The following is a 576716-nucleotide window of genomic DNA, read 5'->3' as shown; positions in this document are numbered from 1 at the left end:
CTCTTGTAACTCGACATAATGATGTTACAGAAGAAATCAATAAGAGAATCATGTCTGCGTATATATGCTACTTTGGCCTGTTAAGACATTTTAAGTCCCGCATACTATCTCGCCGAACTAAAAGCACTCTTTACAAGACACTTGTAAAGCCAGTGCTCACCTACGCATCGGAAACCTGGACATTAACTCTGCGAAATGAACAAGCCCTGAACATCTTTGAAAGAAAAATTCTCCGCCGTATATATGGACCGATCAGGGATGGCACCAATTGGAGGAGAAGATATAATGCTGAGCTCTACGGGCTGTACGAATATTGCAGCGCAGTTCAATCAATTAAGATTGGGAGACTGCGATGGCTAGGTCATGCGCACCGTATGAATGACAATGAACCGGCAAAGAGAGTGATGTCCAGCAATCCAATAGGACGTAGAAGAAGAGGGAGGCCAAAGATTCGCTGGTTGGATGGAGCTGCAAGTGACTGCCGTATTCTGGGGGTACCAAATTGGAAATCGGCCACACTGGATAGGGACAGGTGTAAGGAGCTGTTGGAGGAGGCCAGGACCCACACCGGGTTGTCGCGCCCCTGATGATGATGATAAAATATATGTAATTATATAGGGTGCGGTCCGATTCAACAAATTCATATTTTGTTACATTTTTTCCAATTGTAAGTTTATCTTTGACTTAAAATAAAACATATTTTTCTTTTTAATGTTTTCAGATAGGTACATATTCATTAATTAATACAGTTGAAATTCGTGGGTCAGGATGTGTAGTCAGGTAAGTCACAAAACAGCAAAAATGAGATATGAATGCCAATATACTAAAAAAAAAAAAATCTTTCGTTCTGTGTAGTCAGGTAAGTCGTACGTCTCACCATTGGCGAGATGCATTTTCAGTCAAAACATATTATTTATTTTACGGGGTATGTACACAGTTAAGTCACATGAGTAGTCAGATAAGTCAACATTTTGTGTGACTTACCTTACTACTTATAGTTTGCTTACCTTCAAACGACCTACTCAGTGTTGATTTTGTGAATCTAGCGTATTTTTAAAGATATTTTGAAAAAAAATAACAACAAAACGTAAGTAAAATAGTCATATTATAAATATGACTTATAAAAATAGGTAGGTATGTGTATTATTTGTAAATTATACAAAATTTACCAAATTTATCGAAAATTATTTATTTAAATCTAAAAACACGTACACAATATCTAAACAAATAATCTTGCTTCTAGGTTTAACCACATACTCCAATAACTTGTGTGTTGAGGATTCAGATGACAGCATAAAAGATCCTGATTTTAATATTCGAGAATTATTAGTCTAATTTACCATCTGATGATAGTGACGTTGAAGAACCACACCCTTCCTTCTCAAATAATGCTTCCACGATTACACATCACAACGATGTCTTAACCTGTAAACCTCATTCTCGATTCATAAGAAATAATCATCAAAAACGTAACTTAAAGGATGATACAAAAGCCTTCAAAAATGATAAAGAAGTTGTACGATATATCATACGACACAAAGAGTATAATGGAAATTATGAATACGAAAAAAAGTCGTATCAGACAAAACGAACCAGGAAAACAACATTTTCGACGAGTAACAGTTCAATATTACTTGATTGTTGTACTGTTACGGAAACCAATTTGTAAATGTTGTACAATAAAAACATTGGGTGAAACTCACATTTTTTTTGAACATGTTTTGAAAAAAAAGTGAGACTCCTTCCGGTATACTTACTCAAGAAGATGCTAGAGGAAAAAATATCCCTTAAAATAAACAACGAAGAAGATAGCCAAATAGCAAAGACACATAATATACTCTCAATTCCATCATATGAGAGTCATTACTCTAGAAGGGACTCTGTCAGTGTCAGAAAATACTTACCGCCACATTTGACAATACCTGAGATGTATTCTCAATATTTGAAGAGTATTAGCTCTAATCACATCAATATTCGTTTATACTTACACAGAAATATTCCATAGCATGAACTTAACATCCAAACGGCCAAATAAGGATACTTGCCAAAAATGCGCGAAACTTAATTTACAAATTAAGAATTCCACCGAAGATGAGGAAAGAAATAAAAATCGTGAGGAATTGAAAGAGCATCACGACGAAGCTGACTTTGCATATTCAGCTAAGAGTTGTGATAAAGAGTACAGCTTGCAAGATCCCTCTTGCCAAATTGTAATATTTGACATGCAGCAATGTCTGCCCACACCAGTTGTTGAAAGTTCCCTGGCCTTTAAGAAACGACAGCTATTGATTTAAATTTGACAGTGCATGATTGTGATAATAACCAGGGATAGCTAGGCGGCTCTCGTGGTGCAGTGGGTAAGGCGCTCGCCTCCCACCCGAGAGTTCCTGGGTTCGATTCCCGGTCATGACAAAAACATTTATGTGTTTTTCTCAAAGCCTGGGTGTTTGTGATTGTTCAAAATTACTGCACCTACGAAAAAGCAAGGACATGGTTATTAATAATTCTAAAAAAAAAAAACCAGGGATATTGCTATGTATGGCATGAGGCTCTTGCTAATAGAGAAGCTAACGAGCTAACGATATCGCTTCATGCCTGTTCAAATACTTAACCGAGGGGATACATGATAGCAGTGAAACATTCTGAGACTGTAAACAAAATTGATCACAAATGTTTAGTCTCTGGCCACACACATAATATGGAGTGCGATAGTGACCATCGCATAATTGAGAAGAATAAAAAGACATTTGGTGGAATGATCGAACATCCTCATGATTGGGCCAAATTAATGTGCGAGGCTGCAAAAAAATCCTTTTAAAGTCACTGAAATGACTCGCGCAGATTTTTTAACTACTCGGATCGATTAAAAGGACCATTGCAACTCAGAAAAATAGACACATATGGAAATAAGTTTGTTTGGAGAGATGTTAGGTGGCTTCAATTCAACAAACATGAACCGGGGATAGTGAAATTTCAAAGAACTCTCGACGAGACGACTGCATTTTAACAAATTTCATATATAATACGAGACAAGACGAAAGATCTGATAGACTTACTTCCATATATTTTACCGTATTATAGAAAATTTTATGAGTCACTTGAGACAGTCAGGGATTTTAACCTGATACAATTGAAGAAATCCATACTGAAGTTTAATGATAACGATAAAACTTTATAATATTCACGTTTTTGTGCCTTTTCACTAATTAAATAATATTAAAGTTTTAAAAAAAAGTTATAAAAATGCTAATTTTAAATTTATATATTTTGTTCAATAAACCAATAAGATGTATGTATAAAATGTGTGTTTTATTACTAATATTAGTCGGATTTACTATGGAAAAATAATAATATTACTTCGTGCGTAGTAAGGTAAGTCAATCATTTTTTGTGCAAATCTAGATAACTCAATTCTCTTTTTTTAAAACCAATTAAGTTTTAATGAAACAAAATAGTTAAAATACTTCTAGGACATATAGTTGAAAGCCAATTACATGTACTCTGATTTGTTATTCATAAAAAAACATAACTATAATTAGGGGAATGTGGGGAATTTTTTGAACTTTGTTTTTGCTGTATCTCAAAATGACAATTTGTGACATCCCGACCCACGAATTGTAAATTATCAAAAAAAAATCTCAAATTGCAAGCTTAGTATTTTTCCGCTAGGTGCCTCTTTAAAAAAAGGCTCAGTAAAGACTTCACCTTAAGTATTTTTTCTCAATTTTGTCACCTATCAACTTCTGCCAGTACGGTGATGATATATTATTATCTGAAGTAAGATAGAAGCATAATAATTTGAGTTTGGTAGGTATATTGACGCCCTTTGTTACCAAATGAGTTTATATTAATCTAAATTCTAAGTGATGACTGATGATGACTGACGAAGAACCCATTTCAGTCTCATATTTTGATAATTACCTGCTGTGCAGACCATTTGTTACGTTCCAGCTCGTGAATTATTATTAAAAAAGAATTATTTTGATTTAAGAAGGTACGGGAGTGGTTGGACGAATGTTAAAATCTTATTACTACAAGCAATAATCAGAATATGTTGTGTTATTTTGCTATAAATATTTTTTTTAGTTGATTTCACTCTATTCAATTCTTTTTTTCAATTTATTTCTATTATTCTATATTATGATTTGGGATTAGTTATCCCGAGTTTCGCCTTTCGACATTTTCAGGGTATGTGAATATAATTATTATGGTATGTTATTACTAAATGAACTAATTGATCGATCGTAAATAATACATTTATGAGTAGGTATAACGCAGTGACGTTCAATGGGAGTAGGCACATCATTCATTGTTTATCGGCGGCAGATAAAAAAAGAAGAGAATAACTACAATAAAAATTAAATTAAATGCGATTTTTCGCTTGCGGAATTTTGATCGAGCGGAGCTGTTTGCCAGGGTCCGTCCACACACGAGCCCAATTGGCCACGCAGACTTGATATTATCAACCGGAGCCCACTTTGCGGCATTTGAGATATTTAAATCGTAATATTCAATAGGCAGACACAGATGATTGACCGAACCTGTTTGAACCCTTTTCTTCTCTCTCTAAATTCTTTCTTTAAGCACCACGGTGAATTTTTGTTACTTCATTCCCGTGCGGCTCTGTATCAGGATAGTAGAGCCAGCACGTAAAGTCTTTTTTTTCAGACACGTTTTAAGTGTCATGGAAGGCGGCTTGCATATCTACGGTTAATAAAAGTTTCTATTTTAAGGCTATATCTCAGCTGGGGCATGGTCTAAAAGGATCGTGACTAGGCGATGCGCGGATTGTGTAAATGACGCGTGCCGAACGAAATATAATTTGTCATAAAAATTCAACATGCTTCCATTTAATAATCTGTTTATTGTTCTATTAGTAACAATGATAATATATTAATTGACATGTTTTCTTTTTCAAGTAAATGGGTAACGTTTTTTAGTCATCTTTACACGATTTAAGAATTAATAAGTCGCCATCACGAAACAAATTGACGTGTTCACAGCTCGACTTTCGCACTCCGATTGGCAGCGAGTCCAAAATTTCGTCGCGCCTATAGTTGAAAATTATTTGCCGTTTCACTGATGTATCGAAAAATTTTGAAATCTCATAATATTTTATTAAAAAAAAAAAAAATATTTGCCGTTTCACTGAAGCATGTTCTTAAGCGCTGGGCCTAAATAATTCATTGTCAGAATTTATAAAAAAAAAATCGTATACGTGAAACCGGGCCACCCCGTAAATGTCATTTGCCATTAGGATTGCTGATTTTTTTTTTTGGGTTATTAATATAAAGATTAAAACTTACCTACATTATTGCAATCCATATTTCAGCTCACTACCTCGGATGATAACCACGCGTCCAATCTCGACTAGCTCGTTTGTGTAATATTCATTTATTGTATTATTATTGTCATTGGTCAATGAAAGTTCCGTCAATACAAACAATTTGAACAAGGGGTTTAATCACTTAGTTGCAATTCTATAGGTATACGGACGTCATCAGTGTCACCATTCATCAGTCATCACTGCCGGTAACGCAGTGATACAATAATGATAGGTAGGTAGGTACCTAGTCTACTTAATCGAAAACAAACATTACTAAATATCATAATTCATAATATTATGTTAGTCTGTCATCGCTACCAACTAAATATTATTATTAAGACGTTATTAAATTTCTGATAAGAAAACAAATAGTGATGATCCAAATTGATCAACATATTCTTACGAGTCTATTGTAGACAGAAGTTCCGGTATAAGCAATTGAAAGAGCAAGGTCTATCATTCATTGCAGAATGACCAGTGTCTTAGTCAGAAGGGGGATATTTTAAGAGTATCTAGATATTAATAAAAAAGACACATACTTACTTACTAATTTAATTTAATTTTACATTATACAATAATAAAGTGGCCTTTTAGAAGTTGAAAACATACTAAAACCGAAGTCAGGCAAATATTCTGGCTTACCTCGGTGTATGTTGCAATCAGCGCTCGATAATTTTACGAAAATATTAACATAATTATGTAATTTTATGTGTATTTTCCAAAAAAGATGTGTTTGATTTTTTGTTATATATGGCTCATATAGCTCAAACGGTAAAATTATTTTTTTCGCGAGACGGAGCGATAATTTTGGGGATTTACGAACCGGAACGGCGCTCCGGTGCTCTCCGGTACATTTCGAGCCCTGGCAATACCAACAGTGTTGAGTGTCGATAGATGGAAAACATTTGCGGGCCAACGCGTATGTCGCCTTCTTTACAATGACGAGCACCACGTGGCCACTAACATTTGTCTGACTTTGGACATTTTTTAATGATTTTACCGAGGCTTTGACTGCGACTCGCTGTCATATCGCTTCTTCTCAACTAGAAGAGAATCTGGCGATCAGGTCCTCACTCCAATTCTGTTAAAGAGCTTTACAATTTTTGCGGTTACCTACCCATTTACGACCTTTCAATTCGTCGACAAGTATTTTTGTATTTGATAGTTACAATAATATTAATATTGATTTTCCCTCCACCACCCGCCACATCTCCACACCCGTGTTATGCGGGCGTATACCGTGGCGTAACTGGAGCAACTTCCCAAGACCTTGGTTGGCGTGCACTATAGCGTGTGAGAGTCTTACTCTTAGAATATCTATATTACGGTCGAAAGATCTTCTCGCTCGCCGCAAAATAGCGAAAACTTTTGGAAAGCTGAGAGATTTTCCTTCGTAGGTACCAAGTCGCAATGACTGACCGGTTCATTTGAGGGTCAAATGGATTTGAGATGCTCTTAAATTTCAACCGACATAATATGGGGACACCCTCCAGGGATATTATCATCATCTTACAATTCGCCACATAAGTATGTCGAAGATTCTAGAGCTTGGTGTAAGTCCAATATTTATTCTACTCGTATTAAAAATACTCCTCTGCCGGTTTCCGGCTGCCTGTCGAGCTGGTAACCAGGTTCCGGTACCAATACATAATAATCGCTATTTCCGCGTCTGATAACATATTTGCGCAATGGCGTCGTCTAGCTAGAGTATATTTTGACGTTTCGGGAGATTACGCGCGAATGCGGCGAATGTCGATGTCGCTAGAGATGTGCGAGGTTGTATCATGCAACACTGACCGGCGGGTCTAGGAAGTTTTGATTTATGGCCGTCAGGCACACAAGGCGAGTTGTGATATGCGAGCCGGCTAAGAGGTACATTGGTACGACCGCGTTACAAACACTCGAATTCGGCAGCCCTGTGCGACATTCGATAAGTACTATTGTGGCACAACCTCAAGGGTTCCACCATCGTAGCCACACTCTTCATCACACTGCAGAAAGACTACAACAGCGAGACGTGGCGATAGACCGAGGGAAGTGGCGCGGCCTTGTGCTTGCCCTATGTCCCAATACTGGGGCGTGATAAAGCAAAATAAGTAAATAAATAATTATAATTAAATAATATATAAAACATAGCGAAACAAAATATCCTCCCCTTTGCAACACCACTGCCAGTAGGTACATGTGGATAAAATAAAAATACTCACTCAGTATCTTGTAGTTTGTTTATAAAGTCGATGGCAAGACATCTGATGTATCAGAATCCATTTAGTTGGTTGTCAGGAAACATTACTTGAACCCTTGTTTACCAGCTAAAATATAAAACGTCCGTTTACGATACTTACTAAAAACTATTGTTTTTGTAATAAAATATAAAAGTGACTACATGAAAATTGATGCGAAAAAAAGAGATGCCATAGAATTGCCAATTCTAAAACTTTATCACCAGTGATTATAGAAAGTTCATTCCCAATATGAATAAAATTGTGTTATATACTTTTGTGACAATGATAACCTTTTGTATGGTTAGTTCACACGCCCTATACAGTATCGATACGGAAGAAAGAGGTATGTTTCTTTGATTAACAAAACATATTAAACATAATTAAATTAGTACCTGTGTTATGTTTTACTTCCGGCGTTACTGTTTGTTATAAAGATTGACGAAAAAAAACTACTAATTCCCCTGTCTCCAACATCCTGAAAATTTAACCAATGATTTATGCGTTGTCAATGTAAACTGTTTTGAACCTCTTCCATTCTCTATCTTTCCCTACGCCTAGATGATACAAGTGGAAAATTTAGGGATGTGGAAACCTAACTCACTGACTGATTTTTAAGTTACACAGGTTAAACAATAAAATAAAAACCATAAATCAATTTCTTTAAATAAAAATAATTATTCAGTAATGACATATTCTAATATAAGCGGGTGTTTTATTTTTGTGTGGAATTACATATTATTATATTTTGTTTGAGTGATTTTGCCAATTCAAATTAAAATTGAATATTTTTTGACCGATGTTTTGTCCGATCCTAATAATAATTATATTATGGGCCTCCACAGGGTGGAGGTAAGTATTCACAGATTTATGTTTTTATGACAAATATATTATGTTAGCTACTTACTCAACCTATTAGGTTCTTACTATGTCTCCAAACACAAATAAAAAAAAACAATGTATGGCCAGAGCCAAGATTCGAACCTAATACTCACGAAATTATAAGCCGACACATAAACCGCTCGGCCATCTTGGAATTATTTAATATATTATATATTTACTTACCTATGTTAGTTGCAGGGATTTTATTATGTTTTGTGATCCTAATAAATTTGTGAGAAATACGCATATTAAAAAAAATAGTACAATTAAATAATTGTATGGCTGATTTGAATTGTTTCGAGGGCCCATATTATATCTTCTGATGGATCGATTGCATCATCTGCATCAAAGAAAATCACCGCTGTATAATGCGTTATAATTTCATTGCGGAAGTATGCTGCAGTTGATAAACTTTCTTTAATAATTAAATAAAACGCAGTATTTAGTGACAATTATTATTAGTAAACTAGACCGGCTTGACGGGGTTTTCATTGGTAACGTGGTCAGTCCGGGATTCATATAAAAATCAACTAAGTTCCCCCAGTCCTATAATCGTAATTTTGTTCAGCTGACAGGCTTATAAAATTAAAATTGGTATTCCAGTCAGGGCTCGGAATGTTGGCGTGTTGGCCAGCGGAAGACTAATGTGTGACATAGTGAAAAAAATAAAAAACGTTAATTTATAAAGGTCAACCAGCATGTTCATTGACACGGATATATTATATAACTACGTACAATAGATTTAATTAATATAAAATCAAAAATAAAATATGTGACTGTCACCATAACATGCGCACATATGATGCATTTTTGATTCGGACAGTTTCAACAGTTATTAAAACTAATTATTATATGATAGGGGTTGAAAACCCCTATCATATAATAATTAGTTTTTTAAATTATTTAAATTTAAATTATTTAAAAAGATAAAATCGATAGGAAATATAAGAGAAAAACGGTTCAAACGAATTGTAAGTTGTAAATTGAAAGACGCAAGAGAACTAAACAGTTCCTATCATTATGATGATTCATACATTTATTCTGCAGAGTCCATCCACTGGGCTACAGTAACCACGATTTAGAATATTTAGATAGTAGAAAATAATAATATTAGATAATATTGTATTCCTAAAAATGTTGAGTGGTTAGATGTTACATTGAACATTTTGCATGTTTAAATTTGGAAGAACAATTATAACTTAATTAATATATTTGTTGCTTACGTTTTGATAATCCACGAGAAATTAGTATATCAATAACATTTTAATACAAATAACATAATCACATTCTTACATACACGAGTTTATCTCTCTTATCGGGTGATTAGAGTACTGTTCTAACTAAGAAAACAAAATACGTAGTATTAATTGGACCTACCATGAGAAACAATATTTATTTCATACGTAAAAAAATAAATTTATAAATAAAAATTGACTGATAATGGTGTAGTATCGTAAAATGTTTATTATATAAATGCCAAATTAGCTTTACCAATAATATTATTGTTTATATTTTTAATTCTAAAGAAGTTATTAATTATTACGAAACGAAATAACAGTATCTAAGCTGGTTATCGACTTTCATAATATTATTGTTTTTCTGTGTAATCCAAAGTATTTCTTCCAGCTATTTTTACTATACGTATTGGCACCAAAGTATACCAATATGTCTCCTATTAACAATAATTTTAATTTTATCAAGCCCGATTTAGGTTATACACAGATATCTGTTGTTTCCGGGATTCTTCATAAATTATATTTTCGTTTGTGAATTTGTCATTGTTAAAAATTATTTTTATATTATGAACATGGCCCCCACAATGGGGGGAGGGGGTTAACAGGGCTCTAACCTGGGCGCCTGGCGTGGTGACTCGACCAGCTTAGTGACATAAACACACATCACACATTTTGCTTTAATAATAAAAAAGTCGCCAGCGACGCTATTTTACGCGTATTAACTTAAAAAATATAGGTATGCTTGTGCGATGCGATTTGATGTGATATTATCATGCTTGATATAGTTAAGTAATAATGATAATTAGCGAGTAGATTTTTTTTTTTTTTTAATGATTGATTAATAAAACTGGCTTATTTATCCAATATAACGAAGGGGCGGCTCTCGTGGTGCAGTGCGTAAGGCGCTTGCCTTCCACCCAAGAGTTCTTGGGTTCGATTCCCGATCAGGACACACAATATTCATGTGTTTGTCTCAAAGCCTGGGTGTTTGTGATTGTTCAAAATTACTAACAAACCACCTTGTACGAAAAAGCAAGGACATGGTTATTAATAATTCTAAAAAAAAAAAAATATAACGAAGGGTTGCGTGTTATTTTGCTACCTCAAAAAATGGTTCATATGATGCCGAGTTTCAAAAGTTAATAATTCAAGTGAATTTATTAACACATAGGTACGAAAAATTTCTAAAATACACGGAATACCCTTAAGGCTATATATACCTCAGTTGAGGCATGGTCTAAGATGATCGTGACTGGGCGATGCGCGGATTGTGCAAATGACGCGAGCCGTAAGAAATATAATTTGTCATAAAAATTCAACATGCGTCCATTTAATGTTCTGTTTATTGTTCTATTAGTAACAATAATAATATATTCATTGACATGTTTTCTTTTCTAAGTGAATGTGTAACGTTTTTTAGTCATCTTTACATGATTTAAGAATTAATACCCCCGTCGCCATCACGAAACAAATTGACGTGTTCACAGGTCGACTTTCGCTCTCCGATTGCCAGCGAGTCAAAAATTTCGTCGCACCTATAGTTGAAAATTATTTGCCGTTTCACTGAAGTATGCTCTTAATAAATTGCCTCGCGAAACTATTGGTTCCGCAGAATATCATTTGCGAAACGTTGCTGTAGAATATCACACTACCCTTAACCCTATTGACAGGTAGGGGGGCTGCTTCAGGATGTCCACGATTATGAGTTCATACATGTTGACATTCACGGGTCAAAAATACAATGTGTCAATAAAATATTAAATTAAAATGAAAATGATACGTCTTATTCTAGTATGTAGGCGCATGCAGTGCGGCAATATCAGCGATTGATAACTTGCGATCATGAAATGATGTAATTTTTAGTTAAATTGTAAATTTTAAAATAAAATCTGAAGCTAAAATTAAGTTCACGTTACAAACGCTTCAGTCGTATCTAGGACAGTTATTTTTTAAAATTAGTGACTGGCTTTGTGGTTTGAATCATACTACACGTAATATGTAATTACCTTGGTTTCTAACCGACGTACAAGGGCCCAGATGCTCAGCGTAGGTCAAAATGGAGCTTTTATGGTATTTTCAGAGCACAACCCTGGACATTCCTTAAACGTTGTAGATAATCTATTTATATAATTTTGAAGCTTTATTATCCTTAATGTTTATTTTAAACATTTAATGACTATATAAAGTATTTTTAATACATACAAGTACATGTACCTAACCGAAAAGAAAGTACATGTACCTAACCGAAAAGAAAATATTTTTTTAAAAACGGTACATGTTCAAACACGCGCGTTACCATGATCTTACTCCCTACTTTATTTATCGTTTGTCAATTTATGGCTATGGCCGTATCTTGTAGCTAAGTCACTGGGAAATGCCAATAGAAATGGCGTATTTCAAAAAATTACTACCATATTCTTAGGTCAATAATTATTATAAAGCAATCATTATTCGTAGGATGTTTATCATATTTGAATGGTCAAAGACATAGCTTATAATCAGTATCTTTAGAATTATCTTCAACTGTGTTAATCGTGCACATTTTTGAATAATAAAATGCCTAATTCTTGTCAAATTTGGGATCACAAAAATTATAAAATATAGTTTTTTTTTCGAAAATATTTTACTATATAATGTTAACATTAATTTTACTAATGGTTTTGTAAATGCTTTTAAAAATTAATAAATATAAAAAATCTTAACACCACTTCACATGGACGTACTGAAATATGACTATATTCTAAAATATTAGAGCGAGAGGTTTAAAATAATACTATTTTATGTAATAAAAATACTTTATGCAGTCATCAAGTGTTTAAAATAAATATAAAAGATAATAAGGCTTCAAAATTATAAAAATAGATTATCTACAGCGTTTAAGGAATGTCTAGGGTTTTGCTCTGAAAATACCATAAAAGCTCCATTTTGACCTACGCTGAGCATGTGGGCCGTTAACGGACTTGCATTTGATTTGATAAACTATTATTTTTCAATTTTTCAACGAATAATTCACAAAAATCAAGAATGTAAGTACTTAAGATTCTTTATTGAACATAAATTTTTCATAATCTTGCCTTTTTACTAACACTAAAGGACATAATGCCCAATAACAGTAGTGTAGTGAAACAGTAGTGTAATTATTAATAAAAGCGAAACAATTACAAACACACAGACTTTCAGAAATTCACATACATATATTGTGACCTCACCGGGAACATACTTATTAGGAAAAAAAAATAATTCTATTGTAATTGGGCAAAGTGTATGTTGCTAAATTGGTAAAGAACACTGGCTGAAATACGACGGATACTGGTTCAAGTCCCCCCCGGCACAATATTTTTTCTAGTTGCAGTATTTCTCAGGTGATTTTGAATTGTGGACGTTCAATAAAGAGCGTAATATTCTTAATTCTTGTGAATTATTCGTTCAAATAATTTTAAAGTGAGTCAATGGTATAAACTTTTTAAATGTATATTATATAAATTTGGCTCGAATAGGACAGTGACGAAAACTTGACTAAATACGTAGGCAAGTGTGTCGACTTGCTGGATATTAAAATATTCTGTCGCCATTGTTGAAAAAATACCCGGGGAAATGGAGTTTTGAAAACAACTAACTCTGTATTTATTACAACATTTTTCTTAGCTTGTATTCTTATTTGTCCGGTACAAATCTTGCAATCGATTTTTGATTAACTTCCCGACTAGCTAGACATTTGAAACTTTTATAATATATCAGAACACGATGGAAATGCATTTTTAATACTTTTAGCCATCTTTAAGCAGAATTGAATTCATTTTCAGTTAATTCTGTTTTGTATGGAAAGTTATTTCAGAAAAATCCGTAAAAAGTAAAAGACTATTATTGGTTGCTAAGGGGGTGGTCCTAGCAACAAAATTATTAATATATAGTGCGTTACTATGAAAACTAAAATGAAATGTCAAAATGACATTTCAGTATTCTATATTTGTTTGTTTGTTTGTTTTTTATTTACTTCATATCAAGTACAAGTTTGAGCATATTGAGCATAATAATTCAACAGAAAATTTAAAAATGTTCTATATAAAAAGTTCTTTTTATCTTGTAATTATTCATGGGTAACTTTAAAATCTAGTAAACGTATTAAATACTATTAATATATCACTATTTAATAGAGAACATTACCCTGTCCTTGTATTTTACAACATTTTTCTTAGCTCGTATTCTTATTTCTCCGGTGGTTCTTTGTCCGGTACAAATCTTGCAATCGATTTTTAACTAACTTTCCGACTAGCTAAACAACTTAAGAAACTAAAGAAACTTTTAGAAGATATCAGAACACGATGCCAATGCATTTTTTAATACTTTTAGCCATCTTTAAGTAGAATTGAATTCATTTTCAGTTAATTCTGTTTTGTATGAAAAGTTATTTCGACAACATTATTGGTTGTCAGGGGGCTGGGGTCTAGCAACTAAATATACGTATATACGTGCGTTACTATGGGAATCAATATGACATGTCAAAATGACATTTCAGTATTATTTCTATCAAGTACAAATTTTTTTGATCGTTTAAGCTCGTCAAGTCAAGTTTATATGATTCAACAGAAAATTTAGAAACGTTGTAAGTATAAAAGTTCTTTTTATCTTGTATTCATTTTACCTTTTGGTTGGCAAAGTGTGATTTAAAATAGAATCTCTACTGCGACGTTTCTAAACTATACGTCCAAACATCCTCATTGCGGTTATTACCTCTTTAAAATGGCTGACGACGTTACACTTCTCACGAACTACATCAGATTATTCGCTAGGTAAGCAGTATCCAGTAAGTAGTTCCAATGTCAAAGTTACAATTTAAGGTCTGCTCTCTTTATTGGTAGTAATGTAATGGTAGGACAGTGCCGTGACATATTATTATGTATGACCCTAGTTAGTGACCCCGGTCAGGTTATTTTGACAGGTCATGAACCCAGATCTAAAGGTCTTAGAATTACATATTTATTTACAACACCTGTACACGTAGAGATTCTAGTATCATGCATGTCGATGTAAATTGGAACCAAGGAACACAAAATTAATGGCAAATAGCTTACCCTACGGGGCATGGTAGCAGTTTTGAAGCAGGTTCCGCTTTATTATTTTAGATGACGAACGTCCGAAAATATTGAATGTTCGATTTTTACGCGACAAACTTTAATGCATATTATGAAACTGACGTAACTATGCTAAATACATATTATTTATCACGTATTTTATTTGTCCACAATAGAGATCCCTACGCTGTGATACCACACCTTATATGTTAAGCCAGTTTTCATTCATTTTGTGTTCTTTGAGTGGAACAGAACATTTTTTTGTTGTACCTAATTAATGTATAATGAATAGGTATAAGAACTTCTTTCTTCTTTGCCCATATCCGCCCCTTAACTGGAGCATATGGACACCACGCGGCGCCTCCAAGAATCCCTGTCGCTCGCCAGTCTTCTTGCTTCGTTCCAGGTCAAACCAGCATCCCGTAGCTCCGCCGTATACACTCTGTAGATTGTATTTAGCGGCCTTCCAGGACGCCGGAATCCGGTCGGCTTGAAGAACAGGCAAGCCAGGTTAAAGTTCTCTTCTGGCATCCGCAGCACGTGGCCGAGCCAGGTCCAACGTCGCCTCTTCACTTTCAGCGTGATGAGAGGCTGCTTGGTACGTTCTCTTATCTCCTCGTTGCTCCTAAAGTCATACCACCGCACACCCAGTATTCGTCGCAAACATCTATTTTCGAAGCTCAGTATACGGTTGCTCTGAGCCTTCGTAAGGTGCCATGATTCGCTACCGTAAAGCAGCACCGTCAGAATGCAAGCGTCGAATAGGCGGCATTTGGTTTTGACCGAGTACAATCGTGAGTCCCAGACATTTCGCATCGAGTTGAATGTTGCTCCAGCCATTCCCATTCGGATAGCGAGCTTTTTCTGCAAAATGCCATCTCCCGTGATGTGTACCCCCAGGTACTTGAAGCTGTCGACGCTCTCGATGCTCTGTCCATCGCTAATCAGAGGGAAATCTGGATCAGGACAGGTGCTATTGCACAAGACGTTGGTTTTCTTCGCGTTGATTTTCAAACCAACGCGAGAGGAGTTGTTATGCAACCTGTCGATTGTCTCTTGAATGCCCTCGATTGAGTTGTCGAATAGGACAGCATCATCGGCGTATTCCAGGTCGCATAGCTTCACCGTGGGGGTAACAGGTATGCCTCGGTCGGGTGGTATTGACTTCCGTAGTATGAAGTCAAAGAGAATGATAAAGAGAAACGGTGCAAGGACACAACCCTGTCTGACTCCGGTCGTGACCCCGAACCATTCCGTGACAGTGTCTCCAATTCTGACACAGCATTCGCTATTCTCGTGCAGGCTTTTGATTATGGCAATGATCTTGGGAGGGATCCCGTATGCTCCCAGTATCATCCAGAGGGAGGGGCGGTGCGGACTGTCGAAAGCCTTCTCATAATCCACAAAACAGCAGGCCATCGGACTGTTCAACTCATGGCTCTGCTGGAGAAGACATCGAAGGTTGTGGATTTGGTCTGCACACGCTCGACCAGGTAGAAACCCGGCTTGGTTTTTCCTGAGGACGTGCATTATTGGGTCCCTTATTCTCATCAAAATGATGTTTGCCAAAATCTTTCCCGGAACACTGAGTAGCGTAATGCCTCGGTAATTGTCGCAGCTTAGAGGGTCACCTTTTTTAAGAAGTGTGATGATTTCACCGTTCACCCAGTCCCTTGGGCAGCGCTCTTCTTCCCACACCTTTGTCATCAGATGAAACATAGGGTGCAGGATTGCGCTCAAGCTGTACTTGAGGAATTCAGGATGAATCCCGTCTCCCCCCGGTGCCTTTCCGTTCTTGAGCCTTTTCACAGCCGATTTTATCTCGGTGTGCGTGGGCGGGCAATCGGAAATGTCGGTCGCTCGGGGAATGTCCAAAAGTAAAGCTTCCGCAGATATGTCAAAGGGATCCAAGGGGGGTGGGCGGTTCAGCACTCCGCAGAAATGATTCTTCCAAATCTTCTTGACGCATTCTGCGTCAGACTCTATTGCTCCACTGGGACCACGAATGGCTCCGGGAGTCGGTGGTTGCCTGCCGCAGACTTCACGGGTGATTCGGAAGAGTTTCCTGGTGTCATTTCTGCTTGCTGCCTCCTCTGCCGCTTCAATTTGCCGGTTCATAAAATTGCGCTTGTCCAACCGCACGGATCGTTTGACTACCCTGTCTTGGGTCTGGTAGTCAGTCCGGCGGTCCTCGGTTCGGTCGGGGTCTCTCTCCTCGTCTCTCAGGGCTTTCAGCCTGGCTCGTTCACCAATTTCAACCCACGTTTCGTCAGACATCCACTTTGGCTGCTCACTCCTTCTGGTACCAAGGACGGTACGAGCCGACGACACAATCGCACTCTTTATGAGGCTCCAGTCCGCCTCAATGAGGTCGGATTCAGATTTGTGCCGCTCGTAGATACAATCTACACTATCTCGTACAGCAGTTTCGAAGTCGGTCCGAATTCTTCGGCGTCGGAGCTTCTCAACGTCAATTCGTTCGCACTTTGGAGGCCTCGCCTGGCGACTGAGTTTTACTCGGATGTTTCCAATAAGTAACTCATGATCGCTATGGATATCGGCGCCTCTGTAAGTACGCACGTCGAGAAGTTCCTTTCGGTGCTTCAAGCTGTATAAAAAGTGGTCAATCTGCGTCCTCGTGCGTCCATCAGGAGACGTCCACGTATATTTGTGAATGTCTTTGTGGGGAAAAACAGTGCCTCCGATTGCAAGCTCGTTCAGAGTGGCGAATTCTACGAGCCGCTCACCATTATCGTTGGGGTCACCGAGGCCGTGTCGTCCCATCACCGTGGGGCCAAGCACCGGGTCTGCTCCTACTCTCGCATTATAATCCCCCATTACAATCACGCGGTCTCTACGGGGGATGGCGGAGACTGCCGCGTGGAGAGAATCGTAAAAAGCATCCTTTGTCTGCGCGTCGGCATCCTCAGTGGGGGCGTAGCACTGAAAGACGGTCAATGAGCTACCAGGCGTCTTGAAGGAGGCACGTATCAGTCTCTCCGAGATTGGTTCCCATTTCACGAGGCAACGGGCCGCTCTCTTTGACATCAACACTGCCACTCCCTGGCGATGGTATTGCTCCTGACCTGAGTAGACAATAGAGTAACCCTCAATCAACTTTCTCCCGGCTCCTTTCCAGCGCACTTCGCTCAGCCCTAGGATGTCCACACCATAGGTGTGCATGATGCGTGTGGCGTGCAGGTCCTTTCCGGGGGTACGCAGGGTGCGAACATTATATGTCCCAATGCGCATACTCGAGTTGTTAGAGAGGATTACTCTACCTGTTTCATTGTCCATTTCCATGCAAGGTCGTCGTTTTACAGAGCCGGTTGTCGTCCGAGGCTGCTGTGTAGGTGTTATGTTAATCTGTTTCGTTTAAGGAGGCAAGGTGATTAGCCCAGCGCTCCCGAGGCCTGAGCCACGAGGGCCCTGAAGGTCGGCTCGACCAGGTTTTTCTGTCGGGGATTTCCTTCCCTTAGCCAGAAGGCCAGTTTTATGGCGCCGGTCACTCGCCCTTCGCCCCCTGCTGTTAGCTACAGCATACGCTGCATTGCCCGGAGGTCGCCACGGGGAGGCCAGCAGATGGGACTTGCTGGCAGTTTGGCATTTCCCAACTTTTGCTATGAACACATCTACTGGCGTCAATGTGTTCACTTGGGGCCGACCAGCCGTTGACCACCGTTTTTTTTTTTTTTTTTTTTTTTTTTTTGATAAGAACATGTTCATACAAATCTACCAATATTCAGCATCTCTAATGATCTGGTGATAGTTCGTAAACATGATTATATCTATTTGAGAAGACGATAGCAGTATCCGTGGCTGGATGGAGTGGAAAAAGATCATCGAGTTGTTGGCCTCCGTAATTGGCCCTATAAGACGAGACGTAGAGATGATTGAATGGGGGTTGCTTGAGGAAGCCTAAAAAGCTATGATAATAAGCAACTACAATCACCATCGCCAGCTGGGTTCGATCCACTGCTGGATGTAGGCTTCTCCCTAGCTCCCTTCACTCTCGGTCCCTAGTTATTCACTGCCACGTACATCCACCGAAGTTTATGTGTTCCTCGATTCGGCGTATTTAGGGCGTTCCTATGATCGTTTAGTGCTCATTGGGTCCAGCGGTTATCCACTCCCCGAGCGATATGTCCCATTGCCTTTTCATCTGCTTTCGCGTACTCTTGTCTGAATTTTTATATATTGGTTTATTTTGTGGTCTTTCCACGTTGTCCCCAACATTTAACTTTCCTAGCCACGTTGCGCTACTCGTACTTTTTGGATTTCTCTTTCATTAACGGTCCATGTTTCACTTGCATACGTCAGCACTAGTAGCACACATGAGTTGAACACTTTACGCTTAAGATACAATGGAAGGTCACTTTTGAAGATACTATTCAGGCGCCCAAAATAAATGATCTCCAACGCAACGCGATGACTTGTATAGTGATAGTTTATTTTAGTCGGCTATTAATATATTTTTGCGTATTGTCACATGACGCACTATGCATTCACAAATAAATCATCCTATTAAAACAATTGAATGCAACGTTTGGAGTCGAATTTACACCACAGTAGTCTAATAGCGATGTTAGGTTCTAGCATTAACCATTAGTACATAATTCTGTCATGCCTAATATGGGTGAATATTAACCATTATCTTTTATTTTCTAGTTTTTTTCTTTTCTTTTCTTTTTATTTTGTATCGTCTATGTAGTAGGGCAGCCGTTTCTCTATTTAAAATCTTTTATCTATTTTTTTTAAAATTTCAGGAGCGTCTTCGACACTGGACGATGTATCAGTCAGAAAAGTTGGCGCAGCAGGAATTTCTGCACTTCCTGCCAGTCTTTGGCCGATTCCTCGCCGGCGTTCGCACGGATCTAATCAGCCAGTACCAATAATGCCAGCCTACAACCTCGTTTGGGTATCGAACATTTTTTCATTGATACTCATGATATTTTGGATGACTTTCGTGATGATTTCCGAGTAAAATCTATCCAAAGGTTCTGCAGCCATTTTAAGTAACATATTTAAGTAACTTTACAGAAATAAAGACAGTTAAAGTATCACTGCATTTTAGAGTTTTGTATTGTTAAAATAATTATCTACAATTAGAAATGATACCTCATACCTACTCATTTTATATAACATTACAATGTGACACTATGTGCACCATACCAACTTCAGATTTTCCGTTTTGATGATCTAAAATGATTCCGTTATATATATATTTATATATATATTTTAAATACAGGCGGTAGATAGGTACGTCAATAATAATCTTGACGTATTCATGTTATGTACCTGTTACTCCTACGATGGTGATTATCAACATCATGAAAATAGTTATCTGGTGAATATTGTCTCATATGAATAAATCCTTAAATATTTTTGTGGATAATTAATTAATATGACGTGACTAGGGATTCCAATCCCGGGATCCCGAGCTATTTTCGATACCTATGAATCCCGGGATTGATAAACATAATCCCGGGATTTCGGCATTGATTTTTTTTATCCATTTTTATGGAAAATAAAATATAACAGAAAAAATACTTTTAATAAAAAATAACTACATTAGAAATAAACTGAGTTTGAATGAAGTTCGATTTATACCCAAGTGTAGGTTGCCGATTCATTTTATTTTTTCATATATATTATTAAAAATTGAAAGATTGGAAAAAACAATGCTTCGCACTATTAAAAAAGTTATTCCACCATGATATCATACGTTTTACGGCAGTTTCAGATTTGGCTGACTAATTAGATTTATGAAGCGGAAAGGCCATAAGTACGCCATGATTATTTGCTATACTATTTTAAATCTCGCTAATCCATTCATTAAGTCTTTACTATCAGAAACAGCAATCTCCTATTAAATTCACATTATTATTTATATTACAATATTATTTACTGCGTTAAACTTGTGCATTTCCAAGATTGAACGTATACAATATTAACAATAAATGTCTTAAATAGTATAAATTATACTAGATTTATTTTTGACCGATTTTATCAATGTTATTTGTAAATATAAAATTTTTATATAAACAATGGAAAAAATGCCAATCCCGGGATCAGAATTTTGGCTCGGGATTGGATTCCCTAGACGTGACTGATTTCGACAAAAAAAGGGGGGACGTGCTCAGCGTACGTCAAAATGGAGCTTTAATGCTATTTTCAAAGCATGATCCTGGACATTCCTTAAACGTTGTAGATAATCAATTGACATAATTTTGAAGCCTTATTATGCTTTATATTTATTTTAAACATTTAATGACTGCATAAAGTATTTTTATTACATAAAATAGTATTCTTTTAAACCTCTCGCTCTAATGTTTTAGAATATAGTCATATTTCAGTACGTCCATGTGAAGTGGTGTTAAGATTTTTTTTATATTTATTAATTTTTAAAAGCATTTATAAAACCATTAGTAAAATTTATGTCGACATTATTGTAGTGAAATATTCACAATAAAAAAATATATTGATACTCTCTGTGATCCCAAATTTGACAAGAATTAGGCATTTTATTATTCAAAAAATGGGCAAGATTTACACTTTTAAAGATAATTTTAAAGAGACTGATTATAAGCTATGTCTTTGACCATTCAAATATGATAAACATTCTACGAATAATGTTTGCTTTATTAAAATTATTGACCTAAGAATAAGGTAGTATTTTTTTGAAATACGCCATTTCTATTGTCATTTCCCAGTGGCTAAGCTACAACATACGGCCGTAGCCATAAATTGACAAACGATAAATAAATTAGGGAGTAAAATCATGGTAACGCGCGTGTTTGAACATGTACCGTTTTTTAAAAAATATTTTCTTTTCGGTTAGGTACATGTACTTGTATGTAATAAAAATACTTTATATGGTCATTAAATGTTTAAAATAAACAAAATTAAAATAAAATGAAGTGGAGATTAAGATCATTGTAACGCGCGTGTTTGAACATGTACCGTTTAACAAAAAAAAATCGGTTAGGTTAAGTTAGCATGTGGGCCGTTAAGGGAAACATTTTGACATTCAATAAACGATTTTTTTATTCAACGTATAAATCACAAAATTTAAGAATGTAACATTCTTTTATTGAACATAATTTGAAAACATTTCTGAGAAATAATTATAACCACTAGATTAAAAAATATATATCACACCCAGAAGTAACGCAATTTAGAAACCGCTTCAGAGAGTAGGTACCAGGGAAATAATGGGAATATGGGATAAGCTTAAACACGTGTCAAGAATACGCTTGCACTTCGTTCTGACAACTGCTATCGGTTTATGCACTGACGCTCATTCAATATTGGTATATTTGAAGGTTGCAACACACACTATTGCACGTCTATAATGTGTGCTTCATTTTCGTAGGACAAACACATTTAAAACCCTCCTTGAAAATGTAGTGTATATAGAATAGAAAGATATAAATAGTGTATGTAGGGTATGGCCTTTCTGAATTCTATTTATTAATTTGTTTTGTGGTAGAAACATTAATTTACTTCGTTGCAATTAGATAAAACACGTATAGATAAGTGGTCAGTCCACACTGTAGCAAATCCCGGTGGCACAGGTTCGAATCCTGCTGCGTGTCGTATTTTTTTAAGAAAAGATTTTTTCTATTGATTATATATTTATTATAAATTACGTATGTATGTCTACTCAGCTTGAGAATGCAGTAACCAAAAGACGTGCACTATAATTAGAATAATATGATGAATGCATAATATTGCATAATATTGAATAAGTATAAATCGATTTAATCATGTACATGACACTGCCAATATTTATTTTTATCATCGATTGATGAATTTTCTTATAATCACGATATTTTTTTCAATAATGATGTAATATGTGTCGTTTATTACAGAAATGATTACAAATTAATATTTGTGGACGAGATATCGTTTGGAAGAGTAGGTATATAATATTATGTATTATAATGCAAATAATTATTATATATTATTATATTAATTTACGTATAAAACGTGTAACAGGTTACGTCATACTATACAATGTGATGCAATTAAATTGTCTGATTCCATCATATATACTAAAATTGTGCATATTAATGAAAGTCGCATGTCTTACAAATTGGAAACACTTTGTGCAGTATCTATTTAAATCAAAATGAAAAGAGTCAGAGACAATTGTTTGCATAATAATATTTATTTAAGCTGGGTGGAGCAGTATTCTCGTAAAGGGTTAGAATTATGGTTTCCACGACGGTTTTACTGGACACGCTTGTGGTATACAATTTACCTTTTTAATGACGTAAAGGAGTGTGACCATTTTTAATTTTTACCATGATGCAAAGTAAAATGGCACCCCAGTAGCGATTTATTACAAACAAGAATCTTGTATCATCGGCCATATGGATTATGGTAAAATTAAATGAGTAGCTTAGTATCAAAGTGGGACATAAGCAATGACATTAATATGGACGAATCATCTGGGAAAAAAATGACATTCACTTCATTGTCGGGTCTGCCGAATGGCATAATCTGTTCTAACGCCATTACAATAAAGGTGATATTGCTATAAATTCCTGATGCTTTTTGTTGGGTCTGGCGGATGGTTCGGTTCGAACGGGTTCGCTAAAATGAACATTGACATTAGAAACACTGCTCTAACGCCATTACAATAAAGGTCATATTGCTATAAATTCCCGATGCGTGATATCGCATAATGGAAATTGCGTGACGTCTACCTATACATGCGAATGTGCGAATTTACTTGCTAGCTACTGTATTGAGTGCGTCGTCCATTAATAATGTCATTGGACATAAGCCATTTACAAAATTTTACAGGAGACTCACACCATACCAAAAATAAACTCAAAAATCTCTATGAAAACTACCGTTTTTGATACTATTGGTGGGTTTTACCATAATTAATTAAAACATGAATTTAATGGGAGGTAGCGTTTGTCCCATTTTGATACCAAGGTACTTAAATAATCGATTATACACAAAAATGATAAAATAAAAAGCGATATATTGTTTACCTACCTACTTTTAAGAATGGTACATTATAAAAATTGTTAAAACAAAAGAAATTGAAAAAAGTTTCTTCTATAGAGATGGAGCCTAAATGTATGAAATTGAAGCAAAGATAACACTAGTCCACTAATTAAAAAAGCTACAAGACTTCACATTACTGCTATGACATATATTGTGCCTGAAGATGCCGAAAGGCGAAACCCGGGTCGCAGAAAATGACCCATTAGAATTTAAATTCAAATTCCATCAAGTACCTTCGGTCGATAGTATTAATATTGCTAATAATTTGTAGGACGTTTAAAAGACAATCTGTCACGATGAGAAAGTAAACAGCTAATAATACTACACTTCGGCATTATTATTTTGTTTAAAAATCATATAAAAATTGTGTAAAATCGTTTACAACTGCACTCAAAGAAATCACAATGAACAATGTAAGATTACTTATATTTAAAGTACAAATTCTTTGTCAAAAACTATTTCTGGAAATGTGGATTTTCAACATTTTAACTTCATAAATGTTTATTGCAATTGTTAAAATGTAAAGTTACATTTTATCTTTAGAACACTGTAGGTGAATACCAAGAAGGTTGCATAAAATGGAATTTTCTTTGGTTTCGTTGAACCAAGTTCCGGTGTCATTTTTCTTTGCAACATACAGACAATGAGTTTCTTATTATATTGTAAGAGTTTATAAGAAATAATAACAAGATAAAAAGAACTTCTTATGTACAACGTTTTTAAATTCTGTTAAACCATATAAACTTGACTTGACTAGCTTAAACGATCAAAAAAATTTGTACTTGATAGAAATAATACTGAAATATCATCTTGACATGTCATAGTAACGCACGTATATATTAATAATTTTGTTGCTAGGACCCCAGACCCTTAGAAACCAATACTGTTGTCGAAATAACTTTTCATACAAAACAGAATTAACTGAAAATGAATTCAATTCTACTTAAAGATAGCTAAAAGTATTAAAAAAATGCATTGGCATCGTGTTCTGATATATTATAAAAGTTTCCAATGTCTAGTTAGTGGGGAAGTTAGTTAAAAATCGATTGCAAGATAATATGTACCGGACAAAGAACCACCGGAAAAATAAGAATACGAGCTGAGAAAAACATTGTAACAAATAGGATTCTACGAGTGTTCCGTTTTTTGCCCCACTTTACATGTGTAGACCCTATTTCTATAGAATAATATATAATTATACAACATCTTCGGTGCATGATAATTAATTATATACCTAACTGATTTGAAACTATAATCTAATTCATATCGTTTTATTTACTTGCAGTTGCCCGGTGGAGCTATTAAAATCTTACCAAGAACTATTGAAAGCTGATTAACACAAGAAGAGAAAAATATAATAAGATGTACAATTGTTATAATATTTTAGAGACTGAGTAGTGTAAGAGTAAGAAACTATTTATTATTTGGATGATGTATTAATTGGTTAATTTAAATACAGTGGCGATGACTGCCTGTCAGACGGAGATAATCGTTTGTAACCGAAATAAACTAAATTATACTCAGCGGTGATTTTATATGACGCAAATGACGCAACCGATTCGACGGAAAATTTAAAAAGGGGCCTCGAAACAGTTCAAACCGATCCTAATATTATTAAATTAACATCTTGAAAAATATGTGTTTTTCCTATTTTTTTCAACGCTCAACTATCATCCAACATTGTTAAAATCAGTGAAGTTACATGGTAGAAAGAAGGTCATGCGTTACAGAGTGATCATAAATCAGTGCAGTTTTTGCAAATATTATATCCACATATTTTTTAATAGACTTCATGGACACGAAATTGTTGATTTTTTTAATAGTAGGGTGCCTCAAAATCGGTCGGTACGTCGGGTCTCTACGTCATTAAACGCACCTCTGATTATATTTACGAAACTTAAGTTGTAGTTAAAAATAATTGTATGGTATATATTTATCGGCGAATATGAGATTTTGAAAACTGTCAGGAAATATAAAATTATGCAGATTTTAAATAAATAATATATTTTTCTTTTTCTTTTGGTGCCATCTTTTTCCAAGATTGGAAAGTAATTTGCTGTACACATTTCTATCCTGGACCAGTCGTATCAGATCCCTAATGGTACGTTTACATCTGACACTTATACCGTTTTACTTATTTTATGTGCCTGACATAAAATTTCACTTACTGTTTACACCTGCATGGATCTGACATAAAATTCTGGTATACTTCTCGTTGAAATAAAGTCTCGACACTTTATTCAATGGCAACATTGGAATAAATATATGCGGTGTTTACATATTATGATATTGTAATTTATTCGGACACTTATTTTGTATACTTCTCAAAAACGTTATGTCAGTTGTCAATATGGGAATGTTAAAAAAGAAAACAGCGAGTGTTATTATTTTAAGTCTTTTGGCAACAAAAAGGTAGAAAAAATGGTCTAGATGGGTGCGAGAATGGATTCAGCGACGAGTAGAACTAGGTGCCTTCCGTTTAATGTCAGAGTTTAAATCGAAGATCTAACTCAATTTGTGAACTTTAGTTTGCAAGATTGGACCTTTTGCAAAAAACCAAGACACACAATTTAGAAATGCCATAACTGTAGAAGAACGATTAACAGTAACATTGCGATATCTAGCATTTGATCGTCATTGCATATTATTCAATATAATATTATCGTATTACGAGTGCAGGTGTGGGCCAAAATGAATTAGGTAATACCATTTGAAGCGCATTTTTCTTCACAGAGTGCATCAGAATTAATCGTATGTGCCGAGAACAAGCGATATTTTATTTTCGAACAAAATCCATAAAACACGGCACATCCGATTTATTTCTCACTGTCTATGATTTTTGACAGATCGCTACAGTGCATTTATTAACGTAAACGTTGGGCATACATTCATGGTGTACCTATGATAATTGATTGTCCGTTGTTTTAGAAATATACCTATGCAAATTCACTAGGTACCTGTCAAACTACGAATAATGTGTCAGGTATTTGATATAAAAGTAGACGGTGGTCCAACTTCGGTGATATATCGCGGCAAGTTCGGAATTGTCGAATACGCGGTGTTTACATTTGCGTATAAAGTAGATTGAATAAGTGACAGGTGAGTGTCGACACACGCAAAATAAGTGGCTGGTACAAATATAATTACTGTTTACACTTGGTGAATATGGTGTCATACATAAATATGACAATATAAGTGTCAGATGTAAACGTACCATAACGTCTTGGGACATTGAGCCATTTACGGAGATTGCGTAGCCAAGAGAATCTCCTTCTACTCACGATTCTGTTATTTCTCAACTTTTCCCTGCGTTGGGAGATTAAGTAAATATTATACTTCTCATTGTGGAAAATATGGCTATAGTAATTTATTTTATTGGTTTGTCTTAAAACCTCTTCATTAGAAATTGGACACACATGGTACATTAATACAGCCACATTTTGAAAGCCTCCAGTTTTGTTATTATTCGTTGCTTTAATGTACCTACAGCCTTTGACTTTGTAAATCAGGACGAGCATTATGAAGCAATTCATCGCTTTTCATTGAGTGCCCAGACTTTGCAGTTTTTTTGACAGATGTAAAGCGAGTTATTTTATAAAATCATCCCTCTAACTAAATAAAGTACACTTGGGGTAAACCCGAAATCAAGTGGTCAGTAACTTTGAAAAAATAAAATAAGCCCATTAATTGCATGAATGCAACGATGCTCTTATTGTATTTATTTCAAGACATTTTAATTTTAAATAACCATGCCCTTGCTTGTTCGTACAATTCTTGCACTGCAAACGCATGATGTGTCATTCACAATTATTCTGATATCATTTAGTTATATAAACGGACATGACTAGCATTTTTCTTACATTTGAGGTAATGATGCCATCAAACCACACCCGCTTCGCACCACACCGGGTATAACGTATAACGATACTGAAAAAATAATATGAGTTATTCTATCTTCGTGATTTGTGCGCAGCCACCTTCCATGACGCTATAAACGTGTCTGAACGAAAAGATTTTATTGCCACAGTTTCTTATCCCGAGACGAAACTGCACTGGACTGACGTAGTAGCCATGCATCTTGGTGCTTAAAGAAAGAGTTTAGAAAATAAAAATAAACTCAAGTGAGGATTACAGTTAAATAGTTTTATAGATACAACTTTCCACTATTGGAATTATGTAGGTATATAGCAGCAACGCTTCATTTAAATATCGACAGATACATCAATTTGATTTATTTGTGGGACTAATTGCAAATTGTGGTTAGTAAATGCTGGAAATTAAATATCAATTTGACCAGTCAACGGTACAAGTTAAATAATAAAGCTTCGCCACTGATTTAATGATAGTTTTTATAATAATATTATATATATAATAATAAATGTATTTAATTATATATAAGTATGTATATATATTTTGTAAATAATATTTTAAAAAAAAACAGTTCTTAGTTTTTATGATATTTCTGATACTCAATAAAATAATGTTAAGTTATTAGGTAGGTACTTGTTAATATTAATTGATTATATTGTAAGTATATGAATATTATATAGTATGGAAAAGCTATTAAAAATACGTCCAATAGCAATAATATTATTAATGAATAACAAGTAGAGGTGTAAAATAAATGTTTAGAAATGAAAATGGATTGTTTTATTTAAATTTCATTGATTCAATAAAATTGGAGATATGCATATGACATATTAATGTAACATAATGCATTAAATACACAACTTGGTAATGGAGAGAAATATAAGGTGAATATTTTAATGTCCACATGAATATGCTTGATTAGAGATGGACTACATGGGGAGTGTAGATGTACCTGATTTTCTTTACGAGAAACGGTTGTTTTTCATTCGTTCAACCACGCCCACTCCTAATACAAACACTACACAAAGTTTTCTGCCGAAATTTCGTGGTCCTATTTCAAATCTGTCAAAACCAAAATGCATCAAATAATGAATAATAAAAATAAATAATTTATGCAGATTTTTTTAAAATTACTAAATCGAATGACATGGTGTACATATTGAGACTAAATAAAAGTTGTGAGATAGTAATTATTGCTCAAATGTATTTAAAGGAAAAATGTCTTGTTCTCACTTTTAGCCAAATTAATTAATTTCTACAAAACAACAATACATAAATAATATATTGTAGGAGTATTTTTTTAATATAAATCTATGTGTTATGCATCTAGTATGAAAACACATGGAATAGTAATCATTTCGTACATAATATAAAATATGTATTTTTTATAACTATCCAATATATAAACCTGACTTTTCAATAAAGTTTTTAATACATGTTTCTGAGGTGTTCCATAAAATGATGTAAGTATTTCAATTTTAATGGTCGATCCAGAGTTTGGACCAAGATTCTGAATTTAATAGATTGAGAAAGTGGCTAACACCCAGTTATCATAACTGTATCTGATAATACAACCTCCACCTTTTGGATGCCCATATAATATGATCGTCTTACGATCGTATATTCAATAAAAAAAATACCGCAATTTTTAAATAAAAAATAATATTAATTATAAAGCATGTTAATATTTCCCCTAGCGGAGGTCAGCCACCATCAATGTGATCTTATCTTTGTCGTCTGCTATCCGGAACAGTTCAGTGGAGCTGCACTCGTACCAATGACGGAGGTTCTTAAGCCACGAAATGCGGCACCGTCCTCTGCTACGCTTACCATTGATCTTTCCTTGAATGACAAGTTGGGGAATGCTGTACTTTTGTCCTCTCATAATGTGCCCGAGGTACTATAGTTTCCTGGTTTTGATACTACGTATAACTTCTCGGTCCTTCTCCATTCGATTGAGAACTTCAACATTTGTCACCCGGTCAGTCCAAGAAATTTTGAGGATGCGTCTATACAGCCACATCTCGAAAGCTTCAAGTTTCCGCGACATCTCTTGGCTTAGCGTCCATGCTTCCATACCATAGAAAAGAAATGAGAGAACATAACAACGTACCATACGCAGTCTCAGACCTAGGTTAAGGTCTCGATTGCTAAGGAGGCGTCTCATTTTGAGAAAGGCACTCCTTGCGATCACAATTCTAGTTTTTATTTCCTGAGACTGGTTCCATTTCTCATTGACCCATGTACTTAAATATTTATAATGGGTCACACGTTCGATTGGTTCGCTGTTAATGACAACATTTCTGTTGGTGTCTGGTGTCACTATTTTTGATACTAGTAATAGTTTTGTTTTCTTGACGTTCATTTTTAAACCATAAGAATTACTGACCTCATTAACCTTTACTACCAGTTGATGTAAACTCTTTAAACTATCAGCAAGCAGCACAGTACCATATGCATATCGTATATTGTTAATATATTTGCCATTAACCAAAATACCCACCGATGTTAGTATGTTAAACCCAAAATTTAGAGATATTCTGACGCCGTCTAAGAATCAAGATTAGTAATTAAACTATTTTTAACAGCTTGATTCACAATACATCGTGAAAGATGACTGTCGATATTAACAAATTTTAAAATAATACTTCTGTTTGATATTTTTAGGAATATTCGTGTTTATTAGTGATTGCATCGATAGCTTTTTCTAATTATGTATGTTTTCAAGGTTAGGAATAAGTTTGTTGAATTTAATGATATTCTCAGTAGATCTCCAAAAATACCTACACTATTGTCCGATAAATAAATCAATATTTAAGTAAACACTGGATTTATTACTAGGTACAATTAAACTGTGAATTATTGACGATTAAGAAATTTATTAGTTCGAGATATTTATAACGGTATAATTTCAAACTTTTCAGTAAAAGTTCAAATTTAATAAAAAAGAAAACTTCCGCTTTTCGGGAAGGAAAAGTTTGTCGAAAACGGAAATGCAACAAAGGTTTAAAAGCTGACCGCAGCGCAGGCGCGGCGCTGGGTTCGCTTTATCGATTGCAAAATAAAATACGATGCTGTATGGACCGCGCTGTCATAGAGGGCGGTCGGCTATCGCAAGGGCCGCTTTTCATATAACCGCCCACTCTGGAACATAACCTCAAATAATAATAATAAAAACTACCACCGATCGGTTTAGTGAGACAATTCAAAATAAACAAAGCAGAAGTCTACTGTTGAATTTCAACATGGGTGTTTGTAGTTTTGCACGTTTTATTGTATAAAAATAGTGTGAAAAAGATAAATCAAAATGCAGTATTACGGCTGCTTTGGAAAATTATTTATTATTATTTTAGTGGCTCGAGGAGTGCATTTAAGTAAGTATTATTATAACCTTATGTGCTATAATTAAAATGATTATATAAATTTAGTTTTAAGTATACCTACTAATTGTTAACACAGCTGTTAAGATATGGTATACTAGTAATAATTTTGTCTAAAAATAACCTTATTGATAATATGTAAAAGTATTATTGAATTTTTAAAGCTACATAATTAATATATTAGGTTTTGATAAATTCTCTTTCTATTCGTAAAATCTTTACTATTAAATAAAGTATTTGAAAACGATTAAATCTAAAAGATAGGTATTAGATTTAAAGCAAAACAAATGAATCAATATTTATTAACAAATGTGGACCGATTAAAAAAATAGTTTTAAAAACAAATCATCAGTAGAATACGCGTTTAATTTTTGTTATTATACATATTATTTTGGTTTGCATCCGCGCTGGTTTAAATACAACTAAGCTGGAGATGTAGAGGTAGAGCGCACGTTTCCAGCGTGGCAAGCTTTCTGTGAGCACGATTTCGAAACCCTGTGATCGAATGAAGACAAAATATATCGTTTTTTAAGGAAATATTGACACCAACATAAACGTGACACTATCGTGTACGTAAACGTATTTTACGTTATTAGAGAACAGTATTTGAACAAATACATATTGAGTGAATAAAGTAAATTATATTTTTTAAGTTTAAACTTTATAGTCAGGTAGGTACAAACCTATTTATAAATACACTAACCAACTGCACACGGTACAAATAACAAAGAATTACTCAGCTCGACTCACACATTACATATCATATCGGAAAAAGTAATAGACGTGAAGATGTTGTTAGTTCAACAATTAATTAACCTTCTGTGATGTGGTTAGTCAATGTTGTTTCGCTATGTGTTTAGAGAGGACCTAAAGCTCGATCATACAGGCTGGGTGACTATGCCCATGTCACTGTATATTAATGATTATTGTATTTTGATTAGCAACAATAAAGCACATCGAGGCGAATCCTGACGCGAAAAGGCTCTACGATGATTTGCTGAGTAACTACAATCGTCTCATCAGGCCTGTTATCAACAACACAGAGACTCTCACGGTGTGGCTGGGACTGAAGCTCAGCCAGCTGATGGAAGTCAATCTGAAGAACCAGGTCATGACGACAAACCTTTGGGTTGAGCAGGTGAAAAGATTTTCAAATCATATTATTCAATTCAAAATAATAATAGCAAGACTTCACCAGATTTTATCGAATTATTTATAGAGGTGTGGAATTCTCTCTTTAGTTTTTACACCGTTGGTGTAAGAGGTGCGAAACACACAGATTCAGGGGGCGACAAAAGTCAGAAAAAACTTTTTTAATGATAATATTAAAAACATTCGTTATTCAATCAAATAAAATAAACTTAACTTAACTAAACAAGTCGCATGCGGCGCAAGTTTCTTACATGTTATTAAATAATATTCATTTATAATTTATGCTACCGTGCTCCATTACATTATAATTCAGAATGTTATATTATTTTATTTGTAAAATATATCAACATATTTGGTATTACTTTACAATAAAAGAATTGTTTCAATTTTTTTTGAATAATTTTTAAATTTTTTATTTTGGGTGGCGGCAATATTCGGTTGGCACCCAGGCGGCAGTTACCCTTGGCGCGTCTGTGGAAACGTGTACCTATATCAAAACGTTTGGTTGTAATCTTTTTAACGAATCTAATTCAGTGGCGAAGAGTGCATATTCGACAAAGGTTAATGATGAGTAAACAAAATGAATAACAAAAAAGCGTACCATTGCATATAGCAGTTAAACCACAGTGATGGTTGACAAATTCGTTCAGGAAAAGGCTCGATTAAATCTATATTATTTCTGCATTAAGGCTATACCTACTTCCTGACGCGTGCCAAACGAAATATAATTTGTCATAAAAATCCAACATGCGTCCATTTAATGTTGTGTTTATTGTTATATTACTAATATTAATAGTATATTCATTGACATGTTTTCTTCTTAAGTACATACGTAAAGTTTTTAAGTCATCTTTACACGACGCCATGACAAAACAAATTGACGTGCAGACACCTCGACTGTCGGTCTCCGATTGGCGACTAGTGAGAAATTTCGTCGCACCTACTGTTGAAAATTATTTGCCGTTTCATGGAAGTACGCTCTTAATAATTGTTTTCATACATTTTCTCCTGAATCCTTTGTGATTGAGTCCTTGAAAATAATGCCAAACTTTAATTTTCTAACATTGAAATACTATGTATAAATGACGCTATTTGTCGAGTTGTAATTTCAATATATACGGACGGAAAGGATAAATCAGTTTGAACTGTCTATGGAAAATATAAAATAGCTGTATTTAATTACACGATTAGGATTTAGAATCTTTTGCACACTATTGTGTGACTTTGGCAATTAAGAATGTTCTGTTAACATTCTATAGAATTTGACATTGGCAGTAGGCAATTGCGGGAGAGTTTAATGCTACAAAGAACAGAGAATAATTAATTAATTTGTTTAATTAATCAATACGTATCTAACTGAAAAGATAAACTTACAATATTAAAAAAAAGATTATTTTTGACGCCCCAGTAGAATTATCGTATCACCGCATTTAATATCAATCTATCTTCGTTTTATTATAGTGTATCAAAAAGTATCTGCAATAAAAATATATTATATATTTTCATAAATTATTGAAAAAACATAATATGTATAGTAAATTCGTAGTAACTAAGAAATCGTCACGGGTTTTTCTCATCGAGTGCAAGTCTTGACATTAAGGGGGATCCTTATGTCAGCAGAGGCACCTAGCGGAAAAATTTAAAGCTTGCAATTTGAGATATTTTTTTGATAATTTACAATTTCAACTGTATTAATTAATAAATATGTATCTGAAAACATTAAAAAGATTTTCTTAAGCCAAAGATAAACTTACAATAAAATTGTAAAAGAAATGTGAATTTGTTACATATTATTTATGTCACGAGTTACGTTATTATTATATTATATTTTTTGGTCATATTTATTATTAAAATTTAGTTTATTCAGTTTTCAATTTTTTACCGTGTAGATTTTTGTCTAATGTTTATAATGTTTTGAGATACATATTATTTATTAATTAATACAGTTAAAACTGTAAATTATCAAAAAAATGTCTCAAATTGCAAGCTTCGTATTTTTCCGCTAGGTGTCTCTGCTGGTATTCTGATGGTATAAGCATCGCCCTTAAAAAATGTTGTTTCCAGAAATGGTTTGATTACAAGCTAAGATGGGATCCCGAGGAGTATGGCGGAGTTGAAATGCTGTACGTCCCTTCAGAACACATTTGGTTGCCGGATATCGTCCTCTACAATAATTGGGATGGCAATTATGAAGTAAAAATATTATTATTCTCTTAAAAATAAAGCAAAAATACTAAGATGTTACAAATTAACTATGATGTTAATTGATTCGATAGCGAGTTTACATTGTTAGATTTTTAATTGAACTGGCATTTACGTTTTATAATTCTATTATAATGTATATTAAAGTAGAACTAACAAAAATAACTTTATACCTGCCGTCACTCTTGCAAGGAAGATAAAAACACCACATGATACTAAAAGCCTACGGAGAACTGAGGGCCTATTTAAAAAAAAATATGTTGAAGGACGATGACTACTGTCCATGTGATGGTTATACATCTCAAACTGTGTGTCATGTCATTAACGACTGCCCAATACTAGAAAAAGAGCTATGGAGTCTTGGAACTCACGAAACTCACTTCACGAAATACTAAACAGCAAAACAACACAACAGCACTACACAACATATTTAATTTTGGCCATAAAGAAAATTAATGACATAAGAATATAATTAAGGGCACACTTCACTTAAAAACTATAATCGAGATTTTTTTGCAATACCACTGTAAATTGAAATAGTAAATGACTCATTGTAATTAACTCTCTCTACTACCTCAGCCTCTTTCAACAAAAAAGCAAGGGCATGGTTATTTAAAAAAAACTTTGTTTAAAAACTACTAGGTACCTACTTATAATAAATTTGGTAAATAAAAACCGAGTTTATAATATGATGAATACAGTAATCTTTAACACTACCTATTTATTGATTGTCAAAATGATGATGAACATTCTAACGATATGCTCAATACCTCCATTCAATTTATTAATACATCACGCTGATTACTCAAGTGGTCGTTTGTGTCATATGAATTTACAAAGTTAGGTATCTTTTGTTTGCACTATTGCATTTTTTTTGCGAACAAAATGGTTCATTATTCAATATTAGGCTACATTTTTTCTCAGGTTTTTCCACAAAATACCGTTAAAATAATATATAACCAAGCGTATTATTTATGCTTTGATTATACAATACAATAGAAGATTAAAATCTTAACATATTTGCAAAATTTTACTATTAAAAACACCTGCCGTTTACTATAAATTTTGAATTATTTTTTAACAAAAAAGTATCCAGTAATTGGTGCATAATTTTTATATTTCTAACAGTGGAAAAAGTTGAAAACAGAATAATATTAATCATGACGTTTGCAATTTATCGCTTCATCGAATGAATTCAATTCATTACGTTAATTCTGCTGATTGATCAATTATCAGCGAACTGAGTTTTTAAAATAACGAGTAAAATAATGGCTAATTTTGCGCAAACAATTTCTGTCTATCAAAAGTTAATGATTTTTGTAAATAAAATTAATTTTTTAATTATTTTTTGACTGTTCGTAACTCAGTTATGTTGCATAAATAATTGTTATTGATTTCCGATGAATATTTGAATGGTTTTATAAAGAAGGTTCAAGGTGATTAATATTAATAGGTATTGAAATCACGAAGAATATTATTGGTTCTGAAATTTCGGGATTGGGATATGTCATATCTAAATTATCGCAAATAAAAAATGTTTTTAATTTTCATTTATCAAGATTTACTCTAGGATCGTTATTACTTATATAGTAACATCTATCCGCAGAAAACAAAACTGTTTTCTACGACAATATCAGTTAGGTACTCATCATCGAACAGTTGATACAAGCAGACGTTGTCCATCCGCAAACATGTAAAAACTAACAAAATTCATTTAATTATACTTATAAAATTACAGTTCACAATATAAAAAAAAACAACTACACACTGATGAAACAAGTCCATAATATTAAAAAAAAGGAAATCAATGATAAAATAACAATTAAAAATGAATATTACCCAAAACAAGTATAAAAAGTTTAGTCACAATTTTTATATAAATATACCTACTTAGTGATTTATTGAGAAACTAAATATTTCATTTATTCATATTTTTCTCATAAAAATACGTTATTTGAGATAAAAATTATACGAAGACTATTTCCGAAATTTTGGGTTTCCAGCATTTTCAATCAGAAGATTCATCGAATAGAATGGGTTCCCGAGACTTGAGATTCCGTAATTATAGGGAATCTAGTTATTTAAAAAAAATGTTCAAAAGCGTTGTTGTAAATTGACGTTATTGAATATTTTCAATCTGACAGAAAATATATTGTAAAATTGCCAATGTAAAAGAATCAATAACATAATAATTAAGTTTTTAAAAGCTTTCAATAGCGAGTTCCGTATTATTTAGAAATACTACCTGCTAAGTCAAATTTCAAAAAAAGAATACATAATCCCATAATATTGATTAAATACATATTTATCTTTTCAGGTAACGTTGATGACTAAAGCGACTCTCAAGTACACTGGAGAGGTATTTTGGAAACCACCTGCGATTTACAAGTCATCTTGCGAGATAAACGTTGAATACTTCCCATTTGATGAGCAAACCTGCTTCATGAAGTTTGGATCTTGGACTTACAATGGTATACAGGTAAAGACATTGACCAAAATTTTAAAAATCTCCCTCTCGCTTCGAAATATCAGGTTGGCTCCTAATCACAACGTTCTTGATAACATTAGAGAGGGATGATAATAATATGTATTGGTGAAATCTCAAATTTGTCTCAAATAATAAAATTAAACAAAATTGGTATTATTTATAGTATATCCACTCTATTTTAAACCATTTAATATTTATTTACTATAATTATTCAATTATATGGGTTTTAAAGGTATTATTTATATATTCTATTTTGCTTCATTTTATAAATTAGATTTGGCTCAAGAAGTTGCAATTAATGACATTAAAATGATTTTAAAATACAATTAATATTTACGTATAAAAATACGCTAAAATTCATATAAATATTATATAAGGCTATTGAGGTGTGGATTTACTAGAGCTTACTTAGAATATCGTGGACATAAAGAATAATATAAAGATAATGTTGTCGTACTCCAAATAATACATTTAAATACGAATTTAAATCGAACATAAGAGGATCATATGGGTTTCCATAGAGTAGAGGTTGTATTAGCGGATTATTGTTTCTACGAAAAATAGATGTTAGCCAATTGCTTAACTTATTAACTCTATGTTTTGGGCGCAAACACGCCATATGACAATTTGCCAGACAGGGGATTAACGACATTTTATTATTCGGCTATTGTGTGGGAATACTATTTGTTGTGGAGTAACGAAAACACATTTTTCATTCAAAATGATACACTGCTTCAAAATAAGGCGGAATAGAATCACCAAGAATATGCATATCTGGGCTGCAAACTTTGGTTTAACCAGAATTAATGAGAGGGTGTTTAAATGACGGTATCCAACCTTTGTTTAGAAACCGAAAACATGAACACGGTTATTTCCATAGACAATTATTGTAAAAATATCTTCGAAAATTTCAGGTGGATTTGAAGCATATGGGACAAGTAGCAGGTAGCAATTTGGTACACATCGGAATCGATCTAAGTGAGTTTTATCTTTCTGTCGAGTGGGATATTTTGGAAGTTCCGGCGACCAGAAATGAAGAGTTTTATCCATGCTGCAAGGAACCATTCTCAGGTAATTAGATTCAATTGAAATAAATAAAGCATGGTTATAAAATAATCAAATGATGGTTATTGCGATTAATAACAATACGTTTGCATGAATATATTATTTAAAATTAATTTATTTTGAAGAATAAAACTATTTAACTCACTGTAGGTTATCAAAAATTCAAACAAAAATCTCCAGATTGAGTGTTTCTTCATAATTGTTCCAAAATGACGAGAATATGATGATACACATTTTTATGGTGCTAAAGTGACACATAATTAATTCATTAGTAATTACGGATTAATGATTGTTATACTACATACAATATTTGTAATACTATCTAAAATTTTAATTCACTTACAAGGTAGGTGTTTTGAAAACTTGATTTTTATAAATCAATGTATTGATTGCGATGTGATTATATTACTGAATAAGAATATGCATGAAAAACAATGGCAATAGGATATAGGTAGGTTTCTTCAAACAGCTGTTACCTTTCTTATGCAATATTGAATAATAATTATCTTTTAATCAATATGACATTACACCACGATAATTATAATTGCGTTTTAATCGCCTTTCACTTTTACGAAGATTTCATTAATTTAAAGTTACAGGAAATGAAATGAGTTAACCGGTTGGTTTTGATCTAATCCTGAATAATACAATACCCATATAGCAATCAAATATTTCGCAAAAAAACTGTCCTGAAATAAAAATATTTTTCCGTCTGTGGTGCATTTTCCATGAAACACTGAATGTCGTATTTATTATTCCAGTTTAATTATATGGTACTAATAAGCTTTTTTATTCTATAACTCAGAAGTTAAAAGTCAGATGTTTGTTTTTTCATGAAAACAATTATTTTGATGACTTTCACAAATTGGAAAAAATGGACGTATAAAAATGAAAAATGATTAAGTTAAGTTATTGTACAAAATCGGATTTACAAACTTCTATTAGACTTTAAAGTTCTGTAGTCCGAATAGATCAAAGAATAATAACAAATATAAAGAAATAGATAAATAGAATTGTAACAGATTATTACTATTTTGTTAGTGTTAAGAAAAAAAAATAATTGAACATCAACGGTCTATTTTGTTAAACTCATAAATCCCATGAGATTTTCATTGAAGACGCTAATAGTCTAGTACCGTACAACTAAGTGTGGAATTCCTGTGTCCATAATACGTACAATCATTTCAAAAATTAGTCCGAAAATATCTTCTAAACAATCTAAACCATGCCCATATAATGGAGAAATTTATAAAATCTCCATTTTGTTAGTGTGTTCTTTGTTTTTAATTTTTTAAATTTGAAATTCGAAAAAGAAAATTGAACAATTACAAAAATATACCAAAGCCAAATGCATTATTTTGTATTTTGCTCTCTCCGTTTACTTCTGATGTAAAAGAACAATGGACAAATGAAATATTTATAAGATATGATTCGATTCCTATTTTACAGATATAACTTTCAAGCTGACTATGCGAAGGAAGACATTATTTTACACGGTGAATTTAATAATACCGTGTGTTGGAATCACTTTCTTGACTGTCCTGGTGTTTTATTTGCCTTCAGATTCCGGCGAAAAGGTATCATTATTGTTGAGGTGGTATTACATATTAATTGTATGCTATACTTAGTAACTTTAAGTATCACTTAACACTGTATCAAAATAATGAATGTTTGAAATTAATTAATCAATAAGAATGGTTGTTATCAAAGGAAAATAATTTTATAACTAAATTATTATTGTAAAATAACTAATGATTCGTTTAATTGTACTAGAACATCTGAAAAGTAAATAAAAAATATGAAATACGAATCAATATAAAATTGACAATACATATTACGAAATTGTTTAATAATAATAAACGTATTAATTCGTCAGCTATGAAATTAAGAATTGGTTATTTAACAGACTTTTCCGGATGCACGAAACCAGTTTGTCATTAATTAATATTATTAATTAATGACAAAGGCAATTTTATCGTAGTAATTCCATTTTTATTTAATAAACATAACTGGACCGGTTTCGTCCGCCTCAGAGAGACTAGTTGGAAATGAGTCAGCCTCTGAGATGGACGAGACCGATCCAGTTAAATTTTAATAAAATTGGAAATACTATGATACAATTGCAATTAATTGAAATTATTAATGCAATTAAGACCGAAAAGGAAATGCGTTACAGATGATGATTGTATACCCTAAAATAGCAGTCCGTGGCTACTATTTTGTTACTGAAATTTATAAATTAAATACCATAATTTCGCAAATTAGTATGTATTCTATATTAAACATATATGTACGTGAATAATTATATAATACTTTTCCTTTGATTATAACGAAATCATTAATGTTACTATAGATCCACAGTTTGCCGTCACAACGATTGTATTAAAAAAAATAATTAAAAAATAAACCAACTAAAACTAAAAAAACGAAGAAAAATTGTGATTTCAATCATATATATTATTTTTAGACTGACGAAACGACATCAGATTAATTTTTTTACCTAAAAATTGTAATATTACTTCATTTTTTAATTGAAAAAAAAATGATTTGATTATTAGCGTCACTAAATTTTATTTATTATTGAAATCACTATTTTCGAAATAAAATAAAATAAACTTTTGTAAACAATCGCTGTGATATCAAATTTTGATTGTGATGTTGAAAATGTTTTTGTCTATACTATAGGAATTGTGCCCAAGACTTAGATGTTCCAAATTGACTGTGCAATCTCTCAAAACAGTTCACATTACAGTTGAACAACAAAAAATCGGTCACTAATCTGCGCAGTTCATTATGTCAAGAAATATCAAGGTATTGAAATGTAGGTAGGTACATCCGCAACTTCAGTATACTATATACTATAATCATAATTTTATGGTGATAGTAGTTGGATGGACGTATAGATTTCCCTGTAATTACATAAGGAGATATGTATAATTTTTGACTGGTAGTCATACGCTCAATCCGCAGCTCACCAACGCTGGATATGTTAAATTAGTCTAGTTGCGGTATTATTAGACACTACGACAGACCATGCTGCCCAAAGACAGTAGTGTAATTAGTAATAGAAATAAAACAATCATAAACACTCATGCTTTGAGAAAATCACATAGATATTGTGACCTCACCGAGAATCGGACCCGCAGCCTATATAAGGCCCACGCCTTACGTGCTGGACTACGATGGCCGCCTTTTATGTAAATACTTAAAATAAATTAATATGTTAAAACATCAAGATTAAAGTTATTACTATGGATAAGTAGAAATTGATTAAACATTAGAATATATTTTGATGTGTTATGATAATCAATAATCAATATTAAGGGGATCATAATATGGGCCTCCACAGAGTGGAGGTTGTCTTAACAGATTTTGTGACATATAGTGAAAAAATGTGTAAATTTTCCAGACCCCGTACTCAAACTTGGGACCCACGATATTGTAAGTCGACTCGTTATCACTGTCTTGGCAACTGTGGGCGTTCGAATACGAGTATGTACAGTTTTTAAATAGTTTGAATTTAAATAATATTACAATAATAATAAAGAAAAAGTTACACAAAAGAAGTTTAAGAAGAATATAGCTTGTTATTCACTACATCGTTTTAAAAATTTAGAAACTAGACACTGCTTACATCATTTCCGATAGACGGAACGAGAAGAGTAAAGTCACATCCAATTTTGAGTTGGTTCGTAACGTTTACGACAAGAGCATGAAATTTTATTATCGCATGAAAAAACCTGGAATAGAAGCTTTCGAATCTATTGTTATGATCGTGCATTGGCTCATCAAATTAAAAATTGCCTGTAAGATCTCAAAGTAAAAACTTTGAATTTCTTTCAGCTACAGTGTCTACACTCTACGCTGAAAAGCGTAGAATGCACATTCCGTGACTTAGCAGCTATGTAACATAATTATTATATTTATATTTTCGAGATAATCTACTACGCAGATTTTAGAAGTGTCAAACAATATTATTATTTAATATTGTACTGTGTTGCCATAATACCACGTACATCAAAGCTGCAATTTGAACTGTTTGAGATTGCCCATAGAGTTGCTTGTTACTGTCCTATGGCGAATTTGACCACACCCCACCATATTATGTTGGACCATGACCCGTTTAGAATCATTGTTTGATGTGAACCCACCTTAATATGTGTGCCCCAAAAAGCTTTGAACGTATCGTTACTTCGTCCGTCTTTAGCCTCCCGGAATGTTGGTAACCTATTTGGGTAGCCAAGTAGGTGATTTTGAGACTTACATGTCATCCTATTTATATAGATATACGACTATCGTAATAGGATTATATTGTGGTATCAAATTCACTTAGTGTGGCATGCCTTTTAGGTAATGCTATTATCGAACGTCCGATATATTATTATTAAAGCGCCATCTTGGATTTGGTTACAAAGCAGCCAACTTAAAAGGTCAAAAAGTTACAAAATGGACGTAAAACTAAATGTCAAATGAATTTTAAATTTAATAATTGAATTAATATGGTTATATGTAGTAATTAAATGGTTTTGTTTATTTTAACACTCCGATTAATGACCGGTTATGAAAACATGAATATAGTAGCAGATACATCCGGGAGAAAATTTATTGGCACTTGTAATGAAAATTAAACACGTTTACATTTTGTCATTTTTATTATGATATATTATGTTATGATAAAGATTTTTATAGCATTATATGAAAGAGAAGATAAATTAATACGTCAGCATATTATATTATTAATACACCTTTTCTAGGGCTAATAAAGGTTTATTTAAAAAATAACTAGAGATACAATACTATGAAGTAACTGCATATCTAAATTCAGTCAATTTTTACGTATTTTGAGCATTATAATTTTGCGTCACATATTATGAAAATATTATTAATTTGACAAATGTATGGCATTTGATGCTGTGAAGATACTCCAAAGAATGATTTTTGGACCCGTTACTTAAAAAAAACAAGCTACTGGTATATTTTGAATAATTTTTTTCTTACACACTTTATAATTCATGTTGTCAAAATTTAACACGTTAAAATTATAATAATGACTAAATAATATAATTACATTCAAGGCCAATAAACCCTCTCTGTTATTAATATTTATGTTAGGTACTATTTTATTAATTTTTCTCGGTCAAAATTTTGAGTTGGCTGTTTGCAATTGATATATTATTATTATTATATTCAAGATGGATGGATATTATGATAATCGGTGATTCATAATAGTGTTTCTACCTATTAATACTATCATGCCATGATATCCCGGTAGGGGAACACATTATATCCCGAAACATCGTAATACTACCATGTATTTATAGAATAATCATTAAAACCCATTAAAAAATCAATAATAAAGTTGGTTAAGATAGAAATCAGTACAACATACTTGAAAATGTAGGTATATCTAAATATAAGGCATTGTATTTATTTAATATGAGACTGATATTTATTAAGGTATGCCACGAAACATTCTTTTAAAATTGAACGTAGTTAAATAAAATAATTTAAAAATAGGTGTATTAATAAAGATTGTAGGTATGCGGCTGACTTTCCAAAACTCCCTTATTTTCAATAATTAAAGTAAAAACACCGAATGAATTATTGAAACATAATAATTAGTATTGAAATACGTATCATTATTAATAATTAATTGACGAATGCATAGTATTATTTTTTAGAGCTACTTATTTTAAATCAGTATAAACTTTTGTAGTTTTGATAATTTATTAATTATATTTATTTAAATTTTATAGACAGTATAAGTATTCACATACATGTATTTATGTGTGTGTACTATTAATATTTAATTTTATGAGTAATTAAATAGACAAATAGAAAACTAGGAACATAATAAGTCGCACTATTATTTTCTCATGTAGAAAATTAGTCATTGAAGTTTTTCATTTAAAATTGATATCATATCAGTAAGTAATTTATATTTTCCATCAACGATCAGAGATAAGGAAAGGTAGGTACTGGAAATAATATATATTTTATAAGTAATTAGAATTTTTCTAAATGACACGGAAGCTTAGATGAAGCTTTCATAATACATTTCCGTTAAATTAAAGTAGTTACTCTACTAATATATTTAACATCGCAGATTAGACAAAGGGGTGAGTATCATAGCTAAGTGAACTTTACAGCGCTACTGTTGATTTGGGTCACTCTGCAATCAATCTAATTTTGGTACAGTTAGTATATTTTATATTTTTTAAAGTAGGTAATTATTTTATATAAAGTTGACGATAATCAGACATTGTTTGAAAAGCCTCTTACAGACCTAAATACATATTTTTACAAATAAACTATACAATTGTTTGTATGCTTCTGCCTCTACATAAATCCACTTTCAAAAACATTTGAAACTAAACGCGTGTTTAAAACTGAATAAGATGCAAGAAAAAATCAAGTTAAATGTAGTTTAAAGATCCACAATGTGAAATATTGTGTCTTTAAATCAAAACGCACTACATGAGACTTACTTCCGGTGAAAGAGTAAAAATTTTCCCTCAAAAATGTCTACATTTGTTCGTTATTCAGTGGATGTAAAATATTTTCCATTTATAAATTAATAAAAAAAAAGATGCGGATTTATATAAAACTTTTAAATGATTTTGAACAATGCTTATTTTTAGTAGCTTACACACACACACATGACATACTATATTATATTATTTGATGTAGGTAGAATGGAGTTAGATTGTTGTGGCAGTGCAAGCGACTCGTTTAGGTGTTAGTATCGTTACTTTCAAATGACACTAACACTATTCCAAAGTGATTTTGTCGTAGCTGCAGTGCCAGAGAATCTGTCCTTCCTCTACGTACCCATCACTAACTATTTAGTATATTCAATTCTTTGCAATAATTAAAAAAACAGAGTGATGAATTATTATTGTTGTGTATACAAATAAAACATAAACATATTGGGCCAATGTTAGACAAACTGTCAGAGAGATCCAAATTCACAGTTTATACTACGTATTATTCTACAAAGGAAAACAGTTAACCAATATAAGGTGTACCTAACATCTGATGACAGCCTAAGTCAATCGCCATATTTTTTTTTTGATTTTTGCAAAAAAAAATATAATTGCTTTCCAAAAACCATGCTTTGCATTGATGAATTTTGTTTCGATTATTTTTAAAGAAATCACAGCAAATTTAATATAACACCGTATTTATTGTTTAAGTGCTGGAAACTAAAAGAAATGCCATATCATTTTACGTTTGCCGCTAGCCATATGCATTCATTTTCGTTTTTCACCAGCAAAGCAGCATTTATTATTTATTTTTTTATTTTTGGCCGATGCATTACATGTTAAAAACTTAGTGAATATGTTGTTATGTTAGATTTTATGTTGTAAAAGCGACAATATAATATATAATATGAAATAATTAATATTATGTTTTTTTATGCTATAATAATAATTTTATTATTGACAATTATTATGCATAGTTGAAATTCAACATTTATTTTAATACTTTGCTGTTATTTTACGTATTCTTTATATTCACTATAATACCGTTATAATAAGTACCAGATAAAAAGACACCACTAAAAAGACCAGTATTACAATTATAATGTATTACTATATCGGAAATAATTACATAGGTACTATTATTATGTTGATGGTTGATTTAATTTAATGTGAAACATTTTGGGGTTAAAATAAGCGATTAAAAATCGTCGATATATATTAACAACATGCTATAGGTGGTACATGCATACATTACATGAAAATTGAATTGACTAAAACTTTATTTGTTTGGTCTGACTGAAATTGAGAGGTCAATAATGCAATCGTTCAGCTAACTGGCGTTTCATAGTGCGACGATAGTTGAAAGCTTTCTTTCTTTTCTAATAATTACAGGCATCTGCCGTATATTTTTGGTTAGTTTCTTGTGTGACAATAGGTTACTTTGATTCAGGTAATTCAGTACTTTTGAATAAACTTCTATTCTGATGAAATCATAAGATTTTTTGATATTACTATATTAAAATAAACGATACACAATATTTGCGATTTATTCAACATAAAAATACAAATAAAATATACGAGATAAATAAAGATCGAGTTGACCAACAAGATTTATAAGACTTAAAACATGAAAACGTTGAGAAATTAAAATAGTCATATAATTTAATAATATATCGGTATTGAAATTATTAAAATTACAATCTTATATTTAGGTCGGTACTTTAAATACTGAAATAAATAATAAAGGCAAGTGAGCATATAAGTGCTCAGCCGTAGTGGTTTGGCGGGCGCGGCGCGGCGGCGTCTTGCGAAACTCAAACGTATAACCGTGTGTGAAATGTTCGTAGACAGTGTCTTTTTTGGGGCATAATACACACGGTTATACGTTTGAGTTTCGCAAGACGCCGCCGCGCCGCGCCCGCCAAACCACTACGGCCGAGCACTAAGTACTATCATTATTGTGAAGGCTCAATCGCGCAAAACAAAATACAGTAAAACTAGAAAAAAACTACTAAATAATATTTAGGAGGCATCGTCCAAATTTAAAAATGTTTAGAGCTAAACATAAATTTGTCGAATTTGATTCCCCATGCCTAACTAATTATTAACTGATTGTATATTAAACTTTAAATTTTAGACATGAATACTTTTGGTCGACAGGTGTACTTATTTAGAAATTTAGAGTAAACTAAAATTTTACGTTCTCCAGGTGCAATAAACCGTGAGATCAACTTGTGAGTCAGGCTTATTGTTTATTGAATATTAAAAGTTTGGGTCTGGACTATTAATTGTTATTGTGTTAATAATTATGGTCCACGAGGTGTTCAGTTCGCTAGGGCATTTCAGGTAACTCTGTGCATTTCAATTCTCCTGTCTTTGACTGTGTTCTTCCTGTTGCTGGCTGAGATCATTCCTCCGACTTCCCTGGCCATTCCACTCCTGGGGAAGTACCTGCTATTTACAATGATACTCGTGTCGTTGAGTGTCTGGATGACTGTCTGCGTACTCAACGTGCATTTCAGGTGAGATGACATTCATACATACTAATATCCGTAATTATATGGAAAATTGACAGCACGAGCGGACAGCTTCATAAGCTAGCTACACCGGTAGATTCATTGGTGCATTTTCTGACACACATGATGCAATCGATTCTTCAGAAAAAGGGTTTCCGAAGAGTTAAAACCAGTCACAAAGTTATTAAATTATATTGAAATTGAAAAAAGAGATGAGGATTTCTCACAAACTGAGTGTAAAATATTAAAATATAAGTAACCCAAAGTATAAAAAAATTCATGTAAGTACTCTTATTTATTATTTGGAAAATTAAAAATAAAATGTTATTTTTTATCGTAGAGGGCTTCCAAATCGTGTTGTCTAAATGCACGACTGGGTAGATTTGTATTTTTATCCATTCCTGCATTATGCAGTAACTGTAATTTAAACAAAGATACAGTAAAAAATCTGTAAAATAAAATGTAGCTAAGTTTGGTTGCGGCGGTCAATTTCCCGTGAATTACTATTATCATTGAGTATTATATAGTCCTATTAGCCAGTGATTAGCGATTTCACTATAGCTATAAAATTATCAATAACACTTATTTGTTAAAATACAATTTATTTAGGTTACGTAGTTTGTAAATTTATTCACGATATGCGTCTAAGGTATTTAGAATAGCATAATAATGAGTTCAGTAATTTCCAACCTTATTAAAATGGCGGAACGGATATTTTCTATAACCTCGAAGCATCCCTACCTGCCTAGTGCATCATGAAGTCCAGATAGAAAAAATACAAAATATATGTTTAAAACATATGGCAGTGACGTTGTGGCAAAGTGCCGCCCATTAGCTCTTTAAGTAGACCAAAAACACCACCCCAAAGAACACTAAAATAATGGGAAGTGTGTTGCCTTCTCGGTGAGGCTGTAAAAATATTTAATTCTCTAGTGTGAGTAATATGAGATAAACTTAATCACGCGTTAAAGAATGTATTATTTTCAATAGTCACCTCTATATCATTATATGCATTAAAGTTTGTCACGTAAACGATTCGCGCATTCAATTAATATTAGTAATATTTGAGAACATTCAAGCAAGCTTTTTTTTCTCTCAAAGTTTCCATATATATAAAATAGTTAGTATCCATTTTTAAAAGGTAATATTAAATTTCAAGTAATAAATATCTTTCAAAACTCGTGCACCTACAAAGGTTCACAATGAATCAACAAGCCATTTCCGGAATGAATTACACTATTGTATATAGTCATAAATCATAGAAGCCCAACTTTGAAAGTGGGGTTGGATTATATTTCGACAATTGTTTCAACAATAATGTAAATATAAATATTTATTATTTTATTCCAATGTTGATGGTCCGCAAATTTTTTTGATTTTTTTGTGGTCCGCAGATATAAAAAGGTTAAGAAACATTGGTGTATACGACCCCGCAAGTGAACATTTTGATGGGATTGTCATTTTAGGATACATTTTGTCCAAATATATTATCATACACAATTAATTATAAAGTGACGTATTTCTTGACGAATTTGAGACAGCCACAGAGTATAAAACCATGACTACTTTGCAGTGACGTCCCGTGGGAGTAGACAGATTGAGCGTCGCTTGGGGCGGCAGTTACTTGAAGGGCGGCAAATCGATGAGAATCGTTTGGTATATAATATAGAAATAGCTACCTAAACTTATTAATAACGAAAATATCTTTCCATTAAAAAAAATCAGCTCACTGGTTGGAAACAAAGTGTATTAATTGACATAAAAGGTTTAACAGGACTGTAATTTTTGTCGAGTTCGCGATGTCTAGTTTACTTCCGTTGCCCTTTGACGTTCTTGGTAACCGACATATATTCATATGAAACGACACATGCACGAATGATAAAAAATACTGTATACAAAAATGGGGCGGCATTTTGGCGCTGTCCAGGGGCGGCATTTTGTCTAGGGACGTCACTGCTGCTTTGCCCCGTGGCATTGTACACTACGCCACCGCACCACATCATTAAAATAATTTGCGAATATTCATGCAAAATAATATATGAATAGGTAAATGTGGACCTAAGTCAAACTTATGAGTCAAGGCTATACGTTGTATTGTTGTGACGAAGAAATATGGTATTTTTACTAGTGTTTCCATCTTTTTATATAGAATTTAAAAACTATAGTAGGTACGTACCTACACGTATTTTTTGTGCTGATAAATTGTAAAAAATAGTATCTTGGAAAAAAATAAGTAGGAAGTTCATGGATATTTTGTATGAAGATAAAGTTTGAAAAATAATAATTCGCAGTATTCAAAGGAAAACTACTTTCGTGTTCAATCCTTTGAATTAGGTAATTATAGTTTTAAGGCATAGTTAGCGTAAAATTGTAGTATAAGTATCTCACATCACTACACACACACACTCTATGGAGATGTATACCGTAGTGTAACGAAATTAGGCGACCTTTAATGTTGTCCTGAGAGTGTCCCAGGAGCAAATTTCCAAGATACTGGCTGACGTGCATTAGAATGTGCGTAGAAATTAAATTATAACTAATAATATGAATATGTATAAAATAGGTATAATGGACTATATTACATTTTACGCGGTGTCATAATTATAATACGGTTGGCAACATTGTTAACCACAAAAAAGTCATATTGGGGAAAAAAGATCGTATACGCAATTTCAATTTAGTTGCTATGTACCTTAATGATATTTCCACAGAATATTTTCGTGAAAAGACCCGGAACCGATTACATCAAAGCAAAAAGGGTCATCTTTGCGCACATTTGCGTATATTACGCTATGTCCGAAAGGTACGTACACGATTACCGACAAAAGGGGACATGTCCAAGCGAAAGGGACAAATCTAAGCGGCTGAGTAATTATTATGTGTCCACTTTTTGTTTATTTGCCTAGGTCAGAAATAGCAAACCGTAAGTACGATCACTAGGTAAGTTAAATTATGTAGGTATGCCTTTAATGGAATTAAGTTGATGACGTGACGAGTAAGCAAAATAGTATTACCTACCTAAGTATTGTAATGCATATTAATTTCATTTTCATATCCGTTGACTCGTTACTGAAAATGGTGATCACTGAAATTATAGACTTTGCCAATAATTTTCTTTCATCTAGTGGTTTCCAAACTTATTATGCCTATGGACCCCTTCTTAAAGCAAAAACCTTTATAAATTAAATATTGATGTCTTGAATGGTAAATGGTCATGTAAAAATAAAATAAAAATAATACATTTTGATATTTAAAGTAGTATTTATTGAAATTATAACTTTTGCATTAAAACAATTTTTCAATGAAATGGGTGAACCTGATGGGATGATATGAGATTGTTTATGTTTGGCTCTATGTTTGTGAGTAAAATTCGTCTTCTTTTTTCGTGATGAAGTTCATAACTGCACTAAATCCATGTTCTACTAAATAGGAAGACAGGAATGTAGTACAGTGTGACCCATAATGCAGGATATAAAATTGTTATCGGTTTTTGTAACCAGAATTTGTGGTACGTTGAATAAAAAAAAATAATAATGAAAAGTAGAAATAAAAAGTTAATTCTCTCATAATAGTGTTTTTTATTATAAATTGAGGCTATTGGTTTAAAATTTGGTTAAATGCATCCATTTTAAATTAAATTTTGGTTTTCTAAGTACTTTTCCATCATATATAATATTAATCGTATGTATGTATGTATGTATTATTATTATATATATACCTACTACTAAATCCAACTCCGTTTGTGAGTAAAATAATATTAAACCGGAGATTGATTGGATAGTCGGTTATTATAGTCATCAGCCGCCATTTTTTTTTTTTAAATATCTTTCGACCAACTTTATTACCGTTTTTTTAAAATGATTTTAATGACTTTTTGATCATTTTATTTCGCCACTCGCACTTATTACTATGTTTGCAAAACACATAATCTGCAATCCCAAAACATGTGGTTGACGGTTTTTTTGGAATTATTAATGGATTATGGACAGGTGCCGTATTGATAGCGTTCGTGTCAAAGGCTACTGCGATGTACTGATGTACTATAGGTGGACTTTGGAGTTGTAGTCTGTATAGGCGACGTTGAAATACGGTCGCCAAAAGTTACATCGATGTCAGCGCTGCCTTGCTATCTGTGAAGTAGGGTTTGGTAAAGCTCAAATTACATTGGCAGATTCTCAGTTCAACCGTCTGGGTCGACTGTCTGCTACAATCTCCCCAAATCATGAAAAGTTACTTTTGAGTCGTTCCCTGGAGCTGTGAGAAGTCGTGGGGGAATTAGAAAAATTTCCATTGTATGGGTACGATCGCGGCGAAGATTACCGAGAACGTGCGAAAATATCCGAATTAACCTTGAGCTTCCATGAGTGGTCGCGCAAACTATGCGCGCGAGCGTGTTCTGTCTTGCGTTTGACATAATCAACACAAATTTGACGTTTACATAATGAAGGCTGCCTGACTTAGAATCAAACTAAAACCTTGAGCATCAGTACGCGGGTACACAGGGCGTATCACGCCGGCTTCTATTTCTTCTAGAGTCCCCCCTAAGCACCGAGGTGCATGGTTGCAAATAATCGGTTTGGGACGAAATGTGAGCAATTAAATATTCATTATGTCGCAATACAGCGCTGTGGAAGGCGGCCGTGCATTATCCACGGCTGTACAGACACAGCGGGTGGAGGAAGGTGACTTTATTCATTATTTTAACAGACAATAATAATAAAAAACAAAAATAATACCCTAGTAAATACAACCAGCAACTCTTCACTTAACTTAATTTCATTTGTTGCTGTACTTTAAATAATTTTTCACACTAAGTATTGAGCGAATATTAAAAGTCAATCAAATCAAGCGCCAATACGACTGAGTTGGTTGTTGAAACGTTCTGTGTAATTGGTATTTAAAGTCGACGATTGCTCACGACAATCGTTCAATCTGGTTGGGTCTGCGAGTTTGATGGTCTAATTAGGCCGTAAGACGCGATCCCGGTGTGTATATACTGTCCTTGTAGATTTTACCTTCTTCTAATATGCAGTGTATATAATAGACAGAAGGTAACGATAGCACATACTAGATCGTATTGCAAATAAAAAATAATATTACAACTTTACTTATACACAGTTAAAATAATGTTATTACCAGTCAAACAGAATTGTTGATAAATATGTAATACTTCAAGAAAGTCGCATTGGCGCCTCTGAAACTTTTTCAAAGAGGGAGAAGTTGCTATTGAAAGGAACGGAGGGGGTCCGGTCGCCCTTCCGGTGCGGATAATCCCGGTCGCTATTATCCGGAGTCTCTAATAAACAAACGGCGATAAAGATCGGGGGTTTCGCTTTGTATACATTTAGAAAAAAGTGGATTACGATTAAGAAATCTTGGTATTCTTTACACAGTGACTTCTGACGCCTCCCCATTAATATTGTTGTAGATAAAAGAAAATATTTCACATAATTGCTTTCAAGAATAATATTATGTTCAAAAAATTAAGTGTAGTTTGCATGAGAGACATCTAGCGATGAAATCTAGAGGCATGTTATTAAATTCTATTTATTGAAGAAATCGATAAAAAGTATATTTATTATTCGAGACTTATATAAAAAATATTATAAATTATATAATATCAATTTACAACATAATATAAGGATAAAACAAGAATAGGTTATATTATCGAAACAAATTATAATAAAAATAATATAGGTACTTACCTATAAAAGATTAGTCTTAGAATTTACAAAAAATATATCATCATATATCTAAGATACAATCAAAAAAATATAAATATATCCTTTCGTTGATCCGTATTTAGATTATTATTTCATTATAACAATTTCATTAATTTTAAAGGGGGTACCACATGACAGAATACCATTGCTGTTTCTTCGTTATACGAAACATTCAAAGAAATAGTTGCAGTATTTATTGTTTGAATAACTTTTCTACGATAAAAATGCTTGTTACTTGATTTTCTTTTACTTATAATAGAGCGATGGTAATATTATTATAATATATTGACTTTGATATTGATGATTTATCATATATACTGGTGCTAACGTGAACAGTGATAGTACATAAGTCATAGTTTCGGACGAAGTGAGATTGTGTTGAGTATATACATTATCTACCCAAGTACCAACCAAAAAAAAAAACGAAAAATTTGCATGCATTTTGATTAATCGATATAGAATTTTGTAAATAATATTGATGAACATAGAAAGAGTGTTTTCATTTCATCAATGAATAAAAATAATACTGGGAATAAAATACTATACCCGCATGCATTTACAATTTTATTATTAAATGACCGATAAAGTAATCATTACAATTATTCGCTATAAATTTGTGATAATTACATTCATATTGTGCAGCCGTCCTACTTTTAGAATTGTATATAAAAAAAAATATGTGAATAATTATTGACCAAAAATTATTACCACCATATTATTACCTCACTGTCTTGCTTCTAATATAATATACTGCATATTCATTTATACGTAGCATTCTACGTATCAGGCTCTAAGTAGTTGAAAGCTCAAATTACATTGGCAGATTCTCAGGCCAACCATCTGCCACGATTGGTCCGATAGATCCGAATAGACACATTTGAGTCGTTCCCTAGAGTCGTGACCGAATTGGCACAATTCCTATTTTTTAGGTACGATCGTATAGAAGATTACGGAGAATGCACAAAAATCTCCGAATTAACCTTGAGTATCTTGCGTTTGAGATAATAACACGACGTTTACATAATGAAGGCTGCCTGACTTAATTCATTATTTTAACAGACAGTAATAATACAAAAAAATAAAATTCTAGTAAATACAATCAGCAACTTGTTACTTGACTAAAATTATTTTGTTGTTTTACTTATAATTATTAACACCAGCAACTGAGAGCATATTATTTTGAACGAATCAAATCAACCGTCAATACGATTGAGTTGGTATCTGAACTGTTCCGTGTAATTGGTATTTACAGTCGACGATTGCTCGCGATGATTTTCTATTTGGGTCTACGAGTCTGCTGGTGTAAATTAGGCCTACAGCGATTTCCAAACTGGGAGGCGCGTATAGTTTAACAGAAATGTAACCACAGGTAACCACTTTGCAAGTGCATAGTTCATAAAACGGGCGCTAGTTATAAACTCCATAAAAAACAGTCAGTTAAAAGTTAGGTTGTTTGAAAAGCTTTGTTAAGATATGGAAGCTAATTATACTTCATTTATATACGATTGTAAAGTGCGCTGGCTAGATCGTGAAAACTAGATAGCAATGTTTCTTGATGAAAATCATAATGAAGAGGAAAATTTATTTACGAATTTAACTTTATTGTTAAACTTGCCTTTTTGGTTGAAATAAATGAATTCATTGATTCAAAACGACAAAGTGAAAGCATTCATAAAAAGATGAAGCTTTATTATATCCAAATTACAGAAAAAAAAATAAGTTCAACTTATTGTTTCCACTTTTAAATGATTTCTGCACCACAGTTAATATTGAAGCAAACAAAAATCTATTTACCAAAAACTTGGATGGTTTGCTTAATGCACTTTTCATATTATTTTGAAGATCTTGATTTAAAAAAAGTTTACGTTGATACAGAATCCATTTAGTGATTAACAAGATGATGAATTTGGATTGACGAAGTACTATTATTGAAAATGAAAAATTAATATAATTATCATTTGATACTTTGTTAAAATAAAATTTTCAGTGAAAATCAGAATGAAGCCCTACTTGGTTGAATTGCAATGAAGGATATAATACTAATTATATATATTTATTATAATATAATAATAATATGTCAAGAAAACCAATGTAAGTACTGCTCCCATTCGTAACATCACATATTTAAAAGAAACGGGATATTCTGCATAAGGTGCAATGAAATCCAAATGTCGAGCCCGTTTATTAGTAGACAAAGAGCTACGGGTAGCACTCTCCTCAATGACACTTAGATTTGATAAACAAGCACATCTATCGCTTTAAAAAAAATAATTAAAAAAATAAATTTATACACTTAGGTACATATTAAAAAAAATTTAATTTAAAAAACGTGTCTGTATTATTTAGTGAAATAAAAGGGGAGGGGAGGCGTTTAAATTTTTTCTTTTTTAAAAAAAGAGGCGTTGTAACATTAAGTTTGGAAACCTCCGCCTTAAATGATCTTTTCGCGAGCATGCTTTATTCTATACTATAATTAATTTTATTTAACTATTTAATCCAAGGTGTTACATAATCAGTTTTCATCAAAGGTGTGAAATATTCTTTATCGAAAAATATTGAAAATACGAGGAACAATAATAATAATAATTATGTTGATATACTGCTTGTAAAAAATATATAAAAACAAGTTCCTTAACATTATTTTATTTTAACAGATTAGAGTGTATACATATTTTTGGTAATTTTGTTAAAAGGATCTACGAAAGTTGTTACCGAGGAATAAATATTCTTAAGACAATAAAGTAAATATAATTAATTTTTGACATGCAAACAGAATGGCGGGTATTAATATTACAAATATTCTACCAACGCAAATATTGACACTTTTCCCAGTGCGTTCCTGCTTTCGCATAACCAATAAGCCAGCGGTCGCCAATATTTTATTATTGAATAGTTTATTGTCGTTGAATATCAATTGCAAAACACCCCTAAGTAATAATAATATATATCTGGTAATATATAAATGGCCTACCGATATAGGACTAATTCGGAAATAGATGTCTCATATGGTAATGTCAATAATAAATTATATAAATAAATAAACGTTCATTATATACACATATTGCAATATTTACAATTTATATAATATATTGTCTTATATTATACATGAATAGTTTAGTAATTCTACGTCATTTGCAACAAATAATAATCCATTTTTTAAACGGCGTAGCAGTTCGTAGAGATCGGCTACGATGATCGTAGCACATTTAGTTAATATGTACTATGGTTCAAAATCTCTCATATATTTGTAAAAATAGCTATTATTAATTAAAATGTATATTAATTCATGCACATGATAAAAAGTTTACAGAAAACGAAAAAGTTTTTAGAAGAAAACAGGAAAAGTTTATAGTTATAGAAATTAAATATTTTATTTATAATTATTATTATGATTTTATTTATCTACTTTTCTAACTAAATACTTAGCATGTGCAGTATTAGTAATGTGATCAGACGTCCCGTTTTCACCAAGACAGTCCCGTTTTCAGGCGGCGTGTCCCGGTGTCCCCGAACACAGTTTCGGGACGCCAAAATGTCCCGTTTTCGAAAAGAAAGAAACTTGTGACCAAGATACAGAAATATTTGATGAGTATTTACACTTTTCTAATTAAATTACACAGCAAAAAGTGTCTGAATGGAACAATTGGAATGTTTCAACCGAAAGTCGTTGGGTGGAGTTGTTCAAACACTTTTGCGCGAATAATTTGGGTCACAAAAATTTTCGTAGAATTATTGAATATTATATTTTATATCTGCTCGGCACTAATGCACCAGTAAAAAGGGTCTTCTCTCTTATGATATATTATATAGTTGTAGACGAGTGAAAAAACACAGTTGAAAGTAGATGTCCTTGAAGCAATGTTAATTATAAAAGTAAATTCGAAAAAATCCAGCCAAGAATTTCATTCGTTTTTGAAATCAACAGCAGATATACTAAATTTGTTCTTCGGAAAAATTTAACATCAGATAAATTTTAATGTATTCATACCTGTATGTACTTTTCATTAATAAATAAAATGTAATATTAAAAAATATGTAGGAACTCAAGCGTTGTATCTATGCGCCTACCCAAACATACCTACCGATAATCTTCAAATAAATAAATAAAATAGGTAACCGAATATGACAAGAAAAAACATCACTATCTTGTCAATTGTATTGTATGAAAGTGTGAGGCGCCTAAAATGGATAAATACCTACCTTTTTTTAGGTGTTCCGGTTTGGGGGAAAAAATAAACGGTCACGTTAAGTATTAGTCAACGTCAAAATTAATCAATTATAATGTACCTACTCTATATTTTTGGAATTGTGACTATTATTTTCAAAGTCCAAAGCTTCTATTTTTTATATTGCTCTTCATTCTAATTCTGCAAATACTTTTCATCGTATGTATATCCATAAAATATCAAATCCACCCCGGTCTGTTATTTAAATGTCGTTAAACTAGAGGTTAATTGCAAAAGGCGGTAGTTTTTTATTCATTTAAGGGGTCGCCATTTGTAGTTGCTGAATTATTAAGGGGGAGAGGCATGCCAGCAGAGAACCTAGCGGAAAATACGAAGCTTGCAATTTGAGATTTTTTTTGATAATTTACAATTGTAAGTGGTTAATTAATAAGTATGTTTCTGAAAACATTATATATATATTTAATTCAAAGATAAACTTACAATTGTAAAAAAATGTGAATTTGTTGCAGGGTCACATCTTATTAGTGCATAATTTTTTATGGTCATATTTATTATTAAAATTTAGTTAGTTAAGTTTTCAATTTTTCGTCGTATAGATTTTTGATTAATTCATCGTTTTAATATTTTTTATATTTATTTTAAAAAACATCGATTTTTATAAAAAAATTTAATTGTGTATAACTTGAAATCCTTTTTATTTATATCAAATCGAGCTTCAATATTGGGACCATACTTAAAATAAAATTTGATATAAATGAAAAAGGATTTCAAGTTATACACATTTATATTTTTATGTATGTGATGTATTCCCATTGGAAAGCAACACAGAAAATGTAGAATCATTAATTCAGATGAAAAATCCCATTCGTTTATAGTATTTTTTTGTATTATTATGATTATGAGGTCATTCAAAAATAAATTATTTTGGTTGTTGATTATGGAAATGGTTTGATTTGTTATTTGAAATAACTACATAAAAATGGATAATTAAAGTATTTTGGTACAATTGAGAACTACCGTTTATTATAAGAGATGCTGATATTACTTTGATTTATTATAAAACAACAAATCTGACCAAATTTGTCGTAGCTAATCAAGTTTAGTCTCCTCTGCAATAGGTGTTTGCATTGTAATTCCATTGTATAAATCTCGAGGGTGATCCCGGTAAATGCTACGGAGAAACTCAGCGGTAATTTAACGGTTCCGATCTGGTATCTAAAGCTATACCGCTAACTTAATTATATTGCGGGGGTTCCCTCCTAAAAATAAACCTGGTTAAAAAGGATCGCCAATCGTTAGCGGCGCGGCTAAGCTAAGTAGGCCATTTGCGGCTGGAATAATTAGTGAGAGTTGAACTGGTGTATGTAACCACACGACACACTGGTTACAAAGTTCAACTTAATATTATTTATAAATTTTTTTGAACATATCCAATCCTAATAACTAATAAGATCGTAATATGAGCCTCCGCGGAACGGATGTTTATATTAACATTTTTTTTGTTTTTGCGAGAAATGTATGTTAGCTACTTGCTCAACCTATTAGGTTAGACTCCAAACACAAATTGAAAATCAATATGTGTATTTGCGAGACCCAGGATTCTAACCTAGGACCCACGACATTATAAGCCGACGTGTGAGCCGCTCCGGCATCGTGGGCGTATACAATTCAATGTGGTTCTTTGTCACCTCTGAAACGTCTACGTTTTCCCATATCTCCCAATATGCTCCGCCACTCCTATAAAATCAGAGATGCTGTATCTCTTTCTACCGCAGTCTAGGTCTTCCAAACCTCCTTTTTGTGTGGTCTGTTTAGAGAAGACTCTTTGGTGATTAGGTGTTGTCAATTATATTGAGACCTGACTATTGAAGTTAATGGCTAACCAAACCACAACCGCCTAGCATCACACCTGGCCTTAATCAGGCATATCATGAGATCCTTCGCTCAGTGTGAAGCATCAGTATTTTTTATGACTGGGAATGTCTCAGGAGCAGTTATTCAAGCCTTAGACTGCCACGCAGTCAAGTGTGGTGTGAATGAATTTAGATGTTTTGATGTTAAAAGTGCCCATGGGAAAGGGGAGAACAAAAACGAGATAAAAAATAGTAATAAAGAACGATCATATTTATTGTACGTAATATATCAGAGGAATTTCAAAATATGTATGTTCAATATAAGAATGTTCCATTATCAAATCTTGTGAATTATTATTTGATTAAAAAATAGTTTATTAAACTAGTTGCAAGTTTATGTACGTTATTAACTAAAGCCTGGAGAATATTTATAACATTTATACTACTCACATACATAACTTCATCTTACTATGTGAGCGAAAAATATGACATTATATTAAATAATATGTATATGTAGTGAATACCAAGTGATAGCAACATGTTTTAAATTACAGTAATACGTTTTAAAATGCAATGCTAAAACTTTACTCGTTCATAAAATGTATATTCTGAAATTATGATGTCCTGATATTAATTTAGATTAAATCCAAATTAGAAAAATATGGCATCACGAAGCGATGAAGTCTGTTTCTTAGTATATTGAACACCATGTTGATAATATCTAAAGTACTCGTAAGATCGATGATGATTGACATTATGAAAAAAAATATAATAATGCAAAAAGAGCAATGTACTTTTATTTGATGTCAATTCCATTTACTAACCTAAAATAATAAAAATTTCATTTTATGTTTATTTTATTAAATTGTTTACCTACCTATAGTAAAAATATACTTTTATTCGTAACTGTGAAAGGGTAAAATGCTGCGACCATAGAGAAAAGTGTGCATGAAAGCTTTTTGATACAGACACGTAAAATTCTCTATCTCGTTTGAAAATCGAACAATTAAATAAAACATAAAAATGCCCTTCGGCGCGAGATAAACATGGATCGAGAGATTCCACTGGCTCATCAAAATATATGGAGAGCCTTATATAGCATAGCCGCATTTATCCAAATTGCAAAATTATTCAAGTTAACTACGTTCCTGATGCCCGCCTTTCCCCCAGGCGGTGATAAAGCCATCTCTAGTCACGTTCGCTTTCCGATGTAAAGCAGCGTTCACCAAACTCTATGTGCCCGCGGCCCCAACATTTATTAATACCATATTATTATTTTTATTACTCTTGAAAATTCTGCCGCGGTAGACTTTCCGTATAGAGATATATTTAGATAACACCTAATGTTACAAATTAAATAGTCGGTTGAGCATGTCAAAATGCCTTTTTACATATTATTACAAAAACTATTAACTTCACACATCTTCTACGCGTATATGACGTTCAGTAATTTAAATTGTCAACGAGGTTTCCGCGTAATCCCCTTAGACAGAGACTTGAAATTCGATATAATTGTGCTAATGTAGTGATAAAATATTATTTAATAATGTGGGGAACTATACTCGTAGATGCTCCAAACACGTTGAACAGAGAAACCTTCTATGAAAAACTAACATTCACTCATATATTCGTCATAGTCGATTTTTAGATATGTAAACACACGTGGGTGTTGTCGATTTACTTTCAGAGATAATTGTAATTTAACATTCGATTATCAATTATTCATTATTCATTAAAAAAATTAAAATAATTATAAATACTACCATATTTAGTCGACACAGTACAACGTACGTGTACCACTTAAAGATTTTGATTCGTATCTATTGTGGGATTGAGATAGAGTTCGCGTAAATATCATTTAAACATTATGTGTATTAAATTCATTACTTGGTATTTATATGTATCTTTCTTTAAACCTGTTTTTCAAGACGGTTTCACACAATACTTCGTTCGTACTAAAAGACTTCGTTGAGTTGAAATTTGGTACACGAGTAGTAATGCTATAACAACTCATTGTATTATGTAATACGATGTTCCAAAAGTGTGGTAAGTTACATTCAATAAAATAACGTATTTTGTTGAATTAAAATTTAATGAAACATAGTTCAACTTTTTCTTCTTCTTTTTTTTTTACTAAGTTTTATAGTAGTTATAGTAGTAGTGTTGTAGTGAAACGATCAAAAAACACCCAGGTTTTGAAAACATCACATAATGTAATGTGGTTGTGAGCCTCACTGTATCAGAAGCCGGTACCTACTTTAAGCATTGAACAAAGAGGGTCACCGGATATTATAATATGCCAACATCGATATGATAAGCAATAAAACACCCCACATATATGACGATGAAAAAAATATCATCCATTTTACTAATTGAAGGTGTCCCCCGAAAAGGGGTTTATATAATAACATCATGTCAAAAGTGATTTTATTGACTAAAACGGTTCTATATTGATATTGTAAAAATACTATTGCTCACGATATTGGAAAGTTTTATTATTTTAACTGCCACACTTTTTGAGATATTAGCAACACTAAAATGCTTACCGTAGAAGAGGGGTCTATATGATTATTTTTATTATCCAAAATAAAATAAAAAAATGTCAATGATAAAGAGTGTTTTCATGAACATAATTATTATCACAGATATACTCCAAAAGTCCGCATGATCGATTAAAACGTTTTTTTCCTCTCCTGAACAATTTTGTTTTTGCATATAGACCCCTTTTCAGGGGACGCCTTCAATTGTTAACACATTAATAGACAAAAAAAGATTTTATTATTCTGTGTTATTTATAAATAGTATACTTATAGGTCATAGGTATTTTTTGTCCCAGAATTGGAGTGTAAATTAGATTTAAAGATCATTTAATATTTAATATTTTATAAATATTGCATTGTTTTTTTTGACAGTAAAGATATTAATCCGGAAGAAGTAGATATTTTATGATTTCAATTTGATTATTCCTACGGCCCAGCCTAACGCGTTGGTCACTAAATGGTTAACCCTGCTGCAAAGGATTGTGTGTAGGGGAGAGAGGGACGCGTTATATATTTGGAAGAGGAAAATACGCGGGAATTCATAGATCACATAATCGTCTTCGATTTTTGAAAGTGGAAGTTTTTTCGCCATAAAGATTCTTCGTGAAGTTGGCCATCGTTGAAGTTTGTCTTTGGTTTACTTGGATTACCTCTAAGGCTGTTTTATCCCAAATTTTATATAAGTTTTATCATTCGATACCAAAGTAGATTTCAGATTCTTTTGTTTGATTTAAAAAAAACGGCACTTTTCTGCGGCATTTCTATTAATAGATTTTCAAAATTAAACTATACCTACTATTAAATTTATATTTTAATATGCATACCATTATCAAAAAACAAGTTAAGAACTGTACCTATTCATAAATTGTATAATATCATAATCATAGACGTACTATGTTAAATATTGTTTCGGGAATTATGACATAGAATAACCACAAAGCAATGTGCAAACATAATAACGGAGTAATCATAAATTTATGTTTAACTGTTTAGATTTTCATGACATTGAGTTGACATTTTGTTACACAATGCAATGTATGACCCGACAGATGTCGTTAGCATTGTCCCAGTGGACGTGACATCTAATGCGGTTAATTGCTAATCAAACATTTAGCCATCTTGCGGTAGAACCAGGCAGCTATCTTCTGCATGCTTGGATATTCCGAAGTAAAGGCCAGGGAGGCGTAATTATAATAGCTATATGGATAGTGTACAATATGCCATAGATACATAAATAGAAAGATTGAATACACATTAATGTAAATGCAGTATTTCTCGGGGGCTAACTTAGAATACAAAATAGTTATTGAACAATGTAAGCTACTTTATTCTTGGTCATTACTACTTCATGGCTAAGGATCGTGACAATTAACGGATTGAAATGCAGTCACATTTTGAGCGATCACGACTTTCCACATCTCACGGAACTCTGTTTCTCTCAGGACATAGTGCCAGCTGTCCGGAGTCAGCTACTTCACGTGGTCGCTTCAGCTTGTTGACGCTCTCTCTTGCTCGCTTTTTATGGAGACTACCCAAAACCGGCGTCATATTTTAATCATTATACTTATAATAATACGTTCTCCTATCTCCCTTGGAAACTATTAACTTAAAGTCATGTAAATTCAGTCAAAGTACATTTGAGTACATGGCTACCTAAGCATTGAGTAACTACTCCTGAGACATTCCCAGTCATTAAGAAAATAATTTTCACAACTAAACGTAGGGTCCCGTGTTTCGCCCGATTAAGGCCAGGTCTGGTACGGGACCAGTGTGGTTTGGTGAGGCCATTAACTTCAATGACTGATTCGCTATGTGCTCTATCCAAGTATGCCACACTACATTTTGAATGGACCGATTGACTTCATCTGCTTTGCTTTCAGAGCCATTAGTTACAAATTTGCGCAATTAGATAATATGTCTATAGGATTGTGGTCAATGTGCGTGGGCACGAATCCCGAGAGACGCAGGTTCGATTCCTGCTTGGTTTTTTCAAAAAAGATTTTTTTATTGGTTATAAATATTTTCTCAGAAGTATTTTCAAATTATTTATGTTCATTATACATTAATAAGGTAGATTATTCTTTTACTCATCGAAGGCTGAATTTTTCGTGATTTTAAAAAGACGTTTCATGAAAATTTCATACCATTGTATGATTAAATAGTTGGTCCTACGTTTGAATAGTACCCGAGTGATATGTCAAATTCATTACAATTCAGCAATTTGGGGACACTTTTCGTATCGAGTTCCCCGTATATTTTATAAACTATTTGCTCATTTTATGTTTCTAACATATTAAACCCAACGTGTAAGTCCTCATGTCATGTTGCGCTTCTAATTCTATGATGTTTCTTGCGTTGATGGTTTAATATATCACATACATTTTGTAAGTCTGTACAGTATATGAAAAGTTGACGCATAGGGTATAATGGTAGATCATATTAGGATACATATAGGAAGGAAATACTATACAATTTTTTGAATCAATCATAACACATAATTCAATCATATTGTGAAGTGTGTCCGGTGCTTAACGTTTAACAAAGAATGTACCCAATATTCGGAATAAGTCATAAGTTATATTTTAGTGCGTATTTTGTATACTAATGGTTATATGGTAATACGTAGGTCACCATCAACCCACAATATGCCAAACTGGGCCAAGAAGCTGTTCCTCCACTTCATGCCGAAGATACTGATGATGCGGAGGACCAAATATGCTCTGCCAGACTATGATGATACCTTTATGTCTAATGGATATACAAATGAGATTGATTTGAGGTAAGAAATCTATTTATTTATTATGTAGGTATATTGTTTATTATGTAGGTTAATATGATATGATATGATATGATATGATATGATATGATATGATATGATATGATATGATATGATATGATATGATATGATATGATATGATATGATATGATATGATATGATATGATATGATATGATATGATATGATATGATATGATATGATATGATATGATATGATATGATATGATATGATATGATATGATATGATATGATATGATATGATATGATATGATATGATATGATATGATGTGATGTGATGTGATATTGTTAACAAAAACTAGAAATACACCGTCACCGATAATTAATTAATGCTGTAATTAATTACATATTACGTCACAAGATATAAATGCCAATTTAATTAAAAATTCACTAAGAATTGATAATGCCCAGTCAATAATGTAAATATCATTGCAAGCGGGAGAAACTTGTCATTTAAAAAACTATGAATTATGTTTTTGCTTTATTTTACTGCATTTTACTTTTTACCAAAAGTCAATAACAACATTTTTGATGTATGGCGTCACATAATCAGGAGTCCGTGGCGGGTCTCGGTACAGGCAATACGCACAAGTCAATATGTCCTACGTTATAACTCATGCATTGATAAATATATTAACATCTTATATAATCAACCGGAATAAAAAATATATCAAGCAACTACACGTGTTTCACTAGTAAACCAAACATACGGATTCAACAATGGTAACCCCGACGTGATCTGAACACGCAACTTTCAAGATAATTTATATGAGAAATGGAACGAATAAGTAATAGATACATAATATATTATTGTTATTTGTGTATTTTAGTCGGGAAAGCTTGAGCGATCCATTCACGCCTGATTACAAGAGTGGACAAGAAGCTTTTGATTCCGTCGGCCAAGCCTTCGGAAGAGGTGCTGATGATGACTCCAGACCTGCTTCACACATGCCTCATACATCAGGTACGAGAAACAAAAATTGTCCCCTTGTTTTTTTAATAATATCATTTTAAAATAATAATTTTTGGTATGTTCAAAAGAATGATCATAATTTTTTTTATAAACAAAACACAATCAAACTTCAAAGATAATAATAATAAATATGTAAGATGTTTTTGTGATGTCACAGCAAAAGTTATGCCGTTTGAAGTGTTTGTCTGTGAACATTGAAAGTTTACCCTATTATAAATCTACGTCACTTTGTCCCACAATACGAATTCGGGAAATAATATTAATTGATGGAATTGACACTTGTACTATTGATTTTCTAACTTCGTACAATGGATGCTTTCAAGAGTTTATTGTTGTTACCGATAGAAACAAGTTTTGGGTAACTCCTAAAGTCGGCAAGCTAAAGTGGCCACATGATAGATCAATACTATTGCCAATATTAAAGTATAACGATCTTTAACTTCCTAAAATTTTCATTTTATAGACAAATTATGATTTTTTAAAAATATTTTTCATCTCTTTCTTATATTTTGACGTTGGACATATATTTTGTTTGCTACAAATTTAATTTGAAATAAATATTTAATTTGAATTCTTCGAATTACATGTTTAACTTTGATCATTTTCAGAAGAAAAACTTTCAGATGATAATTTGATATTTTCTACATAAAAAAATGTTATTTAGAAAAAAATGTATTTTGTTGATTACCAACTATAATAGTCAAAGTTGGCTCTCGTATGCCAATGCGTTAGGTATTGAATTCACATTGAAGGTTCCACGTTAAATTATCGGTTAGGTCACAATAATATGTATATATTCAATTTTTCAAGTCTGGGTGTTACTGTGATATTTTTCACTTCAATTATAGTGTCAAAAAAAATATTACAATTACTTATCTGTCTGTTTAAATTATAGATAGGTATTAAATAACATCATTTTATCCTTAAGGTGAAGCCTTTACTGAGCCGTTTTTAAAGAGGCACCTAGCGGAAACATACGAAGCTTGCAATTTGAGATTTTTTTTGATAATTTACAATTTCAACTATATTAATTAATAAATATGTATCTGAAAACATTAAAAAAAATAATTTTTATTTTAAATCAAAAATAAACTTACAATTCTATAAAATGTAATAAAATGTGAATTTGTTGAATCGGACCGCACCTTATTATTACATATATTTTATGGTCATATTTATAATTATAATTTAGTTTATTAAGTTTTCTAAGCATAACCTAAGAGATTTTTGACTAATTCATAGTTTTAATATTTTTTATATGTATTTGAAAAAATATCGATTTTCATAAAAAATATAAATGTGTATAACTTGAAATCCTTTTTATTTATATCAAATCAAGCTTCAATATTGAGACCATACATAAATAAAATTTGATATAAATAAAAATTATCAAAAAAATCTCAAATTGCAAGCTTCGTATTTTCCCGCTAGGTGCCTCTTTAAAAAAGGCTCAGTAAAGACTTCACCTTAATAATGTTTACACTATTGAGATTTATCGCTTTTACGTGTACTACTGCTCAAATAATAATCGAAAGTGCCATACAACCACTTTACCGGCTAGGCGCTCACGAATTACTCGTATTATAACTAGAAAATGTATTCGCACACACAGTTGGGCTTTTCAAATAAATACACTATATACATACAATTTACTGACAATTAACTTTTACATTTAGTGCTATATAAAACCAATACGTATATATATATATGTGTATACATATATGTGTCTTAATGAGACAATAAGAAAAAATATTTTTTTAATAATATTCAAAGATATAAATCTTATTAAATGAGCGTTTGCTGAATAGTTTCGATTTATCTATAGGTAGTTATTTTTACAACGGCCCACATGCGCCACGTATGTCAAAATAGAGATTTTATGGTATTTTCAGAGCATATGCCTAGACATTCCTTAAACGCTGTAGATAATCTATTTATATAATTTTGAAGCCTTACTATCCTTTATATTTATTTTAAACATTTGATGACTGCATAAAATATTTTTATTACATAAAATAAAATGGTATTCTTTTAAACCTCTCGATCTAATGTTTTAGAATATAGTCATATTTTAGTTTATCCATGTGTAGTGGTGTTAAGATTTTTTAGATTTATTAATTTTCAAACGCATTTATAAAATTATTGTTAACATTATATAGTGAAATATGTACGATAAAATATGTCGCATCGGCGGGTAAAACTTCCGTTCCATGCGAAATTATTGTTGCGTAAACATGCGTTACATTTGCGCGCGTAACTTTGTCACACGCCAAAAATACACTCTGATCTGTTTTACCAAACGCGCCTAAAGAAGTATAACTTCAAAATATATTTTATAGTCTCTGTGATCCCAAATTTGACAAGAATTATGCATTTTATTATTCAAAAAATGGGCATGATTAACAAATTAATACATTTGAAGATAATTCTAAAGATACTGATTATAAGCTATGTCTTTGACCATTCAAATGTGAAAAAACATCCTACGAATAATGATTGTTTTATAATAATTATTGACCTAACATTAAGGTAGAATTTTTTTTTGAAATACGCCATTTCTTTTGATGGAATGAAATGCCAATAGAAATGGCGTATTTCAAAAAAACACTATCTTATTCTTAAAAAGTCTTTTTATCATGTTCCTAACAGTGATATAGATAATAATTAATTAATGTTTACTTTCGGAGCAGATTAAGATGATGTCAGATGTAAACTTACGTATTACGTAATAATATATTCTAATGAAAAATGTTTTATTTTATTTTTTTCGATATAGTAGCAGATTCAGAAAACATGCTCCCGCGTACCATGTCTCCAGAGGTCCAGGCAGCCTTACGAGGTGTTCGATTCATCGCCCAGCACATCAAAGATGCTGACAAAGATAACGAGGTTTGTACTTATCATATATTTAAAATACTTTAAAATATATTTTACACCCTATTCAAAGGGAATAGACTATAGATACAGCTAGACGCCACCCATTGCATTGCTAAATGAAGTTGCGTGCCGAGCGTTTGGTTTGTGGACGAGCGAACGCATTCGTATACAAATGCTTGAGACCATAGACCATTTCGCTAGTGCTCGCTCGAAGTGCTCGCACTAGACACTCAGAATTAAAATATAATTTTCTAATTTTTTACGTTATAAAGTATTTTTAGGTGGTCAAAATGCAACCATTAGGTAAAGATATCCATAATTTAAGTTATTTTAAAGAGACACTAGGTCACTTTATATTAAAATATATAATAATATACAAATTAATTATCACGAACATGTATCAACTTACCTATGAAACGTAATACCATCTTCTTGCTTATCAGTACTGCTACCACATTTTAATACAACACACACAACCATCTTTTCTACTTAATTAACTAAAATATTTACCACCGACTTTATGTTTAACACAAAAATCATCATTGTTAGCAAGACGCGCTCGCAGGTTATCGACACTTAGCTATGCAACAAACTAAGATTTGGCGGCGACACCATAGCAAACTATCTCATACATCTGTAAGCCTTTTATCTTACTCTAGCGCAGGGTGCCGAATACTTTCTCAATCGCACTTATGCATCGTTTTTGTTCAGGCCTTGTATAGAATACATATTTTTATCTCATTAGTTATCAAAAACTTTGAAAACAATATTTTTATTATAATATTTCTGTACCTGACAACCAAATTTATAATGGTTATCTTATATAGGTACTCGTATAATATGAATTTTAAGTAAAAAGAGAAAATTCAATTTATCAATATTCATGTAAATGTATTTATAATAGGACTATCTTTCATGCAGATGACGCGATAAATTTATTGAGAGATGTAAAAGGGGCCTCAAAATAGATAAAAATTGTCAATTATTAAATTATACCACAATACTAAAATTGAGTATAAAATATTACTTAAGACAAAACAAAATCCCTGCAACTAACATCAAAGTGTCTTGTAGTATCTTGGGTATCAAAATAAAATTTTGTGCCCAATATCTTTACTACATTTTTTTTTGATAATGGTCTTTAAAACGGAGGAGGAAGAATACACAGTAACAGCCTAAATACCAACCAACAACGCATGAAACTCTCAAGTAATAAGAAACAAAATTTAGTTTTCACACATAGAGAACAGCATATATAAATAATATTAAGACGATCGTGTAAGTGCTTGACTCTCCTGGTATAAAATTAATAACGTAGTATTCAATGCATAAATAAGAATTTGTAGTGCAGAAAGAGAAACGCATAATTTACGGCTTGCAGCGCGCCCACTTGCAATCATATTATGCGAGACGAGACGATGCACATTTTAGTACCCAGGGAATCCCCGATATCAGAATCGGATCACGTAGTTATCCTGCAAGATGCGGTATGCGGTTTCTTTCTGTCTGTCTTGTCACGGTGCTGAATTCAAAATAGCTATGGGGAACATTAAAAACTGGGCGGTCATAAAGATAACCATAGTAAATTTTATAAAAACACACCTACTTAATATATATTTTTAATGAATACAAAATAAACCATCACCATGTTCCTTATACTCTGTATACGTTTTTCAGTGACGTGAATTTATGCCGGAATTAAAGCTTATCACAGTCACCTTTCAAATAATATATTTATCATAACAGATGAATTCCTAGGTTAGAAAAATTGCAGCCACTTAGTAGTATTATACTACATATTAAGGGTGCATGTCAAGTGGCTTGTTTTGATTGTAATTAAAAAAACCACGAATTCGGGGTAATTGAATATGAGATATAAAATTTTTCTTGTCACAATAACAGAGGCGTTTATGGGAGTGAAAAATACACAGATCAAATTGTATTTTATACTTGTCAAGATGTTATAGGGATGTTATTTCTCATTAAGGATAGAATCAGGGCTTCGAACCGTTATTTTTTTCGTTTCGGTTAACGGTTTTCCGGTTTTCGGTTTTCAGTTCACTTACGGTTCGAAACCCTCGATAGAACACTATTTCTTGACTGGTGAAAGACAAAGATAAGCTTACAATAAAAACAAACGTTATAAATATTGTGTATTCGTTAAAGGATCCCATATTAATATTACATAAACTATTCCTTTTATTCAATAAATATTTCGCAAGATTTGAGAATAGGTACTTATAACATTATTTTTTAAATTATTGTTTTTATTTGTATTAAAAAATATTTTCTACCATAATTTAGAGTGACCATATTTCAGTGACTACAGAGTCTAAGAGTCCAAGACGTAAGACGTGTTGCGCCTACGACAACTGAAGTGGGGATTAAGATCATTTATTGTAAACGCGCATGTTTTAACATGTACCAAGCCGAAAAAAACAGATATTTTTTTCGGTTCGGTTCCGGTGTTCGTTCAGACAAAAATAGCAGTTTTTATGGTTTTCGGTTCATTTCCGGTTCGAAGTCCTAGATATTTACTACTACTATTTACTGTTATTATTATTACTATTTACTACTATTACTATTTCTTCACTGGTGAAAGAGAAAGATGAGCTTACAATAAAAAAAAGTTATAAAATGTGAATTCGTTTAATCCTCATCTTAATATTACATAAACTATTCTTTTTATTCAACGAATAATTCACAAGATTTGAGAACGTATCATTCTGTATATTGAACATATATAATTTGAAAACAACCTACTAGAAAAAATCTGTGAAACAACATAGTACGACGGGATTGTCCCGTCGGGCGTCGTATTTTTTTAAAAAGATTTTTCTAGTAGTTAAGTAAGTATCATATTATACTATCTGAGATGTTTTCTAATTATGTGTGTTTATTATTACACATTATTTAATGATCATTAAAAATTAATTTCATAAGTTGTCTGTAATATATTAATAAGATTTTAGACTAATTCGCAGTTTTAGTGTTTTTTTGTATTTATTTTTGCATGACTTGAAATCGTTTTTATTTATATCTAATCTAATTTCGGTATAGTCACAATATTGAAGCTCTGTTAAATATTTTATGGATACTTATTATATTATCAGTCGACACTGGTTATCGACGCAAAAATATCAACCACAAATTATGGCGATAACTATTTTTCTAAGATTATAAATCGAGTCCCTATAAAAATTAAAAAAAGTTTGTTTTTAAATTTGTGTACTTAATTTTATCAATAATAATAATATGTTGTTTGCGTAACAAATGATTCATTGGAAACTGATTAAAATGTGTTTTATACTGCGTTATATTACAACGTTTTTCTTAGGTCATATTCTTATTTGTCCGGTGGTTGTTTGTCCGGTACAAATCTTGCAATCGATTTTTAACTAACTTCCCGAATAGCTAGATATTTGAAACTTTTAGAAAACATCAGAACACGATGCCAATGCATTTTTTAAATACTTAGCCATCTTTAAGTAGAATTGAATTTATTTTTAGTTCATTCTGTTTTGTATGAAAAGTTATTTCGATACCATTATTGTTTGCTAGTAGGGGGTCCTAGCAACTAAATTATTAATAAAATATACGTGCATTACTATAGAAATCAATATGGAATGACATTCCATTATTCAGTATTTCTACTAAGTAGAATTTTTTTGATCGTTTAAGCTAGTCAAGTCAAGTTTATATGATTCAACAGAAAATTTAAAAACGTTGTATATAAAAAGTTCTTTTTATCTTGTAATTATTTTTAAGTAAGTATAACGTTTTGAAATCAGAAAATATACGGCAAATAAACTCTAAAATGTTCTATTTCTATCGCCTGCCCAAAAGAAAAAGAAAATGTTACCAGCACAATAAATAAATAAATAAAAAATATTTTTGTCCATTTGCCGAAGATTATCTTTTACTCGGCAATTTATTATGGACCCCGTCACGCGACTTTGTGATATGAAACTGCCATCGAATTATCATACAAATGGTGTTGTTTTCCTTCGCGACCTCTGCCGGAATGGCCTCATTTAGCTATTTTTTTTTCAATATATATGTATTGCCATGGGGTTAACTGGAAATATAAATAACACTAAGAGGGTGACGTCACTTTGCTTTTGGATTTATCTCGGAAATAAATCGCCTATGTTTCAGATATATCTGGATACATTATTAGACATAGAACCACATTATTTTATAGCATCAACGTTTTGAAATGAAAATATCTTGGTTAATAACGAATTATTGATATTTAACAAAACTGATAAATGTAGGTAAATATCATCTCTCCATAATGTAGCATTTAATACTCTATAGTTCTGTTGTAGCGCTACGTCCTAGGGTGGACTGACATACACCTACATTCTGGTTGATCTACCACTCTAGTTCTTGAATACCAGTTTCGCTCGTCTTTCTGGATAGCAAGATCTATATCTTATAAGAGAGCAAGCTTATCTATTTAAAGTTTCTAACTATGATACATACATGGCCTCCGCATAGTTTAAGTTGAATAAATTAACAGATTGTTGTTTTTACGAGAAATCGTTATTAGCGACTTGCTCAATCCATTAGGACCATATTCTAGGTCAAAAACATTTATTTTATTTTGTTAACTGTCAATTCATGGTGGAACTGCATTGTAATATTGTTTTATTTAATAAAACGCAATTTTTTTTCATTTGAAAATGTCCCTCTGAGGCGGACGAAAAAATATTAAAAAGATTGAAAGTAGAATAAGTACTTCAAAAAAAATTAAAACAGTTTAACACGCAAAAATACATATGTATGTTCTTTTACAGAGTTTTTTTACTGCATATAGCTGTATAAATAAGAAATGACAGCATTTTTAAGACAACTGGGGTAGTCCCCCCAGTGAATGAACATGCGTTTTATTAAATAAAACAATAGTCCAAAAACATATTGAAAAAACAGCATATGAATTTTCCAGATCCGGGATACGAGCCTGGGGCCCACGAAATTTCTATCGAAAGGGCTATTGTGACCGTCTTACTATTGTAGGTAAACATCATTGTTTTGTGTTCCCCTAAATGTAAAAAATGTTAAATATATTATTTCTTTTTTATTCTTACGGCCATGTCCGCCCCTTAGCTGGAGCATATGGATGCCACACGTCCCTGTCGCTCTACAGTCTTCTTGCGTCATTCTAGTTCATACCAGCAACGCATGGCTCCATAGTATATGCTCTATAGATAATATTTAGCGACCTTGTAGGACACAGGAATCCAGTTGGCTTGAAAAACAGTTAAGTAAAGTTGAGGTTCTCGTCTGTCTCGTCTCGAGCTAAGACTAACGTCGCTTCTTCACTCTCAGTATCTCCTCGTTACCCCTAACGTAATACCATCCACCGCATACCCAGTATCCATCGCAAATATCTAGTCTCGAAGCTTAATATATGATTGCTTTGAGGTATCGTAAGGTGCCATGGTCAGCATGCAAACATCAAATGGGTGGCATTTAGTTTTAACCGATTACAATCTTGAGTTTCAGATACTCCGCATGAAAACGTAGTGTTTTGTTGCCAGATCTAGCATATGTTACTAGACATCTAGGTTGCAAAATACGCATATGGTGTATCGTCCATTTAATTTATTAGTAAAATGTACAAGCGGCCAGCATGATGATTTTCAAGGAAATTAGTGTAATATTCTAGCTTTTTTATAAGAAATTTTAAGTGGTTTACGTTGTCATAAAACGTTAGATTTTTCACCATACACTAGATGCGTATTTTACAAAGCTAGATGTTTATTCAATAATTCTAGATCTGGCAATAAACACTTTTTACAATGTTGATCGCGACGATTTTTTTTATTATAGTGAAGTTGTACGTTATTGCAACCTATTGAGTTTGTGCAATGGGTATGTATTAAAAAGAACAATTTCAAACTAGTCACCCATGAATCGAGAGATAAACGTTCTATCACTATTCCACCAACGGGTTGAAATATACAATGATGTATTATTATATATACCTGTGTATTACAATGTACTATTATATGCCTACTTCTGGAATAAACAAGTATGTTTTTTTTATGGCCTATACGCTGAATAAATATCGCATTATTGCGAGTCACAAAGATAGATTAAGAAGTCATTGCGGCGATGATAGCGAACATAAATCATCGAATCTCTTGTGCTACAACAAATAAACGGCCATTTTTTCGTTTTTCCAACTGACCTGTAACTATTCAGGGTTGCCAAATTTGCGACTAAGCCTCCGCCAGAGATTTATTTCAGGCGGGGAGTGTGATTGTAATAGGGAGATGCCAGACAACTTATAATATATTTTTGTCAACAAGTTTAATGCCGGCTTTGGGAAGCCTTAATACATACGTATGGTGCTTCGATTTTTACATGACGAGAACAATGTGATTATTAGGGAGCAAATTTATATGCAACAAAAAAACTACACATATGCACTTAAAATAATTAAAATATGCACTAAAACCAAAGAAATATGCAGTTAAAAGTTTACATTTTTTCCGGAAAAAATGTAAAATACCCTCTTCACCCAATATTACTGATAAAAAATCGAATACCTAACAAATTAATAATCTTAATCAATGTAATACACGCCCACGGTGGCCGCGCGGTTTAAGCGTTGAACTATAACGCTGTGGGTCCCATGTTCGAATCATGGGTCTGGCAAGTACACATTATTGTTTTTCAATTTGTGTGTGTCAAGGTATGGACCTAATAGGTTGAGCAAGTGGCTGACATCCATTTTTCGTAAAAAACAAAATCTGTCAATTCAAACCTCTACTCTGTGGAGGCCAATATGATCCTATTAGGATCGGAAATGGTCGGAAAAAAAATATAATACAATAACAAAAACACAAATAGTCGATATAAAGTTAATCCGGATATCTGTCAGTATTTTGTTTATATGCGGAAAACGACCACAGCGTCCACAGAGGTGATTGCGAAACATCTAAATAAAGGAAGATGAAATCGCGGGGCCTTATTTTTGGGCCCCTAAAAATGAATCGGGCCCAACACTGATTACCTTCTATGTTTTGGAAAATTATTAAAATTGTAATTAAATTATCAGCGGTGTTGATCATTTATTATACGACGTTATTACAACATAGAATACTGTGCGAATAATAGGCGATTAAATTTTAAATAATGAATTAGGTATTTGCTGAAAAAATGTTTTTGGAAAAATACAGAAAAGAAAGATAGAAAAAAACCTTACTAACTCTTGATTTAATCGACATAGATTTTTTAAAGAATAATTTTATCAAGAGCAATTTTCGGAGACCAATGCACTGTTATCATCATACTAATAGATCGTTAAAATATGTGAACCGATGTATTATTGTAGTCATGATTAATTGACCAAAACAGAGCCGGTTTGAGCTTTGTTTGAAATTCGCGCCATTTTAATATACGCACTGTCTTACAGCGAGATCAATTAACATAGGCCGCATGTACCTGAGATTTTGAAGAATGATTGATTCCATTCAAAATGTAACTTCTCCAGGCTTGTTATTTTATGGCATAGAGAGAGAGCAAGTTGTGAGCCCCACCAACAAGTTAAAAATCAATTCCATTACCGTTTATAATTATCATATAAATGTGCATATTATTGCATTTGCATATTGTTATATAAGAAGTACCTATTATCAATTACCAATCCTTCGAACTGAAATCATATTCAGTTTTCAGCCATGGTTCATAAATTACAATAAATCAAGTGTCATAGTATGTACATATATGACGAAAAAAGTACAACTATGAACTATAGACATTGTACAGTGATCCATTTGTCCGCTATCGACAGAATTTTATATACGGGAATTACCGGGATTATTGCTTCTATCCCGGTCGCAGAATTGGTGAAATTTTGCTCAAACATATTATGTTTCAGTGTTTTGTATAATATAAATATGAAGTTTTGCTAGTGAAATTAACACAAACTTATTTTTCATTTATTTATATGTTTTTAGTATTGTCTGCTAGGTCACTTATGTTGGCATGCTTGTTTTTTTATGTCCCTACTATCTCGAAAAATATCAATGTGTATCGAGATTTACTATAAACTAACCTAACATAAACATTAAGCTATGTATACAATATTTCAAATAAATCTTCTTTATTAAAGTAATGAACAAATAATTTATGAGAAAGTGAATGTATTTTTTTTAAATAATGAGAAATGATAGTATAAAGGGTTAAATAATATTATTATACTTCAGTAAGTGTAATAATATTATTTAGTCAGTATTTAAAAAAACCCATTTTTTGTTATATAATCTCACAATGTTATTTTAGATAGAAATCATGTAAAAACTATTGAGGAATCGCAGGATTTTGACATTTTTAATTCCGTGAAATTAGGATCAACAAATAGAGCGAGATTCTGGAATTTGGAATTCCGTGATTGAAACCCCTTTTGTCACCCCTGTCTTTACACAATATTTGTTTTTTTTCTCATACGCAACCGGGCACGTATGCCGTAAAACTTAAAGAAAGAAAAATATTCCCTAACTATTTCAGCTGTAAGTAAGTACGTACATAAAATATATACGTATGTGAAGCGAAAGGATTATCTCGGCTATTTGTTTTACTGTCATTACTCTTAGCGAATAAACTGCCGTATAAAAGCATCTTGAATAATTTTGCGCATTTTAGAAATAGCGCGGTTAAATTACAAGGAATATACGGTATGTTTTAAAGATTTTTTGATAGAATTAAATTCCTTTTCATAATCAATGAAACCCAGGTACCTAGAATGGTAGTATATACTATTATCATCTAATGAATCCGGATCGCTCTCTCCGTTGTTTCTCGTCTAGCACAATTTATAGGCGGTTTGAAAGTATTTTGTGAAAGTTTTTTTACAAAATTTACAACACACTGATTGGTCAGATCCACAACGCGGAAGGATGAATTGAAAGTTCAACCACACTAAAAACATTTTGAAATCGCCATGAAATGTAATATTTTGTAAAATTCATAGGTATGACCTCTTTTGGTAAATTACTATTTTCATTCTTAAATTGCGCATATTATGTTTGTAAAAAATATCATATTATTACGTCCTCTACATCGTCGATGTTATGATATTTTTTTTACTTACAACTATTATTTCTTCTTATATATAGGGCGCCCAGTTGCAAACGCTGTACGACTCATCAACACACCGATATTCAATGATGCGTTGTGATAATTTTTGTTGTTTGAAATATTTTCTGTTGTCTAAATGCATTTTTTAAGTACCTAAATATTTAATGTTTTGTCAATATAACAATATGCGTTTATACAGCATATTATTTTATTTTTATTGTAAAATAATGTCGTTATTTTATAAGGTGATTTTTTGTAATTTTATATATACAAATAAATAAATAATAGATTTTTTACGATAACTACATTGTTGTTAGCGATTGGCTTAAATCATTATGAGGTAGGTACTTGATGTGAATGAAACACGCCATATTGAAAAGTACACAGTTTTTATGAAAACACAATGCATTGAATAGGTTTTTTGTTTTTAATTTAATTTAATGACATCACAATGCAAATGATTCTAATATTTTTAAATTACTTAAACTTTATTTATAATATACCTACAATGAGTGTGACATTAAAACTCATATTTACGACGATAGTAGGTTATATCGATAATCTGCATATTTATATAGAAAAAATACAAGATAAAAAGAACTTTTTATACACCACGTTTTTAAATTTTCTGTTGAATCATATAAATTTGAAAATTCTATGGATTAATAAATACTTTTTTTGTACTTGATAGAAATACTGAATAAAAAATATAGAATACTGAAATGTCTATTGATTTCCATAGTAACGCATGTATATATTAATAATTTAGTTACTAGGACCCCCTTAGCAACCAATAATAGTGTTTTACTTTTTCCGAATTTTTCCGAAATAACTTTCCATAAAAAATAGAATTAACTGAAAACGAATTCAATTCTGCTTAAAGATGGCTACAAGTATACAAAACCAAATGAAAACAATTATAAAAAACTAATGTACACACCTTATTTGATGTGTAGATATTTTTATTCAACCAATTTCAATCTTCTGTATATTTTTTTTTATTTATTTACAAATGCGGATTTTCGCGTACATACGAATTCGTCAACTGTCAAAGCAGAAATGCAGAGACTATAATGCAGAAATGCTTTATTTCTTGAAATTTCCAAACAAAATCGGTAAAGTAAGATGTTTATGGTAAAACAGTTTTCTAGGCATCGAAAAAGGATATTATTTGATAATTTACACAGATGGCATTGGCTATATCGAAATAGTTTGAAATGTCGCAAATTTGCGACACTATGCAGTAAAGGGTTAAAAGAATGCATTGTTGTCGTGTTCTGATATATTCTAAAAGTTTAAAATGTCTAGCTAGTCGGGAAGTTAGTTAAAAATCTTCAATCGTCCAATACAAATCTTGGAGAAACAAGAAAAAAAATGTACTGGACAAACAAGAATACGAGCTAATAAAAACGTGGTAAAAACCATTATTAAAGAGAACTTGTGAAAAGAATAATATGGGTCATACAAATTATATTAAGTAATGTATTTGTTTCAGTATTTTATTATTGATTGCTGAAAATGTAATGCATATTGCCACCTGTAAATGCTTTATTGTGGTGTAAAATGTACGTCAAATTATCATTTGGCGCGATGGTGGTAATGACGTATTGGTAGTGTACGCGACCGGTAATCGTTAGCTCTACGGTTCAAATTTGCATGTCGCTTAACGTTGGTTTTTTTTTTGTAAAATATAAAAACTCTACAGTTACAAAATAAATATTATGATCTTAACTTTATTGTCTTATCCATTGGAAATAACCCTGCAGGCTGTGCGGGTTTATAGGTGGGCGTTACAGGGAAACAAGGCCCTAACACCAATTTTTCACATTAAAAGATTTTAATAATTCACCTTGCCGCTAGTCATGCGCCACGCGCCAAGATATAATAAAATCGCGTGGGAAGTTCTGTGGAAAAATGTAAAATTACACATGTAAATATAATATGTTTGGTTAGTAGGGTTGTGCGATACACGGGGAGGTAAGTCTGATACGGTTAACCTTTTTTACGCGGCATTAAAATAAAAACACTTAAATAATAATTCATTTTAGGTATGTACTATTATTCCATTTGAGACATTTGAGACTTCAAGCAGTACGTGCACTCACCAATGACAAATTTACATTTTAATGAGCTTGCTGATAGTATTAATAGTGGATATCTAACATGTATCTACTACGGTATTCACAAATACTCGTACTTACCTAGTTTTTATAATTGTTCCTTCTCTCAGTAATACAGTTTTCATCTTCTTTTATTATACTAATTAGTTATATACATGAAAATTAACTGTATTCTGTTTCAGTGTGTATTTGCCATTGGTAAGTGCACATAATACCTAAAGAGAATGAGTCGCAAACATCGCTCAAATGGGATAGTATTCATAAAACTTAAATCAATCAAGTACCTACCCTTAATTGAAAACAGTATTTTAAAAAAATACAGTTAATTTTTAGATTATGAATATTTGTTGCAAAAGTTTTACCAATTTTGTCATATTACGATATTGCAATACAATTTACTGAGATATTACCATTGACCATGGCCCCCACATCCTAAAGTGAGTCCTCTATCCAGACATCCCTATCTATCGCCAATGTCAAGGGCCATCTGATTCTATACTCATTTAAGTATATCAATTATCATATAACATCAAATTGTATCGCACAGCCACAAATTTTATAATCTTAATAGTATTAAAGTGAAATAGGACCACAGGCGACTTTTTTATTATGGAGAAAATTTGTGTTGTGTGTTTATCTCACTTAACTAGTCGACCCGCCACGCTAGGCCCCTTTTATGCCCAGTCCCCCAGGCTATAGCCCTGTCAGCCCCCCTTGTAGGGGCCATGCGTTTGACACAACATAACTAAATGAAATAATATAATGTGATATTTTTAAAAGATTCTGCGTTTACTTGATGGTAATTCATTATAATTTATAAAATGGGTTATTACTTGGTATTCACTACAATATAGATTGTTTTTACGACACGAATTTGACTCAATTATTTAGCTTTTCCAAGTAAGTATATAATTTATCGAAAAATAATAACATTTGAGTCTGTGGAAGGGTTATAATTTTATTATTCTCAATTTACTAGAAAGGAAGGTAATATATTGTACAACAAAATTGATTTAATTCAAATCGTAATTGAATGAAAGGAGTGGGAAAATTTAATGGGAAAATCGTAAGGAGCAATTAAGGTTTAAAATGTTGTTTATTAATGTAATATTAGCATTAGAATTATATTTTATAGTAAAGACTCTTTACTAAAATTGTGCCTAATAATGATAGATTTAGTCGAGACTTCATCTCGATGTCTTAAAACGTTCCAAAATTACAAGATAGAACTTCTCAAACATAATGCACTTGCAAAAATTCAGCGTTAATCGTTATATGAGTAAGTACAGTGGTTAGATTGCAGCACTGAAGTGGATAGATGAAGTGGATTGTGCGCCTACAAAACTGACCATTGTCAATGTCGGTGTATAGTGCTGCAAATCGTAAGGTACTCACTGCATAATTATAGAGATAGAACGGCTGGGTAGAGGAGTGCTTATTTATATCTAACCGTTGTCTATCTCATCGAATTGGATCAGTTGATGAGAGACAACTTTGCGGGCCATTCCTAGTATTACATATTATTATCTATGTTAGTATTATACCTAGGTACTTAAAATGGCGATAGAATAATTAAAAAGCACCTGCCCGCCATTAAATCACCAATCAGGTGAAATTATTTATTTAAGCGATAATACCCATGGTTTAGTCACTCTGGAGGCAGACACACGAATCATGCACGATAGCAATGTACCGAGGAGTCTTCCCCGTGAGCCGGGAGGCTAGAAAGGTCCTCCCGAGGGAAATGAACGGCGTTTGCGACCTGCGGTACACCGTTGTAGTTATGTTTGCCTGATACTTATAGTACGACGATCTTCGGTATTGGTGCATTCTTTAATGGGGTGGTGGATATAAAATAACATCTTATATTTAATATACTACAAGAGTATAACTACAACTATATATACAAGTATAGTTTGGTATAGGCACGGCTTAATGAATTTTAAAAAACTAACCAGCACCATCTGTAATATATCGAGGTCTTAGTGTCAAACAACACTATCTACAAAAGTGCAACTTTACAGGAGAGCCAAAAATCGTTATTTTAGATTCTTGTAACTCAACAAGGGAAATGTTTATTTAAAACCTAATGTTAATATTTTATAATTTATTGTGTATTGTACATTTATCTTGCTTATGATGATGTTAAAATTTATAGGGATAGTTTTAAAAAAATATGAAAACAAGGGTAATTTATGAAGTTAGCCGTAAACTTTACTGACTATTTAATAAGAAATTAGAAAAGATTGATATAACGTTGTTTGACTATTATGTAGCCTGAAATGTAAAATAACAATATCTCAAAAAAAAAAAAACACTTTTTTGTAGATAACGTTGTCTGACTTTAAGCACTCGATATATTCTTAAATCAACGAACACAAATAAGTCTGACTGAAAAAGTGTGCACTAGTTTGTCGGATCGCCCATAACATACGAAAACTATTATGGCTTGGCTTAGTCAGGATTTAATTGATTTTTAAAAACTAACCAACACCATCAGTAAATTGTAGTTTTGGTTCAATAAAAATAAATACATATGACTAAAATAGTTTTATGTGCGCTATTTATGTCGAATCTTAAAGGCCTACCTCCACCCTTCGCCACTGCGGCATCTCATCTCATCTTCCAATCTTTTGTTTTATTATTAAAAATGGTGATCACTATGGTAAGATCACTCAATAAAATGTATCTATAATATCTGTGTATTTTATTGATTATATTATCAGAAACAAGATTATAGTTTATTTTCTGACAAAAATATGTGGGAAAAATAGATAACACTTAATTTGTTAGACAGACAATAGTTATTATTTCGTTGCCGTGTTTTTTTACATTGAAAGTTTGTTTTCAATACGAATTAATACCTACCTACAACGTGGTCTACTCGAATATATTAAAATATGAGTGGTTCACAAGCATAGTGAACCAAGTCCATTCTGGTTATTACCACGTTTTTATTAGCTCGTATTCTTGTTTGTCCAGTACAATTTTTTTCTTGTTTGTCCAAATCTTGCAATCGATTTTTAATTAACTTCACGACCAAACTTGAACTTTGAAACTTTTAGAATATATCAGAACACTATGCCGATGCATTCTTTTAATACTTTTAGCCGTCTTTAAGCAGAATTGAATTCTATTTCAGTTAATTCTGTTTTGAATGGAAAGTTAATTCGGAAAAAAATCGTAAAAAGTAAAACACTATTATTGGTTGCTAAGGGGGTCCTAGCAACTAAATTATTAATATATACGTGCGTTACTATGGAAATCAATATGAAATGTCAAAATGACATTTCAGTATTCTATAAAATTTATTCAATATTTCTATCAAGTACAAAAAAAGTATTTATTAATACATAGAATTGTCAAGTTTATATGATTAAACAGAAAATTTAAAAACGTGGTATATAAAGAGTTCTTTTTATAATGTAATTATTTTTGAGTAAGCTACTAGGTTTAAACATAATATTTGAGTATTTTTAATTCTGTAAGGGTGTTTAATTTTTTTGGGATTTCGAGTTTCAGGATTTCGGCCATTCGACCTAAACTCGCTATTTACACAACACTCGACTACTTAATAAATTAGATTGTCATGTGCAATCGTCAACCTTTCATATCAGTCATACGTAACAATTCAGATGCCAGCACGATCGTCTCAATACTAGTTTATTTCTTAACATAAGTTGTGTTGCCAGGTAGCGTTAACAATATTGTAAATAAATAAACACGTCATAATATTATATTATATTAGTCAGTTTGGTGGCTTGTAGATATCTGGATACATAATCATTCATAAGACGTATAATATATATAATGTGCACATCTCGACAATACATAAAACAACAACTTAACATTTATCTTTATTTATTCTCGGTATATGTATGTTTATTAAATTACTGCAAAGTAACGATTTCACATAATATAAAATAAATGTTGAAATTCAAAAAATGATGTAAAAAACATGGAAAAACTCATTAACTTGCCACCTGTATATTATACACAGAGTAAAGTATTTTTTTCGCTATAGACTACATTTAAAGTTTTTTTTAATCATTTTACATGATCGCTTTTACTTTTACTAACCAAAAAGTCTTTAAAATTTTGGTAAACCAAACCGTCACAACTTTTTACGATCTTAAAAAGATATTTGTGCAACTTTTTAAATGTCTGTAGGTAAGTCTTTATCGATCTGCCACCTTATCGACGAGTATATTCCAGACGAATGTGTACATCCGATTTATGTGTATATATATGTGTGTGTGTAAACTTCCTAATGCGGAAAGTTATATTGCCAAAACTTACAGAGAAAACTTTCCTTTTCATCCTAACGGCATATGTTTCGCGCGGTTAAAACTCTATGCTAGTCTTGCATAAAACTTGTACCAGTCTATGTAGTTTATTTTTGTTTGCATTTCCCTGAGTTTTCTCGATTATTTATCGTATTATGCCGTGCGATACGGGGACGTCTGTGCTCAGTGGCGCACTGAATTTAATCATATTATGCTAAGCGTAGCGGAGCACTGGGTATTTTTGCAGACAAATAATACTGCCAGGGACAGCGGGGAAACCCGCGTTCATACCATTGATTTTAAACGGAGTTTTTGGAGTGGATGTAGACAAACAACGGTAAATTGCGGTTTTAATGGAACGTTTAGTTGTATGTAGACAATGATATTTTAATAAGACACACATGAGATGGTGAAGCAAAGAATGCGGTCCAATAATTTTTATTGTGGTGATATACATTATTACTTATTTAGTTTCAATATATTTAAACAAAACTGTCTTTATTTATCTTGGAGGCAATTCAAATTTATATTTAATTAATAATTGAGTAAAACATATAATAAATGAGAAATTTTCTACAATTCGCAGTCATTTTTATTATTTTATATCGCCGATTAGCACCGCGCCACCCTTGGAGGATAAATTGATACTTCCTAACCAGTTTTTGTTAATTCTCATCACAAAAATATACATTGTAATAGATAAAGTACTAAAAGAAGCCATATTACATAAAAATGATAAATTTGTTTTGAAACTTTCTAAAAAATGTGTAAAAGTTACCTTGGGGGCAATTTTGTTAAATAGTATGTACGTTTTAAAACTATTCTTGCAAAATACTATATATTTTATTTGGCCACAAAATATAGCTATACGCCGCGCCGCTATAATGATTTAAAAAAAATGATATTGCTCCTTCATGGTAAAAATGCTGTTGACCTTTGGCCAAGATCAATACGCTGTTGGATAAAGGCCTCTCCAAGTTGATCTTATTACTGTCATTATTACAGAAATAAAATGTATCTTTCAATTATTACCACTGTGATTTGATATTTCGTTTTTATAATAATTAATCTGCCGTGATGTGAAACATGTTTGAAAGCAGCAATTTTATCTAATTAACGTTATTATTACCTACTTAAAAAAATTGTACTTATAAGCAGTTTATTAGCAATGAAATATATATTTTTTGATATTGATTGATGCGTTTATCAAATACATTAATGGAAATCTGCAAGTCTTTCAAGAAAACACGATGAAACGTCAACATTTCGAATAAAATTCTTCTTTTAATAAAATATGTTTTTCTGACTATAAAATATCTGAATTGAAACTAAGTAAATATCATTGTGTCTAAAATATTTTCTCGAGACAGATAAACCACAAGCTGCATGGATTCCCCCGAGTGTTGTACGTATCAGCCATTTCGCCTCACAATGTTTGTAAATTTATAAAATGCACTTTCCATACTACAAATAAATTCAATGGCGTAAAAGAAAGCCATCAGTTCCTATTTCAGGCATTGTTTTATTTTAAAAAAGTGTTTGCACACATAGTTGGATTTTTGAAATATATTATTCTGGAATAGTCACATGGTGAGAGAGAGCGAAAGAGAGAGAGAGTGATCATTTCGTCTCATTATATGAGTTTTATACTTCAGCATATATATTGATTGCATAGTTTTTCAGTTTTGATAACGGTGTTACAACCGAAATAGCTATCGACTTAAAAATCTCCTTGAGAATTTAATATTATTTATAAAATAGAATTCTAATAAGTAAATGCTGACTTAATTAATATTATTTTGAAATATAGTTTATGCTACTATGGAAATACGAAACATTCTAATAAATAAAATTGACTGATAATTCACTTTTACAATGTTAAGACAATAAGAAAAATATTCGTTTTTATATTCAAAGATAAAAATACAATATATTTTTTATTAAAATGTTAGCTGTGTAGTTTCGGGTTATCGATAAATGGTTATTTTTATTTATTAAATGCAGTTTATCATAGTTTATATATTAAAAACATGAAATCCTTTTTGTTTGTATCTAATCGAGTCAGTATTGTTACATTTTTCGTAATTCCGTCACAAGATGTACCTAGTTTTGACTAAATTTTAATATGAATCCATAAAAAAAAAATATTTAATTCATTATAAATATAGTTATGACTAATATAAATCATTATCAGTTTGGATCAATCCATGTTAGATGAAAGCATTTGAAAGCTAATTCAATTTATTTTTAACATGTGCGTTACAGCGTAGTTCTGTAAAAATAATCGTCAATCCAGCAGTTTCTTGGTCTACCTTTCAGATAATTTTACCTAGTGGGTATCACTTTATTACATTTTTTAGGATTAGCTGTTTATAATACGCCAACTGATGGAGAAACTAAAAATAAAAGTAAATATCTTATGTTTTAATATTGGAAGATCATTCAAAATTTATTTTTATACTTTGTGGTAGATTTTATATTGTATAAGAATAATTTTATATACTTACATAATATTATACCCAAAAAAATGAAACTGTAAAATTTAGATTTTTGGCAAAACTGAATATTTGAGAGAAATCACAATTTTGAATTCAAATTTTACGTCTTTTTAGTTTCCAATATGTGTTTGACATAAACCAAAGTCTTAATGGCCGTAAAACTAATAACTTACAATAATTATTATCAGTAAAAAAGTCTGTTATAAATACCCTTCTCCCACAAAGGCCTGTGAATTTCCTTTAGGAATAAAAAAGATATTTCGGTTTGTACTTATTAATAGTAAATATATGAATTATAAAGAAATATGATGACGATTGTTATTTTATTAGTTGAATTTATTTATTACCTGTATTATATTCTATAATTTCATAAAATGCGTATTTTGGTGAAACTGTCACCAAAAACCATGTTTGAAACTCACACTGTTGACACCAAAGAATTTGGATAGAACAAATCTTAAAGGTACGTCTTTCATATTTAGAAATTTGAAGGTAGTTTGATTAACCAATTAAACTATTGTACTTGTGGTTGTATTGGTAACAAGTTCATTATTTTCTTCTTCAGTTGACAGCTCTAAAAATAAAATGGCGGCTCGCGTTCTGGTGTAAGAAGTCTGTTGCATTATTTATATAATCTACACACGAATTTCTAGGTTATTAACGTGATTATTCATATGAAAAATAATAGACAATATATTGATTTTGAATGCCTACATAAAATTATTGATGTAAAATATTTCTTCCTGTATTTGTGTAGGTGTGAGTCAGGCAATGCGCAGGCTACGCATGCACTGCGATGAGTTCATCTAGTGAACGAAAAAATGCCCGAATGTAGATGGGGGCTTTAATCTTCCATCTAATACTATCCTCTATTCATGAAACTAGAGTTGATAGCTGCATATAGAATGGATGCACTAGCTATAATGGCTATACGGACATTGGCCATGTATATTAAGTGGCTCTTTCGATTCGCCCTGGAAAATCTACTGCCGGAACCAGTAAGTGCGCGTCGTATAGAAACAGCATTCGAGTGTCTAGCCTCCGATACTATCTGCCCCTTTTAAATTTTAACCAAAGTGCATCTTTTCCCTAGCGATTTTGCTAAGTATCCTGTTCGCGATGAAAACAAAATTCCGTTCGACATTCTGGTCTCGGTTAGTTTGCGGTGCCTCCGGTAGAAGATGCCAGTGGATTTCTATTGCATTGAAATTTTTATCTACGAATGCGCCTGTTTACCTATCTACAATTTTCAATAGTATTTGCATATTAAAGTACTGTGACCAAAAAAAATAGTAAATTATTTATGTTTATAAACTGGTATTCAAATTGAGCCATTATACACTGTAAATTAAAGTGTAAATTGATATATTACACGAAATCGGCAAAATTTTGCCTGTTTAATGAAAAACGCAAACCCGTTGCCTTATTCCTGAATTAGGCAAATTATCTGCCGAATGCGTGAATTTGGTAGGGTATGGAATTCTTAAACTGTCAACATGACAGTAGAAAAGGTAAATTTAATAAGGATGGTTTTATTAGTGATAATCGGACATAATATAATTATAACATAATATAAGGCTAGGTTAGGTTTTGTAATTCTGAATTCAGCCGAATATTTTGAGGTTAGCCAACAACTGTCAACAAACTATCAAATCATACTATCGCAAACAAACAATCGACCATTGCACGATTGATACCCAAGCACGAATCAAATCGCGAACATACCTTTTAATAAAATTCTTCCGTTATCATATTATAGTTTTAGTTTTTTTTGGGCATAGTAAATAGAATTGAACGTCATTGTAGTTATTGATTGGTATATTTTTTATATAACCAATGATATTTGACACATTTGGTTAGTTGCAAAAAGCACCACCGGAGTGCCACTATCTAATTTGCCCAATGCATGAACTAAGCAGAAAAAATACTGCCAAATTCACGCACTCGGCAGATATTTTGACTAATTCATGAATAAGGCAAAGGGCTTACGTTTTTCATGAAATAGGCTTAATTTTGCCGATTTCATGTAATACGCAATTTCACACATTCGGCGTAACATATACATAAATAAATTGAAAACACCCCAGAAACATGACGTTGGGCGAAATATCAAGCCGCATCCATTGGATTTGGGTTGAAATATGTTACCAATTGTGGCATCTGCGTTATACCTAATTATGATAAAATTCACAAGTAGTATATTCAAGTGAAGCTTAAATTGCTTTAATTTTGGCAATCAGGTTTTGTGGTATGAAATAAGGTACCAACAATAAGTACTTACAGATGTCAGGATCTTTCCAAATTTAGAGAACGTTTTTGACAAATTATGTATGTTCAATAAAGAATGTTGTATTATCAAATCTTGTGAATAATTCGTTGATAAAAATAAGTTTATTAAATTATTCGTAAGTTCAAGTACGTTAAGACTAAAATTTTGGGAAATGCGGGTTCGATTCTTTCCCGACATCGTATTTATTTCAAAGATTTTTTCTAGTGGGAATGACAGAGAATATTATACAGTCGAACTTGGTTATTACGAGGAAGATGGAACATACTGAATTTGCTCGTAATAAGCGTTAATCGTTATATCAGAAAATAGGTATTTTCAAATCTTGTGAATAATTGGCTGAATAATAATAATACTTATTTAATATAGGGATCTTCTATATCTTCTGTGGATATGAGTGGCTCCAAAATTATTGAAAACTAATCCTAGACCTCAGTTTTGAGTAAGTAGATCAAGTAGGGCGTGTGTCATAGTGTATATAGGTACAATTAAAATATATAACAAGTAGAGAAATGTAGGACACTACGGGCCTTGTAATAACTTCAGCAATGCATAAATCAGAATACAAGGATTGCAAGAGAGACATAATTAGAACGTTTAAAATGAGCAACGATCCTTATGTGTGAGATATATGAAAAAATAATTATAAAGTAGTGGTAGAAACGATAGATAACGGAAAACGTACGGATGACATAGTTATTTTGAATTTGTTTTTATATGTCTACAGATATTAATGTATCTCCTTATGTGGTTACCTTAGGATTTGTGGCTGTTGATTTTTTTATTTTTCGCAAGCGAGGGATGTTCGCAAAAGCTCGGATTCGACAAACGACTGGACGGCTGCGGAATGCGGTTTATTGAATTTCAATCTTTTCACTTGTCTTTGTCTATGGAAAATGCCTTTTATTCCATTTTCAAATGTATATTGGCGCGATCTTTTATCGAAAATCCTGCAGCTAGGGTTACGGCGTGAATAGCTAACACTTGAAAAGTGTTCTCGACGCCCCTTGAACCAACAAAACGACAAAATAAAAGCCAAATTTATTCCACGCCACGAGCGTAAAAACCAGTTTTGTTTTTCTAATAAGATAAAACGATTTTATTGAAATCTTTTCAACAAAATAATACAGAGTTTAAAATATAAATCTTCTATATAGATTCTATGTACTTTACAATAAATTTAAAAACAAATAATATAATATTTTGATAGTACTATCTAGGTTTCCATCACCACCCGTTCCATAAGTACTATATTATTATTTCTGTCTTGGTATTATAATGCTATACTAATTTATAGCTAAAAACTAGGTACTCACATATAATGAAAAGTATCAGATGCCGAAACAGTGATTAATAATATGTATTGGTACCGCTTTACGTGGCTGGGATACGTATTCCGGATGCCGCCAAAGAGTGCGAAACTTCGTACCCTTGTGGCACAGCCTCAAGGGTTCCGTCACCGTGGCCGGCCCTCCCTCACCCTGCAGCGGTGCTACAAAAGCGACATACGTGCTGCAGGTCTGACATGGCGGGAGGCGCAGGAGTTGGCGATGGACCGAGGGAAGTGGCGCCAACTTGTGCTTGTCCTATGCCCCAATGTTGGGAAGTGACAGGGTGAAAGAAGAAGAAGAAGATTGTACCGCAGAAATTGAAATAGTACCTAGGCGAAAATATCGGGTTCTTCCGTCAATTAGGCACATATTCTAGTACTCCTAGTATAGTCATAACGGATATTTCTCATTTTATTGAACGAAGTAAATGTTGATGCCATCTGCCATTTTGGATGTGGCTACCGAGAATCGCCGAGGTCGACGTCTGAATACGAATGGCCCAAATGGCCGATTTGTCGTGTGTGCGCATGTGTAACCGCAACTCGTATGGCGAGTGATTTGCAGGCTGAGTCGCATGATATTTGTTGCAAGCAACACCAGATGTTTTTTCAAGCTAAAATGTTTCATTCCAGCAGTGTGCGAAGGTCCATAAGATAATGTGTGTTTTGTGAATAACGATTACGTCACATCGACGTATTCGACATGTTGCAGACGGACGGCTAACGAATCAATGCGACTTCGATAAAATTACTAAAAGCCCGTTTCAAACTCAATATTTTCGTGGTGGGTACGAAAAACGATTTGCTGACTTGTGTCTCAGATTATAATATAGTTCAAACGAAATAGTTCAAAATAGTATATTGAAGAATGTTGAATATTTAATGATATTCTTTGTCTATTTCGATTGTATACTATATCCTACTAATGTTCATAGTAATGTTCATAATCCACTTATTTCTGGTACGGTGATAGTATATTTATAAAGTTCTGTTATACAACCGTTATTGAGATTCCACAAGACATGTAGATAAACCGCAAGATTTCACGGTAGAGATGTCTCACTGTTTAAACGTTGCTTGATAAATACTTTAAGCAGGATTACTTTCCGTAGATTGGTCCAAGTAGGATGATCTCGTTTTATATAGTTAACGCTTATATGGTCTGTAAGTTAATACACCATGTTGACATAATCATATTGTCACAGTATACTGGACGTTTTTGATAACTTCCGAATTAAATATAAATATGGTACAATGATATGGTATGGTACAGCAACAATGAAGCAATGAGTAAAAATCACTCATCTACAACGATGGGCTTTTATAATAAATGTATCTTAGTCGTTGTGCCTTCGAATCTGGCAATGTCTTTTATTGCAAAACTTGATAGGATGGGTAAAAAACACATATATGTGAGCATTATCATATCTCTCTCTTACTTAAATTAGAAATGGTCAAGTACCAACTTACTATTAGTACAATATCTTTCTATTTTATAGTGACTTTAGTAGGTTACTGTTTTTTTTATTTTATATATACCTATAAAGTCTTTGCAGTAGTGAATAAATCAAAACTCTCATCGTAACAAGGTTAAATGTTTATTTATTAGTAGTAATTGTCAATAAATAATAATTAAATTACGTAAATTAATAATCTCTCGAACGGTTTTCTAAATATTTTTAGTCATGAAACCCTCTTACAGTTTGTAGATACAACATAATTTCGTCAATATGCCGATAATATATTTAATTTTTTAATCTATCAAATGAATCAAAATTTCTGATCCAGAACTGTTTAAGTTGTGATTGTAAAACAGATTTTTGAATACAATAGCGGAGCTGATTACTCAAATGTTCACATATAATCTTAAAACTAAATAAAAAACCATAATTTCAAAGGTTGCATTTTAATAATATAGATTGAAGTGAAGTAAATTGAATGACTTCATATAGCACACTTTTAATGGGTGATTGCAGTACATATTTCAAGCTAATATTATTCCATTTGTCAAAATCATATCTTACAAAAACCAGCAACGCTCCAAATCTGTTTCCATTTGCATTAAGCTTTAATAAAAATAAAGATAAATATTCCATTTGATATCTTTTAAATAGATTTTTTTTTGCATACCTACTAGGCTAGATCTGGCTTTTGGCAATCTTATAACGAGGAGTAACTTTAATTTTGTGAAGATTATTATTTTGTTGTGCTTAATATATAAATAAGCTGTAAAATTGATAAAAAGACTTCACCTACCAAAAGTAAGCTGGCCAAGTTCCAAGAAGGCACGGAGATTTTAACAAGAAGTAAGTGCTAAAGACGGTGAAATTGGCGACAACATGTCAATATTTTTCAATTCCAATTTAAATCTACTAAAATAAGTTTAATTCATTACATTGGACACGCTCTCCACTACATCATCATAAAAAATAGATGCCTGCTCATGGCCAGGACATAGAGATTTGTCACACTATGTCTTGTTTGAAATATTAATTGCAATGTACTACTAAACCTAAGTAACAGTGCTTACATATAATAAACAAATTCATAACTCTTAAATCACTCAACCGACGACATGGAATCACAAAATTGACATCTTATTTATACCGTTATTTGAGCTCAGTTATAAAAGGTAAATAAGTGTACCGAACCAAAATCAATGGTAATTTGCGTCGAAACTAAGTTCTGGAGACGTGCTTCAAGCTATTGGAAGTTGAATAAAGTACATCCCTAGTAAGTTCGCCCTCAGTAATAAAAATAAATAAAGACTATTGCAAGCTATGTTATATTACGTATATTCTAAATTATCGCTATATTATAGAAATCATCATAATTTACATCGCCTTGGAATTATCAGCTGCTAAATAAAGGTGTCTCCAAGTTAATTCCGTTTCTATCTGTCCTGTATGTTGCGTCACCACGTATTTTCTAAAAATTTAACTATTTTTTCTAACTAGTAGTCTCTAGGTATACCTATCGGAGATTTTTTACCACTAGGATGACTATTTTTGTCAAGTGGTTGTCTCTTCTTCAAGCTATGTGCCCAATTTATTTCTATTTTAAGTTTTTAGAAAAATATATGATATTCCCTTCCATTTTTCTTTATCATATTATTTCGTGTAATGGAATCGCACGTTTGGCAAGACATAATAAATATAATATGCTGTTTTGCTATGTGTATTTTATTCTACCATGAGATCAATCGGCTTGGCAAAAGGTTAATAACATTCTTCATAAAGAGTAAGTTATAACCTGAAAGCAGGAAAGATAATGTGGAAATTTACTGTATAAGAGTATGATTAATTTATAGACATAATAATGTATAGTCTATGTAAACAAATTAATAATGTTAAGGTTTTACGACTCATATTAAATATTTACAAGATAAAAAGAGCTTTTTATATACAACGTTTTTAAATTTTCTGTTGAATCATATAAACTTGACTTGACTAGCTTAAACGATCAAAAAAAATGTATTTGATAGAAATAATACTGAAATGTTATTTTGACACTCATATTGATTTCCATAGTAACGCAGGTATATATTAATAATTTAGTTGTTTAGACCCTAGCAACCAAAAATTATAGTGGATTGGATTACAGATTTCTTCCGAAATAACTTTTCATACAAAACAGAATTAACTGAAAATGAATTCAATTCTACTTAAAAATGGCTAAAATTGTTTAAAAAATGCATTGTCATCGTGTTCTGATATATTCTAAAAGTTTCAAATGTCTGGCTAGTCGGAAAATTAGTTAAAAATCGATTGCAAGATTTGTACCGGACAAATAAGAATACGACCTAATAAAAACGTAAAATACTTATAACCCGACTATTAAAATAATCGCCATGGAAACAGAAAAACACTTCTATAGGACTCGACATTTCAAGACAAATTGTTAAGAATCAAATTTTCCTGAAGCGGTATACTTGAATGCCTGCACGCAAAGCTTGGTGACTCTTGAACATGTTCACTATTCACTTGTGTAATGTATTAACTACTAACAAGTTTGTTTAGTAAACTTTGTATTGATAAATTGACTAGAAATACTCAAGTTTTGTTCAGAATTGAATTTGTTATTATTTATTACTTAGTTTATTCATAGTGACGTGTTTTTATAACATTTGAATACAGAATGCAATTGGATAATTAATATCATACGAAAACAACTAAAAGTATATGCATAATAATTAAAAGTCAGCACAGTTTTATACCATTTATACGGGAATCTATTACATATTATTAATTAGTTCTAGTTGTTGAAGTTTGTTTGGTATAACCTAAGCAAGCTATTGATTAAGTATTAACTTGGAGTTTTTGTTGATACTTTGTTTTATTGTTTGCGAGCTATTACCTTGATTTTATGGCAAAGTGTTAAATATCAATATAATTAATACTACAATTTTACTTTAGTTTTAAGAATATTTTTTATAACAGACACACTTACTGATATATTTAGATAGATAGTAAATACATTTTAAGATAAGCGTTGGCCTATAGTGTCGTGGATCCCGGATTCGAATCCTGGGTCTGACAAATATACATATTGTTTTAGTATGGAGTATGGACTTTATAGGTTGAGCGAGTGGCTGACATCTATTTCTTGTAAAAACAAAATATGTTAATACAAACCTCCACTCTGTGGGGCCCATATGATCTTATAAGGAACAGACATGGTCCGAAAAAAAGATAATGAGTGGTAACGTATCCGTTTATGAATTGACGTGATCAGTTTTGAATCCAGGGTCTGGCAAAATCACATGTTATTTTTCAATGTATGTTTGAATCCGGAGCATAGATAAAATAGGTTGAGCACATTGCTAAAATCTATTTCTCGTAAAAAAACTATTAATAAATTTCTTCAGTGAGAGATGACCAAAATTCATAACGGATTGTAAAAATTTGAAGCATTATGGAATAAAAAGTATAAAAATATATTTTATTAAATATTGCAGCTAAGTCTTCTCTGAATGAATATATAATTATAATATAGAAATCATTATATATTTATTCTTTCGCTTATCATCTTTCCAGGTGTCCACAATATACGCCCTGTAGAGAGTATTTAGCGGCTTTCCGAAATGTCAGAATCCAATTAATTTAGAGAAAAGGTAGACCAGGTGTAGAGACTCTTGATGCAGCCATAGAAAGTGTCCAGGCCAGTTCCAACGTCGTTTCTTTACCTTAGAACTAAACCACACGACGCTGCAAGTGTAGTGTATTGAAGACACAAGCAAGCTGCCGCGTTTGGGCCACGTTGACGTGGTTATTAGGTCGGTCTTTGCATAGACAATACATTGGATACATGGCAAAATTTTACCGGCATAGATACCGGTATCAACGCGGGAACCTGATGTGCCGCGTGTCTTCAATTTGAAGAAACTGCAGCGTATGGGTTATATACCCTGTTAAATTTTAAATTTAATTTGAAGGCTTAGCTGCAGTTTTGTTTCACCCCATTTTTATTTCGCCATTCCCTGTCAAAAGACAACCACAATTAAAACTTTTACATTACAACTTCAATTTATTGACTGTTATTGATTGAGAACATGTCGGTGGAGACCTACTAGTACCAATCATGTATATTCTTAAGCCATGACATTAAGCGTTTTTCTCTGCTGGTTGTTACGTAATATACCATTAATCTTTCCTTTGATAATGACACTAATGAGTAATGCTGTACCTTTTTGTGTTTGAGGTACGATAGTTTTAATACTATGTATAACTTCCCGGTAAGGTTTTCGTTTTAGGGTGTCAACATTTATTTGTTAATCAACCCTTTGGTCTAAACAAAATAATAATTGACATGCATAGTAATACGATAAGTGAATTTGAACTTTACAAGTAAACCCAAACTCCATAAGTTGTCAACTTAATCAAATACACGAGTTATTTATTTCGGGACCTAAATAATGTTTTTTTTGTAAAATACTATTTTAAAAGATATTCATGACTTTACACTGGCCATACGTTATCGTATCCTCGAACAAAATGACAAGACAATATGCGTAAAAGTAAAAAAAAGCGCCGGAATTTACGACTTATTTTTGAATTCACTCAAAAACACATATCCGGGTTGGATGGAAATTCACGAGTTTGAATTTTGACCGCTCGTAAAGTGCCCACTTAAACCTATCCGGAATAGTTTGGTTTTCCCCCTCGAACCAAGCATTGGGAACCTTTTCAACCGTCATAAAGTAATGCGTTTAAAAATATTAGAGATTCGCTGTAGTACAAAGTAAATCAGAAAATGTCAATGACAGATTTTGTGAGAGTTATGAAAATTTCCAGATAGGAACCTACGTAGGTATATTCATCTAAAACATTCACCACCGACAATTCAACTTTGACAATTCGCTTCTTAACAATTCATATCACCCCACCTACAGTTCATTGCCCTTATATAATTTTGTTCAAAATATTACAATACATAAGCAATATTATAAATATGTATAATAGATACCGTCTTATCAGAATTTATTCTTACCGTTAGAATTATAGTAAATAACATTTTCAGGCATATATATGAATATAATGTAAATAATAAGCATCCAATTTATTCGTGTCTACTTATAAAATGCAAGTTAAAATGTAATTTAAAGAGCAAGGCCGTTAATAGTTAGGCTGCGGCACTAAATGGCGAGTTCCGATGATAGTTCTAGTTATTGATTAACTTACAATGCATTGCGGTAACCTTTTCGATTGCATATTTCGTTCATATTGATAATTGCCGTATTAATAATTAAAAAAAACAAACAATCATTATTTTCAACAAAGAGTCTACCATATTGCAATCGAAGAATAAAAAAATAACTAGCATTAAGACCAAAATTCACAGATTTCGGTAAAATTTAATAATTATTTGACTTTGAAGCCCCGTTTTGACGAATCGATTGCGTAATCTGCGTCAAATAAAATAAATATTGTAGATATGATATATTTTAATAATTCAATTATTTCAAGAGTCTATGCATGCACGTAGGTAAATAATATGCAATATAAAAGCTTCATCGATGTAGAAAACATATTTGATTTTACATTAAGTTATGGTAATATAATTAATTGGACTAGGGGTATTGCAGCGTTACTATCTCTGCCGTAGACCTTGCATAATTGAAACGAGTATGATTTTGGACAAGGGCGTTACCAATTTGGGGTCGGGTAATAAAAATGTAACCCCACGTTGAAATTGAATAAAATAGTTTCGGGATCGGACGCTTTTTTCATTTGAAATGTAGTAAACCTTATCTTGTTGATATTTTAACGTTTAATTTAGTTGAGTTTATCGTAACATAAAAAGCGTAGTAATTATAACTATTACCAAGTAGGTATAAATCGCTAGAGTGGTGTTTCTCAATTTTATTATAATTTGTCACGGAATCATTTTCATAACGAAATTCTATAAATATTTTAAGCGTAGTATAATTTAAAAAATGTGACAAACTTGGTTCAAATATAATATTTTCAAATTGAAAAATAAAAATTTTCTAGGTGGAAGGTAACTGCACGTTTTATACCTACTATTTCATGTCCCATAAATGTATTGGATTGCTCTAATAAGGTTTTATTATTAATAATTAACAAACTATCCAAGTTTATGCTCAATTTATTTACAAATAATTTAAAATTAAAAATTTACGTCTAACGTTAAACTTAAAAAAAAACAGAATGATTGATCTAATGAAATGTCAGTTTATTGTTTAAGATAATTATTATTACCTCTACCTACATATACATTGTTGATTTGAATTAATACTGTAAATCTGTTTTTGATACGCTAGATTTTAATAAAAAAAAATTTTTGAATAATATATGTTGTGTATAAAGCTATCCGTATATGATCAGTATTACTGTCAAAGACTGTATTACTGACATAGGTACTGTCAAAATAACGATGAAGATTATGGGGAACCGACTGGAATGGATGAACCGACAAATATTCAAATATTTTAATATTTGGGTACTGTTTGGTTAACAGGAATACAGCGGAAAACACATTTTGAAAATAGCCGATAAACTGGATTATTTGTAAGGTTAACTTAACCTAACCTAACCTAACCTAACCCAACCTAACCTAACCCAAACTAACAAATAATCCAGTATATCGGGTATTTTCAAAATGTGTTTTCCGCTGTATTCCTGATAACCGAACAGTACCAAATATAATTTTCCCATTCGGTATCTGGTTTTTCATCCATTTTCTACGATTAAATGTCTATTTAAAATTAATATTGCTAAAATTGGAGCCAAAATGATTTTGAACGATTATTCATTTTGATCGACGTTGAATGACAGTAGAGACCATAGACTAATATATTGATACAGCTTCCGGTTGAAATGAAGTTATAAAACAAATATTATTGATTGAAATTAGCATGTAAAGTTTAAAACATGTAGGTATATCGTCATTGCATTACAATTTAAATTTGGTAAAAATACGTTAAAAGTGATATTTTACAAATATAATGACAGTAATACTGAGCGTCTAAGATTGATAAAACGTGGATATTATTCATTAATACTATCACTATTATTGTCAGTAATATTGACCATGTAGGGTCTGTTCAAGACAAACCGAAAAGCCTGCGAATACAGTGATTAATAGATAGTTATATAAAATGTGTGTAAGTATATTCAAAATATCCAAGAAATACAAGACGAATGAAAAGTCTACGAATATTCTGGTAGAGCGATTTAAATTAAATTTTTTTCACGTTTCTATAAAAACAAAAGAAACTTGACTATTTCAATAGAATTTGATTTTGAATTTGAAAGAAAGTAAAATACAACCAGACAAAAAAGAACTATGTCGAATAGTGTAAAGCGTCATCTATTGTCAGACCGTCTAAGGCGTTGGGTTCATAAATTTACTTTGTCAGAACAGTTAAGTCGTTATGTTCATAAATTTACTTTGTTAGCTCACCTCCCAAGAAACTAGACCTACGAATAGTGTCCAAAAGAATTATTGAGGTACGGACACATATTGATAAATTAATCAATAATAATTTTATTCAAGTGTGTATATACGAGTAGCTAACAGACAGTTTATTACGAGTATTTTATTTATTTAAGAAAACAAAACATTGTGGACGTCCACAACATGATATTATTTACATTGTAACAAATATTACCCTCACGAGAGAGAAGAAACATATCTAATAATAAAAAAGCAATTTTATAGAGTAAAATAAATTTTCAAAAACAAAATCCACTGAATCAATCAGTGAACATAATATCTGTCTTTGGGGAGTGCGTTGACTAGTCTTGCACCCCAAAAAATGTCTTACTAATAATATTTTAGCTGTAAATAATTAATATTTTTTTTTACTAATTGTCACATTCGTACGCAAAACATGAACTTTTAATAATGAAAGAGAAAAACAGCTCCAGAGTGGGTCAATTGTTTGGGTCCCAAATTAGTTGAAGTACGATCTTATGGTGAATACGGAATTAAAAGAAAATTTTGAGCAATCACCTGGGAAGTGATCGATGTGTATTTTGTATTCAAAATGTTTAAAAGAGGGGGGGGGGGAGGGATGGGGCTCTACCTCCAGGGCCCTCAGATGATGGTTACTTAAGCCCTGACGGCTAAAATTGTAGAACATGGAACATGCTTTGCCTACTGAGTGCCGGTTGTCCAAATTCGAGAGAAAATTTATTTGTCAAAGTAACCGAATCCAAAGGATTCAAACAATTTTACTTTTCTGAAAATTATGTAATTAGAATAATAAAACTAAATAAGTAATAATAACAAACGAAAAATACGTCGCACAGAATGTAGGCTACTGAACGCAAAATGAAAATAATCGGCGCGCGTAAGTAGTCGGAGCGGGGCGCGGGCGGGATGTGCGTCTATAGTAAGTTATTCAACGTCTATTTTTTGTAACGCTTTTGCGTCGGAGATCATGAGTAAAACATGTTTTATGATAAAATAGTGTCACCGATCTACTTTCCGAAATAATAAATTGCAAACATTAAAGTTTTCCGTTAACGTCGAGAGTAATTCTTCTATCGCCGCACAGTAAATAAATGCCTAATTTTGAATTAACTTATTCTCATATCATAATCAGATCTATCTATTCAATGAACAATTAAGATGTCTTTACGTTACTTTAACTTTCTACATTTATTATAAAGCATGTTTTTAAAAACTTGTTTTTAGTTAAAGAAAAAAATACAATCAACCCTTCTTGGTGTTTGAAACTAACGTCGCCTGTAATGTGGTCTTCCTATGTCCGAGCTCATTTAAAGTTTATTTTACGATTTCACGGTTTTTACTTTCGAGGAATCACAAAGCGGCAGATTTCCCGGTAAAAACAGATACCTATCTGAGGAAAGTAATGCCTGCATTTGTGGAAGCGATTTAAATAATGCGAAGTATTCAACGGAATACCTATGTAAAAAGAGCCTCCCCTGAACTTTCGGCATGGTGAAAAGCTCCCCGGGCTTAATCTGAGCATTTCATTAAGGTTGGGGTGGACCACATGAAAACCCACCATATCTGGCTGGGTAGAAATATATCTTGGAAGTTTTTTTTAAACGAATTTTTAAGCTATGAGGTAATCAGACATTATCTAAAAATACTAATGATAATATAAATTACATAAAATTCTACAGTTTTATTTTTAATTGATAGTAGTCTCGGTTGTCGCACAATTATCAAGACTGCAAAAATAAATGATTTATCTACACTAAAAATTCATTGAATGAAACGGAATGACCTCTCACTCTTGCCCTGGTACTATTCAAGAATACAACCCACTTACTTAGAAACCGTATTAATTTAAATCAATAATTTTATTTAGGTATAGTCCCAGGTGAAGGAGAGAGATCATTTCGTTTCATAATATGAGTTTCATACTTTAGCTTAGACAAGTCATTTATTTTTATGGTCTTGATAATGTTGTTACAGCCGAAAAAGCTATTGATTTAAACACTATGTAGAATTGATTGTTATTTATAGTATATTTTTTAAAATTGAATTCAACGAAGTAAATGCTAACCTAGGTATCTGTCAGAAAAAAAACATTGTAAAGATCCATTATGCTCACAGGTCAGATAATAAATAGAATACCGATTGGCTATATTCAATACGCCGCACGTTGAAGCAGGGTTTTTGAATGTGTGAGTGTCCTACGAAAATGAAGCACGCATTATGCACGTGCAATAGTGTGTGTAATACACCAACATTAAATGAGCGTTAATGCATAAACCAAGAGCAGTTTTCAGTATTAGACGTACAACGTATTCTTTACACGTGTGTAAGTTTAACCCGGATTCTTCCTTACTCGAGACGGTAACTTGCTATCGCCTTACCCGTTGGGTATTTCAGTTCCCATTATTTATGAGTTCCCTGATTATGCTACTGATTTGACTGTACTGAAGTATTTAAAATTCTACCTAAAATTGACCACCAACGATGCAAGTTAAACCAATAATTATAAATATCATTTATAGCTGGCGTTAAAAAATGTATTGTCTATTTAGGTTTTTAAAGTAGTCATCTTAAATTTATTAAATAATTAAAAACATGTTTTTATCTTTTTCTTTCTTGACTTTAAAACTGAGTATATCCTGGAAGTGCTATCTGTTGAACTAATTACAATTTAATGTTAAATGATTAAGTGCAATATCACTGAAAAGATATCGAATCTTATTAATATCGTTCTGATTCCCAGGAATAGATCATGAAAACGTAGTATTTTTTCTGATAGTAAAAACTACCCTGGTTTTCTGCCCTCGGCATTTAAATTAGATATTATGATCAGAGTAGGTATTCTTATTCTGTCATCAATAGTAGAATTGGTTTTATTGGTGTGTGGTAATAGAGGGGTTCTAAATAACAATAAAGCTCCCCTGAGATCTAAATTTATATATTTGGTGGAAGAACATGGCAGTGAACAATTTGAAATCGAAATAATATGTAGACGGAGTTAGGGGAGGCATTCATTCAGTAGTGGATTGATTTTGGCTAATGATGATGATAGTATCTACTTTACGGAATTAAAATATTAAAAATTTAATATAAACCGATTTTATTTCATAGTTCACTAATAGTAATTGAGTTTCGTTTTTTTTATTTACAACATTCCCACAATTACATTATTTAAAGTCCAATTCCATTAGAGGTGCTCTTTAAACTTAAACGTATGCTAAACTTTTAAGAGGCCATAGTAGGGCGCGTCTTGGGGCGACAAAGGAGGATGTTTACGACACCCGTGGCCGAGGTGAGGTTCGCCATAATGTTTTGAAAGCCGAGAGGTTATTCGGGATGATATACTATTTTTAGTTCACGACTGAAATATGCCCTGCGTCATCGGTGGGGGTCGTAAAACTCACCGCGGGCCGACGATGCGCCGCGACCGACTGACGCAGCTCTCCTGCAAATGTTACACCTTCTATCTATGAATACTATTGATGAAAGTACACATTTTACACGTATATGTTAAAGAAAAGTCTTCTCCTATGCAAATAGAGCATGTGTACTATGAAAGTTAAGCTAAAAAACTTAAATGATAAACACTAAAATAAACTGTAAGCCAGTAAGTTAGTTGTACCTATTGCAGATTTTTTTATTGCTAACTTCATACTTCTTATGCAATGAATGTTTTTTGAAACTTTAACGGTTGTTACGGCTAGAGATGATTCGATTGTCTTATCATGTTCTTTCTTCTTTTTTTTTCAACGTTTCAGGTGTTTTTGAAAGTAAAATTACAAAAACCCGTTTTGGGCATTTAAACAAGAACCAGAAAGACTATAACACACATATATATATATATATATATATATATATATATATATATATATATATATATATATATAATAGCAAAAAAACTTAGGTAGGTACTTTAATTCATATCACTAAAAATACTATATGTTTAATTTAGGAAAAATCACTATATTCTGCTCTCCTGTTAAGTTGTTAATATAGAATTAGGTACGATAGTAAACCTTTCGCATACTATTGGGGTATGAAAGCAAAGCAGAGTGTGAAAAAGACATATTTAGCTGAGAGAAAATATTGCTTAAAGTAAAATAAAGGAAGGTGGATAGTCCAGTAGACCACTGTATCAGTTGTGACGAACATAGTTACAAAATAATGACTAATAACACTAATTTAAGAGTATATGTCTATACATGAATTGAGAATGGCCTCCGTAATGAGCCCGAAATATTAAGAAAAGTAGAAGGGAAACTACGGGGTGACAACATATTTTCCAGGACCGCGCTGAAAAAATACACTGTGCAATAGTGTTACAAATCCACGAAAAGTTGTTGTATATCCATAATAATTGATGGTCTCATAAGAAAAAGGAATAATTTCATAGCACTAGTTTGACACTTGTTATAAATGTAAAACTAATTCAAGGCGTTTTTACAAATCTTAGAGCATTACATCTGCATTTTAAAATATTTTTTGTCAGTTGGTAAGAATGATAATGCACTGTACTTTTTACTACAATGATACGCCTCTATGCCTGATTACTTCGCATACAATTAGGTCAAATAATATTCACCGGTATTAATATAATATGTAGTAATAAATAAATAAATATATAATAATATAATGTAAAAAAATATATTTTTAGAATATAATAGGTACATAATTTTCATCTTAGAGCCGGAGTGCAGAGTTATGAAGCATATACTCTACTAAAAATAAATAGTTCGTGAATGAATAATGTAATGTGTTATTAAAATAACATTCCAACTACATAATAACACCTATTCATATAGGTAAATATTACCTTTATAATTTTTATAGCTGTGCAGTAAAGAAAAATGTTTTTTAAAGAAAAACACGCAGTGGTTACGAAACTTACAAATCTCATTACCCCATTTTTTAAAATTCGTTGTTTACTTGTAACTATGACATTGGTAATTTACTTGAAGCAATGTCGTCAGTACCCAGACCTGGCAATAATATGACCAAAATAAATAGGCTTATGTAAGAATCTTTATATGTCTAGTGGTATATATAACCATAACGATAATATACGATTATCTGTTTATGATAAAGAAAAAGAAAATTAAGAAAATATACATAAGTCATTGATTGTACTTATTATAAAGATTTAACAAATGCTACGTAAATAATTGTAGTCCATCTCATTTGAACCATAGCAAACAATTGACAGGTCAATTAGTCTGAAATGCGCAATGCAGACGTTAGCCACTTCCTTGACCAACTGGTACTATAAGCATGGCAAAGATAACGTAATGCACTATTCTAACCATCACTGGGGCCTCAGCATTAATTATGTTTTACTTAGATTTCCATTGAACGAACATACATTCATAGATAAATTAGTTAAGTTAAGTAAAAAAAGCTGCAAAATAAAAATTATAATGCCATGGTCTGTTGGTCATTGATTCTAATGAAACTTTTATTAACCCAAAACAGCTAAAGAGTTCACAACAGGGCTATGTAGCATTCAACACAATGTGGTGAGAGCAACCAGAGTCTGCTCGCAGTTTATTGTGATTCAGACAGTAAAATTTGTCGTGATTTGATCATAAATTTTATGAAGTATCTGCCCCATTTACAGCTCAGAGTTTGTTCTCCCAGAATACGACCGGCTTTTATATCAAAAGTAACATTTTTATTCGACGGTCCCAGCTGATTACGATCGAAGGGGACTGTTTCTTGACGATTTTTATAGTTTTGAATTAGGGACCGTGATACCGGTCTTTGGTTATCTTATATACCGGTATTTATTTAAAAAAATATCAGAAAACCGATATAAAAATCATATAATTTTATATAATATAGTTAAATAGTATAACATCATTATTTTTATTATTTTGTGTAATGAATATTACAATATTTGATTTAAAATAGATTTTATAACTGTGGTATCTATAATGAATGTCCATTGTGTTCAATTTCTCTTCCATCTGCTTTAAGTCTGTATACATCATGTAGAATAACTTACTCTATTTAATTTATCGTTGTTCTATCTTAATGTATTAATATATTCCATTTAAGTAAAAATGAGATTTTATTTGAAAACGCTAGTATTATTAAATATATATTTTTTTGATGATGTCCAACCCTAAAGAGACCATAATAATTAATAAGCATCGACAGAGTGGAGGTTTACATTAATATATTTGGGTTTTTACGAGAAATTAACGTTAGCCACTTGATCAACCCATAAACAATGAAAAACAATTTGTGTATTTGATAGACCCATGAATCAAGCCAGAGGCTCACGAAATCAAACATCGACGCGTTAATCTTAATCGTTAATCGTTAGCCGTGTTATATATATTATGAATGTTCAATCATTTCGAAAATCAGCTCATAACTAGGTACCTTATAAAGCATGTTCACACAGCGGTAAAATCTGCAAAGCTAATAAACACCAGGAATCACTGCCATTTTTTTCGTTGTTTTAATTTTTTAAATTTGGAACTTATATTTAAATCAAAAATTTATTATTTGAAATAAAATATATTTTGAATTTGTGTGGTGGATAAGATGTTATACTTATGTTATACTTATCATAACAGAGTATGTTGATAAATTGACTGTTAAAACATGAATTGTTGCGTCGTTGTGTGTTTAAAATGTTGGATTAATTATCATTTTTTTTTATTCTCAGTGTCGTTTTAGTCACTTAGAAAAGTGATAAAATAATATAATACACATTTACGATTCCTTAACATGCCAATATTTTGAAATAATCAAAAAGAAGATACCGTTAAGTTATTGGAATAATTGTTATTTGTACTTTTGCCAGCCCTATTTGAAGCACAAGCTTTACAAAAAGCTATCATGAAAAGTGAAATCTGTGGTATTTTTGCGTTTAACTGTTTCGTCAATGAAACATTCTTTTATCTCTGCTTTTGTGGTATTTTATTGGGTTTAGAAAATAGCTTGAATCAAAACGACTATATTAAATCTAGAATAAATATAATGCTTAAGTAATAATATTATAATCTACGAAAGATAACTAAATATTTGAATATTTTTCGTATGGATGCATACGTCAAATGTCCATCATTAAAAGCTAAGAATGAAAATATTGTATTATTTACTTAGATTGCACTCAGGGTGATAACTGAGACCGTACCTACCATTGAACTGAAATGACAGTCTAGAAAGATAGAGCTACTTGTTCACGACTGAAGAATATACTATAAAACCACGATGTAATCCTGGGAATGGTAAGATGCTTTGATGCAGTTTGATGTCTTTTCAGCCCAACAGTACGGAATAGAGGTGAACTCACAGAAATGATCTCAGAAAAATTGACGATTTTGAAATGTGGGTGTATCCAGCAGCAATTTTTTTTGACAAAAATTATGCAATCAATTTTTCAGAAGATTTAAAAAAGGGCTTCAAAACAGTTCAAACCAGTTAAAAAATTATTTAATTAAACCGAAATCTTAAGTGTTATTTTAATGTCATCAGTCAGTGCGTCGGATATTCAATTCAATTCATTTTTAACATATTGTGGACATTACAAATAATAAGTTTAAGACGTTCACAACATGACATGAAAAATTATTATAAGAAAAAAAAAGTAATAAAAGCGATCAAAATGAAAATATAAAAAGAGAACATAATATAAACATACAAAAGCAGTGAAATATGCGACTAAACGCACCACTGGGTGTACCGAAGTATGCATTGTATCAGGCTGAAAGACGATGTTTCAAATATCGAGGTCTTGTTGAGTATAAAAAATGCAATGATAATGATACTATTTCGGTTACAAGTAAAAAAAAATCTACAAAATATGCACACACACAATTATTATTATTTTATGTATTCTATTTTATTCAGTGTTCTATTGTTATCACATACCTACCTATATAGTCTTTAATAGTATAATATGTATAGCTACACTGCTACTTATGCATTGGTAAATTTGAATTTCGAACTAGCTCCACACGTTTCCTACTAAACGTGATTTTTTTGTTTGTTTGTTCCAGGTCGTCGAAGATTGGAAGTTCGTTTCTATGGTTCTGGATCGCTTCTTCCTTTGGGTGTTCACCCTGGCTTGTATCGGGGGGACGTTTGGCATTATATTTCAGTCGCCATCTTTGTACGACACGAGAATACCCGTCGATCAACAAGTGTCCGGAATTCCATTAAGAAAAAGCAATTTTATGATTCCCTGAGATATAGAAAAAATTGCTCCTATGGATTGAATTGCAAACTAATATAGTTTGACTCAATCGAAATAGGAATCAAATAAGCTTGCTCAATACTACTTTCATGTGAATAAATATAACAATTCGCAAAATTACATACATTTTAGCTTGATTTTGAATTAAAGCTAGGAGAGAGTTAGCAATATTATTTGTTCCTATTTTCATAGAAGCAATTTTTCAAAAAGTGACATCGAACAAATCTGAATGATTTGAAGATTATTATAGCTTGATACGAAAAGTTATAATTTTCTGCACATTGAATGAAAAGACATTTTATAATATGAAGGGACGAAAAAAAATAACGTCGAAATGGTTTTAGCTTGGTGATAGTTTACCCAGTGGTTTTGGGGTATTATTATGAATTTAATTAAAATTAAGTGTTTAGTTGCAAATCTGTTAAGGTGTTGCTCAAGCATTTAGCTATTTAAACTAAATAAGTGTCCATGTTATAATTCAATATAAATAACAATAATATTTATTAAATAGTTTGTAATGAATTTTATTATTATTACTCTATATTATATTCCAAATAAGTACATAACAAAAATACAATAGTGTAGATATTAGGTATCATATAAATCTATAATTATTAATTAAACTATTATTATGTAATTATCTAGTTTCTAATATTTACCCTTTTACATAATAAGAATTTAAATGCTTCAAAATATAAAATAATTGAAATAATAAATATAGCAAAATGGTGTTTTTATTTATTTATAAATATTTCTAATTAAAAATTGTAAAATGATACATATTTTTAAGTAGTATAATTAATAAGATAATTCTGGAAATTAAATTATAATAAAATTGAGTGTCAGATTTTACTAAAATATTTTTCTGCAGTTTATTCTTTAACACATTTTTTTTATTGTTGCTATCGTTCTGAAATCTTTACCAATCCATTTATCGGTGTCGTTTTCCAATGAAAAAAATAATGCTTTCGATCTACTTTCCGAAATTATCAAAGGCAAACATTTGAGAAAATAACGCCACTGATGATGATTTCGCTACTTTATTATGGAGTGCGATTTATCACATAATATGTCCTCCGTCAGGGTCATGCAAATTCCACGCCCTCGCCAGGACATCTTCCGCTTTGGATATGGCCTGGTGTAAAGAATAATATGTGGTCACAGCTAAGTGGTAGCCGGGTCTCACATCAAAACTCGTCTGCCTGCAACGTGTCGAATTCATTGATGTGACGTCATCGTTATTCACAAAATACACGTTGCTAAATGGAGCTCCAAAGATTGATCAAATGGGACTTTTAGTTTGAAAATAAAAATCTACTGTTGCAACAGACAAGTTGCATGCTTCTCGGGCTGCGAGTCGAAGACGCCAGGACATATACAAACACCTACGAATTGGTCATTCCTATATCGGCTCGCCGATCGCCGCATCCAAATGTCTATATGTTTCAAAGGTTACGTGCGACTGTCGCTCGGTATATGTGCGCGGTCTTCATAATATGGAACGCCCGATCGACGTTCTTGGAAGGTTTGATTTATGGCTGTGCGGCACACGGGCGAGTTTAGATATGAGAGCCGGCGTAAAGACAGATTCACTCAATGATAGATAATACCTATAGATTATAATTTATTCCTTACTTGATTTTTTTATTATTCATATGCAATGGTGTCGTCAACTTTTCTAGAAAATAGAGATGCCATGATCTGATACACATTTTAAGATATAGCTGCAAATAATGGTGCTTAATTTGCAGTACATTAATTTCTAGCTACAGTTTAGTACTTAGCTGCAGTACGTAAGTCTGTATTGCTTTTACAATTAATTAATACTAAAGCTCAGTTGACTAACATACTCATTTATAGAACATACATAATTTGAAAACACCTCAGATATACCTACAAGAAAAAATCTTTGAAAGAAATATGACGCCCGATAGGACTTCAATCTATATCCACTGGATTATCGTAAATGTGTTTGACCAATTAAGCCACAGGCGTCCTATTTAATTACGACAAAATTAACTAGCAGTTCTTACACCATGAGGTGCTTTTAAAATCGTGTTAATTTTTGGTTAGCGGTCTATTACCGAATTTATGTATGTTCAATATAAGGCCCTGGCCAAATTCGAATTAGCAATACCCGATGCGGGTAGACGAATAGTTTTCAATAAGGCATATTCTCTCAAAAGGCACAATTTTCATTTGACTAGCATCAAGTATAGTAGTTTGCGTGCCAAAGTCCTTAAATAATCCTCGATAGTAAATGCGAGGTATCCATAAAGGCATCTAGAAAAAAATATATTATATAAATAATAAATTACATTCATAAATACTGTGAATCATTCGTTGAATAAAAAACGTAGTTTATATACTCATATATTGTGATTAACTATATTTCTCTGTATCGACAAGAATCAAAATAAAATCCGGCTGAGAGTCTAATATTATTTTTGAACCTTTAAAACTAGTGGGGTATCATTGAATAATTTTACTTTACAGCTTTTAAAATTTTATTGCATGCAGCTTAAAAATGTGTGTAATTTATCGCATAAAATAAACTTATTAATGTCCCAGTAGTGAATTAATTCAAATTTGCTACTTCAGAAAATTCACACTTTACAAGCATAAATCTGGTGGTAGACGAAAAGTTTTGCAATTTATAATATGGGTCATGTATAGCGTTGGAGTAGATCTCGAGTCTAGAATTAACGAGAATTACTCAAACGTTCCAAGATGCAACGAGTTCTAATGCAATTATGTAAAATTCAAATCCCATGTTGGGCACCTCTCGCGTAAAAGCATAATATAGCCGAGACTCGGAGTAGAATCGTAATAATAGAGGGTTCAATATTTTAGTTATGAATATTAAATTTATTTTTACTAAATGAAGTCACCAGTAAGATACATATGAGATATGTATCAGAATATTTTAAAATTATTATTCTTGTGTAAAAAAATGTATTCTTTTGCCATATCCGCCCCTTAACTGGAGCATATGGACATCACGCGGCGCCTCCAAGAATCCCTGTCACTCTCCAGTCTTCTTGCTTCGTTTCAGGTCAAATCAGCATCCCATATCTCCGCCGTATCGCTCTGTAGATTTTATTTAGCGGCCTTCCAAGACGCCGGAATCCGGTCGGCTTGAAGAACAAGCAAGCCAGGTTAAAGTTCTCTTCTGGCATCCGCAGCACGTGCCAGAGCCAGGTCCAACGTCGCCTCTTCACTTTCAGCGTGATGAGAGGATGCTTGGTGCGTTCTCTTATCTCCTCGTTGCTCCTAAAGTCATACCACCCCGCACACCCAGTATTCATCGCAAACATCTGTTTTCGAAGCTCAGTATTATACGGTTGCTCTGAGCCGTCGTAAGGTGCCATGATTCGCTACCGTAAAGCAGCACCGTCAGAATGCAAGCGTCGAATAGGCGGAATTTGGTTTTGACCGAGTACAATCGTGAGTCCCAGACATTCCGCATCGAGTTGAATGTTGCTCCAGCCATTCCCATTCGGATAGCGAGCTTTTTCTACAAAATGCCATCTTCCGTGATGTGTACCCCCAGGTACTTGAAGCTGTCGACGCTCTCGATGTTTTGTCCATCGCTAATCAGAGGGATATCTGGATCAGGACAGGTGCTATTACACAAGAAAAAAAATGTATACCTGTGATTAAAAGTAAAATAGTATAAAAACATAAAATAGAACTAACGATCTCAGACGATTAAGTACTTGTCACTTAAACTTATCAAGTATATTAGATAATATAATGATCAGTCGATATCTAACCTTTCGATCAAGCGGTTTACAAATAATCTCGCAATTGAATAATCGTTCCTCGCGCACTGTATTTATCTGAAAATGTAGTCGTAAGTAAAACTATTATTATATACAAAATTCACATAGATAACTAAATTATTATTATCTAAATATATACATTCTCAAAATATAATACAGTGTACAAGTACATACAATAAAACAACCATAAAACAGTTGCCTGTTTATTAATCATGTTTCCATATAAAAATGAACTTAGTATTTGGATATCATGCTTAAAAAAAAACAACTACAGATTTACCAAGGAATATAGGAACATCTATTCTCTTAATATTAGATTTATCCGTTAATAAAAATATAATATTCTTACAATTTCATTGAACGTGTTTGAAGTTTACAGATAACAATAGTGCCAACAGGAAATGAGTTATTCGTAAAAAAAATAATAGTGGATCACTAAGCACTACTTAATAGGATTACCACGAGCACAAAAAATAATTCAAAGGAATACAATTTTTCCTATTGCAGGTATTTTTACCATCGATATTTATAGCGAATTTAATTGTTAAATGTACGAAAATGATCACTTAACCTTTTTTCCCCTTTTTCAATACGTTTAATATGTTTCCTATTAATCAAGAGATGTAGAGTTCATAGTTCAGAGTAGATCTAGTGAAGAAGTAATTTATTTTATGCTACAAACGGAGGGGGTAATATCATATATTCTGTATTGAATTATAATCGAATGTTTCCCTGTAAAAAACAAGTGTGTTAAAGCATTTTATTTATTATTTTTGAAAATCGGTTGTTAGCAGTTCACTGGGTTCTCGTCAAATTTTGTTAAGAGAAGCGGAAGATAAACAGGAAGCTCTGAATATAATATCCACAATCTAGATTCCAATACAAATAATAACTCATGCTTGTCCCACACGATCGACCATATTCTGCGGTCGATCCACAAAACCACACAAAATGGTCGTGACTCGTTAAACTGTGACAAATTGAATATATATGAGAACACAGGTGGGCGCTTACTCGAGAGTAAAATAACCAGATTTTATAAAATAGAGTATTCACGATCATTCAACTCAAAACACGCACAGCGACTGATTACTTACGTGCTTTTGAGAGGATTAGAGAGAATCATGTTAATAATGTAGAGGTGGACGTATAAGCTGTAAGCCGTTTTTGTAAATGTTTTTGTGTAAAAGTTGTTAAAAATTCTGCAGCGATCGACTATCGACTTGTTGTTCATACCTTATCTATATATAAAATTAAGTTCCCAGCACTTTATACGCTGATTCTAAATGAATTTATTTAAATTAATTGAATAATCTAGTAGGAACCATACTACGAATATTCATATTAGTATGTAATATGAAAATCCCACTTGAAAATTTGTTCCATAAAGTCATTGCATATTGCTTAACCAAGTAAAGTTAGTCTAGCGCTAGACGCCCAATTGAGATTTGCATTATATATCGAATCGAGGAGAGGTGAACCGCGCTTTTCGGATTGCCGAGATATACATATATTATACATGCATGCACATAATATATGTAATGTGCATATATATTATGTCGGCCTGTCTCAGTTGGTTCAGTTTGTAGATCGGCCATCTTTGCATAAAAACAAAGTCATGAGTCGAGGGTTTGAGCTTTATGGGGCGAACACATTATCATCACGTCACGTGCTATCACGTGCTGTCACAGCAAGCTTGTATTACTAGAAAAACGTGTGCAATGTAGTTTTTCTTGGTATTTTAAATGTGATCAGACTGATGCTTCCATTCCGTAGCATATTTTTAAGCAAAAACGAATATTGTCAGTTAACCTAATCTACCGAATTCACCTCACACGTATCACGCTACATAATCAACCGCGCGAGTCAGTAAACGGTTTTTTTATTTTCTGCAAGACTACACATTTTTGACTTACGTCAAAACCGCATGTTCTTTGTTTTTAGTGCTTTGGTCTATGGATTTTCTGTTAGATTTATTATTTATGACTGGTGTTTGTAAACACTGTTTACGTATATTATCTATGGTCTGCTGATTGGGTCCTGTTCAAAATATTATCTTTGCATACCATATCGCAAGTTAGAAACTGTTAAAAGGTTAAAAGAAAAAGAATATTGAATTGACAAAGCAAGATTTACTTAATGTTTTTTGTAAAAATATTTTGATGTCACTATAAAAATATATATTCAATAACGCGCAGTAAAACGGAAATTGTCGTATGTAATTTTGACTACCAATAATTTATTAAGCCAATTTTTCTCGTTTTATATTAATTAATATCACAGATTAGAATTAAGTTTTAAATTTATAATTTAAATTCCATCAAGTACCTTCGGTCGATAGTATTAATATTATTAATATTATACATAACAGTTTCGATTTGCTCTTCGCAATCTGAAGAACTCCTTGAGTTGGCACTGTTAATATTTGAATTAATAAAGATAGTTATCATTCAAAATAATCTGCGAACATCTAGAAAACCATAGATTAAATTTGTCAGCTCGACAGCACGTGACATGGTGGTAATGTGATCTCTCCATTAGACGTTTTTTATAACTACTTATTTGATTCGGTGCAAGGATCCAATGAAGTGGGTAAATATCTTACAACTATATCTTGTAAAATCTGTTAATGGAACCTCTACTATATGGAAGCTTATAGAAACATCTAAAAGTAAAAAGTAGAAGCAGCGACTGAGCAGAAAAAATAAATGTGTGTCGATAATCGATTTTTTTTTACCAAGTTCGACCGTAAGAATATCACATAGATATGCCACCACAGAGTTTAGGTAGTATATTAACAGATTTTTATTTTTACGAGAAATCGATGTTAGTCACTTGGTTAATCTACGTGTATTATGGCCATACTCTGGGTTCAAACACACACTAAAAAACAACATGAGATTTTTTACTAGACCCGGGATTCAAACCCGGTCATAGACCGACGCGTTACTAATCTATATATATCATGGGCGTAAATCGATCTACCTCAGCTCAATATGCAATAACTATATATTATTACAGGATCCATCAGTCGCTCAATACACAAGTCTACGCGATGATGTAAAAAAATATACACTAATTTCACTAGATAAACTAGATTAATATTTTATCATAATGTTTCTAGTATGTATATCACGTTTTGAATGATGAGATAGAGGTTGCAAAGCAAATGAAATGGCAATGGGCTGGACATATCGCTCGGCGAGTTACAGTTGTACCCAACACACACTACGACCATAGAGGCGACTTAAATTTCGCTGGACATATAAGCTCATAAAGTTCGGTGAATCTACATGGCAGCAAATAACTGGGCACCGAGAAAAAATGAGAGAGCTAAGGGAGACCTTCGTGTAGTAGTGGATTGATCCCAGCTTATGATGGCAATGATAATAAATATCATGTTAAGTTCACAATGTGAGTTGATAAAATAAAGAATGTAAACGATAAGTACCTATTTTTTGTGTATTTATGTCCGATTCTAACAAGATCATAATATGATGGGACTCCTCAGATTGTAGGTTGAATTAATATTTTTTTAAACTTATTACCCAAAATAATTCAGTTAATGATTATAGCATACATTAAATAATATACATTATGCACCGCTTAGAATCGAATATGGTAACATCGGTATTGTATTGTAGATAGAAATAAAACCTTCTATCATAGTTAAGGCAGAAACAAGCTGATATTTCGTCACATGAACAACAGTGAGTTCGCGCCACGGGAAACACGGGTGAATTATCGTTTTATTTGGTATTAAAATGTATAAAAACTACACTGAAGTTACCTCACGTCGTACTACCAACGTGTCACATGATCTTGGATATCTGATATCTTTGGTTTTAGTAGTTTAGAAGGGAGCTGTAATTAGAGGTAATTATGTTTTTGTAAATTGTCAGTTTATATTGCAAACGTTCTATTTTGTTTTTGTTTTCGCATATGATGATGAGGGGCCCGTTAACGAGCATCAACAATTGCAGATTTCCGATAAAATTGCCAAAAAAATGGTGCAACTACTGCTACTTTCTGGGCAATGTATGACCCGTCATCAGTGTCGGGCAAGTGAGGCTAATGTATTTTGTGCGTACACGTGACAATAACGGCCGGCAATGAAGTTTCTGTACCATATAAATGATCACATAAACAAATTAATCCAAAATGAAAAAAGGATTTGGATCGGGTCCTACTTTTAAACAAACGAGAAAAAATAAGTAATATAAACCAGGAAGTAGTTATTGATAATTATTTATTGATTATTCTTTAAAAGAATGTCAAAAATTGACATTTAGTGAAATTTGACGTTCTTGCAGCTTTGTAGTTGGCCTTTTCATATTAGGATCATTATATAGTTTGGATTCGATGTTCCATAGCTTCTCCGGACCCCATTATTAAGCTCCAATATCTTCTTGTTTGTCCATTTATTAATTGTACGTAGTGTGAATTAACGATTAGTAATAACACCATAATAATATTAATAACGACACGGCGAAAAAATTTACAATGTATTGTCAAATCGGCTGTCACTAATGTTTTTATTGTTGCTAGGGGTGAGATCAAAAACAGAGACGCCCATATGCAGCAGAGCGAGAATGAAATAGATTTATCTAGCAATTATTGCCGTATTTTCGATTGCGTTCGATATTACATATATCAAACAACCATGTTGCTAGAGAGCATGGGCAATAGATGTAAAGTTTCGGCAACGTAGACTACTATTGTCGTGTTTTGGGGAACTATTAACGGCGACACAATTGCCGTAAAAAGTGGCTCGTTTACGGTTTGAAGCCAATGATACGGTCATCACGGTGGTCAAGGCATAGCCAGGAAGAGTTTAAGCGCATATTTTGAATATTTTGATGGTGTTAGCATACGAGATCAAAATGAAATGATAATAATTTGTTTTAGGACTTACCTAATTTAGTATTTTTATTGAAAAAAACTGGTAAAATTAAAAAGTATGTATAAATTGTTAATACCTACCTACTCAATTGTCTCTGCAACCATATCTAGTAAAAGTTTATTCATATGGTGCAATATTGTAAAAGATTATGTTTCACATATGCACTTATGATAATCGTGAAAAGTTCCCGCGCTTTCCCTCTGATATCTCGAATTTACGGTAAAGTGGTGTGCACGTGAAATTGGACAAATTTGGTTTTGGCGGAGAATTTTCGAAAGTGGTTCGGGAGTTTGCAAACCCGAACTCTTTTTTATTCAAAGGCGGTTTTAAATTCCATTAGGCGGCGGGTGAACGGGTTCGCTGACGAACCTTTGTCCCTTAATGGGGTTTTAAATTTATGACGAGAATGTTTGACGTGAAATTTTCTGTGAAACGAAACAAATTTTTGCAGCGTTGTTTGCTGCATGTTATAATCCTTGCAAAAGAGTACTGCCGGCTTTGTATATTATGAAGCTAACAAAATCGGTAAAAATGTCATGAAAATAATTAATTTAATGTAATTTTTTTAAATAGCCATGCAACCTTGCTTTTTCATACAAGGTGGCTGGGAGGGCTAGTTACATTGATATGCAGTAATTACGTTTCTCCATTTATATCTTTACTTTTATTTATGGCCAGAATTCAATATGTTGTGTATTGTTCTTCTGTTGTTTTGATGTTTAGTATTTCGTAGTAGCGAAGGGTAGAGGTAGGCTGTCAAGATCTGCCATAAATAGTGCACATTAAACTTTGTTAGTCATACGTATTCGTTTTTTATTGAACTAATACTACAATTTACATATGGTATCGGTTAGTTTTTAAAAATCAATCAAACCCTGCCTAAACCAAATCATACTAGTTTTGGTATATTTTGGGCGATACGACAAAATTGTGCACACTTTTTCATTCATACTTATTTGTTTTCGTTCGATTAAAAATACATATTACACATATTGCTGGTTCATTTTTTTAAATTCATTAAGCCCTGCCCAACCAAACTGTAATGGATAGAAAATATTATTCTATCTATAAAATATTCAAATTTATATATGATTTAATTGCATAATATTAGATATTTTATAGATTTACGAGTATTTTTTGAATATTATCTATTATGACTATGGAATAATTGAATTTTAAAAACTAACCAACACCATCTGACAAAATTTAGTGTACCCTATTTATGGCAGATCTTAACAGCCTACCTCCACCCTTCGCCACTGGTATTTCATAAGATTTTTGTAGATCAATTTTATGGCTATGCTCTCTACATAGAGTCCTGAGAGTCCATCGCTCCTTTTCTAGTATAGGGCAGTCGTTGATGACACGCCACACAGTTTGAGATGTGTAGCCGTCACATGAACAACAGTGATCGTCCCTCAATTTAAATCTTTTTAGATATGGTCGCGCTGCTGGCCTGTTTGTATCTGTGTGAGTTCGTGTGATATTTTTATGTTCCTGGCAAGAGTCATGGCAAAGTTTGTGTTTGGAATAAATTTCTGCGTTATCGATCCTGTGGCGGATGTTATGTATCTGTTGTTCCATAGCTATATTGCATCTTCGTTTAGTTTTTGTTTTGCGTAACTTAGGGGAAAGTGTCTGTAGGTTGAAGGTCTTTTATCTATTGTGGCTTGTCTAGCGTATTTATCAGCCTCCTTGTTCCCGGCTATCCCTGTGTGACTTCTTATCCAAAAGAATCTAGGGCTTGATCCTATAATTAGAAACTGTGTTGATACTGTTAAAATGTCTCTTACTAGTGTGTGTGTGTGGATGATGGGTTTTGGAGAGCTACCAGACTGGATTGGCTATCTGAGAATATGTAGACATAGTTGTAACTGTAGAATTTTATTCTTTAGCAGCCGAGGTTTGACATAAAAAGTAAAATTACAATTTTGCTCTAACAAACATTATAGGATTGAGTAGATAAAATAATGTTTAAAGTAATACGTGAAGGAAGCGCTGTTGTCGGCTAAATGGGAGGAACTTGTTAGTTTATAATGGAAGTGCAGTTAAAAATAGGAGGAGCATGTTAGCTTACAGTTTTAATACGTAGCCAAAAAGATGTTGTCGTACTATAGTAGATGTTACTAAACATATTATTGCTTTATAGAAAAAAAATTTCTCATTGCCAAAGTAGCGCTTCGAATTTGGTATTAATTATTGTTTCAGACAATTTTAAGAAAATGTGAACTATAATAATTTTGAAAGTCAATTACTGTATTCATTAAAAAAAGTGTATTTATTATTTTAAACATTTAAAAATGTGTCGGAGTAGTATATTTTGTATCCTTTTAGTAGAGTCCCTCACAATTCTGTATTTCGCCTTGAATTATGCCATTTTTTTTTGTAAATATGTAAAATTACAGTAATAACAGATTTTAGAATAATATAAATTAAACCAGTGGTTTTAAAACTTTTTCGTTTCACGGCGCCCTTAGTGCATATTATAAATTATTTGATGGCGCCCTAAAATTTGCGTGAGTGCCAAATCAACAAAATTACCCTCAGAATAGATTTAAGATGTTTATTAGGTGCTATGTTTTTTTGTATAATTTTCCGTTTTCTATTTTAATGAAAAAAGTAAAGATGTCCAATTAAAAGATAAATATTTATTATTGAAAAAAAAAATCAAAAGCACACGGCGCTAAAATAAAAAAACCTGTCTCCAAATAATAAAAAAAATTTTGTGATAAGTTAACATGTTATTTCGCCTGAAAAAAAAGCCACCGAAGTCATCGTGCATCAGAGTATTGAATTAAGGCTGTACGTAATTATTATCTTTATTGTTTTAACCTACGGCTCCCACTTTGAATACTACTGGATTAATCTATAAATTGATTTACTCTTTCTATTACATAAACATAGGATTCATAGGATAGATCTGAATTAAGCCATATTATGTTGAAGAGTGTTACGTATCATCATACGATTCATTAGTAATACAAACCGACGCTTTTTAGCATCTTTTTTGTTAATTTGCAAACACTTTAATTTAAATACTATTTTTTTTGTTTTGCATAATTATAATGTATAGTTTTTAGTTTTTTTTTTTGAAATTTTGAAATAAAAATATCACATAAATTTTCCAATTTGGTTTACATGTCACGTAATGATACATTGAAATAGTTTTAATCTTATTTTTTGCAACCACGTGTCTTTATTACTTTACCATTTTTGATACTAATAGGATGATATTTCATCAGATCATTTTGTTTTTACGATAAATGGATGTTAGGCACTTGCTCAACCTATTAGGTCCACACTCTGACTCCAAACACAAATGTGTATTTGACAGACCCAGGATTCGAACCTGGGACCCAAGATATTACAAGCCGATGCTTAAGCCGCTCGGCCATCGTGGCCGTTACGTGTCCGTGTCCTTAGTACCCCCTAAAAATTTTGTCTTTTCGGAAGTGAAACATTACTTTTAATGAAAATTATATTGGAAATATCTGGTTCCAGGTGAAATTTGTCGGAAAAGTTAACCATTAAATTGACTGCTGACTGGATAATTACATTTTAATTACCACATTTAAAAAGCATGCTAATTATATCGAATGGCTACTTAATCGTTATGTGCTGGATGCGTCTTTAGCGTCCAATGTATTAATCTACCAAACTAATATTTTTGATGATTTTTCAATTAGTATATTTTACAAAAAAGTTTCTTAAATTTAAAATTTTGTGTATGTCTTGAATGAAATTAGCAACATTATTTTAATACTATTAGATAATTGAGTCAATAAAAGAAACCGAAGGCATTTAAGGTAATATATATTTTACAAAAAAGCTTTAATCATTAAAAAAAACTTTGCTCAAAACGAGCTTTTACCACACTTTCTATTTCCGATGACCGTTTTTTCTACATTGCTAAAGCTTTCCATTGGGCTCACTTCGTCACAAGTTTAATTACACCATTGGGATGGGTTAAGTACTGAGATACGAAGAGCAGTGATGTACTCTTATAGCAACTTGATTGGGTCTTTCGTAAGCTTTGTAACCACACGTGAATTGCCGAATAACTATTATAAATATTAAGAAAACATTTGATAATAATTTATATTACTACTACCTCCCAATGTTCGATCCTTAGAGGATTATTTATTATTATGGGCCTCCACGGAGTAGAGGTTGTATTAAAAGATATGGTTTTACGAGAAATGGATGTTAGCCACTTGTTCAACCTATTAGATCCATATAATAACTACAAACATAAGTTGAAAAATTATATGTGTATTTGCCAGACCTGGGAACCCACGACATTATAAACTTACGCTTAAGTCGCTCTGCTATCGTAGGCGTATATAACAGTCAGCAAAAAACATGACATGATATCTTTACAGATATATTTATTACCAAATCGGTGTTTTAGATACAATATTTTGGCAATGAAATCATATATATAGGCTGAGAAGAGAATGCATAATTTAGATAATGAATGTATATGGTTTTGAGTTATAGGATAGTTTTTAGGAAGGTAACATAAACTACTGTAGTTACTCCGTTATTTGATATAACGGGTACGTATCTAGGGTAGCCAATTAGTTTATACACCCAAAGATGTAATGCAGTCACTATTTTGGATGCACTTGAAGTATTTTTTGATAGTCGATAGTTATACCGCATTAAAAAATATTCCTTTTAAAGTATTAAAATAAAGATTGTTAATTTAGAATATATTAAAACTAAAATATATACAAAAGAAATCTAAAATAAAAATAACAAAATATAAGTAAAACGTACAATAAACAAAAATATTAATAACATACCTGTTATAAATAATTAAATTTAGTGCGATCAGTGAACATTGATAATGCATTACTTCGATCATCTTTTCAGAGTTAAGAATTTATGATGATATTTTCTCTATTCTCAGACAGTCGTTAATATTGGAATCAGTTAAAATACAAATCGGTTTGATTTAATTAAATATTGTTAAAAATAATGATCGAATACACAAATGATGAGAAATGATGATCAAAACAGAAATATTATCGAATATGGATTCATTGGTATTATTAAATGAGTTTATTTTAATTTATTCAGAAAATAAATTGTATTTTTATGTCTATGTATACTTATTGTATGACGAGTATAATATGAAAATTTCAAGGATATTAGCACAGTTCATAGACAAGTAAATATGTCATTAAAACTACAAAATAAGCACAATCAAATATCTGGATACCATTATCAGTGAACTTTTATGTGAAATTTATTAATAAATCATGCTATTCGAATACATTGGCGTGTGTTTTCCTTTCTGAGGTTTGCTCTTTGAAGTTACACATGTGAGCAGGTAAATTCAAAAAGGGTCAAGGGATCATATTTGGACATATGGATCGAGATTCATTTTATGTCATATGGAAATTATATTAAGCCAGCTAAGAATTTTGTTAACGTTTCAAGGCGATTATTTAAATAAAATACTGCAATATCTGGATGTTTATATTATGCGTAATCCAAAAACAAAACCGTCAACATAAAAGACGTTGAACCTTCTTCCAGAACCATTCTGTGATTTTTTTTAAAACAAATAATAGCTTAATACAATTTCAGTTTGACGTCAGTGTCATTTTTGTATGCAAATTAATAATCCCAGTGGTATCTTTTGCCACCACTTTCATAGCTTTAAGCTTCATATCTATACGATTTTGATGTACTAATAGTTAAATCAAAATTAAAAAAAAAACTCTATAATAGTGGGTTTACTTTTCACCTATTTCTCTATTATATCTCTTGTATTATTACTGAAAATCTGTCTGGAGCAATCCTGTATTTATATGGTTGCTTAAAATCAGTATGATAATTGATATTTTGGTTATATTAATATTATCAGTACTACTTTGTTTAATAACCGTATTTAAAACTACATTATTGCTATAAATAAGTGCTCTGCAATTATAGGTATAAGGTTTTCCTTTTTTTGTATTGTGTTCTATAACAGGTAGGCATCAAAATTATATCCTGAACAAATTGTACCAGATAACCACAGTGATTGCGTAAGCACGAGAATTTTCTTCTGCATATTTTACATTTTTATGGAGTAAATTATACTTTAAATTTTTTTCAGACATATTTGCAGTGTAAATAGAAACTTAATTTGAAGTAGGTTTGACAGTGTATCCTTTATTTGGCACTGTATCAGGTTAAAGTTGGGATTTATTGTGGAGAGGGTTCAAAAGAAATACCTATTATTCGATTACTTCATGCTATAAGGATGTTATTCGTGGGTTTATTCGACTGTTTATATTTTAGATATAATGCTTACATACTATAGTCTAAAAGTCTGATGATGTCTATAATATAAGTATGGCTACGATTTTTTCTGATTTATGCGGGTTTAAATGCGAACTCTGTGATTATTGGTAGTATTAACTTGTGTGTTAATGATAACTAATTTATTAATTGAGAGCATCGATTATTTGTTTTCCAAACTAACCTTCCATTGGTAATGCCAATCGGGTGGATATTAACTGTAAGCAATCAAACTGTTTTGGAAATTGATATAGGTATTCTACTTAAGTAAGTGAGTTTAGATTGTTTTATCAATTATTGAAATATTGTCGCTGATTTGTTGTACTTCCATGTAGTTTTTATCGTTTTGTATTTATTCTAGTAATGCTTCTTTTTATTTAAATATTGTTAATATCATTACATATTTCTTTAATTTTTCATACTATCATGTTGTGAATATCTTGAATTTATTATTTGTAAAGTTAACTTTGAACTTGAACTAGTTATTTGTAGGAAATGTGAACGAAGTATGCAACCTTCTGCGTTTGATAGTAGCCATGCGTTCTATTGGCTTACTGATTCATCTTAAATCTTTTTATTGGTAATGTGATTTGTCAAAGATATCCTAAAGATACGTTGGTACATCCGTATCTCGATTATATAGCAGTAATATTGATTCGTAGGTTTGTATAGCATAATAAAATATTTGTTAATTATGTATAATTACATATAACCCTTGGGTAACATGTGGACGTTACTGGAAGTACCCTACGTAGTGCTGTGTGATAAATCCAAGTGTTCGCGTCCAAGGAAATAGTGAATGCAAGAATCCGTTTGATAAGGGGCAACTCCGCAGGGATTTGACCGGCAAAAGCGAGACTGACGGTTTTATTGACTGAGGAGGGAGTTCCCGCAATTAAGCCCGTCTCACGTTGTAAGGGAGGTCTGCGATTTTAGCCGTTTTTTGATGTTAGAATGGATGTGTTAGTATATTTTATATGTATATAATATAATATATTATGTGAAATCAGATGGGTTATATGGGTTTCGTTTGCGGAAGTATTTAAAGTAGGTTGTGCTAAAATTATTTATAAATCATTAACTTAAAGTCTAGAAAAGACAAAATTAAAAATGAAATCCGAAAGCCTTTATAGCAGAGTAATTTTGATATTAAGTTATTCAGATTTTTTTTGAGTTTTGTTAATCCAAATGATATTAGTCACGTTTCGAGTATTTTCCAACTAGCTTTCTTCAATACATATTCGCCTTTCATTCTCTTGAATCTCGTAGGCCACCTTTGTTTTAATGGATTTTTCCTGCTCTCGCGTGGTATAGTTTGCAACCTTGATATACTGGTAATTTAGAACATTTATATACACCCTTCAATTACATGCATTGTCGCAGCCTCTTTTGGATGAAAACTGTTTCCACGTGTTAGGTTTATCAGACACCAAGAGCGAGGGCTGGTCAATGCATTCTCTAGAGACACAGACTTTTTGGTAATGCGCTATGTATTTCGTTTTTAAAATTCAATTTGTATTTTTCACAAAATACACTTTTCAAATTAAATTGATTTAACATTACAATGAATGCGTTGATTTAAAAAAAATAATACATAATATTTAATTGACATTGATAGAATTTATAATTAATATTGAATGTTGCTAGGTAATGAAAAATAGATTTTAAATACGTCTGTTCACGACGGTTCGAAATTTGAATCAATAAGATATATCAAGGTTACTTATTCTAGAATACTAATTTACCAACAGATTTCTATCGTGAAATATTATATTATAGTGTTTTTGTTGCATTATTTTAATGTTATGGTTTTTGTAATTCATTTTTGTTTTTTGTGCGTTTTATCAGATGTCCTTGATGCTATGAATAGTTACAACACGTTTATCTATCAACTAGTTGACCTCAGTTGATGGTGCCATATAAATGAGTTAACATGACATCAGTATTAAGAGACCCTTGCTAGTCTTTCTGTGGTACCGTTTTCTATCAAATGTTGGCAACTAAAATGCAGTAGGTATTATGTATTGTGATATCCGCATTGATTTTTCAACGATGAAGCGATTTCTTAGTCACAGCGTTCACCAACAAGAACTTAGCTATATCCTTTCATGAGTAATAAAGTATTATATAGTAGAAGTGTTATTTCCTGTAATTGGCTGTATATATAAAAAAGGACCATGGTCAAAGATTTGGTAAAGCTGCCAGTATTAAAATCCGTCATTAATTGTATCAACTATATGAATAAAGTTCACTATCTGATGACCAAGCTGTGGGTGGTGGTAACGAGTCAATGTGTCGGTTTACAAAAACATGAATTTGAATTCGGATCCTGGAAAATTCACATGTATTTTTTCAATATGTTAAGATTCAGAGCATATGTTGAGTATATGGCTAATATACATTCCTTGTAATCTGTTACAAAATCTGTTTGTGAGGCGGCCAGGATCCAGATGAGATTTTTGATCCAATTAAAAAATTGAGCAAAAGACGTATCTTAAAGCACTTTTTATATGTGGTGAATTTACTAAGTGATAAATTGATTTTATAAATTTTGTTATATGCTTCAAAGTTATTTGAAAACACTGTCTTGATGTAGTAGAAAAGTCGGCTTAAAATTAAATGTAACAAATATGAATACTATTTTCAACTGTTGACCGTTTTTGGAACCTCGTAAATGGCACTTAGTTCGAATAAGTAAAGAACAAAATCAGTTAATAATTAGTGTCAACAATATATTATTTTTGTACTTGTATATAGTAATTTTTGTCACCTGAATAATGTCTTGCAAAGTGACCTAATTTTGTTGCTAAAACTGTATTTACTTCCAGAAAAACATATTTATCCATAGTGAAAGAGAGATCCAGAATATAATGTGAAATTATGAAAAGCAGAATATTGCACAAGGAAATAAAAAAGCTAGGCATATAGATTAATACAGGAAAAATTGCTGAAGCTAAATCTAAAATAAAAATAAAATAGTCAGACAGGTTGACCTAGAGGCCACTGAATCGACGAAACGGCGCAGATCTACAAAATTACTTGGCTACACAATGCCCAGATGTGAGAGGAGTAGAATCAGCTTGGAGAAGTCTTAATAAGCAGTAGATGAATTCAGGCAGACAATAATGATGATGGTGACATTTGAATCTCTTGGAAAGTTTCTCATTGAGTCGTTTGTATATAATTTTCAGGTGTGTGTATTCAGTGGAATATCTGAGTTTGACATGTTTTTTGCGACAAACCTAACTAACCGTTTACCAGTATATTATTACACATCTGTTTCAATATCAGATCAATCCATATGGTAAACCGGATTGAAAACTTTTCATACGAAGACAGCCTATAAAATATGGCTTCGGCTACATTATGTAGAGGATACGAGTACGCGGATGCCTGGTTCCATTACATTGATTGAAACGCTCAAAGGAATGATCAATTGATTACTTTGGCGTATGTTTTGTAATCGGAAAAACATATTGCCGGTGAAATTCCGGAATCGATATTCCGGCACTGCATGGCGAAGTTATCTTTGATACAGACGATTCTGTAATACAGGGCTGGACTTGTGATCGAGTGATTATGTTCAATTGAAACCAAATTATTTTTACAAATTAAAAAAAGAGGATAGCAACACATAATATGTTACAGTGACGAAGACTGATTACTAAACGATTGTTGAGTAAGTACTTAGTGCTAGGAAAATAATGACTTATATGTTCTTCAAATTCATGTACATTTTTCTTAACTGTATCAAATATATGTATAAAACCTTAAAATATTTTGTGATTCTGATTCAATCTATGCTTTTAATTAGTCATTATCATGAAGGATGCCTACAATCTTCTTCATATTTGAGGCTGTCATAATTAACACAACATTATTTGAACTACCATTGCACTGTACGGTCAAAAAGCATTGTTGAGTTTATTGGTAGTTCCTGCTGCTTTATCACACGTTTTGAGCTGATAAAATGTTTTTAGTTGCTTATTTTAAATCTTAAATCTTAAAAGTAAACATCCCAATTTTACTCAAAAACGAATACTAATAAAACTAAATATGATGGTACAATAAAACACAAAATTATCCTAATACAAAACCAATGAACTGACAATGGCATTTAAATAAAAAGGAAAGTTACAATTTATATAAAAAAAACAAAAACAAAAATCATATGTCCTAATATTTTATTACGAGCATTTAACACGATACCCACTTACTTGAGTACAGTTTTTTTTTTAAAGAATATTAGTTTATTAAAAAAAAATAATCGCAGCAATAATTCTATTGGTGGAATTTGAAACACCCTAGAGTCTAGACAAACTAGTTTTTACGAATCGGTAATTTAACAAATATGAAAAACGTGAACTAACATCCCACTTTGTCCATTTCCGAGGATTGGTCAAATATAATATAACCCAGGTATAGGATACAGGGTTTTCATAGTTACTATATCCAAGTTTTTTATACTTGCTGTGCCCAACATACGCTTTTCCATATTATGATTAACTACCTATTCTGTAGTTAAAGTAATTTGATCAATAACAACAATATCCTTCAAACATTTGTTATAGCAACTGAGAGTAGTTGATGTAATTGGAATTTAAATTATTTTAATAGTTTTATTAAGTACATAAACAATAAACAACTATCGTCTATTAGTAGCAGTAGTATATTTGACATAGTGCATATGAATAGTACATGAAGATGCCAAAAGGCGAAAATCACGTCGCTAAATACTATTCAAATATGATAATAGAAAACTTAATTATTGATAATTGAATTCCAAATACTTTAGTACGGCCCTGGTTATAACATTTTAATTTGACTAAGTAGAAAAGTGGGGAAATACTCTCGACGATTCCATTTACTGGTTGACGGGATGTCTCAAATAATAATTTTATACTGCTAACCCGATATTAACGAAAAAATGACATTTCGTTATATCGGAAAAGCGTAATATAATATTTATCTTTGGCAGTCGGAAAATTTTCAACGGAATTTGACAGGTTTTAAATTAGGAAATGTTTCAAATTATTGTAACCTGTTATTTGAGAATAATAAAATAAACACATTATCTCCTGTACCTACTGAGTTAAAATTAAACTTTTTTTAAGCGAAAAATATTATTACATCATAAATATTATATTTTTTATTATTTTTAGTGAGATGCGCTTTACTTTTCCATAAATTTATGACGTATTATGGAATTATTATGGAATTTGATGTAAAAGATATTAGTCTGATGGTGAACGAAAAGAAAACTAATGTTATGATGTAAACTGAATCATTGTATCACTTTTAAGTAAATTGATTAAACAGATCATATGAGATCCACAAAATGGAGGTTATATTTCCAGACGTTTTAGGAGGAATGGTTGTTTGCCATTCGGTGCTTTCACTCGATCAAGTACATATTTAAAAGCAACATAATATAACAGATATTGACTAGCAGCGCGATCAAAGCCGCGACCACGGTTTCATATACAACCGTTCTACAATCTTGGCAGCTAGTATGGGGCAGCTAGTATGAAGTGGATTTAATATGATCAATAAAACCGAAGAATCTATTAAAATTAAAAAATATTCTCCTTCTACTGATTCTGAGGACAGGTATGTTCACAATCATGGCCCCCACAAACGAGGGGATGACAAGGCTCTAGCCTGGGGGCCCGGTCTCAGGAAGGGCCCGGCGTGGCAATTCGATCAGATAAGTGATATAAACACACATCACAAATAATTCTCTCTAATAGTAAAATAAGTCACCTGCGGCGCTGTTTTTCTTCGTAAATATTATTATTTAAAATTATGTGGTACTACGATACAATTTTTATTTATGTATCGATACTCGACAACTCCATAATTATTCAAATGGAAGTATTAAACTATACAAAAAATACTAAATAATATACACATTAATTTTACCGCGTACACTATTTTGAAAACGCTACTGTAGAGCATCACACTGCCTTTATCTTTAGCGATAGTTAGGGGGGGCCGTAAAAAATTATAGCCTGGGGGCCCGCTTCAGGATGTGGGGGCCATGTTCACAATAATAAAAGCACAGTGATTCATAAACCAATCATAGGCAACAGTGGTATATGACGAAGGTAGATTGTGGATGATATTTGTGGTGGTTATTGATCTACTTGAAGGTTTGAAAGTAAAATTGTGACATATTTATAAAATGATTGTGAAATATTATGGAAAGTCATCCACAATAACGAATTATATAATCTGTTTAAGGATTCTCGACTCCTCACACACATCATAGTGTTTTGATGGAGATGAGCGAGATACTAAAGACGGACAAATCACACATGAATCCCAAAGAAGGTGTTTCATGAATATTCAAGAGAAAAAAACCTGCTGGAAGACTTAGAGTGAGGTAGAAAAATGATGTTTGGAAAGATGCCAAGGACGTCCAGCTAGTAAAAAGTGGACGGAAACATTCAAGAACTGAGTATTGTTGAAGCGTAAAATCGAGGAGGCTGAGAAAGCAGTGTTATAGGTATGTATATATGTAAAGTATGTGAAAGGTATTGGGCTCAAATAATAATTGCCAAATTCTTGTCATTCTTCTAATTTTCAGCTTATAAGAAAATTCTTGTGAATATATATTATATTTAACAAATAATAGAAGTAATGAGGATCACACGAAAAAGAAAAATCACCGTTTTGATACATAAAAGAGTATTAAAACCTTCATAATGTGGAAGTATTTTACTATTTTACGAGGATTGATTTTGGATACAATGAGGGAATTGACGCTATAGGTGAGTAGTAAAAGACCTTAGTGACGTAGAGATAACCCCTAAAGCTGGTAGTCGAACACCATTGGATCCCAAAGTATACCACCTTCTAACACTCTTGACTATTCTCGGCATGGTGTTGGAAAAGCTATCATGCTTTAGGATTAACAGGATGCCCAGCATTCGGAGAAACAATTTTATTTTTGTTAGTTATCAGTGCTCCTCTCTCCAACTGACACTTTTTTAAATTATTAAATAAGTCTATTTAAACTTCACAGCACACTTGTGCGCGGTGACTATAGTCTTAGATAATTGGTTCAGCACGTTGTTCAGCAGGCGTAACGAACTATTGATGCTTTACATCCACACGTAGGGCCTCGTGATATGCTCGATTAAGATCTAGTGTGGTGAGGGGTGGTTGGTTTGGTGTGCCTATGTTTGTGTTGTCATAAAGATGTGAGCGAAATATAGGCTGTAGCACTAGAGGAGTGTATCTAACTAACTTGACTATTTTGTCTTGAAAAATTTTGGAAATCACTGTATTTGATGTTTGAATTTTATTGTTCGCAAAAATATCTTGCGGCATACTGGTTGGGAAACTCTGTCTGTAAGAACACGATCAGTATCTTATCTAACAATATTAAATGTTAACAATTGGCAGTATCTTTTTCATGGTCTTTCAATGCGAGGTATATAAATCAAATTTTCCGTATTTTTAGTTTTCAGTATTTCATTTTAAGTGCCTTGAAAAACACGCGAAAGCCTAGCAATTATAGTGAATAAATTTAATTGGCCACAGCGCCGTAGGCTCGCCAAAAAACATAATTTGTTTGCGTAACTATGTACATAAAATAGATAATGAAACGGCATTGTTAATTTAGTTGAGGAAATTGCTCTCAGCGAATCTCGAAAGGTCTGTCGTAGCACCGTACTGGCGTAGAAGCGTAGAGGGCCACGAGGATCGAAGGAGGGAAGTACGGAAAATAATTGCATGCAAGTTTAAATAGAATCCAGTCGTTTAAAGTTTTCCTATTAGCCGCTGTGTGGCGGTAGCAGCGTTGTAGATAAATGAATTCCCATCGACCCCCCTCCCCTGCCCTTCACACTCTGTCAGAGACTTTCAAGATTTTTTGTTTTTGCCGGGATAAATATTGTTACTATAATACTCATCGTAATAATACGGACTCTTGGTAAAATACAGGTACAGAAATTTAGATAAGAGCATGCTGAGCATAATACGCAAGAACAAAAAAGTATTTAATTGCAATATTAAATTAAATAATGATAGGATCACTAAATTCTGCTCCTTATTTACATATTGTGAAGTCGTGAGTTGTGATAAAAGTGAATATTATTATTGTTTATTAAAGTTTATGGTGATAATTAATACATTTCGGTATAGTATAAGTCATATGGCGAGTTTGTACTAGTTCAATCGTATTGCGCTCCTGACTTTAATAAGGCTACTGAATGCAGTGTATTCGTTTTCAAAAGCACAATAAAGTTAATGCAAGGACAACCTGGAGTGACTTGTGGTTATAAGTATCCATCAGGGAAGGCAAAACAGATAAACAGTGTCATCGGTGCACTGGAGCGACCAAGTAACAGAACTGAGAGAAGCAGAAGACCAAGAGGGGTGGGAAGTCTTAGTCGCTCAGAAAATTATAAATTATTATCAATTAAAATTATCAAATTCCATGGTGAAGATCCTCAGTTAGACAGGCTAGTTACTAGACTGAGTTGAACTCAATGATAACTAAAGATCAAGTCTTTTATATGGCTGAAACGGCGACCCTTTGTCAGCCTGCAGCGTGTTAAAATGGCTGCGTTCTTGTCTGGGGCCGCCTGCTCGGTGGTGAACGCGACGTCCAAACGTGTGTGCGAGAAAATAATCAGATGGCCATGTGCTGCATTATAGAATATAATAATTACGTTCATCATCTTCTGATTACATCTTGATACTTTGCTAGATGAAGACTTCTTCTTATTGTTAGTTGGTAATTGATATTTAGTAAATATGGAGTGAAATGGGAAAAGCTGAATGCTATTGGACGACTAAATAATGTCTTCAAAAGAGACCTCACATTTTCCCTAAAATGAAAAATGTTCATCTAGAATGCAGACCCTTATTGTAATAATATGAATGTGAAATATGGACCTTTAGTGAAAGAGAAGTCTAGAAACTTGTAGCACAGAACAAAAATAATTGGATAAGAGAACAAACAAGGTTATGTGGTGTAATAGAGTTTTTCAAATTTTCTTCAAAGAAGGGACGATTGTTGGACAAATCTAGACATCCAGTGATACCAAAGGAGTAAAAAATGTCCAAAAAAAGAGTCACCAGTCAGTTTGACAGTAGATATATTAAAGAGCATACTTAATGATACGTCGCGTCGCGATTCTTCAAAGATATGGTATTGAACACAAGCACATGAAAGAGACTGGACGAAAGTAATTTTTTATAATGAAAATGAAAACACAGATTATATATATTATATACATAGTCAATATTATATACAAAGACTCCTAAGCCATATTTATTGAGACATTATTTATTATGGCTTACACGTTTATCAAGTTTCAAAAGTTTATCTTTCAATTACTATCTTAATTATTAAGGTAAAATATTTTTAATTATTACTATTGAGATAAAATACAATGCTATAAAAAATTTATCTGATTGATGAAAAAAGCCGGTCCAATTTCTTAATCAGACAAAATATCCAGGGTCTTCTGAGAGATGATGATGGATTAATATAAAAAAAATAAGGGTATCGCGTCTCCAATAACTCGGAAGACACCCTTCATTACAAACACGTAACTTGACCGATCGATTTAAAACTGAAATTGTCTTGGGGGTAGACTAATAACTTAATCTGGTGATAGTACTTTTTTGTAATGAAACTAGCTTAGAATGATACATAACTAATTTAAATAGTAAGTATACAATAATTATTGAATTCAGAAAAAAATGACCCAAGATATTAAATTAAATCGGACCACATTTTTTTTAATTAACAATCAAAAGTTATTCTTTTATCACTTTTTGCAAGTCTATGTTTGCATACAATTTCATAGGCAGGATAATTCAATTGTATAGTTTTAATTGAAATACATAATTGATCAATAATTATTGTTAGTTAATAATAGAAAATTACACAAACAAATTTTAGGACACGTGGAATATCAGAAATGGCCAAAATAGTAAAAATTGTGTATGGCTCAGCTGAAATGTATACAAAAGTAACAAAAAATACTTACTCTTGTATGATAATCCAATGAATAAAATAAACATTGTCATTACTCTGTTTATTAATCAATAATTACAAGCATTTTGTAGTATCTCCTATATATTATTATCCTACAGATTTGCCCGTTTTTGCGAGCGATTGTGTGCCTTATTCATCACGTCCGATGGGTTTAAACGCCAAACACACTAATTGAACGTTCGAAATTCAAATAGGTCATATAGAGTATGAAAGGAAGGGTTTTCCGAATTTAAGTTATCTTGCGATATAATATTGATGTTTCTCTAAAGCTTTCCGGCACATACGTCACATTATTGACAATATGGGAATTTATTTTTTCACAATGTTTGCAACACTCGAACCGACTAAACAAAAATGGCCGCTTTAAATTTAAAATACGTTTTAACCGATATATACAATCAATTTTCACAAACTAATCATAATAAGATTGATCGATAAACATATTAGAACTGATTTATTTAAATTTTTATAAATTAAGTTCTCTGTTTATGTTAAGTTTCTACACCTCTGACGGAAATCAAGTCTTTTGACACTATAAATTTATTACGCTATGTATACTAACATACGGTATTTCAATTGACTTACCACATATTTACTTATGAGATGCATTCGAGTGACTGTAAGTTGAAGTGAGCACAATTTTATATAACTTAACACAGTCACAAAAAAATCACTTTTAAAAACAAGGTAACATACGTCATTATTTGTTGTTTATGTAAAAAACGACAGGTGATATTATTTACGTCTCCTAATGATTTAAAAATGCACAGCACTATATAATAACTCACATTTATAACAAGCACCCATAGATAACTATAAATATGCAAATAAACAATAACATTTATACGAATTCCGATTAAAACTGATCATTTCATTGAAACGCGGGCGTACGACATATCGGCGTTTTACGACACCAAGGAAAATTTTAAAATAGGATGTCACTTTTTTTTTTTTTGTAAGGCTGTTGAATCAATTTTTATTTTGAACCAATGAAACTTATATACATTTAATTAGCTCATTATAACCCAAAAATATTTAAAAGGTATCAACCAGTATTGCCAACTAACATTTTCAAAGTTCAGTAGATTTTTTGATTTTTTCTTCAAAATACCATTGATTGACAAAAATGTATGAAATTCAACGATTGTGTTTGGTGAAAGCGTGCATATTGACATAATCTCACAAGTGTCTTTTAAAAAATCATGTAAAAAGTGACTTTTGTTCATCACAAATATCATTATTTCTTCTTTTCCTGACAACAATTTCAGTAGATCTAATGAAATTCCAGTAGACATGGCAACACTGACTATGCGATCAACCCAGTGTTGCCAAGTCAAAATTTAAAAATTCAGTAGATAGACATGGCAACACTGACTATGCGATCAACCCAGCAGTGTTGCCATGTCTACTGAAATTTGCCAATATACTGAATTTTTGATTTTTTTTCGAAATTCAAGAAATCTACTGATATTTGTGTTTCTCCATAATTGTAAATTAACTGATGATTCTTTCAATAATAAACTTGAAATGATTTACGCATGACCTTTTTTGATGTTATACACTTCTAAATTGACATAAAAAGCATTGTAACTCTACCCAAGAGCGCCATTTTACCCATTAATATCATCATTGTTTACAGTAAATTAATATTATTAGTTATTGTTATTCTTATTAGTTTATATCATATCTAATAAACCACATTTTTCAAAATCTTCTGAATTTTTAAATTTTGACTTGGCAACACTGGGTTGCAGTGTTGCCAAGTCAAAATTTAAAAATTCAGTAGATAGACATGGCAACACTGACTTTGCGATCAACCCAGTGTTGCAAAGTCAAAATTAAAAAAAAAATCAGTAGATAGACATGGCAACACTGACTATGCGATCAACCCAGTGTTGCCAAGCCAAAATTTAAAAAATCAGTAGATAGACATGGCAACACTGACTATGCAATCAACCCAGTGTTGCCAAGTCAAAATTTAAAATTTCAGTAGATTTTGACAAAATGTGATTTATTAGATATTATTTAAAACTAATAAGAATAACAATAACTAATAATATTAATTTACTGTAAGCAATGATGATATTAATGGGTAAAATGGCGCTCTTGGGTAGAGTTACAATGCTTTTTATGTCAATTTAGAAGTGTATAACATCAAAAAAGGTCATGCGTAAATCATTTCAAGTTTATTATTGAAAGAATCATCAGTTAATTTACAATTATGGAGAAACACAAATATCAGTAGATTTCTTGAATTTCGAAAAAAAATAAAAAATTCAGTATATTGGCAAAAAATATCAGTTGATCTACTGAAATTTAAGTAGACATGGCAACACTGGATCAACCATAGAATATTATGTCAAAATTTAATAACGTTACATTTTTTTTTATGGCTGTTAAATGATAATTTTTTAAACCAATTAAACTTATAAACATTCAATTGAATTGGCTCATATAACCCAAAAATATTTAAAAGGTATTCAACAATAATTGGTGTTATACATATTATTTAAATCATTATCATCGAGGATCAATCCACTGCTGGATAAAGGCCTCCCTAGCCTGATTCTATTCCTTTCTGTCATTTGAATTCCTGTATTTATCAAAATCGGTGATATTATATTTATCTTCATATTTATATCGTCATCATAATCATCGACTTGAACCAATCCACTGCTGGATAAAGGCCTCCCTACCCTGATTCTACTCCTTTCTGTCATTTGAATTGCTGTGTTTATCAAAATCGGTGATATTATAATTATCTACATATTCGTATCGTTATCATCATCATCATCAACTAGGATCAATCCACTGCTGGATGAAGGGTTCCACAACCTGATTCTACTACTAGCAGTTAAACGAATTTGTGATAATATACCTATTTATATCATCCTTATCAACATCGACCTGAACCAATCCACTGCTGGATTAAGGCCTCCCTAGCCTGATTCTATACTTTTCTGCATTTTAATTGCTGTATTTATCAAAATCGGTGATATTATATTTATCTTCATATTTATATTGTCATTATCATCATCGACCTGAACCAATCCACTGCTGGATAAAGCCCTCCCTAGCCTGATTCTACTCCTTTCTGTCTTTTGAATTGCTGTATTAATCAAAATCGGTGAAATTATATTTATCTACATATTCATATCGTTATCATCATCATCATCATCAACTAGGATCAATCCACTGCTGGATGAAGGGTTCTCTAGCCTGATTCTATTCCTTTCTGTCATTTGAATTGCTGTATTTATCAAAATCGGTGATATTATATTTATCTACATATTAATATCGTCATCTTCACCATCGACCTGATCTAATCCACTGCTGGATGAAGGGTTCTCTAGCCTGATTCTATTCCTTTCTGTCATTTGAATTGCTGTATTTATCAAAATTGGTGATATTATATTTATCTACATACTCATATCGTTATCATCATCATCATCAACTAGGATCAATCCACTGCTGGATGAAGGATTCCGCAACCTCATTCTACTACTATCAGCGAAATGTCAAACTGTCTGACGTGAATAAAAAATCCATCCCGAAGAGAAAACTATGGCGCCATCTATGCATACTTCACAATTATAATAAAATCCAACACCGCCAAGCCGTCTGCAAGACCTAGCGAGACAGACTGGCGAGAGCCAGCTGGCTCAGCTAGTATTCATTAATAAGGCTTAGACGGAGTGTATACATTATAATCAATTACACTACATACGCATACCATTATAATACAATCTGGACCTGAGAGGTAATGTGACTTAAATGATAAAGGCACAAAATGATGTTCTTTTATTTTGGTGCGTATTATTTGAGATAAATATGTGGGTAAGCCCATTGGATTACCATACAGGATAGCTTTTAGCTTAATTCACATAATATTTGATGCGTACAAATTTAATGATAGTTTGTTAAGCATTGGGAGCCATTCATTGGTCGGCGTATTGGTATTAAATAGTGTACAGCCAATGAGGAATCGACTCATTAGTATGTACTGGTTTTTAACCAATGAAATTTTATATCGGATATGCCCAAACTGAAAGTGGGCAATGTACGTTTTCGTTTGTAAGAACGTCTCTATGAGCGCAACGAAAAAATCAAACCTCATTGGGCATCAATAAATTATGTCTGCACAAATGAATGGCGAAGGAAAACATTGCTATAATGTCGTTTACTGTACTAACATAAATATTGCGTTTTTTAAGTAGGTACTTAATCCTGGTTTAGTCACGGTAAGGAATGTGCGCACAAGAAAATAATATGAAACCATTTTTTTTTCACGAATCATCATTAAATATCAAGGCGGCATGATGTACGAGAAGATGTTTGATTCGGTTCGAATGTGTATGCACACAATTATACAACGTACCAAAATTAAAAAGTGAGATTTCTACAAATGAAACAAATTTAATGAACTTTTTGGAAAACGGACAGCTAAATTTGTATAACCGTAAAAATATACCCAGCCCATTTACACATACATGTATTTATTGCTGGTAGTAAGTTTCGCCACAACCATAACAATAATGATGCAAACACATTAAGATTATTTGACGTGAGCTCACGTTCGCTCACGGTAAGCTCGCAACACGGAAAAAAACCAAAAACGAATAGTATCAGTTAGCAGCATAATGTTATAAACACATCTTTATCACGCCACGTGAGCGAACGTGATATGACAAGCAGAACATTAAATACAAAAATTGACAACATGCAAAAACATTCTGATAATTACTTGTCATTTGTAGCAACAACTAAAATCAAAGATAAGTGAGGGCACGTGACTCGAAAATGTGTAATTTTAAGTATAAAAACATTCTATTCCGTGTGAGGTGGGTGGTGTGGCACGATACGTGTGAGCTGTGAGGTTACCCTACAATTTGGCAGATTTTGCTAACTGACACAATTTGTTTTTGATTCAAAATGTGGACGGGATGGGAGCATAATATGTCTGATAACATTTTAAATAATATTAAGTAACACTACATTGCATACTTTTTATCCGTGTCGTCAGGTACGTGGCATAAGATTCCAGGTTTCATTTTTGCTGACATCAAAAATCAAAATACATGTAGGTATGTGATTTACTCAAGTCTGTGTATTTCTGTGATTTTTTTAATACATGAAATTTTAAAATTTATTTATATTTATGTGTTAGGTAATGAAAAATATTTTAACCATTTGCTATCATTGATAAGAAGGTTTACTTCTAGTGCGTATTAAAGCCACATAAGTACAATTTTATATATAATTATATATGTCACCTTACCTCTAGTGTACAGATATGTGGATATATTTGAGATTTGGATAATGGATGAGATTAGCGATGTCTTTGTTAGACGCTCTGTATCCAAAGTTTCAATTTAATCAATTACTAAACCAATTCGGTCGTCTCTATAAGCCGGCTGTCAGCAACTAATCTTGTTGATAGATACATATACACGATTTTAATTGATAAACACATCATTTTACCCATTTTTGCAAAAACTAACAAACCCACAATTTGCAAAAAAACTTTTTCGATATGCTTGTTTGTATAATATGCTTTTCTGATATAATATGTGTTTAAAATCTATATTATGCAATAACTGAAAACTATTCTGCCTTTTTGATTAAATAAAAACGAAATCTTAAAAAAAATATTTTTTATTTTGACCATGTCCGATTCTAATAGGATCATAATATGGGCCTCCATAGTGTGGCGGTTTGTATTAACAAATTTTTGTTTTCACGAGAAATGAATGTTAGCCACTTGCTCAACCTATAAAGTCCATACTCTGACTCCAAACATAAACCGAAAAACAATAATATCTGTATTTGCCAGTCTTTATTTATGTATATTATGTATATGAAAAAGCAATTGAAAAGTTTCTAGCTGAAAGAAATCTTTTCTCAATGAATCGATATGCTTGAATATGATATACGTTTGAAATGTTAAATATTTTATTTGTCATCGTAAATACGTCATCATCATAAATGAGGACGTATATATACCTACTTATTGTACCAGGATTGACGAAATAATTTTGACATTCACATTCAATCAGGAATTTCTGAAAATGCCTGAACAGTTTGTATTCATAGAAAAAATACAAAATAGCCGGTATCGGTTTAACTATAATATCCTACATAATATAGAGCCAAATTGAGTTCATATTGTGTCGTAGGTATCAACAACTAATACAAATATGTTTTTAACTAAACTAAAACTTACTATGTTTACCCAACCATATACTTATTATTACGTAGCTTCAACGTATTGAATTGAACATAAATGACATATACGAGTATATTTTTATTTCAGTGGAAGAAAAATAATTTTCAGAGCACATGTATGATGGTTGTGTTCCGATCTTCTAATAAATTTCCAATGCAACATGACTAACAGCTAATTAAATCTTTATTATCAACTTAAATTTTATGTATTGTAAAGACTCCATCTCGATAAAAGGACATTTTACTTCAATAACTTTCCAATCCAACTTATTTACAATTCCTAGTTATAAAAGTAAATTCTCATAGTTGGCTTTTCTCGTGGGTTAATTGTTTTCTGGATAAATATGTCCAATGCTTACAACTAAATTAAACATTAATGCTGACACTAATTATTTATACGCAAAGTTTATAATATTATTAATACTGATCACATCCTCTGAAACATTAATTATCGGAACTTTTCTGACAAATTTATGTAGAAATTATTGAGACTCCAAAACTGGTTAGATAAAAAAACAATATATGCATAATATGAATAACATATTCTCGCAGGTAAAATATTTCACAAAGATACTCTTATTATTTTGTACGCATTGTTATCCATAAAAATATAGGGTGATTTGACCAAAGTATTGTACTATTTTCCGAATTGAAACATGTTTATATAGACGGAATTGAAAAGATACTGGATGATATTTAAACCAACAAAATATAATAAGGTTTGTATAGGTAAGTTAACTTCCTACCTGCATCAAGTACCACTCCGAGATCTAGAAACAGTCGACAAATTTGTGTATCTGGGATCGACCATTAGTGGAAAAGCGGATATAAAGCAGAAATAAGAAGGCGCCCACAGATTGCGGTAAATACGATTATACGTCTTTCTGATAACTGACATAAGTATCGAGGAATTTTAATTGTCACAAAAATTATGGTTTTCCAAAATTAGAGCACTCCATATTTTTATACGGTCATGGACCCTTAGGATAAGGGAGCAGAAGGAACTTGATGTCTTAAAAATATGGAGTTGTGCTGAATGCTACGTATTTTTTTTAAATAGTGCCCAAGGCAAACTAGTCAGATACTGCATATTAAGCAATAGCTCTCGAAAATATGTCAAAGATGCATTATACAGTTATTTAGACATATTATTTGATGCTGATCAGAGAAACAGGTGATTTTGGAAAGGCTCTAGAGAAAGTGTGGCAAAATGTATCGGTGCGCTGGAGTACCCAAGTGAAAGAACGTGCGGGAGGTACTCTTTACTGTACTCTGAGAGAAGCGAAGGACTATGAGAGATAAAGAGTTGGTCGCGCAGAAGATGACTGCATTGCAGAGTAATTACCTTCCACAACCATGCTGAACAAACGACAAGAGAGAGAAAGAGGTTAAGAAATGTAATGACAATGTTATTGCTTTGATTAAAATCACCAAACATGTCAAAAGACTACACAAATGTCGCTAATCGAGGTGATAGTTACCGGATGTCTGACAAAAATGATCGTCCTACCATGGTGTTAAATTGTATGACTGTTGGCAGAGATGGCAACACTGCTCTAAAGGGTCTGAGTTTCTTTTGTTTCTATTTTTAAATATTATTTCCATTTGTTTTTTTTTATTTATTGTTTCTTATATTGTCGCGGTTTAGTAAATATTTAGTAAATATTATGTAATCTTGTAATCTTGAAAGACAAGTAAAATAAATAGGTATATACATCAGTTATAGGCCTGAATGAAACTTCGTAGAAAAATCTTCTTCTTTGCAGACACATTGGATGAGTAAAAAATAGTCACGGAGTAGGTATGAGTTACTTAAATGTAAGTCTTTACGTTTTTAAATTGTATGTCTCATTCTGATTGATTAGGTAAGGCAGTATCATTAAAAATTTTCACGGAGATTGCTCTGACTTGATCCTGATTTCAAAACTTTCACAAATTACCTCGTCCACTAGTTGGAAACGTAACTTTTTAACCATACCTAACATCATGAGTCAGTAACAAGATGGTGTACAGTCTCTCTATCACATAGTTTAAATCAATAGTATGCCTAGTAAAAAGTCTAAAATATTTATTTTATATAGTTGCACCTAATTACTTAGATGAACAAAAAAATTAGAAAATAATAGTAGGTTAGTAACGAGCCAAAAGATATCAACGGTAGGAAACATTTTTTTTTTAAATTTATAGATGCATTAAATGCTGACAATGTAGTAAATATTGTCTACAATTTTCATATTACTAAAAACTCTATTATAATTTTAGTTTAATTTAATTAATGGGAATTTAATTAGTGTCGACAATGACACATTTTTAGTGGCCCGGCACTTAGAATATCTGACATTACAGTACACGCGATAAGAAGGAAAAGCTTGGAAGGGGCGTGGGGGAGGGGATTGGATAAAATGGCCAATTTATACTTTAACGGAAAATCGTCTCTCGATCGCTTTCGTACCGAAAATTTCTGAATTGTTTAACTACAATTAATTTGCTGGCGTTTCGAGATGCCGACTTGTTTTTATTGTTTTATTATACATTTCAAGGAGTTAAAGGTTATTGCATTAAACTTTATAATGCTGGATTGTTGATTGTTTTGAATTAGCGAAGTGTTTTTTTTACATATTATTAAATTAATACTATATGGCAACATTATCCAAGAATGTTCCAAAACTCCTCCTATTAAGTAGGTACGAAATACTATCATAATTTTTTATCTCTACCAATTAAAATGTCTTGCTTATATAAAAGTAATGTATCTTTTTCTTGGTTTGTAAAATGTTCCTTATAATTTTAATACATTGTACGCTAAAGACGCGCCCAGCGCGCAACGGTTAGGTGGCCATTCGATATAATAAGCATGCTATTTCAATGTGGTAATTAAAAAGTAATTACTAGTCAGCAGGCAATGTGTTGGAACCACCACAATACAATAATAATATAAATGATATTAGAATTATTATTTTTCTTCTTCCTGGCGGTCAACACTGTGTGTGTCTTGGCCTCCTCCAGCAACGCCACATATCCAGATCTATCATGAGCCGCTTAAGGATGCGCGAGGTCTATAAATCAAACTCGATACTATCCCTCAATCTTGTACGAGGGCGACCAGATTTTCGTTTTCCTTTCGGTTTCCCGAATGTCAATTTATTTATAATATGTGACTCACCTATTCTGTGTACATGACACAGTCATTTAAGGCAGCCTAATTTGATATACTATATCTTGGTTTCTACCCCAACTGTATGTCATCGATGGATTCTAAAATATCACACAGTACGCTTAGTTCAAATGAGCCCAAAATTGCTTCCATGCTTTTAGTCTCTCTGACCTATACGTCGTGATAATTCGTCGTATTACTGTTTTGTGGAAGATGAATTTTAAGTGTCAGTTCAATGTACTAGAAACTAGAACGCAGCACTTCATTAGATCGAAGACACAATTCCAATTAATTTAACTAAAAACTATTTTTCAATGCTACTCGTATCTTCTTTTGTTTTATTTATCTGACATTGAAGAAATAACAGAATAAACAAAGCTGTCCAGAAGACACGTGCGCACTTACACGTTTACTTTGTGGATGATATAAAATATTATAATTAAAAGATAGTCCATTTTCATTCTACGGTATTACCTATTTTTAGAATGACATCAGTGTTTCGATTTGAAAATTTGGTAAAAGAGACTTTATTTTTATAAGGGATTTTGTTTAGAGAATAAAAGTCTTTAAATAAAATTCAAAACAATAAATGGTTTCAAGATGACTAACGAATTAAAAGTAGTACAACTTACTCAAACGCAGGTTAAACCCTATAATGATTATAGACCAGTGGTCTTACAAAATGAAGGAATATTCAATATTCCCAGTTAAATATATCGTTAATATCAGCCAAGATGTAACAGTAAGTATATTAAATAAATAAGGACATTATTTTTGAGATAACGATATAACTATATTATTGTATATGCATATAAACACACGGGAAATATTATTCATGCATAAATAAAGCTTTTTAAAATGATTTTTCATAACATATGCACAGGGTTACTATAAATAATAAATGACATATCCTTAAAGAAATACAATACAAACAAGAGCTCAGGAAACAAAAACGGACGTCTCCATTTTTGCAATATTATGTTGGCGAGTCATTAAAAAATTGTAAGTAAAATTCTGAAAAAAGTATTATATCTAACAATATATATATTATAAGTATTCAAACAACATTTCAGAAATTATACCTATAAGAAGTATGTAAGACTTTAATGACTCGCCAACATATTGAAAAAATGATGTCTGCCGTTTTGTTTCCCTCATTATTCACGTTTTAAAAATCGACTTTTTGCTGCAATTTAGTACTTGTCTTCTCCATGTAATTTTACTCGTCTATTACAATCAAACCTGAATGCTGGGCAATCAGTAAACAGGAGAAATATGGATATCTTTGAGAGGAGAGCTTTGAAAAGAATCCTTGGGGCTGTTCAAGAAAGTGCCATTTGGAGGTCAAGGTATAATGAGGAGCTGCATACACTTATGCAGGCGAAAAGGTCACGTGGCATATACAAATGCAGAGACTGCACTGAATCAGCTACGTTTATAGTATACCGGCGAGGCGGGCTAAGTTCGAAACCCACGATGCCTAGAGAATTAATACCTGGATGGCTGAAATTGAGATGACTAAATTGCGCCACGGGAAATTTAAAAATACTCTGTCAAAGCAATTGGAGAGTGCCTGCGCAGGATACTAGCGTTCATATATGTTTACAAGTTGTAAGAGTTTAAACGATATTATGATTAGATGAAAAAAGCACACGTGGTTGCATCGTCCACCCAACCCCATATTTAGATATGAAAAAACGACGAGTATGTTATATAAAATACATAATGATTAGCTATATTTTAATATATCGAGACATATACACTAAATATCACTATTGGTATCTACCTGTGAAACGTTAACTTGCCTTCGAGTGGATATAACATAATATGTATAATTTAATATCTAAGAAAAGCTATCTACGTTATAAATAATCAAAAGAAAATTTGGTCCAATCAAGTCGGTACTAAATAAAACAGTACTTAAATCATACAACGTCCTTGCTTTTTCTGTTTGAGGGCCAACAAAGAAGTTACATAATATTTTTAGAGTCACTGCTGTTCTACGAAATCGCCGCTTATTTTCCGAGGAAAAGAAAAGAGAATTGGCAGCGTTTGAAAAAAACCAACCTTTTTTATTGGAAGTTAACTGGCGGCGAGGCAATAACCCACTCATAAATAATCCCACTGACTTGTCCACTGTGCCCCCGTTTCCTCTTTTGTGAGAAGGCGGGGGTTCAAATGGGATTTTCTTATTTTACCTTTATTGTGAGACATTACATTCCGTGTGCGAGTTTGGAAACCAATTCCGGGCTATTCGGTTATATTGTCAATTTTCAAAAATGTTTTTTATTACATAAAGTGATTATGAGGTTCTACATTCTGCATAGCCACTTATTTAGTTGAACTAGAAATTTCAGCACAATTTTTGTCAATATTTCAATAAACATAATATAAACTGAGTTATAAATTTGAATTTGAAATAGATAAATATACAGAGTTTTAAATCATGCAAAAATGTAACAAAGTATCTTTTTATAGGGGAAATCGGGGATCATTCGGACATTGTCAGACATTAGACTTTAACTATCCCTCTTTAATTATTTTCAACTGTTTAAATATAAAACATGTTATATAGATTATGAAGAGCCTTGAAATATTGCATTCATCTTTATCAAACTGCCATAGAAGTATGACGACTTGTTACACTTCTCGCATTCTGATCATTCAGGAGATATTTGCAAATGTTATATTGTAAAATGGGTATATTTAAGAAAAATACCAACATAGAAGAAGTTTCCATTATTGTAAGAATAAAATATAATTATTGAGAAATTATGCCCATACACATTATTTATGTTTATTTTTTATTTTATTCATCTTTATTAAATTCACTTATTGGATACACAGTGTCCGAATGTTGTACTGATTATTCCAGAACCATGCCTTGTTTCCAACCCATAGTTCATTTAAAATGTAAAATTAGATAATTTATAAAGATTCTAAAAATTTTTTGTATAAAAATAGAAACAAAGTTTTGTTTAGTATGTTGTTAAGATCCTCATAGCTTGTTCCATATACTTTGTATCAATGTCGATTTTTATAGAAGAGTCGATATGATAAAAGTATTTTGCTTAAAATATATATATCACAAGTTAATTTATATTTTTCTAGAAAAAATAGGTTGACGACCAGCCTTTTTTATTTTTTATCTTTATTCTAAAAAACTGTCCGAAAGAACCCTAGTATCCCTATATTTAATTATATGGCGTCCTAAACTAAATTCTACAGCTAATACTAGGAAAATGATTTTTACAGGTATAAAACAATTTTATTTAACATCCGAAAACCTTTCTGGAGAAAGTGTAACCTCAAGTAGATAATCCTCGGCAAGTTTACTTGGTTTATCGACGAAGCTTTCGGGCATACCACATTTCAAGAACGAATCGATCTGCCTAAGAGTATAATCCAGGTAAACCAACCTCACTGAGCTTTTTAGACGAAATGTATTAGACATTGTATGGTATGCTTGAGAAACAAGAGTAGGTACTATCTTCGAATAATATTATTTAAAAATTATAAATTTAAATAAAAAAGTACATAATCCATAGAATGTAGTGCTTCATCCTCTGTTTGTAGGCTCTGGTAGGATGTAGTCAGTTCTATACTCATTGGCCCAAGGCAAATTATATTTAGGCCATGGAATTGACTAGCGAATTACGATAGTAGTGCTAGTTATTGATTATCTTCGAATGCAATTTGGTAACCTGTTCACAATCAACGACGATTTTTGATTGTATATTTCGTTTAAAGTATTCATATTTATTTCAATATGCGACAATCATCATTTATACAAACTGTTTATATTCGAAGTATGAGTAATAACTAGCACTGCTACCGATGTTTATACTTTCATGCCAAGGTTTGTCTATGGTAAGACTCGTCTCTGGCAATTTTTTTTAATCTGGTGGTAGTGTCCTTTTAGGCGGGAGATTTGACAGACGTCAGAAACCATGCATTAAGTATTTATAATAATCAACTACAAAAGAGTAACCTAACAATTTAATAATAGACACCGTGTTCATCGTATACACATTAAAAAACACAGTGGAAAGTTTCGTGTCAGAAGTTGAAAATGACATTTTTTTGATTTTATCTTCTTTTAGCGATTTCATATATAAAATTACGAATACAACTTCTGAATTAAAATTAAAGCTTAAAATAGTGTATTCAATCTCTAAATCTGGAATTTGATAAAATATCAAATCGTAACTTCGCCTTTTCAGATGATGACAAATTAAAATTTATGAAAATTACAAACGAGATTAACATCATATTCAGTATTTAATTTAATTACCTGGGCGAACGTTAAATATGCGTTATTGGAAATGAGTCAGCCAAGTACTTAAAAAACAATTGTAATAATAATACCACGTTGAAAAATTTTGGTCGAAGTTATACTTTGACCAAGAAACAAGTCAATTCAAAGAATCGGCAACAATTGCTTTATTAATATTGTCGATTTTTCCTACTACTGTATACTGTGATAGAATCTATCTGATGCACTTCATAAAAAAACAAATACCGAAGCCAGTTGACAGACGTAAACTTAGAAGCAGGCATGCAGCTCGAATTGGAAAAAAAGGAGTATTGAAGAATTTCCATTTGCATTATTTTTAAATAAATAGATAGGCATGTACTTATTAAAATGTTCAAATATCTTTTATTAAATGGACTTGTCTATAAATAAATTGGTCCATTTTTTTTAGTAAATAAAATTTAGTATTAATTTTGTCAATCACAACAAAAGTGAAATTTGGTGCGGCCACCAGACGTTTCCAAAGAACTCTCAATGTCAATTGTGCGGCCACAGTTAAATTTCACGTGAGAACCACTGGTCTAACTAATATTGAGAAAATCATTATCCCGATGGCTATAAAGCTTGGCGAAAAACTAATTCTCGCCAAAGTTTGTTGATTTTTTACTAAACTCATTGATTATAAGAAAGGCGATTGTCAAATAATGATGTTTTATGAAAAACTATTATCTTAAATTCAAGATGTGGATTAGATTTATTATCAATTAATTGGTGGATTAAACATGTTGAATGGAAGTTCAATAATATGTTGGTAATTATTTTTAATTAACAATGTAGGATTTTTAATTCAAAATACATATCTTGGAAAATTCTCAGAAACATAATATGTACATAATACTATTAGAACATTTTGAGTAATTCCGGTACACCAACTGCGAATCATATGAGTAATGTAATTGCCTTAATTTAAATTAAATTGTCATTAATGATATGAAAATCAATATGAAGACATATCAGATAGTGAAATAATTATGAGCATATCTGTATGTGTAGCTTTTACTTGAGACAGAAATATATAGCTAGTTTAAAAATTGGATTCAGTTTTGGTATTGTAAAACGCTGTATACCCACCTATACCTACTTTATTGTGCTATTTTCTCTATAATTTGGTTTGTTACGATTGGTACAGTGTCGATTAAAAAAATAATCAGAAGAAATGTAAAATGGCGAAATGCAGAAAATATGATAAAATACAGTGTGCAATATAAAACATAACTTCATTTTGAATGGTAGCGTTTAAAATACAGATGTGGATACTTTAGGAAATTAGGCTGAATATTAGAAGATGAGTGAAACATAATATTTCATTTATAATTATTATTTTATTCAATATAATTATGCTTTTTTTTTTTTTACGTTATATTTTAAATGCGTCAATCATTTCATATATTTTTTCGATTTGGTCATTTGCAAAACAAAGTAATCGGCTTTGAAGATATTATTCATCAAGTGAATTCAAAAATATTATGATGAAAACTAATTAAAAATTTAGAATTAAAAGAAAAATAATTAAAGGGACAAATAAAAGTGAATCCATTTTCATTTTTGATAGGTAATGTTTATTACAACGTTTTTCTTAGGTCCAATTCTTATTTGTCCGGTGGTTATTTGCCCGGTGATTGTTTGTCGGGTACAAATCTTGGAATCGATTTTTAGCTAACTTCCCGACTAGCTAGACATTTGAAACTTTTAGAATATATCAAAACACGATGCCCATGCATTTTGTTAATACTTTTAGCCATCTTTAAGTAGAATTGAATTCATTTTCAGTTTATTCGGTTTTGTATGAAAAGTTATTTCGGTACTATTATTGGTTGCTAGGGGTGACTATGGAAATCAATATGAAATGACATTTCATTATTCAGTATTTATATCAAGTACAAATATTTTTGATCGTTTAGGCTAGTAAAGTCAAGTTTATATGATTCAATAGTAAATTTAAAAACGTTGTATATAAAAAGTTCTTTTTATCTTGTAATTATTTTTAGTATAACTGTCTCAATTGAATATAATAATATTTAAGAGAAGATACAATTTAATTTAGTTAGTTTGAAGCTAGTTCTAGACGTTGGTTTGAAACTTACATATTATATTAGTAAATTACTCTGTAGTAACACAGTGGGTACGGTAAAAGTAATTCGCAGTTTCATTGGTAATGATTTCTAGCATTGAAATAGACATTGTAGTAAAAAATATGAATATACATGCGAATCACCCAAGGCTTGAAATGGATATGAGCGTACCGGATAATCCCCGTGATTATCGCTCCGTAAAAAGCAAATGAATTCACTGAATATTATATATTATTATTATTCATTTATTTTGATATAATAAACCTCAAATTATATAAAATATGTTAATATAATGTGTAAAATATGTAATCTATTGACGAACTTACAAGTTACAATGAAAAGTTACCTGTTGTAACTCACTTAATAAGTGAACCAGAAGTCCTTATTTTGCTTCAAGTTTATAAATTTTGGCTCTATCTCTATAGAATAAGGTTTTTTAGTTTTTTTTTTTTTGTCAAATCATCTTTTGTGTGGTAGTGGGAAATTTGGTGCATGTGCCTGTGTAATGTCACTGAAGATCAAATGTTTCAGTTAATATCCACTTCGTCATCTGTATATTTTGGCTATTCCTAGAATCATCAGTATTACATCTATTTTAAATGTTATTATTCTCAAAACCGATAGCATTATCTAGTAAATACATACAATAATTGATAGATATCTATCAGATTTCATTTACCTGTTATTATTATTATAAATGCACAATGCAACAGAGCGTTGCATTCCATTACAAACAAAAGAGATACATATCTAAAAGTATATGCAACAAAGAGAGACATACCTACTCAATTGTGAAAAAGAGTTAAGAAAGTAAAGGGCGAGGTTAAGATGATTTGTAATATTATATAAATACGCGTATGATTATAATTAGGTTTTGATGCATTTTTTAGATACAACAAATAGCAAATAATGATGATAAACCTTATTAGACCTTTTTATGTTTCCAAAATAGGCATTTCCTTTTTACTTAATATTGTCAATCTCGTACGGTAAACCAAGATGATATCACAGGAATGGATGGAATTTATTAACATCGTAAAGGGAAGGTTAATTGTAACCCAGATGTGTGATCGAATTAGATTAATGTCGCATTTACTTTACATTTGAAAAGTTTTGTTTAAAGGTATACTTAGTTAAATACTGTAACTCATATGTTGTTAATTATAAAACTGTCATTTTAAACAATAATTGTATTAGCACTCTCCTAAAAAACATCGCATCGCGCCGCGGCGGGAATTGGTACTAAGACCACGCTGGAGTGAGTTCATCTGACAAAATGCGTAGCATTAATTTATTGGGAGTGCTGTAATTGGAATTTCTTCATCTTTTTCTTTGGTCTTTGTTTTCTCTGACACTTTATCGGGATGCCTGTGATATATACGAGTTTTGTGCTAGCCCCCTCCCCGCGCCGAGTTGTGTGAATGGGGAGAGGATCTCTCATACTCTTTTCCGGATTACGGCTGATTTATAGCGAACTGTAGAATTAGCACTCCAAAAGGGTGCAAGTGGCATCTGCTTGTACTAAAATACTTTTGAACTCATTGCAAAAAGTACTTTATCTATTCTAAAGCTATCTATCCCGATATATCTAAAAAAGTATACGTATTATAAAAATGGTTCACGTCACACGTTTTCTGATCAAATTTAATACTTTGAAATAATAGAAACGGAACATTGTTATAGGCTACTTCTATCAAAGAATTAAAAATATTAATTAGCATTTTCACCCCTAACTAACTCTGCTAATATGCGTTCATAACAATAATTTTAAGTGTAATATTTTGGCGGCTTTCGTGGTGCAGCGCGAAAGGCGCTGGCCTTCCATCCGGGAGCTCTGGGTTCGATTCCCGATGAAGACGCAATATATATATATGATTTTCTCATAGCCTGGGTGTTTGTGATTGTTAAAAATTACTGACAATCACCGTGTATGAAAAAGCAAGGACATGGTTATTAATAATAATATACAATGCAGCTCCACCATGTATTTAAAGTTATTACAGTAATATAAATTAATAATAATAAAACTTAATACTTACTGATATTGGAAACAAAAACTTTTACAAGATATACATCTACAATGTAGCTATTTATGGATTCATATAATGAAACTAGCAAACGTTATTAGGTGGCAGTAATACCTGTCAATATTCTATAGTCTTCTCCCTGTCTCTCACTCTCTCTTATACATTTATGTGTATGTTCTGTCTTATTGTCTTTGTTCTGGTGTTTCAGACTCAATTATAATATCTCTGTTAGCTATTGCATCAGCCTGGAGGGTTCTTTGTAAATTCTCCTGACTTTGCCGAGCACGCCATCGCTGAACTTGTTTATTTGTCAAGCGGTAACGCTTAGCTGATGGTTCTTCCTCATCCATAATGTTTCTATTTTTTGATTGATTGGTGTAAATTGCCTAAAAGCGCGTTGACACGGTCCAAGTACGATCCAAGTATACTTGGACCGAGCACCATCCAAGTGCACTCGTATGAGACATCTTCATACTAAGTATTCCTATCCAAGCAACTTGGACCGCGTCCTACTCATCCAAGTTAGCTTGGATAGGAATAATTAGTATGAAGCTGTCACTTGGATGGCACTCGGTCCAAGTGTTCTTGGATTGTACTTGGACCGTGTCAACGCAGCTTAAGATTACAGAAGGTTACAGCACCATATCCCTATTATAATTCCCCTTAAAACTCTCGGATAATACATGAATTTCTCGATTCTCTAATCACTCGATATGCTATAATCGCACTGGAAGTATCTGTCAAACAATTATGAAAGTATCATTTTGTTTTCATCATTCCTCTGGTTTTTAAATTTGGAATTTGCGTTTAAACGTGTTTGTTTAATACGCTTTTTTCCTGTCACGCTCTCGCTTACACATTTTTAAATGTTTTCTTGCATGCGTTACAAATAATTCAAGACAAAATTATAATATATATGGTAATGTCATGTATGTCTTTTTGAATTATGTAAATAAAAATGTATGAGTGAAAAAGACAACGGACCGTGCCGCGGCCATGACAGTTTTTTTTTTAAAATTCAAAAATAGAACGGAAAAGAATTTCGCAGAAATGACGCATTAGTATAATGCCAGTTATCAATGTGTGGAAATCTAGGTTTAATGTGAAAAATAACGATTTTCACATGTGGATGATATGTGTTAGCCCATTTGTTCATCCCGTTTATATAGTGACACTTGTTTTCTTAGAAAGGTCGTAAATACATTATAAAGTAAGTAGCCATAGATTTATATTATCTAGAATCGTACCAAAGATTAAAAAGTTGTTAATTCAATAGTTCAACAATATATTTAATTAAATGAATTATTTTTTGTCAAAAACTATTTAGAATTTATAATTATTGAATATTGATACGAGTACTTTAATTTACGCATACCGTGAAGAAAACCGTAAGATTTTATATATTATACACCAGTAGCGAAGTGTGGTTTTTAAATGGGGATAGGCGATGGGGATTTGCAAAAATACTGCATGCTAGTCGATCATCTACGGGACTAAAAGTCAATTTTATTTTTAAAACAAACTTAAATTATATACTATTATAATTTAATTGTGTAGATAAAACATTGTATGAATTATTAAATTATGAATTATTTTTCTTTGAAGGCAGATAATATTATATAAGTCGTCTACTCCAGTATAACTTGATGATCTGGATTAATAATTTACTGGTGAACGGTACATCATATTCCATACTAAATTGTAATGTATATAATATACTGATACAATATTAATTGAGTAAGTTGAAAGCAAAATGGCTTGTCTCCGTTTTTGAAATGTACAACAGGTTACTCTATAAAACGTTCAAAATAGACTAGGTTTCAGAGTAATTTTTAATTTAAATAACAACGGCCAAAGCAGCTCAGTATTTAATGTACACAAAAACCTCTCTGAAGTTTGTAATTATTTTTATGTGCATATCTCAATTTGTAAGTGATGAAGAGAAGCCGTTTTGTTTTTAACCTACTTAATTACTATTGGTTCCCTCTTACGTGACCATGTTGCATTAACCTTACCTACATTGGTTCTTGAAACATAATATTTTATAGTGAAAAAGCGTAATTTTTGTGCACCAATGTGAGTAACATAACAATACTGCCTGTAATTACTTCCAAAACCCTAGTCAATTAAAAAGACATTTTTTGAAAGAACTATGTACTATCAGCTATTATATTATGAGGCATTTATTTTCAAAAACCGATAAGTAACTAATATGGTTAAAATATAATAAAAAATATGTATATGTGCAATTTAACACAATAGGTATGTAATGTTTTATAACTTCTAAAAGCATGCAAAGAAATGTGACCTATCGACTGACTGGAATTGAATATTAATTATAAACGGTATAAAATATATATTACGTTGATGTATTCAACTTTGATTTGGTTTTATTCATAAGGTATAACAAAAATAATTGTCAATTATTAATTAGCTTATATAAATAGGTAGACATATTATAATTTATATTTAAAAATAAAATACGCTGAAAAAAGAAACTAACATTAGAAACAAACGCGTATGACACACGAAATTTTTATTTACCACTAATATAAAATTATGAAATTACTGGTTTTTAAAAATCGACGTCTCTTATTACATATATGGAAATTGGTTAACCATGATCAATATTTCGGGATGCAATATGATGCCATGTTTGTAAAAAAAGTTTTATCTTTCCAGTTGTATTTGTCCGTCGAAACCCACCGTTTATAAACCACTGGTTTACTATTATAATACACACATATACAAGTTATTTTGCGTTAAAATTAAACACATATTTATAATACACTTGTATAATAACATTGAAAATAAATTTATTTACAAATATTAACAGTGTAATTAAATCGCGGCCAGTGCATGCAGATTGTAAGCGCTCGGCTAAAATGTGTTTAAAGCAAATTTAATGTAATTATCGTATTGTCAATTTTATTATTACACCTAGTGTAATTAATGATTTAGCACTGACGAAAAAATAAACAGCAGTATATGATAATATTTTGAAGTATAATAATATTATAATTTTATTTAATTAAATAAAAAGTATAAAACTCTGTACTCGCTTTGAACGTAGCGTCAAATTTAAGGTTGAAAATAATTGTTAGGTACATTTTTACAAATGTGTGGACGGACACATAAATGAGGGAACCTTGCATGCTTTTATGTTTTTATTGTATTCAAAATAAATGTAGAATCTTGTACATATTATGAATTATTGTGTGTTAGTATATTATTAAATGTTACAGAAACAAATATGCACAATATTATTGCTAATCAAGGAAAACAGTTGAAGTTTTTATGTTAAAAAAATGATTGTAAGTTTTTTCGACTCTTGTATTGAATTTATAAATATATTATTGAAGAAAACTTTAAAAAAACTTATGTCAATGATAAAAATGCATATTATTTTGAATCGAATGAAGAATTCTTTGTAATACATTGTCTTTTTTCTTACTAATTATTCTATGTACTTTTTTTCTAATACTGCATATATTTCTTTGTTTTTTTGTCATCAAATTATAATTTGTAAAGTTCACTACGTGTAAAAATAAATACATTTGAATTTGAATGTTTATTCATTTTTACACTACAATCGGCCATCCTGTAGGCCCAATAACAGTATTGTAATGGAACAGCAGTTTAGTAATATAAGTAACAGTACAGTTAAAGAATTATAAACACCCAGGCTTTGAGAAAATCACATAAATATATTGTGACCTCACCAGGTATCGGACCCGGAGTTCTCGGATAAATAACCAGCGCCTTACGCACATAACTTGGAGGGCTGATGGTTGATGTAAAAGAATTATATTATATAAAACACAACAAAGACAATACGTAAAGGAAGTATTGAAGCTAAATGCTTATGACCAGGCTTTATACGTGTTGAAAGATGTTATGCATTTTTAAAAGTATTTTCAGAGAAAATGAAATTCATTATTTGCATTGCCATATTAATTTATATTAATTTGAAATGTAAAAATATCACATATTATTTATATGGCATATGAGTAAACCCACTGCATTAACTTTTGTGAATAAAATAGTTGACTTATTATTAATAGTAGTGCATAATATGTTGCCCATCCGATTGTCATTTATTCAATTATAATGCGCAGGTTAACAATTCATATAACTATGAAAACACATAACAGGCAGAGGTGGAAATGTAACCGGAACTTGGAACCAGAATCTTTGATATTTAGAATCTTGAAACTCTTAAACCGGAACCAGAATTCCTTAAAAGTTTCTGGGTTTCGAAGATTCTTTTATTTCTAAATTTTAATATTTCTTGATTTTTTATTAAATACTTATATCATTTTTTCCGATTGTTCACTCATGATAGAGATGGTCATTAAAACAAAATAATATGGTTTACTAATCTAACGAAAAAAAATGTATTACTTACCCGTTTGTTGATTTACAGCTGGAATATTTATATCCACTTGGTGAGAGAACCCTCATCCAGGGTTTGTAATACAGCGCAGTTGGTGATGGTGACTGCTGAAGATGAATACCGTGATAATCCATATCAGAAGCGGTTTTTTATTATAATTTTAAGAAATGAAGCAAAAAAAAAACCACTATAGCACAAAACTGTAATAATTCGAAGATTGATTAGCTACCTATTGAGTTTTAACCGCTTGCAATTTATTAACATTAAAGAGGTCATTTAAAAGTCATGACAGACGGCCTTGTATGTATGATACAAAATGCAGGCAGATAGATATACATAGTTCAGACTAATATACGTTTATCCTAATACAAAATTAATCTATGTGCATAGAAACTCAACGTAATATGTTCACGTCTACAAACAATTACTATCAAATTAAAAGTACTCTGAATGGTTTGCGACATATAAATTATTATATCGACATATATCTTAATAATAACAGCACTTCCGATGAAACACTTTCATGTGTGATTGTATTTTGTACATGTTTTTCATCCAAGGAAAAATACAAAAAAAACCTGAATATTATTTATTTTGATTCATTTAAATTAAATAAAAAAATATTAAATTAAAATATATAAATAAACTTCATTTTGACTGATGACTTACGTACTTTTAACCAAAAGTAGAGTGAAAAAAATAAAATAAAGTTCACTTTCGACAAAAATTGACATCTAGATATGCCTTTATAAGTACCACAAAAGTTTTAAATGTTTCTTTAATGTCAATAATAATAAAATTTCAAAAATCTATTTTACTGATATTTTTACTCAGGATGTTCACAGTAGTCAAATTATTTCGGGTATTCAAAAACAAAATTAACTAAACCGATATTTATTTTTTCACTATATTTAAAACTCGTAAAATACTAACAAAATAATTAACACTTCTTCTAGAACAGCTTATTAAAAATTAATTACTTATCTAATTTAAATTAAGTTAAACCACTCAAACAACTAGGTATTGATTTAATATTATATAATCATCAATAATTTTGACAATAAATAAATATATTTTATTTAAATTAAAATAAATGCGTCGGAAATACTTTCACATGAAAGACCAAAAAGGATGCGCGCTTGAGAAGATCTAAGTTGAGACTGAAAAAAAATAGTTCTTGGATTATATATATTTTTTATGATAAATTTGTAACAATACTCAACAATCGATTGAATTATGCAATATTACCATTCTAAAAAACGTACACTTTGAATTTGTGGTTTAAATATTATTAATATGAATTGGCGTATTATCAAAAAAAATATTTTATTCATTTTTAAGACGGTTTCCAGTGAAATTTAAAGCCGGATTTAGGAAACATAAAATTAAATAATACGTTTTATTGAAAATGTTCTTTAATTAGAATTTTACTTTATCATTAATCATAAAAAAACTAAGTACTTTTTATTTTAACGATAAACATATAATTAGAAAAATAAACTGTTTAAGACTGAGCGTTAGGTGAACGTTTTATAAAATTTCATTATTATTGAATTTAATTGATTTATTTTTATCAATGAATTTTATGTAGATTACTATAGTATTTTAATCAGAGAAAATATTAAAAATCAATCACTGTGCATATTATATAGTTCTATTTTATTTATTAAAAAAAAACTCAAATATTTTATGATAGAGCAACTCTATTGTAATAACGATATTTTTTAGTATAGGTAACGTTTGTTAATTTTATGTACGTACCTACCTACTTACTGTTTGAAGTTATAAGTCGATTCCAATTAAACTTGTTTCAAATACATACTTTTGAATAAAAATATCCCATTTGTAATAATCCCTTCATAATATCCCAAAAATAGATTACAATATTTGTGTTATAAAACACTTCACACAATGTACATAATAATGTTGTGTCAGTTTAGTAAGAGATGATTTAGTAAATAGTAAGTTTTTTATCATACTAGTTTTTTTTATTTATAATATGTAGATACTATTTCACTGTATTCATTGTGTTTTATATGTATTTTTTTAATGTGTTTTACGTCATGTGACGTAAAACGTCAACGTTAAAACGAAAAACGTAAAAAGTAAAAACGTCATTGACTTGGAATTTGTAATGTTTATTTATCTAAGTAAATTAATTAAATTTGAAGTTGCATAAAAATACCAATAAGGAAAATGATTTAAGCACATTAATAAGTTTGTTAATCGAGTTCAATATTAAATAAGTAGGTATGCGATATTAACTATTTTTTAGTACAATGTTTTTCTTAGCTCGTATTCTTATTTTTCCGGTGGTTGTTTGTCCGGTACAAATCTTGCAATCGATTTTTAACTAACTTCCCGACTAGCTAGACATTTGAAACTTTTAGAATATATCAGAACACGGTGCCAATGCATTTTTTCCGATGCCAATACTTTTATCCATCTTTAAGTAGAATTGATTTCATTTTTAGTTAATTCTGTTTTGTATGAAAAGTTATTTCGGAAGAAATCCGTTAAAAGTAAAGCTATTATTGGTTGTTAAGTGGGTCCTAGCAACTAAATTATTAATATTAATATATACGTGCATTACTATGGAACTCAATATGACATTTCACTATTATTTCTATCAAGTACATATTTTTTTGATCGTTTAAGCTAGTCAAGTCAAGTTTATATGATTTAACAGAAAATTTAATAACGTTGTACATAAAAAGTTTTTTTTATCTTGTAATTTTAACACTATATAAGGACGTATTGTTTTTACAATACAATCTATTATTAGTATTTTGTGTTTATGTTTCTAGTACCTATGCTAGTAGATGTGCAAGTTAAGTTGTATTATATTGAGATGCACATCGCGTACTATCACGTGACGTCACAGTAAGCTGCCACTACGGGTGTGTAATATCGTTTTTATTGGTGTTAAAAATGTTATTAGACTGAAGCTCCCATCTTGTAGCACATTTTGAACCTTTAAACGAAGGTTGTCAGTTAGCAAAATCTGCCGAAATCACCAGAACAACAATGAGGTCACCTCACGTTATACCGCACTGCATCAACACCTGCATGTCTCATTTAATATTTTTTATCATTTTCTACGTGCCTACACATTTTCGATTCATGTCAAAATCGCATGTTTTTTGTTTTTAGCGATTGGCACTATGTATATTCTTTAAAAATGTTGTCTATTATCTATTATCGCCGGGTTGGGGGTCATAACTTTACGAAATTTGATACTTAAGTTGCCATGCCATCAAAATAATAATCTATATTCATGAAATAAAATGGTAATTTTAATGTAGGTACCTAGATGTTTATAACTTTTCATAAAAAGCTGGATCGCCCAGAAAATTATACATAGACAAATCAATATGTATTGATGCGAAAATTGACCTGAGTGAATTTTTATTTATATATTTACTATTTTTTCCTTAGCACTTCAATCAGTGGCGCACCCAGGGGGGGGGGGGGCAAGGGGCCCTGGCACCCCCCAAAATTATCAATAAAAACACGGCAAAAAAAAAAGATTTGTAATTCTCCAGCACCCTTTTTAGAAAAATTTCTTAGATTTTAATTTCTAACACAAAAATTTCGAAACACTAATGTCAGGTTTTTTTAGAAACCCAATCCCTAATGGAACTGTCAAAAAATTCTCGGTGTCCACCCGAATCCGGAGTGGTATAGGTAATGGCTGGGGAGTGCTGACAGGGCTCTAGCCTGGGGGCCCGGGCTGTGGGGGGCCCGGCGTGTCGAGTTGACCAGATAAGTGAGATAAACACACATCATACATTAGCTTTAATAGTAAAAAAAGTCGCCTGCGGCGCTATTATACTTTATGGCCGTGAACATTTTCAATTATATAATTGTGCAATATATTTTTTGATTATTATGTGTCGATACTCGGCAGCTCCATTATTAAAGTAAATATATTAAAAATCGCCAATAATTCACTGTATGAGTACCCTTAATTTGAACGAAAATACAATTTGAAAAACGTTAATGTAGTGTTTCACACTGCCTTTAATCTTCGCGGTAGGTAGGGGGCCCGCCAAATATCATATCCTGAGGGCCCGTTTCAGGATGTGGGGACCATGGTGTAGGTACACCGAGTGCAATAGACAAAAGGCCGATAAACGAGAAATTAGGCTGTGAAGAAGAAAAAGATCCTATGGGACTAATTTACATTATCCTCCTTGGCCCCCCCAATATTAAATCCTGGGTGCGCCACTGACTTCAATTATACATAAATTAGCAAATAAATTGGTGGGTACTTATTTTTTGTATTCATATTATAGAATAATAGCTTAGAAATAAGAATAAATTTCAAGACATAAATTCTTCTTCGAATAGATAAGTAGTTACGCTTTAAATTACAGGCCACGAAAAACGGAGTCTATTAGCTATTAGAGGTGGGCAAAAAAAGAAAAACATTTTACGGCAATCCCCCGAATAGCACTTAAGACGGCTACGTTTGTGTTTGTAATCTGGTTAGTATGAATCGGTCACGACTGGTACAGACCCTTAAGAAATACTAATGCACCAACGGGGAAAGATTACGCGATTATTTGCAAAAGAAAAAATCCATTTCGTAAACAAAGTTGGAGCAGTAATACTAGCGATGGGCGTCTATTACTAGATCGAATATTTCAAGCGAGCCGGTTGGTAATGTGAATGGGGTTTGTCAAGTCAAAAAAAAACACGTCTTAAAATTAAAAATATGTATTAAATATTAATGGATGGCTTTATGATAGTAAGAATTTTAGGTTTTTGTTACATGAATTGTCTCGAAAAAATATGATAAATTAATACTTAGTATAAAATCTATACGTAGCTAAATCTTGACAAAATCTGACTTAAGAGCGTACATAAGTGAAACGGCAAATAATTTTCAACTGTATGTGGAACGAAATTACGGCCACGTTGCAATTCGGAGAGCGATAGTCGAGGTGTCTGCACGTCGATTCGTTTTGTCATGGCGTCGGATGAAAATATTCTTAATTCGTGTAAAGATGACTAAAAAACTTTACGTATGTACTTAAAAAAGAAAACATGGCAATGAATATACTATTATTATTACGAATATAATAATAAACATAACATAAAAAGGACGCATGTTGAACTTTTATGACAAATTATATTTCGTTCGGGTTGCGTCATTTGCACCCGCGACCCGCAATCCGCACATCGCCTAGTCACGATCTTTTTAGACCATGCCTCAGCTGCCTTAAGACACACTGAATCTGAGTTACTGTTGTATAAAAAAAGTTTGGTAATAATTTAAGTGGACTGTATTTTAAATTGTTTGGGTGGGTCGGGTAAATTAGGGAAATCTGCGTACTAAACTTGACATAATAGTGACCAGGAAGTCCTGCACTCATTATTGTTATAAGAGTCGAGTCTACGAAAGTTTGGTTTTAGTTGCATAATTACTTAGATACTTAACCCTGTTCACTGCATTAAGGTTAGGTATGTCATTTTATTTTATCCATAGCTACATCTTGCGTCTACTATTATGGTATAGGCAACGCGTAAATCGCTTTTGTAGTACCGTCTGGCATTTGAAATATATATTCCAGCCAAGTAAACTACCTATGTGATCTTATCTGGCATTAATGGTTGTTGTATTTGGACATAAACTCGTATGGTTGTAACGCGGTCGTTCCAGTGTACCTCTAAGATTATTCATTATGAGACATCGATTTTGATAGATCAAAAGTTGAGACCATCAGGCTTTTTGTCAGATATCACGTCTATCAGAATTACAGTAGCACGTTTTGTACCTGTTGTTCTGTAAGAAAACACAAGTGAATGATAATATCTTGTGTAGCGAACCGCTCGATAGATATTAAATTCAATTATACTATCTAAGCACATCACTGAAGACATGTTTTTTTTTATACGAGTGTGGGCGAAAAGCTTTTGATATTTTTTGAAATGGCATAAAAGTAAATAGAAAAAAAAGGTCGGCCGTTTATGCATGGGTTTTAATAAAAAGGACTTTGCACGAAGAGTTGAATAATAATGATGCATTTTTTTACATTCAAAGGGAACCGTAGAGACCCTCTCAGGCTTCCAGTAATGCCATTGGTTAAATGAGTCGTACTCTAATTCAATATTACGTATGGTTTTAATTATTTTTTTACCCTTTAATAAAAAAAATAAAGAATAATGGCATAGATCATTATTTTAGTTGTTTTTGGAACCATTTTTTTTATGTAGGTATAATTTTATTGTTTGTCAAGATTTTTTTTGCACTTATGGCATAGTATGGTGAAGGGATGAAGAATATCATTTTAACCAAGTACTATGTAGGTTAGAACTGTGTAAGGCAAGGCTATGGTTCAATTAAAATATTAAAGCATACATGAATTTTTCAACAACCATATACCTATCTTTATTATTGGTTCATATTTAAGATTAATTAACTTGTCTCAAGTCGTAGCATACGTGATTTTTTTTACGTATGTAGTTTATTTGTAGCGGCATTCAGATGTCCATCGCCCAGTTAGCTGTCCGGCATCAAGTCAGTGGTGCGCAATTGTCTGATTCCCACATTCAATTCATTTTCAAAAATTAAGTGTAGCAGTATTTAACAATTCAAACAATATTATATTTTGAATTATAAATAATTCTTTTATCATTTAATACTTATACCAGCCTTGCGATTAGATAAAAAAAGAAAAGAATAACGGACGATTCATACAATACAATTCGAAAAAATAATAAGCGTTTATGTAAGCAACTAGTTAGTTACATTGATTTGTTTTGCAAATTAACGTCGTAACGAATTATTATTGTATACTATATAACGAAATATATAATTATGAATGAAATCGATTTGATATAAAATTGACATGAAGATTTAGTGTTGAACCAATACTGCATTATTAGGGAATCCAATCCCGAGCCAAAATTCTGATCCGGGGATTTCGGGATTACAATTTGACAATCCCGGGATCCCGGGACTGGTCACGAGTTTAGTATTTTTTTTCCATTGTTAATATAATTTACAAATAACATTGATAAAATCGTAAGTAAATAATATTGTAATATAAATAATAATGCGAATTTAATATGAGATTGCTGTTTCTGATAGTAAAGACTTAATGAATGGGTTAGTGAGATTTCAAATAGTAAAGCAAATCATGGTGTACTTATGGCCTTTCCGCTTCATAAATCTAATTAGTCAGCCAAATATGAAACTGCCGTAAAACGTATGAGATCATGGTGGAATTACTTGTTAATAGTGCGAAGCATTGTTTTTTTCCAATCTTTCTCATTTTTACAACGTTTTTCTTAGCTCGTATTCTTATTTGTCCGGTGGTTCTTTGTCCGGTACAAATCTTGCAATCGATTTTTAACTAACTTCCCGACTAGCTAGATATTTGAAACTTTTAGAATATATCAGAACACAATGCCAATGCATTTTTTGATACTTTTAGCCATCTTTAAGTAGAATTGAATGCATTTTCAGTTAATTCTGTTTTGTATGAAAAGTTATTTTGACACCATTATTGGTTGCTAGGGGTCTGGGGTCCTAGCAACTAAATATACGTGCATTACTATGGAAATCAATATGACATGTCAAAATGACATTTCAGTATTATTTCTATCAAGTACAAATTTTTTTGATCGTTTAAGCTAGTCAAGTCAAGTTTATATGATTCAACCGAAAATTTAAAAACGTTGTATATAAAAAGTTATTTTTATCTTGTAATTATTATTAATTTATGTGAAAAAATAAAATGAATCGGCACTTACACATAGGTATAAATCAAACTTTATTCAAACTCAGTTTATTTCTAATGTAGTTATTTGTTATTAAAAGTATTTTTTCTGTTATAGATTATATATTATTTTCATTTTTATTTTATTTTCCATAAAAATTGATAAAAAAAATCAATCCCGAAAGTTTCGGGATTATGTTTATCAATCCCGGGATTCATAGGTATCGAAAATAGTATAATACATTCGGGATCTCGGGATTGCAATCCCTCATCATCATCATCAGGGGCGCGACAACCCGGTGTGGGTCCTGGCGTCCTCCAACAGCTCCCTCCACCTGTCCCTATCCAGTGTGGCCGCTTTCCAATTTGGTACCCCCAGAATACGGCAGTCACTGGCAGCTCCATCTAACCAGCGAATCTTTGGCCTTCCTCTTCTTCTACGTCCTATTGGATTGCCGGACATCACTCTCTTTGCTGATTCATGTATTTAGTTTTTGCCTCGTTTATTTGTAAACCCATTCTTTTGGCAGAGGCTTCTAGTGCTGTGAATGCCTTTTTCAGCGCCAATTCTGATATGGCAATGATGTCGATATCATCGGCATACGCCAGCAGCTGCACAAGATTAGTAAATATTGTGCCGCTGCCACGGGCATCAATCTTTGCATCCCGTATCACCTTTTCTAGCGCAATATTGAAAAGAAGGCATGCCAGAGCGTCACCTTGCCTTCGGCCATTCAGTGATACAAATGGCTCGGATATTTCCGCTTGAAGCTTTACCCGGCATTGTACTGGTGTCATTGTCATCTCTACAAGTTTAATTATTTTCGTCGGAATTTCAAATTCTCGCATTGCTTCGTATGGATTGCAATCCCTATGTATTATTAACTTCAAGTGATCGTATGATTATTGACGCACCTGTAAAGTGAGGTAATTAGTAATTAATTAGGCACACAAAAGGTATCGCTGATTTGCTTAAGGAGATATTTCGTACTGTTTTATTGACTTATAAATATAAAATAAGAAATAAATACGTAAAAAAAATAATATACGTATAAATAAAAAATATTATTTTTATTTATACATAAACAGTAGGTATGTATAATATTTATCAGATTTACTAAATATACCCGGTAAATAAACATTACAAATAAATATCAATATTTTTTTTCACACATTCAGGATATTATTGATAAAGAATTAATTCTCGGATAACTATATAAGTACCTTTTATAAGACAGCTGTAGTTCACAATATTTTTTGGAAACCTGAACATCAACTCTAAAAAATAATGTGTTAAGTCGTATTTTTGGGTTAATCTGGGAAGAAAATAATTCGACAAAAATAAATAAACAATTAATTAAAATAAAAAAACCTGCATTGGAGAAACTGACCATATTGTGCACCATATTATACCATTAAAGCCAAGTAGAATCCATACTTCGGGGTGAACCCCCCCCCCCCCAAATCGGAAGAAGACAACAATCGATCGGGATTGTAGAATAATGATGGTTGTAAATGATAGGAAAAATCGATCATTAATGGACTACCTCCGTGGAATTGCGCATAGTATTTCCTTTTGAAATTAGTGTGAACATTAGTTTTTATTATTATTATTATTAGTATGTTTAATAAATATTTTATATAATAGATGTGAACTGTGTACCTTTCATGAATAGCTCTTGTATTTGCCAAATAAATAAGAAAAATGTTTTTATTTGATATTAATATCGTCACTGTCGGCAGAAACACTAATTCGAAAAAATATCATATTGATTTAGTACCAAAATGTTCCTTATTTCAAACTTGACTGTCTGGAAACCTTCTTAATAAATAAACAGCCTTTATTTTAAAGTCATCCTTTTTACGATTACTTAATAAACTCACATGATAGACCATTATTTCAAACATTTTAACAACTTCAAAGTCAAATTACTCAAAACTAGTATTCTCCAGTTAGTGTGTTCCGCCAGAACAGAGACGATATTCTCATATCATCTCTTTTATTCCGATAACATATTATTATTATGACTGTTATATTATACTATTATTATTACTATCCATAATTAATAATGGTTTTTAATACTACTGTAATTATATAGTTAAATTATACAATCGAGATAAAGCGCCACCTTTTGGGGTGCCGCTGGTTGAAGTTTATATTTTTGCTTCATTCCATAATTAATAATAGTTTTTAATACTACTATATTAATTATCTAGTTAAATTATACAATCGAGAAAAAGCGCCGCCTTTTGGGGTGCCGCTGGTTGAAAATTATGTTTTTGCTTCATTTCATAATTAAAAATAGTTTTTAATACTACTATATTATATTATCTCGTAAAATTATACAATCTAGAAAAAGCGCCGCTTTTTGGGGTGCCGCTGGTTTAAAATTATGTTTTTGCTTCATTCCATAATTAAAAACAGTTTTTAATACTACTATATTATATTATCTCGTAAAATAATACAATCTAGAAAAAGCGCCGCCTTTTGGGGTGCCACTGGTTGAAAATTATGTTTTTGCTTCATTTCATAATTAATAATAGTTCTTAATACTACTATACTAATTATTTACTAAAATTATACAATCGAGAAAAAGCGCCGCCTTTTGGGGTGCCGCTGGTTGAAAATTATGTTTTAACTTCATTCCATAATTAATAATAGTTTTTAATACTACTATATTAATTATCTAGTAAAATTATACAATCGAGAAAAAGCGCCGCCTGTTAGGGTGCCGCTGGTTGAAAATTAAGTTTTTGCTTCATTCCATAATCAATAATAGTTTTTAATACTACTATATTAATTATATAGTAAAATTATATAATCGAGAAAAAGCCCCACCTTTTGGGATGCCGCTGGTTTAAAATTATGGTTTTACTTCATTCCATAATTAATAATAATTATTAATACTTATATATTAATTATCTAGTAAAATTATATAATCGAGAAAAAGCGCCGCCTTTTAGGGTGCTGCTGGTTGAAAATTATGTTTTCACTTCATTCCATAATTAATAATAGTTTTAATACTTATATATTAATTATCTAGTTAAATTATACAATCGAGATAAAGCGCCGCCTTTTGTAGTGCCGCTGATTGAAAATTATGTTTTTGCTTCATTTCATAATTAATATTAGTTTTTAATACTACTTTATTAATTATATAGTTAAATTATACAATCGAGATAAAGCGCCGCCTTTTGGGGTGCCGCTGGTTGAAAATTAAGTTTTTGCTTCATTCAATAATTAATAATAGTTTGTAATACTACTATATTAATTATCTAGTAAAATTTTACAATCGAGAAAAAGCGCCGCCTTTTGGGGTGCCGCTGGTTGAAAATTATGTTTTTACTTCATTCCATAATTAATAATAGTTTTTAATACTAATATATTAATTATCTAGTTAAATTATACAATCGAGATAAAGCACCGCCTTTTGGGGTGCCGCTCGTTGAAAATTAAGTTTTTGCTTCATTCCATAATTAATAATAGTTTGTAATACTACTATATTATTTATCTAGTAAAATTATACAATCGAGAAAAAGCGCCGCCCTTTGGGGTGCCGCTGGTTGAAAATTAAGTTTTTGCTTCATTCCACAATAAATAATAGTTTTTAATACTACTATATTAATTATCTAGTAAAATTATACAATCTAGAAAAAGCGCCGCCTTTTGGGGTGCTGCTGGTTGAAAATTATGTTTTTGCTTCATTCCATAATTAAAAATAGTTTTTAATACTACTATATTAATTATCTAGTTAAATTATACAATCGAGAAAAAGCGCCGCCTTTTGGGGTGCCGCTGGTTGAAAATTAAGTTTTTGCTTCATTCCATAATTAATAATAGTTTGTAATACTACTATATTAATTATCTAGTAAAATTACACAATCGAGAAAAAGCGCCGCCTTTTGGGGTGCCGCTGGTTGAAAATTAAGTTTTTGCTTCATTCCATAATTAATAATAGTTTGTAATACTACTATATTAATTATCTAGTAAAATTATACAATCTAGAAAAAGCGCCGCCTTTTGGTGTGCCGCTGGTTGAAAATTATGTTTTTGCTTCATTCCATAATTAATAATAGTTTTTAATACTACTTTATTAATTATCTCGTAAAATTATACAATCTAGAAATTGTAAATACAGATTATTGCATCACAGAACGGCATTTTTTTACTATTTGTGCAATTTTATGATGTGTTTATTTCACTTGGCTGGTGGATCTGCCACGCTGGGCCTCCCTTAAGCCCGGGCTCCTGGCTAGAGCCCTGTTAGCCCCCCATGTGGGGGCTATAGTCACGGCTATGTAATAGTTTCTATGCTCGGTCTAAAAACCGATATGGCCATAATCCTTGTTCTTTTATAAAGCATTGTGTGAACATTTTGAATATTTTGAATTTGTATTTTTCTCTTTCTTAATGTGAACAATCTGAATCTTGTATGGCATAGATAAACAAAATTAAGCTTTTTAACAGCAAGGTAAAATGTTATTTATATCAAAGTATATTTCTCTGAATGTTTTTTTTTCGGAAATATGTTTTTTTGTATACTTGGACATTGACATTTGAAAGAGGAAAACAATTTATCTAAATAAATATCAAATGAGAGACTAACGCACAAGATAAACATATTAGTCCACCTGGCTACTGCTCATTTTTTAATAGAATCGTTCACTTTGTGATGCTAATATTAAATTTATATTTTCAGCCTACCAAAAAAAGATTTAATGTATTTTAGACACTCTTTTGAAAAATAATTTCGAAAGATTTATAAAGATATAATTTGAAAAAATACATTTTAGACTGAATATAACTAAGATTGTGAAAATAGTCTATTCACGATATGAGGTGTTTCAAATCTTGTCAAAAATATATCATTAGAGAGTTTGAACCATTCTCACATCATATTAGGGATTGCAATGCCACATAAAAAGATCTATACCGGTATTTAATGTTTAATACCGGTACATATCAATACTGGTGCATATTTGTTAAAAATATTAAGACATTTTCATATGGCTCCTTAATTTTTTTCTTAGTATTGCCAACTCTTCACCAAAAAAAAATATCTTCCAATTTCTCTGCTTTATTAATACCGAAAATACTGGTATATTTTATTGAAAGAAACCTGTATTTCGGTATCGGTATCCCGGTTTTTAGAATACTGGTACTGCGATTTCTAAATTATAATAATATATTGAACTATATCCAACAAGCTCATTGAGTAGAGCAGTCATTATTTAAGTAATGTAAAACATGCGTATCCTTTTCATTCCAAAAAAGCAGAGATTTTTTTAATAGGTATATTTTTGAGGAACTTTAAGTTATCTTTTTCTTCTGGCGAGTGCTATGTTTATATATATTTTTATTTTTTTTGATATTAAATATAACATACGTGTTGGGTTTATAGCAAAAAATAACAACACAATAATATGTGAAGCTATATAAATGTCTTTGAATTAAGGTGAGATGGAGGCGGTGCCGAATGTCGATCATGGGTATCCGATGAAGTTGTCAAATGTGTAAGGAGGAGGGTACAATTCGACCCTTTACGTTCTGTTTACGGTCGATGAAGTGGACGAGCGGGTAGATAATAGACGAAGTGCTGCAACTCTATTTCTCAAAAACCACTAAAAAAGACCAAAACGCTGATATTTTTGATATTCCTATTTAATGTTTAAACTTGAACTTTCAGAGACTCCGATTGGAAGAGAATCGATGTATTTGAGGTGGTGTGCTGGCGAAAGATGATTCAAAATTCATGGATGGCCAGAAGTACACATTTTTAAATATACTCATACTGGAAGAGCTTGGCAACAAATAAGGTCTCTCGGCCAACTTCAAGAGATGCGTTCTCAAATTCTTCGAAGAAATTTGATCAGTCTATACTTGTTGAATTCTCACTCGAAATATAAAAAAACGACGACCACCAGGACGGCAATTCCTGAATGAAGCAGTGCAAAACTCGTCACCGAACTGCTTCAATTGAAGCTCGTAAAATTTTTAGTTTTGCAGGAGATATTGGGTGTACAGAGCTTCGCGTGAAACGGGTAAACGGCATATAAGTGCGAGTGAGAAAGCATTCAACATGCTTATACCTCATGTCCATGCGTTAGAGTAAGCTAGAAAGTAAACATGTCAAACGGCACTATTGTTAAATTAAATAACATTTTAATCCATTTTGGTAATGACTTCATATTTAATCAGTACTTACCGTTAACATTGCATGATTAAATCATTCATTGTTGAAGTACGTAACCAATTAATCTTTAAACACGCTAGTTACGTCTCCAATATAACAATATTACAACAAGATTACAACACGGAATTTCCGTTGTATTTTGCAAACAAACATGTGTGTTTCTGTATTACAAAATCACAATAAATACATCCTTAAATGAGAATTGAAACACGAAATAATAATTTTAGCGGTAATATGTGGTAATAAGTGGTAAATGTAAAACAATAGATCAACAGCTTTCTCCAATATTACGTACGATACGAAATCTGACGTTTATTATGTCAAACGGAGAGTTGCGAGCGCCCCTACCGTGAAAGCATCTGTACTACCAAAGCCTGGCCTAGTGACACCCAGCGGTTGACTTTTAATATGCTACAGTTGAAGCAAGTTGTGTAAAGTTTGCGCAACTGGTCACTTGTGCTTCAGTCGTGAATTGACCTCCTGGCACTCTGGCTATAATTTCTGTTGATATACAATATATATCAGTGGCGAAGGGTGGAGGTAAGCTGTTAAGATCTACCATAAATAGTGCACACTAAACTTTGAGACTCATACGTATATGTTTTCATTGAAATATGATTACAATTTACAGATGGTGTTGGTTAGTTTTTAAAATTCAATTAAACCCTGCGAAAATCAAGCCATAATAGATAATAGTAAAAAAATACTCGTCTATCTATAAAATATCTAAAATTATGCAACTGAATCATACATAACTTTGGATATTTTATAGATAGACAACTATTTTGTATAATATATTATAGTTTGGTTTAGGCAGGGCTTAATGAATTAAAATATGTACAATGTGTGTAATATGTATTCATTATCCAAGGAAAATAACAAATTATTATAAATGAAAAAGTGTGCACAATTTTGTCGTATCGTCCAAAGTATATCAAAACTATTATGGCTTGGTTTAGGCAGGGATTAATTGATTTTTAAAAACTTGCCAACACCATCTGTAAATTGTAGTATTAGATGAATAAAAACAATTACTTATGACTAACAAAGTTTGAAGTGCACTATTTATGGCGCATCTCAACAGCCTACCTCCACCCTTCGCTACTGATATATATGTATATGATAGGTCAAGATATTATTGAAGCTCACGTAAGTATCACAAAATAGACGTTTATTTTTCACAACGGAGTAGACCATAGGTATTTTTTCAGTTCTGAAACATGTTTTGTTATCTAAATGCGATAAATCTACAAGCTTTTAGGATGAATAAAGAATCTTCACCGAAGATAATGTCCATATATCACAAGCACCTACCTCCTTCTGACTTCTTTTATGAAATTACCAGTTACGTACTTTGGCTAACAGAGAAGGTCAAATATTTGTAATAAGAAAATAGCCAAAAATATGCTAAACTATTTTACAAAAAAAAAATACTATAACTAGATAAAATGTAAATACACAAGAAGCATGAACATGTAGGTACTATGTATTTCAAATAATTCGTTTTACTCCATACTATATTGTTTTTAGGATCTGTGCAAAAATTATAGGGCAGTTCAATAAATTAGGATTGGAAGATTGCGATGGATAGGTCATGCATTAAATATATGAATGATATTAACGAGAAAAGAGTGTATTCAATTCAATTCAAGTTATTTATTTTTACATATTGTGGACATTACAAATTATAAGTTTAAGACGTTCACAACATGACATGAAAAAAGAGATAGATAGTATGTTATTAAACAGTAGAAATATGTACATACAAAAATATTAATTATATAGGTACATGGAAATACACCGGATGAGTTAAACAGACCCTATTTTAAAAATTATAAAATAACGTCCACCTATACTCATCCTCACGTAGGCGGAATATATCAACACCCGAAGCAATTTCGTTGAACATAGTTATCGCCCTCCCAATTGGCATTACCAGTGGCAGGTTGGTTCTGCACCTTGGGAGAATAAACAACTGATGTTCTCTATTTCTAAGATAATTATCAGGGACACACAAGTCAACACTGCCCAGAATGGCAGAGTTCTCATTTATACCTCGTATAAGTCGAAAAAAATACATAGCTAAATAAAAATTTCTTCTAAATTGCAAACTGCAGTATGTAAGCATGCCTAAGAGAAAGTCAGTTGGATAAAGCCACGGATAGTATCCGTACAACCTCAAATAAAGGAGTCTCAAGAATTTCTTCTGAACCCTCTCCACCATAAGGCCATACTTCAACTGATGCGGTGCCCAAACAATAGACCCACTCTCAAGTCTGCTTCGAACTAAAGAATTAAGGAATTAAAGTCGAGATATTCAATGGACGTAGGAGAAGAGGTATGCTAAACATTTTCTGGTCTGCCGTGTGTTTGTGGAATCGAATTGAAGAGTGTCACTATGAACAGAGACGTCTGGAGATTGTTATTGGAGGACGCCAGGATAGACTTAAGATTATTGTCTTGATAATGATGAGAATATGAGTTTCATTTTTTCACAAAAATATGCAATACAATATTTAGTTTTCTTATAATATAATTGCAAATTTCATCTAATGATAAAGAGAAAAAGAAAAATTATTTAAAGTAATTATTACATTATATATTTATCTTAATTTATTTATCTGTTTGTAACGCATCGCAGAGAGCTTTATGGGAAAGAGAAAGAGAAAAATGAAAACGAGAGAGAATGAGGTAAGGAACATAAATGTATTGTGAGAACTAAGTTGAAGAGACAAAACATAGTATCTAAATATTGTGTATGAGAGAACGCAGCAGGGAGTAGGAATATTAAAGGGGTAAGGTGAGAAAAATCATACGTTAATGTGTGTGAAAGAAGGAGAAAGAGTATATTAATAAAGTTGTAAGGGAAGACAGAATATACAAATAACGAGAAGGACAGGAAGAAGACGTATTAAAAGGGTAAGGCGAGAGAAAACCTATTATGTAAATGTGTGTGATTTTATAGCCGAAATGTAATTTTAATTAAAATAATTTATATTGCAGTACTAAACCACATCCAATAATGTTGACGGGTAGTACTGCCACGTAGTAATTTGCTAGATATCGTATAATAATATTATGTAGGTATTATGGATCCCAGGCACATGTTCCATTTATGATCTAAATAGTTTTTTATATACTTATTAGCAAACATTACATTTGGATGCAGAAATAGTATTTATTTTTAGTTAAATGTACTTAATAATTCATTTAACAGTTAAATGGTAAACTGAATATGAATATCCATACATGTGTTAGTGTTAACCTTATTCAACCAAAAGAATTATTTTGCAAATATTATAATTGTACAAGTCTGGTTTAATTATGTTAATAGACTAATAAAACTTTTCACAGTGTCACAAGTTAGATATTCAAGACACTGTTTATTGTTTATAAGTTCATTTTCAGCGTCCCAAAAATCGCGCAAGCTAGGTTTATTCGGATATAAAGACACATTTTTTTAGTAGGACGAAATCAACAGAACATTATCATTTAATTTAGCTCTCATGTAAAGTTGAACGTTGTCCTTTACGTCCTTTTGGCTCGATAGTATACTAACTCTGCTAGGTCAGCCTAATGCTCCAACGGATGAGATAAAACAGCGAATTAATCTAACGAATGAGCGAACTGGAATCACGCTTGACTCGCTGAATTCGCTCGGAATAACTAGTTAGCTCTTTGGGGGTAAAACGCTCATATTACCTATGTGATAGTAGTATAATATCTTATATGGTTTATCGACTGATACATAATATATGGACACTCTAAAGATGTCAAATACATAGTTATACATATTATAATGGTGTAATTAGAATATAATATTATTATTGAATTATTCGAAAAGTTGAATGATACAATTATTCATTAAATACAGTTAGATTAATTTTAGAATGAATAAATAAAATACATATTTTGAAAATAACAATCAACCTACTAGAACAAATATTTGAAGAAAATATGATGCCCGGTGGGACTCGAACCCGCATCCATTGGATTTGCGTCAATGTGATTTACCAATTGTGTGATCTAATTACGAAGAAATAATTCACTAGTATCTCTCAAAACATTACATTATTCGTAATTGAATAAATAATAAATAACTGTGGACATTCTACAGAATAGAGTGTAGAAATACGAAAGCCAGTCGCCATAGACCAAGATTTTGGAAGCCAGATTTAATTTATGACTAAATGACTATTAGGCCATAAAACATAAGAAATCCAAAGGTCATTAAATGTACTAAAATATTACCAATATTGAATGCGCGTTTCGTCTACATGACAAACTTTAATGCATAATATCTATGATGCAAACGTAAATATTGAAAATAACATTTTCTTTAACACGTATTTAAGTATGTCTCATATTAATCCATACCTAAGAATGTTACCTACTTATAGCCACACCCATAAGGAAACGTACGTTCTTATATTTGTGTTTTCTGGTATATACTAATAACAGACACAGATTTCACGTAAAAATCTTCTATGATTCCATTTACCTTGTCATGTTAAACTTTTTGTATTTATGTATACTTCCCGAGCTACTGAAAAACTAAACAGACGCGCGCGCCACGTGACGGCCTCGTCTAGCGTCACGCTTCACTTCTTCTTTTGCCTCAGCATTTAGCATTCCGCTTTACATTAAAATTTTCAAATAAATAAATGGTGTAATAATATTGATGAATAAACATAGTAAAAACAAAACTGTGTTTTAAATAAATATGCATTAATATATTTTTGCGTAAGTAGCGTCTTGTAATGCTCAGTCTACGCGTCGTAGATCGCTCTTGTTGTACGGTTGAAGAGTGATGAGCAGTGATGAGCTTTGATATATAATAATATGTACAATATATTATCTAAATACAAGATACACCATTCAATTTAAGTACATACAATATTATGTATTTATAACAATTCTCATAAAAAATATACCGTAATAAATTTGTTTAGAAATTGACCTTTATTATAATGATGGTAGAGTTAATTTTAGTCACATTTATCTGTATTTATGTGGTTATTGCAAAATTATAAAAGAAATATGAATAATTACAAAATAAAAAGAATTTTTTAATATACCTACAACGTTTTTAAATTTTTTGTTGAATTATTATGCTCAATATGCTCAAACTTGTACTTGATATGAAGTAAATAAAAAACAAACAAATATAGAATACTGAAATTTTATTTTGATTTCCATAGTAACGCACGTATATATTAATAATTTAGTTGCTAGGACCACCCCATTGGCAACCAATAATAGTCTTTTACTTTTCACAGATTTTTCTGAAATAACTTTCCATACAAAACAGAATTAACTGAAAATGAATTCAATTCTGATTAAAGATGGCTAAAAGTATTAAAATAATGCATTGGCATCGTGTTCTGATATATTATAAAAGTTTCAAATGCCTAGCTAGTCGGGAAGTTAGTTAAAAATCGATTGCAAGATTTGTACTGGACAAACAACCACCGGACAAACAAGAATACGAGCTAATAAAAACGTTGTAAAATATGATTCTGGTAGAGTACACATTTGTAGCAATTTGTTTTTTATACACTTCATTCATACAATAATACTTCGATGGTGCTGTGCTAAAGGAGTGCAGTGTTGTAAACTAGGGTAGTATACGGATGTTTGCTTCAAAGTTTAGCATATATTGTTCTCGATAAAGAAACGTTTTTTTATTGTTTGAATTGGTTATCAGCCATTCGTAATTTATTATCTATTCTTTGAAACAAACATACACTAAGAAAAAAATACACATGGATTTCATTCAGTGTGTTATCAATAAATTATTATTACTTTAATTAATATGTATACCATATTATCTAGGTCAATTTTTTAATGACATGATCAATACTAGTCGTCTCCATGAGACATACTTGAAGGGTTCAAATTCCTCGAGGCGACACCTCATGCAGCGCGTCTGATTTAAATGCCTGTTCCATTATCTGCTGTATTGTCAACAAATAATTAGCCTAACAATCCAGCGCAACGGATTAGACCGACACGTTTGCTATTATAATATTATGTAACAATTACCCGTCTAAGCTGACAACATGACCACAATATTATACATGAAGTTGTCGGTGGAATGCAAATAAATTTTGGAAATTCCACAATTGTGATATGATACGAGTAAATCTGTGCAATTGTTTACTACAATATTTTAATAAAACTACTGAAACTTTGAAAAAAAATATTTTGTGGTCTATGAAATCGAAAAGTTAAAACTATCTAACCTACGGATATATTTGATCAATGAATCGATAGATTCGATTCCAGTCGTAGAATAAAATTAAATACTATCAAGATCAAAATACTTTTAAAATGTAAAACATTGATAAACACCTTATAAATACGCCATAGTAAGGCCCGTCTTTAGTCAGGTCGCGGCACTAAATGACAAGTGCCGTTAGTAGTGCTAATTATTGCTGAATTTCTAATTCCATGTGGTAACCTTTAGGCAGTAAATAAATGTTTTCAACTATTGTCATTTTTTCAATACGAAACAATCATCATTTTATAATAACCATTTACCATATTGTAATATTTGTAGTATAAGCAATAACTAGTAGTTACTACGATCTAAATTCATAGTTTTGTGCCACGTTCTGACTATATAGTAGGCCTTGACGCCATACTCATAAGTAAAAACCAAAGAAGTTTACAAACCTTCTACTATAGAGGTGGAACCTAAATTCAAAGAAAGCGCTACCGATCCACTGTTAGCTACCAGTGACTTTCACACTACTGCTATGATATTCATTTGAAAATTTGCATGGAGTATTAAAAGATAATCTGTCAATAATCCTACACTTTAGCATTATTGTTACACACCAATTAATTATATCAGAATATTATGTATTGCAGAAAAATGTATGACGACTTGTAGATAACTCGTTAGTTAATCTACATGGGTAAAATGATAATCATATTGTGCAGAATAAGACGGCTCATGAAGATCAAGATCCTCGGCCATGACTGAGGTAAAGCATTAAAAAAACATAAAGCGATTGACTCTTTTGGATGCTAGTCCTCACAATAGTGATAATATTATTATTATGTAGCAATGATGTATTTTGAATATAAAAATCTGTTATTTGCTTTAATTTGAAAGTTAAATATTTTAAGGTTATGGTAATTATTACAATTATTATTATTAACAACTATGTGGAGGTCAAAACAAAAAAGAAGATTATTCCTGACACCATCTATAAATTATGTTAGTAATGTCCTTGGACTTCGATCTAGATTATAGATATGGTAGCCATTTTTTGACATCATATTTTGTGTAATTAGAAAATTTTTGCAAGAATTCTTACAGGTAGAAGGTATCTTAATTGGTTATAGCACTTACATGAATAGTGAAAATATGTTATTATAATATGTATATTATATTTAATAAAATAAATGATTCTATTGAAATATTATATTCTACATATTATCTATGTATATTATATTCTATATATCTATGAGAAAGTCTTGTGTATAGAAATGGTCCAATACGTAGTACAGTGCATAAGGCGCTGGTCTTTAATCCAGGGGTTCCGGGTTCAATTCCAATTTTCAATATAAATCTTAATATTTAAATACAATAAAATATTTAAGGATTTTCTCAAAGTCAAAGAATTTGTGATTACAATTTGTGAACTACACTAATATTTCACTACCCTATTGTCATGGCTTGTTTTAGTGTTAATAAGAATATGTTATGTATTTTTATATTCTCTATTAGAAACATAATTGAATTATTAATGATACTACTTATTGAGAATTACATTATGACAGTTGGTATAGCTTATGTATAATGATGTAAATTATTGTCAAAAGTGTCGCAATCGGACATGGGAATAAGCAGGATATAATTGACAGGCGAAATTTATTCGCAGGCTTATGCTTATGATAAACGAGCATGTTTCGGGCTTACGATTAATAGTATGGCACACGTGTGACATAGACTCGTAGACGATTGACACGTGCAACCACCGTAGCGTACAGGTTATATGAAAACCAGAAGACCGCAATCCGTGGGTCATTAAAAACATTGCGAAAAAAGTTTAATAACATGAAATATTGAAATTATAGAGTTTATTGTATTATTATGCTGGGATTGATAACATTCAATGAGGTTTTTTTTTTGCTCTACAAACGGAGACTCAAAAACTGGAAAAAAGTCGAGCACCGTAAATCTGCTGACTTTGAAGTCCGTAGACCAGGTTCGTTGGTATCAATCATGTTCACGAATTCAACCACTACGTTAAATCTGACATTAATAATATATGGACCAAAAAATGTGTAATTGTTAAAAAAAATAATTATTATTGATTAATTTATTAATTTACATGTTAGAAAATAAATGATTTAGCATTTTTTTTTATTTTAATGAATAAAATTCTTAACGATAACTCAAAAATGGTTTTGCCTTCACCTCCATATTATGTTTATACACATCTATATATAAATAACACAATATTTCACGATCGCTGTAAGAAATTACGATATGTTTAATATCATAACTGTCAACGTTCAACTTTTTTACTCATTCATTTATCGTCTGTTGGCTTGGCGTTAAACTTGTAATTTGTGGCGATCACACATGTCAATTAATAAATGAATGAAACGAATAAGTGAAACCTGGATGCAACCCAATGCTGTGGGGTGTATAGCCTCGGGGTAATGTAGTAAATAAATATTATTCTATAAAAGTTGTGGTCGTCGTTTTTACGCGTTTCGGTAAAGAGTAAGTTATTAATTTTTGGGGAGTGGATATTAGCAGGTGATTAAGGTTGATTTTGAAGACAGTGGTAGCGTAGATAGATGTAGTGTTTTATTGTGTTGACGAAGAGTTACAATAAAATTGTACGAGTAAAGATAAGAGTACAGAGTAATCGCGGTGAGCTATGTTCAGACCGAGCCGTGATCTGGTTGCAACTACTACCAAACTATTGTTAATAATAATACTGAGAGAAAATGACAGAGTGACAGTGGTCGAGTGACTGAGCTCGAGAGAGTGAGATCGTGTGACCGTGAGGAAATGACGAGTGAGGAGTGACTTTTTCCATCATCGTCCATCGCTATATATTATACAACTGAATATTCTATACATTATAAGAGTCATTATTTATCTAGGTTGAAATTTAATAAGTCATAATAGTCATTGATGATCAAAGTTATGATTTAAAAATCTGCTGACAATTGCCCATCGCAACTTCGATTTGTTTTGATAACACAACATGAACACCGAAATGTGTCACACCTGTAATGCTGACATGGTATGATTGCTACAAATTCTATGTGTGTTCAAATTAAGAAACTGCAAAATTTGCCATAATGTATACATGGCTAAATGATTAATGGACACATAAAATTCATACCTCTGAATTATTAAATTCCTCACAAAAACATAAAAGTCCCCATTCAAAGCTATCTAAAATTAATTTTCTTTTAGGTTTTCTAGTGATTTTATAATAATCTTCCATTTCCTTTCACACATACATATTATAATGAATATTACATAAATGATAATAGAAAAAACATTTATTATGAATTCAAATTATCCAATAGTTACACAAAAAGTTCTGGAAGCAGTATGCTAAGCCAATTATGCACGGAAGGCAGGATTCATTATGTATGCTCATAGTCCACGGGACATTAACTCCTTTATCGAACCTTCATGACCCCATGTCATAAGCCTTAAGCTGCGTGTGTCGGGACTTCGATTGTTCTCATAGTTTAAGAAACTTTGAAAGGATTTCGATTACACACAAACTTTGCACACTTCCCTTAAAGCTATGATGATTTTGAGTGTAATGGATTTTGCAATTAGGCTTATTGCAATTCTGTCACTGAATAATATAATTTAGCAATACATACTTACATAATTTTGTAAATAAATTTCTATTAAATCAAAACATTTGGAATAAGGGGATTCATATGACTTTATTATATTATAACGTTTGATGGCCATTCTAGAAATATTTAATATATTACAAGTTGTATAACTAGCTATATTTACAAGAATTTGTACTGTCTGTGTTGGTAGACAGAGCATTCGGTAATTTACCGAAAATAAGATATTACAATCCGGAACGCAATATTTAATTTTTCCAGGAAACGGAGCCGTGCTTCGGCACTCTCCGTTCATTTGGAGCCCTGGGCTGGCAGCATAGTTCGTAACTAAAAACGATAATGACTGCTTATTTTAAAAATTGCTGTGGTTACGCCATGATGTATTATTATTTACGATTAATATGATTGTTTATCTAAATTATGATGAATTTTTATTATGTAAAATAACTTTTTTAAGGGTTTTTAACACTAGTGCAAGCCGTTTTTGTTATTGATTTATAATAAAAACAAATATTGGCTACACAAAAAAGGTTAATTTAAGACGTTCACAACAGAACATCGTAATGTGGTTCTGGTATCTAAATTTAAGAGCACAATAAATGAAAATGTATGCTTATTAACTCTTTTTCAGCTTCACTTTTATGTACTGATGATCCGTATGTCATGGGGTCGAGTCCCCGCGGATTGTCACAAATCGATGTTGTTATTTCAATATGTCTTTAATCCAGTGCGTACCTAACATTTTTACTAATGTAAAAAAGTTATACGTTTTTTAGTACTGTTGCATACAGGATAACAGGGAAAAGCATACAAGACTACTCGATTAATAACCAAATTTAAGGAAAATATAAATGGACAATATATACGAAAATAAAATGCCCCTTCTGTCATTGTTGAATTAAATATGGGTAAGTGTTCGGAGCCTTGCAAACCGGAGGCAGGCATTTCCCACTACAACAGCTGACTGGAAGAACGGTGTGGCCACATTTGCATGATAACTAGAATAGATTACATACAGCGGCGAGGCGACTTGCATATGAGAGAATAGAACGATAAACAAACCGGTGGTACATTTTGTATTAAATTTACACTCTCTTATATATTATGTTCTAAGGGGTTTAGTACCGGTATTTTTGAATATAATTTGGAATATCGGTATTATAATTTGTTGTTGGTATTTTATTTTTTATTTAAGTTTTTTTTCCGACCATGTCCGATCCTAATAGGATCATATGGGCCTCCACAGAGTAGAGGTTTGTATCAACAGATTTTGTTTTTTACGAGAAATGGATGTCAGCCACTTGCTCAACCTATTAGGTCCATACCCTGACTCACGCACTAATTGAAAAACAATATGTGTACTTGCCAGACCCAGGATTCGACCCTGGGACCAACGGCGTGATAGTCCAACGCTTAAGTCGCGCGACCACCGTGGGCATTTTATAATATATTATTATTATGAACCGGGCATGTACAGTTTTATAGTGTAGATGTGTGAAAACAAACTCTCAGGTGAGCATTATATTTAAACCATTTTTTAAACAATTAATTTCATATCCAGGAATAATACACACATTTTATAGTAAAAAGATGCATTTATTTTATTTGATAAAGCCATATGATCTGAACCCTCAACCTATGAAGAGTATCTAATATACAATATATTGTTAATTTTATTTTATTTCTTGTTAAAAAAAATATATAAAATAATTATTATTGTTATGTTTGTTACATATTATAACAAGTTTTAAATATTTATATTCATATATTATGTAGATATAACAAAATTATCTTAGTTTAATATAATCGGAATTTTGTTTGTTAACTACATATTTTTTCTGAATATTCCACTGTGTAAAACAAATATCTTATCAATGCTCTTTCTATATTATAATAATTTGATTCTAACCAACAATTATCGAGCTGCCTTGTTTGTAAATGAATAAGATGGTTTGATTGAAAAAATGATAATAATAGTTTTTTTTATATATAGATTTATCAATGATAGGTTGTATTATGACGGAGATTTAGTTTAAAAAGAAATCATCAATAAAACTTTATTCACTTATAAACATTTTTAAAAGGGAATAAAAATTAATACTGAAATGTATAGTGAGAACTGTTTTTAGACTCCTTAGTCTTGAAAACAAAAACCGGTATTCTGGTAGATTGAAACCCGGCTTAAGAAAACCTTAACTATCCCTCTATGTTCATACAGTGTGCATTTATTTATTATAATTTAATGTCAGAACGCTGGTTTTATCGTGTAGAAATGCTTGATTTTTTTCTACGATTTGAATATTAGCCACAGTAAAAGAAAATATTGTCATAGAAAACATACGAAGATTAAAGCGCCCGAAGCCACACGAGAAAAATAAAGTAAACTGTATATTATAATGATAACAATAGCATATTATTTATTGCATAATGGCATTGTGTTTACCATGAATATAAATTCTGGCAAGATATTTGTATTATTTTGAATGTTCAACCAATTATTAAAGCATCTTTTTAGGTTATGATCGTCACAATAATTAAACCTCGATGTGTGTATTTATAAACGTGTGTGTATTTTTGTCCAATAAGAATATTAAAGTGTGAATATTAAACAATTTTTGATACTCATATATATTATTTACTAAATAATAACGCAATTTGATAAGAATTTCATGTATAACCTACTTGTTTAAATTGTCGCAATTAGATACGAGGCTCGTAGCATAATTGGTTAATGCACAGTTGGCGCGATACCAGTGGTTATACGGGTTTAAATCCCGTCGAGCATCATATTTTTTTTTTCAAATTAGAATTTTTTTTGTGGGTATATATCTGTTCTAACATATAAAATATCAATAATTTAAAAACACCTCAGATATATTATACCTGGGTAAAATATGTATTGAAAAAATAACGAGGCCCGATGGGAATCGAGCCTGTATCCACTTGATTCGCGTCAATATGCTTTACCAATTGAGCTACATGCGCCCTATCTAATTACAACGAAATTTAGTAATTATATTTACACCTTGACGCGTTTATCAAATTGCGTTAATTTTTGGCTATATCCTCTAATCAGTTTGTCTACGCTGGTTATTTTAATTGATTGCATAAACCGCAAGGATGCTGACAGATTAGTGATATTTGATTATGTCGGAAGTCAGAAAAGATGGAGACTAGTTGGACTGAGACAACTTCTACCCAATAGCAAAATCATCCTTTATTATGATGTATCAATGATGTAGAACAGATCAAAATATTTTATAATTCACACAATAAACTCGTATTCTTACAATAGTTGTGTATGGTCACCCGAGATGAGTTAACCTACCTAGTGGTGAACACAAAGCATGCCCCGGTTTTCGGTTTTAAGCATTCCTCGCATGGTTTTTGGTTTTAACGAAAACCTATTGCGGCAAATGCAGGGTTGTTTGGTTTAAGTAACGGATTGCATGCCAATTTACCGCGAATTCCACTGGGAGTATTTAATACGAGAACTGCGTTTTGATATGTATCCGCTATTTCAGTTCATTTGGATTATATCGTTATTGTTTCATAGCACTCAGTAACAGTGGTGACAGTTTTATAGAACACTAATTAAAACTAAACCATTTATGTACGTGACACGGTTTAATGAAGATAAATGCGCGTTTTCATAGTATATAATATAGGTAAATTCGAAATATGACATAACGGAAATTTGAAAATAGTGAATGTTACAATACGCGATGATTGTCTTAGAGCTTTGAGGCGTTCAAGAAGTGGCTGTATAGACGCGGGTCTGGGACGATTTGGCGCCGGGACAACTGGACGCCACGCAATACGAAAATTAATAGACGTTTGGTACTTATAGGTACTTTAAAAAATATTTATTATTATTATTATTTATATTTGAATTATTATATTATGATTTAATAGTTGCTGAGAATTTAAATATGCACACGTAAATAATTATTTCATCGTGCATATGTTTAAGTTCCAACGAAAAGATTTATTTTTATTTTTATATAAAGCTTTAGGCATGGTTATTCTCAATCCACAATAAAAAAACATTAAGTTAAGAGTAAAATGAAATAAAAGTACTAAGTAGTAGATAGAAACTGATTTAAATTCCTCGTCTACGTTCTGTTTACGTGTCTACGACACTGCGGCATTCAATTGTCCTGGCGTCCAGTTGTCCCATTCCCATAGACGCATCTTAAAAAATATTACACTCACCAGGTGACACATGTTGAAGTTCTCAATCGAATAGGAAAGAACCGAAAACTTATGTGTAGTATCAAAACTAGAAAACTACAGTACCTTGACCACATTATGAGAGAAAATTTACAGCATTTTCCAACTTTTCATCCATGGGAAGATCAACGGTAAGCGTAGCAGAGGATAACGCTGCATTTACCTGGCTTAAGAACATACAGACACGTTATTGGTACGAGTGCATCTCTACTGAAGGTTTCCGGGTAGCACATGATGAGGCAAAGATCGCCGTGATGGCGGCCTACATTTGCTAGGGATTTTACGATAAGAATAAGTATGTATAATTCTACAATTATTAATCCCCAATTAGACATTAAAAAAACTATTTTAGTATAAAGTCTTAGTCCCAACCACTGAAAGAAAAAAGCATAACAAGGTAAATTACGCTAACATTCCTATGTGACATCGACATAAAAATAGAATAGTCCACAAAAGAGAACATTTGCATACAATCAATTACTTTATTACCATAATAAATTTTTCCGTGCGGAGTTTGGCTGTGTAATTTATATTCTAGGGAAAACTCTTGTCAGCGCTCTGTTCGACGGATATTTTCTCTGAAAAAGAACTATGTAGAATGCACCATTGTCGTTTATTTGTTTGAGAACTTTGTGTATTCTGTATTACTTACTTCTTTATTTTCTTCTCCTTCTTCTAATGGCGTTATTGCCAAAATCGAGTCTTGATCTCCAACAGTTTCCGGTCAGTCTAAAAAGTTATAAAACATACCCCCTTCATTACGCTGATCCAGCAGAACTGCCATTATCTCACGTGGATGTTTGGTAGGAATTATTTTTGAATCCATATATTTGGTATTCGGTGGCTATGTTTTATCCACATACGCCGCAGCAGTTAAATGTTGTGTATGGAGAGTTTAATGTGTGTGGAGAACAGAAATTTCCTTTCCAAAGAATACACCAGTTTAGAACTTTTCACAGAAATGATCCACGGCTTAATTTTAACGGTTATAGTTTGGTATTTTCTTAATTGGGCAAAGTGTATGTTGCTAAATTGGTAAAGTACACTGGCTGAAATACGATGGATACTGGTTCAAGTCCCCCCCGGCACAATATTTTTTCTAGTTGCAATATTTATCAGGTGATTTTGAATAATGGACGTTCAATAAAGAGCGTAATATTCTTAATTCTTGTGAATTATTCGCTCAAATAATTCTAAAGTGAGTCAATGGTATAAACTTTTTAATATACAGTATATAAATTTGGCTTGAATAGGACAGTAGAGATGAAACGAAAACTTGACTAAATACGTAGGCAAGTGTATCGACTTGCTGGATATTAAAATATTCTGTCGCCATTGTTGAAAAAATACCCGAGAAAATGGAGTTTTGAAAACAACTAACATATTTAGCAACAACAACAATAACTAACTAATGAATTTATTACAACGTTTTTCTTAGCTCGTATTCTTATTTGTCCGGTGGTTCTATATCCGGTACAAATCATGCAATCGATTTTTAACTAATTTCCCGACTAGCTAGACATTTGAAACTTTTATAATATACCAGAACACGATGCCAATGCATTTTTAATACTTTTAGCCATCTTTAAGTAGAATTGATTTCATTTTAAATTAATTCTGTTTTATATGAAAAGTTATTTCGAAAGAAATCCGTAAAAAGTAAAACTATTATTGGTTGCTAAGTGGGTCCTAGCAAGTAAATTATAAATATTAATATGTACGTGCGTTAATATGGAAATCAATATGACATATCAAATTCAGTATTATTTCTATCTTTTAGCCATCTTTAAGTAGAATTGAATTCATTTTCAGTTTATTCTGTTTTGTATGAAAAGTTATTTTGACACCATTATTGGTTGCTATGGTCTGGGGTCCTAGCAACTAAATTATTAATATATGGAAATCAATATGACACGTAAAAATGATATTTATTTTAGATTTATATCTATCAAGTACAATTTTTTTGATCGTTTAAGCTAGTCAAGTCAAGTATATATGATTCAACAGAAAATTTAAAAACGTTGTATATAAAAAGTTCTTTTTTATCTTGTAATTATTTATCTATCAATTGTAGCACAATATACATAATATATATATATATATATTATTATATATATATATATATATATAATAATGTTGACTGATGCACATGGTGGGATTTAAATTTAAATTATAAGCTATTGTTCACATTTCGCATTTCAGCATTTTCAGATACTAAGAAGATTATCGCCATGGTCGATTTGATCATAGGAGGATTTTTGTTTTTGCGAGAAATGTATACTACTGATTTGATCAACCTAATAATCCCATACTTTGCGTCAAAACACATTTTGAAAAACAACATATGATTTTGCCAGATTAATACTATTAGTCAACACGTTACCGCTCGCCATAGTGGGCATGCATTTACATAATATGGTAATCATAGATTATGATTATACTAACGTAACCAATTTACCATGATATACACAGGTGCAATTTCTTCTCATTTGAAAGAATCCAGAATAGCTAATGTTGCAGAATAGTTGCTATGTTAGACTGTATATATATCAACCGGTCTATTTCATAGCTTGCCCATGCTTGGTGCTCCTCCGGCTATATCTTATCTCCTGCGAAATCTATCGAACTTCATGGTAATGTGGTAGGTTTATAGTTGTATTATAGTCACCGCATGTAAATACCTGAATATGCCGAAAGGTGAAAACAGAGTATTTAAAAACGAATTAAAATGAAATTCTACACAATTTAAATGGGAATGGGACGACTGGCCTCCGGACAATTGGACGCCGCAATGTCGTAGACACGTGTAGACGAGGTATTTTAATCAGTTTCTATCTACTACTTAGTAGTTTGAATTCATGTTACTCTTAGCATAATGTATTCTTTATCGCGGATTGAGAATTACCATGCCTAAGGCTTTATATAAAATAAAAAACTTTTTTTTGTTGGAACTTAAACATATGCACGATTAAATCATTGTTTACGTCTGCATATTTACATTCTCACCAACTATTAAATCATAATATAATCATTGAAATATAAATCATAATATTGAATATTTTTTTAAAGTACCTGTAAGTACCTAACGTCTATTTGTTTTCGAATTCCGTGGCGTCCAGTTGTCCGGTGCCAAATCGTCCTAGACCCATTTAAATCGATTAAACTGTATGGTTATAGTCTAAATCAGTATTTCTCAAAAATCCAGCATGCTATTAGGTACCCATTTATAGACATCGATTCTTATAAAAAAATATTCTTCAAAGTCAGTTTTTTAGCTCGCTTTCCTGAACAGTTTTTTTCTTATTAACTTTTCAATAAATTAAATGTTATATTATTATTATCTGTTATTGTATTAGCTCTTAGCGTCTTATGAATAGGGGTTGATTGAATGGTTGGTAGCGCTCCATCTTTAAGGGCGGTGATGATGGTGATTTGACCAGTTACTCATTGTCTAATATCTCTTCAGATATGAATCTTAGTATAACGTAATTATTCAATGTGCATTTATCTATAATATAAATGTAGAATACGTGCCGTTGCATAATATTTTCAATTGAAGTTTTCTTTAGTATGGTTCAGGCTAACAGTTATTCATAAAGCGAAAAAGTCAGTGAACGGAACATCCGGTACGGTACTCCTTCTACTAGAAAATGGCGTGCTATTTCCGTGATTTACTAAAGGTATCTTATATGTTTGTTCATATAAGCATTGTGGATTGTTTGCTGACATTGGCTGCATGTAAAATTTACATTTCCGGTTTGATTTCGGTTCCATAATATAGTATTTTTTTTCGTGAAATGATCAGAGATCGGTTCATACTTTGAGACTTGAACTGTTTTCAAATGATAGCCAAAATAATTGATGATAAATTTAAAATGAAATATGTAAACGTTACGATTTAAAACCAACTAATTAACTACGATTAATTGGTAAAGTACAGCCAATTGGTACAAATATTGTTGTAATATCCCAAATTATATAATTGAAGAAAGTATCAATTCATCAATTCTGAATAATTTAAAAAAATAAATTACCTAATTGATCGCTGCTCTGTATTTAAGTAGATTTATTTGTATATTTGGGATCAAAAATTAGTGGAACAAGTGGATGTGAAGCAGATATAAGAAGGCGCACAGGGTTTGCAAAAAATGCGATGATAGTCTTACCATTACATGGAAGAATCGGGAAATTTTAATAGCTACAAAAATAAAGCGTGTGTTACCCATATTTTTGTGTGGTGTCGAGTTATGAACCTTAAAGATAAGGGAGTGAAAGTTAATAATTGATGCCTTCGAGATATGGTGTTGGCGCTGAATGGACAGAGTACAGTACGAACCAGTCAATCATCCAGAGACTGCAGATAAAGTAACGGCTCTCGAAAATGATGTCTGAGCATTGATATACTACTGGATAAATCATATGCTTCTTAAAATGACGCCCGATTTACAGCGACTCGGCCAGTGTTAAAACTTACTGTTTTAATATCAGCGGACTTAACTCGACATAAGCTCACTTAATATTTGTCTCGAAAACGACCTGGCAATAATTATGAGTAAGCACGATCTAGCTTGCATCTTACTCTAACTAATAGTCAGCGCATGACGACTTGCTCTGTCCGCTCAGACATGAGTTTATGGTAGCTTGCAAGCTTTGGGTTGCAGACACCCTTTGGGTCACTATTCTAAGAACGCAAATTTAGTTTACAGCCATGGCAATACGGATGAAATTCGGGAATCCATGTTAACAGTCTTAACGCAATATACCTACAAGGAAATATTATAAGACGATATTCGTAAAATCTTCTTTTGTGGTAAATTTTTAAAATGACACTTGTATGGGAACTCCTCATCTAGTAGTATATCAATGTGTCTAAGATGCATTTTGCAGTTTTTTGGACATATTGTTTGGCGTGGACCGGACAACCTGGGAAGGCAAAGCAGAGGAAGAGCGTGTGCGCGCTGGAGCGAACAAGTTGAAGGAGTTGACTAGGGGCAGTATTTACTATGCCCTGAGAGAATTAGAGGATCGAGATGGATAAAAAATAGTCATGATCGCTCAAAAGATGACAAAATTCAAAGGTGGTCACGATGCTGAGTCATAAGGAATGACCAAGAAGAAGAGAGAGTTTCATTAATTGTTAATTATAATTTCATTTGTTCTTAATATATCACTTGATACGTCACTGGACGTGTGTGCAAGTCCTTAGTATGTAAAGTTTTGCATGATTTAAAGTCGGTGTGCTTTCCGGGGTTTCGATAAAATAAGCTTCTCAATCCGAACAAGAAAATAAGAGAGAACGTTCTCTTTGAATGTTTGAAAGCTCAATTTTGTACTTGCAGTATTTTTTTAAAATTTTCTGTGAGAAAGAATCACTTAACAGGAAAAATACTAAATAATTTACAAAATAACTGTAATAATCGCTTTCTAAACCCAGTAACAGTATGCTCTTCGTTAACCAGTGATTTTTTAATTTTTTTAGTTGATATTTTATGTGTATAATATAATATCATAAACTAGACAGTCTAACCACCAGCAAAGAAGAAGGTATATACTTGCTAGATACACAAAAACTTTCTAGAAGCAGTCATTAATATCTATAATTTTGTAGTTAAGGCTTTATGCTGAAAATAGATAAAACGTGTATTACGGTGATCGGTGGAACTAAAAAACTCTTACTTTTTTACGTACATATTTACATCTCAGCTTACGTTTCTGTACAATGAAATCGAAAAGTTGGGTGTCAAAGAGCTACAAATTTATTTTTCAATTCATAATTTTAATTTTAGTTTTTAGCTCGATGAGGTAAGTGGAGAAATAAATATTAGCGCACAGTTTAGTAGGAAGATTGTTTCTTGGAGTGCAGTAATACAAGAAGAATATCGAGAATCGTGTAAGTATATATTATATTTTTTATAATAAAATTATATTAACAAGCTAAATGTTTGTAACATGCTTATTCATTGTTTCATAACGTCTATTGTCTCTGTTCTGTTCTCTATTTTATCAAACCACGAAAATATTTTATCGTAATAAAAATGTTAATGTGTTTGTCTTGGAGTGCTGAAGTCTTATCCAACATTTTCCGTTAAAAATCTTACTCCTTTTTTCAAACATACTTATGTGATTCCTTTGCTTCGATTTATTCCTATAAAACTCTGAAGGAAATTTATTTGGAATGTATTTTACAGCATCATAATATTACTCATTATTTCTGGAAATATATTCTTCTACATGAATATAAGTATGATATATCTCACGATGCGAAACAAAAAGACGTTAAAGACGCTGTGATGAAAATGATTTATTAATAGGAATAGATAATTCAGAGCAATGATTTTCAACATTTTCTTTTCATGGCACACTAAAGAATACGTATCCAGGTACTTTTGTACATTACGTATTCGATTATCAATTTTACGCATTTCATTTAAAAAAATAATCATATAATATTTTTAAATTATTACTAGAAAGTAACACGATTATTTATAGATGTTTATTGTATAAGTAGGTACCACTCAGTAGAGATTTTAGTGTAGTTGAATTGGTAGTCATAAAACAAATAATATTCTGTACGTTGGCACATTAAAGTATTGCTACTATAATGGTTGAGATCGTTTAATAAACATGTTAAATAGACTTCACTCCTGTAGTCACAGGGCAAACTCATGTCATTAAAGATACATGACGGCAGAGCAAGTCAAGATTCTTTTTATTTTTTAAAACTCTTTCTTTAAGCACTAAGTTCCCGCGTCAGTTCCGTGCAGCATCGCTTTGAGACGAGGAAGTGTGGCACTAAAATCTTTTCATTATGACACGTGTATAGCGTCATGAAAGTCGGCCGTGCACAAACCGCAGCTGCATATAATACATGGCGGGTGGAGATGGGGTAACTCAAATCATGTCCAAACAGTGTTGTCAAATTATACACAGTTTTAACATAAGCGGTGGTAAAATTCCAATGGACAATAATTAATTAAAATATATTATATTATACTATCACAGGTGCACAAATTTTTAAATTATTAAGGTACTATTGGAACTTTTGTTACTTACAAGTTTTACTTAAGAGTAGAAAATAATATGCGAATATTACTTTTTATCAATTTATATGATTAATGAAGGAAATGAAACAAATTTCTGGGGCACACTTACATATCACTTGCTGCAAACTAATAAACCCGCGGCACACTGCTTGGGAATCAATCAATCAAGAACTTATTATACGATAAATTACAAATATTTTTTGACGAAGTGAAAAATATGTGACGAAAAATTCTTTTTTTAAATTGCTGTAAATTGTTACGCGCTTTTGGCTTAGCAATGTCGATATATTCTATAAAAAAATGCAACTAAATTATGAATAATAACAATAACTATATAAATGTTTTTGATCATGGCATTCCAGGCTGTAGAAGAAAAGCAAGTAGCTTGGTACAGATTTAATAAGTATAGAATGAAAAAACAAATCGAAGAATGATTGAAAATTACAAATTATGCTAACTACTCAAGATAAATATATCGCGTATTTTCTATTTTCACATATTTTCAATGTAATAAATCCTGCCAATACTTATCCGATCTTTAGAGGCCGAGTTCAGATGGGTACTGCATAAAGCCTATATTCTTAGAAGGTATTGTAAGTTTCATCGCCGCCATTTTAGCAGTGTTATTTTCAGCGCCAGGTTTATAAATATTTAGATTTTTTTATAATAATCTCTAACTAATAGTTTCTAAGTAATTAACTAATTCAATTTACAATGGATTTACATGTGCATGTTAACTTCGGCTACCTCCAAGATTATAAATATATAATATGTAGATATTGTTAAAAACATTATTAAATATATTTTGTTTTATAATTACGCAAACATTTTGACCGTTCATAAATAAAAATATTTTAAAAATGAGAACATGTACATTCAAATATTTGTTTTAAAATTGAGTATCTAAATTCTAGGCATAGTACAGATAGGTATTATATTAATAGACTTTTTTTACAAACAATATTATTTGTCAAATATTCGACTCATTCATCATTAAGTCATTATTATTTATATATATTATACATTAAGTCATTAAGTTTTAGACGAATAAAACGTGGAATATAGTTTTGCCTGATACGGGAATTGAACCTAAAGTAATGACCCATAGCTACGGGATACTCTATTATGAGTAAAATAATGAACAATACACAATACAATCCCCAAACTAACCAGCCCAGCATCCGCTCTGTATCAGTCGTGTTAGAAGTTTTTACGGTTAGATGTGAAGCATTATTAGATTTTATCCCTGGAAATGCCTCTAGTATAGAACATACCACTTAATATCGAGGTCGCCACGAGATTTTAAAATAGAAGAAGTGCGTAGCGGCATAAAAACTTATAATATTAAATTAAATATTCAAACAATACAATACAATTATTAAGCATGCTTTGCGATTTAGTTATAATTTTTTATAGTCAATGCGTGCACTCTTTGGTACGTACTGGAATGGCGGCGCTGAAATCGTCTAGCGATAATATGGCGGCGCCGAAAAGCTAGTAATGAAATGGCATCGATGAGATATTCCATACTCACTCTTAGATTCTCTATAAATAAACTTTTCCTTTTTCTATTTGCTGAGTTAAACGATTTCATCGCGGAGTGTACGCGACAGAAAACACTCTCATCAAAAAGTTTAATGCCATCCTCTCGTAGAGGAGGATTTCGATAGAGGTCGCCATACGCTTCCGGTATCATTACACATTTTTCTATTACACTAGTGTTTAGTAATTTAGTTTATTATGAAAGCATTTAATAATTTAAGTACATGTGATTACATTGGAATCTTTGAAACATCATACTTTCCAACATAGTAAAGACACACTAATATGACTAATACATCAGTGAAGGATATGAAATTGTGTATTATTATGATTTTTTTGACTGAAAACATCACAAATAATTTTTAAAACTTCATTTGTTTTGTGAATCATAAAAGTTTCACATATTTTTTGTAGGTGTCAGCATGCACGACTTAATTTGAACAGAAAAAATGTACGCGCTCTACGAATATAGAAAAATAACTTCTTCTGTGTTCGATATTCAACCATGCGGGATTATATTTACTGAACAGTGCAACAACATGTTTGTTAAGAATATTGTCATATGTAAATACTTTCCGTTATTGTTTTCGGCATCAGTGATAATGAGTCGTACTTTTCAGCATCTGTTTTATATTGTTTAAAGTATTGTATTCAACTACTTGTATTTTGATTATTTTAGTAAAATTGTATTTTGTTTTAGTGTGAAATCTTTTTATAAATAAACATTTTTCCGAGTCGGCTAATCGGGTCGCAAATTTTTGTTGTCATTGAATGAGCCTAATCTTAATTGCAATATCGCCTTGTGACTAATCTAATATCGAGTGGAAGTTAACTGTGAAGTCATAAGATTGTAGTTAAAAAAAATATATTGTTATCCCTACAATTTTTTTTTCAAAAGTGAAATCTCTACTTTGGTTTAATTTTAATGTATAACTGAAACTTCTCTAAAGGAAAGTATACAAATTGCAGGACTCCACGATGTAACTCATAGTCTGAAACTCAATACACTCGCAAAGTGAAACCCAAATTATGTATCATATAAGCATACATGAAATGCTCGCAACCGATTTGGTTCAGACATAATAAATATGATATATTTGCAACGTAACCTAAATCCAGGAATCCCATTTAGCGGATCTGTAGTTAAGAAGAAGCCTCCCGCCCGATGCAAGTAATGTTCAGAGGCATCCACCTACTTGCTCTCATTCTGAAACATTTCACCTACATTCCAGGGAAAATACATTCAGTAAAGGCCTTGCTTATGGTCTTATGACTAAGGCATAAAGCCCACCAAAAAAGCGCTAAGTGCGCTCACTACTGAGTAAGCCCCCTCCCACCCGCGCATTACCCTTCACCTATGTAATAAGGGGCCCAAGAAGCACACAATAATTATTATTATCAGCGTCTCATAACAAAGCAATAAAATATTATATTATTTCTAGGGGCTTGTAATTAATATTCACGATGACATCATTCTACAAGCGAAATATTGGACACGCAGCAAACTAAACAATGGGTTCACTGTTATTAAATAATGGCTTCTCGCCCGTCTATCGACGACGCTTCCAGGAGCGTGATTTTGCTTGCCGTGTTCAATGAATGGACTACGTTGTATTTTCGTTAATTCGTATCGCTGAGAAGCCAAATAACGATGAATGGGGCATGCGGGCACAATGCGTCGTCAAATCCAGTGTGCGCTGCCGTATTTGATTACGTTGTATTTTCGATGATTCACATAGAATATGCGCGAGCGCCCCGCTAGTCCGCTTTAGTGGACTTTATGCCTATGGGGTTATTGGACGTTATGTCAAGATACAGTGGTGGTTTTGTTTGTTTTTATATATTTCATGGTATAGTCATATTACGCTGAAGCTTTGCACTATCATATCTTGCAAAATGAATAATATTTTACTCGTACACTTGAAAATCAAATAATGGAAAATACTTAGAGAATAATGCATATAGGTTTTCTATCGTCTTCTGCTTATTATATTTAGAGAATTCCTTGTTCGCGACACATCTGGCATACTGCTCTAACCTAAATAGTGGATATGGGAAAGAAGATGGAAGAACTATAAATGGTATTTTCTTTTAAATTTATGAATCTGATATTCTGGATAAAACAAACACGTCGAGTTAGTGTAGTTTGAATGCCTGTAATATTGAGTTTTATAAGTCAGCGAATTATCCACTGAAAGCTTCGATGAAAATTTTATTTATATGAAAATAGTCCAGACCTGTTTTTGACGGTTTATTATTGAAGCCTCTTTGTGATACCTATATGCTTATTCGATGTATTCGTAGAGTACATTTCACGGAGTATTTCCATTAGTGGTATAAGATCTTTACTTAAATAAAGCAACATGATATTTTACAATGTAATTTAACAAAATAGATTCCATTTACTTCCTACTTAATGGTATAATTTATACATATTATGTATTATATTAGTACATAGTCATATGAAAGGGTCGGAGGGTTTGTTTTGACTTTGATTAAAATAACAGATTTGAGGTAATTGGATATTAGGTATATTTTCCTTTTCTACGACGTAGATGTTGATGGAAGTAACAAAAACATACCTATTTGAAAGTTTATGTAATAATAATTGTCAATATATATGGGCACTTTGTCGATATTAGGGATGAAATACTGTTTGTTTTGTTTATGCACTGGTTGAATTATAAATTATTATTAAAACTTGGCTGGTAGGTATGCAAACATTGAAATGAAAACTAGCGTTTCGAAACGCGTCTCGGCGGCAGTTTTGAGAGCTCATCTACAGCTAAGCGTTATATTTTTCTTCAAACCACCCAAGGGTGAAAGTAACTGAAATGATTCCGTCATGGTACAATTATTTATTTTGTTGTTAGGGAGAAATATTCATGCTAGTGTTCCGTTATTAAGTTATACGTATTATTACAAGTTAAATATTTATCTCCCTAACTCTGTCGATTTTAGGATTTTTGATGAGGAATTTAGGCATTTATAAAAATAATCATTTAATAATTGTTATCAATACTTATAGATAAACCATTTTACTCTTAGTTAGGCATTTTACCAATGGTAATAGTAGTAGACAAGGTATTCATGGCTAGAATCACAGCGTGGAGTGGTCTGAGTATCGAGGATGTACGCGGAAACAAAACCGGCATACAAGTGCGATATAGAAAGTTTCTGATTCGTTTCGTGGTAAAGATATGGGTGAAAAAAATTATCCAGTAACGTCAGTCTTAGTTTCAATGTCGCGAAACCATTTTATCGGTGTTTCCGATGTGGTGCGTGCGGAAATCCAATATAAATACTTATATAGCGATCAATGACCTTATGCAGCAGTGGTTATTTGAAATCCACCTTCTCAAGAAAAATATTTTAAATGAAATATTGCCTTATTTATATAATCACTTGATTATTCTATAAAATAGTTTATTTTGACAACAAGAGATGCTGTATGTGTAGAAATCACAGAACAGATAATGAATAGCATACCGATAGGCTATATTCAATACGCCGCATGTTGATGCCGGGTTTTGAATGTGTGAGTGTCCTACAAAAATGAAGCATGCATTATGCACGTGAAATAGTGTGTGTAATACACCAACATTAAATGAGCGTAAATACATAAACCGAGAGCAATTTTCAGTATTCGACGTAAAACATATTATTGACACGTGTGTAAGTTTAACCCGGATTCTTCCTTACTCGAGTCGGTTACCTGATATCGCCTTACCCGTTATGTATTTCAGATCCCATTATTTCTGAGTTACCTGGTAGGAATGTATTACAAAGATAATTACAAAACAATCTGCAAAGGTTTTAAAAATATATCACAGCGCGCTATCTGTCTTGACGTAAATTTAATAAAGGTCGGATTACGTTTCAAATAATTCTCATTTTTTTTCTTTACTGACTTTACGTCACGTAGCCCCGCCTAGTCTATCGAATTGTATAAAATAAGGTAAGCTCCGATCACAGAGCCTAAAACCGAAAAAAATAATTTCGATGGTGTTTAATCAAATATTAATAAAGAACTTTTATCTTATGATTTTTGATGTGGATAAATGTTTTGAAAAAATACGTAATTTAAACTGATCGCTTAATTTTATGTCGTCAGTGAGTTTTTGAAGTTTCATTAAATAAGTGTGTCGTTGTCATTAGTGTGTACCTATTCATTAGTAGTAATATCGTATTATTTTTTTATTTCTCGTAAGTATATATGACAAGTGTGTTCTTTTTATCAAATCTCCACAGCCTACCTCTTTCCAAAAGTCACCATTCGCCACTGTTATGAGTAGTCATGATGAATTTCGACAACGTAAAATCAATAAGTCATTTAATTATCAATTGCTTCACCTAGCATCAGCGTTATTATTACAGGCAATGCTTGCTCATCAAAACACCTCGTAGTCGTTTAATATAGCGGTTAACTGGTTTCTCAATATTAACTTAGATTAACGGTGGCTCGTGTAAGGTATTGATTGCTATTATATAAATAGCGAAGAACGATTGATAAGATACAGTTAACTCTCACTTGTCACTCGACCACGGTCACTCACTTATTCCCAGTCTCTCGGTTATATTAACATCTTGGTACATCGCCAGTCAGTTTAATAATATAGTCAAACTTATCAGTACATCCGTACATGTGACTGTAACATTACTCTGTAATTTCTATCATTGTATTTATTTATTCGGTACTGTCCGGTTATCAGGAATACAGCAGAAAACACATTTTGAAAATAGCCGATAAACTGGATTATTTGTTAGGTTAACCTAACCTAAACTAACCCAAACCAACAAATAATCCAGTATATCGGGTATTGTCAAAATGTGTTTTCCGCTGTATTCCTGATAACCGATTTATTCTTGTATCGATAAATAAACTATCTCCTCGAGTAATCCGAATAACTACGACTTTATCTCTACACACCCTCTTCATCCCCTTCACATATTATAATAGTCATAACCGGTGACTGTGGTTAATGGCTATGTATGTGGGCAGTGTAAAATTTAGTTGGTATATAGCTATATACGGAAATATAGTACCTAAGAATTTAAATCTTGTACAATTTCTTCGCCAGTGGCGTACATAATTATTATTATTTAAAAACATAATAAAATATTATAGTACTTCTATCTTTGAAACAATCATAAAATTGAGAATTATACAAATAAAAAAATGATATCGAAAAAAGATAATGTGTTTAATTGTCTGTGTCATTATATTTTTACACACACAAAAAAATACTGTTGTACCAACACGGTGTATATATCACACGACTGCGTTTCAAGAAACGGAATATCCGTGTAAAAATAACAAGATGAAGACAGTAGACGATTTTATTGTATTTTGCACAAATATTTGCCTTTGCAAAAGCAATAACCAGCGGAAGCATTTTCATTTGAATCAATAAAGCTCCCTTACAAACTTTCCACCCTCCCCAGACATTCGAAATTTAAACAAGGCGTTTTAAAAAAGAACATTCCCGACCGGAAACGGGGGTCGTTACGCGGGAATGATGCAAACAAGGGGCGTGAAAAATGGCGCGCAATCTTGGAGGAAGTGCGAACTTCATAATGATCGTCAGTTTTATTGCATTAAGCATTCGGAGAATTTATTTTAGTAGTTGGTAGTTTGTTTTTGCACAAAGAAACATGAAAAAAATTACGAATTCCTGCAAAATTCAACTCTCACTAAGTACTTACTTTCATGTACAGTGATTTTTTTCTGATGAATTTTGATGAATACAATATATTAAACAACCATCTAATAAATTCAGACATCCATTAATTTTGGCGCCCTCTACGAAACGTTTTCAGGCTGCTGCAATGCCCTTTTTCTTCTTTTTAGTACTACAAAATACCACGCTGCACAATCACAGTAGTGTGGCCTTACGTATTTGATAAATATTACCTTCTGACTTTCTCGATCAAAACATGCCCTTCTGGTCAATTGTAGAAGAACCTCTTGATTAGTTAGGTGTCTACCATTCTAGAGACATGGATGTTCCAATTGAGTATTATTTAATTATACACATATTATATAATTACGCACCCACGATGCCCGAGTCGTAACGTATCTGATTGGTAAGTTTTGGCTTCGAGACTAGGGCCAAAATTCTTTCCAACGTTTGTTTAGACCAGGGGTAGTCAACCTGGTCCCTACGGCCCACTAGTAGGCATTCCAGCTTTCATGGTGGGCGGTAGGGGTTTTAAAAACATTTTCATTATGTTTTAATTACATGTAATTTCATCAGACTTCATGCTTCTATGTATGTAAAGTATAAGTAAAAATAATATAGATTTAACTACAGTAAGTTGTTTTATAAAGATTTATTCTGCAAAACTTAGCGAAAGTCTGACATAAAGTAATTGGTAAGTAATTATTATTATATACTTTAATTTGCTGTAACTCTGCTTTATAAATTTTATAAAGTAAAGTTACTTCCCTACTTTATAAATCACCATTACTGTGGAACCGGTGGGCGGTTAGAAAATTTTACTACTGACAGAGATACAAAAGTGGGCGGTAGGTAGAAAAAGGTTGACTACCCCTGGTTTAGACCTAAAGCATGAACCCATTAGGTTGAGCAAGTGGTTTTCATCCATTTATTATAAAAAAATCTGTTACAAAACCTCTTTGTGAGGTGGCCAAGATCCACATCGGATTGTAGTAGAAAAAAAAATATAATCATAGTTATATAAAATTGGTACAGATATGTATTTATTAAAATATTCTAGAACTAATCTGCAATTATTTTATTGTGTCAACTGTCAATACATGGTGGAACTGCATTGTATTATTAAAATGTCGCTTTGAGGCGGACGAAACCGGTCCAAATTTATAATAAAAAAGTGGAATAAGTACAAAAAAATGCGTTTTATTAATATTAATCAATAATATTCTGTATTTAATTTAAAAAAATGATATGAATTATCCGGTACTAGTGCACAATAAATTTGTGTCGATCACAGATAATGTTATGTTATGACCTTATGTTTCGATATATTATTAGTGTTAATGAAATTTTACTCATTAGTTTTATTAGCACCCTCTAAGTCTAATGGATATGTATGAGGACAATAAAATTCACTACGAATAAATAATTAGGTATAATGTGTTATATATAGATCAATTAAAATGGTACGACATCGTACATGACCTACGCTCCGATACTGGAGCAAAATAAGTTTAAACAAATAAAAATAAGTAAGTACCATATTGTATAGGTTGAGCTTTTAGGAGTAAAAACTATATTTTCGTCAGATGATATTATTGGCTTTCGAAATATAAAATCGAAGTGGATTATGAAGAAAAACGGAGCAAAGACGCAGCCCTGTCTGACTCCAATAATTGTGACTCTGACCCATTTTGTAACAGTGTTGCTAGTAATATGTACCTACAAACATAGTACTAGATCAAACAGCTTCATCGTGGGTATCACAGATATTCCTACATATTCCTACCACCGATGGAATTTATTTTTTAAATGTAGGTATAGTTGAAGAGGATGATGAAGAAAAATGGAAAAGACACAAGCTTGCTTGATTATTAGTCAATAATTATGACTAATAAGTATTTGCATTTGCTCACGTAAGGATTTAATTATGCTGATAATATTGAGAAGAATCTCGTATTCGTTTAGTATCTTCTAAACCGGGGGGGGGGGCAAACTGCGGCTCGCCATCATTAATATTGTACTTCTGATTACGAATAACTTTTTAATATTTTTTTAAAAAAAATATTGACAAAAGATTAAAATTTGTTTAGCAATAGTACGCGATCCATTTTCAATAGATATTGATAGTGTACCGACAAAGCTAAAACTTGAGATTATTGATCTGCAGTGTGATACTATTTAAGAGAATTGCATCGTCGTGAAGAAATCTCCAAATTTTACAATGCCCTTAATTCAGACAAATCCGACCAACTTAAAGATTATGCAAGAAAAATGTTCGTTATTTTTGGATCAACCCATATATCGATGGCTTAGAGTTAAAATATTGTATCTCCATAAATCATAATATTGAGAAAACTGCAATTGAAAGTTTACAAACCTTGGAAAATTAGATTTTGAGATATAAAAATAGGTATATATCTTTGAAATGGTAGGTTTAGAAAATGCAATATTTTATCACATAAAAATATTGCCTATATTTGGTACATTTCAGTACTAAGACATCGATATGTGAACAAACATTTTCGATCATAAACATCAATAAAAATTCTTTACGATCAAATATCTTCGATGCCCATTTACAAGCAGTTTTGAGAATATCAACTACAAAATTAACACCTGAATTTTAAAAAATGTACAACAGTTTCATTCTTTTCATTAATTTTTTGTAATGTTTATTTTTCGTGATAATAAATAGTGTATATTTAAAAATGGTATTTTACTTGCGGCCCGCCGCTCATTTTGAATTCGTGAATTTGGCCCTCCATCCAAAAAGTTTCCCCCCCCTGCTCTAACCTAAAGAGTGGGCATGGATAAACAATAAGAATACCGCATACTTTCTGACCTTTTTAAAAGACCTTACTGTTAAATACATAATATGACAACACTGAAATAGGTAATGGTATCATTTTTCCGGAAATGAAATTTTCTTTATTTTTCTTCTCGCTTTCACTCTTACGTCGACAAAATTTAACGACAGGAAAAACAACTTGAAAACTTCAAGCAACAAGTCTCATTTAAAATTGAAAGTTTCGAATTGAACTTTCAACCAACTCTGGCTTGTCTTGACGTATATCTATAATTGCTAAAAGTTCAATATTCTTTTACCAACTGAAGTTTCCTGACGATGTAATGGTATAATATTTTTAATATAAAAAAAAATATTTTTTTCGCTTGCAAGAAGAGCAGTCTAATATGGGTTTTCACAAAGTGATTATTATTAAAATGGCTATTTTTAATTAATTCAAACTCACGGCCCATGATATGGATACTCTAGGATTATCTGCCACTGCTCCACAACATGCATTGACTTTGTATAAGTAAAACATAACTTATATTCACATACTATAGAATATTATAATTTAATAGCCCGTGGTGGACGAGTTGTAATGTGTCCGCTTATGAATTATGGTTCAAATCGCGGGTCTGGAAAATAAATAATAATATGTTGTTTTTCAAAGTGCGTTTGGATCGAGAACATGGACTTAATATATTGCTAACATATATTTCCTGTTGAGAGACTTTTTCTTGAAGCGATCAAGATCCACTTACACTTCTGGCTGTATGATGATCGTTTCACATTGGTACAATAATGAAATAGATGCAATGGCAAGGATAATGACGTGAGATTATAATCGCAAGGTAATGATGTATTGATGAGATCGATATGATCAAGAGATTAATTATAAGAATACAGTGAGAGATTTGATTCGACTGGAATAACGTATGTACTTTATCGAGTGAAGAACTCGTGACAATAGCAGTATCTACATCGCGTGACGGACTTGATGAGTGGAGTGTAGGTTCATAGATCGTTCTTCTTTTTATATTAATGCAGTAAATGTATTAATATAGATATTTTGGTAATTCTCAATCAAAATAAACACTACTGATCTAGTTATGATCGAGGAAACGCTGACAATTATTATTGATAATGTTTTGTTTTAATAACAAAACCTAGAGAAAGTGTGTCACTAATTTAACGCAGAGTAACATGATCTCTACAAACTTATTCTTTTTTCTTAATAAAAAAAAATATTAACATAGTTTTAAGAAATCGTGAAATACTAGTAAAAAGAGAGTTCCTATTGATTGTTTTTAGAGAGTTAAATTGAAATTGTCTAGTTGAATAGAACCATGTGAAAATATAAACAAGAAGGTATACTTTTAATATTTACTATTTTATTATGTAAAATAAATATCATTCAAATAATAAAATTGTTATTTTTTTTTAAATTCCTACAAATTATTGCTTTTATAGTGCTCCTCGATGAAATTTTTATTCGGCTTTGATGCTTTTCTGTTATTTCAGAATAAGAGACACTGTTTCGACAAATTTATTTTTGTACAAATTACGCGGAAGTAAATAATATTATAATGCAATGTATTGGTTTCCCTTAATCGTATAGTGTTGGCCACGTTAACATCTAAGATAATGCGTATACAAGTAAAATGTTAATTTTCAATTAAATGAAAACTGTAAATCTTTATTAAATTGACCGGAAGCAAATTGAGAAAGGTCTATCAGACTAAAATAGGTATTCATGTTTTCAGCCAGTATGTCCTTCCTTCTTTTTAAATTAAGTATTCATGATGAAACGCTTCCATTATTCCTATTTTTCGATTTTTAGACACGGGAAAATAAAAAAAAGGTGAAATGGCATTTAATTTCCGCATAGTAATTCATTTTTATAGCAAAATGACTAAGTACAGAGTATTAATTTCCTTAATTTTTGGAAAGAATAAATTATCGTTGTTCAACAATCCTCTTAAAAAATAAGTGAAAATATTATCGTAGATACTGTGCATTGTGAAGTTATAGCCTGTGTACGCGTGCATGGACTTACTAATGGCAGTACGTATTATCGCGACCATAATAATGAAATGCAATAAATTAGTGTAAACACGTATTATCGTGCAAGTTACAAGACTGCATACATGGAATAAAAAAGTTTTAGCGGCTTCGGAATTTTCACGCGACAATTTCAACTTGCGCGATATCTACGTATGCGCAGTAAAATATGAAATACACCGTGCAGCACAGAAAACCTTCACACAAAACAACCAAAGCATCTCGCTGACACTTGACAAATGAGAGTAAACAGTAAGTTATTATCGCGATAGTTTAATTTGCACGCTATTGTTGGTAGTCAATCAATGTACGTGTTCAGGCACTATTATGGTGTTTTACAAAAAGATGAATCACGATTTCTACCCCAAGATGTCTAGACCGTCATTGTGCCTAGACAATTTTAGCACACTGTAAATGTAAATAACTGCTTGATAGCCATTTTCTCATCCAACTGTGTATATTCGTTGAGTCGAGCAAAAACAAATTGAAATAAATCTACATGGAAATAAAGTTTTCTTACACATTTCCCCTAAGGCCTTCTCATGGTTGAGAAATTAATGTTGTTATCATGCAATACATAATTAACTTTTTTAACTTTGACTCTCTTCTCTTCACGGTGCTCCTCTTTATTCTGCTTTAGTTTGGCTGATTATCACCGCTGCCTTCGAATCCTTAGTGCTTTCTCTTCACAATTTGCTCCATTCTTAGACCTCTTTTGGTGTATACTTTATCGCAGTTGATAGTTTGTGATCTACCATCTAAGTTTAATCTTATTTTGAGCACTCATTAGACTCATCATTCAACTATTCTCCTACTTTGGAATTGAAAATTAAACTACACATGCGTTTAAAGCGTGGGGATCCACGTATTCTCTTCACCCCACTTTTGCCGTATGCCTTGAATAATGCTAAAGTTACGCGAATATGAATGATTAATGTTTTCCTCACAAAATTTCAATGAAATAAATAAAATAAAACTGCTCTCGTAGTGCAGTAGGTACGTATGACACTCGCCTTTCATCCGGGGGCTGCGGGTTTGATTCCCGACGATTTTTGCATGTTCACGAGTACTATCGGCCAAAATCCATCCCGTGATCGACGCGTTGGATATGCCTGCCTTATCATATTATTAAAAGTATAATGATCCTGAAAATTGAATTCCAAATTTCAAAAATATCCAGGTTATGAATGGCCTAAACAAGGGTAGTGTTCTACATGATTCTTAGTTTAATTGCAACCATGTTACTTTGGTTAAGCCTAGATGTAAAAATCATTCTCTCTTGCCATAGAAGGCCGCAAATTCACTTCTAAACAATAATTAATCCTCGTCGACAAAGCTTGAACAGCTTTTGCATGTCAACTGCCATTTGTGGACACTCCCAGACGATTTAATTGGCATTCCTGCGAAATTCTATTGCGCCAGGTAAAAATGTTTATTGCAAAACTACCATGACGGTTAAGTTGAAAGTCTAATGATTAGTCTATTTATTTATATGGGTCTATTAATTTATGAAAGAAAAATCTGTTTATCTGCTCTTTGTATATGTGATTTTATCATATCTGCTAGATTCATAACGCGGCGTCATGCACATATTCTTCATACGCCACCCAGTCAATGTTCGTATCCTGAAATTTGTACGTAAATAGTTCACCGCAGGATACTTATTCGTGCGCCGCAGTACGTGAAACTTGAGTTCGTGTAACATTAAATCAAATGACGAGTTCTTCGTTGAACATTTCACCGTGGAGTATATTTGTACGTATGCTACAACATGTGGTGAATTTTATGAGATGTCTTTACTAGGTTAGGTTAGGTTTAATCTAATTGGAACAGTACTATTTGCAAACTATCGCCGCATTTTGTAAGATACGTACGAATGTATTCCACGGTGAAATGTTTAACGAAGAACTCGTCATTTGATATAATGTTATACGAAATCATGTTTCACGTACTGTGGCGCACGAATAAGTGTCCCACGATGAACTGTATACGTGCAACTTACATGTAACCGTCAATGTTAACTGTCATCATGAGACACTTCGCTGAAGAAGATTTTATCCATCGTTCAACATTCCTGGTCATTAAAGATTTGTAAAGTTAACAAACATAGAAACAATTTTTAAACAAAGAAATAGATGTTGTAGACTATATCTAATAAATTTTATTATGTCTTGCCTATGTAGGTACCTACCTCTGTTTATTAACCTCCGTAGTATCGATTTTTAGTCTTGATTTATCTGTCTGCTTATAATGCACAAGGTGTTTATCTCTGACGCATGTAAATTTGCATGCGAGTTTGCATCTTTGTTGCGCGATCGCATAAATATAATACTTACGTTGCATCTCTCTCACGTGCACTGTACTCAATCGCTTAGTCACGTTTATGCATTTCGTTCATACGCTTCTTAACAATTACCAATAAAAGTCACGTAAAATACACCGGTTTTATAGAAATAGATACTTACCAATCTATATTTGTATTGAAAATGACGCGTTATTTAGCTGATAATATTGTTACTGTATATTAATTTGCTTGTGATATTAAAAGAGTATTATTGTTTGTTAAATAATTTTAAATAAATATATTATTTTTATTAGCTTATTGGCAAATTGTAGTGAGGACCTGTTCGATTTAAGGCTAAGTTATACCTACTGTATATTATGATATTAAAAAATAATAGTTTCATATTATGAAGGAATTTATTTAGTTACTAGAACTCGGTATTTTAAATAAAATTATTTTATTAATAATCCGGTGTAATTGATTATATTTGTTAAGCAACCCGACGCTATGTGACTGTTGTAAAATCATAGGTAACGCATTTGATCTCCCACTTAGATGAATCGCACCGTATTCCTGCAACGGTGACCATACTGCGTCGGGCTATTTAACATGTACCTACTCAATTAATTATTTTATAATTGACACAATATATAATTAATTGTTAATTTTATAAATAATCTTGTAGCAGGCAACAACCTCGGGTCTTGTCAGCGTAATTACAACAATGCAAGAATCAGCGAGTCATTCAATTATCTTACAGTACAATCAGCATATTCTACAGGTGTGACATACTTTGATAAGGGTCGACTACCTCGGGGGCTGTTATCAAATCGCCTCGAAGTTGCAACGATGTGGCGGTCAGCAGATAACTCTCACAATTTACCAAATATTCATGTATATAAATAGCAAGTCATAGTTGATGGGTTTCCTCAGACTAATCTCAATCTCAGTCTCTATTCTCTTCCCTCATCTGTCATTTAACATATTTTTAAATAAACTAACATTATAGTTGAAAATGTCTATTGCTGTGTTAATAGACGTAAACCATCTGAAAGAACACGCCAAAAAACGCGACTAATGTTAACATACTTACGGCTTAAAGGTTTTATGAATTTTGGATTTCTATTATGGGACTTAAATGGGTATAATAATTCATGTATAATAGAAAGGTATAATAATTTAGGTACAAACTCTGTACTGAGCTAATTTTCACCTTGGCTCTGAGGTACAGAATGATATGAATTGATACAAATTAATTGTAAGTTCAGATATTTTGACATGGGTTAGTGTCAACATCACACTACTGTTTATATTAAGAGTTATAAAAAGGATAATATATACAGGATATAGGTTAGGATAATGAATACAACTTCCAGTATTTTACATTAGTTTTATAATAAGTAACATTTTATAAAAGATTGCTACAGCAAATGAATGTAAAAATAAAATAAATTAAAATCTAAAATAGCTATAAACCACTCTCATAGTAAATTACAATCGTATTATATTATAATTGAATTTAATAATAACGTAGAATTGAGCTGTAGAAATCACATTAAAGTTTCAATATTTAAATTATAATTAAGCATTGTAATGTTTAGTTACCTAGTATTATAATCATGGCTCACACAAGGGGGGGGGGGGGCTGACAAGGCTTTAGCTTGGGGGCGAAACACACATCAAAAAAATGTTTTAATAATAATAAAGGTATAAGCATTAGCATTTTAATTTATATGATTGTGCGATGTAATTTTTGATTATTATCTGTCGATACTATACAACTAAATGGTTAAAGTAGATGTATTAAAAATAGAAAAAAAATGGCTAATAATACACTGAATAGGTAGGTACCCTTAATTTGACCTGAAACACAATTTGAAAAGCGTTAATGTTGTAGAGTATATGCTCCATAACTTTGTACACCAGCTCTAGAATGAAAATGATATTTTTTTACATATATTATCTATTTATTTATTTATTACTACATATTTTAATACAAGTGAATATCATTTGATCTAATTTTATGCGAGGTAATCAGGCAAAGAGGCGTATCAGTGTAGTAAAAAGTGCAAAGATATAAAACGTATACTCTACGCCAAGCTGCTTTTAACCTTAGCGATAGGTAACCGGGCCGCCGAAGATCTTAACCTGAGGGCCCGCTTCAGGATGTGAGGGCCATGATTATAACAGTACATTTTATGGATACTATATTATACTATGACAATAATAAGGTATATTATAGGTTTTATGATACGACACTAATATTAAATTTATAATTAAATATTATACTTTCTATAAATTTAGTACCTAGGTATTAACGATAATTTTAGTTTAAATATTTGTATGTTTTAAAAAAACAATAAAAATGTTCTATAAGTTTACTATCAAAATCTGAAGATTCTGTGAACATCTTAAAGCAAATATATTTTTATATTATAATGTGTATAGAAAAAAAATTGTTTTAATATTATTCAGTACAAATACTATCATCATGGTTGATAATACTGCGCACATCACTAAATTTGTACGACAAAAAAATTAAACTGCTTACTCTTTCAAACTTTTCGCGTAGGTACTACAGTTTGAGAAACACGTGTTTAACTAAAGTAATAATAAAGCAATCGTGTCAGTGTTGTCTTGTATATTTTAATATTTTTTTTTTATATTCTAACACTAAATATAAAATTTAACATGTACTTGTATCTATGAAAATATTAATTAATTAGTAATCAAGGTAGATTTTAATATAAATTAAATAATATCCATTTTCCAATCCACACCGTCATCGTTTTACAGAAACAATATTTTGCTATATAAAATTTTTATAGTCAGTCATTCATTATAAACGTTTTATTTTCCATTACATTTTCAAGCTATTATTTATATTATTGTGATATTTTTTTAATACGATGTTGCACGCACTTTTCGTTTTCATCTTATAGATATCTTCAGTCTTTTATACAAATTAAACAATCAATAAAACATTTATTAAAAAAGTAGATTTCGTCACCCAAGGTCTAATTTATTGTAAGCGTGATTTTTTAGTTTTGAGATAATCGAGTTTGTTTGAAGATTGAATTCAAATAATATATGCGATGCACGTATAAATGATAGAGGATTCCGGATGGCGTATAATTAAGTCGATGATAATATTTATCAAAGCTTACTGTAGAAAGACCAACACTACTACAATCATTTATGATCGAAATATGTCAAATAAAAAGTAAAAATTCTTTTAGTACAAGTTGAAACTGGGAGCGGAATGCGGAATGCAGAATCCAATATTTCAATCTTAATGATAAGTTGCCAAAAAGCATGACTTAACTATAGACAATACTGACTGTAGAGTTAAGGAATCCTTAACCATAGACTACTTTTGTTATGAACACGCCCCCTTCTGTATTACCATTTACCACTGACAGCTGCTGTCAAAATAAATTTGCGTGTCTATGAAACAGTCCATACACTGAAATTTAATTCATTTAATAATTTATCTCAATATGGATATTGATAGCGTTAATTCGTTTGGAATGTACTTGCAGAATATTATTTTACTTTTTATATGCCAGCCCGCAGAAATACAAGATGCCAGACAGAATGACACTTGACGTGACAATGACGCTAGTGTTACCATGTTAAAAAAAATATCTTGCGGTGCCTGGGGAATCACGTATAAATGACTGATAACGGAAACATAAGAGTATTATAATTAAAGATGTAGGTAAATACATAACATCTTATAACAATACATATTATGTTTGTTAAGAGCCTCTATAATATATAGAAAAGTGAACATAGATAAATATATTAATTTATTATCACCATTAGTTGTGCAAAAAAAACCGAGGACCATGGCCTTCTGCAGACTGCTTTGCCTGTCTTATACATCGGTTTTTCGGTCACTCTTGTAGTCAATATAATTTAGTGGTTATACAGTAGATACACTGGCATGATAAATGAACCGTGCTATGAATTTTTATATTAAGCGTTCTTGAAAAATATTTTTTTACGTTTCATCACATAAGCCTGCCCACAGACACCCTAAACATGTACTGTAACCAACTAGGTCAGAGAAGGGATATGTGCAGAAAGGATTAGATCATGTATGCTTGAGTACAGGTGCCATTTCACGCTGTCGCTTGCCTCTACATATTATAAACTTGAGGTTGTGTACTAGATGTTATTATTTTTTCAAGATAAGTTGAATATAAAATGAGCTGTAAAATATCTTAATATTAGAGTGAAATCATAACACACATTGCACATATCCATAGTAGTACTAATTGTACCAAATATTTTTATCTTTATAAATAATGCGTATGTTTGGCACGCTGACGGTTCATTAAAAACACGTTTTTTAATACACGCTTGATCTAAAAATGCATGTTCAATTTTCTTGATAGCATCAGGATTTTTAATTTTTCTGCAAAATTTATATCAATAATAATACATATATTTAGTACATGCTAATTTAGACAACCATTAAAGTAGGAAATAGTTTTAGACACAGACTTTTATAATGAAAGAAGTTTACTTATTTATCTATCTTTAAGAATATGTACCTATATAATATTTTTAATGTGTATATAGCTAAGTAAGATATTATATTATAATGTTTAAAAAAAAATTCCAATGCGCTCGTTGACGTAATTTACAGTGTGTTCACAGAAAATTTACCCCCGCAGACAGTGGACCGCAGACGAAAAACAAAGTTTATTGTCCGATATTGAAATACCTACTAACAGTTTTTTTACAGTATCTTTGCTTATATTGGTGAATTATGCTCGAATAGATAACACGAAAAATCCACTAGTCTAACTCATTCAATTGTTTTTAAACTAAAGTTGTTAAATATTTTAAAGAATCAATATATTATAATAATATTGTTTCGTAATCTCATATAACCAGATGCATAGATTGTTGACGTTACGTTAAATCAAAATAATGCCGAAAACTATGCATATATATATAAAAATGGAATGACAGACACGACCTTTTAAACTAACACGTAAACGGTTATTTTCGCGATTAAAATTTATGCCATTTTGAATGATGTGTATAATTTACATGTAATGTTTTTAGATACGTTTAAGATTTTTAAGGGGGATGTAGATTTTGCACGGCACTGTGACACTTATGGGTAGATTAACTTCACATTACTAGATATTACGAGATTCATTTCTTTTTTATTAGGTTTCACTATATCATTGACGGGTGACTTTTAAGGCTGGTTAGAGAAGTTATTATTAACACAATAACAACAAGGAATGTACTGACTTATAATATTGCAACAAACGAGGTCTAGGTTGTGATATCTGAGGTGTCAATCACGCCGCATACAGGCCAAAAGGCCGCTAAGGGCCGTTTTTCGTTTATATCCGTTCGGTGGTCGTTTTTGTACTGATTTAAAAATATCTGAATCTCCTAAGGGTGATTAGTAACATTTTATGCATCTGCAATATAGTGGTTATTAATTTTTATAAATATCTCAGTGAATATTTAATAGTTTTGGGAAGAAGTTTTGAAACTTGTCGATGTGCGGAATTGTCCGCGACAGTAAATTTTTAGTGTACTATCTATATTTAAATTGATATCATATTTTAATTTATAATCCTTTTTCCATCAATGTACATAATATAAAGAAAAAAACTAGAATATTCCAAACATAATTAATACGAATATCTCTATAGATAAACGTAACATAAATATTTTTTTCGTTGCAGTGACCATAACAAATAATTAAGCTGCATCCGGTTCTGGTAAAAACTGTTGCTGAGCAACGGAAGACAGCGCCATGTCGATGGGCTTGGTGTCATCATAGAGCGCTGGTGCCTCGCACAAGATGGCGAAAGTTCCGACGATGGAGGCGATAGTGAAGATCCATAGGAAAAGCCTGTCCAGCACCATGGCAACAAAGCCCCAGTCTTGATCTTCCTGTGTAACGAAAAAATGGGAATAACTAAAGATGTCGAAGAACATTGACGGTATACTGGAGAAAAGGAATTTATTTTGTGGCATACCAAATAAAAATTCCCCCCCCCCATCCCTAAATATAGTTCATTAATATGAATCGAAAAAATCTTCATAAAACAATATTGTTTTAATTTCGAAGAGTGAAAAAAATTCAATTGATTTTGGGTAAGAATTATATGAAACGCAGCTTTAAATTAGATAAAAAAAAACTCGTTACTTCTGTCGTAATCTTTACCGTTTGATTTTTTTCATTTCCACGAATACTGAAAATCTTAATTCGTAAAAATACGATCGTCCAAACAGCTATTTACTAGCTGCAGTAGCAAATCGAGAATATTGAGGAAAATGCTGACAACTCTAGCTCAGAAAATGAAGTTTTTATATTGAATCGTTTTTCAAGTGTATTAAATTTTCATCTAATGAAAATAATTATATGTATATAGTTGTATCTTGTGAAAAGATTAATGTCTGACTCTTACATTTAATAATCAAGTGATGGAAAATATAATGAAATAAAGTGATGCAGAGAAATCTTCTGGATTTCTGACAAAAAAATTGCGTCACAGTTAGAACCTCTCTCAGTACATAGTATGGCAAACACTGAATTGTAAATGAAGCATTTATTTACGTAAGTAAGGCTGATAGTACGGTCACCAAGCTAATGCTAAAATAAGCTGCCATTGAATAAGTCATTTTTTATTGCAATCTGATTTATATAGCATAATCTATCCTTTTATTTTGAAGTTAATTTTACAGTGTTGCACTGATATAAATGTTTTGCTTTAGTTTTACAAGAATTTGTTATAAAAAGTCAATTATTAGTATGTAGTCAAACAATTGTAGAAAAATACAAATAAAACTATATAAATAAGTAATCAAAATAACTATAAACCACCATTGTTTAGCTTACACACACCTAAATGTAATTTTTGGTACTCACACTGAAAAAAAATCACCGAGTGAACAAAACAAGTCTCATAGAAACAATACGTTGTGAATACCAAGCAATAACATAAATGTTGTTAACATTTCGAATACTTAGTACTTAATTGATTTCTGAACATACCGCATTGAACTCGTCCTGTCTTTGCATGTGATGTTGGATGAACATGACGTTGTGGATAGCCTTTTCCAGCTCGAAAGGATACTTCTTCCTTGGCGCTACGTCACTCAGTGACTCGTCAAGGCCTGACATCACACTGGGAAGGCCGTTGTAGCCTCCGAGGCCTCCAAGAGCGCCCACCAGACCACTGAATCTGTAGATTTAAAATGACCAAGCTATAACATACATAATATGGGCCGGGGTAGGTGGAATTAGATTCTAGTCTTCAATCCAGCTAACAAATAACGCCTATAAATTTTCAATCTTGTTATATTGAATGACAGAATTTCTATAGACTTATAGATACCGAATTGATAGTATTCTAGCATTTCTGATTAGTTTGTATTTTTTTTCATTAGAAAAAAGTGTTGTCCTTTTATAAACCTAAGAAGAGATAAGGTGTGTTTTTATTCAATACCGAATATACACAACATTTTAGGAATGTTAGATTCTCTTTTATTGAAAAGTCTTTGTTTTTATTAAACAGGTAAAATATATATATATACAACTATATTATTTTTAATACTACAACAGGCCTAGAGACCTAATGACAGTAGTGTATTTTAACAGCAGTGTATTTAGTAACATATGTGAAACAATCGCACGCACACAGGCTTTGAGAAAATCAGATAAATATATTGTGTCCTCGGAGGGAATCGAACTCGGAGCTCTTGGATGAAAGGCCAGCACCTTACGCGCTGCACTACGAGATCCGATATACAAACCTGATTCTTTTTTTAATAAAAAATAAGTAATATTTATTGGAAATTATTAGTTTTTTTCAACATTACAATAAATGACATGTACTTCTCAATTAAAATCCACAAAAAATATTTTATTATTATTTACGAAAAAAATGCATTTTTAAAAGTTACATTTTGAATACATTTCTTGAATTTAATGAATACCTAACATAGTTTCATAAATTTAACACATCGTTTATAGCTAGCTATCTTGTTAATTTTTTTTACAATAATAAAAAAGTTAGCTTAAAGATTGTCTAAAAAATGGCTCTATGATGGCAAATTTTGATGGTATTTCATTTTTCGTGTTATCTAATCAAATAGAAAATACACAGTTATGCATAACTAATACATTTATAAGTTACAAAGTTATATTTAAAATATCGCACTGAAAGTGAGTTATTTGTATCGAGCAATAATACAATTCATAAACTATTTATTTCTCAACGAATAATTCACAAGATTTTAAAATGTAATATTCTTTATATTGAACATACATAATTTTAAGACTCCTTAGAACCCGTATCCACTGGATTTACGCCAATGTGTTTCAATGTGCAATGTGACCATGGGCGTCATATTTACGTTTTTATTGTTTTTCATTTTTTTTACCAATCGGTATATTAAATCTCAGGTGCTCAAATTTATTATATTCAATAAAATTTATAATTTATGTTGTAAATTATTTAAAATGTCATATTTTAACCTATTTAACTAATGCAGAAATTCGAGGACTCAACATTTTGTAAGGTATTGCAATCTATATAATTACTAATACATAAATTTAATTAAATCTTGTTGTTTACAATAATTTTAATACGATTCGCCCTATGAAAAAAGTGTTAAAATCAAAAAATAAGAATGGAGACTAAATATATAATTAATGTGAGCAATAAAATGGTCTACCTAGAATTTTTCATACAAAATGAGTAAGTATTTAGTTTAAGGAATTTACAAGGTAGAAGAGATTATATTATGTTATATAAGTACACCATCTTTGATTAAAAAAGTCAAGCAAAAATAGGTAAAAATATTATTTATATATTATTTCATTGAAAGTATTTATATTGGTTACTTAATTAATGACACTATAAAATGTAGGTTAATCACCAAGAATAGAAAGACAAAAAGGAGGATAACCATGAAAGTAACTGTTATTTCATCCTATTCAGTGATGATATATTACAATTTATTATATTGCAGTATTATTAAGGGTACAAAAAATAGTAATAAAGCCACACAAACCGATTAGTCGCCGTCGTTGTATGAAGTCCATTACACCCGCCAGGCATATGATGGCGGATCGAATCCGGACTGGATGCATTTGAATTAGATTGCGCCTGTGCCGCGGCCAAAGCTGCGTTGAATTTATTCTTCTTGACATTCCTCCCAGAGATTTTATCCGCTGCCAAGTCTTTCAATAAATCCTTCGGAACTCTCATCAGTAAAAGTTTCGGTAGGCGTTTTATAAAGAATCTTCTAACCCACGGCGCCATTTTGTGTGTGCTGGGTTTACGGTAGTGTACGTTTAGTATTATAATCGTTATTACGACACTCAATCCTACCAGTAACATGGTGAAAAGTAGGTATTTTCCTAGTAGAGGAAGGGCCAGAGATGTAGATGGTATAATCTCGGATATGAGAAGGAAGAACATGGTCTGGGAGAGGAGAATTGAAATGCTCAAAGCGATCTTTTCGCCGGAATCTGCAGGTAAGTAGAATACCAGAACTGATAGGTAAGAAATACCGACGCATGGCACTATCAAGTTTACTGTGTAAAAGAGAGTTTTCCGGCGAAGAGTGATGTTGAAGAAAATGTCTGAAAGAAAAACAAAAAAAAAATGCTGCTTAACGTTTTCATTGTGATATAAAATTCTGCTATATACATAATAGTGTTATCAAGAAAGTTATTATTTTTTTGTTATTGAATATATACAATACTCATATAGAAAATACTAAGATTAAGATAAAAAAAACTTGAGTGGGACTCGAAATCGCAACTTTCACTCTTCGGGTGAGTGCTCTCGCCTTTAAGCTATTGATCATTATATGGTTCATGCGAATTGTTTATAATTATAGAAAATAACATTCTTAAATTTAGTATGTATTTAGTATTGAATAAAGTTGGTACAAGAACGTCAAACAATAAACTTTACTATAATTTATGTGCGATAATAGATTTTACTTTTCTGTATATTAGGTATGTTTGTAGGTTTTTTTTAAAACTATGTACTTAAAAATCAATGAACACAGTACGTATTAACGTTCAATATTATTATTAACTTAATATTAGCCTGAGGGAAAGTATAGTTTGCAGGTTTCGCTGTTGTATCATCTCAATTACTTTTATTACATGAATATTATCTAAACTAAATGAAGAAATATAGATATTTTTAAAACTGTGTAGATAGACGTAATATCAAAATCCATTTACAAGCTAATAACATTCAAATATCTCAGTACGTTCCTAATGTACATATTTTATATTAAGTTGAGAGGAGCTGTTGGATTCATTTCACCGCAGCAAATTTATTGTTATTTTTAAGAAATCAGTTACAAACCTATACAGATCTAATTTTGTGTAGGTAGCACATTTTATAATTAAACTCTTGAATAAACAAACATAATCTCACCCAAGGGGCTATTATTTATTTCACGTCTCGTCAGGGTGCTGGAAAATTCGATTTACTTCAAAATGGCTTTCACGGCATGCGATATACGAAGGAAATTATAATAAGCGCAGTGTAAACAGAACCTTCGTGCTTTCGAGCTACGTCTAACGTATTTTGGTGTAAGTTCATAGCCGAGACTTTCAACACGCGACTCAGACGTTTGCGAGGTTGCAGAGATGCGAAAGCTCCACGTCGGAAGCTTTTGATAATGAAATATTTATCCAAGTAAGCTATTAAAAAAAATTTCGACAGTAAATTTCTTTATAAATAATGCGCCTAATGATGAAAAGTTTTGAATACCGTAAACAGGTAGAGTTATCCTAATCTACTTGCGAGAACTAAGCTTTATCCAGTTGAGCATATAATGTCAGAAAATTATCAAGTTTTATAATTGTAACATATCATAAAAAGTATAATTATTGCATTAAAATGTACAATTTACTTTTATTTTCTTACTTCCATCCATCCTTACTTGCATCCAATATAATTTATTAAAAATAAGAGTTGAAGTTGTATTAAAAAGTCAAAATTATGTTGTTTACTTAAATAATTTGAATAAAGATTCAAAATACACTTTCGATGCTGACCTACCACAAGTAAGTAATCGTTATAGATGATGGTAATTCTTTAAACATTGCACGACTGTCAACATAACATAATTTATGTAATAAGGCTATGGATTATATTTATAGTACCTAAGTGAGATATATGAAACTCTTGCGTTGTCTAACATTTGAATATATTGAAATATTAGTGATAATTTGGTAGAGAATCAGGAATTGTGTGCAGGAAAGCTTTTTTTAAATTAAAATAATAAGGTACAAATGCATTAGTTTTAATAATTGATTTTTTACTTAGATAGTAATAAGGTTTTCATGTTTTTTAGTGTATTAATTTGTTATATAAACGAGAATTAACTGTATTATGTGTCTGTATGTATTTATCATTGGCGAGTGTGCATAGTATCTGAAGATACAGAAAAGCAAAGCCGTGACAACAAAAATGACTCAAGTTGAATAGCACAAAAATTTTAATTAATTTGAAATTAAGTATCATCAGTCGATAATATAAATTTTGAATCAAGGTTTTTATCAATTCTAGAATATTTGAGTTGGTTAATATGTTGACAGTTATTTCGGACTATACAGCTATACACTCATAATCTGAACGATCTAAATAATATTATAACATATGTCATCATCATCTTGATTCTATCCACCACTGAATGAAGGCCTCTACAAGCTGATTCCACTTCTATCGGTCCTGTGCTTTGAGTTGCCACGAGAAATTAACCATTTAATCGATTCAGCGGCCTCTGGGTTTACGTTGCGGACGTTCTGTACCTCTTGCGTACCACTGTATGACTAGATTTGTCTAGAGATTGTCCCTTCTTTGAGCTATGTGCCCAGCCCAATTCTATTTGATTTTAAGCGAACTCTATTACATTGCAAATCCTTGTCTGTTTCCTTAGCCAACTATTCCGCTTTTTGTTCTTTCCCGTTATGCCCAGCATGCACCTCTCCATACCACGCTGTGCTACTATAAGTTTCTGGATATCTCTTTTACTTAGAGTCCATATTTCACACGCATTACGATATTGATACGGGAAGCATACACTGGCTGAAAACTTTGCGCTTTAGGCACATTGGGAGATAATTTTTGAAGACAAGGCCAAAAGAACTGCAGCCCAGCTTTACTTTGCGAATAATGTCATCAAATATACATCCATATATATTGACACTATATCCCAAATAGATGAAGTTTTTTACCTGTCCGAGCTGAGTGCCATTGATGACGATCTCTTTTTGGCCTGCAAAGCAGTTGAACATGATTTTTGTCTTTGTTACATTTATTTTCAAGCCTATTTTGTTGCTTACTTCAGCGAGTTCCTGCATTCTGCTTTGAAGGTCTTCTGAATATTGCGTTAAAACATATAATATATATTATACTCTCAATGTCCGAAAGAAGATAATTTAAAATACATATTGCTACATAAATAAATAATGTTTACAAAACAGCAAGTTATAGTCTCTAATGAATGTAATGTTGAACTAGTAAAATAATGTTCGCTTTTATTACTCGATGCCATGCGACTCTAAATTATTAAATTGAAGCTTCCTGATTTTGCAGTAAGAAAGATCGACTTAGCAGTCAGTTTATCATTCTGAAGCTTCGAGCAGTTTCAATATTAAACGGTTTCTGTGCACACATTTGGTGACTTGAGACTCTATTACTAGGCATCCAGTAATATATTATTACTTCGCCTACTCACCGTTATAACTAACAACACATTTGTATGACATTTCAAATGTAAGTAATATTGCTGTCTGTCAAAATTCAAAGCTGCGTAGATTAACAAACATAAAACTAATTATATTTCACAGTACACATTTAAATCTCAATATAATAATTTATTTAATTAACTTTTTATTTTATTCAACGAATAATTCTCAATATTTAAGAATGTATCATTCTAATTATTGAAGACACATACCTAATTCTGAAAACACTCATGAGAAAATATTGACAATAGAAAAAATCTTTTACAAAAAAGTAAGACACCTACCAGAAATCGAACCTGCGTCTCTTGGGTTTCGCGCCCTGTAAAGTGTCTTACTTTTTCGAAAAAGATTTTTTCTATTGACTATATTTTCTCTCTTTGCCGATGGAAATTTAGGGTCACGGCACTATTACGCTGTTCGATATATTTAAAGGAAGTCCCAGAAATTATTGGCACTTATTTATTGATAAATTGTAATAGGTATTTTCAAGAGGTTTAACGTTTACTTGGATGTAATCCGTTCTGCAAATAAATGCTACTTTCTCCTGTTAAGACATTTTAAGTCCCGCATACTATCTCGCAGAACTAAAAGCAATCTTTACAAGACATTTGTAAAGCCAGTGCTCACCCACGCATTGGAAACCTGGACATTAACTCTGCGAAATGAACGAGCTTTGAACATCTTTGAAAGAAAAATTCTCCGCCGTATATATGGACCGATAAAGGACGGCACCAATTGGAGGAGAAGATAATTATAATTCTGAGCTCTACGGGCTTTACAAAGATTGCAGCGCAGTTCAATCAATTAAGATTGGGAGACTGCGATGGCTAGGTCATGTATACCGTATGAATGACAATGAACCGGCAAAGAGAGTGATGTCCAGCAATCCAATAGGGCGTAGAAGAAGAGGCAGGCCAAAGATTCGCTGGTTGGATGGAGCTGCCAGTGACGTATGTTCAATAATAATTGTTAATTGAAAATTACAAGATTAAATAATATTTTTATTGTAACATTTGGGTTTGACAGTGGTTACCGGCTATAAACTTTATAGTGTTCTTTATTCAAAAGTTTTATAGATTAATGCAGAGTAGATATTATTAACTAAAACTTCTTGAAAATTACACACATTTTATGTATGGTTTTACTATATACATACTGCTGATTGCGATTTAAAATGAGTATTCATCGAAATCAATAGTCATCACCTCATTAAAGTTACCATTACCATATTTAAATTAAATAACGCTCACCAAGTAAAAATGAAATGTTAAAATTACACAGTTGCTTATATTATGTATTTTATGTACATGAATGATTGCTTGGTATAAAGAAAAAAATGTCATTAATTATAATATTATAATATAAATATAAATCATATAACAATATCGTATTTGGTCTAACAAAACGTTTGCTATACAAATATCCATTAAAGGTTCAACCACAGAACAGATAATAAATAGAATACCGATAAGCTGTATTCAATACGCCGCAGCTTGATGCAGGGTTTTGAATGTGTGAGTGTGCTAAGAAATCGAAGCACGCATTATGTACGTGCCATAGTGTGTGTAATACACCAATATTAAATGAGCGTAAATGCATAAACCGAGAGCAGTTTTCATTATTCGACGTAAAACGTATTCTTGACACGTGTTTAAGTTTAACCCGGATTCTTCCTTACTCGAGTCGGTTACCTGCTATCGCTTTACCCGTTATGTATTTCAGTTCCCATTATTTCTGAGTTCCCTGGGTTCAACAGTCAAACTTTAAGATATTGTTAAGTGAGTTGACTTCCAAACTTTTCCCTGACCACATATTGAACAATCAGCAGCTTTCAATAATATGAATAAATGTTTGAAAAAGTACCTTTTGGTGGTTAGATCGCGTTCATTTTTTAGATAAATATTTACCTGAATACACATAATTGGTCATTTACTTAAAATACCTAAAATGTCGACTTACCAACTTTTGGCAGCAATCCCACGATATTATTTATTCATTAAATTTAGGAACACTTTTATCTTTCCATCAGAATAACTTCTATTTCACTAAGTTTAATGATAAGAGCTCGTCAAAGTAATATAGCACGTAGATGCGTGAGTATAAGGGTGAAATCACGTGTGTAAAATAACTACGAAGCTACCTATTAGATAAGAATATTATGTTGGTAAGGGTCTCAAAATTTTCCAAAGTTTTGGCAGGGCTCTGAATAGGTAAGTACTTACTCGTTATTGCGGGTGATAAGGATATAATCTCAGACATGTGTATCATTAACAGATATGTGAATATAGTCAGTGATACGAAGTCTGCCTGGTTCAAAATCCTATTTAAAAATATGTCATATTAAAAGAAAAATGGTAAGTAATACTTCAATTAATATGAACGAAATATCATCATTTACTGCGGAAATGCTACCTCATTACATTCAAAGTTAAGCAATAACTAGCACTACTATCGTACATCGCAATTTAATGCCACGACCTGACTATAGACTGCCTTGGGTGGTTAAAACAATTGTTTTATAAAATGATTTTATTACTTGGTTTCACGAGATGCACAAATACTTTAACAACACGTGTTTCATTCAGATGGAAAGTTTTATCAAGTACGAGTACCGAAATTTAGGTTTGAGTTAATGTATGTATGTTACACGAATAAAGTAGGCTTAAAAAGTCCTTAATACCACTGATAGTATTTATATTTTCTGGCGTCATACAAAAAGAAACCAGCCCACATTGAAATTAAATTGAGATAATCGAGATTTAAAGTTTTGAAGGCGATGTGAACTAATTATCTTACGTAATATTTGTCTAGATTTATATATATATATATATATATATATATAAATCAATCTATCTGTAACGCACGATAGAAGCATATTATGTACATGTATAGGAGAGAGCGAGACAAGAATTAAAAGCGGCAAGATTAGAGGAAAACATACATGTAAACAAAAATTCTAAATTTGAAAAATATATAGACATATAAATAAATGAATCGTTTATGTTAATCGGTTTGTGGAACAAAAACAGATGATAGTTTAAAACTAATAATAATTTGACAGATACTTACAACAACAGTACTAGCATATCGAATATGTTGAAAGTATTAAATGATATTACAATTAATTTGTGATAGATTGACGGAAAAATTTAAAAACGTATGGTCTTGGGATAGGAAACACGATTTTGAAAATGATATAGGTATCTCTGAAAATATCAATTTATATAAGAATATGTTTGATCAAATTGCAAAGATTTTGGGAGTAGATAAATTCAAGTAAAAGTGTTGAAAAATCAACAAAGTATCGTATAGATAAGAAATTAGAAACATAATCAATCAAAAATAGAAACATTATATGTAAAATATAAAAGTTCAGGATGAATGTTTAATGGATCTAACGTGGATTGGTTCTGTCATTGAAAGAAGATATACTAAAAGAGTATTTTGTAAACATAAACCGTTGATTGATTTATTTTATGTTCTATTCTACAAAATAGACGTCACCATATCGTACATTTTTTAAAAGGTCACATTAAAATTTCGCGAATTTATAAGATTGCATGTTTTGAAAATCATGAAAGAGCACAAACAAAACATGTTATTTTTGAATTTGTAGACTGGTTTCTTTCTTTTTCCGACCATGTCCGATCCTAATAGGATCATATGGGCCTCTACAGAGTAGAGGTTTGTATTAACAGATTTTGTTTTTTTACGAGAAATGGATGTCAGCCACTTGCTCAACCTATTAGCTCCATACCCTGACTCGCACACAAATTGAAAAACAATATGTGTACTTGCCAGACCCAGGATTCGAACCTGAGACCCAAGGCGTGATAGTCCAACGCTTAAGCCGCGCGGCCACCGTGGGTTCTTTACCGCCAGTCAATTATTATGGGTATATGCTCGGCTCATATATCCTAAAACACAATATTAACTTCTGCAACGCTATAAATATAATATCTATTAGTATCACACTCTAGAATGTGACGCGTTGAAATGTACAGGCCAAACTTGACTTGGGTAACAAAAATATCAGTTCTGTCGGTTTGACTCGAAAACATAGATTGTCATATTACTCTGGTGGGTCATTGCGAGCCATATAATATACTCACACAATGAATACACGAATACAGGATATGCGAATATACCGTAAATCGGATATGAAAATAATCGATATTTGGATAATGACATACTATAGAATGATGGGCTGTATAATTATATTTATAGATTTGGGTAATGAAAATATACGTAGGTACTACAGCCTGCTATACAAGATATTTTCTTTTTTTTTATATAGATGGAGCTTTTATAATTATAATATGTAAGGAAAGCTGGAAAAAAATGTTACTAAAGCTAAATTGATTAAATTCACTGTAAGTTATATCATATTTGATAATAAATCGAAGCATGCTTTATAATAATTATTATGGTCTATGATTTATTTATCAGGACTGCACTGAGATTAAAAAAAACGTCAAAATTGAGTGTAACAAGCGCATTTTTAAACTACATCATATAAAATATTGTTTGAAAAAAATATTATGATAGATGGAAAAATGTCTTTATTCTCATCATTTATATAACTTCATGAACTTTTAATGTTAAATGATTAACCCCTGCGGAAACCAGGTCTATATAGCCAATATGCCAAAATAAAAATGTATTTTATATAAAGGATCATCATTAATAAATTTATTTATATATACATACGTCATGTCAGTATGTAGTGACATCAATTGGCGAAAGCAATAAATGAAGGCTCAAGCGGTAGGTATTACAGTTTACTGCATTTTCATTTGACTTAAAAACAAATGAGTCACACTTTCACTTTTTATTTGACTTTTCAATTGTTTTGAAACAAATGAGTTACTTTTTCTCTTGTTCTTTTTGATTCCATCAATATGAATAATTAAAAATAGTTCTGTGTTTTTATTATTTGAAAATATTCTTGCACACAATAAAAGTTTTAATTAGTAAGTAGTAACTAAAAAACACTACGCGTAGTACGTACTACGCTGATTTGGAGGATCACCAAAAATAATCCATATCAAACATGCAAAATATTACTTAATCGTCTACTTGACTACTTATGAAGATACCGACTATCATCATCAGCCTGAATCTATCCACTGCTGGATGAAGGCCTCTTCAAGCTGTTTCCAATTCTCTCGGTCCTGTGCATTACGTTGCCACGTACTTCCGCAGAACTTTATCATTTCATCGATCCAGCGGCCTCTAGGTCTACCTTACGGACGTTTTGTACTTCTTGGATACCACTGGATGACTATATTTGTCCAACGATTGTCTCTTCTTCGAGCTGTGTCCAGCCCATCTCCATTTAAGGCTATTAATAAACTCTATTACATCGCAAACCCTTGTCTGCTTCCTTATCCACTCATTCCACTTTTTGTCCTTTCGCGTTATACCCAGCATGCACCTCTCCATACCAGTTTCTGGATCTCTCTTTTACTTAGGGTCCATGTTTCACACGCATATGTTATCACGGTAAGCACACACTGGTTGAAGACTTTGCGCTTTAGGCACAGTGGAAGGTCACTTGAAGATATTATTCAGGCGGCCAAAAGCACCCCAGCCTAGCTTTACTCTGCGAACAATTTCATCAAGTATACATCCATCTATAGACACTTGTTGTCCCAGACCGACCATACCGACTATAATATCAATATAACATAAATATTTTTTATAATATAGACAAAACTCTATGCGAAACCATATAACTTACAACCCGATCGAGCACCCCAAAAGATTCAATTAGTTAAAAAAAAACCCTAAAGATGACATTATATTATAGATGTTTTCGATTTCACTATTGGCGCTGGTTTGAATGTAGTATTTATAATTTACAAGCTGAGCCAGCTGGCTCTCGCCAGTCTGTCTCGCTAGGTCTTGCAGACAGCTTTTCGTCATGATGACATGGTGTTGGACTTTAATATAATTTTAAAGTATGTATAGTTGTCCCTTCGGGATGGATTTTGATTCACGTCAGACAGTTTGACATTTCGCTGATTTGTCAGTTTTACGATTTGCATGTCGTCACTGCCAATACAAATTAGGACTCATATGCGTAGTCTATTCTGGAGTCTGGCCTTCACAATATCGTCTGAAACCACTTCAGGCTGCTAGGCCTAGCAGAACAGCTGTCAATCGCCGATTGCTACCAATGACATTTTAATTTTAATACAATATATTATTATGTGTAGGTATGTGCATTTAAACATGATAAATAATTATACATCTCATTCATTCGAATATACAGCAATATTATGTGATAATCATAAAACGCGATCCAATATATCCAAATATTAATCTCTTTCGGGACCCATTTACATAATAGAAAAAGGTTAGCAGCATATAAAACAAATTTAAACATTGTTTTGTTTCATTGTCTATAAAAAATAAATGCTTGCAGCCATAGAATAATATTAATTAAAAAATCTAATTTTGAATTCAAAATTAACCTTAAATAATATAGTTTCCCGGTGCGCGACATTCATATCGAGACAAATGTTGATAAATAATAAAGCAATACATATTATATCTGAGAGGAATCGACCAATTCTAATAAGAATAGGGATTTATAAAACCTAAAAATGTGGAATCAGCTTGAAGAGGCCTTCATCCATCAGTGGATTCATACAGGTTGATGACGATATTGACGATATAAATGAGTAGGTATATAAAATCACAATTTTTAAAAAATATAGCAGTTTATATGACTAAGAAGAGTAGACTTAGGTTGGGATAACCTTCATCCAGCAGTGGATTGATCTTGGTGGATGATGATAATGACGATATTACGAATGGGTAAATATAATATCAGCAATTTTGATAAATTTAGCAATTCATATGACCGACAGTAATACAAACAACTTAGAGAGGCCTTCATCCACCAGTAGATTGATTCAGGCTCATGATGATAATGGCAATATAAATAGATATAATATCACCGATTTTGATAAATACAGCAATTCAAATGACATAAAGGAGTAGAATCAGGCATGGGAGTAGTGGATTAGTTCAGGTCGATGATGATAAGGACGATAGAAATGGGTATAATATCACAAATTTGTTAAACCTATAGTAGTAGAATCAGGTTGCGGAACCCTTCATCCAGCAGTGGATTGATTGTGGTTGATGATGATGACGATATGAATATGTAAATAAATATAATATCACCGAATTTTATAAATACAGCAATTTATATGGCAGAAAGGAGTATAATCAGGCTATGGGAGGCCTTTATCCAGCAGTGGATTGGTTCAGGTCGATGATGATAAGAATGATAGAAATAGGTATAATATCACAAATTCGTTAAATCGAAAGTCGTAGAATCACGTTGCAGAACCCTTCATCCAGCAGTGGATCGATGATGATGATGAAATTCAAGACTGTCAAGAATACAATCAACGTAGAGAGGCCTTCATCCAGCAGTGGATTTAATGAGGCTCGTGATAATAATGGCATTATAAATATAGATAGGTGAATATATAATAATTCATGTGTAAGTACGGAGTACAATAAGGCTGAGGAGGCCTTCTTCCAGCAGTGGATAGGTCCAGATTGATGATGGTAAGGATGGTAAAAACAGGTAGATATTATACAATATCACAAATTTCGTTAACTATAACAATTCGTATTAATACATTGCAATGGAAACTTAATATGACTATATTGTAATTTGGTATGTAAGCCTAGGTAATTATTCAATAAAAAAGTGTTCGTGAACAGCCACAAAGAAGTATTTAAAAAAAATTGCTAATAGAAATTTCACATTTTTTCGATTAATTCTGCAAATTCTAAATTTGAATTCTGACACGTCAAATGAACTTGTTTTGCGAAAGAAAACAAATGACAATCTAAGTCTATTAGTTTGACAGATAAAAAGCAGTGACATGGTTTTAGATTATATTTTCGTAGTAATTAGTGAGGAAAGATGTATTTATTTCTTGTAGCACGCCAATGTGCTACTTACAGATTTGAATAGTTTGGTGGAACATTAATTCTGATTTATGAAATATAAAAAGTATTAAGTGACAATATAATCAATTTGCCGTAGATGGCTAGCAAGATGCGAAGATGTATGGTGACGGATGTAAAACGCGCTTTGAAAATGATTTTATCTGTGATTGTGTCGAGTTTTATCAGATTGTGCCCGATTCAAATGGAAGTAGATTCGGGACTCTAAAAATTGAAGTGAATTCCTTTAATAATCAACAAAGTGGTATTTAAATAAAAAAGTTGACGTATTTTCCAAAATCTCTTAGGATAATAATATATAGGAGATAATGACATTCTAATTACATAATATGTGAGTACTTAATGTTAATAAATTATTATAATTTACTTATTCGCTCAGCCTCAAATGTCTATAAAACAAAGGTAACCATGCGATAATATCCGCAAAAGAACAAAAAACCAATATTGTAACTACACTATGGAATATTTACAATTTAAAATTTTAATGATAACATGGAGATGTATTGACATTTATAAAACTGCACATTGACGCACACACATTTTGTTTATTAATTAATGTGATTGGCTGATTGTACGTATTATAGTTCACCATGAGCTATCGTACCGGAAACAGATAGTCGTATAGCATTGCGATAAAAAAACTAATGCATTGGGGAGCATTGTTGAAAGTAATGTTCCAATTTTATTAGATTCAATAACAAAAAAATATTTGATTGGTACGAATTGATACTTACGGGTATCCACTTGCTAAACCACTTGTGAATCATTCTAAATTTTATATAAATATACACGATGTAATTGTATTTCTAATTTACTTAATTACCTAATTTCTTCTGTCTTTTCCTTGTATTATGGTCGTTTTTATTACGATTTTTAAGTGTTCTATTCAGACATGTATTTGATCTCAATGTTATACTTCAATTGGTTTCCAATACAAAATCTCTGGTCGAACCGTGATAAGTCCAACTGCGTGGCTTTGCTGATTCTATCATAATGTAAAGATCGATGATGACGACGTTGTAAGGATTGATGGCTCCGAGTCATACAGAAGGAAACAACTGGTTGTATAGAGAACGGGGAGATTTATTTACAATGAGGTTGTTACTTGAGATTCTGCTCAACTTTGATATCAAAAGTTGTCACAGAGTGACTCTAAAATTGTCTTATAGGTTAGCCTGGACTGTATCGTAGTCAACCCTGTTCATATTTCTATGAGTTAGCTCATTAATAGTTACGGGCTTTTAAGGTTCCTTAGGGAATGACACCTTTTGGCATTTTGGAATTTACCGGACGCGGATTACGTATATATTAAATAAAGATTTTTCGTAAATGCTGTCTTTCTACATTATTATGTTAGAAAATCTAAAAAAGTTTTAATCAAATAGGTATATAAACAGATGATATCGTCGTGAACGAGCGATAGAGTATTCATTTTTGACAAAATAAAATAAAAATCTAAATTTTAATGGAATTAGATTTTACAAATTATACAACAGACATATTATCATGATAAATTAATAAAGAATAATTGTATGTTTTAGAAACCTGGATAAGGTTCTTGGCAGCAGGGGTAGTACTTCTCGTGTCGCTCAGCCGGCACTCCCAAAATGTCCCACTCGACCGAAGGATAGTATTCCCGGAGTTCGATTCCGACCTCCACTTTGTTATCCCCTGGCTTTTGACTTATGTGCTTCAAATCGATCTGCAAGAGAAGGTTCATTAATACTATATTCGAGTGGTGGAAATCTGTGGATGCTTGTGGAAACGTCTAGCTCAAGTGTCGACCTACTCGGAAATGAGATTAAATCATAAGTTATTTGACAGCTGCTTCTGCGATCCAGGAAATTTGCTAGACTGGCTTTGGATAACTACTTTTTGTTTCAATGCCAGAAATCTTGTTAAATTATTCCGATTAATTCAAGTGTAGGTATTAGGTTCGGAAATTAATTGAGAATGGATTAAATACGCGTTCAAGTAAAACTAAACCTAAACGAAGATTATAAAAAGTCAAACGATTTTTCAAGTTAAAAGAATAATATATTATATATAATATATGAATAAATAATTTTATTGTAGATACTATTAAAAGATTTATATAATTTATATTTATTTATTAGAAAAAAGAGTATTATGGCATCATTACTAGTAATTACCAATCCGTTATCATAGATAATAAAATTATAAACGCTATGCTATTATAAATAAAAAATACTTAATTACTAATAACAAGCAATATGGAACACGAAAGAAGAAGGCACAGTCAGTTTTAATGTAAATATTAAAATTAAAATAATAACAAAAAATATGAATTTAACATATATAAAACGTCTACAAACATAATAAAGTTATAAGCAAATAAGTTAATCGCACGGTACACAGTATCATGAAACAGCATATCCGTTCTCTGATGGGGTATCGCGAACAATGATTTTGACGGGACCGTAAAAGTTGACATTTACCAGTAAAGACGGATTGTAAAAGAATCCACGAAGAAGTAAAAACCTTAAAAGAGCAATCAATCCTCGGATGGAGAAGGATTGCATTGATAGGATTCCCATGAGTCGAAAAATTCTTTTGATTGTCATTATCATAGGGAACGAATCCATATATTACGAATACGTTAAATCGGTTAAATTAAGAATAAGATAAACCTATTATTAATACCAGTGACGTGCAATCCACATATTATGTCGGAGATGCATAACATGCCCAGAAATACTTGATAATGCAGCGTGTGATAATGTTATGTAGTTACTTACTCTGCAATCAAATGGCATATTTAATTTAATTGTATGTTTTCTAATGGTATTCTACAGCACATTTTAATTGTGTTACGTGTCATAATTTATCTTGAGTGATAAACATCAATTTTGATAACTTTACTATTGGTAAGAATTTCCACAATTATACCGCCTGCTACTGGTTAATACGTCTTTGTATTATATTGGGTTAGTTTCAGATTTATCCATATAACGGGTTCTGGATTAATATAAAATATCGGAGACCCTGAGACCTAAAAATTACAATATGGCTATTTTGAGCTTACGTTACCATACGTTAACAGGCAAAATATAATTATTCTAAAATCGGACTATGAAAGTACTACGCAAAAGTATTATAATATATTAAAATATTTTCGTGCGATCGCAATGTTTCGAAACCATGCTTACAGAAAAATTGTCGTACCGAAATCACGTGCTCTGCATCTAATCCTCCAGCATAGTTAACTATTGTGATATATATTATTATATTGTCGGAGGGTTTGTTTTATCATAAAACCGCGGATTTAGGGAGATTAAATTTAAGTATATTTCGTTTTTCACACGAGATTCAGGACATATTATTTAATGATTGAAGTAACAATTATTATCAATATTTCACGGGCACACTTTGGCGCGAAAAGATGGTGAATCAGAAACGGACCAGCCGTAGTGACGGCCAAGGACTTGTTCTCGACTACCTACTCGGTATCCTACTGTCTTACTTTGTTTCGTTATATACTAACAACACGATATTCGATATAATATCTTCCTTCCTAATTCTGTCGATTACATAATTATTCATAGGGGGATTTAGGTATTTAATACGTTATTTATTATAATAATGTATATTATAGCGAACAAAATCAGATCTCTAAGCCATTCAGATCACCCGATGTTCTGAAAGTACTTTACTTCTCATATGTTCGATCCATAGTTGAGTTTGCTTCTGTCGTGTGGAATCCACAGTACGTTACATATATAAATCGTCTCGAAGCGCTACAAAAGCGATTTCGTAAGCACGTCAAGCTTACTGTTATGATTTATCTAATTCTATTTCGACCACTGCAACTTTTATGTTACCATCTTTGGAAAGTCGACGTTCTATATCTGATCAATATTTTCTTTTTAAAATTATCAATGGTTTTGTTGACTCGCCAAACCTACTCGAAAGAGCTTTATATGTATCAATATGTAACTGTTTGTTTCCTTAATAAATAAATAATAACAAAAAATATTTGTAATAATAAAATTTAACTTGTATAGGTACTAACTCTACGCATGATGTTTTCGTAAAATCTTTACATAATACACATTATATTATATTTATATATATTATGTTATTTCCTAAATAACTATGCGTTCGTAAAAACAAGATAGCACCAGTGACAATTAAATCAGTTTATAAGAAAGACATTTCAAGAATATTTGTTTGTTGAAATTTGTAGTAGTATAAGGGAAGTACATACTGCTTTAGAAATCTCCTAGTGGAAAATTAAGTAGGTATTGGTTTTTAATTTTTTTTTCTATAAGCATCAAATTAAAAAATATGTTCCTCTCCGTTATGTTTATACATACATACGACATTTTGTTTTGAAGTGAAACTAAATCAAAATGGACCTAGCCGCAAAAATTTTAATTAAAAAATCCGTGGATTTTTGCGGGAGGGATTTGATTCCTTTTTTGAAACGAGACTGGGTAGAACAAATTCACTTTGAAATTAAAAATACATTAAACTTCAGTCAACTAGGAATCTAGTATATGCAGAACCTATATTACTATAAAATAACAATTTGGTATAGCAAAACTGGGAAGTGTGTTCATAATTTTATAGACATTGGTTTTTGGTTAGACTTTGAATTAAATTCTTATAAATAGAAGATTATATATTGTAAATATTATTATTTTCGGTCAATCTCTTACTTACAAATATACAATCTCTATAAATGATGATATAATATATGATATCACACGCCTGCTATAATTATTTTATGGACTACTTAGCGGTCCTACAAGTACATATTATGGGTATTGTGTTATTATTTGTTCTAAATTGAACATAATATTAAATTTGGAAAAAAAAACAACATAATATGCATTCAAAAGATGTGGAGCGTAACAACTCGTAGCTCCAAAAGCAGACACTCTAAAACTATTCCACATTAACTGCTGTTCACCTATTATTAGATAGGTAGTTAAGCCATGAAAAAATATTTTGAAAGTATTGCTGATGATGTCTTCACTGAAATAACTATCGACCTGTGACTTTTTTGTAGAATAGATGTCATTTAAAAATGATTAGAACGCGCAAATTTTATTCCTGCGACCGGGGTAGTTCAAGTACCTACCTAGTAACAGCTACATCCAGTGCATGAACCTAATAAGTTTAATGAATTTCAAACATGATTTAAAAAAAATCTCCATATTTATTAGAAAAAAACTGAACAGAGCACAACTTGGAGTCAGATCTTTCATTTTCTGGGTGTGTATGATTCGTGTTAATTATTTTTAAGAATTGCGTTTTGTCTGATTTAATTAAAATTCTGCGAATTAGTTAAGGTAAATGATATTAGTAATTTAATTGCCACATCCAGCGCTAGTGAAGTTTAATATTGACGTTCTTATACTTGAGTATATTTTTTTAAATATTCAATATTGAATATGTACACACCATATTTAAGAAAATTAGATTATTATTATAGAAAATACATTCAGGAATTCAAATATATTACAATGTAAGTATATACGTCAAAGTTAGAGTTCAGAGTAGTGAAGACTTAAGGCGATTGATTAAATTCGAAGCATTATGGCTATGGATAGGAACTTATGATCTGATGATTTATATTACGAGTATTATATTTAGATAGATAAAACACACATTGATTTGATTAAATTTATATACAACTATAGAGTATGATATATGGTAATAAGATGTATGACACAATTAGATTAGGAAAAGGACACATTTATTAATGATTCAACAATAGCATTTACTTTAAAAACACAGTAAATAAAATGGAAATTAAAGCTTATATCTTTAGTTTCTGATGTTGAAAGTTTAATTTATGTGTTTTACTGAACGTTATTTAAAGGCAATTTTATTATTTAAACGACTTAAATGATATGTTTGAAAAACGACGAATAAAAACTTATTTTTAATTTAAAATAACAAATAGAGAAACTATGTTTTTGATAAACCTCTACAAACGTTCCAGTAATTTACACGACGCTCTCTTCATTTCAGCGAGGCGTCGAAGATTTAACAGCGTCGCGACATGGATTTATCGCAGGCGCTTCACAATGGAATCTAAAAACACAGATATTTGAGATTAAAAGCATAATGCCAAGCAATATTAATTTTATATAGAGAATAGTAGATAAGAAAAACTTGTCCGTGAAAAAGTCATATTAAATCCAATATTAAGAAACGAATTAAAAAAAAATGAAACGCACGAGTAATAACGTGTTATTATTTTTTTTAGTAGTTTACCATGATATTATTATAACGAACATATCTCCGTAACATTTGTTATGTGTTTAGCGACATAAATCCTTGCCAATTGTCTCCAATCCTTTACATGGTTCAATGAAATGTGATAATTAGTAATAAATTTCTTCGGTTATTTTATTTATCAAATCTCAGATTTGTAATAGAGATTTTAGAGCTGTCTTAAGTTGAAGCAGGTGCAATAAGTTGAATGATCTGAGTTGAATGAGCTTACACTAGTTTGGTGTATGAAATAATTGTTAAATAATGTCAGTTATTATTGTTATATTTAACTTAATTTCATGTAGTAGGGTTTTATTTACTTGTAGTAAAATACTGTTAGATAGGGTGGATAAGTTGGGGTCGAAACCAAATTTATCGAATATTTAAAAAAAATACATAATTAGTGCAATCCGTCTATGACAGCTAATGCAGTTGTTTGAATTAAATTGCATTTTTTTAAATTCAAGAAAAAATTGAGTCTTGGTCTACTTTCCGAGATATTTGAATTAAAACATTTCATTATTTTTCGTGTTTTAACGTATATTATATTTTGTCTTATTGGGGTGGGTCGTATTATTAATTATTACGTAAAGTGGATTTAAATATATTAACCATGTTCGATACTGAAAAGATCATTATGGACATTCACAGAATTTTTGTTTTTACGATTACCATTTGCTCAATCGATCAAGTCGATATTCCGACTCCAGATACACATAGAAAAAACAGATGTGTGTTAGCCAGACCCAGGATTCATACATGGGATCCACGACATTATAACCGACGCGTTATCCGCTGGGCCATCATGATACGTATATTTTATATTTCAAGACTAGTTTTTATGTAGATTTTTATTTTATATATTTTAGTATTTTACAACATTTTTATTACACATATAAGATATAATATAATATTAAATCAGACATTCGTCACCATTTCCACTTTTGCAAGAATGCGCAAATATAATATTATAGACATTTTAAATAATATGTAATTTACAAAAACGTAAACTTCTTTACATATTTATGTTTACGTTGGTTGATTTGCAAACATCAAAATTACAATAGGTAGGCACCTACTATCATTATTTCGATGCCATGACAGCGAAGAATTTATACAAGCATCTACAAACATAATATAATAAAAGTAGACTTACCCATTATTATATTTTATTAGATGTCGAATTATAAAACCTTTTTATCAATATTGTTTAATAATGCCGAACATCAATATTATCTGACACGTCATAATATATTTTATTTTATTTACACCAATTATTTCAACTCGACAAATATTGTGTGATTGCTTTTGTTTCGAAAATATCATAAAGAATTGACATGAAATTTGAAAACAATGACACGACATCAGTGAAAAAATAATAGTCTCGCAGTTCGAGTGTTGATTGGTTGGACCGTGGCTGAGCTCTGATTGGTTATTGCACTGGTCTTGTGTCATTGTAACTTCGTGTGCGATCGTTTTGTACTTAATTATTAACGAGACTGAGTATTTCTGATGTATATGGTTACAATCGCTGTATGGAAGGTACATCCCCTTGTGATGTACGACAACCAAACTAGCTGTTACTGAATCCATAGATTGTGGGTTGGAATTCTGAAATATACATGATGGTTTTTTCCGTTGGACTAAATATTATGTTTAACAAATGGTTTACCACTTCTTTTACTAAATATTTGTTAAGAAACCTCTTTCAATTGAAAACATAAAGTACATACATGACTATACGTCGAATGAGCTACGTAGACACTATTTTAAGAATTTATAAAATAACGTAAATACAAGGCGATTTGGTTGGACATATTTATTGCCCTCCAATTGTTATAAATAATAGCAGTTTAGTTATTCTGCACTTTGGGAGAACAAACAACTGATCTCCAGATTTATAAGATAGCTGTTATGGATAGAGATCAATACTACTAAAATGGCAAAGTTCTCATTTACACCCCCTATAAGTCGATACAAGTATGTAGCCAAATATAGATCTCTCCTAACTTTTAGGCTGCAGTATATAAGCATACCTAAGAAAAATTCGGTTGGGTAAAACCACGAATAGTATCGACTTTCAAAATTACTTAGAGAAAGAGTTAGAGGAAGAACTCAGAAATTATAATTATTTCTTATACTGTAACGTCCAAAAAGACACGTGAAGTATGCAAGACGTAACTCAACATTTTAGGTACTTAATGGTAAATGGTAAATATGCGGCCAATAAATGTAATTTACTGTCAAACGTAATATCAAGATCTTTTACAGATGATATTTACGATAAAACTCTGCCATGCATCGAATATTGTAAAAAAAATACTCGCCAAGCTCTAATAAACGATAAATGATTAGGTACACATATCAATATTAAAGTCCAATTTCTCACGTTTATCCCAATCTTATATAATTACTATTTTCTATATCAAGTTGGCTCTGATGACAATTATTGTTCTAGCTGACAATTTCCAAGAAGAGTTTTAAGTCACCAGTGAACAACAAAACACCAACAACTTTTTACAACGTTTTTATTAGCTCGTATTCTTGTTTGTTCGGTGGTTGTTTGTCCAGTACAAATCTTGCAATCGATTTTTAACTAACTTCCCGACTAGCTAGACATTTGAAACTTTTAGAATATATCAGAACACGATGCCAATGTATTATTTTAGTCATCTTTAAGCAGGATTGAATTCATTTTCAGTTCATTCTATTTTGTATGGAAAATACGTAAAAAGTAAAAGACTATTATTGGTTGCTAATGGGGTGGTCCAGCAACTAAATTATTAATATCCTACGTGCGTTACCATGGAAATCAAAATTAAATGTCAAAATGATATTTCAGTATTGTATATTTGTTTGTTTTTTATTTACTTCATATCAAGTACAAGTTTGAGCATATTGAGCATAATAATTCAATAGAAAATTTAAAAACGTTGTATATAAAAAGTTCTTTTTATCTTGTAATTATTTGTAATTAGTTTCACCTTCTTATATTTAGGATCCGTCTAGTATATAAGGTTTTATTTAAGCTAAAATATATTTACACAGCGTCGTGTAGCTTATAATGGCATTTATTTTATCACACACCGCAGTTTTCCAACTTTCCCTGTCCGCCCTGATCTAGTATCATGTGAAGGTAATTGAATGGCACTTCACGGGACGCTCGCAGTCGCGCTAAACTGATTTTGGTTCAATGAAATTTTAATGGACGCCGCTCAGCCGGCGTGTCTGGAATCCAAATCGAAGGCTTTCGTCGATTCGGCGGGATCGCGGCGTAATTAGAGCTTAGAAAGTTTCGCGAGCTTTCATACTCTCTCATCCTACTTACTGTCGTTGCGTAGTGTACACATTATTACCGTCCAATATTTAAACGACTTGGAAAAAAGCTCAATGTTATAATAAGACTCGCTGATGTATTCTATTATTTTTTCGGCGGAAAACGTCTTATACTTTGGTAGACAGAGGAGGTTCAGACTTTCTCGTTATAAACGTTTGTTCACAGTACTGCATACCTACTTTGACTAAAATAATGAACAACACAGTGTATAAATCGTTAAAAAAATGTTAATAAGTTTAAATGCCAATATCGATGGTCATGTCAAAATTACCTATGATTTTCACACTCTCACCGTTTAAAACATTTAATATGCCATAAACCACAAAACACCCACTAACGAACAAAATAATACTCATTATAAAGCTTTTACTACATTATGTATCTAACGACATAGTGAGAGTTTAATCTTATATTATGTTTACGATGACTATGAATATTCTCTATTGTCTAAAAAAATCGCTTCTACAGTCAATTTCATTCTTTCGCCCTTCCCTAAGTAAAATAGATAAACATATTTTAACAATCTTAAAACTTGGCGCTGTAACGTTTTACATTCAAATGATGGTTCAGTCGTTTGTGTTTGACCCCCACAATATTACTATATAAAAAAATAATTGTTTGGTGTGATGTCCTACTAAGTTTAATTTTATACGGATACATATTTGATTAATAAACACCGAACTGTTATTATGGTTGTTTTATTGGATACACCTGTACTCTGTATTATATTTTGAGAATGTATAGAATGTAAAATATTAAACACTAAACAGTTGAACACTAGACAATATTTATATTTGGCCACTTATTTTTTGCGACTTTCCGAAAACGAGAACTCTGCTATTCTTGGTAGTATTGATATATGTGTCCCTGATAACTATCTTAGAAATCGGGAGCATAGTTACTTGTTCTTCCACGGTGCAGAACTAATTGCCATTGACAATGCCAATTAGGAGGACAATAAATCTGTTAAACCAAATCACTTCGGATATTGACATATTCCACCTGCGTGAGGATGAGTATAGGTGGGCATTGTTTTATAAATTCTTAAAATAGGGCTTGCTTAGCTCATTCTAATATCTAATTTGTATTTTTTTGTATTTAAGCTTTTCTACTGTTTAATAACTTTTATATAATACTGTTTTAATAATATTTCTTTTTTTCTAAATGTAATGTTGTGAACGTCTTAAATTAATAATTTGTAATGCTCACTATAATATGTAATTTTTTTTTGAATAAAATGAATTTAGTTTAGTATTTAATAGTCTTTCGTCATTCTCGGACAAACACGGTGTATGAAGAACGATTATTCAATTGAGAGATTATTGTTTTGTGAACTGCTTGATTGAAAGGTTTGATATCGATTTATCATTGATAAGTATAGGTAAATCATTCTACAGTGGCACCATAGGCGATTCGCGCGTGTATTGAATTGCTTGCGACAATGCATGTTTCAATGCTAGCAAACAATACCACTACAACTGCAATGCGCATTTGCCGTACCCATGGTGCCACTGTAAAACGATTTACATATACTTAATTATTGTCTGAAATCGTTAATTCTATTTTATGTTGATATGGTTATTATAATAGAATATATATCTGTGTCTTAATTATTGGATTTTAATTTAGAGTCTTGCGCTGCAGGTCTTTATCAGCGGGAAGCGTGAGACGTGGCGATGCTTACAAAAAAAAAAAAATGAATACCGATACTGGACCATGATGATAGAGTGATCAAGTTTCTGGTTCAAAGTAAACTTTTGATGACAATATACCATTTTATAACTACTTATAATAATTACCAGCTTGCTGATGATATAAAAGTCAAGCATGTGAATGTGTATTTCTCATCATTTAACCGGAGAGAAGGTGGCCTTAATGGAGAATAGGACGTCAATATCCGACCGAGCACTGTCAGTTCTATAATGTGCTTTAAATTAATGTAATTATGTCAAAAAGGTTCGTACGTCAATCTAATATATGATATTTTGAATTAATTGCATGAAATTTGCGTACCTAGTTAAGATAGTACTATTAACTGCAAAGCTAAATATCTCATATCAGTTAAGTTATAACCGCAAACGCAGTCAAACGAGTTATTTGATGGTTGGAAAATAAATTATGTTATTATTTAAGATCAAAAACTAGTTATAATACGAGTAATATGTAGCATTTATAAAATGGTAAAGAGTGTGGGATGTGAATCGTGACAAGGTAAACATTTATGGGATTTATTTCGGATTGCCCGTTTACTCAAAATTAAATGCGAAAAAATGAGTTTTGCCTCTTATACTAAAAATATTATTTTTTAGTTATTAATAATAGTGTTTTCTGATTATTAGTATAGATATATAAACTTTTTTTTTTGTTTTGTGATTTTACCGAGGCTTTGACTGCGACTCGCTGTCATATCGCCTCTTCTCTTCTAGAAGGGGATCCGTCGATCAGATCCTCACTCCTATTTTGTTAAATAGCTTTATAATTATTTTGCCTAGCTCTTCAGTCTTTCTTTCTTTCTTCTTTAGACGCCAGTGTTTTATGCACCAAAATCGCTACTCCTCCGTATCCATCCCCTCTGTTTTTTCGATACATCGTGTAATCATTGAATTTCAGATAGTCTAATTCAGCTCTCAGCCAAGTCTCTGAGATTAATGCTATTGCTATTTTTTGACTTATTGAGTAAAGTTCTATATCATTCTTTTTTTGCTTCATACTTCTGGCATTCCATTGTAAAATCCTATTTTGTTTTTTTTATCCATTTTCTTGCAGAATCTCCCCTAGAATTTCTCCTAAATTTCCTTCTTTGAAGTTTTTGCATACCTAGTCCACTGCTTTAATTATTAGTTGTTTAATGATCTGCTGCCAGTCTCCCCCCTTCAGCAAGACTTTCATAATTTCTCCCATCGCATTAACCTCTTTGAATTTTTCTTATTTTTTGTAGGCTTTACGCTACTACCTGTAGCTGTTATTGTCGAGCTTGAAGCTTCTACCACCACTTCTTCTTTCTTTTTATTTTCCTTTATTTTTTGAATTATTTCGCTTTCATCTCTTCCCACGATTTTTTTTGTTTTAATATGTCAGCATAGCTGTTACTTAAAATATTTTTTTTGCTTCCTTGAAAGGTATGTTCATTTTTATCATTGCTTCTTTGCAATTCTTTTCTTCTTGCCACCTTGGGAATTTTTGGCTGTTTGCCGCGTGGTTACCTTTGCAATTGTTGCACGTAATTTCCTCATTTTTGTGGTTTTCACCGCAATTGGGGCACGTTTCTACTTTACTGCTGCAATTGTTCGCAATGTGCCCATATTGTCAGCATTTGTAGCATTGCATTACTCTGAATACATACGGTTCTACAGCAAAAGAGACGCCATGTATGTGAATTGTTCTCGGCAATATTTTCTCCCCAAATTTAATACTGACTGACGAGGTCTTCGTAAGCTCTCTTGTATCATTTTTTTTGTCAACCTTTTAAGGTTGGTCACTTTTGCATCACTTTTGATTTCCATTTGCAGTTCTTGTAGGTCCATATCAATGTCGACTTTTCTTATTACTCCATAAGAGCAGGAGTCATTCTCTTTAATCACAAAACCGAGATCTTTGAGTTCTCCAGCTTGTTCACTTTATCTGCTTCTTTTTCGTCTTCTACTCTTCGTCTACGTCTTTAAATTTTTGTTGTAAATTTTCTGTACTTCAACTTTAATGGTATTTTACTTCCCGTCGCTATCATGAAGATGTTTTCGTTTCTCTTTTTGAAGCGACCCCAGAGTCTCTTCTGGGTTTTTTCCAGAGGTCACAGTCTGCCATTCTTCTTCTTTTTCTCCAAGCACTTCCTCTTCATCATCGTTTCTTTTCTTCTTCGTTTTTTTTGGTTTCATTCACGTCCACAGTAGTGTTATCCATTTTAATATGTTTCCTTTTCACGCGGACTTTGAAATCGCGTAACAGTGTGAACAAATGACAGTGTGGATAACCCCTCGCTTTACCACGTTTGGCACACTAATTGCTCTCGTGCAACAATAATTACTATTCACTGTTGCTCACTGTTAATATTAATAATATATTAATTTGTGCAGTATGTATGCACTAAATAATATATACACTGTAAATCTCGGCTGTCTTTTTTCACCTAATAATCTTTCTTTCAGACTTCACTTATTTATATTAAATTCTGGTAACAACAATTTTCTTTCTATTCGACACGGGCGTCCAACTGGATATTTAAACTTATTAGGGGCAAATGCAAAGATTCCACTATTTGTATGTAAGCAATGAACAATCTAAATATAGAAATACTTCGTCATTCTTACGGAACTTTGCAATAGAGTTTTACTGATTAAATAGGTGCTTAATATTAATAAGTTACTACTCAGGAAAATAGGCAACTTTTCACATACTATGCATTTGAATTGACTGTTGTAGGATACAATAATAATGTTAAATTAAGAATATTTATAGTTATGTTAATTAAAATATATTTAAAGAATGATTTTATGTAGGTATATCAAAATATTATTTCCAATTGAATCAGCCTCAGTTTCAAATCGAATGTTTTCAGCTTTTACTGGTATGCGCTATGCGGTACCTATGCGGATTTTTAATTTTGTGATGATTTATAACGTCATAATCAGATGTACATTATTTCTATGATATTTCGTGCACTTATATAATAGTTTGTTAGTAATGAGTATATTGGCGATAATAGTCAGGTTGGGGCGCTGAATACCGAGTTACCCGTGTCTTATTGCGTGCATGAAGATCTATCTCTTCATATATTTTTGAAAATCCGTATTGTTTTGGTTTTTTTTTTTTACTATATATTTATTAATTAGAATCATATATTTTTGTTATCCCACGGTGCTTTTATCCCCCAAACACACTGTTTAAGTTTCAGTAAACTCATTCAATGTACACTTGAGTACGTGGCGACCTCAGTATTGGGTATCTGCTTCTGAGACATTTCCAGGCGTACAAAACTACTAATGCTTCACATCAAACGTAGAGCCTCGTTATACTTTCGATTAAGACCGAGTGTGGTGAAGGGCGGTTAGTTTGAATGGGAGTATGTTTGTGTTGTTTACGAAAGATTTTCGATTGAATATTTCGTTTGAATTAATAAATTAAGGTATTACCATTTTAAAAATAATGATCATTGTCTACAACACAATTTATCATATTGCATTTTAATCATCATCATCAGCCGAGGTCAATCCACCGCTGGATGAAGGCCTCCCCAAGCTTTCTCCAACTCTCTCGGTCCTGTGTCGTTCGCTGCCACGTATTTCCGCCGAACTTTACCAGTTCGTCAATCCAGCGGCTTTAAGGGCGACCCTGTGGCCGTTTCGTACCCCTTGGGTACCATTGGATGATGGCATTTGTCCAGCGGCCGTCCTTTCGGCGAGCAATGTGCCCCGCTCATCTCCATTTCAGCTGTTTGGCAACGTCTATTACATCGCGTACTCTTGTCTGCTTCCTAACCCATTCGTTTCTCTTACGGTCCTTTCGCGTGATGCCCAACATGCACCTCTCCATGCCTCGCTGTGTGAATCTTAACTTTTGGACATCTCTCGTGTTGAGGGTCCACGTCTCGCAGCCATACGTGAGCACGGGTAGCACACATTGGTTGAACACCCTACGCTTAAGACATAATGGTAGGTTACTCTTGAAGATACTATTCAGACGTCAAGCAACATAAGCAACAAAAATAGCATTATGATCGAAATTCACAGCTTAATGTTCCGATCTGAATAAAGTCGGACTTGTGCTTAAATATATCGTATGAAAGTTAATATCAATAGAATATTGCAAAACTAACTCTTTTACGTGTGTTATTGAACACGTCTCAATTTGTGGATTGGTTTTTGCCTTGTTGGCACGTACGGCGGTGAGATTTATTCAATTGCCATTTCTTCAGAAATATTTGAAAGATTTAAGATATTAGATTATCCCTCTCGTCTAGTTATGACATGAACGTTTTTATATCAAAAATAAATTTCAGACAGCAGCGCCAGCAAATCTCGAGGCTGAGCCGCTAAGTTATCAATCAACGGCACGCATTATAGAAGCCATGTAAAAAATAAAACCATACTGAAAAAAATCCGTTACATGAAATTAAAGTAAAAGTAGTTATATGAAAAAATTTGACATTAAAATAACTTGAGAAGTTGATGTATATATATAATATTCAGAATGCGAAATAATTGCCTATTTAAAGTTATACAATTGGTTTGCGAATGAATTGGACTGAATGATATAAAATGTTCATTGAAGTAAATTAATGTTGCCTATCTAATTTTATTTCAATATTTAATATTTTGTAACGATTAATCACAGTGATTGTTAGAGAAAATAAAAATCAAGTATGTATACAATTTAAATTAAAAAGAATTGTATAAATAAAATATCAATTGGAAAAATTTCAGAAATATATATTATAAGTATTATTTTTTTACACTATAACAGGCCATGAGGCTAAATGACAGTAGTGTATTTAGTAGTAGACGATAAACAATCACAAACTTTGTGAAAATCATATTATAAATATATTATTTTAAGACTTTCCAAGTCATGACAAATTATAATAGAAATGAAACTAAAAAAATTAGGAATTATAAACTATAAAAAAAAACTAAATTGAAATTGGAAAAAAATATGAAAACTGTGTCAAAGACAAAACAATAATAAGTTGTTTTCGAATATCTCGTTTTTGCACTGTATGGCTACAACTGATATAACAATAACAAAAATGCACATACTTATTGATCTCTTGTGTATTGTTGAGAAAATATGTATGTACGTATGGTAGGTGGCTAAGAGGTAAGCCTACCTGTATACCATGGAATGATTGAACAAAAACTTTGAGCAAGTGGAATATGGACATATTATTAAATCTTTAAAAAGGATAAAAAAAATATCTTGAACTATACATAATGACGTATAAGTATAATAATTAAAATACCTGATGATGTCACCTTAATCATGATATCTATAAACCCTTTGATGAGTGTGATGTTATCGAATTTATTGGAACTCATGGTGTCTGATGGATCAGTTTATGATACAAATACAAATGAAATGCCTCATTTAGTGAACAAGAAGGAAAATGATGTTTGGAAAAATAACGACTTCATATTTTGAAAGACACGTGAGCACTAATAGTCAATCACTGGTCAAAGAAAATATGACGGAGAAAAACCAAGCAGAACGGAAAAGACTGCTCAAAATACACAATAATGCCATTGACGTCATTATCTTTAATGTATTCCAACTGAGGGTATCAGAAAACGACTTTTTAAATTGTCTTTTTGTAATTCATATTTAAATGGTATTCATATCGTATATTATATGACACTAGTTTGAATATAAATAAAGTTCAAATATTTGAAATGCAAAACGTTAATAAGTAGTAACATACAATTATTATTTATTCAATTAATACTTTTTGTAGATGTTATTGCTTATACAAGTTTTTTTATTAGAATACGTAGGTACTATATTCAACTAAAGCTGTACCTTATACGGTAACCCTGCACTCTGGGTTATATGTTATATAATAGGAAGACATAAAATATGATTGATTTAAAATAATGCTTTACAAGGAAGGTATAATAGAATAGGAAAGTGCTTAATTCAATAGACTCACGAATGATAAAATAAATTAAAATTTTCCTTGTAAAAGGAGTCCACAATTTCCTTTTCGGTCCGCGTAGATGAAAACTCCGCGGAAATTTTCTGCTGGAAAAGTGCCATCGCAATAAATGTTTCTCTTTTTTCCTTTCATAGTCGCTAGCCGTATTGATGAATCGCATTTCCTTTGGAAGCAGAAGGAATTCTCTGCGAGTAAATAGTTTAATGAACTGGAAAATATGTTTTGATTTACGAGGCTGGTGTGCCGACAGTCGTCCTGTTCAGTATACCTAATAATATATACTAGGTGATTGTCAAAATTAAATGATTTTAGAAATACTGTATTGTTTCATCAAATATTTAATGTGATTATTATGAAATTTAGTATCTACTAATTAGGAATCGTTCATTTTACAAACTGCTATAGATTGTCATTTTTTCCCCAAATTTTCCAATTCTTTTGTCAAAATTTTAAAAGTATGTCATATTTATTAAATTTGTTTTTAAAAGAAGAAAGTAGATGTAGAATATCGTATTTTATAACTTAAAATAATTACAAGATAAAAATAACTTTCTATATACAACGTTTTTAAATTTTTTGATGAATTATTATGCTCAATATGCTCAAACTTGTACTTGATATGAAGTCAATAAAAAAACAAACAAATAAACAAATAAACAAATATAGAAATACTGAATACTGAAATATCATTTTGATTTCCATAGTAACTTACGTATATATTAATAATTTCCTAATAACCTTAGCAACCGATAACAGTGGATTGGTTTACGGATTTCTTCCGAAATAACTTTTCATACACAACAGAATTAACTGAAAATGAATTCAATTCTACTTAAAGATGGCTAAAATTATTAAAAGAATGCATTGGTATCGTGTTCTGGTATATTTGATACGATATAAAAATCGATTGCAAGATTTTTACCGGATAAACAAACACCGGACAAATAAGAATACGAGCTAATAAAGACGTTGTAAAATAAGTCATAATATTTAAAATTATTGCAGGTAAGAAATTTAGTTATCATTATAAATTAAAATTTTATTGTTTTTAAAAGATATATGTTGCAGAAGATCAGCATGTTGATTTTCAAGCAAATCTGTTATACTATTCTTGCTTTATAATTAAAACTTAAAAACTGTTTTTTAAACAAATTTTCTAAGCCTATTAAAATAGCTGACAATGCCAGTCACCAAACTGGTTAAATAGCGATGAACTGTCAAACCGGACATGTCGCTCGGTGAGTGAACAACTGCTCGACAATGTGGTCATACAGGGTCACTTAATGACCACAAGACTGCCCTAAAAGCCAATGGATTGGCAAACTCTAATTCGGTTTGATGATAATAATAAAATTAATATATTTAAGATTGAATATTGAAAAAGTTCTACAACCACTACCTCGTTCGTCGACAAGTTTTCATTTGCTGCGTAGAAGAAAAGTGAAAAAGTCATTTGGGGAACGTCGTCGGTCCAATTGTTTTTGTTTCCAAGGTGCCGTGTCTATTTTACTGGCGTACTTTGATAAGAATATATGAATTCGTTTTATGATTATGTTGGGCTTGTAAATAAACGTGAAGTGTTGCAATAACGAACATGTTTATTGGTGAAGTTTTTGAAATGTTCTTGAGATATTTGCTAAATAAAATATTAAACTAGTTTTCAGTGTCATTTATTTGTGAAAATATCAGAATTCCATTTCATTTTATTTTATACGTTTTCATTAAAAGTATAATAAATAAATCTTCTTTTTTGGATCCTCTTTTTATCAGATATTATATATTAAGGTTGCCATTTCATCCCTTCCTGAATAATAGTATTAATCTGGAATTAGGAAGAAGGGAGTATAGTACCGATTTTCGCAATAAACTTTCATAATATAGATTATAGTGAATGCAAATAATATACTTACCTACAATTTTACAAAAATGACGTCTTATTAATTGAATTGGGTTTTACGTGGTAGAACTCTATTATAAAGGTTTTGAAACAGAGTTATTTTGGTTAATTCTATTTAATTGAGTTATTGAGTGAAAGTAGGTATACGTTTTATAACTTTGCACTTTTTACTATACTGATACGTTTCTTTGCCTGATTACTTCGCATAAAATTAGATCAAATGATATTAATATGTAATAAATAAAAGTACACTTTTAAAAATAATACTTTTAGAATATAAAACTATATTTGTCATCCTAGAGCCAGAGTGCAAAGTTATGTAATGGCAACTCTAATAGCTGTTTTGGGCTATAAACCCATTTTTGAAATATTATAGTCGACCGTTCCTCATTGAAAACTAACTTTGTTTCAAAACCATCAGAATAAATATTTGTTTATTTTTTTATTGAATAAATTATCATAAACACATCATTACATTATAATATCGTGTTCGGTTGTAAGATGATTATAATATGAGCATATAGATACTGTAGGTTGTTTGATAGATTATTTTGTTATTACAAGAATTTTATATTAGCCACCTGCTCTAGAGCCAAACGCATATCGATAAAACTGTATCTGAATTTGCCAGACCCGGGATTCGAAACCGGAACCAGCGATGCTACAAGTCGACACGTTACCGCATGGCAATCTCGGTCGTGTAAATAAACATTAACGTTAAATTATTTTGATACTAATATTTTAGATAAATGTCTCACTATTGCATTCGGGTAGTTATGAAATAATTTCACTTATTATTAGTAAGAATAAGTTTCAAAAATAACAAGCACTTCACTAATAATATGTTAAGATACGTTTTATTTGCATCCCTTCATACTAATTTTCATAATTATATTATTATAAATGAAATAATAATAACTAAATTAAAAAAATAATATCAATAAGTTTGTTGATATTATTAGCTCTTATGTTATGTTTAAGTGCAAACTTTCATACCTGATCTCCATCATAGGTCCAAGATCCAAACTTCAAGAAGCAGGTCTGCTGATCGAACGGGAAGTAGCGGACATCTATCTCACACGAAGACTTAAAAATGGCTGGAGGGGTCCACATTACTTTTCCGGAATGATGAAGGACTGCTTTGGTCATTGTGGTAACGACGTATTCACCATCAGCACTGGAATAGAAATACAAATATTTTATTAACAAAACTGTTATTCTAATATTTTTTATCACCTAGCTACTGTGTTGAGCAACACATATATTATGTATAAAGTTTCTTATAGTTATCGATAAATTATTTATTTCACGTTTGGTTTTATTATATTTGCTGTAAGAATTAGGGCTATTTTATTTGATATTGTAGTACCGGAAACGTTACGAATAATAGGAAATGATGGGTTATTATCATTTTCTACTTCGCCCGGAAGCTCAGAAGAAATGTAATTTTGTTCATTACATATAAGCGTGTGTGGATATTAATATTTCATATATTATGTAGTTATTTGATATAATCGTCGTGAACTGGGAAAATACACTACTGGATACAAGCTTCATCGTACTTATTCCAATTTTTTACGTCCTCAGTTCTTCGTCTACATATCTGAATTCTATATTCTGTAAATGAGGTCTCATTTTTAATTGACCCTTTATCCAAATTCCATTTTATCTATTTGTATCATATATAAAACTTTACAAATGACAAATTCAAGACGTTCACAAAATGACATTAAAAAATAGGGGAATAGAAAATGTTTTGGGATGAAATAAAATAGAAATGAATAGGGAATAGTTTATTGAATGTGTATTTGGGCACCCTGAGAATTGACATAATAAGTTGAGCAAAGTGACTAACATTCATTTCATATTAAACGTTAATAAACTTCCTCGTTGATTGATCATCCAGTTAAAAAATAGAAAAAATCGTATAACGAGTAAAATTAAAATTTATAAAGGAACTAAGTAGACCGCATGTGGAATATATCAATATCTGAAGCTGTTTGGTTGTATATGCATTACCAATGACAAGTTAGTTCTACATTACTAATTTTCATTAAAATATATTGATATTTCTTTATATTTACAGTAACACCCCAACTTACGCTACCCAGACTTACGCGAATTCGGAGTTACGCGGTTCTATATCCGACCTTTAGTGTCATTCCCATTAAAAATTGACAGAAGGTGTCAGCTCAATTAAAAAGGCTTTAAATCAAGGCAATTAAAAATTTTGAAAGGCTTAAAACCAAGATATTGGGTCGGAATAAAGGGTATTTCGCACTATTGGTAAAGGAGGCCACTGAAATCCATAGAAACCCTGAAAATATTAACAGGAATGATGGATTACGGTTAAAAACGTCATGGCTTCTATCATATGCACTATCAGCAAAATCCAATATTCGAGCCGGTGTCTCTGGTCGTAACGATTGACAGATTTCTCTGAGCAACATTTGCTCTTAGTTAATCGGATTCCTTTTGACATATTTAGACTAAAGTTTACATTAATACACCTACCTACACTACATTTTCATCATAAAACATATCATCTCTTGATAATAGCATCTGCAACGAGCCCGAAACGTCAAGTAAAGAAGGAAGAAGGAGACACGGTATATGTATTTATATGCAAATTTGTACCCCGACTTCAGCGAATTCGACTTAGTGATTTTCGTAGGACTCACCTATCGCGAAATTTCTGGGTATTACTGTAGTTTCAGTGATTGAAGGATGAGAAGTCAAGTTATAAAATTTAAATCATAATATTGTGCGGTTATTATGAAAATAATAATGATATTTTAAACATCATGTTCATGGAATATAACAGCTAATGTGAATATGGGATTTTTTCAGTGAGAATCATTTTTTCAACTCTATAGTTACTGATATCTAGGTATATAATATATTTGGGCGTGGACTAAGGACCTTTGGCCTTCCGCTTTGACTACGCGATTGACATAATCATGAATGCTAAAGCTCATTTCATAATATCATATATCGAAACCCAACTCCTGCGATGGATCAATAATGTAATATGTACATATATATTATTATATATGATCAAGTACCGATGAAGTGCTTCATGTTCAATACTCCAGAAGAAAAACGGAGTATTACCAGAATGTTGGTGGCCTTACGAGTGCTCGCAGTGATTTATTGGAAAAGGAAAATGGAGGAATGAGTAGAGTGGAGAAATCTACTTAAGGCGACGAAAGTTGTAGAATGATAATAAAGGTAATACAATTTTAAAATAAATCTTTGAAAGTTTATATGACACTATTAAGAAATCATTAAAAATATCTTATATTCCTTCTATTCAAATAATAAAATAATTTCATGTAGAAATCTACAACCATGAAATTCATACGTATTACATAAAATACTTATATAAATTCTCGTAAAACCAGTTATATGAGTTTAAAGATTAAGCTCCGTTGCATAAAGTCAAGTATGAAAATTGAAAGCTCTCTAAAAGCTGTAAAACGCAGTGTCGCTGTTTCAGCTTTCGCTCTGGTGCAGTTGCATTAGCGCAAACTACAGTTTGTTTCACGAGAAGACAATTTCTTGGTGCACCAACGCAACGTCGGGATAATCCATTACCTCAGTCTAAAAGATAGGAAATTCCTGTGTACGCATTCCGCAGAGCATACAATTTAAACATGGTGGTGTTTTGCAAGTATAAAACGGTGTTCAACACTGCAGTGCTAGATAAATTGTCTTCTACTTCTCTTATTAAATCACACCAGTTATATGTATATTATATATCTCGTGAAAAAAGGTAAAACAAAATATTTAGTATATTAACTTTTACTGAAGGTACTTTAATGAATTTATTACATTTCATGAATAAATGGAATCATTTTTAGCGACTTAGGAATCGTCTTTCCACACCTAAATCTATTATGCATACCTACCTACGGTAAATATAGAAGTGAATAATATTAAAGTTACTTATTGCTTGTATATAACATTTTGACAATGAGACAATAAGTTAGGTGGTGTAAACTAATGGATTCCATGTATTAAAACACTGCATTTAGCACGTGGAGACAGTTTTATTCTTCAAGCCAAGTAAGTTACATTAGGGTATAAGCAGTATAAGGTATAATTTATATTACATACGGTTATAAATATTATTCGATTACATGTTGTTTGAAAATGAGTTTCTGTCACGGCGTTCTCGCTCTCCCGGCCTTTGCCAACTACCGTTTTACAAAATTCCTTCTTGCAAGTAGCTACTTTGTACTAACAATCTAGTGACCGGGCGGCCTCTGTTGGCATATTTTGAAATTATATCCCGAAAGAGCGGAAATTTTGAATAAATGAAATAAAATTTTGTCTATTTAGGTCAACCAATTATTTAGTTAGGCTATAATATCATAATTGTAACAATAGCTACAATCAAGTGTAGAAAATTGCTTACTTTAGCCATATTTACTGAAATAAGAAATATGATTTACTCCAAGTCATAATAATGCAGGAAAAGGTTTATGATAATAAAGCGGATAACGGTCAAAATTATTGTCCTATGATTATCCATCGGATTTGATTGATTTTCTGTTTAGACATGTATTTTATGATTCTAAATATAATTTAGAGGTTAATCTATTGTAATTGAAAGCCCATATAATACCAATATGGTGGACGATTTTAATTGTAATATTTCAATATCACAAAACACAATCAGAACAATTCACACCTACATAATAATTTACGTAAGTCTTCAGTTAGTAGTGATTGAAAACAAGTTCGAACATAATATTATGTAATATGGAAAGAAAAAGGAGACGCAAAAAATAAATATTACCTTTACTGATTGTCTTAATATTATTTTATTTGCTTGCCTTATCTCATATTGTTGGCGGAATATTATTTTTAAGAAAATTCTTTAAAAAATGTTGAAAATTGAGACATACACATACATACGTCTATCGAGGTGCAAAGTAGTAACATCAGTTCCGTCCAGCACCGTTTCGGGACAAGGAAGTGTGACAAGGAAGCACTAAAATCTTATCATTCTGATACGTTTATAGCGTCATGGAAGGCGGCCGTGCACAAACTGCGGCTACATATAAATTAATGGGATAACTCAAATCATGTCATCAAAATAGGTACCAATAATGTAATATAAAACTCAGCAAATTTTATTTAAAATTTTCAGGTATAACCAAACATACAGACATAATTTTATTTTTACAGAGCCCAATTTTGTTATTAGTAAAGATTAATTTAGCATATCTTTAGATAGGGTTCTTACGTACATAAAAAACGCGATAATAATGTTATACGATCTTCTATAATCTACGACTCAAGGAGATGAACATAATAAAGAAAATTATTTTGTTTTTAGATGAATTTTTTGAAGTAATGTAAACTAAAGTATTTAACATAATAAACCGATTCAAAAGTATTGTATTCAGAGAAAATTGATTATTATGAGAAAGTCGAAATTCCTTTAGTATTAGGATTAGAAATGTTACACAAAGCTTTCAGTAGAAAGTCACTATTCACGATAAACTATGGAATATAATAATAATGTATATTATTATACATAGCAAGTGTAAGTTTATAATTAATATATTTTTATGAAGCTATAAAGTTTTAATGGTTGTAGACTTAAGCAAACTTAGATAGAAGCATGGTATTGTTACAAAATAAAACTGGAAAGCACACAACGGTCAATTACTTAAACTTTACGGTCATACTGAAAGCTTATAAAGAAAGCTCGGACAGTAACAAACGACTAACATAGCTTACCCTTACGGAGATTGCGGCTACACTTAATAGACTCGTTGCTTAGATTCTGGTCTTAACAATATATTTTAAAGGTTGATATGTGGTTTAACTAACTTTATCTCAAGTGCCTATTAGGGAATATTTCTCGACTTAATTTATAGCTTGCGCCCTCTATTTGAATAAAGGGTTGTTTGGTTTTATCATTATATACCAGTACCTATACCTATTTATTTTTGGAATTTAGACATTTATACAAAAGAAAATATGTCAACAGAATACACAATAGATAAAATATATTATTCGATAGCAACCTTTACGACTGAGAAAATTAAAAGGTACTCGTATATGGTGAAAATTGAATTTAGTATTTGCTACTAATCCATAGCAATCCGAGTTTCGCCATTCATGATTTTCAGCCTTTATGTATAGTAATTATATATACATTAGGAAATAGTAGTTAACTGGCAAAGTTTACAGTTTATTACTATTTATTTGTCATCATCATCAGCTGGGGTCAATCCTCTGCTGGGTAAAGGCCTCCTATAACTCCTTACACTCTTCTAGGTCACTAGTTATTTGCTGCCATGTACATTGACGAACCGTACGCGTTAACCACGAACCAATTAATAGCGCTCCGCGATCGTTCCTATAGATCTACCATCATAAATTGGCGTTTCAGCGAGGGCGCTAGTATGACATTGAGAATTTTACCATAACTAACAAAAAAATAGTAATTTATAATTTATTATTGGTAGTAGATTTCTGTACAAATATTATGCAATCCATAATTCGAGAAACATGTTGTAAAATTAAATGGCATTTATAACAAATTTATCCTCGATAAACAATTTTAGTTTCAAATTCGACCGGCTGCCAACTTACGATGGTAGATCTTTAGTGGATACGTTCCCGTGCTCCGAGCATGTACAGTTTGCGAACCACAAAGTGCGTTCCGAACGCTGTCGGTTTTTTCGTGTACACAAAGGCGAGTGGAGTGCGTTCGTAGACGCCAGGGAACCACGACATGTAGTGTGTATGTTGTGTTCATTGTAACAATTCGTAATGGAGTGGTCGGAAGAAAGAAGTTTAGCTCACATCGAACTATATCGAAACAATCCGATATTATGGAAACCTCAAGATGCTATTACACAGCTGTATATTATCTTTCAATAGAACAAATTTGCTTGCTTCGAAATTTTAAACAACTATTTCAGAAAGGTAAAACTATCACTGGTGGCTGAAAATCTTGAGCCAAAATAGATTTTAGGAATTTAGTATCTTTTATTCGGATTATTGATGCTACCACACTAAGTAAATGTTCAAATTCAATTTTAACGAAGACAATCGTATAAATTTTCTATAATGCCCACATAATTCTTGAGATTTTAGGTGCAATTGTAGAATGTCGTTCTCCCTGTTTTTGTAGAAACGGCTCGCCAAAAACGAGGAAACCTTCTATAATCTTCTACCAAATAATGAATGAATATGAAACCAGAACGTGCTTGTGCAACTCCCGCGGAGCAACCATGTTCGTAAAGCAAGTCTCATTTTGAGCGGTTACAGGATTGCAGAACGCTACTGGTTCGCGAACATAGTAGATACGCGGTTTTATAGTTTAATCTATCGGCAGAAAATAAATATAAATTTTTGTCTCCGTCAATAATACAAATCTACGTCATTGAAGAGTCAATACAACTAGACGAAGTATCGTAATAATATGATAGTCTGTAATCACCAGTAAAAGTTCAACATAAAAAATAAATCCTATATTTTAATATGTGCCTATCCAAAAAAACAATAGTAGCTGTGCATTATAACTTAAAAATAAATTTTATTATAAACAACTACAGGGGTTTAAGTCGTCTTTTTGTAGTTTAGTGCTCTTTGGACATCACTATAATATGACGGAATTCGCCCAGCGGTTATCCACTCACCGAGCGACATGTCCAGCCCGTTGCCACTGTACCTATATAATTAAAGTTATATGTCAGAATTTAAAGAATATATGCATTATAAGCTAGGTCTATCAACCAATAGTTTTGAAACATTTTTTGTGTTGTTGTTTTCTCGGATTCCCCTTAAAATATATTCCAAATAATATTTGAGCTGGGTCACAAATTTTGAATAATCGTTTGGCGTCTTATAGTGATTATTGGTCACCAAGAAGCAAGTTGCAATACAACTATGCATTTGAGGTATTTGTGAATATTCCGCTTATAATGGCGACCATCTTTCACACGGAAGTAATAATTTTGATTTATGAATCGTGTCAGAATCTCTTTAAATTTTAGGTATATTGTACTTATGAACATAATAAATGTTTCAGATATTGTGAAGGTTATACAATATGGCTTTAATAAATAAACTAATCAACTCAAATGCACAGTTCAGGAAAAAGCCAAACCTCTTGTCAAAATATTACGTGATACGTTTAGTATATTACAATGTGTATACTAGGGCTTTTGACTTGACTTTTAGAATTGATTGTTGGATTCATTTTCGTATCATAATAAATTTGCAAACTGTATGCAAGCCTACGCATTCGTAAATATTTGTTTTTACGGAATCACTTTTGATCTTGTTTATTTCAAATTCGAATCATTCTACAGAGGTTTTTCTTTATTTTTACTTAAGTTTATTTTTAAGACAGATAGAATTTTATTCGGAAACATTTCACCCATGAAATACATTCTAATGCCCTTTGAGTAGTCGGGACGTTAAATACATTAAAAATCCTCCTTGTATCCTCCGGTTGGTTTCCATTTTCCGGGAAACCATTTCTTTCAGCTGTCCGATAAAATCTATTCACTGTTCAATTTCGAACTTGAACGGAAAAATAGAAAACTTTCACCTTTATCCAAATCGACTTTTCAAACGATTTCAGAATGAATGGAACATTTGATTTGGGAATAGACGTTTTGCGAATAATTCTCTATACACCGATTTTTCTAAATTTGTAATATAATTTAACTGTATATTTAATATCAAACGATACAATTTAATTAAGCACTTATAGATATTATGTACATATTATTATTAAAATGCAGCCTGCTGTTGTGTTTACTATCAAAATCAGTTAATTGGCGTTTTTATATGCAAGAATCTTACAAACTCAGTAATATGAAAAACGTATATTATATAATATTCTTTTTGCCTTACTTTTATAAAATATAGGCTCCATCTCTATACGAGAAGATTTTATTTAGCTTATTTGAAATTATGGTATTTTTAATTACATATTTAATATACACAAAATTTAAGAATATAATAATTTTATAATATACTAGCTGAAGTACCCGGCTTCACACAGGGTCGCTTCGTGGTTATATTTATCTTAGATATTTAAAAAAATAATAAGGGGTAATTATTTTTTTAATATTAAAATATCTGTGTAATACAATATGGCAATATGAAAATAATTCTAATAGGAGTAAAGGTCAAACAAAAGACACTAAATTAAAATCGAATCCAAAATATGCAAACGTTATTAATGTTATTAATATGTAGTAAAAAAAATCAAAATTGGATGGAACAAACAACAAACTTTGTATTTTATATAATACTAATTTAGAAACCGTCGCAGGTGTGCCCACAACAACTGACAAAAGCTTCATCGCAATCGGATGAATGGTACAGGAACGCATACGAATAGAAGAAGAAGATGATCTTCTAATTCAGAAATCTTTGTGGGTATACGCACGACAACTTACCAAAGTTTCATTGCAATTGGATGAACGGTATAGGAATGCATACGAATAGAAGAAGAAACATATGGTTGTACTAATTTAGAAACCTTCGCAGGCGTGCACACAACTGGTCAAAATTTCATTGCAATCGGATGAATGGTATAAGAATGCATACAAATAGAAGAAGATAGAAAAGAAGAAAAAGAAGAAGAAAACGGTTGTATCAATTTAGAAACCTTTGCAGGTGTGCCCACAACAACTGACAAAAGCTTCATCGCAATCGGATGAATGGTAAAGAAACGCATACGAATAGAAGAAGAAGATGATCTTCTAATTCAGAAATCTTTGTGGGTATACGCACGACAACTTACCAAAGTTTCATTAAAATCGGATGAATGGTATAGGAATGCATATGAATAGAAGAAGAAAAAGATGGTTGTACTAATTTAGAAACCTTCGCGGGCATGCACACAACTAGTCAAAATTTCATTGCAATCGGATGAATGGTATAAGAATGCATACAAATAGAAGAAGATATAATAGAAGAAAAAGAAGAAGAAAACGGTTGTATCAATTCAGAAACCTTCACGGGTGTTGGCACAATTACTGACGAAAGTTTTATTGCAATCGGATGAATGGTATAGGAACACATACGAATAGAAGAGGAAGAAGATGGTTGTACTAACTTAGAAACCTTTGCGGGCGTGCGCACAACAACTGGTCAAAATTTAATTAGTTAATATAGTTTATTTTATTAATTAATATAGTAATAGAATAGTATAAGAACGCATACGAATAGAAGAAGATAGAATAGAAGAAAAAGAAGAAGAAAATTGTTGTATTCAGATACTTTTGTGGGCGTGAGCACATCACTTGATCAAAATTTCATTGCAATCGGATGAATGGTATAGGACTGCATACGAATAGAAGAAGATAGCATAAAAGAAGAAGCAGAAGATAGTTGTACCAATTCAAGAACCTTCGCGGATGTTGGCACAACCACTGACGAAAGTTTCATCGCAATCGGATGAATGGTATAGGGACCATACGAATAAAAGAAGATATAATGAAGAAGAAGAAGAAAAAGATGGTTTTTCAAATTAAGAAACATTTGCGGGTGTGCGTACAACAACTGACGAAAGTTTTGTGTCAATCGGATGAATGGTATAGGAACCATACGAATAAAAGAAAATAGAATAAAGAAGAAGAAGAAGATGATGATTTTTCTAATTTAGAAACCTTTGCAGGTGTGCATACAACCACTTACCAAAATTTCATCGCAATCGGATGAATGGTATAGGAACGCATACGGGACAGACAGGCAGAAAGACAGACATACAGACAAACAGACAGGCAGACATTCATTTTTATATATAAGATATAGCTTATACTCTTTGCAAAAGTGCAAGCAATAAGTTCACAAAGTTTTATCGCAATCGGATGAACGGTATGGCAGCGCATAAAATACGAACAAACAAACAAACAAATATTGATTTTTATATATTAGATATTATAAAAATCATAGAAAAAATACTTGGTAGAGAAATGAAATCTTTGAATAATGCCAGTAATTAATTGCTGATAACTACGCTATCTGAAAACCTTGAAGGTAAAAATAATAGACATGTTAAAATATCCATTCAGTATAATCTTTATTTTATTTAGATTTACTTCTAGGTTTTTAAAAATATGCATACTTACCTAACTTAATTTAGCTACATACATTAACTAGCCAAGTCACAATTTAAGGGAGAAACTAATTATGATATTGCTATTATTGTTCATTATTGAATAGACACAAGATTTAAGAATGATGAATTCGAAAATACCTACATGTTTTGAATTACATTAGAAAACACATCAAAAAAAATAAGCTAATGTGAGAGTCGAAAAATACACCATTTCACTGTCCAGTTAAATGCATTACTTCTTAAACTACTGCACTGAATATGATTCATCTATTTTTTACGTACGTACTTTTGCGGTATCACAGTTTTCCTCAACCGAAAGCGACCGGTTTTGTAATTAAGTCTTGGTAGGTACCTAATTAATTACTAACGAGATTCAAAGACGGTGCTAGGCGCTGAAGCCAATTTTATTTATGACGTCTTTATAATAATGCTGACCATATAGATTTCGTCGCTATGGCCGACTCTAATTCAATCTGCAGTGCTACACAAGCAATCTACGCGGTGCAGGTCTCACATGGCTGGCGACGTGGCTAGACCTTGTGATTGTCCAATGCTACAGAGGCGTAGCAGGGTCAAGTAGTAGTAACCATACTAGTGAAAAATTAATACATAATTATTATATTTTTAATTATTATTCATCACATTCATCAACAACGTGTTAATTTATATATAGTATATTGAATTTAGTAGATTATTATTGATAGATTTAATTTTGTACAAATCCATTTGAATCGTTTTTTGCGACCCGGGTTTCGCCTTTCGGTATCTTCGGGTACTGTGTACACACACACCATAAGGCAAATATACACTGACAACGAATACTATGAACTCTAACTTATTTAACAAATCAATACAATATAGTAGGTAAAAACTTTATCACCTAGGTACCTATAAAGTCAAGGATCACAATAAAAAATAAAGTGTTTGTAAACCTTATCACTAATAATACACTCGATAAGCGTATAAATCGTCAATACTGGGAACAATGAAAACGTATTGGGAATTTAACTAATGAGATATATCAATAATATTCATACATTTATTCATACGTTTTAGTGTAAATAAATCCAGCTCTGCGCGGGCTTTCAATTAAAAATCCGTGTTATCAATATATATGTCTGTACCTGTTACAAAAATGAGTAAATGAGGGGTTATTCCCTTAAGTGAGATGTCTCCTCAATCCACCAAAATACCATGACCTGAACAGGATCATCACACGTGAGTTCATCGTCTTCCCTCGGTATTAAGGGGGGACATGCTCGTCGAAGGTCAAAATTGAGTTTTTATTGTATTTTCAAACCATGATCCTGGACACTCCTTAAACGTTGTAGATAATCTATTTATATAATTTTGAAGCCTTATTATCCTTTATAGTTATTTTAAACATTTGATGACTGCATGAAGTATTTTTGTTACATAAAATAGTATTCTTTTAAACCTCTCGCTCTAATGTTTTAGAATATAGTCATATTTCAGTACATAACTGTGCAGTGGTGTTAAGATTTTTTACATTTATTAATTTTTAAACGCATTTAATAAGCCATTAGCATAATTTATTACGAGATAATTTTTGTAAAATATTCACGATAAAAAATTATTTTAATAATCTCTGTGATCCCAAATTTGACAAGAATTAGGCATTTTATTATTCAAAAAATCGGCAAGATTAACACATTTGAAGATAATTCTAAAGATACTTATTATAAGCTATGTCTTTGACCATTCAAGTGTGATAAACATCTTAAGAATAATGATTGCTTTATAATAATTATTGACCTAAGAATAAGGTAGTGTTTTTTTGAAATACGCCATTTCTTTTGTCATCTCCAGTGGTTAAGCTACAACATACGGCCGTAGCCATAAATTGACAAACTATAATTGAAGTAAGGAGTAAAATGATATTGACGCGCGTGTTTGAACATGTACCGTTTAAAAAAAAATAAAAAATAAATCGGTAAGGTACATGTTCAAACACGCACGTTAACATAATTTTACTTCCTACTTTAATTATAGTTTGTCATTTTATGGCTACGGCCGTATGTTGTAGCTTAACTACTGGGGAATGACAAAAGAAATGGCGTATTTCAAAAAAACACTACCTTATTCTTAGGTCAATAATTATTATAAAGCAATCATTATTCATAAGATGTTTATCACACTTGAATGGTCAAAGACATAGCTTATAATAAGTGTCTTTAAAATCATCTTCAAATGTGTTAATCTTGCCGATTTTTTGAAAAATAAAATGCCTAATTCTTGTCAAATTTGGGATCACAGAGATTAGCAATATAATTTTTTATCGTGAATATTTTACAAAAATTATCTCGTAATAAATTATGCTAATGGTTTATTAAATGCGTTTAAAAATTAATAAATGTAAAAAATCTTAACACCACTGCACAGTTATGTACCGAAATATGACTATATTCTAAAATATTAGAGCGAGAGGTTTAAAAGAATACTATTTTATGTAACAAAAATACTTCATGCAGTCATCAAATGTTTAAAAAACTATAAAGGATAATAAGGCTTCAAAATTCTATAAATAGATCATCTACAACGTTTAAGGAGTGTCCAGGATCATGGTTTGAAAATACAATAAAAACTCAATTTTGACCTTCGACGAGCATGTCCCCCCTTAATATAAATATAGATACGTACATACACACACATATACATACCGTTGGTCCCTATTAAAAAAGTCGGATCTGAAATTTTGTCATTTTCGGATTATTACGTAAAAGTTATTTAGACACTTTAAACATTTATAGCACAATCACAGTTTTTTTTGTTTGTTTGAAAAATTTCAAGATACTCAAGTTAAAAATGACGGATCTACTGAGAGTGTCTGAATAACAATGTCGGTTCTTACCAACCGACATTGCTGGCTGGGCGTGGGTGAGCAAGATGTGTCGGATCTGACAGTTGCTGCTGTGTTCACCGGACAGACGGATGTTTTTATAAACGTTTAGAAAAGTTTCTATAACCCATATTTTTATTCATTATGGCAAGCAATAAGTCACAAAGGATATTTGATGAAACATCTTTGATTGCTCATACTGAAAAATAGCATTTTGCAGATCCGACTTTTTTAATAGAGACCGACGATACATACATCCACATCAAGTACCCTCGGATGATAGTATTAATATGATAGATTATTACTAATTAATTATCGTCAAGTAAAATGAATCTTTTCTATTATGATATTGTTAGTTTACGGTGAATATCTTATACCAAGTTAGTTAAACGTTGCACATTTTAATGAAATAACTTGAAAAGTGGCCGTGTACGAGACTTTATCTTGCGGTTTCACTTCTCAAACACGTCCTCCTAATAGTTGGCGCTCTTTCATAAAGAATGACTTTTGAAGAAGTTAGAATGAATCTTCATTCGCGACTTCATAGGGCAGACCATTCATTACTTGAAAGCGTCTGCACTCGTGCCGTTTTCCTTCTCGATTAAGATATTAAGTTAATTAAAATTTGTGCGGATGTTTTATGTTAAGATAGAGTTTTTTGCTTTTAAAAGTAAAGTCTAATATAAACTCGGTCAACGAACAACACTTACACTTAATGAAAAACTAGTATAAGCCGGAAGAAATCCATTTTTCTTTGCAAATAATTATCATTAAAAGACGTTTCTTTCTTTTGTTGCATATATATAAAGATGATTGAAACAAAGTGATATTTATTACAGTGTATTTTACAACGTTTTTCTTAGCTCGTATTTTTATTTGTCCGGTGGATTTTTGTCCGGTACAAATCTTGCAATCGATTTTTAACTAGTTTCCCGACTAGCTAGACATTTGAAACTTTTAGAATATATCAGAACACGATGCCAATGCATTTTTTTAGCCATCTTTAAGCAGAATTGAATTCATTCTCAGTTAATTCTGTTTTGTATGTAAAGTTATTTCGACACCATTATTGGTTGCTAAGCGAATGGTTCTATAGATCTACCATCATAAATTGGCGTTTCAGCAAGGGCGCTAGTATGACATTGAGAATTTTACCATAACTAACAAAAAAATAGTAATTTATAATTTATTATTGGTAGTAGATTTCTGTACAAATATTATGCAATCCATAATTCGAGAAACATGTTGTAAAATTAAATGGCATTTATAACAAATTTATCCTCAATAAACAATTTTAGTTTCAAATTCGACCGGCTGCCAACTTACGATGGTAGATCTTTAGCATCTAAATTAGTAATATATACTTGCGTTACTATGGAAATCAAAATGACATTTCTGTATTATAGTATCAAGTACAATTTTTTTTTAAGCTAGCAAGTCAAGTTTATAATATGATTCAACAGAAAATTTGAAAATGTTGTATTTAAAAAAATCTTTTTATCTTGGAATTATTTTTATAATTAAAAGTGCTTCTTATAGCATCACGCTGTGACGGCTAGATGTGGCGATGAAATGAGGGAAATGACGTGCCCCTGTGTCTGCAATATGCGTAACGGGACGCAGAATATTAAGTTATCTATACTAAGCTAAAAATGCACCAGTCATCTAACTTTTCCCCAAAAGACAGACAGGAAACAGACAGCTAATGTCGCACTTGGCCAACAATGATAAATAAATACAAGCATATTGTGTCAGTTAATGTTTATTGAAGATGTCGTAAAGGCAAAATCAGTATTACAGAAAATAAAATATGTGGAAATAATACCTAGTAAAAATGAAAATGAAATATATTTTTTTAATCATGTTCGATCCTAAGAAGATTATTTTTATGAGTCTCCACATGGTGGATGTTGTATTAAGAGATTTTTGTGGTGCGAGAAATTTATATTGATCACTTGCTCAACCTATCAGGTCCATACTTAGACTCCAAACACAAATTGAAAAACAAAAATATGTATTTTCCAGATCAAGAATTTGAACCTGGGATCCATGAAATAATAAACCAATGCGTAAATATTAGTAGGTATGTTGTTGATAAAATGTAAAAAAAAAATCGATCGAGTCGGATGTGATTTTATTGCATATTTTTGTAAATTATAGATCAATTTTTAAATCAGAATTCAAACAGTCGATGTCCAAACACACATTGAAAAACAATATGTTGTTTTTTACCAAGCCCGGGATTCTAACCCATACGACATTATTTATTCCGACACTTAACGTGTTTTTTATTTATGTAATACCTTGTTTTACCAAAAAATACCAGTTAAAAAAAATTAAGAACATACTTCACGTCAAACGGCAAATAATTTTTCAACTATAGGTGCGACAAAATATTAGAATCGCTGGCAATTGGAGAGCGAAAGTCGAGCTGTGAATACGTCAATTTGTTTCGTGATGGCGACGGGGGTATTAATTCTTTAATCGTGTAAAGATGACTAAAAAATGTTACCCATTTACTTGAAAAAGAAAACAATATGTCAATGAATATGTTATTATTGTTACTAATATAACAATAAACAGAACATTAAATGGACGAATGTTGAATTTTTATGACAAATTATATTTCGTTCGGCTCGCGTCATTTGCACAATCCGCGCATCGCATAGTCTCTTTTTACTCTTTTTAGACCATGCCTCAACTGAGTTATAGCCTTAACACAAGTTTGGAATGTAGGTATAGATGTTATAGATGAAATATGAGAATTAATACGTTAAATCTATATAATTAAATTTTGATAGAATAAAGATATTACAATATGTGACTGGATTTTAAGTGTTGTTTGACAAATTAAAATAGAATATTTTTTGGAGCAAACACATCGAAAGACGTGAACTTATCACAGATATTTAGAGACAGGCGCTGCATCATGACTGTACCACAGATATATCGTAAAAGTATTTTCTATGCGTTGTAGACTCACAGGGTGACAATAATTATTGTTGACGTTTTCAAACGTAAAAAACTGAGAAGTTCTGTATAGTATTAACATCAAAAAATACTACAGTACCTCACGCACATACGAGAAGAGAAAAGTCTAGCATTTACCAGCTCATTTTGTAGCTTAATAACTTCGGTGGCCGGCCCGTCGATGGTGCTAGAGAAGAATATAAGACGTATCTATATTATAATTTGAAGAATATATTTGGATGTTTGTATGTTTGTACTGTCCTTCGGTTTTTCTTTATATAAATAGACGGAGGCCGACGAGCCGGAGTGCGTGGTCGGGGTTCGAATTCCAGATTTAATCCGTTGCACCCCGGGGACAGTTTACGGTTTTTGCGGAAAAATTCGCCACGTACATGGCCTTGAAATGTGGAAGTTAATGCTGCAATACCAATTTGTATTAAAAATGTCGCTAGAATGTGTACATTTAAAAAACATTGGCGTTTATTTCAGCTCGATCGGAGCACAAATGGCAAAGTTAGATGCAAATAATTGTGTTATTAGAATTGCTAATCGGCAGGCGGTACGAGGCTCGAGGCTCTGCAAAACTCACACTTTTCAAATATTAAACCATTCTACTTCCGGGCAGCGCCGGGTGATACTGCTAGTAATTTATAATTTATAGACACATTTTACACATGGCACTTATCTTAGTGTCGTCCAAATTTTGTAGATAAATAACTAAATCGTTTCAAACAGCTGTTAGTAAATATAAGTCTGATGCCAAATATCTTTAGCACTCAGAAATCGTGGATGACAATGACCTACCTACATAAATATTTATTTTGTCTGGTTATAAAAGTAAAATCGCCAGACGTCTTAAATAAACTGGCCGAAATTAGATTAGTTCACTGCAAGCAAGTAAATAGTTTATCTGACTTGTGAATATATTGTTATTGAAGTTCTGGTTTTAGAATGCTTAATAATATATTGTATTTATATAGCGGTAATAGATTATTGAGCGACACCACAACGTGACATGAATCATTAATTAATAGTGATTCAGTATATTATAAATTCTAAGTATTACATTCAGTTTTGATTTATTTCCTATTGAATTGTTTTACGTTACCCTGGTTTCGTCTTTATTCCTTAGGGAATTACATTTACCATTAGTAAATACGGAAATAATATAAAAAATGGCTACTCACTGTTTATCTTCTTCTTTTGACCATGTTCGATCTTAATCGGATCATGTGGGCATTCACAGAGTGGAGGTTTGTATTAACAGATTTTGTTTTTATGAGAAATGGATGTTAGACACTTGCTCAACCTATTAGGTCAATACTTTGACTTCAAACACAAATTGAAAAATAATATGTGAATTTTTCAGACCCAGGATTTGAGAACCTGGGACCCACGGCATTATAAGCCGACGCTTAAGCCGCTCGGCTATCGTAGGCGTTACTATCATTATTACCCTATAATTCTTTGAATGGAAAGTTCATCGCCGCATATATTAAAAACAATGTCACTTATTTCATTATTAATTATCACATCTTACAAATTGCTTTAGTAATAACGCAATGCCTCAGCTATAATTAAGAATGTCCATAAAGACGAAACCAGTCTTAGCAGTCTTAAATTTATATTAATATATTGTGAAAATATGTAAAACAAAAAATGTTTTGTAATTTCTAATAGATCGTTTTACAAATTGTGTCAAAGGGCGAACATTTTTAATTCTTTGAAGATGTTTAAATTATGTTAGTAAGTACAATAATAGTATGTTTTTGAGGCATAAGTATATATTATAACTATATAATTACATAAGGAGACACGATTAAAAGCATCCGAAACAAAGTATTATAAGTTTTTTTAAAACATAAATAAATACCTAGTAAATACAATCTTGTAATTACTAATCCTCACATATAGATATATTAAACATGAAAGTGTTTTAGTAAGTCATCATGCATCATTCAGTATAAAATAAGTTATGACTAAATACGATTATCTTAGTAAATGGTATTCATTGTTGTCACTAATAATATATTATTCCACACTGAAGAGAAGTTTATTATAAGATAAGGATATATTCAGTTAATTGAGGTAATAATTCGAGCTTACCTAATTACAATATTCTACGATATCTCTTGCATTGTTAAATTTGAGTAAAATACCTACAATTGCAATAGCGTTCAGGTTGGATAAAATTAGGCAATAAAATACATTGTGACTTGTTAAACAAAAAACAAAAGATTTGTACAATGGAGATAAAATATGGTAGTGTTCCAGCCACACAATGTTGATATTAAATTTGGTACTGCCACCTAGTAAAATTTTCTAATAAAATTATAATAGATTATAATCAATTTGAGTAGTGTTATAAAACCGTGACTGGACAATACAATCGATGTTGTTATTTCATTATGTGTTTGATGTAGTACAAGGACCTAATATTATGGAGAAAATGGGTCATAAGCATTCTTTGTAAAAATGTGTGTTAATATTCCTTTTCCTTCTGTGGAAGCACATTGACTTTTATCCGCTTACGAGCAAATTTAATTTGGTAGTTACCTAATTAAGTTTTTTGTTCATGCGTTTAGTTTGGTCAAATCATATTTATTACATTTCATATAAAATATGAAATAGCTGGGTGTTAATTAAATTTAAATAAAATTTAATAATATTAACATAATATAAATACTTTTTCTTTGTGGGTATTATAAAATTGATTAAACTAATAGATTTTTATTTATTTATAAAAAAACGATAAAAATACCCGGCTAATCAGATAATGGATTTATAAATATAATGATACTCCAGTTACTGAACAACTTGCTTAAGTTGGATTGCCTAAATGCAACTGTCCAATGCAGTTGTATGCGCCGGACCGTAAAACTTTTTAGTGCAATTCCGTTATTTTCATGACTCCACCGCAAAGATCCGGATGCATGCCAAATTGTTTTAGACGGTGCATTTCTATCTATATTGTGAGAGGGAATGAGTAAGGTCGGGATAACTGTATATAAAACGAGTGCTGCACAATTTTTATGGTAAGTGGATAGTATTGTGAATGATATTGATATTTACATGAAGATTATGTTGGAATATGCATAATATTTAATACTGCAATGCGGTAAACTCAATGATGCAGACGTACCCAGTTAAGATGACATATATATAACAGAAACATGGAGCTCTGGAAATTAACATACCCCTAATCAGACCCAGTTTTAATCAGGCGTATTATGAGCAACTATGTTTTGATATCATCAGTTTTTTTATGTGTGGAAATGCATCAGGATCCCTAATCAGTATACCCAAGACTGAGATCGCTAAGGAGTCAAATGTGTTTTAAGTTTAATAGATTTTAAAGTTACCCATGAAAAATACAAGAGCATACATTATAATTACAATATTATGGTCGAGATATCCAATAACTAGTTTGACCAGCAATTTATTCGTTTTGGTAAATATTTCAGGACATTTACTGATGATGTGCGTTGCATTCTGTATTTTAGAAAACACACACATAAATAATATATCTACCAACTATGTTTTCTCTGGTTGAGTTAAAATGATAGATAGGCCCGTTTCAGATGGGACACCGGTGTCGCGCTCGTATGTGATAAGGAGGCCTATATATTATGTTTATGAACGCCCCAGAGCTAATGAGTTAACGCATAATTTTGCGTTATAAATTAGAACATAAAACTGGCTGCGGTAATAAAATCAAGTGTATCGGCGGCTTAAGAATGAAGCGGCTGACGGAAAAGTGTACCGGACACGCGTTGACTCATTATCTCTGGGGCGTTCATAAACGTAATACAAAGGCCCCTTTATTCGAATACAAAGGCTTCCTTATTATATACGAGCGCGACACCGGTGTCCCGTCTGAAACGGCCCTTAGGACTTGCCAAAGTACACTACCACTAACTCTACCACTAAAAACAAAGCTTATTATTCGAAAGATAAATGAAAATACTAATTTATATCAAATGGTTGAGTTTTAAAAACAAATAATTTAATCCGAAAGTGCTAAGTTAAATGTGTTTAGACGAAATTTCCCGGTTGCCGATGCATGGTTTAGCTAATTCCAGGGAATTAGTGCTCGGTCGGTGGCGCAGCATTTTTCGTTGCCTTTCGTTAGATGCATCGCGAATTCAATTATGTTAGTGGGACCGGTAAATCGTGGGCAGCTTTAAGCTCGGTCATTCCGTTTATTTTGAGAGGAAGTTGTGGTTTATCGCCGCGTGAGAGAATGAACCGGTACGGGAATAATTAGCCAACAGTATCAAGCTACTTTGAATTGCACTTTGTTGAAATAAAAAAAATAAAGTACCACAAAACTGCGCTATTGCTGCGTAAAGAAAAGAAGATAGATTAACACAATACAACTTCACTTACTGATTTGACAGTTTGAATATTTAGTAAGATTTTTTGAAAAATAGTTATCTCATGATCGTTTTAGATATGGGTTAATAATAATTATATAACTAATTATCATAGAATTAATAATGAAGTTTTACCACGTAAGCGACAATTCAATCAATAGTTAATTACAATATGGTCAACTAATGCCTTCAAAATGTGATACGGGCGTAGAATGCTTCTGATTTATGGACTGAGTACAGGAAGGGTCAGTCAATCATTTAGAGACTTCAGATAAAGAAAAGGTTCTCGACAGTATTTATGTCTGAGATGCATTCTGCAGCTTTTTAGAAATATTATACGGTATTGCCCAGATAACCTGGAGAGACTGGTGGTTTTATATAGTATCCAGGAAAGGCGAAGTAGAGGAAGAGCGTTAGCGCATTGGAGCGATCAAGTAAAGGAGCTTACTGGGGGAAGCCTTCACTCTTTATTGAGAGAAGCAGATGATCTATACGATTGGTCACGATCCTTAGCTACAAGTGGACGAAGAGGAAAGAGATAATATGGGTGATTTTTCGGTATGGAAAAAATAGATGAATATATTATTTTCTACTACAACTATTGTTATGGTATTTGACTTTAGAGCTTCTATCATATATTTCTTTAGAGCTTTCTGTATCATTGCAAGTGACATTTTCAAGAGATAATGTAATCAAAGTCTACTTTTACTATTATATATATGAATATAGTTTAAAAAATATTTATATAACTGAACGTTGATTTAAAAATTGTAATGTTTTAATTAAATATGTAGAGTAGTATAAAGCTAATAATCTACTGCCGCTAGATAAAATAAACCTCCCTGAATTTTACACGTTGAGTACTTGAAGAAAAAAAAGCGAACTTAATGGAAATCCTTTTTAGCAATGGGAATCTTGATACAAAGTATATAGATAGAAGGAAATAAAGCCTTGGCCAGAAAGAAAAGCTACCGCACAACAGAACAGCGGCTTAAAGTGAGTAAAAAAAGAAAAACGATTTTACTATTTATGTAGGAATGCACGCCCGTGTATAACGGCTACTTTGTAGAAAGAGCTTAGGGTGGCCATGTTTTCTTCGAACATGTCCTCCTTTTTGAGGATTTTGTAATATACGTAAGGCCTGTGATTGTAATCCATTTTGTTACTTAATGCGCTAAAGCAATAAAAAAAAAGTAAGGTTAACTCATTTAGTGCTAACACCGCGACTGGCGCGTTTGGAGTCGTTGGCCATTAGATATAATTAACGTATTAGTTAAATGTGGTAATTAAAAGGTATTTTTTTAATTAATAAGAACTTTTTTTTAACCTGTAGCTGTAGAAAAGATTTATGTAAATTGAGTATTAGAAAAATAAACTATCTCTTTTATTCAACAAATAATTCACAAGATTTGAGAATATAATATTTCATATAATATTGAACATACATAACTTGAAAACACATCAGATACTATATACCTACTAGAAAAAATCACATTTGTATATCCGATGTATTTTCGACATATATGGAATGTTACATTCTCAAATCTTGAAAATTTTTCGATGAATAAAATAAATGGTTTATTAATATTTTTTTAACAAGTTCAAGTAGACGTTATAGCTAAATATTTGTCGAGAGCCGGGCGTCGGTTAGTAATTAAGGCAATTAATAATCCTTTGATATAAAACACAAAAACCGACAGTCAATAATAACGCAATTTGATAAGCGTTTCATGTATGACCTACTAGTTTAAATTATCTTAATTAGATACGAGGCCTATAGTTTAATTGGTTAAAACATATTGGTGCGATACCAGTGGATATTCGGGTTCAAGTCCCATCATACGTCGTGTTTATTTCAAACGTGATTTTTTATAGTAGGTATATCTGATGTGTTTTCAAGTTATGTATGCTCAATTACAAAAATTGTTTATCGGTTTATTTGGTATAGTCAAAAAATATGATATAGGTATCTCTCTATTCTAATTTAGTTGTATCAGATAAACCAACATCTTAAATATTGGGTCGGAATTTCCGTAAAAAGCTACTAGCTGCTTGATTATCATAATTAACCATAAATTATTTTTTTGGCCATACTATACTAATAAAAACTATACCCTACTCTAGTTAAAATAAAAGTACTAATACAAAATCATTCTGATGAATTAGATCATAATATATTTTTTTTCGACCATGTCCGATCCTTATAATATCATATTGTGTATTAACAGATTTTGTTTTTACGAGAAATGGATGTCAGCCACTTGCTCAACCTATTAGGTCCATACTCTGACTGACTGAACACAAATTAAAAAATATTAAGTGTGTTTGTCAGACCCATGATTCGAACCTGGGACCCACGACACTATAGGCCGACGCTTAAGCGCGGCCATCGTGGGTGTTGGTTACTACCCGCTATTTGTGTGATGTAGGTTCCAGAGACACTACTATTATCGAAATTACCATGAAGCAATTTTTCTTAGATATTTGGTGTGTACATACTACAGCTGAATCGACTTATCTTTTTAATTGATAAGAAAATCTCGTGACTAGGAATCGTTAATCAGCTCCGTTGATTTGGCTACTCTTCTTCCCGTGTACTCTTGGTATCCTTGATATAGCCCGACTCCTTGAAAGCAGTACTGTTTCGTCTTCTTATATTGTAGATTTGGACAAATATCGCAAGATTTCCAAAATTGTCACGCTCCTTGAAGGCTATGTTATTAAAACACTGGCAAGTACAATGGAATCAAATCGAAAAGAATTTTTGGTCGTCTGTCAAATGTCTAGCTTCTTGAAATTGAACTTGTTTGTCAGTTTGACAATTCATGGGACTCTAAACACTCGCGTTCAGTAACACATTTCAAATAATTCTAATATGTCTTTCTCATTTCTTTATAGTGAAGATTTTGCAGGAAAATATACTTTAAATTTAGAAAGACATAATATTATTATGTAATTTATGGTAAGTTTGAAATAATATATCATATAAATAAACACGCCATATGGTGAAAAACGTATATTTATAGTACCTACATCGCAACCGGTTAGACAATGTTCAATGCTCAGTATAATATTTCCTGATTTGTTCTGAATTTTAATAAACAATGTCCAAGATCCATCTCTTCAAACATGGAAACCCCATGTAAGACGGAGCTAGTATAAGGTAGTATCAAAAGTGCATTTACAGTCATTTGCACGAGTGCATTTTATTAATCGATATTGCTGCATGTGCGGTAGCCATTTGTGCTAGATGCACTACTTTTGAAACTGAATAAACTGAGTGATATAAAAATGCTTAAAATGCAAATTTGTTCTCTTATTTTGCTCTAGTTTTCAACACAGTGTCTGCTGGGAAATGATGTTAGAGTCTTTAAGATATATTGGTATTAAACTGCTTATTATTTATCTGAAGTTGAAACTATGCTACTGAATAAATAAAGGTATGAAAATATCTCAGAATTCAAAACTTAATGTTAACGATTCGTTGAAAATATAATTTATATACTGGATATTATAATAAGTTATTACTTTTTGCCATATATTACCTCCATTACACTAATTAGCAATATTTTCATTTTAGTTGCAACGTAATATATTTTTCAGTGCCTCGAATGAATCCTTTTAGATACGCTTTGGCTCTAACACCTTCATTGAGTCCTGGTCTTTTCCAGGAACTCTCTCTCTCTCTACGGAATAATATAGTATTACCGCGATCCAATTTATTCGACAACGCTTCATTAAATCTCATATTTTGTCGCAGTCCAGATTTGTCCAATTTTCATGCACGACTATATTGACAATCGGTGAGGATTGGTACGACAATTACCGAGAATATACGGAAAGTCAAACGATAGAACGAAGAAAAAATAGCATAATAATTACTAGAAAAGAAGAGGTTGACTAAAAAGAACTTTTTACTATATTTACTTTATACAACGTTTTTAAATTCTGTTGAACCATATAAACTTGACTTGACTAGCTTAACCGATCAAAAAAATTTGTACTTGACATGTCATATTGATTTCCATAGTAACGCACATATATATTAATAATTTACTAATTTAGTTGTTAGGACCCCAGACCCCTAACAACCAATAATGGTGTCGTAATAAATTTTCATACAAAAAAGAATCAACTGAAAATGAATTCAATTCTACTTAAAGATGGCTAAAAGTATTTAAAAAATGCATTGGACACTTGTCTTTAAAAGAACGTAAAAACAAAAGTTGCAATCAATAGCACAAATGCATGCAGTAAAAAATGGTTGTGATAATGAAAAATGTGCTTATAAGTGCGCTGAAAAGATATCTGAAGAAAAGAGGCAGTTTCCTAACAAAGAATTTTGGAAAATAGACAGTTCTACGCCAAGAAAATCTTTCATATTACATCATGTTTCCAACGTTCCTGTCAAGCAAAATGACAGTTAGTAGTATGTGCTGAGAGCGATTTTAGAAGAAATAACACTTTTAACACATTTAGTGCAGACAACGTGACTGGCGCGTTTGCATTAGTTGGCCATTAGATATAATTAACATGATATTTAAATGTGGTTATTAATTGGTAATTAACTGGTCAGCAGTTTAATTATACTTTAAAAGATGACAGTGGAATTTCTCATCTTTTCCTACAATATCATAAAGGCCAAGGTCGTATCTATTATTTCGAAACCAAATTTACTAAGCAAAATGGACGTATCTTATTTATTAGCTTAAGTTTTTAATTTTTAATTAAAATTAACCCATAAGCAATTAGGTAAGTGTGCGAAGAGGTATTATATCGCATATAAACATCAAATAAGAATTTACAAAGTGGTGCGGTTTGTATCTTTACAAAATTGCTCATAGCCAAAAGTTAACATTTTTGAGATACCGCTCTTTCGCTTAGGACGGCAGAATTGATGTACCTAATACCGTAATACTCTTTTTCTGAATAAATAAATAAATAAATGAATTGTCTGTTTGACGTGGCCAAAGAAAAAAAAGAAGAAACTATAGTTGCTGTCTCAATTTTGAATCGCTCTGTATATACACGGTTATTAAAAAGTTCACTCGTTAATTTGATTCGTCTAGTTAACAACTATGAAAACTAGCTAATAGCACATACTCGACTAATATCATATTCACAACAAACTTGCAAACCCCTGACTGATAGTGGGTGGGCACGTATTGGACCGGAGAGAGAACATTCATTATCGTAATTATTTAAGCGGAAGCGCGAAAGTTGGTCCGGCGGTTGGCAACTTCTGCCACTATTATTGTTTACACGCTGTTTGTGGACATTTGCATGTTTAGATGATGCAAATTTACGATGTATCATATAACTAATACCAGTGGCGTGTATTTATTACTAACATTATGTATATACGAGTAAATTGACAATATTTTAATATACCTATTATTTATATCTTCTTCGCTTCTTGGTCGTTCCCTCATGACTGAGGATTGTGACCACCTTGAATTTTTTTCATCTTTTGAGCGACCAAGACTTTCCATCCCTCTTGATCCTCTGCTTTTCTCAGGGCAGATAAATGCTGGCGCCAGTCAGCTCCCTCACTTGGTAGGCTATATATATATATATGTTAAACGTTCGTTTAATAGCTTTTTCATTTATTTCCTTAAGTTAGTTAATTAGGAAGGCATATGGTGATGAAAACCATTTTTATTAATGACTATTTTAATCCGCAATCTTCACCAATATTTTAAAATGAGAATTTAAAAAAAAAATCATTGAGTAGTCGCGGCATATTATGTTAATGGACCGTTAAAGTTCCCACCACCACCCGTCATGTATGTACAGCCGAGGATATGCACGACCGTCTTCCATGACAGTCTAAACGTGTCTGAAAGAAGTAATGTTAAGTGATCATGTCGTCCCGAGACGGAGCCGCACGGGACTGATGCTGCAGCCATGCACCGTAGTGCTTAAAGAAGAAAGGTAAGAAAGAATTTTTTTGACTGGCTCTGCTGTCCGCTGACATAAGCGCGACCAATGGAAGTGGTGTGACCTTGTGTTTGCTCTGTGCTCTGATTCTGAAGTATGATTGGGTGTAGGACGAAATCGCAAGCATTTATCATGTGTATTAACCAATCGTGTTCTATTAGTTAGGGGCATAAAGCTTGCTTTAGAACAGGGGGGGGCAAACTGCAGCCCGCGGGCCGCATGTGGCCCGCCGGGTATTTTTTTGCGGCCCGCCATCATTAATTGTACTTCTGATTACGAATAACTTTTTTATAATTTTTTAAGAAATATTGACAATAAATTAAAATTTGAAGAATTTGTTGTTTCGTAAATGTGTTATCTCAGTAGGTACGTCTTCTTTGCGTCTCGTCTCACACTATATAACCAATATTTTCGACGTTGAACATCGTGACATATTTAAATACTTTTAACTCCGCGTTGCAAGGAAAAAAAATATATGCCCATGATATGGTAAAAAGTTTGATTGGATTTCAATTAAAACTCAAGTTAATCCTTCGACAAATATCGAATAACAACGTGGACCACTTTCCAACTTTGAAGTTGCTGAATATACCAGAATATAAATTTGAATAATATGGTAAAATTATTAAAGCTCTGAATGACGATTTTTCACAAAGATTTGGTGACTTCCAAAAAATTGAGACAAGTTTAGCAATAGTACGCAATCCATTTTCAATAGATATTGATAGTGTACCGCATGGCCCCCACAAGGGGGGAGCTGACAGGGCTCTAGCCTAGGGGCCCGGGCTCAGGGGGGGCCCAGCGTGACGGGTCGACCAGATAAATGAGATAAACACACATCTTAATTTTGCTCTAATAGCAAAAAAAAGTCGCCTGCGGCGCTAGCTTATTTCGAACTTATTACCATTTTAAAACATATAGTTGTTGGGACGTGTTGAGAAATACTGTGTTAAAAAATCGCTAAATTACACTGAATTTTATTTGACCTCGAACACCATTTGAAAAACAATACTGGAGAGCGTCAGACTGCCTTTAACCATAGCGATAGGTAGGGGGCCCGCCCAAGACCCTGGCTTCGGGGCCCGCGTCAAAATGTGGGGGGCATGGTTTACCGACCGAGCTACAACTTAAGATTATTGATCTGCAGTGTGACACTGATTTAAGAGAATTGCATCGTCGTGAAGAAATCTCCAAATTTTACAAGGCCCTTAATTCAGACAAATACGACCAACTTAAAGATTATGCAAGAAAAATGTTCGTTATTTTTGGATCAACCTATATATTTGAACAAACATTTTCGATCATGAACCTCAATAAAAATTCTTTACGATCAAATATCTCCGATGCCCATTTACAAGCCGTTTTGAGAATATCAACTACAAAATTAACACCTGAATTTAAAAAATGTTAAAAAAAAAACAGATTCGTTCTTCTAATTAATTTTTTTGTAATGTTTATTTTTCGTGATAATAAATAGTGTATATCTAAAAATGGTATTTTACTTGCGGCCCGCCACTCATTTTGAATTCTTTAATTTGGCCCTCCATCCAAAAAGTTTGCCCCCCTCTGCTTTAGAAGATAAAAAATAATTAATAGATTTTCAGCCAAACACAAGTTGCCGCCGGTATGATGAACGACATTATTGTATCCAGTTAAAATGGAATTGACTTATCACAAGGTTACCAGTTGGCACATATACGAAACCTACGATGAAATTGAGACCACATGTGATCAGAAGGTCTTTTATCATCAATATGGGTGAATGATAACAAATACTTTTACAAGATTGTGGTTGACATTTACAGCAACATAGGGTCGAGAAGACAAAAGAGTGGGCCTAATAAACTTAAATTATATAATTACAAAAAATCTCTTTTAATTTCGACGTGATATAAAAATGTTTATAAAAACATAATTATTTTATTGAATGATATTAGTGCACACCACTGTTAATACAGCAATGTATGCGCACATGAATTTAGAATATAATCCAAAACCTCCACTGGTCATTACAAATTTCCTCACTGAAAGTTGTTAATTGCATTAAATACAAATATACAGAAACAAATAATTTTGAACTTGCATAAGATATGTTACATTAGAGGCTATTACAAATAAATTATTGATTGAACTATCGGTTTGCATGGCAGCAGCATTTTTAATCTGAATCCATGCAGCTGTGTAACAAAGGCGCAGAGAGTCGCGTGTGTGTCAGTGACTACGATGGTCACCAAGGACTGCCTTGTCAGCTCACGAACTCAAGTTACCAGTATACCTCTAAGACGTCAATTCCCAAAGCGCAACAATCAAGACCTTTAGACCTGTTTAAGATTCCACGTTTCAAAGTCATGTATGAGGACAAAGCTTGTATTAACAGTATGCGGCACTTGGTCACCACAGAATACAGCTTTAACCTCCATGCGACTTTAAGTTGGCTGAATGCTGACCCGTTATGCCCAAGTGGATTTCAAGTTTCTTGACTGGATATTTAAAAGGTTATAGTTCGTCATATCACCGCACCGACACTTCTCTGTGGGGTGGAACCACAAGAAGGAGAATTAAATATATCATTAATAATGCTGTTTAATTTTTATATTTTAACAATATACTGGAGTAAAAAAAAATACTTTGCAGCGTATTATATTTTGACGAGAGCCTCGTTACATGACAGCCATGTATCTAACCGCGTTCGGCGTTGGTGACGAAAAAACGAACATAATATGGTTGAATTCCCAAAAAAAATCGGTCGTTCTAGGTCTAGGACCTAGGTAGATAAAATGTTTGTTACAATAAAAGTATTTCTACATATACAGCTAAATAGAACATAACATATGTATCTACAACAAAATTTTATTATTATTACATTTTAAATTTAATGTAATTATAGTATTATGGTATGAAGCCTTGGTTGGGTCGATTGTGGTGGCCGTGATTCCTTTCTTTCCACCTACCTCGAACTTTAAATCCTTATTTATTATTGTCACAAGACCAGGCAATCAGCAATTACCAGCAGCAGTCATCAATCGACCGGGATTGAATAACATTCAGTTAGCTCAAGAAAACTGGTGCGTATGGGCCTGCTACCGCTAAAACACAGTTAATTGATTAATTCAATTACTGCTTCATGAGTTAGCTCGAGTGACATCAAGAAAGCGGTCGCGTTGTGGGCTTGTAATATGTTTGCCGTCGGTAACTACCGAGTGACTCAAAACGCTTATATTTGACCTTCGTTGCGCTAAATCTGATACGGTTTGAGCGAACGTCACGTTTATGATCCATTCTGTACATCATCATTCATCAACCTCATATATTATCATCCATCAAAAGTGTACCGTCCGTTTACCAGTGCGAGTGCGTGGACACCGAACTGGCCCCAGCGCGCGCCAGCCCTCTCAACATTAGGCATAAAGCCCATTGACGCAGCGAGTGCGGCGCTCGCGCAAAATTTCTACAAGTGGCGCGTAAATCATTAAAAATACAACGTAATCAAATACGCCAGCGCCCACTGGACTTGACGATGCCTTGCGCCCCGCCTGCCGCATGAGTCACCGTTTTTCGCTTCTCGGCGATACGATTTAATGAAAATACAAAGAAATCCATTCATTGAACACGGCTACCAAAATTACGCTGCTCGAGGCGTCGTCGATCGACGGGCGAAAAGCAATTATTTCATAACAGGGAACTCTTTGTTCCGTGTCCTATATTTCGCTGGTTGAATAATGTCGTCGTAAATATTAATTACAAGCCCCGAAATAATATAATATTTTTATTGCTTTGTTATGAGAGACGCTGTAAAAATAATTATTTTGTGCTGCTTGAGCCGCTTATTACATAGGTGAAGGGTAATGCGCGGGAAGAGACGTGTGATTATGGTTATGAATAAACGCTTCATACGCCGACTTCGCCCGCTCGACGCGTTCTATGAGCACTATCGCTTAAGGTCAGTGTCTGGCATCCTGCGTAAGCCCCCCCCCCCATGATCCGTAATCCACCAACCAGCATCATTTTTAAATTACAGCCCACTGCAAAAGCGCCACCAAGTTGGTATTGGTCTGATTCTTGAAGGGGAATCAATATAGTGGATGCCACTACCAACATTTAAATGAACATTTTTCATACTATATAAACTTTGAAGAATAAGTATTTTTACTACATACTTCATTTTATTATGACTGTTGAAGGCAGTCTCTTCGTATAAATGCAAGTGACACTAACCGTCTATTAAGGGGGGACATGCTCGTCGAAGGTCAAAATTGAGTTTTTATTGTATTTTCAAACCATGATCCTGGACAAACCTTAAACGTTGTAGATAATCTATTTATATAATTTTGAAGCCTTAATATCCTTTATAGTTATTTTAAACATTTGATGACTGCATAAAGTATTTTTGTTACATAAAATAGTATTCTTTTAAACCTCTCGCTCTAATGTTTTAGAATATAGTCATATTTCGGTACATAACTGTGCAGTGGTGTTAAGATTTTTTACATTTATTAATTTTTAAACGCATTTATAAAACCATTAGCATAATTTATTACGAGATAATTTTTGTAAAATATTCACGATAAAAAATTATATTGATAATCTCTGTGATCCCAAATTTGACAAGAATTAGACATTTTATTATTCAAAAAATCGGCAAGATTAACACATTTGAAGATGATTCAAAAGATATTTATTATAAGCTATGTCTTTGACCATTCAAGTGTGATAAACATCTTATGAATAATGATTGCTTTATAATAATTATTGACCTAAGAATAAGGTAGTGTTTTTTTGAAATACGCCATTTCTTTTGTCATTCCCCAGTGGTTAAGCTACAACATACGGCCGTAGCCATAAATTGACAAACTATAATTGAACTAGGGAGTAAAATGATATTGACGCGCGTGTTTGAACATGTTCCGTTTAAAAAAAAATAAAAAAAAATTCGGTTAGGTACATGTTCAAACACGCGCGTTAACATAATTTTACTCCCTACTTTAATTATAGTTTGTCAATTTATGGCTACGGCCGTATGTTGTAGCTTAACCACTAGGGAATGACAAAAGAAATGGCGTATTTCAAAAAAACACTACCTCATTCTTAGGTCAATAATTATTATAAAGTAATCATTATTCATAAGATGTTTATCACACTTGAATGGTCAAAGACATAGCTTATAATAAGTATCTTTAGAATCATCTTCAAATGTGTTAATCTTGCCGATTTTTTGAATAATAAAATGCCTAATTCTTGTCAAATTTGGGATCACAGAGATTATCAATATAATTTTTTATCGTGAATATTTTACAAAAATTATCTCGTAATAAATTATACTAATGGTTTTATAAATGCGTTTAAAAATTAATAAATGTAAAAAATCTTAACACCACTGCACAGTTATGTACCGAAATATGACTATATTCTAAAACATTAGAGCGAGAGGTTTAAAAGAATACTATTTTATGTAACAAAAATACTTAATGCAGTCATCAAATGTTTAAAATAACTATAAAGGATAATAAGGCTTCAAAATTATATAAATAGATTATCTACAACGTTTAAGGAGTGTCCAGGATCATGGTTTGAAAATACAATAAAAACCCAATTTTGACCTTCGACGAGCATGTCCCCCCTTAATACCGCAGTCATGAAAAACGTACAGCACAGTTTAACCTAGATGTAAGTAAGAAAGCAATATTGTTTTTGCTGTTAAGTTACTGAGTTAAGCGCTGTTTTGCGCTTTTAATAAAAGCTATGACGCTTTTTGTTAGAAAAGTAGTGAGCTATTATACGAATAATGGTACTGATAAATGTTATAATATTATATTCCTACTATGCTACATTAGCATTATTATTAATTAGGAAAGAGAAAATATTGCACATTATGAGATTTGGCTTAGTTATACAGCAGAAAATTATTAAAGGGAAATTCGATGTATCTACTCCCAGAATCTCTTCTTATAGAAATTGAGATTTTCAAAATAGTGTTTTATATCTGACACCATTGGCGCGACACGGTTATACGGGTTCAAATCCCGTCGAGTTTTTAGTATTTTTTTTTTTCAAATATGATTTTTTGGTGTTTTCAAGTTATGCATGTTCAATATATTATGGAATGTTACATTCTCAAAATCTTCTAAATTATTCATTGAATAAAATAAATGGTTTATTAAACATATACATGTAATGTAATAATAATAAGCCTACAGTCATTCAATACTCTGTTAATTTGTAATATTAAAAAATATATGATAATATATTAATATGTACGTAATAACTTAATATTTAATAGGTGAAAGTAAACCATAATTTAGGTTTTAAGATTGGGTGTACGAACTACGACAGTATGCAAGTATGTAACGACATATTTTACAGGTTAAATATTGGAAGTTATCGAGAGATTTTTTATCAAATCATTGGATTATTGTTTACATATTATAAGAATCTGTATTTTTAATTGATTTTTTTTTCTTATTTCAATTTAAAGAGCTGTGGAACTTTAGCTGGTGACTTATGTTATGTAAAGAGGCCAACATCCTAAAATATAAGAAAAATAATTACACGAATAACAACAAAAATTATTGATATTAGCAATGAAGGTAATAGTATTAATTATTTTTTAATGGATCTACTATATAGTCGAATATGGATGGCTACCTCACAAAGAAGTCCCTAACGGGAAATGGAACTATGGAAAAAGAAAATAAAGTTCTGAAATACCACGACTTCAGTGAAGACTTACTAGCAATAGGGGTGATCTGCGTAGAAGAAAATCGAAGAACTGAGCAGAAAAAAATAGAAGAGTCTGCTTGAGCTGACCAGTCCACCTGCACTTTAGTGCCAGAGAAGAAGAATTATAACCTATTTAAATATATCAGTAAAGTAATAATACTATTGATTTTAATAGTAACTCAATATTTCGTATAACTTTAATAGACTATAATAAAGACTAGTCATTTCGTATAAAACATTAATTATTATCAAAGAAACTGCATATTTGTGATTTTTTTTTCGACCATGTCTGATCCAAATAAGATTATATGGGTATCTACAGAAATGGATGTCAGCCACTTCCTCAACCTATTAGGTACATACTCTGACTGATACATAAATTGAAAAACAATATGTGTACTTATCAGACCCAGGATTCGATCCTAGGATCCACAACGCTACAGACCGACGCTTAAGCCGCGCGGCCATCGTGGGTGTTTTGAAGAATGTAAAATTGTGTTATTTAGGTATTTGTTTAATTATGATTGTAATTAATAATTGTAACAGTAAACAAAAACTACATTGATGTTATTTTATTTTTGTCTTATAAGATCATTTTTCTCTCTATCTCTATCAAACCACCAGGTCACCACTCGGAGTTTTCAAAATTCCCAGTTATGAAGCATTTTTTACAAATAGCATTCCTTTTACAAATCGTTCGATAGAGTGTTTCATTTCTAGCAAGTATCAATTTTCTATCTCTCTTATGGCATGCAATAAACTGAAATACATTTTTTATATCCGATACATATAATGTCACAAGTAATTATTACCATTTGTTAGATTTTTTTTCCTTACGTACCTAAACAACAGTAGACAGAACTCCCAGCCAATGTATCGATACTTGCGTTTTACTTTATCACCCAATATTCGATCGTTTAATATAGTGGCATAATGAAGTTTAGACATTCTTCAAAGCCCTACTGAGAGTGTTCCAAGAGCAACCTTTAAAGACATTTTTGTGTGCACTAGAATATGCGTGATTTTTTATATCACTCTGACTGACCGGTCTCTATCTTTTCAACTGACATATGGGGACACTGACAGAGGGTATCATCGACGTTCTGTAGTTCCTTGCCTAAGCAAGTAGCGATACTGTTCAGGAAAAACCTGTAATCTACGTTTATAGTAAGTTGTTTGAGCACGAAAGAAGCAGAGCATATATTATTCAAATAACAAAGAACAATAACTAAGTGAATGAAATATGTAAAAAATTACTTTCTACTATGCCTGTAAAAGAATCAGATGTGTTGCTGAATGTTAGACAACGTTGGAGACATACATATTCGAATTGTGACCATGAATCTATACAAGAAGATACTATTAAACTCTTACCTTTCATTTTTAAATTTAATCAGACTCCATGACATCATACTACTATCGATATAAAAAAGAACTACCGATGTTAGTCGATAATGAAGTAGTCGTCACTCGAATTTATTATACTATTAACTATAATATGTGCCTAATCGATATCAAACCTTTCAATCAAGCAGTTCACAAATAATCTCTCGATTGAACAACCGTTACTCGATATACGTTTGTCCGTAATATACAAAAAAAACTATCAAAATGATAAAGCCATACTATATTGTAATATTAAAATATATATGAATCTATAAACAAAGATAAAACAGTTCTGTGTTTATTAATATATATTTATGTATCCATATCCACAAACTAAACTTATTAGTTGGACTTCATACAAAATAACATAATGAACTACTACTTTAATGGTGATCCCGACGAAAAATGACGAACAACTGCAGACATGATGTCCTTGTGTATAAATCTTGTTATTTTCATGACCAATCTTTTTAGTACGACTTATATTCAAATAAAGGCTTATCGACAAGAAATATAACAATAAATTTATGTAGGTATCTAAGTTTAAAAATATTGGTATTGTAATAATCCTAATTATACCAAAATAATAATATAAAAAAATACAGTTCAATATTTAGATTAAAACATTATAAATACTAGTTTATCAACAATATTGATAATGGTGTGCCAGTAAAAATATAATTTTTCACTAATAAAATAATCTTTATAAAATTATTTTGTAAAATGGAATTCTATCAATTAAATGCTAATTCAATTCATAAATTGAAAATTATGTCATTTGAAAACGTGATCTAAGTAAATTTAGAGAAAGCACTAGCGATGGCCGAGTGGTAACGTATCAGAGAACCTAGCGGAAAAATACGGAGCTTGCAATTTGAGATTTTTTTTTCATAATTTACAATTTCAACTGTATTAATTAGTAAATATGTATCTGAAAATATTTTTTTTTTAAGTCAAAGATAAACATACAATTGTAAAAAAAAAATGTGAATTTGTCACATATTTGGTGCATAGCTTACTTAGTTATTATTTTATGGTTATATTTATTATTAAAATTTAGTTTAATAAGTTTTCAAATTTTTACCGTTTAGATTTGTGACTAATTCATAGTTTTAATATTTTTTATATCTATTTTAAGAAACATCGATTTTTATAAAAAAATATAAATGTGTATAACATGAAATCTTTTTTATTTATATATTATATATAAAAGATTTTATATAAAAGAATCTTTTAAATGTTTTCAGATACATATTTATTAAGTAATACAGTTTAAATTGTAAATTATCAAAAAAAAAATCTCAAATTGCAAGCTTCGTATTTTTCCGCTAGGATCTCTGTTGGCATAATGATCCCCCTTAATAAGTTTATGTTCTCGGGTTGGATTCCTAGGTCTAAGAAAATTCCCTTGCTTTTTTTAATGTGTGCATGGATCTAGACTATCTAGATCAGTGCTTTCCAAACTTTATGTTCCTACGCCTCCCTTTAAAAAAAAAATCTTGGCCCCCCCCTCTATTATTAAATAATACAGACACCTTTTTAAATGGTCAGCAATGTAAGTACTAATACAAGAATGAAAAAAAAAATAAACAAGGTTTTACTACTTATATTATATTAATTTTTATCAACAAGCTTCAATATTAGGACCATACATAAATAAAATTTGATATAAATAAAAAGGATTTCAAGTTATACACATTTATATCTAATATATAAAAATTAATATTTGTGTGTTTGTTTGTTCGTATTTAATGCGCAGCCATACCGTTCATCCGATTGCGATAAAACTTTGTAAACTTATTGCTTGCACTTGCGGGAAGAGTATAGGCTATACTAATATATAAAAATGAATGTCTGTCTGTCTGTCCCGTATGCGTTCCTATACCATTCATCCGATTGCAATGAAATTTTGGTAAGTAGTTGTATGCACACCCATAAAGGTTTCTGAATTAGAAAAATCATCATCTTCTTCTTCTTCTTCATTCTATCTTCTTTTATTCGTATGGTCCCTATACCATTCATCCGATTGCGATGAAACCTTCATCAGTTGTTGTGGTAACACCCGCAATGGTTTTTGAATTAGTACAACCATCTTCTTCTTCTTCTTCTTCTTCTATTCTATATTCTTCTATTCGTATGCGTTCCTATTCCATTCATCCGATTGCAATAAAATTTTCGTCAGTAATTGTGCCAACACCCGCAAAGGTTTCTGAATTAGTACAACTATCTTCTTCTTCTTCTTCATTCTATCTTCTTTTATTTGTATGGTCCCTATACCATTCATCCGATTGCAATGAAACCTTCATCAGTTGTTGTGGTAACACCCGCAATGGTTTTTGAATTAGTACAACCATCTTTTTCTTCTTCTTCTTCTATTCTATATTCTTCTATTCTATATTCTTCTATTCGTATGCGTTCCTATTCCATTCATCCGATTGCAATAAAATTTTTGTTAGTAATTGTGCCTACACCCGCGAAGGTTTCTGAATTAGTACAACCATCTTCTTCTTCTTCATTCTATCTTCTTTTATTCGTATGGTCCCTATACCATTTATCCGATTGCGATGAAACCTTCGTCAGTTGTTGTGGTAACACCCGCAATGGTTTTTGAATTAGTACAACTATCTTCTTCTTCTTCTTCTATTCTATATTCTTCTATTCGTATGCGTTTCTATTCCATTCATCCGATTGCAACAAATTTTTCGTCAGTAATTGTGCCAACACCCGCGAAGGTTTCTGAATTGGTACAACCATCTTCTTCTTCTATTCTATCTTCTATTCGTATGCGTTCTTATACCATTCATCCGATTACAATGAAATTTTGATCAACTGTTGTGCTCACGCCGCAAAGGTCTCTGAATTGTTACAACTATTTTCTTTTTTCTTCTATTCTATCTTCTTCTATTTGTATGCGTTCTTATACCATTCATCCGATTGCGATGAAATTTTGACCAGTTATTGTGAGCACGCCCGCAAAGAGTTCTGAATTAGTACAACCATCTTCTTCTTCTTCTATTCGTATGCGTTCCTATACCATTCATCCGATTGCAATGAAACTTTGGTGAGTTGTTGTGCCCTTGCCCGCAAAGGTTTCTGAATTACTACAATCATCTTTTTCTTCTTCTATTTGTATGCGTTCTTATGCCATTCATCCGATTGTGATGAAATTTTGACCAGTTGTTGTGCGCAAGCCCGCGAAGGTTTTTGAATTAGTACAACCATCTTCTTCTATGCGTGTGCGTTCCTATACCATTAATCCGATTGCAATGAAACTTTGGTGAGTTGTCATGCGCATGCCCACGAAGGTTTCTGAATTAGAAAATCATCTTCTTCTACTATTCGTATGCGTTCCTATACCATTCATCCGATTGCGATGAAACTTTTGTCAGTTGTGTGCGGTTTCTAAATTATTATTATATAACATACAAAGTTTGTTGTTTGTTTGTTCCATCCAATTTTGATTTTTTTTTTTACTACATATTTATAACATTAATAACGTTTTCATATTTTGGATTCGATTTTAATTTAGTGTTCTTATGTTTGACCTTTACTCCTATTATAATTATTTTCATATTGCCATATTGTATTACACAGATATTTTAATATTAAAGAAATAATTACCTCTTATTATTTTTCAAATATCTAAGATAAATATAACCACGAAGCGACCCCGTGCGAAGCCGGGTACTTTAGCTAGTTTTTTATAAAAATCGATGTTTTTTAAAAAAGATATAAAAATATTAAAACTATGAATTAGTCAAAAATCTCTTAAGTGATGCTTAGAAAACTTAATAAACTAAATGTCAATAATAACTATGACCATAAAATATATGTAATAATAGGGTGCGGTCCGATTCAACAAATTAAAATTTTATTACATTTTTTACAATTGTAAGTTTATCTTTGACTTAAAATAAAAAATATTTTTCTTTTTAATGTTCTCAGATACATATTTATTCATTAATACAGTTGAAATTGTAAATTATCAAAAACATGTCTTAAATTGCAAGCTTCGTATTTTTCCGCTAGGTGCCTCTTTAAAAAAGGCTCAGTGAAGACTTCGCCTTAACTTCAAATGTACAAAGAATTTGGTAAATTATTTAAAGAATATTTTTATGTGGTAATTGTAATTTGAAACCTAAAATAACTTGAAATAACCTACCGAAACGCAGGAATAATTTTTAAATCGACAAACTAACAGTTCCAGATTACGCTGTATTGAAATATGCTATAATGTATATATATTATATCCAATTAAAAGATTATTGTTGTTGAAGTAAGTTCGTAAAGATTAACCGGCATTGGAAAATATATGTAAAAGATAGTGTCGGTTTCAGTTTAAGCTTTATACATTTTCGATACAGCAAAGTAGCCTCAACAAATGGCTTGCGGGTAGTCGCAATGCGGAGCAAACATGTTGTAAAATATCAACTTACGGTAAACATATTATTATAAGCACTCCACATAATATAAATATAGCAAAAATAGTAGAACTTGTTTGTTGAAATTTCCAATTTAATTAATTATCGATACCTGACACAGTGTTAATAATTCGAAATAATATAAATGTCCTTCACCGTTAATTTTATTGTATTATAATAATACCTAATTGTGTATTATTGTCACGATTGAATTTACTTACATGAATTAATTTTTGGTCGACGTTTTTTGATTATTTAATTTTTTTCATTGACGAAGATGACGCAATCGATCCGTTTTAAAATTCAAAACGGGGTCTTGAAACAGTTCAAAAAAACAATAAAAAAATATTAAATTATACCGAAATCTTATAAAGATGAGTATTTGTATTTAGCACAAATTGAGTATAAAAATATTACGCGAAGCATAACAAAAACCCTGAAAACATTAAAGGGGTCAATAACATAACCACTCAAACAAATATGTCTTTTATTTGACCATGTCCGATCCTAAAAGGATCATTATAATATGATCCTCCACATAGTAGAGGTTTGTATTGATAGATTTTTGTTTTACGAGAAATGGATGTTAACTCCTTGCTCAATCAATTAGGTCCAATACAATTTGAAAAACAATGTGCGTATTTGCCAGACCAAGGACTCGAGCCTAGAATCAACGACATTATATTATAACGTATAGTATATAACGTACATAATACTGACGATTTTACGCTTTAGCCATAAAAGGAAATAACTTTGTAAAATACTATTCAGGCAACTGAACGCATTCTATACGAATTTGCTTCTACCAAACAATACGTACTTGTACATAAAAAAATATCACAGATGACTATATTGTGTCATCACTATCATCTTTGATTATACTAATTATTTATTTTTGCTTATATGATGTGGTTCTAGAAAGAGATACATTGAAAATATATTATGTACTTACGTTGGTAGTTACGGTTTAACTTATGGTTTTTAATTTATTTTTGTACACACAAGGGGCCTCAAAATTAGCCAGTACCTTGGGCCTCCAACTCTCTAAACTAGTCACTGTTATCAAGATAATATGATTGGACGATAGATATATCTCCGTTCGAAGAATTTTTCTTAAATTCCTTAACGATAAAGTTATCTTAGATATTGAAAAGCGAACGTGTAATAATATCCTAAAAAGGACCTAATGTTTTAATCGTAATTCTACGTATTCCTAACTGATGAGGCTCTTGTCTCCTTTAAAATCTCTAAGGTCTCTCTAACAACGCTCCGCCGTCCGCATAGCTAACAATATTGAAAAACCTAACCTCAATCTTCCGTAGTGACTATCAAAATTTCCGCTGACATTGAACCTTTAGAAATCTTTCCCATTTGCAAGAACTGCAAAATTTTCAGAAGTTCTGGAGACATATTATGGATAGCTGGTCATTCATATTTATTAATTTTAGAGAGTAGATGTCGTCGTTCTCGATTATGTACCACAATATCTCAAAGGCACCAGTTTTACAACATTACCGCTAAAATTAATAGGTAATCATATTTTGTTTTTCGGTTATCACTGCGTGTTCTTCTTCTTTTTATCCTCGATATTTCGGAATCGTAGCTGTATTTTATCTTTGGGTTGTCACCGTATGGTAATTAATAGTAATTTTAAAATTACAAAATGAAGAAAACACTAGTTTTAAAACAATTAGAAAGGATAATATAATAATAAGACCTAGGGAATTATTATATGAAAAAAAAAAAATCGTTTTTATGGTTATCATAATATGGTAGCCATGTAAAAAGGACATGTTTTAAAGACAAGATAACGCGGACGTGAAGACTATTAGTTATACCTGCAGGCCAGGTGTTTATAGCCAGACTCAAAGTTCGGAGTTATAATATATAATTACTGTTAACGATAGTAACTTGTTAAAAATCATAAATGCGCATTGCATACATACGAAGCGTTGTATTTAATTACGAACAAAGGAGATATATCTAAAAGTACATGCAACAAAGAGAGATTTACTCAATTGTGAGACAGAGATATGTGAATATAAGAGTGTATAGAATTACTCGTATTATTATAAATATGTTTTGATGCCTTTTTGATAATTTATAGATAAAAAAATCGGTGTGTGTACTTTCATGTACGCGCGTTAGAAGTTATACTTCTTTGGCGTAATAAAACAAAAACAAAACTTGTGATAAACTAGATTCTTTGACTTGCTCTTAATTATCTTGTTAAATTATACACTCAAGAAAAAGGACCGCTTATTGGAATGTCGTTATTTTATTTCTATACAATTTAACTTATATTACTAAATTATTTAATGGTTTCACGTTGTTTTTATTTTTAAAGTACCAACTGTTACTCTGACGTTTAATCGTTTGTTTACGCAAGGAATTGCAAATGGCCGATAATAACAAATTTTTGCCTAGGCAACGGAACAATTCTAAACTATAATATTATACTGTATAATCGTCACGATTGCAGTATCATACTGTGATAACCGAACAATCGGTGGTTCGAATGCAATCGAGTGAATTTTTTTCGTGTGAAAAAATAAATTATTTGTTACATGTCACACGCCAAAAATACATTCTGATCTGATTTTCCAAACCCGCCAAAAGAAGTATAACTTCAAAAATTGCAAATAATGATGATGAAATCTTATTAGACTTATTTAAGTTGCCAAAATAAGAATTTTCCTTTTTACTATTGTAATATTGTCAATCTCGTACGGTAACTTAATGTGACATGGCCAGAACGGACGGAATATATTAGTATCAGAAAGGGAAGGTCAACCCCATAGCTTTCCGCATGAAAGAAAAAGATAGTTATATAAAAGGCATTCCTCTCGTGTTTATACTTAGATTTCTTGTCATCTGTAATAGTTAATGTAGTTTCTTTTCGTTTTATAATTAATTGTCCATGTAAGAACAATTTATTATGAGGATTATTTAATCCTTTTAACATTTCTACGATTTTTTATTGTAGTTAGTAGTGGGAAAAGAATTATTACTTACTTATTATAAAGTACTATGTCTGGAAGCCATATGTGCTCAGAGGGCACGTACAACTCCGTGACTCCGCCATACTCAGAAGGGTCCCACTGAAACTTGTGATCTTGCCACTCCTGCAAAGGAAAATTAAGAATTATGTTCATTTTAAGTAAACCGTATACTTTTTGAAGTATGACTTTGGAAAGCGAAGAAGTATGAGAGGCGGTGTTTGTGCCTAGGTGGTGTTACCAAGATAATAATGCACCGGTAAAAACATTCAGTGAGGTATATCATGAACCGTTTAATAGTATTATTAATAGCATGGCCCCCACAAGGGACGTGGGCTGACTGGGCTCTAGCCCGAGGGCCTAGTCTCAGGAGGAACCCGGCGTGGTGGGTCAACCAAATAAGTGAGATAAACATACATCATAAATTTACCCTAACAGTAAAAAAGACGACTGCAGCGCTAGTTCATTTAAAATGTTAATTTAAATTATGGTTTTAAAGCATGTAGTTATACGATGCAATTTTTTATGTATGTCGATACGCAACAATTCAATAATTTAGGTGGATTTATTAAAAAATACTTTAAATCGCTTAAAAATTTATCAAATTAAACTAAAATATATTCTTAATTTTACCTCTTACTACATTTGGAAAAAGTTAATGTAGAGCGCCATATTGCCTTTAATCTAAGTGATAGGCAAGGGGGCCTACAAAAGATCCTAGCCTGGGGGCCCGCTTCAGGGTGTAAGGGCCATGATTATTATGATCGGGTTTTTAATTTGAACCCATATCTTACACCGATTTATAAAATCTAAATAAAATCCAGCGCTCGAAATACAACATTTTACGAACCGGATATCTCGATAATTATCAGAAAATATTAAAATATGTTCGCTTTTTTTGTTAAATGTATGCTTTTTAGACGAAATTACTTTGTGAAAACCTTTTCAGAACAGGATGCAGGGGCATGCAAATGAAATCCACAATGATCGATGAAATGATAAAGTTATGAGGAAGTAGGTACGTGGCAACGCAATGCACAGCACCGAGATAAGTGGAAGCAGCTTGATGAAAGCCTTCATCCAGCAGTGGATAGATTCATGATGATGATGATGATGATATAGAAATGCCCAATTTAATACGAAACTACGACATATATTATGACATATTTTTTCTATATGAGCTATTTGATAATAATAATATGATATATAATATTTTGAATTGTATCAAAGGAGACAGAAAAAACTCTCACAGTGGAAACAGCTCTTGAATTCTGGTAGGTACTTCGATGAATTCAAATTTAGAAGCCATCATTCAGTTGTTGAAAATTCCGGTAAAATAAGTTTCCCACGGGCTGTCATGTGCCCTGGCAGCTAGCTAAACGTGTCACATCGCTACACGACCGATATTGAGTATGTAGTACCCGAAAAACATTTTACTGAGGAAAATGTGTGTAACTCTATTGAAGATAGTTGAATAGTGATTGATGTATAAGGAAATTTAAAACTGCTTGAATACCTTCTACGTAATATTACTGTATATTTAAAAAACGGTAAAGTATAGTTCTGTTTTAGGTAGTTTAGTGCGTAATAAGAGAATCGATATATTGTATTTTGCTACAATAGAAAGGTGACTCATCATTTTCACACTAAAACGAACTATATGAACCACCATAGTATGGAAGTATCTTTCGTATTATATACCTACTTACTAGAAAATATATTTGGGATGGTTTCAAAATATTAAATATAAATAATGTTACATTCTCAAATCTTGTGAATTATTCACTGAATAAAAGGAACAATTTATTAAATTATTAGTAAGTGCAAGTACGCTATAACTAAAAATTGGAGTGATCCGGGTGACCTTGATTTAAAACAAAAAAAAACCGATAGCCAACATTAACGCAATTTGATAAGTATTTCATGAAAAAATAACTAGTTAAATTTGTCGTAATTAAGTAGAATGCTCGTAGCATAATTGGTAAAGCACATTGGCGCAAATTCAGTGGTTTTAGGTCAAAGTACCAGCTGACGTTGCATTGTTTGCATTTTTTTTTTCTAGTATGTATATAAATATGTCTGAGGTGTTTTCAAATTATGTATATGTATTATATACTTTGAATATTAAGAATTTCGCTTAAGTTAATGGTCTAAACATAAACAAGACAGACATAGATCCACCAAACAAACCCAACCTGTACCATATCCGCGTCTTAAACGAGCGTATTACGAGGCTCTACGTTTGGATATAAAGCATATAAGCAGTTTTTATGCCTGGGGATATCTCAGGAGCAGTTACTCATGACTAAGTTTGCCACACGCTCCAGTGTATTTTGACTGAGCTTAAATTTAATTATTCAATAAAAATATTCGCAGGAGAGAGGAACATGGCGAACTGACAAAAATGAAAAAAATATAAGTAGGTAATAAATAAAATAATACAAAATAAAGCGAATATAAAAACTAACGATCATTATAATATGTGAAGAGATCTTCACGTCAGCAGTAACACGCAGCATTTTTTTTAAATGCAATATAATTGGCCTTTGTTGCGACCAGGTCGAACAGCGTGATGGGGGCAACAGCTGGTTAAACCGACTTGACCATCTTCTCTTTCCGTACATATTTTAGGACATTCCCAAATGATTTCGCCTGCATCCTGTATTGCTAACTAAATAATCTAACGTAAACAATCTGTACACTTTTTGGCAAAGTTATAAGTTGTCAATTTGCATTATAAAATAGGATTTTATAATGGAACGTCATTGTACAAGTCTGCCTTGAAATTAGTATTAGACGTCGTCAGATCGCCCATGGAAATCACATGCTATTATAAAATAATTATGATCAATTTACAATTAATTATCCCAAACTGTTCAATTTATTGAATATTATGAAAGAATAGACTAATGCAATAATCGAAAAATATATTTCATGATAAATAATATATCGAAAAATTAACCGTACAACTTTGAAAATTTGACCGATACTATTTTACTATTTATTAGTAAATAAGCATTAAATTATAAGTATGTATAATGCAGGGCAGAACAACGAATAATTTGGAAAAAAACCTATCAATATAATATGACGTTATTTTCAATTTTAGAACAAACACATTGAAAATAATAAGATTTTATTAAATTTTATATGATTTTTAAATAATGTTTATTCATATACTGAGAAAGGGTATCAGAATGACATAACTAACTAACCTACAAACATACGGATTGTTGTGGTTTAGGGCTTAGACCTTTGACTTGCTTGAAATAATTCATTTTATTTCTTTATAAAGCACTCCTGCATTTAATAATGTTTTATGAGCATTAGCCTTTTGCATTAAGAGAGTTTATTAGGATATTATGTTTCTTCCCCTTTTTAAATTAACCTATGGAGAAGAATCTGCAAAATGAATTAAAATCAATACCCCCTCCCCTCTAGTATTTAAAATTATATTATTTATTATTCACATTTTGTTCTTTAGTGAAATAGGGTTACGAAAACATTTCGTTCGAATTCGTTAGATATTTTTATATTTTTTACATGGCATCGATCACATGTCTTGAATTAAGCTATAAATAAATATTTGGCAGTAAAACAAGCTCGTGTGTAATAAAACAAACACGTGTTTCAAAAATTATTTCACTGCCCTGCAGCTGTATGTGACACTTTTTTATGAATTGAACGCTACACCATCACTCAAAATATCACAAATACCCAATGCATAAAAAATATTTTCAAGGGTTTTAATTATTTAGTAAGTATACTTTTTATACGAGTATAATATATTATTTGAGTACATGGAAAGTATTATGCTAAACTATGGTAAGCATAAAGTAGTCGATGGTAAGTATAAACAATAAATTACTTGTTAATATGTATAAACATTTCTTACTGACCGTTTAGTCGTATAAAAGGTTTCCATTTTTGTGGCTTTGTGTGTTTATGTATGTTAGTTGTTCACGAAGTTAAGATTTTAGTACTATAGGTATACCTCCATATTTTTTAATAATTCTGGCATACACTGCCAGAACCTGTGATTTTACAACGTTTTTAATAGGTCGCATTGTTATTTGTCCGGTGGTTGTTTATCCGGTACAAATCTTTCAATCGATTTTTAACTAACTTCCCGACTAGCTAGTCATCATTTGAAACTTTTAGAATATATCAGAACACGATGCCAATGCATTTGTTTATTACTTTTAGCCATCTTTAAGTAAAATTGAATTCATTTTCAGCTAGTTCTGTTTTGTATGAAAAGTTATTTCGGAAGAAATCCGCAATCCAATCCACTATTATTGGTTGCTAGGGGTCTAGGGTCCTAGCAACTAAAAAATTAATACATACGTGCGTTACTATGGAAATCAATATGAATGTCAAAATGACATGTCAGTATTATTTCTATCAACTACAAATTTTTTTGATCGTTTAAGCTAGTCAAGTCAAGTTTATATGATTCAACAGAAAATTTGAAAACGTTGTATATAAAAAGTTCTTTTGTATTGTAATTATTTACTTCTATAATTAAAAATGACATATTCTCTGTTCTTCTCTTTAATTTTACAATTAATTAATTTATTGTGTGTTCATAAAGTAATGAAACTGCTGTTGATAATTATTATGTATTATACATGTAAATAAATGTTTAATAAACATACTACTGTATTATGATTTTTTAGAACTGCTTAAGATGCTTCAGAACAAAATATGCTTAATTATTATTTGAACATTCAATGTTCAAAAATACTAATAATATAGTTGGTAATCGATAGAAAAATTATACAAGAAGTGAGTAGGTAACAATCAAGATTTGTTTGAGATTTGGTTTTTTTTTTTGCAAATATATACCTTCATAGATACTGATAATAAAAATATTAGTTGACATTTTTGAAATTAAATATAATTATGTACACAAATACGAATACCAAGTTAGGTATTGTTTTCTCATCATAATAACTATCATATACACGAGGACTGACATTGAAAATGATATATGGCTGTTATTTTGATGATTTTATATCTAATGTAATGAAACTATATTGTAGTTATGCTTGCAATGCCAGTTAGTTGAGGCAATAGGTAACGTATGCAGTGACATCCCTAGATAAAGTGCGGTCTTTGAGCAGACTTAAAATTCCGTTCTCTTTAATTTTAAGTTTCAAATCATCAAACAATTTGGTAGATACCTACTTACTTAATTTTGGTTAAACTAAACAGTCAAATACACCAACAATCTTTTTTTTTTTTTTTAGAATTATTAATAACCATGTCCTTGTTTATTCGTACAAGGTGGTTGTTAGTAATTTTGAACAATCACAAATACCCAGGCTTTGAAAAAAACACATAAATATTGTGTCCTCGCCGGGAATCGAATCCAGAACTCTCGGGTGAAAGGCCAGCGCCATACGCACTGCACCACGAGAGCCGCCTAATAATAATCTTTAAATTGACATACATATTCAAAATCGAATTTATTTATTTTCACATATTGCGGTGAGTATTACAAATTACAGGTTTGGAAATACCCTAGTTAAAATATTGCTTGAGTGATAAATCGACATTGATATATCTTATTAATACTATCAACCTTGGGTACTTGATGAAATTTGAATTTAAAATCTAATAGATTTAAGTTTTGTACTGTTCTGTATGAGTCGAATTGGTGCCTGAAGATGCCGAAAGGCGAAACCCGGTTCGATAAAATGACTCAAATGAATAGTACAAAACTTAAATCCATCAGAAATCAAAATATATATTGCAGTGGGTATTGCGATGCAACAATAGTTATGTTGCCTGGATTTTTATGCTTCGATTTTTTTATACTGAGACGTCAATACTTTTTATTGACGCGTCAGGATCGTTTTCTTTGTGGAAAACCTCCACTGCTCTTAAAAACATAATATTTGTATTTGTTTTTTTCATTCGCTACCCTTTATAATGTGCTGCGCCTATGCAACGCATTGACTGCCTACCCCTACGAGAGGTCATTGAATGTATGCATCGTACATTTTAGACCAATGACGCACCTCACCCACTAGATCAATGATACTCAACCTTTTTTTACTTCGGGCCAAATAAATATATTTGTAAAGTAACGCGGGCCGCATCACTACTGGTGTGACGAAAAAAATCATGAAACCCCCCTTTTTTACAAAACATTTTTGAGATTACAAAAATTATGCGTGTTTTTTAAATTAATCGTGTGCAATAGCAAGACTCTTATACCAGATCTGATGTGGACTATAATGACTATCCTCTTTGGGTATCACTATCTGTGCGTCAAAGTCGAAACGAATCTCAAGATATACGAAATTCCTGATAATAAATGTGTTTCGGGCCGCACATAAAAGCTTAAAGGGCCGCAGGTTGAGTATCGCTGCACTAGATCTTTACTATGGTTCCAATGCCTAGTTGTAAATATACCTAATCCAAAAATATAGCGAGCCCCTACATAGGGATGATCTAAACGTCTAAACCTAAACGATTAAGAGAAGATATTGTTTTTCTATTTCGCACAAAATGCAACGTTGACGGCAGAAAAAAGATTTTCGATCTCTTCACTCGATCACTTCACTTATGGACGAATTTCTTTGCTAAACGGTTTATCTCGAAAGATGTATTCAATATAATATTCATCATCATCATCAGCCTGAATCTATCCACTGCTGGATGAAGGCCTCTTCAAGCTGCTTCCACTTCTCTCGGTCCTGTGAATTGCGTTGCCACGTACTTCCGCAGAACTTTATCATTTCATCGATTCAGCGGCCTCTAGGTCTACCATGCGGACGTTTTGTACTTCTTGGATACTACTGGATTAATAGATTTGTCCAACAATTGTCTTTTCTTCGAGCTATGTGTCCAGCCCATCTCCATTTAAGGCTTTTAATAAACTCTATTACATCGCAAACCCTTGTCTGCTTCCTTATCCACTCATTCCTCTTTTTGTCCTTTCGCGTTATGCCCAGCATTCACCTCTTCATACCACGTTGTGCTACTCTAAGTTTCTGGATCTCTCTTTTACTTAGGGTCCATGTTTCACACGCATATGTGATCACAATATAATATTATCTACCGTAAAATCTTGTTTTACAATTGACGCAGATTTTGCAAAATATAGTAATTAAACTGTGCAATTTATAAATAAGATAGTGTTTTAAGCGTTAGTTCATTTTAAATAAAGTAAGTTAATTGCATTAATATGTAGCGTTCATGCTTGATAAATAATGTTGTCATTATATATTTAATGTCTTTTGTATGAATATTATTATTTTGATGATGATTTTAAATGTGGAAATTTATCTTTGTGCTTATTTAAAGTACTATACGTATAATAAATAATACTAAAAATAAATAAAATTGAAACAAAATTGGTCCATATTTTATAATTCATGTATGTTTCTTGTTATTATTACTAAATAATGGGTTGTGTTACATATTATCATCCCAGGTATTCCATGAAAATGAGGGAGAATCGACGGGCAGTTGGTCCCTTTTTGGAGGGCACATGAGAAAGACATTAAAAATATGTGTGTTATTGGAAAGTAAAATACGGAAAGGGGCAGAGTCCTGAGTACTAACCATTACTTACATTATGGGACCGATAGGATGAAGCATGACGTGTTTGGTTATTATTCTCTTCTTATTATTAGACTCACAAAAAGTCACAAACGACAATATTTATATTTATTTAAATATACATAATTTTGAAAACACTTCTGAGAAAATATATTATAACCAATATTATAATAAATCTTTTTGAAAAGTAAGATACCCCGCAGGAATCGAACCTGCATCTCTCGGGATTCGCGCCCATGCAAATATATCACTATGCTAAAGGCGCCATACTTAATTGTGATAAATTTGAACTAATGGCTCTAAATACTCTCTGAAGTGCTTTCCAAATTGAGCTACTATTGGCAATCGGCTTTTGTATTTTAAATCAAAGTAGGTATTACTTAAGCAGTATTTTCAAAATTATGGAAGTTCAATAATTAGAATGTTACATTCTTAAATCTTGTGAATTATTCGTTGAATATAAAAAAGAGTTAATTAAAAATTTATTTAAATGTTTTGGCCAAGTAGGTAATATGCCGTATTGACTGGTGTAAGGAAGTCGTCCTAATAAATATGCTGAAAAAACCAACTAAAAATTAAAACAGTATAGACATTACGTATGCGGTGACACAAGGATGGGTTATTATAGTGAATTTTTTAAGATAGTGATGTACCCACTAACAACGACGACTTTCTTAACGAGGCAGACGTACCTACTCGCCTTGTTTAATAGATGGCGTCATGATATTTTTATTACCACGTTTTTATTAGCTCGTATTCTTGTTTGTCCAGTATAATTTTTTTCTTATTTTTAACTGACTTCCCGACTAGCTAGACACTTGAAACTTTTAGAATATATCAGAACACGACGACAATAATTCATTCTTTTAATACTTTTAGCCATCATTAAGCAGAATTAAATTCATTTAAAGTTAATTCTGTTTTGTATAGAAATTTATTTCGGAAAAAAATCGTAAAAAGTAAAATACTATTATTGGTTGCTAAGGGGTCCTAGCAACTAAATTATTAATATATACGTGCGTTACTATGGAAATAAATATGACATATCAAAATGATATTTCAGTATTCTATATTTACTAGCTGAGCCAGCTGGCTCTCGCCAGTCTGTCTCGCTAGGTCTTGCAGACAGCTTTTCATCATAGTCACTTGGTGTTGGATTTTAATATAATAATTGTAAAGTGTGTATAGACGGCGCCATAGTTTTCCCTTCGGGATGGATTTTCATTCACGTCAGACAATTGAAAATTTATCTGATTTGTCAGTTTAACGATATGCATGTCGTCACTGCAAATACAAATTTGGAGTCATGTGCGTAGTCTATTCTGGAGTCTGGCCTTCTCAATATCATCTGACACCATTTCAGGCTGCTAAGCCTAGCAAAACAGCTGGCAATCGCCGATTGCTACCACTGTCATTTTAATTTTAATACAATATATGTGTAGGTATGTGCATTTAAATATGATAAATAGTTATACATCTCAATCGTGATTATCATAAATAGCGATCCAATATAACGCGAATATTAATCTCTTTCGGGTCCCATTTACATAATAGAAAAAGGTTAGCAGCATAAAAATAAATTTAAACATTATTTTGTTTCATTGTCTATAAAAAATAAATGCTTGGAGCCACAGAATAATATTTTAAAAATCATATTTTGTTTTAAAATTAGCCTTAAACAATATAGTTTCCCGGTGCGGGACATTCATATCGAGACAAATGTTGATAAATAATGAAGTAATACATATTATATCTGATAAGAATAGGAATTTATAAGACCTAAAGATGTGGAATCAGCTTAAAAATGCCTTCATCCAGCAGTGGATTGATACAGGTTGATGACGATAATGACGATATAAATGGGTAGGTATATAAAATCACAAATTTAAAAAAATATTGCAGTTTATATGACCAAGAAGAGTAGAATTAGGTTGGGATAACCTTCATCCAGCAGTGGATTAATCTTGGTTGATGATGATAATGACGATATTATGAATGGGAAAATATAATATCAGCAATTTTGATAAATATAGTAATTCATATGACCGACAGAAATTCAAACAACATAGAGAGGCCTTCATCCACCGGTGGATTGATTCAGGTTCATAATGATAATAGAAATATAAATAGATATAATATATTATCACCGATTTTGATAAATACAGCACTTCAAATGACAGAAAGGAGTAGAATCAGGCATGGGAGGCCTTTATCCAGCAATAGATGGGTTCAGGTCAATGATGATAAGGACGATAGAAATAGGTATAATATAGTAGTAGAATCAGGTTGCGGAACTCTTCATCCAGCAGTGAATTGATCCTGGTTGATGATGATGACGATATGAATATGTAGATAAATGTAATATCACCGATTTTGATAAATACAGAAATTCATATCACAGAAAGGAGTAGAATCAGGCTAAGGAGGTCTTTAAGTAGTGGATTGGTTTAGGTCGATGATGATGATGATGACGATATGAATATGTAAATAAATATAATATCACCGATTTTGATAAATACAGAAATTCATATGACAGAAAAGAGTAGAATCAGGCTAGCGAGGTCTTTATTAAGCAGTGGATTGTTTCAGGTCGATGATGATGATGATGATGATAATAATGATGATAATGACGATATGAATATGTAAATAAATATAATATCACCGATTTTGATAAATACAGCAATTCATATGACAGAAAGGAGTAGAATCAAGCAAAGGAGGTCTTTATTAAGCAGTGGATTGGTTTAGGTCGATGATGATGACGATATGAATATGTAGATAAATATAATATCACCGATTTTGATAAATACAGCAATTCATATGACAGAAAGGTGTAGAATCTGGCTAGGGAGGTCTTTATGAAGCAGTGGATTGGTTCAGGTCAATGATGATGATAATGATAATGACCATATGAATATGTAGATACATATAATATCACCGATTTTGATAAATACAGCAATGCATATGACAGAAAGGAGTAGAATCAGGCTAAGGAGGTCTTTAAGTAGTGGATTGGTTCAGGTCAATGATGATGATGATGACGATATGAATATGTAAATAAATATAATATCACCGATTTTGATAAATACAGAAATTCATATGACAGAAAGGAGTAGAATCTGGCTAGGGAGGTCTTTATTAAGCAGTGGATTGGTTCAGGTCGATGATGATGATAATGATGACGATATGAATATGTAGATAAATATAATATCACCGATTTTGATAAATACAGAAATTCATATGAAAGAAAGGAGGAGAATTAGGCTAAGGGGGTCTTTATTAAGCAGTGGATTGGTTCAGGTATATGATAATGATGATGATGACAATATGAATGTGTAGATACATATAATATCACAGATTTTGATAAATACAGCAATGCATATGACAGAAAGGAGTAGAATCAGGCTAAGGAGGTCGTTAAGTAGTGGATTGGTTCAGGTCAATGATGATGATGATGACGATATGAATATGTAAATAAATATAATATCACCGATTTTGATAAATACAGAAATTCATATGACAGAAAGGAGTAGAATCTGGCTAGGGAGGTCTTTATTAAGCAGTGGATTGGTTCAGGTCGATGATGATGATGATGATGACGATATGAATATGTAGATAAATATAATATCACCGATTTTGATAAATACAGAAATTCGTATGACAGAAAGGAGGAGAATTTGGCTAAGGGGGTCTTTATTAAGCAGTGGATTGGTTCAGGTATATGATAATGATGATGATGATGATGACGATATGAATGTGTAGATACATATAATATCAGAGATTTTGATAAATACATACATTCATATGACAAAAGGAGTAGAATCAGGCTAGGGAGGTCTTTATTAAGCAGTGGATGGATCCTGGTTGATGATGATGATGACGATATGAATATGTTTTTAAATATAATATCACCGATTTTGATAAATACAGCTATTCATATGACAGAAAGGAGTAGAACCGGGCTAGGGAGGCCATTATCCAGCAGGGATGGATCCTGGTTGATGATGATGATGACGATATGAATATGTTTTTAAATATAATATAGCAGTAGATTGGTTCAGGTCGATGATATAAGAATGATAGAAATAGGTATAATATCACAAATTCGTTAAACCGATAGTAGTAGAATCAGGTTGCGGAACCCTTTATCCAGTAATGGATTGATCCTAGTTGATGATGATGATGATGATTATGATGACGATATGAATATGTAGATAAATTACATTAGAAATTCAATACTGTCAAGAATACAATCAACGTAGAGAGGCCTTCATCCAGCAGTGGATTTATTGAGGCTCGTGATAATAATGGCATTATATATAGATAGGTAGATAATAATATTATATCACTGATTTTGATAAATATAACAATTCATGTGTAAGTAAGGAGTAGAATAAGGCTGAGGAGGCCTTCATCCAGCAGTGTATAGGTCAAGATTGATGATGATAGGGACGAAAAAAATTGGTAGATATTATACAATATCACACATTTTGATAACTATAACAATTCGTATTAATTTCTTTCATTGTTTGCAATGGCAACTTTTTTAGTATGGAAATTAGTAGCCTAGGTAATTATTTAATAAAAAAGGATTGAGTGAACAGCCACAAAGTATTTTAAAAAAATCAAATTTTGAATATCAGTTATCTATGAAATGGCCGTCAGTGGCGTACCCCGCTGTCATAAGATATTATACGTAGTAAATTGTATCAGGATTATGGTTTTTTTACTGGAAAAAAGTGCGCCAATGCCTACATTACGATATTTGAATAAAAATAATCGAATTCGTTTGTCAAATAAAGGATTACAAGGTCTTAAGCGACGAAGACGTCATTATGACAGGCGTGGACAGTAAATATGGCGATCGTATACGGTGTGTAAGAAAATATCGGATATAAACGTCAAGTACCTGTAAAATCATTGAAAATTTGTGAAATGTGGTCAATTCAAACGGTAGATGAATCGGTAGCGCTCATTTTGAAGTGAAGATGTAAAAATAACAATAAAATGTCGCTTAAATGAGCCGTTAGTGAATTTTCCAAAATCTCTTAGGATAATAATAATGAAAGACTAGCTGAGCCAGCTGGCTCTCGCCAGTCTGTCTCGCTAGGTCTTGCAGACAGCTTTTCATCATAGTGACTTGGTGTTGGATTTTAATATAATAATTGTAAAGTGTGTATAGACGGCGCCATAGTTTTCCCTTCGGGATGGATTTTCATTCAAGTCAGACAATTGAAAATTTATCTGATTTGTCATTTTTACGATATGCATGTCGTCACTGCAAATACAAATTTGGAGTCATGTGCGTAGTCTATTCTGGAGTCTGGCCTTCTCAATATCATCTGACACCATTTCAGGCTGCTAAGCCTAGCAAAACAGCTGGCAATCGCCGATTGCTACCACTGTCATTTTAATTTTAATACAATATATGTGTAGGTATGTGCATTTAAATATGATAAATAGTTATACATCTCAATCGTGATTATCATAAATAGCGATCCAATATAACGCGAATATTAATCTCTTTCGGGTCCCATTTACATAATAGAAAAAGGTTAGCAGCATAAAAAATAAATTTAAACATTATTTTGTTTCATTGTCTATAAAAAATAAATGCTTGGAGCCACAGAATAATATTTTAAAAATCATATTTTGTTTTAAAAATTAACCTTAAACAATATAGTTTCCCGGTGCGGGACATTCATATCGAGACAAATGTTGATAAATAATGAAGTAATACATATTATATCTGATAAGAATAGGAATTTATAAGACCTAAAGATGTGGAATCAGCTTAAAAAGGCCTTCATCCAGCAGTGGATTGATACAGGTTGATGACGATAATGACGATATAAATGGGTAGGTATATAAAATCACAAATTTAAAAAAATATTGCAGTTTATATGACCAAGAAGAGTAGAATTAGGTTGGGATAACCTTCATCCAGCAGTGGATTAATCTTGGTTGATGATGATAATGACGATATTATGAATGGGAAAATATAATATAAGCAATTATGATAAATATAGTAATTCATATGACTGACAGAAATTCAAACAACTTAGAGAGGCCGTCATCCACCGGTGGATTGATTCAGGTTCATAATGATAATGGAAATATAAATAGATATAATATATTATCACCGATTTTGATAAATACAGCAATTCAAATGACAGAAAGGAGTAGAATCAGGCATGGGAGGCCTTTATCCAGCAATAGATGGGTTCAGGTCAATGATGATAAGGACGATAGAAATAGGTATAATATAGTAGTAGAATCAGGTTGCGGAACTCTTCATCCAGCAGTGAATTGATCCTGGTTGATGATGATGACGATATGAATATGTAGATAAATGTAATATCACCGATTTTGATAAATACAGAAATTCATATCACAGAAAGGAGTAGAATCAGGCTAAGGAGGTCTTTAAGTAGTGGATTGGTTTAGGTCGATGATGATGATGATGACGATATGAATATGTAAATAAATATAATATCACCGATTTTGATAAATACAGAAATTCATATGACAGAAAAGAGTAGAATCAGGCTAGCGAGGTCTTTATTAAGCAGTGGATTGTTTCAGGTCGATGATGATGATGATGATAATGATGATAATGACGATATGAATATGTAAATAAATATAATATCACCGATTTTGATAAATACAGCAATTCATATGACAGAAAGGAGTAGAATCTGGCTAAGGAGGTCTTTATTAAGCAGTGGATTGGTTTAGGTCGATGATGATGATGACGACGATATGAATATGTAGATAAATATGATATCACCGATTTTGATAAATACAGCAATTCATATGACAGAAAGAAGTAGAATCTGGCTAGGGAGGTCTTTATTAAGCAGTGGATTGGTTCACGTCAATGATGATGATGATGATAATGATAATGACCATATGAATATGTAGATAAATATAATATCACCGATTTTGTTAAATACAGCAATGCATATGACAGAAAGGAGTAGAATCAGGCTAAGGAGGTCTTTAAGTAGTGGATTGGTTCAGGTCAATGATGATGATGATGACGATATGAATATGTAAATAAATATAATATCACCGATTTTGATAAATACAGAAATTCATATGACAGAAAGGAGTAGAATCTGGCTAGGGAGGTCTTTATTAAGCAGTGGATTGGTTCAGGTCAATGATGATGATGATGATGACGATATGAATATGTAGATAAATATAATATCACCGATTTTGATAAATACAGAAATTCATTTGACAGAAAGGAGGAGAATTAGGCTAAGGGGGTCTTTATTAAGCAGTGGATTGGTTCAGGTATATGATAATGATGATGATGATGATGACGATATGATTGTGTAGATACATATAATATCACAGATTTTGATAAATACATACATTCATATGACAAAAGGAGTAGAATCAAGCTAGGGAGGTCTTTATTAAGCAGTGGATGGATCCTGGTTGATGATGATGATGACGATATGAATATTTAAATAAATATAATATCACCGATTTTGATAAATACAGAAATTCATATGACAGAAAGGAGTAGAATCTGGCTAGCGAGGTCTTTATTAAGCAGTGGATTGGTTCAGGTCGATGATGATGATGATGATGACGATATGAATAAGTATGTAGATAAATATAATATCACCGATTTTGATAAATACAGAAATTCATATGACAGAAAGGAGGAGAATTAGGCTAAGGGGGTCTTTATTAAGCAGTGGATTGGTTCAGGTATATGATAATGATGATGATGATGATGACAATATGAATGTGTAGATACATATAATATCACAGATTTTGATAAATACATACATTCATATGACAAAAGGAGTAGAATCAGGCTAGGGAGGTCTTTATTAAGCAGTGGATGGATCCTGGTTGATGATGATGATGACGATATGAATATGTTTTTAAATATAATATCACCGATTTTGATAAATACAGCAATTCATATGACAGAAAGGAGTAGAACCAGGCTAGGGAGGCCATTATCCAGCAGTGGATTGGTTCAGGTCGATGATATAAGAATGATAGAAATAGGTATAATATCACAAATTCGTTAAACCGATAGTAGTAGAATCAGCTTGCGGAACCCTTCATCCAGTAGTGGATTGATCCTAGTTGATGATGATGATGATTATGATGACGATATGAATATGTAGATAAATAACATTAGAAATTCAATACTGTCAAGAATACAATCAACGTAGAGAGGCCTTCATCCAGCAGTGGATTTATTGAGGCTCGTGATAATAATGGCATTATATATAGATAGGTAGATAATAATATTATATCACTGATTTTGATAAATATAACAATTCATGTGTAAGTAAGGAGTAGAATAAGGCTGAGGAGGCCTTCATCCAGCAGTGTATAGGTCAAGATTGATGATGATAGGGACGAAAAAAATAGGTAGATATTATACAATATCACACATTTTGATAACTATAACAATTCGTATTAATTTCTTTCATTGTTTGCAATGGCAACTTTTTTAGTATGGAAATTAGTAGCCTAGGTAATTATTCAATAACAAAAATAGTGGGTGAACAGCCACAAAGTATTTTAAAAAAATCAAATTTGGAATATCACATTATCTATGAAATGGCCGTCAGTGGCGTACCCCGCTGTCAAAAGATATTATACGTATTAAATTGTACCAAAATTATGGTTTTTTCACCGGAAAAAAGTGCGCCAATGCCTACATTACGATATTTGAATAAAAATAATCGAATTCGTTTGTCAAATAAAGGATTTGAAGGTCTTAAGCGACAAAGACGTCATTCTGACAGGCGTGGGCAGTAAATATGGCGATCGTATACGGTGTGTAAGAAAATATCGGATATAAACGTCAAGTACCTGTAAAATCATTGAAAATTTGTGAAATGTGGTCAATTCAAACGGTAGATGAATCGGTAGCGCACATTTTGAAGTGAAGATGTAAAAATAACAATAAAATGTCGCTTAAATGAGCTGTTGGTGTATTTTCCAAAATCTCTTAGGATAATAATAATGAAAGATTCAGTATTTCTATTATGTACAAAAAAAGTATTTATTAATACTTACGTAGAATTGTCAAGTTTATATGATTCAACGGAAAATTTAAAAACGTGGTATATAAAAAAATCTTTTTATCTTTTAATTATTTGAAAATTCGCTTGCCAATAATTTTTAATTAATCTATTTTTTTTTCAAATTAATAATGCACAACGTTAAAGAGTGAAATAATTTTGTTGAAAAATATTAGTTTTGTCATAATACAAAATATTGTCGCTGGTATTGACGGAATCAGAAAAAACGCCTTTGTTTTATATTTCGTTGTGATTACTGACTAAATTGGTAACTGCCTAGATGGTAAAGTACAGCGTCCGTAACGGGATGATGACGGGATCAAGTTCCAGTCATTGTAAATTTATATAATTATATTTTTTCCTTATTATGTATATTATTTATGATTATGATGTATAACGAAATATGATATAATATTCACATTGAATTAAATTTAAATCAAAAAATGAATTTGAATATAGATACATAAATCTATTACTGACTGATATAAGAGCAAAAATATTACCAAAACAACTAAAATGTACCGAATAAGATCTCCTATCTTCCCGATTTGTGAGACTTGGACGTTAAAGGGAAGAGAAAGAACATGAACGCTTTTGAAACATGGTGCTGGAGGCGGATGCTGAGAAACGTACCAACGAATTCATAATCGGCGAACTGCAGACTTTCCTCCGTTTGCCTTTCGCTGGATTTTTTAGATTTTGTTCATATAGCTTTCGAAAAAATCGGGATATTAGATCGGATCGAAGGGGATGAGGAAGAGCTCCATATAGATTCTAGTTGAACAGACCAAAACAAGAGTACCACGCTATCACATTGACAAAGTCCATGCCGCTGATTGCCGAGAAGGGTGGAGCAAATCCTTAGAAAAGGCTGTCACGATCCTCAGTCCTCGATCCTAGGTCCCGAAGAAAAAAAAAGAATTTTATTATGGCCAAATAGAAATGCCGCGTCCAATGATATAATAATTTAATTGGTTAGTTACATTAAGATAATCAGTGTGCATTAATTAGTAAGCGTGTTAGACTGTAAACATCGAATAGTGTAGTGAGATTATTACATAGTGCGCGTCATAAACTATGTCTGTGATGCAACCAGAGACCGTGAAACAGCGTTTCGTATTCATTAAACTGATTTCGCGGCTGATTAAAATGCAGTGTCACATTCTGTTTACATCGCACGCCTCGCTTGAGCTGTATGCTTTTCCTATTGTATGTAGAGTATGTAGAGCATTTGTGGATAATATACTAAGTAATGTAAATGAACAGAGTTGGATTTATTCGGATTTATAATTGGGATTATTGTGTCCTTTATCCACGGCATACGGCCATTTTGTTGAATATGGGATTATACCTAAATAATAATTATCATGGCAAAATCTTACAACTACTGATATAGTTGACAAAAAATGTACCAGTAAAAATAATTGTGCATTTATTTCAGAAGTTCTTCAAGGCCAGTTGAATAATGGTTAATTCTCTCTAAGCTCGTAGGTCACTTTTGCTCTTAAAGTATTTTTCCCTGCTCTTACGTGGTAAAGTTTACAATCCCGATATTCTGGAAATTTTGCATTTTTATGCATCCGTCAATTACATGTGTGGTCGCAGCAGCCATCACCTATTGTGGGTGAAAGCTGTTTCCTCATGTCAGGCGCACCAGTCACCAATAGCGATGGCTGTGCGGCTCATCAATGGACTCCCTAGAGATATAAGTAGCCATTTTTAACGATGCATTATGTATTTTGTTAATTATATTTTATTATTTAATTTGTATTTTTCTTGAATTATTGTTCTATTTTTGTTTCATCTCTTTTGCTTTGTTATCCTAAATGTCATGTTGTGAATGTCTTGCATTTGTTATGTGCTCAATGTGTTTTTTTTTTTAAATAAATAAATAACATAAAAATAGACTATTTTCACGACTGATGTAATTCAAATTGTGTGTTATGTTTACCGATCATGTCATACTATATAATTGTTATAATAAATTATATTTAAATAAGATTCAAGAATAACTGATATCACCTAAACTTGTCAAATCGGGCAGTTGTTTGGTGATGGTGACGAAAGTTAATCCGCACAAAATCAGAGTTACGTATGTGGATGGGTTATTTTTTTATTAAATGTAAATAATATTTTACGCTGAAAGCTGAACATATGGATACATACAGTGAGGAGATATTAGGAGATGGAATACTTGCAATAAATAAGCGATGAATTTAAAATAAGATGTTTGATGGATTTCCAAGATTGAAGAGACCCACGAAAAAAAAGATTCCGCTAGTGGACGATTGGAGAGGAGCAGCGGAAAAATAATGAGCCAGACTCAATTTGGGCTGTAGCACCATCGAAGAAGAATATAATATTACAGGTAAAACTACGTCATAGGAAATAATTAACTAGGAAAACACATTAAAAAATAAGAAACTTTAAATGTTTCCGTTTTTTAATTTGTCTATTAAAAATAATGCACTTGCTTTTCCGTAGAAGTCGGTTCTATGATACTGACATTATTATTACGTAATTATTTGAATTTGTGAGAGATTAAGATATTAAAAATTGTTAGATTCGAGTTTTAGGTAAAACCTGTAGTCAGTCATGTTCTTCTGTTTATTAATTTAATTTGTAATAACTGGTACTGTATAGGAAACACATTTTTTTTATTTTAATAACATTGAATTGCTTTGCATTTTTATTACACCCGTTAGACACGACTGTATATATAATATATATATATATATATAAAACTACCTTAAATACATTCATCCTTACATACATAAAAAGATATTTACAAAAATACTACTTTGTACGAAAAGCTATAATATGTTATTTATGCAATATTTCATATCGATTTTTAAATCTACTGTTGACTTACGTAGCGTAGAGATAAAATAAAACTATAAGACAATCAGTGACAAAAATCAACGAATATAGTTTAACGCAAATACCACAGGGTAAAGGCATTTTCCTTGTACTCCATCCTTTATCAAGTGCCCCTTCTTTGAGCGTCACCTGAAACATGAATCTTATATATCCGTGGCTACTATTGCGTAAGGCTTTTGATTTATAATGTCCTTTTCCTTTCAAACTTGTTCTTTTCTATTATCTTTCCTGTGAGTATTAGCTTCAGGAGTATGTACTTGTCATTCAATATAACATATCCGTTTTTCTTGTTTAGTCGTTATGATGATATTGACCCACCCTCTACTTTTTTCTAATATATTGAAGTAATATTACCTGTAATAGAAGAAGTGACACAATTTTTCTATAGTACAACAAAAATATGGTAGCAATTTTAAAACGTTTTATGGTTAAATTGAATATATTGTTTGTAAGGATATACTGTTTACGTATTTTTTGGTTTATATTTTTATGTAACTAATGATATTTATTTATATATATTTATATGTGACTGATCATCAGTGTAATACGATAAATCATTTGTTTCAATCAAGATTTGTTTCATTAGGTCACAGCGAGATAAAATACCTTACATAAGCTTAAAATAAGTTTTTATCCAATGGATATTTGATATATGTGTTGATTTAACCCAATTATTTGTGAATGGTTAAAACCCAATCTTCGTAAAAATATACGGTATCATTAATATATATTATACATATTGATTATACGGTCCATTATTACACCGAAATCACCATACTCCACTACCATTTTCTGATACATATAAGCTGATACCAGACAAAGATACTATTAAACTCATGCAGTTAAGTAGGATTGCGTTGTTATATAAATTTGAGTAACGGTAAGGTATTATCATTGGAGACATGCATATATTATATCAGTTATAATACTTATAAATTAGGTATAAAATAAAGAAACACGAAAGTTAGAGTGTTTAATACCTTTGAAAATAACTGAGCTTTTGATTTGACAAATAATAATAACAAGAATATAAAGTTATTTTGTATGAGAAAACCACCCCTGTATAGTACATAGGCACGTCATGCGGATTGAGAGAAAACTTGAATAATTTGTGTAAAGGAAATGCTGAGGAATAAATTTATTTGAGTTATTTTTGTATGCCGCTTGAGTACTTACGTGTTCCAGCCAGACGTTCGTGGTGAGGATTTGATCTTTCAGATTCTGTAAAAAAGAAAACAATATCATTTTAGATACCTATATTATATTGCGAATAATAGAATTTCGTTACATTATACATTATTTATATAAACATACAAAATATATAGCCAAATAAATATTTTTTTCCAACGATTTAAAAAAAATGAAATCGATTAAATAATAATATACTATTATGTATTGAATTGAGCTTTGAAAGCTCAAATCGTCTGGTATTTTCATAAAGTTTTAAGAGTTCTTAGTTTTCAATTGATAGAGAAATTATTATTATGTACCGTATGTATTACTATGTCATCGAGGGTTCGTTATTAATATGCACGCATGATAAATGCAATGTGTTTTGATTGTTCATGTAAATATTCTAAGTAATGACGGTATATTATATTTGACTACCTATCTATATATGTATGTTTAATAAAAATTGGTAGTTTTGTATTATAAAAAACAATAACAATGCCATGGTTACGTCTTGTAAGCAAAATAGCCATTGTATGATAGTAATTAAAAATTAATAAATCAATACAATCCATTAATAAAAAAAAGTAGGTTATGTGCTTTATATCTGTATATTAATTTATTGATTTGACCGATTCAGTAATACTAAAATTATGAGGAATTGCTTTCAATTTTTGATAATTTTGGGAAATAACAAAGTGCAGTTTGCTATACCTACATAAATTAATCTGTTAGCTGAATTTTCAAGCTCTGTCTATATCGAGATTTTTTTAAAAATCCCTTTGATCTAACATTTTTCTTACTGATCAGATAGATATTCCTAAACTTAATTGGCCCACAGCCACTTTTCAGAAAAAAAATTTCGATATCCCCTGGAAATCTACATTCTATGTGAAGAAACAGAAAGATGCCTCGAATTTTTTTCGTTCTTTTATCTATGTACTTATATTTTATCACTCTACTCTACTCTACGGAGGATATTGGATTAAGATATTGTTGTAAATAAGACGCCTTCAAGCTTAAATTACAAAAGTATGTATTTACGTCAAGCATAGTAGCACGAAATGCACTAATGAAATATAATTAAAATTATGAATATCGTTAGAAATAATCCCAATAGGAAAGAAAAACCGGGTTCTCTACTACCAATTAAATATTATTCGGTTCTATTTTTATTTACAACACCGTGAATTAGTATTTGCAATCGGGTTTTTTGGCTAAATATGATGCAATGTAAAACTTTACTACTATTATTGCTCACAATCTAGAATAAAGTGTACGTATCTATCTGCCCTTGCAGCCATAACTTTTGGTAGGTTATCGTCATTGAATTTAAATTGCAATTCCTTGTTTGTTGCTATTCCTATAATTTATAATAATTTTAGAGATACTTCTGTGTCTATTAAAAGAGATCCAAAACTCAATCCTCCAATCAATTTTTCTTCTTCTTTATTTTTGGTTTCACCATCCCCTTATTAATGGATATGATGGGGCTACCACCAAGGGTTACATGGAAATTGTACGTAAAACATTTCACCCTGGCACAGTTCGCCGTAAGCTTTCTTATCGGAATGAGATGACCGTATATTATACGGTCTCCAATTTTATTAGATTCAATATGAACAAATTCAATTGTCATAGCTGATTTTGGCAAAATTCATGAATTCAAGGATAAAAACCTAACCTAACATAACTTAACCTAACCTAACAAATAATCCAGTATATCGGCTATTTTCAAAATTTGTTTGCTGCTGGCTTCCTGTAAATTGTGAACCGACAAGAACCGTGTTTTATTTAGACATGAATTTTATGTCAATACTATACGACCGAAAGAGGTTGGACGGTGTTTAATATACGACCATACTTTTCCGAACAACATTTCACGGTCAAGTGTGATACGGCGAACTGCTAACGTACAAGTTTCCGGACACGACCACCAAGTACTTTGGAAAATACTGGTTTACAGAAAATAATGTTTTTGTAAATATATTATTTTACCAATAATACCTCAACAATCCATAAAGGAAGTTTATTAGTGAGCTATATCGTATGCATATAATATATTATAGAAATATAGACAGGGCGTTGTACACAACAAAGGTTGACTAATTCGGGGTGATTCGGACAAAGACAAGAACCCTTAATATAATTATTGAATAAAGCTTGACGGCGCAAATGATACCACCAAATCACATAACACATTATTAATCAGGTAGGTCATATTATAATTACTTAATTACCATGCAGGCGGAATCAAAGCCATTTTGATTTAATGGTTAATTAAATTTGTATTTCCTATATAATTTTAACATAATAAGTTGCTTAACTAAATTTTTATTCAAAGCATTATTCATGAGGGTTTAAGACATTGGGCATACATAATTTTAAAACACCTTAACCCCAGATCTTGAATAAAATATGACTCTAGACAGGTCTTTGAACCTACATCCAATATGTTTAACCAATCTACCTATCTGCAGCTGCGCCTTACACAAGTTAGACGGAATTAAGTAACGTCATGCATCTGAAATGTTTTAATCAAGATTTTATAAAGATCAACCTGCATATTAGTTAAGCTAGGTCAGTTAGCATTAACTTAAATTAGATTTTGTTAGATTAAACTATGATCATAATCTTTCCAGTGCTTTTACCTTGTAGCTCTAGGTCTAGGTACATATTATAACGAAGCTTTCATGTGAAATCAGCAAGAAAACCAATCCCTCTTTATTTTCTGTCGAGTGTATTCATCTTCTCTCTTTCAAACATGATAGTATTATTTCTCTCAACAAACTGCTAAGCGTTTCAGAGAAAATGCCATCAAACCATTCATTTACTGTTCAAAGAGACAAACGTGTGAAAGTAAGAAGAAACTCTGGCCCAGTTTAAAGCGCCGTGATCCACATCGTCTATTTCTCTCACTTCTGTGGATCAAGATGTTACGTGGCCGTCTGCATGGTTAATTTGAAAACTTCATTAATAAGTTAAATAAATAAAAATGGTATGTATAAACATCGTAATTAAATGTGTTTATATCACCACTTTTACGTTTTCAACATGCAATTCCCATCACGTTGCGATCGACCAAAAATCCATCCAATGATCAACGCATTGGATATTACTGACCTATAGTATAAATAGTGGTAGGACTCTTTAGAATGTATCGCTGAGACGGAGGGTAGTGGAAAGTAACAGAGACGTTTCTTAGAGGTAGCCAATAACCATTGTTGTACCGATGATGATGATTATTTAGGTATGAAAGAATAAACAATTATTTAGTACAAAATAAATCTCGTAAATCCGAGGATATTATAATATAATAATATGAGTAGATTATTTGGTTTTATTAATTTTAAAATGTATTATGGGCACTTTCAATAGATCATGGCATGAAACACGTTTGACTTGCAGAAAATTGGCTGGTTATCTGGAATAGTCAGCCGGTCTCCATGTTAATGAAGCTCGCTGTAGGAAGCCGTCAGCGATGCTACGTGGTAAAGGCTCCCATTGGCGGTTAACGAAACTATCTGCAGACGACGTCGGATGATCCATCAATGGGATTACATTATACACCAAGGGATCAGTTTTAATAGTCTGTCCTTTACAATGAGTTTACTTATATATTTTTTTTAATCTTGGACGGCGGGCGTAATTCTTACACTTACTATACTTTTGAGAAATGATACGTATTAAAACACTTTGTTGTTATTTTTAAATTATATACTAGCAATCTATCATAACTTCGTCTACGTGAATAACGAAGAAAATATTGACAGTACTATGACCGAGGATAAAGAATTCAATACCTAATCAACAAACAACTTGATAATATCATCATTAAAAAAAAACGATTTCAGCCTATAATAATAATACGATGAGTCATACCAAAAATTATCACGTTACTGATTAATAATTATATGCGCTTCTTAGAATTTTGGGTACACTAATATTAAATTCAGCAAGCATTTGGTTATAATTTAAAGTTTGTAAAGGTAGTGTTTATATAAAAGAATTGGTGCAATGCGTTTTTTTAATCTTAGATAAATTGACCGTCAGAAGCGAGTTCCAGCAGGTGGTCAATTAGGTGGATGTTAACAAATATACACAGAAGGCTCACTATAATCAGGCTGTAATAGGAAACTGTAAACGTTGATGCTAGTGTTAGTTATTGCTCATACTCATACATTGAATACAAACTGCGAATGCAAACTAAGGTAAACTGTTTGTTTGTACAAAATGATGAATGTTTCATATTGACAGAAACGGTAATAATATCAACGAAATAATATGCATGTATTGCATTCGAAGATACTCACTACTACCGTAATATTTAATTCACGGCCTGAATATAATATATAGTCGGCCTAGTAAACACATATATTGATTTGTATTATTTGTGCCTATTCGACTTCTAGACGCCCGCTTCTCGGCACATCCTTCTTCCATGGCCCCCACAAAAGGGGGGCTGACATGGCTCTAGCCTGGGGGCCCGGCGTGGCGAATCGACCACATCACAAATTCTCTCGAATAGTAAAAAAGTCGCTATTTCTCTTCAATATTAGTATTATTTAAAGTTATGTGCTTGTACGATACAATTTTTGATTGTGTATCGATACTTGACAACTCCATAATTCAAATAGATGAATTTAAATATAAGTACAAAAAAACACTAAATATAGGTACACATTAATTTTACCGAGTACACCATTTGGAAAACGCTACTGTAGAGCATCACACTGCCTTTATATTTAGCGATAGGTAGGGGGCCCGTCAAAGATCCTAGTCTGGGAGCCCGCTTCAGGATGTGGGGGCCACGCCTTCTTCTACTTGATTGACCCTGATGAGTAGCCATAGCTGCATAGTAACTTGGGTGTCATCCCTAAAATTTATTGAATTGTGCTTTCAACCAGAGCCAATAAAACTATAAATATATTAATATATTATTTTCTCTTACAATCTACTAAAAAACCGTCTTTTCATTCACTTTTCTCATAGGTACCTTATACCTGAAATGTCGCCAGCAGCGCAATTTAGTTCAATGATGATTAACATAAAATAAAATATCGCTAAGTGAGCATCAATAGTTATAGCTACAGGCCAACTATTCATCGCTAGACTTAAAGTGTGGAGTATCTGGGTATTATAAATGTACTCTGAAATCAATGGCATCGTATACATTTTGTGGTTCTATACGTTTATCCTGGATACAGCGGCAAACACATTTTGAAAATAGTCGATATATTGGATTATTTGTTAGTTTGGGTTAGCTTAGGCTAGGTTAAGTTAGGTTAGGTTAGGTTAAGATAGGTTATCCTAACAAATAATCCAGTATATCGGCTATTTTCAAAATGTGTTTGCCGCTGTATCCAGGATAACCGACTTGTACAGATTTTGTTAATCCCCCCATTCTGATACTGTGAAAAATCAATAAATATTATTAATCCCAACCATACAATTTTTGTGTACGCGCCTAGACCACATCAGTATAAATGATTAGTACCTACCTATGTACTTAATTTCATGTATCTGAGTATACGGAAAATGTGCAAAAAGGCTTTTTAAACGGGACAGAAAAACTTAACGTAAAATAGCTGCAGTATTTGGTTTATCTTTTTTATATTATAATAATCGTGGATTTATATAATATTTACTAATTATACTAATAAAGCATTAGAAAGTAGTATGCATGTCTTGTGTAATGTTATCGAATTATATTATTAAAAAATATCATGAAAACGATAAAAGGATAAAATTCAAAATATCATATTTTTACTTGTTGCATTTAGAAGTTATCGAGATATGTGTTGCAGTTAAAAATCCTGCGGTGTATGGTTAGTGGAAGATCAATCAATGTTGGATGTAGAGCGAGCTCGGCTGGCCGATGCCGACGGAAACCGTGATTCATCAAGCTGTATTACAACCGCACAGATGTTGGGTGTTGTATCGATTCGATACTCAATTTTATACCACCCTGGTAACATTTCTCGGATGGCTCCCTGCCGCGCCGTAATGCGAGAATGTTGAATGATTGCGTTTGAGTTTGATTGTTTGTAATGTTGTATATTATAGGAAGGCTTTAATGAGGATTCAATAAATATATTACATTATAATATTATTTGAACAATTATTTTAGAAGGTGGGAGTGCTCTGGAAATAAAAACGGCAGTCTCCATTTTTTCAATATGTTAGCGAGTCATTAAAATGTCCTTCTTATAATATGTACCTATAATTTCTGAAAAAAAGTATTATAACATATTGTTACCTATATATTATTAGTAAAACAACATTTTAAAATACTTTTTTCAGATATTATACCTATAAGAAAGATGTACCTAAGACATTTTTAATGACTCGAAAATATATGACGAAAATGGAGACTTCCGTTTTTGTTTCCAAAGCCCTCATGTATGTTGATGAATTAGTCCAATGTAGGTGTAGGAATGCAAACGCCGCTCGAAGAATGTCAAAAGCGATTAAATTAGCGTTGCTCAGGGTAAAATAGTGTGATAGTGTGCTGTGTCAGTTGTCAAAAAACCCAAAAATCTATTACAATTAGATTGTGTTATATTTAACAAGATTTTAAAATACCTATTTTTTTCAGAAATTATAGGAAATATATACCTAATACATTTTTGATACGCCAATATTTTGCGAAAATGGATATTACTGACGTTTTTGTTTCTCTCAATTGTAAAAATTGAGTTGTTTTCGAACAAAGGTCATTCCAAAAATATTTAATTTCATTTACTGCCTCTAGCGGATAGTGTATAATGTATATAATATTTTATTCAAGATTTTTGATTATATTATGTACATTTTGGAGGTGTTACTAGAATATACATTTTCAATAAATTTGGATTCTTAAATGTGAATTATTTATTGAATAAAAAATAGTCTATTAATATAATGTAATATATTTTTCATATAAAACCATTTTATTGCGTGACGCGCCATTTGCCATTTTCAGTGATTTGTGTATACATTTTTAATATATATTTTTTACAATGTACCTAACTGTCTGTTTCGTGCTCTTATATGATTATAAAAAAATCGTATGTTTTATATGTATAATACACTCCTAATGTTGCAATATTGAATTAAATTTAGTTTATAAATATTTCTTAATATGACATATTAGTAGAATGTATTTTTATTATTTCATCACAATGTAAGCAACTTTCTAATCGATGGTGTTATAGCCCCGCAGCTTTAAGCCTATCTTTATATTCTTATCAAGTAATTATAAGCATGCATAATGAATGGCTGGAAATGCATTCGATAAAGATTTGCTTTATCGCAACGTTGTTCTTATCAACCTAAACGTCTGGAATGCAATGCACCTTTATCGCTCATTATTTCAAACCTTATTTCTAACGGATATTCTTTTTATATGAATTCACTTTTCTTATCAAACTGAACGTCTGAGAATGCCACGCGTAATTTAATAAAAATTAATTTATATATAATCAAAATAGTTTTTCAAATCAGTTTTAAATGAACCTTAAAGAAGGAAGCATCGACTGCATTTAATCACTGTATTAAATCAGACTGTTAACAAGTTATTGTCCAGAACATAATCTATTATTTTTATAAATATTACATTCAATAAAGCCAGTTTAAATATTAAATGTGTTTATATAAAGTTGATCCCGCCGTTCCATAACAGTGATGTTTGTATAAAAAGTTAAATAATATTATTTAATAAATTTAATTTAATTATAAACAGCGTCTTTCCTATTTTATATCTAAAAAAATATATTTAAACAATATTAAAACCCATTTAAAATTTCAAACCGAACGAATAATGATAATCCATAATTTGAATCTGAATTCAAATCAATCATAAAGCTTTTATGGGCATAGGACAAGCGTTCCTGATAAGGGGTTTTGCATGTTTGCCGTCATAAAGCATCGATGACACGTGATTTTCATCCAATCAACGTGAGCGCAATTGATTTTACGACATACGGCATATTGCTTTCTGGTTTCTGGATTCCTAAATGCTTTAACTGCAAATACGTTCGATTGCACCTGTCGCCCTATATTATTATTTGCTCACTAACTGTAGTGCATTCGATCTAAACCATTTAGGAAATATTTAAAAATAACTCTAAATATTTTTTTTATAAATATCATAATTTTTGTGAGTCACTTCTGCTCTTGAGACATTTTTGCCTGCCATCATGAGGGATTGTTTCAAATCTTGGCGTTCTACAGAATTTGAATTTAGATGCATCCGTCAATTACATACATAGTCGAAACCATGAAATATTCTCTGTCAGAACTGTTTACTCGTGTCAAGCTTAGCAGGCACTATTAGCGCGGGTGCAAGACTAATAAATGCGCTCTCCAAGACATAGACATTAACGTATCATAATAATTGTCGCTATCCAGGCACTGTAATACCAGACACATTAATAAATAAATGACAAGTTACGAAGTCCATCAATTCAACACATGTAAAGCAGTCGATAACGGCACTTGTGAAGTAAACCGCTGTGAGTACAGGGTGGCTCATTGATCCAGCACCCTTTCGACCTCCATCGTGCCATAATCTGATACAATACGACCGAAGCCGCGTTAACAATACAGGGTGACTCATGCATCACGTATCTGTTCGACCTTTGTTGCGCTAAATTTGATAAAGTTTGTGCGAACGTTGCGTCTCTCATCCATACTGAACTTGTATCATCATTCATCCTACAACACAAGTGTAACCGTGAGTGTGACAAACCACCGTCAGTGTACTAGTGCGTGAGTGCGTGAACCCGAAACCAGCTCCAGTGCGCCAGCCATCTCAACATCAAAGGTAAGTGCCTGGATTGAATCCCTATATAACTACTATCCCTCAGTCCTTACAGTTCACTAAAAAGTGTCGCCAGTTTATTTTTGTATATTTTTCTTCTTCTCTCGTGTCAGGATAAATATATTAATTATAATAACTTGTTTGACTAGAAGCAGCTTTTTTCATTTAAATTTCGTATTGTGAACGTCTTGAAGTCTGATTTGATAACAAATTAGACTTCAAGACGTTATAAATATGGATATAAATCCACGATGTATTTTTTGAATAAATAAATAAATAAACAATATTTTACTTTGGTTTATATTCACTGTCGTAATATAATCGTGGTAGCTGCATGCAGGGTGCATCAACTGGGAATAGTAGTTCAGCGATCGCTACTCAGCTACATTGGTATTTTGCTACTATGCTACACTCGACCCGGAGTCAGAATCAATATCCATTACAGGAAGATAATATTATGACGGATGGGGTGGGCGGCTGTCAAATGTTTTAATTGGAATAGCACCGCGCGAGCCGCTGCGGCGCTGTTTTTGAATATTTTATCGCGATTGTCGATCTAACCAACTAACTTTTACACAATGACAGTTTGGTTTGACGTTTATCCGCGTCATTTGAACTATGATTAATGAATGCAAATTTAAACATAAACGACTGAGGCAATTTTTATTTAAGTAATATTTTTGCATACAAAATAATATAAAATCCAGGAAGACATTAAACTACGTAATTACTACAAAAAATGGTTGACAATGAAAATCGTTTGATAAATTAGTGATATTACTCTCTTATATTATTTAATTTAGTCTTTAAGAATTGTAACTAAAAATACTTGTGTAGGATGAGTCTTATCATTTCCGATTAGGCAGATCGTAGGTATTTTTCAAAAATACATTGTCACTTGGTTTCGCTCAGTTGCCTGGGCTAGGTCTTTAGGAATTTAATTCTCAACCTGTCGATACCAAATCCATTAACTGTAAAATGTATCACGATATAATCACTTGTTTATTGAATATTCACTGTTCTATGTTAGACATTGAATGATTCTTGGACCCTTTCTACCCCACATCTTCATAAGAAACAGACACAGGCTCAGAGCCCCATCATAGGTCCTATCAATACATGTTTGTTGTCCCAATCTATATTATTGTATTTTTAAATAATTTGAAAATTAAACTACGAATACATAATAAGATAAACACAATAAGATAAAGTTACTCGAAAAATTAAAATCCGCTAACTGTGCTATGGCATATAATTATATTTTTTACACTTTTTGAGCTGGAGCAATGAGATTTTACCCCAAGCAGGAGCGGAGCCGGAGTACCAAAAATTTGTAGTGCTCCACTGCTCCAGATGTTTTTTTATTATTAAGTTTAATAATCGTCCTAAAATCCAATGAAAATAGTATATTTTGACACTTTGCAACACAGGAATTATTTGAAATATGGCAACACTACCGAGTGATAAATAACATCATTTTTTAACAGAAGAGGCAGATAATGCGAGACGTTTTGCTGTGGTAAATTTTATATAATAGAATTAATAATGAAAATGACGATTATTTTAAATCAACGTATTTATTTATTTTTTCAACATTAGTATACATATTATACTTAATAAAACTTTTTACTCGGAGCGGAGCAGACACTGGAGCGGAACCGGAGCAAGTATTAGGTTGAGCGGAACTGGAGCGGAGCAACTCAAAAAGGGGTCCGCTCCAACGCTCTGAATGGAAATCATATATTTTCATGATATTAATATCAATTTTATAGAATTGGCGTCGGTTTAAATATAATAATATGTAACACTAACAGAAAACGTTTGTTTGAAGTCAAATATTAGAATATTTAATTATCGGCTGATTAATGTCGCTATAGGATTGGTTTCCCAAATATCCGTTTTTGTCGAAATCGACCTCTTAATGCAGAATGTTTTTTTGTATATAATTGGACGAGAACCATCCCTTTCTTTAAATTACTTTGTAATGGTAATGACTACATCATTCATATGCTGTAAAAATAACAATTTAAATATCTCCATGTATTTAAATATAGGATTATGAAATTTGTTTTTCGTCTCCTGATCATTTGGTCTATTCGGGAAACCAATCCTACAGCGACGAAATCTAACCAAATATCATTGTCTTCAAATGAATGCTACGTATTTTGTAAATTCATACAAATTTATCACTTTGGCATATTACAACTAATCGACGTAGACTCCTTTAGTTTAACAGTAGGTATTTCTATTATAAATCAGCCTGATATTTATGGCCAATTTACATGCGAACATAATTTATATTATGCTTTACCCGGAACAATTATTATTAATAGTTCTCGAAAGAAGTATTGTACCTGAATCATATTATATATGTCATTAACTATTTGAAATAACTGTGGACCTATTTCTATGTTCACCAATTCCCTGTCACGGGCTGGCCTTTATAATGGTATAATGTTATACCTATAGGTAGTTGTGTACCCGGGTACCCAAAGCCTTCAGTAAATCGTGTTATTCGGCTTTTGTTCAAATCAAAATTGATTGTGCTGGAAATAGGGGCGTGTAATTCTATTTACATTGATGGATGTATGGGCGTTGAGTGCTTATCAAAACTGCTATGTTTTGAAATAATATTAGTTCTGATCGGGATTTATTGAAAATTTTAGAATAGATTGGAAAATTTATATTGAATAACTTATTTTTTATCGTTCGGTATTTTTAAATTCACGTATGTAGGTACCTACTGACACCTCTATATTGATTTTGGGATTAGGTCGAAATCGACTTCGGGTAATCTTATAACTGGGAGTTAGCTTAAATGTATCTAATATTAATATAAAGTCGTATTTAATTCATCATTGTGAATTAAAACTAGTTTTACGATTTTAGTAAGTCAAAAACAAAAAAGCTTCTCTCCACCACTCACGCTTTGAGGGGTTTTTAGGTACCCATATGATAAGTTTTATCATATCATTATATTAATAGTATACTGAGCTACTTTGACCATTGTTTTAATTACAAATAAAGCTATTTGATATTATTTGAACATTGCAAAGAGTGACTATTAATTGTGCAAATCATAAAAGTACAGAGAAACACTTTTATGTTGTAAAATAACTAAAAAATGAATGTATAATATTAATTATTCAAAAATAGCTAATTGTACAAAAATTAAATAAAACAAAATAATTATGGTGGAATACGCCTTTGTCGAAATATTGTATACAAAAGGGCGTAATCCCCAGTTGTAAAATTTTACAAAGACCGCAAATAAGTTTTGTTTGTGATTTTAATTACAAGTCAAAATAATGTATTTGCAAAAAAACGTACGAGTGGACGCGGGGCCATATTTTTGATCTAATAAAACATTCACACTGTACAATATCAAGTTTTAAAAGTGTATTTTCATCACGTTGGACACGTCAAGAGTCTATAAACTAAACCCATGTCAACCTATAACAAGAACAAGATAGAAAAAAGTGATGGCAGTTCGCAGAATAAAATAATGGTGGGAATATTACTTTACACACGATGTAAAATATAATTTAAATATTAAATGGAATTATAGCGTGATCAAATTTAAAAAAATATATTATCGACGAAAATTAATGAAAACCAAGAATGATAATTCTTACAGATACTTTTCAAACAAATAGATAATAATTTTAATAATAAGGTGGGTCGGAGACCTAAATCGGGCACAGTGACGTCCCTAGACAAAATGCCGCCCCTAAGCAGCGCCTAAATGCCGCCTCATTTTTATAATATAGTATTTTTTATCTTCCTTTCATGACTAAAATATCTAGTAAATGTGTTGTATGGATACATTATTAACAAAATATATACCAGTAAATCTAATTTAAATGCCATCTCTACTTCAACAGACCATATTGCGTGTCCACGTTTTCAGATACATTTAAATATACACCTGACAACTTTCAATAATATTCGGATAAATTAATTAGGTCAGTATGTACCTATCTATAATTCGCAAATATGCACGTGTCATTGCTGGTCATCATGTACGTGACGTCCAAGGACAACGGAAGTAAACTAGACATCGCAAACCCGACAAAAAAAAAATCAGACCTGTTAAACCTTTTATGTTAATTAATACATTTTGTTTCCAACAAGTGAGCTCAATTTTTAATGGAAAGATATTTCCGTTATTACTAAGTTTAGGTAGGTACCTATTTCTATATATTATACTGTAATAATATATATAACTGCCGCTCCCAAGCGACGCTCAATCTGCCTACCCCCACGGGACGCCACTGATCGGGCATATCCAACTTCAAGTAACCCTTGTTCTTTTATCCTGTGATAAAACAAATCAAAATTCAGGACGTTCACAACATGAGATTTATATTATAACTATTACCACTCTCATAAGAGAAAAGAAAAAAATAAAATAATAATAATAATAAAAAAACAATAAACAATATACAATAAAATAAAGATTCAAAAACAAAATGCAAAGTACATCATTGAAAATATCTATGTCTTTAGGGAGCGCATTTACCACATTTACCACAGTCTCCCAATGAAATTATTCAACTTGAAAAAACGTTCTATATTTAGCACGGGGGCGTTACAAATTAAACAATAATACAAGTAATGTTTTTCACTATCCGAAAGAAATATTTTAACTCCCATTCGCCGTGAAAATGATACATTTTCGTCACACCTTAATTTAAAGCGTGTGGATTCACATCTTCTCTTTCGCTCACTCTTGCAATACGAATCGAGGAATACGAAGAGGTCTCCTCATGGTTAATTATAATTTAAGAAAATAAAAAAAGAAATGATTAATGCTTCCTAAATCATATTATATTATGTACAACTCGATATTATGTTATAACTACATTTTCTCGACTCAATTCCTATGGGCATATTGACCAAAATCCATTCCGTGATTTACCGGTTGATAGCGATTGACGCGTTGGACATGCTTTACCTAAATAATTAAATTTAATCGCACATCCTCAATTTATTGTTACAACGTTTTTCTTAGCTCGTATTCTTATTTGTCCGGTGGTTCTTTGTCCGGTACAAATCTTGCAATCGATTTTTAACTAACTTCCCGACTAGTTAGACATTTAAACTTTTAGAATACATCAAAACACGATGCCAATGCATTTTTTTATTACTTTTAGCCATCTTTAAGTAGAATTGAATTCATTTTCAGTTAATTCTGTTTTGTATTAAAAGTTATTTCGACACCATTATTGGTTGCTAGGGGTCTGGAGTCCTAGCAACTAAATTATTAATATATACGTGTATTTCTATGGAAATCAATGTGACATGCCAAGTACAATTTTTTTTGATCGTTTAAGCTACTCAAGTCAAGTTTATATGGTTCGACAGAATTTAAAAACGTTGTAGGTATATAAAAAGTTTATTTTTATTACTACATTTACCTGGTAGCTTAATACGAGACGTAGTTAATTAAATCTTGTACTTTACATCGGTATGTTTTAGATGTTGTTAATAACAATTTAGTGCGCAGGCATCTAGGTGAGGTCACAATATTATTTATGTATTTTTTTTTATTAAATCCTGGGTGTTTGTTATTGTGGTTGTTATACTTTTATTAGTACTTACACTACTGTTCCACTACACTTCTGTCATTGGACCTAATGGCCTATTGTAGTATTAAAAAGAATATATATTATACATACATAAAAAAATCTTTCATATGATATTTAAGTACCCACCTATGCTTTTAATTACGTTTCATTTAACTATTTTATCCTATTAGCGCTCGGCACATTTTCCGATGGTTTAAATAAAACACGCCGTAGGAAATAATCTTGGCGGGAAGCCGATGTCTAAAAATATTTTCTCACAACGTAGTCTTCACAGAGTCACTGCAAAATATATTACATGCAAAAGCCCGGAGCATTTATTAATGCTAACAGGAAATAATTAGGTGGTGTGTTAACCAGACCTCGTTTCCTTTGCTCTTCTCACAGCGAACAGTTTCTTTGCTTATATATTTTTTTCTATCATCGTCTTTTTTGGCTTTCATAATATTAAGAAAAATGCAAAAAAAATAATAATAAAGTCTAGAATATTTCCTTCTTTGTAAATAAGTTTTTTTAAAAAACGATTTTGCATAGACGGGAAATCTAAATATAGGAAAATGAGTATCTACTGTATAATTTAATATAATATAATGTCTGGCATTCTCTTTCCACTGAAAATACTAAACCTTTTTTAATAAAATCCCCTAAACTAAAATGAATATTAAATATTATACGATATAATATATTATGCAGTACCTAAGTCTAAAATATTTTTGAAACGTACCCTTATGTAGGTATATTGACGAATGGTTAGGGTCATAGTCGAGATTGGAGCTATAGTTATCGTCCGGGTTAGGGAGCTGAAATTTGGCTGAAATAAAGCCGTCAACCTATTTTTGTTAGTAAAATATTACAAAATTTCAACTGATATTTTATTGTTATCGTAAACCTTGACAAACATTTCCTATAAGAATAATTATTACGGATAAAATATTTAATGACATAATAAATTTATATATTAAACGTTTTCTTCAAATTAAGTATAATTATATAATATCAGGATCATGCCCCCCACATCCTGAAGCGGCCCCCAGGCTAGGATCTTTAAAGAGCCCCCTACCTATCGCTAAAGATAAAGGCAGTGTGACGCTCTACAGTAGCGTTTTCCAAATGGGGTAAAATTAATGTATACCTATATTTTATGTTTCTTGTATATTTGAATCATGGAGTTGTCGAGTATCGATACACAACCAAGCATTGTATCGTACAACCACATAATTCTAAATAATACCAATATTGAAGAGAAATAGCTTATTAGACTTTTTTTTACTATTCGAGAGAATTTTTTATGTATGTTTAAATCACTTATCTGGTCGATTCGCCATGCTGGGCCCTTCTTGAGCCCGGGCCCCTAGGCTAGAGCCCTGTCAGCCCCCCCTTTGTGGGGGCCATGATCAGGATATATATGACAAAAAGCACTAAATGCACTAAAAATATCTCTTCTGTACGTCATCAATATATAGCTCTAGGCACTCGATGAAGCCATCATCATACCAAGATCATACCCGTGTACATTTTTGGAGTCAAAGCCTGAACACTAAATGATCGGATAATAAGAATACTGGAGGCTTTCGATACAGGGCTGTATTGGCGTACGATGAAAATATGGAGGGCTGATCCCTCAGGAGGTTTTAAGACGTCATTGACAAGAGAATTTATATGCATCTACTATCAAATGCAAAAAATCAGCAAACTTCTTCCATATTTTTCATAATAAGAAGTATGCTTTACTCCAGCTAATAATGCAGGGGAAGGTAGAGAGCAGCAGAAGTCTAATTAAAAGGAGATTCCCTGAGTTACGCAAACTCCGTAAGTACTTTAACGTACAAAGCGTTGAGGATCAGATGACTAACTTAAATTAAAATTCCATCAAGTACCCTCAGTTGATAGTATTATTTTATACAATATGATTTATATATACAACAGGTATATATCGCCTTATATTGAATTAGGTACCTGCTCGTCATCATTGCTAAATTTAATCACAACCTTACGATACCCGCTGATCAATTATTAGATATTTGTCTAATATTCTGTCCATATTTGTTTTATCAATGGTAAAACTGAATGTATACTATTAATATCAGCTAACAGTTTGGCAATCGTATTGTGTTTAAAAACATTAACGTCCAAATTATATTAATTGTATGTACCTATTGTTTTTATTTTTTTCAGTTGTTTACAAATTCAAAAAAATGCCGCTTGCTGTCACCAACGAGCTTACGGAAATCCACTCAACACAAACAAAACAATACAAAAGCTTTACAAAGCTCTACAGTAGAGTATATTTAATTAAATCAATTTGTACTGGTAATGCCGCAAGAAGCTTTCAGATGCATTTAGAGTTTTCTGTTCTTGGTTTATTTCCTCGATAAATCGAAACCTGTTTAGTAAGTCCAGTAAATGTACCTATAATATATTTATTAAAATGTAGTTTACCTATTGAGGGTTGGAAAATATGGACACTATTTACTTCAAGATTAATATTATTGATTATTAGCTTCAAAAAACGCCTGCGTGTATTATTGTCACTAATTTGGTTAATTTCTATCGGTTTTATTGACAATGCACTGTAAAAAAATGTGTTACAATGTTACGGTTTACCAATAATTTCTTAAACATTCTGGGATAAGTTAGTATGAAATATAATTTGGTAGGTATTGAAATATATCTCTTTTATCCGAAACGTTTTTTTCACCGCAGAGGTCAAGAATTTTAATTTTTTTTTCACAAAAATATTTACCCTCAATACGAATAACTTTTATGTCCAAAATAAAGATAACGTCAAGAAACCAAACTGCAAGCATTTGTCTTTAAAATAACAAATCAAAACTGTGACATGTGCCGTCTTAAATAAAAATTTTGCTTAACAAAAATTCCCCAGAAGGTAGGGACTATACTTACGTATTTTAAAATTCCATAGTGAGCGCGTCGCTAAAATATACGTCTATTTTTAAGAGGACTATCTCAGCAACATATATCGCATCGCCTACAGTAGGTATCCATAATATATAATATGACGTAATATTTTTTTTTTCGACCATGTCCGATCCTAATAACATTATATTATGGGTCTACACAAAGTGGAGGTTTGTAATGTTTTTCTACGAAAAGTGGATATCAGCCACTTGCTCAACCTATTAGGTCCATATTCTGACTCATACACAAATTGAAAAACAATATGTGTACTTGCCAGACCCAGGATTTGAACCTGGGATCCATAATACTATAGGCCGACGCTTAAGCCACGCTGCCATCGTGGGTGGTATATTATATATCATAATATAGCAGGTAGTAAATCTACGGAAAAAGCAGTATTCTGGAAAGAAACCGTTTGAAATACACGCCTAAGTAAGTTGAACTAAATTAGCAACTCTTTATGGTTTTTATTGCTAAGTTAATTGACTTTTTTCGTCCGTTTTTTCCAGGTTGTACGTTATTTAAAATTCCGGGACATTATCCGTTCCGATTGTGATTTATTCGGTATATGAAGTGGGTATCTTCTTTTTTCTAGACAATTCCAGAAAATCCGGGACAACTATCAACTCTTGGTACGAATCTTTACATTTTGATTATGGAATGATAGGCACATACAATCTTAATTGTTTAAAATAAATCTTTTAATTAACTGTCTTTTTAATTGTCATCGTACACTTCTTTCTTGTCCTTGTTCGCTCTTTGGCTAGAGAATAATAATGTACCCTACGCTTTGCAAGAATTCCTGCTGCTCGCCAGATTTCTTTTATCCTTCCGCGTCATGCCAGTTCTGTTAGAATTGCAATATAGACACCGATGACGATCAATTTACGAATACAATAAGCTTAGCAATTACTTAAAATTTCACAAATTAAATGCAACTATTTAAAAATCACGAATAGAAACATAAATGCTATTATTATAAGACAAGTATATTTATATTAAAAGATCGTGCACTCTTAAAACACTCAGTGCCTAGGCCGCCTTAGCGTATAACGTCAAGAGAAACGTAGATAGGCTAAGTGTGACCCACTAAAGAGAGAGAAAGAGAGTTTGGGATAGAGATCCTAGAAGACTGTAAAGTGTGAAGTTGTGCAGTCGGCCATGAACCCGAATTATTGTCTATGGAACCAACTTAACTAACTAACTAATTATAAGATCTATAGTTTATAATATTTTGTTAGCAACAACTTTATGCAGTATCCTGCGGGCCCTGCATTTGTGAGGTGCTCCCCGAGCCATCAGCATACATCGTAAAGGATGAACATGACCGCCGATAGCATGTTAAAGTTTATCACGCGGGCATCGCAGTTCGAACACGAACTTGGCTCGACGCCAGGGGCTCTAAACTACCTTTTACTTATGAAAGAAGCGCCCGCTTGTGTGCTGCCTGAGATAAGGGGGCGCTAAAGAACCGTGATGGATAACTTTACAGGTAACCTTAGACGTTTGACTATACGGGAATTTCTAATGGAGTTATTCTATCTGTTATAGAATCGTAATATATGTACACATATGGTTTAGTTAGACATTTGCATAATATTATGTTGGCTATTATAGAAACGTACTGCTACCAATACAATAATGGGTCGTCAGGGGATGTAAGATGGTGTAGTGTGGGGTTGATTGTTTGTTTAAAATTAGCGCAATTTTGGGACCAGCAAGGTTTGATAAATATATCAACACTCCTTGATCACAAGTCTATTTTGTCCTCCTTCGTAATAATTATTATCTAGTCGTAACTAAACTTGGACATGGATTTATTTTATTTTGAAATTGTAATCCACGTTATAGGAATAAATAGGTCATCGAGAACACGATCTTGTAAAATCATTTAATATCATTCACCAATCTAACCATTAATAATGAAAATATGATTCAGAGTTTCTTTTTATCCAAAGGAAGGTAAGCAAAAATAGAGAGGTTACAGAAACTAGGCCTTCTTACTTCATCCTGTCACGCTCCAGAATCGGAACATAAGGCATATACGAGTACAAATATGTACCGGCGCTTGCCATGCAAATTATGTATCACGTAGATTTCTCTTCCTGAATCACTACAAAGCAATAGAGCATGGATTCTCAAAGTTGGCGCAATTCCCTCAAGTTAGCATTGGAAGGATATGAGTGAGGACATTGCTGGGCCCAAGGCAGTAGAGGGAATTGAGGAGTTAGTGGGGCTTTGAGGTTGGCAGGCTGGAAGCTTTTAGTTAGTAAGCTGCTGGAGTAGCGCGAGTCCAATATTCCAATGGTGATTATTGCAGAAAACATAATTATAAGCTGATACTGTTTATAGTTAAAATCATGTTAAAATACAATCGATTAATTAATATTGACTGGTTGAGAGTTAAAGTCCGACTCACCCAGCCCACCTAACTGTCTGCGGTTAAGTGATAATGTATTTTTTTTAATGTGGATATTACTGATATCGGCAGGTATGGCTTGCCTATTCGGAATTGAGCAGCCTTTTGGCAGGTATTTTTCTTAATTCTAATGAATGAAATGAATAATTTTTATGAATAAAATTAAAACTTAATATTAGAGATGTTGCAGCTAATTCTATTTATTTGGTTATCAAAATATCTGTTGTCATAATATTATAGGTATCACTTAATATTACTAACTGAAAAAATGTCATTTAAACTTTACGGGATTTGATCCCGTAATATGAAGCGGAATAATTTGATTGCTGGCTGGGCGTTGAATATTAATATTTTAATATCAATAGAGCTTTATAATATGTGATTTAAATTAATTATGGTATTAAGAATATTTTATGAAATTGAAAACAAGATATTATTATAATAAAATGTATGATTAGTAAAAAAGCTCAATTTTAGTTAAATAAGGTATTTCCTCTATGTAAAACCAACGAATTTTCTTACGGCAATCTCCAACTTTTCGTTTAGATTGAAAAGAAAATTTTCGCAAAAAACTGGTTGTAGTAATGACGACAGCGTAGTAAATTTTTATTTCACTTTGAGTAAGAAAATGCACTTTAATCCAATAGAACCTCACATTCTCTGAGCTTTCGTGGTTTAAGGTAAATTTAAAACTTTTATATCGTGAGAACATTTGAAACTTTGAAACATGCAAGATAGTATAATGCATATTTTCTATAACTAAAACTATTTACAGGATTCCATTATATTTAATTGTATTAAGAATATTTAAATAGGTTAATACTCAATTAGGTATATCTATATTTTTAAATGGCGCGTAACACGTTCTGCTGCGCTGCTTAGGTTTAATGTATAAAACACTTGTACTATGAACCTAGTTATAAGTATTAATCCCATCGATGGGTTAAATTTAAATTATTTGAAACATGCTTGTGTTTGGGTCTAGTGCATAGCCTCAATGAGTTGATCGAACGTACCTTAATATTCTAAAAGTTAGGAATACATTTGATAAAAATGTAAATATATAAAATAAGTTTACTTTTAAATCGTTGTAACACAAAATAATATGTTAAATCTTCTTCTTGGTAGGTATAACTTTCTGTGTTTTCCTTATCGCAAGTTCCAGTTCATAAGTGCAATTTTTCTGTACAATAAATGATGAGTAGCTTCATCGCTTCTCAGTTAAATTATTGTAATTAGTTTAGTAGGCTATATCTCTTCTATAGAAGATGGTTTTTCTCAATATATTTGCTTATAATATTACTATACATATAACATATATTTGAACTGGTTAAGGGCGGACGTGCTCAGCGTGGGTCAAAATGGAGCTTTTTTCAATTTTCAAAGCATGATCCTGGACATACCTTAAACGTTGTAGATAATCTATTTATATAATTTTGAAGCCTTGTTATCCTTTATATTTATTTTAAACATTTGATGACTGCATTAAGTATTTTTATTACATAAAATAGTATTCTTTTAAAACTCTCGCTCTAATGTTTTAGAATATAGTCATATTTCGGTACATAACTGTGCAGAGGTGTTAAGATTTTTTACATTTATTAATTTTCAAACGCATTTATAAAACCATCAGTATAATAATTTATGTTGACATTATTATAGTGAAATATTTACGATAAAAAATATATTCATAATCGCTGTGATCCCAGATTTGAAAAGAATTAGGCATTTTAATATTCCAAAAATGGGCAAGATTAACACATTTGAAGATAATTCTAAAGATACTCATTATAAGCTATGTCTTTGACCATTCAAGTGTGATAAACATCATACGAATAATGATTGCTTTATAATAATTATTGACCTAAGAATAAGGTAGAACTGTAAAGCAAAATAATGTAGCAAGTGGATCGATAGCCCAAAGGATAAGAGATCTGTATAGTGAAAATTTGAAACCCATTCGATTCGACTTATTTTTTTACAACGTTTTTCTTAGCTCGTATTCTTATTCGTCCGGTGGTTCTTTGTCCGGTAAAAATCTTGCAATCGATTAAACTAACTTCCCGACTAGCTAGAAATTATATCAGTACACGATGCCGAATGCATTTTTAATACTTTTAGCTATCTTTAAGTAGAATTGAATTCATTTTTAGTTAATTCTGTTTTGTTTGAAAAGTTATTTCGACACCATTATTGGTTGCTAGGGGTTTGGGGTCCTAGGAACTAAATTATTAATATATACCTACGTGTGTTACTATGGAAATCAATATGATATGTCAAGTACAATTTTTTTGATCGTTTAAGCTAGTCAAGTCAAGTTTATATGGTTCAACAGAAAATTTAAAAACATTGCATATAAAAAGTTCTTTTTATCTTGTAATAATATTTATTCATGATTTTTCTAATATGCGTGTTTATGAGATTTTTCTAAAAACATATTATTTTCAATTATTACAGATTTTTATATTATAAACTAATATTTATCAAATATGTTATATTAGAATTCGCTGAAAACACAATTAAAGTTACTTAGATAATATACAGAATTTATTTATGGTAATAAATATAAAGACATAAGGTAGGTATATTCAAGATTGCGTGTATTCAAGATTGCGTTTATTCAAGATTATCCTTTTTTATTCCATACCATAATAATTACAAGTTACACTAACAAGGGTAAATGCTAAGTTAAATAAAAATTAATTAATTTTATAATTTCAGCTATGTTTAACAAGACTGCAAGCGACGAAGAGTGTGGCTACGAAAAGTAACTATCTAATAATGATCTATATATTTACACGATCTCTCGTATTAATATCCGGTGTTTCGAGGTGGTCAGTTTGTTATCTACCCAAGATAACACCACATGATGTGTCGGTTTCGATTGTCATTCATAAGTTAAGAGGTGTCGATTACACAGGAATCTGCTCCCTTGCATTTTGTCAACAATGCAGTCGCGACTTCCATGGTCATTTTGTTCCGATGTCACAATATCGTCTTACATGAAGTAGCGAAATATTTTCGTTGCACTTTCAATTTTATTCAGACATGATGGGCGCCAAACTTGATTTATTGTGTAATTATTGTAAAATAAGTACGGCAGAATTTGGCTTCTGTCAATCCCAATTCTTTGTAATTTAGCGCTATGTTACACGAAATTTGTATGTACATTGTAAATTCTTATGTTAGGTATTTTATACCAAATTATGTTGCTAGGTAAGGTGTTAAACCTCTAAATATTATTATAAATATGAAGTACTTCAGGCTATATCAATAAATCAAACATAGCATACAAGCAACATCGATTCTAATAATTATTATCAAAATCTCCACGTACAACTCAGAAATTAAGCCATATTAAAAAAAATATTTTAAAAATAGTAATGTATTTTTTTTAGTCGTTTTTGATTCTTATTGACCCAATAATTGTGTGAAACGGATTGTATTATGGCAAAATTGATATTTATTAAATGATTAAAGAATCGTAACGTGCTCAGCGTGGGTCAAAATTGAGCTTTTTTTCTATTTTCAAAGCATGATCCTGGACATACCTTAAACGTTGTAGATAATCTATTTATATAATTTTGAAGCCTTGTTATCTTTTATATTTATTTTAAACATTTGATGACTGCATTAAGTATTTTTATTACATAAAATAGTATTCTTTTAAAACTCTCGCTCTAATGTTTTAGAATATAGTCATATTTCGGTACATAACTGTGCAGAGGTGTTAAGATTTTTTACATTTATTAATTTTCAAACGCATTTATAAAACCATCAGTATAATTTATGTTGTCATTATTATAGTGAAATATTTACGATATAAAATTATATTGATAATCTCTGTGATCCCAAATTTGACAAGAATTAGGCATTTTATTATTTAAAAAATGGGCAAGATTTACACGATTGAAGATACTTCTAAAGATACTAATTATAAGCGATGTTTTTGACCATTCAAGTGTGATAAACATTCTACGAATAATGATTGCTTTATAATAATTATTGACCTAAGTATAAGGTAGTGTTTTTTTGAAATAAGCTATTTCTACCTTTCTTACTATAACATAACCGATTTTACCGAAAGTACATGTTCAAACACGCGCGTTAACATTATTTTCCTCCCTACTTCAATTATAGTTTGTCAATTTATGGCTACGGCCGTATGTTGTAGCTTAACCACTGGGGAATGCCAAAAGAAATGGCGTATTTAAAAAAAAAGCACTACCTTATACTTAGGTCAATAATTATTATAAAGCAATCATTATTCGTAGGATGTTTATTACACTTGACTGGTCAAAAACATAGCTTATAATAAATATCTTTAGAATTATCTTCAAATGAGTTAATCTTGCCCATTTTTTGAATAATAAAATGCCTAATTTTTGTCAAATTTGGGATTATCAATATATTTTTTTATCGTAAATATTTCATTATAATAATGACGACATAAATTATACTGATGGTTTTATAAATGCGTTTGAAAATAAATGATTGTAAATAATCTTAACACCACTGCACATTTATGTACTGAAATATCTATATTCTAAAACGTTAGAGCGAAAGGTTTAAAAGAATACTATTTTATCTAATAAAAATACTTTATGAAGTCATCAAATGTTTAAAATAAATATAAAGGATAATAAGGCTTCAAAATTATATAAATAGATTATCTACAACGTTTAAGGAATGTCCAGAATCATGCTTTGAAAATAGAACAAAAGCTTCATTTTGACCTACGCTGAGCATGTCCCCCCTTGACTGACAGTCAAATGGAAAACAACAAACAGCATAAATAAAACTAAGGCCCGTTTCAGACGGGACACCGGTGTCCACCTGAAACGGGCCTTAATAATACATTCATACTCTTTTTTAGATTATAAAAATGTTTTGAAATTTTGGAGCTTTGTATCATAATAATACATCCGTGGGGTCATAATAATATTATTATATATGCCCTAGATGGTAACTTCCATGAAAAATCTATTGGAAAAGTTTGACTACATAATAATTTGGTGTATGACTTTGGGTCATTATAAAGAAATTTTCACCAGGCTTTCCCAACTGCGAGAAAATTCACAATGAAAATCTCCTGGACACAAGACAAGAGCGCAAAAGTTTCGTGGCAAATTCCCATAAAATATTTATCTCGCAAACTTCCAAAGTTGTCTGGTTTTTGTTACATTTTTTTCTTGGTATACTTAACTGCTTTTTTACGATGTGAACACGCGGACATAAGCAGTATAACGATGTTTTTTATGAATAAGTTATTCTTTGTGTTGTGGACATTTTATGTGGAATTGATTTTTATTGCTTTTTTATTCCATGTCAAATTTTGTCTATAAATAAGTCAGATTATTATTTTTAGCCAAAAACATGAGTCCTATTATGGAAATGCCAGAAAAAACAGCATCGTAAATAAAAATATCGTAAATTGTATAAGATTTGATTATAACTTAAGAATGATAAGCATATTGAGACGTATATATAAATTTAGTTTTATATAACACTTACTACCATAATTAACAATATTATAATATGTATGTACTTATATTAATGATTTTTAAAATTAAGAAATAAGATAAATAATGATTTTTTTATTGAAAAGCGTAATTTTGAATCGTATTATTTTGGACCAAGTGAAATTCGAGGATAAATTAGATTAGTAACTTTAGTCGGTTGGCAATATTTACCAGAAAATTAAAAGATGTGTGTTAAAACTCATATTTATGAGGTTTTTCATAATTATTGTAATTATCTCTAAATATAAACATAGATTAGTCATATTATGGTAAGAGTTAGCAAACGTATTCATGAAAAAAATATATTTAATGGTGTTTTTAAAAATTTCAGAAGGTAAAACTCACTAAGACAATTTTACTCTTAGGTAAACGTACTACAGAAAAAGACTCGACAAGAGTATATTATCATTGAGGCTTAGACAATGAAGAGAGATTACGTAGACATAAAATGCAAATACTTTAAGTTCATTAATTTTTCACAAAGAACTTGATATTTGTTCATTATAAAATAAATTAGAAAGACTAAATTTTCATGACAATACTCGCAGTGATAACACCAGAATAACACGACTGCGGAAAATCAACATGATATCTGACAAATGCGCTAAGAAATTCATAATCTTTAAGTCTACACTCTTAAAATCAAGTCTGGCCACAATCCAGATTCATATTTATTTGCTATTGTCTTTAATATCGGAATTATCATAACTTATAGAATAGCTCAAGCGAAACAGTGACTCTAAAAGAGTATAAAAAAGTTTATTAAAATTCTCACCAACCATTTCACATCGATATGATCATTCTGCCCATATAGAGGAGCCGCTGCAGATGAACGAAGAGCTTGGGTAAAAAGCTCCCATCTTGTGAGAGACCTAATTCACCCAATGGTAGTGCTCCCAGGAGCCAGACTACCCCGCAAATACATCGTAATCCTAAACCGCATTCACTACGGACATACTCAATGTGTGTGATTGTGGATTAAATCCCTCTTCATTAGAGTGCAGAGAAATCATAACCGTTGAGCACGTTATGGATATCTTCCCTCAGTCGGACACTCTGACATTTACTAAGCCGATGGAAATGTGCTGAGGTGGATTGAGGAACCACTGATCCTTATGTAGTACTATTGTTCTAATAATGTGATGTGTTACTGTGAAAATGTTTTTTTATAAGAACGTGTTAGTTTATCACAATGTGTAGATGGAGAGTGCCTAATTCATTTTTCTTTATTTCCTGAGAGCCCACATTTTATGAGATAGTGCAAAAAATGCATCGATCACTCTCACATTACAACTAATTTGAATTGATAGCACTTTTCATGAAAATACGCGTTAATTCTACCGCAGGCTAAATACAGTGTCGTGCAGCATCAAGCACAATTATGTTGGATTATTGTTTAGAATAGAATTCTCCCAGATACCACATTGATGATAATAACTTATAATGATTCTCTTCTAACGATGACGGCGTAAACACGAATTGTATAATCAAAAAGATGTACATAGATAATATTATATAAATGTCAATTGACGGGTGGTATGTATGATGAGATTGCACGCAGAAGCAAACAGGAGTCTGGAGACGTCTATGTTTGTATATTCAATTTGGAAGAATTTCTTTTTGCAATAATATAACATTTAATTTCACACAAGTTAAACAAGAACCACTTTTAATACATGCTAAATAAAGTAAATGGGAAGATGCTAGAGATTCACAAACCCCCATGAGGTGCGTAAGGGATTTTGGTCTCACCAGGGGGCTCCGGGTTCGATGAAGATACAATATTATATTTTCGTGGTTTTATTTCTACTACTGCACCCCTGTTTCACTTCACTACTATTACAGGGCATCATGTCTGTTGTAGTATTCCAAAGAGAATATAATATACTTATGTGTATTACATTATAGATACTTATATTTTTAAGATATAAAAGATTCTATTAAAATCTAGTGTACCTACCAAATACAGCAGGTTTTGATTTATATGCCTCAGATACTCACCCGAATAACACTTATGACACCATATTTCCACCACTAATATCTAGTCCGGAAGGTCCCTATACGGTTGGATGATAGGAAAAGGCAGAGAGAGATACTAGAGGGAACGAAGTCATACCTTAGGTTATCGAACTCCTGAACATGGTAGTGTTATTATTTTTATTGATTTTTATTGAGTTTATATTTTGGGACGTATTTTTATTACTATAACTCCTTATCTGAATACTTGATAATATAATAGGCAGCACTAAGGCGAAAACTTCAAAAACTTTTTACACTATTCCGGGTAATTCATTTAGGTATAGGTATGTAGAGCCAAGGTGATAATACTATAAGGAAAATGATAGACGCCACTGAAAAGGGGGAGTTACACGGTCACGTGGCACGGTAGGTTCGTCGAAAAGAGAAAGGTCGAATTGAAACTTCCGTCTTCGCGAGACGAACTCCATTGTTTTGCAAAATCATAAATCACTTGTCGCCGGTCTGTAATGAGATGGAGGATGACATGGCTTCTTTGAGACCCTAGTTTAACCCTATAATGGTGGACCAGATGTGTTTTGATCGAATATTCTATAAACCATCAAAACATATCATCGTATAACATAGATTGGATTTATACACGTGTAATAACGTTTATTGCCTAATGTGACGGAAATATAATAATATATAGATACGCCCACATTGGCTGAGCAGTAATATATCGGCTTCCAAATTTGTGGGTCCCGGGTTGGAATCTTAGGTCTAACTACGTTGTTTTTTCAATATGAATTTGGCCCCAGAGCATAAATCTAACACGTAGAGTAAAAAATGCATAACGTCCATTTATTGTATACAGAAAAATCTGTTAAGAAACCTTTTTGTGAGGTGATCCACATCCACATCGGTTTGTAAAGTCAATAAAAAGAAAAATAAAAAAAGTAAGTTCGTACCTTGATTTATATATTATGGCTTAGTGCAATGTTTCTTAACCTTTTTACATCCGCGGACCACAAAAAAATCAAAAAATGTTATGCGGACCATCAATATTGGAATAAAATAATAATTATTCTGAAGAAAGCTACTGCACTGTTTTCCAAGCAGAAATATTTGCTATCAGAGAATCTCTCGAGTGGACACTCAAAAGATTAAGGTTCCTCAGACACGACTATGTAAACATATTCTCAGATAGCCAATCCAGTCTGGTAGCTCTCCAAAACCCATTATCGACACACCCATTTGTAAAAGACATTTTAACACTGTCAACACAGCTTCGAATGATAGGAACAAACCCCAGATTCTTCTGGATAATAAGTCACACAGGGATAGCCGAAAACGAGGAAGCTGATAAATACGCTAAGCAAGCCACAACAGACAAAAGACCTTTAACCTATACACACTTCCCTCTGAGTTACGCAAAACAAAAACTAAACGAAGATACCATAGAGCTATGGAACCACAGATACACAACATCCGCCACAGGATCAATAACGCAGAAATTTATTCCAATTATAAACTGTGCCATCACTCTTGCCAGGAACTTAAAAATATCACACGAACTCACACAGATACTAACAGGCCACGGATCGGTGCGAGCTTATCTAAAAAGATTTAAATTGAGGAATGACGACTGTTGTCAATGTGACGGCAACACATCTCAAACTGTGTGGCATGTCATCAACGACTGCCCTATACTAGAAAGGGAGCGATGGACTCTCAGGACTTGGTGTAGACAACATAATCACGAAATTGACCTCCAAAAGCCTCACGAAGCACTAAGCAATAGAACAACACAAGAACACTACACAAAATATTTAATCCTGGCCATAAAGAAAATTAAAGATATAAATGGAGGCACCTAATTAGCCCCACATCAATGCAACTAACCCACCCAACAACCTTGTACGAAAAAGCAAGGGTATGGTTATTATTAAAAAAAAAATAAAAATTATTCGAAACAATTAATTTTGCAACACGGTATGCTGATATAACAATATTTAAGGGGGGACATGCTCGTCGAAGGTCAAAATTGAGTTTTTATTGTATATTCAAACCATGATCCTGGACACTCCTTAAACGTTGTAGATGATCTATTTATATAATTTTGAAGCCTTATTATCCTTTATAGTTATTTTAAACATTTGATGACTGCATAAAGTATTTTTGTTACATAAAATAGTATTCTTTTAAACCTCTCGCTCTAATGTTTTAGAATATAGTCATATTTCGGTACATAACTGTGCAGTGGTGTTAAGATTTTTTACATTTATTATTTTTTAAACGCATTTATAAAACCATTAGCATAATTTATTACGAGATAATTTTTGTAAAATATTCACGATAAAAAATTATATTGATAATATCTGTGATCCCAAATTTGACAAGAATTAGGCATTTTATTATTCAAAAAATCGGCAAGATTAACACATTTTAAGATGATTCTAAAGATATTTATTATAAGCCATGTCTTTGACCATTCAAGTGTGATAAACATCTTATGAATAATGATTGCTTTATAATAATTATTGACCTAAGAATAAGGTAGTGTTTTTTTGAAATACGCCATTTCTTTTGTCATTCCCTAGTGGTTAAGCTACAACATACGGCCGTAGCCATAAATTGACAAACTATAATTGAAGTAGGGAGTAAAATGATATTGACGCGCGTGTTTGAACATGTACCGTTTAAAAAAAAATAAAAAAAAATTCGGTTAGGTACATGTTCAAACACGCGCGTTAACATAATTTTACTCCTTACTTTAATTATAGTTTGTCGTTTTATGGCTACGGCCGTATGTTGTAGCTTAACCACTAGGGAATGACAAAAGAAATGGCGTATTTCAAAAAAACACTACCTTATTCTTAGGTCAATAATTCTTATAAAGCAATCATTATTCATAAGATTTTTATCACACTTGAATGGTCAAAGACATAGCTTATAATAAATATCTTTAGAATCATCTTCAAATGTGTTAATCTTGCCGATTTTTTGAATAATAAAATGCCTAATTCTTGTCAAATTTGGGATCACAGAGATTATCAAAATAATTTTTTATCGTGAATATTTTACAAAAATTATCTCGTAATAAATTATACTAATGGTTTTATAAATGCGTTTAAAAATTAATAAATGTAAAAAATCTTAACACCACTGCACAGTTATGTACCGAAATATGACTATATTTTAAAACATTAGAGCGAGAGGTTTAAAAGAATACTATTTTATGTAACAAAAATACTTCATGCAGTCATCAAATGTTTAAAATAACTATAAAGGATAATAAGGCTTCAAAATTATATAAATAGATTATCTACAACGTTTAAGGAGTGTCCAGGATCATGGTTTGAAAATACAATAAAAACTCAATTTTGACCTTCGACGAGCATGTCCCCCCTTAAGAATATTAAAAAAGATACTAACAAAACAAATATAATTTAAAAATTCATAAAATACAACATAAAATTCGATTGTGTATCTGTAAACTGAAATTATAAGCTTTTAAAAATGAATACTAACTATTTTTGAACTGCAGAAAATTTTTGTGGCCCACCCAAAAATCTTTGCGGACTACCGGTTAAGAAACTATGGCTTAGTGGAACAGTTTTTAATGTCCATCTTAGACTATGAAATCGATCTAGATAGTTATTTAGTTATATTAATTAATAAATACCAACTGTGTGTATTTTTAATACGATGGCTGAGTGGCTACGCGCCAAACTTATAACATCGGATTCGAATATCCGGTCTCCCAAATATTTACATGTTGTATTTGGACACAGGGTATGGGCATGATAGGTTGAGCAAGTGACTCATGTCCACTTTTAGTAAAAATAATAATATGCTCATTTAGTGCTAACACTGCGACCTGCGCGTTTAGAGTAGTGGGCCATTATATGTAATTAACTTGTTATTTAAATATGGTAATTAAAAGGTAATCAAAATGAGTTAACACTAAGATTATCAAGCTCGGCATGACATGCTGGATAAGAACGCTACAGAAAAATGATCACTTATTTTTTATGGCATGGATTAGGTTTAGATGATATTACGTGGTTCTAACAAAATGGTGCAACATACCATTCAGCTCGTGACACAATCAACTTATTAATATTTAAATGAAAAATACATAATATCTCTTATTTGATAGGCATTTATAATATTATTATATCATCAAAAAAAAATCGTGAAATTATATTGTTAAAAGTCAGTTAAGTAATCATTTTGTTTGGTGCTAAATCTTCGCCAGTATTACCAACAGATACTAAATGAAATTTATAACTTACTGTGTTACGTCATCACACGGTTACTCTCCTTTCTTTCTTTAGCGTTCGTTTTGTGGCGGGCTTTATTTAAATTCGGTAATACTTAGTTAATGAAGATGGCGCAACCTAAACGAAAATAGGACGGCCAAAACGCAAAGCGCTTTAAATTTACTTCAGCTGCGATAAACAAAAATATTATTCAAAATCAGCAATATACTTCTGTCAGGAAGAACGTTAATGACAAATATATTCTTAATGATTCCATAGTTTGGAGCAGGCTTTGGAGAGTGGGTAAATATATTGATATGAAGTATGGCATTATTGTATAGAATATTCAAAAGAAATTTTTGAAACTCCTTTATTGGGCTGTATGCTGTTATGAAATAATATCATCAATACCAATATTAATATGTATAATTATATAATTAGTACAGATTGGGCTCTTATAAAACGTAAGTAAAACTATAAATATGTAGTGAGGCTTTTAACCAGACCTACACTACAGATACCTAATCAAAGAAGAAGGGGATAAGGGCCTTTGCCCAGGTGCCCCATAAAACTAGAATTAAACAAAGTCAAATGTTCGGGACTTGATATCCAGGTGGCGAAGGCGGGACCGTTTGTCTGCCAGGGGCCTTATGTTATAACTTGCGAGTTGAAGTCGCCCGGTCGACATGACGTCATATGACATCATTGTGACGTACTACCGGAGTGATAATAGCATTCGAGAAATTAACGCTACTCAAATATTGGCGTTATCTATGGTCCCCATACACAAATAGGTGTTTCAGCATAATACTATCTATGGTGAGCCGTGTGCGTTGGGCGGCTTGCCTCGAGCGTGTATTGGCTTACGTCACAATTACGTCATGTCGTCGGGTGACACACGAGTCGATAGTTAGGAAATCGCAGGCCAGCGCCTGAGATGATTTTCGATTTCCGTATTGCCGTATAATTCAATATCTGGCAACGCTCATTCCACCATAGCGTTGCTGTGTTGGGCTAGCGCTTCCAGATGAAGCCGTCCCTAACAATGTATTGTTATAGCACGATTTAACCAGCCTGCTATAAATGTCCAAAATTAGTAATTAACTAACAGTTTATCTTATTAAAATACTGTTATAGCATGGTTTGACCAGGCTGCTATAATTAGTTCAAAATAAGTAATTATTAACGATTTTATCTTATTAAAATACTTTATTGGATTCATTTATAATCCAACTATGACGTCTGAAACAAGAGTTTCCGCAATATTGGTTACATGCGCAATATATAGTTTGGATACTGGATAGAGGTATTTTTACACTGACAAGGATTATGGTAGAGTCCCTAATGAACAGATGTTTAACAGAAATATCATGAGCCATCGATTTTACGGTGTGAACAATTACAATACATATTATTACACCGTCAAAAACATTGTGGGAATATTGCTAGTTCTAAAATATTAGATATAATCAGTACTGAATCTAAAAGGTATCCCTTATTTATTTATATTAAACATCAGTTGCTATACCAACTATTTAATAATATAACACAATACATACTGTTAATAACAGGGAACTCAGATTTTCTGTGGTTAATAATAATTAAAAATAAATAAATAATTGCTTGTGAGCAGGTATTAAAAAGGCCAATAGTTAAAAATTTTCGCAATTAAGTATGGTAGTCGTAGCATAGTGGTAATAGTGGTTGCATAAGGTGCAAAACCCAAGAGACGCAGGTTGAGTTCCTGCCGGTTGTCTTACTTTTTTCAATTTTTTTTTTTTCTATTGGTTATATTATATTTTCTCAGAAGTATTTTCAAAATTATGTATAATCATGTATGTGTTAAATACAATAGGTTAAATTTGTAATTATTTTTCTCATTTTACTTTAATATTTACAACGAAATTTATTGTTATATTGATTGTTATTGTCAATAAACCATTTTTATATTTTGTATTTATAATGTATTATGGCGCATTGGCCAATCTCTGTAATGCCATCTTCCATAACTTCCGTGTAGGTACTTTATAATAATTCTCGTATTTACTGTATGTCTGTTTAAATAATATTATACTCTTTTCATAATGTTTATCTAATACTAATTTTATTTATTTGTGTTTTATTACTGTTTAATACAATTTCGTTGTTTTATGACATGCTTTGAGCGTATTAAATTTATAATCTGTAAATTAATAAATTAGAATTTAAATATTGGCATGTTTTTCATGGAAATGATAACCTAAAATGCAGCAGACTTTTGATTTAACCAAATTATCATTTTCTGCTTGCCTAAAGTAGCCCGTTGGTACCACTGTATGTCGGTCTAGTGATAGTCCACTCGTCGTGTCTGGCAGATTGTCATTTCATCGGCTTGACTAACCCTGGCATATCGCGTACCCTTGTCTGCTTCGTTATCTATTCGTTTCTTTTGTAAGCTTTCAGCGGTATGCTTAACATGTATTGCATTATATACGTCATATATTATATTTGTTTGCACCCACGTTGGCCTTGTGTGTAGAGCGGCTGCTGTCTTCATATAAATACAAAACGGTGGGTTCAGATACCTACGTTTTTTTAAGTACATATCGCACACTGAGATCTATAGGGTCGTAACTGCAAATCACATGATCTTGAGTAATTTGAGTTTGAATGTTAAATAATTAACTACAATTTAATTAATTGCAGTAGACTGCTGAAAAATACGGCGGTCTAGCACAATAAATATTGTACCAAAGATGAAATATTTTTTTAGGCAAACGGGCCTCATGTAAGATCATGCCTCTATATAGCTCTAAATTAAAATTTTAAATATAAAATAACCATGGAAACACTTGTGTAGGAAGCCATTGCTTCCAAGTAGCAGTTAATGCCATTAGTATTAAAAAAATAGTTTTTTTTCTCTATCGAACTGCATTCATAAGTCATTTCTGGTTTTATTTGCAGTTATGACCCTATAGATCTCAGTGTGCGATATGTACTTATTTGATTCAGTGAAAGGACCCAAAAGAGTGTGCAAATGACTGAAACTATTTCACGTAAAAAGTTAATAAAACGTCCACTCTAAAACCAACATGCTAATTTACTTTTTTTATATATTAGGTATGTCTAATTAATGTATAATTATAATATAATTAATTATATAATAGTATTTTTTGATATATAGTATATATATTTATTAATATATAGTAAGTATAGTTAATTAAGTATGTATAATTGCATAGTTTTTTTTTATGAAACTGGTTCGACGTCATCTATTTTGCTTCAAATTATTCCCTATTTGTATAGCCATAGTCCGATGTGACTGATCGGCAATAGGCTTCTCACCATTTTTATGAAATAGAGCCCTACTAATTTTATGCTTTGGATCCAAAATAAGAAAAAAACCATGTTGTGAATTTGTAAGATGCAGATTTGAACCCGTGATCCGGTGTTTCAGATACTCCACTCGTCCATCGTAAGTGCTAAGTAAGTAAGTAAGTAAGTAAGTGGAATAACTGAGATTTTTAACATTATTTAAATTAATCGGATAGAATCGACCAGAATAAATATTTGATCGTAACACTAAATGGTTATAAATGGTATTGCAGATATCTGCTGTAATATCAGCCGAATATCACGTAAAGAGCCTATGTCAACTAATAACAGATGGCATAAACGTCGCGTTGGTGCAATCGTTATTGCTTCGAAATTGTGGCTGCATTTCACAAAATGGTGACTGCGTTTCACAAAATGGCGGACGTTTCTCACAAAAGCCGGATCCATTTTGATAATTTATTGGAATGAGCTTGCATAGTCGTGTCTAGTATTCTGCTAGTCTGGCAACGCAGATTGGGGAATTTCATGCTGTGAGAATGTACGGAATCACAATTTCAAAGAATGTATTTGCGTATAAATAAGGTTTTTAGGACCTAATAAAATTAATTCATATTTATTAATCGTTTCATATGATCTTGCACTTCGTATCTCTATTATGATGGACATTTTACTGAGAAAACGAACAAAAAAATAGATTTAATTTTGGCGAAAAGGTACCTACTTAATTGATATCTTACAATTATATTAAAACCAAAATTTAATAGCATAACATTTTGCAATTAAGTAAGTATTTATTTGTTGAATCCTTCGGGGGTAACTTTAACTGTTCCTTCTGGAAGGCGGTTGATAAATGCGTAATTACTACTTGTATAGCTGCGAGACATGGCGATTATCAATGCTTAAGTTCTCGGCCTTTGAGGTTTATGAACCTGTGTCTTCTACGAATCTTAGAGATGCACTGATACGACCGCATTACAGACACTCGCGTATATAAGATGATACGTGAGTTGATAATGATGGATGTGAACACGAAGAAGCGTTTCGGGTTGATTGTATATAATAATATTGTGTTTCGGACACTTCATGAGAGTACGACAGTATTGTGCCCAACTGTTTGGTATCACCCAATTGGCTTAATATTTTTTAGTTATAACAGTCACATTGATGTATCATGGAAAAGGTCAAAACGCTGATTAAAAAACGAATACTTCTAAATCATAGACAATTAGTACATAATAGAATATGAAGAAGAAGGTTTTTTACAACACCGTTGATATAAACAATTTTTATATATTAGGTTGGTTAATTTATGCACTTTATTCCGTATTATTATTCTAAAAAGCTTTTTTCATAATATAATGTAGGTAATGTCGGATAGTGCCATTAAATAAGTGCTATTACTGTAATGGTCATTATTATTTTTAATAACAACGTATGGGGTCGATACTATTTTTTTTATCATGTTATCATATTTTTTGTAATGAAAAATTTAAATATTGTATACAAGACTTGATGATGACAATGATGTTGAGACTTACACCATAAAGAGAAGAAAAAAACGTAAAATTGATGTTTTTCATATGTGGTGTAAGAGGCGATGCCAAGTAGTCCATGAACGTAAAAGACAATAAAATATTTTCATTATGTTATATACCTCAAAGGAGTTCAGAAGTTTGTAGGTACACGATCGGATGCAATGGAGGGAAAATAAATATGAAAGCCTATAATATAGGCTTATAACATATGATATAAATATGATAAAAGTCTATAGTATAAATTAATATTATTATCAATCAGAAAAGTCTGGAATACTGAAGAAGATATCCCTATAAAATTTGTGTGGGGATGTGGTAGATGATGACAGAAATAATAAATGACACATCTCCAGTCAGCTGCATTATCTATTTATAATGTCATGGAGTGAACGAATCTTCTCATTTTTATAATATAGCATTAGCTGTCAGCTAAATTTTTGTTACATACTGAATCTGACACTAATTAAATAAAACATACAGGTAAATATTACATTTCCCATCCTTATTTACGTAGAATATTATAACAAAGCTTATGATAGGTCACTCTTGAATATTTTATTCATACGTCCAATTAATGTGTGATATCCTAGTTGTGGTTTCCGAATAATTTATTTAGAAATAATTTTTCCAATATTCAATAGACATAATAATTTTTCAAAGACATCATTATAATCAGTGACTTAATGAGCCCAGGATGGGTGTTAGCATCCTTCAACTTTAATTTCCTTCCATCTCCTCGTGTTCTGGCTCAGTATCCTCCAGATGTTTGCAACGGTTGCTTTAGTATCTTTGTTGACACCATCCAACCGCCGACGTTTGGGTCTACCTCCGACCGTCTGGTTTGCTTTACAGAATGCCTCTCTTCAATTTGGGTACTGTCCATTATTGTTAAATGGCACGACCTTCTGAGTCTACTGAGCTTAATGAATGTAGAGATTCATTCTTCTCGGAAGAATTTGTAGAGCTCCAGGTTATATCGTATAGGTACGCTATTATTTTCCATTTATTATGGGGCTATATAGAATATAATATATAGAGTCTAACACTTTATAGGCTTATATATATCAGAACTTTTGTACGAGGGAAGAGAAAAAACTATTGATACATTCAAATAAATAGACGTTGATTTAGATATATGGCGGGTTATGTGCTTGGTTGACCATGACAGGCAATGTTTTTCTTACAGATAGTTTTAGTGCAGTAAAAGCTTCTACAAGGTTAGCATTACCAACGCGTCGACTCTTACTATAAACCGCATAACATGCATAACTGCTTTTAAATGTCTATCTAGTCATTTTTTTTCCTAATTTTACAAGCTGCTTTTACGTTATCGTACTTTTTCTTCTTTTTTATTAAAAATTTAACTACTCATTGTATTTTGTTGTATTATTACTGCGCTGTGTGCTCTGTTTTACAGTTGTATTATATTATATTATTTTGATGTTTAAAAATAAATATATAAATGACACATTGCGTAATACTATTATTACTTAAAATATTAAATTATTACTAGCTGACCCGGCAAACGTTGTTCTGCCATATAAATTATTTCTAGTGAATATTTTGGTTATTAAATAAAAAATAACGAATGTATCGTAAGTGTGTGGGGATGGGATCTATGACAGAAAGAGGAATGGAGCGCTGTAGACGATGACCGCCGATAAAAAAAAACACCAACCATTCGTTTTCTCAATTCAAAATGAGTAATGATGTTCATAATGAATGAATTACCTGTGACAGGATCTTGTTGTTTACTGTTTATGCAATATCCGTCTTGTGACTTCCAGAAAATTAGCGGATATTGGAGAGCGTCGTATGAACGGTGTGTATCAGCGATGAACTCCAGATTATTGTTTCTTCTTCGAATCACAATTTCTCGCGTCGATGTGCGGTCGCCAACCATGATTCCAGCAATGTCGTCAACAACAGTCGCATTGAATCGACATACGTGCTCTCCAGCTGGTGTTTGATCAGGATTGATGACAATAGCGTGATTGTCACTTTGCAATTCGTGCATGTGTGCTTTGAAGAATTTCAATAATTCATTGTGCTCATTCAACAGGGCGTCCAGTTCGCCGACGATGCGCCTGGCATTAGGCAAATTGAGGCTATTGTAGCCGCAACGTACATCCACATGATTGATGTCCTCGCCGCGCCCATGAAGTAGATTTGTAAAAATGTATGTGGTTCGTTTGGCATTGGCAGCAATGAGCCTACTTTGTGGTATACTTGGCCTTTGATTTTGAACGTAGAATGAAATTGTTGACCATTTGCCGCAGTATCGTGAACTATTTCTGTTGCTCCGGACGAAGTCATTTGGAAGCATGAATTGAATGTGCGAATGGACTTCAGGAACAGGTTTGAATCTGGAACCGTGCCGATGAGCAAGCCGTTCAATGGTTCTGGTGGTATCTTAATTTCTCGTAGTTGCACTTTTCCTGATGCGCAACACATCCCGGCTGACTCATGTTTGAATTCGAGCGCATGACAATGGGGACATTCTTTGTCCATAGCACCAATCAGCACTTTCGGATGAGCGGAATATTCAATATCTGGCTCGTACTCGAATGCGAGATGAAGGAACGAAGCGGATGTTAATGTTCGATGTACTTGTTGGCGTTGTCGGTCATTTGTTCTGCGCGTGTTAACTACGAACCGGCGCGCTTGGCTCCGTTCCAATTGTCATTGTTGATTTCGTTCAGCTCATGCCTCTTGTGATTGAGATGCACGCAATTGCGACATGCTTATACGCACGTTTTTGTTATCTTGTTGGATTTGTTCGTCTGTTCTTTCTGCTCTACTATTTTGCATGTTTGTTGCTTTATTCGTTCGACGGCCCAAATGCCCCCCTTTGTTTCTTGCTGGCATTGTGCACTGTAATACACGCACATAAAAATAGATAAATTAAAATAAATCGTACAAAATTTTGCATGCACTGCGTTGTGATATGCCGAATGAAATGTCAAAATGACGCAACGCTTCTCTTGAATTCTTCTCGGACGTAGCGCTATCTGTCATTCAACAACATACATAATTTCGTTCTGTTTGAAATACGGTTAAATTTGTTCATACGAAAATAATAAAATCGCGATTTAAAAATGGGAGGGTGGGAGTAGGAGGGTAAAAATTTGGGGTTAAAGGTATTTTTTTTGCCAAATAATAAAAAAAATACAAAAAAAGATTGTCAAAAAAATAAAAGAAAAATTTTCTGGATTGAGATACCCTAATCACCTAGCGATATGAAATATACTTGTTGACCTATTCTCATACCTAACAAATATACATTAAAAAAAATCATAAAAATCGGTCGAGCCATTTCGGAGAAGTTCGACCACAAGCATCGTGACACGAGATTTTTATATATATAGAGATTAAATATTCCATTGTATGACACTAGCGTTTATACTGTTTTTCAGTTTTAATAAGTAGACAGAGATAAAACTGTTGTAAAATTGATTTTTATTCCGTTTGAAAGCCACTGAGGCAGTTAAAACTCGGCGTGTATTTCCCGGGCAGCATATTCAACAGTCCCTAACTCGTTATTGTCCAATTACGCTTTTAACAGTCGGCGGCGTGAATTATTTTCTCGACATTTTATTGTTATCATTAGTATTGCGGACAATTCTCGGGTAATTTACTGACGTATGAACTTTCCCTGTATCTGTACAAGCTTTATACGTTCACATCGGGGTGTAGTTGGTGGCCTTTTGTTAACTCTGGTAACGTTCAATAGTAATTTTGTTTGGTAAATGTGCCGCAGATGCGCGCATGAGATTGTATAACTTTCTTTTTAGACCAAACCAAACCTAACCTAATCTACTTCATCCTAATATTACCTATTATAATCTTAGTTTGCGATAATGATGCATCAAAATAAGGTATTTATTATAATTGTCTACATGGAATAAACTGTTTTCGTAAAAAAAAATATAAAAGCTCATGCGCGCATCTGCGGCACAATTACCTTTTGTTTTACTGTTAATAATTCCGTTAAAACATATTATATTCTTGGAGGAGGTCATCATTTAACGGAGTTGTTTTGTTCTAGTGAAATCATGGCGCAGTATTTATACACTTATAAAGCTCGGAATCGCGGGTTCTATCCTCGCGACTCATAAATTTATATAGCATGATTTAAATTTGTGTTTAATCTATAATAACATGAACCTTTAGAATAATAGTTCTAATAAATGTTTAATTTTTTTATTACTGATTATGTATAATATTAATCACAATATTGTGTATCGTTGTTGATTGGTTACTATGGTTACCTGCTCTCCTATTTTCCGACTGTCACCGGTGTTGCCATCTCTGCTGCCGCAGAACCAATGGATTTGACGAATTGCTAAAAAACGCGTCGTATTATTTACGTATCACCCGTTAATAAGATTACAAAAATCGAGGAATAAGTTGATCCAGTCTATTTTTTTTTTAAATTATTTATTTAGGTCAACCAGATATATAGAATACAGAAAATAATTAGTATAATGAGAATATAGAATAAAAGAAAAAGTGATAATAGGTGAGAATAATAATGAGTCCTGATAATAGGTGGACACAAAAAACATAATAAATAAAATAAAATTAGATCAAATAATATTAAGTACAGTTATGTAGAGAAGACAGGCAATATAAAAAAAAATAAATACCATAAAAAAGCAGTTGTCCAGATACAATTAATTGTTAGTCATACATTTTGGAGAACCTTAATTTGAAAGAGGCAAAAGTACAAAACAGATCCACGTATATTTGTATAACATATTGATGCCCAACGGTGCTTCGTTTTAATTTCTACTTATCTTTCTTTTGCTCTAAATTCTAGTGCCTCTTTCACCATCACTCTCCATTGACTCCTATTATCTTGACAGTTTACTTCAGTTTCTAAGAATTCTCATCCTATTCCAGTTCCCCTTCATACAATCCATCCACTTTATTCTTCTTCTAAATTGCTTTCGCTCGGGTACTCACCTGGTTAGAATCATTGGAGGTCTGTTATCTGGAAATTTTGCAATGTGACCGATCTACCTATCACAGTCTTTATATCCTACAGAACTTACCAATGGTTTATTATTTGATAAAGATTGTTGAGTTTCACTTCATTTAAAATACGACGTGTTTCATAGTTACCCCATTGCGTTTGTTCATAATATTTGATAGGTATGATTTCAACTATTGCAATAGTTACCTGTTTCTAATGTTTTCCTCACCAAATCAACCCTAACTTATTAACCAATATAACAGTGTTACTATACATAAAAAAAACTCTTGTACCTAAACTAAGCATCAATAACATTACTTATTATAATATTCAAGCCATTCATCCAGATTCAACTTTCCTAGCTCAACTATACTGAGTTATTTTCCTGCTATTGTCATTATACTCAGTGGTTGCGTATTTTGCAGTGGACTGTAATTTTAAAGGATGTTAGTGGATTACAAATCTAGAAGGGGGGGTCACGCACTGCTAAAAGGACAGTTTGGAGTGTCAATCTCAAGGTTTTACTTTTGTTTTGGGATAAATTTAATAGTGATGAAAAGTTCAGGATGGATGATAGACGCGGCGTTCGCTCAAACCTTATCAGATTTAGCGCAACAAAGGTCAAACATATGCGTTTTGGCTGAATCAATCTGTAGTTAACAATGGCTTAGCTTTAAAAAGCCTAGGCGCGTCCGCTGTTTTGATGTAACTAAACTTAACTTTCATCACGGTCGATCATGACCCGTGACTGGTGGTTGCCGGGTCTTGTGATAAGAATTGGGGATTTGATGTTGGTGGAAAGAAATGCAACCATAATTGGCCCAACCACTCAGAGATTTCACAAATAAAGCGACTAAATTGGACCCATTGAACCACGTAAAGGATTCGAAGCTGTTGTAAAGATTTTTATGTCTGTAGATATCCAATGTATGTTTCAGTTTTATTCTGTAAGTCCCAGTTTATAAAGATGGTCCAAAGATTCATCAAAGTACTTTTTATTTTAAAATACTGCTAATTTATTCAATTTGATATGCATTAGGCACCATAGTCTGCACTGGTTTTATTATGGTTCTATTTTTATATATCAATAGTTTGCTTCTTTTACTGAATTTCTACCACTAATATTAAATACTTCTTACGTTACTCCACCCTATTGTAAAGAGCGTTAGAAATACGTATATATTAATATTTTATAGTATGTTAACACTGTTTGTTTGATTACAATGTGGTTGTATAGAAACGGGTAATTGTAATTATTTTAGAGCTATCCAAAACATTTCCTATTATATAGACTATAATTAAGAGAGATAATTATTATATTATTAATGGTTAAGCTTAGTAGGCAATGTTTTTTTGATTTCTGAAACAAAAGACTAAATGGAATCCCTATTAAACGTGTTTTTGATAACACACACTGCATAACACTAAAGGAACGTATTTAAAAAAAAACCAAAAAGGTTTAGTCGGTTTACAATATGAAAAAAACTTGACCAAAATACCAGTATAAATCAAAGTACTTATATTTTTTTGGTTCATTATCATTTTCAGCATTCTCGAATAATTATACAGACGGTTAGATGCACAAGCTTATTTAAAAAAATATTACCTATTTGTTATAGTGCGCCTTAACCAGGCTGTTATAATAATCCAAAATTAATAATTAAAGAGTTTATCTTTTTAAAATAATTGGTACAGTTCGGTTATGAGAAATACAGCGGTAAACACATTTTGAAAATAGCCGATATACTGGATTATTTGTTAGGTTAACCTAACCAAACCTAACCTAACCTAACCCAAACTAACAAATAATCTAGTATATCGGGTATTTTCCGCTGTATTCCTCATAACCGAACTGTACCAAATAATTTATTGGATTAAAATTAATTGACAATAATTGTAAAATCAGGTATTTAACATAACTGGCATATTTATAATATTTGCGATATCTTCCCATGAAAAAGAGTCATCGTGAGAATATCTAGGTCTTCTATACAGCAAATGTTTCATAAAAACACCATAAGTTATGGATTTTATGATATGAACATTACATTACAATAATTATTCATGATCATACACACTCTACAACATTGTTAGAACATAGTAAGTTCTTAAAATTACACAATGAATCTTAATCTAGTCTAATCAGTACTCAATCTAAAGTTATCCCTTATTTATTTATATAAAAACATTCCTAGCTAAAATATTATTTAACAATATAACATAATATTGTGTGAATTTGGTCAGTCGTAAATTATTTACTTATTGATTTATGTCATATATCTAATAATATTTTATAACATATTATATTCTCATGAAATTCCCAATCAGAGATCGGTCACCATCAGGACGATCTTTGAAGAATCGTCTGCTTCTTCGTGGCTAGGATCAGTAGAGCTGTACTCGTATTAAATTGGAAAAGTTTTTAAGCTACAAATTGGAGGAGTGTCGCATTCTGCTAATTTTACTGTGGATATTTCCATAGACAATTAATGATTCCTTAAAGCCGTACATTATTATGAAATATTATTAACATGTTTAATTAATTTAATAAATTAATAAAGTCTGCGCCAAACCGTAATATATAGTATTGTTACCTTCAAAGGAGCACCAAAGAAAGCCAGTAAGAGCGCGATGCTCAATCGTCTGTCATAATTACAACAAAATTACAACAAAACACTATCCAGAAAGCCTTTCATAGTTATGATCGAGTTGTCTATGGTCCACCAAATCTGCAATAGCTTCGTTCTGTTTTTCTATTGAAAATATTACCATATATAAAAATTCTCTTTTTCATAATTTAGGTAGATTATTTTGTAATTGTTAAACGATGACAAAAATATGAAAAATATATAAAATAAATTCAATAACTATAAATACACAATTAATATTTAATTAAAATGATTAAATGTCTCCGCAATTAGTGAATAATATAAGTTATTTTTTGACCCATGTTTTTCCCGATACGGTAACACTTGCCGTTGAAATGTCAGATTTTGTCATTTACAATTATTACAAATATGCCATGATATGAATAATTATATAGAGTGATTAAAACTAATATGACCATGTTGGTGTGTAGGTAACTAAGTACTTATATATTTTAACTACCTATCTATTGGTTTAATATTACATAAATATCTAAATCCGTATAAGAAAAGTTGATTCATAATTCATTGACACTGACATTTCAATTCGATAATCGGTTTAACTAAATTAAGACATGTACAGAATCAACGAAAGTAAAGGAAAATATGTCGTATTAAATATCACGGATATTTATTAGTTGTTCAATACCCATATTGAGATCAATTGTTAAATGAATTTGAGTGTATGTGCTGTTTATAGACACGTAAATATATTTTGACAGCAGCTGTCAGTGGTAAATGGTAATACAGAAGGGGGCGAGTTTATAACAAAATTAGTCTATGGTTAAGGATTCCTTATTTCTATAATCTATAGTTAACAGATGGATTTCGGCTATTTACCAATTTTACTGTAAGTTTGTAGTAAGGACAAATTGAGCATTACGCCCTAAGGCTCTTATCAAATGTAAGTAAAGATTGTAAATAAAATGTTGCAAGCCCTTTATTCGGGACTTGATATCCGTGTAGCGAAGGCGAGACCGTCTGTCTGCCGGAGCTCCCGTGATGATTGTCGATTTCTATAATGCCATATCATTAATTATTATTATCTCATTAAACTGCCGTTTGTCAATGATGTTTTTAAAATAACTTACATTAAACAGAATGAATTGAGGGTTAATTATTGCCGTGGTAGTTGGCATGTGGTGTTTCCTCCACCTTTGCGTCGCGCCGTGTTTAGCTAAGGCTTCCCGATGAAGCCGTTCCCTAAAAACAATATGTGACCGAGATACTGTAGATTTCTTGTTTTAATTCCACGCATAACTTCTCAGTCTTTTTTCATTCGCTTGAGGACATTAATATTCATTCATCACACTGGCAGTCCAAGGAATTTGACCATAACGCTATTAAACACTAATAATAATTCTGTTGACTGTTAGTGATTAAAAAAAAATAACGTTTAATAATACAGATAGGAGCGTTAAATTTATAAATTTCAATAATGTAAGCTTGTAGCCAATTAAATGGATTACATCGGCAGGTTTTTCTTTCTTTACGTTCCTGAAACATGCAATATCCAACGGTAAAGTAAATAAACAAATGGTAAGAAATAATATATTATAATTAAATACTATTTCGTATGCCACCAATATTGTCCTTGCGATAAATTTCCGTTGAACCCATGTTAACGAGTGATATATATTATGGTGATGAATTTGCACAAATATCGATCTCGATCGTAATTATTATGTATGACAAACAATAATTTCATTCACAACAAACGAAGCTGTATGCGAAATAAAAATGGAGATTCGAGATATTGAAATAAGAGAACAAAAATCACGTATGTGACAATTTTGTCAAAATGAAACTTAATTAGACAATATCAGTGAAAAACATATTTAACAATTACAAGATAAAAATAACTTTTTATGTAACACGTTTTAAAATTTTCTGTTGAATCATATAAACTTGACCATTCTATGAATTAATAAATACTTTTTTTTGTACTTGATAGAAATACTGAATAAGTATAGAATACTGAAATATCATTTTGACATTTCATATTGATTTCCGCACGTATATATTAAAAATTTAGTTGCTAGGACTGGACACACAAGAAAAAATGTGTACCGGACAAACAAGAATACGAGATAATAAAAACGTGGTAAAAAGCTGGTTAACTGGTTTTATTGTATGCTTGTTTATTCAGAATGTAAAACTATTTACTGAGATAGAATTGAAACAAAAAAACTCTAAAACGTAAAAAATAAACAAAGAGATCTGCTGAAAGTAAATTAAATTGAAATTCGATTTACGCGTGCGCTGGTGAACACGTAAAGGGTGGAATTTTTTCATAAAGCTTACACAAAACTGGCAAAATTCATTGCATCGGATACATTTAAAGTTAATGAATCGAATGCAATTGATTAGGACACACCGCGTTGCGTTTGCATTCACTGCAAGTGAGAATTTGTGGATTAAATTTAATAATACTGAATATATAGCTATTTATGTTTTTTGACTTCATATTTTTTTTAATAAATAGAAAATATGTAAGAAATCATTGAAAATGTATAACAGTTATTGAATATACATAACTTGAAAGCACCTCAGATATATATATCTACTAGAAAAAATCACTTAGAAAGAAAGAATTTAATTATTCAGTGACCTTTGGGTTGGGATGTTTTCTACCTTTTAAGTACCATTGAATGACTTAACTTGTTAAGAGATTATCTCCTCTTCTATGATATGTATTCAGCCCATCAACTCTTGCCATAATGATCCTTTAAACATTTATTATTTAGCATCAATTAATTATTTTTTATTTAAAAAAAAAATATAAGTAATAGTATATTATTAAAAATTTACAGAAACAAAACTTGAGTCTCTTAGTAGTAGTCTCTTACTAGAAATTTCTTTAATAAGACAAAAATCCGCAATGAAAGTTCCAAACAATATATTTATTCTTTTTTGAACAACCAAAAAATGTATAAAATATACTTACTTGAAAAACGAGGCTTAGAGTGTAAAAAATCTGCTAAAAGCAAGGTAGTGTTTTTTTTGTTACGAAAAAAAAAACTGAATAATTTAAAGTTGAAATAATAATAATATATATCGAGTAAAATATTTTGGCAGGATAGCCTGCGATCCACCCATAGGACACCTCCTGAAAGGGCAAAGTTTATGTTTCCGTTTTTTCTTTTCTTTTTCAATATTACCCACAAAACAAAGAGAAATGCCTCGGGCGCCATGTCGGATGAAATGGACAACCCTCTTTGTATCAAAATTCTTCCCTTAAAGCTCGCGCAAACTCGCTCAAGGAAACTAACATTATTAAAATGAAAGCTCTGTCGATGAATGAGTACGCACAAGTTGGGAAGATTTAACATGCCTACTTTATGGTAAGAATCATGATTGTTTCTTGGTATGTAATAATGATTAAACTTTAGTATTTTAAGTTCTCGTTTAACTTTGTGATTATTAACGTTAATTTATTGTGAATTTTTGAAATATTTTATTAATCACGTGGAACCCTAACCTGGGTACTTATTTTAAAAATTAAACGACATAAAAACATATATTGTATATAAAAATGCGTAGAACTCACAGAACAGATAATAAATAGAATACCGATTGGCTATATTCAATACGCCGCACGTTGAAGCAGGGTTTTGAATGTGTAAGTGTCCTACAAAACTGAAGCACGCATTATACACGTGCAATAGTGTGTGTAATACACCAACATTAAATGAGCGTAAATGCATAAACCAGGGCAGTTTTCAGTATTAGACGTACAACGTACTCTTGACACGTGTGTAAGTTTAACCCAGATTCTTCCTTACTTGAGACGGTTACCTGCTATCGCCTTACCCGTTGGGTATTTCAGTTCCAATTATTTTTAAGTTCCCTGGTAGAACTACTGTCCAACAAGAAGATTTATGCACAAGCCGGAAGGCGTTGTCGTCGACTAAATGGGAGGAGCTTGTTAGTTTATAATGGAAATGCGGTTAAAAATGGGAGCTACTTATTAGTTCTGATTTATAGTTCAACCGTTAAAGGCACTAGTGTTTAATGTTTACAAAATATTATTATTATATTGAAGTTTGACAGTATTTAATTAAAATTTAACATTTTTATCATGAATTTAAAATTCAATTTATCGATAGTGTAGTTACGTGTCGTGTAGTTAAAATATTGGTTTTTAATGACATTTTAGAATGGAGGTAAAATGCAACAAAATGTTTTGTTGTTGGCTGTCAGTGTTTTGGAACGATAGATATTAATAATTTAAAAAAAACTCGTATTATATTAATTAAGGCGCTAAGTACCAAAAACATAAAAACTGACATTTTTATAGAAAAATGTTCTACATACCAACGCCAATAATTTCAACTATAGTCCAAGTGCCTCAAGCAAGTCAAAAAAATACAGCAAAATAATTAAACCTGTCGACGTTGTAAGTCCGTTGGCGTGTTTTATTTATAATGGTGTAAGTAGCACTGCAGTGGTCAACGGCATTCAATATAAAATACCTGACAATGGTGTGTTGACATTTGCGAGTTCTTAATACCTAAAATTATAGAAGCTGCCGTGATTGCTTCACACTGTAAAACTACATTTTTCAAAAGGTCTGCTTCATGAAATTTTACTGCAATGACTCGGTATTTTGTAACTATAGGCAATACTACTTTTTTGTACTTAGAGCCTTATTTAATACACGTATTCAATGTTAAGATAATATATTGTATTCTGGAAATAATATGCTGTGTATTTTGAAACATCTTACAGTGTTTTAAAGTGAAACTGTCTTCTTTCAAAAATCCTATGCCGACTAAGCAAATGTATCATGTGTATTTGTTTAATCACATTATCCAATTAAAGCGGATTCAGAAAAATACTCTAGTGCTGACCTTCATTGAAAGACAAAAAGATAAATTACAAAACAGACGTGTGAAAGTAGTAGGCAGTGATATGCCTAGATAAAGGGTTGTAATTGAGTAGCCTTAAAATACCACCCCTAACGACTATTAGTAATTTTTGTTACGTTAATTCATTACATAGTTTTTCTTTTATTAAAAAACCATTATAAATCATCCCTTGCTTTCTCGTACAAGGTGATTCTATTATTATGTTATGATACCAAAATATTGAGCCGGAATAAGGGATATTTTTTAAAGTTTAGTAAAGGAGGCTATTGAAATCCATGCAAACTCTGATAATATTAATAGGGACGATGGGCTACGTTTAAAAACGTCATGACTTCCGACACTGAGGGTTACGCCCTTTATCTAAATAATAATAATAATCATCAAAAGTGAAAGAAACGGAAACAAAAATATATAAATAACACTAATATATTAATTATGAAATGTTTACACATCATGTGGTAGACATAATTAAATTTATAGAATATTTTTTGGATTAAAATTGTCACGGAAGTCAGCCTAAGTTTCGCCCAGCTTAGATACATAGAAAAATCCTTGTTTTGTTTTTGGAAACTAAAATTTTAATTCGCACAACTGTGAATGTTTGAAACTTGTGAGATGTTTAAGGGTCTGCATAAAAAACCTATTCTAGAAAGCTCGTTCACAATTGAACCATTACAATATTTCAATTTTAAATCCGGATGCTTCTAAATGTTAATGTCATGTTAAAGGAAGCCTTTAACGAGAAAATGGAAAATTCCCGGGTGAAAATATAGTCACTCGTACCTTTTGTTGTAGACTTTGTTGTAAGTATAATTTAACAGTGAAAATACCTCATACAGTTGTGTAACGAATTAAATATAAGTATAATATAAATTTAATGATCATTAAATACAAAATAACTATTGTAAAAGGTACTGATGAAATAAATATATATTTATATATTCTCAAAAATAAATAAAATAGCAGTAATTTTTGTTTGATAGAGGGCGATAAGGTGCTAAATTTAATAATACACTGGTCTACTGTAGTCGAAGCCTTGATGTTAAAGCGATGAATAATTACAAGACTGGAGGCTTTCAAGATATGGCTGTATCGAAGATATCCTAAGCTTATCGCTCTACCAATGAGGAGGTTTTAAAACGAGCCAATAAGACATGAGATTTTATAATTACAATCAAGTGTTATTCTTATCAATCTTATTTTCTAAAGGGAGGAGTATGATTTACAAATCACAATGTAGGAGAACGTAGAGGCCAGCAAAAGCGTGGGAAGAAGGAGATTTCCTAGCTACAGATTATCTGTAATTGGTTCAATATCCAATGCACTAAGGATTTAATAATACGACTGGTTCAGAATATGGAGATGTGTTGCAAGTTTGTCACCAACTTTCTATAAGAAGAAGAAGATCATTGTTTAATTTATGACTATAGAAAATAATAGAAAAAAAATAGAAAAAAACTGTAAACGTTAATTTTAATAACATTAGCATAAATCACTATCATTATTTCATTGATTGAGTAAATGGAAGAGCTCTAAATTTAAAATTACAAAATTGTTTTTTGCCTCTCATTATTTAACCAAAAACAAAAATAATAGTCGCTTTAATGAAAACTCTCGAGTCGACATGATTAAATTCGTTAAAAATAAGCTGGAGAAAAAAAGCTACATAAATCATGAGAGGTAAAAATAACTACGCAAGGTATTCGCTCGATAAACAGATATTAATATTAATTATAGGTATTTATTTTCAATTTATTTCATGATTTATTCATTCATGGTATTTTAAAAATCGATTGGTTTAACTCATTTATTTGATTCAAAATTTTAATAGAAACGCCACAATCCGTTTTATTAAATATTAAAAAAAAAGTGGTCAATACCTACCCAAAAAGTATCATTTTGTAACGTAATGGTGTTAATAATATTCTTTAACCTTACAGTGAGATGATAATAGTTTTTTGAATAAGCTAATGTCTGAGAAGTAGATCTACCTGGGTTATTGTCGCTTAAAAATTATTATTTGAAATAGCATTATTTACTTTGTAGAATATTATTTTACTATAGTGAAATATTAATAATATAAAATTCTTGGATTGTCTCAATAATAGTGTGAGAACTGAAAAAAGTTTTCGACTAAACTAAATTTTTGGTATAATATATCATTGTTAATAATATTTTACTTGTAAATTATGATAGATTGTGTAAACGGATTGGTTTGTATAATAAAAGATGACATTTAGTTTTTAAACACCACAGGTAGTCACCAGATTACTAATGACCGTTATACAGAAACATCGAGGCTTAAAAAATATGTATAATACATAATATATATTGTGACCTTATCGAGAGTAGAATACGCAACTTCTAGTATGAGAAACCAGTGCTCTGTTTATTATTATGGTTTTTTATAAAAAAAAAATAAACTACTTTATATTTTAAAAGTACATATATATTACTAACATCAACCGCTTTGACAATTAGATTGAGTTTGAACCAAGTTCGACACTTAACAATAAAGATCTCTTTTCACATCAACGTGGATAAGAAATTCTGATCTCCTCATGCATCATTCAACAGCGCTCGTGAGGAAAATGAGGAAAGAGGGTGGACGGCTTTTTTAGATGTCACCTAGATACGCTGAGAAAGTAGGTTGAATTTTCGATATGTGACACTTTTTACAATATGGTCTTCAAACTGACATTAGGATAAAATATTGTATAGCTCTATTATATTTGCTTTTCTGTATTTATCACAAAAACGAAAACCATTAAAAATACCATTTTACAGTTATTTATACTAACAAATTTTAGACATAGTTATATAATATAATCATTTATTCAATATAAATGATGATATTATTAAGCATAAAACTATAAAAAAACTTATCTGTTAAAACATTAGATACTTAATTATGTTTCTTTAGTTTTTCAGAAAATACTGATATTATCGAATTGATTTTGTGCTATTCCATTTGAGTATTTTTTTGCAACCCAGGGTTCGCTTTTCGGCATCTTCAAGCACTATATTATATATTTATATATACATATATTATTAATAGCACTACAACAGGCCTAGTGTGGTGAAACAGTAGTGTATTTAGTACCTAATAGAAGTAAAACAATCAAAAACATCCAGGCTTTGGAAAAAATTACATACATATATATTGAGACCTCACCGAGATCAAACCAGGAGCTTCCGGATGAAAGGCCAGGCCTTAAAAACTGTACGATAAGAGCCGCTGCGCAGTCACCAATTGGAAACACACACTGACAATGAATACAGTTAATTCTTGTTTATGTACTAGTTTACATATAAACTATATAAGGTATTACATATTATTATTTTGTTAAATAAATAAAAATAATATTTGTGTTTTTATTATAAAATATAATTTCCAACGTTAAAGAACGTAGTTCTAAACCGTTTTTAAATACCAAGGTTGGGTTGTTTTTTTTTTTTTTTTTTAAATACATTTTCAAACTGATCTTGATTTTTTAAAATCTATAATCTTTAATGTAAGATAAATTTAAAATGTACAAGTAGTATAACGTGCAATAGAAAGGTGCATATTGAACATAACGCAAAATATCACAAAATAAATCAATGGATAAGGAGGCAAACAAAAGTACGCTAAGTTGCTAAGTTTATAATAATGGTAATGGGCGAATAGATAAAATGATAGTCATAAAGTGGTACCCAAGAGACACAGAAACGACCACAAATACGCTCCAAAATCCGCTGGATCAACGAACCCTAGAATAGTAAAAGGAGTTTGGTGACGCATTCGATCAACAGTCGATTGACCCCAGTGATGATGATGATAATGACGTATATATACGGTAAATATTAGAGGTGGGAAAACTGGTCAATTTTGAAGACTAGGATTTAGAAGAAGTATAGTTACTACCAGTATAAAAAATACTTAGTATCAAAACTTGTTCCAAAATACTTATTAGTATTTGAAATACTATGTAGAGCATTTGGCGTGCGTATGCGACAAAAGTTTCATACTCAACTGAAACTAAAACCAATTCCATATTAGTATTTGAAAAACGTATCAGGGAACTCAGATGTGTATCGGCTTCAATAGAATGGCTAAAAATACGCTGACCTCCGCTTGTCGAAAAGTCCCATTTATTATAAAATTTTAAACACATTTTAAATTTATGAGTTGTTTTTCTGTTAGGTTACAATATTTTTGTTAACAAAAATGAATAACAGTGAGTTTTTAAAAATCTTAAACATGTTTTGAGCGGTCATATAACAAGCCTAAGCCTGTGCGTCATCTCACCACTGTGCTGCAACACAAAATTTATGACCTATTCATACATTCGAATGTAATAGACTAATAAATTAAAATATACCCATATTCAAGTACTATCTCCTTCGCGCGCATTATTAATGTCAATATTGTTGAAAGTCTACCAGCTGGCGAGTGTACAGAACAGCGACTCGCGATGATATCATCACAAGTTTTTTGGAATAAGTTTATTGGGCCACTCATACTGAGTATGGGTAGTTTCATCCGAAACTTGAGTACACAAACTGGTGACAGTATTTCCAACTCACCTCTAGTAAATATTAGAATGGCGTTAAGTAATAAAATGTAAAAAAATGAAATTTTCAATTGAGTCTTTGGGGATGTAATTTTATTGAATATTTCTGTAAATTTAGATCAATTTTTAAATCAGAATTCAAACAGCCGATGTTCAATCCTATATGATGATAGGATGTAACGGTTATAAAGATACTACTATCATGTATGTTGAGCAACCAATGTAAAAAAGGATACGCCTGCCTAGAGTGAATATTTTCCGGCGACAATAGCATCCGTCAGGGGAAAGTTTGGAAATTCAAATGAGAGTAGGTATCCCCAGATTGGAATTTTCATGCGGCAAGTGTCAAATCGGAAAATCGGTCGCGCGGGTAAAAAAAATGAAAAAAAAGAAAACCCGGAAAATGCCGTCTGCCTGCTGCGTTAGAGGGAATTTCCCCGATTCAATTTTCACGGGGGAGGGGGTCTAAATGACGCGGAGGTTTGAGGCTTTGTGAGGCAGCGTGTTGTGATACTACGTATTTTTTTTTGCGAGGAGATAAAAATTCGTTTTGATGAATAAATGAAAAAGCTTGATTTAAAAATAATAACCTTAATTCATTCCCTAGTTATCAAATGGTTAAAACAGTTTTAATTGTATTTAAGTAGTATTTATCTTGAAGTACCTGACCACTTTCTGGATATTATTGGAATTTATTTCATAATACTTCATTAAATGTTATATTACGCATAATTTTCCTAGATTTATAACATAGTCTTTAACTTCCTGTAAAAATCACTTACGGGAGGAATCATTCCTTTATCTGTCGTTCAGATATAAACTTAATCTTAAATTAATATTGAATCAACTCTAATAAATTGCACTCACAATAAGCTAGACTTAAAGTGGTGGCTTGCTAACGTATTCATAATTATTCACTACATATTATAATAATATGTTATATTAAATATAAAAACAAAACTTTATTAAGTGTATATTTGTTTTGCTACTACTTTTTTTATTGATCGTTTACAAATTTAATTTATTCTATCAACAGTCAAATATTGATAGAACAATTATATATATTAATGAATATAATATTATAACACAAAAATATATATATATTTTGACTGTCCTATCCAAATAACATCATAATTATTTGAGCATCTACAGACTGGAAGTTTTGTATTTAACAGATTTTTGTTTTTACGAGAAACGAGTGTTACTTGTTCAACGTATTAGATCTATACTCAGACTCCAAACATAAATTGAAAAACAATTTGACGTGTAGTTGTTAGACACAGGATTTGAACCTTGCATCCGCGATATTTTAAGCCGACGCGTAAGTTGTTCGGGCAACGTACACAATATATAATAATATTATCCATTGTAAGATTTATCAATTTCAATAGGACATTCTCAATGGATAAATTAATATTCGTACAGATACGAGTATTTTATACGATTAATTTAGACATAAACACTATAGAAGTACAATTCTCTTTCAATATAACAGTTACTGATTTTATGTCAAATAACTAATATTATAAATAGTATATTACTATAACTCATTATTGTTTATTGTGAACACCGTTTTAACCAAAGATTTCGAAATAAATCTTCTACCATTAACATGGTGCATAAGTTTAGTGAAGGTTATCTACTTCATAATACATACCTACTTCAAACCAGAATGTGAGAGTTTATTTTGTATTCGGGGCTGCCAATAGCGGAAGAAAAATTATGAACTCATTACCAATAAAACCACACGTACGCTTCAAAATTCCTAATATGGCATGAGTATTAAGACTCTTTTTATTTAATTAAACCATGTTTATAAAATTTTGTATTCAATATTCATCATAATACATATTAGGGAATACTTACTTAGGTATTGTAGGTCCTATGTTACGTTTTATTATAAACGTAGCTTACGGACCGCACAAAATTGTGTTTTGCTAATTACTTTTCAAATGCAAATTATCACGTTAATTACAAAATTAATTAAAAGGGCACGTAAGCATTGTGTTAAACATATATGCCGCGTATCTTCCCTCAGTCTAACGCCACTTCTTGCACCTATCACGTGAAAGCAGCAGTGCGACGATCGCTTTTGTATCACCGAGCTACGTCATGGTAGTATAATATCACCTGATGTCGATTCCGGTCCAATATCCTTAGGGGAATAATTAATTATAATTTTTAATATGTTAACCATACTATATTTTCTCGCTTTTCTACATATCGAAAAGCACCATATTATATTAGCTAAGTGCCATTTATCTATACAAGTGCTGGTTCGCGTCACTAAATAATAGTTAAAATAGAGACGGAAGTGACGTCAAGCGTAGAGCGGACTTAGTTTGTAAGCAGTACAAGTAACGCGATGCGGCATACGAGGGAAAACTCTAAAGAAAATACGGAAGAAAGACTTCCCAAATTAAATTGCTAGTTGATAAACACTAGTAGGATTTTGTAGGCATACTGATTTCAATTTAACGAAAGGTTCTTTTTTCTAAATATCATCATCAGCCTGGATATAATAATATATCCAAGGTGATTCTATTTCTCTTGGTCCTTTGAGTTGAATTACCATATTATTGTAGCACAACTCTATCAATGGTGAATATAGTCCGTCAGTTGTATATTTCATAATGGCCGAACAGCTTAAGTGTCGGCCTATAACGTCGTGGGCCCCAGGTTTGAATCCTGGGTCTGGAAAATCCACATTTTGTTTTTCAATTAGTGTTTAAGTTAAAATATGGACCTAATAGGTTGAGCAAATGGCTAACATCTAGTTCTCGTAAAAACAAAAATCTGTTAATACAAAAATCTCCACCCTGTGGAGGCCCATATGATCTTATTACGATCGGACATGGTCAAAAGAAAGAAGAAGTTGGATATTAACCATTGACAGAAATACATACCACATGGAGATGCCGAACGGCAAAACTGATTACAATAAAATACTAGATATAAAAATGTCATCAGTTATAATTTATATTTTCTTTAACACGAGATAAATATTTAATAATATTACTGTTTTTATATCCATTCAAAATTTAAGAGTGTAACATTTGTTTTTGAATATAAATAAATAGGAATACCTCAGAAATACACCTATTTATAATTTATAAAAATATTGGTGGTTTGCGAGTCTTAAACCTGCATCCATCAGATTTCGGCCAATGTAATTTGCAATTTAAACCACCTGCACCGTACCTTATCATATTAAAAATAACTAATTATTCAGCACCCGAAATGTTTTAAAATGTCGTCGATATTTTCGATCATCTTTTGTAATTTTGAATCAAGCTAAGTACCTACTTACCCTAATTATTCCTAGACGGTGTCAGGATCTCTCAATTTTGTTTAGTTTAAACGTAACTGCATACTTACTTACCTACTAATAATTTATAATGAAACTGTTTAATTTTTATTTTTACCACTAAAACTATTAACAATTTGGAGAGATCCTAAATTTTAATAAAAAAATAATGCACATCTTTACATATTGTTAAGTAATTTATTCTGTTGATACGTAGATTTTTTGTTATTTCTGTGATAATTGATTTATTTGTAATGGAAATCAACCACACAAACATTAATTTAATAAATAAGAAATAATTATTGTTGTTTTTATTTAATAAAACGCATTTTTTTTGTAGTACTTATTCCATTTTTAATCAATACATTAGGACCGGTTTAGTCCGCCTCAGAGAGACATTTTCAACTCTGAGGCGGACGAAACTGGTCCTAATCTATTGATTAAAAGTGGAATAAGTACTACAAAAAAAATTGCGTTTTATTAAATAAAAACAACAATACAATGCAGTTCCACCAGGAATTGACAGTTAACAAAATAAAAGAAAATAAATAATTAGGTTCCTATATATACGATTATATAAAAATAATCTTTTATAATTAGAAATTATCAATACTTTTGAATAGGTTACTATGTATTATAAGTTTATTAATAGGCTTATTTCACAATTTTTATAATAAGTACTAGAAAAAATTATCAGGTGGCGGTGCCACCTGTCACATTCATGTCGATGCGTTCAATGCGCAGAGAGAGAGAGCGAGAGATCTTATATCATAGTTGGGTTATTTACAATTATTATTATATAATACGCAAATGACCGGTTTTTCCCTAACTAATAATTTAGATTAATGACAGATAGTTTAACAACACAATATTTTTTATTCTTTCAGTTGATATAAATATAGCTTAAATAATATGGCACTTATAACTTTTAACATGTCAAAACGATATTCCTAATTAAAAAATCTTATTAGGTAAACATGTCATGTTGTTAATTGCAGTAAATAACTACGTCGCTACAGATTCTAAAGACGTTCGACAAAAGTGAGCAAAATGCCATAAAAGTTGGCTCAGGCCAAATTAGGGTATCTTTGGGTGCTGACATCGTAACATTATGGGATCCACTACTCAGCGGATAGGCAATATGACGGGCACGATCCGAATGGATTCCCAAGTGAGATCTGCCCTTTTCTTAGTTCGATTCGCCTAACATCCAAACTCACTTCCGCCTCCTGCACTGTGACCAACAGTCACTTGAGATTACATAGTATTTTTATATTATTACTTTACCGATCTAATACAACCTAACTTGACACCCAAAACCAATTGGACTCACTGTATAGTGACCAAGAGTTACCTGAATTTACAAAATAATCGTTTAATTTTTCAATCTAACCTTACCTAATTAAACTACCTTATTTGATTCTGGTCAATATAATATATTAGATAAAAGTGACTTAATTATATATTATAAGATAAATTACCAATGTAACATAACTTAACCTAATATATAAACCTAGTTCCGCTTATGTACTGGATACGCGATATAATACAATGAGAACTCTGCCATTATTGGCAGTATTGACTTGTGTGTCTCTGATAACTATCTTAGAAATCGGGAGCATTAGTTGTTTGTTCTCCCGAGGAGCAGAACTAACCTGCCATTGGTGATGCCAATTGGGAGGGCAATAACTCTGATCAACCAAATCACTTTGAATGTTGATATATTCTATCTACGTGAGGATGCGTATAGGTGGACGTTGTTTTATAAATTCTTAAAATAGGGTCCACTTACGCCATTCGGTGTGCTTCCATGCTTAATAATTAATATTTTTATATTTAATACTTTTCTTTTTATATTTTTGTACGTTTGACTTTACTTTTTATACTGTTTTTGTGATACTGAATAAATTTATTTCTTCTTTACACTTTTTTTTTGTTTTAAAATGTCATGTTGTGAACGTCTTAAATTTGTAATATTCACGCTATGTAAAAAATAAATAAATAAATGTGAATTTGAAATTTTAATATTCTTTTAATTTTTAGATGTTTTTAATGTAAGTAAGTAGAACATATCACCATTGATTACATTTAGTTATAGATAATTATATACTTTTCAAAAGTCATATAGGTACTCGTAGATCATATTAAATATTATAGTCATCAGTGACCTAATAAGGTGGGTCCTAGCATTCTCCAACAACTTACTCTATCTCCTTCATCCTGGGCCATTGTCCTCTCTAGCACCGGCCGATCGAGCAATCAGCGTCATTTTCATAATTTACACATTATACGTAGTTTAAAAGTTTTTTTAAAGATATACCTAAGACGGCGTTTTTTTTTATTTATTTTAAATTTTGATGCTTCCTTTTATTTGTTTATCCATAATTTGTTTATCTATAAATTTTGTATTATTTCCGTGATTTTTACAACGTTTTTCTTAGCTCGTATTCTTATTTGTCCGGTGGTTCTTTGTCCGGTACAAATCTTGCAATCGATTTTTAACTAACTTCCCGACTAGCTAGACATTTGAAACTTTTAGAATATATCAGAACACGATGCCAATGCATTTTTTAAATACTTTTAGCCATCTTTAAGTAGAATTGAATTCATTTTCCGTTAATTCTGTTTCGTATGAAAAGTTATTTCGACACCATTATTGGTTACTATTGGGTCTGGGGTCATAGCAACTAAATTATTAATAATACACATTACGTGAGTTACTATGGAAATTAATATGACATGTCAAGTACAAATTTCATTGATCGTATAAGCTAGTCAAGTCAGGTTTATATGGTTCAACAGAATTTAAAAACGTTGTATATAAAAAGTTCTTTTTATCTTGTAATTATTTATATTTATTGTGTACTATTTTTGTTTTATTTATTCGTTTTTTTAAATTTTTACATATTTCCCTTGTATTTTATTATCCATAAATTGCTTAATGTATTATATTTCCAACAATTATTAATATTTGAATCTGTTATTGAATATTGACTAAACGTAAATACGTTTGTCTACTTTATTGAATATTTTTTTTGTAAATACTTTTGTTTCATTTTATTATATTATGTTTCATTAATTTTTAGATTAGTTGGTGCAGTTTCCTTAATGTTATACGTATCAAGAATTATTAATATCTAATTGGTTTAATTGTATTTGAATGGTTATTGATTATTATGGACGTTCGTTGCAATGAATTGATAGGTATTTTGTCATTTTTACGACTTGTTTGATAAATGACTGTTTTAAATTTTATTATTTAGTTGATAATGTCTCCTTGCAGAGGACGAAACCAGTACAGAATTTAATTTAAAAGTGGAATAAGTATTAAAAAAATGTGTTTCATTTAATTACAAATAATTAATCAAATGACACTAAAAATATATAAAATGACACAAACTGGTGAAAGAATATTTAAATGTAATATATACGGCCTATTCATTGTTACTTAAAGGTATAATATTTGTATTATTTTCCGTTATTACCTCCCACGGATAAAGCAGTGTGTATTTGAAAAGGTGGTTTTATTGTCCGTCTGTTATAAGTATTATATTGGGTATTCTATTGAAAATGATTTTAGATTTATTGTCAAAATATTGGAATAGGTAAGTCAATAAAATACTTTGATAAATATTTGAACATCATGCAGCTAAATGTTTCGTAGAAATGACATAAATATGAGTTATGTATCGATTTTTATTTTGAGAAGCGTAAGTGCGCCGTTGTTTTCCAACAACCAATACTGCTCCTCTGCCTTCCAGTATCTCCCAGAGAGGCAATAATATCTCCTTGGAAACCTTGATGATCACTGTTTTAAATAGTTAACTTACCAGCATTGTCAAATTATTGTTTACCGAAGCCAAATGGTACAATTATTTTTAATAAATGCTTGGTTTGGACCAATGACAAACATTTCGTCTGTTTTATTATAATAAACTTAAATATCTGTGAACTTATATTGTGTAAAAAAAAGTTTGTTAGTGTGGTGTTTTGTTAAGTATTGTTACCAATTTAGAATGTCCGTCAGGATAAAGCCGGCCATTCGCTAATTTTATTGTGGAATAATAAATAAATAATAAACATAATATACCGAATTAAAAAGTATCTATTTGTTAAAGGCATTACTTTCCACTCATTCAATTACATGCTATGTTCATTTTGCTTTCGATTTTCATACGATTCGAACCATAGAAAATATTCAAATATTTAAAACTGCACTTAAAACTAAGTTTTTTTTATATCTATTTAATAAAGGTAGCATATTTTTGACAATTAAAAAAGACCAAGAAAGAGAAGAAAAGATAAATTAAAATATATGGAATCACAACGAATGTATTAAATTAAAAGAACTAAAAAGGATATAAGGTTTTTGGTCACCGCAGTCTATATTCCATTTCCATCCGACGTCGTCTTGTTATTTTCGGCGCCGCTTGAAATACAGACGCCAGAGTTTTCTCACGAACTGAAATAGTTTCCAGAATAATGCGTGTATTTATTTATGTGTCTTCTCTTTACTTAACTCAAAGCAGTAGCTGCTTTTCTTGCATTTAAAGCACTTCCGAAGAAAACGGTTTATTTTGTTTTATAATTGCACGACAATAAAGAATGAAAAAAAAGTCTTTTAAATCACAAAATGTTGGTTTTTAACACACTATTCTCGAACATTACTGAAATATTATCAAATTGGAGAAAAACATATTTAATAGTCTGATGTTGATAGAAAAGTATACTTTTAAAGCATAGTAATACTTTTTTCAAGTCCTCAAACTTAACTCCATCAGCTGTATTACATACTACTAAATCAATAGCGGTTGTCAAATAACGATAAAAAAACCAACGAATCACCATTATTTGTGCAAATATATTTTACCATATTATATTTTATAATATTTTATTCTTTATTTGGCGCAAAAGATTCATAATTAAAATATTATTTATTTGCTTGGATTTAATTGTAAGCGCCATCAGCTGTCAACCTTCTTACTCATGCGACCAAGAATACTATTTAGCTAACAATAATTATAATATTTTGTATATCATAATAATGCAAAGCAATATAAGGTAACAATATTCATAAAAATGCGTCGATTTGAGTACCAACGCGTGTGAGCGCGAATGAGGGATGTAACGTGGGTGTTATATTTATGCAGTCGCGCAATAAAGACGCATATGTATAAAGACACACAGATATATGGAGGGAGATAAAGAAACTCAGAGAGAGCTCATACATAATATAAAATGATGATATATTATTGTAAATAAAATTTAAGTAAACGTTATCACTTTTATATATTTTTTTACATTTACACACGATTGCTTTAATATATATCACCATCATTTATTATTAAAGGTGAATCTTAAAAAAAAAGAATTGAACATAATAATATATTATACGTAATATACGAGAAAACATTAAATTTACTAATCTCTGGTACGCCGTCACCTTACGTATAACTTTTAACAAAACTGTAACAAAAAATCGTGTATCTACTCTTTCGTTTTGACAGTTGCAAATGAGCGGAAACAACATGACGGACGTTTAGCTATGTTGTTACCATTACAAGCATGGTTTAAAAAGATTGTATCAGGAATACAGATTGTTAAAAGTTACATCCTGTTAAAAGCTATACTTCTTACCCCTACTTATTTTCTTTACAACATGTAAACTGATTTTTATTGTATTATTACAACGTTTTTATTAGCTTATATTCTTGTTTGTCCGGTGGTGAAAATCTTGCAATCGATTTTTAACTAACTTGACCGACTAGCTAGACATTTGAAACTTTATATAATATATCAGAACACGATACCAATGCATTCTTTTAATACTTTTAGCCATCTTTAAGCAGAATTGAATTCATTTTCAGTTAATTCTATTTTGTATGGAAAGTTTTTTCAGAAAAATCCGTTAAAAGTAAAAGACATTTATTGGATGCTAAGGGGGTGGTCCTAGCAACTAAATTATTAATATATACGTACGTATTAATATATATATAATATTACTATGGAAATCAAAATGAAATGTCAAAATGACATTTCAGTATTCTATATTTGTTTGTTTGTTTGTTTTTTATTTACTTCATATCAAGTACAAGTTTGAGCATATTGAGCATAATAATTCAACAAAAAATTTAAAAACGTTGTATTTAAAAAGTTCTTTTTGTCTTGTAATTATTTATTCCCATAAGTCGTAGAGTCAAGATTGACATGTCTATTCTACGCAGAGACCTATAGATTAATATTAATACCATCGACTGAAGGTACTAGGTGGAATTTGAATTTAAATTCTAATGGATTTAAGTCTTGTACTATTCCATTTAGGTTATTTTTTTGCGACCCGGGTTTCGCCTTTCGGCATCTTCAGGCGCCGTGTACACTCACCAAAGGTAAACACATACTGACAACAAACACTCTTTAACTCTAGCTTATATAATACATCGATACAATAAAGTAGGTAAAAACTAAATTTCCTATCTATCAAGTCAAAAGTCACAAAAATACAACAAACAAATTATAAATAGTTGAAGTGTCAGTAAAAAACCTAATTAGTAAAAACCCTATCTTATTAACAACAATACACTCGTTAGAATTTTTTTAAAAGTAGGTACCATGTAAGAGTATAATTATGGAGTGTTGATTGTTTAACTAATAATTTTAAAGACTAATATTTCGTTAGTTAACTCCATTAATTATTTTCCAATATATGACCAGTGTTCCCAGAATTGACGATTTACACCTCTTGAGTGAGATATTTTTATGGTTTATAAAGAATAATGATCTATTATTAGGCTTTGACGATTTATTATTAATATGCTATCGAGTATATTTGTTATTAATAAGATAGTGCTTTTAGTAATTAGGTTTTTTACTGCAACTTCATCTATTTTTATCTAGTTTTGTATTTTTTGTGACCTTTGACTTAATTGGTAGGTAATGAAGTTTTTACCTACTTTATTGTATTGATTTATTATATTATAAGCTAGAGTTAAAGAGTGTTCGTTGTCAGTGTGGGTTTACCTTTGGTGAGTGTACAGGATGCCTAAAGATGCTAAAAGGCTAAACCCGGGTCGCAAAAAACGGCCTAAATGGAATAGTACAAGACATCCATTAGAACCTATAGATTAATAAAAATTAAAAGAATATCAGAGTAGAAGTGAGAAAAAGTAAGTATGTGTGTCAAAAATTGTTTATCTTTTCTAATTACGTTTTTAAGTATTATTATGCTAAATCAGCAAGAAGGTGGTGAATACATAGAAAAAAATCTTTGGATTCTAAAAAAATATACCTACGATTATTTTGTGTTGTATCTTCTTTGTCCATGTTAAATAAGTTGCCCTACGCAGTCCCAGTCATCCCCTGCAGCACTTAAGCCTTCGGGCCGAATATAAAATATATCACTGTTAAGGGGGTGAGATTTTTCTTCGGAAAATCCAGAAAAGCCCATAAAAATGTGTATCGCTGTCAAAAACAAACTGAAAAAGTTTGCCTTAACACAATTTCGGGAAAATTTCACACCTGTATCAGAGTCACGTAGGTATTTTATTCTATTGCACATTGCCCCTAAACCCTCCTTGAATCATCATATATTGTACACTTCACATGATATATAGTGTATTTTCTTTATTTTTTACACATTTTCTACGCTATCATCGTAAAACCCTTGATCAAACTTAGTTAGTACATTCTAGTCCTGTTTTATCCAGACCTGCACTTTAAAATAAGTTATCCAACATATTTTTACTTTTCCCAAAAGGTTCAACGTTTACTTGGTTTACGTGATAATTTATTGAATCACATATAAAATACATATTCTATTTTAATATAACAATTAAAAAACTTATCGCCCGAGTAAAGTGGGCTTAGCACGTGTAAAATGTATTTTCCGATATGATGTTTTTTATATGTAATCGTTCCAAATTACGAATGTATGACAAATGTAAATACCAAACGCTTTATTCTGATATCCATTCATTTTATTTAAGATTGAAAAAAACAAAATAAGGTCGAAAATACTGTCACTTGCATACTATCCACTCAATTTATAGAAGATTTCAAAAAACAAGCGAATACCTAATCCACCTTCAGTCACTTGCATACAAACTACGTTTATATCGCAATTTATTCTTTAATATCAAAAAGTGTCGTTTTTATTGGTACAGTTCGGTTATGAGGAATACAGCGAAAAACACATTTTGAAAATACCCGATATACTGGATTATTTGTTAATTTGGGTTAGTTTAGGTTAGGTTAGGTTAAGTTAGGTTTTGTTAGGTTAACCCAACAAATAATCTAATATATCGGCTATTTTCAAAACGTGTTTGCCGATGTATTCCTCAAAACCGAACTGTACCGTTTTATTTATTTTATTTTAAAACCTGTTATCGCAACTTGGGTACTACGAGAATTTTATCTGTTGGCTTATCATACATTTTTGAAATGAAGTGGGCAAGCTAAAACTTATTTACAAATTATTTTTTAACATATACCTAAGTATATTATATAATTCCAATTTTATGTAATATTAAAACAAAACTTGATATTTTTACCAACCTATTTTATTTTTCATCGCAAGTCTTACCCCATATTTGCTCCCGCAAGGAGTTGTTCCTGAAGCTAGTATCAATTCAAAAAAAATGACTTTGTTATCTGATGTGAATCATCGTTGCCGTTTCCTGAATGACAGGATATTTATTTTAAAAGTTTTTTTTTACATTATATTTATGTATTACTTTTTTCTATTCTACAGCAATAGTAATTTTGTAATAGGTATTATTTATACATTTCAAAGTTACATTTTGGTACTCGTATATACTTTATAGGTTGAGAAAGTGGCTGACATCCATTTCTCGTAAAAAAACAAAATCTGTTAATACAAAATTCTTCTCTGTGGAGGCCCATATGATTTTATTAGGATCGGACATAATCGAAAAAAAAAATAATAATAAACCTTATCATATAAAAATAATTTATCGTTATAATATGTGGTAAATATCAAATTGTATCTATATTTTATAAATAATCATAAATTATCAGCAAGAAAAAGCTGAAGAAATTGTGGATATTTAATGTTGTACTGAACTTTTAGGAATATGCGTAAAATATTGTATTATTGAGGTAAAAGCGCGCGAAATTTTAAAAGTCGATAAATCTCCGACAGCTGCTCGTTCGATTTTCAAACTTTCAAATTGTTAGACCAAAAAGAATAAAACCGTTGCTACAGCTGGGAAATTTCAAATATTTTAACTACGGCTGCAGCATACTTGAGTCGAAATTTGTTTTAAATAATTCGTTTTGTTCAATAGTCTTTTTAGAATAAAAGTGTGAGATATTTTAGCAACTAGTCTTAGATTTAAGTTTTTAATAATTTATTTACACACTACCTAATATACTTTTTCTTGAAATATTAAAAGTTTAAACTTTAGAGATACTTAAATATACTATTGAAGTTAAAGATCTTTATTACTATATACGAAAAAAATGTTATTTAAAAGAAAAAACAAACAATAGGTTTATAACGAAACCTAAAGAACTAAAAATTAATTTCAAACAAGGAATAAAAAAATAATGGAATGTGCGTTACCTTTTGGCTTAGTTGTAAAACAGTACATATTTTGAGTGTGAAGACATATTATCGGATAAAATTAAGCATGACGTGTTATATACGAATATATAATAAAATACAGTAATGTTTGTTACATTAGTCATTTACGCATTCAATATTCGTAATATTTGGGATGATTTATATTTCTTGCGTTATGATCGCTTGCCTTTTATTACGTCATAAACAAAAACTGCCGTCAAAACTTGGTCTATGATGACTGGTTTTTGGATTTATATCTTATTAATTTGTACTGTGGTTTCAAAGGGAGGTTTTTGTTCTGAATGTATCGCATTTTGAATATCGGAATTAACAAAGAAAATTGGTTGAAGACATGAACGCAAATTAGTAATAATCACTCCTAAATCAGTGAGTATAGTTAGAAGTGAATTTTAAACTATATGAAATCATTCATATTCCAATGTAGTTAGAGCTCATTTTTCAACAATTTATATTTATTTATTTATTTGAAAAAGACACGTTGAGTACATAACAAATTATTAATTCAGGACGTTCACAACATGACATTTAGAATAAAAATTACAAGTAATCAGTTCGGAAAATCAGAAAAAACAAAGTGGAGGAAAAAAAAGCAAAAAATATTTTTATACAAAAGAAATAAAATTTAAAAAAACAACAATGATTCAAAAAGTACAAATTAAACAATAAAATAGAATTTAAAAAACAGAATATATAATGGATCGCCAAAAATATCTACATCTCTAGGGAATGCATTGACCAACCGCACAGCCCTCTCTATTGGTGCCTGGTGAGCCTGACATGAGGAAACAGCTTTCACCCAAAATAGGTCATGGCTGCGACCACGCATGTAATTGACGGGTGCGTAAAAATTTAAATTTTCTAGAATATTGGGATTGAAAATGATACCACGTGAGAGCAGGGAAAAATGCTTTAAGAACAGAAGTGACCTACGAGCTTCAAGAGAATGAAAGGCGAGCATGCCTTGAAGAAAGTTAGTCAGAAAAGACTCGTTTGAGAAGGTGTCAAAAGGAAAATAATTATAAACTTTAAAATAGAGATGACGAAGAATTTTTTTCTGAACACGCTCTAAAACAAGCTTATAGGAAACTTCATAAGGACTCCAGATGATGGAGCCATACTCAAGAATACTCAGTACTAATGACACATAGAGTGTACGTAAAACAGTTGGATTCTTGAATGACTTGGCTTGTCTCATGACGAATCCTAGAAGCTTGCTCGCACGCAATGCCGTAGAAGTGATGTGCGAGCGAAATGATAAACGTGAGTCAAAGAATATGCCAAGATCTTTAATTTATGATTGACGCTTCAGTAATCTATTTGACATATTATAGTTGAAAATAATTGAAGATCTTGATTCGAAAAGCTAATACACACACATTTATCAGTATTAAATTCGAGTTTATTTTTTTTCGCCCAAATTTCAATTGAATTGAGATTATTTTGTAATATGTGACAATCTAATTCACTGTGAATAGACGCATATAATTTTAAATCGTCTGCAAAGAGTAAAAACTGGATTCCATTTATAACATTGACAATGTCATTAATGAATATAAGAAACATAATTGGACCAAGATTTGATCCTTGGGGAACACCTGAATAAGTTTGAAAGACGTCAGATCTACACCTTGCATACTCCACATATTGACAGCGATGCGAAAAGTAAGATTTGAAAAAGTTGATAAAATTTATAGATCCACCTACTGCACTTAATTTGTTAATGAGAATATCATGATCTACCCGATCAAAAGCCTTTGACATATCTGTATAAATTGCGTCCACTTGACAATTTACGTTCAGTGAATGAGATATGTACTCAGTATAAGTCATAAGGTTTGTAACTGTTGACCGAGCTGATCGAAATCCATGCTGAGCGTCAGTCAGTTGACCGTCTACATGTTTATAAATATACCTATGCAAAATAGACTCAAATAATTTAGCTGGTGCAGATAGAGTATATGTACCTATACATTAAATTTGTTAATGAAAGAATACAATTTGTATGTGTAGGATCCACGTGTAAGTATGCTTTAGAGTCCACTTTTATTTAACAGATTATTTCTCTATTAATAGTTTCATATAAATGTTACGTAGTATTTGAGGTTGTATGGATACTATCCGTGGCTTTATCCAGCTGACTTTCTCTTAGGCATGCTTACATACTGCAGTCTGCAATTTAGAAGAAATCATTATTTAGCTACGTATTTTTTTCGATTTATACGAAGTATAAATGAGAACTCTGCCATTCTGGGCAGTGTTGACTTGTTTGTCCTTGATAACTATCTTAGAAATAGAGACCATAAGTTGTTTATTCTCCCAAGGTGCAGAACCAACCTGCTACTGGTAATGCCAATTGGGAGGGCGATAACTATGATCAACGAAATTGCTTCGGGTGTTGATATATTCCACCTACGTGAGGATGAGTATAGGTGGACGTTGTTTTATAAATTCTTATAATAGGGTCTGCTTAACTCACCCGGTGTACTTCCTTGTACCTATCTAATTAATATTTTTTGTATTTCCACATTTCTACTGTTTAATAATATACTATATATCTCTATACTGATTTATCTCTTTTTTTATAAAATACTTACTGTTTTATATTTCTTTGTTTCTAAATGTCATGTTGTGAACCTCTTAAACTTATAATTTGTAATGTCCACATTATGTTAAAAAATAAATAAATTGAAAGTGAAATAAGATTATCTAACTTGATACATAGGCAGGCTATTAATAAAATTTATTTGGAAAGGATAAAATTAATATAATTAACCTTTCCACTCCTATACTAGTAAATTCTGTTTGGACAAGTTGTATTACCGTAATAGTTTTTTTTAATAAGATAGTAGTTTAGATGAAAACACCGATTTTAGCAACCTACAGATTTATAAATATTTACCATTATTTGTGAATTTTATTGTTTTATTTATAATTATAGATCCAAATAACAGTTAAAAATAAGTAAGTAAAGTTAATATTAACTGAAATAATATAAGATATTAAGGAAGCAATGTAACGTGAGTTGACATAAAAAAATGGGAAAAGTGAAAAATAGTCTTAACTTTATTGTTGTGTTAAATAGGTCCATATATTTAAATCTGCTATGTTGTTTACATATTAATTGAATTAGTCACATTTTCTAAAGTCACTATCAAGTATGTATGTTTAAACGAAAAAAACCTTATACCCAGGTGTAGTCATATTTCATTTCAGTGTGGCAACACAGAGAAAAGAGAGAAACTTGCGAACATGTTTGATAAAACGGTGAAAACTTTTCCCGGGAAACACTACCGGCTATAACGTTCCCGAAAAAAAATCTAACTTGGTCTTCGGAAACAAAAGGAATAAAAAAAACATCGAAATTGGTTTCAAGATGAACTGAAGGAAAATTCCCACCACGTTTAAAAGTAAGGGACGTGCTCTCTTATGTATCAAGTAACAAACTTAAAGAGTCGATAATTCATTCTTTGTGAAGGGTTTAATTGTTTTTACCTTTCAGGCCTTTTTTATCCCAAGAATTAGATGCTACTTGAAAAGGGGCCACATTGAAAAAAATGTGTGAGTAGGAGCTTTTTGTGTTTTTGTACAACATGTACTTACAACAGAAAGTTACTTTCAAATAAAAGAATACAAAAGTATATTGCTAATTGATACAGAAGCCTTAATTTGCCATAAGTATTGTTATTTTTTTGTGTATTACAAAAAAATATTATTTTGAATTAAGATGAGAAATTACACGAGTTTTCGTAGAGTGGTAGAGTCCGTTTCTGAAAGTCTGAATCTGGTTCAAATTCCGCAGCTGAATTAGATTTACTTGATGTTTTGTCAGGGTGTATTTTTGTTTCCAAAGAATGTATCTATTTGGTTAAATGAATTATTGTAAAGAACCAATTCTCTCTTTTAAACCTTAAAGCAGAATATACATACATGAAGTTTTTTGACTTCATATCACAAGTAGCATCATTTTACTAGTACCAATAGTTAATGCATCATTTAGAATTATTCACAGTAATAATATATAAAATATTTATGTTTGTATACTTATATGACAATATTCAGTCGTAGGTCAAAAACCAATGGCCATGATACATGTGATGTCACGAATCGCTGCATAACCGTTTATAATATGGTTAACGTATAAAAAAATATTAATAACCATGGTGCGCACAAGACAAGACAGGTGATATTTATTTGGCAGTCAAGATGGAATCTAAAAGTAAGGGCACTCAGAATAGCCTACGATATCATTTTCATGGAGGAATAACTATCTATACTTCCAGCATATTATGATAATATATACGTATCCACCAAAGTATTAAGACTACATATGAATACGTATATTAATTAAGGCGCTAAGTACCAAAAAAATAAAAACTGACATTTTAATAGAAAAATGTTCTACATACCAACGCCAATAACTTCAACTATAGTCTAAATGCCTCAAGCAAGTCAAAAAAATACAGCAAAATAATTAAACCTGTCGACGTTGTAAGTCCGTTGGCGTGTTTTATTTATAATGGTGTAAGTAGCACTGCAGTGGTCAACGGCATTCAATATAAAATAGCTGACGATGGTGTGTTGACACTTGCGAATTCTTAATACTTAAAATTATAGAAGCTGCCGTGATTGCTTCACACTGTAAAACTACATTTTTCAAAAGGTCTGCTTCATGAAATTTTACTGCAATGACTCGGTATTTTGTAACTACAGGCAATACTACTTTTTGGTACTTAGAGCCTTGTTTAATATACGTATTCATATAATCTCAGAAGTGGACGCGGTGTATTATTTTTATTTACTAATTACTGAAGCCTACCGTTCAACTTCCATTAACCTGCACATACAGGTACATGGCGCATCCAAGATGCTCCTCGAAGGTCAGAAGGCTGTTATTGATGACTTTTATCTAGCCCCGCCTCCAAACCTTGATGCTAAAAAAGTATCACTGAGAAAGTGGACAATTCGTCAAATGACGCTGGATGTAGCATTGAGAACCTGGCAGTGAAAGTGGGATGCCTCCACCAAGGGAAGGCAAACAAGTTTGCTATTTCCTAATATCCAATGGAAATTCGTAACAATATTATGTAAATTTGACGGAGAACTACAGGATGCAAACCACATTCTTTGGGAATATGCTCCGAAAAGGAGGATGTGCTCAAGTTGTTTCAACTAGCTGTTGGACCCATCGGGCCGTCTGACTTGATCGTCCACAACGGCAAAAAAATTGTTTTGTGTATCTGCATTGTTTTAACTTTGTTTTTTATTAGTTCTGCGTACTCCTCTCTACTATGTGAACTTTATTAAATTAAGTCACCGTAAATTCAGTCAAAGCACACTTGAGTGCGTGGCTATTGAGTGTTTGAGCCAGAGATATTCTCGTGCATAAACGACTGCTGATGCCGCACATCCAAACGTAGGGCCTCGTGTATTGTTGTCAATTTCACGTCACTTGTGAGTGTTTCCACAGACAACAATTATTACTGAAAAGCTATAAATGTACAAAATATATACATACCTTGCAAGTACCTATTTTAAATATTAGTAATATAGATTAAGTACACAAATACGAACGACTAGCAGTAAAAATACGTTTCATTGTATTATCAACAACACTAACACTTACTTTCATAAACACACGATACCTACAATAACACGATATATAAATTTCTTGCCATGTAAATAAAAAAAGGTACGGGGTATAATACTGTATCCACAAGAGTCAACCGCTGATAAAGTAAAAATTATTTAAAGGTTACAAATAATTTATAATTATTCAATTTAACTTGTACCGTTTGCATACATTAACCATTGTCTGATAATTATTTTTGAAACATATTATTTAAATAATTATCGGAAAAACAAAATTTAAGAAATGGCAAGAACTCTGCCTTCATAATATGCGACGTTGCCTGAATACTTTACGACTTCGGCAGCTGTCATTTTGATTTACGTATCGTATGATATAATTGACGTTATTTCGATTTACCGTAACTCGACATTCCATGATTTTCACACATCATGTAGCATTGTTTCCAGTGAATGCGTTTTCAATTAAAATCATGTCACTTATACCTTCTCCCCCAGGGAACTCTACCTTGCTTATTCATTCTACCGAGTTGAATCCTGGACATGGTAAGGTCTAATTAAAAATGATCTGTTTTTTAACAGGTTTATTATGAGATACAACTATATAAACATTATAATATAACCTATAATGTATTGCATACTCTAAAACATATTAACACTTAGCGTAACCTTTCTCGTATACCGTAAAAACATTAGCATATTTGGTACTAATGATAAAATTATATGGCTCGGTTAAATGGGTTATGAGTCATACCTACTATAAAAGAAAACATAAGGTGCAATCACGAGGAAAGAAAGCATGCGAGAAAAAGATTACAGTGGAATTGAGGTTCATTGCAGATTGCAGGCTTCGAACATCCATCATAGCTTAGATTACCAGTGGAAAACAAGGAGACAATAGTTAATTATATTAATTGCATGCATATTTTTAATGAAGAGTAAAATCAAATAAAATTTGACTCTATCATTTCAAATTTTATGTAAAAACTTTGATTTGTATTAATCAAATGTTTATACTGTTAATTGAGTACCTGCGTAATTAATTATTTATTATAGCATATGGCATATAGTAATGATACGTACCTATGTGGTGTCGGCGTATGTTTATTATGTTGTTGTATAGGGATATAATATATATAATAATTAAAAGATTTAGCGGATAACGGTTTTTATTTGAGTAAAGCGCAGCGTAATGAACTTAAAATATGCCCGTCGTTTAATTGGCCACAGCGACAGGCTGAATCCAAATGGTCCAGCTATTAAATGGTTACGATGTTTAAATCGTCCCGTTCGTCAAACGCTATTTCTTCTCATATAATTTTATATTAACCAAGAAACTGGCACCTACGGCCTACATTCTTGGAATTGGCCAACTTACTCTCGGCAGGTAGAGTATTCTCTTCATAACTTTGTACTTCGGCCCTGGGATGAAAATGATGTAAGTTTTATATTAAATTTAAAAAATATTTTTGTTACGTACATTATCTAATTATTTATTTATTTATTACTACATATTATAGTTATACAAGTGAATATCATTTGATATATTTAAGTAATCGGGCAGAGGCGTATCAGCGCAGTAAAAGGTGCAAAAAAGTGCAAAGTTATAAAACGTATAAATACATTTGTTATTTGAAAGCAACTATTGATATAAACACAATCTTATCTGTCCTCCTCCTAGTCATGAGATTGCTAATAGCTAGTATCGGCCTTACACCCGAAGAAAGGTGAATTTAATTTTAATTAACAATTATAAAAATAATACCTACAATAATTAATTATCAGTGTCACATAATTCCATTAGGAAAGTCTGCACACTGATTCTAAATTATATATAATGAAAGAATTCCATTATAAGCAAACTAATTCCGGAATATGAGTTTTTTTTTTAAAAAATATAAATTATACCACAGAAAAACTAACATTTTCTGAGCTCATGGTTAGAGTTAATATTTGTCAAAAGAACAAAAGCGAATTCTTCTAATAACACTACGTAGAATAATGCAATCAGAGCAGAAAATCGACGATATTTCTTATCACGCCTTGTATCAGATGTTTTGTTAACACGTTGAGAGGTTACCGTGAAGACTGATGAAAAAATCAAAAAGAGTAAAGATTCTACCAAACTTGAACTTACTGCGAATTATATATACCAATAGAAAAGTATACTGATAGGTGGTAATATGAATATCGGAAGTCTTCATTAGAAATAATTACAAGATAAAAAGATCTTTTTATATACAACGTTTTTAAATTGTCTTGTGCTTAATATGCTCAAACTTGTACTTGATATGAAGTAAATAAAAAACAAACAAACAAATATAGAATACTGAAATGTCATTTTGACATTTCATTTCGATTTCCATAGTAACGCAAGTATATTATATTAATAATTTAGTTACTAGGACCACCCCCTTTTTACGGATTTTTCTGAAATAACTTTCCATACAAAACAGAATTAAATGAAAATGAATTCAATTCTGCTTAAAGATGGCTAAAAGTATTAAAATAATGGAAATTGGCATCGTGTTCTGATATATTCTAAAAGTTTAAAATGTCTAGCTAGTCGGAAAGTTAGTTAAAAATCGATTGCGAGATTTTTACTTGACAGACAACCACCGGACAAACAAGAATTTGAGCTAATAAAAACGTTGTAAAAAACAATAAAAACTAGTCGAGAATAGACTTACCTATAATTATTATAAGCCCTAAATGCATAGAGTCGAGTTACGTTATATCGAAATAACGGTAATATTACATGCGTAAACTTAAATACAATGCCAGAAAAGTTCTTAAACTTTTTATCAGCGATGTTACATTGCGTTTCATCATTATTTTGGACATTTTTTAAATTTTGATTTCCTGATATTAATATTTTTTTTTGTCAAGGGTAAAAGTATTTATTAGTTATCAATATACACTTTATATATTTTTATCGTTACTTAATTAATTAACGCATTGCAGATTCGGTATACTTAGTAAGATAGATTTATACTTGATCCATTTTTATTGGTATGGCAATAAAATTAGTAGTTTTCCAAGTGGGCAGCGCTTTTTATGTTTAGACGTCACAGTTAAAATAATATAACATCAGATGTGTTAAATACTGCTAGTTGTTCGTGTTTGCGTTTATTTAATCGAAATAATAAATAATACAAATGCTTGCAAGGTTTTATGGTTATTTTTGGATGGACATTTGCAAGTCGCAAACGACACTTATCTCCTGTCACTTATTATGTTCATCTTTCTGAACGCACCACGTGTGCTAATATCGTGTTAGCCATTCTTATAATAGCCGTTCTGTGGCTAAATAATTAGCATGTATAGTACGTCACAAATCGTTATTAGTAACGATTTGTGACATTATAGGCATCAGGCTCTTAGTTCTTCTATAGCCATCTGCCACGGTGAAGGAGGTGTAATATATTAGGAAGACTAATCATACCTATTAGCATAGTTAACAGTTAAAGAAGAAGAATACTCGCTTAAGGGGGGACATGCTCAGCGTAGGTCAAAATGATAAAGCATGATCCTGGACATTCCTTAAACGTTGTAGATAATCTATTTATATAATTTTGAAGCCTAATTATCCTTTATATTTATTTTAAACATTTGATGACTGCATAAAGTATTTTTATTACATAAAATAGTATTCTTTTACCTAACCTTATCGGAAAAAAAATCTTTTTTTTAAACGGTACATGTTCAAACACGCGCGTTATCATAATCTTTCTCCCTACTTCAGTTTTAGTTTGTCAATTTATGGTTACGGCCGTATGTTGTAGCTTAACCACTGGGGAATGCCAAAAGAAATGGCGTATTTCAAAAAAACACTACCTTATTCTTTGGTCAATAATTATTATAAAGCAATCATTATTCGTAGGATGTTTATCACACTTGAATGGTCAAAGACATAGCTTATAATTAGTATCTTTAGAATTATCTTCAAATGTGTTAATCTTGCCCATTTTTTGAATAATAAAATGCCTAATTCTTGTCATATTTAAGATCACAGAGATCAAAAATTTAATTTTTTATCGTAAATATTTTACTATAATAATGTCGACATAAATTATACTGATGGTTTTATAAAACGTTTAAAAATTAATAAATGTAAAAAATATTAACACCAATGCACATTTATGTACTGAAATACGACTATATTCTAAAACATTAGAGCGAGAGGTTTAAACGAATACTATTTTATGTAATAAAAATACTTTACGCAGTCATCAAATGTTTAAAATAAATATAAAGGATAATAAGGCTTCAAAATTATATAAATAGATTATCTACAACGTTTAAGAAATTTCCAGGATCATGCTTTGAAAATAGAATAAAAGTTCCATTTTGACCCATGCTAAGCATGTCCGCCCTTAATGAAACAAAGAATATGAATGGATATTATTTATTGGTATCGACAACCTACTCTGCTTAGTCTATAAAATCAGAGAGAAATCTTGAGCAGAATAAGCAACTAACTGGTAAGACTAACGACCTAGAATAATAATTATAGTTTATTACACTTAAAAAAATTAAATGAGCAAGTATTTACAGTATTGTCACAAAATATCGTGCTCATGGTTAGACTACACGGTGTTAACTATTAACACATGCGTAATTGGAACGCCACGCTTCCGCAAGCATTTATTTATTTCTTTCTACGAATCGCTCACGCAGTTTTCTTTGATTGGCTTTCTTAGCAGCCGAATAAAGAACAACATTTCGTAAGAGGGGTATATATAGTTATAGCGCGGGAAATACAGTTAGAGTTAGACCCTTTAACATAGAGATGGGTTTCCGTTTTATATTGAAAATCGAACTTTTTTTTGAAAATGGAACGCATATATACTAGTATTATGGAAAAAAAAATAATTTAACAAATATTTAAATACGAATTTAATTAGTGGAAAAGGTAGATGTGAAGCAGAAATAAGAATGCCCATACAGAAAAGAAATGATGTTTTTGCGAAAATTAGTATTCTCCACATTTTTGTTCGATGTCGAGTCACGGACTCCGAGGGCAGGGGAGCGGAGGGTAATTATCGATGCTTTCTAAAAATGGCGTTGGTGACGAATATTTTGTATTTTTTTTAACTAGTCAATCATCCAGAGGCTCCAGATAAAGTAACGGCTCCCGACAATACATCTGTTTTGCAGTTTTTTAGACATATTATTCTGCATGGACCAGATATCCTCGTGAGACTGGTGATTTTTAGTAGCCTCTAGGAAAGGAAAAGCAGAGGAAGACCATTGGAAAACTAGAGCGATCGAATCTGTGAGCTAACCGAAGATAGTTTTCACTCTGTCTTGTATAAGCGAATGATGATAAGAGATGGAAAATCTTGGGAAACCACACGCTGCAGATTGCGTATAATCAGACTAATGCAGTTGATTATGCGACAGTCTGATTCAACTTGCTACGTAATTGAAAGTCCACAGCTAGCCGTGGAGAGTAAAGACTGTTTGTTTTCCACCTATTTTATCGGTGTATATTATACGGTGGACCCGTACATATATATGCTTTTCCATGCCCAATTCGGAAGATATAAACACCAATTAAAAATGAAATAAATTTATTTTCAATAGTGAACATTACTAATTATAAATTCAAAACAAATTAGTAATACATTGAAACAAAATTATTGTACCAAAAATTTATAAATTTCTTACGGAATTTACCTTATTCATCACACTTAACTGCCAGTAAATACTTCATACATAAATCTTAGTTTCTAATTCAGAGACTAGTAACACGTATAAATATCTAACAAGTTAATACTTTTAGCCCACCTCTATGAAATCATCCCCTTTCATCAGAGTCCCAAGGGTGACCTTTGTTAGCAGAAGTAGAGACTGGAAGCGCTGCGGACAAATATTGTGGCTAATCCGTTTGGATGGGTGGATTTTTAAACATATAGTTGACTCGTCAAGGGACGCTTGTTGAAAATTTTCTCTACTTGTTGAGTATAACACGTAAATTTATTATGAAATCTAATATTATGATTTTCGACATAATCTGTGACATATATTTATTAAATTGGTTATGGAAAAAGATTTTGAAGACAATTTTCTTTATAAAGATAGAGTCTAATTAGATGAAAATGAAAGTGAAAAGACATCTGGTCTACTTTCATTTAAATTTTGACGAGATTGAAAAGCAGTTTGTTGATGTTGTATAGAAAAATGTTTTTTTTTGTCAAAATGGAAAATCTCAGAAGTCTGCATCTGGCTTACAAATAGTTTCGTCAACATGTTTAGTTGTAGATATTTTTCTCTTCCGGCATCACGCCCAAAAAGGAAGAGGGGTCACATGCAGTGACTCTTATTCCTAGCTAATCTTCTCAATTTTCCCAAATTTTTCATTCCACTGAAACCCTACTCATACTCAGCTTGCCACCAAATCACTTCCACTGGAGTATCCACTTGATCAGGATTTTTGATGTCCAGTCATCTGGCATTCTTTAAATATAACTAGCCTAGGGATTGCGAAACCGGGATCCCGGTATTTATTGATACCGAAATACCGTAGGATATAAATGAATCCAAATTAAGAAAGCATACGATACTGCAAAAAAACTTCATTAAAAAATCATTCAACAAAAGTGATGTAATAACATATATCTAGTACCTATAAGGAAAAGGTAAAAAAGCCTTAAATAAACTATAGAATTTTCATTTAGCAAATCGGCCGCATGTATAAATTTATGGGTGATCGTCATTTAGTATGTAGTATAATTATTATTGTATTAACTAGTTCTAGTATAATATTATTTCATCTTGTAACGAACGTATAGATCTTGAATTTTATAAAATATTGTAAGAAGTACATCATATTATGGTAATAATTAATGAAAAGAACAATATTTACTCTAATAACTTCCGTAGAACTGGAGTTTACGATCTTATTTGGAAAGTGTTTATTAACTTTATTTTATATATACATAAGACAGTGTCGCATTGAAAATATACCTAATCACAAATAGGGAAGAACAATTATTAGAAGAATATACACGATTGGTTTTCTTTTTTACACCAACTACAACTGCGTCAGAAGAGAAGGGCTTGATATTTCTTGGACTCGGATTACTTTAACTTTGGCTGCACAGATAGACGGATCTCTTTGATAAACGTTAACCTGACGGTTGCCGCTTGGACGGAAACTAACTTTAAACTCATTGTGATTAGTAGCTTAATTTGATTTTTTTATATAGAATCAGTGAATATCAACTGACGAACAGATAATATATATTATATATTATTTTATTGATCACGAGTCTCGATTGTTAAATACCTGTCCATCTATTCTATACATGATACTGCTTTCGGCCGCTACCGCAGCTATCTAGGGTAGGTTTAGCACACAATAATTAAAATAAGTTAGCCGTCTAAACAGTCAAAACTTTCTATATCGCTCTAAAATTTACCACAGCCAAAAGAGGTACAGTTAAAACATAGCACTTATTGTAAAAATTATTACAACTAACTTATTGTAATTATTGTTACAATAAGTGCTAATACTTCGATACAAACCTACCTAGATAGCTGTCGTAGCCGCAGAATGCAGTCAAATAGATGCGCTGGTCTCTATTTTTCGTTGATTCTAATTAGATTAATATGTGTTTGAGCTTATAATAAACATAGTGTTAACTCTCTAAATTATAGTGTTTTCTTTACATCTACACTATTTCATCATGTACATATTGAAATCACACTTGGCGCCCCAATTATTATACACCTACAAGGCTTGCTTATTCATCACACTTTACATTATACTTAAATCCATTTTTGTATTATATTCTATAGATTCAAATTTCACTGATAGTCTTATCTACATGACAACGCGATCACACGCCTTGATATTAAGAATCATTTAATTAATCTTGCTTTAACCACTTTGAGTGTTTTTTTCTTTTTTCTTACACTTTATCTTCACTTTTCCTACTATTACAAAATCATTTGAATCCTCACTCTACACTTTATAGCATTTCACTTTTCAGCCAGTATCTATAAGATATCTCTCTTTTATTTCAATATAAACTTTTTAACGTTACAACAGCTTAGTAATACCCTCAATGGTCTATTTAGAATATACCACCAAAATTAAAATATAAATAATCATATAAACCTGTCCCATGTAACATCTCTCATTTTAATAAGGCCGTAATACTTCCAATTTACGTAGTAATCATATCGGAGCTATTACAAATACTAGACGATGATGAAACCTTTAAATGAATTAAGTCTACATTCGTGTCGGTGCTTATATATCAGTTTTTCGTCTACCTGACAGAATTTTAATTTTATCACATTCGAAGTTTTAAAACGATATTAAATATCAATATGTAAATCTAAATTACTTACTGATTTATTATTAGAACTTTGAAAAGTTTAATAATCTGTATAGCTACATTGTAAATTTATTTAATAAGAAGTAAAGGGAATTTTTTTTTAGAAAAGATGTTTTCTAAAGTTGTAGTAATAAAGATAAGAAAACTCATTAAGCATTTCAAAGTCTGTCTAAACTAAAAGCTGAAATTACGTTAACTGGAAAGTTTCTTAAACATGAATGGAATTTTTATTAAATTTTATGTACTTACATTAGTATCAAAATGAATAGTTGCTAAAATCTTATTCTTCTGAATTTATTAGGTGATTTCAGTGTCAAAATGATAAATTAAATTTTATACAAAACTTGAAATTTTCTTTCAAAAATATTCAAAAAAATATATTATAAATTTTGCTTTGATCACAATGTCCCCTTTTTATCGATTTTAATCAAAACTTAAACTCAGTGCCAAAACAAAGTAAAATAAAAATTACACAATATTCTTCCCATGAATTCTTTACCATATTATCAGATTAAACCAAAATAAAAATCTCGTAAATTTAAAACGAGTTTTCAAAAATTTTCTCCTGGTAACCTGGCATAAATTTTAACGGAAATTCACATTCACTATATGCCAATGCATACTTGTGAAATGAAGAATAACACATGAACAGTTATACGCTGGATCAAAATCAAAAATGGCACAGGGTCTTCCTCATTGGCTAGCAATGAAGAAGATCCTTTACTACTTGAATTCTTAGGATCATTGGATGAGAATAATTTTGAGCAAAGTAAGAACTTATCATAAAGACCACGTCCTTCAGTATCGACACAATGACTAAGAAAATGCGTTGAAAATTTGTCAGTACTTATGTGAATAATTGCTTTCATTGAAAAGTTAGGCATATTATTTTACAACGAAAGAATGTATTGCTATAAAATGTACAAAACCTATGGGCTTAATAAACCATTTAACTTAACTTACGTAATGCATTTTTCTACTATGAGCTCATTTACTCATGGTAAACTTATGTCTCTCTCTCCTTATTCTCTCTTGATCGCCTGCTTCTCTCACTGCAGAATGAAAGCTGCCACCAGTAAGCTCATTCACTTCGTCGCTCCAGTGTGACGACGCTCTTCATTTGCTTCGCCTACCCTGGACGCTACCCAAAACCCCCAGTTTCTCCAGGTTATTTGGCCGAGCCGTCTAAAGCCCGAGTCTAAAAACTGCAGATTGCATCTTAAACATATTGTCGCGAGATGTTTTTTTTATCTGTAGTCTCTGGATGATTGACTAGCGCCAACATCACGTTTCGAAGATATCAATTATTGCCTTCCGCTTCCTTGCCTTCAAGATTAATGAGTCGTAACCGTACGAAAATATGGAGAATACTAATGTATACCACGTAAATATAGGTAGGTAATACTAATGTATAACTAACAAGTTATGGTTCATTTGGAAATAAAAATGAAAACATAATATTGAAAACAGCTTTAAATAATTACAAGATAAAAATAACTTTTTATATACAACGTTTTTAAATTTTCTGTTGAATCATACAAACTTGACTTGACTAGCTTAAACGATCAAAAAAAATTGTAGTTGATAGAAATAATACTGAAATGTCATTTGGACATTTCATATTGATTTCCATAGTAACGCACATATATATTAATAATTTAGTTGCTAGGACCCCAGACCCCTAGCAACCAATAATGGTGTCGAAATAACTTTTCATACACAATAGAATTAACTGAAAATGAATTCAATTCTACTTAAAAATGGCTGAAACTATTAAAAAATGCATTGGAATCGTGTTCTGATTTATTCTAAGAGTTTCAAATGTCTAGCTGGTCGGGAAGTTAGTTAAAAATCGATTGCAAGATTTGTACCGGACAAATAAGAATACGAGCTAAAAAAACGTTGTAAAATACAAGGACAATGTTCTCTATTAAATAATGATATATTATATTAAATGTAAAGAATCGGTAAACTCAATAAATTCGTCATCGTCATAGTTGTGTCATCTGCTCATTGTGCCAGTATCGACAAAATATGATATGAAGATGTAGCATTAACATTAAAATAAAACTCAAAAAAAAATATGTACCACTACATCATTGTGTGGTGATCGCATTAATATCTGTGTAGAGATAAAAGTTGTGTGATCACAGATGCTATGTATATTATTATAATATACACATAGGAGCTTTGTGAAGTTAAGATATACTTATAAAGTCAAAATATAATTATTTTGTACGCGATAATTTTGGTGTATTACTGCAGCTTGAAAATGATAAACATAGATGGCATTACACATATTATGACTCCTATTTTTTGTTAATTTTTTTTTTGTTAACTGTCAATTCATGGTGGAACTGCATTGTATTGTTGTTTTATTAAATGAAAACAACAATCCTATTTTTTGGTTACAGTAAACATCCATTATCTTCTAATTTCTAGCCATCGTGCAACGGATGTCTCATCAAAATTCATTCATAATGTAACAACTGAATTCTTACTTAATTTTTAGCAATTATATGCAATGTCTCGTGTGCGGTCTTCAAATTAAATACATAATTTAATTGATAAAATATATATTAAATCTATTACTACCACCTCATTAAAAAAAAAAAGCAAATGAAATAACTCTAAAGCCATTATAAACCACATACGATAATGACTTTCATACATTATAAACGACATCAAAAAACAAATCATGATAATTTACAACTTAAACTAAGTGAAAAATATGTAGTACGCTCTGCGAATACATGCCACTGAGGTAGCGTCTCATCAAAGCTCTCGCCTCGCCTCGAGTTGATTAACTGTTTACACAGAATACACTATAAAGTGTCGTAACACTGTGAACCTTATTTATATCCCTGTATCAAGGATACACAATTTAAATAATTCATGTTCGTACGCGTCCTCAAAGGGGTCGTGCTTTACCTTGAATTTGTGGCTAATAAAATAATTAGATTGTATAACAATGTTTTAAATTTATATAACATAGCATATTATTATTATGTGTAGATACGGTGTTATATGTTGTAAATAGTATTGCATAATATTTTTATTTACTTATATAATATTCTTACCTACATTATATATCTATATATATACGTATAGTTCAGTAACAAAAAGTGCCTGTTAGAAGGAGTAAGGTAATGGGTAACCTAAAAATGATAGAGCAGTCATAATTACGGGATGTGAAGTTGGATTTTGATTCATTCTCAGTATTTTACAAATAAACATTAAAAAATGACGGCCGTTCTGTTAACTTGCTCATGAGTGCTAAAAAAGTGTATAAGATAATATTATTAAAACTAAACTATTCACAAATATCACACAAAGATAAAATAGCAGAAAGATAAAACCGCCATCGGTATATTGTTATATTATTATCTTTTTTTTTTACGCAAACAGTTTGGGTTTTTGTGGTCATGTATTCATTATATACTGACCACAATCAGCCTATATTTTTCTCTATGGATAAACACATACATAATGATGACATCATCATTCAACACCAATTTATATGTATTGTTTACTCGCCAAATAGGCTACAATACATCGTTGGTTCAGTAGAGATACATAATTAATATTATAACTTGTAGATGAATAATTAAAAATCGCCAAAAAATTGTAATTTCGTTTTTGCGCTATCATAATTTGAATTTATCGCGCATTTATTTACTTATCACGGTGTTACTAATTATTTGCTATTCATTTGCTATCGAGTCTTCACAGCTGTTATTGTTTAAAGTAAACGATACATATTCACATAGTAAGGAGTTTTCCCCGACGATATAAATATAGTTGTAATTTATTTAATTTTGATCAAGGGCTCATTCAAATTTGCTTCGCGAGCTATCAAATTCCTGTAACCTACCGGTTGAAAGATAGAAAATAACAGTATTTTTAGTTAAATTATCGTAAACAACAGGCATGATAAATTATTATAATATTATAGTGTATATTTAAAATAAATTCGACAAAGGCTGTGGCCATAATCCCCATAGTTAACCCTTAGATCCACCTATAGCAGTGATCATGGCCCTCACAAACGGGGGACTGACAAGGCTCCAGCTTGGGGGCATGGGCTTAGGGGGGCCCAGCGTGGCGGGTCGACCAGTTGTGAGATAAACACACCCCATAAATTTGTTATATTATAATATAACTACATGATAATAATTCACGTGTATCATTATATATTATAAATATTTTTAGTGTTTCCTAAATAATAGGTAATGGCTATTTATCCAATATTGAATGGTCGAATGCTACTTGGCTATCACAAGAGGGAGTCGTGACCAGTGGTTCATAATGCGATACCAAGTGCCGACAACTCAATAATTCAAGGGGATTTATTTAAAATATAGAAACTCGCTTAAGTACATGGAATATCATTTGGGGAACACTGCTGTAGAACATCACACTGCCTTTAACCTTGGCGATAGATAGAGGGGTCCGCCTAACATCCTGGCATGGGGGCCATGACAGCATAATATCTCGGTATCGTATACTATCGAAATTAGTCTTTGCAAAAACCATAAACCACATTATCAAAGAAAGATATTAAAAACTAGTACTGTCGTCCAAGGGTACTTGGTGGAATTTGAATTTGAATTGATTTAAGTTTTATAGGCAGTATGGTAAAGGTAAATGCACACTGGCAACGAAAACTGTTAATTCTCGTTTATACAATAAATTAATTCAATATAAGAATGTAAAAACCTTTATAACCTACTAAGTAAAGTATCAAGTACCTATAAAAATAATTTTGAATATTTGAAGTGTTTGTTATAAATGAGAATTAACTGTATTCGTCGCTATTGTGGGTTTTCCACTGAAGATGCCGAAAGACAAATTCCGGATAGTACAGAACTTGAATCAATTAGAATGATATTTTACTTGCTGGTTCAAATCGTAATCGGAATCAGGTAAAAAAAGATCTTTGTCCGGCATAGAATTTATTCAGGCTGATGATACCAACAAAATATATGTAATAAAAACTACCCAAGTGATAGATAAAATCCCAGTTTGTTGGGTCAGTGAGAGAAGTAGACTAGAGCCTTCAGGCCTGATTCTCGGAATATAATAATATATGAACAGACTATAGAACGTTGGATCGTTTCCAGTTTTAGCAAGTTAAGCGACATTTCTAGACTAAGTTATTCTTTGAATGGGTTAAATAAAGCCCATATCTTTATACACAATTCTGAAAGGCCTTGAATATTTTATGTAAGGTAGTTCAAGATTTAATAACTGTTTACTGTTTGCTAAGTTTTCATGGTAAGTTTTAGTTAAATGAAATTTTAAAAAAGTAATATTATAGTCTGAAAAGCGATTCGTTCATTGTATTTGTTGTTTTTAGGAAACATCTGTTATATTAGCTACCGTTTTGAAATGATTTAAAATATCTTTTACGCTTATTTTTACTATTAATTGTATAATATGTAAATAGTCGCATGTATTTTTGGGTTTAGCCGAAAATATTAAGAATAATAATAATAATAATATAAAGTAGAGTTTAAAATATTAAGATGACTAATAGTTATAGTTATAAATAGTAAGGGGTCCTCCATTATTATAGTACATGCAATGATTTATGACAAATGGGTTAGGGGCGGTTGTACAAAAGTAACGTCGCAATACCATTGGTAAGTTAAGTAAATATATCAATGAGCAAAAACATTAAAATATAAACTAATTTTTTATAAGAATCCTAGATAGAAATACCAAAAATCGTGTGACGTCACAATGTGATAATATCTCTTCTATGTGACATCCTATTTTCAACATTAACCATTGATAAGATTTTTTAGATACCATTATTATTGAACACAAAGTTTCCATCGGCCCCGCGATGGCCAAGCTGTAACGTGTCGGTTTATAAAATTGTGGGTCTCGAGTTCAAATCCTAGGTATGGAAAATTTACACGTTGTTTATTTAATGTGTGTTTTGATCTAGAGCATGAGTTGAGCAAGTGGCTGACATCCATTTAGAGCCAATTTAAAATAAATAAATATTAAATATAATTATTTTGATGATGTTTCTTAATAGTTTTTACTAAATTAATATGACTAGTCCATGTCCAAAATTAATAATTTGTTAATTTGGCAGATGTAGTATTGAAATTCGTGACACATGGTTTCAGATACGTTCATATGTTTTGTCACGCGTTGAGAGCGAATGCTTATTTTTTTATCATAATACATCGATTAATATTGATGTTAAATATTAAAATTGGAATTGTATTGGTCTGATTTTACTGATATATTGAATAGCCTGAATGGTAAATCACAATTTCTGATCGAAGACAGAGCTTTAAATATTATTTACAAAAAAATCATTACTACTAATTATTATCGATCACAAACACACTCAGTCCGCCAGTTGCTCGTAAGACAGTGTCCATCCGGGATGACGTACAACTATAAATTTCAGTCCATACACCATTTAATTAACAAATTGTAACTGGTAACACTTTAACAAACAGTCATATGAATAGGTACATAGTCGGAAATCATAATTAGAATAGACAAGTTAAAACTACAAGTCACCTTGTTTTAATGGCACAGTTATTATCCAATAAAATATACTCTTAGTTAAAGTACCTAAATCTGAAAAACTGTCACTCAGTTTATTTAAAAAATATTGCTTTAATTAATAGTATGTATGTGCTAAACCACCCTGAACACTTGAGCGTGTTGTGTGAAGTAAAGACAAACTGTCAGACAAACTGTCGTCCAGTCGTCATAGACTCCAAGGGTTGGAGGCTTTCCCATTTGCACGGGTTTGGAAGGGTGTTTGTTTATACGAAGAGTTATATACACGCGACATAATATTATCCAGCGGGTTTATTGTTGCGCTACGTCACATGACGGCGAACAAACTTTGACGTCAAGTCGAGATTTTGAATATAGTTACGTAATTAAGGATGTCGTTTGTTGGAATGATTTATCGTTGTGATCATGAACTACCCCTTTTTAAAACATTTCTAATTGTTTGCCAAATTTGTAGTAACATATAATAAGGTGTTAATGATGGAAGGTGTGCAATACACGTTTGAAATAAGAACTCTGATATTATTTGTAATATTGACAATATGTATTTGTCCCTGTTAATTATTATATCAGTCGATATTAATTAACTAAATGGTATTTGAACATACATCATTTGAAAACTTCTCATGCCTATTATACTCACTAGAAAAAAAAATAAAAAAAAATACTACACCCGACGGGAATTGAACCTGTAACCAACCTGGCATCATACTTAATAACGACAGTTTTAACTAGTGGTATGAAATGCTTATCAAATTGCGTTACAATGTTGGCTATCGGTTTTTGTGTATTACGTTAAAGAAAGAATCAATTAGTTTCTTGATTACATACCGACGTAATGGATCATTCTATTGTTTAGTTTTTATAACATACTTGGACTTTAATAAACTATTTTTTTATTCAACGGATAAGACACGAGATTTGAAAATGGAACATTCTATATATTGAACACATGTTAAAGGGGAGGGCAAACTTTTTGGCTGGAGGGCCAAATTCAAGAATTCAAAATGAGTGGCGGGCCGCAAGTAAAATACCATTTTTAGATATACACTATTTATTATCACGAAAAATAAACATTATAAAAAAAATAATGAGAAGAATGAAACTGTTGTACATTTTTGAACATTTTTTTCAAATTCAGGTGTTAATTTTGTAGTTGAAATTTTCAAAACTGCTTGTAAATGGGCATCGAAGATATTTGATCGTCAAGAATTTTTATTGAGGTTCATGATCGAAAATGTTTGTTCACATATATAGATTAATCCAAAAATAACGAACATTTTTCTTGCATAATCTTTAAGTTGGTCGAATTTTTCTGAATTAAGGGCATTGTAAAATTTGGAGATTTCTTCACGACGATGCAATTCTCTTAAATCAGTGTCACACTGCAGATCAATAATCTCAAGTCGTATCTCTGTCGGTACACTATCAATATCTATTGAAAATGGATCGCGTACTATTGCTAAACAAATTTTAATCTATTGTCAATATTTTTTAAAAAATATATAAAAAAGTTATTCGTTATCAGAAGTACAATTAATGATATCGGGCCGCAAAAAAATACCCGGCGGGCCACATGCGGCCCGCGGGCCGCAGTTTGCCCCCCTCTGTAGTTAAACCAAAGTTTGATACTGTGCTAAGTTTTGACATTTATGATCACTATAGTCTGGAAAATTATTATCATGCATCTGGAAAATCATTTTCCGAATTATTTATAAACTTTAAATATCTAAGAATGTGCAACTTGTTTGTGAGTTGTAAGCCGAAAAATAATCGCAATTGGAATTGATAAATAATTAATATTAATTATGAATTTAAACTAAGCCGACCGAATATTAAACCATCTATATTCTATTACAATTCTTATAGCATGTAGTTAGGTAGGTAGATATATATATAATATGAAAGTAGTCAATTTTCAAACGATAACGGGTACCTATTATATTTACCGATCATACAATATTTTTTAATTTTATTTCATATTTTATAAAAACTTGGTTTCTGTTGACAAGATGGCAACCGGCCTGATGGTATCACGATAATTCCATAGAAGGAATGGAATTGTATGGATTGGGATGCCACCATGGTAGAGACACTTGCGGCATCTTAAAATAACTATCTGTCACAAAATTATATCATCTGTCCCTTGGGTATCAAGACATTTGAATCCTGTGAATCCTCTATTTTGATGACGGTGGCTGAGATCAGTCGTCGCATGACTGATAAAACAGGTGAGTGCTGTTCAACTGAGTACCTGAGACAGCGAATAAGCATATAAATCGAAAGAGGTAATGCAGTTTTGATCAGGTATCCAGAGGACTGGAGGAGATATTTTATATATTATGTAACTGTATATTAATTCCCCATGTAATTTTCTATGTGATATATTACTTTATTACATTAATAAAGTTTTTTTTTATGAAGAAAATCGAATTAAAATATAATTTTAATCACTCAATTAAAATTTAAAAAAAAATCATGGTTTCCGTAATTATGTCACTGACATGTTAAAGTATTGACTTACTTATATTGATAAGTAATAATATCTTTTGTACCATATATACCAATAATACCTATTGTTTATAGTCGCGAGTATAATACATCCAGCGGATCTATTATAATATATACAAGATTGCTTTCGGCCTTTACGGCAGCTAAATAGGGTAGGAAAGTATTGAAATATTAACACTTATTGTAACAATTACAATTAGTTTGCTGTTTGAACCAATGACATTAATATGGACGAATTATCTGGAAAAGAAAATGATTGTCGGGTCTGCCGAATGGCATAATCTGTTCTAACGCCATTACAATAAAGGTGATATTGCTATAAATTCCTGATGCTTTTTGTTGGGTCTGCCAAATGGTTTGGTTCGAACGGGTTCGCTCAAATGAACATTGCCATTAGAAACACTGCTCTAACGCCATTACAATAAAGGTCATATTGCTATAAATTCCCGATGCGTGATATCGCATAATGGAAATTGCGTGACGTCTACCTATATATGCGAATGCGCGAATTTACTTGCTAGCTACTGTATTGAGTGCATCGTTCATTAATAATGTCATTGGTTTAAACTGTCAAAACTGTCTATCTCACTGTAAATGCATCACAGTCAATAGAGGTGCTGTTAAAACATATCACTTATTGTATCAATAGTTACAACTCACTTATTGTAATTGTTACAATATGTGCTAATACTTGGATACTTTCCTACCATAGATAGCGGCAGAAAGCAGTCTTGTGTATATAATACATGTGTGTATAAATTTTGTTTCTATTATCCATTGTTAACACCTCTTCAACGGGCACACTTCACCACTGTCATACATCATAATGTAGGTAATTTGCCAAAAAAATTATTACATAAAAATAAGTTTATACTATTATGTCAAGGCACACTATCTTTGAAATATTATACAACATAAAAATACTGGGCCCATCTTTTCTGTCAATATTTCGGTCAATAAATTTTACTTAAAAATATTCCCATTTGTAACGATTTTGTCAACAAAAAAATATCGGGCCCAGCAGTGGGATTCTGACGGCACATCGCCTTAAGGGTAACCCCTTTTTACGGTCAAACGGCGGGCCAACGTGAGACGTAACGTTCGGACGTGTCCGGAATCACATTTGGATATTTTTCGGGGTGGGGGGACGCCAGTGCGGACTTAAAAATATTATACAGAATGATCGAAAAGGATTCCTTTTCTCTAAAAGTATTTTTGATCTTTAATTTATATCCAGTCAATTTCTTTAGGGTATGTGGTAGATTAAAATATAAATTACAGTCTTTGATTTTAATTAATAATATAATTTTATTAATTATAAAGTAGAAGTATTGAATATTTTTACTTTGTTAGATTAATTTTATTACTAGTAATTTTAATTAAAAAAGCTCAAAAACATGCATTTATTACGACGGTAACTGTGAAACGGCAAATAATTTTCAATTATAGGTGCGACGAAATTTCGGACTGGCTGGCAATCGGAGAGCGAAAATCGAGCTGTGAACACGTCAATTTGTTTTGTGATGGCGACGGGGGAATTCATTCCTAAATTGTGTAAAGATGACTAAAAAACGTTACCCATTCACTTGAAAAAGAAAACATGTCAACGAATATATTATTATTATTAGTAATAGAACAATAAACATAACATTAAATGGACGTATGTTGACTTTTTATGACAAATTATGTTTTGTTATGCACGCGTCATTTGCACAATCTTCGCGTCGCGTAGTCACGATCGTTTTAGACCGTGCCCCAGCTGAAGTATAGCCTTAAGAAAAAAAATAACGAAATAAAATCCGACCTCACATCATTCCGATTGAACGCTTTTATCAATTAAGCTATCGTTCCGTCTATGTTTGATGAAAATTATTGCCAATACATATTTTTTTATTCATTTAAAAAGTACACATTGAGCACATAATAAATGATTAATTCAAGACGTTCACAACATGCTATTTAGAATACAAAGTACAGATAAATCAACTTAGTAGAGAAAAAAACAAAGCAAAAAATAATTTTATAGCAAAAGAAATAAAATAAAAAACAACAATAATTATTCAAGGAAAATACAATTTAAACAATAAAATATGATTTTAAAAACAAAAAAACATCTTATTGCATCGCTAAAAATGTCAACATCTCTAGGGAGTGCATAAACCAGCCGCACAACCTTCGCTATTGGTGCCTGGTGAACCTGACATGAGCTATATTATATTATAAGATATTTCAAATTCCGCTATTAATACAATCAACTTTGCAAATATAGTATCAAACTAAAACTGGCGTCAGGAGATAACTGAATTACAAGAAGATTTGAGAGTGTAAGACTGTTTTTATTGAGAATAGATAGGTACTTACATAATTTAAAGCATAAAATACATATATACATATTAAAACAGATATACATATAAGAAAAAGGTTTCTGAGGTTATTAAAAATTATATATTTCCAGTTAATAAGGTTCCTAAGTTCTTTACGGAAATTGAACTGGAAATTGAAATGGAACTTTTTGAAATTGAATGATGTTGGTGATCACTTTTGCGAACACGTCTCTATCATTAAGTGGTATAATAGATCTTCGACTGTTAAAATCCTAGCCCAGTCTCCCATGTATTTCATCCGATAAGTTCACCTACCATCGGTTACTCAACGTCCATATGTTATGTTAATTATTTTTCTCTTTAACATGTAATTTTGTAAATGACTGTTATTCACGTCTTGCAAGACGTATTCGATAAATGTCGTTTCACTAAAGACTAAAAATATAACTGCTGGGTTGATAACCACATACTACGTGACATTATTTGATTTAACCGTATTTAAAATACAAACGACAATTAATTGTTGGATTTATCTATGTGATGAAACACTTGATTCTATTTTTAGTTATTTTTGATGTAGATACCTACCTCATTTATAAAATCGCCGTATTTGTATAGTTCTTACTTTAAATGACGTCTCTACTATGACGATTTGCAGTAATGAGATAACTATACAGGCTATCCTGGCATAATTGTGGAAGAAGTGCATCGTCAAATGGCTTCCAAATATTGATTGACATAATTAATCGTTTTGGGCACAATATTCAGTAAATATATTATAATATGTACACATACAATATGTGTGTAGACTGTAGTATGGACTTATAGATCTAATATATTATATTTATCGAAAAATAAAAATACTGTTATTACAACTTCTAACATGTGCTGGTCCAAATGATTATTTTATTATCGGACACGACGATGTAAATAACGCATGTACTGTTATATAAATATACTAAAAATACATTATTAGTTATCCTAAAAATATAAGTGAGAGATGAATTGAAAAATTTAATGTAGACATTAATTCAAGGATATAGCGAAATATGTGAAGTGTAGATATTAAGCAAATATGTAGATAAACAAGTTTACATATTGTGAATGCATGAATATCATTCGTATAACAAAGTTAAAAAATTAAATGGCATTTATGTCGACCAAAAAAACGCAAAATAAAATTTACAAAATTAAAATCACACGTTGGAATTTAAAATATGCCGCTTAGAAAAATCTCACTTAGCACTATACCTGGGTCTAGACTTATCAAAGTATGAGATACAGGACAGTCAATTTGTTGGGTTCGAGCCATTCTGTATTCCGAAAGTGGAGCGAGGATTATTTGGACTCGGGAAGGTAGGGTTTTAGGGTGACAAACATTTTTCGAATACTTTTTTGAACATGGTCAGGGAAATATTGAAATGAAATGTCTTATGAATAAAACATACTTTTTAAGGGAGCCAATCATTTGCAAGTAAAAATAATATCAAAATTTATTATTAATTTTTTCACTCAGATACTCTATATTGTGACTCAACAAGACATTCGTCATCAGAGCCGATTCGATCTTACTCTTCAGTACTATAATAGTGATCTACGCGCTGTAGGCGTAAACCTAGTAAGTATAGTTTGTTTTTATTCAATGAATAATTCACAGGCTTTATGAATGTAACATTTTTTATTAAACGATTATTATATAATTTGAATACAATTTAGAAAAATATACATAAGTATTGGAAAAAAATGTAAGTCCTTTCCAGCTCCATATATTTTTTTTTCTAATATATAATATGTTTTTAGGTGTTTCCTCGCTTCAATATATAAATACTACTAGATAAATTCATGAAAATCAGATACGATGCGCATGGCTTAATTTAACAGATAAAGCACATTGGCTTGAATTCTGTGAATGCGGGGTTTGAAGCCAGCCGGGCGTCATATTTTTTTACAATTTTTTTCTCTAGAAGGTGTATTTATGTTCTTGAAGTGTTTTTAAATTATGTATAGTATATAATTGTACATTGATCAATAATAAATGTGACAATATTTATCATAAAAATATGGAAATAAAATCATATTATATAGATGTATCACAAGACATAACGGTTGAATTCTGTCACAGGTATGCAGTCAAAGCCTAGACGATAAATGAATATATTACAATATCACAATTATTATGTAGACACTGGAAGCTTTAGATAAAATACTGTATCGATATGTTATGAAGACTTCCAGAGCTGATATTATCAATTTGAAAGTGTTCATATAAACCCAGAAATAGTTTCCACCAAGCGCAGAGAGGCTGAATACTTTAGCCATATTTTCTACAATAAAACGTGTGATTCACTTACGTTAATAATATAAAGAAAGGTATATGGTAATGCAGATGTAGACAGAAGAAAATTCTATAAGCTACGGGACTTCCATGAGTGGGCCAATCTCTAAGGCGTTGGTGATCTGATACAGTTGGTCCATGAAAAGAAAATGTATGACATTAAATTTGGTCACCAACCATCTAATAAATAATAATACAAAAAATGAATTACTATGATTGATCCTAAATTGAGTATATGGGCTACACAGGGTGTATGTTGTATTACAAGATTGTTTGTTTTTACGAGAAAAAGATGTTGAAATAGAAATTGGAATTCGCCATAACCGGCATTTGAACCCGGACCAACGGCGTTATTACTATTTTATAGTTTACAGTAGAATTTATGTAAAATAATATTATTTTAAATGCCAAAATATAATTATTAAATCATAAGTAAAGTTGGCAATGTCTATTCAAGTGAACGAAAGTGATATTGAAGGTGGCTACCATACTAATTTTATATGGTAGATACATAGTTATATAGAAGGTATGTAAAAAAATAAAAGACTAATAACTTTTGGTCACACAAAACTTCAAAAGATAGGTGCGGAAAATAAGAAAAAAGAAGCGTGAAGATTCGGGTGATAAGGGGTGAAGAATAGTTTAATATTTCAGTGAGCACGACTATCAAATAAGCGAAAAGAATTCACCTCCACGGCTCAATGACGCACATTCTCTCCGTGTGGAGAAGGTGTCTTATAGAGGAGTTTCTCACACTCTCTAGACAAGATACACAATAAGACATGCGCGGGAAATAGTGAATGAAATAACATTACCGATACAAGTTACGTAAATAATAACTGTCTTGTTAAGGTGGTAAATACTACACTACGCAATTAACTCTTTTTATTATTATGTTTTACTATTTCTTACTAGAGGAAGTAGATATACTGGCTTCAAACAAGTTCGTTTCGGTAGTCGAATATATAGGTACTAGTGAATTAGATTTTTCAATATCAATAAAATAACAATTATGACAGCAGGTACTAGTCAAACAAAAGAACATTAAATCGAAACCCAATCCAAAATATACAAAAATGTATCTTTATAATGTGATAAAAAATCAAAGTTTGATGGAACAAACTAAGGGCGGACGTGCTCAGCGTGGGTCAAAATGGAGCTTTTTTTATTTTCAAAGCATGATCCTGGACATACCTTAAACGTTGTAGATAATCTATTTATATAATTTTGAAGCCTTATTATCCTTTATATTTAATTTAAACATTTAATGACTGCATAAAGTATTTGTATTACATAAAATAGTATTCTTTTAAACCTCTCGCTCTAATGTTTTAGAATATAGCCATATTTCGGTACATAAATGTGCAGTGGTGTTAGGATTTTTTACATTTATTAATTTTTAAACGCATTTATAAAACCATTAGTATAATTTATGACGAGATAATTTTAATAAAATATTTACGATAAAAAATTATATTGATAATCTCTGTGATCCCAAATTTGACAAGAATTAGGCATTTTATTATTCAAAAATCGGCAAGATTAACACATTTGAAGATAATTCTAAAGATATTAATTATAAGCTATGTTTTTGACCATTAAAGTGTGATAAACATATTATGAATAATGATTGCTTTGTAATAATTATTGACCTAAGAATAAGGTAGTGTTTTTTTGAAATACGCCATTTCTTTTGTCATCCCCCAGTGGTCAAGCTACAACATACGGCCGTAGCCATAATTTGACAAACTATAATTGAAGTAGGGAGTAAAATGATGTTAACGCGCTTGTTTGAACATGTACCGTTTAAAAAAAAAGATTTTTTTTCAGTTAAGCTCACCCATTATCGTTACGAGTACAACTGGACTGAACTGTTCAAGGTACCCGATGATAGAACAAAGATCACCGTGATGGTGGTGGACCTCTGATAGGGGATGGCATGATAAGAAAAATAAGTTTCTCATCTAAATTGGACATCTCATAAGTTTGAATCATAATAATATACGGAAGACGAACTAGTTACTTGTGGTGAAAATTTAAAGATTATAAAGTCAAATTAGCTAGCTGAAGATTTCGTGGATTGTTGCGAACTCTGGTTGATCAGAATATGCCAGATACGGTAAGAACATAAGCTATTTGACAGAAAAAAAACTAGATATCCTAATTTGAATATGAGTAACAAAACTATTTAGAATATTGATACTATCGACCGATGGTACTTGATGGAATTTGAATTCAAATTCTAATGGATTTAAGTTAATAGGTATCATATTATAAGAATATTATTCAATATTAATTATTTAACTCATAAATTTTAAACACTGATATCATAGATATAACATATTCGTTAACTCTATTAATTTCCAATACCATTGTTCCTAGAATTGACGATTTTAAACCTCCTGAGTGAAGTATTTTTATTATTTATAAGTACTAATGATCTATTATTAGGTTTTGACGATTTGTTATAATATGTATTATTTAAAATAGAGGTTTTTTTACTAACACTTCAATTATTCATAATTTGTGTGATATTTTTTTTGTCACCCTTGACTCGATAGGTAGGTACTTAATGGAGTTTTTACCTACTGTATTGTATTGTTTAGTTATATAAGTTAGAGTTAATAGTATTCGTGGTCAGTGTGTAGTTGCCTTTTGGTGTGTGTACACGGTGCCTGAAGATGCCGAAAGGCGAAACCCGGGTCGCCAAAAACGACTCAATTGGATTAGTACAAAAGTTAAATCCATTAGAATTTAAAACTGTTTATTGCTCTCTTTAAATCTTATTATATTCCACTTCTCCACTTCTCCATATATCCATATCTTCACATAATATATTATATGCACAGAACAAATAATAATTAATAGAATACCGATAGGTTATATTCAATACGCCGCATCTTGATGCAGGGTTTAGAATGTGTGAGTGTCCTACGAAAATGACGCACGCATTATGCACGTGCAATAGTGTGTGTAATACACCAATATTAAATGAGCGTAAATGCATAAACCAAGAGCAGTTTTCAGTATTCGACGTAAAACGTATTCTTGACACGTGTGTAAGTTTAACCCGGATTCTTCCTTACTCGAGTCGGTTACCTGCTATCGCCTTACCCGTTATGTATTTCAGTCCCCATTATTTATGAGTTATACAGGGGTATATATGTTTACGACATGCTTATATTTTTTAACCTATACACTGATTAATAAAGTACTTTTCTTAAGTATCCAATAACTATAGCACTCACCATATACGAGTATATTATGTCATTTTATTGAAATATAGTAGTATGTATTACTACTCATTGGTTGGTAATACAGAATAGCCGTTTTCGTTCTTTTATATTGTATCCAAGCGTACACATATATAACTAGGTGGGGTTCTGTATTAAATAGCCAATGTTACTAGTATCCGTAGGCGTATGCAGATGGATCTGATACAATTCATCTTCATTTCCCAACATAAATTTCTCAACCAGGCCATTTCCAAAATCTCCGACAGGATTCTGCCGAAGATTGATCCTTTAAGTGTAATACATTGAAAGCTACTCCGGTAAATCCGATTATATTTTTGTCATTAATCAAACTGCAGTACTTTCAGCCTATAAAGGGGCATATGAAAATGTACGAATCGATTGACTGGTATTATTTTTCAAATTGATTAATTAACTCACTATTTTCAAGAGGAATTGTTAACAATAATAATTCAGTAATTCTATTATATACTTTCAAACAAGATTTTTTTGTCAACGTGTTAAAACTGTGAACTAATAAGCCCCTCCTACTTTTAACCGCACTTCGACTGCAACGACTTCCGGTTATCGACGAGTTGTCCACGTCATTTTATTATATACTGTCGAACATGATTTTCTTGTCAACGTGTTAAAACTGTGAACTAACAAGCCCCTCCTACTTTTAACCGCACTTCGACTGCAACGAATTCCGGTTATCGACGAGTTGTCCACGTAATTTTATTATATACTGTCGAACAAGATTTTCTTGTCAACGTGTTAAAACTGCGAACTAATAATAATAAGCCCCTCCTACTTTTAACCGCACTTCGACTGCAACGACTTACGGTTATCGACGAGTTGTCCACGTAATTTTATTATATACTGTCGAACAAGATTTTCTTGTCAACGTGTTAAAACTGTGAACTAATAAGCCCCTTCTACTTTTAACCGCACTTCGACTGCAACGACTTCCGGTTATCGATGAGTTGTCCACGTGTTAAAACTGTGAACTGACAAGCCCCTCCTTTTTAGTTAATCGCACTTCGACTACAGCGACTTCCGGTTATCGCCTAGATCTTCTTGTCGGACAGTAGTTAGTTTCATCTTTAAAATTTGTATATAATACGAGTATTATGTTCGGAACCTTTGTCCTTCTTGTCGCTACAAAATTTTGTTAGGCTTGTCTCCTCCAATATCTGTTTCCATCCAGATCTTTCCAAAGCCATTGAGGATGCCATAGGTCATTAAATCCAACTTGATTCTATCCCTCCATCTTGTACGAGGTTGACAAGATATTCGTTTACCTTCCGGCTTCCTTAACGTCAGTTTATTTATCAAGCGTGATCCTTAAATTTTGTGTACATGGCCCAGCCATCGAGAGCGGCCCAATTTGATAGACTGTGCGATGTACGGGATTGATTTTCTTATTATCAAATCCATCAGTATATAAGACATCAAAATATCTTTTTATTATATTGCTTCGTTTCTGACAATCAGACAATCACATTGTGATAAGAATGTGAAGTTTGCTACAAATTAATCCGTAATGCGAAATGACTTGCAGCTAATTTAAACTTTATTTCATAAGTTCATTCTCTAACTTCAATTTTAGTATTGCTAGAAAAAATATCAGGTGCCACCTGTCAACATTTTCAGTCGTCTCTCAAAATATTATGAGAGTATCCCAACATATTTTGTTTTCTTTTACGACCCGATTAAAATAAACGATTCCTTTATTTTCATGACAGTTTATTTTTCATATTCAGAATTTGCGACTTACTCTTTTTAATACGTCTTCTCCCTGTCTCGCTCTCTCCTTCATATGTACACATGTTTTCTCTCATGCGTTACAAGTAGACCGTGACAAATAGAATGTATTGTATTTATTTTCTTTAACATATTTGGTTCTGCTCGATTTAAAATTGATTCGTTATTAAATATTTGATATTCCAAATTATTATGTGTACTTAGTTCCATTTTCAAATTCTGTACGTATGTAGGGAGACAATACTATTATATCCATTCTTTTATCTACAGAATCAATAACATTCTAAATTTAAAATGATAAACAACTTGTATTGCCAGTTATTATATACATAACATAATTAATTAAAAACAAGTGAGTGAGTGTTGTCATACAAGAGCAACAGTATTAGCGTGAGGGCGTATCAACCGCACCCGAATTATATCCGTTCAATATTTAAATAGCCCTCGACAAAATTCAAATTTAATCAGCCACAAATTAACCGCCAAGTTTCGGGTAAACAAAGATGGCGGCGGAATTTAATTCGATAGCTTTTGTAAACAGACACTGCAGTGTGACATGAACCCAAAATTGGCCGCCATGTTGTCACTATAAAGGAGGTTTTCAATCAATTATCCTGTTGTAAACTCTGATGAAAACATTAATTTATAAAACATGAAAAGATTTTTAACGAATTGCGTAATATTTTATTATGGTTTATTGTTCAGATGAATGATAGATTAAGATAAAGAATAATATATATTATATTTTGTTATGTATACATATTTTTATAATTAACAAACTGATGTACCCCGGCTTTGCATAAGGTCGCTTCATTGGTTCATATACAATATTTATCTTACTAAAAACCTAATAATAATTACATTCTTCAATATTAAACTATTTAAACATACAACATGACAACATAAATATAGTTCTGACAGCCGAGTCAAAAAGAAATTAAAATCAAATTCAAAATAATATACTTACAAACTTTATCTGTCGCAAAAAGTCAAAATAAATTTGAATTGGCAGGAAAGATAATATTTTGAACAAACAAACGTTGTATCTTTTTTATATAATGTAGATGTCAATTTAGGCCAAGTAGGAAAATGAAATCAAACAAACTTATTTTATATATATTATAGATTTACCAAACTGGTGATATTTTCATATGACTTGCCATTATATCACCATATTCGATCATAAGATAATCATAATATTATGAGCATTTCAGAGGGTTGAAGAAGTATTAATAGATTTTACGAGAAATGGATATTAGCAATTTCCTCTAGCTATTAGGTCCATACTCCATGTATCAAAACACTCATTAACAATTTGATGGTGAATTTTGCCAGATCTGGGATTTAAGCCCGGGACCCACGAAACTTATAAACCGACACGTTACCGTTCGATTGACAATTAATACAATAAATTTTTATATAAAAGAAAGTGTTTGTTAATAGACTACTACAGTATTTTAATATTTTGAAAATACATTATGTAGATACACGAGATAACTCCAGTGACGTATTATTAGACTAATAAAAAACAAATATACTTCTTGCGGATGATTTCTAATACCTATGTAATCGACAACGTTAATGCTGATATGAATGGCTATAGAAATTTTTTGATAAATTCAATTTAAAACATTATTATATAATATTACTCAAATTGATTCATAGATAGCGTCAAGATTCCGCAAAAAATATGTTTTATCGTCCTTATATTTGGTAAAAGTTTGATATTTATTTATTTTTTATTCATTACCTATTGAATACACAACACTGGTGAATGTTTGAATGAATGTTTCGGTAATTTTTCTATTTTATGTATTTTTAATAAAAAATGTTAAATTCTTCAATTTTGTATGTACTTATTTAGAATTAAATAAAAAATAATTAAATTAGTACATAATATGTGCATTATTTGTCATAAATAGACTGTTTTATATAGATTATAATTTTTAAACAATAAGTCAAACAAATAAAAATGCTTACACGATTAAATATTAAGGCCATGCATTAGTTGAGGCACGGTCTAAAAAGATCGTCGCTAGGCGATGCGCGGATTGCGGGTGGCGGGTGAAAATGACGCCTGTCAAACGAAATATTAATTGTCATATAAATCCAACATACGTCCATTTTATGTTCTGTTTATTGTTCTATTAGTAACAATAATAATATATTCATTGACATGTTTTCTTTTTAAAGTAAATGAGTAACGTTTTTAGTCATCTTTACACGATTTTAGAATTAATTGACCCGTCGCCATCACGCAGCAAAGTGACGTGTTCCTGAGTCAACTTTATCTCAGTGAATGGCAGCGAGTCCAAAATTTCGTCGCCCGTACAGTTGAAAATTATTTGGCGTTTCACTGATGCGTCACCTTAATATAACGTTAAGTAGGTACAGCACTTTTTAATAATTTAATAGAAATGTTTCCCCGTTCAATTCAAAAAGGATATTTTTACAGGCATAAAGCAAACGTTGCTAGAATTTTAAAGTACCTGTCAGAAAAGTTTTAATAAAAGCCTTATGATAACATACGCACGCCGCATATGTCGGTTTGATACGAAAACTCACCAACTAATAAATATTTTTGTAAGATATCACCATAACAATACTTTATTTTATACCGGAGTTAATTTTTTAAGAATCAATAATTGACGATGACGTACAAATGCTATTATTAATAACGAAAGATGGATTGACGATTCTGTGATATAAGTTAATAATACTGAAAACCTTCGTTGTTTAATAATCAAATTGAACTACTTAAGTAAGACATAAATGGGCATAACATGAATCTGCAAAAAAACTGTCTTTATAGTCGTCAGTAAATAAAATAAGGAAAAAGACCGCCTGTATACTGAAAGCAAGCCGGTAAACAGGGTGGATCGTGTATAAATACAAGAACTCAGAGTACGACATCAAGATAAGAAATGGCAAAAAGCAGTTCTTAAAAAATGAAACAGCTTTTGCAATCGAGACAATATGTATAATATATATATGAGAGAAAGAGATCAGATGTTTTCTTTTAGTTTTTAGATTTGGTTATATCGGCGTACGACTGGCACGCACACAGAGAATGGTTTACGAGGGGGGGAGGGTTCCATTAAAAAAATATCAATAAATTTATTATTTTTTGTAATATACAGGGATACCAGTCCTTTCCATGCTCATCACGCGTGCTGTCTTGTCTTTTAGACATTTTGCATCGAAATAATGTTAAACCACCGATTCATGAATGCCACGGTTCTTGCAGAGGCCACAGGTTTTGACGAGAGTATTGATGACGATCAGTTGGGAAGATTGTTTAACAGCCAAATCATCCGAGTCACGATCTTCAGTCATAAAGTCCTGATGAAGAGGAAGAAGAAATTATATTCTTTTGATCTAAGTATTTATTCCGTTCCTGGGAGGGTGATCCGGAGTTGAAAAGCACCTCATTTTGTGTGCGCCTGGCGCCCTTATATGACCAATTATGAGGTTTTAACACCAGTTAATAAACCAAGAAAACTTTTAGCCACTTGTAGTGCAATAAGGTTGCATACTTCGTTAATATTATATACAAGGAGAAATATAATTTACTTCAGCTCAAAACGAATACTACCTATTTATAAGTGTACCTACACGAAATAGCTATGAAGTTATTAAAAACTCACAAAATTATATTCTTATTCGATTAAAATTGTAGTTGGTGTGTTTTCGATAGAGAATGACGATATTTGAAAAGTTGAGCTTTGAACGAAATATAAATAATAATCAAATGGGGGTTTCGAAAAGTTTGCGCTCAATGGTGAAAGTTGACTCCATGCGAAATAGGTAGTAATAATAATAATAATAGCCATTTTGAAAAGTTTAATTTATTAACATTGGAAAGGCGATCTAGTTAAGTGAAAGAGATAAAACCTCTCCCCGTTCTCTCGGGCACATGGGCGTACATATAATTTGAAAGATTAAAAAAAGATTATAATGAATGATACCTATTTAAGTAGAAACGATTCCTTTTGAAAGAGTAAATATTAATCGCATGACCTCAGTTATGGTGACATAGTCCGGGGTGGGTTCTGGTCTTCTACAGTCATCATCCTCATTCCAGTGTATCATTCCCATGAAAAATATTTGTGCATCAAAAACTTTCCGGGCTGACCGATCCAAGTCCAATAATTTATAGAATATGTCCAGCTCATATTATTCGGTAATATTTGATAATATAATATCATCACGATAATGTTGGGTTCTTGACTGTCACGTAACTATGGGAAATATTACGTGTAATAAAATAAATACCTGGCAATACTTTATTAAATTCATATGATATTATTATATATTTTTAGTTTTTATATTGTATACCAGCGATATTCAAACTTTGGGCACCGCAATCTGTTTGAAAATAATAATTATTCCAGGCAATCATTAAACCACGCGTTGTTGCACAATCACTATAATAGAGCCTATTGTTGTACCATTTTGTGACGTCTATCCTCTCTATCTCACTATAAAGAATTGTTTTTCAATAGCATACATTTTACATTAGCAACTGGTATAAAAATACATTAAGCCAACAAGTGAAGGTAGATAACTTTCATGAGGCAATGCAAAGCTTGGGAATGACAAATTAAAGAAGTAATGCAAATAAACGAAATATATATGTATCTATTTTAAATAGCGAAATAATGTAGTAGAAGTAGGTACCTAAGTATTTTTTTACGTACAATCTGTGACTAAAAATAATTTTGCGTGACGCGTATTAGGTATACCTATCACTTGGTAGCTGCGTCTAGATCAGTGGTTCTCATGTGCGGCCACCAGCGCTTTACAGAATAATATTTATTTATAAAATTATGAAATTGGTTGAAATTTTTTTTTGTCGAAATTATACGTTGGCCAAGAATGAAGTCAATTGAAAGAATTGGCAACAATATATTGCTTTATTAATATTGTCAATTTTTCCTACTACTGTATACTGTGAAAGATCATTCAGTGTAATGCACTTCATAAAAAGTCAGCTGACAGATGTAAACTCAGAAGAGGCTCGCATTGGAAAAAAGGAGTATTGAGGAATTTAATTTTATTGGCATTATTTTTACATTTTACGTATGTACTAAAATGTTCAAATCTCTTCCATTACATGGACTAATCTATAAATAAATTGATCCATTTTTTTAGTAGATACAATTTAGGTTTATTTTTTCAATCACAACAAAAGTGTAATTTCGTGCGGCCACCAGACGTTTCCATAGAACTGTCAATGTCAATTGTGCGGCCACAGTTAAATTTCACGTGAGAACCACTGGTCTACATTGGTTCTAAGTTTGAAAATTTGCGTAATGAACCACTGACCCATCCAATTAATTGGTATTTTTAGGGCGCTGATAAATAGCCTTCAGACACGAAGGGTGCTGCCTGAAAAAGTTTGAAAATCACTGTCGTATTTTATTATATATTATTTAAGAAATGTGCGTATAACGCCTTACTCCAAATTTTCATTGTAACACAATTTTACTAGCGGAAGGAACTAACATATAATATGATGATTAATGAATAACACGTAATAAAAAAATACCCAATACATTTTTATAAAATTAACGGAAAAAAGGCGAAGAAAAGTTACATTACAATAAATTATTACCATTATGCGATGGTTTATTAAAAAATAAATTAAAAATAGTCGGACGTATTCGACGCTACTGTCATTGTGTTCATTTTGAGTGAATGGACCAGGATCGTTTGCCAGTCCATAATAAATCGTTCCCTGTCATGAAAATCTCTCAGATCTCATTTAAAATGGCGAACCATAGATGACATGCTTTTTCATGGTGCTTAATCTATTAAATTTTATGTTTAACCAGTATTGCTATGCTCTTAAATTCTATAATGTTGTAAGTATAAAAAACTCTTGTATTTTGAATTTAAAAAAATATAAAATGTATCAATATGCAAATGGACTTAATGGTTGACATCCATTTCTCGTAAAATAAATCTGTTAATACAAAGGTTTACTCTGTGGAGGCCCATATCGAAAAAAATGTTCATAGATAAAAATTAAAATAAAACAATGGGAAATACAGTATAAACAACGGAGTCTACCAAGTAAGTTAAATATACGTTTTTTAAAGAAACTGTAAACACCGTTCATTTACACTGAGCCTCACGTAAGTAGAATATATCAATAAAAAAATAAATGTTTTGAACAGAATTATTTGCAACAACAATAATTGCAGGTTAAGTCTACCGCTACCCATTCTCCCCTTTTCTGCTTTTAAACTCTAATACCCAAAATGCATATTTCCATCTTCACCTGCATTAAGTTTGTAGGACTATATTGTATTGATGGCCCATGTTTTAGTATACAGTGGATACATCGTTCTGTATTCTATTATTCAAAAAATATATGAAGTTTTTCATTAATTGGTATATTTCAGAACTAGGTACTTGACAAGAGACACGCCTCTCTTCGAGTCTAAAACTAAATGTGATTGCTTGTTAACTCAGGAGAAGCTCCACTGTATTAGTTTTGTCAATCAAAATTGTAATTAATTATAGACTGTCTGTGCCGGGCTTCGATTAAACAAAGATAGATATGCCAGAAAAACTTTTTCAATATCGTGTTGTCACGAGAATCCATGGAAAATTGTATGATTGATGGAGCTGTTTCTGTCAACTAATAATAACTTTATTGAATGTGTCTTCTGGTTATTCATTAATAATCATAAGTATATTTGAAATAAATAATTGTAAACTTAATAAATAAACATTATTATTTAAATAAAATCTATTTATCACCATCTTGGTATTTAAAATATATTAATTTTACGACACGTGTTCTACTTTTAACATAAATCAATAAAGAAAGCTTAAATAATACCTTTGTTTTCCCATCACCACCCGTCATGTATGTGCAGCCATGGAAATTCACGGCCGCCTTCCATGACGATATAAACGTGTCTGAAAAAAGTGATTTTAAGTTCTCATTCCGTCTCGAAACGGAGCCGTACGAGACTGATGCTACAGCCATGCACCGTAGTGCTTAAAGAAGAATGTTAAGAAAAGAAGAAAAAAATCTTTTTGGACTGGCTCCCGGAGGCCAATTGGGTCAGCGTCCAATTGGGCCGGCGTCCGATTGTACCGGCGGCCAATTACCGGAGGCCAATCGCCGGAGGCCAGTTCGCGGTGCCAAATCGTCCTAGACCCCTGCTGTCCGCTGACGTTAAGCGCCCTATGTGTCCGCATACTGAGTGTCACGAGTTGAAATGGATGAGTCTACAAAGAAGTCGGGACTATCTCGCTCCCCATATGATGCTGCAAATTTCTCGAATGCCGCAAAGTTGTCATCGGTTGCTATCAAATCTGCGTAGCTAATTAGGCCCGTGTGAGGACGGACCCTGGCAAACAGCTCCGCTTGTTCAGGTTCCATAAGCGGGCAATCCCAGAGGGCGTGTTCCACGTCTTGGTGGTCATGCCTGCAGGTACAACCCGGCCCATCTACTATCAAGTCAAACTCGTGGAGTTTGGCGGCAAAGTTACCATGGCCGGTGAGGAACAGGCTAATCCAGTGCAAAGGTTGGAGTCTTCTAGTTTGGTGCCTGCAAAATACGTCTGGAAAGAAACGGTAAGTGTAAGAGAAACGCCTCTTGGGGGACGCTAGCCGTTGACATCATCGGCCTAATGAATTGCTTGGACGCTCATTCTCTTCAACATGTAAGTCGCGCGCACACGATTTGTGGGTACGACGTTATTGCTCACCAGACTAGTTATCATAGTTACATACCATATTATGTTCATCACTAGAATAAAATCGCGGAGTCTAGACATAGTGAATATATACAGGGAAGTTCCTGGCTCTATTATCTTGAAGCGTTATAAACTTTGTAACGAATTGCATCTCACTCAACTTACACCATACCTTACATACATTTAAATATGAAATTATGGAAACTCTTATTAGGGATGAAACATTATTTATTTTCTTTCGTAGCGTTGTTTGTTTAGGTTTAGAATTAATATAAAAATATATCAGATTTTTAAGAAGTGTCTAGGCGGCGATCGAAAGGGTCAAGGGTGATTGGCTAATATCGTTTTCTTCAAGCCACGCGAGGGTGGAATAAGTGTATTAATCCTGTTATGCCATAATTGATAAAAATATTTATTGTGTTACGTTAGGGTAAATTTTATACACCTAGTTACTGGTCTAGCATTCTGCATATTTTGTCTCGTTTAAAAGTTATAAAAGTATAATTACGAGTTTAATCGATATCAATAATTTAAATTAAAACCACGTTTGGGTCTTTTTTATATTTATCATCCTGTAATAAGTGTTGATATTATCGTGAATTCCGTTAAATCTATAAGAATAGTTATGACGTTTTAATTTATGATCGTATAGATTAAAAATATTTTTCTTGCTCTTCTGCTTTTAGTGCCAAATCTGTGATCAGACATCGGTGATGATTTTGGACTTGTTATTCCTATCTTTTATTGCCTGATATAAATAGGGGTGATATCTGAGCTCAAACCAGTGCGTTTGTCTTCAACAAGGGTCTCGTTTACCGGAAATATTCACTTGAATGATCAGATAACGAAGTTAATATCTCTTAAGGTGCCGCATGATATGGTCAAAGTATGTCAACTCTTTTATTTTTATTTCTCTGTGTAGGTATTCCTTTTTCATTCTCGACAATAGTAACTTTGTCATTCCAGCTAATACAAAGAGTGCGCATGTATACCCACATTTCGAAAGCTTCAATTTCGAAAGCTTCAAAGCTTCAAGCTTACTGAACATTGTTTAGATGAGTGTCCACGCCTTCATTATATATAATGCCGGGATTTTTCTCGACATCGCGGGCGCGTTTGATACTCTACGTTTACGTTTGAACTCGAACGAGCCGAGCTGTTTGCCAGGGTCCGTCCTCACACGGGCCCAATTGGTCACGGAGATCTGATAGCAACCGAGGCCAACTTTGCGGCATTCGAGAAATATGCAGCATCGTATGGGGAGCGGGATAGTCCCGACTCTTTTGTAGACTCATCCATTTCAATTCGTGACACTCAGTATGCGGGTACACAAAGCGCTTAACGTCAGCGGACAGCAGAGCTAGTCCAAAAAACAAAAAAAATCTTTCTTAACTTTCTTCTTTAAGCACTACGGTGCATGGTTGCAGCATCAGTCCCGTGCGGCTCCGTCTTGGGACGGAATGAGCACTTAAAATCACTTGTTTCAGACACGTTTAAAGTGTCATAGAAAGCGGCCGTGCATATCCACGGCTGTGCATATATGACGGGTGGTGGTGGGAACTTTTATTATGAACAGATATAGCATCTAACTAGTGTGATTTTGTATCCAAGGTAAGGGTAGTGGCTATATAAAAAAATTCTCAGCCGTTAAAAGCACTTCTATATTTTTCGACTCAACATTTTAGATCAACAATATGATCTAAGTTGTCACATAGAATGCAACCTTCTACATAAAATGTCTGAAAATAACACTAGGTCTAAAAAAACCTACATATAATAAAAAGAGTTTCAAATGAAACGAACAAATGAATGTTTTGTTCTTTATTAGAAACTGTCAGGCCAATTTCAATACTTGGAGTACGTATTCACAAGTAGTATTCACAACTCAACCAAATGTTTCATTAAAACGAACCTAAATCCTGTCGAATATAATTAGTGTTTAACCTCCGTTGGTATTTTGCGCACTTTCATTGTCCGTCTGCCTTTGAACCCCGATTAAACATTTCTCTAGCAGCTAGCCTGTTCACAAAATGGACAATATCAACACTAAGAGTAGAAGTCCGGAAGTCTACGTACCAGATAGATTGCAAAACAGGCGTTGGCTTATACTGAACAATTTTGGCACTTCCAGTGGTGGGCAGTGTAATAACTATTAACCGGTTCGCTTTAATGTAATATTATACGTATGATTATTATGTACCTATATAATATAATTTTATTTTCCAAAAATATAAGTCTGACATGTGCATGGGTGGTCTACGCAGTTCCATTTTTTTAAAGTCACTGAAATAATAGTTATTAAATAAAATTATACATGAATTATATTATTATGTATATCGGCAGTTCCTAAATATTATGGAAAACATTTTTTAGAAGACATTTTGGCCATTTGGATATAGTCATTAGATTTTATATGGGATTTTTATTCTATTATTTTACGTTTCTAAATTTTTAATATTAACATATAACAATATTAACAAGAACTTGGTTGTTACCAGGTTTTATTACATAAACAGTATTTTATTGGAAAATAATTACAAGATAAAAAGAACTTTTTATATACAACGTTTTTAAAATTTGTTGAACCATATAAATTTGACTTGACTAGATTAAATACTTGACATGTCATATTGATTTCTATGGTAACGCACGTGTATATTAATAATTTAGTTGCTAGGACCCCAGAACACCTAGCAACTAATAATGGTGTCGAAATAACTTTTCATATAAAACAGAATTAACTGAAAATGGATTCAATTCTACTTAAAGATGGCTAAAAGTATTAAAAAATGCATTGGCATCGTGTTCTGATATATTCTAAAAGTTTCAAATGTCTAGCTAGTCGGGAAGTTAGTTAAAAATCGATTGCAAGATTTGTACCGGACAAAGAACCACCGGACAAATAAGAATACGAGCTAAGAAAAACGTTGTAATAAAAATAATCTAAGCTTAGAAAAGTAAATAATTTATTTTTATTCAGTACCGTTTGCCTTAGGAATATATTGTGCTCAATAGAATTGAGATTGATTTTTTACAATAATTGTCACTAAGTGACAAATTTACAATAAATTAAAAATACATTCCCAAGTTTTGATTATTTATAATATTAAAATCGTCAGTTCCAGATGTGATATGGTAAACAAAATAACTAAACTTTAGCATTGTCAGAAACTGAGGATGCTGCTTTCTCGTCAGTTTATTATTTTATTGATAAGGTTTAACAAGAGTTAACTTATAAATCAAAACACAGCATAATTTAATCAGATACTATTTATTTAATTTTCTAGATAGTTTAATCAGAATGCACTGTTTTTGATAGGTATTTATTTTCCATTAATTGTATGACAATTATTACTCATATTTATAAGGTTTTGTAATAGATTTCGATTATTCAAAATGAAGAGTGAACTGTTTTTTTTTGAAAGCTTACTATCCGATTAGTGTCGGTAAAGTAGCACCATCTAAACCATCGTTACAAATGCTATTTCCATAAAATTAAAGTAGTTATATGTAGTAGATTTATTTTTTATATTTGAAAATATCAGCGATATTGTCAAATTTACCCTTTCTTTTACGATTCTAAAAAATTCCATCCATTCCGGTGATGTCACTTTCGGTTAAAATAGGAGATTGACAATATTACTGTAGATAAGAAATAAATGTAGTGGATGTAGATGTAATATTGATGATTCTAAGAATAGCTAAAATAATATGTAGATGACAAGGTGCATATTTACTGAAATATTTTGAAATCAAAAAGTCTGCGTCACCTAAAGAAATATTACAGCAATGGCTGGGTTAAACTGTTAAATCTTATTTGAAAGTTCAATATTACAACATTGAACTTTTAGTTTATTTTCTCAGCTTATTTTCCAATTTAAGATAAACGCCACACATGGATGAGGACGCCTCATTGTATGGTTTAATAATCTTCGTGACTGGTACTACAATGCAGGCATATTAAGATATATTTCGGACCACAATTATCAAAGAGAAATTGTCAATTTATAAATTAGTCCGTAATGACGTCATCACTTTTGTCAATAGGCTCCCGCGAACCAGTTGTGTACCGTAGCCGTCCACCACTGGGCACGTCCCTTAAATGTGTTTAGGTAATTAATGCTCCCAAGTTGGTGTGCTCCGCGAAACTTTGTACACAAAAGAGCAGTGGGTACGTGTGGTAATTTTCAGATTATTTAGAATTTAGTTACAATGGTTTTCACTCGAAAACATTAAGCTTAATTCGCGTAACCACCCGCCGTGTGTTATGGTGTGTATAGTGTGCACCTCGGCCGCCATTTTAGTACGGCGCTTGCGGTCGTGGGGGCAGCGATTTAGCCATAATCATGTTTTATGCCTTTGTGTTATTGTAAACTTCACTACAATTCCAATAAATCTGATTAAAACAACATAAAGTCGTATCGCATTTATATGGAAAACAAATAGTAATTTATTTAACCATTTACGTAGGTATACAATAATATCCGAACGGTGTAGGTACTAAATAATAAAAAATCTAGCCTTCCCACATCTTGTTGATGTTTTTCATTCAATTTTCCGTTAAATGACAGTTGAAACTGTATTGATAAGTGAGAATCACACCAATTTGATCAACTTGTAAGTGGATTTAATGAAGTCGAAGTTCTTTCTACTTTTAGTCAATTCAACTGAGTGTCATTATTCGAGTTTCAGTGCATCAGTGCGCGGAAACAACAGTTGGTTGTTGACAACATTATTACCTCGTTCGTAACACAAACATTTGGGTACGGTGTAGGTACTAAATAATAAAAAAAATCTAGCTTTCCCATGTCGTGTTGATGTTTGTCATTCAATTGTCTGTTAATTGAGATGTTTTGAAACTATATTGATAAGTGAGAATCACACCAATAATTCCATCGACTTGTAAGTGGAATTAATAATGAAGTCGAGGTTCTTTTTACTTTTAGTCAATTCAACTGAGTGTCATTATTCGAGTTGCAGTGCATCAGCGCGCGGAAACAACAGTTGGTATAACATTAATACCTCGTTCGTTAAACAAACATTCGGGGTTTCACAGAGAGAAGGTAAAACGTTGTCAATGTTAGACCATTGTTATTTAGATTTTAATGCGAATGCTGAGTATGTTAGAGGAATCAATTTTATTTTAACATACTCAAAAATATACATATTAGAAAAACGTGCACTACATGGACTTTAAAATTATATGTATCACAATTTATGCGATGAATATGCATAGGTACGTTGGAACAGACTTAGGAATATTATGATGTATTAGTGGTGTACGGTAGCTTTTATAACATTAATTATACCTATTGTTTACTTGTAATTGTATAAATTTGGTGGAAGTCTGATGAAGTAGTATAATGTGCGGTATTGTAAGTCTTCAAAAGCAATCAATTGAAGAAAAAAGGTCAACCTTAGCTTGTAGAAGAGGTGTATCATTTTCCACCACGATAACACCAGACGTCATAAATACGGGACAAGACTCGCAAAAACTGAAACAGCTTAAATTATAAGTCATATTCAACTAAACTGACACCCGCAGAGTATTATCTTACCAAGAGTACGCGATGTGATAGAGGTCGCTAAGCAGATGAAATAGTAATAAGCTGGACATGTCACTCGGCGAGTAGACAACCGCTGGACAAAATGCCCTCATACAGTGGTACCCAACGGGCACTTAACGCCCACATAGACGTCCCAAAACCCGCTGGATATACGAGCTCATATATTTTGATAGATGTAAGATGTACGTGAGATCGAAAAACTGGGGACCTAGAAGAGTGGAGAGAGCTAGGGGAGGTTTTCACCAAGCAATGGATTGACCTCTGCTGATGATTATGATGACGATACCTATGTTGAATTAAACTTTAAAAAACGTCTTATTGTTCTTAAGTTGGTTCAATATATACCTAAGTAGAATTCATTGAAAAGATTTAAATATATTACACGATTTATATCCTATGTCGAATATGTAAATACTTTCTCAATATTTTTATTATATTTGAAGTTATAGGTATTTCTAATTAAAAATGTCAGTCAGTAATGTTGAAAAAATGTAAGTTGTAGTCAATGAAAAAAGGGCATGGTCCCGATGAATGAATTGTTGAGGTAGTACCAAAATTGTTCAATGCAACCTTTTTATATTAGATACTATCTATCTAAAAATAAAAATACGAACCCAGACTGAATAATGCACCCGTCACTTTGGAAGAGGTTTTTTCAGGTTCAAACCTTTTTTCATTATTTTACTTAGCCATATTTCAGGATCATGTACCTAGTTAATTAGTTTATTGCGTGCATGTCTTATCTCTCACATGTTGGTACCTACCAAGGTTATTTCATTTACTAGATAACATTAAACGTGTGTTTTATGTATTCACATCAGCGATCACTAGTTAGAGGGAACCTTTTCTTAAAAAACTCATTATTTATCATCAGTAATTACATTTATTTTTTAATTATGAGACATGTTCGTAAAATAAATATTCATAAGTAAACACCATGTAGGTATGAATTTTTCTGGGTGTTTCCAACGCATCAATTTCGCGACGATTTTTTGTCGATTGCACATTTTTAATTTCTTAATCAGCTTTTGTGAAATACGTTTTCAATCGTGTGAAATCCAAGGTACCTATTGTAATTAATTGCATTACTGCTTTCCTCAGGAGTAAGAGAAAGAGAGTATATTATGAATCCCAGCGCTCTAAACTGAGGCGTCGTTTCCTCTTGCCGTTGTGCAGTATACTCTTTGTATATGACAATAGTTTGACGATAAGTGAAATGAGTGCCCAAAAAAATAACAAAGCATATTATTTTCACGACGAATAATGGGAAATTTAGTACTTCAATGTGATTGACCACCACAGACAAGTGTTGATGTTAATTTAAAACACTTTAGTCTTTAATAAATCATATTTGATCAAGTTGAAGAACGACAATGGAAATGTGTGGTAGATCACTGCAAATCTTGATATTGGATAGTAGATCATCGCCTATTTGAAGTTGTACATGCTTTTCTAATACAATTATTATATACATCATTATCGATGGTAGGAATCTCATTGATGTCAAAACGTGCTAATAACTACATGCTCAGCGGATTCCAGATTCAAGACTGACTATTCACGGTTTGTCATGAAACACATGATAATCTGGAAAAAATGATATATTGCGTCAGGTCAAAGGTTGGAGAGGACGAGGAAAAACTCCATCAAGATGGACTGACCAAATTAAGAATAGCACAGGTTTCACATTGACAATGGCCTTGCATGCCGTTAACACAACCACTGCTTACCTTTTAATTACCACATTTAAATAACACGTTAATTATATCTAATAGCCAACGACTCCAAACGCGCCAGTCGTGGTGTTAGCACTATGTGGGTTTAAGTGTTGAAAGGGATGGATCAAAACCGTGGAGAATATTATCAGATGGCCAAATAACCTGTCATGATTTTTAGTTATGAGATATTATCAGCAAAGAAGAAGAAGAATATTTTATTAACAACCCTTTTAACCTTACCGCTAAGGTATGCGACACTTTTCATGAGTGTGGCCGACCCTCTTATAGGTATCATACGGCTATGAAATAAGAGTAAAGCTACGTGTCGCAAGTCTCACATGGGTCGAAGAAAATGACTTGATATTGTGTTCGACCTGTGCTCTGATACTAAATCGTGATATGGTGAAGTAGTACATAGTGGTAAATATAATAATTAATAATAATATTGTATAATTAGACGAGCAGACTCACTAATTATTAAATTATTAAAAACTCTCACTTGGTTTATTTTGTTCACACAGTCGTGATTCAAACCAAAATTTGTATTGCTTCAAAAATTACTAAGAATGGCGAAACTATTACAAAATGTCGCTATATTCCACCTAAAGATACTGTGCGCTGTTATTGCTACCATTTTGATGTTTGCTTTCACAATTTATTACCACTAGAAGACATTCATTATTTGAATAAACAAATAAACTATATAAATTTTACATATTTTTTGTATTTAATCTGTTACTTATTACATGAAGAAAAATGTACTGGCTTAAAAATTGTAGAGACCGATTTGAGCTCAGCACTCCATTCCTATTTATAGCAGCTACAGATTATGGATATAGTTGAGAAAAATACTAACTTATCCAACAGCTATTTCAAAATGTTTACTGTGACGTTTGAAATAAGAAAATACGAGGAAAGAGTTTTTATTAATTGTAGCCATGAAACTGAGCAAAAATATTTTATTGTTTATGTATAATTTGTTATTAATACTAGTAATACAACGTATGTTTATAAATTATTGAAAATAAGCATCGAGACAATTTGATTGGCACCTGAATCGTTTCATGTAATGTCCTCTATATGCCTGACGATTGGTGTAATGAAGTCAATAGTATATCGATGTAATATTAAATAGATTATAATATAAAAATAATTTGTTTACAATATAAAATTATTAGAAATGTATGTACATTTCTTTTTTAATTAAAAAAATCAAGCACAAGCCAAATGCTATGCAAAATACGTCACAAAGGTTGATAACGGATGGCTTTGGTGATAGTTTACCAAAGCATTTCGTGGATCAATTAATATTATCTGTCTGAAACATTTACTCTTCGTTTTGCGTTAGTATACAGAAGACTTTGCAAGAGACTCTGTAAAACTTTGTATTTGTTAATTAATAAAACTTACTACCGATATGTATCATTTTAATATATTATTAAATAAAATATACATTAAAAAAAAAAAGAATTTGATACCACAAATAGGTACACAATACCAGTTTATTAAATAGATACTTAATCAATAATATTTTTATATCCTTCATAAAATAATTAGTAGACATTTTTAATCATTAATAATAATTGTGTACATTTTACCACATTTTTATTAGCTCGTATTCTTGTTTGTCCAGTACAATTTTTTTCTTGTTTGTCCAAGATTTATATTGGACGATTGAAGATTTTAACTAACTTCCCGACTAGTTAGACGTTTGAAACTTTTAGAATATATCAGAACACGACGACAATACATTCTTTTAATACTTTTAGCCATCTTTAAGCAGAATTGAATTCATTTTCAGTTAATTCTGTTTTGTATGGAAAGTTATTTTGAAAAAAATTCGTAAAAAGTAAAACACAATTATTGGTTGCTAAGGGGGTCCTAGCAACTAAATTATTAATATATACGTGCGTTACTATGGAAATCAATATGAAATGTCAAAATGACATTTCTGTATTCTATATTTATTCAGTATTTCTATCAAGTACAAAAAAATATTTATTAATTCATATAATTGTCAAGTTTATATGATTCAACAGAAAATTTTAAAACGTGGTATGGAAAAAGTTCTTTTTATCTTGTAATTATTTATAATGCCTTTGTAAATCACACAAAGTAAGTAGATTTAGAAATAGCTTTCTAAAAAGAAACGCATAAACATAGATACAATGTCTAGAATGGAAGAAATAATTATCATCTGAAAACGACAAAACTGTAAATACTAATTAATACAATAGATTTATTAATGCACCATTCTTCATTTAAATGTGGATTCGGTTTCCACGTTTTTCAAGAAATTTCGAGTAATTATGTTTCAGATGTATTCCGGATTGTGTAGACTAAAAAAATAGTATTTTAAAAAATGGGTACATTATGAGTACTTTGAATTTGAAACCTGTATATTTTGCAACTTTTATTTCGAAAGAAAGCTCTCGCGAACCAGCATCATGGCAATTAACCTTTTTTAGATTTATTGAATAATTCAAAAATATATGGTACCATGAATGAATAGTTTTGTCTGCATTATTCGTTTTAAAATATATGCATTTATTTTATACCTACTAAAGCAGATACTCATTCATACCAGTATTGACTTACGGGTCGAATTGTTAGACTCTTACTTATGTCGGTGAGCGTACGGTTGATGTATGTGACAGATACTACTTGGGATATACGACCCAATACTAGAATGATGCGGGTCCCTCCACATTCGTTAATGTTAATATACTCCGATACGCAGGCCGTGTAGCAAGAATGGATAGTGCCCAACCGATAACGAACATTCTGTATAGTAAGCCAGACTGTCACAGGTTGACTGGCAGACCCAAAATTTGGCAGATTGGACGGTGTCTTGCTAGAACAGCAAAGACCTACTCTGCGTTAGTAAACCACCAATGATCAAGTCCATTTTCCTGTTATTATGTTTGGAAAAAAATCATTATATTTATAGGTATTAACGTACTGCAACTGTCCACAGATTTATCCATAAAATCTTCACTTCTAATAAGATTCTCTGCACACTCACGAAACATACATTAGTTAGTACTCGGCCGTAGTCATTTGGCGGGCGCGGCGGCGTCTTGCGAAACTCAAACGTATAACCGTGTGTATTATGCGCCAAAAAAGACACTGTCTAGGAACATTTTACACACAGTTATACGTTTGAGTTTTGCAAGACGCCGCCGCGCCGCCCCCGCGCGATCACTACGTTCTTGCACTTACATACCCTTCGTGACAAATTTATATACCAACGTAAAAGACAAAATGACCAAGCTATGCAATATTTACTATTGATTATATTTGATGATTTAAATATGTACACGATGTGATAATTATTATAAATCTAAACTGGCAATTTATGTTTTATTATTGTTGAATTTTTCAGAACTGTGCATCGAGCAATTTACGCAATTGGCCGGTTGAGATGAAATGATAAAATGGTAAAAAAAACTGTAATTGAACTGTAATTTGAAGGTGATGGTGGATGGTGGATTACGGATCTAGATGGGGGGGGGGGGGGGGTTACAAATGATGCCAGACACTGACCATTACGTTGAGAGGGCTGGCGCGTGTTGGAGCCGTTTCGGTGTTCACGCACTCACGCACTGGTAAACGGACGATACAGTTTTGATGGATGATTTATTATGAGGTAGATGATGATAAGTTCAGCATGGATGATATAGACGCGACGTTCACTCAAACTGTAACAGATTTAGTGCAACGAAGGTCGGACAGATACGTTTTGTATGAGTCACGCTGTAGGTAGGTAGCGACGGTAAGGCATTACAAACTTGCCCACGTCCGCTTTTTGAATATCACTTGAGCTGACTGCCTTATTCGCAATCACGGTCGTATTATGACCCGTAATTACTCTTCGTCTAGTCTTGTGATAATAATGTGGGGAATAAGGATGAATCCGACCACAATTGGCCCAACCAATTATCCCACCTATATAATTTTCTTGTAAATATAAAATTTATTAAAAAACCTATTTGTTCTCTCTAGTTATTATCACTTTTTTTTTTTTAATATTTTGATGATTTATTTTCATATTACTTGCAGTTTTATAAAAAATAAACAAAAAACAAAGTTAAACAGTTATAATAATACACTAACTTAGCTGAATTAGAAAATGAATATATACTTAAATAAAAATACACGACTCATTGTGCTGAAATTAGACGACTTGACATAACCCATTATGTACATGATCGTTTCGTTTTGAAATTATACAAAGGGCGACATCTGATGATTTCACACAAAAGGGTTAATTTGATCATACTTAGTCTACGCTTTTCATTTAGACTTTTGTCTCAGCGTCTACAGGGAGGCTAAGGTAAAATTATTCGAGACATATAACTAAGTTATTCAGGTGCCAATCATAGAGTACGACAATAGAGCTCATACTAATGGCGCTAAGAATTACTGTGGAAGGAGTCCGTGTGACGTATTTTACATTGTGAAACAAATTTAATTTTGCCAATTTACACTATTAATATGGTGGCGATATAATAATAATCGTAATTATATTAATATGTATTCGTAGTTTAATGCTACGGTATTCTAGTGTTAAAATAAATGGACTGGAAATAATGAATAAGATGTTGTCATTATTGAGGATAGTATAATAAATATTAATGGATGTTTTGATGGGATCTTCATATTTATATGTTTCTGTTAAATTATGGAAAACATAGTGGTGTTCCTAATAATATATCGTCAAAGCGCGTGGTATTGTAAGTTGTCGAGTAACAAAAAATTCGCTCTAAATTTTTTTTTTTACTTCAGATAAAATCACAAAAAAAAACAATTTTCACTTAACACGTCTTATTAAGTCAATAGGTATGAATCAGTAGCGAAGGCTGGAGGTAGGCTGTTAAGATCCGCCATAAATAGTGCACGCTTTTTCATTATTACTTATTTGTTTTCGTTGGATTAAGAATACACATTACATTTATATTGTTGTTTATTTTTTTAAATTAAGCCTTGCCTAAACCAAACTATAATAGATAAAAAATATAATTCTATCCATAAAATGTCCATAGTTACGAATTAGTTGTATTATTTTACATTTTTTATAGATAGACAATTATTTTTTGACTATTATCTACTGTGGCTTGGTTTTCGCAGGGTTTAATTGAATTTAAAAAAACTAACCCATAAAAACCATCTGTAAATTGTAGTCTTATTTTAGTAAAAACAAATACGCGTGATTGACAAAGTTTAGTGTGCACTATTTATGATGGACCTTAACAGTCTATATCCACCCTTCGCCACTGATATGTATTAATATAAATATGTATAAAATGGAGTTTTGCGAACCAATGGCTTATGTATTCTTTCGACCATGTCCGATCCTAATAGGATCATATGGGCCTCCACAGAGTAGAGGTTTGTATTAACAGATTTTATTTTTTACGAGAAATGGATGTCGGCCACTTGCTCAACCTATACCCCGACAGACACAAATTGAAAAACAATATGTGTACTTGCCAGACCCAGGATTCGAACCTGTGACTCACGGCGTGATAGTCTAACGCTTAAGCCGCGCGGCCACCGTGAGTGTATGCTTATGTATTGTTGTGTTTAAAAGTCATTTGATCTAAACTGAGGTAATTTTTTGAAAAATTGTTTTTTTTTGTGTATATTTAGTATAATACGATTGAATGACGTTCGAACAGCAATCAAACTCGTAAAGGCAAAAGAATTACTAGCGGGTAATGCACGATTGATTTATCAAAGAAAATAAAATAATGTTTGCAAGTTTTAATTAAAAATTTTAATTTGACATTTACTAACTAAACGAACAATATATCATCTACTCTGTGGTGAAACATTTACGAATATGGTTAAAAAATAATATCAAATATTAATATTGCATAGAAATAAAGAATATGGTTCATATACAGTTAAACAAAAAATAAGCTTACATTAGAATTAAAAATGTAAGCTTTGTTTGAATATATTCAAAGATACTCAATATCGATATCATAACCAGCAATATATTGTTATGCAGTGATTTAAAATAATGAAGCTTATTTTATTATCGTATTCTAAAAATAATATCACTTATGTTATCTTCATCAAAAGCGATCAAAAAAAATGGTCTTCTTTGTGAATATTCACTTTGCATCTATTCTGTAAATTTTCCGAACCGGGATGGGGACAGCATTTTTCAACATCCTCTTTGACGTCTTATTTTTCAACTTTTTTCGTCGGTGGGGTGTGCTTTTGTGGACAGATTCTTACATTGGCCTGCTTGTATGTGCAATGAATTCAAACCCTCACAAAATGCTTCTCCAGCTATTTTGAATTACAATGATTTACGTTGATATAATGGACAAACTTACGTTCTTACGATATTATTATGTAGATAGATACTCCACTGTGTTTAATTTAGGGTTAGTATTAAAGTATTGTAAAAGAGTCTAGAGTTCAGTTAAATAAATAATACGACGCAGTATTTTTAAGTATAATTTTAATTATTTTAGATACCTAATAATACGATAACAATATGTAGAAAATACTTTAATAATCTAAACCAATGGCATAACAAATTTCTCACACATTATGCTACTTTATGTCTAGCATGAATAAGTAACCAGTTGTAACTAACGTAACCTTACTAATCCTATATTCCGTACTGATTCCATTATCAGCAATCTTCAAAGATAGAGATGAATTAGTGGTCCTTGGACTCCTTGGTTAGATTGAAGATTGGAGAGAACTGATACAAGTGGAAGTAAAAGCTGTCAGACCACCAACTAACTTTACTTATAATAATTTAAAAAAATTACCCACCTACTTTAAAATATTCTATATTCATTTCCCTGATATTTTTATAGAAATACTTTTTAAAATATGGATCAGTTAATTGTTTTATTTACATATCTGGTATAAAATATGACAACATAATTTATTTTTTATTTTTAATTTAATAATAACCGGATATTTTGGTTACATTTTAGAAAGTCGTTAGATTCAACAAAATCGCAGATTTTGCGGCCAAATTCTGTAATTTGTGTGAAGGTTCTATCTTAGATATAACGTAAAATTTAATGTAAATTTTGTACTTGTATCGCGTAGTTTGTGAACCTGAATATGCTATATAAATTGCAACCTTGGGATAGTCTTAAGTAACTGTGGTATTATCATTTTTTTTTTAAAATATTGGAAATGGGAGAAAAAAATACTTCAATACCTTAAATCTATGAAAATAAATCTTTTAAAAAGTTACTTTTCAGCAACAATCCGATAAGCCATGATCCCAAACTTCCAGATCCGTCTGGTTTCGCCGGAAAGCTATCGCAGCTAAGGATCTACAAACACGCATTACTCTTGGGCGCCACAAGAAAAAGTCCACGGACAGGAGGCGATGTGAGTGAATTACTGCTGGCCGTTACAACGGTTTGGTGTCAGGGAACATAACGGCGCGTTATCGGCGCATCTCCGTTGCTTTCGACCGTCGGGTGCGTCGCCAGAAGCGAAATACGCATTTGGGCTAAAGAGACTGTCATGTAGATCACTGGGTGTCACCGAGAAAATTTACGGCGTCATACAGCGATAAAAAAGTATAATGCTAAAAAAATGAATAATAGGTACCTAAAATATGTAGATATAATTGGAAAATATGTTATTGAAATTTCATAATTATGTGCTAAAAAACAAAAATAAGTGCTAAAAATTTAAGTAAGTATTACAATAAATCATATATATTTCAACAGTTTAATTTATTATTTATTCACAAACAGAAAACGCTTTATTACAATAAATAAAAAAAATATTCTTCAAAATTTCGAAAGTGAATCTTTGACGATTTGATCTTAGGAAATTTTTATACATGGAAAAACTTTTTTCCACTTTTACAGCTGATGTTATTATTGCGTATGTAAATGATACTATTTCTGAAGTAGAAAAAATTTAAACTTGTGAGGCATCTGGTGGATTTTCCAAAACAGCTTTAATATTCTGCAGCGTTTGAAGTCCAGTATTTTTATTTAAAACACTATTTAATTTTGTACTTAATCTTATTCATATTTGTCCACTAACTTTTTCTTATTTTAGCATCAGTATTGTTTAAAATATTAATTTGCTCCAAAAGTGACTTTGCAGATGATTCTAACATTTCAATTGTGTTTACTAGTGTTATTGTGTTAATTAATTTTGTGTTTATGTGAAGATATGTAATTATCCAAAAATATTTAAAAATCGGTGTTAACAAATAGGGCTTAAATGTTTCAAAATTGTCTGAAATAGATAGATATTTTTTGATATTTTGTTGTGGGGCCACTCAATGAAAATATTTAAATACCTAAGAATCCTAAGCCTGATTATTACTGATAATTTACGTTATTGTTCTTGATTGGATAATAATAATAATTGTATCTTTAATCACACATAAATAATATCTAATATTTTACAATTTTTTATATCTCGGGTTTTGAAAATACCTCACTGCTGCACTGGTGACTCTTCCCCGTTTGACGTCCCTGCATTATTTTCTGCCCATTAATCTTGTGGACATTTTCCGGCGTCGTGAAAGAGGAGCGAAGGCGTCTTTCAGTACATTACTCGCCCGCCGATGTTTGACGCTAAGCCGTCACTCTAGGGTCCTTACACTGTGCGTACTGGGGGGATTTTTACCGCAGTGAGATGTAAAATAAACACTCAGTAACTGGTAAAGATAATGAGGGATCAGGTAAATATATTGGCAATTTCTACCGGCCTACTCTTGCAAATAAATTTACTGTTAACGCTAACAACATCCTGTACAGGCGCATAGCCTTTAAACATATTTTTCTTTATAACAAAAACCCTTGGAATTAAAACATCAGAAAGTCAAATAACCCTAAGTCAGTGTTTCATCAATAGGGTTAAATTATGGTCTATTTTATAATTATATTTGTCAGCCGGTCAGGGTAAATGCATGTTCATGTTACACATCGGTTCTGTGACAAAGCGAACATGTTCGCGGATTTGTCCGGGCGTACAGTTGAGTGCCGGCCATACAAATTCTTATTCTCCTGTCTTTCAAGACAGAATACCAGTCTCAGGCGTTTGTTGTGAATAATTTAAAATTCAGAAGAATACTGGTCAAATAATGAGACATTTAGCATATGATTGGTAATTGTTTATGATAAAATATATTAAAAAAAAATAGTAAGGTTTGTTTTTACTAACAAAATCGCAGCCTCCCACTTGCCGCCATATAAAACCTCCCGGCACAGATCAGTTAAAAGTATATAGGAAGTGGAAAATACTGTTTATTTTTTTTAACCCACATTTTGATGCATATTCAACATTATTTTAACAACATGCTTGTATTATGGTGTTTTATCTTTGGTTACCAACTATCTTGAAAAAGAAATCTACGGCACTAATTTACGTGACGTATTTGGATATTTAAAAACAAATCGTTTCATATTTTTATATTATAATGCATGCACATAATATGATAACCAATTGTTGGTATAATAGGGAGAAACATCTTGAAGTTGAAAATGTTTCAGTTACAATATAGATCTTCTTTAAATGGATTGTCTTTATATGAGGAATCGTTAGAAGAAAATTCAGTATCCTGCTGTGTAAGCAATGAGTAATGGTAAGATAATCGGCATTGCAAATGGAGGTAGACATGGTCATCACTTCAGCAATAAGAATATTTACATCACATACGTCACATTGCCCATAGTTATCTGTTGGAGAATCGTTCGCACTCGACACTACTTGCCGCATCAATCGCAAAATTCAAAAATTAAATTTCTGCACCACGTTGCTTTGACAAATAAAATATTGCATTTTTCCACAACCATTCCATATATTATTGAAACAGCCTGGCAAAATGAATATCTGACCAGAGGTCTAAATTAAGCGCACTCAGTTTTAAATCTGATCTAACGACACGCATTGTCGCACGCATACAGCCGTACGTTTGACGTAGTTAGGATTTGACGACTTCATAACCTTCTTATACTTTGCATAAAATATCTTCTACCTCGTCATGTCCTCAAAACTAACGATTGACAATAATTTGGCAAAATAATAATTAAGTAGCGTTTTTCTATTTTATATCACTTATTATAATATGTAAAATGTAGTTACATAGTTATTGAAGATGACAAAAACTAGGTTTCCTATTGCTATATTAAAATATGAAATATAAATACCAACTAGGTATAATGTGCACACAGGATAACGGAGTGTATGTAATTATTACCAAAATATGAGAGTTATTTGTAATCTTTTATTACCGCTCGTCTTTAAATGGTATTTTGTTTAACATCTCAAAGTCTGAAACAATTTTCCAAGATGGCTCGTCTAATTGCACATCAAAACTTGGTTCCGCCCAGCCATCTTAATTAATGTCTGACAATGTTATTCAAATGAAAGCAAAGGCAATCTCAGTTTGGCGAGATAAAAAGGACTTTGGTGTACTGTACATTTAACTTAGGTCTTACAATTTACAAGGAACGCTTTCAATTTGCCACATTAAATTCTGAATTTATATTTGATATTATAGAAATAAAGTGTCGGGTGTTATAATGAAAACTTAACGTTACCGACAGTTAGTTGGGTAAAGGAATCTTTTATGTTAGGTTCCTGATCAAATACGCATTGGACGTAAACCCTAACAGATTTTAACGCGAGTGGGTAAAAGTGCACTTTTAAAAAACTTCGCTTTATAAATAAATCGGCCATTTGTATAATATTTTTTCAATAGCTCTACAATCCGATTTTAATATTAACTGCTTCATAGAAAAATATCTTACCAAGTTTTTTTTTGTTTTACGAGAAATAACAATATTGCCACATTCCCTGGACTCTTACATATACTGAAAAACGGAAATCAAACCCGCAACCAACGACATAATACATAAATACTTTACCATTCGTATATCATGAGGACTTTATACCTTTATGCTGTAAGTTGTATTATAATTATGTATGTAAGAAAAAATATTGGTTTATTCACATTTTTTATGCAATACTCATTTGATATCGTTCACTAATTAAATCGAAGCTTTCAAATTCGATTAAAAACAATATCTAAAACTGAATGCAAAACATTGCAATCAATCGATTTGTATAATATGTATAAAACTGAATAAAATAGCTGTAAGCATTTTACATTGTAGATTATTTGTAACAAGATTCATCTGTAGCTCAGGGGAACCTTAAGATGATGGTAGTTCTCAGTAATTTATTGTTGGTAGAATCAATGCTGAATAGAGAGGTTATGTACCTTACTATAATTAATTATATTATCAAGTAAATATATACTACAGCTCTTTTTATCAGTATGTAAAGGTATTTGGAGTGATGTAACGTGATGAGCTTTTTCAATAGAATGGCAAATTTTAATTAATACGAGGAATATGATATTGAAAAAAAGTCTGTTTATTTTTGTATTATATATAAATGTAATATGTGTAACTACAAAATCATCTTGTAAATATAATATATTAAGGTATAACGCAATACAAATATATTGAGGTCGATTCAGCACTAAGGGCCCTTAAACACTTGTATATCTGATCGTAAAATCCAGACGGTTAGCATGAATCACAATTATTTATCTAAATGATTACCCCTAACCCTCCAGTTGTCAATTCCATGCCGGAAGTTTGCGATGGCCTTTGTTTTTGTCCTGGTAATATACAGTTCGTGCCGGCCGTGTTCCGGTCAAGTTATACAACCTACTCACTTCAGAATAGTTCATAGAAAAATAGCAGTGAATAGTAGATACTACAAAATTATGTCAACGTTTAAAAGTATTCAATTGAGCAGTTTTTTGAATATTCCATTCATGCTGCCTTAAAATATTTATCTTATTATTCTTTATATTTAAACATTTATGTTATCTGCACTCCGAACTACATAATTGTAAGTGAGACAACCTTATCGTTTAACCTTTGAATCTAGATGGAAACAATTCATTGTTTTACTAATTTGTCAGGTTCATTCTTGTTTAATGAATTTTGGTTTGTTTCATTATCGAAAATTCCTGCGAAGTTCAGAATTTAAAAATCATGCACTCATAGAATAATATACGTTTCATTCAATCACTCTTCGGTTGGACTTCAAACTAATAACGCTTATACATAATGTGACCAGACGTCCCGTTTTCACCGGGACAGTCCCGTTTTCAGGCGGCGTGTCCCGGTATCCCCAAACACAGCTTCAGGATGCCAAAATGTCTTTGAAATCAACACCAGATACCTATACCTACTTACTAAATTTGTCTATTTTTTTTAAATAATTTTTGAATGTTTTACCTAAAATGTATCTGTCCTCATTTTTAGTTAATAACAAATATTTATTAATTCATAATTATAAAATTTTTGCATATTTTGTAGATACATACTCGTATTATAATGTATATTCTTTGTTTTTGTTTTAACCAAACCATATCTTGAATTTTAAAATAGCCTCGCTGGTAGGAGTATTGTAAGTTGTAGGTCGCTGTGGTATCTCGGTATATAATATAATAAGTTCTTATTTAAGTAGAACCGAAATCATTTATTTATGTTGGCAGTCGTATCGGGCTATAAACTCATCTTCATAATGACAAAAAGATAGTAAAGTTGTTCTGAAGATGGATTCATAGTTCGAAAATGCTGTCTATCAATTCATATAGAGTTAACAAAAAACTTTCTTTTAACACTATTATAATGGAGTTCTACCACGCAAACGATAATTCAATTACTTAATAATTACTACTAAACTTGAATCCAATTCCATTCGTAAAATGGGGTTGAGATTTCTAGTTCAGACTAAGAACACAATCTGTACATGAGTGAAAAATGTTTTACAATCGCAAAATGATATTATGTAGTGTTACACTACCAAATGGTCCCTATTTGGGGATGTCTCTGTGAATCTGGAGAAACCAGAAGCCCAAATCGTTACCAAGCCGACAAATAGTAAGGTTTAATATTAAAAAAATATATAAAAATGTAACCATTAGTAGATATTAACGTAAATAAAACTCGTCGTTTCTGACCACAATTCTGGTGTGTTATTTGTTCACCTCTAAGTCCCGAATCCAGACAAAAAACCATATAAGAATAAAAGTGACAGCATCTTGTCACTTTCGAAAATGGAGGGAGATGACAGTAGGTACCAAAAAAACATGGGAATTTTGAATGTCCGTTCTGAAATAGTTTATATTACTTTATAATAGTTTTAAGAAAATCATGCATTCAATTATCTATTGTGAATGAATGATGAATTAAAATATTTATTAAAATAAAAAATAAACTCATTATTCAAATAGACTGCCAGTCGATTACATACTGGTAGAGCTTTTTAAGTGGACTGTAATTATTTTTAGGGAAGATGAGGAGGTCGGATCTAGGGGCGGGGATGATGGAACAGAGTGGCAGACACTGACCTTTGTGATGATGTATGATGGCTCCGTGGTCTGGTTTCAACTTTCGCTCGAGCGGTATAGTTGTTTTGGATGACCCGTTTCGTACATTCCCGCACTTTATGACACAGTTTATGGATGACATGTGAGGGTTTATGAATGATGATGATAGTTTTCGAATGAATCTGTATCTATTGAGTCAATCACATATGCGACGGAAAGCTATTAGAATTCCGCACGCGTCCGCTGTCGAGATGCAACTGAATGTTATTTGTAACACCGTCTCTCATGATCAGTAATTGCTTATTGATTGTCAGGTAACAATAACACTGGGGATTAGGAGGTGGGTGAAGAGATTAGGAGTGGAATGGGAACATAAATGGCCTAACCACATACAATAATTATAAGCGTTGTTCTGAATTGTATGTCTTTGATGAAATACGTTACAATATAAATTTATGAACAAAATACTTCATTGCTAGTTTTGAATTCGTATTATAATTTTTCACCACGTAGATTAAAAACTAACTTGAGTTTTGTCTGTCAAAAACAGTCTAGTAACTTTAAAAAAAAGAAGTTTTTTAAATTATATTTTATTACACAATAAGCCGTATTCAGATTTAATACATAATAATATATACTAAAATATTTTATTAAAATGATAATATTTATTTATGTCAATCCACGCAGAAAGGAAACAAGGCTTTCTTGACAGCGTTCTATATTATAATTATAATACATCAATTTGAGCGTTGGTCTTGCTACTCAGTTTAATCCACACATTTATTATTTTTAAACTTATAATTATTATACTGTTACTATTGTGACCTTACAGAATATAAACTAATATACTCTGAAAGCTCTACAGGGGGTGTTTTGGAAGTGATGTTATTGATATAGTGATAAAAAATAAGTTTTTTTGTAAAAAAAAAATGATTTATGGAAATATAATAAATAGTAGTGAATTAAACAAATATATTTTTCACATTTCACGTGTAAATTATGCATAATACACTTATAAAACATTTTGTCCTAAGGCCCACCATAATAATAATATTATTCGGGCCGCGTAACGAAACTGTGAATATCGAGTGTATATACCGATATTCATACTTTGACTGCAATATATACTATTTATGGAATATGATGGCTGTTTTATATTGAAACAATGTTAATAAATAAATTAATATGACATAATTGCTTTCGAAATCAAGCAATAACCAGCACTATCATCGGATCTCACTATTTAGTGCTGCGGCCTGATTATAGACGGCCATGATTTGGTCCAAAGCATATATTATATAATGTATTTTCCAGGTAATTTTGTCTTTATTTCAATAGAAATATTGTCACCATAAGTTTACTTCGGTGACATATCTATTTACTCAGATTAAAATAGAAAATGCGTTGAGTTACTAAAATAAAAAATTATCAAAAGAAAAATCCTCCAATAAAACACCATTCACCATAAATTTTCCATTTAAAGCGAACGAGTTTTAAAACGACAAACAATAACGAAAAGCGCTCTTTGATGGACACAAAAAAATCGCGGAAAAGCAAACTAATAATATTGAAAACTCAAAAATAGAAGAAAAAAAGCTCGCAGTGATAAACGTCAAAACGAGCTTTATCCATTTTCAATACGAAACGCTCCGTTAGAGTCGAAATCGCTTTTGAATGACTTCAATCAAATTGTCGATTATCAATTTGTTTCACTGGACATAGAATAATAGGAGATAGCGTCTTTTGCAATCTGGCATCAGCTGTTCTTACAGAGTTAATGCTCTTTTCATCAACACGCTAACGACAATGCAATTTGCAGTTGCGCTTCTGTTATGAGTAGACTTTGTGTACAGATTATCGACACTCCCTTCCCCCCAATGTTCACTTAGTTGCTTATCTGTCTTTTACACGAGAGTATTATTTTTAAATTTTAAAGTGAGTGGAAGCATTTTATAAAACTATTGGTAGGTACTTAAGGGCAAAGGTGTTGTGCGAAGGTTTTTTGGTATCTTTGCGAGATAAACTTTGTTAATCTGCAGCATTTGTAGGAAAGACGTATATTATGTCAATATGATTTATTTTTGATTATGTCCGATCCTAAGACGATCGTATAGGTCTCCACAGAGAGGAAGTTCAGGTTGATATTAACAGATGTTTGTTTTTACGAGAAATGTATGTTAGTCACATGGTTTACCTATTGGGTCCATACTCTGACTCCAATACACATTAAAAAATAAAAAAGTATATTTGCCAGACTCAGGATTCGAACCTGGGACCCACACCATTATAAGCCGATGCGTTAACATTGAGGCTCTGCCACAATAGTGAGGGGTATCACACTCTCTGGTGACATTTATCATCCGAAATATATAATATAATCTACGCCACGTAGAGCATCTCTTCATGACTACTTCAATTGCCGAGGGCTGATGTATTCGCTCACGAAGTTGATTGTTTGTAACATGGTTGGATTAGTGTATATCTAAGATTCGGCGGAGGCATCGATTATCAAAGTCAAAAGTTGGTACCTCAAAATAAAATTCTTGTAAGATAACTGGTCTCACAGTTAGAGTTGGGTTTCGGGAATTTCCCGACGGGAATTCTCGAGAATTTTTCGAGATTTCCCATGCCAAATCTCGAGAATTGAATTGAAAATTTCGGGAAATTCCGGATCTCGAGAATCTTATTTCGGGATTCGGGATTTCTTTATTTTTTTTTGTTTATCGATATGAAAAAAGTGGACATAAAACACAAAACATTCAAAGACTGATCGGGGCATTTAACACAATTAAGCCAACGTCGACTCAAAATGAGCACATTTTTGCAACATCAGGAAATTTTGTGTCTCAAAAGCGTATGCGATTGTCAGACGCAGTGATTGACAGTTTGTGTTTTTTGAAATTCTATTTTAATAAGTAATGTTTTGAATTATTTTTGTTTTCCTACTTCTATTTTGTTTGTCTTCTTAAATAAATAAAAAAAGTCATATTTTTTTGGAATTTGTCTGTTTTTACACTGATTTTAGGATTTTTACAGGTTTTTTTTTTAATTTCCCGATATCTCGGGAATTCTCGAGAATTTTTTTCTGGAAATCCCTAATCTCGAGATTGAGATTTTCTCGGGAAATACCCAACTCTACTAACAGTCATACAGGAGCACATATAGGATGCACATGTTGACTATGACATTTGGTCGTCACAGAATACAGCCATGACTACTACTCGACTCTACGTTGGCTGAATGTAGCATATTGGGCCCATGCGGCATTGCATTCAACTTCACTGGAAATACTGTCGTTCTCGGAAACCATGGTAAGTATTTAAACTTGGTCACCAGCTGGACAGCAGACCGAAAACTCTTATTTATTGCATTGCCTCATCACCAACGTCTTATATTTCGGCCAAAAAACGTATCCAGACAACATGGAAAGACATATTTAAAATGTTTATGACATTATTTTATTCTAATTGTGTCACATAATATCAAAAACCCTTAGTTAGTATGTCGAGATAAAACTATAATAATATACTAATTTAGCCACACTAAAAATGTTGGAAAATCGCCATCGGAATACAAAATTTCATAACATACCTACCGTCTCATTATAATAGACGACACTCGTTGATTTTAACTTCAGAACAGAAAATAAGTTTTTATATTCCGTGGATTTAACACATTAATGGACGGCTGTTTGCAAAGAAGATAATTGTGTTTGATAAAAGTTAGTTGGGAAATTTTATTTTAGTAATCTAATAAAAACGGCAAAAGCTTTTATGTCACCTTTAAGATTAAAATTAAATACAAAGAACATTAGCAATTTAATAAGATTATCGCTATAAAAAGAAAGCCTAACGAAAAAGAGAGGTCGAATAGGGCAGCGATAATTTTAGAAAACATTATAATGCAATTTGATAACGTATAGCTGGTAAGGTCCATTGTTAAGAAATTTTTAGACGATCTCGGCTATATTCAGAATTTAAAACATTGCATTTTTGAATGCCTTGCTATCCACATTTCCAACAGATGGTACATAAAATAAGCAGTTTGGATTTTTAACCTTCCCTCTACTATGCTAATAAATTCCGTCCATTTCGGTGATGTCACCTTCGATTACCATATGAGATTGATAAACTTACAGTATGTAAAATGGAAATGCCTATTTTTGCAACAGAGAAGAGTCAAATAATTTCTTCAGCATTATTTACTATTTGTTTTATCTATAATAATATCAAAATTTAATTATAATTGTACAAGTATTTCTATGCATTATTACAGCCTACAAGAAGACATAGACATAGACAAGAGTATAGCTTCTTTTCATATCTCTTTCTCACAATTAAGTAGATATGTCTCTATTTGTCGCATATGAGTACTTTTAGATTTACGTCTACCTCTTTTGTTTGTAATGGAATAATATGATAGGTATAATAGGAAATAGGTATAATAGGATAGGAATAATATTGACACCCACGGTGGCCGCGCGGCTTAAGCGTTGGACTATCACGCCGTGGGTCTCAGGTTTGAATCCTGGGTCTGGCAAGTACACATAATGTTTTTCAATTTGTGTGTGAGTCAGGGTATGGACCTAATAGGTTGAGCAAGTGGCTGACATCCATTTCTCGTAACTGTCAATACAAACCTCTACTCTGCGGAGGCCCATATGATCCTATTAGAATCAGACATGGTCAGTTTAATATGATAGGTACTCTATTAAATTTGCAGTGTGCATTTATATTTATTACAGGTAAATGAGATCTGATGGATATAATTATATCAATTTTGTTATATTAACATTTCAATTATATGTAATATTGATCATTATAGGAATAGCTAAAGTATGATGACGTCAAAGTGCTTATTAACTGAAATATTTATAATTTAATGACCTAGGTAACCTAAGGTGACATTAATGTAACGGGAGTGTAAATGCATCGAATTAATAACATCATTGGAAAAAAATCATAATAAATATTATTTGATGATGATTAAAGGCGTCCAATAAAATATCTACAAAAACATCTTTCGAGCATGCTGCTGAAATTAAACACTTTTTGGAGGACTTTTGCAGATTGAAAATAAATAAAGCAGATTTTACATGATATGGCACGGGTTTTTTTCATTAAAGAAATTTTAAGAGATCATCGCATTGCAGTATTACAGATGAAATGCATAGTAAAATCAAAAAACGATTGCGATGCAATTTACAATTATTAATTGTACAAGCTTAGCAAAATCACTGCCATTTGTTAATTTCAAGGATCATACGGAATTCATTCGTTTTGCTTTTAAATTTCTGCTGATAATTTAACAGTTTTAGGTATAATATATTCAATTCGGTTGTGATCATCGCATAAGTAAAATCACACCTTGACAGCGATTCGATAATGTTGCATTGAGGCTTTTGTTAGGACATTCTTGTTAATTAAACCTTGATCTGGTCAATTCTTTTCGTTTTTATCCAGTCTCATGCTACTCTTGCTTGCCAAGTATCTCCAACATGTCTTCTCTCATTCCATCAATTCATTGTTTGCGAACCATTTGCATTTTATACGTGATACATATTCTGTTCGCTGTATACATGGTCTCCTTTCTAGTGTGGATCCAAAAATCTTCCTGAGTACTTTACTTTCAAAGAACTTCAACATTCTTGTTATTATCTCACTTAAATTAACCATGGTTCATTACTTTCCAAACAACTGTTTGTTTTCTCATGTCAAGTAGTTTTCGGTTGATATTTTTATGTACAATCTTGGGTATCTTTAGACTTGACTTTATAATAGAAAAATGTGTATAAGTTTCTTAAGTAATTATAACTGTATATTTATTTTGTTTAAATATGGTTAAGGTGGATAGTAGGTACAATAAGTAAAATATATATATTTAAATTGAAGATTTTATAAGTATGTTAAGACTGAAAAAAACTTAGGAATTATTAAAACCATCAATTACTCGAATAAAAGAATTCTTCGGCTTTGTCTTTCCACTCAGATGTACGAGAAATGACAGCCCGAAAATTTCACGAAAAACATTTCAGCGAATTTGAGGCAAAACATTTTCACGTCCTCGTTCCAAAAAAATATCTTGTTAATGAAACTTTTCCAGAATTTATTAAATTGATGTGACATTTAAGTTATTTGTCTTTATCTGTCCTCGGAAAATTTCGTGAAAATTTCCATTATTTTATTATTGTTATTACGAAAAGAAACGTTTTAAAGCCGCGAATATTACTTTTGAAACTCTTACGTACCTACTGATGACAACACTATGGCAAAATAAATTCAAAGCTATTATATCAACGGATATAATTCAATATGACAATAATGTCACAAATGAAGTTTTAGACTGTGGACAATAATAATAAATAAGGAACAGAATAAATTATTATTAACCCTCTTCATATTGTAGAGGTATTTTATTTTTATATAATAAAACTACAGTATTTCTTTAATACCAAAGTATTATTAATAAATCTTATAGCAAATATAGCAGAGCCCTGATAATACTGTTTAATATAGACGCTATGATGTTTTTAAAATTCTCAGTGAGAAACGTTTTTAAAAGTTTATAATAATTATCACATTACCTTTTTATTGATTGGTCAACATCCAAATATTATTAGAGTAATTAAATGTGCAAAACCAGAAAACTCATAAATAATGGGAACTGAAATACCTAACGGGTGTGGAGTAACATCCAACCGATCTCGTATGTCGAAGAACTTGGGAAAACTTAAAAACGTGTACGAATACGCGTACCCTTCATTCTGACAACTGCCCTTGGCTTATTCATTGACGCTCATTCAATATTGGTGTATTTGAAGGTTGCGACACACAATATTGCGCGTCTATATTGTGTGGTTGAATTTCGTAGGACACTCACACATTCAAATCCTTGCGTCAATATGTAGTGTATTGGGGTATAGCCTATTGGAATTATATTTATAAATCTGTTTTGTGTGAAAAACAAATAAAAATGTAAATCGGTTTGATAATGGCGCAGTAGGAAGTTCCCAAAATAATTAATCATTTGAACAATTATGGCGTTAACAACGATCTTTTCTAGCATTTCTCACTATTATCATGAACAACGATATATCGTTGTTTACCATTCAAAGGGTTTTAAAAGGGACCACATGTTTTGTTAAAATCGTCAATATTAGTTTTTTCAGTAATATACAGTAGTCGATTAAGTATCTCTGGTTTAAAAATATATACTGTAATTATTAGCTTTGTAATCTGACAAAAGGTCACCATGACAACGAAATGTTGATACTTTTAAGAATAAATATATAATAATTAGCAGAGCCAGCTGGCGGTCGCCAGTCTGTCTCGCTAGGTCTTGCAGATGGCTTAGCGGTGTTGGATATTAATATAAATGTGAAGTATGCATAGACGGAACCATAGTGGATTTTCATTCACCTCAGACAGTTTGACATTTCGCCGATTTGTCAGTTTTATGATTTGTAAGGCGCCACTGCCAATAAAAAATTGGGGTCATATGCGTAGTCTATTCTGGAGTCTGGCCTTCATAATATCGTCTGACACCACCTCAGGCTGTTAGGCCTAGCAGAACAGCTGGCAATCGCCAATTGCTACTACTGACATTTTAATAGAATATAATGTGTTTATATATTGCACCTTTACATTCATATTTATTTGTTTTCGTTGAACTAAGAATACATATTACACATGTTGGTTAGTTTTTTTATAATTCATCAAACCTTGCCTAAACCAAACAATAGTAAGAAGTTAAAAATATTATTCTATCCATTAAAATCCTTACAGCGCTGACGGCGCAACTGGTGTTTCCACATTATTAGCATATTATTTAAATGTGGTAATTAAATAGTGATGTATGTAAAAAATAATGTATGAATTAATGGCATAATTATAAATATTTTATAGACAGATGCGTATTATGTCATGGTTTTCCAGGGTTTAATTGAATTTTAAAAACGAACTAACACCTCTGTAAATAATAAAATTGTAGTCTTATTTCAAATGTAAACAAATACGTATAACTGATAAAGCTTAGTCTCTACTATCTATGGTGGATCCACCCTACCTCCACCCATCTACACAGCAGGATAGTCTAATTTTTCATACATTTAGATTATAGCGTTACAATACGTTTTATTTATTCAATGGGGGAAGATCCCATTAGATTGAAGAAATGTAAAAACTATCTCTTCTAATAAGTCTTTTAAGATACTCATAATTACCACTCTGAAGGGGTGTGTCCATATGCTTTGCTTAGTAGTAATAAATGGTATTTTATTTTAAAATTAGTAGGTTCTTAATAATACTACTGAATAACTTCCAACATGCTTAATTTATTATTTAACAAATTATCTGGGCGAGTAAATAAAAATGATATTATTTTTATCACGTACAATAATGGAAAAGTAGTAGCTACTTACTTATAGTACCTACCTAATTATGGCGTAACATAGTAATAATTGACTATTACCTCTTATATATAATTATCGTAAGAGATTTTAGAAAACGCGCGACATTTTATTGTTATTTTTATATTTTCACTTCGATATGTGCGCTACCGAATTATATACCGATTGAATTGAACACATTTGAGAAATATTAGAAGAACCATATATTTTATATTATGGTATTATGTAATACATCTCTATATATATAAAAATCTCGTGTCACGATGTTTGTGGTCGAACTCCTCCGAAATGGCTCGATCGATTTTTAAGATTTTTTTTATGTATATTTTTTAAGTATGAGAATAGGTCAACAAGTATATTTCATACCGCTAGGTGATTAGGGTATCTCTATCCAGAAAATTTTTTCTTTTATTTTTTTGAAAATTTCTTTTTGTATTTTTTTATTATTTTGCATTAAAAAATACCTATAACCCCAAATTTTCACCCTCCTACCCTTACCCTCCCATTTTTTAATCGCGATTTTATTTTTTTTGTATGAACAAATTTAACCGTCGTTCGTATTTCAAACAGAACGAAATTATTTATGTTGTTGAATGACAGATAGCACTACGTCCGAGAAGAATTCAAGAGAAGCGTTGCGTCATTTTGACATTTCATTCGGCATATTACACCGCAGTGCGTGCAAAATTTTGTACGATTTATTTTAATTTATCTATTTTTATGTGCGTGTATTACAGTGCACAATGCCATCAAGACGCAAGGGGGGCCATTTGGGCCGTCGAACGAATAAAGCAACAAACATGCGAAATAGTAGAGCAGAAAGAACAGACGAACAAATCCAACAAGATAACAAAAACGTGCGTGTAAGCATGTCGCAATTGCGTGCATCCCAATCACAAGAGGCACGAGCTGAACGAAATCAACAACGACAATTGGAACGGAGCCAAGCGCGCCGGTTCGTTGTTAACACACGCAGAGCAAATGACCGACAACGCCAACAAGTACATCGAACATTTACATCCGCTTCGTTCCTTCGTCTCGTATTCGAGTACGAGCCAGATATTGAATATTCCGCTCATCCGAAAGTACTGATCGGTGCTATGGACAAAGAATGTCCCCATTGTCATGCGCTCAAATTCAAACTTGAGTCAGCCAGGATGTGTTGCGAATCAGGAAAAGTGCAACTACCAGAAATTGAGATACCACCAGAACCATTGAACGGCTTGCTCATCGGCACGGTTCCAGATTCAAACCTGTTCCTGAAGTCCATTCGCACATTCAATTCATGCTTCCAAAAGACTTCGTTTGGAGCAACAGAAATAGTTCACAATACTGCGGCAAATGGTCAACAATTCCATTTTACGATCAAAATCAAAGGCCAAGTATACCACAAAGTAGGCTCATTGCTGCCAATGCCAAACGAACCACATAAATTTTTACAAATCTTCTTTATGGGCGGTGAGGACATCAATCATGTGGATGCATGTTGCGGCTACAATAGCCTCAATTCGCCTAATGCCAGGCGCATCATCGGCGAACTGGACGCCCTGTTAAATGAGCACAATGAATTATTGAAATTCTTCAAAGCACGCATGCACGAATTGCAAAGTGACAATCACGCTATTGTCATCAATCCTGATAAAACACCAGCTGGAGAGCACGTGCTTCAATTCAATGGGCCTGTTGTTGACGACATTGCTGAAATCATGGTTGGTGACCGCACATCGACGCGAGAAATCGTGATTCGAAGAAGAAACAATAATCTGGAGTTTATCGCTGGCACACACCGTTCATACGACGCTCTCCAATATCCGCTAATTTTCTGGAAGGTACAAGACGGATATTGCATAAACATTAAACAACGAGATCCTGTCACAGGTAATTCATTCATTATGAACATCATTACTCATTTTGAATTGAGAAAATGAATGGTTGATGTTTTTTTGTTTTTATCGGCGGTCATCGTCTACAGCGCTCTATTCCTCTTTCTGTTATATATCCCATCCCCACACACTTACGATACATTCGTTATTTTTTATTTAACAACCAAAATATTCACTAGAAATAAATTATATGGCAGAACAACGTTTGCCGGGTCAGCTAGTATCATTATAATATTCTATATTAGGTATAAGGTATCTGAATTTATTCATTGATAGTAGTATTAAAATTCTCCATTATTATTATTATTATTAGCAATGAATATACATATAATATTGCAATAAATGTCTATGTTATTTAAAATGTCACATTACTGTTTGATGTTTTATTGGATTTTCACAAATTCTAAATTTGAAAATATTCTGACATGTCAACTTATAAGCGAAAGAAAACAAATGACAATCAGACTCGGAGTTTGACAGCTGAAATGATTTTCAGTGTCGTGTTGTTAGATTACAATTTTGTAGTAATTAGTGAGGAAATATGCATTTATTTCTTGTTAAAACTCATAGTACACCAATGTGCCTCTTACAGATTTGAATAGTTTTCTTTTGTGAAATATCGATTATATAGAAGGTATTAAGAGATATTATAATCAATTTGAGGTAGACGGACAGCAAGACGCGAAAATGTATGGTGACGGATATAAAATGCGATTTAAAAATGATATTATCTGTGATCGTGTCGAGTTTTATCAGATTGTACCGGATTCAAATTGAAGTAGATTCGGGACTCTAAAAAATGAATTGAAATAGTTTAAAAATCAACAAAATGGTATATTAATAAAAATATTGGTGCGTTTTCCAAAATCTCTTAGGATAATAATATATAGGAGATAACTCAATAAAAAATACCGTAACAAAAAATCGTTCATGTTTCAAATAAATCTCTCTACTAGTCAAAATTAGCGTCCACAACCGAAAGTCAATGAATGTGATTATAATATTCAACCACTGTTTACGATATAATTAGTAAGCCAGTCTGTACAAGTAAGAATCGCAGTAGTATTATCAATTAAATTTGATGTTATTAAAAAAACAATATTAAGCTTTAATTAAGAGGGATCCTTATACCAACAGAGGCACCTAGCGGAATAATACGAAGCTTGAAATTTGAGACATTTTATTCATTATTTACTATTTCAACTGTGCTCGTATTAATTAATAAATATGTCTCTGAAAACATTAAAAAGATTTTTTTTAAGTCAAAGATAAACTTAAACAATTGTAAAAAATGTGAATTTGTAACATATTTATGTCACGAATAACGTTATTATTACATAATATTTATGGTCATGTTTATTATTAAAATTTAGTTTATTAAGTTTTCAATGTTTGACCGCTTAGATTTTTGATTAATTCATCATTTTAATATTTTTTATATTTATTTTAAAAAACGTGTATATTGTACTTAACAATGACGTTATTCTTGACATAAATATGTAACAAATTCAGATTTTTTTGCATTGTAAGTTTATCTTTGACTTAAAATATTTTTTTTAATGTTTTAAGGTACATGTTTATCAATTATTACAGTTGAAATTGTAAATTATCAAAAAAAAATCTCAAATTGCAAGCTTCGTGTTTTTCCGCTAGGTGCCTCTGCTAGCATGCCTCTCCCCCTTAATTAATATTAGCTAATTTATAAGCATACATATTATAAGTAATGTCACAAATACTGTGAATAAAATATTATTAAAAAAATAATCCTGGGAGTATATAATATGGAAGATACCGATGGACGTCTTTGAAAAAACCATATTATTATTATTAACTGAAGGTTGGAATAATATCGGTGTTTAAATTTGGCGCGTTTCCCCGCGCATTTCCGTTGTGCAGATTACTTTGGAAAGAAAAGCTAGCGGCGTATAATAATGTAAAGTTTTTGATAATTATTGTGATATTTTTGTTGTGTGAAATTTAATACGTACCACAGTAAATGATATTTTAAATTTTACTTAAGTTTGAGTTAACCGCCACAATTTGAAGTAATAAGTAATTTTATAAAATATCACAAGCCTTGTCGGACTGGCTGAAAATGTGAAATACAAATTTACTTTTAATAAAAAAAAATAGACTTTCTAAAAAGAAATTGGCGATGTCTTGCAAGGTTATCTTCATGGAATATCCTCCATGTTCTTAGTACATACTACAAGTAGGTGTATAAATTATCTGTGCGGTAATACAGCAAGAATCATTACGTGTGACAAAGCACAATTTTATCTCAAAGGAGAACTCTGATGTCAATAAGAAAAAAAAATAATATTAGTGCACTAAAACTACAAGAAAAATTTATAAAACACATTTTCTTCTCATAAAGTCTCTTTATTGTATGGGATTTGAGCAAAAACGGTGATTGGTTCATATATCTTAGATAACTGTAATAGTGTCACAGTGACAACTGTCAATGGGGAATGTTACGGGAAAACTGTGTGGGGGACAAAATGGAACGTCAATGGAATGAACACAAATAATAATTACAAAATAAAAAGAACTTTTTATAATATACAACGTTTTTAAATTTTCTGTTGAATCATAATACAGACTTGACTTGACTAGCTTAAACGATCAAAAAAATTTGTAGTTGATAGAAATAATACTGAAATGTCATTTTGACATGTCATATTGATTTCCATAGTAACGCACGTATATATATTAATAGTTTAGTTGCTAGGACCCCAGAGCAACCAATAATGGTGTCGAAATAACTTTTCATACAAAACAAAATTAACTGAAAATGAATTAAATTCTACTTAAAGATGGCCAAAAGTATTAAAAAAATGCATTGGCATCGTGTTCTGATATATTCTAAAAGTTTCAAATGTCTAACTAATCTGGAAGTTAGTTAAAAATCGATTGCATGTTTTGTACCGGACAAAGAACCATCGGACAAACAAGGATACGAGCTAAGAAAAACCTTGTAAAAAATATGTGATTTCAATATTATGATGATGAAACATAACCGCGAGCCAAACACTAAAACTGTTGAAAGAGTTATTCTCTGGTCATTTAATTTCACGTTCTACTGATATACACTGGCCACCAAGATCACCCGAATTAACCGCTCTATATTTTTTCTGTGGGTGAACTTGAAAAGAAAAATTATTCAAAATAAACTATGGATATTAAAACAAGCCATAATATGGCTACTTGCCTCACATTATTTCAAAAAAATATAAAATATTTAAATATTGGGATTAAATAAATATTTTATAAAAAAACTCCCCTATTTTAGACAACACCCTTAACAAAATAAATGAAACTATATATATATATATTATGTACTAGCTGACCCGGCAAACTTCGTACGGCCTCAGAATCAAAAAAACTTTTGTTATCTTTTTAGCTGAATTAAATTCACAGTTTTTTCTTAAGTTAAAAAGAATACTCAAAACAATCAGTTCAATAAATGTGCAAAAATCAAATCAAAATGAAAAACATTTTAATTACATTGAAATGAATGTAATTCACGTGGCAGCAAGGCATTTGCCTTATTGAAGCGAATCAAAATGATTTGCGTAGCATTGTGGCACTACTTTCTGTTAAACTATTTGCTAGATGGGTTGCACTCGGATCGATTCCCATCATTGAAGCATTTTGTGATATATGACATTTTTTGTTTTGTTGTCAGGTACGATAACGAACAAAGCGGATGGTTTGACGACACGTGAACATGTTACGATAAGACCGTGAGAGAAACATTCATTTTCTAGATTCAGGCCACAAACACTCAAGGATTGGCCTTGTGATTTGTTGATCGTCATGGCGAATGCAAGACGAATCGGAAATTGAAGTCGTTTAATTTCGAATGGCATATAGAGGTTAGGATCATCGGAATTCTCGGAATGAGAACTTCCTCACCTTTGAACATTCCTCTGATTATCGTCGCGTGAATCACATTGCCCATTAGTTTTTTCACCACCAAACGCCTTCCATTACATAGTTTAGGTTGGTTAATATTTCAAAGCATGATGATTACCGAGCCAACATTCAGTTGTAAATTGTGCGGTAGCAAGCCAGGCAGATTCGATGAGTTTAAAAAGTCAGTTGGATAGTTGGTTGCTTCGTCTTCGTTTGTTACACAGTCGATAAGTTTGAAGGAATGCAGTGGATCAACGATTTGATTTTGAATTGTGAAGTTTAAGTGATCCACATCGTTCACTCAACCAATTGTGATTTTTGTGGTTAGCAATGATGTTTGGGAACACTTTGTTGATGAAGTCGTCCTTCGTTGAGACGAAATTGCAAAAATTCAGCGGAAATGAAATAAATCTGTTCGATTTGTCAACAGGAACACGGCCGTTACCGATAGTCAGCAATTGCTTAGAGAAATCTTCGGCAAATGGATTATTTAGCAATGCAACTCGCATGTTTGTAGTCAGCTGAAGTTTCTTCACGTAGCGCCACAGAGTCGATGATCTGAAGCAAGCGTTTATTTCATCGGCAGCGGTCGATCTTGGAATGACTGGTAGTGTTTGGTGGAAATCGCCAGATAGTAGAATAATTGCGCCTCCAAAATATCTTGAGTCATTGTGCAGATCTTTCATAGCTCGATTGAGTACTTCCAATGCGCGTTTGTGCGCCATTATGCATTCATACCAGGTGATGATTTTACTTGCTACCAAAACTTTGGCCATTGCTGAGTGTTTCGCAATGTTGCATGTCGGTTTCAGTCGTTTGAAGGTTTAACGGCAATTTCAACGCTGAATGAGCCATTCGGCATCCTTCTAGCAACGTGGCCGCTATCCTAGAAGAAGCAACTGCTACAACAATTTCCGATCTGTCACAAACAGTGGGCAAAATCAATGACATGAGGAATGTCTTCCCAGTTCCACCGGGCGCATCGAGGAAAAATAGGCCACAATTTCCATCATCAATTGCCTTCATTAACGTATCGTACACTTCCTTCTGTTGGAGGTTCAACAGTGGTACATTCGTTCGAACTGATTGGTTCAATGCATCTCAATCATATTCACGTTCACGTTTCAATTCTAGATTGAAAGAGTAGTTTATTCCACGATATGGCGTTGGCATTCCTAACTTGACTAACAAACTGCCGCACATGAGGTAACACATGTCTTCGATCAAAAGCAAAGCCTGGTTATGTATCTCCTCATTCACCTCGTTATCGGGATTCCCTGAACTGATACGAATTCAATGTAAAATGTCTTCTGACATGTCATCCTTGTACTTGTTCCACAGTACAGGTGGATTCGATGGGAAGCATGTCGAAATAATGATAGCAAATAATCTGACCTGGAGATCCAGAAACAATTGCTTCAGCGATTATCATGTCACAATGAGTACCGTTTTCAAGCAAATTGAGCTGTTGACATGAAGCACGAAATGTTGGACACACTACACCATTGACAGTTAGACATTTCGACTATCATTCTTTCTTTTGTTTGTTTGTTTTTTATTTATTGTTTCTGTCATGTATCAGAGATGGCGTCGTATACGGATTTAACTTTTTTGTGATTTTCTTACTTTTCGAATGCGCGAGGCTTATCGTTCAAATTAATCGATATCAGTTAAAAGCCGTTCCAAACAAAATGTATGAGAAAATGAATTTTCTTCATAATTTATTTTTTCCGTGATTTATCCGATGTTTTAATAATTATTCTGATATTCGGAGCGGAGGCAAATCCAACAAATCAAAAATAATAAAAAAAATCGTCCAGCCGTTCTTGAGTTATAAATGGTGTAACTAACCCGACTGTTTTATATAATATATAGATATCAGAATTGAGTAGAAAGGTTTTTAAGCTAATTGAAAAATATTATGGTAGTATCAGAATACATTAAATAAAGATTGTGAGAAGACAATTCACCCATCGTCAATACGTACGTCATCGTCATAGAAATTGATAGCCTAACTAACTTCTAGGAATCATTCTTAAGAGAACAAAATAGTCGTAAAAAAGAGCTATAACTACTGGGAATACACATATATCTGACTATAATAAAATGAATAATGGATTTAACCATACTATTATGTAATTTGAAGGTATTTAAAAAAAATATTCGCTACATACAGAGTTTGAAAAATCCTAATATATTATACCCCTGATCCCCGAAAAACTGTATATATATGTACGCAACTATATAATGTGATAGGTTTTTAGTTTAGGTTTAAGTTTCTCGAAACTCTCTTGGGGCCATATACGTACGTGATTTAATGAGTGTTTCAATATTCAAATCCTTGCCTGCACACATAGGGCTTCCGAAGTTTATAACCAAGTTTTCGCGACGAGGTGACTGCGTGTGACGCGCTATACTCTGTGCCATGAAATAATTCCGAATAATTTTATTATTTAATTAATGATATATTCTTTAAATGTCAACCCTGCACCGCATAGGTAGGTTTTATAGGATTACTGAATCCTGAATGAAGAAAAAGAAGCACAAACTCACCAATCAAGAGACGTCGTAATCAAATACTTACCGTAAAGCTCACAGCTCTTTTTCAGTATGCGCTATTTATCTTTTTCTTATAATTTTCACCAATATATTTTTTATGTTAGGTTTCTAGATATAAATCAAACAAACTGTGCTGTCGATATACTTTGCAAGACTACGACAAGCAAACATTTCGCTAATAAAATATTTTATCTCATTATCTCATATACATGGTCCTGAAGCTGTAAGGAGTCCAAAACGTTGATAATGTGAAGAAGGAAGATATACATAACGATAATCCACGTACCAAAGAATACAAGAAATAATCCTTAAAGTCTCAAGCTAAATATAAGACTTCTTGTACAAAAAATTTCTTACGAAACCTCGTGAAAAGGGTTGTAGAGCCAATAAAAAATGTTTTATATCATAGCGGTTATTAATTTTCTTCATTACCGTAGAATAGATATTTTTTTTTTTTTGAATAAGATCGTAAATCAATCTACGTGATTCGGTTATGTTATGACTTATTGTGGAAACCAGTTTAGGATATTATTGTGAAGAAGGTCAAATCCCGCGCTAGTAGTCGTGTCATGAAAGAAGAAGAAACGATGCGAGAATCATTGGATGAAACGGTGTATACCTATCTAATAAGCTGTTGGAAACCTTCTTGCGCCGATGTTTACCCAACTAACGAGCTGGCATCGCGATAGATACGCCACTCGCCGGGAAAAAGCGGGAAAAACAACTTCAAAAATTGTGTTACAAGCGAAATTTGCACAAAATTATATTCTCGCTGAAGGGGCGGAACCTTGTACAAACATGCGACATGCTATTTATAAAGGAAAGTTCTTTTTGAGGACATATTTAATCTAGTTATACAAGTGTTTTTTTTTGTTAAGTTAATCGCAAACCGACGTTCATTCAATAAATAAATTAAATTATTATAAACTGGGCGAAAGTTCATCCAATGATATACGAAAAATTATCTTATATATGATATTATATTATTAGCAACCTTATGCAAGCATATACTTTAATTAAGAGCATAAGTGAAACGGCAAATAATTTTCAACAGTAGGTGAAACGAAATTTCGCAGTCGTCGCCAATCGGAGACTGACAGTCCAGGTGTGAGCACGTCAATTTGTTTTGTGATGGCGTCGGAGGAATATATTCTTAAATCGTGTAAAGATGACTAAAAAATGTTGCGCATCTACTTGAAAAAGAAAACATGTCAATGAATATACTATTATTATTATTACGAATATAATAATAAACATACCATTAAAAGGACGCATGTTGAATTTTTATGACAAATTATATTTCGTTCAGCACGCGTCATTTGCATAATCTGCGCATCGCCTAGTCACGATCTTTTTAGACCATGCCCCAGCTGAAGTATAGCATTGAGGATCGTGTCTAATGTAAAATGACAGAACAATATTATTTTATATATTTCTATTTTGCCATATTTCTATACAAAACTATAATAATTGTTTCTCAGTGAAAGCGAAATACAATAACTTGCATTTTATTTGACGCAGATGACGCAATCCATTCGCCAGAAAATTTAAAAGAAAGTCTTGTAACAGATAAAACTGATCATCACTTTCAACTCCTGACTCCTCTGTTTCGGCAGAGTTTTAGTACACGGGTACAAAGTACACCTTATGTTACTAAAGATAAATGACGGCAGACAAGTCCAAGATTCTATTTTTCTTTTCTAAACACTTTCTTTAAGCACCAAGGTGCATGGTTGTTATATCAGTCCCGTGCAGCTTCGTTTCGGGACAAGCCGGAAAACGGAGTGTGGCACCAAAATATTTTCATTCTGACACGTTTATAACGTCATGGAAGGCAACCGTGCACAAATTGCGGCTGCATATACATATATACATGTCGAGTGGGTATGGGATAAAGCAAATCATTGGTAATAATATAATTCTTCAATTATACCAAAATCTAATATAGATACCTACGTATTTCTTACACATTGGGTAGGTATGAAATATTACCTTAAGCATAGTCGGTAACTAACATTAAAGGGCTCATAACGCAACAACTCAAACAGATCCGTAAATACAAAAAATAAACCATTAATATTATAAAGACGTGTCATTATTGTCATATTTCATAATAATAATAATTCTATAGAAAAGAGATACAAACATTGATAATTTTTCGTAAACAATGGGTTTATCGTAACATCTGTCAAAAAGTCACTCAAAATTATTGTATTACATGGTATTAGATATAATCATTAGTCAATATCAAACCTTTCAATCAACCAAATCACAAATAATCTTTCAATTGAATAATCGTTCCTCACATAAGTACTGTCCTTGTCAGAGAATGACGTAAAACTATTAAATACTAATACCTATATATCTAACTTAATGTTATCTAAAAATCAAATAAACCTTCAAAATATAAAGCAGTGTACAAGTGCATACTATCATGTAATATTAAATAAAATATGAAACAATAAAGAACACATAACATAATTCTGAACTTATTCATCAATTATATCAGCGATTTCCAAACTGGGAGGAGCGCCTCTCTGGGGAGGCGCGGAGTGTTGCAAAGGGAGGCGCGAAAAGTTTAACACAAAAATTAATGTAGCCACAGGTTTGCAGTTTGCAAATGTATAGTTTATAAAACGGCTGATAGTTATAAACTACATAAAAAAACAGTCCTATAAAATTATGGAGACTAATTTTATAATATCTCACTTCTATACTATTGTGAAGCGCGCTGGCTATCTCGTGAAAAAATGAAATAGAAGGATCAAATCATAATGTTGAAATTTTTAGGAAATAACGATAATTTTGTTGTTAAACTTGTCTATTTGGTTGAAATTTTTAAAAAAATGAGTGAATAAATCAATGCAAGAACTACTAATGCATTTACTGATTTAAAAAGACGAAGTGAAGGCATTCATAAAAATTGGAGCTTTGGAAATCAATATTACAAAAATATAAGTTCGCCATGCTTCCACTTTTAAATGATTTCTGTGCCAGATATATTGAAGCAAACAAAAATCTTTTTACTGAGTTTTACTGGTTAGTTTGCTAATGCATTTTTCATATTATTTTTAGTAAAAAAAAGTCAGGGCGATTCAAAGAGATTGGACTCCTAATCTCTTAGGGGCGATTAAATATTTTGAATATGTGAATGAATTTGAATTCACTACTATTGAAATTGATTGTGCTAAATAAGCATATTCATCGCATTAAAAACAAATTGATTTAAAAATGAATATAATATAAGTAGTAAAACCTTGTTTACTTTTATAATATTTATTTTCCATTTTTGTTTTAGTACATTGTTGACTATTTAAAAAAGTGTCTGTATTATTTAATGATATAAAGGGGGGGGAGGCGCGAAGATTAGATTTTTTTAAAAGGAAGGCGTAGTAACATAAAGTTTGGAAACCACTGAATTATATTGTATTCATATAAAAAAAAACAAAACTTAGTTGGACGTCATACCAAATTAACATAACGAACAACTAAAAATGGTGATTCCAACGGAAAGTGACGAAATAACTATAGGTTTATAATTTATTTTATTGAGCGTATTAAGACAAGTCATAATATATAAATTCAATAGTTTGCATGTATCATTTTTATTTAATTTTTTTATCGTGGGAGATCTCAAAACAAGAAGTTTGTCGAGTCTCCAGATCTCTAAGTCCGTCACTGTAGTTATAACTAATACAATAAATTTGTATAAAGCTATAGCGCGGGAGAAAAAACGCTAAATTGTATCAAAGTTTCGTTTGCAATTATTTCAGGATAGATGTAAACAAAGGTCCTCTTAATCAGTGTTTTAATTAGTTTCTTAATGAGTTTTTACATGACTGGTACTTTGCAGTAATTTTCGTTATACGGAGTTGCCGTTAATGTCTTTAATGACAATGTTTTGGTATTCTAAGCGAACATTCAATTTAAACGCGTTATAAACATTTTCTAAATTTCTAAGTTTATTAGAACAGAGATTTTCAACCTATGTGCTGCTAGAAATTAGAAAATGTGCAGCAAAGTATTGTTGGGCACAGAAAAATTTAAGTGATTATTTAAAACGTCGTTGCATTTTTTGATGAGATCAATATTAAAAATATGTTTTTCATATTAATTATCCATCTTTAGTGTTAATGCGAGGCAAATGATGAGGTTGAAAATTTATTGATAATTGTTTACGAGTACGTAGCGCTTTCAAGCATCAACAAAAAAATCTTTGCTTATAAAAAAAAAACTGATGGAATTCAGCATAACATAATTATTAATTATTATGGTGTAAGTATAAGTAAAGTAAAGTATAAGTAAAGTGTAATATCAATATGCAACATTCATAGAACTTTATAGTCTTAAAAAATTAAGCCTCGAATAGTACTTCTAGATTTTGAACTTTCACCAAAAACCTTTATTACATAAAATGACATAATTATAGTTATTTTTTAATAATATGATAGACGAAAGATGTGCTTATTTTTTCAGACTTATACGCGGCGTAAATGTGAACTCTGCCATTCTTCGTGGTGTTGGCTTGTGTGTCTGCTAATTACCTTAGGAATCGAGGGCATCCGTTGTTTATTCTCCCAAGGTTCCATTAGTGATGCCAATTGGGATAGCAATAACCATGTTTAATGTAATCAATTCGGATATTGATATATTCCACTTACGTGAGGTGAATTTAGGTGGACGTTGTTTTATAAGTTTTTAAGATAGGGTCTTATACTTATTGTATTATTAAGTCACATCTTTCTGTATTTTTATTTTTAAATTGTTAACACTTATTTTATGTCATGTTGTGAACGCTTTGAATTTTGTAATTAGTTATGTTTATTATATGTAAAATAAATAAATTTGATTTGATTTGATTAAATATCAAAAAATGTTAGATCGGTAGGTACATCACAATTCCATACTACACTGCATTCAGTTAAAATCGAATAGCTATTCCGGAAAAAAGTTGGGAAGTACTGTATTCGATTCACTGGTATTTGAAAATAATGTATACAATATTAATTGGCACATACACTTATTAATATGTATATCGTAGATACACCAATTAATCTAGTATTTTGTTAGTATTGGATAGGTAACTAGGTTAGGTACACACAATTTACTGTCTATTCAATATATTAATTTGTTCATAATGTGAGTATTTTCCAACCAGTGTGTCACGTTTTTTTACGTATTTCAAGCAAAACATTTAATTCAAAAATTTTGGTGTGTCGCGAAATTGTAAATAGTTTTAAAGTATGTCGCTTACACAAACACTGCATTATATTGTAGGCAAACAAAAATTAGCAATGTTGTTTTGTTAATATTTTTAACTCTATCATTTTTTTTCAGTTTGATTTCAGTGGTGACCGACGGTGGCATAGTTGGTCTCTCAAGCTGTGGGTGCCGAATATTGTTTGTATTTATTCTCTATTTCCCGTATATAAGTTTATTTATTACAACGTTTTACAACAGTTAATTATGTTTTGTATGAAAAGTTATTTCGGAAGAAATCCGTAAAAAGTAAAACACTATTATTGGTTGCTAGGGGGTCTGGGTTTCTAGCAACTAAATTATTAATATATACGTGCGTTACTATGGAAATCAATATGAAATGTCAAAATGATATTTTAGTATTCTATATTTATTCAGTATTTCTATCAAGTACAATTTTTTTTGATCGTTTAATCTAGTCAAGTCAAGTCAAGTTTATATGATTCAACAGAAATTTTTAAAACGTTGTATATAAAAAGTTCTTTTTATCTTGTAATTATATAACCTATATATATATATTTTATAAAATTTTACAATATAATATGGTGCTACGATGTATTCGGATAAGGTTAGCATTTTTTTATATTAATAAGAATATATTATAATAAGTACTTACTTATGTAGTTACTATGGTAGGTATGGTAATTTTACAATTGTATGATAAAATCACGTAGGTAGGTATGAGATATTTCTTCTATACAGAGAAATCATACACATTGATTTATTTGTTTAAAACTTAAAAATAGAAGAGATATATTTTAATAACCGTTAATTTTATTTATTAATATTATTGTGTTTAAAAAATCTTATATACTTGAATCATCAAAATAAATTTATTTAAATTAATAATACAATGTAAACATGAGATTTAATGGAATATTATTGAATATGTACTACTAATCAATAATACTATATCCAAAGAAAAATCACTCTTATATTTGTAACTGTATCATGTTTATAATAATTCTTTTGCATACATAACTAATAGGTTAGTATTTCATTTTAAAATATTTCGATTCCCAAATAAAATTCTTGTCAAGTGGTTCTTTATAATAATGTGAAATTGAGTTGATATTATTATAAAACTAAATAAAATCACATAATTATTAATGGTAGTTATTGTACTAATTTCAAAACAAAAATATATATTATATAGTAGGTAAATAATACACATCATTTAAAAAAAAATAATTTAGGACGGTTTTAATCCATTTTGAGATATATTATTATAAACTGAATAATTTGTTTTTTTGTCTTATTAATGCAATGTTTTTTAACCAAGAATTGATAGATATCATTGGAATGTTTGGTATTATAAAAAAAATATATTTATTTACTTACCAAGTCAATGAGCTGTGACAGGCGTAGGCCAAGTTTCACCAAAACTGTGTTATTGTTATTCGTAACGGGTCTTATAAGTCTGTTATAATTACTCAATAGATCGTCATACAGTCTTTTTGCATCAGGGTTACATGAACACAGTTGAGTGCACAACACGAGTGAGGTTAGGATGACATGCAATGCGCGGGAAAGCACTGTATTATCTGTACACTTACCCATCGTAATTTTTGAAAATTCGAACAGGATCATTGACTTTTTAAAAACATATTTTTATAGCGTTTCAGTTACAATATTAACGGCACATTAGTTTATTACATTATTGTTTATATTGGTGATACTTATATATATACAAATTTTACTGTTAATATTATTCAAATTAATAAATTACCTTTATTAACGGATTAAATTAAAATAATTTGTATGTTTTAATATAAATTATTTTACTGTTCTTGACAGTTGACTATAAAAGAGTGAGAACAACTGTCACATTTTTTTTAAATTTAAAATTATGTGATTATTATTGTTCTTCAGAGATTTAAATCGACGTTGCACTTCGGAAAAGTAAATAATTTGTATAAAAAATGCAGCAATAGTTAAAAACCGAAACAATTTATTTGTTTATTATTTGGTGAACCTGAACTGCTGAATCAGTAAAATATTTTATGCGCTAATTGGCAATAACAGACTTAAAGTCAACAACTAGATTTTTATTAAACATCAGTTTTAACTAGTTCAAATAAATAAGTGTCTTACGTTCACAGAATTATTGCCATAAATTTTTTGAAAGATAACCTACAAAATATAAACACACTTCACGGAGTCATGTACGTGAACAACGGCACACATATTTGAGGTTATGCAGCCCAGAATTATCGCTGTCGGTTTACCTGTTCGAATAATGAACGCTTATTTAAAGTATCGACTTACGTATTTGATTATTTAAATTTGAAATGTACACAGGTTGTTCGGACGTACACTAAAAAAACGATAGTAGTGCTTTTTGAACTAGAGAGCCTATTGCGTCGACTCTCGCAAAAATGTATATGTGTGCAAGTTCACGTATATTCCTGTAGTCGGTACTTTAATACTCCCTTACATTCTACAGTCAAGTCGCTCATACCAAATCCGCAATACAGGAACCGGGAAACGTATACATGTCTCATTCTATATCTACAAATTTTCCTGCTTATGAAATTCGCTGTCTCGTTCTAAGAAAAGTAGAGATGTGAATTTTGTATTATTTAGGAAATAGGGATTTTTGATAAACGAACACGAGATTTTTATACATTTTGAAGTAGTAACTGAGAAAATTGAAAACAAAAAAAAACTATGATATAATTATACTTAAAAAATGCGTGTCTTCAAGGTTAGTATTCATTTGGAATACACAAACATAGAAAATATTTTCTTTAATAATATTCATATTGTAAAAATGAAAATGATTTATTTGAGAAAATCATAAAATCCTCCAAAAAATACCAGGTCGAAAAATTGTTAAAAACAACTATGCAAAGTAAAATATATAACCAAAAAACTGCGTAGAGGTATCAATAATAAAAAAAATATTTTTGTACTACAACAGCTGGTTATAAATAATGATTTGAAAACATCATAAACATATACACACTAGACAAAATCATTTTATAGAAGAATTTTTTTTTTCTAGTGTGTATATGCATGAGATGATTTCAAATTATGTATATTCATTAAATAGAATGTTACATTCCAAAATATATTGTCTTATTAGTTGAATAAAAGAGGTTATAATAATGGTCAAATTGAATATATTAAATGCTGTGTTATCTTAATACATATTATAAAATCTTACGAATTTTAGTGATATATATAATAAATATACATGTTTTCTGCTTATTATATTGATTTACCATATTATAGAATATGATTTTTGCTAAATTCGGAAAAGGTTTGACGCGTACACAGCTTTTGACATTTCAAAAGGTAACTGTGACTATTCATCGGTTAGCTTATTAGTATTAGATGGTATGCAGCCAATATGGTATTGCTATTCTAAAGGCGCAGGTGAGTTAAATTTGAAAGTAGCTCTATATGATTTCTGCGCACATGGGCGGGCGTCTATATATATCTTTAAAATATTTAAAAATCTGCATTATAATCGTAATTTGTTTCCTTGAATGATGTTATTTCAATTTTAAATCTAACAGGATGAAAATGGTATCAAATAATTGTAATGCGATATTTAAATTGATAAATTTGGCATTTTTCACTATATTGAATTGATTTCATTTATTCATTTCATTAAAGTCTGAAAAGTTACGTGACTATAAGAAAAACTTAAAACTTGAAAAATAACAATCATATGTAATTATTAAATAATAAAAAAAGAATTATTTCGCGCACTTTTCAATCGAACGTACCACATCAGACTCCTTGGTCCGGGAGTCTGTAGTAATGTGAAACGATCAATGAGGATGCGCATGCGCATATGACGTCATCTCCCGCCTACTCGGACCGATGTGAAGTTGCCTACCGCCCAAATAACACTAGAGCCGCCCTAACTGACGGGCACTACGTCACTGGACAACAAGCGATAGATACTGTTACACCTGCATCTATCATATTAAGTTAATTCACACGATCTTATTAGAATTTTGTATATCGTAGGCATATAATAAAATAATGTATATTATATTCTTGTAATAATTTTTAATAGAACACAGCTTGGGATAAAGAAATATCATATGAGATTAAAACGGCATGCAAATTATTATTCATTACATTTTTACTAGGTAGATAATAATATTATATTAATATATTTTTAACGGAATTGAATAGAGGGTCCAAACAATAGATTATCATTCAGAGAAGCCCTGATATGACAGCAAAATGCAGTCAAAGCCTCAGTAGAATAATTATAAATCAAAAATATTTTTTGTTCAATGAATAATTCACAAGATTTAAGAATGTCTCATTCAGTATTTAACATACATAATTTAAAAACACTCGTCAAAAATATTATAATAATATAACTAGTAACTAATAAAAAAAATATACCTAGCGGGATTCGAACCTGCGCCCCCTGGAGTTCTGCCAATGAGCTTGACCGCTACGCTATTTATATCCTATCTAATTGTGACAAAATTTACTAGTCGTTTTTACAATTCTCGCTTTCTAAATTTCATTATTGTTTCGGCTATCGGCTTTTGTATTTGAAATCAAATCAAATAATTTACCTTAATTACTAACGGATGTCAGGATCTTTCCAAATTTACGTTTTAACGTACTTGTACTTGCTAATAATTTAATAAACTATGATTTTATTCGATGGATAATTTACAATATTTGAGAATGTAACATTCATAAACATACATTCATTCATGTCTCTGTTCTGGCAGAACACACTAACTGGAGAATACTAGTTATGAGTACTTTGAAGTTGTTAAAATGTTTGAAATGGTCTATCATGTGAGTTTATTAAGTAATCGTAAAAAGGATTTATTTATTAAGAAAGTTTCCAGACGCTAAAGTTTGAAATAAGGAATATTTTGGTATAACTAACTCAATATGTCATTTTTTCGAATTAGTGTCTTCTGCCAGAACAGTGACGATTTGAAAACACATTTAAAAATAGAAAATATACCCACGAGAAAAGATTTTTCTAGTTGTTATATTATATTTCTCACATGTGTTTTCAAATTATGAAAATATTTTTTTACGAGAATTAATCACTTAAATCGTCAGAGGTGGATTTTAAGTTAAGTTGTTCCACTATATAGTAGGTGATGAAAGTTTTTAGAAATTTCTGATGAAGTAAGCATTTCCTGCGCTTCAAAAATGATCTTATATATTATCTGATAGCAGGCCGTTATTATTTTATTTAATGCAATTAATGCATAACATATTATACCTAGTTTCAATAATACTAAAATGTTTCAATAGAGCTAAATTGACATAATGTATTAAAATATAATAATATTATATGTTAATATAATTGGATCGAAAAATCATGTTACATAAATGTGAGGCATATAATATGTCTCTACTAAAGAAGATATTATTTGTGGAACTATAAAAATACTGCTGACAAGGTAATTTATTAACTTATTCCGGGAAAAAAATGTCTCAATAAATTCTTCCTGATATATCTATCTCAGTCACATTACAAATCGTTCAACCGGAAAATATTCCGATGTAAATAGAATTCCGTAAAAATAAATGCCAGTCTCAGAAAGTTTATTAGCAGGCATTTCAGCTGTAAAGGAATGAACTCCTGAATGTCATTAATATTTAGCTCGATTTCATTCCGATTCTCAATATTGGGATATATTCCTTTGTAAGAGAAGTCTGTAGGTTGGTTACAAAAGCTTCGGCAGTCAGTGGTGCTCGAAACCAAAAAGTATAACGTCAAATATTTTGAATTCGTTTCCCACATTGTTGAGGATAGTGATTCCTTTAAATCTCCTAGTTATGTCTCTCAGGTAATTCCTGTAATATATAACTCAAGGTATTTCGAGACATGCGTCCTTCTTTATTTGGCCGTATGATTTTGTAAATAACTTCTCTCTTCTGCGTCGACTATCGATATTTATTAATTATTGCTATCCCAAAAAAATCAAGTCATAGAAACATATCATACAGAATCAGCAGAGATATTCGTCTTTCTTATCATCCTAACTTAAAACTTGTAAAATTAAGAATAAAAATATTTTAAATTTCAAACAGAAGTTACAGTGTTCCTCAGCTCGTTATATATTATAAGGACCAATCAACAGTATTATAGATATGTAGCAGAGAAATATTTCGCATTTTGTGGGTGAATACCGAATTTTTCAGTAGTCGTTGAAAAACGGTGGTAAGAAAGATTTGGTGTGACCACTGATAGCAGATGATGTATTATGAGGGTTAAAAAAATAAATCAGGCACACAAATTAAAAGAAAGTCATGTAATTTGTTTACACTATTTAAGAGTTATTTATACCTACTTGAAAATTAATTCGCATGCGTGACTGCTTTATATGAAAGTAAACATGTTCTTAAATTACTTCAGGAAAAGTGACTGAAAACTATAATTTATTGTAAAGTCAGTTTATTCAATTAGGTGACCTATGCATTTGGATCCCTTTAATCCTCAGCTCCTAAGATGGTGATTTAACTTACTTCGATATGATTTGTGATGTGTAGAAAGCCACTGCGATTGAATCTAAAGTAACGTTTGCCCTTTAATTCTCAGCTGGGATTTGTGTTGAACAAAACTGATCCAATTTATTCCCCCAACATTTCCATATAATCTTTCAATTAAGTAAGGACCTTTCCACTTTCGTATCTTTGACCCCTTCCTCCGCCCATGCTCCTCCTTTTGAGACGAAATGGACAGAGAGGGAGGACTGTAGGTATATTTGTTTTTTGAATAATATATTGCCTCTTAAAAGTGGCATGAAACGTTTTCATATTTTAAACGGGTCAAATGCCTTTAGATTTGATGTTTCGGTGTAGGAATTATTAAGTCAAAGCCTATGAAAATCGCAGCTTCAATCTATTGCATAATATTATGAGTTCCCTTAGAAAGTTATATCAAATATTAATTTCTGTAAAGGTAAACAAATATTTTCAACCATTTTGTCGTTAGAATTTATCATTAAACAATCTCGCATTCAACTTGAATTCAGTATATATTATGGAGGTAGGTATATCTAAATTATTTAGAAGACTAAAGTAATGTGCAGTACCTACTATCTGTATTGATATTGATACCTTCCCAGAACAACATAATACTTACCTATGATAACTATATAATTTTCCCAGAATATTTTTTCCTCATGGAGAATAAAGTTAACACCACAATTTGTACGTAATAAACAAAACTTTTATAAAACGTAATATGTATCACCGCATTTGCTAAACTTGGTCGACTCCAATGGGCAAGCCACGTGGCAAAAGTGGATAGTACCCAACCGTCAAGGGGAATCCTGAATACCAGACCAAACGGTCAGAGAACGACTGGCAAGGACCGGCCCAGGATTATTAGGCCACTATTTAAGATATTTGCCAACTAGCTCACATTTTTATTAAATTTCGAGTTCTATAGAAATTAATTTAATATTAATAAAAAATAATATGTGTAGTAAAAAAATGTTAAATAAACGCCTACGTTACGCTATATATGTTATACAAATTTAACGAAAACATGCAAAAAGAATAACTGTATCCTAAGTAAACGCTCACAAACGAAAATAAAAAAAGGATAAGATCTCCCAAGCGGACCGCATACAGTCGCATCAAAACTATTTATTAAGTTTGCGGGTTGCTTCGCCATAATAAATAACGGAAAACGTGGCCACGGGTCACGGACTTGGCATTCAAAAACCGGTTCAAATTCATCATAGGATCCGCTAGAAATCGTTTCAACTTTTCATTGTGAACTTTTGCCATTTACATGAGATTCATTCATAGGTATATTAAAAAAATCAACAATACCCACAATATTTAAAAAAAAATGAAGCCATTTCTTTAGTAGGATAGAGAATGTTTTATGGGCAATGAGTTTTAGCCATTCGCTCAATCAATTGAGTTTTTGATACCAGATTATATAAAGCTATAATATTTAAGTATGCGATTTGTAACTGGACTTGCAGTTCAAACCCGTCACCTGTATCTTTGAGCGCGTAATTTCTGACACTGATCTACTGCAAGCATAACTATATTGATATGTAAAGCATTATAAGATAGTTATCAAGATATACTTACGTTATTAAATCATTATAAAATTACCCAATTTAATATAATGTATACAGGTGGGTACATACTTCAATAAGTACAAGTAGTATACCAAGTGATGTATTCTTATTACATTTAATAATTGTATGACTCTGTACCTCTACACTGTATATCTCTATACTGATCAATCTCTTTTTTATGTAATACTGTTTTATATTTCTTTGTTTCTAAATGTCATGTTGTGAACATCTTAAACTAAAATTTGTAATGTCCACAATATGTTAAAAATAAATAAATTGAATTTCAATTGAAATTGAAATCGAATTACTTACTTACGAAAACAAAACTTACGAAAAATATTGTTCTTATACCGGATAATGCTCACAGTGTCAATGACGCACATATCGTAAAAGAATTTTTAAATTTAACGATGTTCATGCATTATCAAGTTAGTAAACTCTTAAAGTAAACTTACCTATGGCAACCGGGATGCATTTGGCAAATCCTACAATATCTATGCCAAAGGCTTACTGAGATCCGATAAGTAGGGTTTGGAGCTGTAGTCTGTATGGAAAATGTAAAAATGTGGTCACCTTAGACTACATAGATTTAGATGCAAAAATTGCCTGACATTCTTCATGATTAGTAGGGTTTAGCAAGACGTAACTGAGACCGTATTATTAAACTGAAACGCCAAATCGAGAAGGTCAGGGTGTAGTGTTTAAGACATATGACTTAAAGATATGATTTCAACCAATGTGATATCTACAACGTTTGAAATGTAGGTGAAAAGATGTATGCTTGCAGATTATGAATGTCATGGCGAATGAAAATTTCAAAGAGATACAATTAAAAACTAGAAGGTTAGTTTACTTTGGCCACATCGTCCGACATCCAAAGCGACATTAACTTTTGCATCCCACCATTCAAGGAAAATTTTCCTTACGCGTAGCCCTGGTGGATAATAAATGTCCTTGATCATGAATATCAGACACTAATTTGAGATAAAAACTCCATTCTTGTTTAAAACAGTCATATATAGAAAAAAAGCTAAATATGACTGTTCTGTTCTGTTCTGAAAATCTAACGTTTGATAATGAAAATGCAAAGAAAAATACAACGTTAAATCAATTGTCGAGTGATATAATAATGGTATTAATAAAAGACCATTTTTGATAATATATTGGTGCTTGTACACTATTACAAAAAGAGTAGGTTGAACATTTTGCGTCTGAACCATCGTGCTAGGTTTTACTGCAGAAAGATCAGTCGAGTAAGTTAAAGGGGGACAAAAGCATTTTTAGATGAAGATTTATATGTGGGTCAACTGCCGCTTTTAGTAAAATCTCATATTCGAATTTTTTAAGTTGAATTCGCGCATTTATTCCTCAACCAAGCTACCATTACTTTTCAAAGCATTCAACTCACTATAGAAATAATTGACTTGTTTTATTGCACGATGAAAATGAACATAATATACTTAAGTTATATTATATTTCGTAATAAAATTCTGTCGGTGATGAAAGAAAAGATGTGTCAAAAGAAAAAATATTTTTTACTCCGCGTATTCATATTTTCACTGGTAAAATGGAAAGATTTATTAATTTTCGGTTTCAATGACCGATTAAGTTTTCAAAATTCCAAAAATTACAAAAACGTATTTGGAACAAAAAATAAGCCGTTAGGTACCTGAGTCTATTAATATTACAGTGTATTAGGTTGATGAAAACATACGCGATTCATCTGTGTCTCATATTATAGCACATGATAATTGTAATTTAATTATTTTATTGGACCAAAACTAATCTTTGCAATACAGCGGTTATAATCGATTCAGAAGTGCCTATGATGAATTAATAAAAAATCAAATTTTAATATATTTTTTGAATTATTTACCAACTCAACATTTACTCATAAATAATACTTAATAGACTCAAATCTTGATACACAATCTTTACAATGAAAAATATATATATATACACTCCAATATAAATAAAGTTTTATGAATATAAATTAACACTGTAGAATGTCAGTCTCCAGAAATTTGTTTATAAACATATACCTATATTTATTATGACACAATATTGGTTATGATTACAATACGTGCTGTTTACTTGGTTGTATTGAACGACTATTTAAATGACACTATACGCATGCGCATGTACCCCTGAGACCGAAATGAATATAATCATAATAATAAAATGTGTTGCATCGGCGCGCGCAACTTCCGTCACACGCCAAAAATACACTCTGATCTGTTTTCCCAATCGTGCTAAAAGAAGTATAACCTTAATAATCTCGCAAAAATCAACCAATAATAATTATTACTATCAAACGTACTTAACTGTGGTTGAACGAATTCGTTCGGTAGTCAAAAGTTTTGAACTAGATTTATTTTTTAGAAAGATGATTTTTTTTGGACTTCACAATTTAACCGTATAAACTTACAAATTCACATTTATTAAACAAAAAAGTTCCTTACAAATGTTTTAAAAATTACAATGAAAATAATTCTACATATCACTATATCTTGTATTTCAATTAAATTTAAATATGTTGAACGAATCGTGAACCGATTTCTGATCGTTATTACCTAATATGCAGCTCTCACGGTGGTGTAGTTAATAAACTGCCTATCCCTGAAGCTGAGAGTCGAAGAGTTTGAACACGCGGATGGCATAAATACATATTTTTTTCAATGTTTTCTTGATACATATCAAGGAAATACTGAGTTTGATGCATGGCTAACTTATCACTCGGGAAAAAAAATGTTTACTGTACGGTATTTTAGGGCCTAATTGGTAATTTACTTTTAATATTAATAATTTTATGTACCTATAAATAAAGTTTCTTTTATTGTGATGTATAAAATTAAACATTTTTATAATTATCTATATTTAAAGTTGTGTCATATACATAATAAAAAGTGTATGAAAAAAAAATATTTGAATGCACAGCTGATTCAAAAAAATAATAGGTATAATTTTACTTATCCTCAAAAAATTCAAAACCAATTATAAAAAATGCGAGAGTATGCGAGAAGTTGACCACGATAAGCTCAAATGTTATAAACTTTGGTTATTACTAGGTTCTTCTATCTTCATCTATTACTCGGTAATATCTTCAATAATAATAAAAATATTAAAATAATTTTGGAAGAAAACAAACATCCTTTATCCGTTTTAGGCATTAAAAATAGGAAAAAATATAGAAAGAATACAAAATAAAAAATAAATATTACTAATGAATTATTGTAGGTACTTTAAAATTTTCATAAACAGAGTAAAATGCTTAAATCGTGAAAAATCACTTATAAATTGGTTTCTCTTATATAAACTTTGCCACATGTATTTAATATAGTTTTCATGACGCATACATATAAAGGTATGCGAAATTAAATGTTCATATATGAATGAAATGAGATAAAGTTTATAGATTTTTATTTCACAAAGCATGATAGTATGTGGGTAGTGTTCGTGCGTAAAGAAAACTCACGAAAAAATACCTACAAAAAAACTTTATTTTAAAAATAAATCCTTTTAGTAAGATTTCAAAAGCTAGTTTTAAAGCAAAACAGCTTATAAGCCTAGAATTCTTTTTCTTGGAGTAAAAATACCATTTTACTTCGGAAATTTATGGTCCAAGCAGTGCTTCTAAACACTTAAGTACTATGTAAATTAAAAACAATGGAATAGTTATATTTTTTTTTATTAATATACAAGAAGTCTTATGTGGTAAATAATTATTAATTATATATTTTGTTATAAATAAATTTCAGGGCATCGAAGATGTCAGGAAATCACAATGGTTCTTAATTGAATACGTAACCAAATATAAATATTTAGTGAAATAGGTCAATAGAAAATCGGACCAGTTTTAATAAATAAAAACAAATATTGAGACGGGTAGTAAAAATCTTTTTCTAAATGAGACACCTACTTAGAAATCCTGAACTGAACTTAGAATTTATGCCTTTTAAATCATCTGCAATAGCATATAAATAAAAAGGCTCCAGGGGATATCATACATAGTTGAGACATTCAAATGTGGTTGTTTCGTATCATCATCGATTTTTAGAGTGACTTAGATCTAACGAATTTTAAATCTAACACTTTTTTAACGTCTTTTACACTATTTTCTTTATCAGGATATCGTTTTTAATGTCTTCTTGATTTTTTCTGCTAAAGATGTGAGCCAAGTATGATTTTGTTGGTATCATCACCGTAGAAAGTGCATCGTTTTTCACTGCCTGCATACGTAAAGACGATCTACTTGATACCTAAAAATATATTATCAACATCGTCATACTTTACAAAAAAGAGACATACATTCATGTTCAATCAATCACGTTTTTTTTAGCATGAAACGCATTGTATATCACTGGATTTTATTTGAAGATGCTCACGTATGTCCAGCCGGTTGATTATTATGATAAATTATAATAAACTATTTTTTTTCAACGAATAAGACACAAGATTTGAGAATGTAACATTATATGAACATACATAGTTTACGGGTTCAAGTCCCGTTGGGTGTCGTATTTTTTTTCTAAACAAGTTTTTTTCTAGTAGGTATATGCATGAGATGTTTTAAAATTATGTATGTTCATGGTAATATTATGTAATTATTTAGTTTTATACATGGAAGAGTATTAAAACTAAAATTGTAATTTAGTTAAATGGTTTGGTAGAATACATATAGCTTAATTGGTAAAGCATGTTGTCAGGAATTCGATAGATTTGGGTTCAAGTCATGCTGGGTACCAATGTATTTATGAGGTATTTCGAATTATGTATGACCTACATAAATATTCAATACTAAACGTTGCCGAGCTAATTTTAGTGGCCTGATAAATGTACAATAAGTACCTAAGTATTTCTCGCAGTTCGAGAACCAGTTGAACTCAGGCCTCGGCGGAGTAAGATTTCCACTTGTTCCGGGGCCTGGGATCGCATGTCGATCTATTTATCAAGATTTCCTTTTTTTTTGGTTTGCGGATATACCAAAAACATTGGATAAAAAAATACACATGGCTGTTGTCGACGCAATAAATATATTCCATGCACAATATCATGGCGACGTCATCTTTTCTTATGTAAGATTATTTTAGATATAATGTTTTTTTTCTCTTTGTGGTTATGTGTAAGCGCTAAGATAAATAATTTTGGCTCAGTCAAAAACGTAATGTATCATACCAACAATATACCAAAGCCATATAATGCGACCAAAAGTATATAGGGTAAGAGATAAATTTATTGATGTAACTGGTTAACAAAATTTATCTGATTAATTTAATATTAGCTGTAAAAATATGATATATAATATTATAGTATATGATTTTAGGCAGTTTGAAAGAATTTTTATGAAAGCATTTAGGGTAGAGTTAGAGAAAGAAACAATATATAAGGAAGCGGACGAGAGAACGTGAAGTAATAGATTTCGCTAAGCTGATGAAATGGCAATAGCCTGGACATGTCGCTCAGCGAGTGGACAACCGCAGGAAAAAAGGCCGTAATACAGTGGTAGATAAAGAGGTACTAACCCACAGGGATGCCCTAAAAGCTGCTGGATAGACGAACTCATAAAGTTTGGTGGGTGTCAGTAGTAGCGAAAAACTAAGGGCCGAAAAGAGTGGAGGGAACTAGGCGAGGCATTCATCCAGAAGTGGATTGACCGCGGTTGATTATGACGATGATATAGCATGTGATTAGGTATACTATTTTCTTAGGTCTTTGTTATTTTCACTATAATTGAATATTATTATGAAAAGTGGATGGAAAATCAAGATTAAATTTACGCATTTGAAATGTTTTGCTGAGAATTTAGTTGAATGCTAAATTACGAGTGAGCCCACTTTCAGATAGCTACATATTTGAGTTATACGTTTCCGGGCTTACGTTTATCGCATTCTTCAGTTTCTAGGCCATATAATAGTCTGCAAGGGTGATAGCAGATTTGAAATAAATATGGTATTTGGTTAGGTTGAAGATTGGAGAGAGCTGTTTTCAGATAGGTAGTCAAATCGTAATCCACAGAGAGTGACTTATCATATTTATACTTAGCATATTTTTCAATGACGATACGAGATATATCAAGCTGTGAAAGAGTCTAGCTATTAAACAAAGTGTACAGATTAATATCTTTAAAAGAATTTTAAATGTATTACAATCTACAGCTATTTAAACTCTCTAGTATATAATCATATAGCGATAGTACCTACGTAAATAAGTAAGCAAAACATTTTTTATCCAAAAAAAAAAGTCATTAGGCAACAAAATAAGACAACTAATCATATACCCCTCAATAGCTTTTGATTTGGCCTAGTGTATGACTTAAACTCCTCCGGGTAAGACATACTTATATTCCATGGTCTAAATCTCACCACACTGGCAAAGTGACGACTCTTCCAAGCCCTACTTATGCATTATATTACATGCACATCTGGAGTGCCTCCACCGGATTTGGTTCAAACATATGCTATTTTTGCGTGGAAGCCTAAAACTCGTACGTCAAACTAAGTTATTTGCTACCACGTATTTCCGTCGAACTTTATGTATTCAACGATCTTTCAGATTTGTATCTGTAGTGTTCGATGTGTGGGTTATGGTGTTGAGGATGATGATGAAGAAGTCGAAGATGTATGAAGGAGCGAGTTTTATTTGCAGCGTAACGGTCGGTACGATAGTATAAATACAAATACAGTACATATTATGTACTAAGATAGTTACTAGACAGGTACTTAGATTCGAGTGACATTTTTATAAATCATTATTCGTAATTTATACTGTCGAAAGTAACACCTAAACATTATATTCTAGTACATAATTATATTGAACGAGTCAGTGGTTTAAATACGAGTAGTTGTGAATTTTATTTATTATTGCGGTCATAATATAATATGATACTATGGGAATGAATATTAGACTAATTTTCCATTGCGATACCGTATTTAATTTCGCCAATCAATCTGCTGATAAAGGTAAACAGTTGTTTACCGGTATATGAGTCGCTGGGAATTTATTATTGCGGTCGAATAATTTGATACATTAAAAATAGATATTTGATCAATAATATACTGACAACTACATATCCATTGAGTACCTCTTGAATAACACTATATTATAATATGTTAACTTATTTAATTAAAATGTTAAGTAATCACGGTAATAATTTTTTGACATTTTTATGTGGGAGTAAAATATTATCGAATCATTGTATGTGAAAACAAAAAAAAGTTTTTTTATATGTGCTAACATGCATAAAAAACTAATACGTGTTTAAACAACGCTTAAACGATTTTGCCTGACTTTTTTATTAGTTTCAAAAAGTATTTTCTATTTTATGCTTCATTGCTACAGAACAATTTTTTTCCCTTTATTTTTCCAGTCAAGCGTAAATGTCAACCTCGCTTTCAATTTCCTGTCATTATTCTTGGATAACTTTGCGCAAAACGGTTTTTGGTTAAACTAGTCATATTTTTGCACTGGGAATTTTCGAGTTTTTCTTCCTCATACATTATATTTATATTGTTATTTACAAACACACATTTTATAATATACTTATATCAGTAGCGAAGAGTGCCCATTGGAAGGAGATAGTTAATGAGTAACAGAAAAACAGCACATTAGAACAGTCTTACTTACGGTACTTTAACTTAAATTTTGTTTTATGTTAAGTATTCACATTTTATTCAAGTTAACACTTGCAATATACGTCTTCAAGGAGGTCTGCCTTACCAACTTGTATACAGTTGATACATACAATCGATATAAAAAGACAAAACTTCAATTGCTAATTTTTTTATTATCATCAAAGTTTTCTCGTTAAACAGTTTTATTTTTCAGGTATGCCGAATAACCCTATAAAAATATCTTAGTTCACAAATACAATTTAAATAATATTTGTGACATCATCAGTATATTTTTAAGATTCTATATACGTTGAGTAGGCTGTAATAATCAAGAAGTTTTTATATTCCCGAGAGTTGCCATTATCTTATTTCTGCGCAGAAAAAATCTTAAGCCACATTGGATCAAGTTTTTGACGTTTCTTAAGACAATCGGTGCCGTTCATTGGTCGGTTTATTGGTTTTACGTGGCATGCAGCCAATCAAGTATTGTTATCACTAGTATGGCTATGATGCCGATGAATCAAACCACAAAGTGCCGTCTGATTTTTGAAAGAAAAGCTCCACAGCGCGACAAAAAATCAAACTTAATTGTGTCTAATTTATTTAATGATTTATACGCTCGAATTACTTAAAGTTCTGCTACTTTCTTATTATAAAATGACGATTACCTCAATATACAATAATAATAAATTGAATACGTGTATTAATTAAGGCGCTAAGTACCAAAAACATAAAAACTGACATTTTTATAGAAAAATGATCTACATACCAACGCCAATAACTTTAACTCTAGTCTAAGTGCCTCAAGCAAGTCAAAAAAATACAGCAAAATAATTAAACCTGTCAACGTTGTAAGTCCGTTGGCGTGTTTTATTTATAATGGTGTAAGTAGCACTGCAGTGGTCAACGGCATTCAATATAAAATTGCTGACGATGGTGTCTTGACACTTGCGAGTTCTTAATACCTAAAATTATAGAAGCTGCAGTGATTGCTTCACACTGTAAAACTACATTTTTCAAAAGGTCTGCTTCATGAAATTTTACTGCAATGATTCGGTATTTTGTAACTACAGGCAATACTACTTTTTGGTACTTAGAGCCTTATTCAATACACGTATTCAATTGTTGTGCGTATCGCCTTTTTTGTAAAAATTCTTTCATACTCGGTATAAAATTAATAGTTTTAGGTAGATATATTTTAGTAATTTGATTATACATAATAATATGTTTTCAATTTGTGTTTATTAATGAAAAAACATTTCTGAAGGTGCGGAAAGACATGCATTATGATAGATCCATCAAAACCTACATTAAAATTAATTACATTAATATGTTGAGACGATTAAGGTGTGGCTATACTATGCGTGTCCTTAAAATTCTTTGGAATGACAGAGTGACTAATGTTGAAGTTATCACATAAATATAAACCGACTGAAACGTTATATGTAGCATAAAAACTATAAAACTTCAGAACATCCGCCATATTATGAGAGGAAAAAAGTGTAGCACTCCCAAATCATTATCTAACGAACGGTATATATTGTTTACTAGCAAAAGAACTTCTGTAATTTATACAAATGCAGCTCCATTGAACTGTTCCTGGTAGCAGATGATAAGATAAAGATCGACCTAATGGTGGCCGACCTCCTCCAGGGGATGGCACAAGAAGAAGAACTATAGACTATACTTTTATTGAAAGGTAATGTCGTGTTATTATCTTTTATAACAGATTTTTTTATATAAAATATAATATAATATATTATTAAAGAGTATAAACTATTACATTGTAAAAGATTTAATAAAATATCTTTGATAGGTAGTAAGTTCTTTCTCCATTAACGTATATAATTATACTATTTAATTTAGGCGCCTCTTTGTGTTATTTCAACCATCTATGCGATACACAATACTAATATTAATTTATGGAATGTCAGAATTTTATCGCAGGCTGTTATGAGAATGTATAGATAAAGTTTGTCTGCAATATAGCTGGTGCTAGTGAGGCACTGGTGGTACTGTGCAGTCACTTACATAATAAAAAGGGGTTTTATGAATCCATTCCGCGGACTCTATATACAGTAAACTCGGTAAACATTGCAACTTTCCTGCCTCCAAATATTCTTAGAGATTTTTTTTCGTATATTACATAAAAAAAAGTTATATAACAGACACATAGCATGGGAATACGCTATTATAATATTATATCAGAGTATATTAGTCTTTATGGATGAGTGATAACAAAGAATATTTATTTTCTTATTCTTCTTCCTCGTATACCTACCATTTATTTGAAAGTCTGTGATCGCCTCGATCAAAATTCTTTAGAGTGACTAGCTGTCAAATATTTTTAATGGAGATAGATTATTTAATTATTTCAAAACCATCATTGTGTAAATAAATTAAGTAGAAAATTAGTCGTTCTAAATAAAATGAGTTAAATAAATATATTTTTCAGAAGAGGCGAAGAAAAGACAATGACGAATGGAAAAGGACAGAGAAGTTCTGCAAAACATAAAAACCACAAATGGGTGGGACAAAAATACCTAAAGAATTTAACAAAATCTTAGGAAAGATCAATGGCAAATATAACAGAGGAAGATGCTAGATTTGAACCTTCGTGATTGGTACGAGAGCAGCTCCACCAAATTACTCCATGTAGATAATTTAAGTCCATAATAGCAGGTGATGGAGCTTTGTTTCTATAATGTATATTATTAGAATTTACATATTTTCAAAACACTTCTGAGAAATATAATATAACCAATAGATCTTCTCTCTTATGGGTAGGAATTCCAAACCCGAGCCAAATTTTTGATCCCGAGATCCTGGGATTGGTCTCGGGATTGGCATTTTTCGATAGTTGATATTAAATTTTTATATAATTATACAAAAAACATTGATAAAATTGAAAAATAATGTGAGAGTAAAACAGTTTTATTTATTTATGAAAAGATAACAAATACAAATACAAGTTCAATTAAAATAAAAATAACATTATGTTGACAATAAAAATACAATATAACAAAAAAGATTTAAGTTATTAAAACATTCTTTGATTTACTTATTCCATTACTTATTCCACTTTAATAATTAATTGATGTGAAAAAGTAAAATGAATTGGCAACACATGGGTAATAAATCAAAATTCATTCAAACTAAGTTTATTTCTAATGTAGTTATATTTTATTATTAAAAATATTTTTTCTGTTATATTTTCATTTATATTTAATTTTCCATAAAAAATGATAAAAAAAAATCAATCCCGAAAGTTTCGGGATTCTGTTTACCAATTCCGGGATTCATAGGTATCGAAAATAGTTCAGGACTCCGGGATTGGAATCCTTACTCATGGGCACTTTTTATTAAAAATCAATGATGCCAAAGCACAATTTGATCTCAGTCTTGGGTAACTGCTTCTGAAACATTACCATTGGGAAATAACTGCTGAAGTGTTATATATAAGCGTAAATTATTTTAATAAGCTCGATTAAAACCGAATGTGTTTAAGTGCGGGTTAGTCTGGGGGATCCATGTTTTTTTTATTAACGTATTTTTTAATTTGAAATTAGAACATAGACACTTTCATGCACTTGTTAGTGTGATATCGCTAGTAGTCATTCTTTTTTTAAATTTAGTAATAAGCGATTAGTGATCTTACATCCTTCCGGAGTTGATTTACAATATTTAGTGTGGTGGAAACGTAGAAGAATATTAAAATTTACTGCCGAAATTGCTGTTTTGAAATAAACGCATGAACAAAGCGTGCCATGGTTTTATTTTTATATGCACTGTTCACTTTAGATAGAAGGTAAATCGTTAAATTTTATTATTCGATTAACAAAAACATACAACAGAGAGAGAGATGTACTTAAAAGTTTTTTATAGCCTAATTTATTTGCATAATTTCAAGGGGACAGACGCCAGTAAGGAAGCTACATATTTAATATAAATTATTCGACCTACAAAGTTATTTTACTGCATAATAATTAAAATAATTGATCAGAATTTTTATAATTCATTAAAACTTACATATTATATTTTCTATTATTATTATAAAATACGTTCAACTACGTTCAACTAGGACTACAATAATGTCAAATGAAATTCAAGAGTAGGTATCATTCGTAATAAATTATTTAAAAAAATATATATACGTCAACGTTTAGGTTACAAAAACACTGCACGCCAATTGCCAAGGCATTATATGAATATATAACAACTAGTGTATACTGTTACTATAATATATTTATTAATCAAAATCATTTATTTTCACCGTGCTTCTTTCTTCCATGGAGACTTTCCATTAGAAAGTCTCTGTAAACTTACTTGAGTGCATAGTAACCTCAGTCTTGGGTATTCACTCCTGGTCAAATTCCCAAGCGTAAAAAATGTTGATGCTTCACACCAAGCGTAGAGCCTTGTAATATGCTTGATTAAGACCGAGTGTGGGACAGGGCGGGATTCTTTGGAGGGATCTATGGTTGTATTGTTTGCAAAAACTAAACTGGCATAGAACGAATTTAAGTGTTATCTTTGAAAGTTATCTCACTTTGTGTCTGAAGCTCAAAGTGTTCAACCAATACGTGTTAGTTTTCATGTATGCGTGTAAAATATTGAACCTTATACTATTCAAAAATATAAGCACATAACGTGGCATGGAAAGGGGTATGTTGGGCATACATGAAAATACTACAATTTAAATCAATGGAAATATTACGTCACCAAGTTGTTGATGACATGAATACTCCGGATATGTTGGTCGGTGAGTAGAAAGCCGCTGGATAAATGCAGTCATAAAGTGGTTCTCAAGAGATACTAAATGACCGAAGGAATGTCCTAAAACCTATGGATCGATGAACTCATAAAGTTTGGTGTACGTGTCAATGAATAACTAGAATTCGAGAGAACAGGAAATAGCTAGACTAAGCCCTTCTCCAGTAGTGAGTCGATCCCAGCTGATGATGATGGAAAGAAAATAAGTTTCTTGGAAGAGTCTTGGTACAGAATTATTAAAATAATGTGACTCGAAAAAATTATAATTTTTCAATTTGGGATCCAGAAATTTACGTTGTACTTCGTATGCCATAAATTCATTCAATAAATTTTTGTAATAAATAAAAAAAAACCTTTTACTGATTTTGGCCAGAACCACCGACCCTGACAAACGTAGTTCTATGTATATGCGCTTTCCGGCTCACTTTGATACTGAACACACTAAATTATTATCAATCATTATCAAATTATTATTGTTATTAAACCGGGGTATCAAATGGCTAATACATATATATACGCCCACGGTGGTCGCGTGGCTTAAGCGTTGGACTATCACGCCGTGGGTTCCAGGTTCGAATCCTGGGTCTGGCAAGTACACATATTGTTTTTTTTTCAATTTGTGTGTGAGTCAGGGTATGGACCTAATAGGTTGAGCAAGTGGCTGACATCCATTTCTCGTAAAAAACAATATCTGTTAATACAAACCTCTACTCTGTGGAGGCCCATATGATCCTATTAGGATCGGACATGGTCGAAAAAAAAATACGTATCTATAGTCTAAGGCTAATACCGATTTCTTGAAAAAATATATTCATAGAACAACTTCCATTCTACGTTAGCTCAATATGGCAATTTACTTTTGAAATACAATTAAGACAGTAACGAGTGATTGCGATTATTATCAAAATTATATTTCGTATAATATTATTGGATATTAATATTTTGTAAAATACGTAGAGTTCATTGGACTACGCTTTTGCGATGTAATTAGATTTCACGTCAAGTTTCTCATTATACAAGTCAAGACTTGATGTATTAAATAAACCATCAATATCTAATCCAACCTGGATTGACCTACCTCTCAGCGTAACAACTGTCTTAAGCTACACAGCTCAGCCAAATCCCTTTCTCTGGTTGAATAATCCCATCCAAGAATAACTAAATTGCCCGCAGAGGTCACATAATAAACTCATGTAATATGATTTTCAAGCGACTTTAATTATCTTGTAAACCAGCGGCTTTCAAGCGCTTCCTCCAACGTGACATAGGTACTTGAAAGTTGTGTAGTTGTATGCGTATATAAAACGTGTGATTACGAAATCAATCTTTACAAATATGCGTGAAATGGTTAATTGGATTAAGAAATGAACCATTTAACGTATTTGAATTTTATATTTATATTATATTCATTCATTTATATTATATATTATTATATTCTATACACAAGGCGACTATCGACCGCTAAACTGATAAAGTGTATTTATTACATATTTGTATTGAGGTATTATAATTGTTACAATAATTAAGCCGTCTAAACAGTCAAAACTGTCTATCTCGCTCTAAAATTTATCACATCCAAGAGAGGTGCTGTTAAGGCTACACCTCAGTTGAGGCATGGTCTAAAAAGATCGTCGCTAGGCGATGCGCAGATTACGGGTCGCGGGTGCAAATGACGCATGCCGAAGGAAATATAATTTTTCATATAAATCCAACATGCGTCCATTTAATGTTCTGTTTATTGTTCTATTATTAATAATAATAATATATTCATTGACATGTTTTATTTTTCAAGTAAATGGGTAACGTTTTTAGTAATCTTTACACGATTTGAGAATTAATACCTATGTCGCTATCATGAAACAAATTGACGTATTCACACCTCGACGTTCACTCTCCGAATGCCAGCGAGTCCAAAATTTTGTCGCGGCTATAGTTGAAAATTATTTACCGTTTCACTGAAGTATCGTCTTAAAATATAGCACTTATTGCAACAATTAAAACCAACTTATTGTAATTGTTACAATACGTGCTAATACTTTGATAGTAACAATAATAATATATTCATTGACATGTTTTCTTTTTAAAGTAAATGGGTAACGTTTTTAGTCATCTTTACACGATTTTAGAATTAATTGACCCGTCGCCATCACGCAGCAAAGTGACGTGTTCCTGGGTCAAAATTCTCTCACTGAATGGCAGCGAGTCCAAAATTTCGTCGCGCGTACAGTTGAAAATTATTCGTCCGAAGCGACCGACTGAATTCAAAAATTATACTGAAGATAAAAAAAATACAAATTCAAGTACTCTAGAATTGGCTGTCAACTTTGTTGTCTAATTGTTTGTCAGGCATACGTATATGTTTTCATTGAAATAAAACTATAATTTACAGACGGTGTTAGTTAGTTTTTTTAATTCACTTAAACCTTGCGAAAACCAAGCCATAATGAATAATAGTAAAAAAATATTCGTCTATCTATAAAATATCTAAAATAATGCAATTAAATCATACATTACTTCGGATATTTTATAGATAGAATAATATTTTTTATCTATTATAGTTGGGTCTAGGCAGGGCTTAATGAACTAAAAAACATGAACCAACAATAAATGTGTAATAATGTATTCTTAATTCAACGAAAACTAATAAGTATGAATGAAAAAGTGTGCACATTTGTGTCGCATCGCTCAAAGTATAATAAAAATATAATGATTTGGGAAGGCAGGGTTTAATTTCTTTTTAAAAACTAACCAACACCATATGTAAACTGTAGTCTTAGTTCAATAAGACAAATACATATTACCAACAAAATTTAATGTGCACTATTTATGCAGGATCTTAACAGCCCACCTCCACCCTTCGTCACTTAGTCACCATGAAGTACGAGAATATTTTGAAAATTTTAGATCTTCCATCATACTAAAAAAATCGGATCGAGGCCTCTAAAAATAAGTTCCTAAGGGCCTACGAATGTCTTAAAACGGCATTGAAAACATATAATATATACTAGCCACCCGTACATAATCTCTAGTTTGTTATAGGATTCTATCGTTAACGAGGTGTCTCATTTTGAAAAATACATGCATTCCTTACTATCTCATTTTACATGTTACATTTTGTCCGGTACAAATCTTGAAATCGATTTTTAACTAACTTCCCGACTAGATAGACATTTGAAACTCTTAGAATATAACAGAACACAATGCCAATGCATTTTTTAAATACTGTTAACCATTTTTAAGTAGAATTAAATTCATTTTCAGTTAATTCTGTTTTGTATGAAAAGTTCTTTCGGAAGAAATCCGTAATCCAATCCACTATTATTGGTTGCTAGGGTCCTAACAACTAAATTATTAATATGTACATGCGTTACTATGGAAATCAACATGAGTGTCAAAATGACATTTCAGTATTATTTCTATCAAATACAATTTTTTTGATCGTTTAAGCTAGTCAAGTCAAGTTTATATGATTCAACAGAAAATTTAAAAACGTTGTATATAAAAAGTTCTTTTTATCTTGTAATTATTTTATTTTAATTAAAAATTGAGGCTGAGGCTAATTATTCTTAAAATAAGCATCATTACATTAATTTAAACAAGCTTGGATTAATTATGAGATAAACCTACGAAGCAGTCTATTTAATAATATTAATAATAATCGTATTATTTTTTGTTTACTTTTACATCATAATTACATTTTTTTAAAATAAAGATAATAATGCCATGTTACAATGTGTTAGTATCAATGGACTTAGTAGTCTAGCAAAACCAAAAAGATAAAAAAAACCAGAGCGAAAGGGGAAATGCCAACGGTGTATATATTATTTTCCAGCACGTTCCCGCTTGCATAATTTCTATTGTGTCTCTCTCTTTCTTGCACATTGATGGAAGGGGTGTGAAATTCTGTTTGCAAAAAGTGACTTATGACAGTTTAATGAAGATAGTTACGAGAATGTTTAGTATTACTTTTTCTGATGATCATCTGTGTAATTAAACCTAACATTTCTTGTACACTGTGCACTATTTTATAATAATTATTGTTAATTGTTAAGTATACAATTTGATAGCAAGAATTCTTCTTTTGGTGCTGTATCCATTACAAAACATTGTTAAAAATTTTGGAAAAATTACCCCGTATATTGCTTATCTAAATAGGGGCCTAGTGTTGAGCTCAGGTAATTGTGAGTATTTAAGATTCTAAAGTCTAGACGTTCTTTTTCTGACATGGTTCTGACAGATGACTCGTTTATTGGAAATCTTCTCTTGAATGATAAGGTGCATCATCATTAATATTAGTATCCCAACCGCTTAGGGTAGCTCCTATCATTCTCTAAGAACTTCATCCATATCCCTTATAGTAGGCCAGTATTATCCAGGTATCTGAACCGGTTATTCTAGTATCCTTGTTAATAACATCTAACCACCAGAATCTAAGGCCTGCCAGTTGACCTCAGACTATCTAAGATAATCGTCAGCGATTGTGCAGTGTCCATTTTTTCTGCTCTATACGCGATATAAATTCAAACTCTGCAATTCGTGGTATTGTTGACCTTTGTATCCTTAGTATCTGAGAAATAGGGAGCATCAGTTATTTTCTCCAGATGCAACTTACAAGCCATTTCTAATGCCAATTGGGCAAGCAATAACTCTTTTCAATCATATCGCTTTGGTTTTTGATATATTCCAACTACTGAATTTAGGTGCACGTTGTTTTAAAAATTCTTAAAATAGGGCCTACATAGCTTATTCCACGTACTTCCATGTACATAATAATTTTTGTATTTACTCTTTTAGTAATATTACTTCTATTTCTTTGTTTTGTAAATGGTGTTTTAATAATATTTCTTTGTTTTTCTTGCCATAATATTGTGAACGTCTTGATTTTTTAATTGAATTCTTGCCTCTCAAAGTTTACCAAGTTTAACAAATGCTATAGATATATTTTTCTTGAAAGAGGTTCTAGGGTTTTGTTAAGTTGCATATTATAATATGTTATATATTCTCTTTTTAGTATATTATGCCAATATATCCTACACAGGACCTTTGTCTCAAATAAATCGACCTTACGCTCACCAGCCTTAGTGAGAATTTAATACTCCGGGTCAGTCTCGGTGCATCAAGCTTTTTCAATAACGTGATAGGATATTAGATTTTAGCTGATTTTGTAAACCAATGTAGTACCCGTTGGCTGTTATGCCTAATAGTTTAGCTGATGTATATCCACGGTGGCCGCGCGGCTTAAGCGTTGGACTATCACGCCGTGGGTCTCAGGTTCGAATCCTAGGTCTGGCAACTACACAATATTGTTTTTCAATTTGTGCGTGAGTCAGGATATATGGACCTTATAGGTTGAGCAAGTGGCTGACATCCATTTCTCGTAAAAAACAAAATCTGTAAATACAAACCTCTGCCCTGTGGAGGCCCATATGATCCTATTAAGATCGGAAATGGTCGAAAAAAAAATGCATTTAGATGTAAAAATTTATTCTTCGAGATGCCTGACGTCTAGTGACATCAATTGGCATAAATAATAAATGACAGCTCAAGCGGTAATGCAGTTTACTGCATTCGAATTTGTTTTAAAACAAATGAGTCATATTTTCACTTGTTCCTTTTGATTCCATCATTCAACATGAATAATTAAAAGTAGTTCTGTATTTTCATTATTATTTGTGAATATTCTTCCACACAATAATAGTTTCAATTAGTAGTAATTAACACGTAGTTACATTTGAAAAGCTTTAAAATATCTGAGCATCGTTTTAGTGACAAGCCAACCCTCAACTCCAAACAGTAAGTCCAAAAATATATGTACAAATAAAATTATGGATAGCTCGTTAATGGTTTATGTTTAGATTGGATGGATACAAATGTCGATGTCACCATATTTTTGGATGAAATCCCATTATGTTACGAATCAAACCTCCGGACTTATTTTGTCGAAGGGCGTGAGACAGTTGAAAATATTGGATATAAGGTAAAATTTTATTTTCATGATCAATGGATTAATTATTTATCTAGCCATATTAAGTTATGCGATTATAGGCAAAGTTTGAATAAATCGAAATGAAGACCAAGATCAGTTACATATATTAAATACCTACTGGATTAGTTTATAATTAAGGGTGGACACTTGTGATTACACGTTGCCTCTAGCGGTCAGTTTCAAAGCTTTGTTCCAGGTTGCAATTTTTTTATACAGCCTATACCCGTTATATTACTAAACTTTTAATATCATTATCATAGACATACTATAATCATATGTAGATGTTTGTGAGTTATGGAACGATCACGATCATGGAGATGACATAGTAGGAATTAAGATACTGTTTATAATAATTATTTAATCAATGGTAATATAATATTTAGTTATTTAGACAAATTTCACCTAATGATATTAGCATTTTTTCAAATATGGCAATATTTTGTCCAATGAATGATGAAGCGATGTAAATAAATAAATGTGTTTTTGACGTTTTATTAGGTGAATTGTTATTTATTTGAGTGTTCATTCAATTGACGATACAAATAATGATTAAAATAAATATAGTACTTATTCCGTTGAATGTTCAAACTGGCGTAAAATTGTAATTTTCACAATCAAGAAAAATAACATGATGAATTTTTTAATTGAAATTATTTTATTTCAGGTTTTTAACAAATGTCAATCAAATATTAAGTCAGTTTAGTGTACCAATTTAGCCGTTAAACAAAGCATAATAATAATGTATTTCCATAAAGAAGAATTTATAGTACAGACCTACAAACTTGTCTGATGGGGGAGCCACTGTCGAAAACCACTCAATCAAGACTCGCAAATCTGAAATTCGAATGGAATTTTCAAAATGGCGTCCTATGGTAGTTCGTAGTTTCATTTTGGCTATTCTTTAGATAAGTTTGTAGGTCTGTAACAGACTATTATAAGCATTTATTTAATACCCAATGAATATTAGGTATATTATAGTTTTTGTATTGTCATTATACTTTTCAGTTAATGATTGTGAAAAGATATGGTGGTGTTCAACGTAAATGAGTTTTAGAGAGAACAAAACGGCAAAAAATGCTAAATAATTAATATTGAGTTGGTGATGGATTTAACCATGTAATATTGCGTTCACGGATTTATCAGTAGGAATATTGTTTTGTATGCTAATATAATATGATAGCCGCTCTTAAAAATATTTAGTACACATGGTAAACATAATAATATTATGTATGTAGCATGGTAATGACGATGATGTTTGTTAATAGAATGGTGGTTAGAGACTAAAAAACATTTTTTAATACATTTAAAAACGACTAGACTTGATAATGGTGTTACAATAAAATAACCCTAAAACATCTTGTAGAATTAAATATAATTTATATTAACATTTATAAAATGGATTTTAACCATGTAAATGCTGAGAACTGTTGACAGTAAAATAATTGAATCCTATGTTCAAACTATATATAGATGGCTCGAAAGGTGAAAAGTGAAATAAACACAATATGTACTCGATTCTTTCGATTATTTCAAATTTATGAGATTTTAATCAAAAAGGATATGTATTGAATACTTGTCAACCCACCGAGATTTCTTTATGTGTCCTACAAAGCTAATATGTCACTGATTAAATAATTCCAAAGAACGTGGTCGACATAGTAAAGAAGATATTATGTGTCCTTCATAAAGAAGAAAAAGTCCTTTGATCATGTAACCTTATCTAGTCAATGTGTGTATGTGTGCGCGCGAATACTTAAAAAAATTCCAGTACCTACCGCATACTAAAATTTCACAGAAAGTTGTTTGCAACACCAACAATACTGAACAATGATTAAAACTGTATTATGCCCACTAATTTTTGAACTCTCAAATGACGAATATCGTCAGATTATAGGTACTCTCCAATTCTATTCAAATTTATAAAATTAGTAAAATATAGAATTTTGCAGTACAATATCATTTTTTATCGTACTGTTTTCCCCAACCATGCCCGATCCTAATAAGATCATTTGGGCCTCCACAGAACGGAGATTTGTATTAATAGATTTTGTTTTTACGATAAACGGATGTCAGCCACTTGCCCAACCTATTAGGTTCATACTCTGACTCAACACAAATTGAAAAGCAATATGTATACTTGCCAGACACAGTATTCGAACATGGGACTAACGAAGTCATATGCCGAGACTTAAGCCGCGCGGCCATCGTGTGTGTACATCGTACTACGTTGTGAATAAATTGTTAGTTTTAATTGTCAAATAAAAAATAAACCCAAATAAAGGTGTAAAGAAAAAAAGATATATAATAATTTGTATTATCCTTTATTATCCGAAGATCTAATATACAAATTATAGGAAACGTTTGGTAGTGATTATTATAGAAAAATATGGATCGAAGCTCATAGTTTGCGAAGTAGTCTTTCCACGTACAGCCGTCCGCCGTTCTTTTTTCACTTTGTTGTCTGGGGAATACACGGTCCGTGAATATTTCATTGACTTCTCCAGGTGGGAAGTTCTAATTAAAATTCCACGTGAAAATATCTTGTGGCATCGCCTGGGAATGCCGGAGGTCGTTAAGAGAATGTTTCGAAGCCTTTTATGCAAAAGAATAACCCAAATAAAAAAGCGTATTAAAAATGAAATTAATTTTTCAATAGAATTATCAGCATTATGCCACGATCATCATCGTTGGGATCCGTTGGCGACCGTATCACGGAACCCTACTTTTGGTTTTGAAGCATCAATTTTTGAATGACTGGGAATATCTAAGGAGCAGTTACTATCCGTTAGTCAGCGGCTCTAATAGTCTAGTGCAGTGGTTTTCAAACTGTATTCCACAGCACCTCTCTGGGGGTTTCGCGTATCAAAAAACATCGACAAATATACCTACATTTCGACAAATTTTGTAAAAAAAAATGTAATTATTTTAAGATAAGGATGGGATAGGGTTCTCCGAAAAAACTTATAATTCTAAGGGTTCCGTGAGTCGACAAAGTTTGAAGACCCTTTGTCTAGTGCACAAGGCACTGGGCTTTCATCCAAGAGCTCCGAGTTTGATTCTCGATGAGGTCACAATAGATTTGTGTGATTTTCTCAAAGCCAGCGAGTTTGTGATTATGTCACTTCTGTTACTAAGTGCACTATTGTCACAAGGCCGTATAGCCTGTTGCAGTGGTAAAAAAGTATATATTATATATATATTTTTTTTTAATGAAGAAGAACTAAAATCGCAATGTGCACAAGTATGATTTTATTGGATTTACATGAGTTTAAAAAAAAGTGCTCACGGGAGAGAAGTACATGTGGAGATATCGCCACGAAAGCAGCTTCGTGTAATTGTTTGCTGCCTCCACTTCTAATTTATTTTAATCCACCTTTGGTTCTAGAGCTACTGGGTCAGAGCCAGATTTACCATAAGACGAAAGACGATATTATAGTCATGGATCCCTAAATTAGTAAGAGTTTCAGGTTCTGAAAAATTTTATTTGAAAACCATAATAAACCATTAAGAAGACAAAATAGCTGGTTCTCTTAGCACAATTATTTTATAATTTAGATTTGAATATAAATATCATAACTCAGACTTAACTAACCGAATATTATGTGTAATATATATATTTTTTTAGTTCAATAACAAAAACAGACATATAATAAATGTCTGACAGTGTGCAGTATTTATGTACGATCTCTACAACATACTTTTATCCTTCACTACTGACTAAGAGTAATGTCAGAGCATGGAAAATAGCATACTGGGCATAACACCGAAAGTTCAAAAGGTATGCAATAATATAACCATGTTAATATTTTAAAAAATCTATTCATTGGATTTGTGCTTATTTGGTAAAACTTTTAATGGTGTTAAAAACAGTATTTTTTATTTGTACGATATCTTGATCGAAGCTACTTGTGACAATGTTTATTATAATTACATAAATCATCTGGAGATAGGCGGGGCACATTGGTCGCCAAAAGGATGGCCGCTGGACAAATGCCGTCGAAACGGCCACAGGGTCGCCCTAAAGGCCGCTGGATTGACGAACTGATAAATTTCGGCAGAAATACGTGGCAGCAAACGACACAGGACCGAAAGAAGTGGGAGAAGCTTGGGAAGGCCTTCATCCAGCGGTGGATTGACTCCGGCTGAATCATAAATCTTTCAAATATCGCAGTTGACGGAAACCTTTGTTTTTAATACCAGTACAAATCTATGTTTGTAGATAAAATTAATTTACAAGAGTGGCAATATGTCCGTTTATGAATTTGTGCATCCCGGGTCCAAATCGTGGGTCTGACAGATTCACATGTTATTATTAGATGTGTGTTTAAATCCAGATCATGGACATAATAGTTTGAATTTCTTTCTTGTTTAAAAAATCGGTAAATATACTTCTTCGAGGGGTGGCTTAAGTCTACTTTAAACTTATAACCAATGAAAAAAAAATATTTCAAAATATAATGATATTTTATGTAAATTGTTTGCATTTAAAATACCAATTTAATAAATTAAATTAATTTATATCGAGAATACCAAAGTATATAAATAAACCATATAAACTAAAGTAATAAAGTGTGTTTTGTAAAAAAGATAATGTGCGAAAAAAAATCTTTTCAATTATACAAAGTGGAAATGAATGTCCCCGAAACCCTTTCAGTAAAACTACAAAGTTCCTTCGGCGTGGACGCCCCTCATCGGCGTCGTTTTAAAGCCTAAATGGTCAAAGCTACTTACGGCGTCGCAGCGAATTCAAGCTGTATACGTGTTTCCCGCTCAGCGAGACCGCAGGCTTTCGCTATAAGGATGGTAACACCGGTTTTTCGTATTCGGATATTCCGGTTCACTTACTATTTAGTCAATTTAAAGCGTCAATACAAGAGGCTATAAAATAAATCTAAGTATATCAATAAGTATCACGATATTTATATTATTCATAACCTAAATATGTTGAATACAGTAGTTTTTAGGATTTTTAATAATTTAAGTGTCGATATAATAACCTAATTTTGATTAAAATAAGTTAATTACAAATAGTTACACCATAATCCAAAAAGTCATAATTTTAAACAAAAATCTTCATCATTATTGATGTCAAATGGTATATGAATATTTTTTCTTTATATTATGCAGAAGAGCTTAATTATTTGGAATTCTTTAAATATGATTTATAAAAATGCATTCAGAAAAACAAGGACAAAAACGATTGCCTATAAATTTTAACTCATGGGTTTGAATCCTGACACTGATTCTATTAATCTATTCCACATAATATTATATATTTTTCGACGTATTTTTAAATTTATAGGCTGATCTCAATATATTTAGCTTTTTGAAAATAATTATAGAACGGTGTCTTTTTATTTAGATTCATAAAAATGCGTTTTATTTATTGAAAAATAAGGAAAAAATGATCGTCTTTATGTTTGGCGGAGGTTTGAAAACTGACCATGGATATATTTCACATATATTTTTTTTAATAAATTAAGCGAATATGTGATAACCATTGGTATAAAAAACTATTTAAAAATACACACAATATACCAGAGTCAAATTCCATATTGAATATGTAGATCGAATGTCAATAATTTATTTATACCGATTATTTAAAACTAATACCGTCCTTTTAAGTATCAAAATACCGGTATTTAATTCCCTAATCCTAACGTTCGGCCAAATCCATGCTGTGATAGGGTTTTACCCCTAGTGCTTTAAAATCACACGTCCAAGCTTAGGCAGGGTTACGCTCATGGTAAACGACGCAAAATAGATCCTTCGCTTTGCATACGAAATACCTGGAAATATTTTAAACGATCTTCCTACATAAGATTATACCGGTTAAGCCGTTCATGATAAGTGACAACGATCAGGGAAACAGATAATTTTTGTAATGGTAAAGATGTAACTGGTTTAATAGTAGACAGTTTTGTAAATATCTGTACCTATTTAAATATAATAATATATTCCTATGTAATATTTAATTTTCAGGCCAGAAATATTTTTACATAATATAATATGAGAAGAGTGTGGAGAATCTGGCACAATAATAAACTGTGTAATCTATAGAATAACCCGTGACACTTATCACACATTATACACAAATTATCTGACTTAAAATGAGTGGGACACATGCAATGACTGAAGAAGATGCTTAATGGATTCCTATAAAGAAAGATAACTGTCAGAAAACTGGTGATGTTAGATGACTGAATGATAGCAACTGGGGTCCAGGTATCGTAAAAGCGAAGGATTCAGAAGACTATTAGATTTGTTTGTAGTCCAATTGAAGAAGAATAAGTATTTTTTTAATTATTAAACCTTTTTTCAATGAATAATACATAATTCGAAATAGACATTAGTCGAAATATAATGGATTAGGGTTTGAGTCCCGCTTGGCACCAATATTTTTTTTCAGAATACATTTTTGAAGTATTCTGAATTATGTTTATCTTCTTTCTCATCTTTGACCGTATCCGCTCCTTATGGATACCACATGGAGCCTCCAAAAAGTATTGTCACATTGAAAGTCTTCTTGCATTTTCTTAGGTCACGTCAGTATATTGCAACTCTATTGTAGGGTCTTTAGCGGGTTTTCAGAACGCCGAAATTCGCTTGGTTTGAAGAAGAGAAAAGCTGGGTTTCTCTTGGAGCATCCGTGACTTCACTTTTAGTGTGATGAGAGTCTGCATAATTAACTCTCTTATCTCCTGTATATAATATATACGAACGTATTAATTTATAATTTAGAAATAATTTGTGCTAGTCTAATTTATTTCGATAGGTAAAGTAGAAAAAACGCCACAAAGCACCTATAAGAATCACTGCTTCACTGTAGATATATTCTGTAGATGTAAAACAGCTTTCCCCGTACAAAAGAGAGGATACGATCAAAGATGAAGAAGATTAATTATTATTCTTAATACCTCACAAATATACGAATTAGAAAAAAATATTTAAAAAAAATTGGTATTGTAATCTCATCCTTTAATTATTTCTTTAAATTAGTTAATTCACCTGCGTCCTACCTAATTACGATGAAACTTGCTTATATTGATACATATAAAATGCTTTACAAATTGCGTTAAAGTTGGTAATCTTCTTTTGTTATTTAAATAAAGCTATCAATAATATTATGTTGTTACTTTGATTTATAGCCAATGTCCGGATATCTCCAAATTTAAGTATTAACGTACGCGCACTTGCCAGTAATTAAATGTATTTTTTTTATTTAACAAACAATCTATAAGATTTTATAATGAAACATTATTTATTAAACATCCAGAATTTGAAAACACCTATTAGAATGAATGTTATTAAATGGTGATTTGGCCAAATAATAAGCAAACCTCACACAACCGACTACTGTCATATTATTTATTTGACTACCGGCTGTGGCATTGAAATTGAAAATGACAAACAAACCTCATCAGTGCCAATTTTCCATTAAACAGTGTTTAGTCAACTCTGTATACGTCAGTGTATTAGGTAACATGTGAATGTCAATTAAATAAGATACTAATAAAAAGGTTAGAAGATATAATATTAATTTGATATCAATAAATCGATATATCTGTTTTACAGTGATTGTTTTAAGTACGTTTTTAAATAATAAACTGTATAAAAATTAAAGAATGTATCAATTAAAATACCCTGAGAGATAATTTTACATGGGGCGAATAAATTTAATGTTTGTTTGCTGATATTGAATTGAATTCCATGAGCAGATACTTTACAATATTAATTGCTCTTATTTACAGACAGTTAGATATTTACAGTTAACTTGTTTGGATAAACAATTACTCCGTGAATTCTCGGAAAATTTCATATAATTTAAGTCTTTTACTTCTTCGCATAATCGTAATTATAAGGGAAAAACTAAAACATCTAAAGATAGCGTTATAAGGGTTCCGCATAATATCGGAAAATAAACGTTAGTAGATTACAAGGTAAATTATTATTATATTCTTCCAATAACGCTACACAGCGAGTATTCCTTTCCTTCATTTACCACGGTTTTCAGAATTTTACAATGCGTCTCCTCTCATTCCATCGACCAAGTGGAACCACGGTTTTCCAACCTTTCGCTTTCCACTGGGGTGTGATTAACATATTATGATAAACATGTCCTACTTATGTGTATTATATACGTTGTACAGCACTTCACTGTGTCTAATTCCCATTCCCTGCGCTGGTTAAAAATCTTCATCAGAACCTTTCTTTTAAATTAATAAATGCTATCCAATATTCTACCAGTTCTTACAGAAAATGTTCACATTGCTGTAGTAAACAAAGAAAATGGTGCATTAATATGATTCTTTCGATGACACATGACCGTAAGTGTCTCTGTATAGTGAAAAGACAACACTTCTTAGCGTCGTATTATTAGCTATGTGTTTTTTAATGCCCATTTAAAGCTCTTGGTACCAGTACCACACTATCCTCAAAATGCCCTCAGTGCCCACAAGTGAGTGGTATCGCCAAATTTGGGTGTTTTTCAGTGTTGTCTAACCGGTATTTCGAAACACCAGATAACACCAGAATAATAATAATATAATATATATCGATGCCAATAATATTGTCGACAGAATTAGGGTGAAAAATCTTTAACTCATAATAATTCCATCCATCGTAATCCGCAGATCTCGATGATTGAAATAATCATGAAAAGATGCTCCACGTGGCTGGGATATGTGCTCTGGATGTCGCCAAAGAGTTCGACACTCCGTACCTTTTGGCACAATCTTAAGGGTTCCTTTGTCATGGCCGGCTCTTCCTCACTCTACAGCAGTACCACAGAAGCGATCAGCGCACTGCAGGTCTGGCATGGTGGAAGGCGCGGGGGAGGAGAATTGGCGATGAACCGAGAGAGTTATTGCAACCTTGTATTTGCCCTATGCCCCAATGCTGGGGCGTGACACGGTGAAGTAAGTTAGTAATATTTTTAATAGTGAAACGGGACAATCACATGTATATTTCTGTTTAATTGCAGAATAATAATTTTACGAATTTTGGCATAATGGAAGAAGTACAGTTATTTTCACCCCTACGTGACTTGAAAAAAAAAAAGATGACCGGCAGTCATCCTTAAGCATCGGTTCGCCGCTCGTCCTAAGCCCTAGATATACTACCTTCCGGCCAAATCCAGGTAGCTGTCGATATTTTAAATTTTTAATAATTTTCCATAAACATAATATAATAATATGTTCTATATCTCCGATCTCGTGTGAAGAAGAATGTATATATTATACAATTGTCCCAAATGCGTGGCTTTATTAAAGAATTCAAAACAAATTCCCCCGACATCCATATCAATATATATAATATATTAAATATACGTATGATTTATATTACATTACGTTTAATACCTGCATAAAAGTTTGTTCAGGAACTTCACGTGACGTAAAGTGCAGTCAGTTCATTCAAAGTTTAGCGAAGCACGGGTTCGATTATAGTCAAACCCGATTTACACTTTGCCGTACACTTAAGTACCAAACTCGATTTGCTCAGAGGTCTTTTATGTTCCACTGCGGGGGTTGCACGCAAATGAATGTCGACAATTATTGTACAATTAGATTGGGTATACTTTTATAGACATATTTTATTATTCAACGAGCGATATCAATAAACTTCAGGTTTATATGACAACATATAGATTGTAATAAATGCATTAGGGGTAGTTTTGACATTATCATATACCTATTTATATGCGAAACAAGATTTAAATATATATCTTAGTGCTTTGTTTGTAAATATTATATTTTTAAAGATTGTATACTTATGTATGTCTCGTCTCAAAAAAGAAAACTTTCAGATAATATATTATTAATTTACAGTAGTCTTGCAACACCAATCACTATTATATAATATAATCTATATAGCGATATTGATTTCATGAATACCGCTTGTATTTTGTATTTGTGTAGATACTCGATAGGTATTTAATACATTTTTTCTTTGTCAGATACAACTTAACAACATTATTTTGTTTGTAGAATAATTGACGAGTTATGTTCTTTTGCAGCTGAGTAAATACTAAATCTCTTAAACATAAGCTAAATTATTATCTTATTTACACATTATCAATTATTAACAGTGGGATAATATTAAAACACTAACCGATAGCAAGTCCCTTTATAGTTAACCCTCGTTCCCTTGTTGGCCATCGTAGTCCAGTGCATAATGCTTTGACTCATCCGGGGGATCCAGGTTCAATTGCTGGTGAAGTGGCAATACGTATACCTATCTGATTTTCTCAAAGCCTATGTACTTAGGTTTATTTTACTTACATTAATTTACTACCATCATTGGGCCTCATGGTCTTTTGTATGGTTAAAAAGAATGTATATATTTAGATATCTATAATATTATTCTAATCTAAATTATCTGCTATTTTCCATTATAATTTGTTAATATGAACAGTCTGTTTTCTTCACTGCCTTTGTGTTCTTGCTCGGTGCGCTCGCAAGTCTGAATGTATGCATATAAAAACGTTGTTAATCTTTTTCTTTTTTTATGCTCTGCCGAAATCGTGTATTTCATGTTAAGAGTATAGGGTAATCATACATCTATAGTTGAATAAAATAATAAAATATTATATTTCTTTGCCACAGTTAATCTCATTGACCATACTTTGACCAACAGATATATTTTTTTATATTTATTGCAATTTATAGCAAAGCAAATGTCACTTCTTCAAAGTCAATGCCATCGTGTGACAAGACATTAATATTGAAGACATACATGGAAACTAAAAAGGAAAGCATTTGTAATCCACTGTTTTCAAAAATAATGATGAGATAAATTTAATAGCTAATTTTTAGTTGTAATACACAATGGCACGGTTGAACGTCTTGTTTTACGGAAATAAACCATGTTTTTTTTGACTATACATAGGTATCGATACATATAATGAACATTCTATTAAACTTATACAGATACTGAAAAAAACACTTACAAAAATTAAATAAAAATGTATGGAAATATAGAAATTAAAAATTAGGCTGTTATATTATGTCAGATTAATTCCCAACCATCATAGTATATACAGTGATGATTCATTGGTATAACGGCTCATAGTCCCGGGATCTTGTTCAAATATACAAGACCAGTTTTAGGATACAGTGTTACTTTTTGCATTGTGAAGTGTATTCTCTTCAATTGGTACAGAGTCTGAGATATGTCTTTCGATAGCGAGTTTTCTGTATAAGAAGTACATTTTGATGACAACACTTAATTTAATACTCTTTATTTTCTACGTACCTACTAAATTTAAGGAAATTTGAAAATTTACTTTAATATTTATAAAAAAACGTTATTATAAGAAACCCGAGAAACATAACATATTCGAAAAAAAGTGTTCAGTGATCAATTAAGGTACCTAATGACATTACTTACTTAACCGTAACATAGGCTTTATAGATTTTTTGTAATTTATATATTTTTGAGGTCTTAATTTTTTTCTATAATATAGTATTTAATATTATTAGAGTTTATTCAGTACTGTATTCAGTACTAATTCCAAATGTTCTCAAAATAACATGCACTTTTAAAATAACTTATTAAAATTTCCTTTGATAATATAATTAAATTTCAATTATTATGTTTGAGCTAAGAGTCATGATCAATATCTTGTCAACAAATCATTCAAATTTAATGATGTAAGTACATAATGTAAACTTTTTATTTATGTTTTTTTTAGTTATGGATGCGTGATTTACGGATAACCCTATACGTGGGAGATGTACTGGGGTAAGTTTTGGGTTACTCATGGGACGCAAAAATGGTGCATTGCGGGCCGAGGAACTCAATTATGCATCGCGGCGTCGCATTACTATTCATGCGGCGACGCGGACTTTTCACGATGCCCGTTCACGCACTTGTCGCTTGGATCCTGTCTACTATATTGCCAGCCTAACGTGACTTGAGTGATAAAGAAGACAACATGATATATCATCATTAACCGGATTCGATGCACTGCTGGATGAAAGCTTAGCTCCTTCTTCTCGTCTTGACCACAAGTTTCTTGTGAGTTCGCCGTTTCAGCGGGTTTTAAGAATGTAGTCATTTAGAGCTCTTTGGAAACCACTGTATGATCGCATTTGATCAGTGAAATGTAGGTAAGTCAATGAAGCATGAAAAGTTGTATAATGGAACCATGATAACTAGTCAAATATATACTTTATCCATATTCGGCAAATAAAATGATCTCATAAGACATTATTTTTTATAAGTACATAAAAATAAATTAAGCATGTTTTTTTTTAAATCGAATAAAAATTTACTCAATTTCAGTATAGACTTAATATGATGCTGTCAATTATGTGATTTGCATATTTTATATCAGTGTATTTTATTGTGTTTCATATAATTTTTTACAACGTTTTTCTTAGGTCGTATTCTTATTTGTCCGGTGGTTGTTTGTCCAGTACAAATCTTGCAATCGATTTTTAACTAACTTCCCGACTAGCTAGACATTTGAAACTTTTAGAACATATTATCAGAACACGATGCCAATGCAGTTTTTAATACCTTTAGCCATCTTTAAGTAGAATTGTATTCATGTTTAGTTAATTCTGTTTTGTATGAAAAGTTATTTCGATACCATTATTGTTTGCTGGGGGGTCCTAGCAACTTAATTATTAATAATATATACGTGCATTACTATGGAAATCAATATGAATGACATTTCATTTTTCAGTATTTCTATCAAGTACATTTTTTTTTGATCGTTTAAGCTAGTCAAGTCAAGTTTATATTATTCAACAGAAAATTTAAAAACGTTGTATATAAAAAGTTCTTTTTATCTTGTAATTATTTTTTGTAAAATTGTAAAACATAATGACTAGGTAGGTATATTAGTAAAAAGTAATCCTTTATTTACTCGAAATAATAATTGTTAGCTATACGGTTAAGTCAGTGAGTTGATTTGCTATTAATACCTCCAATGTGATATTTTTATATATTATAATATTATATTTGTTTAAGTATATTACACGGTACATATAACTGAGTGAAACTATCAATGTACCATATACCCGCTAAAATTTAAATATAATTTATTAATTATTATAGAGACCATAATAACTGAATTGCACTTAGTCATCACAGCATTACACCGAGCGAGCACCACACTACTCGTTATTTTGAGCTGTGAGTGTAAGTAAAACTATAGTACCCAAGTTATTTCTTTTGAATATGTATTTTTGTTACACGCAATAATGATAAAATTAGTAAATGAATAATATGGCATAAGGTAGATTAAACCAAAACATTATGATTTTATTTCAGAATTTTTACTTAGTTTACATATTTTTTTAAACCATCAACTATTTGATAAAAATGTAAATATGAACTCAAAAGAAAAAAAATGGGGCTTTATCATGTCTTTGAGCATAAACGTTTTTTTTATTATTTTGTATAGCTCTCCTGCGGTGAATAGTAGTATACTATTGCCAAACTTACACTAGGGTTAAATGTGACGTGAATAAATGACTGGTGACGCCTGCACGGACACTATTATTGTTTCAGGGTGATCGCATATTGTGCCGTACGTCTTTCTAGATTCTAGACGCACGTTGAAGGTGATTTAAAATGCAATTGATAGCTACATTTCAGACAGTACTACATTGACGAATCGATATCACTGCAATGTCTTATGTACCGACCCAAATCTAAGAATATAGAATAGTGTTTGCAAAGTTTTCATTGAAATAAAAACTGGGTCTAGAACGATTCGGCGCCTTTGACTGGATGCCAGGACAAATGGATAATAAGACAACTAAACAACGGTGTAATTCAATGACACATTGCATTTGAGCGCCATAATATAGATGAATAAACTACGAAACTATACACATACGCCACGACATCATCCAGCAAGAATATTTTCACAGTAAGTATATTACACAAATCGTTAATATAATAACCATATAATTGATCAAATATTATTGATTTTTTTACGAATACGAAACTTCTGATTTGAAACAACTTATGAATTATTAAAATTTTTGATGTTTTAATTAATCTATACGTATTTAAAAATATGAAAAAATATTTTTCACTTGAAGTAAAATATAAACTCACAAAAATTCGTTATAAAACATGAATTAGTTAAAGGATCCTATCTTCATCATTAGCTGAAGTCGATTCACTGCTAGATGAAAATCTTCCCTACTTCCATCTATTCTTTTCAGTCCCTAGTTCTTTGCTGCCACGTACATCTACCTAACTTTATGAGCTGTTCGTCTATCCAGCGGATTTTAAGGTATCCCTGTGGGTGTTAGTGCCCCTTGGGTACCACTGTATGATGGCATTTTTCCAGCAGTTCTCCATTCGCCAAGCAACATGTTCATCTTATTACGGTTAAGTTAATCATTAAAATTTTGTTTAATAAGTTTTCTCTAATGCAGCTTAAATATTTTTGGATTATTGAATTTTTTTATTAAAATAACAATGTGTTTATCTTCGGACTCTTTTTATTAATTCTTTTATTATATGTATTTCTGTATACGCTGTCTTTTTAAAAATGTTAAAAATCATTAAAGATATCTCTATTATTCCATTTTTGAAACCGTCGTGGTTGTGTTCTTGTGAAACCATTTTCTTAGATTCTCATTAAAAAGTAGTTTATCTTGTAGGGTATACTATTTTGCACTACGTATCTGTATAACCTCTATTTTAGCACTGCGTGGTGTAAGGTAGTGATAGCGACCGTTTAAGCCATAACGTTCAAAAATAATCTAGCTATTTTGAGTATATCTCTCGTTTAGCTTACGTCTATTCAAATTCATAGATAGAATGCTTTCTCTGCATCACCCGCTACATTTCTAGATCCTTTTAGACGTATACGGTAGCATAACGAAGCACTATTTAAAGTACTGGGAGTGCCCCACGGAATACTTTCAAAGAAGCTGGTTGCGAATGGCGTGTACTAATATATGCATGATTCCTGGTTTGTCGTCTATTATTACAATTTTAGTGGAATCTTTATGAGAAGAGACTCTCGAATAATTTCTTTTCGTAGAAATTAGGTCCCAACAGCTGATCTCCCTAATTAATTGTTGTACTGACTTCAGTAGCTTTAATCCAAGTCAAACACATATAATTTAATGCACTCTCGCACACAGCTCAAATGTGACATTTCAGTTTGAAAAAAAAAATAGCTGGTGTCGCAAGCAACAAATTTTATTTGAAATCTGGTGCAGGTATAATATCAATATGCCGCTTGCCATGTGTCATCACTGTCTCGGTATGGTATCGTTTATGCGCACGGAAGAAAGATGCAACATTGCGTCCAGTTTTAATTTATGACTTTATTATGATCAGTCGAGACGATTTTGAATGTGCGACTGGGGTTAAGTTTCAATCTAAATAAAATTATCCTAGTTAGATACTTCCTGATGATGTAATAAGCATTTGACTACATACATGCCTATGACGTGTCGGCCACTTTGCAGAAGTCTCGCTACTTATTTACGTTTATTTAATTCGATGGGAAAATAGGAAAACCTTCCGTCATGACGTCACGTAGGCGGTCGCACATGCGAGCATCCCGCGAACGGTCATTCGCACAAGTTGTAAATCATGATGCGACAAACTGCCATAAATTAGTTCTGCGCACGCCCGGCCATGCGTGGACACGTGCCATACGTGGACATTGCGAGAGGCAGCGACGGCATTCCGAAGGGGGAGGCGTGGGAGAAGGTATCTGAATGAATCCGGGTGATTTTATTTTGAACCATTTGATGTAATATAATTATACCTACTAGGTTATTTATTATGTATAGTGTACGGCTAAAAAAATATGTGTACCCATTAAAAATGGCAGGAGAGCTTTAAGACCGAATGGAATTTCATGAAAAAGTATTTTGTTCAGGGGTAATTTATTTTATTCGACTATTTTTTTTTTTAATAAAAATTGGAAATTTATTTTAAACAAATATTTGATAATAATTAGACTAGATACTTACGATTATCTATAAATATTGTAGCAAATTTATTCGTATTGTATATTTAAGTACACGTTGAAATTGTTCATAATACAATATGCATTATATGTATAAGTATATTACTTTCTAAAAATGCCACGTCATAATATTGTAAAGAATGAAGTCTAGTCGATTCATAAAAAGTTAGTCATAATTCTAAAACTCGGTGTCCAGCGGTTCAGAAAGTTATATTTACAACATTTACATAAATAAGTGAATAAAACTAATAAAAACAACTATTTGAATATACAATTATGGATCACAATCAGTCGTTTAAACATTTAAGTTAATCAATAAACATAATAATATGTCGGCAAAAAGTAAAAATATAACAATATATAATTATAATATATATATGAAATACTATTATTTTACATGATCTTCATATTTAGTTTTTACAAGCAAATAAGGTTTTGTAATGGTGTGTAAAAGCGATGACTTGATAATTAATTAGGAGCGACGGGAAGGGACCATGCAGCCTCTTTACACATCTATCGGGAAGATGCAACTTTGGACTTAATTCATCTACGTCCTATGAATGCCTCAAGAGAGTCTCAACACGGCCTGCATTTTTTGCAAACCAACCGGATTCCGATATTCTAATCTTTCCATACTAAAATAACTGAAGTTTTGTTTAGGATAATTAAATCTATTAATTATTTTTTTGTCTACCGCGAGCTCTAGAATACGATCCAGTTTCGTGTCCCTTTTTTATATGTATATATATATATATATAACAATAATTAATTTTCTTTATTGTTGTTCGTATGATAATATATATCGCCAAGTTCAATACTTCCATTCAGGTACTCAAGTTTTACAGTAAATAAAGTTTTGTAATGAGTAGTCAGTAGTTACCAACTATTTGTTTTTTATTTTTGTTATTTTGAAATTTATATTTTATTTAAATTCTTGCTCCTAAATGATAATTATTAATAATTGTTCTCGTTTGTTTCACAGTGTTATTTAGTTTCTCGGATTGTCATAGTATTTTATTATTATCGTATTTCAGTCCTTTTTATAATGCAACTATGTATATAACTAATTGTTGTAATGTGCATGTGGCGTTTATAAACAAATAAATAAACATGTTCATACATTAGAGTTGAGTGGAGATGAAATGTCCTCGAGTAAACAGTACTACTCACCGTTTGTAGATATAATATTATACAATGCCTGATAGAAGACGGCGACGAAAATCTTTAATACAGGATTCCTGTAGAAGTAAACAGTCAATCAACGTTCGTTAGTATAAAGAAATGTCTATAACTTGAACAAAAGTAAAATATTTAAATCGAAAACATTTGGTACTCGTATAATAATATGTACATGCTGTGCTGTATCTTTGCGATTTTGGATATAATACGTTCATCTAGTTATAACGCTTTTATTCGTCGTCATCACTAGATAGCAGCAAGATGGTAGTATCCTGAGTTAAGATTAATTAACATTTTTTGAAATTCAATTATTTGAATTAAGTTATCTGCAGTGTTTTTTGTCAACGATTTCAATTTTTTGCTTGTCTAAAAGAGCACTCTCTATCCTATATAACTACGAATACAAAATAATATACTTACACTTATCATTAACATTAAATTTATTCTCAAATGTTTCAGAAATGCAATTAAAACACTTTAATGCAGTAACATTTGACTAATTTACATATGTCATAATCTTTATGGTGATATTCAATTATGACGCTCGGCTATGAACTCCATATATTTTATTACGTGCAATATATATATATAATATATATCTCAGCCGCGGTCTGGTGTAATTAATATCATGTCTTGGTGGTGGTGGAAAGCCAAATTAATTTAGAAACCCCTGGCTTACAAGATAACTGGGAGTAATCTCATACTCATACAATGTTAGTCTTACATTGTGAGTCATGTTTAAGTCATGTAATGCAAGTCTAGACTGGGCTATGCTATTTTAAGGTCAAGTTGAGTTATTCGCAACGATTTAAAAATTCATTCTATTATGCCCGCGTGAAAGCTCGGACGAATTTATGATATATTGTCGAAAGCTGTCTTTAATTGAGATTTATTTATCTATGATAAAGTAAAATTCTATGTTCAATAGAATTATTTTATGAAAAAAAAACTTGTTTTGACAAAATAAATATATTAATATAATGATATTGCCGCTTTGTATGCTGTTTTTTGTTCTGTTGTGAAAGTTTCTTAGACTTTACTTATTTATCGCAAGTTTACTTATTTAAAGCTTTTAGAGAGTCAAACAATTAATTTAGTATGTACTAACTTTTCCGATAAGAACTACATAATACAATAGAAGTTAATATGTATTCGGCTATTTTTATTCTGTAAGGTTTAAACGTATAAGTACGGGGTCAATGACTTTTAAAAGCTGTACATATAAGTTTAAAACAATGGAATTGAATGGTTAGGTACTTCATATTTTTCTTGTACAGAATGATTAATTTCAAAATAGATAATAGTTTATAATACAATACCTACCTATGTTTTTCCCATACTATTATGTATTATTTATTTTCAAATACCTTGACGAATATCGTGAGTTTTATATTCTGGCGAATTGCAGAATGAAAAAGGAAAGGAACCTGCATCTATTGGATTCCAGCCAATGTGCTTTACGTATGTTCCAGCGCTCGAAATTGAAAGGTTTACGAACCGGAGCGCTCGAAAATTTTCTAAAGATATAATTTTATTAATTTTATGTGTATTTTATAAAAATAAGTGTGTTAGATTTTTTGTTATATGGCCTATTTAGCTCAGACGGTCATATTATTTTTTCCAAGAGATGGAGCGATAACTTTGCCGATTTAACGAACCGGAACGATGCTCTGGTGCGCTCCGATCCATTTCAAGCCCTGGTATTAAAGAATGTTGCATTCTTAAATTTTGTAATTTATTATTTGAATTAAAAAAACTACTTAGATAATTAAATTATTAGCAATTAAGCAATTACAAGTACTCTGGAGAGATGCTGACGTCGGCTAGGAATTAAGGTGGGTAAGTATTTTTAGTCTCCTAATTCAAACCACAAAGCCTGTAGCTAATATAAAAAAATAGTTAATTACATCAAAATTAGGTTGTTAAATTGGTAAAACACATTGGACAGACCTAATGGATGCAGGTTCAAGTAATTTCCGATGCCAAATTTTTTTGAAGATGTCTTGTAATAAATATGGTTATGAGGTGTTTCAATCATACTATTTATGTGTGTAACGTTACTATCTTTAACATAAATTACATCATCATTGATATGACGTGAGAGTAACATTTCATAATTACTTATACCTAATAGTAACCCAAGTCAATGTTTTCTCAATGTGCATACAATATGTCATGGAGCAGTGAGTAATAATTAATATCTCCAAAATACAATTTAGATATGATATGGGTCGCTATGGGTCGCTACGGCTCACTAGGCTATCACAAACAGAAACACAATATTTCCTTATTTCAGGAATTTGCATAATTTTCGTTCAAAGCCTTCGGGCATTCTTGTTCCTCTTCGATATAGGTAGGTACTGGAATAAATACATTGATACGCAACCTTTTTTAGTTTGATTTAATAATTACTTTGATGCAATTTTTAAAATATTGATGAATCCATACCTAGCTGACACATAATAACATGCCTCAAACAATCAAGTCCATATTGCGATGGGGAAATAAATATACCAGATATTAATAATTTAAAAAAATGCCACTATTAATTATTCAATTATTATTAAACAATTATACTATCGAAAGAATTACGATACAGAAAGGTGAATTATAAAAGAATATACTAAATAGATAGTGTCATACATTGCCAATTTACTACCCTCGCAGACTGTTTTTACTTTCACACGATATGTAAATTCATTCTTCTCCTTATTGTGCCATCCTCTCTTCATCTGGAACAGTTCAATAGAACTGCACTCGTACCAATCACGAAGGTTCTAAAGCCACGAAATGCGGCGTTGTCTTCTGCTACGCTTACCATTGATCTTTTCTTGAATGACAAGTTGGTAATTGCTGTAGTTTCCTGGTTTTGATACTACGTAGAACTTCTCTATCCTTTCCCATTCGATTGAGAACTTCAACATTTGTAACCCGGTCAGACCAAAGAATTTCGGGGATGCGTTTATACAGCCATATCTCGAAAGCTTCTACTCTTCATGAGATCGCTTAGCTTAGCGTCCTTACTTTCGTGCCATAGACAAGAATTGAGAGAACGCAAATTCATTACTAATCCTAATTTTCTTTTTGATATAATATGAAACCACAAATTTACGTTTTACACTACCAAGCGCCAAGTCTTTGGCAATATTATTATAAATACCAAAAATACTGATCACCCACTATCACAACACGCGGAAACAATGTTATTTTTACACATTTATTGAACGTTGAAAATGGTAACCAAACAGTTGTGAAAGTTTTAACAAATTTGTAAGCGAATATTTTCTGAACATGTTTTGATACAAGTGTCCATGTATTTTTGTTTTTGGACACGGATGGATAACATTGTCCAACTGCGATGTCCTTGGTCTCAATTAGGCGTTAGGAGCTGCCTTTAAGTAACGTATAACCTGTCTACCTAACGGAAAGTCACTGACAGTAGGTTTATTTATAAATGTTTATGTATATTTATTAAAAATGCTTAAATAATATATATATATATATTAAACCTGCCAACATTTTTGTCGATGCGCTCAATTTATACTAGTTAGCTAACGATAATGTCATGTTATTTTATAACATAACACACTAAGTCAAGGAAGTCTTTACGAGGGCAACACTACGCAAAAAGTACGACCGGATTGCGCCTGCGCACGGGATAGTTTGTACGGAGTTCGTGACACTATTTCCGGCGCTATAGGAGATAGCGGGCTTGTTACACGAAGGCGAAGCGGGAGTCGATCTCTCAGTCTTGATCGTTCGAAGGAAGCAGACGTCTTGGCCAGTTCCGGGCCTCGGACCCTGGGCTCAGGGCTTTCGATTTCCTGACGTTTTGGAGACGTGGACGATGTTCATCTGAAGGACGTCCCCCCCACGCCAGGAGATCGGAGGAACTCCACGTTCCCCACACGTTTGAAGACGCACTCCTCGATTCCGTCCTGGAAGGAATCGAGGGCAGCGAAAAGGCTGGAGAGCCTTTTGTGTAATCGGTATTTATTGTCATTTTATGTTACGGTCCACCGACCGAATTAGCTTTTGGGTTTTTGTTCTAATTTATCTAAATATTGTATCGCTTTAGGTGCTCGTGATTCACTTAAGTAATTATACATTTTTATACACTGTAGCCCGCAAGTTATCTTATTTATTAATATACAATTGTTGCAATTTCTCTACTTGCTTTTCATTTAATTATCCTTCACTATTGTCTCTATGCATCATCATAGAGTGGCGCTCAAATCCGAGATATTTATATTTATTCCATATTCATTATGCCTTTTATTAATCTAGGAACCTACACGAATGAGTGTAGTAACCGGACAGGTAACTGAGGTCTTAGAGGTAATAAGTCAAACCATCCACGACCCTGCTGCATCCTATTTCCCCGAGTCTCATGCTTATCCCTAACCTATCCCTACATCCCCTATCCCGTTCCACATTCCCATCCCATCCATACCTATTCCTTACCCCGACATAAAATCCTTTAATATGACATTGGCACCCAACAAGCATCGTGTTTCTTGTTGAATATTTCTTTTCCAAAACACGATGACTTACCTCCTAAAGACTACAGTTATTTGTTTCGGATTATGTACTCGTTCGTTATTTTGTCCTAATTTTCTAAATTTTATTTGTTCCGATTATAAAACCTTAAATTTTGCTAGTCACGATTTCATACAATAATTGTTACCGTAACGGTATTTTGTTTTCAGAGTCATTAGTTCTAATTACACTGATTTTTGCCGGCTCACTTTTGGAATTTTTTGGTTTACCGTCGTGGAGTTGCAAACGAATCCGTATCGGGCGTGATTTTAGACGCACTTTGATAATTATTCTATTTCTTATAACTTGTAAATTAATTAATGACAAATTAAAACGTATTATTTGCGTTATATTTTTCTTAAATTTTTCTGGTTCGGTGGTCGTAACTATGTGTGTTATATTTTTCATATATTTATATAGTCTTTTATTGACTTACGCGGTACTTGCAAGAGACGTCGGACTAGTCTATGCGGTATGCGCAGAATGGCGATCTAAATGATAGAGATCAATACGTCAATTTTATCATTGTCCTTGTGGAATTTATTTAATTTTGTGTTGTAAGTTACAATTATTCCTTCGCAAATTAATATTAAGAGTGTTATATATGGTTTACACCTAATTTTGAAATACAATTTGCACATTTATCATCAATACATACTTCTTCTATAATTTATGTGATACCCACATTATTGGTATGGAAATGTCAATATTTGGGCATCGGAATTTGTGTTAACCATTGATTGTTTCAGCAAAAAGTTTGTTTAATGTTTAGTATGGTGCTATAAGTGATTTAATAAAGTTCCAAAGGAGAAGGAAGGATGTTAAACTAGGACGATATCGACATGAACATTTATATACCTACTGGATGACAAGAATTATTAACCTCAAATTTGACAGAACCATTGGATTGAAACATACTATGTGGATGTAACACCAAATCAATTGGACAGCTGGATGAACCTTATTATGGAATGGAGTTTACAAAAGGTCCTTTCGTTCCATTTCTATATTGTGAATAATTAATAATTTCTATATCTCGAATAAAATCATTATCGGGTCTTTCATTTTAGTCGGCAGTCGCGCTGTCATCGATTATTTGAGTGATATATTTTCATTCTTGTTAAAATTTGACACTAAATTATTCTGAATTCATTTCTTTTTAATTATTAACTTTCTATTCATTTTATTTTGCTATTACAATTAATTATTTGCGACGGTAGAATACATTTATTTCGGATTATGTTTTTTTTTTTTTTTTTTTTTTTTTTTTTACATTGTTTTTTCTTACTTGTCTGACAGTTCGATATTAGTTTTTCAAATCTGTTCTTTTTTATAATGTAGACAATTGAAATTATTAATTTCGCGTTCATTATCGATAAAATTGAAGTAATCTTTCGTTCATTAAAATAGATTTAGTCATTTTTAATTCCTATTCAATATTCATATTTCAAATTGATTTCTGTTTACGTTAAAACGTCAAGCGCGCTTACATTTGCGGTCGATAGATGCCACCTTCATAGAATTTATTTGAAACATTTAATTTCAAGATTCTGTTCTTTCGTAAGAATGATTATTTATTATACATAAATAATTATTTTTACAGGTGAATATTTTTAATAAAATTTTCCTTCTTAATTCCTATATAAAACTTCCGTCTACATATTTTTTTTGAATCAATTTAATTTTTTCTCTCCTGTCACAATCCTTTCTAATTTAAAGACATATTTTTTTTAAAGCTTTTTGATTTCATTCTAGATGCTTTCACTCAACTATATGCAACTTTCCGTCCTCTCCTAATTTTTTAAAAAAAGCATATAAGCTAACATTAATTAATATTTTTAAATTCTTTTTTTTCTCTTTTCAAATCCTAGCATTCAGCTATTTATTATTCATAAACATTCAATTTACTTTCACTAAAATTATTAATTACATTCTTTTTGATTTTGCAATTTTTTTTATATAAATAAATAATTATTATTTAAAACTTCTTTATATGCATTTAGAGTACATTTTAATTTTGAATATTCTCTTTCATTGATATTATTGAGTATTAAAATATTTTTCTTTCAAATACAATCTTGAAATGATATTTAATTACATTTACATTGGAACTAACTAAATTATTTTTTCTTTCAATTTAACTTGAATTTAATAATTGATTAATTTTTTTTGCTTGTTTAGCATGCTTATTACTGGGCAATATTTTACAATGCTGATATTTAATTTATTATCAACTATGTTTGAAACCTTTAGGAGTTATCAAACCTTCATTCATTATGACACACACAATGTCAAAGATTTTTTCTTTTATTATTATGGAAAGGTGTGTTTCCGTGCTAATGACACTTAACCAATTATTTTGAATTTTGTCAGGGCCGCATTTTAATAATGCCTATTTATTAATATTCAATTTTTTCGTGAAGGAATTTTGTACTGTTTGGTCTTTTGTCTATTACACACCTCAGATATTTATAAATTATAATTATTATTTTTGCTCTTTTACAAGCTTCTTTTTTGGATTGATTTTTTTATCGAATTAATTATCGCAAATTTTATACATATATTATGTCATTGAGTAATATTTTCTATTATAAATTCTATATTTCTTTATTTCAATTTCTTTGTGAATTTTTACTCACCTATGGTAAACTATTTCAGTTACTGACTTCTTTCCTGCACATGGCAATACACCCTTGTTCCGGTGAACGTCCATCGCAAAGGTGGTGGTTGCAGACCTTTCGGGAAGGAGGCCTACTCAATTCATACCACACATTCAGCATCTGGACCTACTTTTGGTAAACAAGCATAGTTCTAAAATCCACCATAGTGCCAGGATGAGAGTTATGGTGTTCCCGGAAGACGCAACCGCTGTCTTAGCGTTTGGAAGGGCCTGTCAGTTTAGCTACCTAGTGATAAAATATCTATATTTAAAATTACCTACAATTGTCTAATTAAGTACATCGCGCTGGTGATCGTGTGATCTTTAATTATACCAGTTGCCTTTGTACTTGTTTTTGCGTGACGGTTTTGTTTGCTATTTTTATAATATATTTTTTTTATTGATTGTAGTGATTGGTTATACTTGTTCTGTTCAATGTATCTTTGTCGGTACAGGTTGCGGGGAGATTTTATTATTATTTGTTGGCTGCTAGCTCCTTGGAAGTCGTGGGAACTGAAGGTGTCTCACTACTGTCCGGTTTGTTTTAGTGATCCGGGGTGCCGAAGATGTTCCTCGGACGCGTCTGATTTTTTTTCTCTAGCAGTCAACCCTCTTGGTATTTGGGTTGAACTATCGGTGCTGAAGACGGTCCCGTTAGTCCCCTCTCTTTTTGGCGTTGGAATCTGCCGCTGATTGTGTGGATTCCACCGCACTCTGATGTTTATGGTGGTGAGTTGGCAGGCGTGATGCGAATAATAGAAGCGATCGTCTGTCGACACTGATGATGTTGTGCAGCGGCCTGGACTGTATGAAGGAAATCAACCTACTTATCAAAATTCCTTGAGGGAAGAAAGTGGACGTTATAATACGATCTCTTTAGCCTTTCATTTTTTATTTTTTGCAGCCCCAACTTGAATGTCGGACCAGTTGCGAACCATGTTGTTCTTTAATTACATTTAGTTTCCGATGTGTTCATGGTTTCCTCGTCGTTGCCTGGTTTTCGTGTGGTGCTTCCTTAACTTCGTTTTTTTTTGCTCATCCGGATCAGGTCTCTTCTTGCTGGATTGCTAACAGCAAGGAGGGAGTTGTCTCGAGATGGCGTCTCGGGTTTGGCGGGATTGAGTTGGTCCAGAATCTGCGGCGGAGTATTTTAAGTAGTTAGCTTTAAGTGTGTATGAAAGGGATATGGCTAGTTTTGCTATCGCGAGGTTTTAGAGTAGTTTGAAGCAGAGCCGTATATTCTGGAACGGACGATATCTTGCTACACCATTGTAGACTTTAACGTAGTATACTAAAATCGATGATTAATTTTAATGTTATATTTTGTACTAGGAATTCTTTTCTAGCTTAGTTTCCTCCTTGTTCGCGTTATTTTATTTGTGGGAGCGCTGCTTGGGATCCGGACCATGGCTTGGAAGTCCATCACACGTCATTTGTTCTTTCAGGCTTAACAGAGAATCCACATCACAGCTGTTGGTTGTTAGCCACACTGTTATTTTTATTCAGATTAGACATCTGAAAGTAGTATATTTTAGTAATGTTCTTTTTAAATATTCGGACGGTGCTTGACGCACAGTATTTATTACTTTCCGACAGATACGCCCTCACGCAAAAGCAAACTGGCACTCATTGTTTATTAATTATTATGTTATTTGTTCGAACCAAGTTGGTGAATTTATTGTATTGATTATTTTTTATTATGTATACTTGCCAAAAACCACGGCATATACGATTGAGAATTTATATTTTTTGCTTTGTGCACTTTATAACTTTTGCCAACTATTAAAGGTTCATCTTTTTTTCAATAACTTAATATCATTTGAAATCAATTTATTAAATCATTCACTGATCTATTATTATTTTCAACTTAATTACTCAATGCTTATATTATTACTCAAATTATAGAAGCAATTTTAATTTCTTGAATATGATTCTATTAATTACTCTATTATATTATACTATTTTTACAATTTTATCAATTTAATGAATTGAATTAAATTTCTTAACTAAAATATTAATTCCTTTATATACAATATATTAATTTATTATACCATTTCATATATTATTATTATCTGAGGTGCATTTATGTAAATTTTTTGGCTACTATTTCAATTTTTTATACTGATATCAAATCTTTTCAAATTAATAATTATTATACAACTCTTCCTATCTTTTTGGAAGCTTTATCCAAATCAATTTTTATATATTCTAAATATTGCAGTTTTACACTGCTGGGTTGAATCCCCACTATTTGTTTTGATGTGAATTATCTGTGATAAATTATAATATTTTATATATTTCTATATACACGAGCTTAGGTGTTTTTATATTTATTAGATCTTTTTCAAAATTTATAACTTATTGGTGGACCGGTTAGGTAGGGTAAATCTACGAGACCTCTCCCAGCTCTTCACTCTTCAGCAAATAATCTTCTTCGTTTTTTGGATTCTTCATAAGCCTCTCCCTCTGTCACCAAATAACAGAGTGGAAATTACATCTATATGTCTCCTTCGCTTCGCCTGTAGCCGCGCTATCTCTAAGCATGCCGTCCATGATGCCCAACCCCTGGGAGGATTGATGCTATCAGAAGATCCCCCCGAGAAGTTGACAGTCGAAGTCCTCGTTATGGCTTGTCCTTCTCTTACCGAGGTTGGAGGTAATGTCATGTTATTTTATAACATAACACACTAAGTCAAGGAAGTCTTTACGAGGGCAACACTACGCAAAAAGTACGACCGGATTGCGCCTGCGCACGGGATAGTTTGTACGGAGTTCGTGACACTATTTCCGGCGCTATAGGAGATAGCGGGCTTGTTACACGAAGGCGAAGCGGGAGTCGATCTCTCAGTCTTGATCGTTCGAAGGAAGCAGACGTCTTGGCCAGTTCCGGGCCTCGGACCCTGGGCTCAGGGCTTTCGATTTCCTGACGTTTTGGAGACGTGGACGATGTTCATCTGAAGGACGTCCCCCCCACGCCAGGAGATCGGAGGAACTCCACGTTCCCCACACGTTTGAAGACGCACTCCTCGATTCCGTCCTGGAAGGAATCGAGGGCAGCGAAAAGGCTGGAGAGCCTTTTGTGTAATCGGTATTTATTGTCATTTTATGTTACGGTCCACCGACCGAATTAGCTTTTGGGTTTTTGTTCTAATTTATCTAAATATTGTATCGCTTTAGGTGCTCGTGATTCACTTAAGTAATTATACATTTTTATACACTGTAGCCCGCAAGTTATCTTATTTATTAATATACAATTGTTGCAATTTCTCTACTTGCTTTTCATTTAATTATCCTTCACTATTGTCTCTATGCATCATCATAGAGTGGCGCTCAAATCCGAGATATTTATATTTATTCCATATTCATTATGCCTTTTATTAATCTAGGAACCTACACGAATGAGTGTAGTAACCGGACAGGTAACTGAGGTCTTAGAGGTAATAAGTCAAACCATCCACGACCCTGCTGCATCCTATTTCCCCGAGTCTCATGCTTATCCCTAACCTATCCCTACATCCCCTATCCCGTTCCACATTCCCATCCCATCCATACCTATTCCTTACCCCGACATAAAATCCTTTAATATGACAATAACTCTATTTCTATATCATTTTAAACAAAATTAGAATATTCATAGCAAACGAACGCGTCGACTGAAATACCAATAATATATAGATAGGTAGGTACCTATTTCTTTTGATAAAACCGGTGTATTTGACGTGAGTTTCATTGGTATTGATTAAGATGCGTGTGAGCAAAATGCAGCATACGTGACAAAGTTAATCGCTTAGTCACGTATTATATAAACTGTCAAATTTGCATGTAAAAGACTTTGCGTCTCTGTTGCGCGATCGCATAAATAACATACTCACGTTTCTCTCATACGTACTGCACTTCACCTCTTAGTTACTTTCACTCATACGCAGTGGCATCCAAATTGATGTGTTCTTTAGTTATGCATTTTGTTAACCTATATTGCTTTAATAAATAGCTAAATAGTATTATTGTTGACAGATCAAACTGCCACCTGTTAATTTTAAGCTATTTGATTATTAATATGTATTTGTATTCAAAACATACGAATATAATATTATGTACTTGAGGGTGAGAGGGAATGGTTAATATACAATCTGTCAGAATGCTTGTACATTGTGGTGGTACGTTTTATGCTCCGTCTTGGAGCGGAAATGGTGAATAATGATATGTGGGCACATACGTGAAATTCAAAAGAAAAAAGGCATTGAACAATTTTCAATTCACTAAATTATACATTACACGATATACGGGAAAAATAACGCTTTCACTAAATTAAGGCGCGCAATTCATTCGCTTGAAATTTCGAATCTTTTTTCTAGATGTATGCTTCATACGGCGACGGGCGTATGCATAGCAAACATAATAATTTCCTTTTAGTATGAATAAACATTCGACATCAAAGAAACGTTCTCAAGAAAGAAGCGCAATTTCTTGGCCTTAATCATTTTTCCTGTGCGGGAGAGTGTTTTCAAGCACTCCAGCTGTTTCCATTTTACGGTTTTAAAAGATTTTTGTTGAAAATTGAATGGAAATTAATGTCATTTGACGTCAATTACTTACTCTTGGTGCCCACCGTTGATCAAAAGCTAGCACGCTATGATATTGTTTGGTTAGTTACAGATTTCATTTCCATTTACTGGCTCCATATAATATACAAGCTTTTTATGACATACAAACAAATTGTCATGTACGCTATGAGTAAGAAATCCTCATTCATGGCAATTATTTAAGAACGTCATCTTAATTGATCAACGTTTTAAATGTATATGATATTAATTCACCATTAACCTGGGTTGATCCACTGTTAGACGAAGGCTAACGCAGTGGCGAGGGGTTTAAGTAGATTGTGAAGACTTCACATAAATAGTGCAGACTAAGCTTTATCAATCATAGTATTTGTTTTCATTGAACTAATAATACATTTTGAGGGTGGTGTTGGTTAGTTTTATTTATTTATTTATTTATAAAAAGAGTATTACGGCATTACAGCTATTGGCCAATGCGCCATAATACATAATAAATACAAATGTATAAAAATATCTTAATTACAAATAACAATAAAAAGACAGCATGTGTAAATATTAATGAAATATGATAATTTATACAATTATAAATTTAACCTATTTAATATGACCATAAATATTATATAGTTAATAAAAAACAAATCAACCTTTATGGTGCCATCAAATAAGCTAATTGCACGATACACAGCATCTTGAAGACCGTGGAGCTACGAGTGATATTGGTGGGAACATGAAAATTAATATTTGCCAGTATATACGGATTGTAAATGAACCCACGAAGAAGTAAAAAAAGTTTTTTTACAATTTATTCATTAAGTCTTGCCTAAAACACACCATAACCGATAAAAAATATTCTTCTATCTATAAAATATGTATTGTTTAATGAGATCATTTTGAGATATTTTGAGATAGATAAACGACTATTTATGTTCTATGGCTTGGATTAGGGAGAGCTTGATTGAATTTAAAAACTAACAAAATACTATCTACAAATTTTTGCCTTAGTTCAATAAAAACAAATACGCCTTTTTTACTTTTTTTTGTTAACTGTCAATTCATGGTGGAACTGCATTGTATTGTTGTTTTACCTCGATGAAAATGTCCCTCTGAGGCGGACGAAACCGGTCCTAATTTATTGATTAAAAGTGGAATAAGTACTACAAAAAAATGCGTTTTATTAAATTAAAACAACAATACAAATACGTTTGATAAACAAAGCTTAGTATGCACTATTTATTTCGGATCTTAACAGCCTACCTTCAACATTAGCTACTGCTCTATCCACTCTTCTGTTATGCTAATGGCAGATTATAAACAAAAAATAGAGGTAAACCCAGAGAACATAACTACAATGTAATCTGACTTACTCCACTGAGTTTTGGAGCAGGTTTCGCTTTATTATTTTACCCCATAAAACCAAGGGACATAAAGCGCGCAGACTGTCCTCTAATATTGAAGGCACGTCATGTTTACGTGACATACAATAATTAATATTATGAGACAGACGTAACTATTGAATATAATATATTATTTATCCCGTGTTTATTTTATCTGAAATCGAGATCTGTACCCTGTTATACCACACCCGGCGGGTAAGCCGATTACCAGTAATTTTGTGTTCCCTGAATAAAACTGTATACTTAAAAACAAACTATTATTTTTATGTTACCGCAAACTATTAATTATTCTTTCGTCACGAGATGTTTATTGTTAAGCGAACATCTATAATAAGAAATTTATCCACGATTTTCCACTCAGCCGAAATAAATTTCATGATTTAAGAAAAGTACATTATCTTTAGACCTAAACATTTTTTTGCATTGTAAAATGCTGTAACCTATAAAAGTACATCTGTTCAAGGAATCCTTTCTTGTAGGAGAGAAGTAGATTCAAAATAAAAGCTAACAGGACTAGTCAGGTGACTGGTCAGCATCGGGCGTAAGGAATTCACTTCTAATTGCAAAGTCACTCGACAAGTTTCTTGGCTTTAAGCTTTCACATAAATAAAGCGTATGTCTGAGGTAAATCCGGTGTGAGCATTCGTACTTATATGATAAATCAGTAAGGCTTGAAAGAATCCCCACTTTGCGAATATGATGAGATTCAGACCACATCGTGTAGTCCTTCAATGTGTATACCTTTTTCAAACCTGTTTAAGCCATAAATCAAACTGACTGTGACTATTTTTCAAGAAAATGTATATCGTCGATATAAAAGGTTAGTAAACCAACATTTTCCATAACTCTCTGATCTAAAGATACAGAACTGGTGGGCTGAGCGAATGGCTAACAACTATTTCATGGATGTGTAAGTAGTCAATTTGAAGCAAAAAATGGTAGTTTATCTTTTTAATAAAAAATCCAAACTTTGTTACACCCTACATCTTAGAGACTCCACGATAAAAATAATATGATGTCAACAGGGGTTCGCGAGTATCAAAAATTTGTATAAACGCTGTAGCACCGCAAAGGTAGTTACAAAAACGGGTACGAAGAACGTTCACCTCCAACAATTCACCTTTCAAAAATTCACTACTGAGATACTCGTAATTCATCGCGCTAAAAAATCATCGCCGAAAAATTCATCGCTTCAATAAAAATATTATTTAAATTGGTACAGTAACAAAATATTCGATGAAATAAAGATACTGTGGACAACCTTAAACATGAGTCGCAAATATCAGCTCATTCGAATACATTATAGAAATTTGATGGCTTTACAAAGAAAACACAGAGTTTATACAAAAGTGGGGATTCAACAACTTATAAATAAATATAATTCGCAATTTAGACTTTGCTATACGTATGAAAAAAAATATTTAAAAATATAATTACATCAATGTTAATCTGAATGGACTCTAAAGGTTTTATGGGCTAGCGGTAACGAGGATCTACTGGTATTGTATGTGGCAAAAGAAGTCAATCACTCTTAGTTGCACTGGCTGGTCCTGACTCTCAATAAGCTATAGTTATGGTTATGCGTACCTACAATAAACTACGGAGAAAACTAGTAGGTTTTGACGGTGTCGAGGTTGGTGAGACACTAATTATTATGTGGCCTGAAAGACATAGTAAGGTTGTTGAAGATAGGAATTTTCAAAAACATTATCGAGTATTTAAATTCATATCATTACTTGCTAAAATATTCAGTATAGTTATGTAAATTCTAGGTTTAATTACCTATTGTAAAAAATATCATTTACATTTAAAAAGAAATAAATTATACAAATAGATAATACGTTAACATGCATTTTATATTTCTAGGGAGTTCTGAAAATATTTAACTATATAGCCTGAATATAAAATAATAATTTAGGAAGGGTTATCATCATTGTAAAAATCAAAGACTGAGTGCAAGTGGGAGGTCAGTTATCGTGGTCGGACTTTTGACTTATTTGACTTATTCAGACAATATCTTCAGCTATATAATGTAATGTAGGGATCGTGATGTAACTAGAAAAGTTATAAGAAATCGCGGTCCTCTTACTGTTGTATACATATTGTAGTCCAATGGCTTCTCATCCAGGGGCTTCGGCTCGATTCCTGATGACATCACAATAATACATATTAATATACATGTTTTAAACTTGGGTATTATTCTACTACTGCACTACTATTATTGGGTTCATTGTAGTGTTAAAAATTAATAAACAAATCAAAAAAATCTCATTAGCTAATTTCATTTTATTCCCAATAAGTTACATAGTTCCATTGTCTAAGAGTACTAATATTTTAATGTGCTTACATACAAAATATATTAGTAGTATATAAATAATTATCTATTACGGATTTTTATAAATAAGTACTTTAAATATTCAAAATATAAAAAAAAATGTTTCTACCTGATTCTTTACTTAGGTAAAACGGTTTTTATATTTTTATCGTATTAAATTGCTATAAAATGTTTATATTATACCTAACTGTATTCGTTGTCAGTATATATTTGCCATTAGTTAGTCCACATAGTGCCTGAAGATAGTAAAGAATGACTCAAATCGAACAGTACAATTTCAAAACAATTAGAATAAACAACGAACAATATTTCAATAACTACTATATGTGTACTTACTGTTTTATCTCTTTCAATTTGTATAGTATTTCTCATAGCTACCCCGTAGTGCTCCGTATGGGAGAAAAAATGGTATGTTGAAAGTCTTAATATTTGGCAAAGAAAAAGTTAGTATTGTGGAAAGAAATGGTTTTAATATTATTACGTAAGTGAGGAATATTATTATCTTATGTCGACTAATGACTAATGTGTGAATAAATTAATAATACTTACGTTGCTTACTCGTGGGAGTGCGTCTCAATGCTATATTTACTTGTTTTGAAAATCTTGTAAACAATTAGTATGGAGATAATGTATTTTGGAATGTGGCTTAATACAACATGTTAATGTGCGATGAAGTGTTGACGATGATTTTTAAGCGAGATGAATTGTTAGAGTTCGATAATAATTGCCGGCGGTGAATGTTCCGAATTCCCGCAAAAAGCAATAATACCAACTCGGCTGCTGTATAAAGCAATAAAATGAAAAAATGGTAATTCAATAAGGTTGAATAATAATGGCAATCATGCCGCTTATGACTTTGCTTCATTTATAATTATTTCTCATTGCCTTGTTTGCGTTTCCTTTCTAAGACATAATAAGAGATTATTGTTCTTAGGGCATATTATTTATTTTGTGCGCAGTTAATTATGTTTCACGAAATGTAATGTAATATCACTTAGATTATTTCTTATATCAAATCCTTAAATAGAACGCCTCTAATATTTACAATATATATTATGAAAACAAAAACATCTTAGCGAATATTATCAGGCTCACATATTATTTTCATAATATTATTGGATATTTTTATAAGCATTTCAATTGAAAAACACTATTTTCCATTATCGGTCATCATCAGTGTAAGGATCATTCTTCATTCGCATTTATTGAAGTATGGCACTAAACTGTGATTTTACTGTATTTACATGCCTTTAAGTTGAGAATACTTATATGATAGAGGTGCATGTAGAGGTAAAATTATAAATTGTAGTAAGTAACAAAAGCTAATACAAAACTGCTAAATAATCTAAGTGAAGAGACCAACAGCTGGTTGAACAAACTTGATCAGCTTTTCCTTTCCATTCATATAGTAGGACATTCCCAGATGATGTAGTGTGCATCCCATATTTCTTCGCCACATGGACATTTTGAACGGGTAACAAAAGCAAGCGCATAGAGCCTACCAGCAAAGCCTTACAATCAATTAAAATTCTTCGTTTACAATAATTCTTCGCCCACAAATTCTTGGCTCACAATTCTTCGGTTAGAATATTCTTCGCTGCATATATTAAAAAAATAGCTTTTAAAATTATAATAACATAATGTCATTTTACAAACTGTTTATTCAAAACTGTCTAATTCTTATTTATTTTGAAAATCTTCATTGATTATTATCCATCATCATTAACTATCATTTTGGATAGATTTGAACTTGCTTGATGTTAAAAGTGACTTGCTATTGTGTATTTTTAGGGCACTTATCAGTCGAAACGCTACAGTATACACCCGAAACCGATGATGAATATAATGTCAGCACTATTTGTATGATTGGTTAAATGCTTTATGCGTCAATTACATTGAGCTTCTTTACTAGCTGTTTGTTGGCAAATTTACAATCTGCCTGTAAAGTCGCCCAGTGTCGTCATCGAACAAGCTAGCAAGCAGATTATAAACAGTTTACCGAGAAAAGTTGAAAGCCGGTCAACTTAACATGCTACACGCCAGCGTGTGGCCCTACTGCGTCTGCGCAGTAGAGCGTAGTAGCAACCACCCGGTAAAAAACGAACTACGTTCTGTCAAAATAGTCGCTAGCTTGTTGGTTTCTCAGCGAATGGTAAGTTTTGTGTGTCATCATCACAATCGCAGTAGCTGAATCGCCCGCTTTTAAATTCGCCAACAAACAGCTTGTAAAGTAACTCAATGTAATTGACGCATAAAGCATTTAACCAATCATACAAATAGTGCTGACATTATATTCATCATCGGTTTCGGGTGTATACCGTAGCGTGTCGACTGATAATTGCCCTAAAAAGTGACGGGTGCATCCCTCGAAGAATTTTCCATAGCAGTGTTTATCATTTGATAAGTAGTTTGGTCAAACGTGTGGTATCTACATATTATATGTTCCAAATATGGAGTGAATATAGAATGTTATAATGAAGGAAAATACATTTATGGTAGCAGTGTTGTACGTAGGTATCTGTTTGATGTATCATTTGTAGGGCTTGGTAAATTTAGCATTTGAGCTATACCATTGCTGAGCATTCACAATACAGTGTGGAGTTACGCTGCAAAGATTACCCAACGGCCCACATGTTCAGCGTAGGTCAAAATGGAGCTTTTATGGAATTTTCAGAGCATAACCCTGGACATTCCGTAAACGTTGTAGATAATCTATTTATATAATTTTGAAACCTTATTATCCTTTATAGTTATTTTAAATATTTGATGACTGCATAAAGTATTTTTATTACATAAAATAGTATTCTTTTAAACCTCTCACTCTAATGTTTTAGAATATAGTCATATTTCAGTACGTCCATGTGAAGTGGTGTTAAGATTTTTTAGATTTATTAATTTTTAAAAGCATTTACAAAACCATTAGTTATATTCATGTTAACATTATATAGTGACATACTTACGATAAAAAATTATATTTTATAATCGTTTGTACACTCACGCTCTTTGTGACACAGTTTTATGGATTATTTATGTGAGGGTGTATGAATGATGATGATAGATTATGAATGAGTCTGTATCTATTGAGTCAATCACTTAAGCGACGGAAACCTATTAGAAGCCCGCTCACGCCCGCTATCGATATGCAACTGAATGTTCTTTGTAACACTGTCTCTCATGATCCGTAATTGCTTATTGATTGTCTGGTAACAATAACACTGGAGATTAGGAGGTGGGTGAGGAGATAAGGAGTGGAATTGGAATATAAATGGCACAACTGTCATAATATATACCTAATATAATAATATTAACTGATAAATATTACGAACCTTGCATTTTTGAACTAACTTACTATATTACCAAATTTTGCTACCGCTGAAACTATACTGGCAGACACTAACATCAATCATCCACTAATAATCGTCCACCCCAATCGTCTCCGATCATGTCATTATGGATCATTCCTTGGAGTCGTGGCCAAAATAGAATAATACGGCTACAGTTAAGAAGACTATTACCTAGAACGTATACCAATTAGGAAGTAAACCATCACCGATCATCAACTGAGTCATGCGCGGAAAATATTATTTTTATATTTTGGCCCGCTGTCCACTGTAGTAAGTCCACTGAAAAATAAATAATTACAAGATAAAAAGAACTTTTTATATACGTTTTTAAATTTTCTGTTGAATCATATAAACTTTACTTGACCATTTTAAACGATCAAAAAAAATTGTAGTTGACATGTCATATTGATTTCCATAGTAACGCACGTATATATTAATAATTTTGTTGCTAGGACCCCAGACCCCTAGCAACCAATAATGGTGTCAAAATAACTTTTCATACATATTTTAAATGTTTCAAATATCTTGCAAGTCGGGAAGTTAGTTAAAAATCGAATGCAAGATTTGTACCGGACGAAAAACTACCGGACCAATAATAATTAATAATAATAATAATACGAGCTAAGAAAAACGTTGTAATAAAAAATGGCATTTCACGATCGAAACAGACGTTTGGAGTAAGTGTTGATAAGTTTGGAGGCTTTATTTGTAAGATAAATCTATACAGTAGGTAAGTGATAATATTATCTTGCCAGGATTTTTATGGGTTAGTTGTTTTTTGAAATTGTGAAAAAAGCGATTTTAGTATATACTAACAAAATGATAGTCTCGTCAGTTTCACGAAAAATCACCACAATGGTCGGCGAAGGAAATGGATTTGATTGTTAAAAGCATATATATAAGTGAAACGGCAAATAATTTTCAACAGTAGGTAGGACGAAATTTCGCAGACGTCGCTAATCGAAGACTGACGGTCGAAGTGTGAGCACGTCAATTTGTTTTGTGACGGCGTCGGAGGAATATATTCTTAAATCGTGAAAAGATGACTAAAAAACGTTCCGCATGTATTTGAAAATGAAAACATGTCAATGAATATACTATTATTATTACGAATATAATAATAAACATAACATTAAAAGGACTTTTTATGACAGATTATATTTCGTTCGGCTCGCGTCATTTGCACAATCCGCGCATCGCCTAGTCACGATCTTTTTAGACCATGCCTCAGCTGAAGTATATAGCCTTAATCAAATAATAAGTGTACCTATACATAATATTTAAGTACTTAGAGATCAAAACCAATAGGTAACAAAAACATTCACTTGGCTACTAATGCTCTCAAGAATAAGACATTTTTTTTAGTCGAATTATAGTTTTCGTGTTTCATTTCAATGTCACTGACTCCATAAAATGTGGTATCATTTTTAATAGAAGATAGCAAAAAAGTGTTTGTTTTCGCAGACAATTATTAGGGACTTTTCTCTGAAAGCAGAGCTTTTTTTTCGAGTAGGCGTGTCGCGAATAAATAACAGAGAGGCCTTTAGTGAAGCTTTTAGATGTAAACAAAATTTGGCGCGATTCTGTTGAAACAATAAAAGTTGACGAGATATTATTATTTTCGGTAGAGATGGCTGGATTTTAATACATTTAACTTGGAGAAAAAACCTTTGTTGAATGATAATGAAGTGAACTAAATTAAATTCAACAGAACTGCGCGAAAGAGACCAAAAAACCTAATTGCACAAAAATAATCTCGCAAACCTTTTGATAATTGGGTTATTAAGGGCTTACGTTTGTACTAATTAGATAAAAAGAATTTGCTTCACACATTTAGGGACGATTTGCATTTTTTCAACATGAAGGTTTGAGTACCCTGCATAATTGATACTATACCTACCATTGTAATTAATATTCTAGGTATAAAAACAAATAATCTGAGGCTCTGGTAATAAAAAGGGTAGTTTCCATTGTCATTAAATGTTGACAAGTTAACATAAAGGTACATATTTTTTTCATATAGAGATATCTTCTAGAAAAGTATTTTAAAATATTGTGTGTATGAAATAAAAAAATTAATTGTTTTTTTTCGGATATTATACGTACTTACAAGAAAGAGATAAGATATTTTTATTAACTTGCAAATATTATACAAGAATGGAGACTGCCGACTTTGTTCCTCAATTTTGTTTATTGATGAAAAAGAATCCAAATATAATTTAATAGACGAGAATCTACATATTATATAATTCCGAACATATTGTAACTCCTTGAAATTATACGAAAACAATTGAATGTATTTCGATGTTTGATAGCTTCAATGGCCTGGATCGCAAGAAAAAGGTCAACTATGCGTAAACGCTGTTGGTTATAAAATATAGAATGGTGCTATTGTTTCAACAAACAACTTCTTATTATGCCATCCCCTATTGGAGGTCGGCCACCATCAGGAGGAAGAGTTTGGTGGAGATACACTCGTACCAATCACTGTACTTATTAAGCAACGAAATGCGATGTCGTCTTATCTTAAATTTACCGTTGATCTTTCCGTATATACTTCTATGCGCAATGAATCGGTTTTTATTAATTATTATGTGAATAAGAATAGTTGTTTTATTTTTATTTTCATTGATTGAATTATCAAGCTTACTGCCATTTTATAAATTTGCTAACATTTATTACACAACATACATTTTTTTCTTGCAAATTATTTTACTTTAGAGTCCTTCTCAGTAGCATTATGCTAAAAGCTAAATAAAATAGTGCCAGGTCGCTGGTCACCCCCTCTCCCTAAATCCAAAGCATATTTTTCAATATTTCAATGTATATGTACCTACCAACATTTTAAAATTTCACGACTCTCAGTAATAAGGCAATTTATTACATTTAATAATTGGACTGACCAATCGCTTGTCTTGCATATTAATTTATGCTCAGTTTATACCTATTTAAGTTATGTCAACGCCTCACTATCCTGAGTAATAACGCAAAAGATATAAAATAATCAGCACATATTTTATTTAATTTCCGATTAAAAAAAACCTATATGATATGTGTAAAAATATCGCAGTAATCAATTTTCAATATTAAATTCCAAACATTAATATTTTTCAATTTTATAAAATGAAATATTTTTCTTCCGTTTCAAAAAGAAAAATACTCTGATGCAGCCAAACACTATTTCCATTACTAAGTATCGAAGTTATCAAGAAAATCCACTCTGAGAGGTAGGTTGAGAATTTTTAATGGAAATTTGACGTGCATACTCCAACCGCCAGGAGTACTCAATATTTTCTACTTGTTTTTTTAAGTATTTCACGTTTGAAATTATCTACTCGTCGCTTTTTGAACTCGCCCATCGACGGAGCTTTTGAACAGTTTAATACCTTTGGAAAAACATTCTGCAGCTTTTAACTAAAATGAAAAATACGTCAACACAATAATAAAACTTATCTTATTCTAATAACTTTTATCAGTGTCTATCAGAAAGTATTAAGTTTAGTTGTTTTCTGCATGACAGTGTATATCGATTTAAAAAGAAGAACATTTAAAGTCAGTCTGATCCTCAATTAAACCAGTTGCAACTTGGTAGATTCACGATAAACAATTTCTTTGCTTTCAAAATATAAGTGATGTCTTAGTGCTAGCGAAAAGATCTTCTCTCATAAAAAATAGTAATCACGCACACACTTATGCCTGCTAACCAAGATCAAGAGTGTTGCCCCTTAGACATAGTATAAAATTCAAGGATACTGTTTGGGCCAATTATGGTAGCTCTAATCCCAGAAAAAATGTCTAATCTACCCATAAAATCATTGTAGTGCATAGGTATGTTATAAACAATTCGATTATCTTCAGACCATAAACGCGACAAGACATGCACTCGTGTGACCCTAGCGATATTACAGAAGTAATCTTATTAAAAATTATTGGTTCGCCCGATGCCGTAAATCACTGTAATTAATAAATAATTAAACTCATTACCACAACATCTATTTAACAAACTACAGAGTGACAAAAAGCCTAGCGTAACTGGGAGAGTAGCAGTGTTAGTAAGTGAGAACTAAACCACGAAGAGTACCCAGAGCAATCACCTCATCATCATTAGAGGTTAATGTCTATAATCCTTGGGTATAACCCCCCTCCCCAGTATCCAAATCATCACCTTTCGATTACAGTCTACTAAAAAGCGCAAACAGATACGTTACCTTCATTACGCTACGGTATACGTTCGCATAATGTGTGTTAATAACAAAGCATGTGTTATCTGGAATTATATGAAGTTCCTTAATATCAGTATTGAAGTTTATAAATTTCAGTTATTTTTTAAAATGAATTCAACGTTCGTTAGGTTTCCTCAGACCTCTGTCGATTAAAAAAAACAAGATTGAATAATATAATCATATAATAAGTACATGACCCAACTGTGTAGATATCATAATAAATTATTTAGTCGACACTGCTGTATTAAATAAAGAAAACTCCTCAACTATGACGATGGCGTATTCACTATGGGCATAAAAAATGTTCTAATGAGGTTTCCTTTAACCCAGCAATTTTAACAGTTACGTTTATGATTTTAAAAATTTTATACAGGTGACTGCCGCTCGGATGTAAATACGTAAAGACGTAATTTGAGGCAATTTTTATGTAAAAATAAATATTGACTAAGGGTCCCCTTTCACCTCTTTCACTTTATTTTGTATAATTTAAATAAAAATCACGTTGTCATTAATTTTCACTACGTACCACTAAAAATCTCATTTAGAATACCTATATTTTCATTCTAAAAACCTCTAGGTAATGTGACGTTTTGTTGTATTGTATCTATGTACTGTATTTATAAATTAATTATATTTGTTTCCTGGACAATAATACTATATATTATTATATCCACACATATAATTAATAATATTGTGCGGGTATTAACAGTAATTTGTACAAAAACAATAGTACGATTAAATATTTAGCGAAACCAGCAGGCCAATTCACAAATGGCAGAAAAACAATTAAGCCGAATGACATTTTTAGTGTTCAGCACCTTATGACTCAGCTAGTCATCATAATTATTTTCAAATATTTATTTAGACGTTATACATGATTTATTATTTAATTTATGAAAAATTCGGGCTCTAGAGCACGATGTACCGACTTTGAAGCTAATAGCTTTAATGACGTATTTAAAATAAATTAATGAGAGTTAAGTACGTACTCATGTTAAGCTTAAGCTTTGACAAAGATCTGGTCTTGTATACTTATATTCGGTTTAAATGATTTTCTGCTATTTATGAATCGGCCTGATGTTTTCGGCTATTTTGTCTTCGTACAAGCATTTGGTACTGTTCGGTTATCAAGAATACAGCGGAAAACACATTTTGAAAATAGCCGATAAACTGAATTATTTGTTAGGTTAACCTAACCAAACCTAAACGAACCCAAACTAACAAATAATCCAGTATATCGGGTATTTTCAAAATGTGTTTTTCGCTGTATTCCTGATAACCGAACAGTACCAAACATTTTTATACAAATTGAATAATTTTATAAACTAAGATTTTTCCCTTTATTTTGTAGAAATATGAAAAATCTTTATATGTTAGCGATTCTTAATATACTGATTATTTCGTGTAATATTCGTTCAGTCCGCACGCAGCTTTATAAAGCGACTCGCGAGGTGCATTAGCCGGAGAAATATGGCGTAAAACAAAACAGAGAGTCGCCACCGCCCTCTGCCAGTCTGGGATGGGGACGCTGTAAGGCGCCGTGATGGAGATTTATTGGGGAATTCTTTTTTCGAAATCTCCCGGCTTTTGTGCGGCAATATCCGCCAAGAGTAGATCACGTATAGTGCGGGATTACTGGCGCACTCGCCGGCGGCCGAGATGCCTCTATGAAGTAATGCCACGGGCTTCTTCTTGAGCCAAGCGATGTAATAGAACATAGTATTATATGTTGGACACTATACTTGACATACAGGCTGTTATTAAAGCTATACTATTCTTATTCCCCTTTTCTAAATTTTTACCGGAGAAAAATATTTGTTTTTATTTGCATCCGATATTACTTGATAAGGTAGTCACTTCACCACTAAAATAAAATAAAAATGCATATTTTTATAGTCTGTGTACCTACTTAACTTAAAAATCCAATTTTGAAAAAGCTCAGAAACATACTATATACTAGAAATATATCTAGAAAAAAAATGGACCAAGTGGGACTCTTTAAAGTCTTATAACGCATGTAAATTATTTTTTTTATATTGGAATTTAGAGCAAGTAAATAATTGGCATGACTCATTGGCGGGTCAAAAACTTCGATACGAAAGCACTCACCGAAAAGTGAACGACTCCAGGTTTACCTTTTTTCCTAGATTTTTTCTAATTCCTATGTATATAATTCGGAGGTTTTCAAAATTGTGTTTTTTCTATAAGTAATAAAGAATCTAACATTCTTAAAAACCTGGCGAATATTTAGTATTGAATAAAATATGGTAATTTTATAGTTTTTTAAAAAAAACTTTAACACGATAACACCGTAGCAACAAAATGGCTATAGCGAAAACTCTTTTTTTGCAAGGGGGCCTCCAAACCTATCATATATAACATTTAAGTCAACCTATTCATAACCACTAATGCCTTAATTGGACTAAGCCTATGAGTATATAATTTCATCTACGTATCTACATCTCATGAACCGACATAATGATATCACAGAAAAAAGAGATTAAATGGACCTTCAATAAATTAAGAGGTTTTATGCCCCGTCTATCATCGAATTAAATTACGCTAAACTAGTCAAATCTTTGCTCAAGTACGCTTCGGAATTCTGGGCATTAAATCCGAGAAATGAACAACCTAAGAATATTTTTGAAGAAAAACATCTTAGAAGTTATTATGGACCTATTACGGACAGCAACGATTAGAAAATACAATACTGAACTATGCTCCTTGTCCAATAATATATATTACAATTCAATCAATCAAGATCATAATACGAATGAAAATAAATAAATTAACCAATACAGTGGCTTGTGTTATCGTGCTCAGGAAAATCAAATCTATATTACTATATTCATACTGTCATGAAGACTGTATCTCTAAATCTTCGTTAGATTTTTGGATATAGCATAATATTAGTACTTCTATACTTTTTGTAAATGTCCTTATAACCTATGTACTATTGCATGTATTATAGAAATTTGAAATAAATAATATTGTTGACATTTAACGATAAAAATCATCCTATAGATTTATATCTATACACGAACAAGTATTAAAGCCTTTTACAACTCTATTTGTGATAAACACATTGAGCCTATTTGATTGACCTAATTTTTTGACCAATTAGTGTGCTAACGTATTTATATATAAATATTCGTTAACAAAAATAACTACTTTCTTAAAACGTTTATATTATGTCATATTCCGTATGTTTTATTTATTTCTGCAGTACTTCCGAAAAAATGTGTATTTTATAGAAAATTGTATCACTCTAAGGATCACTTTATTTATTTCTTTCTTGATTATTAATTTCTTAGAACTAAATTAAAGATCGTTTAAATATTTACTATACATTTTTTTTATATAATTTGATTACCGAACCGTCTCTAAATTTTAATATAATATATTGTCACAGAATTAGCATATGTGTACCAAATTTAAAGCCTTTAAATATACCAGCTATATTAAATAGGCACGAAAAGCTTTGGCAGTTTTAAAGACAAATACCAGGTTATACAAAATTAACAGGAACTGGCTTACCCTATCGGGTGTAGTTTAACTTATAGTATGGATCTCGAGTGTGGAAAAATATGAGTTAAACTTAAACATGTATTCAAGAAGCGTTCAATAGTCCTGTCTGTATACATTAAGGTTTTTCATGTAAACAACACACGTATTCAATCTGTGATGACAGTAAGCACACTTTGTGTTCTTTGAGTTGTATAGCCTAAAAAGTAATACAATGAACGTTGCTTCTAAACGTTAGTTTATGGTGATTGGCTTTCACATTTTTTTTATGTCATAAATCTATTCAGTGATTAACATAAATGTGATAAAGACATGTATATTAGAATCAGGTGCGGGAATTGAATCTGCGAATAACTGTTTTAGATTCGCAATATTTTACCACTCTTTTAATATGACCTCAATCTTATACGTAATGAATATAGATATAACACAATTGAAAATGAGTACGTAATAAAAAAAAATACTTCAAACAACACATTGTTGTGTCTTGAATAGGTTGTAGTATCAAATATATACACGTCTTTATCATTTCAATACGGGTACACGGCTTATGATTTGCCTTGAAAAATATATGCGAAATAAAAACAGAAAGTGTTTTAAAAGAAACGCCTCGGACCGAAAGATGTAAGATTGTGTGTATGGTAGTGGAAACGCTTCAAGTTTTTATCCCTGCAAAAAATGTGATGTATTTTTGCAAGACACTCGCGCGGGCATGAAGAAAAATAAAATACTTTATGCGGAGCTTTTAAACTGACAAACAAAATCATAGTTGCGTACGTAATGTATATCGTCACCTTTTGCTTGCTAACCGAACAGGCACTTTTGGTTTCAGATTATATAAAGACGCTCTGTTACTTGGTGTTATTTAACACCTTTTATGTTGTTTGTGCTCCTGTGCTGTCTTTATTGCTGTGAGACATGGTAGCTTACCAAGCTTCAAAGGCTTTGAATTTTGAGCTTTGGGAATCGATATGTCAGACCAAATCTTAGGGACACATTGGTACAACTAAGTTACAAATACTCGAAATTGTGAGCAGACATTGCAGCCTTTAGTGATTGAAGTAATCATGAAGAGACGTTTCAATTGGCTGGGACATTTGTTCCGGATGCCTCTAGAGAGTGTGATACTCCGTACTCGTATGGCATAACCGCAAGTGTTTCTGAGGAGATGAAGACGTGGTGATAGAGCAACGGAATTAATGCGACCTTGGGTTTGTCTTATGCCTCAATGCTGGGAAATTGCAGGGTGAAGTAAGTAAGTATGTTGCTTTGACATTTTTTCATATAGATAAAAGACATTCTCGGTTAATGAAGTTGAGTCACGTCACATAACTTCCGACATAACGTTTAAATTGATTGTATTTACTCTATTTTGTAAGTATTCCTAGATTGAACAACACCAAGGTAAAAATATACAAAAATATTTATAAAATTATATGTGACGTTATCTAACAAATAAACAGCTCTCGACAATATGTCTAAGATGCAATTTGCAGTTTTTGGACATATTATTTAACGTTGACCTAATGACCTGGATATACTGGTGGATTTAGATAGCCTTTGGGGAAGGCAAAGTAAAAGAAGAGCGTCGACGCATTGGAGTGACCAAGTAAAGCAGTTTACTGGAGATAATCTTCACTCTGTTGTGATGACCAGAGAAGAAGATGACCAAATTTGAGTTGTCACAATTCACAGTTACGAGAAAACGACCAAAAAGAAGATCTAATATAAATAGATTAATGTTGGAAATGGAACTGGGATCGGATCTTAAGAACCCCTTCATTATTCTGAAATTGTAACTGTAACTGGAAGCCTTTCTTCTAAATCTTCAGAGCCCCGAACTAAAACCCCATTTCGTATCTTTAAATTTTATTTGTAATGTCCATATTACTATGCTCTACCTGATAAGGATATCTTGAAAAAAATGTATATTCGCCTACATTTCGGTTTTGAAAATAAAATAAAATATCCATAATATATCTACAACTAGGCAGGTTCAATAAATTAGGTAAGTATATTAGATTTTTAAAGAACCGGAGCTTAACTCCAGAGCCGGTGTCTCTATTTATGATTTGATAGAACCGAGCCCCAGTACTGAACTCTATTCAATTATTTTATTGAAACTAAGCCTGGAACAGGATCTTTAAAACGGCGTTTTAATTACTTTGAAGTAGGTAGTCTTTTCTATATGGATTAAAAAATATGGTAAACGATCACAGCTTTTGAGATGTTGTTATGAAGGAAGATACTCCATATTCCATGGATGACCAAGCTCATTATAACCTGTATCCTGGTGGAGCTGCAAATTTAACGTCATCACGTTATTCGTACAACGCCTAAATGATTTTTTTAATCTGTTCTGCTCAGGGAAAGTTGCGACTCTCAGCCGTGACAATAATATTAAATATGATGGCGAATGTGTTAATAAAACGATATTTATCTTTTTAAAACTATCATATTATAGTGATATTAGTATCATAACACATTTACGTCATACAGCGTACGTAACGGAATTTACTATCGCGGTAAGAGAGAAGTTAAACAGAATAATAGCCAATGCTTTTAAATAGTGTATTATGCGCCATGAAAATAGAGAGATGAATATGATAAATCATGGGTGAATATGGATATTCATGGTGGCTAGACATAGTGAAATATGGGATAGCTGTGATTAATTCGTCAATTCAAGAACTTATAGGATGGCTTTAAGTATATGTTGAGCGGTAATCCGTTTATGGAAAAAAATATTTTATCTGAATCTTTCGTGAAAAGAGCAGTTACCATAGCATTTTATTTGTTCTTGTTATTATCAATAATTGGTGTATATCAATTTGATGTATTATAAATTTATCAAATATCAAAACGGCATTATTCACAGAGCAGAATATATTATAATTTGCAATAATCTTAGAAAATACCTACATATTAGACAAAATGAAGAGAAAAAAACGTCATTTCTTACTGTGAAAACTAGAAAAGAAACAATATTATGTGTTATACATGTACTGAAAAATTTAGCAACCATTATAGAAACTATAATGCATTTCTACAGAAAATATTATTTGCCATGGTTTTTTCGAGCTTTGTGAAGTGAAAATTTATGTGTCTGGCTTGCATTTCATGTAAAATGCAACCAAACATTGGAATGGTTCACAGTGGCCAAGTAATATAATAATTATACACATTTATTATAGTTGATAGAAAAACACCAAATAATACAATGCTATTGTTATGTAATTAATTACCTACTTAAGTATTAGTTTTATAATTATTTTTTTCATTTTGGTTAACTGGTTTTGTCCACTTCAATGATATCAATTATACAATCTTGCAGGAAAATTTTAAAATATAAAATCTCAACAACAAATTATTTCTTGAAGATAATAGTGTTGGGCTAATTATGGCAGCCCTAATCCAACACAAATTTCTTACCTACCTAACATCATTATCCTTACCAGGCACACTATTAACAAGTCAGACATTCTACAACCATGCTAGTGTAAATACCTGTAACCTTTAAAACATTAACACGTCATTATCTACATTGTTTTTTACCGTCATTCACAGGTGACTTAACAAACAGTTATTGAGCGATAATGGTAGGGCTAGAGAGTGAGAACCAGACCACGGAGCCAGCCCAGCGCGCCCGCTCTATCATCATTAAAGGTCAGTACCTGGAATTCTTGGTATAACTCCCCCCCTAGTATCCAAATCATCCCGTCATATGACACTCCAATAAAAAACGGAACTAGATAATATAAACAATCATTAAAATAATACAAAATAATTCTCTAATTAAAATAACTCAATTTAATTTATCTTACATATTTTCAGAAACATTGACACACTGTGAGGACCAAATCGTTGTTATTGACTTCAAGTTCTAAAATTAATAGATAGATATCAAGTGTGTTTCGTTCATGTGACAAACTTTAATACATAATATTATTATGATGCAGGCATCAATTTTGTACATATTAACACGTTTTTACGTCTTCGTATTTATACATACTCGAGTTTTACACGTTCGTATAGCCTTAGCCAGGGGGCAAACCACTTGTCATTATTATTGTGTTCTCTGAGCGCAAAAATGCATCAGCTCGAAGAAAATTACCTGGATGTAAGAAGAAAAGAAGTAGTCTTCGTTTAACAGTGGATTGATAAAAGTATAATATGCTGATGATACAATTTGAATACCTTGTAATCAACTCTATGAAATTACAATGAAGTCACTTTCTAAAACTTTCATAATATCGGAGCAATGTCATAAAAATTCATCGATATTAAAATTTGATTCCGATAATAATTCAGTTTCATTCAAATATCTCTTCGCATTTAAGTTATGCTGAAAAAGGTCTTTTTAAAAGGCTTTGAAATCTGATTCGGATGATCACGGTTCGTTTAATCTCATCCATAAATGAACCTAATCAAGAAACCTGATCAAATTGGATTGGGCTTTTTAAAGGAGCGTTTATTAGGTCTTCTTGTCGCTTTTACTTGCTTGAGATTTTTTCGGAGGTAATGAAAACAAAATCAGGAACGGAAACGAGTGAGATAGTCATATTTTCAATATGGAAAATTTTAAAGGATTCTATTAACAGCAGATGTAGTATTTGGTTGTAAAAGATTTCATCTATTTCTTTTTGCAATTATTGTACTCTATGATATCAATTCTCAAATACATATTAATTCCGATTTTTTAAGTATGTATTAAGTTATTTAAGCGTGATTAAGGAATATCACGGAAAGTGTCAATATTTTATTAAAAAGTTTGCTTTTAAAAACAACCGAATGAATGTTGATAAAACTTGGAAAGATTAATAGTAGACTACATACATACATTTTTTGTAGCAATTAAGCAGAGTTTATCTCGATATCTCATAAGATTCCGTAGTTGCAAGATAAAATATCTCGAATATAACGCACTTGATAAAGTAGTCAGATAGAAACGATGAAGTGGCCACGTGGGGTGCGGGTGGAGTGATGTACGCATGCACCCAACTGATATCGAATAACGCAATTGCAACAATGTAAAACGAGTAGGTAAAGTGATCAGATAGCAGCTGTGGAATGTTGAGGTGAGGTGTGTGTGTTGAGGGGCGCGCGTCTACATTTAAAAATGTCAAATAACGCACTTGCAACAATCCATCATGAATACGTACAGTGCTCAGATAGCAGCGGTGGAATGGTGAAGCGAAGTTTGTATAGAAGGGCGCGCACCCATATCCAACAATTATCGAGTAACATACTTGCAACAATAATTTGTCATGAATAGGTAATTCTAACCATTTCCTATTTCATTGATAAAGCGATTGTCTTGATTTTATTATGTGGACAGATGAAAGCTGAATGAAAAATTCTCTCGCATATGTGCCTCTACCAGTTAAAGTACACTAATACTATAATGAATCGTCAGCAAGTAATGCATACTGTTCATAAGACTCTCTCCAGTTATAGTGTCTATAACTCTCTGGTTTAATCGATGAACTTTTCAGAACATAAATTTACAAGTTAGTTGTCCATTTAAAGAAACCATAGCTTTAGTCAGAGCGCTTGTTACCGAGTTCAACAAGTGCTATTTTTATTGAGCGAATTACTTTTTAAGGACCTTGTAAGGAAATTTTTACGATCCTGAAGCAATAAATATGTACGATCGCTTGTATTTACCTCAAAATACTTAAACTTTACTTTAACGGTATCAGGCTAAATCAGCGTCTATTTAGTTTATCTGTACTTCACTGGATTTTATGCATTACTAAATTTATTGAGACACTTTCTTCAGTCAGAATTTAACGTCTCATGATACTGTTAATTTAATTAACAGTACTCAAAATAAATTATTTGAAAGAGATTAGAAATACACCGATTAGAAAAAGAAAAAGTTAGAAGTTATATTTCTTTGGCGTAACAAAACAAAATAAGCTGTTACCTCTATTACTATTACAGTGGATAAGGTCGATGAAAACGTACGCGATTAATCTGTGTCTCATATTATAGTACATGATAATTGTAATTTAATTATTGTAGTGGACCAAAACTCATATTTGCCATACAGCGGTTATAATCGATTCAGTAGTGCCTATGATGAATTAATAAAAAATCAAATTTTAATATATTTTTTGAATTATTTACCAACTCAACATTTACTCATAAATAATACTTAATAGACTCAAATCTTGATACACAATCTTTACAATGAAAAATATATATATATACACTCCAATATAAATAAAGTTTTATGAATATAAATTAACACTGTAGAATGTCAGTCTCCAGAAATTTGTTTATAAACATATAATCGATTCAGAATTTCCCATTATGAATTAATAAAAAAATCAAATTTTAATATATTTTTTGAATTATTTACCAACTCAACAATCACAAAATTTATTTATTTATTGATATATAATTTTACTCATATATAATACTTACATAAATATAGCCACAATCTTGATTTACAATCTTTACAATGAAAAATAAATATACACTCCAATATAATGCATGCGCATGTACCCTTGAGACCGAAATGAATATAATTATAATAATACATTATGTGTTGCATCGGCGCACGCGCAACTTTACTTCCGTCACATGCCAAAAATACAATCTGATGTTATTCATAAAAGCGCCAAAAGAAGTATAACTTCAAAAACTATTCAATCTGTACAATTAATACATATAATAATATCAAATTATGCGTCTGATTTCCTTTTTGCGATCATAGTTATTGATTTTCAAATAAAATAAGTAACAATATGTAGGTACTTACTTTGATTCCTATAAGGTGTCAAGATCTCTCAAATTTTTACTTTTTACTACTTATACCAGTGGCGAAGGGTGGAGGTAGTCTGTTAATATCCGATATAAATAGTACACAATAAACATTTATTTGAAATTTGTAAACTAATGAGACACATTTTTTTTATAAAAAATGATTCTCAAAAAATTGTATGCCAGGCAATTAATGGGGAATTGTATTTTGTTGAAAAAAAAGAACACAAACCATTCAAGTTCGATAAAAATTGTTACATTTTAATAGGGTAGGCAAATAAAGCCATAATATAATATACCTACATGGAAAAAGTTGAGGACATATTATTATGTAAAGTTTAATGATTATGTACCTAGCTGGTTTTTGATTTTTTTTAAACAAAAAATATTCTTAAAATTTAGTTGAATTTGCTAAAAGTAACTTGATATTTTATATTAAATTCATCAACTATAAACGTACTATAAAATCCGAGTATTTGATGGTTTAGGCACGAAACAAAGAGATAGTGGGATGAGTGCTGATTTGAGAGAAGGCAATACAACAGGCGCGATATTAACAAATCCCATAAACAATAATTTTAATTGCCACATATATGTACTGCGTATGTGAAGAAATGTATTTTGCGCATTTTATTTGTTGAGATTCCACTATTCCAAAAAATCTGCATTTTGTTAAAATAAAAACATTTTTTTATATTTTCTGTCAAGTTGGTAAAAAAGACCTTTGTTGCTCTTAGATTAGTTTGCCTTAAGTTTGGTACCATAGTATAATCGAGGGCATCCGTTGTTTGATCTCCCACGGTGCAGAACTAACCTGCCATTAGTAATGCCAATTGGGAGGGCAATAACCATGTTTAATGAAATCGCTTCGGATATTGATATATTCCACTTACGTGAGGGTGAATTTAGGTGGACGTTGTTTTTTAAATTCTTAAAATAGGGTCTGCTTAACTCATCCGGTGTACTTCCTTGTACCTATATACTTAATATTTTTTGTATTCACACATTTATACTGTAGAATAACTTAATACTGATCTATCTCTTGTGTTATGTACATAAAACTGTTTTAATAATATTTTTTTTGTTTCTAAATGTCATGTTGTGAACGTTTTAAACTTATAATTTGCAATGTCCACAATATGTAAAATAAATATATTGAAATTGAAATTGAACAATTGAACAATTTTGCATGTGACTAAAAACAAAATTCATTATATCTCACCATTTCAACATTTATATGAAATCCATAACAATATTTTATACACAGAAGTTCATATTATAATGATTTCTAATAATATTAATGGTTGAACCTTTCCAAAGCATAAATATAAATTTGTGATGTAAAAACTGCCCTGATGTTACTTGGACTTCTTTAATCCTCAACCCTTAAAATATATTTTCTAAGGGGTATACAAAACTATGAATACGACATTTATATAATTTAGTAACATATTATTTAAATGTCTTTTAGACATGTATATTTAATTATTTATATATATATATATATATTCGGGATTTCAGCTTACAATAATTTGTGATTACGGCATTTTCTATTTTTTCAACAATCTTATTTTGTATTAAAATTAAAAATAATCTAAAATGTAATCCATAATTTCGGCGAAGAATAATATTTTTATGTACTTCCACAAAAGCTCTGATAAAAGCTCTCACGAGACATTTACAATTATTGCTCAAATTTAGTATCTTGTTAAGAAGTGAATTATTATTCTCATCGAGTATTTCAGACGTGTAATAATATTCTATAACACGTCTTCAAAACAAAAAGAAGCACTTCTAGTCAGGTGTATTAGAAAAAAACGTTCGTAACATAAGAGTCCCATTACGCTTGGATTTATTTGCAGTTCCGATAAAAATAATTCGCCGTGTTTACATGAGTAATTACAGTAACAAGTAGAGAAAAGCGTCCGCACCGCTACGCTACGCTGAAAGATGTAGCCATGTGTATAAATATTGAGAAGATTATTTCAGAGCGCAGAAACTGATTGAAATATAAAACGAATAAATTGTCGCTTCGAATAACACTGATAATAAATTCAATATTCGCCCTGAGTACATTTCGTATCTTTATAAATTCAGAATAAAATTTAATGGAAAATTTCAGATGTTTAATATTATTTTATTGTTTTAAAGTTTCTTTAGAAAATTTATTTTTTCATGTTCGAACTAAATTTACCTACGGCTAAATACTCTTTACAATATCGCACTTTCAAAGATATCCAACTTTTTAGCCCATATATTTTATGAAAATGAGGGTTTAATTATAAGTATTGATTAAAGTATTTAGAATCCTCGTTAGCCTAGCTAATCGATAGAGTATCTGTTTTTTGTATAAATACGAAGCAATAGATGACGGGTTCCAATCTGCGGCTGGTCAAAAAAATGCATTTTGTATTTTTTATGTATATTTTTGATCCCGAGTTAAGGTCCAATGGGTTAAAAGTTTCTTAATGTGAATATTCATATGCTCCATTAGTGATGATAAGTTTTTCAAAGACATTATTTTAGTTAGGTATTTTTGAGGGAAGTCTTGATTTTAAATGTATGTTTAAACCGTAGTAGAATTTCTTTGCTAGACTAACTACTACCTTTTTGGCTATTTGTTTGTGTGTTTCGGAAAATATGAACATCATTTGTGATCTTAGTGGAGCCTCACTTTCAGGCATATTACTTGTTTTTTTCTTGGTTGATCCAGAAATCCATTTTTTAGCACCCTTTTAGGGCTGACTTTATGACTACATCAATATCATTAGAATATATGTTGAGTTTCTTAAAGTATTTTTATAGTAATCAACCGGTCCTAGCAAGTGCGAGGGCTGATTGAACCAAAGTGCGCAAGGCTTACTATGGGTTACTAATGCGAATGGTTTACATGAAACCCCGTTTATTTTAAATCTTCGTCAGCAAATTTTAACAATACCTATAACATACTTATAAAATCAAAGTGATATCTTTTAAGCCTATTTATCAAAAAATTAGTCACAAAATTAAGTAAAAAAGAAGAATGAAGTCACAAAGGGCGCGAGGATCAATCTAGTCCATTCGGTCCAATCGCTTTAAGACCAGGTCTGATCATAATGATAGCTTGAGCTTATTTCTGTTTAGATGCAAGATGATATATCAGGGCATGGAGTAAGTCTATTCTACGTTTTCCATGCCCTGTACATAAATTGCTCAGCTGTTCGAAAAGCTGTGTACCAAATATCAAAATTAAAATATTATCGTTTTTAAAATATCTTGTAAGGTCCGAGTCCTTTTATCAACCTGCTATTAAAACAAAGTTGTAATACCATGAAGTTTGGTAAAAATAAACTGTAAAAATTGTCATGTCTCAAGAATATTCTGCATGCAATGCTCTTTTGAAAATTCCATTTCAATGATCACAATGTCTTGTAGCTATTCGTCCGTGGACTTGCCTTTTATTTCATTCAGGGGAAGTTGGGCTTATGACATTTTTTTATATATTTTAGTATGTTAATTGTGACGTATGTGTTGAAATAAGATCACAAAAGTGTTAAAATTGGAAATTATAAGAAAATGTTTGTTTAATAAATGATAAAATTCCGCATAAGACTGATCACCTTGGTAACTATAAAATGATTTAACAAGTTTTATGTATAATGTCTTTAATATTTTTTTTGCGCTGGATGCTACACAAAATTATCATTTCGACAAAACGCTGAACTATCGAGACAGTAGAATTTTCTAACTCTAGTTCAAATCACGGTTGAGCATTGCTTTTTAATATTTATTTTAGTACTTGTTGCCTTTTTTTGTGAAATATCTGTTATTAAAAGGTAAAATAAAATATTGAATGGTCAGCAAAATACTTAAGATAAACGAAATTTACCCTGTCCTGTAAATATGGCCGTCCTAGGACTCTCTTTTAATTACCTACCTTTAACAGGCACTGTTCACCGTCGCCACCCAATCAAGTACCTGTGTATAATGAGTTTTCTCTAAATATCAATTATTTTTGTTGCGGTGAAATTGGAAGGCCAATAAGGACCACCAAGCTCCTTCACGAATAGAATATATTTATAGACGTATGATCTGTTGTTGCTTGGTGTGTAGATCCTACATTAATTTTATGTAGAAGGTTTCCTCGTGTGTGTGATGTTATATGTTCGGGGCACAATAGACATAAGACACAGCGTTGATACCTATTGTTTGTTTTATATTGTGGTAAAATATTTTGAACTGTACACGGCATTAGATGAAACTGTCACATTGATATTGATGGTTTTGTTACGTAAGATTTACATTATGATTTTAATTGTTTTGGATATTCACTGAGTTGCGCGTAAATATTTGACTGTACAGTTCCAGGTCTAAAATGCAACTAAATTATTGACTGTCATGTCCGCTTGGTGTTATTGTCATGTTTATGGCACAAAATGACCACAGACAATAATACGTCGGTTGTAGAATCGGGTAAACCTCTACAAATATAATAGTTATCAAATTAATACATATCAGCCGGATTCACTCCAGTGAAATTGTTAATAAATATAAAATAAATAAACCACCTGTGTTACTATAACCCCAGCCTTCCTTTACCATTGTAATAAAAGCAATGCAACACAGTGAACTTAACACACAGCACAAGGTAAACAGAAACAAGGTGACAGTGAGAGTATTTTCTTGCTGTGTGCACTCTTTTGCATCCAAGGTGTGTAATGCAGTTGCTCTCAGCTAGAAGGCAGCATGCAAAAGATCACAGCTGTGGAAGAATTGTATGATTTTTATCACACTCGTATAAAAGGTGAGAATTTACGAAAGACTTTAACACTGTTATTATCAGAAGATATTATAATACAATAGATATTAATTTTTTCATTCATATTTACAGGTTTAGCTTTTTTTATTAAATGCTTGGAACAATGCTTTACTGAAACGTATTTGGATTTCATAGGGGCATACCTAGTAACTGTAGTAAAAATATCACTATTGTACCTTAATTAAATAAAAATATTTGGAAATACATCAGAAAATACATCGATTAACCATTACCTATATGCATATTTTGTTGTGTTTTAATTATTATTTCTGTTTATTATAAAACCAAATTAATGGTTTGCGATTAGACTATTTTCCTAACTGCTGCCAATATACTGCAAGATCTAGAAACAATGGAAGAGTTTGTATATTAGGGCTACAATTTTTGTCCCATAAAAGATATCACCTTGCTTAAACATGCATGATGCCTAAAAATGTCAGTATTATACTATGGACAGCATCCTATAATGCTTTGTAAATATAGAGCGTGAATTTATGATCGCCTAAAAGCTTGGAATATATTATTGTACATGGTCTTAAAGACAGCTATAGTTAACATGTATATAACAAAATAACCTTAAGTTTGATAATAACACCATCATATATTATCGGTCATCAAGTGAAAGAGCTTACTGAGGGCAGCACTAAGTAAATAGAGGACGGTAACGAGAGAGTTTGAGTCGCATAGATAATGACTGCATTTCAGGGTGGTCACGATTTTCAGCCATGAAGAAACTGCCGATAAGAGAGATAATGTAATGAATGATAACACGATTTGATGGGACTGTCGTTTACGTGGTTAATTAGTTAAGTTAGCGCTACAGACCATTCAGGTAAATGACCAACTGTACAAACGTCTTCCAGAAACCTCTATCTCGAGCTCTCTTTCTCTCTAGTCGGGCATACTCAACTTTTCTGTGTCTCTCTTGACGTTATCTACCCACCTCCTCAGGGGCCAAGTGCATATAGGAAGGAAGGACTTCCATAATAAACTTGAAGAGCTTACACATCCATTGTTTATAATAATGCGACTGGCTCATCTCAGTCTAAGTAATAGAAATCCGTTACAAGTCTTACTTATTATAAATTCTTCTATGTTTGACAACCGTTACGGATTATAAACCCATCCTTAAAATGAATTAAAATTTATAATCGATTTACATATATGTATACGTATTAAACTTTGTATAGGTTATTATTAATATCGTATATCAAAATAAGGTAAAATGCTATGCGGAAAATAACCTGCGTTTAAAAAAAAATAATATCAATGTCTTCTTCAGAATTGATTAATGCCTTGAAAGGGTTGACAATTTCAAAAAATTCAAAAGAAACATCTTCAAGGTGCCGTTACATTCAATTAATCAAGAACAAACCTCTTCCAGAATTGTGGCCGTGGTGTGAGATACTGGGGGCGGTTCGGGTGTGATGAGTTAATCTCGTTAAGGTTGCGCTGTTCACAGTTATAATTAATATGGCAGAAGGTCGCGCTCTACCGCGTGGCTGAGCAACAAATCAACCTGTCGTGAGTTGGCGCGTTTCATACTTTATGCCGCTACGATGTGCTACGACAGTGCTACGACTCTACGCCGTAGTATAAGTGGTTTGATTCAAGAGGTACTTTCCTGATACTTTTGTATGCATTCTAGACGTCATGATGATTATTTTTGTAAAAAATTACTATAAACCCACATTAAAAACGACTTTCCATCATTCGAATAAATAAATTCAAGAGTATTATGTTTACATTACAATTGGTCATGACTAGGGAATCCAATCCCGAGCCAAAATTCTGATCCCGGGATCCCGGGACTGGTCCCGCGATTGGCATTTTTTCCATTGTTATTATAAAATTTTTATATTTACAAATAACATTGATAAAATCGGTTAAAAATAAATCTAGTATAATTTATACCATTTAAGACATTTATTGTTAATATTGTATACGTTCAATCTTGGAAATACATAAGTTTAATGGAGTAAATAATATTGTTATATAAATAATAATGTGAATTTAATACGAGATTGCTGTTTCTGATAGTAAAGACTTAATGAATGGGTTAGTGAGATTTAAAATAGTAAAGCAAATCATGGTGTACCTACTTATGGCCTTTCCGCTTCATTTATTTATTTATGTATAAAAAGAGTATTACGGCATTACAGCTATTGACCAATGCGCCATAATACATAATAAATACAAATGTATAAAAATATCTTATACAAATAACAATAAAATGACAGCATGTGTAAATATTAATGAAATATGATAATTTATACAATTATAAATTTAGCCTATTTAATACGTCCACAAATATTATATAGTTAATAAAAAACAAATCAACCTTTATGGTGCCATCAAATAAGCTAATTGCACGATACACAGCATCATGAAACATAACATCTGTCCTGTGACGAGGTATCTTGAAGACCGTGGAGCTACAAGTGATATTGGTGGGAACATGAAAATTAATATTTGCCAGTATATACGGATTGTAAATGAACCCACGAAGAAGTAAAAAGAAATGCTTTAAAAGAACAATCACTCTTCGAGTAGACAGGGATTGCATTGATAGCATACCCAGAAGAAAACGAGTCGGGAAATTTATTTTATTGTCATTATCATAAGGAATGAACCCGTATGTTCTTAAGTAGAGCAATCTAAGAAATCTATTGTGGACTCGATCCAACTTAATTGTGTGGATGGACCTATTAGGATTCCAAATAATGCTGGCATATTCAAGAATACTCAACACAAATGATACGTATAATGTACGTAACACTCAGACGTTTTCGAATGATTTTGAAACCCTAATTACAAAACCAAGCATTTTGCTAGATCTAGTACTGATGTCAAGAATATGCTGATTGAAAGTGAACTTTGCATCATACAATACACCCAAATCTTTTGTCTCCGTTACCCTACTCAATATTATACCAGACAATGTGTATGGGAACAATCAGGTGTGCCTTGAACGACTGAATGAAATAATATTACATTTGGAGGTAGCGAATTCAAGTTTATTCAATATAGACCATTGCGAGATAGCATCTAGGTCAGACTGCATCATCGCACAGCATAATGGGGTTTCAATAGTTCGAAAAAGTTTAAGATCATCTGCGAACAGCAAACAAGAAGAATTGGTTATAACTTTGACAATATCATCAAAAAATTTTAAAAAAAAATTGGGCCAAGATTTGAACCTTGAGGAACACCAGAGTTTGTTCTAAAAATCCGCGATTCATTCCCATGGTAATCAACAAATTGACGACAATTGACGCGAAACACGCGCGTCAATATCATCTTACTCCCTACTTCAATTATAGTTTGTCAATTTATGGCTACAGCCGTATGTTGTAGCTTAACCACTGGGGAATGACAAAAGAAATGGCGTATTTCAAAAAAATACTACCTTATTCTTAGGTCAATAATTAATATAAAGCAATCATTATTCGTAAGATGTTTATCACACTTGAATGGTCAAAGACATAGCTTATAATAAGTATCTTTAGAATCATCTTCAAATGTGTTAATCTTTCCGATTTTTTTAATAATAAAATGCCTAATTCTTGTCAAATTTGAGATCACAGAGATTATCAATATAATTTTTTATCGTGAATATTTTACAAAAATTATCTCGTAATAAATTATACTAATGGTTTCATAAATGCGTTTAAAAATTAATAAACGTAAAAAATCTTAACACCACTGCACAGTTATGTACCGAAATATGACTATATTCTAAAACATTAGAGCGAGAGGTTTAAAAGAATACTATTTTATGTAAGAAAAATACTTTATGCAGTCATCAAATGTTTAAAATAACTTTAAAGGATAATAAGGCTTCAAAATTATATAAATAGATTATCTACAACGTTTAAGGAGTGTCCAGGATTATGGTTTGAAAATACAATAAAAACTCAATTTTGACCTACGACGAGCACGTGGGCCGTTAAGCCATAGTAGATTTAGCGCAACGAATGTCTAACAATAAATTCTGGATGAGTCACCTTCTGGGTTTGACGTTGCTTTGCTTTTATCGTTGCCTATGTTGAAGTGACGTAGTTCGTAATGTAACTGCATAATGGTAAAATGATGACACGTCAATTGATTAAAGTGCCTGGATAGCGTCAATAAGTGTAATAGGTAGGTATGAAATGTACGATCAGATTAGGGCTACAATAATTGGCAAAAAATTTCCGGTAGGTACCTCATATTTTGTTATCTAAAGATTGACGTTTAGTTATATACTTTCATCTACTTATTGGAGTGATATACAGTCAATAACATAATAATGACAGATTTCATAACCGATGATATCTTTCACCTATCATAAAATAATATCCAAAAGATATCTTTCATCTTTTGTGTAATATAATATATCATTTAATATTATTATATCAAAATGATATTTTTCGCATACATCTTAGTCGATGGTGGTATTAATTAGACTTATGCGATATTGAAACAGTAGCCTCTTTCATCTTAGTGCCACTAAAAGCAATTATAAGTGATCGATCACGTACAGGTGTCATTTTCCTGGCATTTTTGATCAAAGATGGAATCTTAAGGAAACGTAATATTTTATTATTTGGTGATTCTTGTTATCATGTTATGGTATAATATAAAATTATTTAGACCTTGCCACTAACGGGTAAAGTTATGATTAGTTTTGAATACGTATTTAATTTTATTAGTTCACGTAAAGTGTTGAAATAGCAAAAAAATGAGTGGGTATAAAATAAATATATTTGCGTAATATTTATCAGTTATAGTTTTGTTTTTATTATAAACACTTTTTCTTCTTTAACTTCCTACCGCTACAGCCTTTTGTGGACTTCTATTCAGGTATCTCTAAAACTGTTCCCTGAATTTCAAGACATCCAAGATCTTTAAATTCAATTTGATTTGGTCATCGTTTGCCTTCCGGTTTCTGCAATATCAATCTAGTTGCCTTGAAAAACTCTTCCATTTCGTCTATGTACATGACCCAGTCAGCTGAAGTAAGCCAGTTTTATGCACTGTATGATGTGGGGCGCTCCCATATAAAACGTACTGCTCGTTATTGTATGTCCATCTATAACCCAACTTTACTGTGTGATATTGATAGAATCGAAGATATCACATATATATATATATATATATATATATATATATTTATTTTTTGACCATGTTCGATCCAAATAGGATCATATGGGCCTCCACAGAGTGGAGGTTTGTATTAACAGATTTTATCTTTACGAGAAATGGATGTCAGCCACTTGCTCAACCTATTAGCACTGACTCATACATAAATTGAAAAACAATATGTGTACTTGCCAGACCAAGGATTCAAACCTGGGACCCTCGACACTATAGACCGGCGCTTAGGACACGCGGCCATCGTGGGTGTCAATTCAATTTACACATAATATTTATATTTTTTTATTTTTCTTAATAACTTACCTCTTATGTTTATTCTAATGATTTTAAGCATAATATATTATATTTTTATTCTGACAATCAAAGATTTTTTTTTTACTGTACTCCTGTATTATCTTGACATAACTATAAACAGTGATACGTCTACCGGCGCCGTCAATTGACCTCAGGGTAACTGGTTTTGCGGCACCTTCAGGTTCATGTCCCTGAACGTTGGGCATCATACGTCTCTAAGAAGAAGCCATGAACTTGTATCTGTTTATTATCAAGCTGCAGTGCACGTCGGGACTAGGCATCATACGTCTTGCGAAAAATGGCGTTTATTGCAGATAAATATAGTACAGTGTAATAAGTTTAGAATATTTTAGCAGTCTAGCACATATAACAGGGCAAGCGTTAACGTCCGTGTTGAATGGCCAAAGCTGAGTTAGTTTAACCATGTTAGATAAAACATTCTTATACTGGACAGAGAGTGGAAATACTACCCTAGATGGTTTTGCACGAAACATGATGCGAGACATTTATTTTGTCTAACAATTTGAAAAGTGCCTTCAAAACTGTGTGAAATATCAAAACCTTTTTCTACTTAAAGTGACCGTAAGGTGAAGAAAAATACGAAAAAAATAATATCATAATATTTTAATAATATGTAACAGATTCATACGAATCTACGCAAAAATATTTTGCCCAATAAGTAAGTGTGGTGTAGAAATAAGGAATTATTATCTATGTTCAAGAAAGAAGGTGCAATATTGATATTAAAAATGTTAAACGTGTGTGGTTGTGTCAATTATGGTCGCTTTCATCCCTCCTACCTCAAATCTCCAGTTATTGTCGAAAAGCCAGGCGCTCAGCAATTAGGTACGGGTCATCGATCGATCGTAATTGAATAATATTTAGTTACCTTAAGACAGGGGCGAGCCTAGGCTTGTGAAAGTTAAAGCCGTCTTTTAACAAGTAATTCGATTATACAGACTGATTCAAAAAATTACATGCAGACCACGAGCGTGTACATAATTCTATTCGAGTCTCCGTGAAAACTCCATTAATCAAACTACCTGTGTCCATGTTACTAGCACAGCATATCTCCTCATTTATCATAGCATTCATAATGTACCGTGCGAGTGGCTACTAGGGTGTGAGGTTATGCCCTAGCTACCAGCTATAACCAGACCGCAGAATATAATAAAAGTCAGTGCCTGGTATCGTAAGTATAACCGCCCCCACCCAGCATCCACATCCTTCATCACAATCATTCCATCACAAAATTACAGTCCACTACGTAAAGCGCAACCAGTGTATTTGACATAGTGTTGTTATACTGCAGGCTTTATTAGATATTATTTTGACTGTTTATTATTAGGTTTTGGTTGACTTGACGTCTTATATTATTATTGTAGTTGAATGAAAGTGTTTGGTGACCTTTGTTATTTAATATAATATTTTAATGATTTCTATCACTGATAATGCTGTATTATTTGACTACTAAATCCAAAGGCAATCAGGAGACAATCGCCAGACTGCATACAAATTTATTCGTCTCGTATTGCCGTCAAAAATCAACGTGAAGAAAACTGACGTTTTGTCCAATAGAACCTGGTTTTATCTAGATCTCCTACTGATTACGACGAAAAAAACACAATATCATCAGCTTATAATACCTATGGATGCACATTATAAAATATAACAATTTGTAAAAAGAGCTCGCTATCCGAATGGAAATGGCTGGAGCAACATTCAACTCGACGCGAAATATCTGGAACTCACGACTATACACAGTTAAAATCAAATATTGCCTATTCGACACTAACTTGAATTTTTACTGTACTGCTTTTTGGTAGTGAGTAGGCATTCCAATACCGGAATCCCGAGCTATTTTCGATACTTATGAATCCTGGGATTGATAAACATAATCCCGAAACTTTCGGGATTGATTTTTTCATCAATTTTTATGGAAAATATAATAAAAACGAAAATATAACAGAAAAAATACTTTTAATAACAAATAACTATATTAGAAATAAGTTGAGTTTGAATGAAGTTAAAATAAAGTAAGTTGTCGATTCATTTTATTTTATCACATAAAATGAGATATAGAATATCAAATAAAAATGAGAGAGATTGGAAAAAAAAACAATGCTTAGCACTATTAACAAAGTAATTCCACCATGATCTCATACGTATTACGGCAGTTTCATATTTGGCTGACTAATTAGGTTTATGAAGCGGAAAGGACCATAAGTACACCATGATTTGCTTTACTATTTTAAATCTCGCTAGCCCAATCATTAAGTCTTTACTATCAGAAACAGCAATCTCATATTAAATTCACATTATTATTTATATTGCAATATTATTTATATTGCAATATTATTCAATCAATTAAAGGTATGTATTTCCAAAATTTAACGTATTCAATATTAACGATTTTATTTTAACAATGAAAAAAATGCCAATCCCGGGATTGTCAAATTGTAATCCCAGGATTGGATTCCCTAGTAGTGAGTCATGGTACCTTACGAAGACTCCGAACCGTATACTGACATTAGAAGTACCTAACGAAGAGATAATAGAGTAGAGTGCATTGGTAAGGGAAAAGAATTCTCAAAGATGCAATGTGGTGTATAATATATGCTCCAACTAAAAGGCGAACATGATCAAAAAGAATATTTATTGAAACATTCGTGAGAATATAATTGATTGTGGAGGAGCTCAAAATTAGCAAGTGAGACTTAGCGTCACTCAAATAACCAATCCAAGAGAGGTTTGGATTCTTAAAATCATTTAACTAAGGATTACTCACTATAGTAAGAGATAGGGGTAAAGGGTGGGATTGGGTGTTTCTGTGATAATACCAAACAATGTATCCCTAGGGTTGTCAAAGTGACGACGTCTGGCAGAATGCATTCATTGTTTAACCAGAATGCTCTCTCAGATAGGGAAATACTTAGACTACGAGCATACATATAAGGCACACTAGTTTTGTTAGAAGTAGTAAGTTGATAGTTGTGAATAATAACCACCATTCTCCTATCTTTTCAACTAAAATATATTTATTCTTCATGTTATATTCATGTTAAGTTAAAAAAACAAAAAAGGCTGAAAAATTCACTTATTGTTTTTCAATATGTATTTTCAGCCTAAAAGCTTGAGCATGTAGCTGGTAATATAAACCCATTAAAGCATTAATTGAGTAAGCATTTACTTGGTAGAATTCCATTTTACAATAAATGAAAATATAATTAATATTAAATTCTACAGGTTATTCTACATAGTCTTGATAATGGTGTTACAACCGAAATAGCTATCGACAAACCTTTTAAAAACCTGTAGAATTTAATATAAATTATATTTTCACCTTAATGGGTGATTTTTTATTTAAAAAGAAATGTTTTTAGGTATTGTAAAAATAGCACGTGAATGAGAGAAAATAATAATAAAAACATTTAATTTTCCATAACATTAAAACGTTTGAGATCTGTAACAATAACTGTAAAAGTGCAACAATCACAAACACCAAGGCTTTGCGAAAATCACATAAATACATTGTGACCTCACCGGGTCAAACCTGGAGCCCCTGGATAAAAGACCAGCGCCTTACGCACTGTAATAAGAGAGCAAATAAGGCAGAAATATCGTTAAAAATAATAAAAATTATACCATCAATAATATTATATCCAAATAAGTATGATGATATTGGCTGTTTGAAATTATGCAGCAAAGGTCGATAATTCTCGTAAAAAATCCATCAAGAGACCTATTTATGAGATGGCCAATATCCACATCGGATTATCAAACCAATGACATCGTTGTTTATCCACTGTTTAAGGTACTGTTTTCAACCGGGGGGTCTGCGTTTGATTGTCGGTGAGATCACAATTCATTAATGTAATTTTCTTAAGACCTATGTGTTTCTGTCATTGTTTCACTGTTGCTATTATTCAACTATCTTGGGCAGTTATAGTGTTACAAAGAAAAACATATTTAGGAAAGAAATTGCCATTGCGTTATTATCCGTGTAGCAAATGTTACGTATGGAAAATATATAGAAGGATTAAATAGGAAGTTTCCGGAATTTTAGAAAACAAAAAATAATGTTAATATTTAACAACAACATTATATAATATTTATCTTGATTTATCTATCTGTCTGCCTCTCACTGTATCTGTAACATATAAGCTGTCTCTCTCTGACATACTTTACATAAGTTTGCGTCTTTGTTGTGCGATCGTATAAATAGAACATACACGTTGCATCCCTCTCATGCGCTTCGCACTTAATCGCTTAGTCAAGTATATGCAATTTCGCTTACACCTCTACATATTATGTAAAATACAGTGGCTTTATCAAAATGGGTGACCATCTATTCAAATAGACGCGTTCTTTAGTTATGTAATATTATTTCCCTATATTGCTCTGATATTGTTATTATTGTTAGCTGAATAGTATTATTGAGCACATCGATGAATGTTGACAGGTGGCACTGTTACCCGGTAATTTTTCCTAGTACTTTGATATTTGTATTCTATTTTTAATAAAAAATACGTTATTTGATCATTTGAAACGTCATGTATTTGAGTTTTTTTAATAAATAATAATATGACATGTAAGTATTTTTAATTAGGTACTACAAAAAATAGCTACCATCTTTGCGACTTAAATTAGGGTAGGCAATTTGATTCATAGATGTTGCTAGATTTATTTTACTTATACGATATAGGTATTAAATTTCACAGAATATTTTAGGAAAGTGGCATTTTTTGTTTATATTTTACTAGTAGGTACCTACTATGAATTAATTTAAAAATTTTAGATCAAAGCTTTCAGCAAAACACGTCAGTTGTTTTCGCAAATACAACTCGCATCTAAAATTAACATGCAGTTGGTCTAACAAGGACTACTGGGGATGAAATTAATTCACTAAAACGTAGTTATTTGTTTAATTAATTGACACTACGTGATTAAATTAACCTTCTTAATAATAAGAAAACATTTTACTTACACCCTTATCTTAAAAACCACGTATCTTATGAACTTACTAACTTTATAAAATACGCCATATGATACGAAAAAAGTTGTATTTAAATAGGCAAGGTTCCATTCATATTTTTACTTTTAATGTTTTGGAAAAAAATCCTGTTGGATGGTCAAGATTTCGCTGGGGAAATGATATGAATTAATATAATGCCAGAGATTTTCTATATTTATCTTATAGGCGAAAATTTAAGGAGGCCAAAGCGTTACTGAAAAAATAAGAAGACGTTTGAATTTATTATAACAACACGTGTTTCGCTTGCTTTGTAGATACTATTAAATACCAATGTGCCTAATAACGGTCGTCAATTAAAAATCATAGTGTGTTTGATAGCTGATTCTAAAAAATCTGTAAACACTGCAAGAATGTGTATAATATACACATTCTTGCAGTTTTTTCAAACTCAGCTATCAAATACACTATGATTTTTATCATTGCGATACAATAATATGGCATAATATTATTATACCATATTTTATCGCAATGATATAAATTCTATTTAAATCGTCAATATAATATGAGATATCCGTGGTTAAAGCACTTTTTCAAATTTAATAATTCTTATTAAATTACTGTATTAGATAATAATTTACATTATAATATAGTTTGTACAATATCTAACTAAACTTTCTATTGGAGCTTGAAATCAACTAACATTATTATTACATCAGTGTTTGCGCGAAATGCCAACTTCTTTCTCACCTTCACGGCTGGCTGTACAACAATTACCATAAAAATCATCGTACATGAGCAATGTGATTTAACGAGTGAAATCATGTACACCTATTCAAGAGCAAAATAACAAAAATAAACAATTCAATTTATGTTCTATTTACTTCCGTCATTCCAAACCAACCCTACAGTCCACCCAAATATATAACCATACATAATGTACATATTTTTCTTAACTGTTATTTCCGCAAGGAAAGGCATGATGGTTGAAAGAAAATTAATACACAATTTAATTATGTTAGTTTTTTTAATTGATTCTTCCCCATTTTAAAAACTCCGAAGACTGGATCGTTTTACGAAATAAGCATCATCATATTGGTAAAGCAAACATTGTTTATAATATTATTACTCATTTATTTAAAATATTACAATTTTTCACATTTATAAAATTGACCGAAGACAACACATAATCATATATTTTCAAACGTTTGTCACTTCATAGATCTGATCTAGAGTCGAATAATAATAGTTGTAAAATGGTTTATAAAATCGTTACCTTACTTTGAAAAGGTTCTAACTGACATTTTGGCTTAAAATGACTTTTTAGTGTGTAAAGGTTCCATTAGCCATATTCTAATCACATACGTTCATTTCAGAGTCATAGCTACATGTCTTTTTATATTCAAAATATGACCTTTCCAAATTTCAAACGCTCATAGCTCAAGTGTAATTAGAACCTTTTCAAAGTAAGGTAACGAAATGATAAAATGAAGCTTTATTAGATTCTACACGTCGGTGTATTAGTTAATCACTATTTTAATTATTGTATCATTATCATGACTATAAACGTTGATGATCTGTCGAATATAAAGAAACGGGATTCTCCCTGTCACTCAATCCTGCTGTAATACTGACATGAAATAATACTTTAATATTAGTAATTAAATATATATATTTCTAAATATATTATATATTTTCTCTTCGTGATAGATACCGATAGCAAATACTCGAATCTCTCAGCTGTTGTGCGCCTAAAGCGAATGTAATATATAAGCAGTAAGGTATATGTTTTTCCTCTTTCAATATTTGCGATCTTTTGAAAAGGTTTCTTGGCAGCATATCAGAATTTAGGTGCACTTACAGCTGCAGTAGAAAAATACATTTCTCAGCGAAGTATTTCGTGACCTACCGCAATATCGCTGTTACTAATGGAGTGTTTGCTGGGTTATCATCGTCGTCAGTACTTCAATCCACTACCTCAACGATTCCACTTCTTTTTGTCTAACATAAGCTCTCTTTAACATAATCACTGCTAACCTTTTAATTACTTTTTAATTACCACACTTAAATAACGCGTTAATTATATAGAATGGCCAACGACTCCAAACGCGCCAGTCGCGGTGTTGGCACTAAATGAGTTAACGGAATACCAGGACAACTGGACGTTGGAAAGATTAATGAAATACACTAACTTTACAATTTAAAATAACACTTGATCTTAAGTGACTCTGAAAGTGTAAACTGTAGTAGGATTTATACTCTGTGGCATTTGGTGACACTGGAAACCAATTGGCTTAAAGAATAGGTATATCAGGTGGAAATTTACTTAAGGCATCCGCAGCACGTGGGCGAGTCAGGTTCGACGTCGCCTCATCTCTCTGAGTGCGAGCTGATTGGTCCGTTCTCTTATCAATATATATATATTTCAATTCTCTAAAACGTGTATTCATTTTAGGTTTCCACTTCTCCCCAATAACTGATAACGTTGAATGAATAGGATTCTATTAAAATATCTTCGACTATGTCAAAGAAAATTAAAGTTTCTGAAACACTTTTTTCATAATAATCATTCATTCGAATTATATAATATATTATTATGTATTATGCTAAATACATTTTCACAAGCCAGATAAAAATTGAAGATCTTGGCATAAAAACAGCAAATGTCACAAAACACTTTTTTTTCAGGAGAGGGTAAAAACATAATATCTTGGTTGTCAATTTTTTTTTTATTAATTTGACAATGAGAAATTATAGAAAAACCGTATATGCACTATATGAATGTAAAAAAAATATTAAATTTATTTCGGTTAAATAGATATTTAAAAAAGAATGAGTGTGACATTTGCTGTTTTTACACAATTTTTGGACATTTGTTGTTTTTATTGCAAAATTGAAAAGATCGAAATGTAAATAGTATGACTAAAACTATAATTTTAATAAATAAAATAAATAATATATATTTCTGCTATTTTTTAATCATAATACAACTTTTAATAAGGTTTGGACATATTATTTACCTATTAACAAACGACTTCAATGTTTCTAAAAAATCAAGAATTAAATATTTGAAAAAATGTTTTAATCATGTGCGGGTTAATACTGATTAGCTTCATATTATTATTATTGATTTAATTTAATAAAACACATTTTTTAGTATCTACTTATTCCACTTTTAATAAATAAATCTGGACCGGTTGCGTCCGCCTCTGTTTTTCTGCCAAATGTTTTCAACAGTTGAAAATGTCCCTCTAAGGCGGACGAAACCTATCCAGATTTATTTATTAAAAGTGGAATAAGTACTAAAAAAATGGGTTTCATTAAATAAAATCATTAACACAATGGATTTCCACCATGAATTGATAGTTAACACGAAAAAAGAAAACCGATAAGCTTCGTCTGACACCTTCACTATCAGCAAATTAAACGATACATTTATTGGGTTTTGTAAATATTAAGCTAATTTTAAAATATTTTTTTATTTAGCTCCTTTCAATGGAACTAATCCACCATATGTTGTTTTAAATGCAATCGTGACTTGCATTTGATTTTTATTCACTACATTGAATCTATACCACAGCCTAGAGAGAAACTGAAATGTTCGCAAAGCACTTCTCCCTTACTAGCCTGGTCTATTTTGTACATTATAACTAGCCTACAAATTTTTACGGACAAATGCCTTAGTTTTAACCTATATTTCATATTAAAAAAAACCTTTTTCTCCGGTCTCTTTAGATTTTATAATGAAGGGCCCAGAATTTTCCTTATTGCATCCAACTGAACAATAATGAAAGTCACCGTTATTTGGTAAAAACGTTGCATGGTTTTGTTAATTTTTCTCTTTCGAGACCTTTCAGATGTCTATGCTAGTAATATCCATGATAAAATATAAAAACAGTCATAAGAAAACGTTATAAAAAGCAATAATTAAACGAATCAAGGATAATTTGATAGCTCAGACACTAAATTGTATGGAATGTATACTAACATTACTAACGCCGCCTGGTGATAAAAGTGTAGAACTACTGGATCTTTGCTGTTTTCACACAAAAATGCCTGGACTATTGCGGTTTTTAGAAAAGTGGCATATTTTTGAGAGCAGATTTGAGGGACTTATGATTTTTTTTAAAATATATCTTTGCACAGTTGTATGTAATCATACACAGGGAATATAGAAATGCAATAAAATGAAAATGGAAAAATGTGGACATTTGATGTTTTTATGCCAAGATCTTCAATTTTAAACACAAAGTTATCAAGATATTTAGATTACTGAATAATATAGTTAACCATAATTTATTTCTATTTGGTAGTTGAAAAATCATGATTTAAGAAATCATAATATAAATCATGTATTTTAACAGTCGTTCGATTGCATCGATGAATCACTACGTGACTAATGTACATACTTAAAGTCACCTATTATTAATTATTCTAATAGATAGTTTTACGATAAGCGATTATGTGTTTTATAACATACACTATGCAACATACGTTATAGTCTTTGAACAACATAATCCTAATGCTGTATTTGTACTGTAAATAGCATGTAACATAATGCCTGTCAGCCCCGAATTTATGACCGAGTCCACATGCATAAGATCATACATTCATAAAGCCTTAAATAAAATAAATTGGACTAAACTTCTTCATATTTCAAATTATTCAGCTCTAAAATAGTGGTGAATAAATTCACTTAAAGGTTCGGAAACGAAATTTAGACAAAGATACTGAAATATTGTCGACGTATAGTTTTGGTAATTGAACGTTTATTTACTCATTTATCATATGCCATCCAAATAATATAATGTACATACAAATATGCATACTTAAATACTTAACTATTTACCTGATGTCTGTTATAAATATTATTTATCATATAGAAAGACAATAATATAATAAAGCCTAATGAATCCGAAAAGCGAGATCCAGGTTGCTAAAACCGATTCTTGGGGGAAATTATAGAGATCTTTAATCAACAATTTGAAACGAGTTATTCGATTAAAATATTGTCGTAAAACATACATCATATTGAACATATATAATTTTAAAAACACTTTCTGAGAAAATATATGATAACCAATAGAAAAAATCTTTTTTGAAAAAAGTAAGCCACCCCGGCAGGGAATCGAACCCTGCATCTCCCGGGTTTACGCCCCACCCCATCCGCGCATTACCTCTATGATACTTTACAAAAAAAAGATTTTTTCTATTGGTGATAATATATTTTCTCAGAAAGTGTTTTTCAAAATTATGTATGTTCAATAATTAAGAATGGTACATTCTTAAATCTTGTGAGTTATTCGTTGAATAAAAGAAAAAAAATATAAATTATTAGCAAGTTTAAGTAAGTTACATCATAAAAAATATCGGAGAAATCGTAATAGGTATCTACTTTGATTTAATAAACAAAAATCGATTGCCAAAGTAGCTTGATTTAGAAGAGCGCTGATGAGTGGGTAGTAAAAGTGGCCAATAGTTTAAATTTGTCGCAAATAGTATGTCACCGCGACGTAGCATAGAGGTAATGCGTGGATGGGACGTAAGCCCGGGAGATGCAGGATTCGATTCCCTGCCGGGGTGGCTAACTTTTTTCAAAAAAGATTTTTTCTTTTGGTTATAATATATTTTCTCAGAAAGTGTTTTTCAAAATTATGTATGTTCAATAATTGGAATGGTACATTCTTAAATCTTGTGAATTATTCGTTCAATAAAATAAATAGTTCAATATACTCGTACATCATATTATTGTATAATAATGTATTTAAAAAAGTAAGATATCATAACACTATATTAATTTGATTTTTAGATACACCGCGCTAACGTATATTGATTTTAGTCATATATTATTATTTACCATCATTTTTAATTTACTCATGGTGTATGTTTTTTTTTAAATATTTGGTCATGCTTTTACCTATAACGCAACAATAGTATTAGTATTTAAGAAATGGAAAATCTAACCTGATATTCTAAGGGTTAAAATAACAATGGGCGAGGTTTTTCTCACAAGACACATACTTATAAGAGGTGCTAAATCTCATCGGCGGTTGATTAAACTAGTAGCCAATCAGAAGAGGTCGGGGGATAAGGTAGCTGTCTGCGTTACCGACTAACTCTTTCCGTTAACTGCCATAATAAATTTTCGATACGGATAATAACTCCAATACAAACAATTCACCCACGCGAATAATTGGTGTTAAATATTTTATTAAACCGATTACTTCTTGCAAAAAAGGTAACTTTATTTTATACATTTTCGAGTGTTTTTTTTAATTTGATGTCCATGACGTATTCTCTGAAATGTAGTATTCAGGGATGGATTTAACCGATAAGGGAGTCTTACTTACAGTAGGTACATAACGGGCGCCTCATATAAAATATATATGTACTTGAACATACATATCATCATAGTCAGCCGGGGTCAATCCACTGCTGGATGAAGGCCTCCCCAAGCTTCTTCCAACTCTCTCGGTCCTGTGTCATTCGTTGCCACGTATTTCCGTCGAACTTTACCAGTTCGTCAATCCAGCGGCTTTTAGGGCGACCCTGTGGCCGTTTCGTGCCCCTTGTGTACCACTGGATGACGGCATTTGTCCAGCGGCCGTCCTTTCGGCGAGCAATGTACCCCGCCCATCTCCATTTCAGCTGTTTGGCAACGTCTATTACATCGCGTACTCCTGTCTGCTTTCTAACCCATTCGTTTCTCTTACGGTCCTTTCGCGTGATGCCCAACATACACCTCTCCATGCCTCGCTGTGCGACTCTTTTGGCCTTTGGACATCTCTCTTGTTGAGGGTCCACGTATCGCAGCCATACGTGAGCACGATATAGGTAGCAAAAAACCAAAGCCAAAATTATAAACGCAATTCATATAAGAACTTTTAGTTAAATGTATCGTAATTAAGTAGGATGCCCGTAACTTAATTGGAAAAGCACACTGGCACGGATTTAGTGGTTATAGGTTCAAGTTCCGTTAGGTGTAGTATTTTTTTTTCTAAAAGGTTTTTTTTATTAGATGATTGTAAATGTTTTAAAATTATGTATGTTCGATATATTATAGAATGTTACACTCTCAAAATCTTGTAAATCATTCAACGAATAAAAGAAATAGTTTATTGTTTTATATGTACTTCTTTATACTTTAGACAAAAATTTGGTAACTACACGCTTTGTTGGTTTAACAAAGGAAATAAGAATATATAGTATTGACATGTGACAAATCTCCGTTTCACATGCAGCGAATATTTTCGCACGGTGCATCCATTGTACGTGAATTTCTCCGTTTTATACGTAGCGAATATTTTTTGCCAAAGCGTATATGGAAAATGATCGCGCGATAGTAATTGTTGCGTGTGAAAGGATGCTATTTGTATTATCAACCATCGTTCCGTAATACTGTTCATACAGATACTAATTTTCTACCAACATATTTATCACCATTATAGCGAAGAAAAATATATTGAGATAATTGGGAATTGAAATTTTAATTTATATAAATCATTCACACAAGACAGTAAAATTATTTTATATTGCAGTTCCCGATAGAAATTGGCATTTCTAACGAAATAAGAACGTCAAAAAAGGTTAAGAAAAACAAATATATAATAAAATTGTAGCCCACGCACCAAAAAACTAACAAACAAACTCAAGCAATATAGTATATAGCTAGATGGGTATATTGTGTGAAACTTGTCCGGCTTCAATGGAGGTCTCTTAATAGACTGGCAATATATAGCCATAATTATTTTCCAAAGACACAATGTCATGAGACCGTTTGTCTCTGGGCCAATAAATTCGCCACAGGGATGTTTTATAGCGATTCTCTATGGCCAAAGGTAAGAGACATGGACGATTAAGCCCTATTGATGTCAGCCACTGCTGTGTATGCACAATAAGTAGTTACTTACCTAGTAGGTTGTTTACCTGTTTAGGTTTATCCGCTTAAACAGTTAACCAAGCATTCGTGGGGACTCATAATGGCATCATTTTCTCTTAGACGAGTTTAACGATTAAAGTTTTCTTTGTCGGAACGGGACCGGAGAGCTTTTAAACGAATGAAAATGCAGCTTAGAAAGTTTAATATTACTATACATGTTCATGTTTGGTTTTCAATTCAGACATGACCTGCCATAAACGTATTTTACACGCTCAATAGAAATTATTAATCAGTTTTTCGATTATTATTAAATTCACTATTTAATCTTATTTATTACAATACTATTATACTAGTTATAGTTAAGTTTCTAAGTTCCTTCTCACAGCTATAGAACAATGGCTAAATATGCAAAAAAAAATAATGAGATTTTATTCATTACAATTTTTCCAGTAAATTTAACATATTATAACATGTACTTGTGAGATGTTTACACATAACCACGTTACTAATAAAATTGTACTCAATATATATATATATATAAAACAAAGTCGGGTTAGTTACACCATTTAGAACGGCTAGACCGATTTTTATGATCTTTAATTTTTTGGATTTGTCTCCGCCCCGAATAGCAGAGTAACTATTAAAACATTGGATAGATCACGGAAAAAATAAATTATGAAGAAAATTCATTTTCTCATACATTTTGTATGGAACGGTTTTTGACTGATATCGATGAATTTGAACGATGAACCTCGCGCATTCGAAAATTTAAATCCGTATACAACGCCATCTCTGATACATGACAGAAACAATAAACAAGAAACAAACAAACAAAAGAAAGAATGATAGTCAAAATGTCTAACTGTCAATGGTGTAGTGTGCCCAATATTTTGTGCTTTATGTCAACAGCTCAATTTGCTTGAAAACGATACTCATTGGGATATGACAATTGCTGAAGCAATTGTTTCTGCATCTTCAAGTCAGATACGCACATTATTTGCATTATTTTGACATGCTTTCCATCCAATCCACCTGAACTGTGGAACAAGTACAAGGATGACATGTCAGAATACATTTTACATCGAATTCGTACCAGTTCAGGGAATCCCGATCTCGAGGAATGAGGAGATACATAACCAGTGTTTGCTTTTGATCGAATACATGTGTTACCTCATGTGCGAGGCGCATTTTAACTTAATAAAAAACTGAATTTAATTCAGCTAATAAGTTAACACAAGATTATTGATTCTGAGGGGGTGCGAAGTTCGCCGGGTAAGCTAGTTATAATATAAAACGTATGAATTTCATAATATACTTTTAGTTCTCACATTTACTTTAAGAATAATAGAACATCGCATAGAAAACTTAATCTATGCAAATGAAATACATTGAGAACTTTAATCCAGATAATGCTAATCCGAATAGCCGAGAGGTTTCTTGCTACCGACGTCCGCTGCCTGGTGAAAGACTGTCTCGTACATATGCTGTAATGGTGACTAAGCGATCCTCTGTAATTGTCGTTGGGATATTCCCAGAAGGCTGATTCTTGCTGACCGCTTTTCTAAGCTTTCAAAGAACTATGTATTTACATGGTAATGATATGATTACCATAGTCGTCTATTTTGAAGGCGCTTGAGCAAATTTAAAAAGAAATACAAATCTGGTAATCTAATCAAGTGGATGTTGGATTCAATGAAATATTCACTATCTTGATTTTTTTAATGAGTACAATTTTACTTTACCATTATCAGTATTTATAATAGGAGTATATTATGTATATTACCTACTTATATAATAGTAACATAATTACAAGATAAAAATAACTTTTTTTTTCTGTTCAATTATTATGCTCAATATGCTCAAACTTGTACTTGATAATATGAAGTAAATAAAAAACAAACAAACAAATATAGAATACTGAAATGTAATTTTGATTTCCATAGTAACGCACGTATATATTAATAATTTAGTTGCTAGGACCATTCATTTAGCAACCAATAATAGTGGATTGGATTACGGATTTCTTCATACAAATTAGGATTAACTGAAAATTAATTCAATTCTACTAAAAGATAGCTTGGATGGCTGGAAAAATGTTATTCTACGTGTTCAAATGTCTAGCTAGTCGGGAAGTTTGTTGAAAATTGATTGCAAGATTTGTATTAGATAAACAACCACCGGAAAAATAAGAATACGAGCTAATGAAAACGTTGTAAAAATGTACCGATTACTGGATACTTATTATTACAAAATGATTAAAAATAGTACTTTGTATAAGTTAGATAACATTGTATACATTTATAAATCGTTATAAATTATTGGGTTATCATGGCATGTTTTTCCTCCTTTTGTCAACGTTTCACGCTCGTTGTAGTAGCTATTCTCAAGAGATAATAATATTGCAGTGTACAACTGTGAGGTGAGTACTCTAGTGTTGCAAATGGATCTGTTTAACTGAGAGAAAGCCCGTACACTATCCTAGGATTACGAAAAAAGGAAGATGTGAATCCTAATACTTTAAAACGGGACTAAGTTTAATCTTACCATTGCAAAATAAGCTCTTTGTACAGTAAAAGAATAGTTTTACGATGAGTGTACTGAGCGTCCATAAGTAGACTAAAACTTATATTTTTCACGACGAATGGAAAAACTTTGTAATAATAATTGTAAAAGAAAGAAAGTCATGTTATTTAATTTATAATAGTAAAATGGTGCTTTTACTTATGCGATGAACGCATTTTTAGCGAACGGTATCATTCTGCAATGATCGCACTTTACCAAATTGGTAGTGCACATTTTTATTAGTATACCTAAAATATTTTAGAATACTAGGAAGATATAGGTAGGTACATAATATTAAAAATAATGTAGATTTTTGTTGACTTGTACTAGATTTTCTTAAAATATAAATATTTGTGAATGCCTATAATGACTCAACATGTATTCTTTAACTCAGCCGCTGCTGTAATGTTATTTTAGGCATCCTTTTTGATTGTAAATTTATTATATCAGTTGATGTGCACTTCTTCATCTTCATACTTTAGCTAGGTATTTCTATAATCATTAAGGGGGGACATGCTCAGCGTTGGTCAAACTGAAGCTTTTATTCTATTTTCAAAGCATGATCCTGGACATTGCTTAAATGTTGTAGATAATCTATTTATATAATTTTGAAGCCTTATTACCCTTTATATTTATTTTAAACATTTGATGACTGCATAAAGTATTTTTATTACATAAAATAGTATTCTTTCAAACCTCTCGCTCTAATGTTTTAGAATATAGTCATATTTCAGTACATAAATGTGCAGTGGTGTTAAGATGTTTTACATTTATTAATTTTTAAACGCATTTATAAAACCATGAGTATAATTTATGTCGACATTACTATAGTGAAATATTTACGATAAAAAAATATATTGATAATCTCTGTGATCCCAAATTTGACAAGAATTAGGCATTTTATTATCCAAAAAATGGGCAAGATTAACACATTTGAAGATAATTCTAAAAATACTTATTTTAAGCTATGTCTTTGACCATTGAAGTGTGATAAACATCTTACGAATTATGATTGCTTTCTAATAATTATTGACCTAAGAATAAGGTAGTGTTTTTTTGAAATACTTCTAAATACTTCTAAATTCTAAATAAGAAATCTTTTGGCATTCCCCAGTGGTTAAGCTACAAAATACGGCCGTAGCCATAAATTGACAAACTATTATTGAATTAGGGAGTAAAATGATGTTAACGCGCGTGTTTGAACATGTGCCATTTAAAAAAAATCGGTTAGGTATCCAGGATCATGCTTTGAAAATAGAATAAAAGCTCTATTTGACCCACGCTGAGCACGTCCGCCCTTAATATTACAGGCGACCGTTGACTTTAGAACGTTATACACTCGCACAATTCGCTATTTCATACATTTCTTAAAATTTAGATTTTGTTGTAAAATGTAAATGTGATGTAAAAACTGTGCGCTTCCATGCAGTATGCAGTCACTTCTCTTTCTTCCATCCCCCGTCACCTTTTAAAATACGTAAAAGGGTGGTAGTCAATTATCCCTTGACAAATTTATAATGAAAACCCTTGATTGCTAATACGCCTCGTTAACTTTATTATACCCATTGATAAATAAATATTTTAAAGTACACTTTTTGATGTTTTTTTACATCCCTCTACTTTCGAAAATTTAACATTCGAAGACATTTTCAGGAACCAATTACATGCAAAAGTCGAGGGCCACCTGTATATCTAAATAAAATGTTATCATTTTTAAAATCGATGTCATTATCCAGTTAATATTTTTCTACTATATTTCCTTCTTATCTTTAGTAATATTATTGAACGGTTACCGAAGGTGACATAACCGGAACGGACGGAATTTTTGAGGATTGTAAAGGAAAGGTTAAGTAAACCGCGATAATACATAGAACGATAGATGTACTTATCAAACTTTAAAAAGAAGAGAAATACGAAATTAATTTATCCTAAATTTATCACTTGCTCTATCTAATAGATTCACGTTTTCACACCAGACTATTTAATCAATGCTCACTTAAGCAACAAAAAGATTTATTTTAATGCTTAATACGTTAAATAGAACCGGATATTTTATAACTTAGCCGTGTAACAGATGTGAATTCGAGGTTTTGTTCAGAGAGTTATCAAGGGAACACTTTGGAAGCAAATGACGAGCGATTATGTTGCCCATTCTGGTTCAACTGAAATAACATTTCCTTTGATTATACATTTTTATCATTGCCCCTCAGCACACAATGCTAGTGAAGAAAGTACAAAAGTTTTATCGTGTTTTTAAACAGGGTTGCTAAATCGACTCTCGGCTTAGTTCGCGGTGATAAGATATTATTTTTCTAAGTTGCTCTTTACGTAGGTACTTTAATTTTAAAGTAGAAAAATTTGATTTGCAGGACTATGTGGTACGCTGTCACGTTTTTTTTCTATCAAGGTATGATATCGTACTCATAAAAAATACAATTTCTACCTTGATTCTAGGTGCTCTATCGGTGGTTCACGAGACGCGTAATCGAGACCGTGAAAAATAAATATTTATACTTGCTCGGACGCAAACTAAAATATTTGTTATAAAATAGATAAATTTAAGATACTTGAATATCACATGCATTTTTAATATAAATATAAACGCTATTAAATAAAAATTTTAATACTCGTAATAAAACGCAAAAAAAATATTCAATATGATGTTTTCATGAAAACTGTATAATATATTTTTTTCCATTTCCATACCACAACATCCACAGTGCCCGCATAGCTTAAGCATTCGACTATCACGCCGATGGTCTCAGGTTTGCATCCTGGGTCTGGCAAGTACACATATTGTTTTTCAATTTGTGTGTGAGTCAGGGTATGGACCTAATATGTTGAGCAAGTGGCTGAGATCCGTTTCTCGTAAAAAACAAAATCTGTTAATACAAACCTCTACCCTGTGGTGGCCCATATGATCCTATTAGGATCGGACATGGTCGAAAAAAAAAATACCACAACAGACCACAACGTCTTAATATTATAGTAGTGTCCTAGTAATGAAACATTCTTATATACAGCTGTCTAACAATTGGATATAATGACAAATATGGTATTCATCACGAAGAATAATAAAAAAACCGGTAACTTCAATTATTGTAACATAGAATATTGGTAACCCTAATTATTCTCAGCGACTACTTCTTTAGCCATGTTAGATTAATTGTGAAATGAGCTACACAGCATCAGAGGAATGAGTGAGAAAATAAGCTTTTTATCCACATATAAAAGACCTGTCTAGAAGAAATATATTCTTAGAGAACCTATACACTAAGAATAAATAATATTAAAATATATTAACAATTAATCAATTCTTAGTAATAGATAACAAAATATTTATTCAATAAATAATTATTAATGCAGAAAATACATTTAAAAATATAGCATACCTATCTTATTTGATAAATTATGTATTACTAAAGTTTGATTATGAGGGGAAACTTTGGATAATAGCTTTTTTTACTTTTACTCAAAGGTTGTTAAAAATTCTACGACATATTTTTATTACCAAGTCCGATCCTAAGTAGATCATAAATGGGCCTCCACAGAGTAGAAGTTGTATTGCCAGATTTTTCTTTTTACGAGAAATGGATGTTAGCCACTTGCTCAACCTACCACGTTCATACTCTAAACCAAACACACATTGAAAAACAGCATCTAAATTTATTAGATCTGTAATTCGAGCCCGGAAACCACGATATTAAAATCCGATGCGGTAACCGCTCGGTCATAATGGGCGTACAATAGCTTTACAAACTTTTGACTGATCCAGTGAGCTTAAAACTTTGTTTTTTCAAGCCGGCATTCAAAAATATAATTACAAAGAAATGACTAAGTTGAATATATATAAAAAAATGATAAATTGGTGTCTTTGTTCCTAATAGAAGCGTATTGGCCTGCACACAGTGGAGGTTGTATCAGTGTTTTCACAAGGAATAGTTGCACTGAATAAAATCGATATTTAAAAATAACATGCATATTTAACCAGCTGCGGGTGCGAAACCACAAACCACGGTTTCATATAAGGTGACATTAATATCTTAACATCTGATTGGGAGCGATATTTTGAGATAAGAATGAAAATACAGTGTAGTGCATACGGCACAATCATCTACGAAGAATTTGGGGAACCTAACATTATTCAAAAATTTACCAACTGAAGTAGGCTGGTGATTTTTTTGACTAATCTTAGACCAATTAGCCTGGAAAGTTTTTGATATGAAGCCATATGGATGGAGCAGTATTGATAGATCCAAATTGCGGTTATTGGATATGATCATGTCCCAGAATTTCAATTTGGATGAGGATTACGGAAGATATTATATACGGATGCTGGTCTCATCAAGTCATCGTCCCCAGAACCACTCCGAACTATTGCCCGTTGCTGAAGATTATGACTATTCAAAAGTTTACAACGTTAAATCTCTCGAGCAATTCTGCATTTGGCTGTCAGTATGGTTGAATTTTTTTATTTATTTAAGAAAACAAAATATTGTAGACATAAAAAATCTAAATTCAAAACGTACACATCATGAGATCTATATTATAACAAATATTACCCTCACAAAAAGGAGAAGAAAATTATATAAAATAATAATAATAATAAATAAAACTTAAAACATACCTAAGTACCTACCATTTTATACAGAAAAATAAAAATTGGAATACAAAATACATAGCACGTCACCGAAAATGTCTACGTCTTTGGAGAGCGCATTGACTAGTCCCGCACCCCTCGCTAATGGTGCCTGATAAGCTAGACACAAGGATTCACGGAGACACGAGGTTCTGATCCAGAATAAATATGGCTGCGACCACATAGGTAATTGACTGGGGCATGTAAATTCAAATTCATTAGGACACCAGGATTGAAAACAATCCCTCGCGATAACAGGCAAAAGTTTTTCAAGAGCAGAAGAGACCTACGAGATTCAAAAGTGAAAGAGTAAGCATGCCTTGTAGAAAGGCAGTCAGAAAATAATCATTTGACGTCCTGAGCTTTAGCATATATCAGACATCTTTCTTTATTGACAAACTTTGATTTTTCTGTTGCCAATAATTAATTGTCATCATTTTTATCCTTCTTAAGTAGCGTAAGTATGCCAAAATCTTGGAAGTGGTAGTAATGAGAGAAAGTTATTTACTATTATTTTCTGTAGTAAGGAGATAGAATCCTCAAAAAGCGCTTCCAATATAAAAGCTTAAAAGCATTAATCGTACCTACGTCTTCCTTTTTTCTTTATTGTCAAAGTCTATACTCACACTGTATTATACCTCTTTTGAATATAAAAACACCGAGTTTTTGTTATAGGGTAAATAAAATTCTGAGAACAAGTAATCTGACCCACAAATTATACACCAAAGTGAAAAAGTTACTCAATATGAATATTATATGTCGTAATGAAACATCCAAGTAATGTATGAAAATATCTCTCTCAAAACTAAAATATTCCAGTGAAATGAAATTCCTTCACCACTGTTTCTTGGTTTTCTACCAAACCCACAGAGTAAGAGAGAGCTTTTCTTTGATAAAGTTATTTAAGTAGTTCCTATGAGAACGAACGAAGAGATGTCTTTAAGAAATTTAGAAAAATGTTACGGATTACCATATAAAGGATTATGTTAATAATTCTGCAAAAAACAGGACTTTTACAGGCTTTATATTTTATAATCCAGTTTTTATGCGGCATTCAGTTTATTATTATTATATTACCTATTGTAAAAATATAACAAGATTGTAAAGATATTTAAATTATACCACTTTTAAAAATGTTTGTTTCATAACGAGGTGGTTGGTAACCAGCTAAAAATTACATCTTAGTTGAATTTAAAATAATATGGAAATCTAGATAATAAAATGCCAGTCTCACATTATTATTTATAGGTAGGAAGTAGATTTCTTTATTGATTTTTTACAAAGCAATGTTTGTGAATTTCTATAGTGTATAATACTTTATTATTATTATCAGGTTAGATTAAGCCACTACTAGACGAAGGCCTCTCTAAGCTGATTATATTGTAATTGTCATATATGTAACGCCCACAGGGAAACCCTAATTATCTCCGGATAGACGAACTCATAAAGTTCGGCAGATGTAGATAGCAGCAAACTACTAGAAACCAAGAAAAGTAGAGGGAGGTATGTGAGGCCTTCATCTAGCAGTGGATTGACCCTAGCTGATGATAAGGCTCTAGTTTTTAATAATATTCAACATATTGAATTACATTAATCAAATACAAGCATTTACCGGCCAAATAAATATGGCGTATTTTTTTTTGTAAAAGCATAATACATCTACCTAGGTGTAGGTATTTAAAACTTTATCCAAAAGAAGGAGGTTTCAATTTAATGCATGAAGCAACCAAATAGCGTCTGTACACGTCTATAGATTTACTGGCAGCAATAGTATATATTTTAAACTATCGTGACAATAACTGTTTACATGTGAATGCTAGCCGTTTTTCCAATCTCATTGTTCAAGAGGAAGCGAGACGCGATTTTGTCATTTTATGGTACAATTTGACAGGTCGTAAAAATCGGTGAACCCCAAAATGAGTCTCTCTCTTTTAGGCAGATTAGATAAAAATGGTGTGTTTACTCTTACTTACCAGTTCCTACTCAACTGTCTTATCTTAAAAGTCTTCCTTGCGGGTAAACAATCTTGCGTCCGGGCGACGGACAATCCTTTTATTGTTATAATTTTGAATTTTGTGCAGAACATAAATAAAATAATTAATTATATTATATAATATAATAGTTACCTAAGTATATATTTATAAAAATGTTACTTTTTTGTCTATAATTATTATTATTCAATATTCTTCAAAATTTTTCTTATGTAATTTCTATATACATTAATTACTCTTAGTCTATTATTCATGTCAAATAAATATTTAATTAGACCGTAATATGGCATCAGAATTTTAGAATGGTAATATTATAACATACCACATAAGCGTGATATTCTAAAGTTTCTAAAGCAATATTTGGTATGATGATCGACAGCGACTTGCCTGAGTGGTATAATTTGGGCAAAAAATATGGAATTTATAATGGCCACACGGCACAAGTAAGTTTGCGCAAACCTCATTACAACAGAAGTCGTCGTCATGTTAATACTGTTTTATCGGAATTGCAGCAATGTCGGAAAGTGACGATTTATTTTTGTCACACGTTGTGCTATTGCTTATTGGTTAAAAGAAAAAGAGATAAATGCTACAGTTCCAAGTAGGCCAATGGCTAGTAAGAAGAAACATAGAGGTGAAAAGGTTCTTCCTAAGTAGTAATTCGATTGTTTGAAAAATCTATGTGGGGAAAGTGCACGTACTAAACAATTTAAATAAATAATATTAACGACCCACATGCTCAACGTAGGCCAAAATGGAGCTTTTATGGTATTTTCAGAGCATAACCCAGGACATTCCTTACACGTTGTAGATAACCTATTTCTATAATTTTGAAGCCTTATTAGTTTATATTTATTTTAAACATTTGATGACTGCATAAAGTATTTTTATTACATAAAATAGTATTCTTTTAAACCTTTCGATCTAATGTTTTAGAATATAATCATATTTCAGTACGACCATGTGCAGTGGTGTTAATATATTTTAGATTTATTTATTTTTAAACGCATTTACAAAACCATTCGTAAAATTAATGTTAACATTATATAGTGACATATTATTTACGATAAAAAAAATATTTTATAATCTTTGTGATTCCAAATTTGACAAGAATTAGGCATGTTAATATTCAAATATGGGCACGATTAATACATTTGAAGATAATTGTAAAAATACTGATTAAAATCTCTATGTCTTTGACCATTCAAATGTTATACGAATAATATTTGTTTTATAATAATTATTGACCTAAGAATAAGGTAGTATTTCTATGAAATACGCCATTTCTATTGGCATTTCCCAGTGGTTAAGCTACAACATACGGCCGTAGCCATAAATTGACAAACGATAAATGAAGTAGGGAGTAAGATCATGTTAACGCGCGTATGTGAACATGTACCTAACCGAAAAAAAATATTTTTTTAAAAACGGTACATGTTCAAATATTATAAATATAAAATAAATATAAGGGATAATAAGGCTTTAAAGTTATATAAATAGCTTATCTGAAACGTTTAAGGAATGTTCAGGGTTATGCTCTGAAAATACCATAAAAGCTCCCTACGTTGAGCATGCGGGCCTTTAATTTGAGAATGAGTCTTATGTCATGAATTCTGCTGACACTGCTTGGTTTTCACGGAACCATCGATTGCCATATAATTCAGAACACAGTTATCATAAATCGATTGATGATGACGTTGTCGATTACAAAAATAAATAAAAAAAATGAAAAATTTCACTTCTCTTATGCATATTCACTAAATACACAAACACATTCTGTTTTCTAATAGGTATAATATTTATAATGTATTACGAAAAAAATATGTATGTACACAATAGTTTGTATGGATTGTCAAGTTTTCCGTCGTGTATACTATTATCAAGTGATGTTATAGATGCAGCGTATGTTTTATTATTGTGTAGTATACGGCCCGCTGGAGAGTCCTTAAAACATTTTTTTTACAAGAAGAGAGTAAGAAGTGAATTTATATCCACCGCCTCCCACTTTCTTATCTGATGCAATATCCGAAACATTATTTTTATTGCGGTCTCCGCTCAAACGGAAATATGAAATTCATACATTTATGTAGGTGACTCTGCGAGAGTTGCGTTGGGGATTCATGCAAAGTAAAATACTATTTTTTAATGTAAATACAGACTAGTGAACCGCACAGATGCTGTAGATGCTCTGCATCTCCATAATTGATCGATATAGAACTATCATCACCATCATCAACTGGAGTCGATCCACTGCCGAATGACGGCCTTCCTTAGCTCCCTTCATCCTTATCGTACCCTAGTCATTTACTGTCACGTAAATTCACCAAACTTTATGACTTATCGAGACACAGTTCAGCTTATTTCCATATTACAAGAAATGAAAATATAAATAGGTAATATTAAATTGTACAGGTTTTTAAAAAAAGGTTTTGTCGATAGCTATTTCGGTTGTAACACCATTATCAAGACTATTCAGATAGGCCGTTTGCCTTTGCTTAAATACTATACTTATAGATAGAGACAGAATACATTTTCTTATTCGTTCAAACAATATTATGACTGTGTAACATCAATACTTTGAAAACCCTGTGTGGGTATCAAAATTAAAATTTTGTAAATTTTAATATCCATAAAAAAACTCACTCAGGGTTTTCAAAGTATTGATATTACATAGTCATAATATTGTTGTAATGAATAAGAATTCTACCAAGTAAATGCTAAATCATTTAATTATTTCCATATTTTCATCTGCTTAGCGACCTTTACCATATCGCATACTCTTGTCTGCTTTCTTATTTATTGGTATTTTTTGTGATCTTTACCCGTTATGCCCAATTGTCTACTCTGACACGTCTTGTACTTAAGGTGCTTTACTGGGAATTGCAGGAAACTGGATAAAATATTTAATCAAGGGGTAGTTAATTGACGACCGCCACTCTTCACATTTTCATCAATCATTTATTTTAATACTCATCAATTACTAATAAACTATTTCTATTATTCAAATGAATAATTCACAAGATTTTGAGAATATAGTACTTAAGTAGGTTTTGATAATTTTTTTTTTGTTATTATTATTGTTATTATATATATATTTCTTTTTCTATATTCTCTTCTCTCTTGTGAGGGTAATGTTTGACTTATAATGTAAATCTCATGTTGTGTACGTCTTGAATTTAGATTTGTTATGTCCACAATGTTTTGTATTCTTAAATAAATAAATTTCAAATATTAACGTACATAACTTGAAAATACTTCAGATACATACCAACTAGAAAAAATCATATTTGAAAAAAAATACAAACCTCGACGGGATTTGAACCATTGGTGTCGCGCCAATCGGTGCATTAAACCAATTATGCTACGAGACTCCTACCTAATAACGATAATTTAAACTAGTTTCATATTTCAATCACACACTTGACAAAGCACATTCATTATAATATGATATTTGCACAAGAAACGCGATTAGAAAATGGATTTTTATTATTGCAAAAGGTTCGAGATAATGCATTGTCTTGCCCCGAAAAAAATAAGCAATGGCAATTTATATTTTGAATACAATGCCTGTTCGTATACGCAAGGGTGGCGGTCAACTGACTCTTTTTTCAGGTACCCCAAACAATATGGGGAATTAAATACTATGTTATTTTTTTCGACACACGGAATGCGTGACTTGATAAAAATGCGGCAATTTCACAAAAAATCAAACAGGCTCTACTTTGGTCAATCGATCGCAAATACAATAATATATCAACTCATATGTTGTGAAAAGGTATTGTACATTTACCTAACTTCACTTCTGAAGGTTCTATAGAATTATTAATAAGTACGTTAATATTGAAAAAACATATTATAATCACTCGGTTAAAACACCACACATCCATACTCATTCATCGGCTGATTCCGATAGTTACAAAACCTTAAATAGATAATAATTATGAAGCAAAGAAAAAGTCACCGCACGCAACTAGTGGTAGACCACTGAACCGTTGTAATTGTTTGATCGCTTTTAACATATTTTTTATATTATGTATGTTTCCGAATATCTAACTAATCAATACCTACGCTACTGTAGGGTAGGTACTTGATTTCTCGTATTTTATGTCGTGTGCAGGGACTAATCATAACCACCCTATGGTACCCACATGCCATGCATAACATTGTATGTACTACCTCTTGACCTCCACCAACGGGGTCTAGGACGATTTGGCACCGCGAATTGGCCTCCGGTAATTGGCCGCCGGTACAATCGGACGCCGGCCCAATTGGACGCCGACCCAATTGGCCTCCGCGAAGATTGGACGCCGCACAGTTGAATTAAATGCGCAAAGGAATAGACGTACGTTACGACTTGTTGGAGTAAATAAGAAAGTCAGTTTAATATGCTTCTATCTTTTTAGTAGTTGTACCTTATAGATTTTGCGCTTGACACATTTTCAGTATATATTGAGAATAATTATTAGGCCTTATGATGTTTATTAAAAGAAAATAATTCTTCCCTCGTTAAAACTTAAAGATGTGCATAATCAATTAATTTATTGTCTGTACATGGGTACTTTACAACAAATATTAAAAATAATGTTAGATGTTAGAATGAAAATAACATTATATTTTAGCGTTTTATCGACTAAATAATATAATAAAGCTTAAACATATATATTATTATGCATAAATGCGTATTTTAAGATAGTATGAAATTACAAACAAAATATTAAGTAAGTTATCTGCTAAGTATAAATGTTTCAGTAGTTTGATTGATAAACTACTTGTGCTGGGTGCCGGACAAAATCCCGAAGGCCGAAATCCTGAATGCTGAAATCCCCAATGGCCGAAATCCCGAATGGCCGAAATCCCGAAAGCCTAAATCCCGAAAGCCGAAATCCCGAAAACCGACATCCCGAATACCGAATTCCCGAACGCTGAAATCCCGAATGGCCGGAATTCCGAAGGCCGAAATCCCGAAAAATAAAAAAATACAAACATCAATAATTGCGCAATTTTTGCAAGAGAGACAAAAACCCATTTTTTGTGAAAATATTAAAAAATGTAAAATACAAACATCAATGATTGCGCAATCGTGAATTGTGCAATTTTTGTAAGATAGACAAATCCCATTTTTTGCGTAAAATGGGTTTTTCCGATTGCGCATTTTTTTTTCAGGAGAGACAATTTTGTAGAACGAATCGATTTTGTGTCTCTTGAGAAAATTGCGCAATTTCACGATTGCGCAATTATTGCTGTTTGTATTTTATATTTTCACGAAAAATGGGTTTTTGTGTCTCTTGCAAAAATTGCGCAATTATTGATGTTTGCATTTTTTTATTTTTCGGGATTTCGGCCTTCGGGATTCCTGCCATTCGGGATTTCAGCGTTCGGGATTTCGGTATTTTATACTATCTTAAAATACGCATTTATGCATAATAATATACATGTTTAAGCTTTATTATAATATTAAGTCGATAAAACGCTGAAATATAATGTTATTTTCATTCTAACATCTAACATTATTTTTAATATTTGTTGTAAATATAAATAAGTACCCATGTATAGACAATAAATTAATTGATTATGCACATCTTTAAGTTTTAACGAGGGAAGAATTATTTTCTTTTAATAAACATCATAAGGCATAATAATTATTCTCAATCTATATTAAAAATGTGTCAAGCACGAAATGTATAAGGTATAACTACTGAGAAGATAGAAGCATATTAAACTGACTTGCTTATTTACTCCAACAAGTCGTAACGTACGTATATTCCTTTGCGCATTTAATTCAACTGTGCGGCGTCCAATCCTCCCGGAGGCCAATTGGGTTGGCGTCGAATTGGGTCGGCGTCCAATTGGGCCGGCGTCCGATTGTACCGGCGGCCAATTACCGGAGGCCAGTTCGCGGTGCCAAATCGTCCCATTCCCCCACCAACGTTACCCCACCACATTGCTTTTACGTACTCCGGGTATAAATCGTCTCGCATTGCACTCATTCGTCAGACCTGGAAATGTATCGGGAGCAGTTATCCGAAACTAAGGTCATGTTAATTAATGTGCCTATGGGAAAGAGGACCTCCGAGAACTAACATAAAAATGTTACGAATAGATGTTAGGTAGATTCATCACCCCATGCACAGACGATTGTCGTTCGAAAGTAAAGTTTAATTTTTTGAATATCTTTAGAATATTTTATCAGTCAATGTTTGAAAATACGCGTTCCCGTTAGAAGTGTGTAATGTTGTTTTTTATGAGAAGTCAGCCATCATATAAGGGCGTCTCTCCTCGGCGAGATGAAAACATATGTTTATTTTATATATATGCATAAAACTTCTACCTCCTTTTACTCGCTTTTCATTTATAAATAATACAAGAAAAATGGCTGCGTCAATATTAAATAATACACACAAATGAACAAGTGAATAAACTTTCATATGTGAAAAACTTCGTCGTTATACAAAATCATATAATACGCGCAATATATCTTACAACCAAACCATTTACGTACACATCAACGTTAGGTATAATATGGATAAATTTATTTTTTCAATAAATATATGTCTATTTTACAGTCGATTTATATACAACAAGCAATTTTATATATATTATTGGTTAAGTTTGATTAAGTTAGGTACCTACGATTTCAACTACTCTTAAAATATTAAAACAAAGGTATAATCAATGTGCATAACGGGCAAGACTTTTCTTATATAGCGGCGTGTTTATGATATGGCAATAATGACGTAGTACGTTTGAAGTTTATTTAAATATACAGACTACACAATTATAAATGAAAAATTCATTTACTCCAATGGCAGTAGAGTGTAAGACACAGAGTATAAATAATCACAGAAATATAACCACAGTAACTAACACTAAAATAAATTATCAAGACATAGGTTATAGTTAAAGAGATACCGGGAAAGTCTCAATCCAATTGTCAGCACGTTTTCACTATCTAATTCTTAATAGATAACAACCTAATATTATTATTATCGACAAGGTCTATTGAGTTTATCGTCAACTGTTGGTGGTTGACAAGGTATCTGATGGCAGTTGAGTCGCAGATGACCCACTTGTTAGAGGAACGATATGGGATCGGAACCTATCCTTGGTGTCTCTCATGTTAAATAAGGCTTGATTCAGGAAAATCTTTCAGTACTTTTACACAAATCATTTTGTAATAAATTGATGTCAAATGCTCTAACACAAAAGGTTCGCTTAAATCCGTTTTTATATACTTTAATAATTATTTTAATAATCAATGATTTCAGGGCGTTTACTTTGGAATTAGTTTGTTTTCAGGACCCACTCATGTGGAAAGTATTCACAGCGGTAAAAACTAATTTAAATGCAATTAATATCATTACAAGTATTAATTTATTATATATAACTTATCTATAATTAATTTGAAAATCTTTTTACATAAGTATTGATATATTTTACTTTTGTATAATATACACATGACTGTGAAATTGATTTTCATATATTTTATGTGATGTAACAATTTGATTTTACATGAAAAAAGTAAAAGCCAGTAGTTGTCATTATATGTATATGAAAATGGTCTAGGCTACCGCTAGGTGGAGAACAAACAACACGTTAAAGAAATTTTCTCAACAGTAGGTATACCGTTTTAATAATTAGGTATTCATCATGTCTTTAGTAAGTGTCTAATTTAACTAATTTATTAATTATTAAACTGGCGTTTATATGTTATAAATTCATAATTATGGTTTTAAAACAAATTTATTTTTGTCAATTCTACTAGAATTAACAAAACTAGCTTTGTATAAAAAGCATTTTAATATAATTACACTACGTGGCTTCTTCAAGAGCTTTTGTCACTCGGCAGTATTTTTGCACTTTCCCAAGTGATGACAATATCACGTATATCCGTTATATTCACCGTGTAGGGGGTGGGGTATTCAGTGGCCTTCCATGATGCCGGAATCAGGTTTGTTGGAAGAAAGGGCAGGCCAGGTTAAGGTTCTTTTCAGACACCTTTAGCACGTGTCCAAGACACGTGTAACGTGGAACTTTACATAAAAAGCTTTAAAACTATTATATATATATATACTTTTTTTTGCACAAACACTTAAAAAAAATATTTATTACATAACAAAAAAAAACATGATTGAATGATGGCCTTAAAATAAAATTTTCGGCGGGAACGATTACGATTTGAGAAAATATTAGCGATTTCGTTCGTTGGACAATATCAATTATTCAAAAAAATAATTAATCGCCCTCGACGTTTGGCCCGTTAAATATATTTTATCCGACTGCAATCGGCGGTTCAATAAATTCAATCTAGAATCGGGTTGTCCTCGAGCTATTTCTGCACCAAATTGAAAATGTTTGCCATGAAAGTTTTAATAGTCAAGTCAAGACATGCTTTGTATTTTGAATTCCGTCTTAATGCTAAATAAAAGGGGCTTGATTTATAATGCTTTTTTAAAGTGAAATAATATTAATATTTCCATATTTTATTATAATATAGTTATTTGGATGACCAAGAATTGAGTAGACTCTATATAATCTTAAAATCAGATTATCAAATTTGGAACAATACGCTCCCGGCTTTCAAAATAGTTTAAATTTACGAGAATATTATTATGATGCACAACTATTTTCGACAGTGATAAGAAAACTTCAGATTTTTTTCTTTAAATGAACTTAACATGTTGATATATTATAATGTTAAAAAAAGATGCTTATATTTTTCTATTGTCTGGTTACAAATAATACAAAATTTCACATTTTTGGACATTATTGAACCCATATCAAGGCGATGAATTAGGTATTTACGAATAAAAATAATCCAGTTAAAAGGTATACGTAACTCTTTGAGATACTTAATATGTTGAATCTTCTTTCAGATTGAGACTTTTATGATATTTCTATAAAAATTTAGAAGCCAATTTAAGTTAGCATACGTGCCATTTATTTATTAATGTGTGCCAATAAAATCACAGAATTCCACAATATGATGATATAAAAGAGATGGGTCGCAATAACAAGCGGGCACAGAAAACATAATTTATACTAATACTTAGTAAATACTTGCAAGATTAGAAAGATAATAAAAATGAAGAAAAAAAGAAAGAAAAATAAAATTGACATAGGTAAGTATAATAATATATAAGTATATAGTGTGAAGAGAGGGCAGGTAATATAAAAAAATTAAATTAATAACATTTTACTCGTCCAGTTATAATAATAAATAGTAAGATTTGGAGCAAGCTAATTTAAAATAGACTATAAAACAAAACAGTTCCACTCGATCGCGTGTCGTTTGTCGATTATCGTATGAAAGAAAGAAACACCAAGCCGGAGTATTCTTGAAAGTCGGTATGAAAAATATTGGACCTTTTTTGCCACCAATTTCATTCCTTTAGGTTACATATCAAAAGATGAAGATGTTTCCACTATCTTTGTAGTTACAACTTTTTGGAGCAGCCAATAAGAGTTATGGCGTAGATTTAATATTATAAACTTTACAAATTTAAATCACACAAAAACTCAGGCAGTGAATATTTTCTTAATTATTGTTATTGCAACTGACGTTAATATTTTCTTTAATTATTTATATCTTACCTTAGTAGTAATAATATATTCGTAGTTTTGCTCATTTTTTATTAAATAATTTAGATTTAGAACACTATTGTATCTTACTAATCGTTGGTATTCAGACTTCTATAAATTATTAATGAATCAAAGTGCAGTGGCAGTAATAAAAAACTTTCCATTGGGGGCGTTATCCTACCAATTCATTGCAAACTACCTCTCACCCCCTCACTCACCCAACTACTACAGCTAGCAAAATTAGGAAACAATAATGAGCATTCTCAATGCGTGGCGCATAAAGTGGGAAAAGTTTGTCCGAAAAGTTTTGTGTTGATTAAGTGTGGCTAGTTTGTGAGAACTTGCCAATTGCCGAGAATGAATAGTTTTGTATTCCACTAACCAATGAATAGTTTTTAGTGTTTGGTATTTGGTATTGGAAAGAATTTTAAGACATGAATGATACACTTCTTACTATAATATAAAATATCAGGTTTTAGTGTAACTCTTTTAACTACTTTCCGTACATCCAGATACTTAAAATCAAGTACACATAGGTCCTTATATGGTTAAAATATAATCAACTACAATTTGGGGGCTGCCGAGTACTCCAAAATCTGGCATCTTCATACAATGTTCATATTTTTTTTTTATTAATTACACTAGCGGTATTAACCCTTTGTGAATAGACTCATCATGGATAGTTTTCAGTAAAAAATATAAAAAGTGCATTGTCGATCTACTTATCATGATAATGGAAGATAAAAACTGTGTTGGTTCGCGTCGCTATTTTGAACCTATACCGAAAGGAGTGTAGTGGCTCTAGCAGGGGGCAGAGCCCTACTCACATTATATAATATTATATATATTATGAATATCGGTGATCCACAACCTTTTTGTTTGTAGGACCATTTAATTATTTTATATTTGTTTGAGTACTGTATATTGTACAGGGTTGATAATTTTATTATTGTAATATTTTGATCGAATCTAGGCGTTTTAATTAAATAAATGTGTGTATCACAGATTTTGAGTGCCATATAAACCTTGATATTTATTTTTAACCTAATTGACTTACGTACATCATCTTCTATAGACCAATACATTAGATCAGGTATAGATATATATTAGATTATATCGACGTCGCGGAATTGCAGTTGTCGTGAATTTGTAGCACCGTGTGGATTGAACAAATACCCTAAATGGGAAAGATGGCGAAGATATATTTATATTTTTAAGCTAAAACCTTGACGAAATTTCATAATTATATGCACCACATAATACGTTATTAGTATATGTTTGAAAAAAAAGGAAAGATAAGTTAAATATATAAATGTTTCAGGAGAATTAAAAGATTTGGTTTTTGTATGGAATAAACTTTGTTTGGAAACTTCAGTGGCTTTGATTTGACTTCGTTTGAATCGTTTTCCTCCTTTATGTATTTGAATGTTATAATTTTCATTTAGATTGATACTATATTATATATATACTTAAATATAATTAATTTTCCTATTGTAAAGAGTTATTTGACTTTCATATCTTAGAGCATGCTAAAAAAAATCTCGTATATATCATTTACTCGGTGGGCTCTAATAAATGGTAAGAAGTGAGGTTCATCGACTCAAGGTTATGAACTACTGATATAATTAATAATTATTTCATATATTATAATATATCAATAATTAGAGATTTTTTAAAAATATATATGTAGTAAGGTGTAAAATGACTAAAAGTACTGTTATAAAATGGTTGATCTGTTCGCTGTTTTAATATCTACAACATATTGTAAGAAATATATTTTAACTTTAGAAACCACTAAAAATTCAAAGTAACAAAAATCATATTATATACATAGAACAGGTACTTAAATATATGTAAACTCTCTGCATTTTTTTCTATTTAGAAGAAAATTGGTTTTTGTATTTTACATAATATTATTAAGTACTTATAAAATATTTATATTTCATATTAATTGTGGCTTAAATTTGATATTAAAAAAATTGCAAAAACCTAACCTTTAAAATAAATATGA

At 31.8% G+C, this 576716-nt stretch overlaps 2 protein-coding genes and 1 long non-coding RNA gene across 4 annotated transcripts; 2 read left to right on the top strand and 1 right to left on the bottom strand.

Annotated features, from left to right (window-relative positions):
• Positions 1–7573: 7573 nt before the first annotated feature.
• Positions 7574–28371, top strand: LOC147072812 (uncharacterized). Its single transcript, XR_015070510.1, has 3 exons — positions 7574–7894; positions 19504–19655; positions 25050–28371. It is a non-coding gene; the product is annotated as an uncharacterized LOC147072812 (long non-coding RNA).
• A 2355-nt stretch (positions 28372–30726) lies between these two features.
• Positions 30727–107280, top strand: nAChRbeta2 (nicotinic acetylcholine receptor beta2). The gene is made up of 11 exons (XM_085946211.1): positions 30727–31008; positions 31956–32152; positions 34231–34359; positions 36686–36847; positions 37771–37927; positions 39371–39498; positions 46753–46928; positions 63852–64004; positions 64850–64983; positions 67769–67881; positions 106430–107280. The coding sequence occupies exons 1-11, from the start codon at positions 30942–30944 to the stop codon at positions 106616–106618; spliced, it is 1605 nt and encodes a 534-aa protein (XP_085802337.1). The 5' UTR covers positions 30727–30941; the 3' UTR covers positions 106619–107280.
• Positions 107281–208335: 101055 nt separating this feature from the next.
• Positions 208336–458252, bottom strand: nAChRalpha2 (nicotinic acetylcholine receptor alpha2). Of its 2 annotated transcripts, XM_085946224.1 has the most exons (9): positions 458209–458252; positions 457282–457639; positions 306603–306647; positions 285920–286029; positions 244121–244301; positions 225545–225701; positions 212293–212866; positions 210269–210458; positions 208336–209163 (listed from the first exon to the last, which is right to left on the bottom strand). In XM_085946224.1, the coding sequence occupies exons 2-9, from the start codon at positions 457528–457530 to the stop codon at positions 208969–208971; spliced, it is 1701 nt and encodes a 566-aa protein (XP_085802350.1). In that variant the 5' UTR covers positions 457531–457639; positions 458209–458252; the 3' UTR covers positions 208336–208968. The 2 variants fall into 2 exon arrangements, with proteins under 2 accessions (XP_085802350.1, XP_085802351.1); XM_085946225.1 differs by lacking the exon at positions 458209–458252 and having other exon boundaries at positions 457282–457732.
• Between the last annotated feature and the right edge of the window lie 118464 nt (positions 458253–576716).

This window comes from Rhyacophila brunnea, unplaced genomic scaffold (assembly GCF_057557595.1).
Source record: "Rhyacophila brunnea isolate RB1 unplaced genomic scaffold, BYU_Rbru_1.0 scaffold_19, whole genome shotgun sequence".
Classification (NCBI taxonomy): domain Eukaryota; kingdom Metazoa; phylum Arthropoda; class Insecta; order Trichoptera; family Rhyacophilidae; genus Rhyacophila; species Rhyacophila brunnea.
This window is presented reverse-complemented; position numbering and strand designations above follow the sequence as displayed.

Bases quoted from the DNA above. Each gene is read 5' to 3' on its own strand.
- nAChRbeta2 (XM_085946211.1), top strand. From the start codon at position 30,942: ATGCAGTATTACGGCTGCTTTGGAAAATTATTTATTATTATTTTAGTG. The intron at 34,360-36,685 runs GTAAAAATATTA...TTATCTTTTCAG, and splicing joins ATTGGGATGGCAATTATGAA to GTAACGTTGATGACTAAAGC. The intron at 67,882-106,429 runs GTTTGTACTTAT...TGTTTGTTCCAG, and splicing joins ATGCTGACAAAGATAACGAG to GTCGTCGAAGATTGGAAGTT.
- nAChRalpha2 (XM_085946224.1), bottom strand. From the start codon at position 457,530: ATGATCCTGTTCGAATTTTCAAAAATTACGATGGGTAAGTGTACAGAT. The intron at 225,702-244,120 runs GTATGAAAGTTT...CTTCTCTTGCAG, and splicing joins GGACCTATGATGGAGATCAG to ATCGATTTGAAGCACATAAG. The intron at 209,164-210,268 runs GTATGTTCAGAA...TTCGTTACACAG, and splicing joins GACAGGACGAGTTCAATGCG to GAAGATCAAGACTGGGGCTT.